We start from the raw sequence: 567,594 nt of genomic DNA on the forward strand, positions 1-567,594 counted from the left end.
TAAAAGATGGCTAGAAAGATAAATGATAAAGCAAGTATAGTAAAATGCCAGTAACAGAATGGAGGGAGTGAGAATAGAAGTGTCTCCTGTAAAATTCATTCCACTCTGCTGTATGTTTGAAAAAATTTCCAAGAAATGCTGGAGGGAAAAAGAAATCAACTCAAATACTCTGACCCAGCTGGAAATTAAAATATATTGCTGTGTCTGTCTCCAAGGACTTCCTCCAACCCTAATAATTTTAATTTTTTTGCAGTTATACAGCCTCATGCTCCTCTCAAAAAGTGGAATCACCCTTCCCTGACCTTTAGACAGTATTCAGTGAGAAAAAAACTCATTTCCAAATGAAAATAGTGGTGCTAGCACTGAAAAAACCAGAATGGATTCTGAACAATCTTTAAAAAAAACAGTAAAGAAAGCAAAATAAAGACTAGGGTACTTATATCTTCTGACGCCCTTAACAAAACACAAAATATTGTATTATTTACTTGCTGAACACCACCCTGTTTTTTGCTTCTATCTTCCTCTTCCGATTTGTCACTCCAACTCTGAATGTGACCATCTTAAAATCTCCACCATGATTTCCTAGGTTGGATTTGCTCACGTTCTCAGCCCCAGAATCAAACTCACATATCACATACCACCAATGCTGGCTAAGCACTCAAGATTGCCCTTGTTCACCTCCTGGATCACATACTGGGAATATCCAAACCTAGATCACTGAGTATTTTGTATCTACTGCTCGATTGGGAAGTTCTCTGGATATTAGTGAACCTAGGGACCTAGGTCCAACCGATTGTTGAAATATATAAAAACTTGACACCCAAGGGACTAATCTGATCCACCCCAGTGTGATTCTCTCCAGAATAGAACTTCCTAACAAGTACTCTAGGATGACTACCTCTTTAGGAAAGCTGCTACCTATACACAGGAGAGTGATGGAAATCTGGAAAGCAGGGTAAGCCATTTTAAGCAATTGGATTTGAAAGCACTAGGATTTCAAGAGGAATTCTTGAGCAAGAGATGGAAACTTGGCTCTGTAGCTGCTCGTGTGGGTTGTGTTTACGTGACTCAGAAGAAAGTCTGGCTCTGAAGCTGACACACTAGCCCAGTTGTTGTTGCTGCCTCGCCGGCTAATTCTGAGCAGGCCCAGCAAGGACCAGACCTTCTGTGTGGGAGGCCAAAGGCCAGGCAGGATTGTTCTTTCCATGGGTACCACTCCCTGGATTTTCAGGGTGTCCTCACACCACTGGTTCCCTTGGGAAAGCGCACACCCATCAGCAGATATAAAATCGGGGGGTTCCCGTCACCACTTGATTTTCCAAGTTCTGACTTCATTTTCTCTAGTGCATTTTCTCTTCATTCTTCTGGTTACAGGCGAGTGCAGCTGCTTTATTTGGCCATGCCTGTCCTTTAATATGGAATATTAATTGATTCAGGAGTCTACAGCTGCCTATTAATGTTCAGAAAGTTTTCATTCTGATTCTTGCAAATTATTAATTGTTTGCATTTGGAAAAAGCACTCAAGTTTCTCTAAATTGCAGTTTTCTAATCTATAAAAGAATATCTGGGGTGGGCCACAGTGACTCAGCAGGCAGACTTCTCACCTGCATGCCAGAAAACACGGGTTCGATTCCCAGTGCCTGCCCATGCAAAAAAAAAAAAAGAGAATATCTGTTCTACGTACTTAAGTTGTTATGAGGATGAAATGTCATCATTTTTTACCATTTAACTACTCGCATTTTATGTTTCTTACAAAATTCATAGGTTCTTTATACATTAAATATATTAAATACTTTTAAAAATTTAGGCCTGATGTTTGCCTTTAATTATTTTAGATTAAAAAATATATAAACAAGCTTAATTGTAATGATTATAGGAAGAACGATAAAGACTTCACTTTTTAAATAAAGGCAAACACCAAAAAATTAAAAGTAATTCCAACATAGTGTGCATTTTGGAATATATGCCTATGCATATATTCATATTTATTTTGAAGATATACATAATTCATAACAGAATTAGGATTAGAGATACAAGATGTTTCATAAACTCCACTTCTATTTCAAATGTTGCAAATATAGATATGTGAAAAAGTTTTTAAAATGTGAAATATCTTGCAAATGTTTTCTATTACTATCATTATAATAATTTTACTATTGTCCCAGCAAAAATGATTAGTTTTCCTTGAATAGTGATTAATCATAAGATTATATTTCCATTCTTAAAAAGCAGTATTGTATTTAAAAGAAAACCATCTAAAATCTGCAGAATGTTGACAGCTGAACAAACATCTTAATGCCTTTGAAAAAGCCTTGCTGATGTGACAATCAAAGTTATGAGCCCTAGTGAATGGAAGACTAAGTTTTGGAGTCATATATACTTTTTTTTGAATTCAGGCTCTGTTTTCCTATTGTTATTAACAAAGCAAAATGAAAGTTTTCACACAATAGCTCTTATCCTAAAAAAATCTTTATTTCATTTAATACTTAAAACACTTAAAAAAAAACAATAAATGGTACCTGCCATTAATAACCTTACTACAAAATTAATATTCAATCACGAATGTTTAAATAATAAAAACAGGCCTTCAAAAAAGCCAATTCACTAAGGACTTCATGGTTTAATTTAGGGATATGACCTTTCATTCAGCTGTGACAAAACTGTCTTCCCCTGTACCTGGACAGAAAATCTGACCATTAAAATCTCCTAATATCGGTTCACTGGTAGAATAAATGGGAAAACATGATCAGGAAATACACAAGAAGAAAATATATAGATATGATTTCAAATAATGTGTAACTTTGAAACCTTCCTATTTATTAAGGAAATGAGTACAGCAATAATACATAATTTTCACCCATTATGTTATTAAAGGAAAACAAACATCAGAAGCCCATTGCTGGCAACTGTCCAGTATTCTCAAATATTGGTGGTTGTGGCAAAGAATGCTACAGTATCTTTGCAACATAGTTACTTTCCATTTAAAAACTAATAATCATTCACCAATAATTCTAGATCTAGGATTCTCCCCTAACAAAAATCATTCAAATTACAGTAGAATATTTTAAACACAGACTTGGTTAATGTATCTTCATTTACGTTAGTGCAAAATAATAAAAAATATCTAATAATTACATTATAACTAAGAAAAGGTTAGTGCATCCATTCAGTGTAACACATAGTCATCAAGATATGTTTAAATTAAGTTTTTAATATCATGGAAAATGATAGTTAAAGTGGTTGTAAAAATGCAAATTTATATATTGAATGAGTTTGTGTAAAATATATGCATGCAAGAAATAATGTAAGTAAAATGTATAAAATATACAAGCATATTTTGAGCATTTTATCAAATATTCCTTTATAACATCATTTTAATGCTATTATAATCCAGTATATGGATATTTAATAATTTATTTAAGGCTTTCCTTTTTGTGATTGAAATATAAATTGTTAAAATTTTATCATAAAAGTAACACATGCATATTATTTAATAAAAAATCAAACAATACAGAGATGTACAAATTATAATGCCAAAGTCTGTTATAAGCCTAAAGATAACCAGAGAAAACATTTTTATTCCTCTAGACCATACATCATCTAAATATACCATTTCTATGATACCTAAGCTTTGCTATGAATGGAAATTGATCAAGCGCAGCCTCTTAGGTAAAGTGCTACCTTCCTGAAACAATGGCTCAGGGAGGGAAGGAGCATGGAACTTCAAATTGGAGCACTGGATATTGGCTTTGAAGTTTTAAATGAGAAGAAAACAGGAATTTAGAAACTTTGACTAATTCTATGTGCTGCGAGAGGGGAAGTCTTGGATATATCATTAGGCCAAACTTCTTTTGAGAAGAACAATTCATACGAAAATAAAGCTTAGATTCAGTTCCAAAATAGAGGCATATCAAATAATGTATCCACAAAATCAGAGTGCTCTGCATAATAATGTAAAAGATGCTATCTTTGGAAAAGTTGCATCACTGTGTTTTTTAATGCCCTAAGGAATTTCCTTTCAAAATATAAAATAGACAGCAAAGCATAGGAAAATCATGTTTCTGTTCTTGAAAACATATGTAAGAGTTCTCAAATAGCCAGATGTCCACAGGAGATAAACAGAGAAGGCATGGAAGCATTGTCATTTGCCACCCTAATGGAAAAATGCTTAAACTACAAAATGTGATAACTGAAGTTCAACATATTCAAGTCCTAGAATAGATAAGTAATTCAGACTTTGTATGAATGTGGGAAATGTGCTAATGTTTCATATTTTGTTCTGATGTCCTTTAAGAAGTATGAATGAGGCTTCTCCCATTGTACCCACTGTCAATTTTCCTTGTAAAAAATGAATCCTTGGTTTGGAAAGAAGGAACTATAAGGTGGAACCTGGCTGAGATAATGGAGAAAAAATTTCTATTTCAGGATTGGAAGAGATCCACAATGGCAGGAAACTCCTATTTGAGAGAGTAAGCCAGTCCTTGCAACATGAAGGTTTATATGGGATGATGGCACCCATACCTAAGGTCTAACTTTGTTTCCTTCTATTATAAGCTTTTATCCCCCAAGTTTTCAGTACAGTATCTTAATGTTGCAATTTAGTCATTGCTATGACAGCGAATTGAGGATAGGTTCTGTCCTGGTGCACGGTGGTATAGAGAAGGCAGCATCAGCCTGAAGAAGCAGCATCTTGTATAACAAAGGTAGGCTGGGAGGAGGAATTCCTTGGGAAAAACCTAGGCAAATATTATAGTAGTGTTCTGGAGATATGGACTGAGGTTAATTGAAGGTCACAATGGATTTTTCACATATATTCATAATCTAAATGTTCTTAGATTTTAATGGGGAGGACAACTTGATAAAGACTGGGACTTTTTACAGTAGATAGGAGAGCAACATTTTGTGATTTTGAGATTCAAAGGAAATGTGACATTATTTTAAAAATTTTTTTTATTAATTACAAGAAAGAAACACAAGCATTATTAATATTTGATCATTCCATTCTACATACATAATGAGCAATTCACAATATCATCACATAGTTGCATATTCATCATCGTGATCACCTCCTAGAACATTTGCATAAATTCAGAAAAAGAAATAAAAGGACAATGAAAAATAAAACGAAAACAGAAAAAATATATACATACCCCTCCCCTTCATTGATCACCAACATTTCAATCTAAATTTATTTTAACATTTGTTCCCCCTATTATTTATTTCTATTCCATACGTTCTACTCATCTGTTGGCAAGGTAGATAAAAGAAGCGTCAGACACAAGGTTTTCACAATCAACAGTCACATTGTGAAAGCTGTATCATTATACAATCATCATCAAGAAACATGGCTACTGGAACACAGCTCTACATTTTCAGGCAGTTCCCTCCACCCTTTCCATTACATCTTGAATAACAAGGTGATATCTATTTAATGCATAATAACCTCCAGGATAACATCTTGACTCCGTTGGTCAAGAAGACTTTCTCAATCCCCTGATGCTGGGTCTCAGCTCATTCTAGGATTTCTGTCCCATGTTGCCAGGAAGGTCCACACCCCTAGGAGTCATGTCCCACATAGATGGCGGGAGGGTGGTGAGCCTGCCTGTTGTGTTGGCTGGAGAGAGGGGCCACATCCGAGCAACAAAAGAGGTTCTCTTGGGGGTGACTCTTAGGCCTAATTTAAGTAGGCTTGACCCATCCTTTATGGGGTTAAGTTTCATGAAATTCCAAGACTGGGGGCTCAGCCTATAGCTTTGGTTGTCCACACTGCTTGTGAGAATATCAAGAATTCAACTTGGGGAGGTTGAATTTTCCCCTATTCTCACCATTCCCCGAAGGGGACTTTGCAAATACTTTTCCACTCACTGATCAAATCACTTTGGGATTCATCAGGGCATCACTCTGGACAAACCAACAAAATCTCATGTCCTACCCAAGGTTCCATGTAATTATGTTGATCAACCAAGCTATCTACATAAGTTACATTAGGAAATGCACTAGTCAAAATATAAATTTTTTACCAAATAAACATTTTTTGCTTTAGTCTCACACATAAGGTGAAATTTTAAAATATTAATTACCATCTATTTTCAGCACCCTGAAACAATGACATTCCTTTGTTCGTCCTCATGCAAAAACATTTTTTAAATTTGTGCATTTAGTCACTATCGTTATACACGCTAGGCATTCCTAGATTATACCAGCTCAATCTTTATCATCTATCTTTCTTTCTGATTTCATTTATGCCCCCAACCTTCCTCCCTCTGTCATTCTCACATTCAGCTTCATTCAGTGTTTTAACATAACTGTATTACAGTTAGGTAATATTGTGCTGTCCATTTCTGAGTTTTTATATTCAGTCCTGTTGCACAATCTGTATCCCTTCAGCTCCAATTACCCAATGTCTTACCGTATTTCTATCTCCTTATGGTCTCTGTTACCAACGAAATATTCCAAGTTTATTCACTAATGTCAGTTCAAATCAGTGAGACCATACAGTATTTGTCCTTTTGTTTTTGGCTAATCTCACTGTTAGCCACCCATCTGTTGATGGACATTTTGGCTGTTTCCATTTCTTGGTAATTGTAAATAATGCTGCTATAAACATTGGTGTGCAAATGTCTGTTTGTGTCCTTGCCCTCATGTCCTTTGCATAGAGACAGCATATAGATGGGTTTTGTTTTTTTAATCCATTCTGCCAGTCTATGTCTTTTGATTGGGGAGTTTAATCCATTACCATTTAGTGTTATTACTGTACAGGTAGTACTTTCTTCTACTATTTTGCCTTTTAGATTTTATATGTCATTTCTAATTTTCCTTCTTTTTACCTTTACTCATAGTCTTCCTTTCTACTCTCTTCTCCACACCTCTCTCTTCTGTCTTTTCATATCCATCTCTAGTGCTCCCTTTAGTATTTCTTGCAGGGCTGATCTTTTGGTCACAAATTCTCTCAGTGATTTTTTTGTCTGAAAATGTTTTAATTTCACCCTCATTTTTGAGGAACAATTTTTCTGGATATAGAATTCTTGGTTGACAGTTTTTCTCTTTTAATAATTTAAATATATCATCCCACCATCTTCTCGCCTCCATGGTTTCTGCTGAGAGATCTACACATAGTCTTATTGGGCTTCTCTTGTATGTGATGGATTGCTTTTCTCTTGCTGCTTTCAAGATTCTCTCTCTCTCTTTGACCTCTGACATTCTGATTAGTAAACGTCTTGGAGTACATCTATTTGGATCTATTCTCTTTTGGGTATGCTGCACTTCTTGGATCTGTAATTTTAAGTCTTTCATAAGAGTTGGTAAATTTTCAGTGATAATTTCCTCCATTAGTTTTTCTCCTCCTTTTCCCTTCTCTTCTCCTTCTGGGACACCCACAACATGTATATTTGTACGCTTCATATTGTTGTTCAATTCCCAGAGTCCTTGCTCATATATTTCCATTTTTTCCCTATATTTTCTTGTTCTTGTCAGATTTCAGATGTTCCATCCTCCAGTTCACTAATCCTATCTTCTGCCTCTCAAAATCTACCATTGTAGGTTTCCATTGTTTCTTCTCTTCTACTGTGCCTTTCATTCCCATAAGTTCTGTGATTTGTTTTTTCAGACTTTCCATTTCTTTTTATTGTTCATTCCTTGCCTTCTTTATATCCTCCCTCAATTCACTGATTTGGTTTTTGATGAGGTTTTCCATGTCTGTTTGTATATTCTGAATTGTTTCAGCTCCTGTATCTCATTTGAATTGTTGGTTTGTTCCTTTGACTGGGCCATATCTTCAATCTTCCTAGTGTGATTTGTTATTTTTTGCTAGTGTCTAGACATTTAATTACCTTAATTAGTTTATTCTGAAGAGTGCTTTCACTTCTTTTACCTAGGGTTTTCTTGCTGGATGAGTTTGTTTTCTATCTGTTCTTTGACATTCAGTTCAGCTTTTTTTGGACCTCTAGCTTAGGTTTTGATTAACAAAGGAGAATTTTTCAGTTCTTGTTTTCTTGTTTCTTGCCCTGCTTGTATGGTGCCTTCCCCCCGCCCCCCACCCTTAGGAGGGTCTACTTAGGTATTATAGACCTCAACCAGATTTTCCCAGACCAAGCTGGCCTCCTATCAGGAGAAAAGAATCACTTGTGTCGGTTTTCCCTGAGGGTGAGACCCAGCAGGTTGAAAGACTTTCCTGTGAAGTCTCTGGGCTTTGTTTTTCTTATCCTGCCCAGTATGTGGTGCTTGTCTGCCTGCAGGTCCCACCAGAAGAAGGTGATGCGGTACCTTTAGCTTTGGTAGACTCTCCCTGCTAGGGACATGGTGGAGACAGAGGAGAGGTTGCAGACTGGTTTTAATGGCTTCAAATTACCAAGCCCTGCTATCTGAATTCCTTGAGAGAGGGATTCCACCTGGGTTGGGCTTCACCCCTCCCCTAGGGAAGGCACAGGCTCCAGACTAGCCCTCAAATGAGCTTGTTTCTGCCTTTTCCTGGGGCAGTTGCAGCCTGAGAAGCCCTGCCACTGAATCCAAAGGCAGTCAAGCCTTTGTAGAAACACAGCCACAAAAACCTCTGTTTCCTTTTTTCTTTTTTCCATCAGCCCTGCCCCCTTGGTGCCGGAGCAAAAAGGAGGGGCCTCCGCTTTGACCAGGTTCACCTGAGCTGGGGGCCTATTTTTAGTAGTCAGAATTTTTTAATTAATTCCATGATTGGTGTTTGGTTGGGCTCAGCCCCTGCTGCTGGTAAAGTTCCTTTCCTTTCCCCTCTGGGAAGCAGCCTGTGAGGGAGGGGCACCAGCTGCCGCAGCTTGGGAACTCACAGTTCTGGGTGGGCTCACAGTCAGTCCAGCTGGTCCAGACTGGGGTACGCTGTGTGTCCAGTCACTGATGTGGCTCTGGGAGCTGTTCTGTACTGTTTCTGGTTATTTAGTAGTTGTTCTGGAGGATGAACTAAAATGCACACATTGCTAAGCCACCATCTTGATTCTCCGCCTTTGTTTAATTTGACATTATTTTGTAGTCATAGCTAGTAAGGACAAGACAAAATGTATGTATGCATATATGTACATATGTATTTATGTATGTATGTATGTATGTGTATGTATACACACACATATATGTTTGAATATATAACATTTCCCCAAAATGTCATCTTTCTAAAATAAATTTTACTTGACATTTCTATGTCATGTTTATATATTTATTTATTTATCCTTGAATTTCTTTCACCCACAACATGTCTAGCAATTCCTCTCTTTTGCTGTAAATTTTCCTGGAATATGGTAATCCCTTTCAACTGTCAGACTGAAATTTAAAAAAATACTTTGGTAGATTCCATTAATAAACCCAATTCACTTCTATTTGAACCATGCCCTTTGCCATGTGACTCTGCAGTTTCTCCCAATAAAGAGGAAATATACAAGTTCCCACCTCTTTAGTCATTGATTGTTAGGGTACATGACATGGCCAAGGACTTGAGAAGTACTTGTGCAATTGAGCTTACTGTATTAATTAGGGTTCTCTAGATAAACAGAATCAACAGGAAATATTCATAGATATAAAATTTATAAAAGTGTCTCACGTAACCATGGGAATGTAGAGTCCAAAATTTGTAGGGTAGGCTGTGAAGCCAGTGATCCCAATGGAGGGTCTGGACGAACTCCACAGGAGAGGCTCAACAACCAAAGCAGGAAAAGAGCCTGTCTCTTCTGAATCCTCCTTAAAAGGCTTCCAGTGATTAGATTACACATCATTCATTGCAGAAGACACTCCCCTTTGGCTGATTACAAATGGAATCAGCTGTGGATGTAGCTGACATGATCATGATTTAATTCTATGAAATGTCCTCATAGCAAAAGACGGGCCAGCACTTGCCCAACCAGACAAAAAGGTACCACCACTTGACCAAGTTGACACATGAACCTAACCATGACACTTACCTTCTTGTGCCTCTCTGTTATAGCATTCCACATGCCAGAACATGAATGCAAGAACATACTCAGGCTAGCCTAGTAGTCCCATAACAGAATGAGAAACAGTGGGGCATAGACAAGTTGCCCAAGTCAAGCTCAGCTGAGATCAGCCAACCCCCAGGCAGCACACTGACACATAAGCAATACCAGCCAAATTCTGCAGACCCCCAGATAAACTATACAAATTCTTATTGTATGCCCCTGGAATTTTATGGTGATTTGTTATGTAGCAGTAATTCATTGACACACCCTGGAAGTTCTTTCTTAGTTATATATCTAGTTTCTCTATTCCATTTATTCTGACTTCTTTTAAAATCCCTATTATTTACAAGCCAAACTCTTTTGCTATTCCCTATATCTACTCGCCTCAACTTTCTTACCCACTATTCTTGCCTCTACCCTGTTTTATTTTGCTAATCAGCTTTTTTGCAGCATCTGTTCTGTTCTTTATTGCATCTAAAGCACTTAAACTTTTATAGAACATTTTCCTTTTATTATCATCTGTATTAGTTTGTCCTTGCTACTGTGTCAAATTACCACAAACCTAGTGACTGAAACACACACACACAATAAATTATCTCATAGATTCTGGAGGTCAGAAATCTCAAATGAGTTAGTAGGGTGGAGTTCTTTCTCAACATTCTGTTGAGAATATTCCTTGGTTTGCAGCCCTGCATCACTCTGACCTCTGCATCTATCATGACATCTTCTTTGGTTCTAACACTCCTGCCTCCCTCTTATAAAGACCACTCTGGCTACACTGGGTCCACCAAATAATCTAATAATCATACTATCTCAACATCCTTAACTTAAGGTAACATATTCCCAGGTTTCAGGGACAAGGACATGGCCATCTTTGAGGAGAGTTATTATTCTACCCACTGTATCATCTCCTCTTAAATTTTCTCCTTTTTCATCTCACACATTATCTTAATACAATGCTCCTTAACTCAACCTTTTCTTTCCTTATGATTCATTTCTTTAAAAATATTGGTGCAACTTAATAAGCTTAACAAATGTTTCCCAAAACTGTATTTTGTTCTCTAAGTCTTTATAGGTTTGTTTTCCTGTTTTATGCTGCAGAATATCTTATAGGCCTCAGGTTTTTGTTTTGTTTCTCATGTTTAACAAGGAGCCATCTATTCAGAACTTTCTTTTGCTTACAGTCAGAATATGAAGATTATCTTCATGCTTCTTCCATTCATTTGCATCCTGACTAAATCTTCATCTCAGACCCACTGATGTTTACAATCTTCTAGTATGGCTCCAGTCTCTGATTATAATGGGAAATTGGATGCAGCTTGAAGTTTTATTTTATTCAGGAATACTATTATGAAAGACTTTCCTACCCTTCCTACATTATTTTCTTCTCTTATCTGACATATAACCTCTTGAAGCAAATACACATCCTGGAACTTAACATTTCACTATACCCCTTTCCCTTAGTCCATATGCTGGCAGTTGCTGGCAGTGAGTGAAAACGAGAATTCCTGATGGGAACTAGGTGATTGAGAAAGATGGAAGGATATTTGGCACCCTTACTAAAGGATTCATATACATGAGGTGAGGAATGAGACTGACTGTTTTCTGGCCAGTGACTCTCTGTCTCTCAGACCTAAGGACAGATACTGGAGGTGAATCAAAATCTCACTCTACTTTTTTCTCCAATCTTCCAGGCTCTACAGTCTTAGAAGGGGAGTGTGTATAGGCCATGGTCTTCTAATGTCCACCCAGACTCTGTCTCATTGTAGTTGGTGACGTTCCTCCCTATTATCTGGCACATTGTCTCCTATTATCCATAGTTTTTATACTGTTTATTTAGTTTTATTTGTGTTTAGAAGATTATTTATTTCATTTTATATACCATTAATAGTCTCATGGTATACGGGAAATGACATATTAAAAAAAAAAAGAAGCAGCAACAAATTTGGTAGAACTAACTCTAAGTTGCCATTGTTACAATAAATAGTTGTCATTACCTAGGAGTGTTTAAAATATGTTGATTGCAGATTACAATCTTTAAATTAGTTGCTGAGAGTATCTGTTACAAATATATTTTTATATTTATTTGGCAATTCAATGGATATCACTTGAAATGCATTTCTTTAAATAAATACCTATTTATGGTTTTCTACTCTCCCATCCATTTCTAAATTTATTTTTCTTCCACTAGACAAAGGGCCCTAAGAATTTAATTAAGATTATTAGAGAAATAGGTAATGTAAAAAGACAGGAAAATGTTTCATTTTGCTTTTGGACTTCAATGATCACACCAGCTGAATTTCATTAATTTGCTTTAAGGACAAAAGTGTTCATTGAAAATAGCAAAGACATCATCTTCTGGCTGTGGGGGAATGGACATGACAGTGACTCTGCATTAATGAAATTTTAGGTCTGTTTACTTGCAGATAGCATGGGGTTTGGAACTGCATACAAATCTGCAAGCCACAAAAACATTGTCCAACGATGAAACAATAGCAGTGGTGTAGCAAGAGGTTTCAATTAAATCTAAATGCATGATTGCAATTTAATTGCCGATCTCCTTCCAGGGCCAGAAATGAGCACTCTTATGCTGTCAGAGCTGTGCCTTGCTGTGTCTGATGTGTGAACAGCTACATGCTGAGGGTCCTGCAGTCACTCTTTACATCAAAGCTGTTAAGTCAAGCTTCTCCAGTGACTTTAAAGCAAGTTAAATAAACACCCATCAGGGAAAAGAGGAAAAGCTGTGGTTGAGAAAAACAGAATGTTCAGAACCGTGAGAAGCAGCAGATGGTATAGAGTACCACCTCATCCACCCCCAAATGGCATGACCAGGGGCATCACTTGCCCAAATTTCTCAGAAACAGGCTGTGATAAGCAGAGGTGCCTTTGAAAAAAGGAGCTTCTACCCAGCTATGAGGAATGTGTTGAGCAGTGAGCCTCTAGTTGACAGCTCCTTTGAGGACAGACTTCAATGCCTAAAGCTGCTTTCCCCAAGGTCTCACCCTTCTCAGGCAGCCTGCAGACCCAGACCCAAGGAGAGAGGGTAAAAAGACCTGGCTATTCATATACAGTGTGATTCCAGTTGGCCCTGGTACATCAGAATCACAATAAAATAAAAATAAATGTCAAAAAGTGTGTGAAACAGAGAAATAAAGGGAGAAAAGAAAATAATTCCAGGTGATAAGATTAATACACAAAGCATACTCTGTAAAGTACTATACATTTGCTAGCAATGGGCTTCAAATTTGAGCTTTATAAGAAATATGCCCTCTGAATAAATGAATGAATGAATGAATGATTATGAAAACTACAAAAATTACTAAGAAATGTAAAAAGATTTGAAGACAGGAAGAGACCAGCCATGATCTAGGTTGTAAAGATAAGCTTGTACAATAGGCCGAGCCTCCAATCTTGGGGTTTGTTCATATGAATCTTAATCCCACAAAGGATAGGCTAAACCTACTTAAAATTGGGCCTAAGAGTCACACCCAAAAGAACCTCTTCTGTTGCTCAGATGTGGCCTCTCTCTCTCTCAGCCGATACAACAAGCAAACTCTATGCCCTCCCCCTCTCTACATGGGACATGACTCCCAGGGGTGTGGACCTTCCTGGCAACGTGGGACAGAAATCCTAGAATGAGCTGGAACTCAGCATCAAGGAATTGAGAAAATCTTCTCAACCAAAAAGGGGAAGAGCAAAATGAGACAAAATAAAGTGTCAGTGGCTGAGAGATTCCAGGCAGGGTTGAGGGGTTATCCTGGAAATTGTTCTTACGCATTGAATAGATATCACCTGTTTAGTTAAGGTGTGCCTGAAAATGTGGAGCTGTGCACCAGTGACCATGTTTCTTGAAGATGATTTTATGATGATATGGCTGTCACAGTGTGACTGTGTGGTTGTGAGAACCTTGTGTCTGATGCTCCTTTTGTCTATCTTATTGATGGACAGGTAAAACATATGGATTAGGAACAGATAAATAATAGGGGGAACAAATCTTAAAATGGATTTAGTAAATTGAAGTGCTGGTGATTGGTGAGGGGGAGGGGTAAGGGATATGGTATGTATGAATTTTTTTCTGTTTTCTTTTTATTGCTTTTTCTGAATTGATGTGGATGTTCTAAGAAATGGTCATGGTGATGAATATACAACTATGTGATGATAGTGTGAGTTATTGATTATATAACAAGAACAGAATGATTGTATGATAAGGATGTTTGTGTTTGTATGTGGTTATGTATCATAAATAAAAAATAAAAATAAAAAAAGATAAGCTTGTAAATATTCTTCCCAAAGTAACACATAAATTTAATGCAATTCTAATAAAAATTCCAAAGGGTTGAGGATATTGACAAATATTCAGAAGTCTTTCTGAAAGAATAAACAGATACAAATAACTACAATATTTTGAAAAACAAGCTTAAGAAGGGGAAATTCCATTAAACATGAAAATATGTAATGAAACAAAACAGTGTGAGAAACAGGCAGAAAAAAATCAGAAGATATCAATCACGCTAAGTAAAATGGACATAAGCAGACCCAAGTATACATTAGAATTTAGTACAGAAACCACTTATAACTTACCATGATTCTGAAATTCTGATAGGGCTCAGAAGAGACAGCTTTTTCTACAACATATTGTGTTAGCTACAGCAGCTTGGCTGGGGCTGAAGCTTCCAAGATGGGTTGATCACATAAGTCTGGTGCCTCAGATGGTCTATTAGTCAGGGTTCTCCAGAGAAAGAGGACTTAGAAGATATAGATAGACAGATAGATAGATAGATAGATAGATAGACAGACAGACAGACAGATAGATAGATAAAGTAAATATTAAATGATTTATTGTAGGAATTTGCTCATATGACCACAGGAATTGGCAAGTCTGAACTTCATACGGCAGGCAGCAGGTTGGAAACTCCAATGAAGATGAAGTTGAATTTCCCAGGTGAAGTTGGCTGGCTAAAGTAGAGGCAGAAATTTTTCTTTCTGACTTCTGAAACCCTCCGTTCTTGCTTTAAGACCTCCAACTGATTAGATGAGGAGACTCCTTTCATTGGAGAGGGCAATCTCATTTGTTGACTGAAGATGCAATCAATTGACTATAGCTGTAAATCCATCCACAAAATACCCCCACAGTAACAATCAGGCCAGTGCTTGCTTGACGGAACAACTGAACACTGTAACCTCGCCAAGCTGGCACATGAAATTAATCAGATAGGGACTGGCTAGGCTTCTCTTTCAATGTGTGGACTCTCATCACGCAGTAGTCTAGCCTGAGTTTCTTTACATGGTGGCTGTATTCCAAAAGAACCAAAACAGGAGAAGCCCAGCCCATTAAGGCATAAGCCCAGCACTAACACAGCATCCTCACAGCTGCATTCTATCGGCCAAAGTAAGTCTCCCCACCAGCCCAGATTCAAGGCAATGAGACTCAAACTTTGGATGGGAAGAATTTCATGTTATACAGAAATGGGAGAAACTACACTCACATATCTTTACGAACAATCCACCAGAATAAAGTTTGTTATTATTGTTAATATTGTGATAGACACACACATACTTGCACACACACATGCATACACATTTCCAGGCCCAGTTGGTTTTGCAGACTAATTCTAACAAAAATTCTCTTCCAGAAAACAGAAAAATAAGGAATCCTCCCTAACTCATTTAGGATACATATATAACCTTGGTTCCAAAAGCAGACTCAAGTACTGCAAGAAAGGAGAATAAGTCAGACTTATTTAAAACTATAAATGAGATGATACTTAAATAAAATGTGATCAAACTGAATCCAGCAGTATACAAATAAACAATATATCGTGAGCAATTTGGACTAATTCAAGATACGCTCATATCTGAAAACTTAATCAGTGTCATTTAACCACTTCAACAGAATAAAAGAGGAAAGAAATGAGCATTTAAATCAATGAAAGAAATGGATTTTTTGATATCAACAATAATTCATGGTTTTAAAGAACTAGCAAAATAAGAATAAAAGTGAACTTCCTTAATGTGATAAACAAAATCTTCTGAAAACCTATGACAATCACCCCAAGAGGTTGAAGCATTCCCTTTGAGGACAGAAGCATGATAAAAATACTCACAAACAATACTTTCATTCACCATAGCACCAGAAGCCCTGCTCAGAAGGCTAAGAGGAAAAGATAAGTGCCATTCAGTTTGGATAGGAAGAAACAAAAGAATAATTATTTCCCGATGATGTATTTTTTCCATTTAGAAACTCAAAGAACCTTGGAGATAAATTACCAGAGCTAAGAATACAGTTTAGGAAGGTTGTTGGATTTTTTTGTAAAATTGATTGCATTTCCTATAGATTAATAGTCTTAATCCAATTAATAGATTACATGACAAACTGGAAAAATAGCCTCAAATAAGACTCTATTTAAGGTTAATACCCTTAATCTACAAAGCACACTTGCAAATCTTAAAATCCAATGGAAAAACACTAATGCTTCAATAGAAACATTAGGAAAAAAAGAAATACTAGCAAATGAAAAATCCATGCAAGAAAAATATCACTAATAACTATGTGGGAGAAAAGTTTAGTCTCACTATAAAAAAAAAGAGCTGCTTATTAAGATAACAGTGATGTGCGGCTTTTCAACTGAGAAAAAGTCATTCTCAAGCTGACCTGTGTGTTCTGAGATAGATCCTTTCACACACTGCTGTTACACGTAAATATAAATATATTTATAAATATAAATATAATGCATACTCTTTTGTACTTTATATTTTATATTTATAGCTAAATAAAATAAAAATGTATTTATATAAAATGCCCACGACATTACTTAAAATATAGAAAAATTGGATGTGTGACAAATGGGAAATAACTAAATAAATTATGGCTCACCTATAATTGATTTCAAAGTGTGATATGCTTGGAAACCCTTCTTGAAGGAAACTTCTGTGCAGCAGTCCAATATCTAGATCAGTTAATGTGGGACTGCTCTGTTCCAGGAGCACCAAGGGAGCCTGGCATGGGGGCTGCCTCCCAGGGCTTTCTGTAAGCCCTCAGGTGGGGCCTAAAACCTGCCTCTATGAATACCCAAGAATACATCAGAAACTGTAAAAAAAAAAAAAAAAAAAAAAAAAGCCCTGCTATAGAACATTATAAGACTATTAAATTCATATTTTTGAAAACATTTGCAATGGTGACAGCAAAACTCTGGATAATGCCACATAAAAATTAATATGCAAAGGCAGGCCCAGTGGGTCAGCAGGCAGAGTTCTCACCTGTCATGCCAGAGACCTGGGTTCGATTCCTGGTGCCTGCCTATGCAAAAAAAAAAAAAAAAATTAATATGCAAACATGTATCATGTATGAGACCAACTAAATAAATGCACGCAAATATCCAGTGGTTATTTTCATTTTGTTCTTTATAGTTATCTGTATTTTTCAGTTTCTCTGCCAAGACCATTGTATTTCTTTTACAGTTAGGGAGAAATGGAAAATTATTAACAAACATGCATTTCTTATTCAGTCCCATTAGTTGATGCTCAAAAAATTATATGCATCTGTAGAAAAAAAAATAGACCGGAATTTTTAAGAAAATTTTATTAGAAACAGCTAAAGAGCTCTCCAGAAGTCTACCTCTGGGGCATTCATCTTCGGTTTTATTCAGAACACATCTGAAATCAATTACAGCCCCCCAACTGGCCTTAAGTACCTCTCTGTGCCTCCACTCATCTCCACAGCAAAACTACCTCAGCCATGGTCAAAATAAAAATTTCTCAGTTGCCTTGGTTGACCTAGAAATGCTTTATGCAATTTGCCGCTATTGGAAGGGAAATGGTTGTTAGAAAATAAATATTTTTTCACTTTGTCTTGTTAAAGTGATGCCAAAAATATTCATCATTCAGAAATAGTAGAAGAAAAATAACAAATATTCAGTAAATAAATGGAATTTCCAAAATAAATCCAAAGAGACTCATTGTTTCTCCATCTCTAGAGATACAAAGCAAAGGATGGTTTGCTTTTTTTTTTCTTTGAATACCCGAAACAAGAAACATCTATAAGGGCTGTAAATACGGGAAGAAGAGCATCTTTCCTTCCTTCTTCCATTCAGTAAACATTTACTGAATATTTAAGTATATCAGGGGGCTGGGAATACAAACTCATGCATAATGGGAGTGAGGAGGGAGGCAGGAATTTGTAGAAATTTATAGAAATGTAAAGAAAGTTTATGGAAAAGGGCTATAATAAAAGTATGCAAAAGATATTCTGGAAATTCAGAAGGGAAAGCCACTAACTTGGTTTTCTAAGGGTGCAAGGGCATGGGGAAGAATTATGAATGGGGAGGTGTGGAGGAGAGGTTGGAGGCAGAAATAACCAGTGCTTCCCAACGGGAAAGATACTATCACAGTCCAAAATAAGAGGCAGAAAAATAGGGGAAGTGTGATCCATAAAGAGGAACTGACTGGTCTAGCTTTACACTGATGAACACTAATCTCAAATGGCCCTGAAAGCATCAAGGCAACTCTATTGTGTTGCCCTAGTCATTCACTGGTCTACTCTCTGAGATGACTAGCTCATAACTTTTTCCTCTCTTTAAACCTCCAAACTTCCTATCCATCTATTCTCTCAGAAAATGACCCTGCTTCCTTTTTTGAGAAAACAGAGGCAATTAAAAAAAGGGGTGGACATGCTCCAAACACCACGACTAATGACATATTGGTATGTGTGCTTTTGTTCTCTGTCATGCCTCCTTTTGCTATGGATGAACTGTTGGCCTCAGAGCTGAAGCCCAGCCCTCTACTTGTTGAGCAGATCTCATCCCTCTTGCCAACTCAAAAATAACTATTTCAGCAATCGTCTCCTCTGTCTTCTGCATCATCAATTTCCCAGTCTCTATTGAGTCATTCCCATCAGATACAAAAATGGCATGAGATTTTAAAACCTTACTTGACCCACATTCCCTCCTAGCTACCCTCACATATCTCTGCCTTCCTTCACAGTAAAACTTCTATCAAAGTCTGCCTATCCAATATAACAGGTATGAGTAAATATGTGTTAAATGAAAGGATGAGAGAAGTGATTTACTATGCCTACGATCCTGCAATTATCATTGGGAAGCAGAAATTCCAAACTAGCTGTACCTGTGTTTAATCTGGTGCTATAATCATGAAGCTATATGCACCCCAGGAAAAACATGCTCTTAAATCTAATCCATTCCTGTGGTTGTAAACCCATTGTAAGAAGGACATTTTGATGATGCTACTTCAGTTAAGACATGACTCATTCCCAATGGGACTTAATCCTATTACTGGAGTCCTTTAAAATGAGAATGAATACAGACATAGAAAGAAAAAGACATGAAAGCAAGAAGCTGAAAGCAATGAAACCCAGAAGAAACAGGAGACACCAGCAGACACTGCTGTGTGCATTGCCATGTGGCAGAGAAGCCAAGGAATGTCAGCAGCAAGTCTTCAGGAAGAAAGCATTGCCTTGATGCCTGAATTTGGACATTTTTTCAGCCTCAAACTATAAACTAATAAATTTCCATTGTTTGAGCCAACCCATTTCATGTTATCTGCTTTGAGCAGCCTAGGAAACTAAAATATGCCCCAAAGCTCCATGTTACAACATCAGCCTCTGGCATAGCTGATTGGAATAGATGGTGGTGCATTAATAAAATAGGGTATGTGAAAGAAGGAAGATTTGGGATGGAGGGTTGTGAAATCTTTTAATATTTTTCAAAATAAGCTTAATATTACAGAAATCGTTTGCTTACTCAGAGGTGAGTAATCTGGCAGTCTTGAATATCTGCTACACAATCCAGAACCAGAAATGGAACAACCAAGGCTTCTAAATGACCTAAACAGATGTCACAAAGCCCAGCTTTCACACAAGAAGCTTAGCAGTTTCTCTGAGCTACAGATTTAGGGTGGATATTCCAACAAAGAAGCTTAAAAGTACCCACTATAAGCACGATACAGAAGGAGCACAGCCATACACGTGCACGCACACATCAATTCCAAACACTTTTGCAATAGATCAAATAGCCTAAGAGTCTGGTTTCAGTCAGTCTTAAGACAGCCCTTCTCACCTTAGTAGCAGCCCTGTTGCTTCAGTGATTCTCCCACCACACAGCAGAATACAGTGTAGCAAAAAATAATAACTGAGAATATTTAGAACAGTGATCTGAGGTCATCAAGATAAGACTAAGTTCTATTCAGCATCCTCTTTTGAAAGAAGGCAGACAGATAACTCCTACTTTTTAGGAGGAGATCCACAGAATTCAGAATGGAAGTTTTTTAATCTGGTATATGAAGGGGCAACATTTCTGGAGGAAAAATCAATGTAATGGAAGACCTTCATCCCCAATCATGCTAATAAACAAGACATTACTGTCCTTGTCCAGGGGATAAAAAAGAGAATCAGTTTATATGGATTCAATTTTCAGTTTTAATTTGGGTTTGACTCACAAGGTGTTTGAGAGGTAATAAGTACCACAACACATGCATCATGGGATCAAAAACTGATGTTAACTCTACAACACAAACTGGTATTCACTGGTCCAGGGAATGACTGCACTATTATTTTAGAAGTTCTGTGGTTTTCTAAAAGAGAGAAATGGTTTTATTTGAAAGTAACTAAGTATACTTTTTTCCAAAGTAAGATACCGTTTTTTTTTTTTTTTAAGATTAGAAGTATAATATTCTCAAATCTGGAAATAAACTAGCACTACCCAAGGAAATTCCAATAATAAGGCTGCTAATTCTGTAGGCCAGAAAGAGAAGTAAGGGCTTAATATTAAACTTTTCAAAATTTTTCCTCCCTCATTAGCACTTTTGGCCTTGGATTTCACTGCTGGAATTACGGATAACATATTGGAGCTTGTTTTTGTCACACATATGAAGATTTATTTAAATTGAAAGTCCTTCTCAGTTCATGTGGATTGAAACCATAACTAAATACCTTGTCACATGTTTCTTATTGTGGACAGGCATATATAACTCTCCAAAGAATAATTATTATTGCAGTGTGCAGATTTTGCCCTGACTCTTTTTTCATATTGAGAAACCTAAAAAGTGAACTTGTGTAAAAGCTTTAATCAACAAAAGAATGTGTTCAAAACTAAGGTATGGAAAACGTTTCATTCTCTGGAGAAGGAAACATTTGAAAACCAATTTCCCCTTTTCTCTAAGCCAGATTCCAAGGTCGATGGAAAAAACAAAATATTAGGACTTTTTCTGTACTCAGTAGTCCAAATACCATAACGGAACATTAAAGATAGAAATTTTCCCTTCTTTTGAAAATGGAAGGGTTTCCCAGATGTTGTTAGAACCATTACTCTGCCTCCTGGCCAAGTCCTTGTAATGTCCTTATAATCTGATACCCAAACATGAAATTCAATCCAATATAGGATTTAAGACTGCGGGCTCTGTAATCAGACAGAGCTGAGCATGGAGTCTCCATTCTACCTGTTAGCCAGCTATGAGCCTCAGTCTTCTCATCTGCAAAATGGGGTAAAGTAGAACCTGTTTTGTAGGACTAATGAAAGAATTAAATGAGATAATAGATGTAAAAGATCTAGCACAGAGTAAATAGCACAAAGAAATGTTCAAGCAGTGTTATCAATGATTATGATTGTGAATGTGATCGTGATTATGATTTTCCTCTTTAATACCACTTGCCTACTTGGCACACAGACACATATTTCCTTCTAAAAAATTTGTACTAACCTGGAGAGGGGATCAGTTTGAACTGCAGTCATGCTCTTGAGTGATAAGACATGCAAAGGGGTCCTCTATTCTATTGGGTCTACCCTCATTGTCTCCTTCAACTTTCCTCCTAATTTCCAAATAGGAAACAAAAAGAAGGTGAGAATGAGGAAACTGGGTTGTAAACATGAGAATGTCTCTGAGGATTTAGAAATAGGGGAACATGAAGTTTTCCCTTGGAAGGGCTAAAATGAGGGCAACAGAAAATGAAATGTGAAAGACATTTGAAAATGAAATCCTGATCTGTGTATCAGTCCACAACTGGCATGACATAATGAAAGGTCCCCACACGCAGCCCATAATTGTCTTCAGTTTTTTCCAATTCTCTATGACAACTTCTCCCAAAGTGCTAGCTATATTTTAAAAGCACCAATGAACAGAAAGTAAAATTAACCCAGTGTCATATGAACCAAGAAATGATGGCAATAAAGACAATAAAGTACCAGCAGCGTTGCTACAAGACCAATAAAGGGTGCTTAGGTCTTGCACTGAACTTAGGTAAGTTCAGTGGATTCTGAAACACTTTGTAGTTTCCCCCTAAACCCGACATAGAGAGGAAACTTCCAATACCTATTTTTCATATTGGATTGACAAGTGCGTTTTGTCAGTATTATCAGTGGCTGGCCCCGGCATTAGAAAATGTTATTTCTTCAAACTGAAAAGACTCTGCAGAACATCTCACAAAGAAAGTGGTCACTCTTTGTTGTGCTTCCCCATCCCGCCATAATTTGCCTTCATTTTTTTTTCTTCTTCTTTTACTGCAGGATTTATAAAACCCTTTGAAACATGTTGTTTCCAGATGTAGATCCCCAGTGCCGTGTCATTTACTTCCTGTCCAAGCACTGAGCAGATGGAATTACACAAGTTCAGCTGTATGAATCCATCCTCCAATGCCTTCATTAAACTCCAGGATTTTAAAGAGTCTGCCCAGTTCCTGGCAGGGATCTTTCCATACTTCCACCCCCAAAGCTGTAAATTACTACCTCATTAAACTCAATTGTAAATGATTAGGTGTCTGGAATGTACTTTCCTTTCCCTGCAGTCTCCTTGGAGTAATTACTGCCTCACAGGCCTCTCTACTTAACTCAGCACATTATTCAAGCAAGGCAGCATTTGAGTAGCTCACTGGTAGAGTTTTATTTTTGTTAGGGTTTTAAAAACTCTATCTTTTGCTTCCAAAAGCGGAAGATCTGTGATCTTCCGCATCCCATTGAGCAATCTCTCTTTTAATGAGAGAAAGCCATAATCAACGGGCCTTTTTCAAGAATTCGTTTTCCTTCCACCACACAGGCAGTTGGAACTTTGTTTTTTCTGAACATCAATGAGATAAATTTACCATTTTAAAAGGCTTCCACTGCTACCATGAATTTCCATTGGTAGCGATTATTAGGGAAAATTTTTCTTTCCTTTGAGACAAAGAGAAATGAAATTAACTCAGGTATTCAATGTTTGTTCATCTAATTCTGATTCTTTGTGAGGTTTGTTTTAAAAAACTTGAAGGGTTTTTTCTCTCTCACCAACCCTTTTTACCCATGACCTTTCCAAAGAGGAGGAGGGGCTGTCACACTGAATAAATAATCTATCCAAAGTTCCTAGCCTGGTTGCCATCATTTCAGCAGGAAAGGTAAAACTAATATTCCCTAAGGGACAAAAGCTCGGAAGGTCAGTCTGCTTTCTTATGGAGGATTTTTTTTTTACTCGAGTTGATTCATTGGTTTAGAGTCTTTAGATTTTCTTTATGCCTCTTTTGGGCTTCTTTGCCACTTGTCCACAATACTTAATTGGCTATGCTTCCTCATGTCCCTGGAATATTGGTAAAAATACTGGCTTATCTTATGGCAAAAGAAAATGAGGCTCATGAAGTATAATGGTTTGGTTGAAGTTAAGTATTAATAGTACAGTAAATACTGAAGCAGAGTCACCAACATCTGTGAAGGAAAAATTAAAAAACAGACAAAATAGAATGGAGCATTATTTATTCCTTCCTGACATCAATGAAGGAAAACTTCAGAAACAGTTAAGGGCATGGAGCATTAATAATTTGTATCTCAACCTATGAATGTGTTGGAGGGTATCATAGATGATTCTAAAGGAGATCCATTCGTTTCTAGGCATGACAAGTAAGGGATATGCCAGGCAGTTTAGGTTTCCATTTGTCTGCATTCATTTGTGTGTGGAGAAAAAAAAATGTTCAGATGAACTTTTCTTGGGAAATTTCTCCCAATTGGAATAGAATAAAAAGGTATAAATGCATCTTGATTCCTAGCCTGCAACTTTGGAGTAGTCAGAAGGGTGCAGAAACAGATAAAGGAGCCATTTCCATAAGGAAGCAGAGGAGCTTAAGTAGCACTACCCAGGTTACAAAGCGTGATATAGAATCAGGGGATGTTTTTGTTTCCTAAAGCTTCTGGAATGCAATATACCAGAAATGGGGTGGCTTTTACAATGGAGATTTATTAGTTTCCACATTTACAGTTCTAAGGCCATGACAATATCCCAGTTAAGGCATCAAGAGGATGATACCTTCTCTGAAGAAAGGTCGCTGACGTCCAGGGTTCCTCTATCAGATAGCAAGGTACATGGCCAGCATCTGCAGGTCCTTTGCTCCCAGGTTTCACTGCTTTCAGCTTCTGTGTGTCCTTGCTTGCTTCCATGGCTCCTCTCTTAACATGTCCAGGGCTTTCTTCTCTAAATTCTCTCTGCACTTTTTCTATCCTTAATTCTCTCATAAAGGACTCTAGTAAAAGGATTAAGATCCACCTTCAATTGGGTGGGTCACATCTCGATTGAAAAATCTAACCAAAAGTTCCCACCCACAATAACTCTACACCCACAAGAATGGATCCTCACTTTTGCCCACAGCACAGCACAGATTTGGCTCAGTGAGGACTGAAGGAGCAGTGGTATTACTCAGGCACCCTCTAAGGGAGTGATAATTTGGGAGACTATCTTTTGGCAATGTCATCAATGTTGATATGGTGGACATGGGAGATAATGATGAAGTTGAGTCACAATCCTCAGGAGGTTTGATGAACTTCAGATATTCAAAAGGGTGCCCAGGGCAGAAGAATATGAGCTAAAGTAAAATATGAAAGAAATAAGCAGGTAAGACTTTTCTGAAAGGGCTGGATGTCCTTTATAAGCTTTGGGCAAGCGCCAGTAGAATTTATTACTATAGTCACCCTATCCAGACCTACGGTCTGATGATTCCTGGGAAAATCAACTACACAAAAAAACATATTCAAAGCAGTACCACAAAATGGGTAGAGAAAATTAGCTAGTAAAATAGATTGAATAGAACCAAAAGTTGGTTTCTGAAATATATGCTTTAGGCAATTCACTGCTTGACTATTCTTTCAGTGATTTTTAAATTGTCATTTAAAAGCCTATTAGAAAATTAAGTTTTTTCCCTTGGAGGAGAAGAAAAAACAAACAACAAAAAGCTATATGAAGGATCTTTGGTTAGTAATTATGTAAATATTTTTATGTATTTGTAAGCCATTTCTGTGTTTGTTTATGAATTACCTATTAAGGTTTTTTCCTATTTGCCTTTTTCTTATTGATTTATAAGAGTTCTTTATGTTATTGTGGGTGATAAATAAGGCTTGTATATCATTTATTTTGCAAATGTTATTTTGGACTTTTAAATGTGTTCATAATTGCTGAGGTAGAAAAATTTCTGTTTTTTACTGTTATTTTTCTATAATTTTATGTTTGGAAATATTCTACTAACCCTGTAAACAGAATCTCTCCTCCTATTTTTTTATCTTGTAATTTCATTGTTTGAATTAATTTCTAATTCAATGTGCAATCACCTTTTGGAGAATTAAATAAGGAAAGGATCTAGCTTTATTTTTTACAAATAAGTATTTTATTTCCTTTATATAGAATAATGCATTGCCCTTTTGGAAAAAAAAACCTTTAAGCTAAAACCTTGTCTGTTTCTTAAATTTCTATTCCGCTTTACTGAAATGCATTGGACTACTCTTGTGCCAATACCACAATGTAAAATTACAGTATGTTCTAAAAAACTGTGATGCAAATGTCACTTCATAATTCTTTCACAATTTTATTGTAGAGTTTACTTCAGCTTAGGATATAAAATTTGGTGACAGATCATTGTTCTCACCAGAACACTAGGGGAAAAAATTGAGTATACTAAAAATTCATGTTTTAACATATTAGAAAGCTGTGAATGCAAAGAAAAAAGGACAAGCCCTTCCTGGGTGAGTTGAGACCATGAGTTGCTGTCCTCCAAAGACAACTGCTGAGTTTAAGCAGGAAGAATCTGCTGGGGTAAGAAGAAACCAGTTACGCTTTTAATAGCCATATGAGCTGGATTAATGGAATGAATCTTAGGAACCCCAAATGCAGAGCTCGTTCTTCCTGCTAGCAAATTCTTCCCAGCGGACTTGCTCAGGGTCTGGTGGTACATCTGGGAAGCTGGGAAAAGGCTGGAAAGAAGTCTTTTCAGGGCTTCTCGGTGCTTAGATTACAAAGTCCGCTAGAAGGAAGGGCCTACCATCTACACAGATAAGATTTCACCCTCAAGAAATGTGAAAACAAAAGCAACCTGAAACTAAATCTACAAACCAGCCCCAATCCAATTCAAATTCTGATTGGATCCAAGCAAAAGCTTTCTGATAAAAGGAAAAAACATGCCCTGTCTAGGGAAAAGTAATAATATGCTCCAGTTTCCAAGGCTCTTTAAACATAATAAAAAGCTTCAGTTCATCAGAATTACATACATTTCAATTATCTGAAAACAAGTGTAAAATCACTACTAGAAATATTAAAAATTTAGAGGGAAAAATGGACCTAACGGATGAAAAAAATGGAGAATTTAAGAGAAGTGGAAACACTAACAACAATAAAATGGGCATTCTAGAACAAAAAGTATAAAATATTTAAAATTAGGAATTCACTTCACGGGCTTAATGGCAGACTAGATACAACAGAAGAAAGAATCAGTGAACTTAAAGACAGGTCAATAAAAGGAGAATTAAAACACAGCAGAGTGTGAGAAAGATGTAAGATATCATCTGTTATTAACAATTTTCAAATACATACAAAACAACACAAACAGTTAAAAAGCTATGGCCAGATAGCCTCACTGGTGAACTCTGCCAAACATTTAAGGAAGAAATAATATCAGCTCTACACAAACTCTTTGAGAATTCAGGGGAGGAAGGAACATACTTCTATTTACTTTATGATATCAGAATAGCCCTAATATCAAAACATGACAAGGACATTAAAAGGAAAATTAAAAACCAATATCCCTCATTAGCACAGATGTAGAAATCCTGAGCAAAAGAATAAAGTGAATACAGTGATAATATTTAAAGAACAATATATCACAATCAAGTCAGATTATCCCAGATATACAAAGTTGTTTTAACATTTAAAAATAAGTCAATGTAATTCCCACATCTAAAGAATCAGAAGAATAAACCATAAAGTTTTATTATCCTCAAAAAGTTAAATACAGAATTACCATATGACCTACCAATTCCGTTCCTAGGTATATACACAAAGAAACTGAAAACAGGTCTCAAAGAGATACTTGTACACCAATGTTTATAGCAGCATTACTCACAATAGCCAAAATATGGAAATTACCCAAGTATCCATCAACAAATGAATGGAGAAACAAAATGTGGTATATACAATGGAATATTATTCAGGCATAAGAAGGAATAGTTATGAGACACACCACAACTTAGGTAAATGTTGAAAATAATATGCTGAGTGAAGTAAGCAAGGCACGTGAGGACAAATATTGTATGATTTCATCTATATAAAATATCTAGAAATAGCAAGTTCATAGGCATAGAAAGTAGATTAGAGGTTACCAAAGAATGGGAGGAGGGAGTTCTGGGAAGTTGTTGCCTTATGGATAGAGAGTGTTTGTAAATTTTGGAAAACTGTAAATAAAATTAATTTTTAAATATTATTATTAGATACAAACAAAAATAATTTGATTAAATTCAACATTTATTCAAGACTTTTAAAAAACTCAAAAAACAGTAGTAGAAAGGAGCTTCCTCAATTTGATAAAGAATATATACTACAACAGTACTACAGCTAGTAGCATATTAGCTTCACCTATGTACCACTGTACTGGTGGTTCTAGCCAGTGCAATAAGGCAAGAAAAAGAAACAAAAGTCCTAAAGATTGGAAATCAAAACATGGCATTGCCTTTATTTGCAGATGACATGATTACATGCATAGAAATTCCAAATAAATCTATAAAACAAATGAAAAGAAATAATACATAAAATTTTAGCAGAGTTGCTGGATATGAAGTCAACAGAAAACACTCAAGAATATGTCTGGATACTAGCTGCAAACAATTGGAAATTTTAAAATATGAAAAACTATTTACAAAGGCATCAAAAAACATCAATGCATAGGAATAAATATAATGAAAATTATGCAAGATCTCAACTTAAAATCACAAAATATTACTGAATGAAAGTAAAAAAGAGATCTAAATAAAGGGAGAGATTACCATGTTTATGAATTGAAAGACTCAATATTTTTCATTTTTAAATCCTCCACAAATTGTTTTATAAATTTGACACAATCATAGTAAAAATCCCAGCAATCTTTTATTTAAAAGAAATATATAAGCTGATTACAAAAGTTATATGGAAATGCAAATGACTTAGTATATAACCAAGAAAATCTCGAACTTACAATATCAGTTTCCAATATTTACTACAAAACTACAGCAATGAAGACAACGTGGTATTGGTGTAAGGACAGATAAACAATGGAACAGAATATAGAAATAAGCCACACAAAAACGAGCCCTTGATTTCTGACACAGGTACCAGTGGAATTTAATTTTCAATACATAGTGCTTAAACAACTGTATATACTCATCAAAAAAAAATCTTTACCCATCCCCCATGTCATAAAATTAATTCAAGAAGGTATAATAGACTCAATGGGAAAACTAAAAGTTTAAAGCTTCTGTAGGAGAAGATTTGGGAATATCTTTGTGACCTTGAGGTGAATGGTGACCTCTTGGGCAATATACAAAAAGCACTTACCATAAAAGAAAAAAATACTGAGAAAAAGAACTCAAACATAGTTGATAGTTCTACTCATCAAAAATCCACCATTAATAAAATGAATAGGCAAGCCACAGACTGGAAGAAATTAATTTATAATATATGTATATCTAACAAAGATATATATAATACATATATCTAACAATATATTTTTAAACACTAATACAAATCACTATGAAAAAGACAACCGAATTAAAAGGGCAAAAGACTTGATCAGTCATTTCACAAAACACAATGCTTGTATAGAAAATAGTAAATGAAATGGTACTTGATGTCACTATCCTAAAGGAAAATGTAAATTAAAAATAATAATGAGGTAACATTTCACACCACCAGAATTCTTAAAGTTAGACTGACCATATGAAGTGCTTGTGAAGATGTGAAGCAACTATGTCTCTCATACGCTATTGGTGGGGAGTGAAAGATGATAAAACAAGTTTGGAAAGATGTTTGCCAATTTCTAATTAAACATTCATCTACCTTATGACCAAACAATTACACATCTATGTATATACCTAAGAGAAATGAAAGTATATAACCTCAAAAAGACTTGGTCAAGAATTAGTATTAGCAGCTTTAGTCATACTAGCCAAATAATAGAAATACCCAAATATCCACCAACAGGAGAATGGGTGAACAAGTTATGCAATATTCATAAAATGGACTGCTACACAGGAACAAAAAAGACAAACAACTAATATATGTAATGATATGGATCAATGTCAAAAAAATACATACTATAGGGTTCCATTTTTTTATGAAATTCAACACCAGGTAAAACCAAATCTATGGTGATAGAAAACGATAATATGTTTATCTCTGAGTAGGGGCAGTTGACTGTGTGGGAGTATGAGGGAACTTTCATGACGTATGAAAATGTTCTATGTCTTACGTGTTGTTGACAAGTCCAGTGTATATTTCTAAAATTCATAAAGTTGTACAATCAAGATTTGTGCATTTTACTTTATTAATTATCTTTCAGTAAAACAATATTACAATGCTTTTGCTTTTTTTTAAACAGAATATTTTATTTACTTTAGGTCAGCTGGGAATAATTATCTTCATTATTGCCTTATATCTCACTCATTGAGAAAAAAAGATAAATGTTTATTACAGACTTTTGACTTTCAAGCATTTGCAGCTCTGGATTGAGAAAATGTTTGATCTCCTATAATATGTACTTCTTTATTACAACTTGTCAACAAAAGGTGTCTGCCCAAAATTTCCACTTGCTGCCACTAACTTCTTGCCAGATGCAAACTTCTTTGCTGCATTTATGATATCAGCGGCAGCCACTGAGTCAATCTGCTGAAGGACTGTGGTTGGTGGGACATACAAACTGGCAACTAGAACCTGGGACCCAACTTCATCCGGGAAACCCTCAGAAGACTCTACCAACATTAGGTTTCCAACTTTCAGCTTGTTTTTGGCAACTTGGACATCTGTACTGGAAAGATTTCCTTGGGCAATTGTTTTTACTTGGTTATAGGCAGCCTTGATAACATCACCAGCAGCTACAGCCTGTGAGACAGTATAAATCCTAAAGAGTTCAGAATCTGAGTAACTGGCATTAAAAGCAGAAACATCAAATGGTTGTTGAACTGCTTTGGCAATAGCCTGGTATAGAGAGTGGTGGAGTTTCTGCCCCTCTTGACATGTGGTCCAGCACTGAGGACATGCTGGAGAACACTAAATGCATTGGCTTTTGTACTTCCTGTGGCAGAACTTTCTACTACAAGAGCAGCATGGACAAGACTATTTCCATTCTGTTCTTAAATTTTACCTCTGGTCTTTGTGCCAGCTAAAACAAGTCCACCCCTCATGTTTAGAAACTGTTCAGCAACTTGCTTTAGAACAGGATGACTCACACCAAGTCCAATTAAAGCCATTCTTGGAGGGAGGGGCCAAGATGGCAGCTTAGCAAGGTGCGCATTTTAGTTCATCCTCCAGAACAACTACTAAATAACCAGAAACAGTAAAGAACAGCTCCCAGAGCCATGACAGTGACCAGACAAACAGCATGCCCCAGTCTGGACCAGCTAGACCAGCTGCAAGTCTCTCCAGAACTGTGAGTTCCCCAAGTCACAGCAGCCAATGCCTGGCACCCCTCCCCCACAGGCGGCTTCCCAGAGGGACAGGAAAGACACTCTAACAGTAGCAGGGACAGGTCCAACCAAACACCAATTGTGGCATTAATTAACAAATTCTGACTACTAAAAATAGGCTCCCAATCAGGCGAACCTGGTCAAGGCGGAGGTCGCTTATTGGGCTAACCAAAAAAGAGGAAAAGGGATGAAATGGATGTTTTTGTGGGTGTTTCTATGGAGGCTTGGCTGCCTCTGGATTCAGTGGTGGGACTACTGGGGCTGCAACTGCCCCAGGCATAGGCAGAAACAGACTGCTTTCAGGGCTGTCTCCCACCTGTACCTTCCCCAGGGAAAGGGTGACACCCAACTCAGGTGGAATCCCTCTCTCAAGGAATTCAGAACCCAGGGCTCAACAGTTTGAAGCCATTAAAACCAGCCTACAACCTCTCCTCTGTCTCCACCATGCCCCCAGTAGGGAAAGCCTTCCACACTTAAAGGTGTCACAACATCTTTTGCTGGTGGGACCCGCAGGCAGACAAGAGCCACATACTGGGCAGGATAAGAAAAACAGAGCCCAATGAGGAAGAACAAAGGAATGTCATTATTGCAAGGTGCTGAAAATGGATGATAATTAATACTTCAAAATGTCACATTATGTGTGAGACTAAAGCAAAAAATGTTCATTTGTTACAAAATTTAGATTTTGACTAGAGCATTTCCTAATAGAACTCATGTAGATAGTTTGATTGAATGTCATAAGTACTTGGAATCTCAGGTAGGACATGAGATTTTGTTGGTTTGTCCAGAGTGATCCCCCGATGAATCCAAGAATGATTTGATCAGTGACTGGAAAAGTATTTGCAAGCCCCCTTTGGGGAATGGTGAGAGCGGGGAGAAATTCAACTTCCCCAAGTCAAATTCTTGATATTCTCACAAGCAGTGTGGACAACGAAAGCTATAGGCTGAGCCCCCAGTCTTGGGGTTTGTTCACATGAAACTTAACCTCACAAAGGATAGGTCAAGTCTACTTAAAATTTAGGCCTAAGAGTCACCCCCAAGAGAGCCTCTTTTGTTGCTCAGATGTGACCACTCTCTCCAGCCAACACAATGAGCAGTCTCACCACCCTCCCCCTCTCTGCATGGGACATGACTCCCAGGGGTGTGGACCTTCCTGACAACATGGGCCAGAGATCCTGGAATGAGCTGAGACTCAGCATCAAGGGACTGAGAAAAACCCTAGAATGAGCTGAGAATTAACATCAAGAGATTGAGAGAAACTTCTCGACCAAAAGGGGGAAGAGTAAAATGAGACAAAGTGTCGATGACTGAGAGATTCCAAACAGAGTCGAGAGGTTATCCTGGAGGTTATTCTTATGCATTAAGTAGATATCACCTTGTTGTTCAAGATGTAGTGGAGAGGCTGGAGGGAATTGCCTGAAAATGTAGTGCTGTGTTCCAGTAGCCATGTTTCTTGATGATGATTGAACAATGATATAGCTTTCACAATAAGACTCTGTGAATGCGAAAACCTTATGTCTGATGCTCCTTTTAGCTACTATATCAACAGAAGAGTAGAACATATGGAATAAAAATAAATAATGGGGGGAACAAATGTTAAAATAAATTCAGTTTGAAATAGTGGTAAATGAAAGTGAGGGGTAAGGGGCATGGTATGTATAGTCTTTTTTTTCTCTATTATCATTTTATTTCTTTTTCTGTTGTCTTTTTATTTCTTTTTCTAAATCGAAGCAAATGTACTAAGAAATGATGAATATGCAACTATGTGATGATATTAAGAATTACTGATTGTATATGTAGAATGGAATGATATCTAAATGTTTTGTTTGTTAATTTTTTTAATTAATAAAAAAAGTTTTAAAAAAAGTAAAAAAAGAAAAACAGCGCCCAGAGACTTCAAAGGAAATTCTTTTAACCTGCTGGGTCTCACCCTCAGGGAAAACTGACACAGGTGACTCCTTCCCCCTGATAGGAGTCCAGTTTAGTCCCGGAAAACCTGGTTGGAGTCTATATTACCTATGTAGACCCTCCTAAGTGTGGGGAGGGAAAAGGCAACTTACAAGCAGGGCAAGAAACAAGAAAACAATAACTGAAAAATTATCCTCTGTTAAACAAAACCTAAGCTAGAGGTCCAAAAAAGGCTGAACTGAAGGTCAAAGAACAGATAGACAACAAACTCATCTAGCAAGAAAACCCTAGGTAAGATAAGTGAAAGCAATCTCCAGAATAAACTAATTAAGGTAATTAAATGTCTAGACACCAGCAAAAAATAACAAATCACAACAGGAAAATTGAAGATATGGCCCAGTCAAAGGAACAAACCAATAGTTCAAATGAGATACAGGAGTTGAAACAATTAATTCAGAATATACTAACAGACATGGAAAATCTCATGAAAAACCGAATAAATGAATTGAGGGAGGATACGAAGAAGGCAAGGAATGAACAAAAAGAAGAAATGGAAAGTCTGAAAAAACAAATCACAGAACTTATGGGAATGAAAGGTACAGTAGAAGAGATGAAAAAAACAATGGTAACCTACAATGGTAGATTTCAAGAGACAGAGGTTAGGATTAGTGAACTGTGGGATGGAACATCTGAAATCCAACAAGAAACAGAAAATATAGGGAAAAAATGGAAAAATATGAGCAGGGACTCAGGGAATTGAATGATAATATGAAGCACACAAATATACATGTTGTGGGTGTCCCAGAAGGAGAAGAGAAGGGCAAAGGAGGAGAAAAACTAATGGAGGAAATTTTCACTGAAAATTTCCCAACTCTTATAAAAGACCTAAAATTACAGATCCAAGAAGGGCAGCGCACCCCAAAGAGAATAGATCCAAATAGACATTCTCCAAGACACTTACTAGTCAGAATGTCAGAGGTCAAAGACAAAGAGAGGCTCTTGAAAGCAGCAAGAGAAAAGCAATCCATCACATACAAGGGAAACCCAATAAGACTATGTGTAGATTTCTCAGCAGAAACCATGGAGACAAGAAGACAGTGGGATGATATATATAAATTACTAAAAGAGAAAAACTGACAACCAAGAATTCTATACCCAGAAAAATTGTCCTTCAAAAATGAGGGAGAAATTAAAACATTTTCAGACAAAAAATCACTGAGAGAATTTGTGATCAAGAGACAAACTCTGCAAGAAATACTAAAGGGAGCACTAGAGATGGATATGAAAAGACAGAAGAGAGACGTGTGGAGAAGAGTGTAGAAAGAAGGAAAATTAGATATGACATATAATATACAAAAGGCAAAATGGTAGAAGAAAGTATTACCCATACAGTAATAACACTAAATGTTAATAGATTGAACTCCCCAATCAAAAGACATAGACTGGCAGAATGGATTAAAAAACAGGATCCTTCTATATGCTGTCTACAGGAAACACATCTTAGACTCAAAGATAAACATAGGTTGAAAGTAAAAGGTTGGGAAAAGATATTCCACGCAAATAACAACCAGAAAAGAGCAGAGTAGCTATACTAATATCCAACAACTTAGACTTCAAATGTAAAACAGTTAAAAGAGACAAAGAAGGATACTATGTACTAATAAAAGGAAAAATTCAACATGAAGACATAACAATCATAAATATTTATACACCAAACCAGAATGCCCCAAAATATGTGAGGCAAACACTGAACATACTGAAAAGAGAAATAGACACATCTACCATAATAGATGGAGACTTCAATTCCCCACTCTCATCAATGGACAGAACATCTAGACAGAGGATCAATAAAGAAACAGAGAATTTGAATAATACAATAAATGAGCTAGACTTAACAGACATTTATAGGACATTACACCCCACAACAGCAGGATGCACCTTTTTCTCAAGTGCTCATGGATCATTCTAAAAGATAGATCATATGCTGGGTCACAAAGCAAGTCTTAACAAATTTAAAAAGATTGAAATCATACACAACACTTTCTCAGATCATAAAGGAATGAAGTTGGAAATCAATAATGGGCAGAGTGCCAGAAAATTCACAAATATGTGGAGGCTCAACCACACACTATTAAACAACCAGTGGGTCAAGGGAGAAATTACAAGAGAAATCAGTAAATATCTGGAGGCAAATGAAAATGAAAACACAACATATCAAAACTTATGGGATGCAGCAAAGGCAGTGCTAAGAGGGAAATTTATTGCCCTAAATGCCTATATCAAAAAAGAAGAAAGGGCAAAAATTGAGGAATTAACTGTCCACTTGGAAGAATTAAGAAAGAACAGCAAACTAACCCCAAAGCAACAAAAAGAGAGAAATAACAAAGATTAGAGCAGAAATAAATGAAATTGAGAACATGAAAACAATTGAGAAAATCAATAAGACCAGAAGTTGATTCTATGAGAAAATCAATAAGATTGATGGGCCCTTAGCAAGATTGACAAAAAGAAGAAGAGAGAGGATGCAAATAAATAAGATCAGAAATGGAAGAGGAGACATAACCACTGACCCCACAGATATAAAGGAGGTAATAACAGGATACTATGAACAACTTTATGCTAATAAATACAACAATGTAGATGAAATGGACAACTTCCTAGAAAGGCATGAATAACCAACTTTGACTCAAGAAGAAATAGATGACCTCAACAAACCAATCACAAGTAAAGAAATTGAATCAGTCATTAAAAAGCTTCCCAAAAAGAAAAGTCCAGGACCAGACGGCTTCACATGTGAATTCTACAAAACATTCCGGAGAGAATTAGTACCAACCCTGCTCAAACTCTTCAAAAAAATTGAGTGGAGGGAAAGCTACTTAATTCATTCTATGAAGCCAACATCACCCTCATACCAAAACCAGGCAAAGATATTACAAAAAAAAAACTACAGACAAATCTCTCTAATTCATTAGAATAGAGATAAATTCATTAGAATAGAATGAATATAGATGCAAAAATCCTCAACAAAATTCTAGCAAATAGAATCCAGCAACACATTAAAAGAATTATACATCATGACCAAGTAGGATTCATCCCAGGTATGCAAGGATGGTTCAACATAAGAAAATCAATTCATGTAATACACCATATCAACAAATCAAAGCAGAAAAATCACATGATCATCTCAATTGATGCAGAGAAGGCATTTGACAAAATTCAACATCCTTTCCTGTTGAAAACACTTCAAAAGATAGGAATTGAAGGGAACTTCCTTAAAATGATAAAGGGAATATATGAAAAACCCACAGCTAATATCATCCTCACCAGGGAAAAATTGAAAATTTTCCCCCTAAGAACAGGAACAAGACAAGGATTTCCACAATCACCACTGTTATTCAACATTGTGTTGGAAATTCTAGCCAGAGCAATTAGACAAGATAAAGAAATACAAGGCATCAAATTGGAAAGGAAGAAGTAAAACTCTCGCTGTTTGCAGATGATATGATACTATATGTCGAAAACCCTGAAAAATCCACAGCAAAACTACTAGAGCTAATAAACTAATATGGCAAAGTGGCAGGTTACAAGATCAACATTAAAAAATCTGTGGTGTTTCTATACACTGGTAATGAACAATCTGAGGGGGAAATCGAGAAAGGAATTCCATTTACAATTGCAACTAAAACAATAAAATACTTAGGAATAAATTTAACTAAAGAGACAGAAGACCTATCCAAAGAAAACTACAAGAAACTGTTAAAAAGAAATCACAGAAGACCTAAATAGATGGAAGGGCATACCTTGTTCATGGATTGGAAGACTAAATATAGTTAAGATGTCAGTTCTACCTAAACTGATTTATAGATTCAATGCAATACCAATCAAAATCCCAACAACTTATTTTTCAGAATTAGAAAAACCAATAAGCAAATTTATCTGGAAGGGCAGGGTGCCCCAAATTGCTAAAAGTATCTTGAGGAAAAAAAATGAAGCTGGAGGTCTCACACCGCCTGACTTTAAGGCATATTATGAAGCCACAGTGGTCAAAACAGCATGGTACTGGCATAAAGATAGATATATTGACCAATTGAATCGAAGAGAGTGTTCAGATATAGACCCTCTCATCTATGGACATTTGATCTTTGATAAGGCAGTCAAGCCAACTTACCTGGGACAGAGCAGTCTCTTCAATAAATGGTGCCTAGAGAACTGGATATCCATATGCAAAAGAATGAAAGAGGACCCGTATCTCACACCCTATATAAAAGTTAACTCAAAATGGATCAAAGATATAAACATTAGGTCTAAGAACATAAAACAGTTAGAGGAAAATGTAGGGAGATATCTTATAAATCTTATACTTGGAGGCAGTTTTATAGACCTTACACCTAAAGCAAGAGCACTATAGAAATAAACAAATAAATGGGAGCTTCTCAAAATTAAACACTTTTGTGCATCAAAGAACTTCATCAAGAAAGTAAAAAGACAGCCTACACAATGGGAGACAATATTTGGAAATGACATGTCCGATAAAGGTCTAGTATCCAGAATTTATAAAGAGATTGTTCAACTCAACAACAAAAAGACAGCAAATCCAATTACAAAATGGGAAAAAGACTTGAACAGACACTTCTCAGAATAGGAAATACAAATGGCCAAAAGGCACATGAAGAGATGTTCAACGTCCCTGGCCATTAGAGAAATGCAAATCAAAACCACAATGAGATGTCATCTCACACCCACCAGAATGGCCATTATCAACAAAACAGAAAATGACAAGTGCTGGAGAGGATGGGGAGAAAGAGGCACACTTATTTACTGTTGGTGGGAATGTCAAATGGTGCAACTGCTGTGTAGGCAGTTTGGTGGTTCCTCAAAAGGTGAATACAGAATTGCCATATGACCCAGCAATACCACTGCTAGGTATCTACTCAAAGGACTTAAGGGCAAAGACACAAACAGACACTTGCACACAAATGTTTATAGCAGCATTATTTACAATTGCAAAGAGATGGAAACAGCCAAAATGTCCATCAACAGACGAATGGCTAAACCAACTGTGGTATATACATATGATGGAATATTATGCAGCTGAAGACAGAATAAACTTATGAAGTATGTCACAACATGGATGGACCTTGAGAACATTATGCTGAGTGAGACTAGCCAAAAACTAAAGGACAAATACTGTATGGTCTCACTGATATGAACTGACATTAGTGAAGAACCTTGGAATATGTCGTTGGTAACAGAGATCATCAGGAGATAGAAATAGGGTAAGATATTGGGTAATTGGAGCTGAAGGGATACAGACTGTGCAACAGGACTGGATACAAAAACTCAGAAATGGACAGCACAATACTACCTAACTGTAATATAATTATGTTAAAACACTGAATGAAGCTGCATGTGAGAATGATAGAGGGAAGAGGGCAGGGGACATAATTGAAATCAGAAAGAAAGATAGATGTTAAAGATTGAGATGGTATAATCTAGGAATGCCTAGAATGTATAATAATAGTGAAATGTACAATGTAAAAATTTTTAAAATATTTTTGCATGAGGAAGAATAAATGAATGCCATTATTGCAGGGTGCTGAAAATAGATGGTAATTAATATTTTAAAATGTCAGCTTATGTGTGAGACTAAAGCAAAAAATGTTTGTTACAAAATTTATATTTTGACTAGAGCATTTCCTAATATAACTTATGTAGATAGTTTGATTGAACATCATAAGTACTTGGAATCTCAGGTAGGACATGAGATTTTGTTGGTTTGTCCAGAGTGATGCCCCAATGAATCCCAGAGTGGTTTGATCAGTGAGTGGAAAAGTATTTGAAAGCCCCCTTCAGGGAATGGTGAGAGTGGGGAGAAATCCAACCTCCCCAAGTCGAATTCTTGATATTCTCACAAGCAGTGTGGACAACCAAAGCTATAGGCTGAGCCCCCAGTCTTGGGGTTTGTTCATATGAAACTTAACCCCACAAAGGATAGGTCAAGTCTACTCAATATTTAGGCCTAAGGGTCACCCCCAAGAGAGCCTCTTTTGTTGCTCAGATGTGGCCTCTCCCTCCAGCCAACATGACGAGCAGTCTCACCACCCTCCCCCTCTCTGCGTGGGACATGACTCCCAGGGGTGTGGACCTTCCTGACAACATGGGCCAGAGATCCTGGAATGAGCTGAGACTCAGCATCAAGGGACTGAGGAAAACCCTAGAATGAGCTGAGAATTAACTTCAAGGGATTGAGAGAACGTTCTTGAACAAAAGGGGGAAGAGTGAAATGAGACTAAGTGTCAATGGCTGAGATATTCCAAACAGAGTCGAGAGGTTATCCTGGAGGTTATTCTTATGCATTAAGTAGATATCACCTTGTTGTTCAAGATGTAGTGGAGAGGCTGGAGGGAACTGCCTGAAAATGTAGAGCTGTGTTCCAGTAGCCATGTTTCTTGATGATGATTGAACAATGATATAGCTTTCACAGTGTGACTCTGTGAATGTGAAAACCTTGTGTCTGATGCTCCTTTTATCTACCACATCAACAAAAGAGTAGAACATATGGAATAAAAATAAATAATAGGGGGAACAAACGTTAAAATAAATTTAGTTTGAAATGCTAATGGTAAATGAAAGCGAGGGGTAAGGGGTATGGTTTGTATAACATTTTTTTCTCTATTATCATTTTATTTCTTTTTCTGTTGTCTTTTTATTTCTTTTTCTAAATCAATGCAAATGTTCTAAGAAATGATGAGTATGCAACTATGTGATGATATTAAGAATTACTGATTATATACATAGAATGAAATGATATCTTATTGTTGTGTTTGTTAATTTTTATAATTAATTTTATAAAAAGCCATTGTTGCACTTGTAAAATAGTTCTGAACATAGTAATGGTGTCACTTTTCCAATCCTATAATCAGGACAATATACGGAATTAGCTAAGGCATTCTGGTAAACTGCAGCATGTAAATTTTCAATGATACAAGCTTGTGGATTCTGAAAAGCCACAGTTTTGTCAATCTTCAGTAAGGCTGAAGGGCAGAGACTTCCCAATGACAAAATTCTGGCACTGTGGTGATGTTGAGCAGGATCTCCATAAGAATCTCAGTATCATCCCGCCAGCATTCAACAGTGTAAACCAGGTTTTCCCTTGTTGCAGTCACACTTGATTTACCACCAACTGCTTCAATTCCTCGGGTTATCCTGAAAGATGAAGCTCATTTTGTAGTCAAACTGGACACAAGATGCAGCCAAAGAGGTGTTCCCAAATTGTGGAGTTCTCATATCTACTGCCTACTTTAATGAACAAACCAATTCTTGATGTAGGAGTATCATTTTCCAGAGAAGCGCTGCTGGAGGGGGAGCTGTGACTTTAACTTTGGGAGCAACTTTGAGGGAATAAAACCTCGAAAAGGAGCCAGCTCTCATTAGCAGCTTCATGGTTCAAGATTGCTCTAACCCACGGTCACTGCCGGCTTAAAGGAAAGCAAGATGGTGGCACAGGACCAGAGCTTCCCAGTTCTGTTACAATGTTTTACATATTCTTGATTTTATATACTTTCAGAAAAAAAATTAGTAAGTAATTTGATAGGCTCCAAATACACCTATTGGAGTTCTGGCTTAGAGCTACATTAACTGTATAAATTAACCTAGAAGAAATGATTACATATTGGGTCATGCTATCAAAAATACATTATGTCTCCATTTATTCATTTTTATTTAAAGGCAAAATTCTGCAGTTTTCAAAAATATACAACTTGCACATCAGTGCCTAATTTTTGTACTCTCTGTCTCTATCGTTGTTTAAAGTTCTTCTCTAATTTTAGAGTTATTTTTGTAGAAATTTAAATTCTGTATTTTTTTTCATCACATGTACCAATAGGTTGTTTCTGGTATGTAAGAAATTAAAATACAGCTATTTTAAGTGGATTTCTTTATTACCATCAGTATTTACTGTCTAGGGTTTGTTGCTGTTGTTCGTTTGTTCTTTGGTTTTGGTCCAGAATATCATTGAGAAATGAAAAATCATCATAATTTGGCTTGTTCTTTCTAATAATTAGGCTTCTCATTTTTACTATTATTTTTATATTGTATAGACATGCTTTTTAAAAAACCATTTTTATAAAGGTGATGAAAACTAGTGTTCCTGTCTCTGTAGTTTCCCAAGAATGCCTTTAGCATTTTACCATTAAGTATGATGTTAGAGTTAATTTGAGAAAGATATTTGCCATCATATTAAGATGCCATCATTCTATTCTTAGCTTCCCTTGAATTCTGTAATGGTTGAGTATAGAATTTCAACAAGCATATCTCTGAATATATTAAAAAGGTTCAAATGATTTCCTTTCTTTCATCTAAAAGTACCATGATAGATTGTGCTAATAGAGTTTCCAATATTAAATTATTCCACATTCCTAGGAGTCATTTTTATTTTAATATAGCTCTATATTTACATTTATAAAGAATTTGGGTAGTTGTAGTTTTATGTTTGTTTTTCATAAGCATTTTAGGTAGGGGTTTTTTTGCCTCTATAATCATAAATTGACAATTTTCCCCCTATGGCAGGCATTTTAGGTATCATAAATGAAGAATTTTATTTTTATCTGTATGTTTTTTCAGGTTTTGGTATCAGTGTTAAGCTAGGTTTGTACAGTGAATAGGGAAACTTTTCTTCATTTTGTGTATTCTGGAATATTCCAGAAATTGTGGCAATTACCAGTTATTGGGAGATTTAAAAAAACTCATCTCTAAAAACTTATGGGTTTGTATCCCTTTTGCCAGTAATTTTTTTGCAACATTTTAAACCTCTTCTAAGGTTATTGGTCTATTCAAGTTTTCTTCATTCTGACTCATCTTGAGCAATACATATTTCTGCAAAATTGCCAATTTTCATACTAGTTAGTATCGAATGTCATATTCTCTTATGGATTTTTTGTGTGTGACTCCATCATTTAGAGTCCTATCCCATTTTAATTTAGGACACAGTGTACTTTGTTTTCACCCCACGTTATTAACTTTACTGGTCTCTATTTTATTTATTTTGATTAATTTCCGTACTTTTCTTCACAATTACTCAATAATAGTGAATAATAACTTGGGTTATATTTCAGGTTGTGGTTTCACCATAAATTCTTTTCCCTAAAAAATAAAATAAAACTAAATTTCAATAATATAATTTGGTTGGTTTTAGATTGTATTTTAGAGTATGTTTTTAGAAAATCTATATAAGAATTTTGTCATGTCCAAAATTCTTATATGGATTTTCTGTATTTTTCAGTGGAAAGAACAAGCTTATTCCATTATTATGGCATGTGTCCAGTTTTTAAAAATTATATCATAATTTACTTTATAAATTTTTATAAATTATGTCACAATTTCATATATGTGCCTAAAAAATTATGTAATATTTTTTAACAAATCAAAAGATTTTCATTTAAAGAAATATCATCTCTTGCCTGCACATCAAAACTGAAAAGTTTAAAATGAGATGTGGACCTGCAGTCAGTGGAGAAATCAATTAAAAGTTGTGCAGTGTTAAAATTATAGGAAGCTGAATTTGTAGTCATAAGACATGTTTTCTCAATGTGAGGTTAATAATTTTGCATATCTGGCACTGTGGTTCAACTGTAAAAACGATGGAACTCCATCAAGTTGGGATCGTTGTCAGGGAGGGGAAGAACAGAGAGGGTGAGGAGGATATGATTTTAACATCTGAAACTCAACTATATAATGAGAAACAGAGGAGACATGATGTCATACTGCAGAAAGTAGCTCCAATGTGTTTTTTTTTTTTTTCAGGCTGGCTTTGACCTGAATTTTTCAACAAAGTCCAGATGGAAAGACATGGGAATATATTTATTTATTTACACTAAGTTTAAAACAAAGACTTAAAGCAGGGGGTTTCTTGCTCATGAATTTAACACACTTGGATTTAATGCAGACCAAGTAAAACCACCTCATTATTCCCCTCCTCCTCACCTCGGTTTTCAAACTCTGCTTTCACCCTGCTCTGAATCTGCATGATGCCGGCTGGCCTGGTTAGTCATCTGACCAGCAAATGAGGGAGGAGGTTCTTCAATTTCCACTGATGGGGAAGTTGTCTATACTTTTTCACTAACTCTAAGACTCGGGAGTTTTGTCTTTTTTTTCTTTTTCTTTTATATTTTAACATCTCTGATTTGGGGTGGGTCTTAAAATTGGCGATCATCTTCATGGTTCAGTTGACAGATGTTTTTTGTTTGCTTGCTTGCTTTTGTTTTTTCCTTAATAGAGCATAAAATAATGCTGCATCCACCGTCAATGTCTTGAAGTTTGCAAAACATTGTAGCTATAATGTTTGTGACTGATGAGGCAGAGTGGTCTTATGTGCTTTGTTTTGTTTTGTTTTGTAGTCTGGAGAAAGTACCAGTGACTTCTCTGTTTAAGAAGAGACCTAGAAAACATTTCCTCTTGGAGCTGATCTGTGTTCTGAGAAAGTTCACTGTGTGGCTCCTCTTGATTATGCAAACATAAAGCCAGTAACCACCTTTCCTGTGAGAGAAAGGTGCCCTCTTTTCTGAGAGCACATGATTAACATGTATCATCTTTCATAAGAAGTCCAGAATCTTCAAAGAAGAAAGGGGTGAACACTGCAGCCGCTATTCCCCCAAAATCCGAAGTTAAGGAAATCTTTCAAGAAGAACAGCGTTATTTGGCAAAACAACAATGAAGATACCAAAGTTGAGATTGGCTTTTCTATAGTATTTAGTGCAACTCAAGAAAAAGGCCTCAGGTTTAGAGAAAAGGGCAACAGGTGACTGAGACAGGTACCCTCCAGACTCAGGTACTTTGGCATAGTGTTCAGCTCTTTGAAGAACCAAGCACCTAACCTGGTAGCCCAGCCAATAGCAGTGCAGTGCTCACAGGAATCCAGACCATCAAAAGCCATGTGCTAACAGGGGAAAGGTTTCCACCCCACTGAGCAGGACGAGACTTACAACAGCCACAAGACATGGCCAAAGCCAAAGCAAGAACACAGATAGACTGACTCAACTTGCCAGCTCTCTTTTCACCTATATTTGGAAGTGAGACTGATACCCTCTGGACTGAGCATGCCCCTGCATTCATGGAAAATTGAAAAGTGAGAGCTTTGCCAATCTCTGTATCCCAAGCTACCAGAGCAGATTATTTGGCTAACAATTGCTAAGTAACTGTACAAATCTGGTACCTCAGAAGAAATTTTAAAATGTGAATTCCTTTTATCTCTCCAACTGTCAATGAGAAGTTGTGATTATCATAAGAAAAGAGAATTAGATAGGTTTAGAAAGAGTTGTCCAAAGACACAAAGCTAGTAGGTGCATTAAAGATTCAAATCCAGGTCAACCTGACACAAAAAAAAATCATGTTCTTTTCAAAACATCACACTGGCTGCCTTTGGAGAGAAAAAAATTCTCACTTGGATACACAGGCAGGTCAAATTATTTGGAACTCTTTTAAGGTACTTAACTGATTGTTTTATGCCTGGATTAGATAACAGAACCCATGCTTGGACAATGAAGAGGAAATATCAGATGGGCCCAGAACCAGCCATCATTTTCAGTGATGTACAGCTCCCCTTCACCACAACCCCCAGTCATATCTTCTTGGGTTCACTGTGAACTGGCTAATGCAAAGCTAGGCAAAAGAAGTTCCTGAAAGCCCCTAATGGGGACTTTTCTGAATAAATAAAGACATTGACTCTAGTTCTTTTGAAGGAGTCATAAGTCCATCCACTAAAAGGATTTATGGAGCACCTCTAGAACTTTCTGGACACTGCACTCCTATGGCAGAAGGGACAACTAATGCCATTGCAATATTTTTACAAAATTCTTTTTCTGATTATATAAATGATGGTTTTGTATAATTATGGAAAAACGAATTTTTCTGAATAAAAGCCAAAGTAATATTTAATTCATAATCCCCCTGAAGTGATAAGAACTGTTAACAATTTAAATTACTATGTTTCCAGTCATACCTATTGAAAATTCATAATTAGAACCACACATGGAAGTAATTTCATATGCTGCTTCTTTTTACTTAACATTACATCATGAGATTCCTTGTAGCCATTATGAATCTCCACAACGTGCCAAGGCTGTAATTTTGGATATGGGCCATAGAGGATTCTAATCATGAAAAAAAAGAGAGAAGGAAAATAGAGAGTCTGTCTGGTAATATGATCATGGAATCAAAGGTGCCCAGTGAGGGCATGCTCGAGAGACAACGGGAAACCCAAAGTATCAAATCAAAGGGGATGAGTGCAGAACACACAAAAAATAAGAAAACATCTGCCCCGAGGATTAGACATTATTGGATAAACTAGCTGGAGATTAAAAAAAAAAATCTATATAGGATAATGATACTCAGAGGGAGGGAGACCTTTATGAGAAGTATGATTATATTATTTATCATTCAAACTAGGACAGTATTAAAAATTACATTGGGACAATAACTGTAAATCAGGACACCAGGGAAACTGAGACAAGTAGTTATCTATAAATAAGACAGGATCTATAAATAAGATACAATCAAGATGATACAAAGGGAAAGAGCTCTCAAGGGCTCCTAAGCAGCTTGGATATTATTGTATTGTCAACAATTCCTATACAGTATTGTATCTAATGGTGGTATCAAGAATCGTGTTCCAATCCTGTTTCACTGTTAAATATTACATTGCTCAAGGTTTGAAAATGCGTTTCAATATCATATATTTTAGAAAGCAAAAATGGTCTAGTGGGGCTCATGAGGAAGGGACTAGAATGTTCCACAGGCAATGGTACACAGTGTGCACTAATTAATTAATGTATTCAGTGGAGGCTGTACACTACATAAGAAATACAAATTATATTTTTATAATATAATTCATCCCAGTGGATCATCAAGATTCCAGGATGTCCTTTATGTTCTCTTCCCATTCACCATCACAGGTTGACAAGTATTGGAATTCTCAATGAAGAGTGTGATTCATGAAGAGTAGTGAAAGATGAGGTGGATATGCATGGAGAAAGTCAACTTAGGTTCAAAGTTTGAAGGACTGATGACCCTCATAGTGATTCTGTGCAGACATAGCACATCTCCATCTGCCATCAGGCATTGTGATTGACACAGGGGAACAGATTGTTTCTCTAACATAGATGGACCCACGTAAGGTCTGAGCTAGTCAACATACATTTCTGAACAATCATTGGCTCAGCAGAGGATAGCCAAGATATCTTCCTCTTTCTTCAAAATTCTGACCAACTGATAGTGCCATAAAAGGGGTATGCCCTTCATTCTCCCAGTTCTTCTAGTAGTTTAATGCTTATGTAATACCTATATTAAATCCCTAATACTTATATTAAATCCTTATACCCTGCATACATAGAATGGTTTTCTATTTTCCATAGATTCTATTGTTTCTTATTTGTAGAAAAAGTTGCCTGGAAAGTTACTCTAAACTTTCATACTTAGAAACTCTAAACTGTCATACTTAGAAAGGTCATACTTAGAAACTTTCATACTTTAGAAACTCTAAACTGTCATACTTAGAAAGGTGTAGAGAGGACAGGAATGGTAGTGGTCCAAAGTTGACTTTTATCAACTTATTAAGGTTCTGATTTTGAATGAAAAGAAAATGACAATAATGTGGGCAAAAACTTTTAATCTTAAAAAAAAAAGAAAAATAATGGAACTATAACACCTAACACAGACCTAGACTGGTACTAATTCAATAAATATTTTCCTGGGACAATGGGTGAAAGAAATATTCAAATAATTTCAGACCACTGTTATATGACCAAACCAAATAACACTGCAGATACTTACCACCTGCCCAGTATGTAGCACCACTGTGTGACAGTTTGGAATATTAGGTGTGAGCCTACATATATTCTCCAAACTTGGCCAAATATATATGAAGGCAAGTTGGGGGATAGAAGGAAATTAAAATGTGTGAAGACATGGTGTAATAGTCAGGTTCTCCAGAGAAACAAAACTGACAGGAATATACATATGTAAATATTAAGAGATATATTATAGGAATTGACAAATTCCATAGTGCAGGGAGCAAATTGATTTTGATGAATTCCACAGGAGAAGGTGGCTGGCTGAAGTAGAGACAGAAATTCTTCTTTCTGCATGCTGGAATAATCAGTTCTCCCTTTAATGCCTTCAACTCATTGGATGAGACTTCTTTCATTGCTGAAGGCAGCTTCATTTTTTGGTTATAGATGTAATCAGCCATAGATGAAGTAAACTGACTCATAATTTAAATCCATGAATATCCTCACAAAAATAATCAGACAGTGCTTGCTTGACCAAACAACTGGATACCATAACCTAACCAAGTTGACACTTGAACTTAACCATCACACATGGTCATACTATTTTTAAACTCTGTGTATTAAATCAACAAGTTGTGGGAGGATATAAATAAGACACTGGGTGAACAAAAAGAAGAACCTGAAAGTTAGAAAAACCAAATCACAGAACTTATGGGAATGAAAGGCACAATGGAAGAAATGATAAAACAATGGAAACTTACAATAATAAAGAAAGGATTAGTGAGCTAGAGGCCTGGACATCTGAAATCTGACACACAAAAGAAAACATAGTGAAAAGAATGGAAAAACATGAGCATGGTCTCAGGGAATTGAATGACAACATGAAGTGCATGAATATTTGTGTTGTGGGTATCCAAGAAGGAGATGAGAAAGGAAAAGGAGAGAAAGACTAAGGGAATAAATAATTACTGAAAATGTCCTATCTCTTATGAAAGACATAAAATTGCAGATCCAAGAAGTGCAGCCTACCCTAAACAGAATAGATTCAAAAAGACAAACTCCAAGACACATACTAATCAAATTGTCAGATGTCAAAGAGAAAGAGAGAATTTTGTAAGCTGCAAGTAAAAGCAATCCATCATATATAAGGGAAGCCCAATTAGACTATGTGTGGATTTCTCAGCAGAAACCATGGAGGCAAGAAAGCAGTGGTATGATATATTTAAGATTCTAAAAGACAAAAACTGCCAACCAAGAATTCTACATCCAGCAAAACTGTCCTTCAAAAATGAGGGGTAGATTAAAATATTCTCAAATAAACAATCACTGAAAGGATTTGTGGCTAAGAGACCAGCCCTGCAAGAAATACTAAAGGGAGTATTTCTAATACTAGTATTAGAAATACTAAATACTTGTCAGGCAGACAAGAAAAGGCAGGAGAAAGGTTTGGAAAAGAGTGGAGAAATGAAGACTATCAGTAAAGGTAAAAAAGAGGAAAATAATTGAATATGACATATGAAATCCAAAAGACAAAATGGTAAAAGAAGTACTGCCTTTACAGTCATACCATTAAATGCTAATGAATTGAACTCCCCAATCAAAAGACACAGAATGGCAGAATGGATTACAAAACAGAACTTATCTATATGCTGTCTACAGTAGACTTATTTTAGATCCAAGTACAAAAATAGGTTGAAAGGGAAAGGGAAAAGATATTTCATGCAAACAACACTCAGAAAAGAGCAGAAGTAGCTACATTAATATCTGACAGATTAGACTTCAAATGTGCAAATGTGAATCAATTAAAAGAGACAAAGAAGGATACTATGCATGTATTAATAAAAGAAAAAATTCAACAAGAAGACATAACAATCATAAATATTTATGCAGTGAGCCAGAGTGCTCCAAAGTACATGAGGCAAACACTGACAACACTGAAGGCAGAAACAGACACCTCTACCATAAAATTTGAAGGCTTCAATTCCCTACTTTCATCAATGGATAGAACACCTAGACAGAGGATCAAAAAGAAATAGATAATTTGAATAATACAGTAAATGAATGAGACTTAACAGACATTTACAGAACATTACACCCCACAACAGCAAGATATACATTTTTCTCACGTGCTCAAGGATCATACTCAAGGATAAGACCATATGCTGGGTCACAAAGCAAGTCTCAATAAAATTTTAAAAGATTGAAATCATACAAGAGACTTTCTCAGATCATAATGGAATGAAGTTGGAAATCAATAACAGGTAGAGGGCCAGAAAATTTAAATATATGGAGGCTAAAATCATACTCGTAAACAACCAGTGGTTCAAGGAAGAAATTACAAGAGAAATAAGTAAATATCTTGAGGCAAATGAAATGAAGATGTTGTGAAAACACAACATACTAAAACTTATGGGATGCAGCAAAGGCAGTGCTAAGAGTGAAATTTATTGCTTTAAATGCCTATGTTAAAAAAGAAGAAAGAGCAAAAATCAAGGAATTAATTATTCACTTGGAAGAACTGGAGAAAAAACAGCAAACTAACTCCAAAGCAAACAAAAGGAAAGAAATAACAAAGATTAGAGGAGAAATAAATGAAGTTGAGAACATGAAAACAATCAAGAAAATCAACAAAACCAGAGTTGGTTCTTTGAGAAAATCAATAAAATCGATGTACCCTTAGCTAGGTTGGGAGGAGAGAGGAGGGGGGGGGGAAGAGAGAGAGAGAGAGAGAGAGAGAGAGAATATAAATAAATAAAATCAGAAATGGAAGAGGAGACATAACCACTGACCCCGCAGAAATAAAGGAGGTAATGAGAGGATACTGTGAGCAATTATATGGTAATAAACTAGACAATGTAGATGAAATGGACAACTTCTTAGAAAGACATGAACAACCAACATTGATTCAAGAAGAATTAGACGACCCCAATAAACCAATCACAAGTAAAAACTCAGTCATCAAGAAGTTCCAAAAAAAGAAAAGTCCAGGACAAGATGGTTTCACATGTAACTTCTACCAAGTATTCAAGAAAGAATTAGTACCAATCCTGTTCAAACTCTTCAAAAAATTTAAGAGAAGGGAAAACTACATAACTCATTCTATGAAGCAAACATCACCCTTATACTAAAGCCAAACAAGGATACTATGACAAAAGAAAATTATAGACCAATCTCTCCAATGAATATAGATGCAAAAATCCTCAACAAAATACTTGCAAATAGAATCCAGCATATGATTATTATTATAATTGAAGTTAAGACCATAAGTTATCAGGAGACAGAAATTGGGTAGAGATTGGGCAATTGGTGCTAAAGGAATATAGACTGTGTAACAGGACTGATTGTAAAAATTCAGAAGTGGATAGTACAATACTACCTGACTATAGCACAATAATATAAGTACAGGGAATGAAGATGAATGTGAGTATGATAGAGGGAGAAGGGATGGGTATACATATGAAACCAGAAGGAAATATTGAGGATAAAGACTGAGATGGTATAATTTAAGAATGCCTAGAGTGGACAATGATGGTGATTAAATGTTCAAATTAAAAAATGCTTTTGCATGAGGGAGAACAAATGAATGTCAATATTGCAGAGTGTTGAAAATAGATGGTATATGGGAAAAAGTACAATCAATGGAAGTTAGGGTCTATAGTTAACAATAACATTGTAATATACATTACACTGAATGTAACAAAGGCATTATATCAAAACTAAATGTCAACGGGGGGGCATGGGGAAGGGTTATGGATTCTTTGTGGAAGTAAAGGAAATGTCTTCAGCTAGATTATGGTTGGTAAGGCATGTCTGTATGTTTACACTGGATTGTATGATGTGTGACTAAAACTGTTTAAAAATGAACAGAGAGAAGCAGTGCTAGAGAAAATGCAGAGAGACATACTTATTCACTGTCAGCAGAGAAACTGAGAGGTGGAGCCCCTTGGAGGATAATGTGATGGTTCCAAAGGAGCCTAGAGGTGGGGTTGCCACATGATCCTGAAATCCCATTACTTAGCATATTCCTGGAGGAACTAAATATGGTGACACAAATGTATATTTGCACACTGGTATTTATGGCAGCACCTGATCCACAATGGATGGAAGTGGTCTAAGGGTACAATGACTGAGGAATGGGGGAATAGTGTGCATACATACAACAGACTACTGAGTGGCCACAGGAAGGAATAAAGCTGTGAGGCATGCAACTAGGTGGATCATATATATAAAGAAATATATAAGAACCACATATTGAATGAAATGTCAGGAACAAAAAGAAAAATATTATCATGCCTCAATCATATGAACCTGATAACATCAGGTTCAGGTTGATGTATTAGGTTGTGGCCTATTGTAAAGGGTCCTAGATTGCAAGTTCTTACAGCCATAACATATGTTCAGAAGATGTAACTGTTCATTCTAAATTCTGAGATACTGAGCTGTTTGTATATAGCATGGTCTTTCCCAGAAACTACAGGTATTAAAGTGGCACCTGAAACTCAGATTTAGAGCTCTGAAGCTATGAAAGTCAGCAGTATCTCATACAGGAACTGTTTTAACAGTTGAAAAAGTATTCAGACTTTGAGTAGAGATATGAATGAAGCTGATCTGGGTAAGAAGAAGGTATATCAGAATACAGGGTAAAGGATGATATGGTCCATATTCTAAAACTTCAACTTCTCTCTGTGAGACTAAAAGGAGAGATGTTTATTGAGTGCAAAATTTATATTTTGGGTAGTACATTTCCTAATTTAACTTGTATGATCAGTTTAGTTGAACACCATTAGTACATAGAATCTTTTTTTTTTTTTTTTTTTTTTTTTGGCATGGGTAGGCTCTGGGAATCGAACTCAGGTCTCTGACATGGCAGGCAAGAATTCTGCCATTGAGCCACCATTGCACTGCCCAAGTACATAGGATCTTGAATATGGCATGAGATTTTGTTGGTTTGTCCAGGTTAGTGTGATGCCCCAGTATATCCCAGAGTAATTTGGGTAGTATTTGCAGGGTCTTCTTGGGTGACAGGGGAGAAAGCAAAAATATTCGACTTTCCTATTTGGAGAATTTCTGATATTCTTGCAAGCAGTGGTAACAGCCAGGTCAGTGGGCCAAGCCCTTGATCTTGGGGTTCACACCTATGAAACTTATTCCTGCACAGGATAGGCTAAGCCTACTTAAAATGAGGCCTTGTAGTCACCCCCAGAGGGCCTCTTTTGTTGCCCAGATGTGGCCTCTCTCTCTAGGACAACTCCACAGGTGAACTCACTGCCTACCTTCCAATGTGGGCTATGACCCCCCAGAGGTGTGAGTCTCCCTAGCAATGTGAGACAGAAATTCTGGGATGGGCCAACATCTGGCATCATGGGATTGAGGGAGCCATCTTGACCAAAAGGGGGAAAAGAGAAATGAGACAAAGTTTCAGCAGCTGGGAGATTTCAGGCAGAGTCAAGAGGTTATCCTGGAGTTTATTCTTATGCATTATACAGATATCCCCTTTTTAGTTGATGGTGTATTGGAGGGGCTGGAGGGAAGTACCTAAAACTGTTGAGCTTTAGTAGCAAAAATCAGTAGCATTGATTTTTGGAGATGGTTGTTGTTCTAGTTTGCTAGCTGCCGGAATGCAACACACCAGAGATGGATTGGCTTTTAATAAAAGGGGATTTATTTTGTTGGTTCTTCAGAGGAAAGGCAGCTAACTTTCCACTGAGTTTCTTTCTTATGTGGAAGGCACAGGATGGTCTCTGCTGGTCTTCTCTCCAGGCCCCTGGGTTCCAACAACTTTCCCCAGGGTGACTTCTTTCTGCATCTCCAAAGGCCTGGGCTGAGCTGCAAGTGCTGAGATGAGGAATGCCGAGCTGCTTGGGCTGTGCTACATTGTGCTCTCTCATTTAAGCACCAGCCAATTAAGTCAAACATCACTCATTGCAGCAGACATGCCTCCTAGCTGACTGCAGATATAATTGGCAACAGATGAGGTTCACATACCGTTGGCTTATGTCCGCAGCAACAAAACTAGGTATGCTCACCTGGCCAAGTTGACAACTGAATCTAACCAACACAGTTGTATAAAGATATAACTTTTACAATGTAACTGTGGGATTGTGGAAACTTTGTGTCTGATGCTCCTTTTATCCAGAGTATGGACAGATGAGTAAAAAGAAAAAAAAAAGGATAAAAAACAAATAATGGAGAGGACAAAGGGTAAAATAAATTGGGTAGATGGAAACAACTAGTGATCAATGAGAGGGAGGGGCAAGGTATATGGTATATTTGAGTTTTTTTCATTTTTCTTTTGATTTCGTTTTCTGGAGTGATGCAAATATCCTAAAGAAAAAGATCATGGTGATGAATACACAACTATGTGATGACACTGGAAGCCACTGGTTGTATATCATGTATAGAAGTATGTGTGTGAAGACTCCTCAATAAAAATATTTTTTAAGAAAACTCTGTGTATTGTTTAGAGTTATTAATATAACTGTGTAAAGAGTTATTCTGTAAGCAACAGGATAAATTATAGCTGATTTAAATAAGAACTTTATTAAAATTGCTGAGGAGTTTGGAGAACTAGCCTGAGGAAATGGACAGAAACCCGGGAAGACTGAGCAGACGGACCCCAGACAAGGTCACACCACAGGACAAGTCTCAAGGTTTTGCTGCCACCACCAATAAACACTAGATGCTGTGGCCAGCAATGCCAAACATCATTCCTCGTGGATACTGGATGCTGCCATCAACAACTACCATTGCTGCTGAAGATAATTTGTATGGGCCCTGTTTCTTCATATTAGATGACATTAGGAATTACTATTAACCTTTGGGTGTTATAAAGGTATTGTGGTTAATACATTTTTAAAATATATTATCTCTTAGAAATACATACTGATGTATTTGCAGGTGTTCCAGCAAAAGCATGGGTGTACTAAGCTAGGAAAATTAGAAAATGTTTATAACTGCTGAAGCTAGGGGATGGGAGCATGGGGGTTCACTATACTATTAATATACTGTCCTCTTTATTTTTTGTTCAAAAATGTACATAATGGAGGGTTATTTAAAACAAAAAACACTTCTGGCTGCTCCAAAGTTTCCTCCTATATGATAATAATAGTATCTCAAGTAATGGGGAAAGGATGGATTACTCAATGAATGTTTGGGAATAAAGGGACAAAAATATATTTATATTCTTATATTGCATTATATATCAAAATTAATGTATAGATTGAAGATGGATTAAAGATTTATGTGTACAATTGAAATCAAAATAGAAATAGAGAAAAATACACATTAATACTTATTAAATGTTGGAGTATGGAAGAACTCTCTTAGGATATGTCTTAGTTTGCCAGGGATACCAAAACAAATACTACAAACTGACTGGCTTAAACAACAGGAATTTGTTGCCTTGCATCTTGTATGCTGTGCTGCTTTGAAAGGATTATGTACCCTAGAAAAGCCATGTTTGAATCCTGAGCCATCTTGTTGGAGACTGTCATTTCTTTTAAGCCCTATTCAGCACCTTAGGTTGGAAACTTGATTAGATTATTTCCAGGGGGATAGGAAGATATGACTCACCCCATGGAGGGTCCTAACATTTGAATAGAGGGAGCTGTGACTACACCCATTCCATGTGGGTCTTGATTAGTTTACTGGAATCCTTTAAAAGAAGAAACATTTTTTGGAAAGACCAAGCAGAGCCATGAGAAGGAGAGAGCCCGCCCAGCCAGAGACTTTGGAGATGAAGAAGGAATACACCCACAAGGGAGCTTCATGGAACAAGAAACGTGGGGAATAAGCTAGCAGACGTCACCATGTTCACCAGGTGCCTTTCCAGTTGAAAGAGAAACCCTGATCTACATCAGTCTTTCTTGAGTGAATGTAACCTCTTGTTGGTGCCTTGATTTGGACATTTTTATAGACTTGCTTTAATTGGGACATTTTAGGGTCCACCCTGATTTTAAAGATTTTAAAAATCTTTAAAGATGTATTTAGATGAGGTCAAATTGAATTAAGGGTGGACCTTAATCCATATGACTAGAGTCCTTATAAGCAAAGGAAATTGAATGCAGAAGTAGAAGTCAGAGAGGGAGACTGCCATGTAACTAGAACAACCAGCACCAGAATATCTCAGACTCCAGGAGAAAGAATGGCCTGTGGAAACCTGGATTGTGACCTACAGCTTCTGTTCTAGTTTGCTAGGTGCTGAAATGCAATATACCAGGAATGGAATGGCTTTTAAAAGGGTGAATTTATTAAGTTGCAAGATTACAGTTCTAGAAAATTAAAAAATGCTTTGCATCTCAAAGAACAACCTAAAGCTTAAAGTCAATGACCACCAAAAATAAATTTTAGGAAAAACAAATGGGGAACAATTTTGACAAATACTTAACGTCTTTACTTGTAAGGAGCTATTCCAAATAAAAATTACTACAATGTAGAAAACTGAATTTACGGAAATAACTCTTCAAAATGGCCAATACACCAGAATTTTTTAAATTCAAAGAAATGCAATTAAAATAACAGAAATTCAATTTTTCACCTAAAAAATTAGGAAAGATTAAAAAGAATGACAGTAGAATTGTAAACTGAAAGAAACTTTCCAAAAGTCAATTTAGCAATGTGTAATAAGAGCCTTTAAAATGAGTGGGAGAAGCATTAGAGTTACATTTATAAAATGAAATTTTAAAATATTATTTACAAGCAAAATTGAGCACCACCACATCTGTCTTCTGAGAAAAAGGGGAGAAAGAAATAATTCACATTTGAAGGAAAATACTTTTTCCTATCAATTTCAGAGCCTAATATAAATGGATAGAGGAAAATGTAAACTTAACACCGCTTCCATTTCTGCTGGGCTAATAAAATTAGAGATCCAGGATGGATGACCATTTCTAAACACATTTTCTAATTTTATTGTAATTATATATATATATATATATATATATATATATATATTTATTTATTTATTTATATTTATATATATATATACATAATATATTCTCATACCATGTAATCATCCAAAGTATACAAACAATGGTTCATAGTATCATCATATAGCTGTGCATTCATCACAATAGACGTTTTTTTCTTTTTTTGTGTGAAAAATAGCATATATACAAAAAAAAGCAATAAATTTCAAAGCACACCACAACAGTTAGTTGTAGAACAGATTTCAGAGTTTGGTATGAATTACAGTTCCACAATTTTAGGTTTCTACTACTAGCTGATCCAAGACACTGGAGACTAAAAGAAACATTAAGCTAATGATTCAGCAAATCATACTCATTTGTTAAACCCTGCCTTCTCAGTATAACTATATCATCTCCTTTGAACTTTGTCCATTCTTTAGGGGTATTTGGGCTATGCCCATTCTAACTTTTTCAGGTTGGAAGGAGCTGTCAATAACATGGGATAGGGATAGAACTAGTTGATGTTCTGGATAGGCTGGCCTCTCTGTTTCAGGACTTATCTAGCTTAAAAACACATATAGAGATTGTAGGTTTCTGGAAAGTAATCACGGTGCATGGAACCTTTGAAGAATCTCATATAAAGCTCTAGGTGTTCTTTTCTCAATTCCTGAGGGTTGGATGGAATGGTTTTGGTTGAATTTGACAAATTATGATAGGTAGCAATGTCTAGCTGAATACATAAGAGTAGCCTCCAGAGTAGCCTTTCAACTCTATTTGAACTCTTTCAGCCACTGATACCTCATCTGTTACACTTCTTTTCCCCCTTTTGGTCAGGAGAGTATTGTCAGTCCCACAGTGCCAGGAGCAGTTCATCCCCAGGATCATATTACACATAGTCGGGGAGACTCTCACACCTGGATATCATGTTCCATACAGGGGAGAGGGTAATGATTTCGCTTACAGAGTTGGGCTTAGAGAGAGAAAGGCCACATCTGAGCAACATAGGAGGTACACCAGAAGTAACTCTTATACGTAAGTATAGGTAAGTTATACTTCTCCACTACATAAACTTCACAAGAGCAAGCCTCAAGATCAACTCACTATTGACTTGTGAGGTCCTAATGTATGACACAGTATTAGGGGTTTCCCTGGTGGTAAAGTTTAACAGTTACATATTTTTTCTCCCATCCCTCAAGGGGCTTTTCCAAAACTTTTTGATTATCAGCTTAACACACTCTGGGATGTATCTGGGCATTACACCAAACCACACAGGATTACAGACCCTCATTGCCCTTCTGGGCTCCCTATGCCTGGGCTGTTTAAATGATCTGTCCAGACAGGTTGAGCTAGACTATGCGCCACAGAGGATTAAGGTTCTGGACAAAATAAACCTTTCTCCCTTTGGTCTTGTAGAGTAGGTGATGTTCTAAATACAGAAAATGTCTTTCTTCCCCTGTATTCTGAACTACCTTAATTCCAATTTGATAGGCTTTTTCTTATCTCTAAATAGCAGATTATACATATATAGCACAGTCTCTCAAAATCTAGAAATAACAATTATCACTCTGAACTAAATATGACTGCTATAAAAGCTTACAATCTAGGCCACAATCTTCTTATAAGAATTTTCTAAATGAGACTATACAATATTTGTTCTTTTTTTTTTTTTTTCTGGCTTATTTTGCCTTACAAAAAAGCCCCACAGGTTCATTCACAATGTTGCATGCCTCACAATGTCATTCCTTTCTGTAGCAGCACGATATTTGATCATATGTATACACCACCCTTTATCATTCTACTCCTTGATCAGTGGATCCGTCACCCACCTCCATCCATTGGACAGCATGTCTCAATTTTACACAATTTCATTGTTGCCAAAAGAAAAATAAACACACGCTCACTAAATAGAAAATCCAAACATCCTCTTAACTTTTGTCACTCCCCCCCCCCATTATTTACCCCAATGTTGCTGTGGTTCCATTGATAAATAAGCCATAGCGTGCAATAGCAGTTTCCCCCATCCCCTATGCCCCGATATTATACACTACTTGTACAAGATTCATACCTTTGAAGTAGTTCATGTGAGAACTTATTTATATTTGTAATGTTAATCAGTGGGACACATGGACTTATGCAACGCTTTTCAATTATGTTCACCTTCACTATGGCAATATTACTTACAAACCCACTAGTGAAGTGCCTTCACTTCTGTCTATTCCCTTACATTTAAGTTCAACCTCATTTGCTACCTTTCACCCAATCTCTAACTTCTGTATATCTCTAAGTCCCCTATATTCAGTATTATAAGCCTCTGACTTTATCATTACCATGGTCATAAAAGCAAAATTATACATCCTTTCATGTCTGCTGATTTCACTCAGCATTATGTCCTCAAGGTTCATTTATCTTGTCATGTGGTTTAGGACGTTTCATCTTACTGCAGCATAATATTCCATTGTATGTATATACCACATCTTTTTAATCCACTCATCTGTTGATGGGCACTTGGATTGTTTCCATCTCTTGGCAATTGTGAATAGTGCTGCTATGAAAATCAGTATGAAAATGTTTGTGTCACTACTTTCAGCTTGTCTGGGTATCTCAAGTAGTGGTATTGCTGGATCATAGGGTAACTCAATATTTAGTTTTCTGAGGAACCACCAGATTGTCTTCCATAGCAGCTATAGCATTGTACATTCCCATCAGCAATGCATAAGTGTCCCAATTTATCCACATCCTCTCCAACATTTGTAGTTTCCTGTCTGTTTAATAGCAGCCATTCTTGTAAGTGTGAGGTAGTTTCTCATTGTAGTCTTGACCTGCATTTCCCTTATAGCTAATGAAAATAAGCATCTCTTTGTGTGCTTTTGAGCCATATGTATTTGCTCTTCAGAAAAATGCCTATTCATATCTTTAGCCCTTTTTATAATTGAGTTGTTTGTTCTTTTGATGTTGAGTTGTATGATTGCCTTATGTACACAGCATATCAAACCTTTATCTGATATGTGATTTCCAAATATTTTCTCACATTGAATTGGCTCGTCACCTTTTTGACAGTCTTTTGAGAAGCAAAAGCATTTGATTTTGAGGACTTCCCATTTAGCTATTTTTTGTTGTTGTTGCCTGTGCTTTGGGTGTAAAGTTTAGGAAGCTATCTCCTATTACTAGGTCTTGAAGATGTTTCTCTACATTTTCTTCTAGGAGTCATATGGTACTGGTTCTTATATTTAGGTATTTGATCCACTTTGAGTTAACTTTTGTATAGCGTGTAAAGTAAGGGTCCTCTTTCATTCTTTTGGCTATTGATTTCCCGTTCTCCCATGCCCATTTGTTGAAAAGACTATTTTGTCCCAGTTCACTGGGGCCTTGTCAAAGAACAGTTGACCATAGATTTGGTGGTCTATTTCTGCACTCTTGATTCAATTCCATTGGTCAATACTTCTGTCTTTATGCCAGCACCATGCTCTTTTGACCACTGTGGTTTTATAAAATGCTTTGAAATAAGGAAGTGTTAATCCTCCCACTTCATTCTTTTTAAGGATATTTTGAGCTACTCAGGGTCTCGTTCCCACTAGCTTTTCCACGTCTTCAAAGTAGGATGTTGGAATTCTTATTGGTATGGCATTGAATCTTTAGATTAATTTAGGTAGACTTGACATCTTAACTACATTTTGCCTTCCTATCCATGAGCAGGGAATGTCCTTCCACCTATTTAGATCCTCTTTGATTTCTTTTAAAAGCAATGTTATGTTGTTTTCTGTGTACAGGTCCTTTACATCTCTAGTTAATTTCATTCCTAGGCACATGATTCTATTATTTGCTATTTTAAATATTATTTTATTATTTGCTTAATTTACTCCTCATTTATGTCATTGCTTGTATACAGAAACATTACTGATTTTTGCACATTAATTTCATATCCTGCCACCTTGCTGAATTTATTAGCTCAGGTAACCTTGTTGTGGATTTTTCAGGATTTTCCAAGAATAGAATCCTGTTATCTGCAAATAACACTAGTGTTTACTTCTTCCTTTCCAATTTGGATGCCTTTTATTTCTTTATTCTGCTCTAGCTAGAGCTTCTAATGCAATGTTGAATAACAGTGGTGACAGAGAACATCCTTGTCTCATTCCCAAACTCAGGGGGAAGGCTTTCAGTCTCTCATCATTGAGTTTGATGCTGGCTATGGGTTTTTCATTTATGCCCTTTATCATATTGAGGAAGTTACCTTTGATTCCTATCTTTTGAAGTGTTTTTATTTAAAAAAGGATGTTGAATTTTATCGAATGCTTTTCAGCATCAATTGAGATGATGTGATTTTTTTCCTTTTGATTTGCTCACGTGTTGTACTACATTAATTGATTTTCTTGTGTTGAACAACACTTGCATTCCTGGCATAAATCCCATTTAGTCGTGGTGTATAGCTTTTTTAATATATTGTTGGATTCGATTTGCTAGTATTTTGTTGAGAATTTTTGTATCTATATTTATTAGGGAGCTATGTAGCTTTCCTTCCTTACAACATCTTTTGTTTTTTTATATTAAAGTGATGTTAGCTTCATAAAATGAGTTAGGTAGTGTTCCTTTCTCAATTTTTTTGAAAAGTTTGAGCAGGATTGATGTTAGTTCTTTTAGGAATATTTGATAAAATTCCCCTGTGAAGCCATCTGGCTCTGGGCATTTCTTTGTGGAAGATTTTTTGATGACAGATTGAATATCTTTATTTGTGATTGGTTTATTGAGATCCTTTATTTCTTCTCAAATAGATGTGGCCTGTCTGTGTTTATAGGGATTTGTCCATTTCATCTAAGTTGTGTGGTTTGTTGGCATATAGTTGTTCATAGTATCCTCTTATGATTTTTTTTTCTCTCTTCAAGGTCCATGGTAACAACCCCCCTTCTCATTTCTCATTTTATCTGCATCCTCTTTTTTTTCTTTGTCAGTCTTGAAATAGAAAAGGCCCACCAATTTTATTGATTTTCTCAAAGAACCAACTTTGGTTTTATTGATTCTTTCTATTGTTCTTTTGTTCTCCCATTCATTTAACTCTGCCTCAATCTTTGTTATTTCTCTTATTCTATTTACTTCGGAGTTAGCTTGCTGTTCTTTCTCTAGTTCCTTGAGGTGAATAGTTAAGTCCATAATTTGTGCTCTTTCTTCTTTTTCAATGTAGGCATTTAGGGCAATAAATTTCCCTCTTAGCACTGCTTTTGCCACATTCATAAGTTCTGATATTGTCATTTTCATTAGTCTCCAGATATTTACCAATTTCTCTAGCAATTTCTTCATTGACCCACTGGTTATTTAAGAGTGTTATTTAATATTGCTATATATATTTGTGGAATTTCTGGTTCCTTGGTGGTTATTGATTTTTCCAGCTTCATTCCACTGTGATCAGAGTAGTTTGAATAATTTCAGTGTTTTTAAATTTATAAAGACCTGTTTTATGCCCCAGCATAAGATCTACCCTGGAGAATGTTCCATGAGCACTAGAGAAGACTGTATATCCTGATGTTTTGGGGTATAACCACCTATAAATGGTTTATAACCACCTAGGTCTAACTCAGTTATCAAATTGTTTAAGTTCTCTATTTCCTTTAGATCCTCTTCTTGGTTGTTCTATCTAGAGAGAAGAAAGGTGTATTGAAATCTCCTACTATTATTGTTGAAATATCTGTCACTCTCTTCAGTTTTGTCAATGTTGATGTACTTTGGAGCTCCTTGATTGAGAGCATAAACATTTATGATTGTTATTTCTTCTTTGTGAATTATCCCTTTTACTAATATGTAGTGTCCTTCTTTGTCTCTTATGGTGTCTTTACAGTCAAAGTCTATTGTGTCTGATATTAGTATAGTTACTCCTGCTATTTTTGGTTACAGCTTGCATGAGACATCTTTTCCACCCTTTCACTTTCAATCTATTTGTTATCATTGTATCTAAGATGAGTCTCTTGTAAATAACATATAGCTGGGTCACATTTCTTAATTCATTCTGCCAATCAATATCTTTTAACTGGTAAGTTTAGTCCATTAATACTCAACATTATTACTGTAATGACATCTCTTGAATCCACCATCTTATCCTTTGGATTTTATTTGTCAAAGCTATATATTATTTTCCCTATTTTTCTTTTTATCCTTTAAGTTATCCTTACTTGCACCCTTCAATTCTGTGCTCTCCTCTAGACCTCGGGGTCCTGTCTTTTTTTTCAGCTGACAGAACTCTCTGTAGTATTTTTTGTAGAGCTGGTCTCTTTTTGACAAATTCTTTCAGCATTTGTTTGTCTGTGAACATTTTAATCTCTCCCTCACTTTTGAAGGACAATTTGGCTGGGAACAGAATTACTAGCTGGAAGTCTTTCTCTATCAGGATCTTAAATATAGCATACCACTGCCTTCTTGCCTCCATAATGTCTGTTGAATAGTCTGAACTCAGTCTTATATGGTTTCCCTTGTACATAGTAGATCGATTTTCTCTTGCCGCTTTCAGAATTTTCTGCTTCTCTTCAACATTTGACAGACTGATTAGTGTATCTTGGAGTAGGCCTGTTTGGATTTATTCTATTTGGGGTTCATTGGAATTCTTTGATTTGCATAATTATGTCTTTTATAAGGGTTTAGGAGTTTCACAGCTGTATTAGGTAGGGTTCTTTAAAGAAACAGAATGAACAAGAGATATCTATAAATATGAGATATATAAAAGTGTCTCACACAACCATGGGGATGTAAAAGTTCAAGATCTGTAGAGCAGGCCATAAGCTGGCAGCTCTAATGAAGGTCCTCAACAAACTCTCAGGAGAGGCTGGCTGGCTGAAGCAGAAAGAGAGATTGTCTCCTCTGAATCCTCTTTAAAAGCCTTCCAATGATTAGATTACACATCACTCATTGCAGAAGATACTCCCCTTAGCTGATTGCAGATGTAATCAGCCATGGATGCAGCCAACATTCTCATGATTTAAGTCCATGAAATGTTCTCATAGAAACAGATAGGCCAGGGCTTACTTGACCATACAAATGGGCACTATCACCTGGCCAAGTTGACACATGAACCTGACCATCACACCCCCATTATATCTTCAACTAATTTTACTAGCCCTTTACTCTTCTCTTCCCCTTCTGGGACACCGATGATTCTTATATTTGAGTACTTCATTTTGTTCAGCATTTCTCTGAGATGCAATTCAGGTTTTTCCATCTTTTTTGCCATTTGCTCTTTTATGTGTTTAAAATCAATTGTCCTGTTCTCTAGATCATTTATTCTTTCTTCAGCTGTTTGTGAGTCTCTAGTATTTTTCATTTGGTCTACAGCATCTTTAATTGCCGTGATATCTGCTATTTTTCTATTTATTCTTCCAAATTCCTCTTTATGCTCTTTTAATGTCTTCTTGATCTCCTTTATGTCATTAGCCATCTCATTTATTTTATTTAGTAGAGTTATATGAACATTTTTGATTAGTTGTTCCAAAGTCTGTGTCTCTTCTGATGTTTTAATTTTCTCACTAGGTTGGACTATATCTGTCTGCAGCTTCTTATGCTTTGTGATTTTCTGTTGCTTCCAAGGCATGTAATTATCTTAATAGGGTTACTTTGGAGGTTGATTTCCTTCAGTAGGCTAAAGTTTTGTATTTGCAGGATGGCTGTGGAAAAAGACACAGGGCATGGGGCAGGGCACAGAGGTGTGGTGCCAGATTGTGGTGCAGGGATAGGCATGGGCTAGAGGCACTATGCTGATGCCTGGGAGCATGGGGTGCCAGGTTGTGGGAGGAAGGTAAGGGGACCATGTGGGCAGGGTGGAGCTCAGACAGGTCTTGGCACAAATGAGGAGGGCATGGCATGGAGGACACAGAAGTAGGGTGTGGTGGGAGGTGGATATCGGGTCTATACAGATGAACGGAGGCTGGGGTGTGGACAGGTAGCAAGTGGGCATGAGGGTCATGAGTATCAGTGTGTGGGGATTGGGACACAGTAGTCAGGGCACAGCATGCATGGGGTGTGCATGTCAGCTTGCATGACAGGAGGGGGCCCAGGTAGACCGGAATGCAGATGTATGCATGCACATGGGTGGGGTGTAGAACCTGGGGGTTGCAGGGTATGGAGCAGAGCACAAGTGCGCATGCATGGGGTACATGGGAGGCCGGGGCAGGGGCTATGTGTCATGGATATGCACATGATACCTACCAAGTTGAGGAACAGAGTGCTTGCGCTGGGGGGTGGGGCAAGGATGTGTTTGTTCATGGGGGTGGGGTGGCCAAGGCAGGGTTGCGTGCGGTGCACAGGACAGTGTTCAGGGGCTGGGGGGTCAGGGTCAGGACACAGACACGTGGGTGCCTGGGCGGGCAGTACATGGGTATGCACCTGCATGTGTTTTGGAGGCGTGGGGCGCTGGTGTGTGCATCAGCTAAGCTGGGGGCTGGGGCAAGATTACATGCATGTGTACGGTGGGGGGTGCGGGCCCTGGTGTGAGCATGTACAGAGCTCTGTGGGGTCAGGGTGGGTCTGAGCACCTTCCTGGGCTGGGGGCAGATGTGGTCCGAATGTGCGGGTGAACACTTGCACAGAGCTGGGGTGGCAGTGTGGGGGTACACTCATGTATAGGGTGAGGGGGATGGGGTCCAGGGGTCGAGGGGGAGGGGAATGGATGAATGATTGCCAGGGCAGGCAGGCTGCAGGTGTGCACGTGCATCAGTCTGGGGGTGGCGGGGCCCTTCTGCACATGCACAGAGCTCAGGGGGTTGAGGTGGGATTGTGTGACTGCGTCGTAGTGGAGCGCATGTGGCAAGGATGCTCAGCTGAATGCCTGCAGGGAGCATGCGAGGAGATGTGGGGGGCGAGTGGCTGCGCGCGGGTGTGCAGGTCAGGGGGGTGGAGTGGTAGCCAGGCAAGAGTATGCGCTTACATGGGAGAGGTGGGTGTGGCCATGGCAAGCATGTGTGTGTGCTTAGGTCGGGGGTGTGGGGTGGGGATGCTCAAGAGTACCGGGGGCGGGGCTTGGGTATGTGGGGCACTGTTGGGTGGCGGAGGGCAGGGTTCGGGTGTGTGGGATGTGGGAGGTTGTGGGTCATGGGGATCGGAACGGCACACGTGGGTGGGGCACATTCAAGGACCGTGGCTTTTCTTACTTCCTAGTCCCCATCTCCCCGCCTGTGCACTCCTGAGAACTTCGGGCTTCTGTTTGGAAAGGGGCTGTTTCCACTAGCTTGATGGTCTTCAGTTCTGTGTGTCTCAGTTCTTAAGCTTTTGCAACCAGTGCCTCCCCATATGGTGTAGAAGACCTTCCCAGGTCACTTACACCCTGGAATTGCTGTCCTGGTTGTTTTTCTGTCACTTCTCTAGCTGTTCCTTCTAAATACATTTTATTTACATCTCAGTTAAGAGTGTCTCTGACTAAATCTAAATCATAGCTGGTTCAAGCTGAAGCAACTATATTTCTATTCTACTAATTAAGACCCTTACAGAAAATAACTTCACTGAATAATATTTTAATATTAAGCCCTGGGCTGTTAAAAAAAATCAAAGATTATTAAAAGAACTGTGGAATGAACACCGCATTTACATTTGCTATAAACAAGGTGTTGGAGCCTATACTTTTTATCGTCCGATATCCATAGCGTAACATGCCACAAGTGAATATTCTTTTAGAGTCAGTTTCAGGAAACCCATAAAATTAATTTACTTCCTAAGTTCTGAATAATGACTGTCAGAACAATGAGATCCACATGTAATTCTCATTACAGCAATTGTATGAGACAAGAAGTTCACATATTTGCTTCCTGATTGTAAGTTAGGAATCAGTCTGAAGTCATGATGAACACAGAACTCTTCAGTGGTATTTTGCTTGAGCTGGAGTTACTAATGGGCAATAAAACTTAAAAGTGTAGAGGAATGTACTGCCTTGGAACTAGAGGACACAGAATTCAGGCTCTGTCAGTTATGAGGCATTTTGCCTTAGGAAAGTTTTATCTGTAAAATGGAGATAATGCCATCAGCATCATAAGGGTTGTTGTGAAGATAAAATGAGCAGATAAACATAAAGCTTTCAGCACACTGCCTAAACATGATAGGCATCAGTAAGTCACTATTAAAAGAATAATAATGATAGGAAATATTTATTGACAATTTATGTGTCCATTACTGTTCTAAGTGTTTACATATATTAATTCATTTAAACCTTGCAACAACCCTATGTATTAGGTTTCATTATTAGCCCCACTTAAAGCCAAAGAAAGGGAGACATATAGAGGTTAAGCAACTAGCCCAAGATCACACCAGAAATGGCAGAGCTAGCATTTGAACCTGGATAAAGTCTTTAATAAAATATGTGAAATCCATAAAATCTGTTGTATCAAGATTTATGAAAAGAACTTCTATGTTAGTACAAATGACTGCTTTATATCCTCTTGCTGATGTTTTATATGATCTTCTGTATTTATTCCAGATATTCCCTCTCTCTGATTTCTCAAATATCTCTTGTCACTATAGGATGTTTCCAGTTCCTTAGGAACTCAGCTATTTGGAAAAAGCTAAAACATAGTACAAATTCTATATTGTCTTACTATACTGAGATTCCAGTGGTTCTACCACTTTTTTCTGGGACACAGGGCTGAGTATTGATGATCTTTATAAAAGACAGAGACCAGAAATGTAGAGAGATTCCAAACTAAACAGTACACACCCATGTATTAAGCATGACAGAACACAAAATACATCTGAAAGTAAAAGTTAACTTCATTTGTTATTTATACCTTAGCAACTTATGAACCTAAAAAATCAATTCTCGATTTTTGAACACTTTTCACTGAGTATTGTATCAACATTCACCAGACTAATCTGTTATTTAGGTATTCCAGATCAAATATTTACAAAAGTGAAGAAATTATTCACTACTTCTGTTGTTTTTTAGGATAGATTGCCTTATGGTCTGGAGAGTTAAGTCTTAAGAAAGAATCTATACTCTTCCACACTCTTGGACTATCTGGGAAAAGGTGATTATTTTAAACAATTATAGAAGTGTTGGGAAATTTCCCTTACTCTTGAAATTGTCTCTGAATGTTTATTATATTTTTTAAAATTTAGGCAAAAATGCTTACAATTGGGTACAATCATCACTGTATACTATGTCTCAGCAAATGTGGTAGAGGTCATTCTTATCATTGGAAGAAGACTATTTGGTGACAATGAGGCACCATGACACAGAAGAAGTATAGGATCACTACAGGTAGACAGGTTTCAGATGGAAAACATATTGTCAAGAATACTTATGTGCCCATCAGTAGTCACCAACAATCCATTGTCTACAGAGACAGAAAAACTTCCTTCCATCCTCAGGATGCTATTTCAAAATTACTAAGAAGTCTGTAAATAGCCTCAAGCTGCTTCAAAACAGGAGTACAATGTAAACATCAAATTATTAATTCTTCTATTTTGGCACAGAGATAAAGATTATACTGTTTACTCAAGATACTGAGTGGATAACTAATAATATACAAGAAGTAGTCAATGTTTGCAAGCTGACTTGGAAACTCCGAATAAACATTAGGATGCTTGCATCAAAAGTGAAAATTATATACAGGACATAATGCCAAAATTTTTGAATTACAAGGATAGAGAAAATATCCTTGTAATTCTGAATTATAAGGATAGAGGAAATCAAGTATGGAGGATGTAACCTACAAAGGATAAAAACAACATTGTATTGCCTCAAAATACTCTCCAATAAAAAAAATGTCAAAAGGAAATGGGAGGGCAAGCCATGGTGGCTCAGCAGGCAGAGTTCTGGCCTGTCATGCTGAAGACCCAGGTTCAATTCCCAGTTTCTGCCCATGTGAAAAAAAAAAGAAAAAAAGAAAATGGGAAAAAGCCTATAAGATTTTCTGTGGAAAAGAAAATATCCACAAAGATATTATACCCAAGTGAGTAGTTATTCATATTTGAAATAGAAAATAATAATTCCAGATATACAAGGAACCAGAAAATACAGAATTTAACTGTTCTCTTCTTCTTAGAGTACATTTTCCCTTTTCTAACTACAAAATATATAACGAGAGGATCTGAGGAAGATGGCAGAATAGGGAGAGCCAGGACTCAATCCTTCCAACAAAACAACTACTAAAAAGGCAAGAACTATCTGAAACAACTATTTTGAAACTCTAGAAACTAAAAGAACACTATAGTAGCCAGGTAGAGTGGGAGGAAGAGGTTATTAAATTATGGTAAAGAACAAGAAGCTCATTTATTCTTTGAGACACAAGAAAGGTATATTTTGTCCAGAACCTAAATTTTCTGTAGTACATAATCTGACTCAACCTCTCTGGATAGATCATTTAAACAATCCAGACACAGGGAGCCCAGAGTAAGAATGAGGGCCATTAATCCTGTGTAGCTTAATGCCTGGATACATCCCAGAGTATATTAAGCAGATAATCAAAAAATATTGGCAAAGTCCCCTGAGGCACTGGAGAAAAAATATAGAACTATGAAACTTTACCACCGGAGAAACCCCTGATACTGTGTCAAACATAGGGACACCCAAATCAATAAGTCAAGCCTTGATGTGGAGGCTTGCTGTTGTGAAGCTTATGTATGCAACAGAGAAACTTAGCCTATTTATAGATATGCCCAAAATTCACTTCTAGAGGACTTCTTTTATTGCTCAGATGTGGCCTCTCTCTCTCTAAGCCCAACCCTGCAAGTGAAATCATTGCCTTCCCTCCTAAGTGGGACATGACATCCAGGGGTGAAAGTCTCCCCGGGGGGTGGGGTGGGAGATGACTCCCAGGGATGAGTCTGGCCCTGGCACTGTGGTGTCAACAATGCCATCCTAACCAAAAGGTGGAAAGAAGTGGAACAAATAAGGTATCAGTGGCTGAGAGAGTTAAAATAGAGTCAAGAGGCTACTCTGGAGGTCAGTCTTATGCAAGCTTCAGTTAGACATTGCTACCTAACATAACTTGCCATACCCCAACCAAAACCATTCCTGCCAACTCTAAAGAACACCTAGGGTATTATATAAGAATCTACAAAAGTTTCATGCACTAGAGTAACTTTCCAGAAACCTACAATCTCCAGATAGGTCCCTGGATCAGAAAAGTCCTGAAATGCAGAGAGGTCAGCCTCTCCAGAACATCAACTAGTTCCATCCTGCTATCCCATACTATTGACAGCCCCTTCCAACCTGAAAAAGTTAGAGTGGGCATAGCCCAAATACCCCTAAAGAGTGGAAGAAAGATGAAAGGTGATGGTGGTGTTATACAGAGAATGTAGGTTTAACAAATGAGTATGATTGCTAAATCATTATATTGATATTTCTTTTAGTCTCCAGTATCTTGGAGTGGCTAGAAGTAAAAACCTAAAATCATAACCCATACCAAACTCTGAAATCTGTTCTACAGCTAACTGTTATGATGTACCTTGAAATTTGTTGCATATTTGTATATATGTTATTTTCACATGCAGAAAAACAAAAACAAAAAACAAACAAAACAAGAATTGTGTATTGTAGGATATTGGCTTGAAGACTGATTTCAAGATCTTTTTTGGTAATTTAAATATGTAAAGTATGCAGGGAGTATTTTTTGTTAAGGAAAAAGAGAATGCTTTTTACCCTAAAGCACTAGGGTAAAAGCAAAATAACTGATTTTTTTGCAGAATGAGAAACAGGAATGTGTAGGACAAAACGGATGGATTTAGAAAGTTGCAGAAGTCTTGTTGGAAGTGAATTTTACTGGTTGTGGTTAAGGTTGGCTAACATTTTATAGTTTTATAAGATCTTTAATAGTTTTCTTATCATATGTATTTTCATGCAAAACAAGAATTTGGTTTTTGCTCTGTGAAAATGACAATTTTTTCTTGGATTATGTGAAGCTATAAAAGGTTTTTAACCATCTGAGTAACCTGCCGAGATGACAAAGATTCTATGTCCTATCAGACCAATATTTATTGATATGTATGAGGACCACCCCTTCCTTATTGTTTTAGACAATGCTGCCTCACTTTTTAAAAAATTATGTATTTTTAAAATCATGTTAACTCCTCTATTCACTTTCAAACTTTTATGTCACCTTGATTAAATAAAAAACAACAACAATAAAAATTACAATAAAGAACAGTTAACTGTTCTGTGTGGCAGCTACTGGCACCCATCCCCCACTCTCACATCAGGCCACCAAGGGGTAAAGTCCCTAGTTGGCTTGCTGGTGAGAGAAAGGGACATAAAAAACCTCTTCCCAAGAACAAGGATGGGCCAAGATGATCACAGATCACAGCTTTTGATTAGCAAATAAGGATCATTGGAGGCCAACTCTGAGGGCAGTTATTGTTTCAACCCTCCCCTGACAGGCATGGGGACAGTGGAGACTCAAAGGTGCTGCACTTCCTCAGGTATGTAGGGGACAGTTGGCTGAAGGGCTGATTTTCTGGGCATGCCAGGAAAGTTCAGCTCTGGGGAGCCATCAGAGGGCCTCTTAAGAGCTCTTCATGATCCCTTTCCTAGGGCACTTTACAGCCTATCTGTGCCCCCTTTGTGGGTCCAAGGTCCTATTTTGGCTGGGAAAGACCAAATTGGGAAGTTCTTCCCACTGTGACGCTCCTCCCAGAATCTGCCTTTCAGACAAAAGCAGCATGAGACAAGGAAAGAAGTGCAAAAAATTATAGAGGCAGACATTGTGGGGCAAAGGCTTTCCCACATCAAATACCCAGGAGAGGGAGGTTTGTCCCATGGGAAACAAAGGAGACAACCAAACTCCTATAAACAAGGAACTCCAAAACAACTAACAGGCAAAATCCCAGAACAAGACAGAGGGCTCAATAAGTCAGGGAAATTTCTGCACACTGCATTTCTCCTGGGCAGACCTTCCTGACAGGAGGGCTGAAGCTCAAGAAAATTTTAGTCTTATCATCAGCTGGTTACAAAAACAGGAAAAAGACATCTCAGGGAATAAAACCTAGAGTTAACATTTTTAAATATTAAAATGTGCAGTGTGCAACAACAGTATAAGCCAAAGAAGCAGGAAATAATGGCCCATCCAAAGGAAGAGAATAAAAATACAGAAAACACCAATGAAGAAGACAAAAATGTACACATATTAAACAAAGCTGTTTTAAAAAATCTTAAAAATGCTACTGAGATGAAAAATACAAAAAAAGAATTCAAAGTGATCAGGGAAACAAAGAATAAACAGTATGAGAGTCTTAGTAAAGAGACAGAAAATTTTAGAAGGAACCAAACAGAACAACTGGAGTTGAGGATCACAATAACTGAAATGAAAAATTCCCAGGAGCATTTCAAGAGTAAATTGGAGCTAGCAGAGGAAAGAATCAGTAAACTCAAAGACAAAACACTTGAAATGAGTCAGACTGAGGAACAGAAAGGAAAAAGAATTATTAAAAGTCAAAACAGCCTAAAACACCTCTGAGACATCAACAAAAGCACCCAGATATGCATTATGGGAGTCCTAGAAAGAGAGAAAGGGGTAGGAATAATCAAAGAAATAATGACAGAGAACTTCCCAAACTTAGCAAAAGATGTAAATATGCACATCCAAGAAACCCAGAGAACACTAAGCAGGATACACATGAAGAAAAATAGATCCTGTCATGTACTGATCACAAACTACTAAACACAAAAGACACAAACAGGGTGAAAGTAAAAGGATGGAAAAAATTTACCATACAAGCAGTAACCAAAAGAGAGCTGGGGTAGCAATTCTAGTATCAGATAAAATAGACTTGAACCCAAAAACAGCTATGAGGGACAGAGATGGTCATTATATGCTGATTAAGGAGAAAATCAACAAAGAAGATGTAACAATTATAAATATATATGAACCTAATAGCAGAGCTCCAAAATATATGGAGGAAATACTGACAGACATGAAGAGAGAAGTTGACAGTTCTATATTAATAGTAGGAGATTTTAATATACCACTTTCAGTCATGGATAGAATATCTAGTTAGAAGATTATTAGGGAAATACAAAACTTAAATTGCATATAAACCAAATAGACCTAACAGACATACAAATACAATATTTCACCCAAAAAACCAGTTTATATATTCCTCTCAAGTGTGCATGGATCACTGTCCTGGACAGACCATATGTTAGGTCACAAAAGATGCTTCAATAAAGTAAGAAAAAAATGCAACAATCATGCAACACAAATTCTCTCATCCCAAAAGAATGAAGCTAGAAACAGAGGGAGAAGTGGAAAATTCACAAATATGTGGAAGTTAACATACTGTTTACAAATCAATAGATTAAACAGGAAACAAGAAGATAAATTAGGAAATACCTTGAGGTGAAGGAAAATGAAAATAAAGCACATCAAAACTTATGGGATGCAGCAAAGGCAGTGCTGAGAGAGAAATTCATAGTTCTAAATGCTTACAGTAAAAAGAAGACTTCAAATTAGAGAAATAATCTCAAAAATGAAAGAATTAGAAAAAGAACTGCAGGCTAATCCCAAAGCAAGCAGAAGGAAGGAAATAACAAAGATTAAAGTGGAAATAAATGAAATGGAGAACAGAAAAAAAAATAGAGAGACTCCACCAAACCAAAAGTTGTTTCTTTGAAAAGATAACAAAACTGACAAAACCTTATCTAGACTGACAATAAAAATAAATAAACAAATAAAATCAGAAATAAAAAGAGGGACATTACTACCGACTGTGCTGAAATAAAAGGTAGTATAAGAGGATATTATAAGCAACTGTAAGGCAATAAATTAGATAACCTAGATGAAATGCACAAACTATTAGAAATACATGAGATATATTGACTCAGAAACAGAAGAGCTCAACCAACCAATTACTAGTAAAGTGATTGAATCAGTACTCAAAGTCTCCCAACAAAAAAAGATCAGCACCAACTGGCTTCACAGGGTATTTCTACCAAACATTCCTAGAAGATATAACTTCAATTCCCTGAAAACTCTTCCAAAAAATTGAAGAGGAAGGAACACTCCTAACTCATTCTATGAGACCAATATCACCCTCATACCAAAGCCAGATAAAGATACCATAAGAAGAGAAAACTTAAAAATTTTTTTTTAATTTTAAAAAAAAGAAAAGAAAACTTACAGACCAATATCTATTATGAATAAAGATGCAAAAAACCTCAACAAAACACTAGCAAACTAAATACAACTGCACATTAAAAGAATTACACACCATGGCCAAGTGGGATTCATCCCACATATGCAAGGTTGTTTCAATTAATAAGAAATTCAATTAATATAACATGTCATATTAATAGAATGAATAGGGAAAAAACGACAGGGTCATCTCATTTGATGCAGAAAAGCCATTTGACAAAATCCATTACCCATTCATGATAAAAACCCTTAGAACACTAGGAAAAAAGGAAACTTCCTTGACATGATAAAGGGCATATGCAAAAAGTCTACAGCTAACAACATACTTAACAGTGAAAGACTGAAAGCTTTCTAAGATCAGCAACAAAACAAGGATACCCCACATGTCACCACTGTTATTCAACATTTTACTGGAAATTCTGGCCCAAGCAATTAGGCAAGAAAAAGAAATAAAAGACACCTAAACTGGAAAGGAAGAAGTAAAGTTTTCCGTATTTGTAGATGATATGATCCTATATACAGAAAATCATGAAAAATCCACAACAAAGCTCCTAGAGCTAATAAATGAATGCAGCAAAGTGGGGGGTACAAGACAAACACCCCAAATCAGTAGTGTTTCTATACACAAGCAATGATCAGAAAAAGAAATCAAGAAAAAAAATCTATCCACTATAGCAACTAAAAGAATCAAATATGGGCCACGGTGGCTCAGCAGGCAAGAATGCTTGCCTGCCATGCCAGAGGACCCGGGTTTGATTCCTGGTGCCAGCCCATGTGAAAAAAAAATGTTAAAAAAAAATAAAAGACTCAAATATCTTGGAATAGATCTACCCAAGGATGTAAAGGACTTGTACGTGGAAAATGACAACACATTGCTAAAAGAAATCAAAGAAGACTTAAATAAATGGAAGGACATTTCATGCTCATGGACTGGAAGACTAAATATTGTTAAGATGCCAATATTACACAAAGCAATTTATAGAATTAATGCAATCCCAATAAAAAGTCCAACAAACTTTGAAATGGATTTGAAATGGAAAATCAAATCATCAAACTTTTATGGAAGGGTAAGTGACCCAGAATAGTTTAAGTGATCTTAAAAAATAAGAATGAAATTGAAAGACACACTTCCTAATCTTAAAGCTTATTACAAAGGCACAGTAATCAAAACAGCATGGCTTGGCACAAGCACAGGCATATATTCCAATGGAATCAAATTGAGATGTCTGAAATAAACTCTCACATTTATAGCCAAATGATTTTATTTTTTTACCAACTGATTTTGACAAGGGGACAAAGACCATCCAACTGGAAAGAGTAGTCTCTTCAATAAATGGGGTGGGGAAAACTGTATTTCCATTTACAAAAAAAAAAAAGGAGGACTCCTACCTTAAACCATATATAAAAATCAACTCAAAATGGATCAAAGACCTAAATATAAGAGCTGGAACTATCTAACTCCTAGAAGAAAACTTAGGAAAGGGCATTTTCAGGACCTTGTGTTAGGAAAGGTTTTCTTAGAATTTACACCCAAAGCACAAGCAACAAAAGAAAAAAATATATAAACAGTACCTCACCAAAATAAAAAACTTTGTTATATCAAAGGATTTTATCATGAAAGCAAAACATAGTCTACATAATGGGGGAAAATATGCAGAAACCACACATCTGATAAAGTTTTAATATCCAGAATATATAAAGAACCCCTCCAACTTCACAAAAAGGCAAACTGATCTTTAAAACATGCAAAAGATTTGAACAGACCTCTCTCCAGAAAAGAAATACAAAGGCCCATAAGTACATAAAAAAGATGCTCAGCATCATTAGCCATCAGGGAAATGTAAATGAAAACCAAAATGAGATACTGCGGTTTGGCCCAACCGCTAAGCTATCGGGGACCCTCTACTCCTCAGCTTCTCACTGCTTGCTATACGACACTGCCACACGCAGAAAAGGGGCTCGAGCCGGGGGTCTGGGTCCAAGGGGCGCGCACAGGAGACCTCGCTGCGGGTCTAAAGGACTGGAGGCCGAGTCAATTAAGGCATGAAGCGAGGTAGCTTTATTGTTGGTAGACGCTTATGCCAGGGCCGCCAGAAGCTAAAGACCACGAGGCTTGACGAGCCCTGGATTATATACAGTTTGAGGAGAGGCGGAGTTAGGGCGTGGCCTCCAGGGGAGGGTAGCCAATCACACAGGGAGGACGGATGAGTGACTGTGACCATAGAGATGCTGTTCCTGAGTGTACCCATAGCAGAGGATGTTGGGTAGGTGGAGGACTAAGGAGAAGGCCAATAGGGTTAGAGAGACAAGGCTGCATCATCACTAGTCGCTGGTGAGGCTTGTAATTCAGAGACTTAGAAGAATTTGGGACGTGCCAAAATGGCGAGGGAGGGAGAGAAAGAGACTAAGCCACCAGGCCAAGAATAAAATTATGCCACAAGATACCATTTCACACCTATCAGAATGGGTGCTATTAAAAAAAAAGGAAAGTAACAAGTGTTGGAGAGGATGCAGAAAAAACAGGAACACCCATTCATTACTGGTAGGAATGTAAATTCTGCAACCACTGTGGGAGACAGTTTGGCAGTTCCTCAGAAAGCTAAGTTTAGAACTTCCATATGACCCGGCAATCCCACTACCAAGTATATACCCAGAAGAATTGAAAGCAGGGACTCAAACAGATATTTGCATACTTATGTTCATAATGGCATTATTCACATTTGCCAAAAGATGGAAGCAATCCAAGCATCCATCAACCGATGAATGGATACATAAAATGTAGTTTATACACACAATGGAATATTATTCATCTGTAAAAATGGAATTAAGTCCTGATACTTGCCAAAACACGGAAATACCATGTTGATGAAATAAACCATGCAGAAAAGGACACATATTGGATTATTTCAGTGGTATGAAATAATTTGAATAGGCAAGCTCATGGAGTCAGTATCCAGAATATAGGTTACCAGGGGATGGGGGGGATAAGGAATTGGAAATTAAGGCTTAAAATGTACAGAGTTCCTATTTGGAATGATGGAAATGTTTTCAAAATGGATGATGGTTATGGTAGCTTAACACTGAACACAGTTATCAGCACTGATATATACATATCTGAATGTGATAATTGGGGAAATGCTAGACTATTTATATGGTAAAAGAATAAAATATTTTTAAAAATCCATGGAACTACACTATATACACAGTGAATTCTATGTTAAACTATGAACTCTAGTTAATAGTACAATTATAAAAATGTGCTATCATCAATTTTAACAAATATTCTACACCAAAGCAAAGTGTTGGCGGTGGAGTGCTGTATGGGAATTCTCTATTTTATGTATGATTGTTCTGTAAAATCCACATCTTCTCTAATAAAGAAAAAGAAAAGTTATTAATGTAGATTATATAGATTAGATAACTGAAATCCTTTAAAAATGTATAGGAAGTTTATTATAAAAATAACATTCAAACAAACAATAGGAGATGTCACAATCACTCATTAATCTATTATCCAGAGATACCTCCCAGTTTCATTTAACAATGTGCCACAAGTAGTTTTCCATATCATTACAAATTCTATAGCATCATTTGTTTTTTGTAACAAACGTTAGAGTTTAGTGTGTATAATAAATTATTATACATATGTAATAAATTATTTAACTAATTCTATATGTCCCAAATGTCAGCTGGGCTCAATCTTGGGAAGGCATAGGGAAAGTCCAGTACCCTCCCCCAAGATCTAAGGGATTTAAATTCTTATGGTCAACTCTGGCTTTGAGCACTAGATTTCCAATGAGTTCATTTTGAATAACATTGCCTTGGCATACTGTATGTGGTCTTGTCACTTCTCTACTTAAAATCTTTAATAAATAGTTTTCCATTGCCCTTGCAATAAAGTATAAACTACTGTGCTTAACTTAACAAGCCTTACCTATGCCTCCAGCCTCAACTCCAGACACTACCCCCTCCAATTTCCTTCTCTCCATCTTTTCCCCAACATTTCAACAGCATGAAAAATTGGTTATAATTTCCCAAATGAGCCAAACTCCTTCTTAGCTCTGGATATTTGGCAAGTTGTCCAAAACGTATTTACTTATAGATTACATATTTATAGACATTTTGCTAGAGTCTTGAAGGGTCTGATCTAGAACAGACAAACAGATGAGTGGATCAGAGTATGTATCCAGGAGTTAGATTTTAGCATATGTAAGAATTTGATATTTTATAAAGGTGTCATACACCAGTAGGAAGGTCATGAACTAGTTAATATTGCTGGAGATATTGCTGTTATGAACCAGATATTATATTGGGAAAAGTGGTTTTTACTGGGGCAAAAAAAAGCTAAGAATAATAAAATAGAGTCTTACCTAATAATATGTACAAAAAAATAAATTCCAGGTAGGCAAAATAGTGAAATGTAGATATGAAACCATTGAACGGTAGAAGTAATCACATCTGATAATTGAATTCCTCTTGAAGTGTGAAAGGTAATTCTAAACATATAAGCAATGGAAATATTTTTAAATTATTTTTTGATCCTCTTGTATTTTATTCACTCTTCAATCACTAGGATTGGTAAACATTTGTTCTAGTTTGCTAGCTGTCAGAATGCAGTACACCAGGAATGGAATGGCTTTTTAATATAGGCATTTAGGGCAATAAATTTCCCTCTTAGCACTGCTTTTGTTGCATCCCAAAACTTTTGATATGTTGTGTTTTCATTTTCATTTGCCTCCAGATATTTACTGATTTCTCTTGTAATTTCTTCCTTGACCCACTGGTTGTTTAAGAGTGTGTTTTTGAGCCTCCACATATTTGTGAATTTTCTGGTGCTCTGCTTATTATTGATTTCCAACTTCATTCCTTTATGATCTGAGAAAGTGTTTTGTATGATTCCAATCTTTCAAAATTTATTGAGACTTGCTTTGTCATCCAGCATATAGTCTATCAAATATAGTCTATCTTTGAGAATGATCCATGAGCACTTGAGAAAAAGGTGCATCCTGCTGTTGTCGGGTGTAACGTCCTATAAATGTCTGTTAAGTCTAGCTCATTTATTGTATTATTCAAATTCTCTGTTTCTTTATTATTGAACCTCTGTCTAGATGTTCTGTCCATTGATGAGAGTGGGGAATTGAAGTCTCCAACTATTATGGTAGATGTGTCTATTTCTCTTTTCAGTGTTTTCATGTTTGCCTCATGTATTTTGGAGCATTCTGGTTTGGTGCATAAATATTTATGATCGCTATGTCTTCATGCTGAATTGTTCCTTTTATTAGTACATAATGTCCTTCTTTGTCTCTTTTAACTGTTTTACATTTGAAGTCTAACTGGCTGGATATTAGTATAGCTACTCCTGCTCTTTTCCGGTTGTTATTTGCATGAAATATCTTTTCCCAACCTTTCACTTTCAACCTATGTTTATCTTTGGGTCTAAGATGTGTTTCCTGTAGACAGCATATGGATGGGTCCTGTTTTTTAATCCATTCTGCCAGTCTGTCTTTTGATTGGGGAGTTCAATCCATTAACGTTTAGTGTTATTACTGTATGGGTAGTACTTTCTTTTACCATTTTGCCTTTTGTATTTTATATGTCATATCTAATTTTCCTCTATTTACCTTTACTCTTAGTCTTCCTTTCTACACTCTTCTCCACACCTCTCTCTTTTGTCTTTTTGTATCTGTCTCTAGTGCTCCCTTTAGTATTTCTTGCAGAGCTGGTCTCTTGGTCACAAATTCTCTCAGTGATTTTTTGTCTGAAAATGTTTTAATTTCTCCCTCATTTTTCAAGGACAATTTTGCTGGGTATAGAATTTTTTGTTGGCAGTTTTTCCCTTTTAGTAATTTAAATATATCATCCCACTGTCCTCTCACCTCCGTGGTTTCTGCTGAGAAATCTACACATAGACCTATTGGGTTTCCCTTGTATGTGATGGATTGCTTTTCTCTTGCTGCTTTCAAGAGCCTCTCTTTCTCTTTGACCTCTGACATTCTGATTAGTAAGTGTCTTGGAGTACATCTATTTGGATCTATTCTCTTTGGGGTGCGCTGCACTTTTTGGATCTGTAATTTTAGGTCTTTCATAAGAGTTGGGAAATTTTCAGTGATAATTTCTTCCATTAGTTTTTCTCCTCCTTTTCCCTTCTCTTCTCCTTCTGAGACACCCACAACACGTATATTCATGCACTGCATATTGTCATTCAATTCCCTGAGTCCCTGCTCATAGTTTTCCATTTTTTTCCCTATAGTTTCTGTTTCTTGTAGGATTTCAGATGTTCCATCCTCTATTTCACTAATCTTATCCTCTTCCTCTTGAAATCTACCATTGTAGGTTTCCATTGTTTTTTTTTTTCATTTCTTCTACCATGCCTTTCATTCCCATAAGTTTTGTGATTTGTTTTTTCAGATTTTCCATTTCTTCTTTTTGTTCATTCCTTGCCTTCTTTATATCCTCCCTCAATTCATTGATTGGTTTTTGATGAGGTTTTCCATGTCTGTTCATATATTCTGAATTAATTTTTTTAACTCCTGTAGCTCATTCGAATTGCTGATTTGTTCCTTTGACTGGGCCATATCTTCAATTTTCCTTATGTGATTTGTTATTTTTTGCTGGCATCTAGACATTTAATTACCTTAACTAGTTTATTCTGGAGATTGCTTTCACTTTTTTACCTAGGTTTTCTTGCTGGATGAATTTGTTGTCTATTTTTTCTTCAACATTCAGTTCAGCTTTTTCTGGACCTCTAGCTTAGTTTATGTTTAACAGAGGAGAATTTTTTGGTTCTTGTTTTCTTGTTTCTTGTCCTGTTTGTATGGTGCCTTCCCCCCCCCACACACACACACCCTTAGTAGGGTCTATGTAGGTATTATAGACCCCAGCCTTGTTTTCCCAGACAAAACTGGCCTCCTATCAGGAGGAAAGAGTCACCTACATCGATTTTCCCTGAGGGTGAGACCCAGCAGGTTGAAAGACTTTCCTGTGAAGTCTCTGGACTCTGTTTTTCTTATCCTACCCAGTATGTGGTGCTTGTCTGCATGCAGGTCCCATCAGCATAAGATGATGTGGTACCTTTAACTTTGGCAGACATATGGAATAAAAATAAGGTATAGGGGAACAAATGTTAAAATAAATTTAGTTTGAAATGCTAGTGATAAATGAAAGTAAGGGGTAAGGGGTATTGTGTGTATAATCTTTTTTTCTGTTATTGTTTTATTTCTTTTTTTGTTGTCTTTTTATTTCTTTTTCTGAACTGATGCAAATGTTCTAAGAAATGATGAAAATGCAACTATGTGATGATATTGAGAATTACTGATTATATATGTAGAACGGAATGATACATTAATGTTTTTGTTTGTTTGATCTCAATTTTTTAAATAAATTTTTTAAAAATTTACTTAACCATAAGAACCCTCTGAAAACAGTGAGTCTCTCAAACTAATCTGAAAAGCAGGAGCAATGGATAATATGACCAAGTATCTGAGAGAAGCACCAGAGTGTGTCTTATGGACAAGAACGGTGGTGCAAGAAAACCATATTACAATACTTGCTTCCTGTGTCTGTTAGGCTCCAATACAGTATACACAATTAAGGTAGACTATTCCCAATTTAGACATGTTAATCTTAATTGACATCCCTCTGGGTGTGAACCCATCATAATGAAGATCTCTTGAAGATGTAGTTTTTAGTGAAGATGTGGCCCAACTGAATGAGGATGGGTCTTGATCCATATTACTCGAGGTCTGATAGAGAAAAGAATCCAAAAGTTGAAGAAAGGCCACAGGAAAAAAGCAAGGACATCACTATGTGACAGAGAACTGCTATCACCAACATTATCAATGCTGGGAGAAAGCTGGCCTTGACTACTAAAGACTTGACACTTCTGAGCTAATAAATTCCTGTGGTTAACATCAACCCTCTGTGTGGTATTTGTATTAGCAGCTCTGGAAAACCAAGACAAAATAAAGCCCCAAAGTTTCAAGGAAATGAGATAAACAATTTTTCCTTGGAAAAATGTTTGATATAACTTCAAGAGACTGCAATTGGAGTCCTAGAATCTACTCACCTGATCAGGGACAACCTTCTTGGGTGCTGTGTTGATGAGGACAGAACTAAGGGTTCATATTCATTTGTGGGGAAATTTAAATTCATCCCAGTACTTCTGAAGAATTATAATACACTTAAGATCTCATTTCTCTCCAGGCATCTGTTCTGGGTGTTGAAAAAGGAAGGGCTGGTAAAGATGGAACAAGATCTAAGGAAGCAACATCTAAAGGCGCCTGTCACTTAATAGGTACTCAATAAGTATTGTCTGGATGAATGGATGATTGAATGAGTGAATGGATGAATAAGATCCAGACCAGGTAGTCAAGACAAAAAGAAAAAGTATTCCTTTTCCTACTTATTATGCAAGTCAAACTTATAGAATTGTAGAAGTTATTCTTTCATTACAGGAAGCATGTTAACGTTAGCATTAGCACCTTATGATCTGGGATCTCTCCAAAGTAAGGTTCCTGGGTACCAAGAGGAAGGAGCTATGAAAGGACCCCAGAACTTTCCTACTTCTAGTCTTTTACTAACCCTATATTGCTATAAACCTGGGAATTCTGTAGGATACCCACAGCTGTTTCAATTTCAAATAAATCTGAAGAATAATTAGCCCACCTCAATGCATTGAAAGTTATCAAAAAATTCCAAAGCCCTAGAATGTGAAAATCCCTCTCTGCTTCAGAGCTGAGTGAACCCAGCACAACCTGGATCATTTCCTAAAATCCCATAACCCACAAGGGGTTCGAAGGCATACCTATAATGAAAATGAAATGGCTAATGTGATAAATATCAAGCATTTTCTAACATATGCTAACAAATATTAGCTTTAATTATATCTCAACTTTATTCTCATGAAATCACCATAAATTTAGGCAATATTTTTCTTCTCCTCCTCCCATTATCATTATTTTCAGAAAAAGAAAGTGAGGCTTTGAGAGTTTAAATAATTTGCCCAAGAACAGACAGCTAGCAAAAGGCAAAGTCAGAATTCTAACCACTCTCCTTGGTCCCAAGCTGTGGTTTTTCCCAATCTTCTTTTAAATTTTTCATAATTTACAGAGAAGTTACAAAAACGTTACAATGCACATTCACAAACCCTTTATATAGATTTAATAATTTTTGGTATTTTTGTCATATGGCCCTTACCTCTTCCTTTCTCTCCCTACCCACCTCTCAGCATCTGTTCTTTGTTTTGAAGTAGGAAGGGGTAGGGAAGAGGGGTAGGCGATATGTACACACACCAAAAGACACACAAATATTTTTGCTGACCCATGTGAAAGCAAGTTGCAGACTTCATGTTACCTTTAAACATTCACCATATAGTTTTTTAGAATAAGGAAGGTATTCTAATTACTGAACCACCTGTGCACCCCACTTCTTGTGTCCTTTTATCTCTTCTCTTTCTTTCTCTTCCTTCCCAGACAATTCAGTCCTAAAGCTTTTAGGTGCAACAGAGAAAATAGGCATCAACATACATAATGACAGTAATTGATTAGAACCCACTGAAGAAAATAGAAAACAATGGATCTATACTAATAGAAATAAATAAGTTGAAAGCTTGATGAGTAACAGGTTACTTGCATAGTTTCAAGTTTCTAAACACACAAAACAGCTAACACTACAAAGGGAAAAACAGCTAGACTATTTTTACCAATGTACTTTTACATTGGTAAAGCCTAGCAGATACCACCCTTAATCTATGCATTAAAATGAGTATCATCCATATTGGAACATACTGAAATTGTATGCTGAAAGGATACAATGAAAAGAAGGAAACATCATTTCTATGAAATTTCCACCCAAGATGCATAACCTAAACCCACCTATGAGGAAATATCAGACCCACCGAAAGTCTTTTTTGTGGACATGTCTTTTGTTATTTTTCTTGGATAAATATCTAGAAGTACTGCTGGCTAATAGAGTACATACATTTTTTTGCATAATAAATAAATATATTTATTCCAAGATCCATTTACTGGGACTTTAAGTGCTCTTTCTTCCATAGAGCCTGTGCCAGTTTGAAAGGACGTATGTACCCTAGAAAAGCCATGTTTTAATCCTAATTCCATTTTTGTAAAGGCAGCTGCTTCTTCTAGTCCCTATTCAGTACTGTATGTTTGAAACTGTAATTAGATCATCTCCCTGGAGATGTGACTCAATCAAGAGTGGTTGTTAAGATGGATTAGATAGAGATGTGTCTCTACCCATTCAGGTGGGTCTTGATTAGTTTACTGGAATCCTATAAAAGAGGAAACATTTTGGAGAATATGGGAGATTCTGAGAGAGCAGAATGACATAGCCACAAGAAGCAGAGAGTCCACAAGCCAGTGACCTTTCAAGATGAAGAAGGAAAATGCCTCCCAGACAGCTTCATGAAACAGGAAGCCAGGAGAGAAAGCTAGCAGATGACGCCGTGTTCGCCATGTGCCTTTCCAGATGAGAGGAAACCCTGATCATGTTCACCATGTGTGTTCTAGTTTGCTAGCTGCCGGAATGCAACACACCAGAGACGGATTGGCTTTTAATAAAAGGGGATTTATTTTGTTGGTTCTTCAGAGGAAAGGCAGCTAACTTTCCACTGAGGTTCTTTCTTATGTGGAAGGCACAGGATGGTCTCTGCTGGTCTTCTCTCCAGGCCCCTGGGTTCCAACAACTTTCCCCGGGGTGATTTCTTTCTCCATCTCCAAGGGCCCGGGCTGAGCTGCAAGTGCCGAGATGAGGAATGCCAAGCTGCTAGACTGTGCTACATTGCGTTCTCTCATTTAAGCACAAGCCAATTAAGTTAAACGTCACTCATTGCAGCAGACATGCCTCCTAGCCGACTGCGGATGTAATTAGCAACAGATGAGATTCACCTACCATTGGCTCATGTCCACAGCAACAGAACTAGGTGCTTTCACCTGGCCAAGTTGACAACTGAATCTAACTACCACATGTCCACCCCTTGTCAACTTGGCAGCTACTCACATCACCTTAAACAGGTGCAAAATATTCTCTTCTGGCTGTGGACCTGTGAATCTCAAAATAAGTCCGGTGCCAATATGCAAAGGAGCCTCCTTTGCAGGAGGCTAACTTATATAATTTACCATTGTAGGTGGCTGGAATATTCAGGAGGAAATGGTGGGGGAGGGGCAGGGAAGAGAAGGACACACAACTATAAACATAAAACTGCAAATAATTGAACAGACTGGGATTTGTTGATCCAATATTATGGAAAGTTAACAAAATCACCTTATTTTAAGATGGCTGGTCAAGTTGGTGTGTTCTTAATTTTATTTCCTACAGATTAAAAGTAATATACTTGTAAAATTTGGAGGAAATACAGAAAAATAACAACTATACTCATAAAATCCCCAATTAAGTGGTAACTACTTAACAGTTTGACATATTTCAGTTTTTTTCTTAATAAAACATATTTTCTTCTGCATAATTGACAGTTCTGCAGTTCTTCTTACTGAGCTTAGACAAATTATGTAACCTTGCTAATGGTTTGTTTATATAGCTGAAAACTACAAGAAATAGTAGGACCAAGCATAAGGAATTGCTGGGAGGATTCATGAGAAAACGTCTATAAATTGCTTAACCCAAGACCAACACAGGGTAAACACTCAAAAATGTTAGCTCTTATTTCACTATTATATATATGTATAATTTTATCTTAATTTATCACTTAACAAGTTCTTCATTTTATTTCTTAATAGCACACCCTATCCCCAAAAGAATTTCAACTGAAATGAATAATAGAAAGGACGGTATTCCTTATGTGAGAAAATCAAGATGCGAGTGGAAGAGAAATTAAGATGAGAAAAAGTAAAATGAAGTTAAGAAAAGATGAGTACATAAAATATAAGCCATAAAATGTGATTCACATTGACAGAGAAGAACCACAGCTTTGATTCCAATTTTTTTTTTTTGCAATCAAAGCAAAGAGAATGACATAATCTTAAATACCTGAGGAAAAAAAAATTAGTTGTTCAGCAGATTACCCAGCTATTCCTGGCAATGGAACCTGAGAGATGTGTTTTTAATTAAGAACATGACAAGATAAAATGATAATCAATATACACAATAACATCCCTATAATGAATAATGGGTTTGTAGGAAAGAATTTCTACCTTTTAAAAATTGCATGAATAATTGACCTTCCCTGTAGAAAAACAAGAAGATATAATTAAGCTGAAAAGGAAAAAAAGATCTCTGGGTTATCACCCATATAAAGCAATGACACCTAGAGATAACACTGTTAATAATATGGTATATATCCTTCCACACTATTTCCTATGCAAATATGCTCATGTAAATAATTACATATTTGCTTACAAAAATTGGATCATATACATAGACAGCTCTGTCTGTGACCTTTATTCTTAAAGTATTTAGAACAGTTTTTATGTCAACATTTACATATCAATATCATTTTGACAGCTGCATATCTCATAAAATGGCAATACATTAATTGAACTAAAACCAAAAAATATCAGATTTAAATTTTTTCCAAATTTCTCTATTATAAATAAAAAATGTATTTCCTTAAAAATTTTTAGTCAAAAACAAAATTAAGGAAATTATATAAAAAACTGACCTTCACCCTTAAAAAAATCAGGGTCAAAAACTTGAGGAAAATAATGAAAAACTATCCCAGACTAAAGAAGACTTTAAAAGGGTGGGCCACAGTGGCTCAGCAGGCAGAGTTCTTGCCTGCCATGCTGGAGATCCGGGTTCAATTCCTGGTGCCTGGCCATGTTAAAAACAACAACAACAACAACTGGGTGGTAAAATGCCTATAAAAGAGAAAGCTGACTAAATTTGAATATGGACTGTGATTAGTAATAGTGTTGTATCAATATTATATACTTTTGGTAGTTGTACTCTTGTTCAATAAAATATCCCTACTTTTAATAAATGTATACTGATATATTTAGAAGTAAAGAAACATGATGTCTCAAATTTATTCTCAAATGGCTCAGAAATATTTAAACACACACACACCACAGAGAGAATGAAAGAGAATACTAAAGCAAATGGCACAAAATCTAAAATATTGGTGAATCTGAGTAAAGAGTATAGGGGAGTTTTTTGTAGCATCTTGTAATTTATCTTCAAGTTTAAAATTATATCAAAATTAAAAGTGACCCCCAACCAAACTAAGAAAGCTATACAAAGTGATGTACTTAAATTAATCAAGGTAGAATCCTAAAAGAATGTTCAAGTAACCCAGAGAAAGGTAAGAAAAGAGAAACAGAAGATTGAAACAGAGAAGAAACAGAAAATAAATAATAAATGCAACTTAAGTCATAAAATATCAAGTCACCTTATATTTAAATGATCTAAATATACCAATTAAGAGCCAGAGATTTAAAAAGTAGATTAAAAAAAGACATGATCCAACATTTTTTCTGCTGGAAACTCACTTCAAATATAACAGCCGAGGTAAGCTGAAAATAAAAGGAGAGGAAAGATGTATCAAGCAAACATTAATCAAAAAGTTACTCCCAAAAAGGCAATATGGGTTTAAATAAAAAATAATAACACAGAATTATCAGGTTTGCATCTTACGTAGAGGTAAAATGTATGACAATAGCACAAAGGAAGGGAGAGCATCACTTCTCTGCTAAAGAACCTCTAACGGTTCCCCATTTCCCTAAGAAACTGTCTCTGTTTCCTCTCTCATGGTCTTACCTACTATTCTCTCCTTTGTTCACTGTGCACCAATCACACTAGCCTACTGGACTGTTCCTTGAACATTCAGGACAAACTTCCACCTTAGGATCTCAGAAATGGTAGTTCCTTCTACCCAGAAGGTCCCAGATAACCAAAGACTAACTTGCTGCTTAATGAGGACCACCCTGACAAATCTATTTATGATTGTACCCCAAGCACACACCCCCAATACCCTGACCTTACTCTATTTTTTCCATAGTATTTATCATACTTAACATACTGTATAATTTCCTTATTTATTATATTTATTATTTCGTTTCCTCCTGCTAGAATAAATACTCCAATAGAGCATGTTTTTTCTATCTTCTTCACAATTGTATCTCAAATCCATAAAATAGTGGGGCTGCTATATAACAGTTACTTAATAAATGTTTATTTATTCAATGGATGGATGGATGAAAGGAAGGAGGAAATTAGATAGATATATATAAATGATGGGTGGGTAGGTGGGTGCATGGATGGGTGGGTGGGTGGTTGGGTGGATGGATGGATAGGTGGGTAGGTGGGTGCTTGGATGGGTGGATGGATGGATATAAATAACAGACAGATGATAGATTAGATAGATATACTTATTACAGGGAGGGGGGAGAGAGAGAAAGATGTTTGCGATACAGTATAGATATATTTTCTGAGAAACCAGAGCCAAAAAAAGAGACATGGCTGCAGTAGGCATGTAGAGGAATATACTGATGAAAAATAGTATATAAAGAATATCAATAAAGCATAGGTTAGAAAATTGAGAGGTGAGAAGCTTGAGAGATTTCTCCACCACAAACACAAGTCCATTTTTCACAAAGGAGAAACTGAGTGAGAAGACACACACAGTTCTGTTGTCAACCACATCCAAACTGAAAAGCCTATGAGCAAAGTCATCTTGATAGAAAAATAATGTGATGTTTGCATAAAGCACCAGGGTGTGTGCATCCATCACTTTGTATTCCCTTTATTCATTTTTTAAAAATTCATTGCACACAAAGTGCTAAAGCTAAGGGGTTTGCAGAACATTCATTAGAGATAAGAAATACCTAGCTGCTGTTTGTTCATTTACAACTGGCAGGCATCTCTAAGCATAGGTGTCGTCCAGAGTAGTAACGTAAATAGGTCATTTAAACAAGGAACTCAAGTAGAAAATGGAAATCACTGAAGTACCATTAATGTCCATATCAGCTTGCTTCAGCTGGAAACAGGGAGGAAATAGTCACCCATCATCTGAACTGATGGTAAAAGGACATGTAAAGCAGTTTATCCTTCTTCAAACCTACCAGACCCTCCCTACTGAAAATGTGATCAATCTTCAAAAACCAACTCAGTGCTCTCTCCTCTATAAAGGCTCAGTGATTCTCAGAACTGAATGAGATTTTGACTCCTATTAACCCCACTGCACTTCATTTATAGACACTTACCTTATTTCCCTGGGGATAGAGTTGAGAATATTTAACATTATTGCCACAACGTTTTTTACCTTTTGTATCTCCTTTGTGCCTCACACATATGTCCAACTAATTCTTATTAAACTGAATGAAATCAAGTGCTTCCAAAAGAGTCCCCCATTCCAAGATGCTAGCAAAGATACACAGTACATAGTAGGTATTTGCTAAATCCATTTGGATGGAATCTCAAGGAAATATACATTTCTGGCAGCCCTTTTGTTCTAGTTTGCTAGCTGCCAGAACGCAATATACCAGAAATGGAATGGCTTTTTAAAAAGGGAATTTAATAAATTGCTATCACATTTCTAAGACCATGAAAATGTCCCAATTAAAGCAAGTCTACAGAAATGTCCAGTCTAAGGCATCCAGGGAAATACACCTTGGTTCAAGAAGGCCAGTGACTTTAAGGGTTTCTCTCTCAGATGGAAGGGCATGTGGCAAAGTCTGCTAGCTTTCTCTTCTGGCTTCTTGTTTCATGAAGCTCAATGGGAGGCATTTTCCTTCTTCATCTCCAAAAGTCACTGGCTGGTGGACTCTGCGGCTCTCTCCTCACTCTCAAAAGGGCACTGACTGGTGGACTCTCTGCTTCTTGGTTCTGCAGCATTCTCTGCTCTCTCGGAATCTTGTAGCTTTCTCTCTTGCTGTTCTCTTTTAAAGGATTCCAGTAAAGTAATCAAGACCCACTAATCAAGTTTAATATCCACACTTGAGTCACATCTCCATGAAACTACTCTAATTAAAATTTCCAATATACACTACAGAGTAGGGAATAGAAGAACTGCATCTTTACAAAACGGGATTAGAATTAAAACATGGCTTTTCTAGGGTACATAAATCTTTTCAAACCAGCACATTCCACCCTCTGGACCCTAAAAAAGACATGATTTTCCCATATCCAGAGTCCACCAATGTTTGGAGATTCTGAGAGAGCAGAGAAAATGACAGAATGACCAGAGCCACGAAGCAGAGTCCACCAGCCAGCGACCTTTGGAGATGAAGGAGAATGCCCCTGGGGGAGCTTCATGAAGCAAGAAGCCAGCAGACAAGTCGTGTTCGCCATGTGCCTTTCCAGATGAGAAAGAAACCCTGACCGTATTCACCACGCACTTTTCCACTTGAGAAATGCTGAATTTCATCGGCCTTCTTGACAAGGTATTTTTCCCCGGATGCCTTAGATTGGACATTTCTATAGACTTGCTTTAATTGGGACATTTTCATGACCTTAGAACTGTAAACTAGCAACTTATTAAATTCCCCTTTTTAAAAATCCATTCCATTTCTGGTGTATTGCATTCCAGCAGCTAGCAAACTAGAACACTGTTCTGTTAGTTCAATCTGAGTTCAGGTGTACTACTAAGATCAGTAATTATCTTTTGTCATATTCCCTTATTTAAACTAACCAAGCTTCTTCTCTTTAGCCAAATTTTATTGATTTCTGATACAAAATGACATATTACCATTACTATCTGAATCATTGAAATGTATGCTCTATGAGAAAAGGCAGTTTTGTCTGTTGGCTGATTGCCCTTTACAATGGCTAGACTAAAACAGTCGCTAGCACATAGATATTCGATAATAACTATTGAATGAAATTGTTCAAAGAACCAGGAAAAACTATCTTTCTGCCAATATCTATGAAAAGCAGCATATATATTATGATTACAGTGGTAAGATCACACGCCCACCACTCTGCCCAGAAAGAGGTAGTGTTTGATTCCTTTCTTATGTCTGAGCTGGCCTTGTCACTTGCTTTGACCAATCAAATGCACAGAAAAGATGTTCTGGGGGACCACTGTGCCCAGATAGTACAAGACTTGTGCTTCTGCTTTCACCTTCTTGGGATCCACTGAAAGATAAAAGATTATGAAAAATACATATATAACCCAGCCAGTGGGCCCTGAGCGATCCCAGCCATCCCAACAAAGGCTGCAAACATGGAAGTGAAGGTGTTTTCCATGTTCCAAAGCCCAGCCAAGCTTCCAGCTGAATGCAACTACATAAGCAACTCAAGCATCCTACCAAACTCTGCTCAGTTACAGAATCATGAGTAAATGAGTAAATAAATCATGTTGCCTTAACCCACTACATCTTGAAGAAGTTTATTATGAACAGTAGATATCTGAGACAATACCAGTAGTATTTTTTCTATCTATCCTTCTCCTGTATATCTGCATTAAATAATGCTATGGACTGATGATCACTTGATGTGTGTTTCTGGTTGGTGATATTTTTGATTTTTGTTTTCTGCTTCATATTGCTAGAATTGCATTAATAATATATTTAATAAAACAGCCATGGTTCTTTTCTAAAATCTTTTAAAATATTGTATAAACATAAGATAATATTTATAAAATATATATATAGAATATAAAGATCAACAATAAAACAAACACCTGTGTACCCACCACCCAGTTTAAGAAAAAGAATGTTGTATTATATTTGAAGCTTTCTGTGTGCTCCTCCCATAATCCAACAAGCTCCCTTAATTTCTATCTTGTCTTTCCCTTGCTTTTCTTTCAAAAGATCTCCAGAAACGATTGGATATCCAAATATAAAATCATATGGTATCATGTTTGTGACTTATATAAATGGAATTATAAAATAAGTTTTCATCTGGAACTTACTTTTCTCGTTCAAAATTATGTGCCCAAAATGCATTCATGCTGTGCACAGCTGTAGTGCACTTTGTTTTCACTGCTGTATCATATTTCACTTTCTTATTACACCACATTTTATCCATTCTACTGTTGTTGCTTCAGTTTGTTTCTAGATTTTTCTCTTTACAAACGAGGACTACTAGGAACGTTCTTGTGTATATATATATATCCCCTAATGGGCATTTACAACAATATCTGGTATACACACAAGAATGAATAGACATATTCAACTTGACTAAATAATAATTAATGCCTAATTTTGTGGTATGAATTCATAATGTCATCAGCAGTGCATGAAAGCCCCCACTGAACTGTATCTTACTCTCCCACACTTGCTATTGTCAGACATTTTCATTTTTCCTCACTGTGAAGGGTGTGAAAGGATACCTTACAGTGTTTTAATTTTCATTTTCCTAATTATTGTGAAAATTGAATCTTCTCATATGTTTATTGGCCATTTATCTATTCTTTTTTGTAAGGTGCCACTCAAGTCTTTTACTTATTTTTCTGTTGGTTTTTAAAATTATTTCTTTCTAATTGATACGTAGAAATTTTTTCTACATTCTGGTTTCTAGTTTTTTGATAGCTCTATGTGTTAAAATTAGGTTCTTTCAGGCTGTCTTTTCACTTTCTTTATAGGGCCACTTTGAAAATATAAGTTCTTAATATTAAAGTAATCAAGTTTATCAATCATTTATCTTCTGGTTCATATGTATATGTACGTATTTTTAAGGAATCATTATTTATTCCAAATTCATGAAGACATCTTCCTATATTGTTTTCTATAAGTGTATAATTCTGCTTTTCACACTTAAATTTTTCACACATATGACTGGTTGGAAGGGAGCCAATACTGTGGGAATGGGGATCCAATTTCGACTTTTTGTATATGAACAACCAGATTTCCTAGCTCCATTTATTGTTAAGTCAATCTTTAATGCAAATTCTGCCATAAATCAAGTTTCTATATATGTTTGGTTCTGGTTATTAGTTTGCTAATCTGTTGCACTTGTCTGTGTGCCTCTGCCTTTACAGATATCAGACTATTATATAATAAGTCTTCACACCTGGTAGGGCAAATCTTCCTCCTTTGTTCCTCTTCAGGAAGGAGTGAGATACTAATTTTTTGCTTTTCCATATAAATTTTAGACCAAGATTGGCAATTTCCTCAAAAGGAAACATTCTCATACTTTGAAACTATATCAAACCTATAGATCAATTGATGTAGCATTGGAATTTTTATGATTTTGAGACTTCCAAAACATGGACATGGTATGAACTTTAATAAAACATTCTAATTTTGTCCTCAAAATTTTTGCAAATATTGGTTACATTTATTCCTAAGCCGTTTATATGATTATGCTATTTCAGAGCATGTTTCTACACTTACATTAGCTGTTGGTTGCTAGCACATAGTAATAAAATTGATATGTATATATTGGCTTTTATATCCAGCAAACTTGCTAAATTCCTTTATTAATTGTAATCTACCTATAAATTATTTTGAATTTTCTATGAAGGATCATCATTTGTGAATGATAGTTTTGATCCTTCCCTTCAAATCCTTATGCCTTTTATTTCTTCTTGTTGAACTGGGCTGGAAATGGTTCCTATTTCAATGTTAAACACAAGCAATATCAAGGATCCTTGAAATCTTCCTTATCTTAAAGTAGATGCTTTCTGTGTTCTTAAAGTTTAAGAATAACGTTTGCCATAAACTTTTTGAAGGTTATGTTTAATTTTTATTAGATTTTCAGGTGGTTTTCTTCAATTATTAGTTTGTAAATCATGGATGAATGTTCTTTTATCAAACAATTTTGTCTGTGCTATTGAGATAATCATATCTTTTCCTTCCTTTACTCATCAATATGGTGAATGAAGTTTCTAAAATTAAAATCATTAAACCAACATGGCATTCCTGGGATATATCCAAATTGGACATGATAAATTAATTATTTTATACAGTGCTGAATGTGATGGATTTTTGCATCCATGGTCATGATCATGTCATGGGATGGTCTGTAATTTTCCATTCTTTTAGTATCCCTGTCACATGTTGGTACTATGACTATGTTAGCCTCATACCAGTCACTGATCATTAGAAAATGAAATTTAAACAGATAGCACTTTAAACAAATAATTCTTCCTGTATATGAAGGACACAGGATTATCTCAAATAAAAGGTGTTCAAAACCTCTACAGAGAAAATTACACAATTTTCTAAGAGACATTCATAAAAATCTTTTTTAAATGGAGAGATCTATGCCATGTTATAGATTTGAAAATCATAATTTTAAAGATATAAGCTACTTCCAAATTGACTGAAAGACTCATTGCAATCCTAAGCAAAATCCAGCAGATTTCTTTTTAGGGGGATTTAATCAGCTAATTTTCTAGAAATACAAAAACTGAAGAATTCAAAACATTCTTGAAGAAGTTGGGAGGACTTGCTATACCACATGTCAAGATTCAATAAAAATGAATAATAATTAAGATTATGTGGTATAGGCTTAGGAATAGACAAATAGACCAACGCAACAGAATAGAGAGGCCAGAAGAGACCTATGCATAAATAGATACTGGACATATGACAGAACAGCACTGTTGATCATAGGGGAAAGGAGAGACTACAAAAAATGGTGCTGGGACCATTGGGTATCTAGAATGGAGAAAAATAGAATTGTGCCTTTCTTCACAAGTACACAAAAATTAGTCCCATGAAAATTAAAAACTTAAATATGAGAAGCAAAAACATAAAATTTTTAAAACATAGTAAACTATCTTTATGAATTCAGAATCGGGAAGGATCTGTGAAACATAAAAGCACTTAACCCTAAGGAAAAACTGGTAAATTCAGTTACACTGAAGTTAAGAACGTCTCCCATATTGCAATGCTATTTACCACAATGTAACTGAGAAAGCACCAGTATGCGGAATATAAAGAATTTCTACAGATCATTAAGAAAAAAACACAGAGAACCTATGGAAAAACAGGCAAAAGTTTCAATTAGGTATATCACAAAAGAGGAATTCCAAATAGATAATAAACACATGAAAATATTTTAGGTCTCATTGGTAATAATTAAAATTAAAATATCAAGAATCATAATTTCAGAACTGCACTATCATGTGTTGTTTAGGAAGTGGATTAGAGGAAAACTCATACACTGCTGACAGAAGTGAAAATTAATACAACTGCCTTAGATATTTAATTGGCATTAGCTATTAAGGTTGAAGACAAACATAACCTATGAATTGATAAGTCTACTTCTCGAGAATCTCACACACATAAGCAATAGGAAACATGTTACCAATTGTTCAAAATTAGAATCAACTCAAATATCTGTCATCAGTAAAACAGATAAATAAATTTAGGTATATTCACACAATGGAACACCATATTACCTTGAACATGAAGCAAGAACAGACAGCCATAAAATAACATCTTGGATGAATCTCATAAGCATAATGTTGCATGAAAAACAGACACAAAATAATACATGCAGAATGAATCCTTGCATATAAAGTTCAAAAACAAGCAAATCCTTACAGTATTGTTTAGAAAAATATACACAAATGGCAAAACATTTTAAAAGCAAAATACGATTATCAGGAAGTCAGGAGACAGCCTGCCTCTAGGGAGAAGAGAGAAGGCTATGATTAGAGAGGAGCACATAGGGGGATTTATACAATCCTAGTAATGCTTTGTTTCATGATACTGCTGAATGTTTTATTATTCTTCATTAGACAATACATATGTTTGATGCAGTTTTCCACAGTGATACCAAAACTTGACAACAGAATATTAATAATTATTTCGTTTGTTGTTTTAAAACAAACCTTAAATTCTGTGAGAAGAATACAGTAGAGAGACCAAGTGAGGCTCTGAAATCTAACAAACCTGGATTCCAGCCCCAGCTCCGTCACTCGGTCAGCACTGTGACTTTGTACGGGCTAATCAATTTCTCTAAAAGCCTGAGGTTCTAACCCTGCGTGCACTTTATAATCGGGAAACTTTAAAAAAATCCTCAAGCCCAGGTCCCAATTCCAGGCATTATGGAGGTGAACTGAGCATTGATGTTTTTATAAGTTTCCAAGTGATTCTAATGGGTAGCCACAGTTGAGAACCACTGCTCCAAGCCCTAGTTTCTTCATTCTGTAATGATGTTAATAATTCAAGGATTTTAATAAGTATGAAAAGTGATAGTATGGTACACTTCTTAGGACAGTGCCAAGTTGTCAATAAATTTTAACTCTTATTAGTAAATTGCTCACCTTTATCCTTGCCTGACACATTTTGATGTTTGATTGCAACTGATATTGAAGCATCATAAGCAGTAGATAGCAGTTTTAAGAAATAGGATTTGATGACAACCTGGATGCAAAAGAATGATAGAAAAGAACTCTAGTAGGTATGCCTTAGGAGAAAAAAAAAACAGAGAAAAGGAAGAAGACCCATTATTTGATATCAGTTATCTAGACACAATCTCTCAGTTATTCTATGTTGTAATTCTCCAAGTTTACATGAGTGATTCAAAAGCCAGTGAAAGGCTTGGTTTTATGTTTGCTGGCCTTACTGTGAGTGGAATTTTAGAAATACTATTGCCTTATAGATATAATGCTCTCTTTGTAGGTTTGTTTTCTAACTAAGATAATTCATTAAGCTTGAATTCTCCCATCCCCCTCTAAACAGCTGGTGCTTATTTAGGACAAGATGTTGATCTCTGCTTGGACTCCACGGTGATATAGTATTTGTTTATTGCCATGAACATGCTATAAAATTGATTTATGATTTCCTAAACCAATTCACAATCATTATATTAGGAATCTTCTTTCATGCAGACAAAATTAAAAATGGGCTTTTTGATCTCTGACATCAAAATATATTTCTCTAATTCAATTGAGACAGGCAGCTCCAAGTCCTAAGAAACAGTGTTAAATATTTGGAATTCATAATAACATAAATGTTCTTTGATTAAATAAACTGATTTGTCATTTTCAAAAAACACCTCAGTTGAGTGGATAATTATGTTTATTCCCTTAAACCATCATTTAGCAAATAAACACTGAATTAGAATATCAACCAAAGGAAAACAAAATTATAAAGAAGCGAGGCCTGCAATGAGGAAAGACATCATGAGTGGTGAGGATGCAACTGAGGGAATCTTTTGATTGGCTTGGCCCTCAAATAGACTTCATCTAATCCACCTGTCAAATGCCAAGGAAAATAAGTGCATTTTGCAGAGGCCTTCTTTCCAGCTCTGACCTCCTTCATCTCCCACCCTTTGACCTACCCAGCAGGAGGTGCTCTGAGCAACTGTGCCCAGCACCTGGGAGGCAAAAGAACTGCAGGTCAACAGGTCAACATTCCACCAGGAACTCTGTAGCTAGAAAATTCAAAAATTCAGCTGTTAGCCTTGCCACACTCTGCATCTAGGCTTCCATCCAAGCATCTGTCCTCTTCTTTATTGAAAATTATAACCCAAGTCCCCCACTCCCCACAAAAATCTCCTACTGTCTCTTCTCTCTTTTCATCCCAGTCCAGCCAAAGCCCTGCTCTTCTTCCTACCTCCCTCTCTGCCCACTCTCTATTGTGCCTCATGACATTCCCATTCTGTATAACGAACAAACTTCAGTCTACAAACGTTTCCTTGAGTGTCCCCCCAACATTAATAATAAATGAACATATTAGCTTCCTTCCCAAACCTGTATTTCCATTAGGCACAATCATTTATTTAGTTACCAAGAGGCTGACTCTGGAAGTCAAAATGACCCTTTCCTCCCATTTGCTGCCCACATTCACTTTGCGTGTAGAAGGGAGAACTAAATGGACCCTTGCTCGGTTATCAACCATCTTATTTTTAAGACTTTTTAATTAGGAAAAGTTTCAGAGAACAATACAGTAGAAATCCCACATACCTGCCACCTAACTTCATCAGATTTTAATATTTTACAATACTTAAATGATTCCATTTCCTTTCAACACCCTTACTATTTTTATGGTCTGTTTTTATATGTGAAATTTAAGATAATTGGATGACTCTGCACAGGTCCAGATCACATACCCAGCACAGTGTCTAGGACACAGTACATTCAAATAAGTATTTGCTCAATAGTCCCTGGCATAAATTCGCAAGCCTCTCTGAATCCAAATCCCTTATTTCTTTGCCCATTTCCATTTCCAATCTGCTTCCTTTGAACATATATATATATATCCAAACCCACTTCCTTTGAATATATATATCTGTACCTGCATTAGTTTTCTTTCAATATTTTTCTTTCTTTAATACCTCTGTGCATATGTCTACCTCTTTCCTTTTATTTCTTTCTCCCCATATAATTAGCTCTTTCATTTAATAATAACTATTGCTTAAGTACCTGCTGTGTATGTATTAGGCACTATTTTAGGCCCTTAGGTTATGTTAAACTTTTTCTCTATGTAGCTGTTAAACTGTTTCTCTAAGTAGCTTTCTCCTTGCTGATATCTCTTTTTTTTCTATCAATATGCTTTCTTCCCCTTTCTATGGTCTCCAGCCTTATCTCTCTGATAATTTCCTCACATAACTGCAATAGAAAAAGAAAGCATTATTTGATTATGTTTTTGCACTAAAATGATGTCCTTCACCCTTTATTTTTTAAAAAATGGATTAAGAAATAATTTCCTATTTAATAATGTTTAGATTTTTAACAGAATTAACCAAGTCTTCAAAGAAGCTTTCATATCTCACCAAACACCCTGTATCCAACCATACCTGAGTACTCTCCATTCTACAAATATACTTCCAAGCATGTACTTACACTGATCTTTGTTTTATGGAGTACTCTCATCCTAGATTTGTCAAGGTTTTGGGGCACTTGACTGCTACTGTCTGTTTTGCCACCTGTTTCTCCAGCATTTAGCACAATGCCTACTGCACAGGCAGAACTCATGAAATGTTCATTGTATTAAAAAATATTTAATAAAAATTAAGTTACTCATGACTTGGTGGAATGTGTTTCTGTCAACTGAGAGGCCACAACAGAAACAAATTCCCCAGCTCTAACTGACAGGATGAGACTGAAAAAGAGAAGGGAAGAAGAATAGATAAGGAGAACTCAACATTTGTCACTATAAAAAAGGAATGAGAAATTCTGAGATGGTTCTTTCTCAGGGGTTAAAGAACTGTCAGAGGTGGAGCAGAAGCAACTGCAAATAGTTTCCCCCCTATTAATCCTTTAGGGCAAGAAACCTGTTCTAAGTAGAAGAAGTAACAGCTGCAATTCTACCATCACATTCCACAAAAGTCACAAGAAAATTGATGAGAATTCAAATATTCCATGATAATGACAGGAAGAAAGTTCCAAAGAAAAACCTGAAAATTGGGACTTGGAGACTTGTGTCCCTTAGAAAAGTGAAGAATTAAACCACATGTATTTGGAAGACCCCAGTGAACTATAATGAGGTCAGAGAAGAAGCCCTCAAAAACCCAGATGAAAGTTTACACAGATGGGACTAGCCCTGGTGTCAAATAACTAGGCAGTGAGAAAGTTAGCATAATCTCCTTTTTCTAGGCTCCACCCAGTTCCCACACCTTGCCTATAAGCAAAGATAAAGCCCTTTTGGGTCAACTACTCGCTTAGTAGTTTAGTAATTAAGCTCACTTAAGATAAGTACTGGGGCAGAAAGGAATTACTGGCAAAGCAACACAGCACTCCCAAGCAGCAGGAAAGTCAGCTGAACCTTACTGGGGACTAAACAGACCAAATCCTTAGAAAAGGATAATATTTTACAAACCCTACCAGCGATTAAATCACCCAGGAGATTCAGATCTCTGGACCCCAATTCTTTTCTACTGAATTAAGGTTCACAACAAGAGAAGAAGCTCAGTATTAATCAGATAACCAGCATCTTAAAAAAAAAAGTACTTCCTCTGTAGGTGTTCTAGTTTGCTAGCTGCCAGAATGCAATATTCCAGAAACAGAATGGCTTTTAAAAAGGGGGATTTAATCAGATGCTAGTTTACAGTTCTGAGGCCGAGAAAATGCCCCAATTAAAACAAGTTTATGGAAATGTCCAATCAAAGGCATCCGGGGAAAGATACCTTGGTTCTAGAAGGCTGATGAAGTTCAGGATTTCTCTCTCAAGTGGAAGGGCACATGGTAAACACAGTCAGAGTTTCTCTCTCATCTGGAAAGGCACATGGTGAATATGGTCAGAGTTCCACTCTCATCTGGAAGGGCACATGGCGAACACAGTGTCATCAGCTAGCTGCTTCTCCTGGCTTCCTGGTTCATGAAGCTCCCCGGGAGGCATTTTCCTTCATCTCCAAAGGTTGCTGGCTGGTGGACTCTGCTTCTCATGGCTATGTCGTTCTGCTCTGCTCTCTCTGAATCTCTTATTCTCCAAAATGTTTCCTCTTTTATAGGATTTCAGAAACTAATCAAGACCCATCCAAATGGGTGGAGCCATATCGTCACCTAATCCAGCTTAACAACCACTCTTGATTAAATCACATCTCCAGGGAGATGATTTAATTACAGATTCAAACATACAGCATTGAATAGGGATTATTCTGCCTTTACAAAATGGGATTTAGATTAAAATATTGCTTTTCTAGAGGACATACATCCTTTCAAACCAGCACAGTAGGCTTCACTCAAATCCAAATGAGTTCACAACAATTTTCTGATATCTTTCCTCCTCACAAAGGGAAATACAGCTCCTGAGGGTCAACTGTGCTTCAGTGAGTTTCCCTAGTGATTATATGCATTATACTTTTAACTTTGAGGAGTAGAGACTTAGAGCTCTGAAGATGACAGTGCCCATGGCAGGTACAAGCCTCCCTGTGCTGAGGTTTCTCTGCTCTGGGAACATGCTCTCTTCTATCTTTTTAGAGAAAGTGTGAGTTTACCAAAAAAAAAGCTACATAAATTATAGGATTCACATATACCACCTATTATTAACACCCTGATTAGTGTGGTACATTTGTTAAATTGATGAAAGCACATGTTTTACTTTGGTAATGCTGCCAGAATGCAGTACACCAGTCACGGATTGGCTTTTATAAAGGGGATTTATTTAGTTAGAGATTTACAGTTCTTTGGAGGAAAGGCAGCTGGCTTTCCTCTGGCTTTCTCCATCACATAGGAAGGCACACCACATCTGCTGGTCTTCCCTCCTGGCTTCTGGTTTGAGTTCAAACAGCTTGCTCTGGGGCAACTGTTTCTGCATCTCCAAACACATGGATCTAAGTTGCTGAGCTCACTTCTGACCTCTCTCTCTCTTTTTAAGCCTCCAGCTAATTAAATTAAACTACTCATTGCGGAAGTCACTACTCTTAGCGGACTGCAGATGTAATCAGCCATAGATGAATTTCACATGCTGATATTTAAGTCCACAGCAACAGAAGTAGGCACTATCATTTGGCCAAACTGACACCTGGACCTAATTACTACAGCACATAGTTATAATTGTCCTATTAACTATACTCCATGGCTTCTTAGAATTCACTCTGTTCTATTCTTTTTTGTTATCCTAGCAAAATATATACAATCTAAAATTTCCCCTAATAATCACTTTCAAGTATATAGTTCAGTGCTGTTAATTACATTCACAGTGTTGTACTACAATCACTACCATCCATGACCAAAATTTTTCCATCATCCTAAAAATAAACTCTGTACATTTTAAGCCTTAACTTCCCATTCCCTAACCCCGCCTTGGTCCCAGGTAACCTAAATTCTAAATTCAGAGTCTATGAGTTTGCTTATTCTGATTACGTCACATCAGTGAGATCATAAAATATTTATCCTTTCGTTCCTGGCTTATTTCATTCAACATGAGGTCTTCAAGGTTCATCCATGTTTTTCCATATATCAGAACTTCAACCCCTTTTACAGATGAATAATATTCCATTGTGTATATACACTATATATTTTTTATCCATTCAAAGGTTGATAGACACTTGGGGTGCTTCCATCTTTTGGCAATTGTAACTAATACCACTAAGAACACTGGTGTTCTGGTTGCTAGCTGCCAGAATGCCATATATCAGAAACAGAATGGCTTTTAAAAAGGGGAATTTAATAAGTTGCTAGTTTACAGTTCTAAGGCCGAGAAAATGTCCCAATTAAAACAAGTCTATAGAAATGTCCAATCAAAGGCATCCATCCAGGGAAAGATACCTTGGTTCAAGAAGGCCGATGATGTTCAGGGTTTCTCTCTCAAGTGAGAAGGCACATGGCTAACACAGTCAGGGCTTCTCTCTCAGCTGGAAGGGCACATGGCAGACATGGCATCATCTGCTAGCTCTCTCCTGGCTTCTGGTTTCATGAAGCTCCCCGGGAGGCGTTTTTCTTCTTCATCTCTAAAGATCGCTGGCTCATGGACTCTCTGCTTCTCGTTACTGCATTGTTCTGCTCTGCTCTCTCTCCAAATCTCTTACTTTCTCCAAAATGTTTCCTCTTTTATAGGACTTCAGAAACATATCAAGACCCACCCAAATGGGTGGACACATGTCGTCACCTAATTCAGCTTAACAACCACTCTTGATTAAATCACATCTCCAGGGAGATAATCTGATTACAGTTTCAAACATAACAGTACTGAAGAGGGATTATTCTGCCTTTACAAAATGGAATTTTGATTAAAACATGGCTCTTCTAGGGTCCATACATCCTTTCAAACCAGCACAACTGGTATGAAAATGTCTGTTCTATTCCCTGCTTTCAATTATTTGGAGTATATGCCTAGAAGTGGGATTGTCTGGTCATATGGCAATTCTATACATAACTTTCAGAGGAACTGCCAAACAATATTCCTGAGAAGCTGTATCATTTTACATTCCCACGAACAATTAATGATTATTCCTATTTCTACATACTCTCTCCAGCACTTGCAATTTTCAGTATTTTTAATGGCAAGCATGTTAGTGTGTGTGAAATGGTGTCTCACTGCATTTAATTTGCATTAATTAATTGATTTGCATTTCCCTAATGGCTAATGACCTGGAGCATCTTTTCATGTGCTGTTTGTTCATTTGTATAACTATATGAAGAAATATCTATTCTTTTGCCCCTTTTTTATTTGAGTTGTCTTTTCATTGTCGAGTTGGAGAATTTCTTTATATATTTTGGATATTAAGCCCTTATCAGATATGTGGTCTCTACATATTTTCTCCCAATATAGGTTGCCAATTTACTTTCATGATGAAGCCCTATGAGGAACTAAAGTTTTTAATTTCATGCAATCCCACATCTATTTTTCTTTTTTGCTTATGCTTTGGGTGAAAAGTCTAAGAAAAACTGCCTAATATAAGGTTCTGAAGATGCTTCCTTACATTTTCGGTTAGGAATTTTATAGTTTGGGCTCATATGTAGGTCTTTGATCTATTTGTAATTGCCCTTTGTATACGGTTTGATGTAGGAATCACCTCCATTATCTCATATGGAGATGCAGTTTTCCAAGCACCATTTGTTGAAAAGATTATTCTTTCATAATTGAGTGACCTTTGCCTGCCTGTCAAAAATCAGTTGGCCATAAAAGTGAGGAATGGTTTCTGAATTCTCACTTTTATTCCATTGGTCCTTACATGTGTCCTTGTGTGAGTACCAAGCCTTTTTTATTACCATGGCTTTGTCATAAGTTTTAAGATCAGGGAGTGTGAATCTTCCAACTTGTTCTTCTTTTTCAAGATACCTTTGGCTAGGATTTCCAGGGAAGGTGGCAGAGCAGAGAGCTCCAAGACTCAGTCCTCCCACCAAAACAACTACTAAACAGGCAGGAAATGTCTGAAACAGCTATTTTGAAACTCAGAAGCCAGAAGAACACAGTAGCGTCCAGGGAAGAGCAAGAAGAGGCTAAGTTACGGTAAATAAGTATATATTGTTTTCTCTCTGTGGCAGTTACCAGCACCCATCCCCCACACTCATGGCAGGGTGCCACAGGATCCAGTCCCTGGGTAGCTGCAGCTGACAGGAAGAGACATAAAATCCTAGCTCTCAAGAACATAGGTGTGCACGGTTGGTCACTAATCATAGCTTTTGACTGGTGAATTTTTATCACTGGGTCACAGCCATGAAGGCATTTATTGTTTCAACTCTCTCTGGACAGGGGTGGAGGAGGTAGAGGTTTAAAGATGCAGGGCTTCCTCAGGGCTGTGAGGGAACATTAGCTAAAGGGGTACAATTGCTGGGCAGGCCAGGAAAGCTCAGCGCTGGGAAGCCATCAGCAACCCCTTTGTGGGTCCCTGGCTGTATTTTGTCTGGAGAAGACCAAACTGGGAAAGTTTTCCCCAGGGTGACCCTCCTCCCAGAATTTGTCCTTCAGGCAAAAGGAATGAGACAAGGAAAGAAGTGTTAAAATCTACAGAACAGGGTGGGCCAGGGCCTGCCATGCCGGAGACCCAGGTTCAATTCCCGGTGCCTGCCCATACAAAAAGAAAAATCTAGAGAACAGACAGTCTGGGACAAAGGCCTGCCAGCATCAAATACCTAGGAAAGGGAGGTTTGTGCCTTGGAAACCAGAGGGGACAACCAAACTCCTCTAAACTAAAGCACTCCAAAACAGCTAACAAGCAAAAGCCTTGGACAACACAGAGGCCTAGTAAGACAGGGAAAACCCTGTACCTTGAGCAGACCTTCCTGACAGGAAAGCTGAAGCTCAAGAAAATCTCGGTCCTATCACCAGTGGGTTATAAAATCAGGAAAAAGACATCCCTGGGAGTAATGTTTTAAAATATTAAAATTTACAATATGCAGCAAAAGAGTATAAGACAAACAGAAAATGATGGCCCATGCAAGAAGGAATTTGCTGTCCTTTCTCTAAATTCTCCAGGTAAGCAGTAAAATCCTCAAGTTTTGCTTGTTCTTGTTTTTTAATGTAGGCATTTAGGGCAATAAATTTCCCTCTCAGCACCACCTTTGCTGCATCCCTAAGTTTTGTTATGTTGTATTCTCATTATCATTCATCTCCAGATATTTACCAATTTCTCTAGCAGATTCTTCCTTGACCCACTGATTATTTAAGAGTGTGTTGCTTAATCTCCATATATTTGTGAAAGCTCTGGTTCTTTGGTGACCATGAATTTCCAACTTTATTCCATTGCGATCACAGAAAGCGTTTGGATAATTTCAATCTTATTAAATTTATAAAGACTCGGTTTGCGTCTTAGCAAATTATCTATCCTGGAGAATGTTCCATGTGAGCTAGAGAAGAATGTATATCCTGGTATTTTGGGAGTGTAATGATCTATATATGTCTATTAGATCTAATTAATTTATCCCATTGTTTAGGTTCTCTATTTGTTGATCCTCTGTGTGGTTGTTCTATCTATAGCGGAGAGTGATGTACTGAAGTTTCCCACTACTTCTCTTGTATATGTATATGGCTCCCTTCAGTTTTTCCAGTATGTGCCTCAAAGTACTTTGGAGCTCCTTGACTGGGAGCATACACATTTATGAATGTTATTTCTTCCTGGTGAATTGCCCCTTTTATTATATGTAATATTCCTCTTTGTCTCTTATGACGTCTTTATATTTAAAGTCTATTTTGTCTGATATTAGGATCTACTCCTGCTCTCTTTTCATTACACCTTTCATAGAAGATTTTTTTCCATCCTTTCACTTTCGATCTGTTTCCTTGAGTCTAAGATGCACCTCTTGTAAACAGCACATAGATGGTTAGGTTTTTTTATCCATGCTGCCAGTCTGTATCTTTTAATTGGTGAGTTCAGTCCATTAACATTCAAAGTAATTACTGTAAAAGCAATTCTTGGCTCTACCATCTTGTCCTTTACTTTTTGTCAGATATATATATTTTCCTTCTCTCTCTCTTTTTTCCTTAAAATTACCTTTATTCATATTCTTCAATTCTGGCCCTCCTCTAGGCCTCCCTCTCCTGTTTTTTTTTTATCAGCTGACAGGGCTCCCTTTAGTATTTCTTATAGGACTGGCCTCTCATTGACTAATTCTCTCAATCCTTCCTTGTCTTTGAAGATTTTGATTTCTTTCTCAGTTTTGAAGGATAATTTGGCTGGATAAAGAATTCTTGGTTGAAAGCCTTTCTCGTTCAGGATCTTAAATATATCTAACCGCTGCCTTCTTGTTTCCATGGTGCCTGTAGAGTGGTCTGAAGTCAGCCTTATGAGTTTTCCCTTGTCTGTAGAAGATTGTTTATCCCGTGCTGCTTTCAGGATTTTGTTTCTCTTTAACACCTGACAGTCTGATTAGTATCTGTCTTGGAGTAGGCCTGTTCAGGTTTATTCTATTTGGAGTTCTCTGGGCCTCTTTGCCTTGCATATTCATGTCTTTTATAAGGGTTGAGAAGTTTTCTCTGATTATATCTTCATCTAACTTCTCCAAACCTTTACTCTTCTCTTCTCCTTCTGGGATACCAATCATATTTATATTTGTGTATCTCTTGTTGTCCATCATTTCCCTAAGATCCAGTGGCATTTTCCCATCTTTCTCGCCATTTGTTCTTTTGTGTACTCTGGTTCTATTGTTCTATCTTCTAGCTCCCTATTCTTCCTTCCATATCTTCAAATCTGCTTTCATGTGTCTTCAGTATATTTTTAATTTGGTCTACTGTATCTTTCATTTCTGTGAGATCTGCCATTTTTCTATTTAACCTCCCCAATTTTTCTTTATGTTCTGCTAATGTCTTCCTGATATCCTTTATTTCTTTGTAAATATCCTTGAGTAGATCCATATTCTGTGTGCCCTCTGGAATTTTTATTTAGTTGTTTGGCTGGACCATTTCTGCTTGGATCTTCATGTGCTTTGTGATTTTCTGTTGTGTTCAGTGCATTTGATTATCTTTTTTTCATCACATAGTTGTATATTCATCATCACGATCACCTCTCAGAACATTTGCATCAGTGCAGAAAAAGAAATAAAAAGAAAAAAATTCATACATACATACCCCTTACCCCTCCCCCTCACCAATCACCAGCATTTCAATCTATTTAATTGATTTTAACATTTGTTCCCCCTCTTATTTATTTTTAATTCATACATTTTACTCATCCATCATAAGGTAGATAAAAGGAGCATCAGACACAGGTTTTCACAATCACACAGTCACATTGTGAAAGGAATATTATTATACAATCATCTTCAAGTAACATGGCTACTGGAACATAGCTCTACATTTTCAGGCAGTTCCCTCCAGCCACTCCATTACACCTTAACTAAAAGGGTGATATCTACATAATACATAAGAATAACCTCCAGCATAACCTCTCGACTCGGTTTGGAATCTCTTAGCCACTGACACTTTACTTTGCCTCATTTTGCTCTTTCCCCTCTTGGTTGACAAGATTTTCTCAATCCCCTGATGCTGAGTCCCAGCTTATTCTAGGATTTCTGTCCCACATTGCCAGGAAGGTCAACACCCCTGGGAGTCATGTCCCATGTAGAGAGGGGGAGGGCAGTGAATTTGCTTGTCATGTTGGCTAAGAAAGAGAGGCCATATCTGAGCAACAAAGGAGGTTCTCTGTGGGTGAATCTTAAGACTAATTTTAAGTAGGCTTAGCCTATCCTTTGCCTGGTTAAGTTTCATATGAACAAACTCCAAGATTGAGGGCTCAGCCTATTGCTTTGGTTGTGCCCACTGCTTGTGAGAATATCAGGAATTCTCCACTTGGGGGAGTTGAATTTTCCCCCTTTCTCGCCATTCCCCCAAGGGGACTTTGCAAATACTTTTTATTCACTGTTCAAATCACTCTGGGTATATCGGGGCATCACTCTAAACAAACCTACGAAATCTCAGGCCCTACTCAAGGTTCCACGTACTTATAGTGTTCAATTAAGCTGATAAGTTATGTTAGGAACTGCACTAGTCAAAATATAAATTTTGTACCAAATAAACATTTTTTGCTCTAGTCTCACACAGAAGTTAAAGTTTTAAAATATATATGAATTACTATCTATTTTCAACACGCTGCAATATTGACATTCTTTTGTTCTTCCTCATGCAAAAACATTTTTTAATTTATACATTTAGTCACCATCATTATACACTCTAGGCATTCCTAGATTATACCATCTCAGTCTTTATCACCTACCTTTCCTTCTGATTTCATTTATGCCCCCCAGACCTCCTCCCTCTATCATTCTCACATTCAGCTTCATTCAGTGTTCTAGCATTATTATATTACAGTTAGGTAGTGGATAAATGTGCCTCTCTCTCCACATCCTCTCCAGCAATTGTCATTTTCTATTTTGTTTTTTTATAATGACCATTCTAGTGGGTGTGAGATGATATCTCATTGTGGTTTTGATTTGCATTTCCCTAATAGCCAGTGAAGTTGGGCATTGTTTCATGTGCCTTTTGGCCATTTGTATTTCCTCTTCTGAGAAGTGTCTGTTCATGTCTTTTGCCCATTTTGCAATTGAGTTCTCTGTCTTTTTGTTGTTGAGTTGAGCGATCTCTTTATATATTCTGGATAATAGACATTTATCTGATATATCATTTCCAAATATTGTCTCCCATTGTATAGGCTGTCTTTTTATTTTCTTCAAGAAGTTCTTTGATGCACAAAAGTGTTTAATTTTGAGGAGTCCCCATTTCTTTCTTTCTTTCTTTCTTCAATGCTCATGTTTTGGGTGTAAGGTCTAGGAAACTGCCTTCTATTATAAGATTTATAAGATATTTCTGTACTTTTTCTTCTAAAAGTTTTTTGGTCTTAGAGCTAATGTTTAAGTCTTTGATCCATTTTGAGTTAATTTTTGTATAGGGTGTGAGATACAGATTCTCTTTCATTCTTTTGCATGTGGATATCCAGTTATTTAGGCACTTTAAGAGACTGTTCTGTCCCAGGTGAGCTGGCTTGATTACCTTATCAAAGATCAATTGTTCGTAGATGAGAGGGTCTATATCTGAACACTCTGCTCTATTCCATTGGTCAGTATATCTATCTTTAGGCCAGTACCATGCTGTTTTGACCACTGTAACTTCATAATACACCTTAAAGTCAGGTAGCATGAGACCTCCGACTTCATTTTTTTTTCTCAGGACATTTTTAGCTATTTGGGGCACCCTGCCCTTCCAGATAAATTTGGTTATTGGTTTTTCTACTTCTGAAAAGTAAGTTTTGGGAATTTTAATTGGTGTTGCATTGAATCTGTAAATCAATTTAGGTAGAATTGACATCTTAACTATATTAAGTCTTCCAATCCATGAACACACAGCCCTTCCATTTATTTAGGACTTCTGTGATTTCTTTTAGCAATTTCTAGTAGGTTTCTTTGTATAGGTCTTTTGTATCTTTAGTTAAATTTATTCCTAGATATTTTATTCTTTTGGTTGCAACTGTAACTGGAAGTGTTCATAGTATCCTCTCATTACCTCCTTTAATTCTGCAGGGTCAGTGGTTATGTCTCCTCTTTCATTTCTGATCTTATTTCTTTGCATCCTCTCTCTTCTTCTTTTTGTCAACCTTGCTAAGGGCCCATCAATCTTATTGATTTTCTCATAGAACCAATTTCAGGTTTTATTGATTTTCTCAATTGTTTTCATGTTCTCAATTTCATTTATTTCTGCTCTAATCTTTGTTATTTCTTTCCTTTAGCTTGCTTTGGGGTTACTTTGCTGTTCTTTCTCAAGTTCTTCCAAGTGGACAGTTACTTCTTTCATTTTTGCTCTTTCTTCTTTTTTGATACAGGCATTTAGGGCAATAAATTTGCCTCTTAGCACTGCCTTTGCTGCACCCCATAGATTTTGATATGTTGTGTCTTCATTTTCATTTGCCAACAGATATTTATTGATTTCTCTTGGAATTTATTCCTTGACCCACTGGTTGTTTAAGAGTGTGTTGTTGAGCCACCATATATTTGGGAATTTTCTGGCAATTTGCCTATTATTGATTTCCAACTTCATTCCTTTATGATCTGAGAAAGTGTTTTGTATGATTTCAATCTTTTTTAATTTATTGAGACTTGCTTTGTGACCCAGCATATAGACTATACTTGAGAAAGATTCATAAGCACTTGAGAAAAAGGTGTATCCTGCTGTTGTGGGGTGTAGTGTCCTATAAATGTCTGTTAAGTCTAGCTCATTTATTGTATTATTCAAATTCTCTGTTTCTTTATTGATCCTCTGTCTAGATGTTCTGTCCATTGATGAGAGTGGGGAATTGAAGTCTCCAACTATTATGGTAGATGTGTCTATTTCTCTTTTCAGTGTGTTCAGTGTTTGCCTCATGTATTTTGGAGCATTCTGGCTCGGTGCATAAATACTTATGATTGTTATGTATTCTTGTTGAATTCTTCCTTTTATTAATACATAGTGTCCTTCTCCATCTCTTTTAACTGTTTCACATTTGAAGTCTAACTGGTTGGATATTAGTATAGCTACTCCTGCTCTTTTCTGATTGTTATTTACATGAATTATCTTTTCCCAGCCTTTCACTTTCAACCTATGTTTATTCTTGGGTCTAAGATGTGTTTCCTGTAGACAGCAAATAGATGGCTCCTGTTTTTTTAATCCACTCTTCCAGTCTATGTCTTTTGATTGGAGAGTTAATCCATTAACATTCAGTGGTATTACTGTGCAGCCAGTATTTTCTTCTACCATTTTGCCTTTTGGATTTTATATGTCATATCTAATTTTCCTTCTTCTTACCTTTACTCGTAGTCTTCATTTCTACACTCTTCTCCACACCTCTCTTTCCTGTCTTTTCTATCTGTCTCTAGTGCACCCTTTAGTATTTCTTGCAGAGCCAGTCTCTTGGTCACAAATTCTCTCAGTGATTTTTTGTGTGAAAATGTTTTAATTGCCACCTCATTTTTGAAGGACAGTTTTGCTGGATATAGAATTCTTGTTTGGCAGTTTTTCTCTTTTAGTAATCTAAATATACCATCCCACTGTCTTCTTGCCTCCATGGTTTCTACTGAGAAATCCATGCATAATCTTATTGGGCTTCCCTTGTATGTGATGGGTTGCTTTTCTCTTGCTGCTTTCAAGATTCTTTCTCTTTGACACCTGACAGTCTGATTATAAGCATCTTGAAGTATGTCTATTTGGATCTATTCTGTTTGGGGTATGCTGCACTTCTTAGATCTGTAATTTTAAGTCTTTCATAAGAGTTGGGAAATTTTCAGTGATAATTTCCTCCATTAGTTTTTCTCCTCCTTTTCCCTTCTCTTCTCCTTCTGGGACACCCACAACACATATATTCATGTGTTTCATGTTGTCATTCAATTCCCAGAGTCCCTGCTCATATTTTTCCATTCTTTTCCCTATATTTTCTTTTGCTTGTCAGATTTCAGATGTTCTGTCCTCCAGCTCACTAATTCTATCTTCCACCTCTTGAAATCTAACATTGTAGGTTTCTATTGTTTTTCATCTCTTCTATTGTGCCTTTCATTCCCACAAGTTTTGTGATTTGTTTTTTCAGATGTTTGATTTCTTCTTTATTTTCATTCCTTGCCTTCTTTATATCATCCCTCATTCATTAATCTGATTTTTGATGAGGTTTTCCATGTCTGTTCAAACATTCTGAATTAATTGTTCCAACTCCTGTATCTCACCAGTTTGTTCCTTTAACTGAGCCACATCTTCAATTTTCCTAGTATGATTTGCAATTTTTTTCTGGTGTCTAGGAACTTAATTATCTTAATTAGTTTATTCTGGAGATTGTTTTCACTGTTTTTTACTTAGGATTGTCTTGCTGGATGACTTCGTTGTCTATCTGTTCTTTGACATTTAGTTCAGCTTATTCTAGACCTCTAGTTTAGGTACTGTTTAACATATCGGAACTTCTCAGTTCTTGTTTTCTTGTTTCTTGCCCTGCCTGTATGGTGCCTTTTTTCCCCCTTAGGAGGGTCTACTTAGGTATTATATACCCCAGCCAGATTTTCCCAGACCAAACTGGCCTCCTCTCAGAAGGAAAGAGTCACCTGTGTCAGTTTTCCCTGAGGGTGAGACCCAGCAGGTTGAAAGGCTTTCCTATGAAGCCTCTGGACTCTGTGTTTTTCCTATCCTGCCCAGTATATGGCACTTTTCTGCCTGCAGATCCCACCAGCGTAAGGTGATATGGTACCTCTAACTTCAGCAGACTCTCCCTGCTGGGGGCATGGTTGAGACAGAGGAGAGGTTACAGGCTGGCTTTAGTTGCTTCACTTTTCCAGACCCTGGGGTCTGAATTCCTTGAGGGAGGGATTCCAGGACCCCACCCCTCTCCTGGGGAAGGCACAGTCTCCAGACAAACCCTCAAACAAGCTCAGTTCTGCCTATGCCTGGGGCAGCTGCAGCCAGAGAAGCTCTGCAGCTGTATCCAAAGAGTAATCAAGCCATAGAAACACAGCCACAAAAAAAAAAAAAAAACAGAAAAGAAAAATCCTTTTCAGAGCAGGACCCCCGTTCCTCAGTTTGCCAATCAGGAGCTTAAGTTGGTATGCTGCTTTGTGTATCTCCAGGTCCTATGTGCCACCTCCTTTCATTCAGGGCCCAGACTCTTTCAAGAATTATGTGCTATCCAACCCCAAAAACCTGTTTTTTTTCTTTTCTTTTCTTTTTTTCTTTCCATCAGCCCTGCCCTCTCTGTGCTGGGGCAAAATCCAGCAATGTCAGCTTTTACCCGAGGTTCAGCTGTGCTGGGGGCCTATTTTCAGCAGTCAGAATTTGTTAATTAATTTCACAATTGGAGCTTGGCTGCGCTCAGCCCCTGCTGCTGGTAAAGTCTCTTTCCTATTCCCTCTGAGAAGCAGCCTGTGGGATAGGGGTGCCGGCTGCCATGGCTTGGGGGACTCACAATTCTGGGTGGGCTCACAGCCAGTCCAGCTAGTCCAGACTGGGTATGCCGTGTGTCTGGTCACTGACGTGGCCCCAGCAGTTGTTCTGCACTGTTCCTGCCTATTTACTAGCTGCTTTGGAGGACGAACTAAATTCCACACCTCACTAATCTGCCATCTTGGGCCCCCTTTGCATTTGATTATCTTGATGTGGTTATTTTGCAAGTTGGTTTCCTTTACTCTTCTAAAGTTTTGTATTTACTTTTTTTTTGCTGAATGGTTCCTTTTGTACTTTCTTTGCCAGTTATTTGCCATCAAATGAAGATTTGGATGGATACATTCAACTTAAGGGTCTATCAGAAGGCAGGCGGGGGTGACCAGGTACTCCAGTGCCAAATGGTTGCCTACCACGTGGGAGACCCAGGCTCAACTCCCAACCTATGCACACACACACAAAAAAAAAAAAGAAGAAAGAGATAATAATAATTATAAAATAATAATGTAATAAAAATATGAAACACAAAAACAAGAACAACTATGAAATACACCTCAACTACTGTTGAGTGAAGTAACTCTACTACTCTACTACTATGGAGTGAAGAAAAGCTGGTGCCCACAAAAGGAAGAGAAAATTTAAGAGAGAAGTAATAATTGTAATAATATAAACAAATGAAATGGTATAATAAAAAATAATATGTGAAATAGAAACTAAAGAATAAAAAGATAATATAAAATAGTTATAAAAAAACAATGGAAAGAACAACTATACTATTAATAAAAATGCATTGAAAGACTATATTTTAAAAAGGGAGAAAAGAAAACAGGAATATTAAGAAAAAAAAATTAAGGTCTAGGCAGAGTTAGCTTGCCTGCACTTACCCCTTCTTCCCAGAAGGTGGCAATCGCAAGACTCCTTCTCCCTCAGTCTCCCTTCTCCCTATCTGGCACAGTCAACCTGCACTTACTGTGTCTGGTCAGCAGGTGGAGCACCAAGTCTCCTTCTCCCTCGGCCCTGCCCTTTCCGGTGGAAGCAACTCAAGGTTAGCATTTTCAGTAGGGTGGCTGCTCCGGGCCTGGCATGGCCTGTTGGCCAGTCTCTGTCACGGGTACTGGGGAGCCTACCAGTTCTTGGGGGATCAACTGATCCATAGCACTGGTGGGTCTGCCAGACAACATGCCTGCAGGCTGGCTGTTTCTGCACCCAGCCAGATGATCACTCACACCCACCCCGAGGACTGACCCAGCAGTGGAGAGTCGGCCAACTGCTGATCTCCCCATAGGTGCTGTCCACTACGACCATGTGGGGAGGTTTCCCCAGCCGGCAGCTGGGCAGGCTAGAGCTGAGGACTGTCAGTTCCTTCCTGTCACACCTCCCCCATGCACTGCAGCCTACCCAGTGGGTATCCAAATCACCCAATCCCACTTGCTCTCCCCATCTGATCCTCCAGTGCTCTCCTCCCCAAAACTGCCTAAAGACCCTCCTTGTTTACTCAAATCATGAGACCTGCAGTCCCAGTGATTTTCTCCCCATCCCATACCTTGTTTCACAGAGCAGGAGTGAACTCACTCTACTCTGCTCTGCCATCTTCCAGGAAGTCCACAAGTCCTAATTTTAAAATTTACTACAAAGCTACAGTGGTCAAAACAGCATGGAACTGGTACTAGGGCAGATATATCAACCAATGGAATCAAATTGAGAGTTCAGAAATAGACTCTCACATCTAAGGCCAACTGATATTTTACAAGGATATCAGTTTTTCTCTTTCAGTATCTTATAGGACAGAACATCTGAAATCCTTTACATAAAAAACAGATAGGGAAAACAATGGAAATATATGAGCAGAGTCTCAGGCAACTGAATAACAACATGAAGTTAATGAATATATATGTTAAGGGTGTCCCAGAAGGAGAAGAGAGGGGGAAAGGGGCAAAAAGAATAATGGAGAAAATTTCCCATATCTTAAGAAAGAGATAAAATTACAGATCTGAAAAGCACAGTGTACCCCAAACAGAACAGATCTGCATAGACCTACTCCAAGACACATGTTAATCGGATAGCCAGATGACAAAGTCAAAGCCAGAATTCTGAAAGCAGCAAGAGAAAAGTGATCCCACACATACAAGGAAAGCTCGATAAGACTAAGTGTGGATTTCTCAACAGAAACCCTGGAGGTAAGAAGGCACTGGCATGATATATTTAAGATGCTGAAAGAGAAAAACTGCCAATCAAGAATTATATATCCAGCAAAACTGCCCTTCAAAAATGAGAGAGAGTTTAAAATATTTACAGATAAACAGATAACAGACTTTGTGAACAAGAGATGTACTCTATAAGAAATACTAAAGTGAGTGCTACTGGCATTTAGGAAAAGACAGGAGCAAGAGGTTTGGAGAAGACAGTAGAAGAGGTTTGGAGAAGACTGTAGAAATGAAGATTATCAGTAGGGGTAACTAAAAGGGTTAAAAAGAGAGAAAAAATAAGATATGAAATATAAAATCCAAAACACAAAATGGATGAAGAAAGTATTTACATTGACAGTAATAACATTATATGTTAGTTGATTAAACTCCCCAGTCAAAAGACATAGCCTGGCAGAAAAAGAAACAGGATTTATCTATATGCTATTTTCAGGAGACTCACATTAGACCTAAGGACAAAAACAGGTGGAAAATGGAAGGCTGGAAAAAGATATTCCACACAAACAACAGTCAGAAAAGAGAGGCGGTAGCTATACTAATATCAGACAAATGAGACTTCAAATGTAAAACAATTAAAAGGGACAAAGAAGGACACTAAGTATTAGTAAAAGGACAATTCATCAAGAAGACATAACAACCAAGCCAGAGTGTCCCACAATACATGAGGTAAACACAACATTGAAGGAAGAAGTAGACACCTCTTCAATAATAGTTGGAGAATTCTATACAACACTCTCATCAATGGATAGAACATCTAGACAGAGGCTCACTAAGGAAAAAGAAACCTTCTAAATGTTGTGTTAGTTAATTTTTTTAATTAATAAAAAATAGAATATGATAAATGAACTAGATATAAACAGACATTTAGAGAACATTTCACCCCATAATAGCAGAATATATATTTTTCTCAAGTGCTCAAGGATCATTCTCCAGGATAGACCACATGTTGGGTCACAAAGAAGTTCTCAATAAATTTCAAAAGATTAAAACAATACAAAACACTTTCTCAGGTAGTAACGGAATGAAGGTGGAAACAATAACAGGGGAAAGGTTGGAAAATAAGCAAATATATGGAGGCTAAACAATACACTCTTAAACAACTAGTGAATCAAGGAAGAAAATACAAAAGAAATCAGTAAATATCTTAGGGCAAAGGAAAACAAGAACACGACAAAACTTACAGAATGTATCAAAGGCAGTGCTGAGAGGGAAATTTATTGCCCTAAATTATTACATTAAAAAAGAAGAGCAGGCGGGCAATAATGGCACAGTGGCAGAGTTCTCACCAGACATGTCAGAGACCTGGGTTCGATTCCCAGTACCTGCCCATGCTAAAAAAAAAAAAAAAAGAGCAAAAATCAAGGAGTTAACTGCTCACCTGGAAGAACTAGAGAAAGAACAACAAATTAACCTTAAAGCAAACAGAAGGAAAGAAGTAACAAAGATCAGAGCAGAAATAAATGAAATTGAGAACATGAAAACAATACAGAGAATCAAGAAAACCATAAGTTGGTTCTTTGAGGAAATCAATAAAATCAGTAGACCTTTAGTTAGGCTGACAAAGAAAAACAGAGAGAAGATGCAAATAAATAAAATCAGAAATGGAATAGGGGCATAACTACTGACCCCACAGAAATAAAGGAGATAATGAGAGGAGATAATGCTATGAACAACTATATGCTAACAAACCAGACAACTTAGATGAAAGGGACAACTTTCTAGAAAAGCATGAACAACCAACACTGACTCAAGAGGAAACAGAAGACCTCAACAAACCAATCACAAGTAAAAAGACCGAATCAGTAATCAAAAACCTCCCAAAAAAGAAAAATCCAGGACCAGATGGCTTCACATGTGAATTCTACTAAGCATTCACAAAAGAATTAGTACCAATTCTGCTCAAAATCTTCAAAAAAAATTGAAGAGGGAAAGCTATGTAACACATTCCGTGAAGTTGTTTTGAAGCTGGAGGAATGCAATATACTATAAATGGAACAACTTTTAAAAAAGAAATTCATTAAGTTGCAAATTTACAGTTCTAAGGCCATGAAAATGTCCAAATTAAGCACCAACAAGAGATTACCTTCACTCAAGAAAGGCTGTTACCATCCAGAACACCTCTGTCAGCTGGGAAGGCACATGGCTGGCATCTGCAGTATCACTGACTTCTGAACACCTCTGTCAGATAGGAAGACACATAGCAATATCTGCTAGCTTTGCCTCTTGGCTTCTCATTTCATAAGGATTCCTGGGGGTTGTTTTTTTTTAGCATCTCCAAAGGTCTCTGACTGTGTGGGCTCTATCGGCTCTGAAGCTTTTTCCAAAATGGTTCCCTTTCAAAGGGCTCCAGTAAGCGATCCCACCTTGTAAGGGTGAGGACACATCTCCAGAGAAACCACCTAATCAAAAGGTACCACCCACCATTGGGTGTCACATCTCCACAGAAATAATAAAAATGTTCCCACACATCAATATTGAATGAAGATTAAAGAACATGGCTCCTCTGGGGTACACAACAGCTTCAAACTGGCACAGAATCCAACATCATGCTAATAACAAAGCCAGACAAATATAACTACAGTAAAGAAAATTATAGGCCAATCTAGTTAATGAATATAAATGCAAATCATCATCAACAAAATACAGATCAAATTCAGGAGCACATTAAAAGAATTATACACTTTGACCAAGTGGTTTTATTCCAGGTATACAAACATGGTTCAATACAAGAAAATCAATTAATGTAAAACACCAAATCAACAAATCGAAGTAGAAAAATCACATGATAATCTCGATTGATGCAGAAAAGGCTTTTGGCAAAATTCAGCAGTGTTGAAGTGTTGATGAAAACACTTCAACATTATGCTAGAACTTCTAGCTAGAACAACTATACAAAATAAAGAAATAAAATTTCCAAATTTGAAAGGAAAAAGTAAAACTTTCACTGTTTTTAGATATGATATCATTGCAGAAAATCCTAAAATTACCACAAAACTATTACAGCTAATAAATGTTGTAGCAAAGTGGCAGGATTCAAAAACAACATGTAAAAATCAGTAGTGTTTCTATACACTACTAAAGAGCAATCTGAGGAGGAAATAAAGAAAAAAATTCCATTTACAACAGTAACCAGAAGAATCAAACATTCAGGAATAAATGTAACCAAAGACATAAAATACCTGTACATAGAAAACTGCAAAACACTGCTAAAAGAAATCAAGGAAGGCCTAAACAAATAGAAGGGCATACCATGTTCATGGATTAGAAGACTAAATGGTTAAGATGTCAATTATACACAAATTGATTTACAGATTCAATGCAATACCAATTAAAATTCTAACAACTTATTTTGCAGAAATAGAAAAAAGAATAATCTAATTTGTTTGGAAGGGTAGGGTGCCCTGAAAAGCTAAAAATATCTTGAGAATGTAAAATGAAGTGAGAAGCCTCACACTACCTGACATTAAAGCATGTTACAAAGCAACAGTGGTCAAAACAACATGGTTCTGGCATAAAGGTAAATATACTGACCAATGGAATTGAATTGAGTGTTCAGAAATAGATATTCTCATCTACAGACAACTGATTTTTGATAAAGCAGTTGGGATAGAACAGCCTCTTTAACAAATGGGACCTGAAGAACTGGATATCCATATTCAAAAGAATGAAAGAAGCTCCCTATCTCACACTTGTTCTAGTTTGCTAGCTGCTGGAATGCAATATACCAGAAACGGAATGCCTTTTAAAAATGGGAATTTGATAAGTTGCAAGTTTAGAGTTCTAAGGCCAAGATAATGTCCCAATTACAACAAGTCTATAGAAATGTCCAATCAAAGGTATCCAGGGAAAGATACCTTGGTTCAAGAAGGCCGATGAAGTTCAGGGTCTCTCTCTCATCCGAGAAGGGACATGGTGAACACAGTCACAGTTTCTCTCTCAGCTGGAAGGGCACATGGTGAGCCTGGCATCATCTGCTAGGTTTCTCTCCTATCTTTCTGTTTCATGAAGCTCCCTGGGAGGCGTTTTCCTTCATCTCCAAAGACCACTGTCTTGTGAGCTCTCATGGCTATGTCATTCTTCTCTGGCTCTCTCTGAATCACTCTCATTCTCCAAAATGTTTCTTCTTCTATAGGGCTCCAGAAACTTCTCAAGACCCACCTAAATGGGTGGAAACATGTCTTCATCTAATCCATCTTAACAACCACTCTTGATTAAATCACATCTCCAGGGAGATGATCTGATTACAGTTTCAAACATACAGTATTGAATAGGGATTATTCTACCTTTATGAAAAGGGATTTTGATTAAAACATGGCTTTTCTAGGGGACATACATCCTTTCAAACCAGCACACACCTTATACAAAAATTAACTCAAAATGAATCAAAGACATAAATATTAGAGCTAAGATCATAGAACTTTTCAAAGAAAATGTAGGGACATATCTTAAAGATCTTGTGGTAGGAGATGATATCCTAGACTTTACACTGAAAGTACAAGCAATGAAAGAAAAAATAGATAAATGGGATCTCTTCAAAATAGAATAATTTTACACATTAAAGGACTTTGTCAGGAAAGTAAAAAGGCAGCCTATGCAATGAGAGACAATACTTAGAAACCACATATCAGATAAGGGTTTAACATCCAGAATATATAAAGATATCTTACAACTCAACAACAAAAAGACAAACATCTCAATTTTTTAAATGAGCAAAAGACAGGGATAGACACATTTCCAAAGAGGAAATACAAATGGCTCAAAAGCATATGAAAAGATGCTCAACATCACCAGCTATTAGGGAAATGCAAGTCAAAACCACAATGATATATCATCTCACACCTAGTAGAATGGCCATTATCAAAAACAGAAAACTAAAAGTCCTGGAGAGGATGTAAAGAAATAGGTACACTTAATCACTGATAGTGGGGATGTAAAATGATGCAGCCACTCTGGAAGACAGTTTGGCAGTTTCTCAGAAGCTAAGTATGGAATTGCTGTGCAATCCAGCAATCCCATTACTAGGTATGTACTCACAAAAACTGAAAGTAGGGACACAAACAGACATTTGTAACCAATGTTTACAGTGGCATTATTCACAATTGCCAAAACATGAAAATAGCCCAAATGGGTGTTTATTCACTTATCAATGGGTGAGTGAATAAACAAACTATGGTATATAATACAATGGAGTATTACACAGTTGTAAGATGGAATGCAGCCATGACACATGTAACAACGTGGATGAACCTTGAGGACATTATGTTGAGTGAAATAAGCCAGAAACAAAATGACAAATGCTGTACCATCTCACTAATATGTACTAACGATAAGGAACAAACTCTGCGAATTAAAGTTGAGAACATAAGTTATCAGGAGATAGAAAAAGGGTAGATACCAGGCACTTGATACTGAAGGCATGCAGAATGTTCAACAAGACTGAATGAAAAGATTCAGAAATGGATAGCAGAATACTGTGTGATGGTAGCAAAATATTGTAAGTATAACGAACAAAGCTGAGTGTGAGTATTGTTGGAAGTGGAAAGCTAGGGACATATATAACACCAGAAGGAAAGAAAGAGGATAAAAACCGGGACTGTATAACTTAGTAAACCTAAAGTGGACAATGATGGTGATAAAATGTACAAATCCAAAAAAATTTTTACATGAGGGGGGACAAATGAACGTCACCATTGCAAGGTCTTAAAAATGGGATCATATAGGGAAAATAATACAATTAATGCAAAGTAGGGTCTATAGTTAACAATAACATTGCAATATTCTCTCAATTGTAGCAAGGGCAATATACCAAAGCTAGGTATCAGTAAGAAGGGAATATATGGGAGGGATATGGGACTCTTCTTGCTGTTGCTGTCATTGTTGTTTCTCTTTTTATATATATATTTTTTCCTCTTCTTTCTTTGTGGAAGAAATGGAAATGTTCTCATACAGGTTGTAATGGTGAATGCATAACTATGTGATTATACCAGGAGCCACTGACTGTACTTAGGATGCATTGGATGGTGTCTGAGTAAACTGTTTAAAAAATAAACAGAAAGAAACAAGTGCCAAAGAAGATGTGTAGAGAGAGTATACACTCAGCAAGGAAGTAGAATGGTGCAGCCCTTTGGAGGGCAGTGTGGTGGTTTCACAGGAGGCTAAGTATAGGGTTGCCATATGAGCCTGCAACCCTGTCATTATGTATATACTTGGAAGAACTGAAAGTGGAGACCTAAATAAACATCTGCACACTGGTGTTTACGGCAACATTAGTCAAAATTTGAAATGGGTGGAGGTGGCCGAAGGTACATCGACTGATGAATGGAAGGGTGAACTGTTGTGTACACATATGATGGAATACTGAATGGCTACAGGAAGGAATGAAGTAGTGAGGCATGCAACTAGGTCAATGAACCTTGAGGACATTATGTTGAGTGAAATAAGCCAAAATTGAAAGGACTAATATTGTATGGCCTCACTAATATAAACTAACTATAATGAGAAAACTCTGAGGATTGAATTCAAGAATGTAAGTTATCAAGAGATAGAAAGTGGGCAGAGACTGGGCAGTCGATGATTAAGGAGTACAGAATGTTCTATAAGGCTCACTGTAAAGGTCCCTAAAGTGTAAGCAGAAGCCACATCTATTCCTGAGTTTTAACAGTTATTTCTAAATTCTGAGAGCTATGCTCTTTGTATATAACCTGGTAGTTCCCTGGATCTTTGGGTATCCTTTTCACACCTAAGACTCAGAGTTAGAATCTGTAACTCTGAAAGTCAGCAATACTCTATACAGCAACTATTAAAGAAGCTGAAACAGAGGTCAGACTTCAGTTAGAGATATGAATTAAATGGATCTGGTTGGGACTAAGGTAAATCAGAATACAGGGTAAAAGATGATATTGTCTGTACTTTAAAACTTCAACTTCTGTGTGAAACCAAAGGAAGAGATGTTTATTTCGTTCAAAATGTACATTTTCTATAGCACACAATCTAATTTAACCTGTTGTGCTGGTTTGAAAGGATATATGTACCCTAGAAAAGCCATGTTTTAATCAAAATCCCATTTCATAAAGGTAGAATAATCCCTATTCAATACTGTATATTTGAAGCTGTAATCAGATCATCTCCTGGAGATGTGATTTAATCAAGAGTGGTTGTTAGACTGGATTAGGTGACGATATGTGTCCACCCAGTTGGGTGGGTCTTGATTAGTTTCTGGAGTCCTATAAAAGAGGGAACATTTAGGAGAATGAGAGAGATTCAGAGAGAGCAGAGAAGAATGACATAGTCACAAGAAGCAGAGTCCACCAGCCAGCAACCTTTGGAGATGAAAGAAGGAAAACACCTCCCGGGGAGCTTCATGAAACCAGAAGCCATGAGAGAAAGCTAGCAGATGACTCACATGTTTGCCATGTGCCCTTCCAGCTGAGAGAGAAGCCCTGACTCTGTTCGCCATGTGCCTTCTCACTTGAGAGAGAAACCCTGAACTTCAGCGACCTTCTTGAACCAAGGTATCTTTCCCTGAATGGATGCCTTTGGTTGGACATTTCTATAGACTTGTTTTAATTGGGACATTTTCTCAGCCTTAGAACTGTAAACTAGCAACTTATTAAATTCCCCTTTTTAAAAGCCATTCTGTTTCTGGTATATTGCATTCTGGCAGCTAGCAAACTAGAACACTTGTCTAGTCAGTTTATTTAAACAACCTGATTTAATCCCTAGAATAGAGAATGAGATCTTGTTATTCTGTACAAGTTAATGTGAATCCCAAAACATTCCAGAGAATCTTGGGTGGAAAATAAAAAAACATTTGTAAAACCCCCTTGAGGGACTGGGGGAAAATGTGGAACTAATAAACTTCCCCACTGGGGAATTCCTGATATTCTACCCAGCATTAGGGACTCCCTATTTAATAAGCTAAGCCCTCAATCTTGAGGCTTGCCCTTATGAAATTTATTTCTGTAATGGTAAAGCTAAGCCTACTTATGATTATGCCTAGGAGTCACCTCCAGAAAACCTCTTTTGTTGCTCATACATAGCCCCTGTCACTAAGTCAACTCTGCAAATAAACTCACTACCTTCCCTCCTAAGTGGAACATGATCCTCAAGACGTAAGTCTCCCTGGCAACGTGGGACATGACTCTCAGGGATGAGCCTGGACCTAGCATTATGAGATTGAGAATGCCTTCTTTACAAAAAAAACGGGGAAGAGAAGTGAAACAAAATAACATTTCAGGCACTAGGAGATTTCAAATAGAGTCAAGAGGTTATTCTGAGGGTTACTCTTATACAAGCTTCAGCCAAATACTGCAATTTGCCACAGTGTGCTAGGCCACAACCAACAGTACTCCTGAAAACCCTAAATACCCAGGGCTCTATCTAAAAGTTTATAAAAGTTTTCCTTTTTTTTTTTCTTCAAAAACTTTAAGGCCTTCAGATTGTTCCTTTGCCAGGTAAGCCCTGAAACCCAGAGGTACCTGTCTCTCCAAGAACATCAACCAGTTTCATTCCTTTACCCCATACCTTGATAAGGTCAGCACCACTCTACAGCTTAAAGAAGTTAAAATGGTCTTTGCCCAGATATCCTTGAATACTGAGAGAATGATTAAATGAGAGGGGGGGAGTTGTAACTGAGAAATTAGGATTTAACAAATGCTTGACTGCTGACATTATATAGATATTTCTTTTTTAGTTTCTGGTGTATTAGAATAGCTAGGAAGAAATATTTGAAATTGTTGAAATGTAATCCATTAGCCATGATCTTTAATAATGATTGTCTAACTATTTAGCTTTTATCGTGTGACTGTGATGTAAAAACCATGTGACTGACACTCCCTTTATCCAGTATATGGGTAGATGAGTAATAAAATAAAGATAAAAATAATAATAATGAGGTATGTGATGTTTTGGGTTTTCTTTTTTATTTTTATTTCTTCTTAGGGAGTAATGAAAATGCTCTAAAAGGACTATGGTGATGAATGCACAACTATATAATAATACTGATTGTATACTTGAGATGGATTACATGGTGTGTGAATATATCTCAATAAAATTGCATTTAAAAAAGCTTAATGCGGGGGGGGAGCAAGGGTACTCAAGTGGTAGAATTCTTGCCTGCCATGTAGGAGACCTGGTTCAATTCCCAGCCTGTGCACTGCCCCCTCCCCCCCCAAAAATCAACAAATGGTGCTGCAATAATGAGATAGTCACATGGAAAAAGAATGAAATGTGACCCCTATCATACAGCATACCAAAAAGACAAAAAAAAAAAAAATAATAGAACATGTAACTTTAACAAAAGGACACTATTTGTTGAAGGATAGCCTGAAAAGATGCTTGTTTTTACTGACTGAAAAGAAACATTGATTTCAATAAAGAAGAAATGTGACTTTCATAAATCTTGGTAGGCATGATGTAAACCAATATACATATTAATTAATAAGTAGCATGATTCTACTAAATCCTGGCTCTAATAGAAAAAGAAAAAAAAGAGAGTAGGCTATCTATTATAAGTACACTATACAAAAATGCATTCACATGTGGACCAATTCGGTAAGAATAGATGTTTTTATGGGAGTTGGAATTTTTTTACTCATTTTTTCCACAGAAAAGGAAATAAAAATGGCTGCTAAACAGAATAAAATTCCTATAACTCAATAATAAAAAGACAATCCAATTAAAAAATGGGCAAAAACTTGAACAGATATTTCCCCCAAGAGGATATATACAAATGGCTAAAAAGCATATGAGAACATGCTCAACATCATTAGCTATTAGAGAAATGTAAATTAAAAATCACAGTGAGATATCATTTCACACATACTAGAATGGCTGATATTAAAAAAAAACAGAATTACAAGTGTTGAAGAAAATGCAAAGCAATAAGAACACTCATTCATATCGATGATGGGAATGCAAATGGTGCTGCTGTGGAAGACAGTTTGTATGTTCCTCAGAAAGCTACATATAGAATTACCATATGAGCCAGCAATGCCACTACTAGATATATACCCAAAATAATTGAAAGCAGGGTCACAGATATTTGCACATTGATGTTCAAAGCAGCATTAGGGCACAATTGCCAAAAGATAGAAGCAAACAAATGTCCATCAACCAATGAATGGATAAACAAAAAGTGATATATATATATATACAATGGAATATTATTCAGCACTAAAAAGGAATGGAGTTCTGATACATGCAATAACAATGGGTGAATCTTGAAGACATTAATTAGAGTGAAATAAACCAGACAGAAAAGGACAAATATTGTATGATCTCACTCACTTTAATCAATATGAAGAAACAAACTCATTGAGACAGAATCTGGAATACAGATTACTAGGGGGCAGGGGAGGGACAGAGAATGGGAAATTAAGGCTTAAAGTGTACAGGGTTATCTGGAATGATGGAAATGTTTTGGAAATGGATGGCAGTAACGGTAGCACAACACTGTGAACATTATTAACAGCTCTGTGATATATACCTGAATATGATCAAAAGGGGAAATTTTAGATTGTATATATGGTAACAGAATAAATTTTTTTAGAAACAGGTGGGGGAAATCATATTTTCTGCATTCAGAGAAATGATAGAAGCTGGCACATAAATGGAAGCAGAAATGAGTGCCAGAGTCCTAGCAACAATGGAGTCCTAGAATTTTCTGTGCCCCGGTAGTATATATGTGTTTTCTATGTCTTGATAGTTCACCCATTCCTTGTATCAAATGAACAAATAAAGTTATGTTTTTAACCAACCTAGTTTGAGCTGGGTTTGAGTTAGGACTAGAAAATTCATGCTCAGGAGCCAAATTCAATCTTCTTGATGATTAATCACTTGAACATTTAAAGATGAAATTCCAATATGAAAGCAATTTCTGGATGAGAGAAGTTTTCAAGCTATAATTCTCCCTTACTTGCACTATTTTATAAGTGTTCAATTAGAAGCTTTGGAGAAGAAGTTGCAATAAACAGTCAAGGGATTTTTATAATAATATAGACTTTCTTTGAACTTATGCTTCATTCTAAGTAATAACAATTTACACATACATATAATGTTTTGAAATTTACAAAGTATATTATACCATGTTATACTTCCAACAGCTCTTTGACATATACTACTATTACCATTTTGTAGAAAGTAAAACCAAGAGTCAGATATCAAGTATTTGTTTGAGTTAACATAGCTAGTAAATAAATCTTCTGACTCCAAATCACCTGATCTTTTCACTTTATTTCATTACTTCAAGAGGAGAGCCACAGTGTATAATACTTATATACAGGGAGTGATATTTCCATAGGCATGGATGAAAATTCTTTTGAATTATAATTGTAGCAGTATACATCTTAAAAATATACATTTAAATCAATTTTTCAACATATTTCTAATGTAAAAAATTTTACTGCATATTTGTAAGGCACATTCAAAATCTAACTTATATGTTACAAAGAAGCACTTGGGAGATGTGTCTAATGATTCACACCATTATGATTCATCACTCAATCATAAGGCATTCTTTAGACTGAGAATGACGGTAATGAAATTATTCCATCTGAAATAATATCTTTAATTACATCTGTCAATGACCAATATAAAAACTCTAACTTGGAACAGCTTCTACATCAAATTAGAATTGCATTTTCTATTTCTGTCAATTCAATTTTGTTTTCAACAAAAAGTCAAACAGGAACACTTGCTGCTAAATGTCCCATTAGCATTCTCTGACCTTCTGCACAGTTGTGTTGCATCTGTGAACCTGCTGGGGCCATTGAGACACACAAAAGAAATGGAAAATGTCACTTAATGTTGTGGAGTGGTCCAAAATGCCAAGAAGCATTCAGATTACACAGGGAAAGGACAGAAAAGAAATAAAACACTGCTTGACTACCAGAAATAAGAAAAGCAAAATCCTAAAGTTTGAGGTAGTGGTGGGGGAGAGACACAAAATCTTCTTCATCAAATATAGATACCTCTGGGAAAGCTGGTGACACAAATACAAATTTACAAATCTCTCCACCCTGAAACAGACTATAATAAACATTAAAAAATAAAAAGGAAACACAATTATTAGACAAAAATAATCCAGAAAAAAATCCAGGGAAATGTTCCAACCTCATAGTGCAAATCTCAACAACTACTGAATCAAGATATTAGAAATCTATATACCATTGTTCTTCTTGAAAGAATTGTGCAGTGTGATGGTGTACTGGTTTGAAAGGATGTATGTCCCCTAGAAAAGCCATGTTTTAATCTAAATCCCATTTCATAAAGGCAGAATAGTCCCTATTCAATACTGCATGTTTGAAACTGTATAATCAGATCCTCTCCTGGAGATGTGATTTAATCAAGGGTGGCTGTTAAGCTGGATTAGGTGATGACATGTCTCCACCCATTTGGAGGGGGGGTCTTGATAAGTTTCTGGAGTCCTATAAAAGAAGAAACATTCTGGAGAATAAGACATTCAGAGAGAGCAGAGAAGAATGACATAGTCACAAGAAGCAAAGAGACCACAAGCCAGCGACCTTTGGAGATGAAGAAGGAAAACGCCTCCCGGGCAGCTTCATGAAATAGAAACCCAGGAGAGAAAGCTAGCAGATGATGCCTTGCTCACCATGTGCCCTTCCAGCTGAGAGAGAAACCATGACTGTGTTCACCATGTGCCTTCTCAGATGCGAAAGAGACCCTGAACTTCATCAGCTTTCTTGAACCAAGGTATCTTTCCCTGGATGGATACCTCTGATTGGACATTTCTATAGATTTGTTCTAATTGGGACATTTTCTTGGCCTTAGAACTGTAAACTAGCAACTTATTAAATTTCCCTTTTTAAAAGCCATTCTGGTAACTAGCAAACTAGAACCAATGGTATAAAGTGGAGGAAATTTGGAAGAAACCACTAACAGCCCCTAATTTAGAGAGAGAGATTTTAAAAGGGGTGGAACTGGCAAAAAAAAAAATGAGAAACAGTCACTTGGAGCCACCATCACCCCCTCTTTTTTTCCTTCTGCATAAAAGCAAAATTCTGAATATGGAACTAAGATAGTAGCCGCATTCTACTATTATTTTTTACTTCTGACTGACAGATGCTGGAGTCAAAGAAAGAGGCAGGCACCAAAGTTCAGCACTCACACTTCTTTTCTCTAACCCATTTCTTCCTTGCCTGACTCTGTAAAAACTAAAGATTCAATTTCCACGCCTCCCATCAGGTAGGAGTGACCACGAGACATTCCTCATCAAAGAAACGGAAAAAGAAATCTCTTGCTACTGCCTCCCCCCGCCCCCCACCTTCCGGAATGCATGAAAAGCCTAGGGGTGTAGCGAACATCACTGAAGGTGATGGGGCAGGAATGTAGGAGGAGCCTGGACTTAATGGTATCGGGGAGCCTTCCTAACAGCCTTCTAGTGGCCACCCCTGGCCTTACTATCTACTCAAGCTATAGTACAGGGATTTTGGGTTACCTGAATTTGAAGGCAATTCTAATACAATTAAATATCTCCTAGGATCCAAGCCACTGTCTGAGTGCCAATGCTAGGAGAGCAGAGCCAAAAAAAGAGCAAGAAGATCAAGGCAGGGGACTCTTGCTACAGAGTTAGCCATCACTAGATTTGAGATAAGGTAATAACACTGCAGGTGGAGGAAAGGGGATAGATTTAAGAGAGACTTGGAAAAACTGGGCCTAACTTTCCTTTAACCCCCAAATCCCATGGAAAGCAGAAAAAGAATATTAAAATAGAAGGAAACCTGCACCAATGCTAAAAACTGAAAAACGATTCATTTGTATGGCTTCTGAATGATTATGGTGAAACCAAGTGGAAAGATAACAACCAGAGACAATGCCCAAAATACTCAAATGAAAAAGAAGTGAGTAGGACTTCCGGGAAGATGGCCAACTAGAGTAGCTCGAGATTAGTCCTGCTCCAAGGAAAAGTTAGAGAAGGGACAGGAGGGCGAATGAGGTGGTGATTCGGGAGTGCGGCTGACCTGGGAAAGTCTTCTGCACCACATGCAGCCTTGGTTGCAGAGGTTGAGGAACTGAGAGGCCTAGCGTGGAGGTGCGGAGCCCACAGAGTCTGTGGGAGTGCACGCAAGGGAGTGCGGGACTAGGAAGTAAGCCAGGCCACATTCCTTGGGCATGCTACCCTCACCAGTGCAGCCCTGTGACCGGTGACTCACCCCACACCCTTTCCTCTGAAGAACCAACAAAATAAATCCCCTTTTATTAAAAGTCAATCCATCTCTAGTGTGTTGCATTCCCGCAGCTAGCAAACCAGAACAGTAATTTAAAGAATACAAAGAGAAAGAGGGAAAAGAATATATAGATCTGATAAATAAAATTAAGAAGATAAGAGGATGGAATCAAGAAATGCCTTTTCAGTAATAACTTTGAATGTTAATGGACTAAATTTACCAATTAAAAGATACAGATTGGCAGAACGGATTAAGAAACATAATCCAGCTATATGCTACCTACAAGAGACTCATCTTACACACAAGAATACAAATAGATGGAAAGTGAAAGGATGGGAAAAGATTTTCCACACAAGGTGTAACCAAAAGAAAGCAGGAGTAGCTATATTATATTGGATAAAATAGACTTTAAATGTAAAGACATCATAAGAGACAAAGAAGGACACTATATACTAATTAAAGGGTCAATTCACCATGAAGATATAACAATTATAAATGTTTATGCTCCCAATCAAGGGGCACCAAAGAACATGAGACAGACATTGGCAAAACTGAAGGGAATGATAGATGTTTCAACAATAATAGTAGGAGACTTCAACATACCATTCTTCTCTATAGATAGAACCACCAGACAGAAGATCAACAAGGAAATAGAGAAGTTAAATAACCTGATAAATGAATTAGACCTAAGACATATATATAGGTCACTGCACCCCTAAACACAAGGGTATACATTCTTCTCTAGTGCTCACGCAACATTCTCCAGGATAGATCACATGCTGGGGCTTAAAACAGGTCCTTATAAATTTAAAAACACAAAAATTATTCAAAGCACTTTTTCTGATCACAATGGGAGGAAGCTGGACCTCAATAACCACCAAAGAACAAGAACATTCACAAATATATGGCGATTAAATAACACATTCTTAAACAACCAGTGGGTCACAGAAGAAATTGCTACAGAAATCAGTAGCTATCTAGAGATGAATGAAAATGAGCATTCAACTTATCAGAATTTATGGGATGAAGCAAAGGCTGTGCTGAGATGGAAAATTATTGCATTAAATGCCTACATTAAGATGCAAGAAAAAGCAAAAATCAAGAATTTAACAGCATACCTGGAGGAACTTGAGAAAAAACAGCAAACTAACCCCAAAACGAATAGTAGAAGAGAAATAACAAAGATTAAAGCAGAGATAAATGACTGGGAGAACAAAAGAACAATAGAAAGAATCAATAAAACCAAAAGTTGGTTCTTTGAGAAAATCAATAAAATTGATGGGCCATTAGCAAGACTGACAAAGGAAAAAAAGGGAGAGGATGCAAATAAACAAAATCAGAAATGAGAAGGAGTGCATTACCACAGACCCTGAAGAAATAAAAGAAATTATAAGAGGATACTATGAACAACTACATGCCAACAAACTAGACAACTTAGATGAGATGGACAAATTCCTGGAGACATACAAACAAGTTACACTGACTCAGGAAGAAATAGAAGGTCTCAACAAACCAATCACAAATAAAAAGATTCAATCAGTCATCAAAAATCTTCCTACAAAGAAAAGCCCAGGGCCACATGGCTTCACAGGGGAATTTTATCAAACATTTCATAAAGAACTACCACCAATCCTGCTCAAACTTTTGAAAAAATTGAGAGAAAAGGAACTCTATCTAACTCATTTTATGAACCTAATATCATTTTAATACCAAAACCGGGTAAAGATGCTACAAGAAAGGAAAACTACAGACCAATCACCCTAATGAACACAGATGCAAAAATTATCAATAAAATATTAGCAAATCAAATCCAACAGCACATTAAAAGAATTATACACCATGACCAAGTGGGGTTTATACAAGGAATGCAAGAATGGTTCAACACAAGAAAATCAATTAATGTAATACATCACATTAACAAATCGAAAGGGAAAAATCACAAGATCATCTCAATCAATGCTGAAAAAGCATTCAACAAAATTCAGCATTCTCTCCTGATAAAAATATTCCAAAAGATAGGAATCAAAGGTAACTACCTCAATATGATAAAGGGAATATATGAAAAATCAATGTGCGTACTCAATGGAGAGAGACTGAAAGCTTTCCCCCTAAGATCAGGTACAAGACAAGGATGCCCAATGTCACCACTATTCTTCAACATTGTGCTAAAAGTTCCAGCTAGAACAATCAGGAAGGACAAAGAAATAAAAGGCATCCAAATTGGAAAGGAAGAAGCAAAACTCTCATTATTTACAGATGATATGGTACTATACTTGGAAGGTCTTGAGAAATCTACAGCAAAGTTACTTCAGCTAATCAACAAATTCAGCAAGGTGGTGGGATATAAAATTAATGTGTAAAAATCAGTAACATTTCTATGCACAAGCAATGAACTAGCTGAGTATTCAGTTAAGGAAAAAAATCCATTCAAAATAGCAATGAAAAGAATCAAGCACTTAGGAATAAACCTAACTAGGAATGTAAAGGACTTGTACAAAGAAAACTACATAACATCGTTAAAAGATATCAAAGAAACTCTAAATAGGTGGAAATACATTCCCTGCTCATGGAAAGGAAGGCTAAATATAGTTGTCAATTCTCCTCAAATTGATCTACAGATTCAACACAGTTCCAATCAAAATTCCAACAACCTACTTTGAGGATTTGGGAAAACTAACTAGCAAATTCACCTGAAAGGGAAAGAGACCCCGAATAGCTAAAAGCATCCTAAAAAAACAAGAATGAAGTAGGAGGATTAACACTCCCTGACTTTAGAACCTATTATAAAGCCACAGTGAACAAAACAGCATGGTACTGGCACAAAGATAGAAGCACTGACCAATGGAATAAAATCAAGAGTGCAGAAATAGACCACCAAATCTATGGTCAAATGATTTTTGACAAGGCCCCCAAATCCTCTGAACTGGGACAAAATAGTCTTTTCAATAATTGGGCATGAAAGACTTGGATATCAATAGCCAAAAGAATGAAAGAGGACCCTTATCATACACCCTACAGAAAAATTAACTCAAAGTGGATCAAATGCCTAAATATAAGAACTAGCACCATAAAGCTTCTAGAAGAAAATGTAGGGAAACATCTTCAAGACGTAGTAATAGGAGGTTGCTTCCTAAACTTTACACACAAAGCGCAAGCAACAAAAGAAAAAATAGAAAAATGGGAACTCCTCAAAATCAACTGCTTCTGCACTTCAAGACTTTGTCTACAAGGTGAAGAGGCAGCCAACTCAATGGGAGAAAATATTTGGAACTCACATATCGGACAAAGATATATTCCTATATATACAAAAAAATCATCAACTCAAGAACAAATAATCTAATTATAAAATGGGCTAAAGATTTGAATAGCCATTTTTCTGAAGCCAAATTCAGATGGCTCAAAAGCACATGAAGAGATGTTCATTTTCATTGGCTATAAGGGAAATGCAGATCAAGACTACAATGAGATACAACCTCACAATTATAAGAATGGCTGCTATTAAACAAACAGAAAACTATAAATGTTGGAGAGGATGTGGAGAAACTGGGACACTTATGCACTGCTGGTGGGAATTGATAATGGTGCAGCCACTATGGAAGACTGTTTGGCAGGTCCTTAGGAAACTAAATATCGAGTTACCCTATGGCCCAGCAATAGCACTACTTGCTATATACCCAGAAGAGCTGAGAGCAATGACACAAACAGACATTTGCACAACAATGTTCATAGCAGCATTATTCATAATCACCAAAAGATGGAAGCAAACCAAATGGCTATCAACAGACAAGTGGATCAACAGAATGTGGTATATGCATATGATGGAATATTATACAACAGTAAGACAGAATGGCATCCTGAAGCACATGAAAAGATGGATGAGCCTTGAGGATATAATGCTGAATGAAGTTAGCCAGACACAAAAGGATAGATATCGTATGATTCTACTTTTATGACCAGCACAAAGGTATAAACAGAGGCTTATAATACAGAATATAGGGGACTTAGAGATACATAGAAACTAAAGATTGGGTGAACCATTAGCTAATGAGGTTGTATTCCAATGTAAGGGAATAGACAGGAGTGAAGGTGGTTCTCTAGTGGGTCTGTAAGTGATATTACCATACTGAAGATGAGTAAGATTGAAAGGGGTTGTATAGACCTACATGTCCCACTGATTAACACTAGAAATATGAATTCTCACAAGAATTACTTCAAAGATATGATTTGTGTACAAAGAGTGTTTAAGTCCAGGGTACAGGAGGAAAACTGCTATTGCATGACATAAGCTATTTTGAAAAGGAAACCATCAGCGCTGCCACAGTAACAGCAGAGGTAAATAAAAGGGGGAGGGACAAGAGTTAAGAGATGGTTTAGATTTTCTATTTGGCAAGGGTGTGTTTATTGGTTTTCTCTCTCTGGGGAACGATGAAATTATCTAAAATTGAGATGTTAAAGGACTGTGGACTTTGGGCCCTCTACATGACGTCCGTTGAATGCAGGTGGCTGAAGGATGTACTGATGGAGAAGTAGACTGGCAAACGATGGGGTATACTAATGAACGAAGGCTGTGCTGCTACAAAAAGGAACGAAGTTGTGAGGTATGCAAGATGTGAGTGAACATGTGGGACACTTGGTGAGACAAATTAAGCCAGAAACAAAAAGAACAAAAAATGGTACGGTCACCTTTAGAAAATGCTTATAAGAAAACAGGGGCCTAAATCATAAGCTTTTAGAGCAGACACATTAAGTCAGGAGTGGTGATTATTATTTCTGGATTTTGAGAGACTCTTTTATTCATATAACCTGATATTTAGAGATAAGAACGAAGCCAAACAGATTGGGGTTAAAGTAATTCAGAAGATGGGGTAGGGAAGACAAATTCTATATTTTAGAACCACACATACTCTTTGAGACAAACAGAAGAAAGGTTTATTTGGTAAGGAACTGAAATTATCTGTAGTGCATAATCAAATTCAACCTATCTGTACAGCTCATTTGAACCAACTAAAACACAGGGAGCACAGAATAAGAAAGAGGTCCTTTAATCCTGTATAGATTATTGTAATGCCTGGATACAGCCTAGAGTATATAAAGCAGATAATCAAAAAAGTATTGGCAAAGTCCCCTGAGGAGTAGAAGAAAAATGTGGAACTATTAAACCTTACCATCGGGGAATCCCCTGATACTGCATCAAACTTTAGGGACACCCAAATCAATAGGCCATGCCCTCAACCATGAGACTTACTCTTGTGAAGCTTATGTAGGTAGCAGAAAAGCTTAGACTACCTATAAGCATGCCTAAGAGTTACTTCTGGAGGACCTCTTTTGTTGCTCAGATATGGCCTCAGTCTCTCTAAGCCCAACACTGCAAGTGAAATCATTGCCCTCCCCACTACGTGGGACATGACATCCAGGGGTGTAAGTCTCCCTGGTGACGTGGGAGATGACATCCCAGGATTCATCCCGGGATGAATCCAAACCTGACACGGTGTGATCAACAATTCTATCCTGACCAAAAGGGGAAAGAAGTGTAATTAATAAAGTAACAGTGACAGAGAGAGTTCAAATGGAGTCGGGAGGCTACTCTGGAGGTTGCTCTCATGCAAGCTTCAGTTAGACCTTGCTACCTATCATAACCCACCAACCCCCAACCAGGACCATTTCAGCCAATCCTAAAGAACACCTAGGGCAATTTATAAGATTTCACAAGGGTTCCAGGAACTAGAGTAACTTGTCAGAAACCTACAACCTCCAGATGGGTCCCTGGTCCAGATAAGTCCTGAAACCTAGACCAGCCTCTCCAGAATATCAGATAGTTTCATCTCCCTACCCCATATTAGTGACAGATCCTTCCAATGTGAGAAATTTAGAACTGCCATAGCCCAAACACCCCTAAAGAGAGGGATGGAAAGATCAAAGATGATGGTGGAGTTATACAGAGAAGATAGGATTTAACAAATGAATATGAATGCTGAATCATTAAATTGATATCTCTTTTAGTCTCCAGTATTTTAGAGCAGCTAGAAGTTAAAACCTAAAATTGTGAAATTGTAACCCATGTCAAACTCTGAAATATGTTCTACAGCTAATTGTGGTGCTGTGCTTGGAAATTTATACCTTTTTTGTATATATGTTATTTTTCACAAAAAAAGAAGGAAAAAGTCAATTGTGATGACAAAAAAATATTTAAGCCCTCTTGTACTCTATATTCTGTAGCAGCTAGAAGGAAAAATATGAGAGGATTGTATAGCAGACCATGACAAACTCTGGGATCTGTCCTGTAATTACTTGTTGAAGAGTGCTTTGAGAGCTATTGCTTTTTTTATTTCTTTGCTTTATATATATGTTATACTATACAGTAAAAAAAAAGTTAAGAAAAAGAGAAGTGAGTAGACTACCCTGGCAGAACCCCACTAACACTCACAAATGTGGAAAAGCGGGGGCTGGGGTGAGGGTAACAATGGATAAAAGGGAAGCACTCTTTGGAATGGTACTGGTAGCTGTTGGTCGGCAACATTCAAAAGCAGCTGTTTTAGGAGATCCCAGGTAGGGTACTGTTAAACCAAGCAGGCAGGTTGGCAAGCCTTCTCTGAAAGAGTAGCACTTCTTCATAGTAAGGCAACACTTATTTTGGAGTTACTGGGCAGCAGAACAAGAATGAGGGTTAGAGATAGCCATGCCAAATGAAAAGCTGTACACAAACAGTTATCACCCAGCACAACAGCCTCAAAGAAAGAGCATGATAAATAAACTCTAAGTTCTTGCCCATGTGATAGTTCAGGATCCTGCTTCTTCTTCATTGCCTTAACCTGTGGGCAATGTAAATATGCAACAGTCAATCCGCTAGTTTAAAATCTTTAAAAAAAAAACTAAAAACTAATAGCAATAAGATTTATAGGGAGAAGATCCAAGGATAATGCAGCCACCTCATTCATATTAAACATTTAATTAAGGAGAGACCTATAGGAGCAGATAGATGGGCCTTTCCTTATTCAAGAAATTAAAAACAGAAGGAAAAAGGCACCTGCAAAATATTCCATAGAGGAAACATGTGCATTTGAAAAAGGCCTATAACTTCAGGTGAACTTCTTCATGAATCCCACAAATTTAAGGAAAAATAGAATCATTAAAGATATGAACTCAAAATCACAGAGGCTGAAAAATTGGCAGAGATTTCAAAATTAATCTGAATTCAATACAGAAATAACCCTAGGGAAGTAAACAATATAATAGCAGGCAAAATTTCATTAGAAGTAGTCAAGACCAGAATATACAATGTAGAAAATCAAATCGATATAGAGGACAAAACTGGAAGCCTTCTCAGACTACATATAAAAAGATCAACTAGATGAGATATCAAGAAAGAGCTTGAATTTTTAGGGTCTAGATAGTCAACACACAGAAAAAATAACAAGCGGAACAGACGCAGTATTCAAAAACATATAGGAAAAAAAGCTTTTCTGATTCTGATTCTACAGATTCAGGCAAACCTACTGAGGAGATATCTTGACAGACACTGCAGACATTTTTTAATTTCATGGTTAGGAGAAGAATCTTACAAATACTCAAAGGAGAAAAAGAATTGGATTCATCACTACTGGTCAAACTCTCACAGCTGCAAGCAAAAAAAACCCAATCCAAACTAGCTTAAGTAAAAACAAGAATTGTATTAATTCATGTAATCTAGGAAGTTCAGGATGAGTTTGTGTTCAAAGTCACTGGAATCAAGGTTCCAAGTTATATCACCAGTGCTATTGCTCTCTGCATTTCTCACTTTTGTGTGTCTCTGTTTACTTTTATTCTGTTTCTCTCTCCCTTTCTCTCTGTTACAGGATAGCCACCATTAACCCCAAACTCACATTCCCTCACTTATTCAATCTAGCAGGAAGTTATTTCTCCCAATTTCTTATATCAATCCCAGGAAAGACTCTGACTGGCACTGGTTGCATCAGGTTCCCATCAGAGAAGTGATCAGTAGAGGTAGCACTCTGACCAACCTGGGTAACATATCCACTCTTTGGAGGTGGGGAGTGAGGGGGACCTGCATGGCATTACAACTGACAGGCTCAACAGAACTGTGAGAAGTTTCTCAAAGGAAACAGAAGAACTGGATGGGAAAAACACTATTAAGCATCCACTAGAGTCCCAAGAAAAAAAAATCAGTCTGGTCCCAGATACTTCACTTTAAGTTTTGTGAAGCAATGTTTTTCTTAATTTTGTTTGGGAAAAAGACAGAAAAAGAAACTTACTACAGACAACTTTACATGTGTGAAAATAACAGAAATGCATTCTCAGATATGCAAAAGCCCAAATTTTATCTTTCCTGAAAACATATTACTCAAAGAAGAACTCTAAACCACTAAGAGATGATAAAAATAAAGACAACTAATGAACAGTAAATGTGGACTTAAACCCAGCAAAATGTAACCAAAGCCTCACTTTTTCCCACTTTTCTATGCTTTCAGTTGAGAGAAAGAAGGTAGAGAATCAGGCCTAAGAAGAGGAGTAAAATTAATAACAGAGCAGGATGAATAGGAGATTAAGGTCAAACAGTGAGTTATTAGAATATAAGATGTAAGAGATGGATATATTTTGTATGATGACGCGACTCTAAAGTATAGCAACTGAAAGTGGGTGCCTGAGAAACATATGAGTTTAAAATGTCAAAACTGTGAGGATTGGGTCCCGGGATACTGTCCACATGGACGTAGTATTTACCCCACAATGCCAAGGATCTGGGTGGATAGAAGACTGAGCCAAGTGCCAAATCATGGGACCAGAAGTCATAGATGATAACAATAATCTGGAGTTACAGGATGGCTTATCTAGATAGAAAGAACTTCACAAGAGGGAACATCCCCCATGTTAGCAGAGGAGGAATTGGTTATACATGCAATGGGACTGAGGAGAATGTTGATCTGTATAGTCCTGAGACTCGGATGCTTGAGTAGTCTCTACTTGAGATGGCTCTAGGGGAAGCAATGAATCCACATGTGAGGGCCTATTTCATTTAAGGTAAGAAGTGGGAGAGTTATTCAGTAAAGAGACTAAATATAGCAGTTTGTTGGTATGGAGTGAATGTTCCAGAGGGCACATGGGTAAGATTTGGGAAGGGGAGAGCAATGTGTATTTGGGTCAAGAAAGAAGACACTGTCACAATATCAGAATTAAAGCAAGTATGGGAAAGATTAGGTAACAAAAGAGCTTGCATTTGAAGGGTGGCCAAGGTTGATAGGAAAGTGAGGCCTGGTAGAAATGGAACTCTACTATCAGTGTGTTTCTGGGCAGGCAGACAGCAAACAGCTTGTAGAGGTCAGCAGGATTGTCTCCCAATCTTTCCTCCAGGTGTTACCTGCCTTAGAAGACTGTTAGCCTAGAACAAAACATGCCTGGTATATTCAGCACTAGCAACATAGAGCTCTCTTGTTTTCATGTCCTAATCCTGAGGTTATTATTCCATCTTAGAAAAGAGGCCCAGTTCTGCCCTCACTCTTGGCATTTTTCCTCACTCCTGCCAATCACAGTTTTCATTTTTCAAGGGGAAGCCGTTTGAGAAGTTGTGTTGGCCCCTTGTATTCTCACATGTAACCAGGCAAACAACTCCGAAGGTCTGGCTCAAGCTTTGCCAAACAGCCTTAGTTCTCAGAACACTGAGAGCTTGCTGTGTTAGAGGTTTCTTGTTCATGTACAAATTAATTTTCATTCCATAGAGTTCATTCAGAGTTGATATAGCTCACACAGTATACTTTGTTATGATGCAGAAGTCCTTATAATGCATTTTATTTTATAAAGAGTAAAACTTTATACGGTAAAACATTCCGCTGAAACAAAGTACAATACCAAAGTAGGCAACTTTCTGTACTGTTGTGGGTAAAGCCCTATTATGAAAATCCAAAAGGTTGTAAACACCATATACTTGTCATAAAAGGAGCAAGATCTAAGAGATCTGCAATCAGAAACAGACAATAACAAGTGTCATCAAGTACATGGAGAAATTAGAGCACTTATAGATTGCTGATGGTAACATGAAATGGTGCAGCCACTGTGGAAAACAGTCTGGCAGTTCCTTGACCTGTTAAAAATCGAGTTATTACATGACCTAGCAATTCCACTCTAGTTCTACACCCAAGAGAAATGAAACCATATATTCACAGGAAAACTTGCACACAAATGTTTATAGCAGCATTATTCATAGTAGACAAAAAGTAGAAACACCCCTAATGTCCATCAATTGATGAATGGATAAATAAAATGTGTACATCCATACAATAGAGCATTATTTGGCCATGAAAAGGAACGAAGTTCTGATATATGCTATAATATGCATGAACTTTGTCAACTTTATGCTAAGTGAAAGAAACCAGATACAAAAGACTGCATATTGTATGATTTCATTTATATCATATGTCCAAAATAGGCAAAGACAAAAGAACAGAAAGTAGATTAGCATTTTCTAAGGCTAGGGAAGTGAGGATGATGTGGAATAATTGCTAATAGCTACAGAATTTATTTTTGGGGGGGTGATAAAAATGTTCTAAACTTAGACTGTGGTTAGTCACAAAACTCCATGAATGTACTAAAAACCATCAAATTGTGTACAATATATGAATGAATTTTATGATACCTGGATTATATATATCTTTGGGGGGCGTGGGGCATGGGCAGGCTCCAGAAATTGAAACCGGGTCTCCAGCATAGCAGGCAAGAATGAATTATATATATTTTAATAAAGATGTTTTAAAACATAGCAAAATGAATTCTATAATTTTTATATCATAGTTCTAGCATATAGAAGGCATCCAATTAATGTCTGCTGGGTAAAGAAACGAAGGAATTAATGGACTTAACTACACAAGGTCATACATTTAAAATCAGTAAATTTCAATAAAACCATTATTTTCAACATCAACTTGAAACTGTTTGCAATTGAGGCAGAGACAAAAGCATTTGCATAAGCAATATAAATAATTCTAGAGAGTACCAAACCAGTCAAACAAAATAGCCCTGGGTATGTTTTATTGTCCACCCTATCTCAGCCACAAGCATGATAGTATAAAAAAACTCCTCAGGGAAAGCATCTGGAAGGCCCCTTTGAGTCTTGCTCTGGCTATATATGCTTCAGACTTTGAGCAATGAAATCATCAAGTATTTGGTTTCTTTGTGTTTTTAAATGTTTTAGTAGTTCTTCTTTAGCACGATTTCAGTGACCAAGATAAAATACTGGTTTCATCTAAAATAGTTGGAAAAGCTCATCCTACGCTAGGGGACAGTGCAACCTGTTTGTCAATAACTGTTCAAAGGTGGCTTAAGGCTGTTCAGTGAAATGAGTTTTTTGTTTGAATATTTTCCAGTCAAGGGGATTTGGAAAGTTGAGAAGATGCTAAAAAGAGGCATTTGGCTTTTAAATGTTAGAGGTTCAGAGAAGGAGAGAGACTGAGCCGGCATTCTGCAAGGCAAAAAAACCCTTGGTTCTAAAGGAGTGTGAGTCCAGCAGGAAAAGACAATCGTTCTTTTGTACTGAGACCTGTGCACAGGAAGTACACTCAGGGGTCACTTCTCACACTCTTTTGCCTCTATCAACTTTCAAAGGAGAGAAACTGCATACTATAACGTGCTGGGAGTGCTTACCCATCTGATATCAGCTTGCATGTTCCTGACATTGCATAATAAAGATCCCAGACTTTCTGTTTCATTTGCTGTTTTCCCTAAAATAATATTTGCCTTGTCTATGTTTAGTTATGATGGTTTTTAATTAACTTTTAAATTTTTATATTTTTACCTAGTAAAAAATATTTTTCTTTGAGATATTTTTAGTTTTTATTAGTTTTATTTTTAGTCCACCAAAATTAGGACTCCTACAAAGTGCTCTTAAGAGGCATAGTTATATCTTGGTGGTAATTAGTAGAGAAAGCCAGGAGAAGTAGGATCAGAAGTTAGGGAGACAAGAGTTAAAGAGCAGTAAGCATACACAGGACATAGCCAAAAATTAGCTCTTGGGTAAAAGAGATAAGAAAATTAAATCCAGAGGGTAGAGCTAAGTTCTAAGTCTGAAACTCCTAAAGATGGCATGAGGAACCAGCCATGAAGAAAGCCGTAAGAAAGAAATCTGGTCCAACATCTAGGAGTTCCCACCAAGCAAGAAGAAAAAGGCAAGAAGCCAATTCCATACCAGTAGCCAGCAACGCCATGTTGTTTTCTCTGGGAGAGTCATTTCGATGCTTACTATGTGAATGGTACCCTAGTGTTTGTACAGTATTGCAGCTGTAAAGGGAGGACAGGGGTAGAACTTCCATGTTTCCAAATATAAAACAATCCCTGTAAGTGACACAGCAATGATAGCCACTCCTGTGCACACAAGATCTGCTGAACATTGACCGACAGGGCCAAAAATGTAAGGCTTTAGCAATGTGAGGCCCCAGAAGTGGCCAGAGCTGTTGACTAGACCATGAGGCTGGAATAATGTCACACAAGCAGATTTACTGGTCCTGATACCACTTTAAAATCCTCAAAGTACGTCACAATCATAGGAGGACCAACCAAGTAAAAATCAATTTGATATCCCACTAATCTGATCCATATCCCAAGAGAAATGAAACAGGGTTCATCCTTTTAAGTTATGCTCAAAATAAAGAAACCCAAAAGAGTTGGTGTCCAGCTCTGACTAGATCCAGCAAACTTTTAAATCGGAATAAATATGTTAATGGAAATCCTTCAAAAAATATCTCAGGAATTCCCATGTATTGTTGAATGTATGGTTAGTGTAGTGAAGGGACTGATTCTGAAATCAAGCAAATCTGTATTCCTTGATGACAAACAACAGAAACTAAGGCTAACTTAAGCAAAAATGATCATGAAGAACGATACTGTTGCTGCTGAAATGCTATGAAGGAGTTCTCATACTTGAAGGGAAGGTTAGTAAATCAGACTTAGAAAGGATATACACTATAGACACTCTAGGGGGTCTCAATTCAAGAAAATATTCAGGAAACCAGAATAGTTGCATTTCAATGATTCCCAATACTTTTTTCCTCTATACACAAGATTTATATTTCTGAGGAAAAATCACACAATTGGCCTATACTGGATCATACACACAGTCTTGCCTGGAGGAAAAGAGAATGCTTTGATTAACAGTCCTACCAAACTGTATCAGATGGGAAAAGTAACAAATTCCCCTCAAAAGATTACCAATAGAAAGTAAATGAACACAAGGCAGCCAAAGCAGCCAAAAATTTGTAAAGGTCATTGTAGCTTTCTCCTAGCATGTGACTTCACAGGTCAAAGTTCTTTGTGTGGATAATTCATTGATGTGTCCAGATTGCCTCAAATGAAACCTGGCCCATGGAGGAAGCTTAGTAAATATTCACTGAAAGAATGAATATCTCTAACACTCAGCTCCAACACTTGATACTGAAATACCTCACAGAAATACCTAAAATGTCTAGTTCAACATTATAACACAATATATACTCAAGGAATTCTAAGTCTAGTTATTATTTTTATTAGGATAAATATTTCTAGAATTATTTACTCTAGACAAAATTTTAAAAATCTGCTAATATTACCAGGTTACTCTGTAAAATCACAACACAAAATGAAAGTTATTCATTAGTTCAATAAATCCTGTTATTGAACTCTAGGACAAAGTATTTGACCAATGATGCCGTAATAAGAAAGGAATAGAAAATAAAATTTAAAAGGTTAGCATGTCCTTGGGGAGTCTGGCAGACTAAAACTGGCACCAATGTGTCATTAGCTCCAAACCCAAAATATAATATTTTATTATCTCTGAGCACTCAATGCTTCTCTGTAATTCTTTTCTTTCATTCTAGGTTGATTTCATTTTCTTTACACCATAGCAGATATTCCAACAATTTTTATCTGTCTCTGGGAGCCCCTATTATAGTTCAATCCTGCTTTTCCCATTCTCAGAGGATGATCTTTCTGTTTCACTAAAAACCATAAGCCATGAGTAGGGCATGAGATTTTGTAGAATCCAGAGTGATTTCAACAGTGAATAAAAAAGTATTTGCAAAGTCCCCTTGGGGGAATGGCAAGAAAGGGACAAAATTCAACATCCCCAAGTAGAGAATTCTTGCTATTCTCACAAGCAGTAGGGACAACCAAAGCAATAGGCTGAGCCCTCAATCTTGGGGTAGGTTAATATGAAACTTAACCCTGCAAAGGATAGACTAAGCCTACTTAAAATTAGGCCAAAGAGTCACCCCCAAGAGAATCTCTTTTGTTGCTCAGATGTGGCCTCTCTCCACCAATATGACAAGCAAACTCACTGCCCTCCCCCTCTCTATGTGGGACATGACTCCCAGGAGTTTGGACCTTCCTGGCAGCATGGGACAGAAATACTAGAATGAGCTAGGACTCAGCATTAAGGGATTGAGAAAACCTTCTTGGCCACAGGGGGAAGAGCAAAATGAGACAAAATAAAGTGTCAATGGCTGAGAGATTCCAAACAGATCGAGAGGTTATCCTGGAGGTTATTCTTATGCATTAAATAGATATCGCCTTGTTAGTCAAGATGTAATGGAGAGGCTGGAGGGAACTGCCTGAAAATGTGGAGATGTGTTCCAGTAGCCATGTTTCTTGAAGATGATTGTATAATGATATAGCTTTCATAATGTGACTGTGTGATTGTGAAAACCTTGTATCTGATGCTCCCTTTATCTACCTTATCAACAGATGAATAAAACATATGGATTAAAAATAAATAATAGGGGGAACAACAACAACAAAAAAAACCATAAGCCTCCTAGACAAGGAGAAAAGAAGGCATTCACCCAAATATCCCTCCTTTCTTCCTATTTCAATGGAAAGAAGCTTATTGCCTCCTTTCCAAAGAGTAAACTTCTTCACTTAGACTCCAAATCACAGGTTTCTCAATTTCTCCTGGGCAGCAATTACCTCTTCTTTATTAGGTCTTCCTTCTTCCCCAGATTTTCACAGACCCCCTCTTCTCAGACTACTAACCAGCTTACTGTCCCCTTTCCTAAAAGTACATTCATGACGTACACTCTCCAGTTTCTGCACTTATTCTGCCTCTTCCTTCACTGGCAAACTTTTTAAAATTTTGCCTGCATGCATCGTCTCACTTCCTATTCACTCCTCAACCCACTGAAGCTGTCTTCTGCCCTCAACACTCAACTAAAGCTATTGAGCAAAAGTCTGCAATGATCTGTCAATTGCCAGATCCAGTGTTCATGGTTTAATCACTGTCCAACCTGAACTTTGTGCAGAGATACATCCAGGTTCCCTCCCTGGATCTCCTTCTAATTATCTGACTTAAATTTGAGTTGATTTCTCCAGTTTGCTCTCTCAGCAAATATACTCAGCACCTATCAGACAATGGTCCTGTGTACCATACAAATAAGTGAATAAGTTTTAAATGCAATGTGTTATCCTGGATTGAGTTCTGGAACACAAAAAGGACATTAATGGATAAACTAGTGAAACGTGAATAAAGTTTGTAATTTATCAATACTATTATACGTATGTTAACTTCTTAGTTTTGACAGATGTATCATAGTTATATAAAATTATAACAGAAGAAGGTAAGTGAAGGATAAATGGGAATTCTCTGTAATATCTTTTCAACTCTCTATAAATCTAAAATTATTCCAAGATAAAAAAATTTTAAGGGAATAAAGTATGTTCCCTTCAATGATCTACAGTCTTCAGATAAATGAGGTAGATGATGGAAAAATCAACAAACCACAGAGTCTTTCATCGGGATAAAATGCAGAAGCTAACCTGCTTTTTCTCAGCATTTTTCCCATAAAGAGTAGTACATTTTTAGATACATCCATATACTACATTGTAAACATTTCATGTGAATGGGATGGAGGGGTAGCTATGGGTGAATTTTTACACATCCCTAGATAATAAATTTTGAGATACTGGGAGGCTTCAGAGAGATGTAAGCCAATTCTAGCTAAATGACTCTATTTTCTAAGAAGTTAAATTCAAATATATTACCTACATACTTTCTTTGTGTTTCTCAAGGCAAATAGTTCAAAGTTTGAGGGAGTAGCATGCCAAATGGAGGGGATTTTTCAGGCTTTTCATTGTCTGGCTGCCAGGATTTCTGGAAATGGCATTTTTAATGAGCTTTTTTTTTTTTCTGGGATAGACTTTGATGTGATTGAAAATTTATTTCTCTCTCCATTGTAGGCAGGGTACCAATTAACCCACACAGAGCACCTTGCTGTCTTCCCAACTTGGAGTTTATTACACTTACCATGCAGTGCATAAACCCATTATCTCACCTCCTGTTATGTTTCCCTCCTGAAGAAGAAAAGCAACTACTTAAGGAGTTTCTACTTTCTCTTGATCTTTTAAATATCTCCATTTTTGTTTTTTTCCATAAATCATCTCATGATAGCAGTGGCGGTAGAAATGAGGAAAAAGGTGAGATGGTGGGGCTACTACTTTGGCCAGCTGACTAAGTCAGGGACAGCACTGGTTTTATTCACTTCAAGATACATTTATACAGAATCTACATCATTACACACATAAAGATACAAAGATGAATCAAATAAGATTTGAGTTTAAGGACTTGCAATTTAATGATTGAAATTGTCACATATATAACTACAGAAAGAAATGAAGGATAAAATCATTTCCCTAGTTGTTTGTGTGCATATGTGCATGTGACAGTTACATTAAATAATTGTTTTTAAACAAAAAGACAGTGCTCTTGGTTAAATGGAAATTATGTAAATCTGTAAATCTAAGATCTTTTCAATCTGATGGTTGAAAAGAGAACTAAGAAAGCTAAAGAAAAGTAATTTAAATGTGAACGTTTGAGGCATCGGGCCAAACTGAGTAAGACCTCGGGTTGCCAATACTTTGTCCTCCCCTACTGTGCAGGTTTGAAAGGATGTATGTACCCTAGAAAAGCCATGTTTTAATCCTAAACCCATTCTATAAAGGAAGACATTTCTTCTAATCCCTATTCAGTACTGTATGTTGGAAACTTTAATTAGATTATTTACATGGAGATGTGACTCAATATGGGTATTAAATTTAATTAGGTGGAGACATATCTCCACCCATTCCAGGTAGGTCTTGATTGGCTTTACCGGAATCCTTTAAAAGAAAAAGCACTTTGGAAAAAGCTAGAGAATGACAATCCCTTGAGATTCTGAGAGACCACAGAACGCTGCAAAACCACAAAACAGAAATTCCACCAGCCAATGACTTTTGGAGATGACGAAGGAAAACACCTCCCGGGAAGCTGGAGAGAAAGCTAGTAGATGATGCCATGTTTGCCATGTGCCATTCCAGCCAAGAAAGAAATCCTGACCATCTTTGCCATGTGCCTTTCCAATTGAGAGAGCAACCCTGAATCTCAACGACCTTCTTGAATCAAGGTATCTTTCCCGGGATGATACCTTGGACATTTATAGACCTTCTTTAATTGGGACATTTTCTCAGCCTTAGAACTGTAAAGTAGCAACTTATTAAATTTCCCTTTTTAAAAGCCATTCCATTTCCAGTATATTGCATTTCAGCAGCTAGCAAACTAGAGCACCTGCTATCCTGTATGTGAACTCAAGCTTTCTCTTCCTGCCCCGTTTAGGATCTCAGGAAACTCTAAAATAGAAAAATCCAATGATATTCATTGAAAAGCCCATTCCTTTATCATATGGTCACATTATCTGCAGGGAAGACTGGTAAATAGATTCTCTAGCTGAGCAGCCATTTGTCACTCTAAAACTCGGATTACTATTAGGAAGCTGAGGAGGGGGGAATACTAGGGCAGATCTGCCACAGGAAAGATTGAAGAGAGTTAATGCCTCCTAAATGAAAATAACTTACCTCCAGTTAAGACTATTCTTCTGATCTCCAGGCCTATATATTTTTAATACATACTGGACATTTCCACTTTGATATCCCACTGGCACTTGAAACTCAACATGCATGTGGCAAACACTGTTGGCTGTCCTCCAGTATCCATTTTCCCCTTCTTCCTTTAATCACAGAACACCAGAATTTTAACTGGAAATATATCCATCCAAAATAAAGATATTTCCCAGCCCCCCATATTTCTAAATGTCGCTGTGATTAAGATTGGCCAATGGATGTGAGCAGAATGGATTTCAGCAGAAATGATGAGTTCAGCTTCTGAACCATACCCTTAAATGGAAGGTATGGATGCAGTGGCTATGATGGCTAAAGCTGGAACAGTCAAGTAGATCTTTACATGGAAACCACATTTTTTTGTGAATGACCCACCAACAAGATAGAAGAAGTCTATGTCTCCATAAGTTTTGAGTTGCTTGGATCACCTATCCTGACATCTATAGGAGATAAAAATATATTTTATCTTTATTAAGCAAGTGCATTTTGAGGTCTCTATTACAGTGGCTTAATTTGGAATGATCCTTAATGCTTCAGTACCTCTCACTATGTCCACAAAAGTCATTGAGTTCCACTAGCTAGGCCAGAAAATGGTCTCTAACTCCTTTCTCTTCTTTTCCATCCCCATACCATAAATACCAATTTTTGTCAATTCAAAGTCCTTAATATTTTTAAATCTGCCTTCTCTTTCCATCCAAACACAGATATAATGCCTATATCTATCCTCTCTTGCTTGGACATCTTCATAACTGTTTTCCATGCCTCTAGTCTTGCCAAGTACCAATCCATCTTGCTAAAGCACAAATAGGATCACATCTTCCTCTGCTTGAATCCCTTTACTGATTCCTCATTCCCTAAAGAATCAAATTCAAGCTCTTTAGCAAGACACTCAAAGTTGTTTATGATGTGACCCCTGTTCCTTCAGCTCATCTCTTTATTATTGTCCTAACATACCACACTGTGTTATATATCTGTGATTTTGCATATACTATTTTCTCTGCCTGGAATTTTCCCGCATTCCCTGGTCTTCTTGGGGGAAAAAATGTTTTCCATCTTTCAAACATAGCTAAGGTATCATCTACTATCTGAAGCCTTCCTTGGAGTTAATCACTCTCTCCAATGTGCTGCGTCCTCATTTTGATTTTTTTTTTTTTTGCATGAGCAGACGCCAAAAATCAAACCCAGGTCTCCAGTATGGCAGGCAAGAATTCTGCCACTGAACCACCGCTGCACTGCCCCGCCTCTTCATTTTGTACATGATTTTATTGTCGTATTATTACATCAAAATATAAATTGCTCCTTTGCTTCTTCCTCTGTTAGACCTGTGAGTTCATCAACAGTAGGAACTTTTATTCATTTCTAACTAATATGTTGTGAGATTCAATGTGAAATATTGTGAAATTCAATATGGATGGGAGGATGAAAACAATGAATGAAAAACCAGAAAACATATTGAAAATCCTCCCAGACCTGACAGTAAAAAATAGCTCAGGCGCCTTTCTATATGCCTTACTCTAGAACTGAGTCATCTAAAAGCCAATTTTAGCACCAGCTAAAAGATGTTTCCAGCTACCATGTCAAAAGAGAACTTAAGAAATGTAGATTAAGGACATAACTATGATAATTGTTTAACATTCTGGCACTGTTATTTTGGTTATAACCTATCTGTCTCTTCACAACAGTAAAACCCAAAGCCATAAGGACATATTTACTTCCTTTCAGTACAAAAAGAGAAAAGAAAATCTGAGAATATTACAGTGCATGATGAAGAAAATGTTAAAACTACACAACTCCAAAGGATAAAGTAGGGAGTGGCAGGTAAGAATAGAGATTGAGTCTCTGGGGATTTGAGAGTAAGATAAAAGAAGAACATGGGAAGCTCACTTGGATTTAACCATGAGACCCCGTAATTATGACAAAACTTGATGAGGGCCTTGGAAGTATCTAAGTGTATCTGCTTTTTAAAAAAATTCAGTATTCAAAGTTAGAGAATTATCCAAATTTATGCCAGTATTCAGGAACAAAACTAAAACTATATTGTACAAAAAACATAAAAATGAATGTACCCAATGAATACTATCCTAGAAAGTACAAAATTAATACATAAAAAAAGAAAGATTAAGATTTTGCATAATTATATAGTATATTCAAACTCACCATATGCAATGCAGATACCTCCCAAAAGTTATGTAATGATAGAGCATCTAGACACATCAGTATGAAATTGAGAACTTGAACAATATTATAAAATGGAACATTTGGTAAAAATTCTTAGGCCAACCACACTAGATCAGGACCGGAAGGAAGGAGTCATTCTCAGTACAGCATCACGTATGCTACTCAGATTTTCCTCCAGTAACCTCTCTTTCTTCTAAGGATCTGTACTGGAGCTCTTTGGAAAATAAATGGTAAACATAAACTGGCTGGGTCTAAAAATCTCTTAGAACACAGACAAAAGGCAGCATTGTTCTCTAAAAGATTTAGTCTATGTAACTGAGTGTGGTCCAAAGAAATGAGAGCAAGGGAAAAGGTATTTTCTGTAAGCAGCAAGTTGGTTTTAAAAATTGGGCATGAGTGGTTCAGTGATAGAATGTTCATCTGCCATGCAGGAGACATGGGTTCAATTCCCAGCCCACGCACCCAAAAAAAAAAAGAATCAGACATAAGGGCTCAAGAGAATACATCACTCACTAGATTTGAGGATGTCAGTGATTTAAGAAATAAGTACACAGTCACCTCCTAAACAGAGAAGAAGGGTGTTGTATATGCCCCAGAAAAACATGTTCTTAAACCAAATCCATTGCTGTGAACCCACTGTAAGTAAGGTCTTTGATTGAGGTTACTTCAGTTAAGGTGTGGCCCACCTTAATCATGATGGGGTTTAATTCTATTACTGGAGTAATAGAATTATGTGGAATGAAATTCAGACATAGGGGGAGAAAGCCACAAGAAGCAAAAAGCTAAACATCAATGGAATCCCAAGGAAAAGAGAGATACAAAGAGATGCTGCCATGTGCCCTGCTCTGTGACAAGCTAAGGACCAAGAACTGCCAGCACACAGCCCCAGAATTTAGTCTTCAAGAAGAAAGCAGTACCCTGTTGAGTCCTTGATTTAGACTTTTTCCCAGCCTCAAACCATTAGCAAATAAATCCTCATTGTTTAACCCAACTTATTTCATGGTGTCTGCTTGAGCAACCTAGGATACTAAAACAAAGGGACCTTTAAAATTTTTGTACTTATGGCCATAGTATGCATTTAATTTTTACATTTTCTTTTCTTTTTAAAAGGATATCCTTAGCAATTTTTCATGTGCTTCATGGTAGTCATGATTTCTACTGGCTTCCTCATATTACATTAAATGGGTATGCTGAGATTTATTGAACTATTCCTAATATTTAAACATTTAAGCTGCTTCTAAAATTGTTAGGAAAAAGTTTAGTCAATAGTTTTTTACTGACTCAAATAATTCTGAATTCCAGAAGGGGTTGGATAGTGAATCAAACTGAATAAGCAATTTCAAATTATTTTTCCAATTTTATATTTTTCCTAAACATGAACTATCTCCATAAACAAAAATAAGTGTATCATTTTTCAATACACCTTTTTCAAATTTGGTATATTGTCATTTTAAGGGTTTCCAGTTTAAGTTTACTGTTTTCCTTCTTTTCTTTGCTATTTCATTGAGTAAGAAATGGTATCTTATTTTTTCTTTCCCTTGATTTCCAACAGAGATTTTTCACACATTTTTTTAATGTCATTCTTTTTCCAAATTATCTTTTCATTTCCTTTGCCCATTAAAATTCTAACTCTTTCCTCTCTATTAATTCTGTATAGGTTTCAGATAATTCTGAATCCAATTCTTAGAGCATCTGTGCAAGTAGAGAAGAACCACAGCTGCAGGTTATAAATGAACTCCCATATCCTTTCTATAAATAAATACAAATGGATGTGAAATGATATCTATATAACCAATGTGTAAAATAAGTTAGTTTTCTAATCCTATACTCTTTAACTAAATAAGAATTTTATTGCTGATATAATCAATTTCCAAGGCTTAGTAACATGATCCATGCTATTTCTGAACAAGATGGAAAAATACATAAGAACCTGAATGTATACGCCTAAGAGTACAATTCATTAACAAAAACATGCATATTCATAATAATAGTTACCATTAAATTATTTTCTCTTAGGCATCAGAGACCTTATTCAGAAGATTTCTTATCCTTATAACAAAGTAGATATTATAGATAAGAAAACCGAAGTTCAATGTCATTCTGCTAGCGAATGCTGGAGCGAAAATTGAAACCCTGGTTGGTATGGTTTCAAAGTCATGGTCTGTTCATGATGCTCTTCACCACTGATTTGCAAAGTAAGTCATGTGAAAAAGTTCGGAGATCATAAGACTCATTTTTCCTCCTAATATATAATACTGAGAATTTATGTTCTCAGATGTATAATTTCACGGTTGTTATAGTTTACTTTAAAAAATAATTTTTACCTTGCATAGGGCATGAGATTTTGTAGGTCTGTCCTGAGTGATGCCCAGATAAATCCCAGAGCGATTTGAACAGTGAATAGGGAAGTATTTGCAGAGTCCCCTAGGCGTAATGGCAAGAAAGGGGGAAAATTCAACTTCCCCAAGTAGAGAATTCTTGATATTCTCACAGGCAGTGGGGACAGCCAAAGCAAGAAGCCAAGCCTCCAATCTTGGGGTTTGTTCATATGAAACTTAATCTCGCAAAGGATAGGCTAAGCCTACTTAAAATTAGGCCTAAGAATCACCCCCAAGAGAACCTCTTTTGTTGCTCAGATGTGGCTTCTCTCTCTTGGCCAACACAGTAAGCAAACTCACTGCCCTCCCCCTCTCTACGTGGGACATGACTCCCAGGGGTGTGGACCTACCTGGCAAGGTGGGACACAAATCCTAGAATGAGCTGGAGCTCAGCATCAAGGGATTGAGAAAATATTCTCAACCAAAAGGGGGACGAATGAAATGAGACAAAATAAAGTGTCAGTGGCTGAGAGATTCCAAACAGAGTCAAGAGGTTATCCTGGAGGTTATTCTTTCACATTAAATGGATATCACCTTGTTAGTCAAGATGTAATGGAGAGGCTGGAGGGAACTGCCTGAAAATGTGGAGCTGTGCTCTGGTGGCAATGTTTCTTGAAGATAATTTGTATGATGATATGGCTGTCACAGTGTGACTGTGTGGTTGTGAGAGCCTTGTGTCTGATGCTCCTTTTGTCTAACTTATTGATGGACAAGTAAAACACATAGATTAAAAATAAATAAATAATAAGGGGAACAAATGTTAAAATAAATTTAGTAGATTGAAATACTGGTGATCAGTGAAGGGGATGGGTAAGGGGTATGGTATGCATGAATTTTTTTGTCTTCTTTTTATTGCTTTTTCTGAATTGAGGCAGATGTTCTAAGAAATGATCATGATGAGCATGCAACTATGTGATGATAGTGTTACTGATTATATAACAAGAACAGAATGATCATATGATAAGAATGTTTGTGTTTGTATGTGATTATGTATCATAAGTAAAAAATAAATTAATTTTAAAAAAGAAAGGGAGGGGTAAGGGGTATGGTTTGCATGATTTTTTTCTGTTGTCTTTTTATTTCTTTTTCTGAATTGATGCAAATGTTCTAAGAAATGATCATGATGATGAATATGAAACTATGTGATGATATTGTGAATTACTGATTATATATGTAGAACGGAATGGTCATATGTTAACAATGTTTGTGTTTCTTTGTTGTCATATTTTTAAAACAAAAAATTATTTAAAAAATTTTTAATAATTTTTTTAAAAATTGTTATAGTTGCTTTTTTAAAAAGAACTCTATTTTAGTTTGGGAATACGTGCAGTTAAATGAGATTCTAATTAAACAAATGTCATGGAATACTAAGTAAGGTCCTGGAATTGTAAATTTTGCTTCTAGCCACCAAAATGTGCCCTAGCTGTATTTGTTTCATTCAAAACAAGTAGGAATCAAGCTTTCAAGTAAAGAACATTGATCACAGCTTATTAGAAAGGGTTCTTTTCTCCCAAGTGGGAAAGAAAAAATCTGCCGGTGGATTTCTAGGACTCACCAGTTTTCATATACTAGCATGACCTCTGTTAACTTAACTTTGATATTTTTTTGTTTGATGGAATTTTCATATACTCTAGGTCAACCATAATAATACTTGAGGTATAATCATTCTCTAGAATTGGAAGGTGATGTCTCTAGTTTCCTGCTTTAAGAAAAATCACATAAAATTAATATTGCACAGTGGATATTTCCTGCTATAGCAGCTTTGCACATAAAGCAAAGTCACATTATGTTAATCTTTCACCTCTCTGTGAAGCATGTCTTTTTCTCTTTCTGCCTCCACGCACCTTTCTCCTTCTACCACATCTAAGATAAGTCCACCAGTCTCTGAAGTTAACTACTCGGCTGAAAGCCTCATTTCCCTTGTACAGAGAAAATCCAAGGTAATCTTTTCTAGAAGATGGCTCCCCTCTCTATCACTACTGAGGCTGATCACACCGCATAGTGTCATTGGTGATGCTCAAGTTTTTCAGTCACCTGGGCACTATCCAGCTGGTTCCTCGACAGATTTATGGCAAAATGACAAACATTTCCATGAAAATCTTCCAACCCGCTGTTTTGTAATGACTGTTTCCACTATCAGGTGTAGGTTCCTCATTCAGGCTTTTCTACAAATGAGAACAGGAGATAAGCACAGGGGGACACAGCCACATGCTGTACTGCCTTGGTCAATGCCACTTGGGCTCACAGGCTCCTACAGCCTTCAACCAATGGCCCAGACTCAACTCCTTAGTCATTTCCCAAAGAGCCATTTTCCCTAAGATATACTCATACCAGAATGACTCAATCCAAAGGGGGTTCAAATCTCATTATCTGCTATCTAAGACTCATATTCTCTCTGTCTCTTGTTCTAGCGCTATCTTTCTATATTCTCTACTTCTGTTCCTCTCTATATATCTTCCTCTATCTCACACAACACCTCTATTGCCTGAGGCAGATTACATAGTTTCTTCTCATTCTCAAGATCTGCCCCCTTTTTCTATCTTCTGTGTGAGTGGCAATCTTTTCCAGGAAAACTACAACTATGTTATAGTTGAAAGGGTCCCTTTCAGAATCAGTTTTGTGCCAAATAAAATTATGTTAATTTGTGAGTCTAGAAGAGCAGCTAAATTCATATTGTATGTGTCTATTCAGAATAAGCTCAAAAGTTTGGGATGTGATAAGACAAAACATGTTTTGAGACATGTGGATTCAGAATACAGTCTAAACCATGAATGTGTATTAAAGTTATACACTTTAACCACAGCAGGCTACATACATTCTGGCCCAATGAACATGGTAAGAATCTGAATAAGTGAATTACTACACTTATTAAACTCAGAGCTCTCCAAGAACCGTCCCTCACATAAAAATGGCTGTCTGGGTGGGCCATGGTGGCTTAGCAGGCAAGAATGCTCGCCTGCCATGCCAGAGGACCTGGGTTCGATTCCCAGTGCCTGCCCATGTTAAAAAAAAAAAAAAAGAAAAAGAAAAAGAAAAATGGCTGTCTTCAAAACAGTAAAGATGCACTGGTGCTTTCAAAAAGGGACTCAGAACACAAGCTCTAGAAAGTTCCAGAAAGTGATATCAAGGGACACTGACTTTTTAATCTCCAAGTAAATAAAGCACAATAATTAGAAATGTTTAATAACATTAACGAAGGCCAGCCTGCACAACTTTAATTTGATACTGGAAATTGTTCCTTGTGTTGCCAACAAAAACAGATGGTATAATTTCAAAGAAAGTGGTAATGAAACTTCCCTTGAAGAAATTGCTGAAGAAAAATGGTTAACACTAACACTTGATAACAGAGTAAGCTTTAAGGATACATACAATGTTACATTTAAATAGGAAAAGATGCAAAAGAAAAGATGTTAGAGTAAATTAGCTAACTTCTTTCCTAGCCCCCTAGTCTGTTTGGAGAGTGCCACCTCTCTATCTGGTCATCAGGTCTCTCAAGACATTACCAGTTAGAGAGAGAGAATGCTCTGGCCAGTCTCTCACACAAGCAGCCCTTCTTCCTCAGCTGAGGTTTATTCATCCAAGTGGTAGAGAACACAAGACTAAAAAATAAGCAACCCATGGAGGCAGATTATGAGAATCTGAATACCATGAACCAAATAACTTAACAGTTGCTTAATCACTGGCTTCATTAAAATAAAATCCTGTGGCAAGAAGATTCTCAGGATCCCTGCGTAGGGGGAATTTTCCCATTCCAGTAAAAAGATTTCTGACACATATCCACAGCTGTTGTATAGCCATAATTAAGAATGGAAATTAATCAGTTCAATTTGAGTGAATAAATTATCATTAATCATTCAAAATAAATACTAAAAACAAAACGCATATTGGTGAGGCATTTTAGAATAGGTAGACAATGAAAACCTACCTATTTTCTCATCCAGTCACTCATCACTCTTTCCCACAAGAACAAACACCTGTTCTATACTGGCTTACCTTGTTGTCCTCTATCAGCAATGTCTCTGACTGTTCCTCTATTTCATCCTTGATCTGCTAGCATCAGTCCCAGCACTGAAAGCCAATTGATCAACTTGTGTTTGGTTTACTAATGAACAGTTGGAAACTGATTCTAACTCTAGTCTATACTACTTGGAAAACTAGCTTCAGTCAGATTATGCCTCTACCTGGCTATATGGCCTAGAATGAGTTTCTGGGTTTTGCTTTCCCCATTGTCAATATGAGGAGTAGAACTAGATAACTCTAAAGCCCTGTCCAGCTTTCAAATTCTTCTTCTAGAACTCACAGAAACATCAAAGTGGCTTCCCACTCTTAAGGCACTTTCTTAACAAGCATCATTGAATTTGATCTTCATATAGCTCCATGAGGTAGATAAGGCAGGTATTACTGGCCCCATTTCAGAATGAAAAAGATGAGGCACAGTATTGAATAAGCTGATTGAAGCCACACCGATTGTTGGTGGCAGATTCTGAAAACTCAAGTTTTCTAAATCTTTATTCAGTGCTTTTTCCATTCTACTGTGCTGCTCCACAATCAACTAGCAAGATGAACAAAGGCTCCAAGTGGGCATGCTTGAGGGACAAGGATGTTAAGGGCTGTGGGGAAAAGACCAGGCTTTCATTTGGCTGACTGCCTTCAGCTGACCTCTGTCTAAATGAATGAATGTGCTTGTACAATTATGAGGAGGAGTGAGAAAGGAGATGAGGAGCTTCAGGCAAGTGGTGGGGAAAAGAAAGAGAAAAGGGAAAAATCAGGTAGCTGTCATACGGAGTGAAACTTTAGGGAAGAAAAATATTTAAAGAGGACTTTAGAAAGTTTTGCCCTAAGGTATATGCCGACGAAACCCTTTCCTCCATTACCACAAGAAAACAACGATAAAAATCAATATTGTTTCCTAATGTCTTTGAATTTAGACTTGTATTTTGTTTTGATTTTAGACGTATAGACTTCTCAGATGGGTACCAACACTGGATGAGAATAAAAAGAAAACTTTTACTCGGTCAGCAAACCATTGAGCCAAAATCAAGCAAAGCAAGACATATCATCTTCCCCAAAACTCTCTCTCTCTGTATAATGATAGTGACTAAATGTACAAATTTTAAAAATGTTTTTGCATGAGGAAGAACAAAGGAATGCCATTACTGCAGGGTGCTGAAAACAGATGGTAATTAATATTTTAAAATTTCAACTTACGTGTGAGACTAAAGCAAAAAATGTTCATTTGGTACAAAATTTATATTTTGACTAGTGCATCTCCTAATATAACTTATGTAGATAGTTGGTTGAACACCATAAGTACATGGAACCTTGGGTAGGACATGAGATTTTGTTGGTTTGTCCAGGTGATGCCCCAGTGAATCCCAGAGTGATTTGATCAGTGAGTGGAAAAGTATTTGCAAAGTCCCTTTCCGGGAATGCTGAGAACAGGGGAAAATTCAACTTCCCCAAGTTGAATTCTTGATATTTTCACAAGCAGTGTGGACAACCAAAGCTATAGACTGAGCCCCCAGTCTTGGGGTTTGTTCATATTAAACTTAACCCCACAAAGGACAGGTCAAGCCTACTTAAAATTAGGCCTAAGAGTCACCCCCAAGAGAACCTCTTTCATTGCTCAGATGTGGCCTCTCTCTCCAGCCAACACGACAAGCAAACTCACCACCCTCCCCGTCTATGTGGGACATGACTCCCACAGGTGTGGATCTTCCTGGCAACGTGGGACAGAAATCCCAGAATGAGAGGAGATTCAGCATCAAGGGATTGAGAAAAACTTTAGAATGAGCTGAGACCCAGCATCAAGGGATTGAGAAAACCTTCTCGACCAAAAGGGGGAAGAGTGAAATGAGACAAAGTGTCAATGGCTGAGAGATTCCAAACAGACTCAAGAGGTTATCCTAGAGGTTATTCTTACGCATTAAGTAGATATCACCTTGTTATCCAAGATGTAATGGAGAGGCTGGAGGGAACTGCCTGAAAATGTAGAGCTGTGTTCCAGTAGCCATGTTTCTTGATCATGACTGTATAATGATATAGCTTTCACAATATGACTGTGTGATTGTGAAAACCTTGTGTCTGATGCTCCTTTTATCTACCTTGTCAACAGATGAGTAGAACATATGGAATAAAAATAAGTAATAAGGGGAACAAATGTTAAAATAAATTTAGTTTGAAATGCTAGTGATCAATGAAAGGGAGGGGTAAGGGGTATGGTATGTAAAATTTTTTTTTTCTGTTTTCGTTTTATTTTTCTATTGTCTTTTTATTTCTTTTTCTGAATTGATGCAAATGCTGTAAGAAATGATCATGATGATGAATATGCAATTATGTGATGATATTGTGAATTACTGATTATATATGTAGAATGGAATGAGCATATATTAAGAATGTTTGTGTTTCTTTCTTGTAATTTTTTTTAATTAATAAAAAATTAAAAAAAAAACTCTCTCTCTCTCTCTCTCTCTCTCTCTCTTAAATAAAAGAGCCATTTATGTGACTGCCTTGTGTCTCAGAGAAAAGTCCATCGGAATCTTCTCACTCCCTCTTGGGGTTTCAGGATATTTCCAGGCACTTCTGCAGGCTGGTGCAGGGAGGGGCCAGGGAGAGAGAGAAAGAGAGAGACTGAGAGAGACAGAGAGGGAAAGCCATTCTATTGGCCTGGCAATTTGTAATGCTTTGCTCACCTTTTCACAGAAGGAATCAGCAAATTGTTAGCCGACTGACTTGCCCTGGGAGACGTTGTTTGTCACAGGTGGTGACAAATAGGAGGATGTGAAAAATCCTTTCATCTGACCCCAACTGAATGCTGCGCCTGCAGGGTGCTGAAACTGGTGCCCCTTATCCAATGCTGAGGATTCATCTGGAGCATGGTGAAACAAAGTGCCCTGAAAAACAAAGTTTATGCAAGGGCTCTGCAAATCCATGTGGCATAGGCACTTTTTCAACACATAGTTACCTTAAGTACAACCACTTTAATTCTGAGTTTGGAGAAAATGACATTACAAACTTAAAGCATTTGTAAGCTACTGGCATAAAAAAGAAACACAGCTAAATCCAACTTAATTCCAGATCAATTTAAAGGGATTTTTTTTGTGCTCCAAAGTTTTAATCTGTTTTCCTAGTCCACACATGCAATTTTCATGCACAAAGGGCAATAAATGAATTCAGCTAATTTGTTTGACAGATAAATATCCTATATTCCATCACCTTCGTAAACCATTAAACACACACATACACACATTACCCGAGATAATGGAAGTGAAGCAGAGTATAACAATCTTCTTACTCAATATGGCAGAATATTATTTAGAGAACATCCAAATTCAGTATAAACAGTGCAGTTACAGTGAAACTCAGTAGGTCTATTTCTTTGGCTCCATGGAAAAAGAGATGGAAGCCTACTTCTGAGTTCCTACTACATGGCAATTCCTCCAAGTATACCATTTTATCAGTACAAAATTAAGAGTCAGGTATTATTATTTTCATTGTCAGAAAAAACAAACAAACTAAAGCTCTGAATGCCAAGTAAAATACCTAAGGTCACTCAACTATTAAGTGTTAGAATATTATTTATACTAAGGTTTCTCTGATTAGTAGCCTTCTGTACTATTTCACTATACCATAATGGCAGAATACATCATAATGTCAACTTTTCACTATACCATAACAAACCATTAGCAAAACAAGTTGTGTACAAGGTACAAATAAGTACACAAATTATGGTGTATATTTGCCTCATATTTTTTTGCATTAAAAAATATCAGCAGGTAAATGGAGGGAGATGTGTATTTACATAATGCATTTAGACTTGCATAATTACATTCAGATTTCATATTATTTTTAATTTCTTCATATATCATGGATTTGGGGAAGGTTGGAGATACCCAATAAAATGGAACTCACCTAAATTCTAAACCCACTGAAAGAAATAAAGAAATAAGCAAATGAGGGCCCCAAACCTTCTTTATTTTTAATAAAGTCTATGTGGAAAAACATGGCTTTAGGTCTATTAGATAGGTGGATTACTAATATAATAGGTACCCCCAAATTAGGCCAAATTGCCCACCTATCACAGGCAATAGGACAGGCTCAGATCTTTCCACAATGGGACCTGACCTAGTAAAACACACAGTAGAGGGCCTCCTTCAGCAAACTCACTGCCCTCCCCCCTCTATGAGTGGGACATCACTCCCAGGGGTGTGGACCTTCCTGGCAACATGGGAAAAAAAATTCTAGAGTGAGCTGGGACTCAGCATCAAGTGATTGAGAAAACCTCCTTGACCAAAAGGGGGAAGAGTGAAATGTGACAAAATAAAGTGTCAATGGTTGAGAGATTCCAAACAGAGTTGACAGGTTATCCTGGAGGTTATTCTTACGCATTAAATAGATACCACCTTTTTACTTAAGGTATTACAGAGAGGCTGGAGGGAACTGCCTGAAAATGTAGAGCTGTGTTCCAGTAGCCACGTTTCTTAAAGATGACTGTATAATGATAAAGCTTTCGTAATGTGACTGTGTGATTTGTAAGAGGATAAAAGACAGAAAGAGACACAGAAACTAAGAGATGAAACCCAGAGAGCTCAGAGAAGCTAAAAGACAAGGACATACAAAAGCTGAGAGAGGAAGCCCCTGAAGCCAGGAACCCAGAAGAGAAGAACCAGCAGACAATGGCCATGTGCCATCCCATGTGCTTCCACCAGGAGAAACAACAATGATTCCATTGAACTGGAATCTAAGACTGAACCTGGTCACTTTGGGCTACTCATGCCCCTGGATCAACAAGCCAAGAAGGGGATTACATTATTGTCTGGGGTGATGACCCTGATTATCAGGGGGAAATAGGAGTGCAGCTACACAATGGAGATAAAGAAGAGTTTTCTTGGAATATTGGAGATCCCCTAGGGCATTTTTTAGTACTACCAATGTTTTTAAAATCAATTGAAAACTGCAACAATCCAATCTAGGCAGGACTACCAATGGCTCTGAGACTTCAATAATGAAGGTTTGGGGTCACCCCACCAGGCAAAGAACCACGGCCAGCTGAAGTGCTTGCTGAGCGTAAAGGGAACATGGAATGGGTAGTGGAAGAAGGTATCAATAAATATGAACTATGACCACATGGTCAGTTATAGAAATGAGGGCTGTAATGCTGTTTTGTTCCTGTTATACTATTTAAGTTGTTAGATATCAAGCTTAAGAACAAATATTACCCAAGGACTTGCACCCTATTCCGGAGAGATTTAATGTGTTTCCAGTTATATGCAGGACAATTGAGTATTGTTAGGTGAAAGAAAAAATGTGTGTTTTATTGTTTTTTATTTAGAAATTAGACATGGTTTAAGGTGATATGTATAGCTGCCAAGTTGACAAGGGGTGCCATGGTCAGGTTCATGTGTCAACTTGGCCAAGTGGTGATTCTGTTTCTTAAGAACCACTCCTTCTGGTACCCAGTTGTATTAGTTAGAGTTCTCTAGAGAAACAGAATCAACAGGGAACACTTGCAAATATAAAATTTATAAAAGTGTCTCACATGGGGACTTCTGGGTCAAGATGGCAGCTTAACAACATGCGCGTTTTAGTTCATCCTCCAGAACAACTACTAAATAACCAGAAACAGTACAGAACAGCTCCTAGGGCCAAGTCAGTGACCAGACACACAGTGTACCCCAGTCTGGACCAGCTGGACTGGCTGCGAGCACCCCCCAGAACCGTGAGTTCCAAAGCTGCAGCAGTCAGCGCCCCTCCCCCACAGACCGCTTCCCAGAGGGGAAAGGAAAGGACTTTACCAGCAGCAGGGACTGGGCACAATCAAACGCCAAATGTGGAACTAATTAACAAATTCTGAGTATGAAAAATAGGCCCCCAGCTTAGGTGAACCTGATCAAAGTGGAGGTTGCTCATTTTTGCCCCAGTTCCAAGGGGGCAGGACTGACAGAAAAAGGGGGGAAAAAAAATAAGGAAACAGAGGTTTTTGTGGCTGTGTATCTACAAAGGCTTGACTGCCTCTGGATACAGCGGCAGGACTTTTCAGGCTGCAACTGCCCCAAGCATAGGCAGAAGTGAGCACTTTTGGGGGCTTGTCTGGAGCCTGTGTGCCTTCCCCAGGGGAGGGGTGAAGCCCAACTCAGGTGGAATCCCTCCATCAAGGAATTCAGACCCCAGGGCTTGGTAATTTGAAGCCATTAAAACAAGCCTACAACCTCTCCTCTGTCTCCACCACGCCCCCAGCAGGGAGAGTCTGCCAAAGTTAAAGGTACCACATCATCTTATGCTGGTGGGACGTGCAGTCAGACAAGCGTCACACACAGGGCAGGATAAGAAAAACAGAGTCCAGAGACTTCACAGGAAAGTCTTTCAACCTGCTGGGTCTCACCCTCAGGGAAAACCGATGCAGGTGACTCTTTCCTCCTGATAGGAGGCCAGTTTGGTCTGGGAAAATCTGGCTGGGGTATATAATATCTAAGTAGACCCTACTAAGTGCATGTGTGGGGGGGAAGGCACCACACAAGCAGGGCAGGAAATAAGAAAACAAGAACTGAAAAATTCTCCTCTGTTAAACAGAACTTAAGCTAAAGGTCCAGATAAAGCTGAATTGAATGTCAAAGAACAGATAGACAACAAATTCATCCAGCAAGAAAACCCTAGGTAAAAGAAGTGAAAGCAATCTCCAGAATAAACTAGTTAAGGTAATTAAATGCCTAAACACCAGCAAAAAATAACAAATCACACTAGAAAAATTGAAGATATGGCCCAGTCAAAGGAACAAACCAACAATTCAAATGACATACAGGAGCTGAAACAATTAATTCAGAATGTATGAACAGACATGGAACACTTCCTCAAAAACCAAATCAATGAATTGAGGGAGGATATAAATAAGGCAAGGAAAGAACAAAAAGAAGAAACTGAAAGTCTGAAAAAACAAATCACAGAACTTATGGGAATGAAAGACACAGTAGAAGAGATAAAAAAACAATGGAAACCTACAATGGTAGATTTCGAGAGACAGAACATAGGATTTCAAAACTGGAGGATGGAACATCTGAAATCCGACAAGAGACAGAAACTATGGGATAAAAAATGGAAAAATATGAGCAGGGACTCAGGGAATTGAAAGACAATATGAAGCACATGAATATACGTGTTGTGGGTGTCCCAGAAGGAGAAGAGAAGGGAAAAGGAGGAGAAAAACTAATGGATGAAATGATCACTGAAAATTTCCCAAATCTTATGAAAGACTTAAAATTACAGATCCAAGAAGTGCAGCATACCCCAAAGAGAATAGATCCAAATAGACATACTCAAAGACATTTAATAATCAGAATGTCAGAGGTCAAAGAGAAAGAGAGGATCTTGAAAGCAGCAAGAGAAAAGCAATCCATCACATACAAGGGAAGCCCAATAAGACTATGCACAGATCTCTCAGCAGAAACCATGGAGGCGAGAAGACAGTGGGGTAATATATTTAAATTATTAAAAGAGAAAAACTGCCAACCAAGAATTCTATATCCAGCAAAACTGTCCTTCAAAAATGAGGGAGAAATTAAAACATTTTCAGACAAAAAATCACTGAGAGAATTTGTGACCAAGAGACCAGCTCTGCAAGAAATACTAAAGGGAACACTAGAGACAGATACGAAGACATAAGAGAGAGGTGTGGAGAAGAGTGTAGAAAGGAAGACTATGAGTAAAGGTAAAAAGAAGGAACATTAGATATGACATATAAAATCTAGAAGGCAAAATAGTAGAAGAAAGTCCTACCCATGCAGTAATAACACTAAATGTTAATGGATTAAACTCTCCAATCAAAAGATATAGTCTGGCAGAATGGATTAAAAAACAGGACCCATCTATATGCTGTCTCTACTCAAAGGACACAAGGCCAAGGACACAAATGGACATTTACACACCAATGTTTATAGCAGCATTATTAACAATTACAAAGAGATGGAAACAGCCAAAATGTCCATCAACAGACAGTTGACTAAACAATCTGTGACATTTACATAAGATAGAATATTATGCAGCTGTAAGACATAATAAAGTTATGAAGTATGTAACAATATGAATGGACCTTAAGGACATTATGCTGAGTGTGATTAGCCAGAAACAAAAGGACAAATACTGTATGGTCTCACTGATATGAACTGACATTAGTGAATAAACTTGGAATATTTCCTTGGTAACAGAGACCATCAGGAGATAGAAATAGGGTGAGATATTGGGTAATTGGAGCTGAAAGGATACAGACTGTGCAACAGGACTGAATATAAAAACTCAGAAATGGACAGCACAATACTACCTAACTGTAATGTAATTATGTTAAAATACTGAATGAAGTTGCATGTGAGAATGATAGAGGAAGGAGGACTGGGGACATAAATGAAATCAAAAAGAAAGATAGATGTTAAAGATTGAGATGGTATAATCTAGGAATGCCTAGAGTGTATAATAATAGTGAAATGTACAATGTACAAATTTTAAAAATGTTTTTGCATGAGGAAGAACAAAGGAATGTCATTATTGCAGGGTGCTGAAAACAGATGATAATACTTTAAAATGTCACCTCATGTGTGAGACTAAAGCAAAAAAATGTTTATGTGTTACAAAATTTTTATTTTGACTAGAGCATTTCCTAATATAACTCATGTAGATAGTTTGATTGAATGTCATAAGTGCGTGGAATCTCAGGTAGGACATGAGATTTTGTTGGTTTGTCCAGAGTGATGCCCCGATGAATCCCCGAGTGATTTGATCAGTGACTGGAAAAGTATTTGCAAGCCCCCTTCGGGGAATGGTGAGAGTGGGGAGAAATTCAACTTCCCCAAGTTGAATTCTTGATATTCTCACAAGCAGTGTGGACAACCAAAGCTATAGGCTGAGCCTCCAGTCTTGGGGTTTGTTCATATGAAACTTAACCCCACAAAGGATAGGTCAAGTCTACTTAAAATTTAGGTCTAAGAGTCACCCCCAACAGAGCCTCTTTTGTTGCTCAGATGTGGCCTCTCTCTCTAGCCAACATGACGAGCAGTCTTACCACCCTCCCCCTCTCTGCGTGGGACATGACTCCCAGGGGTGTGGACCTTCCTGGCAACGTGGGACAGAGATCCTGGAATGAGCTGAGACTCAGCATCAAGGGACTGAGAAAAACCCTAGAATGAGCTGAGAATTAACATCAAGGGATTGAGAGAACCTTCTCGACTAAAGGGGGAAGAGTGAAATGAGACTAAGTGTCAATGGCTGAGAGATTCCAAACAGAGTTGAGAGGTTATCCTGGAGGTTATTCTTATGCATTAAGTAGATATCACCTTGTTGTTCAAGATGTAGTGGAGAGGCTGGAGGGAACTGCCTGAAAATGTAGAGCTGTGTTCCAGTAGCCATGTTTCTTGATGATGACTGAACAATGATATAGCTTTCACAATGAGATGCTGTGAATGTGAAAACCTTGTGTCTGATGCTCCTTTTAGCTACTATATCAACAGAAGAGTAGAACATATGGAATAAAAATAAATAATAGGGGAAACAAATGTTAAAATAAATTTAGTTTGAAATGCTAGTGGTAAATGAAAGCGAGGGGTAAGGGGTATGAATGTAAAATCTTTTTTTTTCTCTGTTATCATTTTATTTCTTTTTCTGTTGTCTTTTTATTTCTTTTTCTAAATCGATGCAAATGTTCTAAGGAATGATGAATATGCAACTATGTGATGATATTAAGAATTACTGATTGTATATGTAGAATGGAATGATACCTTAATGTTTTGTATGTTAATTTTTTTAATTAATAAAAAAAGTTAAAAAAAAAAAAAGTGTCTCACATGACTGTGGGAACGCAGGTTCCAAAATCCACAGGGCAGTCCGTGAAGCCGACGATTCCGAGGGAGGGTCTGGATGAGCTCCACAGGAGAGGCTTATCAGCTGAAGAAGAAAGAGAGCCTATCTCCTATGAATCCTCCTTAAAAGGCTTCCAGTGATTAGATTAAGCAACACTCATTGCAGAAGACATGCCCCTTGGCTGATATCAAATGGAATCAGCTGTGGATACAGCTGACGTAATCATGATTCAATTCTATGAAATGTCCTCATTGCAACAGACAGGCCAACACTTGCCCAACCAGTCAGACAGGTACCACCACTTGACCAAGTTGACACATGAACCTGACTATGACATCATGTGACAGAGGTGTCCCAGAAACCATAGCCTTTCTTCAGAGAAGGTATCATCCTGTTGATACCTAAATTTTTACATTTCCATGGCCTTAGAACTGTATTTTTTAAGCGAATATATCCCCATTGTAAAAGACAAACCTATTTCTTATATATTGCATTCCAGAAGCTTAAGCAAACTGGAACACTTACACTTTCAATCTACCCAATCCTCATCACATAATAAGCACTCCATTGTGAAAACCTCTTTTCTTAGTGGAATTGGATGTCCGTTAGATTTAGTGTTCCAGTTTGAGACTTCAGGCTCACTGATGTCCACTGATCTCCCCAGTGTGGACATTCTCAAGTTGTCCACTCTGACCTAGCCAATCAGTGTCTTTGTGTCCCCTTAACAGAAAAATACTCAACATCCTTGTGCATTAAGTGGAAGAACAGCTCTATTTTAGACCCTATCACAAAGTAGTTAGTAGACAGAAAACAGGCTAAAATTTATCAATTCCTAAACTGACCCACTCATTATCTGAGTTCACATGCAAATCATGTTTCATTTTAGTTGAACACTTCCTCATGGTAGCTGGCTAATTTTTATTAAAGTAACTTACATCCATTTCACCTTTTTAGGTCATTTGCCCCTTTTTTCATCCTTTTAGGTAGCTATTAAATAACTGTTTTCTCTTGAGACCCATTTCCTTCAGCTTTCACACTTTCTGGTATCCTAATATCCTGAAACAGATAGTGAAGCTTCCAAATGACCAACTTAAACTAAGACATTACTCATACCATCAAAACAGTAATTTCCAGAAATATCTTAAACAGATAGTACCTTCCTTAAAATGACTTCTAATGCAGAGACTTGATGTATAAGACAGTAAAAGTAGAGCTGCTCTGTTTCCAGTGGTGGGAGAACTCAGATAGGAGGGTCTGCGCTCATTCTTGACCTCTGAGGCTGCCCAGAAATACCCTTATAGAAGTCTAGGAAACTGTAGACCACATTTGAAAACACTTGTCCTAATGGAAACTTTAAATACTTTACATTTATTTATAACTCCTTCTCTGATTTTTAGACCATGTCATGCCTGGATAGAACTACATATTCAATTATAAATGAGCAACAAATAAATCAATGCGAGTCCATGAAGAAATACTGCAACAAAAAACAAAGGTCAATCATATGGCATGAAAATGCGCAAGAAAAATAGACCTCTAAAAAATAATAAAATCAGTCCTAGAAGAATTAGAAAAAAATTTTGTGGTAACCAAGGATATAAAAAATATGGCCTCTGTAAAACAGAAACAGTCAGCTTTAATGAGGAATAGGATTAAATGAAGAAAAATATACAGAACAAACTAGTTTAAGTAAGAAAAAATTGCAAGAGAATCCAACAGTTCAAAAAAAACCTAAATCCCCATTGGAGGGTAGAACAGAAGTGACACTGAATGAAACCGGAACAATGATACTGAAAGCAAACTTCAAAGCTATCACTCCACAGAGAGGACAGGAGGACAAAATTAAATTATGAAAGGAAAAAGAACAATTTTAAGAACAGAGAATAAATATCCAAGCTAAGAATTATAGTGTTTCAAAAAAACAAATAAGAAATATTAGAAAAGGGAGGGAGGAAGTATGAAAGGAAGGAAGGAAAGACAGAAGGGAGGGAGGGAGGGAAGGAGGGAGGGAAGAACTAAATAAGGAGAAGAAAAATTTTCAGAACTAAAAGAAGTAGGAGAACTAAGTCTATAAAAAACTAGGTTAACCATGTTCCAGGGTAAATTACTGAAATATAAACCTTGCCTAGACATGAAAGGGCAGACTATTTTAATGTGGATAAAGAAAAAATACAAGAAGTTATAAACAGAAGAAAAGTTTACCTAGAAAGGAATAAATTTAAGTGTGCCTCAGTCTTCATCACATGTGTAAATTCCTGAAGAAAATGTAGAAATGTCTGCAGGATTTTGAAGGTTAAAAACACAGAACCCCAAAATTCTAAACTTATTCAACTTTTCTTTCACAAATAAAACCAACAGAAAGACCTTCCTGGTCATGCAAGGATACAGCAAAAATACCAAAATGTACCCTTGATAAAAATGTTCTGAACTACATTCTATAATTGAAGGAGAAATTGAAAGAGAATTCTAGAAGTAAAAGGTCAAAACATAAAGGCACTGGTGTCAGTATAGAAAACAACTTAACCAAATAATTAACTGCAAGTATAACCATGGAAATAACCAAATAATTAATTGCAAGTATAATCTTAAAATTTATTCAGGGCAAAGAAATCACAAGGATGATTTCATTGCTTAAAAATATAATGATAACTACTTAGGAATAACTGTATGGGAATAAACTATAGAAAGACAGGGGATACAAAAGCTAGCTAAATTGCTTTCTATGAATAAGAGTTGAAAATTATTCTTTGAACTTGATTTTTTAATTTAAACAAACGACTACCATTTATGGTGTTTTGATGGACTAAACACCATAACTGACCCTTCTGGCAAAAACAATTACAAATGCTGGATAAAATGGATATTTTTAAATGCAACTTTAAATACTCAATAAACTGATAAAACAGTAAGCAATCCCCAGAAAACAAAAACTAAATGAAAACCTAGAGAGATAAGCAGAGAATTAAATCTGGCTTAGTTTTGAGGCACTTGACTGAATCCAGGTGACCTTAAGCTTCTATTTTCACAGGCTCACACATTGCTTTGAACAGAAGACAGAGCTCAAATAAAATGGGAAATTTTACGGGAGACTGACCATATAAAAAGTGGGCTCCCAAAGTCCTAAACATACATCAGTATGAGAGGAACAGAAATAAACTCCCTCACCCACTAAGGGACTTCAGGAAAAATCACCTCTCTGAAACCATGTAGAACAATGAAGAAAGAATGAGAATTTATTCCTCAAACTGAACCTTTCAGAGGTCTAAAATCTTCACAAACTTATGGTCCAAAAAAGTAAAGCTAAAGAGAATTTAGTTTACATTTGTCCCACTGGTTTGTCCGTGCCTCTGGGGTCCTTATAGCAGCAAATGTCCTTCTTGAACAAGACCAGTGCTCAAGAGAGGCTTCAAAGGATTCAAAAAAAAATTTTTTTTTCAAGGAATATGAACAGTTCATAGTCAAACATCACAAAATATACAAGGAAAGACAGTACCTTAAGGCAGAGTCTATGATAATAGCAAACAACAAAATCAGACCTGCAAAGAGTTCAGATATGGAATCATTTTATACAGAATATGAAAAAGCATGTTGGTTTAAAATATTTAAATAAATAAAAGAAGTGTTTAAAATATTATTAAAGAACAAGAAACTAGAAAAAATAAGCCGATTTGCAGACGAATCAAATTGGACATCTAAAACTAAAATCATCAGAATTAAATTCCACTGAGGAACTGAACCAGAAAATTAAACAGCGCTGAAGAAGGTAACAGCAAAATATTTAAAAGTTAAGAAGAATTAATTTAGTATGTACATAAGAGACAAAACAATGGAAAATATGACGAGTGGTTAAAACATAGAAGATAAAATAAAAATAACATAGCCATAATTGGAATTTCAGAGAGAATGGAGAAATAGAATGGGAAAGAGGTAATATGTGGAATGATATTGACTGATAATTTCCCAGAACGAACAGAAGAAACCAATTCACAGATTTCAAGAAAACCAATAAATCCTAAGCAGGATAAATTTTAAAAATTCATATCTAAATCCATCATAAGCAAATGTAAAGAATGTAAGAAAAAAGTAAAGACCAGGAGAAAATTTTTCAAATAGCAGCAAAAGCTAAAAGACAAATTACTGCAAAAGGAATGACAATATTAATTGACATCTCTACTGTAAAAATGGGAGCCAGAAACAGTGAAATAATATCCTCAATATGATGAGAGAAAATTACTCAACATAGCTTTTATATCCAGTGAAAAAAGATCTCAAGAACAAGTGCAAAATACAAAACAAAGATTGAGGATTTTTGACCATTAGACCATCACCAAAGAAAATTCTGAAGCAGAGCTTACCAATAGAAATATATTGTGAGCCACATACATAACTTTAAATGGTCTAGTAGCCATATTTTAAAAGAAAAAAAGTAAAAGCAATTTTAATAATGTAGTCTTTTAAACCCAATATTTACAAAACATTTTCATTTCAACATGTAATAATAGAAAAAAATTATTGAGATATTTTACATTGTTGTACTAAGTTCCTTGAAAGTTAATGTGTACTTTATACTTACAGACAATCTCAATCCAGACTGGTCATATTTCAGGTGCTCAATAGCCAAATAGGGAATTGGCTACTATATCATAAAGTATAATTCTAAAGGATATATATCAGGTAGAAGGAAAATGATTCCAGGTGGAAGGGCTGAGATGCAAAAGGGGATTCCAAAAAAAAAACAAATGATAAATATATGGGTAAACCAAATGTTTCAAAGGACAACTGACTATATAAAACAATAATATTGTTATAAACTGGAAATTAGGGAAAGAGGATGTTGTATACAAGAGACACACAATATCTGGTCAATGACGGCAAGATTAGATCAAGGTGAAATGGCCAAATCCCTCTTTTACAAAGCCACAATTCTCTTTTACCAAAAAGCAATCTGGGGTGAGACTCGGGCATCATGTAGACATCCATTTCTCCATCCACTGTTCACCAAATGGTTTCAGCACCATATTTTTTTTCTTTCTTGCTGTTTCCTTCCCCCAATATCACCCACTACACACCAGGATAGACATATACACATTATAACATGGGGATACACATACACAGCCTATATTTTGTTGTCCTCTACCTACGGGTTTATGAAGACAGGTAAATTTCCATTGCTAACGGGTGTTTTTTAGACCCTTTTCCTTGGTAGGGGTCCAGATGAATGTGGATCTTGAGTCACAACATTTCATCCAATATTCCATATTATAACAGGTATCACGTCAAAGGGCCACTTCCAAATAGACCGTCTGAGCTCATTTGTAAAGGCTGTGTACTGCACAACTCTCCACGACACTATACAACAGACTATAATGTTGTGCAGAGCTCAACCTGCACAACCAGACTCAGCAGCCCAGCTTTAAAAACTAAATACTGGAGCTAACAGCCTGACAAAGCTATATGATAATAATTTGACAGGTAATTAAAGGGCAATAATAAACATCAATTAAATTCCAGGAAAAGTCAAGTAGAGACAGAATAAGCAGGGATCTATATTCCCACCTCAGATTTTTCTTTAAATATTCTTTATTTTTTTGCTATACACCACCACAATCTGGTTTAAATTCTTTCATTTATTCATACATGTATTCATTATAAAAATGATGATTGAGAGACTGCTATGTAATAAACACTATTTTAGATCCTTGGGAAGCATCAGTGAGCAAAGAGATCAATTTCTGACCTCATGAAATTTACATTCTTTGGAGCTATCTATGTATCCTCAAAGAAGGCAGAATATGAACAAGACAAATAAGTAAAATACATCTTATGTTAGTGATAAGTGTTGAAGAGAAAATAAAACAGAGAAGGTACAGAGTTAAGGTGACTGTATAAGTTTTCATCTAACTAACTGAAAGTGAGTACTATTAATAATTATTCCAGCACAACAGAATATATGTTCACCATAGAAGTGGGTATGTCGCTATACCATACATGGAGAAGTTCATTTAAAGAAGATCTGAAAGGGGAGTGAGCAAGCCAAGCCATTATCTGGGAGAAGAGATTACAGGCAGAAGATACACATTCAAAATGCTAGAGACAAAAATGTGCCTGGTGTATTCAAGAGATAGGAAGGAGTACTACTTCCTAAAATGTAGCCTTTGAGCTAATATCTGATCAGAATAATTAACCTATTAATTTTTTAAAACAGAAAATATATCTGAATTGTTATATGATTTTTTTAATTATTGGGATGCATTTAATCAAAATGAATAAATAATCCCTATAGCCAAGAACTGTTGGCATTGAACCCAGATACCCTTAGATCCCTTTATCACCTCTTCATAACCACTCCTATCCCAACTTCACTGCGCTTTTGCTTGCCCATGCCTATGACTCTCAGCAGAAGCCTGCCCTCAGCCCAAGGACCCACTCTGCCTGCCCACATAGGTAGGTGCAAGTGTCTGAGAATTTGGGTCCCCATAGGTGGCCCAGTCATACTGCCTCAAATTGGGACACCTTCTAAATATAATTTACTTTCCAAAGCTCCTGAATGCAATCAGGCTGAGGCTAGAACTTCACCTGAAATCAAACCTTTGCTTTGCTTCCTCCTTTTCACTAATCTGATCCCCCACCTGCTTCTCCCGGGCGCACATCCCTAATAAATCATTTGTATACATCCTCGACTTGGGACCTGCTCCTGGAGAATCTGGCCCAAGACAATCCCTAATTTTGAATGCCATACTATATCTAGAAGGAGTGTGTCAGAATCTAGTTCCATATATTCATATGCAAAACCAAACATGCATACAAATTCTTCCTACTTTCCCTGGATTCTGTTAGTATTACCATTGATTGGGTTCTGTTAACATAAATAATAAATAATTCCTCTTGAGCAGTCCCAATCAATCGAATGAACAACACATACCAGTCAGGGCATGATGCTATACACCACACAGTCTTAAATCATACTCTTATTTGCAGTATTGGTATTACTGAAAACTCAGCTGTGCATCATTTTTCTAGATGTGTAATTCTTCTGTGGTTCTTGAATACAAGCAAATTGGTCACTGTTTCTAAAGACTGAATGTGACACTTACCATTGTCTCAGAGACAATGGGTCCACTGTTTAGCATTCAGACCACATGTTTCAAAAGGAATCTTTGTCTGCTTAACTTAAAAAAAAAAAAATAGACTCTATATTTATTAGAAAAAGACCAGTCGAGCAGCCTTCACTCAAACAAACCAGCCCTGACGGTCTTAAGTTACAACTGTTGAAGAAAGCTGTAGGTAGCCAGTTAGTTATACAAGTACAAATGAAGTCAGAGGTTTCTAAGAGGGACCGTGAAGAAACCAGTAAAGAGAATCAGCCCTTGCCTTTCTTCAGTGATTTTTAATCACTGAGAAAATTTTTTACAATTACGTAAATGGTCTGCAAGCATATTTCTACAATTCTACAATTTCATAAACCAAAATTTCTCCCAGTGGTACAATTTAAACATTTACAAATATAGTAAATGATGGTATGAAGATTTGCAAGTAATAAGAAGAAACCTCATCAGTTTGGACTTTACTGGTTTGTGAGAAGTACTTTGGAAATGGTCTGCAAAGTTCATCATTGTCCTTTTGAGGAAAAAGTATGTGCATGTACTGGTGGTGTGTAATTTTCTTCCTCTATGTGCAAACACTCACCCACATCAATATAAACAAGGCCATTAATGAAACATTTCACTAGCTTTATATTAAGAGGGCAATTTTGTGCTAATCGACATGACAAGATATGCCCATCATATATAACAGATATACCCAGGAATGCTAAAAAGTAATTGGACATGCAAAAGGGATATTCCTGAAGCCAGTGCCAGGGCCTCCACAGAGACTACCCCTAAACTGAAGTTGTCTTAAAAGACCCAGTTAAGAGAAGGACTGGGCTTGAGCTCATTACAAGCATTTATTTAACAGCATACAATTATGCTAATTAAAAAACATTTGTCTCTATTCATTAGTCTAGGCATTGTACCTTTCTCTACTCTTAGACTTAACATATGTTCTTTAATACAATCCATTTTTATAATAACATATTAATCTCTCAAACTGTTTTGGAAATATTCTCTATTATAGTTCATTACGGAAAATAATTCCAGAAGAAAAAAAGGAAAAAATTCCTTTAAAACACAATGTTCTAAACACTAAACATTAAAACACTAAATAGATCAAAACGTACATGGGAATTCAGCATACAGCAAAGTCTATGTTTTTAGAATCTTGGAGTGATTTGGTTACAAAAAAAAATGTTTGCATATTGAAAAGCATCATAAGGTGATTGTGAAAACCTTGTGTCTGATGCTCCTTTTATCTACCCTATCAACAGATGAGTAAAACAAATGGAATAAAAATAAATAATAGGGGAACAAATGTTAAAATAAATTTAGATTGAAATGCTAGTGATCAGTGGAAGGGAGGGTTAAGGAGTATGGTATGTATGAATTTTTTTCTGTTGTCTTTTTATTTCTTTTTATGTATTGATGCAAATGTTCTAAGAAATGATCATGATGATGAATATGCAACTATGCGATGATATTATGAATTACTGATTATATATGTAGAACGGAATGACCATAACAAAAAAAAAGATCATCATAAGCAAAGTGAAAAGATAAATAGAAAACTGGGAAAAAATGGATATTATAAACAAAGGCCTTGTTTTCCTAATATATTTTAAATATCAGTAAGAAAAAGACTAACAGCCCAATTTAAGACGTGTATAGGATATGAAAAAAACAGTTTGCAGAAAAAAGAAAACGGCTCTTAAAAGATTAATAACCACTCATAACAGAAGCAATCCTTGAAACTACAGAAAAATACCATTTTTACCTATCAAATCATCAATGATCAAAAAATAAATGGTTCTGCTGAGGAATGCAGGCATTGCTCATAGGAATATACATGTGTATGTATATTCATACCACACACTCTCACATTTTCTAGAGAGCAGTCAGATGATCATATAAAAATTATAAATGCACAAAGCCTTTGACCCAGAAACTCCTTTTCAAGCAATTTATTCTAAAGATAAATTCCCATTTTAAAAAGATTATGTCTATAATTACATTATATCTGTAAAAAGACTACATGTCTTTCTAGCCAGTTGGCTAGCTACTCACTGGATAGATGCCCGAGAATACAGCTGAGGCAATTTTCCAGAAGAGCAATGGATAGTGGAGCATCTTTTGTACCTCTTAGACTTTGAGCCCTATTACCTTTACAACATTCGATTTTAATATAAATTTTTTAAATCACTATATTCTAAGCAGGAATCTGAGGCATTACAGAAATGCACTACAACAAATCACTTCTGTTGATTTGTTGATCCATTTCTTTGATCCAAAGTCATTCACATCAAGCTTTAAACTGTAATTAAAGTTTTTCTGCAGTGCAGGAAGCCCACAGCATGTATCATAAATAGCTCAAGTTTATTCTAGAAATCCTTTCCTTTGATGCCATAATGCAAGGAAAGTACATCCCCATTTTTAGTATTTTATTTGACTTTCTGAGACTTTTTTCAGGGTGGGGAGAGAGCACTCAACAATGTGGCAATCTGGGCTCTTACTATTTTTGTCCATTGCATCATGGCTGGTCTTAATTGGATATGAAAGGGAGCACACTAAATACAACTGAATATGTTGCCAGCTTAGCCACTTTATATTAGCGCATCATTTAAACCTTACAAATTATGAGGGCATTTTTATGCTCATCAACCAGAAACTCAGAGAATCAAATAAATTGCTCAAGAGGAACCCAGGATTAGTAAACCACTAGGCTGAAATGTAAACCCAGCTGTATCTGGTGCCTCAGTGGAGACTGGATTTTAGGAGAACAAGAAATACAAATAATTAGTTGTGCACAAAATGCGTTTTTAATAAACACTTTAATGGAAATTCATGATGGCACAGCATTAACAAAATATTTTAAACTGATACTTTATTAAATGTAGATGCACAAAAAACAAACAGGTTTGACTGTATTAACACAAAAGATCAAGAACATATTTAAACAATTCTGAGGCTGAATTTGAATAAGATTGAAAATAGTTTAAACACTCAACCAATTGCCCTAACTTTCCAAGAAGAAAACTCAAATCATCCTAATCAATTTTTTAAATTATGCAATAGCATATCATGATACAGGTCAAATATCTGCGCTTAGTTTACCCAAATCTGCAAATTGCCTTCTATTTGGAATGGATTTGGGCTTTTATGTTTACTTTTCAGTATCTGTTTTAAAAGGAAAAAGAAATCCCCCATCACAGCAGGCACTAAACTTGAGAGAAATAGCAGAAGAACTCAGAACATGAATTATTTCTCAGACCCCAAAGAGATACTGTTCCAGCAAGACTCAGGTCAGAGGGCTGGACATTGCAGGGGCAAGAGGGGGCGGAGGGGAGGGGCACATACTGATCTGGGGCAAACTTGTTTTGTGAAGAAACAGATGATTTCTGGCTATGAGGCTGATGTTCCTGTACTTTTTAGCAACAGTTAAATCCATTCCAAATGACAAGCAAAAGAAAAGAACATTCTGAATAAACTGCAGATGAATGAAGTTTTCTCCTGCCTCCCTGGGAATATTATGAGCATCTTACAAAGAGGGTCATATCCTGTTTCTTTCTCTGGTTGCTACAACTGTGCTTTGTATATTGGCTGTATCACTATTGTGAATTTATAACCAAAAATGCCAAAAGCAAAAAAAGAGCAGTACTCAGTGTTCTAGTTTGCTAGCTGCTGGAATGCAATATACCAGAAACGGAATGGCTTTTAACAAGGGGAATTTAATGGGTTGCTAGTTTACAGTTCTAAGGCCGAGAATTAAAACAAGTCTATAGAAAAGTCCAATCAAAGGCATCCAGGGAAAGATACCTTGGTTCAAGAAGGCCGATGAAGTTCAGGGTTTCTCTCTCAAATGAGAAGGCACATGGCAAACACAGTCAGGGCTTCTCTCTCGGCTGGAAGGGCACATGGCGAATTCAGCGTCATCCACTAGCTTACTCTCCTGGCTTGTGGTTTCATGAAGCTCCCTGGGAGGTGTTTTCCTTCTTCATGTCCAATGGACTCTCCACTTCGTGGTGCTGCAGCATTCTCTGCTCTCTCTGAATCTCTCATTCTCCAAAATATTTCCTCTTTTATAGGACTCCAATAAACCAATCAAGACCTACCCAAATGGGTGGAGACATGTCATCCCCTAATCCAGTTTAACAACCATTCTTGACTAAATCACATCACCCAGGGAGATGATCTCATTACAGTTTCAAATATACAGTATTGAATAGGGATTATTCTACCTTTATGAAATGGGATTTATAGTAAAACATGGCTTTTCTTAGGGGACATGCTTCCTTTCAAACCAGCACACTCCGTGACAAATAGGCATTTTTCTATCCCCACCTTTCAACGAGGACTGTTTAAGTTCTCATTATTTTTTTCTGCACTGGAAGCAAATTCACACGTCTTTTTCATACCCTACTGGTGGTGCAAAAGGTGAAATACTGACATAAGTGAAAGAAATTTCAAGTTCAGCATTAATAAAAACCCAGGCAAACACTATGGATGGCGTTTATAACTCACTAGTGCCCCCTACTGCAGCTATACAAATTAGCATGAGCCCTAGACCCAAAATAAATAAGGCTCAAGAAAAGTAAATGTACAAGGCATTAGTAAGTTTATACTTTAAACTATCAAGGAATTTGTCTTTTAGTACACACTTATATTTATACGTGTACAGAAGATACATAATAGGACGTTAAAAAAAAGTCAGATACAGGTGGAAGGCAATGTCAAGGCATGTAGAAAGAGAATGCAAACTACAAATATTCACTTAGAAAGAAATTCAGAAAGAGGGAGAAAGGGACAGAGAAAGGAAGGGAAGGAGAGAGGGAAGAAGGAAGGCAGGCAGACACAAACAGCCATTGCCCACAGTATTCCAGCAGGAAGGAAAATGAACTTGGGATAGTAATATGGCGTTTAACTCTAGGTCTATTAATTGCCTTGCAAGAGAGCTCATATTGCTGTTGTTCTTTCCTGGTCTAGCACTGATGAGCTCTGGCCATCAGTGAACGTCACACCTCTATGAAACCAGACAAGAAGGTACCTAGCTGAGCCAAAAGCACTTGGCTAAATCCTAGAGTGTATCATCCTCAAAAAAATTCCCTTTTGCTGGACCCAATTGACATCCCAAGATTGAGCATTCCTCATGCATTTTTATTCTCATATCTTCATTCTCTTCATTTCGACAAGAATTCATGTAGACTTCTTATCCTCTCTTTGTTTGAATCCTATTGTCCTTGATATTCTCGTCACTATTTTAAAGAAAACCTTTTTCCACTGTATTCTATCCCAATGCTCTAAAAAATTTTATGCAAATTAAGCTTCATCATGACCCCTTCACGGGAGATAAGAAGAACCTAAATTATGTAGGAAGAGAAATCTAAGCCTGGTAGAATAAGGAAGGCACTCATAATTGGACACCAATCATAAATCCATATCAGAACTCCACTTTATATGATTTATAGTTCATTATATATAACACTCCCTAAGTTGACTATTTAACAGATTACATATACTTTTTTTTCTATTTCGTTGCCTTTGAAAAGTTTAGAGGAAAGATTCCCTCTAAGTACTGCTTTGGGAATATATTTCAATGAGGCCAAGCACGCTTGACTATTAAATTCAATATTCTATTTTTCAATATGAAAAAAAAAAACAAGTAACCAGACCCATTCTGTCTTAATAAAATTAATTCTTTCCTGTTTGTAAATTCTATATCATACAACAAGGCACAATACTGAAAGACTTTCAGCAGACCATCACAAAATTCTTATAAAGAGTCTGCATGTTTTGAGTAAATAAGATTTATTCAAAGCTGCTTTGTTTTCAGGACTGTCTCTGGTAAAACTGACAGCACGGAGAATTAACACTTTCTTTTTGTTCCACTAAAGTAAACAAATGTGTGGCAATTCTAAAATAGAAAGAACAAAGCTGACAAAGCTGCAAATGACATCTAAACTGAAGCTAAACAATATGGAAAGACTAAATAACAGGACGGTAGAACAAATTTTTTTCCTTGACCACCAAAATTAAATTACTCAAGAAACAAGAAAAAATGTGCGTTCAGAGACACGCAAAGTAATATTAAAATTATGACATATTACCATAATGGAATGACACAACAACAACTAAAAATGATGTAAGTTTATATCTATTTAGTCAATTTATGGAATCAAGAGGAAAATTAAATATGAATAATGGGCAACTATATTAATAAAGCACAACAACCATGATTTTTATGCTTCAAATTGTATGAATCAAAATGCAAAAGAACTGAAGGAAGAGACTGTCAAATCTACAATCTTTGAGGGAGACTTTCACACTCCTCTTTCAGAAATAAACAGATTAAGTAGATAAAGCATAAGGATGCAAATAATTTGCATAAGACAGTTAACTCTCTGTCTATATCTAATCTATATATCTATCTATAGCTGTAGCAAGTTAATCTCACTCTCAGTTTATCCAGACCAGAGAGAGAGAGAGGAGAGGAAGAGAGATAACAAGCTATATTTATCTAGACAGAAAGAAAGAGATAAATTTGTAACCAAAAAAAATACTTTCTTTTAAACATATGCAAATATTCAAAAAACAACAGCCTTGCATTAAGACACAAAATATCTACAATTTTCAAGAAACAAATCATTCAGAATATGGACACTAACCACAACACAATAAAATTTCAAAAAATAATAAAAAAGATAGTGTGATGGTTAGCTTCTGGTGTCAACTTGGCCAAGTGATGATGCCCAGTTGTCTGGTCAGGCAAGCACTGGCCTGATCATTGCTGCAAGGATAGTTCATGGCTGGTTGATAAACCAGAAGGCTGGTGCATTAAATCATCAGTCAGTTGGTTGCATCTATGGCTGATTACATCTGCAATCAACTAAGCCATGTCTCTCACCAACAAGATAATCCAATCAGTTGAAGACTTTTAAGGAAGAAGCGAGACTTTTTTCCCTGCTTCTTCAGGCAGCGAGCCTCTCCTGTGGAGTTCACCAAGACTCTTCATCAGAGCCGCCAGCTGCACAGCCTGCCCTGTGAATTTTGGACTCTTCCATTCCCACAGTTGCGTGAGACACCTTCATAAATTTACAGATATCTCCTGTTGGCTCTGTTTCTCTAGAGAACCCTGACTAATACAGATAGCCTTAAAGAAGTCTTCTAAGAATAAATATTAAAATATTTTTCTGTATGTCTGTATAACTATTGAGTCAAAAATGAATTCAAATCCAGAAATTACAAACTATTGCAAAGAGAATGGTAAGATATCACTATATATAACAACCTATGGTGTGGGTAAAGCAATATCCACAGAGAATAATAAATACTCCTAATTGTTTTATCAGGAAAAAAATTAAAATAATGAAATAAAGCTTTCAATTTCATTATTTTAAGCTAAACAGAAAAAAAAACAAAATTAGCATAAAAGAGGAATTATTAAAAATCATAAATTGATAAACCAAACACCCAATCCCCAAATATAGATAATCCATAAATCCAAAAGCTATTTAACAAGAGCAATAAATTAGATATTCTTTGGCAAGTCTAAAAAGAGAAAGAGATAGAGGGAAAAAAAAAAGAAAAAAGACACAAACAGTTCTAGTTAAGACTATAGACACCACACTAAGTTCAGCAGACTATATAAAAGTTTATATAATTGAGAAAACACTCATCCATATTTTCCCTCATAGTTCATTGAAGGCTGGCTACCAAACCTATCAAGATTATCTGGGGAATGTAGACCAGCCTTAGAGAAAAGACCCAAAGATTTGGGATACTGATGTTAGAGGTTCACCATGGAAACAACCCAGCTAGATTACCCTTCGCTGGCAACTATCAACAATCCTGACTTCAAAAAAGACCATCTAAACAGTTTTTGTTGTTGTTGTTATTGTTTTTAATGTGTCTCCCTACATATATGTATTTCTATGTCTATATATTTACACATGCACAGGCAGATATGTGATATGTATATTATAGGGAATTTTTCTAAATTGATTTTAATTATTGTATCTTAAATTTGCAGACAGTCAAAATCAGCAGACTTTTTTTTCTTAAAACAATGCAATTTTATTATTGAGTACTAAAAGTCACAGGTCTGACTTGGCTCTCACTGGGACAAAATCAGGGTGTCTGCAGGGCTGCATTCCTTCTATGAGTGCTAGGGGAAATTCTGTTTTTTGCTTTAGATTGTTGGCAGAATTCAGTTTTTTGCAATTGTAGGACTTAAGTCTCTATTTCCTTGTTGACTCTCAGCTGATAGCCATCCCCAACTTCTAGACACTGCCTGTATTTTACTGGTTCCTGGCTACTTTCCTTCATCTTCAAAGCCAACAATGGTGGGTCGATTCCCTCTCATGATTTGAGTCTCCTGCTTCTTCCATCACAGTTCTGTGTTTCACTCTTCTGTCTTCCTCTTCTACTTTTTTTTTTAACATTTGTTCCCCCTATTATTTATTTTTATTCCATATGTTCTACTCATCTGTTGACAAGGTAGATAAAAGGAGCATCAGACACAAGGTTTTCAGAGTCACACAGTCACATTGTAAAAGTTATATCATTATACAATCATCATCAAGAAACATGGCTACTGGAACACAGCTCTACATTTTCAGGCAGTTAAAGATCAGCAGACATTTTACAAAAACCATTTAGCATGAATAATAGACCAAAGCAAACAAACCAGAAAAAAGAAAAAGTAAATTGGATAAAACCAGAAATTACACAGGGGAATAAGATATTTTCAGAGAAGTAAGAGAATATTACATCCTTGAAAGATGAACAGCATGCTTCAACAAAGAAACATTCAAAGAATAATTTTTAAAAAAAAGCCTTTGGAAATTAAAAATAGGTCCAAAAATAGAATCTAAACAGAAAAGTTGGAAGACAAAATCAAGGAAATCTTCCAGAGGGAAAGCAAAAACAAAAAGAGAGAAAAAAGGCAAGTAAATTAGAATACTAGCCCAGTAGGTCAAACATAAGAAAAAGAGAGAAAATAAAGGGAAGGAAATCTTCAAAGCCAATATTTTTTTAAATGACCCAGCACATAAGTTTTCAGATTGAAAGGATGCAAACAGTATTCAGCACAAGGGGTGAAAATAAATCCATACCAAGGCATATTGTCATGAAATAGCAAAACATCTGGAGAAAAGAGGACATTCCACAAATTTCCAGAAGAGGAATAAAACAGGTTTCATACACAGACTTAAGAATCAGAGTGGTTTTGAGATTCTCAACACGAACACTGAAGGCTAGAAGATGACGGAGCAATCAATGACTTTAAATTTTTAGATGGAAATATTTTCCTTTCCAGAATTCCACTGCCTGTTAAATCATCAATAGAACAAAAGTATCATTAAAAAAATCTCAAAAACAAAAACCCAGCACTTATGCACCTTTTCTCAAGAACCTACTGGATGATGTTCAACAAGACAAGGGAATAAACCAGAAAGAGGAAGACATGAAATCTAGGAACTAGGGAACACGATGTAAGTTAGAGGCAAAAGGAGAACCCGAAATTTTTGTACAAATCTAGGGATGGAACAGTAAAGACTGCAGCAAATCAGAAGTCTCTGGGGAAATATTTCATAAAAAGATTAAATTAATTGAATCATTAATGTGTTTGAATATATTGAAGGGAGATTTAGACCACTTGGACTGCATTTGGGTTTGACTTAATAAGAAAAACATTAAAAAAAAAAAACTAAACATAAAGACAAGCACTAATGTGAAGGAACACATATTGTTGTATAAGAAAGGAAAACTATTTCTAATAAACCACAGTAAGTAACCAAATAATTAGATGAAAATATGGCAAATTCTGTAGGAGCTTAAAAACAAGGAAGATCTATATGTATTCACATGATGATATCTCCAAGACACATTATTAATTATTAAAAGCAAATTACAGAACAATGCAAACAGTATAGCATATGGATAAAACCAAACATACAAAGTTAATACTAAATATTTCCATACCATTTCTATACTATATATGCCAATAGTAGTGCTGTCCAAAATGTGATTTGGGTAAAAAAGCATCAGCAAGCATCTGAGAGCTTGTTAGAAGTACATATTCTCACCTCCCACCCCAAAACTACTGACTCCAAATTTCTAGGGTGGGGCTGAGGAATGATATTTTCACAAACTCTCCAGATGATTCTCATGTACAGTGAAATTTCAGAACTACTATAATACCACTTAAGAAAGATCTAGAGCAATACTTACACCAAACTGATTAGAGGCATTAACTCTGGGTTGGGACTGGGATGGGGTAGAAATATACCCAAAGGAAAATTATGCTAAATCATATTGCTTTAATGCTTTTTACAAGACATATTTCTTCATTGATTATACAACTGAAAATAAAGCAAACAGTGAAGTTTTAGATTTGTTTCAAGGACAATGTACTTGAGAAATATTTACATAAAATATGACATAGCCCCAGTTTATTAATGTCTACCTTAAATCGGAAAGTTGTTCTCCAGATATAAATTCCATTCAGTGCTAACTCTTGCCTGTGGTTAAAAGACAAGTACTAGAAGGAAAATTGAAAAGAATTTTGATGGGATACTTAAATTCTTCTCCTTGAAGCATATCTGGCAGGGCCTCCTATGGACCAGGACTGCTCAGAATAATTATTAAAGTAGGTGGTGCATTCCATCTAAAATTAAACAGACACTGGTCATTATTAAATTATTAATAATTTAACAGATTATAATTCTGATCCATGAGACATAGAATGGCTTAGCCCCTTATTTGTTCTGGGCACTATGCTACCATGAATGCAGTGATGAGGAACCCTTCTTCCTTTACGGTAAGATAAGAAGCAGAGGATAAAGATACAGAGAAATGTACTGGTTAATCTTCAGGCCCATTTGAGGTAGGTAAATGGAAGATGAGGTAAGAGAGCTGGAATCACACAGGGAAGGTACTTCGTTGCTCAGGGAACACTAAAGTGTATGCAGCCCACACTGCCTAGACCTTCTCTCATCCAGAAGCTCCACCACTCTTCTGAGAAGGCCTTCCCTTGGCCTTTTGGGACGTGCAGCCACTTGCTTTTCCTCACCAAGTAGGCAAGAGCCTTTGTTGATGAAATATACCTAACCAAGATAGTCATAATGCTTTTCTTTTTCTACAGTTCCTCAGCCTTTCATTATGACACTATTCCCACAGCACAAGTACAAGTGGCAAACTAATTCTCACTGCTCTAGAGGCACCTGAGTTTCTTGGGGATTCATTACAGGTTAGAACTAAAGCAGCCCTGGGCCTGGAAGTGCACACAGGTTAAACAAGTCACCATGGGACTCAGTCCCTGAAGTAGGCAATGGGTAGGCACAAGCTTGTAAAAATACAGTGCAAGTTGAGTAGTAAAAGAACTCCTCTTCTCGGAAAGTTTCCCAAGAGGAAGTTGAAGTGCCTTCAAGTAAAATTGATTTCTCCCTGGCAACATGGGAGATGACTCCCAGGGATGAATCCAGACCTGGCACCATGAGATCAACAATTACACCCTGACCAAATGGAGGAAAAGAAGTGTAATTAATAAAGTAACAGTGGCAGAGAGAGTTCAAATAGAGTCGAGAGGCTGCTCTGGTGGTTGCTCTTACACAAGCTTCAGTTAGACCTTGCTACATATCATAACCTGCCAACCCCCAATCAGGACCATTCCAACCAATCCTAAAGAACACTTAGGGCAATATATAAGATTCCAGAAGGGTTCCAGGCGCTAGAGTAAGTTGCCAGAAACCTACAACCTCCAGATGGGTCCCTGGTTCATATAAGTCCTGAAACCTAGACCAGCCTCTCCAGAACATCAGACAGTTCCATCTCCCTATCCCATATTAGTGACAGACCCTTCCAATATCAAAACTTTAGAATTGCTAAAGCCCAAACAACCCCTCCCAATGAGAGGTATGGAAAGATCAAAAGTGATGGTGGAATTATACATAGAAGACAGGATTTAACAAATGAGTATGAATGCTGAATCATTAAATTGACATCTCTTTTAGTCTCCAGTATTTTAGAGCAGCTAGAAGTAAGAACCTAAAATTGTGAAATTGTAACCCATGTCAAAGTCTGAAATATGTTCTACAACTAATTGTGGTACTGTGCTTAGAAATTTATACCTTTTTTGTATATACGTTATTGTATAGAAAAAAAGAAGGAAAAAAAAGTCGATCATGATGATAAAGTATTTAAGCCCTCTAGCCTCCTACATTCTGGAGCAGCTAGAAGGAAAAATGTGAGAGAATTGTATGGCAGCCCATGAAAAACTCTGGGATCTGTCCTTAACCACTTTTTGAAGAGTGCTTTGAAAACTACTGCCTTTTTATTTTTTTGCTTTGTATATATATTATATTATACAAAAAAAAAGTTTAAAAAATTGATTTCTACTCCTTTTGTTAACTTTTATATTTTTCAAAGTCAACAACACATGATCAAAGAGTCCCCTGGTCACACTATTTATTTCTAATGTGTTTATAATTTTCTCATGTACATAACTTGTTAGTCCTTCAAATTTATTTTAAAATGTGACTTCTAGGTCTATTTTAAAGGGCCTTCCCTATCACAAAAAAAAAGTCTACCTGAAAATTAATTCACTAATTCCTTCTCCACTGTTTTGTTCATCTTGATAAGATATTTGTGTTTATATTAGCTTATGTTTTAGGCCCATCTTTTCTATAACTGTGATCTGCAGAGCTGTGTTTCTAATACTACACTGTAAATTGTGTTATATCTTTTAATCTCTGGGAGAACTGTAAATTTGTTTTTAAGATAGCTTTATTATGTTTTCCTTTTATAAAACTAATGTTTTCTGTTTGTAAAAGAAAAGCTTCTTTCTTAAAAGAAAGAAAGGAAAGATTACGGGTAATACTAAAAAAAAATTGATTTCTACTTATGAGTAACAGTGAAATACTGAAGTGGGGGTGGTTCAAATTACTCACAAAAGGGTCCAAGGGATAGAGAGTATTTCTCTCAAATTTAAGAAATTTACTCTATTTTATATATTGCAAATACCACTGTTTCATAGGGAGATACAGAGTGACTAAAAATAATGTTTCTATTTGAAACATTGGACTTTGCTTTAGAATCATGTTCCTCAAAACGTGGCCCTCGCAGGCAACTGGGCAAATGAAACTTAAGGACAGTGTGTTGAATAAAATGTCAAAAACAAAAAGGCAAATATTATCATGCCTCACTTATATGGATTAACTATAATATATAAACTCAGAGAACTGAAGTCGAGAGTATGGGTTATTAGGTTGGGGCCTATTGTAAAGGGCCCTCGATTGTAAGTTCTTACAGCAGTTACATATATTCAGTTATATGTAACTGTTACATATGTATCAGTTACATATATATTCAGGACTTGTAACTGATATTTCTAAATTCTGAGACACTGAGCTATTTGTATATAGCCTGGTCATTCTCTGAAACTTTGGATATCATATGTGACACCTGAGACTCAGAGTTAGCTACTGATGCTACAAAAGTCAGCATTTACCCATTCCACAATGGTTTAAAAAGCTGAAAAGGGGATCAAACTTTTTCTAGAGATATGAGTGAAGCTGATCTGGATAGGACTAAGGTAAATCAGAATACTGGGTAAAGGATAATATGGCCCATATCTTCAAACTTCAACCTCTGTGCGAGACCAAAAGGAGATATGTTTATTTGGTGCAGAATTTATATTCTGGGTAGCGCATTATCTAATTTAACTGGTATGGTCAGTCTACTTGAATGCCATAATTACATGAACTCTTGAATAGGGCACGAGATCTTGTTGGTTTGAACAGGTCAGTGTGATACCCCAATATAACCCAGAGTAATCTGGGTAGAGAATAAAAAGTATTTACAAAGTCCCTTTACAAGGCTGGGGAGAGAGGAGGAACTATTAAACTTCCCCATCTGGGGATTTCCTGATATTCTTGCAAGCAGTGAGGACAACCAATTCAATAGACTGAGCCCTCAATCTTGGGGCTTGCCACTATTAAGCTTATTCCTGCAAAGGAGAAGCTTAAACTACTGATAATTATGTCTAAGAGTCACCCCCAGGGAACTTCTTTTGTTGCTGTGATGTGGCATCTCTCTCTCTAAGCCAACTTGGCAGGTGAACTCACTGCCCTCCCCCCTTGTGGGACATGACTCCCAGGGGCATAAATCTCCCTGGCAGCCAGGGACCTGACTCTCAGAAATGAGCCAGGACTGGCTTCATCAGAATGAGAATGCCTTCTTGACCAAAAAGGGGAAGAAAGAAATGCAACAAAATAAAGTTTCAGTGGCTGAGAGATTTCAGAGTCGAGAGGTTATCCTGGAAGTTATTCTTTATGCATTACATAGACATCACTTTTCAGTTTATGATGTAGTGGAGTGGCTAGAGGGAAGTCCCTAAAACAGTTGACCTGTGTTCCAGTAGCCTTGATTCTTAAGACTGTATAACTATACAGCTTTTACAGTGTGACTGTGTGATTGTGAAAACTTTGTGTGTGATGCTCCTTTAATCCAGGATATGGACAGATAAGTTTAAAAAAAAAAAAAAAACTAAAGATAGAAAATAGATAAATAATAGGGGGAGATAAAGGGTAAAAATTGGATGGATTGAAATATTGTGGGTCAATGAGAGGGAGGGAATGTATGAGTTCTTAAAAAAAAAAACATGGCCCTCAAACTACCTGCAGGAGTTTCACTGGAGTGTTTGTACAAATACAGATTCCTAAGATCCACCGCAGATCTATTAATCAGAATCACTGAGAGTGAGGCCTAGGAATTGCCATGTGTTCTCCAGGAGGTTCTTATCTATGCTAAAAGAGGGATATGCAGAAAACAAATAAATGGTCTCCCACAGTCCACAGGAAAAAAAATAGCCTATAAAATTTCTTCTATTTAGTGATTATTTCTGCCAGTCATTGAGCAAAACTGTCATGCCTTTAGAGGAAACCCAAGCTTTTCCACAGGCAAAGCTCTACATTTTCTTCCATTTAGAGACCAGCCCACTATACTCTGCTCTGCAGTTCCCCAACCCTCTTCTTGGGGAACAGTGACTAATATAGAATAATATAATTCAAACTATTATGGGTACATCCTTCAGGGTAACCCCTGGCTGTTCATCTTTAGAGAAAGTGACCATTTTATTTTCTCCTTGCCCAAAGTTGAGGCCTCTAGGAAAAAGCAATTCTGCCATTATTTTGCAAATGGTATATAATGGAATACTAAACATATAGTAAACTAATGCAACCACAAAGCACTATATGGTTGCGTACGATTTAGCACAGGTCAGAACAGAGAGAGGACTGTCACTGGATCAAGCCACTTGAAAGACTATTCCATATACATGTTCCTGTGGGTAGCCAAGTTCAGAGCTAAAAATATCAGCTTATGGATGAGATATCTGCTCACTGTTAGATATACTTCAACTTTTTCTTCAGCCCCAGAATTCTCCTTGTATCCTTCCTAAACCTTCTCAGCTAATGTCCAGAATAAAGAGATTATTGAAGTCTCTAGAAGTTAATATATGGATGTCGATTAGTATGTCCTCAAGCATTATGAATGCTGGCTCACAGGCTTGCCCAATTTTCCCCAAAACTGATCCATACCTTGCATTCTGGGTTTTACAGCTACCATTTGGCAGGATATCCTCAAGCATGGCCTGAGGACCTTGAGTGATTTGGAAATGCATGCTAATTTTTAATAAAATGCTGAAGAAACCATAAAACGTTTTCATTTCTTTAGGACTTGCAAGATTAAGCTGGGCTTTAGGCAAATCTGAACTCATCAATATTTCTAACAAAGGTGTCAAACAAATTTCAATAGAATTGATATTTGTCCAGCGACAATTTCAACTCATTCTGCTCAAGATCAAGTAACCCATTAAGGAGTAGTTTCCCATGGACTTCCAAAACGCTTCTAGGCACCATCATATTGCCTGCCCCAGTACATCAGCAATCCCATGTAATTCATGTACCCCAGCACCATCTCCACTGACCACCAGAAGAATATAATTGTTCCAGAGATGCCCAAACCAAACTGGTAAAAAGGTATTGGGCAGATGAAAGCTTTTTTCTCCTAGTCTTTCTCTTCCATGAGTATCTAACAATATACCCAGCACTTCTTAAATCAAGCAGTAAATACCACCAGCTCTCAGTGAGCCAAAACAAAACATCCTAAATTTGTTTTGTTGATAAATATTAGACTATTTGTTGTACCTTAACATTAACAAGTTCCCTCCAACCTTCAATCTCTGACAAAGCAATATTCCTAGGAGATCATGGGCTTTTTAACTCTATCTAGGACTGTTCCTCTCTCATACAGCCCTCATTATACTAACAGATAAGAAAGAACCTTTATCCTCTTTCCAATCCTCAAGTATTAGGGACTCACAAAAGTCAAAATGTCTCCATTTAACCCTCTACCTTATTCCTTCTAGAATCTGCTAGTCGAGTTGTGTTGGAAGTCCATAGTCTCAGGATATCCATTAGCAAGGTAGGCACACATCAGAAATTTGGTGAGATGCCATACTCCTGCAAATCCTGATAAGGCAGGCTAACACCACAAATGGAGAAATGCAAATCAAGACCACAATGAGATAATAATTTTTATCTATTTAAATTGGCAAACATTAAGAAGTCTTACATACCAAGGGTAGAGAGGGTGTGTATTAACAGGACCCCTTATACACTGCTGTAGGAATGTAAACTGTTAAAAACAGTTTGGAAATCAAATTTGGGACTATCTTTTAATAACAAACATTCACAATCCTTACAAGCCAATAATTCCATTCCCAGGTAGAAAAAAAAAACAAAACCCAACAGGCATCCTTTTCATGTCTATACCAAGAGAAATGTCCAAGGACATTTATAATAGCAGTATTCATGATAAGATATTGGAAATAACCCAAATGCTCACAAACACGAGAGAGGACAAATCATGGTATATTTACACACTAGAATAGTATACAGCAGTCAGAATGAATGAACCACATGTACACAATATAATAGGAATACATGTTAGCAATATAATATTGAGTGAAAAATCATGTCCCAAAAGATTATTCATCACAATAGCCTTTCTAAGAGAAAGTTTTAAATAATAATAATGAAAATAAACTAAGTAACATATATCACTACATGTGATAAAACTATTTTAAAATAAAGCAAAGGAATGATATGCACAAAATTCAGGGTGGTGGTTATCTTAGGAAAAAAGAGGCCAAGAAACATGCTAGGAAAATAGCACATAGGTAGATATATAAATTACTGACAATTTCCTAATTCGTGCAGCAAAGTAGTATGCTCATGACTGTTCATTATATTATTTAAAATCAGTAAGCAAATAAGGAGACATGAATAAGCCAATGATGAAACTATGTCAACAAGGATTACAATTAATCTAACTCTATTCAACCATCATCCAGAAAGAAAAACAAAAAGTAAACACCAGTGAGTTCAACCAAATATTTAAGGAAATATAATTCCAATTTCACATAAACTCAGAGAACAGAAAAAGAAGATACATTTGCAAATTCATTTCATAGTACTAACATTCTTTAATATCAAAACTCAACACAACAAGTATGAGAAAGGAAAATTACAGGCCAATTACACTGATGAACAATATAACTAGCAAATTCAATTCAGCAATATGCGAAAAAAGATAACATACCATACTAACATGAACAAATTAGGCTTACCTCAAGAAGAAAAAAATCCCTTTAAATATGAGAAAATTAATTAATATAATTCCAATATTAACATATTAAGGTAGAAAATCACATGATCATCTGAATAACTGCAGGAATAGCATTTTTTTTTCCATTTTAACAACTAGAAATACAAAGGAATGTAATTTGTCTAATAAGGATTCCTAGGGAAGGGGAAAAAACTTATGGTAAATACTGAAAGTTTTCCCTTTGAGATTAGGGACAAAACAATATACTTGAGGTCTTGGCCTATACAATAAATCAAGAAAAAGAAGCAAGAGGGCCAGAAAGAAAAAAATAAAATTGTCTCTATTCATAGATTATATGAATACATACATAGACAATCAAAAAGATTCCACAAATTAAAATTATAGGCGCTTACAAATCAACTGAATATAAAATCAATATGCAAAAATAAATTTTATTCTTATATACTACGAGTTGAATTTTTTTTTAAAAGACACCTTTCATGGTGGTATCCAAAGATCAAGTATCTCAGGAATGAAATCTAACAAAAGCAATGTTCATGACTGCTACAGGAAAGAAAACATTATATAATTTTAATAAGAGATATTTTTAATACATATATAAAGTATATATACATCTACAGTTCTATCTCATGCTCATGTATTGGAAGAGTTGATATTTGTAAGGAGGTCAATCATCCCAAATGGAGTCATTAAAATCCTACTCAAAATCTCAGGGGAAAGAGTGGGAGAAAGATCAAAAGTGATGGTGGAGTTATAGAAAAAAACTCTGGGGAAGTTTTTGTATAAAATTACAAAGTAATCCTAAAATGTGTATGGAAATGTAAAGAATGAGTTAACAGCCTACATATTCTTGGAGCAGGGAGCAGGGGGGATTTCAAAGTAAGTAGACTTTCTCTATCATGTATCAAACCTTATTATAAAGCTTTGGTAATTGAAAATCTGGTATTGGTGTGCCAATAAATAAAATAAATAAGTAGAACAGATGTAACTAAAATAGATCCATATATACAGAATCACAAAATTCAAATCAACGTGTGAAAGCAAATCTATAAAACTTTTGAAGATAATACAGGAGAATATTTTCATGACTTTAGGGTAAAAAGGGGATTTCTTAAACAAATACAAAAAGAATTAACCATATATATATGGCAGATTTTATTGCATATGCTCATGTTTGTTGCTGGTATAGAGAAACACAACTGATTTTTGTTTTATTAATATTTCCAAATTCTATAATTAATGTTAATAAATAATTTAATAATAGATTGTTTGGGAGGCAGTTATACCATTTTCAAATAATAACAGTTTTGTCTCTTCTTTTACATTACTTCTGCCCCTTACATCTTTTTCTTACTTTACAGCATGAACTACAATTTCCAGCACAACATTTTGGAAAATTGGTGATAGTGGGTACACTTAACTTTTCCTTAATTTTAAAAAAAGAATGCTTTCAAAATTTTTAAATATCATAGTTATTATATTGTATATTTATATAAAAGAAGTTCTCAACTATTTCAAGTTTGCTAACAATTTTTTTTTAATCATGAGGGGATGTCAATTTTTTCACATGGGTTTTTTGTATCTATTGAAGTTAAGAGGGATATTTTCCTTTAAATAGTACAGTAATTTATTATTTTATGTTAAAGCAATTTTGCATAACTTGGATAAGTTTTTAAATGATGTATTATTTTTTTTCATGCATGACTGAATTTGGCTAATACTTTGTTTCAGGTTCTTGCATTTATTTTCATGAGTAAACTGGCCAGTAATTTTTATTTTTTATATAGTATTTCTTGGATTTTGGTATCAAGATCTTGATGGTGTCATAAAATCAGTTTGGAAGTATTTCCTCTTCTATACATTGGAATCATTTTTCTAAGATTAGAATTTTGTATTCCCTGAATACAAATCTGGTAAAATTCACAAGTAAATATATCTGGACCAAAAGGTGTTTTAGTGAGAAAATGTTTAATTACCAGTCAATAGATTCTCAAGCATTCTATTTTCTATTGAATCGATTATGGTAAGTTATATATTTCTAGCAATTCCAATTCCAAACAATTCCAAAATGCTTACTGACAATTCTAAAGAATCCCAAACTATTTTCCACAGTGGCTACACCATGTTACATCCTCACCAACACTTACTTTCTTTTGTTTTGTTTTACTACAGCTGTCCTAGATGGTGTGAAGTGTATCTTGTAGTTTTAATTTGTACTACATTAATGACTACTGATGTTGAGCTGCTTTTCAAGTACTTTTGTTGGCCATTTTAATATATTCTTTAGAGAAATGATACTCTAGTATCCTTCGCCCACTTTTAAATTGAGTTAGCTTTTTGTTGGTGATGTATAAGAGTTTTTTACATATATTCTGAATACTAGACCTTTATCAGATTTGAAAATATTTTCTCCCTTTCTGTGGATGGTCTTTTCACTTTCTTGACAGTATTCTTTGATGCACAGAAGTTTTAATTTAGATGAAGCCCAATTTATTTATTTTTATCTTTTGTTGCTTGTGCTTTTGGTGTCGTATCTAAGAATCCAACTGACAAATTCAAAGTCATAAAGATGCATTCCTAGGCTTTGTTCTAAGACTTTTATAGCTTTAACTCTTAAAGACAGGTTGTGCCCGTCAGAATCTGTGGTGGACCCCAGAAAAGCCAAACCCTTTGATCCTCATTCAATATTGCTGGGTGGGAACATTTTGATTGTTTCTATGAAGATGTGGCCCACCCAATTGGGGGTGGTAACTTTTGATTAGATGATTCCCATGGAGGTGTGTCTCCATCCACTGAAGGTGGCGTTGCTTGCTGGAATCCTTTAAAAGAGGAAATATTTTGGAGAGAGTCCCTTTTGGTACAGCCATGTGAAAGCCAGCAGATGCCACCATGTTCACCATGTGCCCTTCCAGCTGAGAGAGAAACGTTGAACATCGTCGACCTTCTTGAACCAAGGTTATCTTTCCCCGGATGCCTTAAATTCGACATTTCTATAGACTTGTTTTAATTGGGACATTTTCTCGCCCTTAGAACAGTAAACTAGCAACTCATTAAATTCCCCTTGTTAAAAGCCATTCTGTTCCTGGTATATTGCATTCTGGCAGCTAGCAAACTAAAACACAGGTCTTTGATCCATTTTGAGTTGATTTTTGTATATAGTAAGAGGCAAAGGCCCAGCTCCATTCTTTTGCAGGTACATATCTAGTATTCCCACCACTGTTTGTTGAAAAGACTATTCTTTCATCATTGAATGGGCTTGACACCCTTGTAAAAAACACAATTCACTATAAAAGTTTGGGCTTACTTTGGAACTCTCAATTCTATTCCATTGAGCTATATGTCTACTTATGCCTAATACCAAATATTTTGATTACCGTAACTTTTTAGGAATTTATGAATCAAGACGTGTGAGTCCTTCAACTTTGCTCTTCTTTTTCAAGATATTTGGGTATTTAGGTTCTCTTGCAACTCCATATGAACTTTAAGTCCAGTTTTTCATTTCTGAAAAAAAAAGGGAGGCCATTGGTGTTTTCATTTGAATTGTACTGAAGCTATAGATCACTTTGGGGAATAAGTCAAGTCCCCAATACATGAATATGGTCTATCTTTCCAACTATATATGTTATCTTTAATTACTCTCAGCAATGCTTTATGGTTTTCAGTGTACACATTTCAGTGCATCCTTGGTTAAATTTATCCCGAAGTATTTAACTGTTTTTGATACTATTATTAGTGGAATTGTTTTCTTAATTTCAATTTTGACTTGTTCATTGCAAATGTATAGAACTACAACTGATCTTTGTATGTGGATTTTATATCTGGCCACTCTGCTGAATTCATTTATTCATTCTAGTTTTACACATTGTGGATTCTTTAAGATTTCCTACATATAAGGTCATTTCATCTGTAAACAGAAGTAGCTTTATTTCCTCTGTTCCTCTCTGAATGCCTTTTCTTTCTTTTACTCCCTAATTGCTTTGGCTAGACCTTCCAATACAATATTGAATAAAAGTTGCAAAGGCATTCATCCTTGTCTTGCTCCTGATTTTAGGGGGAATACTTTCAGTCCTTTGGCATTGAGTACAAGATTAGCTGTTGATTTTGGTTAATGCCCTTAATCATACTGAGGACATTCCCTTCTGTGGTGGGTTGAAACTGTATGTACCCCAGTGTGCTGGTTTGAAAGGATTTATGTACCTTAGACAAGCCATGTCTTAATCCTAATCAATCTTGTGAGAGCAACGGTTTCTTCTAATCCCTATTTAATATTTAGCAGCTGGAAACTGCTAGGTTATCTCTACAGAGACTAGGGTGATTAGGTTATCTCTATGGAGATGTGACCCAATCAATTGTGGGTATTATATTTGACTAGAGATGTGTCTCCACCTGTACTACATGGGTCCTGATTAGTTTACTGGAATCCTATAAAAGAGGTAGTATTTTGGAGAAAGTTCAGAATGCCACAGAACCACAAAGCAGAGAGTCCACCAGCCAGTGACTTTTGGAGATGAAGAAGGAAAACACCTCCCTGGGAGCTTCATGAAACAAGAAGCTGGAAGAGAAAGCTAGCAGACTTCATGTACCCTTCCAGCCAAGAGAGAAACCCTGAACGTCATTGGCCTTCTTGAACCAAGGTATCTTTCCCTGAATGTCTTAGATTGGGCATTTCTATAAGCTCACTTTAATTTGGACATTTTCACATTAGAACAGTAAACTAGCTATTTATTAAACTCCCCTTTTAAAAAGCCATTCCCTTTCTGGTATATTGCATCTGGCACCTAGCAAACTAGAACACCCAGAAAACACATTCCTATATTTAATTAATCCTGTGGGTGTGAGCCCATTGTTAGAAGGACCTTTTGATGAGGTTAGGTAGAGCTCGCTTCAGTCAGGATGGGTCTTAATCCTATCACTGGAGCCTTTTATAAGAGAATGAAATTCAGACAAAGAGAAAGAAAGTCACAAGAAGCAAGAAGCTGAAATGGAACAGAGAAGAGAAAGAAGGAATCAGGAGATGTCACTAAGTACCTTGTCATACGACAGAGAAACCAAAGATTGCCAGCAGCCTACCCCAGAATGCCAGAAAGCATTGCCCTGATGATGCCTTGATTTGAACATTTTCCCCAGCCTCAAAACCATGAGTCAATAAACTGCCATTGTTTAAGCTGAACCATTTCATAGTATTTGTTTGAAAAGCCCAAGGAACTAAAACACCTTCTATTCCTTCTTTGCTGAGTGTTTTTATCACAATAGGGTGTTGATTTTGTCAAGTGCTTTTCTGCAACAACTGAGATGACTGGAGTTTTCCCCTCATTCTATTAATGTCATGTATTAGAATTAACGGTTTTAGTATGTTGAAACACCCTTGCATTCCTGGGATATTCCCACTTGGTCATGATATATAATCTTTTTAAGATAATGTTGGATTTGTATCTTTATTTTGTCAAAGATTTTGCATCTATATTCCTAGGTGATATTGGACTGTAGTTTTCTCATGATGTCTTCTTCTGGGTTTGGCATCAGGGTAATACTGGCTTCACAGAATGATTTAAGAACTGCTCTCTCCTCATATTTTTTGAAAGAGTTTGAGAAGGGCAGGGGTTAATTCTTCTTTAAATGTTTGGTAAAAATTCACCAGTGAAGCTAACTGGTCCTGGATTTTTTTTGTTGGTGGGTTCTGAGTACCGATATAATCTCTTTATTTATTATAGGTCTGCTCGGATTTTCTATTTCTTCTTCAAACAAATTTGGTGGTTTGGATGTTTCTAGGAATTCATCCATTTCACTTAGGTTATCTAGTTAGTTGGTACATAATGGATCATAGTATTCTCCGATAATATTTTTATTTCTGTAAGGTCAGAAATCATTTCTGATTTTAGGCATTTGAGACTTCTTTCTTTTCTCTTGGTCAGTCCAGCTAAAGATTTGTCCATTTTGTTGATCTTCTCAAAGAAACAATATTTAGTTCCATTGAATTGTTCTACTGTTTTTCTATTCTCTATTTTACTGATAGCCACTCTAATCTTTTTATTTCCTTTCCTCTGGTAGCTCTGAGTTTATATGGCCCTTCCTTTCTAGTTCCTAAAGGTATAAATTTAGGCTATTAATTGGAAATATTTCTTCTTTTATAATGTAAGAGTTTATAAGTTTCCCTTTGACCCTGCTTTTGATGCATCCCATAAATTTTATTATGTTTTCATTTTCAGTGATCACAAAGTATTTTCTAATTTCCTTTGTGGTTTCCTATTGGCCCATTCGTTGTTTATGATTGTGTTATGTAATTTCCACATGTAGTGAATTTTCCAGTTTTCCAATTGTTATTGATATCAACTTCATTGCATTGTAGTCAGAAAAGATTCTTTGTATGATTTCAATCTTATGAAATTTGTAGAGACTCGTTTTGTGGCTTAGCATATTATCTATCCTGGAGAATATTCCATGTGCATATAAGAAGAAGATGCATTCTGTTATTATTTGGTGGCATGTTCTGTGTATGTTCTTTAGGCCACTTGAGTTTATATGTTGCTCGAGTCCTCTTAGTCCTTGCTGATCTCCTGTCTAGTTGTTGTACTCATTATTGAAGTGCAGTATTGAGATCTCCAGAAAATATTATCTATTTCTCCCTACATTCTGTCAGTTTTAACTTTATATTTTGGGGGGTTCTCTTGTTTGGTGCATAGATATTTATAATTGCTATGTCTTCTTGATGGATTGACACTTTAATTAATATACTATGCCCTACTTTCTCTCTAGTGACAATATGTGAGTTAAAGTTTATTTTCTCTGACATTAGTATAGACACTTGACTCTTTTGATTACTATTTTTGGGAATACCTTTTTCCATTCTCTCACTTTTAACATATTTGTATTTTTGGCTGTAAAGTGAGCCTGTTATGGGTAGTATATATTTGGTTCATGTGAGGTTTTTTTTTATCAATTCTGCCAATCTTTGCCTTTTAATTGGAGAGGTTAGCCCATTTACAATTAAAGTAATTACTGATAAGGAAGGATTTACTTCTGCCATCTTGTTGTTGTTTTACTATGTCCTCTAGTAAAGGATTTTGATTCCTCAATTCCTCCATTGCTACCTTCTTGTGTTTGATTTTTATACTACATTATTTTAATCCCCTTCTCATTTGTTTCTGAATTTTAAAAATTATTAATTATGGGCAGGCCACGGTGGCTCAGCAGGTAAGAGTGCTTGCCTGCCATGCCCGAGGACCCAGGTTTGATTCCCGGTGCCTGCCCATGTATAAAAAAAAAAATTATTAAAGAATTATCCTAAGTTTATAAAAACCTATTTTGATTTAACACCATGTGAGCATCAATAATATACCAAAACTTTATTCCTACACATTTCTGTCCCTCACCCTTCATGTTGTTATTTTCAAAAATTTCATCTTTAAACACTGTGTCCATTAAAATACATTTATAATTTTTTGAATTTGCATTTTAAAGCATTTAGTAAAAAAGAGAGGAGTAACAAACCAAAATTACAATAATATTGGCTCTTATATTTACCTATGGATTTGTCTTTACCAGAGTTCTTTATTTTTCACATGACTTCAAGTTACTGTCTAGTATTCTTTCATTTCACCCTGAAGTACTCCCTTCAGCATTTCTTATATCTACTAGCAATCTAACTCCTTCAGCTTTTGTTTATCTGGGAATGTTTTAATTTTACTTTCATTTTTTAAGAATAGTTTTGCCAGATATGTAATTCTTGTTTGACCATTATTTTTTCTTTCAACACTTAAAATATGTTATCCCACTGCCTTGTGTTTTCCATATCTGGAGAAAATTCAGCCGTTGAGCTTACTGAGATATTGAAGAGTCACTTCTTTCTTGTTGCTTTTAAAATTCTCTCTTTGTTATTCAGCAGTTTGATTATAATGTATCTTGATGTGGAACTCTTTGAGTTTAGCTTACCTAAAGTTCATTGGTTTTCTTGGATGAGTAGATTCACATCTTTCATCAAATTTGGGAACTTTTCAGCCATTATTTCTTCAAATATCATTTCTACCCCTTTCCCTCCTCTTCTTCTGGGATACCATTATGGGTGTGTTAGTATGCTTGATGGCATTCCACAAGTCTCTTGTGGGATCTGATCATTTTAAGCCATTCTTTTTTTCCTTTCTGCTTCTCACACTGGATAAATTCAATTCACCTATCTTTAAGTTTGCTGATTCTTTCCTCTGCCTGCTAAAATCTGATATTGTACTCCAGTAGTGAATTTTTCATTTCAACTACTGTGGTTTTCAGTCCCAGAATTTGAGTTTAGTTCATTTTTATGATTTCTATCTTTTGATTGATACCTTCCTCATTTCACTCAGATACCATTTTCCTTAGTTCATTTTCCATAATTTCCTTTAATTCTCTGAGCATATTTAAGACAGTTGATTTGAAGACTTCTCAAATAAGTCCAAGTCTAGTTTTCCCAAGGGACAGTTTCTGTCAATAGCTTCTTGTGCTGTGAATGGGCCATACTTTCTTGTTTGTTTGTTTGTCTCATGCCTTGTAATTTTTTTTTCTGAAAAGTGGACATTTTTAATATTATGAAGTGATAGTCTGGAAATCAGATTCTCCTCCTCACCATGATTTGGTGCTGTTTTGTTGTTATTTTTGCTTGATGTGGATCGAAGCTATTTGTTACTGACTTTTCTAAACTATTTTTATAAAGACCTTAACCTTTGTCATGTATAGTCATTAAAGTCTCTGCTCTGTTGGCTTAGTGGTCAACTAGTGATTTAATAAAACTTTATATTTTTGTTTGGGGGAAAAAAACAAAACAAAGCAAAAAAAAAAAAAAAAAAACTCCTAGTCTTTGTGGCTGGGCTCTGTGTATGGTTGGCGCATACCTTCAACACTCAGTTGGTAGGTTTACAAACTCTGTCTTGCCTTCACTTACTGCTTTCCCATAACTTCAAGGCTAGTCAGAGGTGAGAGCATGGTCTTCTCAGGTCCTTTCTTTGTGTGCACCCCTCCCTAGGGGTTCATGTGTGTGGCCTTTGAGAGCCCAGGAATCTGTGTGATCTTTCAAAGTTCTTATTCCCCAATGTGTCTCAGTCCTAGCCTTTCCTTCCAGGGTTTTCAGCATATCTATTGTTTTCCTTAACTGATATCCTTCGCCCCAGGCAGCAGCAGGTAATTCATTTGTCTTTAAATGTTTTGGGAAAAAACCTCCACACAGTAACTTTTCTGATTGAGAGAATTCTAATTCAGGTGAAATAAAGGCAAGTCTTTTACATTAGTCCTTCAGGGAGCTTCAGACAGGTGAAAACAAGAAGCCATATTAGTCAATGACACCATCAACCTTCTGTTTTACAAACCAAAATCCTAGGAGTCATCTGACACCTTCATCTCTCTCACCATATATATATATATATATAATCCTATCAACTTTACTTCTTAAACTGTTGATGTTACTCTTTTAATAGTTTCAAATCTGCCTACTCTCTTTTTTCCCCCTGCCCTCACTCTAGTACAAGCTTCCAACAACATTCACCTGGACTGCTAAATTTTCTCCTAACTGGCTCACTTCTACTTTCTACAATCAATTCTCTAAGTTGTAACTAGAAAGACTTCTTAATCAAAATGTTTGCTATCTCCCTGCTCAAACCAGTTCAATAACTGCCCAATGTCCCTAAAGATCTGCATGAACTGGCTCCTGTCTAACTCTATAGACTTACTCTTCACCTTGCTCTCCATGCCTCTAGCTCATTGGCTTTTTTTGAGTTTTGAGTTCCATGCTTCTTTCTGCCAGGGATCTTTTGTACATGCTGCCATTCTGCCAGGGGCACTCTCAACCTCTACCACATCACTTTCCTTTCCTTCACATAGCAGCTCAATAATTACTTCCTATTTCAGTGGAGCTTTCACCCCAGTGGGGGTGAAAATATTGCATAATCCCAAGACACACCGTGAGCTTCTCTTCACGTCCACAGCACTTGTACACAAATGACATGTATCTTCTTTCTCATGTATGCACTGAGATAAGTTCAAAAGTTCAATAACTTAGATAGGTTTAAAGGTTATGGTTATTTATATTCCTGAAAATGAAGAAGTGTTGAAAGCCTATTATGTTATTGCTATTATTTTTAAATGAGTTATCAAAGCTGCAAGGGACATATGGCCCAACCATTCATATGATCCTTGAATCCCCTCTATGAACAGGTCAAGTATTTATTCTATTCTGAACACCCTTCCAGTATTCATCAAACCCAACCAGTTATAAGTCACTGTAACTTTGCTTTCATCCCAGGTACATGTCTCCATCTTGATCATTAGAAGTTGTGTCTAATTTAGTGCCAAAGGCCTGGAACAATAATTTTTAATGCATGTCCCTTATGTAAAAATACACCATCTAATGGAAAAGTAAAGGTGTCAACCTAATGCTTTTGTCTTAAAGATTCCATGCTAAGAACTAATGATGACAATTTTATTCTTTAAGTCTAGACAGACTTCTTTATTACCATCATCACCACCACCTCACAGCAATAAAGAGGGTTATTCAATACAGGAACAATCAAGTACCTAACTGAATAGCCATCAAAAATCCACTACATGAATATTTTTATTCAACAGATATTTATTGAGCACTTAGTCATCTACAATAAATGTGCACTGAACGCCTTCATGACAAGTGTGCACCAACATTGTACTAAGCCTGGGACATACAATGGTAAATGAAATTGAAATGGTCCTTGACTCAATTAACTTACAGACTAGTGAGGAGACAGCTATTAAGCAAGTAAACCCATATGTGATCAAGTTACAAATTGTAATAAAAGCTCTTAATAAAAGAAAGAGCAAAATAGAGCACTGCACACTCATGGAACTAAGAGGAATTTGGTGCACCTAGTACAAAGGACGCAAATAGTGAATTATCAGATTATGAAAGCTGTTGTATGTCATTTTAAGGACTTCAAGCTTTAAAGCAATGATAAAGCACTAAGGGATTTAGACAGGGAAGTGACATAAGATTTTTCTAAAGGATAAATTTGATCATGTAATCATTTCATGCAGGAATTGGTGACTTTAAAGCCAGAAGTGATTTTACCTTCTCTGCCCAAAATGTTCCTCTCTTTAACAATACCAGAACAGGATCCTTACCTGAGGCTTTACAAAAATAATCATTGTAAATAATGTTGGTTGAGATGGTTCCTAGATCAAATGAAGGAATGTACCACCTACCAATAACTAACTTTAATACTGCATATAATATATAAACTGCATTTATATTTATATACTCTTATTATTTGTTATTCACAACAACTTTCTGTAACATATGACCATAACTCCTGCAGTTACTAATGTCTCAACCAAGAGCTGCTTACGCAGCATCTGCCCAGGTTCTGTCTTGGGCCCTCTTCTAACACTAACTAATCATTTAGTGTTCCATTATGGTCCATGTCCCTTGGTTCTATGTCACTCTGTGCAGTTCCTTGTGTCAAAGTGATATACTAATTACTGAGTGGGTGCTCAGACTCTCTGTCTTCAAATGCTGGTAGTTCACTCTTTGAAGGAGAGATTTCAGCACTCTCCATAGCCTGTTATATATATATAGCAGAATCCAATATGCAGACAATTCAGTTCTGCTCTTACATAAAATTCAGTTCTACTCTAATAAAAGCATATTCTAAAATGCCACTTCAAAATGACTCTGATATTAACAGCAAATGATTGTGGCAGTTGGGCTGGAAAGGTCAAAGTATCTAAGCAGAAAAGCATTCCAGGAATGCTTCCTAATTAAGCTCTCCCCCACTACTCAAAACCATTTTCTCAGGGCTCATTTCCATCTCACGCCATCAAACATTTCCCCGCAACAACATCGGGCATCAAATTTGTCTCCTTACTCATCACCAGAATTTTGCTGTATGATTATTTTAGGCCTCCTTACACTTGGGTTACAAATCCTGAAGCATATAAGATTGAAGGGAATGGTCTAAGACTTAAGTTACCCAAAAACTCAAATTCAATACTAAAACTTTTTAAGTCTCTCCTATTTTGAAATTTATCAAGTGGGTTTACCATTCTTTTCTTACTCAAAACCCTTTCCTCTCTTCTAACTCTAGGACTGAAGGCAAGCAGATAAGCAAGTGCATATGAAGGCAAAAAGAATGGAGAGAAAAATAAAATAAGAAAGGAAGAAGGTAGGAAAAAAGAATTAATCCTACTTTTCTTTTGGGAGGGTAGCTTTTTACTGGAAATAATGTTTCCCAAAGTATGGTTATCCCGCCACCTATATCAGAATTCCTTAGGGTTCCATAATAAATGAGATTACTGGGCCTCATCCCTGAGCTACTGAATCAGATTATCTGTATCTACATTTTCAACAAGCATTTTCAATACAAATAAAAGATTAAAACAACCTAATGTAAATATTATCTCTATGATTGTTGGATATTTATAAAGCAATATACCTCACTGCCTTTGTTTCATCTGCATCATTTTCACAAGAAGTAACTGCTTTTCAAACAGACAGGTTTAAAGTTGATAAATGTATTAACTTGAACGACTGCTGTAAACATAAGAGGTACAAAATAAACAAGAATCCTTGCTCTTGTGATGTCAGTTTCATCCAATGAAGAAAAAAGACAAACAGGCATGAAGAAGACTTCATTAAGTGTCCGGGTGTTCTAGTTTGCTAGCTGCCAGAATGCAACACACCAGAGACGGATTGGCTTTTAATAAAAGGGGATTTATTTTGTTAATTCTTCAGAGGAAAGGCAGCTAACTTTCCACTGAGGTTCTTTCTTATGTGGAAGGCACAGGATGGTCTCTGCTGGTCTTCTCTCCAGGCCTCTGGGTTCCAACAACTTTCCCCAGGGTGACTTCTTTCTGCATCTCCAAAGGCCTGGGTTGAGCTGCAAGTGCTGTGATGAGGAATGCCAAGCTGCTAGGGTGTGCTACATTGTAGTCTCTCATTTAAGCACCAGCCAATTAAGTCAAACGTCACTCATTGCAGCAGACACGCCTCCTAGCTGACTGCAGATGTAATTAGCAACAGATGAGGTTCATGTACTGTTGGCTTATGTCCGCAGCAACAAGACTAGGTATGCTCACCTGGCCAAGTTGACAACCGAATCTAACAACACACCGGGTGATATATAGAAACATAAAACACAATCTGCACACGCGTCTTTGATGCTCAGAGAAACAAGGCTGGCAGGGGGCAGATCAAGCAGCCATCATCCGGAAAGGTCTCGGGAACACAGGGAGCTTTGCATCAGGAGTTGTAAGCAACCAAGGGTGAGGAGGCAGCCACCCCGCGGGTGGTGGGGCGTGCGGGGGGGGGGGTGTCCTGGAAATGGGAAGGAGTCTCTAAGCCCAAAGGTTAGGGAGAATGAGCGGACACCAAGGCCCGCCTCCGACTTCAGTGTCTCGCCCCATGGGAACCAGGGAGTAATGGAGGAGGTCAAGGGCGCCTCGTGGTTAGGACAGAGGGGCGGCCGCGCCCCACTTCCCCCGCAACCGCCACCCTGGGTTGGCGCCTTGGCCGGAAACCGAAGCCCTCCCTTCTCACCTGAGGAGAAAACGACGCTGACAGCTCTTTCTGAAACGCAGCCCACGGCCCCAACCCCGCAGGCCAAAGCTTTCCTAGGCGCCCAACGGCGAAGGGGGGGACCTAGCCGTTGCGCCCGACGCGTCCGGGTGGCTTTTATCTCCCGGGCTCGCGGGACAGGGGGGTTCCATGCTCCCGGCGCTGGCGCCACACACGCACCGAAGTCTTCGCGGCCGCGGCAGCTGTGCGGGGCCCGCCCCTCGGTCGTCCTGCCGCCTCTTCCCGGTGTCCGCCCGCCACCTCCTCCTCGGCGCCGGCTCAGGGGCCACGGAAACTCCCCTTCTTGGGGGTATTTCGACGTCATTTGATTCCTGCCACCTTTTCGCAGGTGATTCCTTCTTCGTTTCAAATGTAGATGCCTTTTATTTCTCTTTCTTGCCTAATTGCTCTGGTAAGAACTTGCAGTACAATATTGAATAGCAGTAGTGACAGTGGTTATCTTTCTCCCGTTCCTGATCTTAGAGGGAAAGCTTTCATTCTTCTGCCATTAAGGAGGTATGGTAGTTAGATTCAGTTGTCAACTTGGTCAGGTGAAGGTGCCTAGTTATGTTGCTGTGGACATGAGCCAATGGTATGTAAACCTCATCTGTTGCTGATTACATCTGCAGTTGGGTAGGAGGTGTGCCTGCTGCAATGAATGATGTTTGATTTAATTGGCTGGTGCTTAAATGAGAGAGCTCAATGTAGCACTTCTAGTTCAGTCCCAGTTGACCTGAAAGTGCTGGTGGCGGATTTTTGCGTTTATTCCGAAAATGCCCCTTTGGTCCATCCTCTTTTCTTTAACATATCGACAAAACACTAACAGCAGGTTACATTTATTGCGTGTTTACCGGAAACCCAGCACTATTCAAGTCCTTGATCTGGATTATTTCTTTCAATCCTTACACGGTTTGACGCGGACACTCTTTATCATGGACATTCTTCAGATGAAAGTAGGATGCAAAGTCCCACAGCGGTACCGCGGAAATTCAGACATGAGTCTGAGTCCAGACTCAGCAGTCTTAACCCCTAATCTGTATGGCCACACCCTATATAAATATTTTTTCCTATATTCTAGGTACTCATCAAGTCCTTTTCTTTCCTAGATATTTAATATCTAATATTCATAACCTCAGCATCTTTACGAATAGACACACGCACACAGATATATGACAAGACCAATTTAGTATCTTCATGTAATTCTTCAATATTAGATAAAATCTAAACTCCCTCTTGGAATGCATAGGCACCCAACCATTTTGATGTCTAGCTCGCAAACAACCATTCTAGGACTGTTTCCTCCTCATTACAGAGGAGGTTGGCTAGATGAACTCTAAAAGACTCTCCAGCTTTCGTGTTCTAGAATTTGATTCTAATTGGAAACAGTCTCTGCAAGTCACAAATCAGTTCTCTAAAATCAAATTTTATTTCCAAATTTATTCTTCCATGCATGCTATAGTTGATTCTGTTTGTTTTGCTTAAAATTTTCACGAACTCCTGTTGTGGTTAGGTGACAGGGTTGCTGCTTTCTACTGGAAAAGCAGGGGATGAGCCTTTTTAAAATGGATCACTTTGATAATCTGATAGAGACAGGCACCTTTAATCAGCTGAAAGCTGCAAACGTTTCAACTCATCTTCCAAATGTTGGGTTCCATTGCAGACTGTAGAAATAACCTTCCCTATCTGCTATACAGATTTTCTTCTTGTCTTCCATACATTCAAAAAATCACTATTTAAATGCACAATTTACAGGAAAACAAAATCAGAAAGATGAAGTTATTATCCCAGTTCTGCAATTGTGCAATGTTGAACAAATCTTTCAACTTTTCTTTAATTCTACTTTCTCATTTGAATAATCAAAGGCAAGTCACTGTTTGTTTCTCTATGCTCTTACCTCATTCAAGAAAGGATTTAAAGCAGAGGAGATATCCAATTTTCCTATGGCAATAAAATTCACTGACTAAAGTTATTCAGATTTCCTTCTAGAAGAAATATTTGATGATTCTACAGCCCAATATTCTCATAGCCATGAAACAATACAGAAAAAAGAAGAAATGAAATATTGATAAATGCACATTGGTACTTACTTCATAAGCAAAGACCACTGTGTGCAAACATCGCATAATTGTGAAATTGTACAGTTAAGGTTCAAACCAGAGTTCTAAGCATGAGTATGTTATCTAGAATTTCTCTAGTGAGTTCTATCAGGGTAAAACCACAGGTACTCAATCAGAGATTTTCATGCATTTTGATACATAGATATTTTGCTCAGCAGCTTTTTCATAGCATCTGTGACTTCCTTGTTTCGTAAACTGTAAATTATGGGGTTCAACATAGGTGTGAGCACTCCATAAAGCAATGATATGATTTTGTCTACTGCTTGTGAGTTTGATGAAGAAGGCTTTAGGTACATAGAGAGGGCTGCCCCATAATACAAGATCACCACAGTCAAGTGGGCACCACAAGTAGAAAAAGCTTTGCTTCTTCCCTCTGCTGAACTGATTCTCAAAATAGTAGAAAGGATGTAAACATAAGAGATGCAAATTAAGAGCATTGGGATGGGCAGGAGAAGCACACTGACCCCCAGCATGATGAAGTCCATCAGCAACGAACTGGTGCAAGCTAACTTTAGCACTGCCAGAATTTCACAGGTGAAGTGATCAATGAGATTCCCACAGAGGGGTACCTGCAGGGCCAAACTAGTTTCTAGCAGGGCAGTCATGCAGCCTGTCACCCAAGACACAGTGGCCATCTGCACACAGACCATCCTGTTCATGATGATGGAGTATCTCAGTGGATTGCAAATGGCCACATAGCGGTCATAGGCCATCACAGCCAGGAGCAAACACTCTGTGGAACCCATGGCAAGGGACAGATACATCTGCACAGAACACGCAGAGAAGACAATGGTTTTCTGGGATGACAGCAAGTTCACCAGCAAAGTAGGAATAGAAGCAGAAGTGTAGCAAATATCCATGAAAGAAAGATTTCCAAGGAACAAGTACATGGGGGTATGAAGGTGTGAATCTAGGATAGTAATTAAAATTAGAATGCTGTTGCCCAAAAGGGTTATCAGATACATTACAAGACTGAATGCAAAGAGAACAGTCTCTAACTTTGGGTATCTGGAAAACCCCTCCAGGAAAAAAAAACTCCAAACAGTGAGATTTGCTCCTTGCATTTCCTTTCTTCCAATTGCAGTTATTCTAGTATTCTCTTCATTTCATCTGAGGGCATTAAGAGACAGATAAAATGGTAATGTTCATTTAGTTAGAAAAACACTAGCGCCATCGATCTCAAACTTACTTTCATGTACCATAAGCGCAATTTTACACAAGAAATTAAAGGTAGTATATTTATTAATTTAATGGGGGAAAGCAGGTTTGCTCTACATTAAAAAGTTGATTTTTTTCACAATAAAATTTAGGAAAAAGTCAATTTCAAAACAAGAATAAACACATGTAGTCTTTGAATCTCAGCCCATAATCCTGAACACAGGTTTTCAATAAAGGAAAGAGTTTCAATAAAGATTTTCAATGAATGAGGAAAGATATGAATGAACAGTAAACAAATTATTAAGCACAAATGAGAAAAGCAGATAAGTGAAGAAAAGCAAATTCATATGTACTTATTGTTGTTAAAAAAACAACAGTAATAATCTTCATTGGTAGGGGAAGAATGTTAAAAGAAACAAATAAATGAATTTTAAACTAACACCTATGAATTTCTGAGTCTCAACAAACTGTCCTTTCCAGCTAACAACTTGGAAGTTAGTACTCTTATTTCAAAAATGATTATATTGCTTGAAGGATTGTAGATGCTCATTCTGTTTATAATTAAAAGCGAGTTTATAAGTTATAAAATATAGCCCACTTCATTTAAACACTTTTATATTCATTATACAATGAATGCAGGCCCATACTTTTGTGAATATATGTATAGTTCTAAAAATTATACCCAAGCAAAACTCTTATTATACATTAAACCCATGAACACCCCAAGAAATGCAGTAACTTCCCTTAGAAAATTACCTTAAGATCTCTTTCAAAATTGTAGATTATTTGGTTATAAGTAAGGAACTTAAAGTTTTTACATTTCACATTTACACAAAGTTATTACAACAAACTTACCTTGCCTCTGAACTCACATTGTTCTTTATAATATTCTTTTTCCTTTTCCCACAAATTCTTTCCTTTTACTTTCAAATGTGCGTGTTATTTAAAATTCCCATCATTGTTATACCACATGCAAATTACCATCCTATTTTTGCTCTCTTTCATAGCCAAATTCCTCAATTATATGGTTTATGTTACAACATTTTAGTATTCACCTCCTCATCACTGGCATCCTTTCCCAGTTTCTCAATTTCATTCAATGCTATCATTCATCTTCCAGTCCTCTGTATGTAAATGCATAGATGGTGATGATGGAAATAATTTCATGGACAGTATCTTACAGTATGTCTCCAAAAAGACATAATATTTTTCAAGTTGTTTTCATTATGTAAATCCATTAGCTTGGACTTCTCCCTCTGCTGTATCTCATATCTAGTCTGTTAACAAGTTCTTTCTTTGTTTTTCTGGTTTAGTCATAAGCCCCCAAGCAGCTTATATTGCAGGTCCAAACATTTTCAGTAATGCTGAATATTCTTTAAGTATTCTAGGAAATACTTTTTAATATTACTTCCCCTATAGTAATTGAACACCCAGAGTTTCTGCTTTTCTTCCCAAAATACCAAGATGTCTCATGGATATTAAGGCTTTGATATTATTGTTTAAAAAGAGTAGCAAAAAAAAAAAAAAAATTGGTCCTGGGTTGAATTCCTTTTCATCAACTCCAAGTAAAATATTGTTTTGGCGAGGTTTTCATAAAGTAAGCTATGTGAAGAAACAGAAATAATACCTCCATGCTAAAAATCTTAAATAGCGTGATATAAAAGTCAACAGCACAATTCATTTCTTTCAAAATTATTGGCTATTACCTTATAACTAAAAATGCCAAAGAATGACAACTAAAGTACCATGTAAAGTTGAATCATTTGTTGTTTGATGGGAATATCTATTGTCCCTGAACAATTTAAAGTTCAGCAACTATAACATGCAGAGGTTTGAAACTTCAGATGCTTCAGGGATAATGTCCCAAAGATCCAATTACCACAAACATTTAATTGAGAGAGAGAGAGAGGAAACACAGTTCACCAAAATCTTTTAAATAACTCACAAAAACAAAGTGTTCTATTCCCTCTATTCTTCCCTAGCTAAATCAAGATTTTTTTGAGAATGATTACAGTGTAGAATATTTAACAGTATATAGAGAAAAGATGTCCCTAGAATTGTAAGATACTGTGATTTCATTTGCAAAATCACTCCCTGGCTTTCAGAAATCAAAAAATTTATTGACTCTTTCAACCTCAAATAAATCACTGAGTTCCTCCAAAAGTGATCAAATTGTATTCAATGTACACATATTGAGAGGGTCTAGAAACAATTAGGCCTCAGTAGCAATGGGCACACCTTGGTTTCTAAATACCTTTCTCCACTGAAAGAAAACATGGTTTTTAGAGAAATGGCTGATTCCAGAGCTGGAGCAGGGAAAGGACAAAATGAGCCTAGAGTATTTTATCGCAACAAAATGTAAGGAAGTACACAAAGAATGATAGTGAAATATCTAAAAGACATAGGAACCCATTTAATAAGTCTCCAACCAACTACTCTGGAGGCTATTCTTATGCAAGTTTCAGCTAAATATAGCTACTTATATGGTTTGCCAAACACCAACCAAAACCATTCCTTCCAACCCTAAAGAACACCAAGGGCTTTAGCTGAACTCTACAAATGTTTCATGCACTATGATTACTTTCCAGAAACCTACAACCTCCATTTGGGTTCCTAGGTCCCTCTGCGTTTCTCCAGAACATCAACTAGTTCCATCCCCCATCCCATATTATGGACAGCCCTTTTCAACATGAAAAAGGTAGAATGGGTGTAGCTCAGATACCCCTAAAGAATGGGAAAAAGATCAAGGGAGAAGGTGGAGTTATGACAGAGAAGACAGGATTTAACAAATGAGTATGACTGCTGAGTCACTATATTGATATTTCTTTTAGTCTCCAGGATCTTGGAGCAGCTAGAAGGAAAAACCTAAAATTATGGAACTATAACCCATAACAAACTCTGAAGTCTGTTCTATAACTAATTGTTTGTGGTGTGCTTTGAAATTTACTACTTTTAAAAATTTGTTATTTTTCACAATAAAAAATTTAGAAAGAGGGAGAAATAAAGACATTCCCAGATAAACAAAAGCTGAAGGACTTTATCAACAGTAGTCAGGCCCAACCAGAAGTGCTAAAGGGAGTTCTTCAGGTTGAAGTAAAGTACACTAGACAATAGATTAATAGATTTAATAGATTAAAGCTACATGAAGAAATAAAGATCCCCAATAAAGAGAAAGACATGGTTAAATACAAATGCCAGTGTTTTTGTATTTTTGGTTTGTAAGTCCACTTTTCACTTTTAATGATTTCAAAGGTAAATGAGTAAAGAATAATGATAAATAAGTGGTTTTGACTCATAATACATAAATATGTAATTGGTGACAAAAGCTACATAAATGTAGGAGGATGAAAGAGTATAGAAACATAGTTTATGTATGCTATTGAAGTTAAATTGGTATCAAACTAAAGATTTTTATACATTAATATGTTAAATTTAAGCCCCATGGTAATTACAAAGAAAATACTGGGAAAAATATGAACAGAAGGAAATGGGAAGGGATTCTAATGGATACAAAAGGTCAACTAAATACAAAAATAGACTGTGTGATTGTGTGAAGCTGTTATGTACCCAGAAAAGATCATTCCAGTGGGTGGGACCCTTTGATTAGGTTACTTCAATTGAGATATGACCCACCTCATTCGACATGCCTGGGATTAGAAAAATAATTGCAAAAGGGGACAAGGAAACTTTTTCAGAGTGATCTCTTGATTGTGGTCATAATTAAATGACTATATATAATTGCCTAAATTCATTAAACCGCACACTTAAAATGGATGAATTTTATTATATGCATACTAAACCTCAATAAACCTGGCTAGTGGTAAACTGTGCTCCCAAAAGCTTACTTTCTCTGCCCACCTAGTAATATACTATAATTTATCAATTTGAACAGCAATCAGCTGCATGTACTACAAATCCAACTGCATATCTTATCCCAATCATGGTTTGTTTATCTCACAAATTAAGAAATATAAATTAGGTTGTCTAAGGCTTGTTGGAAGGATTATGGTGCTTTTAGCAATATGGGCTCCTTCTAACTTTCCAATCTCAATCAAGCTGCTTCTTTCATTGTCATGTTCCCATCATAGAATTGAATCTAAATTCTCAGAAAGAAGAATGGGGAAAATCAAATAGCAACAGATAAATTTTTTAAATTTTTTTCTTTTATTATAATTTTTACAAATAAATGTCTTTTAAAGATCATAAAATCAATTGCTTTTCCAGAAGCCCTACCAATTTGACCTTACATCCTTTTGGCCAGAACCACTTCCCACCATGACCCCTAGCTGACAATCCAACCCAAGGAGGCAGGTATTTTTCACTGGGAAGGGTGCTATAGTAACCAAATTCATAATTATTTTAGTAAGGAAGAAGGGAAGGATGGACATTGAGAAGTTCACAGAGTCTGCTAAATCCAAGAATCTCATTAAATTCCCTTTCTACTCTCATAGAGGAAGAAATGATACTTATATCTGGAACAGAGATAATGATAACAAAACTAGCATCAACACAACACTTTGGAATTTAGATAGATTGATAGATGTCATTCCCAGCAACCCCATGAACTATACAGAGCTTTATGGTAACCCCATTACAGAGCTGAAGAAAGTGATGCTCTCATGGTTAATTAGCTTGTCCAAAGCTAAATGGTTAGCAAGGAGCAGAGCTCAGACTTTTGATACTCACCCCATATTACTCTTCTCCATACCATGTTGTGAAATCCCATCTTCCTTTTACATTTTTCTTAATGGAAATAGACTGTGGAAGAAGGCGGCTTAACAATGTGCACATTTTATTTCGTCCTCCAGAACAACTACTAAATAACCAGAAACAGTACAGAACAGCTCCCGGAGCCATGTCAGTGACCGGACACACAGCGTACCCCAGTCTGGACCAGCTGGACCAGCTGCAAGCCTCCCCAAAACCGTGAGTTCCCCAAGCTGCAGCGGCCGGCGCCCAGTGCCCCTCCCCCACAGGCGGCTTCCCAGAGGGAAAGGAAACAGACTCTAAACCTGGTCAAGGCAGAGTTTGTTCATTGGGTTCACGGATAAAGAGGAAAGGGGAGGAAACAAAGGTTTTAGTGCCTGTGTTTCTACGGAGACTTGGCAGCCTCTGGATTCAGCAGCGGGACTTCTCAGGCTGCAACTGCCCCAGGCATAGGCAGAAACAGGCTGCTTTCAGGGCTGTCTCCCACCTGAGCCTTCCCCAGGGGAGGCTTCCCCTGAAGCCCAACTCAGGTGGAATCCCTCTCTCAAGGAATTCAGACCCCAGGGCTTGGCAATTTGAGCCATTAAAGCAAGCCTACAACCTCTCCTCCCTCTCCGCCATATTCCCAGCAGGAAGAGTCTACCACCCTATACAAAAGTTAACTCAAAATGGATCAAAGATCTAAATATCAGGTCTAAGACCATAAAACAGTTAGAGGAAAATGTAGGGAAATATCTTATAAATCTTATAATTGGAGGCAGTTTTATAGACCTTACACCTAGAGCAAGAGCACTGAAGAAAGAAAGAAAGAAAGAAATGGGAACTCCTCAAAATTAAACACTTTTGTGCATCAAAGAACTTCATCAAGAAAGTAAAAAAACAGCCTACACAATGGGAGACAATATTTGGAAACGACATATCAGATAAAATCTTGTGTCCAGAATTTATAAAGAGATTGTTCAACTCAACAACAAAAAGACAGCCAATCCAATTACAAAATGGGAAAAAGACTTGAACAGACAACTCTCAGAAGAGGAACTACAAATGGCCAAAAGGCACAAGAAGAGATGTTCAACGTCCCTGGCCATTAGAGAAATGCAAATCAAAACCACAATGAGATATCATCTCACACCCACCAGAATGGCCATTAACAACAAAACAGAAAATGACAAGTGCTGGAGAGGATGTGGAGAAAGAGGCACACTTATTCATTGTTGGTGGGAATGTCAAATGGTGCAACCACTGTGGAAGGCAGTTTGGTGGTTCCTCAAAAAGCTGAATATAGAATTGCCATATGACCCAGCAATACCATTGCTAGGTATCTACTCAGAGGACATAAGGGCAAAGACCAAACGGACATTTGCACACCAATGTTTATAGCAGCATTATTTACAATTGCAAGGAGATGGAAACAGCCAAAATGTCCATCAACAGACGAGTGGCTAAACAAACTGTGGTATATACATACGATAGAATATTATGCAGTTTTAAGACAGAATAAACTTACGAAGTATGTAACAACATGGATGAACCTTGAGAACATTATGCTGAGTGAGACTAGCCAAAAACTAAAGGACAAATACTGTATGGTCTCATTGATATGAACTGACATTGGTGAATAAACTTGGAATATTTTGTTCATAACAGAGACCATCAGGAGATAGAAATAGGGTAAGATATTGGGTAATTGGAGCTGAAGGGATACAGACTGTGCAACAGGACTGGATACAAAAACTCAGAAATAGACAGCACAATACTACCTAACTGTAATATAATTATGTTAAAACACTGAATGAAGCTGCATGTGAGAATGATAGAGGGAGGAGGGCTGGGGACATAAATGAAATCAGAAAGAAAGATAGATGTTAAAGATTGAGATGGTCTAATCTAGGAATGCCTAGAGTGTATAATAATAGTGAAATGTACAAGGTACAATTTTAAAAATGTTTTTGCATGAGGAAGAACAAAGGAATGTCATTATTGCAGGGTACTGCAAATAGATGGTAATTAATATTTTAAAATGTCACCTGTGTGAGACTAAAGCAAAAAATGTTTATTAGTTACAAAATTTATATTTTGACTAGTGCATTTTCTAATATAACTTATGTAGATAGTTTGATTGAATGTCATAAGTACTTGGAATCTCAGGTAGGACATGAGATTTTGCTGGTTTGTCCAAAGTGATGCCCCGATGAATCCCAGAGTGATTTGATCAGTGAGTGGAAAAGTATCTGCAAAGCCCCTTTTGGGGAGAGGTGAGAACAGGGAGAAATTCAACTTCCCCAAGTTGAATTCCTGATATTCTCACAAGCAGTGTGGACAACCAAAGCTATAGGCAGAGCCCCCAGTCTTGGGGTTTGTTCATATGAAACTTAACCCCACAAAGGATAGGTCAAGCCTACTTAAAATTTAGGCCTAAGAGTCACCCCCAAGAGAATGCCTCTTTTGTTGCTCAGATGTGGCACCTCTCTCCAGCCAACACAACGAGCAGTCTCACCACCCTACCCCTCTCTACGTGGGACATGACTCCCAGGGGTGTGGACCTTCCTGGCAACGTGGGACAGAGATCTTGGAATGAACAGAGACTCAGCATCAAGGGATTGAGAAAACCCCTAGAATGAGCTGAGACTTAGCATCAAGGGATTGAGAAAACCTTCTCGACCAAAAGAGGGAAGAGGGAAATGAGACAAAGTGTCAATGGCTGAGAGATTCCAAACCGAGTCGAGAGGTTATCCTGGAGGTTATTCTTATGCATTAAGTAGATATCATCTTGTTATTCAAGATGTAATGAAGAGGCTGGAGGGAACTACCTGATAATGTAGAGCGGTGTTCCAGTAGCCATGTTTCTTGAGGATGATTGAGTAATGATACAGCTGTCACAATGTGACTGTGTGATTGTGAAAACCTTGTGTCTGATGCTCCTTTTATCTACCTTGTCAACAAAGGAGTAGAACATATGGAATAAAAATAAATAATAGGGGGAACAAATGCTAAAATAAATTTAGTTTAAATGCTAGTGATCAATGAAAGCAAGGGGTAAGGGGTAAGGGGTATGGTAGGTATAATCTTTTTTTTTCTCTCCTGTGTTCATTTTATTTCTTTTTCTATTGTCTTTTTATTTCTTTTTCTGAATTAATGTAAATGTTCTAAGAAATGATGAATATGCAACTAAGTGATGATATTGTGAATTACTGATTATGTATGTTGTTTTGTTTATTTTTTTACTTAATAAATAAATTTAAAAAAAAAGAAATAGACTGTGGCAAATCTGAAAACAAGACAAGTAATCTTGGGAGTAGGCAAGAGATATTCGTTTCAATCTCTGTTACCACATTTTTGCTGTCTTCCCAGCTGTGTCAGTTTGAATCTGTGGTGGACCCCAGAAAAGCCATGTCCTTTTAATTTTCATTCAATATTGTTGTCTGGGAGCTTTTTGATTGTTCCCATGGAGATGTGACCCACCCAGTTGTGGGTGGTAACTTTTGGTTAGATGGTTTCCACGGTGTTGTGACTCCACCCATTCCAGGTGGGTCTTTGATAAGTTTACTGGAATCCTCAAAAGAGAAAGCATTTTGGAGAGTTTCAGAATGACAGAGCATCAGAGCCACGACAGAGCCCACCTAGCCAGAGACCTTTGGAGGTGAAGAAGAAAAATGCTCCTGGGGGAGTTTCATGAAACAAGAAGCCTGGAGAGCAAGCTAGCAGATGCCACCATGTTCAAGTGCCTTTTCAGTTGAGAGAGAAACCCTGAACTTCATCGGCCTTTCTTGACTGAAGGTAACCTATGGTATGTTCCTTTGGACATTTTTGTAGACTTGTTTTAATTGGGACATTCTCATGGCCTTAGAATTGTAAACTAACAACTTATTAAATTCTCCTTTTTAGAAATCATTCCATTTCTGGTATATTGCATTCTGGCAGCTAGCAAACTAGAACACCAGTCCTCATGCTAATCTCATTTCATGGGACTTTAGTCACATCCTTTCATTGATGGTTTGATTTTGTTGTTTCTGCTGTTTATGAAAATGATCTTTTCAAAAACGATTAAAAGGGAATTAGTTGCATGAATGAATTATTATTCATAATGAATGAAGAATAGGCACTCATTCTTCAATAGCTTTTTTGGTTACAATTTACTTTTTAGGGTTGGTAAAAGAATGCTTCATTGAGGAAAATAGGCATATTTTTGGCCATATTTGTGCAAGAATGATAGTGACGGTTCTATGTTTTGTTTCATTTTGTTTTGTTTTCATAGAGATTTTGAATTTAGGACTTAAGTAAAAAAGGGGAAAATTCATTCATATTTCCATCTGGAGAGGCATATAGCATGGTTCTAAACCTTGTTCTGCCACGAAAAGACTGGGTAACCTTGGGCAAGTTACATATCACTCTTTTCCTCTGTTTCCTTGACCTCAAAATTGGCACATATAAAAGTCTAACCTCATAATCACGTTGCAAAGATTAAATGAGTCAAAGCATGTAAATTTGTGTTTAGAATATAGTAAGTGCTAACATATTACCTACTTTTATTTACTTATCTAATAGTCATTGAATACCTACAATATGTCTCTTCCATATACTATGCCAAAAAGTGATAATGGTCATATTCCAATTACATAATACTAGATGGTTTGCTTAGATCTGTTGTCATTATTATTACTAAAGAAATTACGGGTTTACAGAACAATCATGTATAAAATACAGGATTACTGTATACCACCCTATTATTAACACCCTGCATTAGTGTAGTACATTTGTTACAATTGATGAAAGCACATTTTTATAATTGTTTTAAACTATAATCCATGGTTTAACTTAAGGTTCACTGTTTGCTTTGTGCAGTTCCATGGATTTTCTTTGAAACATTTTATACTACAACCATATTTACAATCTAACATTTCCCCTTAAGCACTTTCAAATGTATATATATTAGTGCTGTTAATTACATTCACAATGTTGCGCCACTATCATCACCATCGATTACTAAACATTTCTATCTTTCCAAAAAGAAACTGTACATTTTAAGACTTAACTCCCTCTTCCCTATTCCCCACCCCATCCCTTGGTAACCTGTATTCTAGATTCTGACTCTAGTGTTTGCTTATCCTAATTATCTCATCTCATGAGCTCATAAAATAATTATTTTAGTTTGAGCCTATTTCGCTCAACACAATGTCTTAAAGGTTCATCCACGCTGACTCATGTATCAGGACTTCATTTCTTTTTACAGCTGAATAATATTCCATTGTGTGTATACACCACATTATGTGTATCCATTTACCCAGATGGGCTGCTTCCACCTTTTGGCAATTGTGAATAATGCTGCTAAGAACATTGATGTGCAAATATCTGTTTGAGTCCCTGCTTTCATTCTTCTTGGAATATACATAGAAGTGGGAAGGCTGGGTCACATAGTACTGCTATACTTAACTTTCAGAGGAACTGCCAAACTGTCTTCCCCAGTGGCTGCACCATTTTACTTTCCCTCCAGCAATGAATGAGTGTCCCTATTTCTATACATCCTTTCCAACTTGTAATTTTCCAGTCTTTTAGTAGTAGTCAGTTTAGTGGGTGTGAAGTAATTAATTGTAGTTTTGATTTGCATTTGCCTAATGGCTAATAATGTTGAGCATCTTTTCACGTGCTATTTGGCCAGAGATGTCTATTCAAGTCTTTTGATCATTTTTAAATTGAGTTATTTGTCTTTTTGTTGTTGAGTTGGAGTTCTTTATATATTCTGGGTCATAAAACCTTATTGGATTATGTGGTTTCCAAATATTTTCTCCCATTGCATGGGTCATGGTTTTATTTTCATGATAAAATCCTTTGAAGAAAAAGTTTTTGTTTTTCATGAGGTCTCATTTATCTATTTTTTCTTTTGTTTCTTGTGCTTTGGGTGTAAAATCTGAGAAACCATTGCCTAAAATAAGGTCCTGAAGATTCTTTCCTACATTTACCTAGAAATTTGATAGTTCTGGCTCTTATATTAAATCTTTGATCCATTTTAAGTTGATTTTTGTATACAGTATAAGGTAGGGGTCTTCTTTATTCTCTTCCAAACAGTATCCAATTTTCATAGCAACATTTATTGAATAGACTATTCTTTCCCAATTGAGTGGTCTTCGCCCCCTTGCCAAAAATCAGTTGGTCATGAACATGAGATTGATTTCTGAGCTCCCAATGTGATTCCATCAGTTAATATGTCTGTTTTTGTGCCAGTACCACGCTGTTTTAATTACTGTGGCTTTGTAATAAGTACTAGGACGAGAAAGTGAGTCCTTCAACTTCATTCTTCTTTTTAAGATGGCTTTGGCTATTTGGGGACTCTTATTCCATATAAATACGATGACTGGCTTTTTGATTGCTGTAAAGAAAATTGTTCGAGTTTCTATTGAGATTGTGCTGAATCTGTAAATCACTTTGGGCAAAATTCACATCTTAATATTTAATGTTCCAATCCATGAACGTGGAATGGACTTCCATTAATTTAGGTCTTCTCTGATGAGAAATCACACAATTTTATTGGGTCCGCCCTGTACATACACATTGCTTTTTCTCTTGCAGCTTTCAGAACTCTCTCCTTGTCCCTGACATTCAAAAGTTGACTACTATATGTCTTAGCATGGTTCTCTTTGACCTTATCCTGTCTGGGATACACTGGGCTTCTTGAATGTGTATATTCATGTCTTTCATTAAACTTGGGAACTCATTATTTCTTTGAGTATTCCTTCTGTCCCTTTCTATCTTCTCCTTCTGGAACTCCCATAATGCATATACTGATATGTTTGAGGGGTTTCCACAGGGCACTTAGGCTCTGTTTTCACTTTTCAATTATTTTCTCTTTCTCTTCTTCAGCCAAATCATTTCAGCTGTCCTGTTCTCAAGATCACTGATTCTTTCTTCTGTGAACTCCAATCTGCAATTGAAACCCTCTAGGGATTTTTTCATTTCAGTACTGTGGTCTTCAACTTCAGTATTTCTGTTTGGTTCCTTTTTTACATTTCTATTTCTTTATCAAGATTCTCATATTGTTCATTGTCCAGTACATCCAAAGTCTAGTCTTTTTTGTTAATGGCTTATGTGTTTTTATCTTATTCTTTTGGATGGGCCATCATTTCCATATTTTTGTTCTTCTGTTTTGTTTTTCTTGTAATCTTTTGTTGCACACTGTACATTTTTTTTTTGCATGGGCAGGTACCAGAACACACTACACATTTTAATATTTTACTGTGTTAACTGTGGGATTTGGCACCAAGCTGTCTGTTCCTTAAGTTTGTATCCAGAAATGTAAAATGACAGAGATTTCTTTGAGAGTCAGCTGCTAATAAAAACAACCAAACAAATGTTAAAAATCTTTCATAGTCTTTGCAAACTGGCTGGTGCTTTCCTTTAGTGTTTAATCTGCCTATCAAAAAGATCAGCCTGTGACAATAGCCAAGTGCAGAGTCCTCACCATCTTTTCTGAGCCTCTGTCTTGTCCTGGGCCTGTGATCACTTGTGGCCTTAGGAATTCCCGTTTACAAGAATTCAAATGTCCTCTCTACTCCCCATTAATACTCACCCTCCTGGGTGACTGTATTGTATGACCTAAAGCAGGTAATCCTTTGCCCCAGGTCACTTTGACTTATTTCTTACACTGCTTTAGTTATCCACAAGTGGCTTCTTCCTGTAAGGCAAGTTCTGGGAGCACAAGTCAGAGATAACTTTCCTGGCTCAGTCTTTCAGGCTACCAGCTGATAGATTGTCACTTCAGTATGCAAAAGGATTATTCTGCTCTTTCCAAAACAAGGCCAGGGACCCACAATGGAAGTACAGGTTGGTTCCACCTGGCTCCTGTAAAGGTATGTGGATGTGGCCAGCATGGGCCCCATAAGCTTCTCCTTCCATTTTTAAACCTGAATTTCCTTAATATAGCACTCATCTGGCTACCGCAATCCTTTGTTTTCCAGAGCTTTGAGGAAGCTAGGTCTGCTACTTTTGCTAGTTGTTCAAAGACTCTCTTGGGGAATGACACTTCCTTGGTCAACCAGGAGTATCATTATGGTTTTGATTGCATTTCCGTAATAACTAATGATGTTAAGCATCTTTTCAAGTGCTTACAGGTCCTTTGCATATGTTCTTTGAGGTACCATCTATTCAGATCCTTTTCCCATTTTTTTAGGTTGGGTTCTTTGTCCTTTATTATTGAGGTATTCCTTATCAGGTATTATCTGCAAATATTTTCTCCCAATGTGTGAGATGTCTTTCCCCTTTTTGATAGTGCCATCTGAAGCAAAGAAGTTTTTAATTTTGAGGAAATGCAATTTGTTTTCCCTTTCATAACTTGGGAATTCATATTCGTATTTTGTGAGATTAGTGTCAAGGTGCATTGGTTCTTTCATATATCTCCAGCTGTTCCAGCATAATTTATTGAAAATTTTTGCATTTTTTCAACATGGCACATTTCTAGAAAATAAATTGACCACATAGCATGCTTTTGAGTACTCCCTTTTATTGAATTCATCTATATATTCTTACACCAATACCACAACTTTTTGGTGTCATATCTAAGGTTTGCCTAGCCCAAGACCAAAAAGATTTACTCGTATATTTTCTAAGAGTTTCATGTTTTAGCTCTTACAACTAGGTCTTTTGTTCATTTCTATGCTTATATGTAATATAAGAAAGTGGTTCAACTTCATTATTTTACATGTGTATATCCAGTTGTGCCTACACCAGTTGTTGAAAAAGCTATTCTTTCCCCAATTGAATTATCCTGGCATTCTTGTTGAAAATCATCTGACCTTATTTCTAGGCTCTCAATTTTATTCTGTCTGTTCATTTGTGTATTATGTCAGTACCACACCAAATTAATTGCTTTAGCTTTGTAGTAAGTTCTCAAGTCAGGTAGTACACATCATCCAACTTTTTTCAAGATTGTTTTGACTATTCTAGGTCCCTTGAATATCTCATTGTGTTTTCAATTGGCATTTCCTTGATGACTTGAGAAAATGAGCATGTTTTTGGTTGCTCATCAGTCATTTGTGTCTGTTTTCAGTATCTCTCTAAATCCTCCACCCATTTATAATTTGGTTTATTTTTTTTTTTCAGGAAAAATTGATTTTTTTTAATGGACTAAAAAGATTACTGAGCCTATGAAATCTGCACCTTTCCTTGTCTTTATAACTGTTATAGAAAACTTACAGTAATGCAAAAGATCTTGCCCATAAAAATTCAAATGAGTTTTGCTTTTCCTAAATTCTGGATACAATTTGTCAGGTATAGGTTTCGCTAACATTTTCTCATAGTTTGTAGTATTATATTTTGTGTTTTTCAAAGAGCAAATCTTTGCTTAAGTCTATTATATCAATTTCTTGTTTCATGATTTGTGCTTTCTCTATACTATTTCCTATATCCAGTATCACAAAGAACTTTTTTTCCCAAAAAAATGTTAGTTTTAGCATTCAGGTTTGGTGTGACTTGTTTTGAAATAACTTCTGCCTTCGTATTTTGTGAGATTAGGGTCAAGGTGCATTGGTTCTTTCATATATCTCCAGTTGTTCCAGCGTAATTTATCGAAAATTTTTACATTTATTCAACATGGCACACTTGTAGAAAATAAATTGACCACACAGCATGCTTTTGAGCACTCCCTTCTATTGGATTCATCTATATATTCTTACACCAATACCACATAATCTAAATATGTAGTAGTGCTATAAAAGTTGAAATCTGACTTTGTTCTTCTTTTTAGAATTATTTTGGCTATGTAGGATGAGTTACCTTTTCAAATAAATTTCAAATGCAGCAGGTCAGCTTATTCAAAAGGTCTACTAGAATTTTTACTGGGATGGCAATTTGAGGAAAACTGTATCTCAACAATATATTTAAATCGTTTGAATAGTTTCCAGAATTTCACTTTATCTTACTAGGTTTTTACCTATATTTCTTTGAATTTGTTATGGCTGCTCCAGACATTATAGGATACACCCTTAACATTTCACAACTGTGCACTGATGTACCACTTCACATTAAATGTACACCCTTTACATTGGTTTATCCCCAACATGTTATAGTTGTTATATACATACACCATCAACACTATTTATAATTTTTAAGTCAAATATATTTTACAGAAATTAGGAGGAAAACAGAAACAGCTGTAAGAATTGTATTTCATATTTACCTAGGTATTTCCCTTTTATGATGCTCTTCTTATTTTTTCTGAGGACCTTTGTTTTTATCTGGTATAATTTTCCTTCAGCCTGAAGAAAAGAACTTTCTTCACGTTTCTTGCAAGATTTTCTAGTTTGAATGTGATATGCCAAGGGAACATCATGTATCACAGCACATCTAGGGGAAAGAACTATTTGAATGGCCAGGTTATTTCAATGGAGGCCAGACTTGAAATGGTTATTTCAATGGAGGCCTTATAGTGATGAGTTAAAACAAAAGAATTCATTGTTTCAATGATATTCAAAAAGGATTTTGTATTTGAAAAATTCTGAGTTCAAAAGTAGCACAATAGAATTACATACTTAACTGCTAATACCCAAAAATAGTTTTAAAGTAATCTTTTTAGGAATAACCAAACAAAAGTTAGGTGTTTCTCCATTTATTGTTTTCTTACTGTTCTATATATTTTTTAATGAAGGTTTTACCAATGCTGCTTAAATATAGAAGAAGTATCATTTTAAAGGTAAAAAAAAAAAAGAAAAAGAAACTTAAAACTGTCAATAAGCATCATTGATCAAAGAGCTGATTATTTCCAAATTTTGTAGCATCATGATTTTCCACTTTTCTTTTCTTAACCAATTTGTCATTCTAACCAATTAACCTGGAACCTGCTTCAAAGGAAAAAGAACGAAAAACATACCAAGAGGTAATAGTTTAGGCTTGTTGGCTACTACCAGAAAATAAGCATGGTAAGAACTCTCATTCTTCAAGCCTATCTTCCACAGCCAAAAATATGTTTGGCAGGTTACACAACATAGGATGTGCCTATACCTCTGACATTCTCTGCCCATGGCCATGTAATCTTGGTCACAAGGAGAGCTGTTTGCTGTTCTACATGGTCATGATGGGATTGCTTTTATCAGAAAATCAAATCTTTCAATGATAACTTCTCTTCGAGTTTCTCACAGCAGTCATTCAGGTGCCTTGCTTTTATTTCTGCTTTGCCTTGGACTCCCAGGGACTTAAGCCAGCAATTTCTACTTGTTAGAGGCAGCCAGAATATAGCAGTAAGCTCCCTTTTTTTGTTTCTTGTGTTTATAACCAGTCAATGTCTTGGACACTGTGCCATTTTCCTAGTGGTAAAAATTATTCCACTACTTCAAAAGAACAGATCATGCAGCTTTTATTTACCATTTAATATCGTCTTGGTCAGGGGTAGGATTTTCCTTTCAAATAAGACCATCACATGCTTAGCTAGCTGAGTACATACTGCAGGGGATTCTATGAAGACTGCATATAAAATACAAAAATCTATTACATATACATCCATTTAATAAGTCTGTACAGTACAATGAGTGCCAATGTCAAAATAAGCCCCCAGTAGTTCTTAAAAAGCAGCATGAATACATTGTGGCAGCAGTAGGTTGAAATTCCCCACAAAGGGCAGAGACAGTGTTCACACAGTGCAGTTGTAATTGGAACACAGCCTAATAAAGTCACACCTTTTTTTCTTTCCTTTTCCTTTTTAGTAAGCACACAAATAAAAGATGGAAAGGGAGAACAGTGAAGATGAGGTGATGAGCCAATTTCATTGTGTAGGTAGACTATTAGAGGCAGACACACTGGGAAATGTAAACTGATCACAAAGAACTTGCTGCTCTTTGACAAAATGACAATCTTATATTACTTTCATTGTTCTGATGCCCAACTGCCAAACTACAAACACCTCTTTTTCACATATCTATAAATCCATGGAGATATAGTGCACTAATGCCAGGAAAAAGGAATTCAGCATTTAGATCCTTTAAAACAACAAACTGTATGACAAGTAGCTCTGAATAGTCCCAGGAAGAAAATAATCAAAATCTATGCCAGATAGCTTTGGAAAATAAAGGCCAAAGATATAAACATGCAAGGTCCTTTTGTCACCTGTTCACCAGTATCAATGCCCCACAATTACAGGCGTTGCATTTTTAACCCTTCTAAAATGTGTGCACACGTGCACACTAAACATAGCTGCACTGGGAAGCAATGGTTTTACATTACTTGTGCAAATGATTTCACCAGTTAAGATGAAGGCATTAAATGTGTGATAGAAATGTGCTTAGAAAGCTAAAATAAAAGGAATTATGGCATTAAGCACTAAGGTACAGGTGTCTTAGCACCACTCTCAGCACCAAGGGAAATTCCCGTTATTAAATAAAATGTTTCAAAAGCAGACAAACTGATGAGGTTTCACCATTTCATGTGAACTAAGAGCACAAGTCTTGTTTTTATACTCTTTCTTTTTGAAAACACCTAACCTTCATTGCATTCTTGCCTAGGAAGAGGACACCAGGCACCATAAATGAAAGTTAGAGGGCACTTAGTGAAAGCAGAAATACCGACCTGGAAAATACCAAGTACTGTGAGGTTATAAGCTTTCTGAAAAACATCAAAAGTTGGCTTTTCCCCAAGCAAAAGCCATTTTCAAGTGGAAGTCCATGACAGGCTCTTTAAAATACACAATGTTAGGAAAACTTACAATTTTAACAGAAGAGGATGATTTTGGTAATACACACCAACTACACTTAAATTTCATTAAACCCTTTTCCAATCAGCAAGGAACTTCAAAACAGCAACATACAGCCAAGTGTAGGTACTACCTATAGCAATGCTTTTCAATCCATGAGTAGCAACCTAGCTACAAGTTAGGAAAGAATTCAGAATAGCATTTAAAATAGAGAGAGGGGGAGGGCAGAGGAGGAGGGAGAGAACGGAGAAAAATGGAGAGACATATCAAAGTGCATCACGTAAGGGTAAGTGTTATTTCATGAAACATTTATTTTAGTTAAGGATTCTATATTCACACACATGTTATGTTCTAGGACATAATGTAAAAAATTATTGGTTACTGTGAGTCATGATCAAAAAAGTTTGAAATATATTGGTCAGTGGAGACCACCGAAAATAATGAACATGGAGTTTCCAGCATGATGTTAATGTCAGTAAGGGCTCAGTGTTGAGTCTAATCCAATCTTGTGCTCTAGAATCCAAGATGAGCTACAGTGCTCAGTTTACTATAAACATGTACATGTTTTTCCCCTTCCCCTATAACCGTAGGTAGAGGCATGAGCAGTAGAAGGAAGGGAAGAAACCCTACCTGCAATTATTTACTTGGAGTGGTACCATGTTATTTTAAGAACTGGCATTAAAAACAAAAGTAATTCCCAGATGGCTAATTAAAATAATTTCCTCTCAACCCTACAGAGTGATGCTGTTAGCATAAAAGTGGAACAAAAGTTTTAAATTGGCTTTACAGTTTTGAGATGGTAAATGTTCTAAACTAAGACAACTGTTTGAATTTTGAGGGTTGTTTTTGGTTTTACAAAATAAGCAAACAGATACAGACAGAATGAGCAATCTTGTCATCATCTACTTTATCTGCCTATATGAAAAAGACTGAATTCCCCTCTTAATCTGCCAAGATGCTAAACAATCATTTTCTAAAAATCAGTTCTCTAACCCAGTGACAATGTTCAGCTTTTTGCTTTCAAGACTCCAGTGATGCTCAGACAGTGGTTTGTTAAGCTTTGGTACAAAGACTGCTGGATGGTACCCTAATGCATCTCACCTGAAGATAGGCTAAGGTCAGCACTGAAGATGACAGCAGGTTATAAAAGAAAGTGTACTGAACAGGACATCACACACTTGGATTGCCAAGGGCCTCAAAAAAGGAAGTAATGTCATCTTATAGTCTATTTCTTTGGGTGTAAAACAAAGGGATTAAAATTAAGTGATTTATAGGGGACCTGTCCTGAAAAAAAATGTTTAATTCAAATACAGTTGTAAAGGTTTTATCCAGCCTGCTCTGTAACTCTGTTCAATAATTCCTTTTAATGACAGCTCTAATTTCTTTGATAATAACTATTTCTGCCAATTTTATCTACAACCACTTCTCAAACATCCAAGTTCCATTAAGCTCATTCAACCCAAATACTTTAAAAGCATCAAGTAAAATAAAGCTAATAGGGATCAAATTTTAAGGCATTTTTTTTTATTTCAGCCAAGGAATGATGCATGCTAACAGATTAATCTTACTTTACCCCACTTGGTTTTTCAAAGAATACCAATATTTCAACCCCCAATAAACATGGCACTTGTTTGTTTCTTCCCCTTCTAATTTATTACAGATTTTCAAGTGTTCTCTTCAGTGATGATGCTTTCTCCTGAAGTTCAGGTCTGCTATCCGTCTCCATAGTGGCTAAAGACTCAATCAGGAGCACTCGGCACTCAGATGTCAAACTTTCCCACTGTTTAGATTCTGAAAGGAAAGAAAAAAAGAAAAGCAAATAATTCTTATAGAATGAGTAAGAAAAAAATGAAAACTATTCTATTTTTCCTCCATAAACCCTCTATATCTCCAAAATCAATACAAAGCACCCCAGTGGGAACAGATTAATATATAATGATGACAGATATTAACCTAATAACCTAAAATAACCTAAAAGCATATAAGTGCAATAAAATAAGGCATCAGTGGCCAAGAGAGATGAAATCGAGTCAAGAGGATATTCTGGAAGCTAATCTTATGCAAGTTTCAGTTAGATAGTGCTAATTGCCATGGTTTGCTAAACCCCAACCAGCCTCTTGACCCTTAAGAATACCGGGCTCAAACTAAGACTCTATATAGGCTTCACGCATTAGGTTTCCATTCCTGGATCCTATAATTTCCAGAGGGTTCCTCGATCAGATAAATCCAGCCTCTCCAAGACTATCAATTAATTACATTCTCCTATCCTTTAGTGTCAATACCCCTTCTCAACATGATAAAGTTAGAATGGGTCTTGCCCAAAGATCACTATAGATCGGGAGAAGGATCAGAGGAGAAGGAGGTATAACAGAGAAAATGGGATTTAACGAATGAATATGACTGCTGAATCACTATATTAATACTCCTTCTAGCTTCCAGTGTTTTGGAGTAGTTAGAAGGAAAACTTCGACATGACGGAATGGTAGCCCATGACAAATTCTGGGATCTGTTCAGTAACTACTTGTTGAAGTATGCTTTGAAAAATTATTGTTTTCTTTCTTTTCTTTGTATATATGTTATATTTTACAATTAAAAAAACATTTAAAAATAAAAAAAATTTAAAAGCTTATCAATGAGTTTCATACTCCTTCTTCAGTGCAAGCTGGGAAAAGAAAAATGAGCTACTATGAAGCAAAATGAGAAGTAGCAAGGCAAGATACATAGTAGCAAAACAGCCTTCCAATTACAACAAAAGGCTGCTTTATAAAATACTCTCAGTAAATAAAATCTTGAATAAATTTTGTAATTGCAAAGTCAGTTTAAAGAGGTGACACCTTATTACTTACTTCTTTAAAGAAAGCATCAGAGAACTATATACAAGCATACCTCAGAGATATTGCAGGTTTAATTCCAGAGCACAGCAATCAAGCAAACAGCACAATAAAGCAAGTCACACAAAGTTTTGGTTTCCGGCGCATATAAAAGTTATGCTTGCACTATATTGTAGTCTATTAAGTGTATAATAGCATTATTTCCCCCCAAAATATTATACATACCTTAATTAAAAACACTTTATTGCTAAAAATGTTAACCATCATCTGAGTTTTCAGCAATTCACAATCTTTTTGCTGGCACAGAGTCCTGCCTTGATGTTGATGGCTGCTTACTGATCAGGGTGATTGATGAAGGCTGGGGTGGCTGTGGTAATTTCATAAAATAAGACAAGAATGAAGGTAGTCGCATCAATTGACTCTTCTTTTCATGGAAAGATTTCTCTGTAGCATGAGATGCTGTTTGATAGCATTTTACCCACTACTCAATAGACCTTCTTTCAAAATTGCAGTCTATCCTCTCAAACCCTGTCGGTGCTTTATCAATTAAATTGATGCAATAACTGAAATCTTTTGTTGCCATTTCAACAATGTTCATAGCTTTTCCATCACTGTCTTTGCTCATCCAGAAGAAGCAACTCTTCATCTTCTAAAGTTTTATCATGAGATTGCAGCAATTCAGTCACATACTCAGACTCCACTTCCAAGTCTAGTTCTCTCACTATTTCCACCACATCTGCAGTTGCTTCAGTGTAGTTACTCCACCAAAGTCTTGAATCTCTCAAAGTCATCCATGAGGTGTTCTAGTTTGCTAGATGCCGAAATGCAATATAACAGGAATGGAATGGCTTTTTAAAAGGGGGATTTAATAAGTTGCTAGTTTACAATTCTAAGGCCAAGAAAATGCTCCAATTAAAAGAAGTCTATAGATATGTCCAATCTAAGGCATCGAGAGAGAGACCTTGGTTCAAGAAGGCTGATGAAGTTCAGAGTTTCTCTCTCAAATGGAAAGGCACATGGTGAACATCGTCAGGATTTCTCTCCCATCTAGAAAGACACGTGGCAGACCGTCAGCGCTTCTTTCTCATCTGGAAAGACACGTGGCTAACATGTCATCATCTGCTAGCTTTCTCTCCTGTCTTCCTGTCTCATGAAGGACCCTGGGAGACATTTTCCTTCTTCACCTCCAAAAGTCGCTGGCTGGTAGATTCTCTGCTTCTTGTGACTATGTCATTCTTCTCTGCTCTCTCTGAATCTCCCATTTTCTCCAAAATGTTATAGGATTCCAGTGAACTAATCAAAACCCACCCAAATGCGTAGAGACACATCTCCACCTAATCCAGCTTAACAACCACTCTTGATTAGTCACATCTCCAGGGAGAGGATCTAAATTACAGTTTGAAACATGCAGTACTAAACAGGGATTAGAAGAAACAGCTGCCTTTACAAAGTAAGATTAGGATTAAAACATGGCTTTTCTACGATACACACATCCTTTCAAACTGGCACAATCGGAATCAACTCCTTCCAAACTCCTATTAATGTTGATATTTTTATTTCCTCTCATGAATCACAGATGTTCTTAATGGCGAATCCTTTCCAGAAGATTTTCAATTTACTTTGCCCAGATCCACCAGAGAAATCACTGCCTATGGCAGCTGTAGCCTTACAAACTATATTTCTCATAATGAGACTTCAAAGTCAGAATGACTTCTTGATCCATCAGGTGCAAAATGGCTGCTGTGTTATCACATATGAAAATTACATTCATCTCACTGAACACCTCCACTGGAGCTGTTGGGTGCCAGGCACATTGTCAACGAGCACTACTATTTTGAAAGGAATCTTTTTTTTCTGAGAAGTAGGTCTCAACCGTGAATTTATAATAATATTCACTAAACCATATTAATAATAGATATGTTCTTATCCAGGCTTTGTTATTCTATTTAGAAAGCAAAGGCAGAATAAGTTCAGCATAATTCTTAAGGGCCAATAGCTTCAACTTCAAATTACCAGTGTTAGCCCCTAGCAATAGAATCAGCCTATCCTCTGAAACTCTGAAATTAGGCATTGACTTCTTCTCTCTGGCTATGAAGGTTCTCGATGGCATCTTCTCCCAATATAAGGCTGTTTTGTCTACACTGCAAATCTGCTGTTTCTTGTAGCCAGCCACCTTCATCAATTATCTAGCTAGATCTTCTTTATAACTTGCTACAGCTTCTATATGGTATTTCACCGTGTACGTTTATGTTACGGAGATAGCTTCTTTCCTTAAACATCATGACCCAACCTCTGCTGCTAATATAAACTTTTCTTCTGTAGTTTCCTCACTTCTGTCAGCCATCAGAGAATTAAAGAGAGTTAGGGCCTTGCTCTAAATTAGGCATTGGTTTAGGGAATGTTATGGTTGGGTTACTATTCTGTCAGACCACTAAAATTTTCTCCATTATCAACAATAAGGCTGTTTCATTTTGTTTACTTATCGTTTGTGTGTTCACTGGAGTAGCACTTTTAATTTCTTCAAGAGCTTTTCTTTTTCATTCACAACTTGGCTGTTTGGTGCAAAAGGCTTAACTTTTGGCCTATTTCAGCTTTCAACATATCTTCCTCACCATTAAACTTAAAATCATTTCTGGTCTTTGCTTTAAAGTGAGAAGCGTGTGGCTCTTCCTTTCACTTGAACCCATTGGAGGGTTATTAATTGGCTTAATTTCAATACTGTTGTATCTCAGGTAATAGGAAGACCTGAGGAGAAGGACAGAGAAAATGGACTGGCCAGTCGATGGTACAGTCAGAACACACATATTTATGAATTAAGTTCACCATCTTAAATGGATGTAGTTCATAGCACCCAAAACAATTACAACAGTAACATCAAAGATAACTGATAACAGATCACCATCACAGATATAGTACTAAGAAAGTGAAATATGAGAATTACCAAAAATGTGACACAGACACACAAAGTGAGTACATGCTTTTGGAAAAATGGTGCTGACAGACTTGCTCAACAGAGGGTTACCACAAACCTTCAATCTGTAAAAAACATACTACCTGTGAAGCACCATAAAATGAGGTATGTCCATACATACTGAAAATGTTACAAAATGATAAAGTAGATCAGATCCTAAATCCTGTTTATGAGGCTCTCCACTTTCTAGCAATGTGGCTTCAAGCTTTCAATCTTCTAGCCTTATTTTCCTCATCTGTAATATATCAGAATGTACCTGGCAAACTGTGAGAATAAGACGATATAACTAAGTGCCTTAGCTCTTCTAATAAAGAATAAAGGGATTATGAGATATCTAATGTTACTGAGTCTAAAAAGCCTATTTTATGGACCCTAAGAGAGGCATTTTAATTACTAAGCAAAGAAATAACACAAACAGCAAATATACAAGGTCCCAGAGAAAACTGTCCCATCTTCTCCATTCTTAATCCAGGCAAAACAAGGGAAAAAAAGAGGAAGAAGAGAAGAACTCACCTTCAAGTTTTTTAAGCAGTAATTCTAATACAGATAAAGCTTCAGTTCTCACAGATGAGTAGGTCTTATTTTCTAAGAAGGAAGTCATTCAGTTCATATTATTTGTTTATAGTCCTTAAAAACAGAACCTTTCATATTAAATTAGTGTTACTAAAAGAAAGAGGCTCAGAATTTTCAATTTCAGGGCAAGATAAAACACATAATTTTTAAGTAATCTTCCCTTTGCTAATTCTCAAACACAACCTTGAAATGTGCTATATGTCCATACTTCTTATTTTAGGGGAACAAAAAATTGTCAACCAAAATATACCAATCACCCCAACAAATGACAGTGTTTTAGAGGACCCATTTTAGAATTGGGGGACCAAAAGACACTATTTCAAACACACATTCATCTTCATATCATACCTATGAAAGGCCTTTATGTTTGCATGACCTTCCTTAATTTACCAAAGAACATTAGACAACAGTGTTTAGAGAACAGCTCGGGGGCACTTGGGACCCTGAAAAGGTAGGTTTTCCAGCTGCCAATTCTATATCCATTAAAGCACACTGCCTCTAAGAACTGCTCCAAAAATAGGCTCCCATATATCTATTTTACATATTATATCTAGTTCACTGTGAAATCATCTCCCTAAAAGTTAACACATAATCAGGCCTGGGCAGAGAAGGCACAAAATGAATCTGTGACACCTTGTTATGCTACAAAGTACAGAAAAGCCGAAAAGAACAATAGTAGTTTGTCAAAAGGACACTGGAGCCAGCCTGAAGAGGTTTCCACTGGCCAAATCTGGGGAAAACTGAGCAATAAATATAATTAAGGAAAATAATAAACTGTAATTGGGGAAAGAAAGGAATGTTCGAGTCCTACCAATGAACAGATAAATAAAGAGACAGAGGAGAAGTCAGGGATCTTGCTTACAATAGAAAGTCAAATGGTAAATGTTGAGGAAATGTGAGAATTGGAAAATCATCATTTGATAGACTCTTAGTTTTGGGGGAAAAAAAATCAATGATTCATGCCCAATCTAGAGAAATTTTTGAAGAGGAACATGGTATTTGCAAGGTTTTAAAATATGTTCCTACAGACTGTTTATTTGACACAGGGAAAAAAACAGTAAGCATGAAGTAGAGGAAGCTGGTGGGCACCATCACCAATGAGGGCAGGCAGACACCGCACACCTCTCCATGAGAAGGACACGACATCACTCAGGAGTGTCCCTACCGGAACTCATAACCTGGGTCTAACCATGAGAAACATCAGACAGACACAAATTCTATTTGGATAATAAAGAGGGAGAGGGGGCTTTATTCTTCAAAACTGTCAACATCATACAAGACAAAGGAAGGTGGGTAAAGTGTTGCCAAAACTGGAATATGTATGATAAACATTTGATTAAAAATACTGTATCAGTGGAACCCATGTATCCACCCAAATGCACTATCTACTATCAGGCACCACCCTGGGGAGAGGGGAGGGTAGGCGGAAGAGCCCCGGATGAGGAAGGGGGAAGGAGGATAAATAAAGCTAATTTATAAAGCAAATGGCCTGGCATTGCTTATTGCCTCTTGCCCTCTATCTTTCTTTATTTGCAAGAGGGCCCGCTTAACAAATTTCTTACCTACTTGCTCTAAAAAAAAAAACGAACAAAAACTGCAACAGTATTATACATCTAAGACTGATAACTGTACCATGGTGATGGAAGAGAATATACACTGAAGAACTTGAGAGAAAGTGAGTATGTTGTAGGCAATATACTTTCAAACAATTCAGAAAAAATATGTATATAGAGAAGGTACAAATAAAGCAAATGGGGCAAAATGTTAATAGGTGACTCTGGGTAAAGTTTATACAGGTATGAGATGTACTGCCCTGCAACTTTTAAGTATGAAATTATTTCCAATTAAGCTCTAAAAAGAAATACTTGCCACAAAGGTTTTTCTAACCTAGGTGCTAAAATCCAACATTACAGTTACAGCTGAAGGTCTATCAGTATGGGGGTACATACAGAGTATATATTAAGTTGGACAGTTAAGTAGTTGTTTCACAATCCTAGGATAAGGTAAGGAATATTTGAAGCTTAGTTCCTGAGCTTTAAAATTAGGACTCCTCATCAATTTCAGTTTACCACACTCACCTAAAGAATATGTGATTGATTTACAAGTCTCAAGGAGAATTTCAGCCAAAGCCTCAGGATCAGCATGTTCTTCTTCCAAAAGCATTAATCTATACAAATCAGAAAGCAAGACACAAAAGACAGATGTTAAGAAATATTCCAAAGCCCTTCTGACACAATTTCTCTCTGCATGCATCATTTTACAACGTCACTTTAGTTACTAATTTAAACATTTAAAAGAATTCCACTGATAATATATAAAATGTTGAGGGAGGAAAAAGACAAAATAAATAACTGAATTGTGAAGCAAATTACCCCTGAAAAAAGGCATTCATTGACTGTAGGACTCCTAGCTGCACTTTCCAAGTACTGAGTTTTAGCCGCTCACACATCAATTTGCACAGCTCCTGACGATAGCAACCTGGGAACAAAGATAGAGTGGGACAGAGCACAACAGAGAGGGCAAAGGACCAAAAGAAAGAGCAAGTAAGAGACAGACAGGCAGAGGGACAGAGAGAATAACGGCAAGACGGAGGGACAGAGACAGCAAGAGAGAGGCAGAGGGATAGAGAAAGACAGTTGGCATCGTGGGAGGGAGCAGCCAGGGCAGAGGAAGGACAAATAAAACAATAAATTAAATTTTAATTTTAATTAAATTAAAATTTAATTAAATTTCAGCCTTTAAGTAAAACTTCAGTGTAACTTTGTGCCCCTTTCCTAAACAGATTTCTTTGATCAGAACCTCCCACCCCCTCAAGGTCCTATGTAACTGTTCATAAATGTTCACTTTCAAGGCAATATCATTCTCCATGGAACTGACACAGCCTCTCAACCACCCTGAATGATAGGCAAAGCAAGAGAAATCTGGAGACTAGGAGCTCCTTTCTGCATACTCAGAAGCTTCTGTATTATGTAAGCTTACCAAGAATCTGCAATGCTCATCCCAAACCCCTTATGCCAACTTTACTTATTATTACAATTATATAATGTAATGCTATGCTACCTGATAAAACAAGAAAATAAACACAGCGAAAGAGTTATTTCTCAGATGCTGCCAAATTTAGTAGGACTCTAACAAATGTAAAGATAGGGGAGTTGTAAGAATCTTTAAGAATTCTGCACTTGGATTCTTTCATTTTTTGTAATCTGTAACTTTGTAATTTCTTTAAAATGCAATTTCTCCATTTTAAAGAAACTAAAACCAAAACCACAAATTATGTATTACTGAGCTCGATTTACATGAGAAGTCACTGGGGAATGCCAGTCAGCAGTTAAATTCTCAAAGGAAAGACCTTGGCCCTCCCTTCAAAAACTGGCAAGTGAATGTACAAATATGCGTTATGTTAAACTGTTTTGTGTATCATCTTTTTTACTTAATTCCCTATCAAGCAAAAGTTAGTAGTCCTAATGATGTAAAATAAGCAGGCTTCCACTGTAACCCATGACACAATATCAAGAATTAAGATCACTTACAAATTCATACCTTTCAGAAAATCCTTCCAATACACAGCAAACATTTTTAAAAGTTAAAGTTCACATAACGAATGACAGACTCAATGATTATGTTAAGTCTGGCTTGAAACAAATCCAATCATAAATAATCATCAATTTTTTTTATGATATTCAAAAAAACTGAGGTGACCAGCAAGATGCACTGCAGGGCCCACCTAAGGCTCACTACAACAGAACTGCCATCCCAAGCGTAAGACCTCCAAACTAATTGTAACTTACTCTTAGAATAAAAGTTTATCATTTATTTACTTAATCCTTTGGAAATATGCATCCAATTCTGAAAATCTCTCAGAAAGTCGTGTGTTTTCTCACTGAACTAGAGCTGTCACTTGCTTACTGAAGACTTAATAAAGTCATTAATTTCTAGATGAAGAGAACATACTAATACATTTTACATATTCCTCAGAATAAAGTACAGAAAGAAGAGCAACAGAATTATTTTATGCTCAAACTATCTACATGAAATGTATCATGATCAGTGAGATTATTTGCCGATGTAGAAATAAAATTTATATTGAATAATTTTCACAAATAATAAATAAGGGTCTACAAGAAACAATAATTATACTTTGTTACACAGAAAATCTCTGGTGTCATTATGTGACCTCTGGTCTTCAGACATAGGTTCTAGTGCTTACGTTGGGTCTCTAAGTTCCGTGGCCAGGCCTTGCCCAGGCTCTCAAAGGCCCCCAGCAGGGATTCCATCTGTAGCTCCTTTTCCTTGCCATTCTCGTCTTCACTTTTTGTTGAATGGACTCCAATGCTTTCAGGTGAATTCTAGGATATGTCAAAAAAGAGGGGAGTAATATTTAGTATTTTCTATATCCAAGGTTACCTTTGAAACCATCAGGGTACCAGAGCAGGAAATGTTAATCAAGGGTTAAACACTAAATTCTCCAACATCTCATCCCTGACAAGTCATTTATTTAATCCTTTTTGAGCCGATAATCATTTTCCTATTTGTAACAAGAATTTTGAACAGGAATATGACCTTTCTAAAAAAGCTGGGAAACCTTCTAAAAGAATTTGTAAACAAGGTGGAAAATACAGTGTATGCACTATTTTCAGTGCAACATAAGAAAACTTGCATTAAAATCAGGTAATTAAAGATGTAAAACTCTGGTAATGATCTAATTCAAACTCATTTGGGGAAGGTAACAAAAAGGGGCTGAGAGAAGTGACTCATCTAGTTATTTAGTGATATAATTCAATGTAACAGAAACGATTTAAGCAGAAATTACTTAATCATGTCCTCCACAAATGGCATGTTCAGGTCTCAATCCCTGGTTCTGTTGATGTGAACCCATGTATAAATAGGACCTTAGAAGAGAATATGAGTTAAGGTGCCCAAAGTGAATGACAGTGGGCCTTATTCTAATACACCTGAATTCCTTATAAGCAAAGGAAATAGGACTTGGAAAAAGAAGTCACAGGAAGAGCAAGAAACCAGTCAACAGAACCCAGACAAGTGAGGAAAAGATACTGGCATGCACACTACTACCATGTGACAGAAAAGCCAACGAAAAAAGATCAACAGCAGTCAGCCCCAGAATGCCAGTTTTCAGGGAAAAAGCATGACCTTGCCAATGCCTCGATTTTGAACTTGCCCTATGTCTCAAAACTGTAAGCCAATTAATTCCTCTAGCTTCAAAACTATTAAGCCAACCCACTGCCTGGTATTTGTTTTAGCAGCCAGGAAACTAAAACAGCACTTATTGCTCAAGAAAGAAAACAAGTGCAAATCAGTAGCAACACAAGAAAACAATAATGCTATTAAAATATTTAAGTTCCCTGCAAAATAAAGTAAAATAATAACCTCTTTCTTTAAACCAGTACCCAATCTTAAAAATTAATACTACAAAGCCCTTTTTGACCAAAGTCCCCCGGTGTATGGCAGGAGCACTCAACAGAAACCGATCCAGCTCTCCTTCACTCTAGTATGACAGCAGTTGCTTTTCCCCTAATAACACGCTGCTCCCTACACCTGTGAGACAAAGTGTATTATAACTGTCACAGAGACTATTCAGTGACTCCAATTTCTCCTATGGAGGCCAAATGGATGCCCAGAATGAAAACCCACCTTTCCTAGGCCCATCTGTAGTCACGTGTGACTATGTGACTAAGTACTGGCCAAGGGGAGATATGTGAAAGTACCAGGTAGAAGTTTCCAGGAACTCTCCTTAAGAGAGAATAGATATGCCCTTTTTGACCTGTCTTCATTCTTTCTTCATCTCCCCTGATATCCCTTGCCTGGTAGGTATGAAAGGATGAAGATGATGGCAACACTCTAGGGATGGCAGAGGTGGGAGACTAGAAACACTCAGAATCCCTGAATCCCAAAATTCCAACTTTTTTGTGAAACCCAAACTTTCATCTTATTTAAAGCCATTATATTTTGGGATATTCTGCTACTTGCAGATAAATTAATCATAATAAAACATGCAATCAAGACATGGGAAAACATCTATTTTCCTAAACTTTAAGTACAAACCAGATCTGGGGCTGTAGAAGGTCATTACCTTTTATTTTATTTTTATTTTTCTAGATATATAAGAGAAGTCGTTTTAGAGAAGCTTTACAGAAAAATCACACAGAAAAGACAGAATCCCCACACATCATCCCTCTTATTAAAATGATCATTACTGATACACCTGGCGGATTTTAGGAAGAAGGAGGGGTCAATGGCAGCTTAGCAATGTGCGCGTTTTAGTTCGTCCTCCTGAACAACAACTAAATAACCAGGAACGGTACAGAACAGCTCCTGGAGCCACATTAGTGACCGTACACACAGAGTACCACAGTCTGGAACAGCTGGACCGGCTGCGAGCCTCACCAGAACTATGACCTCCCCAAGGCGCACCGGGTGGCGGTCAGCGCCCCTCACCTACAGTCTGCTTCCCAGAGGGGAAAGGAAAGAGACTTTAACAGCAGCAGGGGCTGAGCACAACCAAACACCAATTGTGGCATTAATAAACAAATTCTGACTACTAAAAATAGGACACCAGGTCTGGTGAACCTGGTTGAAGCAGAGGTCGTTCATTGGGCTAACGGGAAAAAAAAAGAAAAGAAACAGAGGTTTTCGTGATTGTGTTTCTACAAAGGGTTGACTGCCTCCGGATTCAGCGGCAGGACTTCTCAGGCTGCAAATGCCCCAGGCATAGGTAGAAGTGTTGGGGCTTGTCTGGAGCCTGTGCCTTCCCCAGGGGAGGGGTGAAGCCCAACTCAGGTGGAATCCCTCCTTCAAGGAATTCAGACACCAGGGCTTGATAATTTGAAGCCATTAAAACCAACCTACAACCTCTCCTCTGTCTCCACGACGCCCCCAGCAGGGAGAGTCTACCAAAGTTAAAGGTACCACATCATCTTATGCTGGTGGGATCCACAAGCAGAAAAGCACCTCACACTGGGCAGGATAAGAAAAACAGAGCACAGTGACTTCACAGAAAAGTCTTTCAACCTGCTGGGTCTCACCCTTGGGGAAAACTGACGCAGGTGACTCTTTCCCCCTGATAGTAGGCCAGTTTGGTATGGGAAAACCTGCCTGGGGTCTATAATACCTATGTAGACGCTCCTTAGGGTGGGGGGGGGGGGGGAGAGGCACCATACAAGTAGGGCAAGAAATAAGAACCGAAAAATTCTCCTCTGTTAAACAAAACCTAAGCTAGAGGTCCAGAAAAAGCTGAACTGAATGTCAAAGAACAGATAGACAACAAATTCATCCAGCAAGAAAACCCTAGGTAAAAGAAGGGAAAGTAATCTCCAGAATAACCTAATTAAGGTAATTAAATGTCTAGACACCAGCAAAAAATTAAAAATCACACCAGGGAAATTGAAGATATGGCCCAGTCAAAGGAACAAACCAATAATTCAAATGAGATACAGGAGCCAAAACAATTAATTCAGGTTATATGAACAGGCATGGAAAACCTCATCAAAACCCAAATCAATCAATTGAGGGAAGATATGAAGAAGGCAAGGAATGAACAAAAAGAAGAAATGGAAAGTCTAAAAAAACAAATCACAGAACTTATGGGGATGAAAGGCACAGTAGAACAGATGAAAAAAAAAAAAAAACAATGGAAACCTACAATGGTAGATTTCGAGAGGCAAAGGATAGGATTAGTGAACCGGAGGACGGAATATCTGAAATCTGACAAGAAACAGAAACTATAGGGGAAAAAATAGAAAAATATGAGCAGGGACTCAGGGAACTGAATGACAATATGAAGCACACGAATATACATGCTGTGGCGTTCACCAGAAGGAGAAGAGAAGGGAAAAGGAGAAGAAAAACTAACAGAGGAAATTATCACTGAAAATTTCCCAACTCTTATGAAAGACTTAATATTACAGATCCAAGAAGTACAGCGTACCCCAAAGAGAATAGATCCAAACAGAGGTACTCCAAGACACTTACTAATCAGAATTTCAGAGTCAAAGTGAAAGAGAGGATCATGAAAGCAGCAAAAGAAAACCAATCCATCACATACAAGGGAAACCCAATAAGACTATGTGTAGATTTCTCAGCAGAAACCATGGAGGCGAGAAGACAGTGGGATGATATATTTAAATTACTAAAAGGGAGAAACCGCCAACCAAGAATTCTATACACAGCAAAATTGTCCTTCAAAAATGAGGTAGAAATTAAAACATTCTCAGACAAAAAATCACTGAGAGAATTTGTGACCAACAGAACAGCTCTACAAGAAATACTAAAGGGAGCACTAGAGACGGACACAAAAAGACAAAAGAGAGAGGTGTGGAGAAGAGTGTAGAAAGGAAGACTAAGAGTAAAGGTAACAAGAAGGGAAATTAGATATGACATATAAAACTACAAAAGGGAAAATGGTAGAAGACAGTACTACCCGTACAGTAATAACACTAAATGTTAATGGACTGAACTCCCAAATCAAAAGTAATAGACTGGCAGAATGGGTTAAAAAACAGGACCCATCTATATGCTGTCTACAGGAAATACATCTTAGACCCAAAGATAAACATAGGTTGAAAGTGAAAGGTTGGGAAAACATATTTCATGCAAATAACAACCAGAAAAAGTAGCTATACAAATATCCAAGAAATTAGACTTCAAATGTAAAACACTTAAAAGAGACAAAGAAGGATATTATATACTAATAAAAGGAACAATTCAGCATGAAGACATAACAATCATAAATATTTATGCACCAAACCAGAATGCTACAAAATATATGTAGCAAACATGAAAACACTGAAAAGGAAATAGACACATCTACCATAATAATTGGAGACTTCAATTCCCCACTCTCATCAAACACTGAAAAGAGAAATAGACACATCTACCATAATAATTGGAGATTTCAATTCCCCACTCTCATCAATGGACAGAACATCTAGACAGAGGATCAATAAAGAAACAAAGAATTTGAACAATACAATAAATGAGCTAGACTTAACACACATTTATAGAACGTTACACCCCACAACAGCAGGATACACCTTTTTCTCAAGTGCTCATGGATCATTCTCAAAGATAGACCATATTTGATAGACCATATGCTGGGTCACAAAGCAAGTCCCAATAAATTTTAAAAGATTGAAATAATAAAAAACACTTTCTCAGATCATAAAGGAATGAAGTTGGAAATCAATAATAGGCAGAGCACCAGAAAAATCTCAAATATGTGGAGGCTCAACAACACACTCTTAAACAACCAGCGGGTCAAGGAAGAAATTACAAGAGAAATCAGTAAATATCTCGAGGCAAATGAAAATGAAAACACAACACAGCAAAACTTATGGGACACAGTAAAGGCGTGCTAAGAGGGAAATTTATTGCCATAACTGCCTATATCAAAAAAGAAGAAAGGGCAAAAATTGAGGAATTAACTGTCCACTTGGAAGAACAAGAGAAAGAAGAGCAAACTAACCCCAAAGCAAGCAAAAGGAAAGAAATAACAAAGATTAGAGCAGAAATAAATGAAATTGAGAACATGAAAACAATTGAGAAAATCAATAAAACCAGAAGCTGGTTCTTTGAGAAAATAAATAAGATTGACGGACCCTTAGCAAGATTGACAAAAAGAAGAAGACAGAGGCTGCAAATAAATAAGATCAGAAATGGAAGAGGAGACATAACCACTGACCCCACAGATATAAAATAAGTAATAACAGGATACTATGAACAACTTGCTGTTAATAAACACAACAATGTAGATGAAATGGACAACTTCCTAGAAAGGCATGAACAACCAACTTTGACTCAAGAAGAAATAGACGACCTCACAAACCAATCACAAGTAAAGAAATTGAATCAGTCATTAAAAAGCTTCCCAAAAAGAAAAGTCCAGGACCAGACGGCTTCACATGTGAATTCTACCAAACATTCCAGAAAGAAGTAGTACCAATCCTGCTCAAACTCTTCCAAAAAGTAGAAGAGGAGAGAAAGCTATCTAATTCACTCTACAAAGCCAACATCACCCTCATACCAAAGCCAGACAAAGACATTACAAAAACAGAAAACTACAGACCAATCTCTCTAATGAATATAGATGTAAAAATCTTCAACAAAATTCTAGCAAATCGAATCCAGCAACAAATTAAAAGAATTATACATCATGACCAAGTAGGATTCATCCCAGGTATGCAAGGATGGTTCAACATAAGAAAATCAACTCATGTAATACACCATATCAACAAATCAAAGCAGAAAAATCACATGATCATCTCAATTGATGCAGAGAAGGCATCTGACAAAATCAACATCCATTCCTGTTGAAAACACTTCAAAGGATAGGAATAGAAGGGAACTTCCTTAAAATGATAAAGGGAACATATGAAAAACCCACAGCTAATATCATCCTCAATGGGGAAAAACTGAAAACTTTCCCCCTAAGGTCAGGAACAAGACAAGGATGTCCACTATCATTGCTGTTATTCAACATTGTGTTGGAAGTTCTAGAGCAATTAGGCAAGAAAAAGAAATACAAGGCATCAAATCTGGAAAAGAAGAAGTAAAACTCTCACTGTTTGCAGATGATATGATACTACATGTCGAAAACCCTGAAAAATCCACAGCAAAACTACTAGAGCTATAAACAAATACAGCAAAGTGGCAGGGTACAAGATCAACACTCAAAAATCTGTAGTGTTTCTATATACTAGTAATGAACAATCTGAGGGGGAAATCAAGAATCCAATTCCATTTACAATTGCAACCAAAAGAATAAAATATTTAGGAATAAATTTAACTAAAGCAACAAAAGACCTATACATAGAAAACTATAAGAAATTATTACAAAGATATCACAGAAGACCTAAATAGATGGAAGGGCATACCATGTTCATGGACTAGAAGACTAAATATAGTTAAGATGTCAATCCTACCTAAACTGATTTACAGATTCAATGCAATACCAATCAAAATCCCAACAACTTACTTTTTAGAAATAGAAAAAACAATAAGCAAATTTATCTGGAAGGGCAGGGTGCCCCAAATTGCTAAAAACATCTTGAGGAAAAAAAACGAAGCTGGAGGTCTCGTGCTGCCTGACTTTAAGGCATATTATAAAGCCAGAGTGGTCAAAACAGCATGGTATTATTGGCATAAAGATAGACATATCGACCAATGGAATCGAATAGAGTGCTCAGATATAGACCCTCTCATCTATGGACATTTGATCTTTGATAAGGCAGTCAAGCCAACTCACCTGGGACAGAACAGTCTCTTCAATAAATGGTGCCCAGAGAACTGGATATCCATATGCAAAAGAATGAAAGAGGACCCGTATCTCACACCCTATACAAAAGTTAACTCAAAATGGATCAAAGATCTAAACATTAGGTCTAAGATCATAAAACAGTTAGAGGAAAATGTAGGGAAAATCTTATAAATCTTATACTTGGAGGCAGTTTTATAGACCTTACACCCAAAGCAAGAGCACTGAAGAAAGAAAGAAAGAAATGGGAACTCCTCAAAATTAAACACTTTTGTGCATCAAAGAACTTCATCAAGAAAGTAAAAAGACAGCCTACACAATGGGAGACAATATTTGGAAACGACATATCAGATAAAGGTCTAGTATCCAGAATTTATAAAGAGATTGTTCAACTCAACAACAAAAAGACAGCCAACCCAATTACAAAATGGGAAAAAGACTTGAACAGACACCTCTCAGAAGAGGAAATACAAATGGCCAAAAGGCACATGAAGAGATATTCAACGTCCCTGGCCATTAGAGAAACGCAAATCAAAACCACAATGAGATATCATCTCACACCCACTAGAATGGCCATTATCAATAAAACAGAAAATGACAAGTGCCAGAGAGGATGGGGAGAAAGAGGCACACTTATTCACTGTTGGTGGGAATGTCAAATGGTGCAACTGTTGTGGAAGGCAGTTTGGCGGTTCCTCAAAAGGTGAATATAGAACTGCCATATGACCCAGCAATGCCATTGCTAGGTATCTACTCAAAGGACATAAGCGCAAAGACACAAATGGACATTTGCACACCAATGTTTATAGCAGAATTATTTACAATTGCAAGGAGATGGAAACAGCCAAAATGTCCATCAACAGACAAGTGGCTAAACAAACTGTGGTATATGCATACAATGGGATATTATGCAGCTTTAAGACAGAATAAAGTTATGAAGTATGTAACAACATGGATGGACCCTGAGAATATTACGCTGAATGAGATTAGCCAAAAACAAAAGGACAAATGCTGTATGGTCTCACTGATATGAACTGACATTAGTGAATAAACTTTGAATATTTCATTGGTAACAGAGACCATCAGGAGATAGACATAGGGTAAGATATTGGGTAATTGGAGCTGAAGGGATACAGACTGTGCAACAGGACTGAACATAAAAACTCAGAAATAGACTATACAATACTACCTAACTGTAATACAATTATGCTAAAACACTGAATGAAGCTGAATGTGAAAATGATAGAGGGAGGAGGCTGGGGGCATAAATGAAATCAGAAAGAAAGATAGACGATAAAGACTGAGATGAATGGTATAAACTAGGAATGCCTGGGGTGTATAATGATAGTGACTAAACGCACAAATTTTTAAAATGTTTGCACATCAGGAAGAACAAAAAAATGTCATTACTGCAGGTGCTGAAAACAGATGGTAATTAATATTTTAAAATTTCACTTTATGTGTGAGATTAAAGCAAAAAATGTTTATTTGGTACAAAATTTACATTTTGACTAGTGCATTTCCTAATATAACTTATGTAGATAGCTTGGTTGAACACCGTAAGTCCTTTGAATCTTGGGTAGGACATGAGATTTTGTTGGTTTGTCCAGAGTGATGCCCTGATGAGTTCCAGAGTGATTTGATCAGTGAGTGGAAAAGTATTTGCAAAGTCCCCTTCGGGGAATGGTGAGAACAGGAAGAAATTCAACTTCCCCAAGTTGAATTCTTGATATTCTCAAGAATTCTCAGTGTGGACAACCAAAGCTATAGGCTGAGCCCCCAAGGTTTGTTCATATGAAACTTAACCCCACAAAGGATAAGTCAAGTCTACTTAAAATTTAGGCCTAAGAGTCACCCCCAAGAGAGCCTCTTTTGTTGCTCAGATGTGGCCTCTCTCTCCAGCCAACTCAACAAGCAAACTCACCACCCTCCCCCTGTCTACATGGGGCATGACTCCCAGGGTGTGAACCTTCCTGGAAATGTGGGACAGAAATCCTGGAATGAGCTGAGACTCAGCATCAAGGGACTGAGAAAAACCCTAGAATGAGCTGAGACTCAGCATCAAGGGATTGAGAAAAACCCTAGAATGAGCTGAGACTCAGCATCAAGGGATTGAGAAAACCTTCTTGATCAAAAGGGGGAAGAGTGAAACGAGACAAAGTGTTAATGGCCGAGAGATTCCAAACAGAGTCGAGAGGTTATCCTGGAGGTTACTCTTATGCATTAAGTAGATATCACCTTGTTATTCAAGATGTAGTGGAGAGACTGGAGGGAACTGCCTGAAAATGCAGAGCTGTGTTCCAGTAGCCACGTTTCTTGATGATGACTGAATAATGATATAGCTTTCACAGTGTGACTGTGCGATTGCGAAAACCTTGTGTCTGGTGCTCCCTTTATCTACCTTGTCAACAGACGAGTAGAACATACAGAATAAAAATAAATAATAGAGGGTACAAACGTTAAAATAAATTTAGTTTGAAATGCTAGTGATAAACAAAAGTGAGAGGTAAGGACTAAGGTACGTGTAATTTTTTTTTCTCTGTTATCATTTTATTTCTTTTTCTGTTGTCTTTTAATTTTTTTTTCTGAATTGATGCAAATGTTCTAAGAAATGAAGAATATGCAACTATGTGATGATATTGAGAATTACTGATTATATACGTAGAATGGAATGATATGTTAATGTTTTTGTTCTTAATTTTTTTAATTAATAAATAAATAAATATTTTAAAAAATGATCATTACTTTCTTGATGAAAGGTACAACAATGTCAGAAAACTCCTGGAATCTGTCTTCTTTGGTGGCCTTCAGGACATCAGCTGCACAGCTGATCGCTACAATCTTGTATTTGATATTCTCTTTGCCACACTCCTTGAGAACAGCTTGGAGAATTTCATTTGTGCTGGGCTGACTGGGCACAGACTTTGCCAGCTCTGTACTATAGGAACCACACAAAAGCATCAAACAGTTAGTAAAGGCCTCAGCTTTCAGGTTCAGCTTAAGAAATGGCATCTTTGGTGACAATATTTACCTGCAAGCTGTCACAACACAGGCAATGGCTTTCAACAGTTCTTCCTATGGGGTTGAAAGATGAGGGAATGCTATTAGGGCCAAACGTGTCATCTACCTTCTCTATTTTAAGACTAATAATACCTCAGGAACACACAATAACTACAGCATATTAGTAAGAATCATCATATCTTCAAAGTACTTTACTGTTTAATAAGCACTTCTACAGAGTTAAATTCTAAACCACAGAATCAGGATATGTATCTTCATCTCCATTTCATAAAGGACTACAGAGCTACCTCGAACAAGGGCACACAGGCAGAAATGTCAGGTGTGGAATTATAGCTAGGTCTGACTCAGTCCACTACTTCTTCCATAAAGGTAATATGACCTTTGCAACATGAAATACATCATGATATGCTACCTCAATCTCATCTTTCCCTCTGGCTATGCACTGTATGTTTCCTATTATCATTCTTTTATAAAAAACCACCTTCACTAACTCATAGGCTCCAGAGTCAGGCATCCTCACTTCAGGTTTAGAGGTAGAAACTAATCAGCTTCCCACATGATGCCAATCCTGACCTGTTCATGAGGTCACTGGTCACCAGGCACAAAATGGTGGCCACTTGGTTTGACTTAACTTGGAAAGCTGAACATGATAAATAAAATTCAATCTCGAACATTTCCATATATTATTCAAGGACACATGGGTTCTACTTCAAGGACATATCATACTTAGCCAGTCAAAGTTTACTCAAAGTTTCCCACTAGCTAGGAAATATGGTTCACAAAAACAATCCATCTGAAGGCCCACAAAATTTTTACAGAAAATGAAAGATAAAGTCATAATCCTTTAGGGATACCTTTAAATTTAACTGGGCACAAATGATTCCTTTACCTTTCCTGCCCATGTTCTTCCAGCCAGGCCCTGCAGTAATGCAGTCAGTATCATTCCCAGATATGGAGGAACCAGGGAGCTGGTTTGTTTTGCAATTGATGCCATGGCAATCGCACCCTGGGCTTTCATTTTCCAGGACTGAGACTGCAAAGCCTTCTGGGTAATGGTAATCAACTCCTGCAGGTATAATCGAATGCCACCAAAGGAACCTGGGTTAGGAAAAGCAATAGTAAAACTTTTAAGGACAGAAAAATACACTGATTCTCCTTTTATACATCTGAAAAAAAGTCAATTACTGTCAATCTAAAGCAGTGATTCTTAACTGTTACATCACAGCAGTCTCTCAAAGGAAGAGAAAGTGGGTGGCGGTGTGGTTTATCTTTACAACAATAGGACCTTATGAAATTGTGTATGTCCACAGGAGGGGACTACGGAAATGCTATCATCCATCAGCGTGAGTCAGAGTGAAACACACAGTTTAGACCCTATACTCTAAAATAATATTCTAAAGCCACATAAAATAAAATCTCTGTTACCCTCTCAAAATAAGTACAGTTCTACTATGTTGGAGCAGAGTTTCTATTCTCTCACATGGGCAGCAATGAGAAAGTAAAGAGCAGGGCTCTGAGTACCAGCCTTGAGTACTTAATTTGGGAGGCTTAAATGGGATGTATGTTATTAAGGTCCTGGGAAATTAAGTATAAAAACTACAGGAGTTCATGAATAAAGAACTTAATTTTCCACTTGTGGTTCTTAAGAAACAGGTTTAATTCATGATCCCACTTTACTGACCAGGTACATTTTCTTGCCACACTTCAGTCCATAAATTACATTCTTCTTTTTCTGATTTTTCCTCATCAGCAATTTCATGCATGCCTAAAAATGCCAACGGCAGAACTTCTTTGGCATGGTTCTTCAATACATCAGGGCTATATCGTCCAATAGCATGAATAGTCAAAGCACAAGAGGTCTTATAGATGTGTTCTGAAGAGCAACAGAAGAAACCAAAATCTTTATGAAACCGATTATTTTAAGGGTAAGTGATCTAAATAGAGTATTGCTCAACTTTAAAACAACAAAACAAATAAAAAGGTAAAAACCAATCAGAAATGTTTCTAGCAAAGTACACTGTTTTATTAGGTTGTTAACATCAAAATAAAAAACAGCATAACAGGATAAGAAAGGTACCTTCTTTCTCCATATACCAGCCATTGAGTTTCTGCAGGAGTTTTTCAGTGCTGCTATCCCGTGAGGTCTACAAGAGAAACAATTCTAGCCATTTCTTTATCATTATGAAAGAGTTTTACTAAACTAAGTAAGAAATTGAACTCACCCGAACTAAATGGCCCATGGCAAATGCACAAGATTTCTGAATGACACTGTTCCGATCTGTCAGACCACTAAGCAAAGCACTCATAAGTTTACCTATCAAAAATAAAGGAAAAAAAAAAGTCTGATACATGGCTGACCAAACTCTGCTCTGTTCCCAGGCCCAAAACAAATGTAGTATCTAACTACTCCATAGTAAAAATCTGATTTACTGCATAGTAGTTTAGGTCCCTTGAGTATTATACTTGTATGGTCCCTCTGCTTTCTTTCACCTGATATAAAATTGAAAATTAATCTGTGTCTAGAATATTATGGAGAAAATGAGAGCTAGGTACATAAAGCTCATTAGCACCATCCCAAAGCTGATCTAAGAAGAGAAAAGGCTCATGTAAAATTAACTATATATGGTCAATGGATCCTACAGGATAGAAGATAACTTTTACACCTTCTTATTTTCTATAAAACAGTGAAAACTGGCTAAGCTTGATGAGCCCTGCACCTCTTGCAAACTGAGAGATAAAAGAGGGTGGGGGGAACAGAAGCATCACCAGCATCACCTGAATGATTATTTTTCCTTTTGAAATCTTGTCACACTAGACATGACCATGCAAAAACATAACCACAATGTTCAGACAAACTTACCTGAGTAAGGTGTTAGGTCCTGGGGACACTGAGTAGTTAAAGACACAATGACACTGGCACAGCCTCCCTATAGGGTTACAAAGGCAAAGGTCTAAATTTGATGGTTAAAATGCTCTATAAACCCCTTGTTTTAGGTATGAAAGATTTAAAGATAAGAATTACATGATGCCTAATAGCCCCTATGGGATTCAACCTAGAAAGAGGAAAACTCTTATTTTAAATGAGCAAAGCAAAGATTTCCCCCCTCCCCCACCCAAGACCTCCAGCAGGAAGATGGGTACTTCATACCCTGCAAATAAGAAAAAAATTGGTACAAGGTTTCAGGAAGGCAACACGTGTCATCTTGTCCATCCTTATTCTACGATGTCCACTTCTAGACATTTAACCAAAGGAAAAAGCTTCCGATTGCTTCAAAGATATTCATCACAGTACTTTGTCTAGTACCAAAAAACCTGGAAACAAACCAGGTGTTCACTGATGGGTTAAAATAAATTTACTACATTCATACAATAGGGGATCTTAAGGTTATATTAAAGAGGTCACTGTAGAAGGCACATGCACAGAAAAGAAAGTGGAAGGATCCACTCCAGAATATTAACAGTTATCTCTGGCGGTAAAATTAGGGTCAATTACTATTTTTAAATTTTCCCCTTATCTATAAAAGCTAATTTCTTAGATACAAGCACACACTAATTTTAGGTTAAAAAGGAATATAAACTATCTGTTTATTTTTTAAAGATAACGGGAAATTTTCTGATTATTGAAAAAACTCTGAAAGGAAAACCTTATTCTACCCAAACACCTGCTGACCTGCTGGACAAAAGGCTAATGGCTCCCTAGAAAAGCCCTGCACTGATAACGGCTGAGAATTTCCATAAACTGAGAGGAACCAGGACCCAGAAGGCACATACAAGGCAGGTAGGAAACAGAAATTATTCCACTGAAGAAGCAAAACAATAGTCACTGATAAGCTACATGTTTTAGTTTCTGAATGAGTTACATTTCTTATGTTATTACTCAACCACAGAAACAAAACAGTTAATGTAAAATAATACTTGGTTATAAAGAAAAATATGAATTTCAAACATGATGGCTTTTAAATGTTTCGTGTGTAAAATACACTTACCTTAGTTCCAAGACCAACACCACTTCTGATCAGTTCACATAATCTAGGAACTAGCTCTCCCAGCACTGACACATCAAGATATTGCAGGCACTGTTGGGAAAGAATAAATACAGAGGTAAATCTTCCCAAATAATCCAGTCAAAACCACGGCTTGAATTAAATACCGCCTATGTCAAGCCTGTACCCACTGGATTTGGCATGAAGTTGAAAAATCCCTGGTTTGATTTTGCTCTGATTTCAATATTAAGATCACCACTGTACTACACACATATTTAAAAAGAAAAGCAAAACAAAACAAAATTAATGAGGAACATCAGCTTACTAAAGTAGAAAATAAGTGATGATTACTCACGAACAATCTTTCTCTTTATCATTCCATGTTTATGTATGTTTTAAAATATAGTTTAAAACTGACCTACTTCATCATGTTCCTTGAAGAAGGTTGTATGATATAGCGTTTGCAATGTGACTGTGTGATTGTGAAACCCTTGCGTCCGATGTTCCTTTTATCTACTTTATCGACAGACAAGTAAAACATATGGAATAAAAATAAATAATAAGGGGAACAAATGTTAAAATAAATTTAGTAGATTGAAATGCTAGTGATCAATGAAAAGGGGGGATGAATTTTTTTCTGTTGTCTTTTTATTTCTTTTTCTGAATTGATGCAAATGTTCTAAGAAATGATCATGATGATGAATATGCAACTATGTGATGATATTGTGAATTACTGATTATATAGGTAGAACGGAATGATTGTATGTTAAGAATGTTTGTGTTTGTTTGTTGTTATATATTTTTTTAATTTAAAAATTAATAAAAAATTTTTAAAAACTGACCTATTTCAGCAGGTCTTCTCTGCCAAAGTGCCCATAATAAATCTACTTAGTTCACTAATAATTTGCTGTAACATATTTTTGAAAATGTAATGATTACTCTATTATTAATGAACATATCCATCAGGAATTCTCTAACTTCATATTTATCTAAATCAAGACTCCAAGGACTTTATAAATTGGAACCTGAGTACCTAGTAGCTATTTCCTGGAAATTTTCTGTGACTGAAACAACTATCAACATTACTTAATTCTTTTCAACTACCTGTTTTGCTGCCTACCTCTTTGAATATCTCCAGTCCCAGTTTATACCTTCCTAATTTTATCTGCAGACAACTAACTGTCAGGTAGAGGCAAAAACATGAACTTATTTTCACTGGTGAACTAAAATATATACAGATATAGAGATTTATAGAGAGATCTTTATATATATATGCTGTTCTCTCATAACACAAATCTGGACTAGTGGGTTTTACTATTTGAAAAATTATTTATTCCATTTCATAATAAGGAACAAGAGAACTACACTAAGGAAAAAAATCGGAGTTCCAATAACTGCTTAATTCACCCCTTAAATTTCTATTTAGTTTAATGTGGCCTGAGACTTTAGAGGATTACATTTTAAGGTATGCAAACAAATGTAAACCTCCCCCTTACATTTAGATACTCACCATGTTGATTGTTTCCATCATGGGAGAGGATTTGGCAGCACTGAGTCGGGCACTATCCATTGCAGCCTGAAGAACACAAATTCAAGGCACTCAGGATATTCACTCAATTAGGAATAACCCCGTCCCCCAACCACCCATGCACAGCCCCACAGTAGTGCCTTATTTCCAAACAATATAACTAATTTTATTTTATTTTTTTCTTTTCTTTCTTTTTTTTTTTTTTTGCTCGAGCAGGCATCGGGAATCAAACCTGGGTCTCGGGCATAGCAGGCAAGAACTCTGCCACTGAGCCACCGTGGCCCCAAAATAACTAATTTTAAATAGTATGTAAATATAACAAAGTCAATCCTAAGTATAAATCTAACTTCTTTTGACCTACCCTCAACAATTTACCTGGAGAAGCAACATCTCACTGCAGGTAAGAAACTTAGATAAGAGTTAGTAATTAACTGCAGTTACAATTTAACACAGTATGGCTTTGAGCAAGTGATCCAGCCTCCCTGGGCTTCAGGTTCTCTAGCTACTAAAGAAAGGAACAGACTTCATAAATTTGTATCAAAAGTTTTGTTTTTTTTAAATTGTGTCTAAGCAAACAATTTTATACATTAAATGCCTTAATTTCTTAAAGGGCCTTCACATCCACAACAGAATTTTAGTATTACAATTACCCTATGAAAGAGGTTAATACTATACAGACACAATAAATGAAAAAAGTAAGGCATAAAGAGGTAACTTGCCTGGGGTTGCAGAGCCTACGCTAGAATTTATGTTTCCTAATACTCAACCTAGTCAATATGTTACAGGAACTTAGGAAGGACAAGTTGACTGCTGAAAGAGGAAAGAATGACGAACAGGAAGAAACGGCAATGTGAGAGGCAAAGGAAAGCACAGTAGCTATTAGAACAGTTTAAACAAGTCAAAACCCAGATGGTGAAATGAGAGAAAACATTTACAACACATATGACAGTCTAATAGTTCCGATGAATAAAGACAAACATAAAAAGATAAACCAGCAAAGTAGAAAAATAAGCATGGAATAGGAAAAAATGTAAATGGCTAAAACACATGAGAAGAGGATGGATGCTAGAGACAGGGAAGTGCAAATCAGAACAATGAAATTCTTGCTTATCAGACTGCTATTCAATGTTGGCAAAGGAGTGGGAAAAAACAACCTTCCTAACCTTCAATATCGCAAAATCTCTCCAACAAAAATTCAAATAAATGCAGATATAAATATATAAAAGATGCACAAGACTGTTATTCTTCAGGAAATAATGTGGTGGTAGGGAAGAGGGGTGCACTGCAGGAGATTATTTTAACCCTTCCATATTGTTTTAATTTTGCCCAGTAACAATATTTCAGCTGCAATTTAAAAATAAATTCTTTTAATACTCTAATAAGAGACTAGGGAACTAGAATATAGTATCTGAGAAGCAGAAGAATTTTGGATGTTACCGAAGTCTAGGTGCAAAACTCTTTACTTATGGGGCAAGAGATGACCCTAGAAGAAGTCTGATATATAAACCCACCCACTAAGAAAATATACATTTAAATAAACATATACAAAACCTGCATTGAATGTCATGGCATTTTATGCAGTAAGTGTCAGTTTTCATCTGTTTTACAAAATAATACATAACAGCCACCCCCAGCACCCCATAACCCCTCTCCCCCTCAAAAAAGACGATTGCTGTTCTAAGTATGTAGCCACTGGAATAGAGTTGTTGGAAACAACTCTTTTGAGTGAAGGGGTTTGCCTGAATACACTGGGACACTGGAAGGATCGCTCAACTGGATCTCAGAGCCTTACAGGGCTCTCGCTTCATGACACTCAGAAATAGGCCTGTGCCATCAACTCACCTTTTCTTGGTCTGTAGCCCGGAGACTCAAATAATTGAGAACCTGGGGCTCCAATACACTTAAGGATTCCAGTAGAGCTGGGATAAGTTTTGGTGCATGTGGTTTCAACATGGCTCCTGCACTTTTGCTGATCTTCACAAGGGTGTTAATGCTGTAGATACACAGAATAAAACTCCTGAGTCCTTCTAATAAAAGGGTTTGTAAGAAGCTCTACAAATCCAGTCATGAGGACATTCTGCAGTTTATTGTATTCACGCATATACCCACATGGTTATAAAACCTAATCTTAGCACCATTTCCTTCTTATTATAGAAAATTTCAAACATATATGAAAGTATATAAAATCATAGATGAATTTCCATGTACCCTCTACCCAGTTCAACAAGTAGCAACATTTGGCCAATTTGTTACATCTGTACCTCTTCTACACACATACAGGCATACACTATTTTCCCCAATCATGTTATTTTGAAGCCTATCTAATGACAAAACTTCAGTATGTAGATTAGATTCTTACCATAATCATAATGCCATTGCCATACCTTAAAAATATTAAATTTTTTCTCATCATCTAATAACCAAACTTCCCTGATTGTTTCAAAAATTCCTTTAAGAACTGGTTTCTTTGAATCAGATCCAGAGTCCATTCACACAATAGTTGAGTGCGTTTCTTAAATCTTCTTCATGTTAAATGTCATTTAACATGGTCCTCTGTCTTTTGTACAGATTTGCTGGCTTGATCAGGTTCAGGTTCAATTTTTACAAAACAAAATTTTTCATAGGTGGTGCTGTGTATTCTGTTCTCTGTGTGTTCTGGTCCATCACTTCAGGATGCACATAATGTCTAGCTGTCTTCATGTGATATTAAAAGTGATCAGTGGTTTCAGGTTTTGTTGGCCTGGACCATTCATTATAAAGTTCCTCATGAGTTCCCCATGACCCAGTGGATGAAGAAGTCACTGGTGATCATTACCTAGACTATTTTAGTGAGGGTAACAAATCAATAATACACCAATTTCATCATTTCTTTGCATTCATTAGATGAATCCTTCTAAAAAGAATTTTCCTTCATCAACTAGTTACCGTGAAATTCTGTTGGTACTATTAATTTGATCTAGTTTTAAGAGTTCAGTTTAACAAACTGAACAAAGTTCCTAGTTAATTATTTTAGTTAAAAAACAGTAACAACATACAAACTAGTATCCTTCATGGTTGACTTCAATTCAAAAAGGTCGTATATCTACATGTGAATGCACATATACCTATACACACGAGTGGAACTATTGAATATTTCATTGCTCAGCTGGTAAACAGTTTATTTTAAAGCAAACAATCTGTGAAAAATTACTAAGTCTAAAGACCACTGGCATAATGGGAGGTTTGTGCTTGCCAAGAGCAGACTGGCAGAATGCTCGCAGAAGAATGCAAGGTTCCTTGAGAGGTTCTCTCCATACTTTCAACAATCTAACACTCAAAGAAATCCAATTTCTCTTGAATGGGTAGAAACTAAGCAAGTCCAATGTACTCCTTCCTCAACACTGACACCTACCTGAGGGCTCGGACCTCTGTCACAGGGCTCATCATCCCTTTATCCAAAAGGCAGGGCAGAAGGACAGCAATGGTTCTCTGGCCAGCTGCGCCTTTGGTCGGGTCACACATTTTCACACAAACCTCACAGACAAAGAGCACAGAAATAAGTGTCACTTACCCAATAAAGCATTCATCCGCCAAAACATTACTACCTACACCATAGAAAAGGAATCAGTCAACCTACTTTCTACGATGCTATACAGGGGGAGAGAGGGGGAATGAGATCTGATAATGAGTCATAGGTCTGCCAATAACTAAATGGAAAACTTGGCAGTGCATTTTTATTATCTAAGCTTTTGGTCTTCTAATTTGTGATCAGGGGAACAAAATAGTTGAAGGTGAAATGACAAAATGTATAAGAGAGAACTTCAAAGAAGGTTTAAGATACCGCCATCAACATCATCATTAATTATAGGAGGCAGCAAAACAGAGTGGTTAACTATCCAAATCTGGAATCAGAAACACCTAGACATAAAACCTGGCTTTACTACTTAGTAATTATACACTCTATGACTAGTTTTACACAGCTAGAACGTAGAAGTCTTTAATACATCACAATAAAATCATGTTCAACTGGGAGACTATTTAGTTTTAAAAAGTTTACTAACCCCATAAAATATGAAAGGTAGCTTAACACATAAACAAAGGAATACTAAGGGAAAATATATATGTTTTCTTGATCTAATATTCTTCATGGTCAAGCGCAAGTCACACCTTCTGTAAAGGCCCAAAGAAGCTCACCATTTGAGAGAGAGTACACTTTGTTAAAAATACTAGTATTCTGGAATACTAGTATTCCACTTCTTCATTCATTGTAAAAAAAAAAACAGTGAATTCTAAAATGAAAATGTCATTTTACATGATAAAAAAATAAATCATTATTGTCGTGGTCACAAAGAACCCTGCCCCAAACCACCCTCTGTATAAGAAAAGAATTTTCACCTTGCTCAAAGTTTTCAGAGCTAGTTCTGCTGCTTTTCGCACCGATTCCTAAAAATGATAAAAGTTTGACATCACACAAGTTAGAGAGTTTCATTTTCATCTACCCAATAATGTGCATTTAACTGCCTCAGACTCTGTACAGGTGGCGAAAATCCTACCTTCAATACCAGGTGTAGAAAAAAAAACTGTGCTTCATCAGGCTTTTTGTCATCAAGGTACACATTGCAGTGCTATATTATTATTTTAATTACATTGGGCCTGTCTGACTTTATAAAAATTTGGTAATTAAATGTAATAGCACAGAAAATATGTTACAAAACCAAATGTATTAAAAGCTAAATGCAAATTCTGAGAGACTGAAAATCTCTAAGGAATAAAGCAAAGAGAAAGACAAAACTGAAGTGCCTAATTTTAATGGTCAAAAATCTAAAGTTTAGCTTGCCTAAAAAACATTTAGAGGGAATGATCACATTATTTAGGAATGGATGATCCAATTCTTGAAACTGATCGAAGTATAATTATTCCAAATTATTTCAAAATAATCCCATAATCCAGGAGCATCATGAGATCACTGCTAAAAGCAAATCAGCCTGTAGTCACTTTTATTTTCTTGTTTTAGAGTCAACTCAATTTAGACTTAGAGAAACCCAATCTTGCAACTTCACAGGCATATTAAGACAAACTTTTGGGGAAAATTATACTCTCCAGTATAATTTGTCCAGACAAAATGTCCAGATAATGGATTCTGAAATATATAACATACATATTTTAACAACTGAAGTTTAAACTATTCTATAAATAAATGCAGACTGCTTCTATTATACCTTGATATCATCTTGTACTCTAAAAAGCGTTTCCCAAATTTCTGGAAGTTTATCAATGATGTCATCTAGGGGTCTTCCTCTCAATAAATCATTCAAAGCTAAACAGCTGAACAGAAATAATTTAGTTTCAAATATAAGATCAAGAAAGCTCAATATTTGACTATTAAACATTCATAACAAGAGAAGATAGATTTTGCCTATATTTCTAGTTCAAATCCCACCCTACCCCCAACAAACCAATGGCTATTCTCTCCTAGAACCACAAATTTAGTACATGCAGATGGCACTTACACTCATCAAATAACTGTTTCCCACAACTATAATACAATCCCTTTGAAATGATAGATTTTTTACTTACCACTGTGCCCCTAGGGCCTAGCATACCAACAACCACACAGCAAGCACTGAATAAATATAAACTGTACATACAAATAACTGCTAGCCCACAGAAGTTATGGGAGTATATAAATATATCTTGGTGTCTACCAATTTAACAAGTGATTTGTTTTTTTTTTTTAATTTCATACTAAGATAAACTAAGTTTTAAAACCACTAACCAAAGTTTAAATAGTGAAAGAAAGATAACTGTTGAACTCAATTAGAATATGCCTTTAAGTAGTTTTATTCTTTTCGCACTTGGAAATCTGAAGGGGAAAAAAGATAAATCAAACATATGACTAATCTTGTATTTCCAAAAATGATACCTGGATTCTCGAACCCGCCACATATTGCTAGTAAGGTTTTTAATCAAATCTTGAAGAATTTCCTTCAAATATTTATCAACCTAATGAAAGCAAAGAGATTATATTTAAAAATTCAAAATCTATCACTAATCAAATTATTCACCTCTCAATCACACTGACCAAATATCCATTATTTAACAACTTAAATGTCTCTTTAGGCCACTCAGCCACAATCTCTTCCCACTTCAAACACTAAAACCTGCCAGAATAATCATTCTAAAATTCAAACCTGTCCTCTTACCCTCCTCAATGCATGAGAATCAAGTCCAGTCACTTGGACATGGACACAGCCCTCTGTGACTCCATCAGCCCCCAAAGTGGCACCTTGTCTCACCTCTATTCCTCGGCACTGACGACTCCGTCTACCCACTAACCCCTTTCATCCTATTTGCCTGGCAAACTCTTCTTGTGTTTCCAGATTCATATCAGCATCATCCAGAGTCTCTGTTTGAGGTGATGATGAAGTTTGGTAACAGACAGTGATGATGGTAACACGATGTCATGAATGCAAATGTCATTGTACCGTATACAAAAGTGGTTAAAATGGGGAATTTTGTGTTGTACATAGCACCACAGCAATTTATTTTTATAGCAGTCATTATATGACTGGTGTAGATACTCTCCTCTGTGTTCCTAGGGCATCTTCTTAAGATGCATCATATTATACTACATGACAGCTGCCTTGTTACCTTGTACTCATCTGCCCCGATAAATAGCGAACTCAGGGTGAGGACATCATCTCACTCATCTTTGTATCCCTAGCACCCTGCACGGTGTGCAGAACATTGAGAAGTATGTGAGTGTTGAGAATCAAAGACAAGGTCAAGCGTTTTAAATCTCTCTGTTTTGTTCTGATACGTACTTTTCAACTTGGTAATAATAACTGATAATAAACTCAGTTTTTATACTGATCCCTTTTACACTTGTAGGTAGGAGAGATTTTGACGCTAAGACAGAGAGGTAAATAATTCATCCAAGCTTTAACAAACTGATTTCTTCCTATGTCCACCTCTCTTGACATTCTCCATAAGTGAGCTCACCGACTGTCATGCTTGACCTTCCACTCACAGAGATAACTCTCACATCTCCAGCCTAGGCCTTTGCCATGAACTTAGACCTCTAAAGCCAACTGGCCTATTACATACTGGCTGACCAAGGGGTACTGCATATACTCTGAAAGCAAAAGACTGCAAGCGCCTTCAAAGCTGAAAAGCCCACCACCATGAATAGGAGCATATCAACCGGGTCTCGGCCTGGAGGGACAGGAAAGGGCCAGATCATGCGCAGGGCCTCCAAAGGCAAGGTAAGGGTTGTGGAATTCATTCTTAGTGAACTGCAAAGACACTGAAGGATTTTAACACAAAATGGCACAATCCAATCTGCGTATTTAAAAATCACCTTTGTGGCTATATGAGTAACTAATTGAAAGAAGTCAAAGAGAGGAGGAAGATCACCCTGTTCAAAAAGAAGGAACCAGGGAAAGAAGAAGGTGAAGTGAAGGAATACTTTGGAAGTAGAATCAATAGAATTTGCTACTGGATTCAACTGGGGTGGAGGGGTGGGGGTGAGGTACAGATAAAAATCAAGATGACACCAATTTCCTGGCCTGGGGGCATGGTGAGGGAATGAGAAGTGGAGGGGTGGGATAGTGTTAAGTCCAGTTTTGGACACGTTAAGTTTAAGATATCTTGAAACAACACCCAAGTAAAGATGTTAAACAGACAGGAAGATAAGCAAATGTGAAGCTTAAGATATGCCTGGGTCAGAAATATAACACTGAGCATCATCACAATAAAGATGACATTCATATACTCTGAAACTGTCAAATCCACCCTAGAAAGAGAAAATTGAGAGAGCAAAAAATGTACTCAGAGGCACACCCTGAGAAATTCCAGTATCTAAAAATGGGACAGAATATGAGAAGCAGTTTTAGGAAACCAAGAGAGAAAAATCATAAACTGCAATCGCGTGTTACTTTGCCTCCCCAACTAAGAGAACAACTTGATGGTAAGAACTGTGACCTGTTCACTGTAGCAATGACAGTGCTTCTCAGCAGATAATATTTCATTTGTGTGACTATACTGGCATTTCCTTAATCGTCTACCCAAGAGGCATTTAGATTGCTTCGATATTTGAGATTTCAATAAATTTTACTGTGCTGGTTTGAAAGTTAGTACGCCCCCTAGAAAAGCCATGTTTTAATCAAAATCCCATTTCATAAAGGTAGAATAATCCCTATTTAATACTGTATGTTTGAAACTGTAATTAGATCATCTCCCTGGATGATGTGATTTAGTCAAGAGTGGTTGTTAAGCTGGATTAAGTGACAACATGTCTCCACACATTTGGGTGGGTCTTGACTGGTTTATTGGAGTCCTATAAAAGAGGAAACATTTTGGAGAATGGGAGATTTGGACAGAGCAGAGACTGCGGCAGCACCACAAACCAGAGGGTCCACAAGCCAGCAGCTTTGAAGATGAAGAAGGAAAATGCCTCCTGGGGAGCCTCATGAAACCAGAAGCCAGGAGAGAAAGCTAGCAGATGATGCTGTGTTTACCATGTGCCCTTCCAGCTGAGAGAGAAGCCCTGACTGTGTTTGCCATGTGCCTTCTCACTTGAAAGAGAGACCCTGAACTTCATCGGCCTTCTTGAATCAAGGTATAATTCCCTGGATGCCTTTGACAGGATATTTCTATAGACTTGTTTCAATTTGGACATCTTCTTGGCCTTAGAACTGTAAACTAGCCTCTGATTAAATTCCTCTTTTAAAAAGCCATACCATTTCTGGTATATTGCATTCCAGCAGCTAGCAGACTAGAACATTTACCAAACTGAACAGAAATCTTGCTGCAAAATTTATATTTTGGGTAGTACATTTCCTAATTTAATTTGTATGGTCGGTTTAGTTAACACCATAAGTACATAGAAACTTGAATAGAGCATGAGATTTTGTTGATTTCTTCTGGTTGATGCCCCAATAAATCCCAAAGAGATTTGGACAGTGTATGAAGAAGTATTTGCAAAGCCCCCTTGGGGGAATGGGGAGAAAAGGGGCAATATTCAACTTCCCCATTTGGAGAATTTCTGATATTCTAGCAAGCAGTGAGGACAACCAAATCAATAGGCCAAGCCCTTGGTGTTGGGGGTCGCTCCCATGAAACTTATCCTTGCAAAGGATAGGCTAAGCCTATTTAAAATTAGGCCTAAGAGAAACGAGACAAAATAAAGTGTCAATGGCTAAGAGATTCCAAACAGAATAGAGAGGTTATCCTGGGTGTTATTCTTACGCATTAAATAGATAGCACCTTTTTAGTTAAGGTGTAATGGAGAGGCTGGAAGAGACCGCCTGAAAATGTAGGGCTGTGTTCCAGTAGCCATGTTTCTTAAAAATGACTGTATAATGATACAGCTTTCACAATGTGACTGTGTGATTGAGAAAACCTTGTTTCTGATGCTCCTTTTATCTAGCTTTTCAACAGACAAGTAAAACATATGGATTAAAAATAAATAATAAGAGGAACAAATGTTAAAATAAATTGAGTAGACTGAAATGCTAGTGATCAGTGAAAGGGAGGGGTAAGGGGTATGGCATGTATTGTTTTCTTTTTATTTCTTTTTCTGAATTGATGCAAATGTTCTAAGAAATGATCATGATGATGAATATACAATTATGTGATGATATTGTGAATTACTGATTATATATATAGAACGGAATGATCATATATTAAGAATGTTTTTGCTTGTTGTTAAATTTTTTTTTTTTTACATGGGCAGGTACAGGGAACCGAACCCGGGTCCTTGGGCATGGCAGGGAAGCACTCTTATCTGCTGAGCCACTGTGGCCCTTGTTGTTATATTTTAAGAAAAAATTAATTTAAAAAAGTTTTTAAACAACTAAAAAATAATAATATGCCAAAAAAAATTAGGCCTAAGAGTCACCCTCAGAGAACCTCTTTTGTTGCTTAGATGTGGCCTCTCTCTCTAAGCCAACGCAGCAAGTAAACTCACTATCCTCCCACTCTATGCAGGACATGACTCTCATGGGTCTCCCTGGCAACGTGGAACAGAAATCCTAAGACAAGATGGGACCCGGGTAAAAGGACTGAGAAAACCTACTTGACCAAAAAAGAGGAAGAGAGAAACGGACAAAATAAAGTCTCAGTGGCTGAGAGATTTCAAACAAAGTTGAGAGGTTATACTGGAGGTTATTATTAGGCATTATACAGATATACCCTTTTTAGTTTATGGTGTATTGGAGTGGCTGGAGGGAAATACCTGAAACTGTAAGAGCTGTGTTCCAGTACGCTTGATTCTTGAAGATGACTATATAATGATATAGCATTTACAATGTGACTGTGTGACTGTGAAAACCTTGTGTCTGATGCTCCTTTTAACTAGGGTATGAACAGATGAGTAAAAAATATGGATAAAAAGTAAACAAATAATAGGTGGAACAAAGGTTAAGATAAATTGGGTAGATGGAAATACTGGTGGTCAATGAGAGGGAGGTGTGAGGGGTATGGTGTACATGAGTTTTTTCCTTTTTATTTCTTTTTCTGGAGTGGTGCAAATGTTCAAAAAAATGATCATGGTGATGAATATACAACTATGTGATGATATTGTGAGGCACTGATTGTAGACCATGTATGGAATGTTTGTATGTTAAGAATGTTTGTACGTTCTTTTATCAATAAAAATATTAAAAAAAATAGAAACCTTGAAAAAAAGAAGAGGAAGGAATAAAAGAAAATTTGTTTAAACAAAAAAGTATACACAATGGAAAGGAAGATGAGCACTGGGTTTAAATCTTACATGTGACTTTGGACAAGCTACAGCATTTTCTGAACCCAATACTTGCCGTTGATTTGTCAGTAACCAACGCGTTCCAAATACTTGTCATGGCCTGTCGAATACCAAGGTTGGGATCAAACTGATAACGATAAAGACGAGGAACTAGCTGAGGCAGAAAAGGAGCCAGCTGTTCTCCAGCTTTGGTAGCAATTACATTAAAGCCAAAAGCAGCACCCTAAAAATATAAGATGAAGTGACTCAGATATATTTGACATTGAAAATATTACACACTAAATATATGAGGATAACAAAATTCTCTCTCCCAAACGTGTCCCTGAATACAGCCTGAGTTTTAGGGTATCCCAACTTAACCAATCAATAATAGCAGTGAGCTGTGTGGTGGGGTCAGGCCTCTTCTAATCAAGTACTCTGTATTTCACGCTGTCTATCAGTTGCCACTGTCTGCACCAAGGTGGCAGGTTAGGTTTTGGATGAAAAGCAAAAAAATAAAACCATCAGGCGATAGCAACTTACCTTCCTAGAGTTCCACATTGCATGGTGGTTGGCTAAATTCATAAATTTATATACCAGATCAGGCTGACTAAGATCACTTGCCAAAGAACAAAGCTCCTTGTAAGTAGAAAGCCCCTGGCTTGGAAACAAAAACAAGTATTCAATAATGTATTTCTCTATCTTCAACCTAATAAAAATTATATCACCTTATATTACTAGGACAGTTTCTCTAAAATTACATTTTCATTAAATTTCTAGTATTGAATTCTCTCACCATCATAGGGCATGGAACCAGTATAAGAAGAATACAAAAAATCACCTAACTCAATTATCAACAATGCTTGAAAGTCCCACTGTACTGCTGCTGCTGATTGACACAAATGCACCTGTACCTCCCAGAGGTGGAACCTTACTTACACAGTGCATGAACTTCTCATAAAATAACAGTTATCTAAAAACAATTTATTTCTTTCTCTAAGTCTTCCCTAAGCTAGCCCACCCCACTTCTGATAAAAACTTATGTTAACTTTCCCCTGAACAAATATTTACTCAAATACCTGATGATCTTATGATGGTTATTTTTTGAGAAGCAAGCACTAAAAAAAAAACCTCAGCTATGGAAAAAAATGTATACTTCAAATGGTATAAGTGGTACAAATTCATTATTCTCAAAATGACAATAAAAATGTTTCAGTTAGAAAAATCCACTTTAAGGATACATAATTTAATTACTTTCAGGAAAAAAAAAACATCTTAAAGGGAAAAGGAAAAGATTGATGACTGCCCAAAGAGTCTACGGGGAGAATGAATGGAATAGAAACAACTTTCGAGATGAAAACAGTGAGCTGTGGGAGAAGGACCAGGAGAGCATCCACAGGCTGGGTCCCTTCTGAGGCTGCAGACCACGCAGGCAGGGCGCAGGCAGAGGGTCTGGCAGGTGAGAGCCGGGAGAAGAGCACTAAGTCAGTGCAAACTGCAGGTTTACCTGAGGATTCTTGGATGGATAGCAACAGTCTAACCACGGAGGAATAATGATAAAATAAAGGGGTAAAGCTCAAGGAAACAATTTGAAATGCTAAATTGGTGGATCCCGAAATACCAAGTAGAGTCACCCCTCCAAACAATTGGGTGCACTGGATGACATCCCATCCCAGCTCCAGAGCAGCTCAAGGGGTCAGTCACACACAAGTCTTGGCCAAGAAGCAATTCAGCTCCTCCCCTGGCCACCAGCTCTATCCTGTTTCCTTCACTCCCCTACAGATTCCCAATATACAAATCTCCATGTCAGAGTCTGTTTCCAGGAAACCCAACATAAGGCACTAAGTTTTTCCAAAGAACTATTTTGTTCCACAAATACAACTTTTCTTATGAGGATAGACTTCAACTTCATGAGTGCTCTATTTACCAGACTAAAGAAAAATATTTAAAGATGTCTACCATAATTCATCAATGGAATTGGCATATTTACCCATCCGGTGTTTTGCCAAGGCTTCCCCCTTGAAATACCACTGTCTCTCCTGAAACTTCATGTTTCGTTCTAAACCAACAACAAAAAAACTTAAATTAGCATCAAATATCAGCATTCAACTACTTAAGATATTTCATTTGTATATGGATAAAATCAAATTTTCTAATGAATGTCTACTGTGTGTAAGATGTAAAAGTCAACTTATCCTTTTCATCATGCTGGGAATTCATAAAATAAAGTCTAGAATAAACTAATAGATTTAAAAGACACTCCATATAAATTACATTGAATTAAATATGGTCATATTAAAACCATCCTCCCTACAAAGAAGGCAATGTAAAGCAGTAACCAATTACAAGAATGACCCCTGCTGGTGTTGAAAATAGATGGTAATTAATATTTTTAAATTTTTAACTTACATGTGAAACTAAAGCAAAAAATGTTTATTTGGTACAAAACTTCTATTTTGACTAGTGCATTTCCTAATATAATTTATGTAGACAACTTAACTGAACACCATAAGTATATGGAATCTTGAGTAGGGCATAAGATTTTGTTGGTTTGTCCAGAGTGATGCCCCGATAAATCCCAGAGTGATTTGAACATTGAAATAAACAGTATTTACAAAGTCCCCTTGGCAGAATGGTCAGAAAGGGGGGAAATTCAACTTCCCCAAGTTGAATTCTTGATATTCTCAAAAGCAGTGCAGACAACCAAAGCTATTGGCTGAGCCGCCAATCTTGGGGTTTGTTCATATGAAACTTAACCCCACAAAGGATAGGTCAAGCCTACTTAAAATTAGGCCTAAGAGTCACCCCTAAGAGAACCTCTTTCATTTATCAGATGTAGCTGCTCTCTCTCCAGCCAACAAAGCAAGCAAACTCACTGACCTCCCCCTGTCTACGTGGGACATGACTCCCAGGGGTGTGGACCTTCCTGGCAATGTGGGACAGAAATCCTAGAATGAGCTGAAACTCAGCATCAAGGGATTGAGAAAACCCCTAAAATGAACTGAGACTCAGCATAAAGGGATTGAGAAAACCTTCTAGACTAAAGGGGGGGAAGAGCGAAATGAGACAAAATAAAGTGTCAATGGCTGAGAGATTCCAAACAGAGTTGAGATGTTATCCTGGAGGTTACCCTTACGCATTAAACAGATATCACCTTGTTAGTCAAGATGTGATGGAGTGGCTGGAGGGAACTGCCTGAAAATGTAGAGCTGTGTTCCAGCAGCCATGTTTCTTGAAGATGATTGTATAATGACACAGCTTTCACAATGTGACTGTGTGATTGTGAAAACCTTGTGTCTGATGCTCCTTTTATCTACCTTATGAAGAGACGAGTAAAACATATGGAATAAAAATAAATAATAGGGGGAACAAATGTTAAAATAAATTTAGTTTGAAATGCTAGTAATCAATGAAAGGGAGGGGGTAAGGGATATGGTATGTATGAATTTTTTTCTGTTGTCTTTTTATTTCTTTTTCTGAATAGATGCAAATGTTTTAAGAAATGATCATGATGATGAATATGCAACTATGTGATGGTATTGTGAATTACTGATTATATATGTAGAACAGAAGGATCAAAAGTTAACAATGTTTGTGTTTGTTTGTTATATTTTTTTAAAAAAGAAAAAAGAAAAGAACGACCCCTGCCACCACCATCACACTCTTCACATACCTGACCATGAATGATACACAAGCTTCCTCTCCAAGTTTTAACTGTCATTTAGCTAACAGAAATTATGATATTTTTCTGAATCATTGTTTTATTATAAGGGCCACTCAATTTTCAAAGCTTGACCTACTTGCATGTTTCTGAAGTAAACAATACACAGTGGATAATTAAACTGCTATCCACAGCATAATAATGGACAAGCAATTTAGAAAAGTAGGGAAATACAAAGTTGACTTTTCCTCCTTACAGAACATATTCTCAGTATGTGCATACACTTGCCCTGTGTGTTCAAATCTGATATATTCAAGTTCACCATACCTTTTGCCAGTCATAAGGGTTTCTACAAGTGCAGAGACCAATTCCTGTTGATCTTCTTCACTGCCCAGTTCATAAACCAACCCAAGGCCCTTTGAGGCAACATCTTGGCTAAGTTCTACCAAAAAGTCAGACAAAATAATATTATTTTAAGAAAAATTTGACTACTAGTCATCAGGTCAGTTTTGTTTGTTTGTTATTCTAATATTAACCTAAAATGATATCAAAATAAAGACACAAAAACAGAATCAATCTATTTTCTTAAGTAATACCTAGTTTCTTAAAAATACCTAGCTTCTTAAAAACTAGCACCTTATCAGTCATTATAAATGAAAACTGCATTCACAGAAGATCCAACCCACAAAACAAGATAATATTGATGGACTTCAGTATATATAGTGCATGGTAACAGAATATCAAAGACTGTAAGCTGTAAACATCAGAAAGATCAAATAGCCTCACTGGATTTCAATATACCCACATCTGATTTTTTAAAAAAATGAAAAGACTGTTTAAAACAATTTATAAAACAAAGCTACTAGCTGAATATCTAACACATTTACATTCACTCTCTTCTGACTTCAATCACAAAGAAGAAAACTAATTACAACTAGAGGTAAGTTATTACTAAGCAGAGGTACTAATAAAGAAGGCCTGTTTTTCCTCAAATGTAGAAGTGAAGAACATGTTCCAAATTTTAATAAAAGGAATCAGAAAATTTCCTATCCTCTAACCAGACGTTTTGTTTTTTTAATCACAAACATAATGCTAACCCTTAATACTAATAAGCAATGCTTAATTTTGTTTTAATTGTATAATTCAAAAATAGTTTTCTATGTTCATTACTCCAGATTTTTTATTTAAAATACAAATTTAATGATGTTTATAGATCAAATATTTGCCAACAACCTACCATCATTTTCAGACAGAACTGAAACAAACGCACTCTGAATCTCTTTAAGATGAGACTGAAAGAAAAAAAAATGCATTAAAACACTGAAATTCTAAGTCTTTGGGGGAAAATAAGGAACTTGCTGCCAGAGTATACAAGACCAAAGCAGTCACAAATTCTGGGGTGCTCTCATGTGGGATACCTTTAAAGCTGACCCAAATTACCCGAAAGTTGTACCCCTTGTAGTAGTCGTCTAAAGCACACAATCTGGCCTCTCCCCCAATCTGCATCTCCCCATCCTTACTTCTTCTGACCTTATATCTTCAAGTTTCTAATCATTTTACAGCCAAAAAAAATAACCCACCATCCTTCATTCCTTTATACACAATTTATTTCCAAGTATTTGCTATATTGTGAATGAACCTGTGAGGCATTTCGTAAGACAAAATAAGCCAGAAACAAAAGAGCAAATATTGTATGGTTACATAAATAGAAAATACTTATAAGAAAAGAAGGGCTTAGATTGTAAGCTCTTATAGCAGTCCCAGTTAGTCCAGAGGAGTAATTCCTATTTCTGGGTTTTGAGAGGCTGTTTTATATCTGTATAATCTGGTATTCAGAGATAAGAACAAAACCAATCCGGTTGGGATTAAGGTTAATTCAGAACACCGGGGTAAGGAAGACATTGTCTATATTTTAGAACTTCACTACTCGTTGAAACTAGAGGAAGAAAGGTTTATTTTGTACTGAACCTAAATTTTCTGTAGCACATAAACTCAACCTGTCTGGACAGATCATTGAAACAATCCAAACACAGGAAGCCCAGAATAAGGAGGGTCTTTAAACCTATAGCTTAATGTAATGCCTGGATATATCCCACAGTGTTAAACACATAATCCAAAAGTGTGGGCTTGGGTGTACGGATGGTTCAGTGGTAGAATGCTCGTCTTCCATGCAAGAGACTCCGGTGAAAGTCTCCCTGGCGGTGCGGACCATGGGATGAACAATGCCATCCTAACCAAAAGGGGGAAAAGAAGTATAACTAATAAAGTATCAGCGGCTGAGAGAATTCAAATAATCGAGTGACTATTCTGGAGGTCACTTCTATGCAAACTTCAGTCAGACCTTGCTACCTATCACAACTTGCCAAATCAAAACCAAAACCATTCCTGTCAATCCTAAAGAACACCTAGGACATTATATAAGCTTCTAAAGGTTCCAAACCTTTAGAATTTTCCAAAACCTACAACCTCCAGATGGGTCCCTGGACAAGTCCTGAAATGTAGAGGGGCCAGCCTCTTCAGAACATCAACTAGTTCCATTCCCCTATCCCATATTAGCGACAGCCCCTTCCAACATGAAAAAGCAAGAATGGATATAGCCCAAATACCCCTAAAAAGTGGGAAAAAGATTAAAGGTGATGGTGGAGTTATACAGAGAAAGTTGGGTTTAACAAAAAGAGTGTGACTGCTGAATCATTACATCGATATTTTTTTCAGACTCCAGTATCTTAGAGCAACTAGAAGTAAAAACTTAAAGTTGTGGAATTGTAACCCATACCAAACTCTGAAATCTGTTCTACAATTAACTGTTGCAGTGTCTGAAATATACTGCTTTTTGTATGTTATTTTTCACACACACACAAAAAAGTCGATTGTAATGATAAATGCACAACTATATGATGATATTGTGAACCACTGATCGTACACTTTGGATGAGTATATTGTATATGAATATATATCAATAAAAAATAAATAATTAAAAATATACATCGATCTGCTCTTAGTTAGCAGCCCTCACTTCAGTATCGGCTCTCACCTTCCTATGCTTTCCTTCTTGCATTTCAATTATAAAAACTTCCTATGTGGTTTCCAACAGAGGTGACCCCCCTCCTAACATGGCTTACCTTCACTTCTTTATGGGTACTTAGCTTCCTCACAAGGGAAAGGAGCCAGATGCAGGCTGCTTGCCTCACATGTGGATTGGAATTAACAATATGTTTATTTAAAATCATGTCCAACACCCACGGGACTACATCATTCACTTCTACTCCTAGCAAAAAAGCAAAGAAAGATAAAAAAACAACTAAAATAGAATATTCAATGCAGTTTTTTTAAAAAACTAAATAAATTTAAATCAACATTCACACAATACATACAATGTATTAAAACCTAAGTGCCTAAGGTTTTAAAATAGGTGTTAAATGAATCTTCAATCATTCATTTTAGAACCCGGTATAAGCTAAATACCTTTTCAAAGGTACTCAGGTCATTTTAGTTTTCTAGAATGAAAAATTATCCCTACTCTCTCAAGTCTCAGCAATTTTTCTTTCTCTACTCGGACTTTCTCATCTCCCATCTAAAACTTCTTTTGACTTCACTTTCCTTCCTCCAGCTACCATGCACTTCTCTTCTTTTCTTTATTACTTCAAAGTTTCTCAACTTCAATACTATAGACATTTTTGGCTAGTAATATTCTTTATTCTCTGGCCTTGACCCACTACATAGCAGTAGCCCCAGCCTCCCCAGTGTCCAGGTATTGCCAAAAGTCCCGAGGGGTAAAATCTTTCCCAGTTGAGAACAGATGCTCTACAACAGACCTCTTCAAACAGATGTATATACTCAAAGTGTGCATTTTTTCTCCTCTTATTTATTCTTAAAGTGACTACTCAGGCTTTTACCTTCTCTACTCTAGAAGGTAATAGGCAAAAGTCACCAACCTTTCTGATGTTAAATCGAATGATCACTTCTCAGTTCTCATCTTAATTGATTATCAGCTGCATCTGACCGTTCATCCCCACCCCACCCCACTCCTCAACCCTTCAGGGACTTTCTTCACTTCACTTCCAGGAAAAGTGCTCTGCTCCATTTCTATACTTTTGACTGCTCCTTTCAGGTATCCTTCCCCAGTTTTTCCTCATCTTCCAAACCTCTGAATACTGAAGAACCCCAAGGCTTGGTTGTTGTACCTCTTCTCTTTTCTATTCATACTTTCACATCTAGTTTCATGGCTTTAAATACATTCCTTATATTCAAATATCCATTTCCACCCTGGAACTCTTCAAAACTCCATCCTCATATACTGGATGAGCTGGAAGATTCCAATACTGATGGGAGGAAGAGGAGCAGGTGAAGACCAGCTAAATTCTCAACTAAAACAACTAAATGTACAACCAAATTAAAGTATTCATGATGGAATATAATTCATAACAAATGAATTTTCTCAAATGAGAAGATAATACATAGAAACTTAGTTATTTTATCTTTTGTTTCAAAGATTTAGTTTTTTAAACTCTGGTTCAAATATTAAGACACATTTTTCATTCCAAATTCAAATCAAACCAGAAAATATTTGAAATCATAATATCCTATAGCCTGTGAAGTCACAAACCACACACTCCTTTAGCTATGCAATCACAGAAAGCCAGTGTGCCTTCAATGCAGAAGCACTAACAGAAGATACTGAAGCTTCATGACCTAATACAGGATTTAGAGAACACCTAATTTGGAAACTGCAACTCCTACTCCTCAACTTCTGAAATTAGCTAACTATACCAATCTTCATCTAAAGAGCACAAGATTGCAAGGTAACCCATAGCTAACTTCCTTGCCTGCTTTCCAAAGGAATATAAGAAGCTCTTGTTAATTTCATACTCACTCTCCTTTATTCAACCATTGTTGAATAAGGTGAGAAGGGAGATAAAAAAATATTTGCAGAAGTTGAAAATGGATTTTTTTTTCAAATATACTAAAGAAAAGAGAAAACAGTTACTTTAAGGTTATAAACTGATTAGCTGAATATTTGGTACCAGCAGGAGGAGTATATTCTTCTTCAGTCACTAGCCAGGCATCCCGGGCAGCCACGGAACTAGTTCCTATTGCAGCACTGGTAATAGCTTCGCCTATAGTGAACTGGAGTTCTATCTGCTTGGCCTGCAGCAAAGAAAGAAAAGACATGAATAGGAGAGAATGTTTCCCCAAAACATCCATTTCTACAGAGACCCTGCTAAATGTCCTGCCTCTCCGCATGCTTTTTTCACTCCTTTAACCAGCTCACTTTCAGCTAATTTGTTGGTTATCAAAGTGGAATAAGGGTGAAGGAATGAAGAAAGTATAAATGACTTGAAGACAGTTTTCCTCACCCTCAGCAGAGAACCACTAAGCAGAGCTTTCTAATCTCTAGAGGGAAAAGGCATGGACTTTGAAGCCTCAAGGATCTTGGTTCAAATTCATGTCCTGACTCTCACCAGCTATATAAAACCTTATTTAAACTTCTCTGAGCCTCAACTTCTTCAACTGTAAAATAAGTATAGCACCATCACCCACCATATCAGACTTCAGTAACGACTAGAAAAGTTGACTGTTCATAAAGCTTCCAGTGTAATGCCTGATTCACAGTAATTGCACAATAAGTAATAGCCACTGTAATTTAGCAACACAACCTCTTCACACTCTTAAATTACATAATGTGTCTAAGTTACTCTCAAATGGCTCAGAAAAAAAATCAAGAAAGATAAAGCAAATTGGTAAAATGTTAACAAGTAATCTGGGTAAAGGGTATACTATTCGTTATACTATTCTTACAACTTAGTAAATGTAAAATTATTTTTCAAAAATCACAACTTAAAAACTCCTATACAGTACATACTCAAACTTTTTAAAATTTTATTTAAAAATTTCCACAACCTTCACAAATATGAGTTACTGACTCAAATGGGGAACTGGACTGTTTAAGTTCCCTTTGGTATTTTTCAGTATACTGTGGACTGGAAGAAATCTAAAAATAAGGAGAATAAGAGCATAAGGAACAGAGAGCTGACATATCAAGGACATAAAAACACTGAACTTTTTGAAGAACTCTGCAAAGCTCACAGACAAAATTTCAACCATTCCTATGCCCAATGAACTATGTGCTCAACTCTTTTTTTTTTTTTTTTTTTTACCTACAGAGATCTGGCCACCACCCAGGAGGTGTGCTCAACTCTTAATGAAGATGAGATGTCAAATGCTAACATCACAGGCCTACAGGTCTGAGGAAGAAGAGTTTAAGAGTTTGGTACCACTCTTTAATCCCATAGCTCTGCCTGCTCAAAGCTTCTCTTGGCAACTTCAGGTCAAATCCAAAGAAAAGTTACTTGAACACTAATGATATGAGATTAAGAATTCATTTTACCTGCCTGTTTTCATATATGTATTCTATTATTAATGATATAGCTGGCATTAAAAACATAAAACTATGTAAATTAACATTATGGATGATATGGCATGTACACTTTGCATTACAATATTCTAGGAAAAAAACTGAGGTCAATAGATAAAAACAGACACATAGAAGTCATTACATTATTACTCAGTCTGCTGTTGCATATGTTTTGACATTTTCCATAATAAAGTGAAAAACAAGAAAAGAAAACTTTACAACTTTGTCTGAGGGAGCTAGGAAAGGTAGGTTGTTTTTCTAATTCATGCCATTTATTTTCTTTGTCATTCTTACCCTTTAATTGTGTCACCTTGTAGCTTTTCACGTTTCTGTGTACTTCTATATTCTTTTTATAACAATGCTTTCAACAATGGTTAAAAATCCAGACCTACTTTAAAATATTTAAATGAAACTAGATGAAAAAGCAGACATTATAAACTTTTCCCCAAGTGGTTAGAACATCAGGGGAAAAAACCTAGCATGAATATAATTCTCTGTCAAAAAACTCATCTTAAAATACTGAATTAAGAACCCAGACAGCTGAATTCTAGAGCCAGTCCCACTACTTGACTGCCTCAGTCCTCAGGCCCAGCCCTCCCCTTGCCTCCCTCTCATCCTTCAAGGCTCAAAAGAAAGCCCTCCTCAAAAAGACCTCCACCAGCTCTCACAGACAGAATTAATCATCCCTATTTTGTGATTCTTCTTCTTACATTCACACAGTGACTTATCTAGGTATTCACTGAAGTCTTACAATTAAGCAGACAAAGCTCAGCACCTGTTACAATACTGAACAAACCTGACTCTGCCTTAAGTCTACTGGGCAATTAGAAATGGATAAAAGATGTGAAGAGAAACTACAGGGAACCACAAAAGCACAAAAAACTAATTATCTGAAGGGTCAGGGAAGGTTTCTGAGGAAGCACAGCAACAGCCTGAGAAGGAAGGAAGTAGGAGGCTTTCAAGAGCTCAAAGCAAAGAAGACCAACTAGGCTGGTATACAAAAACATGAGTGATCACCGCCCTCCTCTCTATGTGGGACATGACACCCAGGGGTGTAAACCTCCCTGGCAACATGGGGCAGAAATCCTAGAATGAGCTGGGAGCAGCATCAAGGGATTAAGAAAGCCTTCTCGACCGAAAAGGGGAAGAGAGAAATGAGGAAAAAAAAGTGTCAGTGGCTAGAAATTTCAAACAGAGTCAAGACGTTAACCTTTATTATATATTATATATGTTTCTTCTTTTTTCTTTTTATTTCTTTTTCTGGAGTAATGCAAATGTTCTAAAAAATCATTATGGTGATGAATATATATGCTGGTTTGAAAGGGAGTATGCCCCCTAGAAAAGCCATGTTTTAATCAAAATCCCATTTCATAATGTATGTTTGAAACTGTATGTTTGAAACTGAAATCAGATCATCTCCCTGAATGATGTGATTTAGCCAAGAGTGGTTGTTAAAGTGGATTAGGTGACGACATGTCTCCACCCATTTGGATGGGTCTTGATTGGTTTATTGGAGTCCTACAAAAGAGGAAACATTTTGGAGAATGGGAGATTCAGAGAGCAGAGCAGAACGACACAGCCACAAGAAGCAGAGTCCACCAGCCAACGACCGTTGGAGAAGAAGAAGGAAAATGTCTCCCAAGGAGCTTCATGAAACAGGCAGTCAGGAGAAGCTAGCAGATGATGCCGTGTTCGCCATATGCCCTTTCAGATGAGAGAGGAACCCAAACAGTTCACCATGTGCCTTTCCAGATGAGAGAAACTCTGACTGTGTTCGTTATGTGCCTTCTCACTTGAGAGAGAAACCCTGAACTTCATCGGCCTTCTTGAACCAAGGTATCGTTCCCTGGATGCCTATGATTGGACATTTCTATAGACTTGTTGTAATTGGGACATTTTCTTGAACTTAGAACTGAACTGTAAACTAGCAACTTATTAAATTCCCCTCTTTAAAAGCCATTCCATTTCTGGTATATTGCATTCCAGCAGCTAGTGAACTTGAACAATATATTACTATGTAATGATATTGTAAGCCATTGATTGTACACCACATATGCAATGTTTGTATGCTAAGAATGTAGGTGCCTAAACGTCGCTGTATTGATAAAAATTTAAAAAAAAAAAAAAAAATGAGCGACAAGAATCCAGACTGGAGTAGGCAGGGTCAAGTCGGGCCAGGCTGAGGCATTGATCACACTGAGCTGGCAGCTGTCTACTCGCAGGTCCTCTTCACTCCGCTAGGCATAAGCTACCACAGAAGCTAGGTCATTAGATACGAGACCAATTCAAGTACTTACATCCACTCCCTACAGCTGGCTGATGGGGTAGGTTCTCCCTGCTAGCCACATCACATTGAGCTTGACTCAAAAAAGGACATTAAATCTAAACGGTTTAATGAATGCTATACCTAGCACAGTGACAAGCCCAAAGCTGGCACTCAACAGTTACGTGTTGAATAAACAAGTAAAGTTTTCATTTAAAACTTAACAGCGTTCAAAAATTCCAACAATAAAAAATGCCTTTTGTTTTAATGACTACATTAGGTAGCAATGTAAATACCTCCACAGAATCCATCAGACCTTGCAAGAGGAGTTTCTGGTGAGGAAAATCTCCATCCCCAACTGGAAAGTATCCCAGTGTTTGGATTGCGCGTTCTTTCATCTGGAAGAAGACAGAGAATTTTTTCTTCCAAAGAAAGTATGTAACACTTTACACGTGAATAATGTTTCCAAAAATGAGCTGGTAGAGAGGGGCAGTCTAACTAAAGTACCTATGCATAAATTCTTATAAAAGTATCCAATTTTACAGTATTATGTCTATAAAGCATTGGAGGGACAAAAACTTCAAACTGAGTCCACTAAGTGCCCATAGTTGCAAAAGTAGAAAAAAGGAAGGTTATTACTAGACTTATTTATAATCCTTCAAAATAGAGTCAGGAATGTGACTTTAGGCCTGGAGGGCATGGGATCAAACGACTGCCTTTACAGGTATGTGGCCTTCTGCAAGTTACTTCACCTTGCTGTGACTGCTTCCTCATCTGCAAAGCAGAGATAACTGTCTCCACTTCACTAGACATTTTGGAATATTCAATTAATTCATGCATGTAAAGGGCTAAGAATAGTGCTCAGCAATGGGTACTATGACTAGTAGCTACTGGAAACTGCGCTGTGTGATCTTTTCCATTCTAAATAATAGCTAAGCCACAATTAAAATGATCATGTTTATTAACTCAAAGAAAACTGATTTTTCTGCTAATTAAATCATCAACAATGAGGTATTTTGACTACAAGAAAGAGTATGTTTTTAAGTTTATGAAAATATTTAAAGTTTAAAAAAACTGTAGAAATCCTTTCCCTCATAGACTACTCATATTTCTTCTGATACCCAGACTTCTTAACACCAATCTGACATTAAGGAAGTAACATTTAGATTAGGTCTAAAATTACAGAATCAATCATAAACCCACTAAGTGCATTATTACCTCTGTTTATTGCATGACTAAGAACTACCTAATACTTTTCACGTTACTGTGAGAAGAATTAACGATAGTGAATTGTGTGAATATAGTGGAAAAAGAAAGTTTAGAGTCATGGATGTCACCAGAACAAAAACCCAAGGTTAAAACATAATGTATAACACAATGAATCTTGTAGTGGATGGTAACTGTGATTAGCAGTACAAACATAAAAAAGTTCTTTCATGGACTAAAACAAATAAATGACATTATTACAAGGAGTTAATAACAGTACCTATTGCAAACTATGCAATAGTTTAAACTGTAGATAACATTTTAATACATTTTCATCCATAGTAACAAATGTACCACACCAATACCATGGGTCAATTAAGAGGGGGTGAAAAGGGGCAGGGGAAGATTTAAGCTTTTCCTTTTTATTTTCATTTGTTTCTTTTCTTTTTTTTTTTTGGCATGGGCAGGCTCCGGAAATCAAACCCAAATCTCCGGCATGGTAGGCAAGAACTCTGCCACTGAGCCACTGCTGCACTGCCCACTTAGTGCTTTTAATACCTTATATTCAAGTCTTAAGAAAATAGTTAAGGGCGCAAATCGGAACTGTTGGGGCAAAAGGTACACACACTTAGGAAGGGCACAAATCAGCCCCATACCAAAATTACAAGCACCTAGACTTTCTCCTTTGTCATTCTTTTTCATGTTAAATACTTGCTCCAGCAGTAATGCCACCTATCCTCATTACAATTTGTTTTTGTTTATTATCTATCTATGAATAGAGGATTCCAGGACAGACGGAAAAAAGAATGAGACTTACCTTATTTGTTTCTTTGCTGGAGGGTATTCTATTTAGTAAGCTTTCTACAAGATGCAATTTGGTAAAGCCAGAGCCTTCACTGGGGATGGGGAGTGGACCATTTCTGCCAATTTCTCCCAGGGCTGTACAGGCAGCAATTGCCAGGAGAGGCGAGGTACTATCCAAAAATGAGCCTATAAACACATTCAGACAAAACAGATTATGCTTTTACTCTTATAACCAGCAAAGTACTCAAGAATTTTTTTTAAAGATGATAAGATAATATCAAAGTCTACATTATGTTAAAGCACCATGGCAATAGAGCACAGAATAGTGCCCTTTTTCAATTTTTAATTTTTCTTCCATAATAGAGTCATTCTTGTTATATAAAAATACAGGAGGGAAACAGAAGAGTGCTATGTTATTAAAAACATAAAATTTATTATTTCAGAAAAATATTGTGCCTTTAAAGTGCAATGCTATAGAAAGAAATTAAAATGGTATAATAAATTTTACCATAATTAAAGAATTGTGGCAAACAAGTCTGCATGAAGTCTGCATAAATGAATTACCTATCGTTTCAGTGGCACTTTGAATGAGTTCCTCTTGCTCAGGTAGGACATCAGCATTTGTCTCCAGGTCTTGTTGCTCTGCCATTCTCATTTTCTTTTTAGCCAAGTATCTTCCCACTGTGAATCCCAATGCAAGCAAGGATCCATGCTGTATCTCTGGGCTCTGAAGGTAACAACACCATAGCATGTATCTCTGTCTCTCTCACATATACACTAAACAATTCTGTGTTTTTATTATGGTCATCTTTCCAATAAAACAAAAGGTCAAAGAATAAAGTGACCACTTGAGCTGCCACTGGATGCTTAAGAATCAGGCTTTGGGACTAAGGGAAACCTGGAGTTTCTAATATAGAAAATTCCAAGAAATTAAACCGATTCTTGATCTACTCCAAGATTTAGAGCCCTAATCCCACACCCACGCCTAATCTAGGTGAGGAACTTCTTCTATATTCTCTTATGCTCCTCCAGCATCCATGCCTCCTAGTCTGCAGCACTTACGTAACAACACTACATTATTTTCAAGCATAATTTCTCCCTATTGCCAACAAAAGACAATGAAGAGATCCTACTTCTAATTTTCAAAACCTCCAAATACAAGGTAGGCAATAAAATATTTGTAAGGACATGGATAGGCATAATGATAGATGTGCATTTTACAAATGAGAACATAAAAGGTGAAAATAGGTTAGAAACTTTTGTAAAACCTTATTATCTCCCACATAAAAGAAGGAAAACAAAACTGGGAACATACATGATTGTCTTTTGTAGTCTTTATAAGCTGCTCTATCATTGACTTCAACTCATTTCCTGACACTGTAGATACCACCACAGAATAAAACAATGCTGCCAGTTCACGCATCTCTTCTTTACTGCTGTTCATCAAACTCTGGGAGGTGAAGAAAAAGTAATATACACATGATACATAATCATCTTCCTGCTAGCAACATCTAGCATTTAAAATTAAAAGAACAAAAATTAATGATGCATTTATAATTTTCAATCTGTTGGTATATTCATGGAACAAGAACACAACAAACTACTATTTCAAAGCAAAAGAAAACATTATTATATACCAAAATCTTATGTGCAGTTACACCAAAGAGAAATAAACAAAAAAATGAAATTAATACCCAGGTGATTTAATACAGCGGTCAGCAAACTTCTATAAATGGTCAGATACCAAAAATTTTAAACTTGGCAGGCAATATTATCCCTGCAACAACTACTTATTTCTACAGTTGTAGTGAGAAAGTAGCCATAGGCAAAATGTAAACAAATGGGTATATTTACCATGTATTACTATTTCTAGTGTCTACTATTATTTTTTACATATGAAAAATCATATTTTTCTTTTGATTTTTTTCAACCATTTAAAAATGTAAACACCATTCTTAGCTCAAAGGCCATACAAAAACAGGAGCCAGGCCAGATTTGTTAATCCCTGACCTAAAAGCTCAAAAACCATAAGGTAATTTTAAAACCAGCAAATATTCAGAAAGAATAAAAAAACCTTTAAAATCAGAAGCAGTTTCATGAGACCAGATTTTCCAGAAAAGTACAAAGTTACACATGTGTTTTCACACTTAAAGAGACAATGTGCACATTTACGATAATTCAAGATGGCCTTCTGGAAAGAACTGCAATCTAAAGCACAAACAGTATATAAAACTGTACAGACCATACTTGCACTAAAACAATTATCCACTTTATGGATAAGTTTATCTGAACTTCAAATTCAGCTGGCCCTCTTGTATTTTTATTCACTAAATCTGGTAACCCTATTGGTAAGACAAGGGGACAAAAACATGGTCACATATGGCTGATAAGGATGTAAATGGTACAATCCATATGGAGGGTGTGGGACTATCAACGTTATAAAAGTACACCCTGTGGCCCAGCAATTCCACATCTGATAAATTCATCTACAATGACGGATTACTCATTGCAATACACTGGAAGTAACTGAAATTTGACCATCAATAGGATTGAGAATAAATTATGGCACATTCATACAATGGAAAATGATGAAGAGTGGGGATAGTCTCTCGATAGTTATACAGGAAGAGCAAGCTCCAAATTTCACAGTAAAGTGAAAGAAGTAGGGTACAAAATAATACAAATAGCATGCTACCCAACAAGCAAACTCAATGCCCGCCCCCTGTCTACGTGGGACATGACTCCCAGGGGTATGGACCTTCCTGGCAACGTGGGACAGAAATCCTAGAATGAGCAGAGACTCAGCATCAAGGGACTGAGAAAACTTTCTTGATCAAAAGGGGGAAGATCAAACTGAGACAAAATAAAGTGTCAATGGCTGAGAGATTCCAGAGTCGAGAGGTTATCCTGGAGGTTATTCTTATGCATTAAACAGATATCACCTTGTTAGTCAAGATGTAATGGAGAGGCTGGAGGGAACTGCCTGAATATGTAGAGCTGTGTTCCAGTAGCCATGTTTCTTGAAGATGATTGTATAATGATACAGCTTTCACAATGTGACCGTGTGACTGTGAAAACCTTGTGTCTAATGCTCCTTTTATCTACCTTGTCAACAGATGAGTAGAACATATGGAATAAAAATAAATAATAGGGGGAACAAATGTTAAAATAAATTTAGATTGAAATGCTAGTGATCAATGAAAGGGAGGGGTAAGGGGTATGGTATGTATGAGTTTTTTTCTGTTACCTTTTTCATGCTTTTTCTGAATTGATGCAAATGTTCTAAGAAATTATCATGATGATGAATATGCAACTACATGATAATACTGTGAATTATTGATTCTATATGTAGAACAGAATGATAATAAGTTAAGAATGTTTGTCTTTCTTGTTATAGTTTCAAAAAAATTTAAATATTAATTTAAAAAAGTAAAAAAAATAGTGCTATCTTTTGTGTAAAAGAAAGCAGAAAAATAAGAACACATTTTTATTTTTGAGTATATGCAAAGTAAACTCTATAAATAAGTGATAATTTATGTTTACTGATGGAGGTAGGAACAGGTAGTTGGGGCATCTTGGGTAGATAGGAAACAAGGAAAAGAGACTTTCTATGTATTTTTAAAACTATACAATTCTATTGGCTGTATTACTTTTTATTCATATGACTGACTCTCAATTCATCCCCCACCCCACCCCCACTCGATGGGTCAGTGAGATATAATGATCTATATGCTTCGCAGTGTTTGAGGACAAGGGAATTTTCAAAATGATTTGAAAAGCAGAAAGAAAAGGTCATGGTAACAATGAAGGAAGGAGAAATCATGAGATACACAGAATCAAAGAGAAACATACATACACTATACATACCTTTATCCATTCTGTTTTATCTACAAATTTTGTTGCCAACTTTTCTGGATATACCGAAACAGCTTCCAATAGACAGTACATGACTGGCAAACCTAAATATGAATTCAGAACCATGTTGAATTTCAGGAAAAAGAATGAACAGCATGACTCACTAAATCCCTTTAAAGTATAAGGGTTGTGCTTTATGCAGCAATATCTCAGTTCTACAAAACAAAATTACTCAACCCAATTATACTAGGTTGCTCACTGCAGCAAAATTACAGGCTATTTATCTTAAAAGACAAAGGGATGTCCTGTTGTTCACACCCACTTCCAAAGTAAAAATTTCCAATTTATTATTAGTATTTCTTTTTGAAAAGAGAAATAATATATCAAGAAGGAATCGGGTAAGTTTAGAAAAAGGAAAAAAACTAATGTTCATTTACAGTAGTAGAGAGAAAACAATTTTGCAATAAATTCTCAGCTGAGTTTAAAATTAAATTTTTTGTTAACTGCTTTAAAATCTTTCCCTAGCATCAGGACTTCCTACCTCCAACACCTGCTAAGAGCTGCTGAAGGAGGCCAACGTAGATCTGAACTGGACTGGTTTCTCCACTCTTGGAAGATGATGATGAAGCTGTCGCCTGGCTCCCTGACATTAAAGTCCGTATATAGCGTCCGATGGCTGGAGCATGATCTTGCATATCAGCCAAACTCTGAGAGGTGGGCACCACCCCTGCACTGTGAGCCAGGCACATCCGCAGGTAGAGAACTATCTAAAATCACAAGAAGAGGAATAACAGATCAGCTTCTCAAAAGTCAATGTGAAGGTACAAAGGTAGTTCAGTGAATGGTTGAACGCTTGTCTGCCATGAGGGAGACCTGGGTTCAATTTCCAGCACCCCCACTTCCTCCCTCAAAATGTCAATGTAGGAAGACATTCTTCAAAGTGACAGTTTCTAGTTTTGAGAATTCACTCCTTCATGAAGCTATTCAACAACTCACATGGAAGGTGGAAACCATAATGTAATACGTAAACTGATATTACCATAATAGAACAAAATTTATATTACAAGCTTCTACAAATTGAGTGCTTTTTAAATGGACTGTGAGTTAAAATGCAAACTCAACTTCTTCTAGAGACTGAAAATTACAATGAAAATTGTTATTTTTAAAAAGCCATATATAGATCAGAGACCATCAGGAGATAGAAATAGGGTAGATATTGGGTAGTTGGAGCTGAAGGGATACAGATTGCGCAACAGAACTGATAGTAAAATTCAGAAATGGATACACAATACTACCTAACTTTAGCACAATAATGTTAGTACACTGAATAAAGGTGAATGTGAGAATAATAGAGGGAGAAGGGCTGGGGGCACAAATGACACCAGAAGAAAAGATAGACAATAAAGACCAAGATGGTATAATCTAGGAATGCCTAGAGTATATAATGATAGTGACTAAATGTACAAATTAAAAAATGTTTTTTGCATGAGGAAGAACAAAGGAATGTCAGTATCGTAAGGTGTTGAAAATAGATGGTAATTCACATTTTAAAACTTTAACTTATTTGTGAGACTAAAGCAAAAAATGTTTATTTCGTACAAAATTTATATTTTGACTAGTGCATCTCCTAATATAACTGATATGGACAGCTTAATCGAACACCATAAGTTCATGGAACCTTCAGTAGGGCATGAGATTTTGTAGATTTGTCCAGAGTGATGCCCCAATAAATCCCAGAATGATTTGAACAGTGAATAAAAGGTATTTGCCAAGTCCCCTTGGGGGAATGGTGAGAATAGAGGAAAATTCAACTTCCCAATTTGGAGAAGGCCTGATAGTCTCACAAGCAGTGAGGACAACAAAATCAGTTGGCTGAGCCCTCAATCTTGGGGTTTGTTCTTATGAAGCTTATTCCCACAAAGGACAGGCTAAGCCTACTTAAAATTAGGCCTAAGAGTCACCCCAGAGAACCTCCTTTCTTGCTCAGATGTGGCCTCTCAGCCAACACGAAAAGCAAACTCACTACTCTCCCCACTCCCTATGTGGGACGTGACTTCCAGGGTGTAAACCTCTCTGGCAATGTGGGACAGAAATCCTAGAATGAGCTGGGACTCAGCACCGAGGGACTGTGAAAACCTTCTCCACTGAAAGGGGGAAGAGAGAAATGAGATAAAATAAAGTGCCAGTGGTTGAAAGATTACAAATGGAGTCAAGAGGTTATCCTGGAGGTTATTTTTACGCATTATACAGATATTCCCTTTTTAGTTTAAGGTGTATTAGAGAGGCTAGAGGAAAGTGCCTGAAACAGTACAGCTGTATTCCAGTAGCCATGTTTCTTTAAGATGATTGTATAATGATACAGCTTTCACAAAGTGACTGTGTGATTGTGAAAACCTTTTATCTACAGTACGGACAGATGAGTAAAAAATATGGATTAAAAATAAATAAATAATAGGGGGGAACAAATGTTAAAATTGGGTAGAGGGAAATACTAGCGGTCAATGAGAGGGAGGGATAAGGGGTATGGTATGTATGAGTTTTTTCTTTTTATTTCTTTTTCTGGAGTGATGCAAGTGTTCTGAGAAATGATCGTGGTGATGAATACACAACTATGTGATGATATTGTGAGCCACTGAGTGCACACCAAGTATGGAATGTTCATACATTAAGAATGTTCATGTTGTATGTTGATTGGTTTTATTAATAAAAATTTTAAAAGAATAATAAATAAATAAATAGGGGGAACAATTCAAATCTAAATTGCTGTAAAATTCCAACAGTAACCAATGAATAGCCTCCAATTCTCTCCCAAAGAGATATATACGCTTCCACTATAATCTTTGGTCTTGCTGAAATAAACTTATTTTTGTAGACTTCACTATGAGCTAAAATAATATCAATTACCAAAAACAGTTGCTTCATAAACAGCTTAGTGACGAATAATGACACCACAATGTGGGTTTATCTAGAACACACAAAAAAATTCACAGACATCTCTTTGAGTATGGCATTTTCTTTTAGAGCAAAATAGACATAAATGAAAGTCCAACCTCTCCAAAGGCTGCTGGGTTAAATGGAAGGACCGTGGTCCCAGTCATGTACTTGGCTGGAGTTTTCATTCGATGGGAAGCCTAATAAACATAAGCCCAAAACAAACAGTTACTGAAAAATAGGGCACATATACCCTTCATCAACTCAAAAATAATTATATTTCTAGGGAACATTATGGTCAAAGGTTTGCTTTTCTTCTATTAAAAACATTACCCCACTAATCTTGCTGATTGTATGTGTCCCTCAAACCCTACATGAGAGGTGTGCTGTCTTTTTTCCCCTACATCTTTGACAGGTTTATTTAAAAAGAATATAAACTCATTCCCAGCAACTATTGACACACTCACTATGGGCACCTGTATGCCAATTATTTTCATTAATAATGAGGAAAGGAGGAAAATATGAGCTCACAAATTTCTTCTGACCCCAAATATGCCTGTGCTATAGAAAAGAGAGCCATGGCTGCCACATACTGACTTCCAATACTCTGAAGGTGCATAACAAGCAAACAGCTAGGACCACCAGCAGAGGCAGAAGGCAGTGACGTATCCCCTCCAGCACAGTCGAGGAAATGATGATGTAAAAAGTGGGATACCAATCTAGGAATGCCTAGAGTGTATAATAATAGTGAAATGTACAATGTACAAATTGTAACAATGTTTTTGCATGAGGAAGAACAAAGGAATGTCATTATTGCAGGGTGCTGAAAATAGATGATAATACTTTAAAATGTCACCTTCTGTGTGAGACTAAAGCAAAAAATGTTTATTTGTTACAAAATTTATATTTTGACTAGAGCATTTCCTAATATAACTCATGTAGACAGTTTGATTGAACGTCATAAGTACTTGGAATCTCAGGTAGGACATGAGATTTTGTTGGTTTGTCCAGAGCGATGCCCCAATGAATCCCAGAGTGATTTGATCAGTGACTGGAAAAGTATTTGCAAGCCCCCTTCGGGGAATGATGAGAGCGGGGAGAAATTCAACTTCCCCAAGTTGAATTCTTGATATTCTCACAAGCAGTGTGGACAACCAAAGCTACAGGCTGAGCCCACAGTCTTGGGGTTTGTTCATATGAAACTTAACCCCACAAAGGATAGGTCAAGTCTACTTAAAATTTAGGTCTAAGAGTCACCCCCAAGAGAGCCTCTTTTGTTGCTCAGATGTGGCCTCTCTCTCCAGCCAACATAACAAGCAGTCTCACCACCCTTTCCCTCTCTGCGTGGGACATGACTCCCAGGGGTTTGGACCTTTCTGGCAATGTGGGACAGAGATCCTGGAATGACCTGAGACTCAGCATCAAGGGACTGAGAAAAACCCTAGAATGAGCTGAGAATTAACATCAAGGGATTGAGAGAACCTCCTCGACCAAAGGGGGAAGAGTAAAATGAGACTAAGTGTCAATGGCTGAGAGATTCCAAACAGAGTCGAGAGGTTATCCTGGAGGTTATTCTTATGCATTAAGTAGATATCACCTTGTTCAAGATGTAGTGGAGAGGCTGGAGGGAACTGCCTGAAAATGTAGAGCTGTGTTCCAGAAGCCATGTTTCTTGATGATGATATGATTGAACAATGATATAGCTTTCACAATGAGACTCTGTGAATGTGAAAACCTTGTGTCTGATGCTCCTTTTAGCTACTATATCAACAGAAGAGTAGAACATGCGGAATAAAAATAAATAATAGGGGGAACAAATGTTAAATTTAGTTTGAAATGCTAGTGGTAAATGAAAGCGAGGGGTAAGGGGTATGGTATGTATAATCTTTTTTTCTCTATTATCGTTTTCTTTTTCTGTTGTCTTTTTATTTCTTTTTCTAAATCGATGCAAATGTTCTAAGAAATGATGAATATGCAACCATGTGATGATATTAAGAATTACTGATTATATATGTAGAATGGAATGATATCTTAATGTTTTGTTAATATTTTTTAATTAATAAAAAAAGTTTAAAAAAAAAAAGTGGGATACCCTCAGCCTGGGGTCATTCTGACATCACTCCAATCTATTGGCAGAGGACACTGTACAAAAGCAGACCTGCAAAAGCAGGTGATGGGCTCTTATTGTCACAGGAGTAGAAATATGAACTGCTTGTTACTGAGCATCCTTAAACTTATGCTTCCCTAAAGAGTGCCCTCCAAAATAAAAAGATGCATTTTTAAGCACATCATACAAAAGGAAAAAAAATGTAGACACAGCCAAATAATTGAAAAGCATAAAAGAAACTGTAAGTAATTCAAATTTGAAGAAAACCAATCACTTACATTTGAGAATCATATTTTTCTCCTTATTTTGTACACCCTCTTATTATAAACACTGACAATGTTAAAAATATTACTAGTCAATATTCAGTGGTTACATTTTTAATATAAGACACTTAAAAACATTATCTTTATTTTCATTATCCATTATATGTCTCAAAGTACCTAAGTGAAGTTAAATGCCATACCTTCTCTTGGATATAATATACCATTTCTGGAAAAGAAGGCATTTGCTTAGAAGCACTTTCTTTTCTGTTTCTACCAGGAAGGCACCTTAATACTCGTTGAGCTTCTCCATGAACTTCTTCTCGTCTTTCAGAAAGACAAATCACAATAAAAATTAATTTCACCAATTAGAAAATAACCATTTGAAAATAAGAACATCAATTTAATTGGCAGCTTGAGTTCTGATATTATGTCTTAAATATATTCTAAGCTATTTAAGCAAACAGTCAATAAGAAATTACTTTATGAAAATTTTATAAGATTTTGAGAGTCATATGTCTCCATCTTAGATTTTACCCACAGGAAAGAGAAACAGGCTACTACGATTCATTGCGCGAATATCTGTACGTGTATTTTACCCTTTTTAAAGGCGAAACATACATAATTGTATATAAATAATTCTTAAATTTCAGTGACTTTACAGTGGTCAGCAAATGCCAACTAAACTCCTACACTTTTAGATATTTAACTACATCTCTATACTATGGTAACTGGTACTGTAACAATACGTAAAAACGTAAAACCCAATCAAGTTCAGACCACCTAGAGACTGACCTTGGCCTCAGCCTTGTTCAAACATCATAACAGTCCTTTTAAGTATGTACTTGCCTCTAAATTGTGTTAACAGTTTTCTAACAGCAGATAAAGAGCTCAAAGAAAGATGTAAGAAAGAAAGGCTCACATTGTTCAAAGGATTTTCCATTTCACCTGAACAGTTTAAACTGAAAAAGGGACACTACTGAATCAGTTTCGCTTTTTTTTTAAATAAAAATAGTTTCAGCACTTAGAAGGCACAATGGCTAACAGCTCTGCTTGGAAATACAAATGGCTGGGTTTAAATACTGGCTTTGGTATGAACTGCATCTTGAATGCAGAGCCCATGGTCAGACCTCTGGCCTGTAGTTGGGAGCCTAACAGAAGGGAGAGGAAACAGAGTGCCAGAATCAAGATTAGCAAGCCAAAGCCACTTTCCCCAAACCTAAATTCAGCTGAATGAGAAGAGGAAGTCAAGCTCAGAAGTGAAATACGTCAGGGTCTGGCAATAACCTCTGATATACTATCGATAATAACAATTTAAAAAATCATAGCAAAATATTTGAAATTTATAGGGAAAAAAATAAAGGGCTTCAAGGACATACAGGCCAATTAGAAAACTGAATATGTTCTTAAAGAATTACCCATGGAAAAAACTGGCCATGTCTATGGGTGGGCGGGCCATGGTGGCTCAGCAGGCAGAGTTCTCGCCTGCCATGCCAGAGACCCGGGTTCAATTCCTGATGCCTGCCCATGTAAAAAAAAAAAAAAAAAAAAAAAAGGCTATGGGGGGGCCCTGATCAGGATGGCGGAGAGACAAGTTTCAGGACTCTGTCTCTACACAAAAGCTTTCAGCAACCAGCATGCTGGCAGAAACATCGTTCTGAAAGCTCCAGAAAATAGTTAAAAGACTGCACAACACAGAGAGTCAAACCATGCACAAAAAAAAATAGTACTTAACAATCTAAAGAATGCTCCAGGTAAAAGAGACTACAGTTAATCATTTAAGTGTAATAATATTGTTTCAACAATTGTCATGAAGTCACCACACTAATGTAAAGTGTGGGGGGTGGAAGGGGCATGTGGGAAATCAGTTTTCTTTGCGTAACTTTTCTATAAATTAACTTCTTCAATAAAAAATTAATAAATAAAATGCCTCATATACTCTACAAAATGTAGTAATGTAAGTCATAAACAAAATTCAACATATACCTCATTAAAGTATATATCTTAGAATATCAGGAATAAAATGAGACTCCATGAGCATAACAAAATATTAAAATACGTATGTGGAACAAAACACCAACCATAACAGTAATCATTTTTGTCCTTATGTAGGGTTGCTTTTTTACAGATAATTAATGATAAATTTGTTTTATTTGCACTTAAACATTTCATAAGCATTTTTATGTATATCTGTTACAAGTTTTATAGATGTACATGTAATATATATTAGATAACAAATACATATAATATCTACCTTATTATTTAAAAACATAGCCACATGACTACATCTCTGTATGAGTCCAAGGGGCATATTTTTTAAAACTATTTAATAAATTGCTTCTAACTTCCATAGATCAACATTGCAAACAACACAAAACTTTGTAATTTTCATATACATTTAAAATGGATCCAGATTCAAATTAACACCTTTTGAAACTTACGGATCTCCTGCAGCTAGTAAGAGTAAATATCTTGAAGGTATATGATCTGAGGGAAACACCGTACTTGCAAACTTCACAGCCACCTGTCGAACTTGAACTTCAGGCTATTTGACAAATTCAGACATGCACACACATACACAAGAAAACATACAGACAAAAAAGAAAGAGAAATGAATTACCAACAACTCATTCCAGTCAAGACACTCATAACTATAAACAGTTTAAAACTTAAATTGACTTTTCAATAAATATGCATTACAATCAATAAAATCAACACAAATTATTTGTTCACGATTTTTTAATCAGCAACACCAGTCACATTGTGATTTTGGACAGTGTCGTTACTTAAACAGTACTTAACAGGGCAGACTACAGTGGCTCAATAGGCAAAGTTCTCTCTTGCCTGCCATGCAGGAGACCTGGGTTCAATTCCCAGTACCTGCCCAGGCACACACACAAAAAAACAGTACTTAACAATCTAAAGAATGCTCCAGGTAAAAGAGAAAGAACCCAACGAGGCTACAGTTAAAGAAATTCCCTGTTAAAAGTACAAGTAGAGCGTTATTCTTCTCCCCTTGGCCAAGTCGGTGGCGTAGCGAAGTGTGGGATTTAGTTCGTCCTCCAAAGCAGCTAATAAATAGCCAGGAACAGTGCAGAACAACTGCTGGGGCCACGTCAGTGACCGGAGATACAGCGTACAATCTGGACCATCTGGACCGACTGCAAGCCCACGCAGAACCATGAGTTCCCCAAGCCACAGAAGCCAGTGCTCCTCCCCTACAGGCTGCTTCCCACAGGGGAAAGGAAACAGAGTTTACTAGCAGCAAGGGCTGAGTGCAACAAAACTCCAATTGTGGAATTAATTAACAAATTCTGACTACTAAAAATAGGCCCTGAGCTCAGCTGAACCTTGAGTAAAAGCTGAGGTTGCTGGTTTTTGCCCTGGTGCAGAGGGGGCAGGGATGACAGAAAAAAAAGAAAAAATAAAAATAAAACGAGGTTTTTTTTAGATTTGAAAAGGTCTGAGCCCTGCAGGAAAAGGAGGGGGCACATAGGGCCTGGAGATATACAGAACAACATAACAACTTAAGCTCTTGATTGGCAAACCCAAGGACTGGGGTTCTGCTCTGAAAAAGATTTTTCTCATTAGTTTTCCTCTATGCTTGACTGCTCTTTGGATACAGCTGCAAGGCTTCTCTGGCTCCACTGCCCCAGGCATAGGCAGAATTAAGCTATTTTGAGTGTTTCTTTGGAGCCTGTGCTTTCCCCAGGAGAGTGCTGGGGCCCAGCCCACATGGATTCCCTCCCTCAAGGAGTTGAGTGAGACCCCAGGGTCTGGAAAAGTGAAGCGATTAAAACCAGCCTACAACCTCAACTCTGTTTCCACCATGCCCCCAACAGGGAGAGTTTGCTAAAGTTAAAAGTACTGCATCAAATTTTAAAAAATGTTTTTGCATAAGGAAGAATAAAGGAATGTCATTATTACAGGGTGCTGAAAATAGATGGTAATTAATATTTTAAAATGTCACTTTATGTGTGAGACTAAAGCAAAAAATGTTTGTTTCAAAATTTATATTTTGACTACAGCATTTCCTCATATAATTTATGTAGATAGTTTGACTGAACGTCGTAAGTACTTGGAATCTCAGGTAGGACATGAGATTTTGTTGGTTTCTCCAGAGTGATGCCCCGATAAATCCCAGAGTGATCTAATCAGTGACTGGAAAAATATTTACAAGCCCCCTTCGGGGAATGATGAGAGCAGGGTGAAATTCGACTTCCCCAAGTTGAATTCTTGATATTCTCACAAGCAGTGTGGACAACCAAAGCTACAGGCTGAGCCCACAGTCTTGGGGTTTATTCATATGAAACTTAACCCCACAAAGGATAGGTCAAGTCTACTTAAAATTCAGGCCTAAGAGTCACCCCCAAGAGAGCCTCTTTTGTTGCTCAGATGTGGCCTCTCCCTCCAGCCAACATGACGAGCAGTCTCACCACCCTCCCCCTCTCTGCATGGGACATGACTTCCAGGGGTGTGGACCTTCCTGGCAATGTGGGACAGAGATCCTGGACTGACCTGAGACTCAGCATCAAGGAACTGAGAAAATCCCTAGAATGAGCTGAGAATTAACATCAAGGGATTGAGAGAAACTTCTCAACCAAAGGGGGAAGAGTGAAATGAGACTAAGTGTCAATGGCTGAGAGATTCCAAATAAAGTTGGGAGGTTATCCTGGAGGTTAGTCTTACACATTAAGTAGATACCACCTTGTTATTCAAGATGTAGTGGAGAGGCTGGAGGGAACTGCCTGAAAATGTAGAGCTGTGTTCCAGTAGCCATGTTTCTTGATGATGATTGAACAATGATATAGCTTTCACAATGAGACTCTGCGAATGTGAAAACCTTGTGTCTGATGCTTTTATCTACCATATCAACAAAAGAGTAGAACATATGGAATAAAAATAAATAATAAGAGGAACAAATGTTAAAATAAATTTAGTTTGAAATGCTAGTGGTAAATGAAAGTGAGGGGTAAGGAGTATGGTATGTATAACTTTTTTTTCTCTATTATCGTTTTATTTTTTTCTGTTCTCTTTTTATTTCTTTTTCTAAATCGATGCAAATGTTCTAAGAAATGAGGAATATGCAACTGTGATGATATTAAGAATTACTGATTATATATGTAGAATGGAATATCTTATTGTTTTGTTTGTTGTTAATTTTTTTTTAATTAATAATAATAAAAAAAGTACTGCATCACCTTATGCTGGTGGGACCCACAGGCAGACAATCACCACATATTAGGCAGGATAGGAAAAACTGAGCTGAGAGGCTTCATAGGAAAGTCTTTCAATATGCTGGGTCTCACTCTCAGGAAAAACTGACATAGGTGACTCTTTCCTCCTGACAGGAGACCACTTTGGTATGGGAAAATCTGGCTGGGGTCTATAATACCTAACTAGACCCTCCTAAGGTGGGGAAAAAAAGGCACCATACAAGCAGGGCAAGAAAGAAGAAAACAAGAACTGAAAAATTCTCCTCTGTTAAACAAAACCTAAGCTACAGGTCCAGAATAAGCTGAACTGAAAGTCAAAAAAGAGACAGACAACAAAGTCATCCAGTAAGAAAATCCTAGGTTAAAAAAAGTAAAAACAATCTCCACATTAAACTAATTAAGGTAACTAAACTCTAAACGCCAGCAAAAATAACAAATCCCACTAGGAAGATTGAAGATATGGCCCAGTCAAAGGAACAAACAAACAATTCAAATGAGATACAGGAGTTGAAACAATTAATTCCTAATGTTTGAACAGACATGGAAAACCTCATCAAAAAGAAAATCAGTGAACTGAGGGAGGATATAAACATGGCAAGGAATGAACAAAAAGAAGAAATCTAAAGTCTGAAAAAACAAATCACAGAACTTATGGGAATGAAAAGCACAGCAGAAGAGATGAAAAAAACAATGGAAACCTACAATGTCAGATTTCAAGAGGCAGAAGGTAAGATTAGTGAAATGGAGAATGGGATGTGAAATCTGACAAGCAAAAGAAAATATAGGAAAAGAATGGAAAAATATGAGCAGGGACTCAGGGAATTGAATGACAACATGAAACACAAATATACATGTTGTGGGTGTCCCAGAAGGAGAAGAGAAGGGAAAAGGAGGAGAAAAACTAATGGAGGAAATATCACTAAAAATTTCCCAGCTCTTGTGAAAGACTTAAAATTACAGATCCAAGAAGTGCAGCATACCCCAAACAGAATTGATCTAAAGAGACATACTCCAAGACACTATTCAGAATGTCAGATGTCAAAGGAAAAGAGAGAATCTTGAAAACAGCAAGAGAAAAGCAATCTATTACATACAAGGGAAGCCCAATACGACCCTGCGTCGATTTCTCAGCAGAAAGCACAGAGGCAAGAAGACAGTGGGATGATATATTTAAATTACTAAAATAGAAAAACCGCCAACCAAGAATTCTATACGCAGCAAAACTGCCCTTCAGAAATGAAGGACAAATTAAAACATTTTCAGATAAAAATCACAGAGAGAATCTGTGACCAAGAGACCAGCTCTGCAAGAAATACTAAAGGGAGTACTAGAGACAGAAATGAAAAGACAGGAGAGAGAGGTATGGAGAACAAGGTACAAATGAAGACTATTTCATTTGTAAAGGTAAAAGAAGGAAAATTAGATATGACATATAAAATCCAAAAGGCAAAATGGTAGAAGAAAGTACTGCCCTTACAGTAATAACACTAAATGTTAATGGATTAAACTGCCCAGTCAAAAGACATAGACTGGCAAAATGGGTTAAAAAACAGGACACATCTATATGCTGTCTACAGCAAACGCATCATAGACCCAAAGATAAACATAGGTTCAAAGTGAAATGTTGGGAAAAGATATTTCATGCAATTAACAATCAGAAAAGAGCAGGAGTAGCTATACTAATATCCAACAAATTAGACTTCAAATGTAAAATAGTTAAAAGAGATAAAGAAGGACACTATGTATTAATAAAAGGAACAATTCAACAAGACATAACAATCATAGATATTTATGCACCAAGCCAGAATGCTCCAAAATACATGAGGCAAACACTGAAAACACTGAAAAGAGAAACAGACACATCTAACATAATAGCTAGAAACTGCAATTTCCCACTCTCATCAATGGAGAGAACATCTACACAGAGGATCAATAACAAACAGAGAATTTAAATAATACAATAAATGAGCAAGACAGACATTTATAGACCATTACACCCCACAACAGCAGGATATACCTTTTTATCAAGTGCTCATGGATCATTCTCAAGGATAAACCCACATGCTGGGTTATAAAGCAAGTCCAATTAATTTAACTATCTCAGATCATAAAGGAATGAAATTGGAAATCAATAATAAGCAGAGTTGGGTGTACGGGTAGTTCAGTGGTTAGAATGTCCGCCACTCATGCAGGAGACCCAGGTTTGATTCCCAAACCATGTACCCCAAAAAAAAAACTGCCAGAAAATTCACAAATGTATGGAGGCTCAACAGCACACTCTTAAACAACCAGTGGGTCAAGGAAGAAATTACAAGAGAAATCAGTAAATATCTTGAGGCAAATGAAAATGAAAACACAACATATCAAAACTTTTGGGATGCAGCAAAGGCAGTGCTAAAAGGGAAATTTATTGCCATAAATGCCTATATCAAAAAAGAAGAAAGGGCAAAAAATCGAGGAATTAACTGTCCACTTGGAAGAACTAGAGAAAGAACAGCAAACTAACCCCAAAGCAAGCAAAAGGAAAGAAGTAATGAAGATTAGAGCAGAAATAAATGAAATTGAGAACATGAAAACAATTGAGAAAATCAATAAAAGCAGAAGCTGAGAAAATCAGTAAGACTGATGGACCCCTAGCAAGACTGACAAAAAGAAGAAGAGAGAGGATGCAAATAAATAAGATCAGAAATGGAAGAGGATATATAACCACTGACCCCACAGAGATAAAGGAAGCAATGACAGGATACTATGAACAATTTTATGCTAATAAACAAAACAATGTAGATGAAATGGACAACTTTCTAGAAAGGCATGGACAACCAATTTTGACTCGAGAAGAAATAGACATTCTCAACAAACCAATCACAAGTAAAGAAATTGAATCAGTCATTAAGAAACTCCCCAAAAAGAAAAGTCCAGGACCAGATGCCTTCATATGTGAATTCTACCAAATATTCAAGAAAGAATTAGTTCCAATCCTCTTTCAAAAAACTGAAGAGGAGGGAAAGCTACCTAACTCATTCTACGAAGCCAACATCACCCTCATACCAAAGCCAGACAAAGATATTACAAGACAAGAAAACTACAGACCAATCTCTCTTATGAATATAGACACAAAATTCTCAACAAAAGTCTTACAAATCAAATCCAGTAGCATATTAAAAGAATTATATACCATAACCAAGTAGGATTCATCCCAGGTATGCAAGGATGGTTCAACATAATCAATTAATGTACTACACCATATCAACAAATCAAAGCAGAAAAATCACATGATCATCTCGATTGATGCAGAAAAGGCATTTGACAAAATTCAACATCCTTTCTTGTTGAAAGCACTTAAAAGGATAGGAATAGAAGGGAACTTTCTCAACATGATAAAGGGAATATATGAAAAACCCACAGGTAACATCATCCTCAATGAGGAAAAATGGAAAACGTTCCCCCTAAGATCAGAAACAAAACAAGGATGTCCATTATCACCACTGTTTTTCCACATTGTGTTGGAAGTTCTAGCCAGAGCAATTAGACAAGAAAAAGAAATACAAGGCATCAAAATTGGAAAGGAAGAAGTAAAACTCTCACTGTTTGCAGATGATATGATACTATATGTTAAAAACCCTGAAATATCCACAGCAAAACTACTAGAGCTAATAAATGAGTACAGCAAAGTGGCAGGTTACAAGATCAACACTCAAAAATCTGTAGTGTTTCTATACATTAGTAATGAGCAATCTGAGGGGGAAATCATGAAAAAATTTCATTTACAATTGCAACCAAAAGAATAAAATATTTAGAAATAAAGTTAACTAAAGAGATAAAAGAGCTATACATAGAAAACTATAAGAAATTATTTTAAAAAATCACAGAAGACCTAAATAAATGGAAGGGTATACCGTGTTCATGGATTGGAAGACTAAATATACTTAAGATGTCAGTTATACCTAAATTGATTTACAGATTCAATGCAATACCATTCAAAATCCCAAAAACTTGCTTTCAGAAATAGAAAAACCAATAACCAAATCTATCTGGAAAGACAGGGTGCCCCTAATAGATGAAAGTATCCTGAGAAAGAAAAATGAAGTCAGAGGCCTCATGCTACCTGACCTTAAGGCATATTACAAGGCTACAGTAGTCAAAACAGCATGGTACTGGCATAAAGATAGACATACTGACCACTGGAATAGAATAGAGTGTTCAGATACAGACCCTCTCATCTATGGACAATTGATCTTTGATAAGGCAGTCAAGTCAACTCATCTGGGACAGAACAGTCTCTTCAATAAATGGTGCCTAGAGAACTGGATATCTACATGCAAAAGAATGAAAGAGGATCCATATCTCACACCCTATGCAAAAATTAACTCAAAATGGATCTAAATATTAGATGTAAGACCATAAAACTATTAGAAGAAAATATAGGGAAATATCTTATGAATCTTATACTAGGAGGTGGTTTCCTAGACCTTACACCCAAAGCAAGAGCACTGAAGAAAGAAATGGAACTTCTCAAAATTCAACACTTCTGCGTATCAAGGACTTCATCAAGAAAGTAAAAAGACAGCCTACACAATGGGAAACAATATTTGGAAACTATATATCCAATAAAGGTCCAGTATCCAGAATTTATAGACAGATAGTTCAACTCAACAACAAAAACACAATCAATTACAAAATGGGAAAAAGACTTGAACAGACACTTCTCAGAAGAGGAAATACAAATGGCCAAAAGGCACATGAAGAGATGTTCAACTTCTCCAGCTATTAGAGAAATGCAAATCAAAATCACAATGAGAAATCATCTCACACCCACCAGAATGACCATTATCAATAAAACAGAAAATGACAAGTGCTGGAGAGGATGTGGAGAAAGAGGCACACTTATTCACTGTTGGTGGGAATGTCAAATGGTACACCTGCTGTGGAAGGCAGTGTTACGGTTCCTCAAAAAGCTAAATATAGAATTGCCACATGACCCAGCAATACCATTGCTAGGTATCCACTCAAAGGACATAAGCGGAAAAAGACACAGACAGACATTTGCACACCAATGTTTATAGCAGCATTATTTACAATTGACAAGAAATAGACACAGTCAAAATGTCCATCAATAGACGAGTTATTAAACAAACTGTGGTATATACATACAATGGAATATTATGCAGCCATAAGACAGTATAAAGTTATGAAGTATGTAACAACATGGATGGACCTGAAGGACATTATGCTGAGTGAGATTAGCCAGAAACAAAAGGACAAATACTGTATGGTCTCACTGATATGAACTGACATTAGTGAATAAAAAACTTGGAGAATTTCATTGCTAACAGAGACCATCAGGAGATAGAAATACAGTAAGATATTGGGTAATTGGAGCTTAAGGGAAACAGACTGTGCAACAGGAGAATGTAAAAACTCAGAAATGGACAGCACAATACTACCTAACTATAATCCAATTATGTTAAAACACTGAATGAAGCTGAATGTGATTATGATAGAGAGAGGAGGGCTAGAGGCACCAATGAATCAGAAAGATAGACGATAAAGACTGAGATTGTATAATCTAGGAATGCTTGGAGTGTAGTAAGTGATAGTAACTAAAAGTACAAATTTAAAAATTGTTTTTGCATAAGGAAGAACAAAGGAATGTCAATAATGCAGGGTGTTGAAAACATGGTAATTATTATTTTAAAACTTTAACTTATGTGTGAGACTAAAGCAAAAAATGTTTATTTGGTACAAAATCTATATTTTGACTAGTGCATTTCCTATTGTAACTCATGTAGACAGCTTAATTGAACACCATAAGTACATGGATCCTTGAGTAGGGCATGAGATTTTGTACATTTATCCAGAGTGATGCCTCGATAAATCCCAGAAGGATTTGAACAGTGAATAAAAAAGTATTTGTAAAGTTCCCTTGGGGGAATGGTGAGAAAGGGAGAAAATTCTACTTCCCCAAGTGGAGAATTCTTGATATTCTCACAAGCAGTGGGTACAACCAAAGCAATAGGCTCAACCCTCAATTTTTGGGTTTATTCATATGACATTTAACCCCTCAAAGGATAGGCTAAGCCTACTTGAAATTAGGCCTAAGAATCACCTGCAGAGAACCTCTTTTGCTGCTCAGATGTGGCCTCTCTCTCTCAGCCAATACAACAAGCAAACTCACTGCCCTCCCCCTCTCTACATGGGACATGAATCCCAGGGGTGCGGACCTTCCTGGCAATGTGGGACAGAAATCCTAGAATCAGCTGACACTCAGCACCAAGGGAATGAGAAAACTTTCTCCACCAACAGGGGGAAGAGCGAAATGAGACACAATAAAGTGTCAATGGCTGAGAGATTTCAAACAGAGTCAAGAAGTTACCCTGGAGGTTATTCTTACACATTAAACAGATATCACCTTTATAGTTAAGGCATAACAGAGAAGCTGGAGGAAACTGCCTGAAAACGTAGAGCTGTGTTCCTGTAACCATGTTTCTTGAAGATGATTGTATAATGATAACAGCTTTTGCAACGTGACTGTGTGATGGTGAAAACCTTGTGTCTGATACTTCTTTTATCTATCTTACAGACAGATGAGTAAAACATATGGATTAAAAATAAATAAATAATAAGGGGAACAAATGTCAAAATAAATTTAGTAGATTGAAATGCTAGATCAATGAATAGGAGGGGTATGGGGTATGGCACATATGAATTTTTTTTCTGTTTTATTTTTATTTCTTTTTCTGAATTGATGCAAATGTTCTAAGAAATGATCATGATGATGAATATATAACTATGTGATAAAAAGAATGTTCATATTGTATGTTGGTTTTACTAATAAAAATTAAAAATAAATAAAAATAAATAAACAAATAAAAGTACATGTACGTGTCAGCTCAACCCATGTGATCAGCCTTATTCAGAAAGTTTCAGGGTTTTTCCACTCCCACTCCCACTCCCTCTGGCCACCACCTGCTTCCTCAACTCCCAATCTCACAGTCACACTAATCAAAAGAATTTCACCTGTATGTATTTTGAATCGCACACAAACAGGTTAAGCGAAATCCCTTCAAAGATGAAACAAAATATCTACAACTTTTTTATATTATTTCTACAGTTAAAATAGACTACAAAACAAAGCTTCAACTACATAATTATATTAACTTTAATCAATTAATAACCTATGGATACAAAGTGTAACCAGAAAAGCAGTTTTATTATCTATTGATTCTGAAGCTTTATTCTCATGTACCTTCCCCCAAGCCACAAGCATAAGTGAAATGAAAGAGATATTAAAAAAGACTGTTCCATTCATTTTGATATTCTTCATATTTAGCATTCCTTGAGCTAAATTAAAAAGCAATGATATTCTGTCGGAAGGGAAACTGAGAGGTGCAGCCCCTTGGAGAGTAGTGTGGGGGTTCCACAGGAGACCAGGTATAACCAAGAAATCAGGATTTAAGCGATGACTGATTACTGAATTATTATGTAGATATTACTTTTAATTACCTGGTATATTGGAGTAAACAGAGAGAAATGCCTGAAATCTCTAAATTGTAACACCGCTGCCTTGATCTCTGATAATGACTGTGTGGTGCTTATCTTCTGTCCCTATGATTGCAAAAACCTTGTGACTAACCTTGATTTGTACCCAGTTATCCAGCGTTTCAACTTCAGAGTCTTCTAATTACTGAAAATAGCCCTCGTATTTATTAATGAGGGCCTCGGGTCAGCCCAGAACTAACATACCCCAAATCTAAAGTTTTCTTGATAACTGAGACTGGATCTAACCAGCGTAGACCTACCTGATATGCACAGTAGCTTAGACTTTAACCTACAATCTCCTATACCTCATTCCACCATTTTCTTAAACATGTTCTGTGACTAAGCATGTAATCAATCTGTGCATGCTCAATAATTAGATTATCTTTAATTACATCATTTGGGGCCACTGTGCTCATTACCTTAGACCCTGCCCATCTTTTCCTCTAATAAAACTATCAGAATTACTGGAGACAGACTTTGGACTGATAGTCCATTTGATCTCCTACTACACACCCAGTAATAAACTCTCCCTCTTTGAAACCCCAGTGTTTTAGAAATTGGTTACTGAGTGCATTGGGCAAAAGAATCCATGGCCTTTGTCTGGTAACATAGAGGTGGGGTTGCCATATGATCTTGCAACTCTTTGCTCAATATATACCTGGAGGAACTGAGTGTGGGGACACGAATGGACATTTGAACACTGGTGTTTCTCATGGCAGTGTTCCAGATTCACAATGGATGGAGGTGGCCTAAGGGTACAAGATTAAGGAATGGAAGGGTGAACTGTGGTGTATACATACACTGGACTACTGAGCAGCTGCAGGAAGGGATGAAGTTGTGAGGCATGCAACTAGGTGTATGAACCTTAAGGACTGCATGTTGAATGAAATGTCAGGAACAAAAAGACAAATATTATCATGCTTCTATCATATGAACTAATTATAATATAAAAACTTGGTGAACTAAAGTCGAGAGCATGGGTTATCAGGTTGGGGCCCACTGCAAAGGGTCCCAAATTCTAAGTTCTTATAGCAGTCATGTATATTTAGGACTTGAAACTGTTACTTCTAAATTCTGAGATGCTGAGCTGTTTCTTTATAACATGGTGGTTCCCAAAAACTTTGGGTATTTATGTGACATCTGAGTTAGAGCTATGAAGGTATGAAAGTCAGCAGTACCCCATACAGGAAATGTTTAAAAAGTTGAAAAAGGGATGAGACTTCAACTAGAGATATGAATGATGTCAATCTGGATAGAACAGAATACAGGGAAAGACTGATACAGTCCATATTTTAAAACTTCAATCTCTGTTTGAGACCAAAGGGAGAGATACTTAGTTGATGCAAAATTTATATTTTGGGTAGCACATTACCTAATTTAACTTGTATGGTCAGTTTAGTTGAATACCATAAGTACATGTATTCTTGAATACAGCATGAGATCTTGTTGGTTTGTCTAGATTAGTGTGATGCCCCGATAAATCCCAGAGTAATTTTGGCAGTGAATAAAGAAATATTTACAGGGTCCCCTTGGGGAACTGGGGAGAAAGGAGGAAATATTCAACATCCCCATTTGGAGAATTTCTGATATCCTCACAAGCAGTGGGGGCAACCAAATCAATAGGCTAAGCCCTTGACCTTGGGGTTTGCCCCTATGAAAATTATTTCTGCTAAGGACAGACTACGCCTACTTAAAATTAGGCCTAAGAGTCACCCCCAGAGAACTTCTTTTGTTGCTCAGATGTGGCCTCTCTCTCAAAGGCAACTCAGCAGGTGAACTCATTGGCCTCCCTCCTATGCAGGACATGACTCCCAGGGATGCGAACTTCCCTGGCAAAGTAGGCAGAACTCCCAGGATCAGCCATGACCTGGCATCATGGTACTGAGAAAGTCTTCTTGAACAAAAGGGGGAAGAGAGAAATGAGACAAAATAAAGTTTCAGTTGCTCAGAGATTTCAAACAGAGTTGAGAGGTTATCCTGGAGGTTATTCTTATGCATTATACAGATAACCCTTTTTAGTTAAGGGTCTATTGGAGTGGCTGAAGGGAAGTACCTGAAACTGTTGAGCTGTGTTCCAGTAGCCTTGATTCCTAAAGACGACGGTATAAAGATATAACTTTTACAAAGTGACTGTATGATTATGAAAACCTTCTGTCTGGTGCTCCTTTTACCCAGGGTATGGACAGACAAGTCAAAAAATATGGATTAAAAAATAAATAAATAGTAGGGGGGATAAAGGGTAAAATAAATTGGGTAGATTGAGATATTAGTGATCAATGAGAGGGAGGGTTAAGGGATATGGGATGTATGAGTTTTTTCTTTTCTCATTTTTCTTTTCTGAAGTGATGCAAATGTTCTAAAAATCATCATGGTGATGAATACACAACTATGTGATGATATTGTGTGAGGATTTACCAATTAAAAAAAAAAAAAGCAATGATATTAAGGACCAGTCCAAATTATATGATTTAGTGGTTACATTCTGTTGATAGAGAAAGGAAATTAGCTTTGGCTTGCTAATATTGTTACAAGGTTTGCTCTTAATGAATATAAACCAGCACCCCCAAGCATTATAGCCATACCCTAGAGGTTGACAATACGTTTTTGTGCTTTCAGATCAGTGGGGCACCAAATTTCCTAATGAGATGGAGCAAGTTCAAAGATTTCGGAACTGAGCAATGAAAAGACATGACCAGGAGATGGCAGCAGCACACATGAGCTGTATTTAGGCAGTACCTGGGCAGGTTTGCATAAGAGTTCTCTCCTAGCAAGAGACCTTCCAGGGGAGGCCAAGAAGCCTCTGCCCTGAAAGGGGGAGGCATGGCAAGGAAATCCAGGGGAAGAGAAGAACCAGAGAAGAGACTTGTGTCTGGATGAAAGTGATGCTGCTCAGCAGAACCATGAAGAGTCTCTGTATCAGACCACTCCAAAGGACAGCACAAGTGTTTTCTTATCTATGTCTAGGAAATGGTAGGTATACTTTCACAGGGTTTGCAAAGCAGGCTCTAAATAGCTAAATGTATGCTCATTTGGGCCATTTTTAAAGGAACTGAATATGTAAGAATTTTAGTTTGATGCCAGCGAACTTTGGACTAATGGTCCTAGCCTGTTGCGAAAAGATAAATAACACAGAGGCCAATAAGCAGGGGCCATCTTTGATTTATAACAGGTTATCAAGGAGAGGTTTTAAGTACTCTACTCCAATGAGCTTCCAAATAAACCTAAGATTCTTTGGCCAGAGTTAGAATTATATGACCCTGAACCACGTGTACTAGACACCAATAGTATAAGACAATGAGACTCTATATAGTAACCATGCTGAATGTTACATAATTGTTTAATTCCGCCATGTTTCAATAGAAACCATATATTCTTGTGAACCATTAATAATTCCTTCAATATAAATGTATTAAATCCTGTCAGTCAAATTTTAATCTCATTAATACTTTTTGGCACTGTTTCTCTTCAAATCCCTCTCCTTTCCTATTACCAAAAATGGAACACAAAGAACTAAAACAAATACATAATATACTACTTTATATTATATCTTAAATGTTAATTACACATGTGTGTATGTGTGTGTTTATCTATATTCAAAATAACTTCCACTTTCAAAAACCTTCCATGAAAAACAAATAAAAGGGGTCTGAAAGTTTTGATTTTACTATTATTACTTTTATTTTTTTCTCTATATTAACATTCTATATCTTTTTCGGTTATGTTGCTAGTTCTTCTAAACCAATGCAAATGTACTAAGAAATGATGATCATGCATCTATGTGATGATGTTAAGAATTAATGATTGCATGTGTAGAATGGTATGATCTCTAAATGTTGGGTTAATTTCTTTTTTTCCGTTAATTAAAAAAAAAAAAAAAGAGAGAAGGGATAATTGGAGATGAAGGGATACAGACTGTACAACGGGACTGGATATAAAAACTCAGAAATGGACAGCACAATACTACCCAATTGTAATGCAATTATGTTAAAACACTGAATGAAGCTGCATGTGAGGTATAGGTTTTTTGTTTTTGTTTTTTTTGTTTTTTTTTCTTTCTATTATTGTTTTAATTCTTATTCTGTTGTCTTTTTATTTCTTTTTCTAAATCGATGCAAATGTACTAAGAAATGATGAATAGAACGGTACATATGATAGCACTAGCATACTTCTTATAGACTCATTTTGACATAAGAGAATTTGTGTATCTTTTCTTCTGCTTTTGTACCTAATGTTACATATGGAATCCAATGGACTCTAGTGATCAATTACCATTTAAGAAGACAAAGTACTGCAAATATGGAGGCCATGAGATTAAGAATAGTTTCCAACATGGAAGGCTTTTAAAAACACAAGTACACATCACTGTGAATACTACCATTCCTCCTCCCCTAAAATCGTATTTTCATCACAAAGCATTAAAACGAGACCATAAATCACAGTCCAAGTGAGCTCTGTTTGGTTTTTTGTTTTTGGTTTTTTTTGTATGCTGTGTGGAAGGGGTCATCCCTTATTGCAGCACCATTTGCTGAATTTTTTTTTAATTTGGTTTTTCATTTGTTGGTTTGCTTGCTTGTTTGTTTGGGAAGTGCATGGGCTGGGAATCAGACCCAGGTCTCCTGCATGGCAGGCAAGAATTCTACCACTGAACTACCCTTCCACCCTCCACAGTCCAAGTAAGAATAAAAATTCCTTCTAATTATCACTATTAGGTAAGGAGAAAAGCAATTCAAATTTTGTCCTTAAAAATGTAAAATGTGGATACTATACTAGCCAACATAGTCCACATAGTTGGTCCTACCTTTATTAAGTATGAAGCCACAAGTGCCTCCATTAGAGTCCGCTGCGCTCCTTCCAAAGTACTATAAGCTCCAACCATCATAGACAACGCTTCTTGAATGGCAAGTCGAGTCTCAGGCTCTTCCTATAAAGATAAATATGTTTCCCTTCCCATTGGGTTTCCAGGTAAGCATCCAAACAGAAAGCATAAACTTGCCAGCTGTTTTCCTACCTTACACAGAGCTTCAAAAAGCTGCTGCACAAGAGCTATATCCTTAGTGAATAAATGGGGCATCCGACTGTAAAAGAATATACGACCACCATCATTACTACCAGAAATTTCCATGAGATGAAAACAACAGAGAAAATGTTAAACACAATTTTCCCGAACTTGCAATTCCATCTCTGAACACAAGTTAATCATGAGAACACCTTCCAAGAGCCAAAATTGTTAAAAAGTAAATATTTACTACCAACTGTCTCATTCAAGTAACCTTTAATTAACATACATATTAGCCAGATATTCCCTCTTGAATATTCCACGCATTCAGTTAATATTTCTGATTTTAACATAAAGAAAATAGATGATTGAGACCAAATTACTATTTAAAACTAAAGTCTACTATGATAAGGGGCTTTGTTACTGTCTGCCAAAAAACAAAAAAGACAAGGTTTACTGGCAATGCTGTACTTTATCAGCCGGTCTGGGGTGATGCTTTCCTCAGACCGAAAGCTTTGCTCCTTGCACAATACAGAAAGATAAGACCTGGTCTGCACAAGTCAATGCAGATCCTATATCTCTATTTCCCTAGTTTGAAATAAAGTAAAAGATGACGACACCAGGAGTAAATGGGATGAGGAAAACATATTGAGCAGAAGGGGGAAAAACCTATCTTTGGAAGCAGGGCCACAGAAAACTGTAATATAAACACCATCAGAAAGGAGAATCACTGGAAAACCCTTGATTTTTGGATTATAAAAACCAGTCATTAGTGGCAACATGAACATTTAAGATCAAATATCTCTAGGGTATTAAAACATATAACCCATTATGACACAACCCAGTTCAAATTCTTTATTTCAACAATAATATGGTAACATTTTCAAATATAAATTAAAATCTCACATCTTTATCCTTCTACAAGGAAAACATTTCTCAACAATCCACAGCCATTAAATATATTTCCTTTCACAAAGCCACAACAAATTTATTTTCCATCCATTATTAAATGCCACATAAATTTTCTAATATTACCAACAAGAATATAGATGTCTCTCACTGAAAAAGTGTTTGCTCACCTGGAGAGTTTTCCAACAGCTGAATATGCCATTGACAGTAGTTTAGGATCCTTGAAATTAAAAAAAAAGAACAAAAAAAGAAAAATAAAAACACAATAAATAACAAAACCTTTTTGCTGTAATTACATGTATAATTTTACTCCTTTCTAAGCCTATATCTCTTTCTGCCTAAATACACAATGCTTAGAACAAGAAAACACAAAATGTTCAAGCCTGGAATCCATCACATTTCTAAAAGGAAAAATAAAACAAACCTCATGCCCCTTCTCACACTAAAAGGAAAATACAGTGGTCATAAATGAAAAGTTTCCCTTAGATGGCATTAACTGCAGGATATTTCAACACTATAACCTGCAATGCCAAAATTCACCTTTAACACACTAGGAAAAGAGCTTAACTTAAAACCACTGGTCCAAAAGACTAGGATCCTCCCCCTCTTACCCCTATTTGCAGAACTATGGTGCAATTATATGAGAATCTGCATCATAATAAACAGCTTTCCCTTGTATCTTCAACCATAAATAAATTAAAAGGGTCAAAGTCATCATATGAATTAGTGGGATTCCCTCCTGAGATTCCCTCTTCAAGATACAAAATTACTCAATTTTATGAAGACCAATAGTCAGTTGAAGTTTTTACACTTTACACTGGACTCACCTTTCTATACTTAAATGGACAGCTTATGGATTCATCCATTGGGAAGACATACGTGTCATTTGGATGTGAGAGAATTCGGCCTTATGGTTTATCTGATCTGACTAATTTTTAAGTATATTTTCTCCCAGAAAAGAAAAAAGCATTTTTATTTCTGCCAACTGCTCCAAAACATACAACTATCAGGGTACACGAGTGGTTCAGTGTTAGAATGCCTGCTTTCCATGCAAGAGACCGGGTTTGATTCCCGGACCATGCACCGCCCCCCTTCCCCCAAAAAAGAGAACAAAACATACAACTATCAGTGCCATAAACATAATCTGAAAGGTTCCCTAGGCATTAAAAACCATGCAAGGACTACTCAATAAGAGAAAGAAGGGAGAAAAGCCAGACCTAAGACCACCCCAAAGCTGCATAATGAGTGAACAGCTTTTCATTGACAATATCTACTAACATGCCTTCACTGTGCTGAACGATTATTGTGCATCATCTTACTTAATCCTCACAGTAATCCTATGAGACAAGTACTACTATATTCATTTTTCAGGGGAAGAACAGAGTTCCAAAGAATGTAAATAACTCATCAAAGAGGAAAACTTGGATTCAAACTCAACTCCAAAGGGTAGACTCTTGATCACTATACTACTGCAAATATAATTCACATCCAGCTAATACTTAGGGAAAAAATGCTAACTAATTTTAAAACTTTACAAATTCCCCTTGGAATATCTGAGATGGTAAAACATATACCGCTAGGAAAAACAAGATCCAAAAATCCACCAACTGAAATCAAACAAAGTTTGTCCTTTTGTGTCTGGCTTATTTCAGTCAGCATTATGTCCTCAAGGTTCACCCATATTGTCACATGCTTCAGGACCCATAAGTTCTCTAATAAAAAAATATTTTAATAAAAAGAAGTCTACAAACTGAGGGCTCCTCCTATCACTTAGCTTAAGGAATCAAAAATTTACTGAATACATGTTTTGACAGCATTTTGAAATCAGTAAAACTTAGCTCTTAAAAATGAAAAGTGTTTCCCAAAGCAAAACAAATTCAAATGGTCCCATATGGAAATGAATCATAAAATAAATTTTAACTAATTCCTTTAAATCATCTTTGTATAATTTTTTGCCTAGAAACAGCATAAAATGAACTGATATTTTAAAAACGTAATTTAAAGAAGTGATAAAACACATCAAGAACTTCAGAAAAAATTTTAAAACATTTCTAAAAATAAGCAAAAGATGGAATTAATTTCTGAATTTGCACCACTTCAAGTCAAACTACTAAGAAATGATGAACAACGGCAAATTTTTAATGACAACATGTAAACCAGAAAGATTTATTTTAAAAAATTCTTTAGCATATAAAATGCTAACAAAATTTCAAAGACAAGTCACTTACTTCTTTATATTCATTAATTAGCTTGGTAAGGCCATTCAAAAGCATTGGACCTAATGGTTTAATCTTGATTTCTGGACAGCTTAAAAACAAAAAACAAAAAAACAAAAAAACATACATACATAAACAAATTACTCCTAATGTAATATAAAAAAATCTCATAAGTACACATCATTTCAGATGATTACTTAAAATAATTAGAAGACAAAACTGAAATAAATTAAAATAATCTGTCACTTGATCATTCCAACAGCTTGAACATGTCATAAATAGTTCAAAAAACTTACGTTATGCAAATGTGATGCACAAACTGCAGAGATAATGTTCTCAATTTTGAATTTGTATTTGCACCAAAAAGTCCATCATACACAACCTATGAGAAAGGAATAATGTCAAGAACACCAATCAACAAGAATAGCAATTTACTAATTTCAAATATTGGTCAGGATTCACAGCAAACTCTTTGTACTACACCATGTTCTTCAGAACAAATGTAATTCTTTTTAATATAGAGAAATATTATGAGCTAACGAACATAGAAAACCAACTGATAGTCTGTGGAATGACAAAGGTTAATCTCACCAGACTACCACAAGGCAGCAGCAGAGAGCAGACAAATTCACCCTGTTGTACAACACGGTTCTGCTACTCCGTAACAAACACCGACACTAGGAGTTAAGATCATTTTAGGGAAACTAGGAAATCATCTTTACACGCAGTCATTCAGAACAAACTATAATAAAGGTCCTCAGACCTTGCACAAAAAAAAAAAAAAAAAGGCAGCTCAGTCTTGTTGAAGAGTTAGAAGGTACCGACATTAAAAAATGATATAGGTTAAGATACTTCAGAAAATCTGATAGATGACATTACAGAAGCAAAAAGATTCTATTAGAAAGCTAATACTCTGTGGGAGGTAATGTATGCCTAGTATTGATACCACAAAAGAGGCTCATCTGCAAGATACCTTAGAGGACTTTGTGACTGACAGACTTGTGAAGAAAGGGCACTGCAAACTATGTAGGAGGATAGTCTTGCCATCTGTGGTAGACTGAATAACATCCCCCACAAAGGCAAGTTCAAGTCCTGATCGCTGGTCCTGTGGGTGTGAACTCATCTGTAAAAACGCTCTTTGAAAATCCTATTAAGATGAGGTCAGGGTGGGCCACAGTGGCTCAGCAGGCAAGAATGCTTGCCTGCCATGCCAGAGGACCCGGGTTCGATTCCCAGTGCCTGCCCATGTTAAAAAAAAAAAAAAAATAGATGAGGTCAAAATGAATCAGGGTGGGCCTTAATCTGAAATGACTGGCGTCCTTGTGAGTAAAGGAAATTTGGACACAAAAGTACAAGCCACAGGAGACAGAAAGAGACAACTTGCAATGTAACAGAGGTAGAAACTGATTGCCAGGAAGCTACCAACAAAACACTACAGACTTAGGAGAAGGCATAGCCTGCCAATTTTGGTCTTAGCTTCCAAACTACAAGCCAATAAAACTCATTTTGTTTAAGCCAACCAGTTATGGTATTTTGTTATAGAAGACCTGGCAAACTAAGACACCATCATTAGAAATGGATAAGAAAAGGAAGAATGTTTATTGATAAAGGACGAGCTGTGTATTTTTTTTTTTAATATTTACAGCAGGAGATTTACAGAAAACTCATGCAGAAAGTACAAAGTTCCCAATTACCCCCCTCTCACACAGTTTTCCCTACTATTAACACTTTGTATTAGTACAGTACATTCGTGATAACTGATGAGCCAATATCATCATATTTATTAACAAAAGTCCATAGTTTGTATTATGGATCACTTCCTGTATTGTACAGTTCTACGGTGTTTTTTATTTTTATTCTGGTAACATACATACCACACAAAATTTCCCATTTTAATCACTTTGAGTTTTCCCATTTTAATCACTTTGAGTTTGGTTTAAATATAATCAGTTTGAGCTGGACTTATTTTCAAAATACATAAATAAGTACAAATAAAGTCTACAACTTTAGGAATTCAATGAATATTTTGTCAAAATTCTCACAGCTTATTAACCAATGCAGTATTACAACAACTATATTTTCTGAGCCAAAATTATCAAGACACTGAGAAACTGCTTGGATGCTAAAATCTAAAGCTATGGGACAATTACAATGTTGATGAAGAAAGAACTGAATATTTGAAATTTCAATTACTGGAGTACCTCTATAAGCCAAACACCAAGAATAAACGTTTTATTAAATCAGAAGGGAAAAATAGCCACATAAACAAATCAGCCTCAAGAGAGAGATGCTAAGATAAAAGTCTGGGTCCACCACAGAGTAAAAGCAAAATGCAGAGTGTGCAAAGAGAGGCAGGAAATAGGAACATTTCAGATGGTGGTGCACTGAGTAGGTATTTACCAGGCTCAGAGAGGGAGGGAAGCCATTCCAGGCAGGGAAAGCATCATGAGTGGAAACACACAGACATGAAAACAGCAAATTTAAGAAGCTACAATCTTTTTTGGAACATAAGATGCAGGGCAGGGTGGGAGGTGGGAGTTGAGTGTAGGCAAGAGATGAGATCAGAAGGAAGATAACTGCTAATGTTTCATTATTTACAGAGAATTTAATAACTAATGAGTACCAGCCACTGTGCTCTAAACTTTCTATCCATTATTCCACTGAATTCTATCCCATCAATTCCTGTGCCAGTTTGAAACTGTTGTGTAACCCAGAAAAGCCATGTTCTTTAATCCTCATTCAATACTGTTGGGTGGATCTTTTTTTAAGTAGTTTCCATGAAAATGTATCTCTACCCATTTTTTTAAGGGTTTTATTAAGTAGTTTCCATGAAAATGTATCTCTACCCATTCAAGGTGGGTCTTAATCCACCTATCTACCAGAGTCCTTTAAGAGGGGGCTATTTTGGAAAAAACGTACAGAAGGGACAGATTCAACATGAGATGCAGATGTTTAGGGAAGCTGAAACAAGACACCAAAGGACCAGCAGATGCCAGTCACATGTCTTTCCCACAGAGAGAGGTGTTCTGGACCCATCGGTTTTTCCTGAGTCAAGGTATCTTTCTCTGGATGCTTTAGTTATTTTTATAACCTTAGGACTACAAACTTGCAACTTAATAAATTCCCTTTATAAAAGTCATTCCATTTCTAATATATTGCATTCTGGCAGCTTAACACACTAATACAATTTCCAAGCTATATCTTTCATTACTTCGTTCATTTTTATCCATTATCCCATTATTCCCCCCACAATATCACTATGAGGTAGGTGCTATTACTACTCCCATTTTACAGACTTTTCTTTCTTTTAAAAAAAAAAAAAGGAGGGTCAAGATGGCGGCTTAACAACATGTGCATTTTAGTTCGTCCTCCAGAACAACTACTAAATAACCAGAGACAGTACAGAACAGCTCCCGGAGCCACGATAGTGACCAGACACACAGCGTACCCCAGTCTGAACCAGCTGGACCAGCTGCGAGTCCCCCAGAACTGTGAGTTCCCAAAGCTGCAGCGGCCAGTGCCCCTCCCCCACAGGCCACTTCCCAGAGGGGAAAGGAAAAGACTTTACCAGCAGCAGGGACTGGGCACAATCAAACGCCAATTGTGGAACTAATTAACAAATTCTGACTACTAAAATTAGGCCCCCAGCTTAGGTGAACCTGATCAAAGTGGAGGTTGGTCATTTTTGCCGTGGCGCCAAGGAGGCAGGACTGACAGAAAAAGGGGGAGAAAAATAAAAAAGAAGGAAGCAGAGGTTTTTGAGGCTGTGTTTCTACAAAGGCTTTACTGCCTCTGGATACAGAGGCAGGACTTTTCAGGCTGCAACTGCCCCAGGCATAGGCAGAAGTGAGCTCTTTTGGGGGCTTATCTGAAGCTTGTGCCTTCGTCAGGGGAGGGGTGAAACCCCACCTAGGTGGAATCCCTCAATCAAGGAATTCAGACACCAACACTTGTAATTTGAAGCCATTAAAACCAGCCTACAACCTCTCCTCTGTCTCCACCATGCCCCCAGCAGGAAGAGTCTGCCAAAGTTAAAGGTACCACATCATCTTAAGCTGGTGGGACCTGCAGTCAGACAAGCACCACATACTGAGCAGGATAAGAAAAACAGAGTCCAGAGACTTCACAGGAAAGTCTTTCAACCTGCTGGGTCTCACCCTCAGGGAAAACCGATGCAGATGACTCTTTCCTCCTGATAGGAGGCCAGTTTGGTCTGGGAAAATCTGGCTGGGGTATATAATATCTAAGCAGACCCTCCTAAGTTGGGGGGTGGGGGGGGTGGGAAAGGCACCATACAAGCAGAGCAAGAAACAAGAAAACAAGAACTGAAAAACTCTCCTCTGTTAAACAAAACTTAAGCCAGAGGTCCAGATAAAGATGAACTGAATGTCAAAGAACAGATAGACAACAAATTCATCCAGCAAGAAAACCCTAGGTAAAAGAAGTGAAAGCAATCTCCAGAATAAACTAATTAAGGTAATTAAATGCCTAAACACCAGCAAAAAATAACAAATCACACTAGGAAAATTGAAGATATGGCCCAGTCAAAGGAACAAACCAACAATTCAAATGACATACAGGAGCTGAAACAATTAATTCAGAATGTACAAACAGACATGGAAAACCTCATCAAAAACCAAATCAATGAATTGAGGGAGGATATAAAGAAGGCAAGGAAAGAACAAAAAGAAGAAACTGAAAGTGTGAAAAAACAAATCACAGAACTTATGGGAATGAAAGACACATTAGAAAAGAGATGAAAAAAAACAATGGAAACCTACAATAGTAGATTTCGAGAGACAGAACACAGGATTTCAAAACTGGAGGACAGAACACCAGAAATACGACAAGAAACAGAAACTATAGGAAATAAATGGAAAAATATGAGCAGGGACTCAGGGAATTGAAAGACAATATGAAGCGCATGAATATACGTGTTGTGGGTGTCCCAGAAGGAGAAGAGAAGGGAAAAGGAGGAGAAAAACTAATGGAGGAAATTACACTGAAAATTTCCCAACTCTTATGAAAGACTTAAAATTACAGATTCAAGAAGTGCAGCATACCCCAAAGAGAATAGATCCAAACAGACATACTCCAAGACATTTAATAATCAGAATGTCAGAGGTCAAAGAGAAAGAGAGGATCTTGAAAGCAGAAAGAGAAAAGCAATCCATCACATATAAGGGAAGCCCAATAAGACTATGCGCAGATCTCTCAGCAGAAACCATGGAGGCAAGAAGACAGTGGGATAATATATTTAAATTATTAAAAGAGAAAAACTGCCAACCAAGAATTCTATATCCAGCAAAATTGTCCTTCAAAAATGAGGGAGAAATTAAAACATTTTCAGACAAAAAACCACTGAGAGAATTTGTGACCAAGAGACCAGCTCTGCTAGAAATACTAAAGGGAACACTAGATAGAGACAGATACGAACACAGAAGAGAGAGGTGTGGAGAAGAGTGTAGAAAGGAAGACTATGAGTAAAGGTAAAAAGAAGGAAAAGTAGATATGACATATAAAATCCAGAAGGCAAAATAGTAGAAGAAAGTACTACCCATGCAGTAATAACACTGAATGTTAATGGTTTAAACTCTCCAATCAAAAGACAGTCTGGCAGAATGGATTAAAAAACAGGACCCATCTATATGCTGTCTCTACTCAAAGGACACGAGGCCAAGGACACAAATGGACATTTACACACCAATGTTTATAGCAGCATTATTGACAATTACCAAGAGATGGAAACAGCCAAAATGCCCATCAACAGTTGGCAGAACAAACTGTGACATTTACATAAGATGGAATATTATGCAGCTGTAAGACAGAATAAAGTTATGAAGTATGTAACAACATGAATTGACCTTAAGGACATTATGCTGAGTGTGATTAGCCAGAAACAAAAGGACAAATACTGAATGGTCTCACTGATATGAACTGACATTAGTGAATAAACCTGGAATATTTCCTTGGTAACAGAGACCATCAGGAGATAGAAATAGGGTAAGATATTGAGTAATTGGAGCTGAAGGGATATAGATTGTGTAACAGGACTGAATATAAAAACTCAGAAATGGACAACACAATACTACCTAACTGTAATACAATTATGTTAAAACACTGAATGAAGCTGCATATGAGAATAATAGAGGAGGGCTGGGCATAAATGAAATCACAAAGAAAGATAGACGATAAAGATTGAGATGGTGTAATCTAGGAATGCCTAGAGTGTATAAGGATAGTGACTAAATGTACAAATTTAAAAAATGTTTTTGCATGAGGAAGAACAAAAGAATGTCATTACTGCAGTGTACTGAAAATAGATGGTAATTAATATTTTAAAATTTAAAAAAAAAAAAAGGAAAAAGAAAAGTCTGAAGTTTATTTAAGATCAAAAGAGTGTAACTAATGATGGCAAAATTAAACCCAGGTCTATTGGCCTCCAGAGCTGGTCACAACCTAGATAAAAAGCCAAGGATTTTTGTAGAGGGGCTTGTATCCTTTACCAGTAAACAGCGTACAAGGATTTCCAACTACAAAGATAATTCTAGTGGTACCATAGACAACAGTCTGGATGCAAGCAAGAGTACTAAAGTAGGAAGACAAGGCCGAAGAGTACTGCAATAATCCAAACAAGATGTGGCAATATGAATTAATATCATCATTATACCAGTGAAGACATGAAGACAGACTCGAGGGCTTGCACACTGCCTTGATGTGGGGTTCAAGGATGGCTCATTATTTCTTCATTCAAGTGACTAAGTTTCTGTTGCACCATTTTTGGAGAAAAGACACATGGAAAAAAACTAGTTTGAAAGGTAATATCCCCATGTATTTACAGTGAATGGTAACCACATGCAATGTATATTCTATAAAAAATGTGTTTAATCATTTCTGCAGCTAATGTGAAGGTAGAAAAAAAAAAGATGGAATATATTAACTCCTGTCATATAAATCAACCTACCTCTTGAGTATCCATTAACAAAGTTCGTTCCCTAATTGAATAGACACAGAAGCTGTCGGTAGGCCATTTCTCTCTACATAGAACAAATTACCTGAATGTTAGCTGGGAATGTTTCAGCAGCTTGTCTAGAACGAAGGAGATGGGGAACGATCTTTAACTTGACTCTCGTACTGATTGGGTCCCTTTTCAGCTCTGGCTTCAGAACTGCTCCCTGTCAAAAATATGTTTTATTGCAACTCAGCATTTCAAAATTATTTTCACTGAAAAAGTCATGAAAGATCATCTAAATCAGCAGTTCTCAAACTTTTGTTTCAAGACCCCTTTATAGTCTTAAAAATTACTCAAGACTCCAAAGAATTTTTACTTGTATTAGTATACCTACAGATATTTACTATATTAAAAATTAACTGAGAAATTTTAAATATTTATATTTTTAAAAATAAGCCCATTTTACATGTTCATAAATATTTTTATGAAAATTAACAGTATGTTTTTTAAATTATAGTGAAAAGAATGCCATTGCTTTACATTTTCTGCATAACTCTTTAATGTCCACCTTAATAGAAGACCACTGTGATACACTATTTTGGTTGAAGTATGTGAAAAAATCCTGGCCTCAAAGATATGTGGTTGGAAAATAGGGATGATTTTGGCCTTTTCAAGTAACTGTGGATGTTCTTCTTTAATATTTCACCAAAACTTGAAAAATGATAGTTTCTTAAAAGGTAGCTATACTTTGAAACCATATCAATGAACTTTTCATACTCTGTTATACTAAACTCCACTAGGCTGTCTTGTGCTTTGAATGGGTCACTTACCTTTGTAGGTTTTTGTAATACCATTGGCCATTTGGAAAATATTGGTTCACTGAATTATGCAAATGTTTCATTATGCAACATCAAAAAGAATCACATGTTAATATCACCAATCTCATAAGAAAAGTCAACAAGCACTGACAAGCTGTCAAGCTAACTACGTTGAAGATAAGTATTCAAAAATTCCAATATTTGCTTGAAAGCTCAGCTTTTATCTTTGCCAATCAACAGTTAATTGCTTTTTCTTAAAGCAACAGTCTTATTCTAGAGACAGTATCTGCCAAATACCCAAGTCTCAATAACAACAGTTTGCCTGTCTACTCTTCAAGTAAAAACGGTGCTCCATGAAAAAAGCAGCTAGTTCACTTTGCATCTTCTCCATGAAAAAAGCAGCTAGTTCACTATGCATCTAAACATACAACTGTTTTTCCATAAGCCCACTTCAGTATGCAGAAGTGTTTTACATGTTTCCTATACTGTCACATAGAATATGAAAAAGATGTGTACTCAGAGTAAAGACATAATAAAATCAGTAATTCTGATTGCTTCATCAAGGATAATCTTAGGTTAAGCTAGATTTTTCTTTACTTTCTTTTTTATTTAAACCGTGATGGAGTGACGGTGAGAATACAATGACTGCTGGTATCATCTGGAGACAAAGCTTTGATTCGTGATGATTCTAGCTGTTATTTATACCCACCATTGATTTTGAAACATCAATTCAAATATCAGTACAGTAAAGAAGGCAAATCATATCTTACTATTAAGCTCTGCCTTTGCAGACCCTCTAAAAAGGTCTCTGTGACCATCTAAGAGTCCATGTTTCTGAATATCACTTTAATCCAACTCCTTCATTTTTTAATAAAGAACATGATGCCCAGAGAAGTCCTGAGATTAGACAAAGCTCTCCTCTCCGATACATTCATGCCTCCAATCAATGGAGAATTCAAAGCTCCTGTCCAGGGCCTGTTTGTTTCTAATCCACTGCTCTTTCTGCGATACCACAATCAATTCAGTCTGACTGGAGCCAATAAGACTTTAAAACAACTGTTTATAGTTTAAATAGCAAGCAAGTAATCAAACAAGCCTTGTATGTCTGGGTTAGGATTGGGAATACTTTTAAACACAGCACACTAATCAGAATTTATGGTGTTAAGCGAACATTTTATTTCAAGGTTCAAGAATAACCCATCTATTGTTTAGATTTCAGACCAGGGAGCGAGCAAACTAATCTGTGGGCTGTATCTGGCCCACCACCTGTTTTTTGTAAAACCTGTGAGTGAAAGAGTAGTTTTCACACTTTTTTTAAAAAAAAGCAAAGGAACAGTATGTCATTATACATGAAAATTATATGAAATTCAAATTTCAGTGTCCATCAAGTTTTACTGAAACACAGTCACAATTAATTAGGTACGGTCCATGGCTGCTTTCATGTCACAACTGAGTTGAGACTATACGGCCTACAACACCTAAAATATTTACCAAAAAAAGGCTAATGACCTCTAATATAAAATAACATATCATCATTTCTTAAGCACCTGAGTTAAAAACAGTGGATCAGGTAAAGCAAGCTACCAGGAGATTTATAAATCAAAATAACTAAGTAGAAAATGTATCAATATATATAATTCATATCAACAAAATAGTTTTGATGATGACATGAGAAAATGAACTAAAACGACCTACCTCTTTTGTCTTCAGTGGTATATCTCCAAGGTATACCTTGTACATCTTATTAATGATGGCAGGATTATTCCAGTCAATTAAGCTACAGAAGGTTTCAACACAGTCTGTTAATATTGGATTTTTCCTCCCATTTCAATGATCTCAAAAATTCATAGCCCCAATATATGTTACCAAAGAAAAATGTCAGAATCTCACAGATGAAACTGACGGCTGACAGTGTAGAATAAGACTAAAAGGATCAACTATCAAAGGCCATTTTTAAGCAGAAAATAATACCAATCATTTATCCCACCTTGATTCAACAGATCAAAGCAGCAAAGGCCCAATTTGGAGTCATACAAGAAAATGAGGCTGCATAGATGGGCTCTCTAGGCCAAAGCCATGAGGCAGTTCCAACACGTAGAACAGGCAGGTACTATACCAGTTCAAAGAACACTAAGGCAGGATGTAATTATGAGGATCAACCTCTTCTGCTTTAACAACTTGGAAATTCAAAAGTGATAAGGAGAGTAATAAAAACAAACTTTACCATTAAAGCTACAACCCTAGGAAGCTTACAATCCATCCCGATTTTTCTGACACTGTGTTAGTATAATTCCAGTACCCCCTTACCTGCCCCTTCCTTACGTACCAACACTCACTTGCACTTTTGGCACCTAATTTTATAGAAAAGTCATACTGCCATTAGTCACAAAGGCTGACTCCCACTTGGGCTCCATGATAATTTCGGCTATAGCACGACTGGTGATTTCATCCTCTGCAGCAATCCCAGCTCAGTCATTTTGTTACCATAGCAATAATGCAATCCTGCATTTCACTCCAGTGGTAAGGTTTTACAAACTTGTCTTCTCTACCTTTTGACAAGGGTTGTGCTTCTGAGCTATGCTGTATTTATTCATATGTCATTTATTATGCTGCTTTGACTGCTTTTCTGATTCACATCTTGTTTCACAGTTTACCAACCTGCCTCTGCTTTGGATATCCATGATTCTGCTATCCCCAAACATATTCTATTCACCTACATCTTTTCTCAGTTGACTGTTACTGATTCTCAAGTTGTACCATTGTTTTCCCTCTATAAATACTTCAAATTAAGAGATTTTTTTTTAAATACATGCATGCACACACATACACATATACTTCAGTAAAAGAAATAACTAAAAACCTAATAGGAGTAAGCTAAGAAATGAAATGTTCACTCTTCTACCTATCATCTTCTCATCTCTCTTTTAGTTTTTTTATTACAAATTTGTGGGGAAAATTCAGAAATGAATAATATAGAATAAAATCCCTTTTAAGCTGTACTATACCTCTTTCTATTCCTCTCCAACAGGAAGAGTTTATCTTTTTCTATACATTTTTCCTATGTGTGCAAAACAGGAGGATTAGTAGCGGAAGGTAGGAAGATGAAGAAATAAATCAATCAACTTGAAAAGATACATTGGGACTATTTTCTTTGAAAAAACGGGATAATATCTACATATTGTTTTCAACTCACTTTTATCATTTAGTGTTACATTAATTTTATGAAAAAATATATACACTATTTTTCTTACACTATTTTTAATGGATGAAACACAAACTAATTAAAACACAAGTGCCACATTTGCACTTCCAACAACCAAATCCGCCATATGGTACAGAGAATGGGGCCATTTCAGACACAATGAGAAATTTTAAAGGAAGAATTTTTTGACACTTCAAACTCATTTCCTTCAAAGAGATACCAGAAAGAATCTGTTCTGAACAGCATGAAGGAAGTTGGAAGCAACGTTAAGTTCAATCTATTCCAACCCTTTCATTGTACAGTCTAAGGCCTTGAGAGTGAAGTGAGCCTCCCACACTCACACAGTCAGCAAGGGACAGGACCAGAATGAACTCTGTGGCTAGCACCGTTCCCCTCTGAGGCGCCTCACATGCCCTCTAGTAGGGGAGCCCTTACCTACCACCCAAATATTTTTCATTCTATTTCAACAAGCAAACTAAGACGCAATGAAGTTCAATTCTTTATTCTGTTGCACCTACCTGTATTGGTTTTTCTGGAGAGGGAAATTAAAATACATGCAACCTGTACAAAGTCTTATTACTTTATCTACACTCCTTTGTCTTTGAGCACTTTATTACATGACTAGAAACATTAAAATAAATTCAAGCACAGAAATACCCTATAATTCTATTTTTCAACCAAATAACTTCATTTTTCCACATTTTTCTTCAGTCTCTGTACATGTCATTTTTTAAACTACAATTAGTACACATAGTATTGCCTTAATCATTTGCCATTATTTGGGAGCAATTTACTTGTTGATATATTATTTTTATAATTATTTTAGAAGACATATTTATATTCCAAAAACTACATACAGTAGCTTAATTATTCCCCTATTATAGAAACTTGAATTTGTTTCTGTTTTATGATTATAGATAATCATATAATGAACATATACTTATAATATTTTTCTAAATATAACCTTTCCTATTCCTTTGAATTATTTCTTAAGAAATAAATCCTTGGAAAATTTAGATAAAAAGCTATAAATATTTTTATGATTCATTACTAACTGCAAATTCTTTCCAAAAATTATTTCAACTTATAATGCCAATCAACAGGATGGAAGAATAGCAGTTTCAGCAGAAACGTAAATGGATTCACAGTTTTATATTTTCCTTACCAAAGAATACAAACTGGTATATCTTTGTTTTGTTTGCATTGGTTTGATTTCTTATGCAGAATATTTTGTCATTCTATTTGTATTTCCTCCTGTATAAATTAGGCTTTATTTGGTACCTCTTTTCATGGAGCTGACTCTTTTTCAATTGTATTAACCATAACATATTCATATTCTTTTTCAGGTGCATGGCCCAAGAATCGAACCCACATCTCCCGAATGGAAGGCGAGCATTCTACCACTGAACCACTCATATTCTTTTTTCTTTGTGTTTTTTTTTTACATGGGCAGGCTCTGGGAATCAAATCTGGGTCTCTGGCACAGCAGGTGAGAACTCTGCCACTGAGCCACTATTGTTTGCCTTCATATTCTTTTTAGTAAAGAATATGAAACAATCTCAAATTATCTAAGTCCCAATTCTTGCAATAATATTCCTAACCTAATATTAAACTACTCTTTATCAAACTGTATATACGAATTCCTGAAATTGAATATCTGACTATACAAAGTCCTAAAAGAACAAATACGCACCAAGTAATCTTTCAGAAATCTAGCCTCTTCCAATTTTTAAAGTTGAAGGAGAAAATAGTACCTTTGCTTGCTTTTCAGCTCCAGGTCCGCTGCTGTTGCCACACTATGGCGTGTGTCACTAGAAGCAATCACCAGGTGGAGAACAGCTTCAAGTTCAGGCACCTGTTCAGCTTCTATGAACTTCACTATACCCAACTTGCACTGCAGATAAATTAAGGGAAGGAGAAATTGTAGTTAGAGAAATAAAACAAATAAAACATACGTATTAACAAATTAGTGTTAATTTAAGAAAGAACAATTAACAGTCATAAAAGGAGATCAGATTTACGCTTATGATGTACCAGGGACTGTACTAAATTGTATATAGTCATAGTTTCACTTAACCCTCATAATCTATGAGACAGATATCAAGCAAGAAAAAAGAAGTAGGGCTTAAGAGGTTAAAACATACCATTATTAAATAATGATGCAAGGATTCAAACCCAGTACTCTCTAACTCCAAGACCATTATGATACTCAGGTTGCACTGCCTCCACAGAGTGATCAAAGTCTTGAAACAAAATCTAAGTTTGGAGCCTCCAGAGAAGAGGGTGGTGTTTTAGAAAGAAAGTACTCCATGGACTTTTATGACAATTCAAAAAGGAACTAATCAATTCACATCACATGGGGTTTCACTCTATTGCTAACATGACATCCTCTATATTCTTACACACAGCAAACAAAGAATATGATTCAAAATATACTCCACTTATGCAAGTAGTTGTTATGCACATTGTAGCCTATCAAGCTGACTGGATGAAATGAAATACAGACCGAAGAGAGATTCTACTTAGAACTTCAGGCAATGTGAAAGAGCTACGACTTTCACTACTGATAACTTCATTAGCATATAAATATGCCCTAACAATTAAAACTATACCTTCAGCTTGAAAAAAAAATCGAGCACAAAGAAATAAATCAGTTATACAAAAATACTTACATATATGAATTAAGAGTTTACAATTGTTAAATGAGAAAGGATGTGATTACAAAACATATACAAAAAATATATATACAAAAAAAAAGATATACAAACAGATCATAAAAACGCTTGCCTCCCTTCCCCCAGCTAACACAACTTACTTGAGTACTACAAGAGAAAACTCAAACATTTATTAAGCCATAAAAAGGACAGTTATGAAAGTCACATACACAAAGATACATATTAAAATATGTGTAAAGATGAAGAGAGTTAAGAGCTGACACAGAGAGCAAAGAGATAAAACCAAGTAACAGATGTTTGGAAATTCTTGGAGGCAGATAGAAGCTCAGAGAGGAGATCACTGGAATCAGGAGCTGAAAGCAATGAAACCACGGAGCAAATGGCAAGCAGATGTTACCATGTGCCTTCCCACATGACAAAAGAAACCCTGAACGTGATTAGCCTTTCTTCAGTGAAGGCATCCTCTAGTTAATGCCTTAACTTGGACATTTTCATGGTCTTAGAACAGTAAATTTGTGAACCAATAAATCCCCTTTCTATGGGCCAACATGGCGGCTTAGCACTGTGCGCATTTTAATTCGTCCTCCAGAACAACTACTAAATAACCAGACACAGTACAGAACAGCTCCTGGGACCACATCAGTGACCAGACGCACAGCATACCCCAGTGTGAAACAGCTGGACCAGCTGCAAACACCCCCAGAACAGTGAGTTCCCCAAGCTGCAGGGGCTGGCACCCCTCCCCCACAGGCTGCTGCCCAGAGGGGAAAGGAAAGAGGCTTTACCAGCAGCAGGGGCTGAGCCCAACCAAACAGAAATTGTGGAATTAATTTACAAATTCTGACTACTAAAAATAGGCCCCAGCTCAGGTGAACCTGGTCAAAGCAGAGGTCACTCATTTTTGCCCTGGCGCCAAGGGGGCAGGGCTGATGGAAAAAGAAAAAAAAAGGAAACAGAGGTTTTGTGGCTGTGTTTCTACAAGGCTTGACTGCCTTTGGATACAGTGGCAGGGCTTCTCAGGCTACAACTGCCCCAGACATAGGCAGAAACAAGCTCGTTTCAGGGCTTATGTGGAGCCTGTGCCTTCCCCAGGGGAAGGGTGAAACCCAACTCATGTGGAATCCCTCCCTCAAGGAATTCAGACACTAGGGCTTAGTAATTTGAAACCATTAAAAACCAGCCTACAACCTCTCCTCTGTCTCCACCATGCCCCCAGCAGGGAGATGATGACAAAGTTAAAGGTACCGCATCACCTTATGCTGGTGGGGCCTGCAGGCAGACAAGCGCCTCACACTGGGCAGGATAAGAAAAACAGAGCCCAGAGACTTCACAGGAAAGTCTCTCAAGCTGCTGGATCTCACACTCAGGGACAACCAACACAGGTGACTCTTTCCTCCTGATAGGAGGCCAGTTTGATCTGGGAAAATCCAGCTGAGGTCTATAATACCTAAGTAGACCCTCCTAAGGAGGGGGTGGTGGTGGAAAGGCACCATACAAGCAGGGCAAGAAAGAAGAAAATAAGAACTGAAAAACTTTCTTCTGTTAAACCTAAACCTAAAACCTAAACTAGAGGTCCAAAAGAAGCTAACTGAATGTCAAAGAACAGACAGACAACAAATTTATTCAGCAAGAAAACCCTAGGTAAAAGAAGTGAAAGCAATCTCCAGAATAAACTAATTAACGTAATTAAATGCCTAGACGCCAGCAAAAAATAACAAATCACATTAGGAAATCGAAGATATGGCCCAGTCAAAGGAACAAACCAACAATTCAAATGAGATACAGGAGCTAAAACAATGAATTCAGAATATACAAACAGACATGGAAAAACCTCATCAAAAACCAAATCAATGAATTGAGGGAGGATATAAAAAAGGCAAGGAATGAACAAAAAGAAGAAATAGAAAGCCTGAAAAAACAAATCACAGAACTTATGGGAATGAAAGGCACAGCAGAAGAGATGAAAAAAATCAATGGAAACTATAATGGTAGATTTCAAGAGACAGAACGTAGGATTAGTGAACTGGAGGACAGAACATATGAAATCCAACAAAAAACAGAAACTATAGGGGAAAAAAATGGAAAAATATGAGCAGGGACTCAGGGAATTGAAGGACAACATGAAGTGCATGAATATATGTGTTGTGGGTGTCCCAGAAGGAGAAGAGAAGGGAAAAGGAAGAGAAAAACTAATGGAGGAAATTACATTGAAAATTTCCCAACTCTTATAAAAGACTTAAAATTACAGATCCAAGAAGTGCAGCATACTCCAAAAAGAAAGATCCAAACAGATGTACTTCAACACACTTACTAATCAGAATGTCAGAGGTGAAAGAGAAAGAGAGGATCTTGAAAGCAGCAAGAGAAAAGCAATCGATCACATACAAGGGAAGCCCACAAAACCATGTGTAGATTTCTCAGCAAAAAACACGGAGGTGAGAAGACAGTGGGATGATATATTTAAATTATTAAAAGACAAAAATTGTCAACCAAGAATTCTCTAACCCAGCAAAATTGTCCATCAAAAATGAAGGAGAAATTAAAACATTTTCAGACAAAAAAATCACTGAGAGAATTTGTGACCAAGACACCAGCTCTGCAAGAAATACTAAAGGGAGCACTAGAGACAGATATGAAAAGATAGAAGAGGGAGGTGTGGAGAAGAGTGTAGAAAGGAAGACTATGAATAAAGGTAAAAAGAAGGAAAATTAGATATGACATAAAATCCAAAAGGCAAAATAGTAGAAGAAAGTACTACCCGTGCAGTAATAACACTAAATGTTAATGTATTAAACTCCCCAATGAAAAGACATAGACTGGCAAAATGGATTAAAAAACAGGACCCATCTATATGCTGTCATTACTCAAAAGACATGAGGTCAAGGACACAAACGGACACTTGCACACCAATGTTTATAGCAGCATTATTGACAATTACCAAGAGATGGAAAGAGCCAAAATGTCCATCAATGGACGGGTGGCTAAACAAACTGTGGCATATACATACGATGGAATATTATGCAGCTGTAAGACAGAATAAAGTTTGAAGTATATAACAACATGGATGGACCTGAAGGACATTATCCTGAATGAGATTAACCAAAAACAAAAGGACAAATATTATACGGTCTCACTGATATGAACTGACATTAGTGAATAAACTTGGAATATTTTGTTGGTAACAGAGACCATCAGGAGATAGAAATAGGGTAAGATATTGGGTAATTGGAGCTGAAGGGATACAGATTCTGCAATAAAAACTCAGAAATGGACAGCACAAAACTACCTAACTGTAATACAATTATGTTAAAACACTAAATGAAGCTGAATGTGAGAATGATAGAGGAAGTAGGGCTGGTGGCATAAATGAAATCAGAAAGAAAGATAGACGATAAAGATTGAGATGGTATAATCTAGGAATACCTAGAGTGTATAATGATAGTGACTTAAAACAAATTTTAAAAAAGTTTTTGCATGAGGAAGAACAAAGGAATATCATTACTGCAGGGTGCTGAAAATAGACGGTAATTAATATTTTAAAATTTCAACTTATGTGTGAGACTAAAGCAAAAAATGTTCATTTGGTACAAAATTTATATTTTGACTAGGGCATTTCCTAATATTACTTATGTAGATAGTTGGTTGAACAACATAAGTACATGGAAACTTGGGTAGGACATGAGATTGTGCTGGTTTTCCAGAGTGATGCCCCAATGAATCCCAGAGTGATTTGATCAGTGAATAAAAAAGCATTTGCAAAGTCCCCTTAGGGGAATGGTGAGAACGGGGGAAAATTCAACCTCCACAAGTTGAATTCTTGATACTCTCACAAGCAGTGTGGACAACCAAAGCTATAGGCTGAGCCCCCAGTCTTGGGGTTTGTTCATATGAAACTTAACCCCACAAAGGATAGGTCAAGCCTACTTAAAATTAGGCCTAAGAGTCACCCCCAGGAGAACCTCTTTTTTTTGCTCAGATGTGGCCTCTCTCTCCAGCCAACACAACAAGCAAACTCCCACCCTCCCCCTTCTATGTGGGACATTAACCCCAGGGGTATGGACCTTCCTGGCAATGTGGGACAGAAATCCTTGAATTGAGCTGAGATTCAGCATCAAGGGATTGAGAAAAACTCTAGAATGAGCTGAGACCTAGCATCAAGGGATTGAGAAAAACTTCTCGACCAAAAGAGGGAACAGTAAAATGAGACAAAGTGTCATTGGCTGAGAGATTCCAAACAGAGTCGAGAGGTTATCCTAGAGGTTATTCTTACGCATTAAGTAGATATCACCTTGTTATCCAAGATGTAATGGAGAGGCTGGAGGGAACTGCCTGAAAATGTAGAGCTGTGTTCCAGTAGCCATGTTTTTTGATGATGATTGAATAATGATACAGCTTTCACAATGTGACTGTGTGATTGTGAAAACCTTGTGTCTGATGCTCCTTTTATCTACCTTATCAACAGACGAATAGAACATATGGAATAAAAATAAATAATAGGGGGAACAAATGTTAAAATAAATTTAGCTTGAAATGCTAGTGATCATTGAAAGGGAGGGTAAGGGGTATGGTATGTATAATTTTTTTTTCTGTTTTCGTTTTATTTTTCTGTTGTCTTTTTATTTCTTTTTCTGAATTGATGCAAATGATCATGATGATGAATACACAACTATATGATGATATTGTGAATTACTGATTATATATGTAGAATGGAATAAGCAAGAATGTGTTTCTTTCTCATAATTTTTTTAATTAATAAAAAAAATCCCCTTTGTAAAATCCAAAAAAAAATTTAAATGTGTAAAGAAAACTGAAAATTATACAAATGCCCATCAATAGGAAACCAATGTAAAAAATAAGATGTGGTTTATATATAATTAATTTTATATACAGACATTAAAAAGAAGGCCCAAACCAGATAAACTGTTAAGTGAAAAAAAATTAAGCTAAATTAATTGAAATTAGCAAATTATGATCAACAGAATATTATAGCGTAACATTAATGATTATTCTCCAGCATCCTTCATAGCTTTAGCCATCAGACAACCTAGTTTCAAAGCCTAGTACTGGGGGTGAGACCTTGGTGAATTTAGTTTACCTCTCTAAACCCGTTCCTTCAACAAAATGAGACTAACAACGTCTGTGGCTCACTGTGTTGCTGTGAGCACTGTCTGAAGATAAAATGAAAGAATACAAAGTACTCAGAAGAATGCCTGATGTATCCATCCCATACTCAACAAAGAATAGCTGCTGTTACTACTATTCACCTTTCTGACTTATATCATGATTTATGGAGGGAGGAAAAAAAAATCTACAGAACATGAAGAAGTTAATCTAACTAATTATAATCCTTGCTGTATAAATTGGTAAGGGGTGAGAACTCTCCACTTGCCTTTTTTCTCTGGGAAATGTTCTTATTCTGGGAACACTGTTTTTATCAGTGGTCACTTACGTTCCCAAAAAAGAAAGGTTCAAATTATTTAGACAGCCATCAAAAAAGGAAGGAGGGACTATGGTTCCAATTCCCAAATAATTACATACTAATCTCATCTGCTCTCCCCTGCAGTGTGTGACCACACACAGGGAGGCATCTTCTCTGTAGAGCACCAGTCATTTTTGAAAGCTGTTCAGAGAACATCTGTATCCTGTTTAAATCCAGAATAAAATTCTTAATGCAAATTTTTTAATTCCCAAGAAAAAAACATAACAGGAGTACATACTTTTATCCCATACTGTCACTTCTGAAATATAGGAGCTCCAAACTTTACAGAAAATACACAGCCCCAAAGAGCTGGATCATGTAAGACAAAACAGTATTTTAACTGTACAAAAAGGAGCTAGATGATTATTAAACCTATAATTAAAAACAAAAGAAATTAAATATACTCAATTTATAAGTGGGTTGTGTTTTATATTTGAAATAAGTAACCAATATTAGAAAAACTAAAGAGCATTCCCATTTCTCCCTTTCCCTAGAATTTTAACAAATAATGGAAATGATAAAGAAAACACATCACATCAATCACTCCTTTCAAACATACTTCACTAGAGAGCCTGAATATACTGGAATTATATTACACTGGAATTATGTTACACATGCTTTCATGGACTGCATAGAAGCTAATTTCCATTATGAGCAAGCAGCTTGTAATACCTGTTCCAACTGTTCAGGTGTCCATGGGTTGTCACCAATAACTCGTTTAGCTGCATAAAAGCTCATTCCTGGAGGTGGCTGTGGGATTCCAGAACCTCCCCCACTATTTGAAGATGAACCCTGTGCTGAAGATGAGTTCTGGCGACTCTGGGATTCATTTAACACATATCTGGAAAGCAAATAAAATTTTAAGTCCTCTACAAAAACATATGCATATACATGCATATGTATAGCCTTCAGTTATGTAATACTTTCCTCACACAGTATTTTTTTAAGAAATTAAATACCCGAAATTGCCATGAAGAAAAACTTAAAAGGTATCTAAAGAAGACATCTATATCTTAAGTAAATTAGCCATGACTACATTGCTCAACTTGGTTAAAAGCAACCATAACAACTACCACCAACGGGGGTGAACAAAGCATTCATATTCAACCCATAAAATATTGTTCTACTAGCCACTATGGACCCACAACATTTTTGAGTTTTCAATGAACAAATATAGAGAAACTTGTGTTGATGAAAGGGTAAGAAAAACAAAGCTATTGTTCAATACCCAAAGCAATTATTTCCATCTCTGTTAAGTGGCAATTAATCTTCAAATCTCTGTGAATCCCTTATTTCCCTGCAAGTATCACAGGAAATCCACTGAAACCTTCAAACTACCTACCACATAAGCACACAATGCCCCAAAATGAAAAAAAAATCAAAAGGGCCCAAAGAGAAAGTCTTACAAGCTAAGCATTAGTTTTTTCATTTTACATTCCAAGTGCTTGTACCTGCTTATTTATTAATTTATCCTCTAATTTTTTCTAATTTTGCTTCTGCAGATTAGAAGTAATAGCTCCAGTTGATTCATTTTAATCCAATTAAGCTGGTATTCCTCATACACAGAACAAAAATTTTAATATAAATTTTTATATATGTCTCTTGAAACGCTAAAATCGTAGACTGATGAATTCCATTATCAGATTGGATATTAAAACAAAATACTCATTATAATAAAAGTTATTTTTACATAAATGAAGCAAGCTCTCACTGGTAAGAAAAATGTGAGGCATCACTGGCTTGGGTACATTATGTGATTTAAGGTAAATTTGGATTCAAGGTTTATTTCCCAAGACCGCCATCATCTGACAATTTTGTCTGTCTCTTGATTTAATAACTATAAAAGGAAGCTTTCATTAATTTCTAAATTATAGCAAGACTAAAGGCATTAAGTAAACCAAAAATTAATGAACATCTACCATGGTACAAAATATTCTAAGCACAAGAAAGAGGAATACAAGGATGCTTAAGATTGAATCTCTGCCCTTAGAAGCAAGTAGAGGCATTAACATAACACACTAAGTATTTACACCATGTTATCAAAACACAAAGAAATCACACAGAAATAAGAAATGATATGATAGAAGTGGTGGGAATGAACATGGGATATTTGGGCTGTCAACGAAGCAATCCTACTAGAGGGTAAAGAAGAAGAGAGCAAGCTGGAGAGGAAAAACTCATACAGCATGAACTCTTGGTTGTCTGCATTGATGGACATATATAGTACATGCCAAGCTTATAGTGCATATTATGTTTTCTGAACAAGGAAAAGAGCACAACGAAAGTAGCATTTTAGGAAAAATAGTTTAGCAACAAGACAGCCTACAAAATAGGTTGAAAACAGATCATAACCTCAGCAGTATGCCAAGCAACCAAAGACAGATAAAACAGCTCTTGACTACAAACAGCTCACAGTCTAACAGTAAAGCAAGACAAATCAGCAATGTATTAAAAGCACAACACTTAGTGTTAGAGGACATAGAAAATAGTGCAATCAAATCTGCCTACAGCAAAAAATTCATAGCAGAGACCTAGGTGACATCTAAGCTAGTTTGACAGGCTCTTTTCCAAGTGGTTTTTGTTTTATTTTCTTTCTTTCCTTTTATTTTTTTTGATGGGAAAGTTATGTGTTTTTTTTTGATGGGAGAGAACTGCACTCCCCTAAAAAGCAAAAATTCACGGACACCTAAGAAGCCAACAGACAATGGGGCTAGAGTTTAGTAGAGGTGAGGACTGCGGCAAAATATCTGAGATGCATCCACTTCCAAGAGAGAACAGAATCATTTGAAATAATACTATCACCCCAAAGTAAATGCCATCAAAAACAAGGCGGCTTTGTTTGTATTTTTAACTTACCCATAAGGCATCAGAAGGACATCTAGCATGAAGTCCAAAAGCAGCTGCACAGTCTTTGGTTTTTCAGCAAGATTAAATGGAGAAGCTGATTTTGATGATTCAACAGGGTATTTCATGTGAAAAAGGGTTGGTATTAAAAGATGCATTAAGCTGAAAAAACAATTACATTTATTGCAACTACTAAAAATAAGTTTGTGTACACGCAAATAACAGACAAAACAAGAATCACACAACAAAAACTGGCAGTTATAGCAAGGGCCATCTATTTTTTAAATCTCTAACAAATTCTTCATCTAGGGACTAGCCCAGATTTCTTATTGTAAGTGCAGTACACTCACTAATTGGCATTTAGCCAATCTGGCTCACTTCTACAATCACCAGGAAAAGAACATAATATGGGTTCAACTTAAATATCTTAAGTTGCCATAAGAAATTTGAGATTAAATCTCAGGGTAAAGTTCAATCTTCAGCATGTTCTTTCAATTAATTTTCTTTTCTTTTCTTTAACAGTTAAATTAAAAGTTATTCAAAATCTAAAGAAATAAAAAATTTGTCATCAATCGCAGTAGTGAAACTTCTATTTAACTTTAAAATAGCCTCACTAATTCCTTCTTTCAATACACCTTTTGATATTCTTAAGACACATGAAAATTATTTCGAACAGTGCTTGTGATGTTTATTAATTTCATTTGTGAACATCTGCATTACAGTTTTGTTTTGTTTTGTTTTAAATAACAAGCTCTAAAAAGTGAACTGAAAACATTTCATTCCAGCTTTCCCCCACTAAGAAAGTTTAGCTAAGTCTAGACGCAAATGATGTGTTATCATCTAAACACTTTGTCCTCTGCAAGTCCCATATTAACACAAGCACTGTTTCTTGAGAAAAATTTCTCTGAAACTACATCCTCCAAGACAGAAATTTTTTGATGAAAAGCATTCTGTAATTCCAATTTATGCAATCACATAAAATGAGGTGCTTCAACATAACTGACAGGAAAAATGAGATTGGGAAAATTATTGTTAGTTCTGCCAACTTTTCATTATGTTAACATCAAGAAATTTTATAGTAGCATTAACAAAACAATAACCTTGAAGCACCACAGGAAATTCAATTATTTGTCAGTTTAAAGAGCTCAAGCCTTCACATTTGCCCAAGTGAAAGCAAAAAGGAGGAGCTATTTTTAACAGACAGTCATTGGCTCTTGCAGTTAGAAAAATAAGATAATTGAGGATACCATACCTATCCTGCTGTGGCTGAGGTTTCCCTTCCATGGCAGTGAGAAGCGTAGGGGCCAGTTCACACTGTTTTTCCACTGGTAGGCGAGGATAGCCCATCTTAACATAAATTATAGTAAAATTCTAATGCAATGAGAGAAAAGCAAGTGAGTGTGAAGGAAATATACTGATTTCAATGAAAACATATGGTTTATCATTTAGAGAGCTTATGCTTATAATAAAGACAAAGATTCTTGCAAACAAGAATCATCCTCTGTCCACATGCTTATTATATATAGCTTGACAAGCTACTATATCTCGAGGAAGAATTCCAGTCCCACGTATTCAAAACATTTGCTGTGACATGGGCCTCATGTGAGAAAGAATGACCTAGTCTGAAGCAAATATATGCAATTACTTATCACTGAGAAGAAAAATTAAGTGACTTTTCGAAATCTACACACTATACATTAGCATCAAATCTCCCAATTTGTTGCATTAATCCTTACAAATTAGGAGGAGACTTCCTTGTTAGCAAATCATATGCCGCCATTTTCCATCTGGTCAATTATTAAAATAATCTCAGTAAATCGCAACATTCTGACACTTCAAGCACTGTCAATGGATAATGAAGCTGAGTGCAGTAGTGTGTGTTTATATCACCACTAGCCACGCAAATATTGCATTTTAAACAAAACCATAAATGCACATCTGGATTTACAAATAAAAATAAAAATATGACGTGCTTTTCTAAAGTATTCTTCACTTTAGAATAGGTTCCCTAAAATTACTTCTTTAAATACATTTTATTTACAAAGTTTTATTGACATACAATGTTTCTATGTGCTTAAAGCAAACATCTGTAATGGAGCCTCCTTTGCTCTTATCCGCAGCCCAGACAGGATGTCTGGACTAGAAGATGGCCCCAAAGGTTTGTGACTTCAGATATTAGATAAGACCTAATAGATCTGCCTCAACACTGGGAACTACAAGGACCAGGAAAAAAACATTACAGTGTATAAACATACTGTACATTTAATTTTCATGAAGACAACAATTTGATCTAAAATCCTTAAAGGGAGTATTTCTTACCAGCCTCCATTTACTCCACTTTTAAAAAAGAATATCTTTCTGAATACACACATCAGAAACACAGAAGAATTTTTTTTAAAGGTTCGAACCTTCATTTTTTTTCTTGTCATTTTCTTCTATTATCTTTTATTTATGCCCACATTGCATAACCATCCTTCCTAACCAAACTGCCCCACATAATCTTTTATCAAGAATCAAACCACATTTGGAGAATTCCTGACATTCTCAAAAGCAGTGGGGACAACCAAATCAACAGGCCAAGCCCTCAATCTTGGGGTTTGTTCCTATGAAACTTATCTCCACAAAGGACAGACTAAGCCTACTTGAAATTAGGCCTAAGAGTCACCTGCAGAGAACCTCTTTTGTTGCTAAGATGTGGCCTCTCTCTCAGCCAACACAGCAAGCAAACTCACAGCCCTCGCCCTCTCTATGTGGGACATGCCTCCCAGGAGTATAAACCTCCCTGGCAATGTGGGACAGAAATCCTACAATGAGCTGGGACTCAGCATCAAGGGATTGAGAAAACCTTCTCAACCGAAAGGTAGAAGAGAGAAATGAGACAAAATAAAGTGTCAGTGGCCGAGAGATTTCAAACAGAGTCAAGAGGTTATCCTGGAGGTTATTCTTACCAGTATTATACGGCTATTCCCTTTTTAGTTGAAGGTGTATTAGAGAGGCTACAGGGAAGTGCCTGAAAGTACGTAGAGCTGTGTGCCAGTAGCCATGTTTTTTGAAGAAGATGGTATAATGATATGGCTTTCGTAATGTGACTGACTGTAAAAACCTTGTGTCTGGTGCTCCTTTTATCTACAGTATGGACAGATGAGTAAAATATGGATTAAAAATAAATAAATAATGGGGGAACAAATATTAAAATAAATTGAGTAGACTAAAATACTAGTGATCAATGAAAGGAGTGGTAAGGAGTATAGAAAAAAAAATAAGGGGAACAAAGGTTAAAATATGTTGGGTAGGTGGAAATACTAGTAGACAAGGAGAGGAAGGCATAGGGGTATGGTATGCATAAATTTTTTTTTTTCTTTTTAAGTCCTTTTCTGGAGTGATGCAAATGTTCTAAGAAAGGATCATGGTGATGAATATACTACTATATGATGATATTGCGAGCCATTGACTGTACACCATATATGGAATGTTTATATGTTAAGAATGTTCGTGTTTGTATGTTGTTTTGGTTTGCCAATTAAAAAAAAAAGAATCAAATCATTCTTCTATACATCAAACATATCAACAAGTCATTTCACCAACATTCCTTTTCCCAATGTAAGCAGTTATTTATTACTCTGTTCCTACCATTTCCTTTAAAGCAGTATTTCCTCTGGGTCAGTACTCAGTGGGAAAACAGTGTTGTTTAAAGAAAAGTATCTCGTGTGTTTTCATTCATTAGCAGGCTAAGGTAAAATTCTAAGCTTACTAACACACTGATGAGATCAATAATAAATGTTATTAAATACAACTTTTTGTAAGTCAAAAAATAACCCAGGATAACACTCACTGTGACAAAGGAAACTGCAGCAGGATCCTGGTACTGAACCAACAGTGTCTCTACTGGAAGTTGTATTTTGGGGCGGCTTTTTATACGCTTATTCAGATGGACCAATAGTTCCATTACCTATAATACAGAGAAAGATGAACAAAAGTTATGGATCATATCATTTTAAAATAATTTCATTTCTCAGATATTACTTATTTTAGTGAGTAATAGCTACTTTCTTTTAAATGATGTAAAACTGAGATACTAGAAAGGGAGTATATAATCTAAGAGTCTTGATTCAAAAGGCTATCCCAAGAATCCATGAACCAAGATTTTACTAATGAATTTATTTTTGCAATGTCCTTCAGTTAAAGCTAAGATTCAAACTCAGACTGAGGCATAGGCCTTGAGAGGAAGACCTATGAACAAATTATTTCAACATACCATGAATGAAGGAGAAATGGAAGTATCTAGAACCTGGCAGAAGAGAAACTGCCAGATCAAGAAGGACTTCACAGAGGAAGTGATAGGAATGCTAAATCTCAAAGATCAAATGAATTTCCAAGCAAAGAGCCAGATATAAGAAGGTACAGAGGTCTAAAAGGACATGGAACGAAGCAACTGAATCAAGCACAGAATGGTAAGAAATGACAGATTATGAAAAGATTTACCTACAATAGTAAAGAATCTTTACTTCCTTCTGAAGATCATCTGCTATTACTAAAGAATTTTAAGTAAGAAATAAGTTTCCTCTCCTTCAAGGGGAAAAGAGGGCAGATATAAGAGGATGAGATGTCAATAATTCCTACGGATGAAAAAGAAAGTACAGATGTTTATGTCGAATGGCTTCAATTTTACCATAAAGGTGAGATTATCTACAAAGAAAGAAATAATAAACTGAGCACTGGAAAAATAAGACTTTAAGAAAGCCTAGCCTACGAAAGATTAAAGTATTTAATATATTTATTTTAGAGGGCAGGGCTACACGATCTTCCAACATTTCCAAAATTTGTACTCTAACCTCAAAGCAAACATTAAGGAGAGCTACAAGGATGTCGAGGAAAAGTGAGAGCAAAAGTTCAAGGAACACTAAAGCAATAAATAAATAGGTGAATTAAGTTTGAGAAAGAAAACAACTCCATAATCAGTGTCTGTTGAATGAATAACAATAATAAAATAGGTGACATTTAGCAAGCAGTTTCTATCCCTAGGCACATAAAATCAAGGGAAAAACCTTAATTATCTATTCTCCCTTATTCATTTACAGCCTCTTAAAGACACTGATCTTAATAGCTTAACATTCATATAAACAATACAGGCCAAACTTTGTAATAGCAGCGTAATATTCCAGAGGCTTCAAAAAGATAAAAAGAAAATTACCTGTAATTCATGACCTAAAGATAAACACATTTTAATACATTACATTCAAGGTCACCAATAGATCCAAGTCTTAGCATTCTCAAGGATATGAGAAGGGGATCAAAGAAAAATAATAGGGAACAGCCTCCAAACATCCTTTTTAAAATGTGTGGAATATAGAAGGAGCCGTGAAATATTTTCCCCAGAATCCTACAGCCTGAGAAAGAGAAAAAGAGCTGGGCTCTGGATAAGTGCTTTAAAACAAATGTTTTTTGTATGACAAATAACTGGCATGACAGTAAGGAATGGGGAGAAAGTTGACAGAACAATGGAAGTAAGAGAATTAAGAAAGAAGGTGAGATACTGCTTAGAATTCTAACAACTATAGTTGATTTTCGTGGGCCCAGGGGGTCAGGTCAGGTCTCCAGGTGGCGCTTGCTGTTCTGGATCCAGGAATGCCGCTGGTTCCCTCGCTCTTACCCTTCCAACCTTGTTGCCGAGCCCCGCACCTGCGGCAGCAGGCCAGTCCCAGGCCTCCAACATGCCCACCGCCAGCAACGCCACCTTGAAGGTTATTTTTCTTCATAGATTGTGAAGCACAGGGCTGGTTATGCCTGTTACATTAAATTATGAATGGTTTGATATTATTGGACTTCTGCCAGATTCACAGGAGGATGAATGTGGAATCCAGCAGAGAGCAGAAAACGTCAAAACTCTGACACATCAAGAGATGAAATATGTCAACAAAATTCTAGCAAATTGAATCCAGCAACACATTAAAAGAAATATACATCATGACCAAGTAGGATTCATCCCAGGTATGCAAGGATGGTTCAACATAAGAAAATCAATTCATGTAATACACCATAGCAACAAATCAAAGCAAAAAAACCACATGATCATCTCGATTGATGCAGAAAAGGCATTTGACAAAATTCAACATCCTTTCCTGTTGAAAATACTTCAAAGAATAGGAATAGAAGGGAACTTCCTCAACATGATAAAGGGAATACATGAAAAACCCACGCTATCATCATCCTCAATGGTGAAAAACTAAAAACGTTCCCCCTAAGATCACAAACAAGACAAAGATGTCCACTATCACCACTGCTACTCAACATTGTGCTGGAAGTTCTACCCACAGCAATTAGACAAGAAAAAGAAATACAAGGCATCAAAACTGGAAAGGGAGAAGTAAAACACTCACTGTTTGCAGATATTATGATACTATATGTCGAAAACCCCAAAAAATCCACAGGAAAATTACTAGAGGTAATAAATGAGTATGGCAAAGTGGCAGGTTACAATATCAATACTCAATAATCTGTAGTGTTTCTATATACTAGTAATGAACAATCTGAGGGAGAAATCAAGAAAATAATTCCATTTACAATTGCAACCAAAACAATAAAATATTTAGGAATAAATTTAACTAAAGAGGCAAAAAACCTATACAAAGAAAACTACAAGAAATTGTTAAAAATAATCACAGAAAACCTAAATAGATGGAAGGGCATACCATGTTCATGCATTGGAAGACTAAATATACTTAAGATGTCAGTTTTACCTAAATTGATTTACAGATTCAATGCAATACCAATCAAAATCCCAACAACTTACTTTTCAGAAATAGAAAAAACAATAACCAAATTTATCTGGAAGGGCAGGGTGCTCCAAATAGCTAAAAGCATCCTGAGAAAGAAAAATGAAGTCGGAGGTCTCACACTCCCTGACTTTAAGGAATATTATGAAGCCACAGTGATCAAAACAGCATGGTACTGGCATAAAGATAGATATATCAACCAATGGAATAGAATAGAGTGCTCAGATATAGACCCTCTCATCTATGGACAATTAATCTTTGATAAGGCAGTCAAGCCAACTCACCTGGGACAGAACACTCTCTTCAATAAATGGTGCCTAGAGAACTGGATATCCATATGCAAAAGAATGAAAGAGGACCCATATATCACATTCTATACAAAGGTTAACTCAAAATGGATCAAAGACCTAAACATTAGATCTAAAACCATAAAACTGTTAGAAGAAAATGTAGGGAAATATCTTATAAATCTTATACTTGGAGGCGGTTTTATAGACTTTACACCCAAAGCAAAAGCATTGAAGAAAGAAAGAAAGAAATGGGAACTCCTCAAAATTCAACACCTTTGCGCATCAAAGAACTTCGTCAAGACAGTAAAAACAGCCTACATAATGGGAGACAATATTTAGAAACGACATATCAGATAAAGGTCTAGTATTCAGAATTTACAAAGAGATTGTTCAACTCAACAACAAAAAGACAGACAACCCAGTTACAAAATGGGCAAAAGACTTGAACAGACACTTCTCAGAAGAGGAAATACAAATGGCCAAAAGGCACATGAAGAGATGTTCAACTTCCCTATTAAAGAAATGCAAATCAGGGCGGGCCGCGGTGGCTCAGCGGGCAAAGTGCTTGCCTGCTATGCCGGAGGACCTCGGTTCGATTCCCGGCCCCAGCCCATGTAACAAAAACGGAGAAACAGAATACAATAAAAACAAGAAAATGTTTAAAAATGTTTCCCTTTCTTCCTTCCTTCCTTCCTTCTATCCTTCCTTCCTTCTCTCTGTCTTTCCTTTAAAAAAAAAAAAAAAAAAAAAAAAAAAGAAATGCAAATCAAAACCACAATGAGATATCATCTCACACCCACCAGAATGGCCATTATCAACAAAACAGAAAATGACAAGTGCTGGAGAGGATGTGGACAAAGAGGCACATTTATTCACTGTTGGTGGGAATGTCAAATGGTACAATCACTGTGGAAGGCAGTTTGGCGGATCCTCAAAAAGCTAAATACAGAATTGCCACATGACCCCGCAATACCATTGCTAGGTATCTACTCAGAGAACATGAGGGCAAGGACACAAACGGACACTTGCACACCAATGTTTATAGCAGCATTATTTACAATTGACAAGAGATGGAAACAGCCAAAGTGTCCATCAACAGACAAGTGAGTAAACAAACTGTGGTATATACATACGATGGAATATCATGCATCCGTAAGACAGAATAAAGTTATGAAGTATATGTAACAACATGGATGGACCTGAAGGACATTATGCTGAGTAAGATTAGCCAGAAACAAAAGGACAAATACTGTATGGTCTCACTGATATGAACTGCCATTAGTGAATAAACTTGAAGACTTTCATTGGTAACAGAGACCATCAGGAGATAGAAATAGGGTAAGATATTGGGTAATTGGCGCTGAAGGGATACAGATTGTGCAACAGGACTGAATGTAAAAACTCAGAAATGCACAGCACAATACTACTTAACTATAATACAATTACGTTAGAACACTGAAAAAAAAAAAAAAGAGATGAAGAATGGAATTCCTTCTCATAGGATTATTTGGGGAGGATTTTCCCAGGGAGGAGGTGTATCATTATATACTGCTCTTACTACACAGCAGAATCTGGCAGGTGTTGTTGCACTCGGTTGCTGGCTTCCACTTCAGGCTTCATTTCCACCGGGTCCTATCAGTGGTGCTAAAAAGATATGTCTATCTTACAGTGCCATGGAGATTGTGGCCGTTAGCTCCCCTAATGTTTGGTTCTCTTACTGCTGAAAGGCTAAGAACATGGTAAATCAGCCAACGTAACCTTCAGAACCTATGAGGGCTTGATGCATAGTTCATGTCACCAGGAAATGATGGATATCAAACAATTCATTAATAAAGTCCTACCATCAGCTGATTGTCATCACTAAAGAGGTTTTGGGTAGAATGACACAGCATCCTCGTAGTAGAGTAGAAACTTAAATTGTGTCCAAACCTGAAACTTGTTTGCAGTGTTAGAATGTTTTGCAAATACATACTAACGACACAGACTAAATAATGTCTCCTCGAGGAAATGCATGTTTTTGGTTTTGGCTTTTTCGGTATGCTGTATGGCAGGGTCACATTCTATTCTTCCATGTGAGCATTCCATTATCGCAGCACCACTTGTTGAGTTTTTGCTTGTTTGTTTTGCTTGTTCGTTTGTTTTTTGGGAAGTACATAGGCCAGGAATTGAACCCAGGTCTCCCACATGGCACACGAGAATTCTACCACTGAACTACTCTTGCACCCCCTGAAATGTGTGTTCTTTTATGTTTCTATATGTGTATTTGTATAATATGATTCCAGAGTAATTCTAATATTAAAATAGGTGAAGTAACTGGCTTTATCCAAAATGTTATTCAGAAAAATAATAAAATATTGCAACCAGAATATTAAGTACATCATTTGGAAATTATTAGTATGCTCAATGAAAACCTGTTCAGGTATAAATGAGCAGTTAAGATATTTAAATGAAGTAAACATGTTGTGACTTAAACAATGGATTTATTTCAAAACTGCCTCGTCAACATACAGTGCCACATTTTTATATATGTATTCATATATACATAATAATTGTAATATAAAATAATGAGATGGTATTATATTATTGCTAATAACAGGGATAATGCTATTAAGTGTTAATGAAGTAATATTATTGCTCTCCTCAATTAATGGCCCTTTTATTTGTGGGACCAGACTTTTTTTTTTCACCTATCATTACCATTTAATATTCTTTTCTCCTCTCTAGAAAAGACAATCTTATTTTATTATCCTTCAGAGGAGGCCAAATATTGCTTAAAACTTCTGCACTACTTATTTCTTCAACTGTATCTTAGTTCAAATTTAAATTTATTTTATTAGACTCTTTAGTTCAGGGACAGGAATAATTCTGTGATTTAAACTTTCTGTAATTAACTGGAAGAATAATTGGAGCATACTTTAGTATGCTCTGAAATATTTAAGACTTGATCTTAAAAATTGTAATTTCTAAGATGATTTGGTATAAGATGATTCTTCTTGTAGCACAGAGCTTAAGCTTACTTATTTTGTACATGTCTGAAACCAACTACTACGGAAAGTTAGAACCTATCAGAAAATTTTGCTTTATTTTTATCTGGAAACAAACTATGAAATTCTAACTTTAGTCAAATGAGTTTTTTAATTAGTTTTTGTCTAAGCACAAAACTAGCAATCTTTTGATTTTATGTAGTTAATATTTTCAGATTACTGGTAAAAATATTTGAAAACAAATTTCTGGGTAATAAAAGTTGGTTAGAAGAGTAAAACATAGGGAAAAAAATAAATAATAGGAGGAACAAATGTTAAATTTAGATTGAAACGCTAGTGATCTAGAAAGGGAGGGGTAAGGGGTATGGTATGTATGAATTCTTTTCTGTTGTCTTTTTATTTTTTTCTGAATTGATGCAAACGTTCTAAGACATGATCATAATGATGAATATGCAACTATGTGATGATATTGTGAATTACTGATTATATATGTAGAACGGAATGATCATATGTTAAGAATGTTTGTTGTTATATATATTTTTTAATTTAAAAATTTTTAAAGAATGTAAAAAGAAAATTGGTCAGAACTCAATACACATGGTATAATTACCACATGGTTTAATATTTAATTGAAGTGTACGCTTGGTATTTTTGAATTGTTAATTTTAGGGCTGTATTCAAAACAATGATGGGATTACATCTGTATAAATGGGTTCTAATTGATAATGGAAACCATCTAACATTGTACAATACAGGGTGTCAATAATTAAAAAAAATAATAGTTGATTCAAAAACCTCACAGAAGACAACCAAAACAGCTGTCACAAACCTCAGTGCTTCCAAAGAAGCAAGAAATAGAAAGACAGAGAGAGAAGGAAAATATTTAAACAAGATAAAATAATCTATCTGCTAGAAACTGAGTAAAAATTTCACTTAAACACAAATTACTGATTGAAATTTTAAGAATACTGATAAATTTGCTGGAATAATCACACTAAAATAGACATCCTAAATAGAAAATATTTTTAAAAAGAGAGATATAGACCAAGTGAAAAAATGGATTACTAATCATAATAAGTGATGTAAATACCCTCAATTTAAACCTCAAAATATGCTCTTTCTCAATGTATTGAATAAAATCCAAAAGTATTGTTGCTTTAAGAGATGGAGCCATCTCTTGAGGCTTGCCCTTATAAAACTTATTTCTGCAATGGTGAATCTAAGCCTACTTATAACTATGCCTAAGAGAGATCCCCAGAGAAGCTTTTTTATTGTTTAGATGTGACCACTGTCTCGAAGCCAATTCTGAAAATAAAAACATTACCTTTCCCCTAGGACATGACTCACAGGAGCGAAAGTCTCCCTGGCAATGTGAGACATGACTCCCAGGGATAAGCCTGGCCCTGGCATCATGGGATTAAGAATGCCTTCTTGACCAAAAAGGGGGAAAAATGGAACAACATGAAGTTTCAGTGGCTAAGAGATCTCAAATAGAGCTGAGAGGCCATTCTGGAGGTTACTCTTATGCAAGCTTCAGCCAGATATTACAAGTTGCCACAGTGTGCCATGCCCCAACCAACATTATTCCTCAAAACCCTAAAGAATACCCTGGGCTCTATGTAAGACTCTATAAATGTTTTATTTAGTAAGTTTATTTTTTCAGAAATTTAAGGCCTCCAGATTGTTCCTATGCCAGATAAGCCTTGACACCCAGAGATACTCTCCAAGAACATCTCTCCAAGAACATCAACGAGTTTCATACCTCTACCCCAGTAAGGTCAACACCCCTTTCCAGCACAAAGACATTAAACAGGTCATTGCCCAGATATCCCTTAAGATTTAGAGAATGATTAAATAAGAGGGAGGAGGTGTAACTAAGAAATTAAGATTTAGCAAATGATTATGACTATTGAATCTATATATTTCTTTTTAGTTTCTAGTATATTACAATAGCTAGAAGGGAATACCAATAATTGTTGAGCTTTAATCCAGTAGCCCTGATATTTGATAATGACTGTATACCTATATAGCAAAAAAATTAAAAGTCAGGTTCCTGTGTTTGCATGGATCCAAATCTGAATGTTGTATTCTGTTCCACTGATCTAAATATCTATCTCTGACAATACTACACTGTCTTATTTAACTTACCTATACTTTATGTCTTTAAATTGGGTAGAAAGCAATACTACAGGTCAATAAGGGGGATAAGGTGTATAGGATGTTTGGGGTTTTCTTTTTTTTTTAATTTATTTCTTTTTCTGGAGTAATACAAATGTTCTAATTTGGATCATGGTGATGATGTGATAACACTGTGAACCACTGATTGTATACTTTGGATAAATTGCATGGTGTATGGATAAATCTCAATTAATTTATATTTGAAGGGACAAAAAAGGGAGATGCACCCAAAGCAAATGTGGTTAAAATTTTAGGCTGGGGTAAAATTAATCAGAAGGAAAATACTGGTTACAATACTAATTTCAAATAAAGTAGGCTTTGAGGGGAAAATATTAAATAGCACTTAAAAGATAAAAATAATATAACATACCAAAATTACTAATGAAGACAAGATGTTAAACTTTTGTATCAAAACACATAAAGCCAAAGCTATAAAGACAATAAGGAGAAATATCTAACAGTAGTAGGAAATTGTGATTCATTACTATCAATTTGTAACAGACTTAGGTAACAGGTTCTCCAGAAATATATAATGCTACTAGTGAGTGATCTTGGTATGTACTAAGCTCTATACTCCACAAATATGAATTAACCTTTTTATTTTATGACGAATCTTTCTTAGGATGAATACCAAAAAAAAAATACACCTTATAAGGCTAGGATATTTATGATTTACAGTTACAAATGAGAATGCAGTAAAACCAAGCCACTTTTATATTGAATATTTTGAAACTAAAAATAACTCTTGCAAACTAATAAGTAAAAAATAAAATAACCAAACACTGCTTATCAATATACCTATAGGGTATAAGCAATATAGCAGTCAAAGAGAAAACTATAAACTAAGGTCATTTTTGGAGATGTGCTTTATATATATTTATTTGTAAAATGGGGCTAATACCTACTACGCTGGTTTGAAAATATGTACCCCAGAAAAGCCATGTTTTAATCCTGATCCAATCTTGTGGGGCAGCAGTTTCTTTCAATCCTGATTCAATATCGCAGGATGGAAACTTTTGATTATACTATCTCCACAGAGATGTGATGTGTCCAATTTTGGACGTGGCCTTTCAATTAGATAGAGATGGGACTTCACCCATTTAGGGTGAGTCTTGATTAGTTTACTGGAGTTCTTTAAAAGAGGAAGCATCTCAGAGGTAGCTCAGAACCAACAGAGCAGAGCTAACACAGATGAGGTTGAAAGCACGGAGCCCAGGAGCCAGGGATCAGCAGATGTGACTACCCGGCTGACAAAGGTGTTCCTGACCCATTGACCATCCTTGAATTAAGGTATCTTTTCCTGGATGCCTTAGTTTGGACATTTTTATAGAATTGTAAACTTGTAGCTTATTAAACTCTCCTTTTTAAAAGCCATTCCAGTTCTGGTATATTATATTCCAGCAGCTTGCAAATTAACACACCTACCTCATATAATTTTGTCTGGATTTAAGTGCTTAGTACTTTCCTGACACATAGTAACTATTACTAGGTTATTATATAAACTAAAATCTTAAACTAGAAAATCGATCAAAGGAAAATAGAATTCCAAAACAAATAGAAAAAATATACCTTAAAGAAAAGGAAAATTAATCTAAAAGTTGCTTTTCCTTTAAAATGACCCATAAACAAGAATGAACCTTTGGTGATGAAAGCAAAGTCAGAAACAAAAACAGATCTTCTCCATTTAGCAGAATTATAATGTATTATTAAGAAATAATATTACAGACCCAGAGAAGTTTAGAGAAAAAGCCACAGATGGAGAAGCCAGGAGTTGAAGCAACGCAACCTGGAAGAGAAGGACCAGTAGATACCACCCTGTGCCTTGCTATCTGACAGAGAAACCCAAGCTCTCCAGAAGCCCAAGCTCTCCAGTAATCAGTCTTCAGAGAAGCTTGGTGAGTGCAGTGAGTTATACAACTCAGAGTGGAGAAAATATATATTTTAGAAAATTCTTCAAATTTCAGGTTCCCAAACCACTGGATGTGAAAAACAAATTTTACAATGCAGAAACTGATGAAGTATTTCTCGAAGCCCAGATTCAGAACATTACAATCTCACCCATGTTTATGGAGAAGGTTTCATTGGAGCCAACTATAATGTACAACGTAGTAGAACTAAATCTGTCAACCAAGCTGAAGAATATGTATCTACATTTGGGTTAAGAGCCTACTTGCAGCCAATGGATACACGCCACTATTTACACTGTCTAAAGCCCAAGAAGGAGTTTGTAGAAAAGGCAGGGATCATTAAGGGAGTAACTGTAATTGGAAAATTGGATATAGCATGGAAAACAAATCTTGGTGAAAGGGGAAGGTTACAAACCAGCCAACTTCAAAGAATGGCTCCAGGTTATGGAGATGTCAGGTCGTCTTTGGAGACAATCCCAGATACCACAAACCTAGAATAACCTCTTCATATTACCTGTAAAATAACAAACTGCGGTGAAAGAACTATGGATCTTCTTCTGGAAATATACAATACCAATTCTATCCACTGGTATGGCATTTCAGGAAGACAACTTGGAAACTACATCCGTTCCTCTCTCTGCCTTGCCCTTACTCTACAGTCTTCAGCACAGGGACTGCAAAGTAGCTCAGGCTTAAGACTGACTAACACATTCTTAAAGAGAACATATGAATATGATGACATTGAACAAGTCCATGTGGTACCTTCGGCCATTAAAGTAGAAACCTGAAGAAACTTCCACTTATGTTTTCAATTTAGATTCTTAGAACTGCTATCTGTATTTTTGTCAGTTTGTAAAATGATCAGTTTAACGGCAAAAAATAAGTATGTATTATTTAAATGTCTTCCCTATAAAACTGAGTTCTTTAAAATATTAAATATTTATTTCAAAAATAAATAATAGTACAAAAGAAATAAGATGGCTAGAAATTGGTGATTTTCTACTTTCTACAGAAAGATAAAACACAAAGAAACATAAAAGTCCTAAAATATGTGATAATGAATGGTGGTGATGGAAGAACATACATAATTACTACTATTAAACTATACATTTTAAAATGGGAAATTGTGTTGCATCTATGTTACCACATTAAAAAAATTTTTTAATGCTAAAATAAGTAAAGTAAAAGAGTAAAAACTATTGAAAATACTGAGCCTGTACTTAAAAAAGCTTATTTCTATTTACTCTGTTGGTCTCCACTCTTGGTTTTCATTCCACTCTACCTATCACTGCCTTTTAATAGCTAACCGCCGAAATGTGTTTCCTCTCCCAGCCACCTGCCTGGCCTCCCTCTCTTCTCCCCTCCTGCCTGCATCATCCCCATGAGCTTTTTCAATACCCTGAAGAACTGTTTAGCTCAGAACCTCTGCACATGGCCTCCTCTACTACTAATGCCTGTCATCCATCTCTCTGCTTGGCTATTTCTCATACTCCAAAGACCCCTCCCTTCTGCCTCCCACCCAATCTACAGCAAGTTCCCAAAACACATTCTTCCACAGAACCCTTTCCTAGTCCCTCTTAACATACGACACAATTTGTAACTGTATCCTGTTTGTCTGATTGTTTAATATCAGTCTCCTCAACCATTTCTTCCATTCCTCAATGTATCCCCGACACTTAGTGTACAGAAGGCACTCCATAAACATTTGCTAAACAAGTAATGAAATTGGTTAAACTAAATAATTAAACAGAACTAAACTCATTAAGGGCCTTTTATTCCATACTATGCTAAGAGTGACAGAAGCCAAAGAAGGGCTTTTTGTTTTGTCTTGTTTTTTTAGGTACATGATCCGGGAATTGAATCCAGGTCTCCCACATGGAAGGCAAGCTTTCTACTACTGAAACATCCATACACCCCATAGAAGGGTTTTAAATAGGCCATTTACATAATCAAATAACTCATCTATCTCAGCAAATCATGTACTAACAGCAGGCATGTCAACTATATGACAAGAATGTCTCATTCTTTCCCGCAAACACAACAGACATTGTTAAAGGTACTCTTTTCCCATTGAACCCAAATCAGGACTCATATTCCTTCTCAGGACAGACTTCCAGGAAGATGAAAAAAAATGAAGAAAAGAAGAAATATGAGGACTGTAGCTCAGACACCCAAAGATCTAGTATAAATAAACTAAATAATATGATTGAACTATTTTACAAATGAAATGGGAAAATATACATGTAGAACATTTAGCTTTAAAAAGAAAATGTGTCTTCTATCCAACAGTACTGTGTAGAACTCTAAAACAGAAGCCATACATCAATATCTTTCTTTTGAATAAATTTTGCTTACTTTTTCATGAGGTTATAGGAACTGTCAGCCAAGTACTAAGATCATTTTTGTCCTTTTACCACCTTGTATACTGAACGAAGGGCACAGATTTTAGTTCAAGCCTCTATATATTCTGGAATAATTACTTCTATTATGTTATATCTGGCACTATGGTAGTTTGGAGTTATGTACCCCAGAAAAAAACATGTTCTCACACTTAATCCATTCCTTTGGGTGTGAACCCATTTTAAGTAGGACCTTTTGATGAGGTCACTTCAGTTGGCCCAAATCAGGATGGGTCTTAATCCTATCACTGGAGTCCTTTATAAGAAAAATGAAATGGAGAGAAAAACACAAAAGACCCAACCAGAAGCTGAAAATCAAGAGAACCCAGAAGAAAACAGAGGCTGCCACATGCATTGCCATGTGACAAAGGAACCAAGGACCAACGATCAGCAGCAGCGAGCCCTAGTAGGCCAGTCTTCAGGAAGAAACCATTGCCTTGATTTATACTTCTTCTAGTCTCAAAACCTTGAGCTATTAAATCCTCATTGTTTAAGTCAACCCACTGCACGGTATTTGCTTGAGCAACCCAGAAACTACAAAAGGCACTAATGCCAAGTGTATAGTTAGTGCTAACCACAGCTGTGTAAAGCACATAAAAGCCACTAGTAGTATAACAAAGGACTTGGCCAGTCTTTGTTCCTGGCTCCTGGGAGGTGATAATGTTGAATTTTATCTGAACTCTGTGATCCCGCAGAAACCCCCACCCATTTTATTATTGTCTAAGAAAGCCTTACCCATCTCCTTAGCTTGACTGAACTTTAGACAGACGTCTCCTTGACTCTAGGCCCCTGAACTCCCTTAAAGAATCCAGGCAGAACATATTCTATCCAACTTAGACAATAAACACAGGAGATAAAGTCATGTAAAGGACACAGCCCACTGCTTGCCCTCCCTCTCTAGTCCTCTTCCTTTAGCTCATAGCAGTCCTTAAAAACTCTCCCACCCACTGCTTCAGGGAGCTGAGAGCCCAACTCTCCCCTATATTGTGATAGTTTCTGGTCTCCCTCTCTCTATCACAAGAGCTTCTATATTTTCATTTTCTTGCCGGATTTCAGATGTTCCGTCCTTCAGTTCACTAATTCTATGTTCTGTCTCTCGAAATCTACCACTGTAGGTTTCCATTGTTTTTTTTCATCTCTTCTACCTTGGTTTCATTCCCATAAGTTCTGTGATTTGCTTTTTCAGACTTTCAATTTCTTCTTTTTGTTCATTCCTTGCCTTCTTTATATCCTCCCTCAATTCACTGATTTGGTTTTTGATGAGGTTTTCCATGTCTGTTCATATATTCTAAATTATTGTTTCAGCTCCTGTATCTCATATGAATTGTTGGTTTGTTCCTTTGACTGGGCCATATCTTCAATTTTCCTAGTGTGATTTGTTATTTTTTGCTGGCATCTAGGCATTTAATTACCTTAATTAGTTTATTCTGGAGATTGCTTACACTTCTTCTTTTACCTAGGATTTTCTTGCTGGATGAATTTGTTGTCTATCTGTTTTTTGACATTCAATTCAGCTTTATCTGGACCTTTAGCTTAGGTTTTGTTTAACAGAGGAAAATTTTTCAGTTCTTGTTTTCTTGTTTCTTGCCCTGCTTGTGTGGTACGTTCCCCCCATTCCCACCCTTAGGAGAGTCTACGTAGGTATTATAGACCCCAGTCGAATTTTCCGAGACCAAACTGGCCTTCTCTCAGGAGGAAAGAGTCACCTGTGTCGGTTTTCCCTGAAGGTGAGACCAAGCAGGTTGACAGACTTTCCTGTGAAGTCTCTGGATTCTGTTTTTCTTATCCTGCCCAGTATGTGGTGCTTGTCTGACTGCAGGTCCCACCAGAGTAAGATGATGTGGTACCTTTAACTTTGGTGGACTCTCCCTGGGTTCTGTGGGGGCTTGCAGCCAGTCCAGCTGGTCCAGACTGGGGTACGCTGTGTGTCTGGTCACTGACGTGGCCCCAGGAGCTGTTCTGTACTGTTTTTGGTTATTTAGTAGTTGTTCTGGAGGACGAACTAAAATGCACACATTGTTAAGCTGCCATCTTGACCCAGAAGTCCTCACAAGAGCTTCTGATCTCTCTCTTTAATGCATACAGCTTTGACTAAAGTTATCCTTGCCTAGTGTAATTTTTCTTTGTCAGAGATAACCTCCTCACCCTTGGAATTTCCTGTAATAAGAGTGTTTTTTGTTATTCATGTTGGGAAGGGGACCATACCTGATAGTACATTTACTAAGAAGATACGGGATGGGGTGGGTGGGCCTTACCTGCAGTCTTAGGGTGGGGGCTGGCCACACCAGGAAGAATAACCATGTGATTTAGGGGCTTGGGGCTTTGAGTCACCTCATATGAGCCAGATATCTTAGACCTCTGGGAGGGAAGGAGGACTAAGTTCAACCATGGGGGTACTGATTTCATTAATCATGTCTGCGTAATGAAACACCATAAGAAATAGACACTCAAAGCCTAGGTGAGCTTCCATGATTCAGAAAATACACTGATATGCTGGGAGGGTGATGCACTTTGATTCCACTTGGAGAAGACATGGAAGCTTGCATTTGGGACCTCCAAACCTCACCCTAAGCCTCTCTTCTTTTGGCCTCTTTTATTCATACCCTTTCATTATAATCAAAAGTATGCTTTCATCGAGTTCTGTGAGGCATTCCAGGAAGTTACTGAACCCAAGGGGATGGCAGGAATGCCCAAATTTGTAACCAGTTGGTAGGAACTGTGAGTGCCTGGGACCCTGAATTTAAGAAAAGTGTCTAAAGGGCAATCCTGAATAGAACTGCCCTTAATTCTGGGGTCTGGCCTAACAACTCCTTGCTGTTGAATTGAACTGATTTGTTGTCAGAAGTTTTCTGAAGTTTTCACAGGCTATATACTTCTTATTAAAAGATGAAAGCTGCTCCTAAGACTTACTCTCCATTTTGAAAGGTTATAATTCGGATCGTAAACCTGGATTTCAAACAATGGGCACAGAAAAGTCACTTCACCATTTATTCACCACAATTCTCCCAACTGGCCCAACATGCTTACCTTTTTGCGTACTCCTTCTTGGGTGCTAGACAGTTTGAGTAAAACAGGAGGAAGGAATTTAGATATAATATTCTGCAACTGTTCATCTGTTTCGGCATGGCCGAGTCGCAAAAAGACTCGTTCAAGCTGATCTATAATATAAAAAGAAAAGAGGGAACTTAGCAAATCAACCACAATTGAGACTAATTATTTTCATAGCTCAATCCTTTTTTCTGTCCAACAGATCCTTCAATCAGAACTATAACAGCCCTGTATGTGGATTATTTTGACACAGAGCCAACAAAGAAAAGGTTTAGTAGCAAACTGTACCGTCCTGGTTATGGCAAGGAATCATTTAACCTCCTCAACAAAGGAAAACAAAGCCAAGATAACAAATTATCTTGTACAGACCTACTTGTTTTTTCTAAATGACTTGAATACAGGAAGGTATGTGCGTTTTAAAAGAACCTTCTAGACTTAGCTAGCAGAGCAAGGCAGGAAAACTTGAATCAGATGCCAGGAACAATGTATCTTTGGTGAAATCATCTTACTGATGATGCTTCTCCAAAGACAGAATCACTGTTATCTAACAACAAAGTGAGAAACAAGTTTCCAACAAGAAAGCCATAATGAAAGAAACATGTTATACAAAACCCTGGTGATACTCTCAGCAAAATGCAGTCGGTGATGAACTACAGTGCAGCAGCCCTGTTTCTACAACAAATATACTGCAAGAAGGGGAGAGGAGGAAGCTGGGAATAAGAATGCAACTTGTACCCTGAGCAATCAACTGCAACTGCTTGGGTTTTTGATATTAAAAAATGATTAATTTTTAAGGTGCTATAATAGGGGGATATAGTAGGTAGAGGGCATATAAATGAAACCAAATTTGACCATTAACAGATAATTGTTCATAATGTATAATAGATACTGAGAATTTATAGTTGTGTATGTCCTTGAAATTTTCTGCAACAATATTTTTAAGAGAAGTAATACATACATACATTTATATATGTGTGTATATGCATGTTACCTAGCTCTGCTCACTGTAAACCTAGAGGCAATGATACCCTCATACAATTAGCAAACTCAGTATCCAGATTTTCATTTTTAAATCCCATTCTCCAACAAATGGAGCTCCTTGGGAAAATGGCTGATTCTAGAATTGGGACAGGAAAAATACTAGAAACCTGTAGCACTTTGTAGTGTCAGAAAGGAAGTGGGGTACAGGGCATGTCAAAATGACACAAGAAGCAAGGCCAAAGAGTTCTTAAGGGCCAAAGCTGGAAAAATTTGAACAAGGTAAATAACACAGTATGAGATTATAACCCAAAGTATAAATATAAATCCATACTGACATAAAGGATTGAATAATTAAATAAATTGAGTACCCTTTGGGGAGTGGTGAGAACGGGGAGAAATTCAACTTTCCCAAGTTGAATTCTTGGTATTCTCACAGGCAAGTGGACAACCAAAGCTATAGGCTGAGCCCACAGTCTTGGGGTTTGTTCATATGAAACTTAACCCCACAAAGGATAGGTCAAGTCTACTTAAAATTTAGGCCTAAGAGTCACCCCCAAGAGAGCCTCTTTTGTTGCTCAGATGTGGTCTCTCTCTACAGCCAACATGACGAGCAGTCTCACCACCCTCCCCCTGTCTACGTGGGACATGACTCCCAGGGATGTGGACCTTCCTGGCAACGTGGGACAGAAATCCTAGAATTGAGCTGAGACTCAGCATCAAGAGATTGAGAAATATCCTAGAATGAGTTGAAACTCAGCATCAAGGGATTGAGAAAGCCTTCTCGACCAAAAGGGGGAAGAATGAAATGAGACAAAGTGTCATTGGCTGAGAGATTCCAAACTGAGTCAAGAGGTTATCCTGGAGGTTATACTTATGCATTGAGCAGATATCACCTTGTTATCCAATATGTAATGGAGAGGCTGGAGGGAACTGCCTGAAAATGTAGAGCTGTGGGGCGGGCCACGGTGGCTCAGCAGGTAAGAATGCTTGCCTGCCATGTCCGAGGACCCGGGTTCGATTCCCGGTGCCTGCCCATGTAAAACAAATTAAAAAATTTTTTTAAATGTAGAGCTGTGTTCCAGTAGCCATGTGTATTAGTTAGGGTTCTCTAGAGAAACAGAATCAACAGGGAACACTTGCAAATATAAAATTTATGAAAGTGTCTCACGTGACCGTAGGAATGCAGAGTCCAAAATCCACAGGGCAGGCTGCGAATCCGATGACTCCAATGGATGGCCTGGATGAACTCCACAGGAGAGGCTCACCAGCCAAAGCAGGAATGGAACCTGTCTCCTCTGAGTCCTCCTTAAAAGGCTTCCCATGATTGGATTTAGCATCACTAATTGCAGAAGACACTCCCCTTTGGCTGATTACAAATGGAATCAGCTGTGGATGTAGCTGACGTGATCATGACCTAATCCTATGAAATGTCCTCATTGCAACAGACAGGCCAGCGCTTGCCCAATCAGATGAACAGGTACCACAACTTGGCCAAGTTGACACCTGTCCCTAACCATGACACCATGTTTATTGAGGATGACTGAAAAATGATATAGCTTTCACAGTGTGACTATGTGATTGTGAGAGCCTTATGTCTGATGCTCCTTTTATCTACCTTGTCAACAAACGAGTAGCACATATGGAATAAAAATGGATAGTAGGGGGAACAAATGTTAAAATGAATTTAGTTTGAAATGTTAGTGATCAATGAAAGCGAGGGGTAAGGGGTATGGTAGGTATAATCTTTTTTTTTCTGTTTTCGTTTTATTTCTTTTTCTATTGTCTTTTTATTTCTTTTTCTGAATTAATGCAAATGTTCTAAGAAATGAAGAATGCAACTAAATGATGATATTGTGAATTACTGATTATATATGCTAATGTTTTATTTCGTTCGTTAAATTTTTTTAATTAATTTTTAAAATAAATAAATAAATAGAGTAGACTAGACAAACTGTTCTTACAGAAGAACTCCAACACCCCTTCAGGATATAAGTCCTATGTTCTCCACCTCTCCACCCTCAGCTCTCTGAGGGTAGACTAAATTAATGGCTTGCTTCCAAAGAATAGAGTAGGAAAAGGAATTAACACTACATAGAGAAACTGACAAATACTATCTTAATGAAGTGACGAAAGTTAATATCATCAATGACATCACGTGGAATCATGGACCTTGATATGATGGGACAAGAGGAACACTTGCTTCCATTGTGTTCATTCCAAAAACCCCAGGCTAGCCACTGGTAAACAACCTCAGTATGGCCAGGAGTAAAACACAGGAAAACCCCAATCAGTAGGCATTCTACAGGATACCTGGCCCGTACCCCTCAAAACTTTCACGGCCATGAATACAAGGAAAACCTGAGAAACTGTTACAGACCAGAGGAGACTGAAGAGACTTAAGTAAATGCAATGTGGTCCCGGAGACCTGCAGTTCACCCTACCCTTTCCTCTCTGCTTAGGTAAACTCTCCTCTTCCTCCAAGGCCCAGCGCCCTACTACCTTCACCATGATGCACTCACTCTTCATCTAGGTCACTCATTCAAGTATGTACTGAAACCCTATATGCAAGGGCTTAGTCACAAAATAAAGAGTAAACCCAAAAGAGGTCAGATGTTGCCCAGGTTTACCTCACATATATGGTAACTGGACAGGAACAAAAACTTGGGCCAGACTGTTGGAGATAGTGAAAGGAGAGCCTGATAAGCAAGACAGAGAAGTGGAAAAAAAGCTAGGTGAGAAAACTAGGTCAGAAGATTTAAGGAAAGAATTTCTAAGGAGATATTACTCATTTGAAATGATACAAAAAGTTCATACAAGATAAAAACTGAAAAGATTCAAATACACATGGTCAAGTTTTTTCAAATGTTCATTTAAACATTTGAATTAGGAAAATATCGTTTAATATCTACCAAAGGGAACATCTAGATTTTGTGTGTGCATATTCACAGGCATATATGAAAACATACACTAAAAAATTATAAAATGTCACCTTGGTATATATCCTACAGAAACAATTTTTAATGGCTAACCATTCATAAACTATACAATTATTATTATTAATGCAAGCTTTCTGTTTGAATAAAGCATACTACTATTACAAAAAATAATAATAAATAGGGAGTCTATCAATATTTGAGAGCACACATTCCAGAATATCAATCACTCAGAGTAGGTATTCGATGCGCTAAGTTTGTTTAAACACACACCCTCCCCCCACTTACCACCACCAAAGTAAAACTGAAACTTTGATGAACAGGCCAGAAAGCTAAAATACCATGCATTCTTTCACAGACACAAGAGATCATCAGATGGAGCTACACCTTAGTAAAAAGTCATAATTACATTATTTTAAAAGTTTTTTTTAATTAGATAGCAATGGTATATCTTGCAATTATAAATTCTATTTTAAAGAACAGATATGAATAACTTTAAATTACCACAGATATTACCTTAAAACCTCAAAGAAAAACACCAGGCCCAGATGGATTTACTATAAAATCCTTCTTCATAACCACTTCCAGAACAGGAAAAGACCACTATTTCACATGAATACAGAAGCAAATATAAAAGTAACATGATATAAAAAGAAAAGAACAACAAATAAAATCCAGTGATATATGAAAAGGATAGTACATCATGCCAAGATGAGTTTGTTGCATACAGGCAAAAATGGTTAAACATTTTAAAAGTCAGCATAACTAACTAACCACATTAACAGTATAAAAGATAATAATCACAGGATCAACTCAACAGATTCAGAAAGGTATTAATAAAATTCAGCTGTCCATTATCAATTCAAAATTATACTACAATTCTATACAAAATTATACTGTAACTTTTAGCCAGTACAGTAAGACTTCTTGAGAAAAATAAGCAAAATGCACAAAGACTGGAAAGGAAAAAAATAACACTTGTCATTATTCACAGATGACAGGATTGGTACACAGAAAATTCAAAATACGTAATACTAGCAAGAAAAATTAGAAATGCTATTTGAAAACAATACCAATTACAATGACATCAAAGAAGTCAATATCTAGGAATTAATCTAATAAAAGATATGCAAAATCTCTACAAAGAAAATTACAAAACACTGCTGTGAGGAGTTAAGGAAAACTTAAAGGATATAACATGTTCGTGGATGGGAAGACCATATTGACAAGATGCCAGTTCTTCCCAAATTGATCTTCAGACAATGCAATCCAATCACAACTCAGCAGGTGTCTGGTGGAAAACTGAAAAGCTGACTCTACAATTTATAAAGAAACACTGTGGGCCAAGATTAACAAGACCACCTTGTAGAAAAAGCCAGAAGACTTGGCTAACCAGGACTCAAGACCCTGAAAATGACAATAATTAATATCATAGTATGGTACAGGAATACAGAGACCAATTGAACAGAATAGAACATTCAGAACAGACAAACAACAAAGGACAAACACTACACTACTGCAGCATAGTGGGGAAAATGACAGTCTTTTCAACAAATGGTGCTATATCATACATGTTCATATGGGAAAACTTTCATCTCACCTCATACCATATATAGAGGAGAATCGATTTCAAATGGCTCTAAATGGTCCAGATATAAATCTAAATATGAAAAATAAAATATAAAATTTCTGGGGGGGAGAGAATATCCTCATTACTTTGGATAGTACTTACATTTCTTAAACTAGGACATAAAAATCACTAACTATGAAAGAAAACAATTTTGTAAGTAGATTTCAAAAGAGCTTCTGTTCAAATGACATTAGGAATGAAAAGAAAGCCACAGACCAAAAGAAGATATTAGCAATGCAGATAGATATCTGACAAGATACTCACATCTGAAATATAGAATTAATGTATAATTCAGCAAGACAACTCAATTAAAGAAAAAAAAAGAGGGGCCTTAGGCATTTCAAAGAATAGGATAACTAAATGGCCAATAAGCAAAGAGAAAAGGGCTCAGAATCATTAGTTACCAAGAAAATGCAAATTAAAATGAATGAAATACCATACATATCCACTACAATGGCTAATATCAAAAGGGCTGATTATTATCAATGCTGTGAGGCTGTGGAGCAATTAAAACACTCATACACTGTTGGAATGAACATAAATTGGTCTAACAACTTTGGGAAATCATTTTGTAAAAATCCATAAAAGCAAAATATATGCCTACCATATGATCCTGCAATTCTACTCCTAAGTATATAACCAAAAGAAATGACTACAGATGCCCACCAAAGTACATGTTCAAGAGTAATGATGCAAGAGAGAAGAAAGAATTGCTGGAGCAAAGTTCCTGAACAGGTGAGAGGGAAAAGAACCTGCTGCAAATGTAAAAGACTGGTTTAGACAGCAGCAGAAAGGAGAGAAAAGAGAGCATATGAACAGAGATGTAGACAGGCAGGCAAATGTGGCAGTGATAAAAAGGAAGATACATACTCTTTTCAATCATACATTAAATTTGTATTAATACTGACCTCGTACTAAGCTATGAAACAGATCTCAACACTATCTAGACACAATTTAATTGAGAGGAATTAATAATAAAATAAACATCTTTAAAGAGAATATATAGAGAGAAATCTAAAATATTTTCTAATAACTGGTTAATTGGGAAATCATGACAGGAATGGAACGATAACTAAGTAAATGATTGATAACACTACTTATCAAAACTTATGTGACACATTCCTCAACATGATATGAAGACACCACACCTAACATCATACTCAATGGTGAAAGACTGAAAGTATTCCCCCTAAGACCAGGAACAAGACAAGGATGCCCCTAACACCAATGCTATTTATTCAACACTGTACTGGAAGAGCCAGCCAGATCAGACAAGAAAAAGAAGTAAAAGACATCCAAATCAGAAAGGAAGAAGTAAAACTATCCCTATTGGCATAGGGATACTTAGAGAAAACCTAGAAGAAAGAAAGCTACTAGAGCTAATAAATTCAAACCTAATGGGAGACAGCTAAGACAGGAGTAGAAGGAATGACAGAAAAATTGGCATTTTTAAATAATAATAATTGATTCAGGCAATGAATGATAAAACTTGGTGAGGAACAAGATATTCATTCACACAGCTTAAAAAACATCTCCTCACAAACTACTTTTAATTACAATTACATGTCTGCACATGAAAAGAAAAAAAAAAGGATTTAATTACAATTACGAAGGGTAATACAGAAACCGGAGAAACCTGGCAGACATCACCTTAACCAAGTGATCAAACACACCCAAAAAAGAACATAGCATCATTAACACAGAATTCCTACCAAAAATGCATTACTTGACTCTAATCATGAGGAAACATCAAACAAACCCAAACTGAGGGACATTCTAAAAAACCACTGACCAGAACTCTTTAAAAATGACAATTTCATAAAAGACCAAAAAAGGCTAAGAAACGGTTCCTGATTTTTTTAAAAACCAGAGGCAAGGCAAACTAAATGTATGAGCTGGAAATGGATACCGGACACACACACACACACACACCTGGAAATGGATACCGGACACACACACACACACACCTGGAAATGGATACCGGACACACACACACACACACACACCTGGAAATGGATACCGGACACACACACACACACACCTGGAAATGGATACCAGACACACACACACACACACACACACACACACACCTGGAAATGGATACCGGACACACACACACACACCTGGAAATGGATACCAGACACACACACACACACACACACACACACACACCTGGAAATGGATACCGGACACACACACACACACACACACACACACACACACACCTGGAAATGGATACCGGACGGACACACACACACACACACACACACACCAAAAAGCTAAGTTAGGTTCAATGGTAGAAAGCTCACCTTCCATGCGGGAGACCCAGAGTCAACCATGCACTGCCTCCCCCCCACCCCCAGAAAAAAGTAAAGTTGGGAGAACTGGTGAAATTTGAATATGGCCTATTAATTAGTAGTTCTGCATGTTAAATTTTCTGATCTTGATCATTATACTACAGTTATATAAAAGAATGTTCTTTTTCTCAAGAAATACACTGAAGTACTTTGGGGTACAGAGGACTAATGTCTTCAACTTATTTTCTTATGGTTCAGGAAAAAATATTTATACATATCCAGGGAAAATGACAAAGCAAATGTGGCAGATATTAATGACTGGCAAAATGGGAAGAAGGGCATATGGGAGTTATCTGTATTATGTTTGCACACTTTCTGTAAGTTAGAAATTAAATCAAAATAATAGGAAAGAGAAAAACCTAACAGCAATAGAAAAAATCAATAAGTAAATACACACAAATACCATTCAGACCATATAATTTTTGGAGATTTTACCAAACATTTGAGAAAGCGATAATTTCAAATTAATACTGAACAATGGGAGAAGAGAAGAAAAGGGAACATTATCCTTTCATGAGGCTGCTATAAGCTTTATAACAAAAATGGGAAAGAACAGTACGAGCAAATAAAGGGGCCAATCTTACTTGTAAAAATGCATGCAAAAATAGACATCTAGAGATACACAAAAGCTAGAGAAGGGGGAAAGGCCACCCTTCAGATTGAACCTAATGCAAGGGAACGGACAGAAGTGATGGTAACTAATAGGTGGACTGATAAGTAGCACTATCACATTGAAAATGAAAATGTTCGAAAGGGGATGTATCATGTCATGCATCCCACTGATTAAATCTATAATTATAAATAATTTCTTACATGAACTATTTCAAAGGTTCAATAGTAGACAAAGAGTCCACAGTAGAGGGATATGGGGGGGGCGCTAAAGATGCATGCTATGATCTGAAGTTAACAGAAAGACATGAACAGTATCACCATGCTACCAGGGCAACTAATTGGGGGGCAGGGGGGAACAAGTGATAAGGGGTAGTCTTGATTTGATAGTTGGTGATGCTGTGTTTGTCGGTTCTCTGTCACTATGGACCAATGAAAACGGTCTAAAATTGAGAGTGCTGCTGACTGTACAACCAAAGGTACTGTAAGACATGAATTTGTTTGATTTGGACATTATCCATAATGCCCAACAGAAAGAGGGAGCTGAAGGATACAATAACTGAGAAGCCAAATGTCGACATTTATATGTATTTATATACGATACATTTATATATATTTATATGTGATGCGGCTACAAAAAGGAAGGACATGGAGAGGCATGCAACAAACTGAATAAACCTTAGGGATAGTGTGTTATGCAAAATAAGCCAGAAACAAAAGAAAAGATATGCTAAACTCTCTTTCAGAAAATACTTGTAAGAAAACTGGAGCCTAGATTCTAAGACCTATAGTAGCCACACTTAGTATGAAGTTGTAAGTGTATTTCCAGATTCTAAGACACTGAGCTATATATGTATTAGTTGGCATTTCCCTGGAACTTTGAATAACTTTGTGACACTTAAGACCCAGAAATGAAGAGCTACAGCCCTTAAAGTTATCATAGCTATACACAATAACAATTAAAGTAACTGAAAAAGAGATCAGGCCTCAATTAGTCTTAAAAACAAAGCCAATCTGGCTGGGTCTAAGGTAAGTCAGAATATAGGTTAAAAGATGATAGCGTATGTACTCTAGAGTGTCACCTACTGCATGAGACCAATGGCAGAGGGGTTTATGTTTAGAACCTAAATTTTCAGTAACACATCTAACCTGTCTGGATAGCTCATTTAAACAACCCAAACTTCCGGAGTCCAGAAAGGAAACGAGGACTTGTAATTCCATATAGTTTAATGTAAGAATAGGAAATATCTTAGACTATGGTGGGTTGATAATTAAAAAGTACTGGTATAGTACCCTGAGGGTCCAAAGCAGGGAGGGGTAAATATATGTATATATACATGGAACTATCAAACTTTTCCATCTGGGAAACCCCAGGTACCCACTTGCGGTAGTTAGATTCAGCTGTCAACTTGGCCAGGGGAAGGCACCTAGTTCTGTTGCTGTGGATATGAGCCAACGGTACATGAATCTCATCTGTTGCTGATTACATTTGCAGTCGGCTAGGAGGCATGCCTGCTGCAGTGAATAATGTTTGACTTAACTGGCTGGAGTGCAATGTAGCACAGCCCAAGCAGCTCAACATACCTCACCTCAGCACTCACAGCTCAGCCCAGGCCTTTAAAGATGCAGAAAGAAATCACCCCAGGGAAAGTTGTTGGAATCCAGAGGCCAGGAGAGAAGGCCAGCAGAGATCACCCTGTGCCTTCTCATGCAAGAAAGAATCTCAGTTGAAAGTTAGCTGCCTTTCCTCTGAAGAACTAACAAAATAAATCCCCTTTATTAAAAGCCAATCCATTTCTGGTGTGTTGCATTCCAGCAGCTAGCAAACTAGAACACCTATCAACTAGTGGGGACTCAGAAGAAAATAGGCCAAGCCCATGATTTTGAGGCTTTCCCTTATGAAACTTATTTCTGTAGGATGCTAAGACTACCCATAATGAAGCCTTAGAGCTGCTTCCAGGAAACCTCTTTTGTTACTCAAATGTGGCCCCTCTCTCTAAGCTCAACTCTGCAAGGAAAATCATTACCCTACCCCCTACATGGGACATGACATCCAGGAGTGAAAATCTCCCTCACAATGAAGGGCGTGACTTCCGAGGATGAGTCTAGACCTGGCACCATAGGATCAACAACACCTTCCAGACCAAAAGGGGAAAGAAGTACAATAAAATATCACTGGCCAAGAGACTATTCTGACTATTCTCAGACCCAGACTCCAGGGAGACCTGCCTTCCATGGGCCCCTGAGCACAGGCCCCACTTCTCTCCTGCTGTCTTACTGTCCTGTCCCTCAGCATTAGGGGTGCAGGATTCCCGTGGGGTGGGACTCTCTCAAAGCGGTGCATGGAGAATGGCACTCCTGGGCTCCTCTGCTGCAAACACACTCAGCCCTCCAGAGATTCACAGCCACAATAAGTGACCTCTTCTTTCCATGTCAAGGAGGCTCATTAGGGTCCTGTCTATGGATCATGCAATGTAGCATGGATGGGCCTGTAGTGAGCACCAGAGTGTGCGCTCTGGTGGCAGGAGTGGTGCTTGCCTAGTAAATACTCACTTTAAGGAGGAAGACCAAGATCATCAAGATGATAAAAATTAACAAACTCGGGCAGGCCATGGTGGCTCAGCAGGCAGAGTTCTTGCCTGCCATGCCAGAGACCCAGGTTTGATTCCCGGTGCCTGCCCATGCAAAAATTAACAAACTCTATCTTAGGGAAACATGAGACAAACCTATACTGAGGGTCATTCTGCAAAACAACCAGCCATTACCCTTCTGAACTTTCAAGGTCATGAAAATCAAAAAAAGACTGAAAAACTGTTCCAGAACAGAGGAGCGTATTGGAATGGTTCTTCTGTCTATAAAGGAACTTACGGGAATATTTGACAAAACTTAAATGGGCAAAAGAATTGAAAGCAAGGACTCAAACAGATATTTGCCGACTGATGTACATAGCTGCATTATATACAGTTGCCCAAAGATGGAAACTACACAAGTGTCTATCAACTGATGAACAGATAAATGAAATGTGGTATATACATAAAACGGAATATTATTCAGCCCTAAAATGAATGAAGTCCTGATACATGCAACAACATGGAAGAGAACATGTTGTGTAAAATAAGCCAGATAACAAAAGGACAAATGTTTTATCATCTTGCTCGTTTGAAACAATTAGAATAAGCAAACTCAAAGAGTCAGAATCTAGAACATAGGTTACCAAAGGAAAGGGAGGGGATGGGAAATGTGAAATTAAGGCTTAAAATGTACAGGGATCCTATTTGGAATAATGAAAATGTTTTAGTAATGGATAGTGATGATGGTAGCATAATATTGTGAGCACAATTAACAACACTGAAATACATATCTGAATGTAAACCATGGACTTTAAAAGTACAATTATAAAAACATGCTAACATCAGTTTTAACGAAGCTCCACATCAATGTAAGTTGTTGGTGGGATGGTGCATGAAATTCTGTAGTTTATGTAAGAAAAGGAAGAAAAGAAAAAATAAATAAAAAGAGACTATTCTGGAGGCTTCTTTTATGCAAGCTTCAGTTAGCGTTCACTGCCATGGTTTGCTAAACTCCAAACAACATCACTCCTGTTGACTTCTACGAACACCCAGGGCTCAAAATGTGACTCTATAAAAGTTTCATGCACTGTTTGCTTTTCTGGAATCTATAATTCCCTTAGGGTTTCTAGGTCAGATAAATTCAGAAACCCAGAGAGACCAGCCTCTCCAAGATTATCAATTGATTAGATCTCCCTAGAGAGTGGACACCCCTTCTCAACACGAATCAGTTGCAACAGGCATTGCTCAAAGATCCCCGAATATTGGGAGAGGGATCAGAGGAGAAGAAGGAGGTATAACAGAAAATAGGATTTAACAAACAAATATGGCTGCTAAAACCATTATATTAATATTCCTTCTAGGTTCCAGTATTTTGGAACAGCTAGAAGGAAAAATCTGAGATGGTAGAATGGCAGCACATGAAAAACTCTAGGATCTGCTCAACACTTGCTGAAGTGTGCTTTGAAAATTATTTCTTTTTCTTTCTTCACTTTGTATATATGCTATATTTTATAATTTTAAAATGTTAAAAAAAATACATGCAAAAATCCTAAATAAATTTTAACAGTTCTAATCTGATGTTCTTCAGGAGCTTGTTGGGTTTATTACAGCAATGCATGAATTATTTAACATTAGAAAAACCTGTTAATTTCACTAATTTCAACATATGGATAAAGAGATAATAAGATTATCTCAACAAATGTAGAAAAAACATTTGTTCAAATTCAACACCACATTCATGGTTTAAAAAAAAAACAGATTATTGCTTGATGGGTACAGAGTTTCTGTTTTGGGTGATATAAACGTTTTCGTAATGGATAGTGCCAATAGCATTACAACACTGTAAACGTGGTTAATGCCACTGAATCGTACACTTAAAAATGGTTAGGATGGGGCGGGCCATGGTGGCTCAGCAGGCAAGGACGCTTGTCTGCCATGCCAGAGGACCTGGGTTCGATTCCCGGTGCCTGCCCATGTTAAAAAAAAAAAAATGGTTAGGATGGCAAATTTTATGACTGACATATACATATACATATATGTATATATATATATATATATATATATATACATGTAGTTACAATAGAAACTATTTTAAATATTTCTAATTTTAAAAATAATCTTAATAAGTCAGGAGAAGAAGGCTTATCAGTCAACAGAGAGAGTTTAATATAGGAAATTTGTCATATAGATATGAAAAGGACTAAAAGAACAACCAAAAAAATAATAATAAAACGCAATATATCTTAGACATAAAAACTGCAAGAGGCAGCCAAAACCCCCAACGTAGAGTGACAAGGTAAAGAGGATGAGGTTATCAACCCAGAAACTGGCTCAACCCTCAGGAATGGGCACAATCTGGAAGCTGCTGCTGGTTCCACTGAAAGTGCGAAATGAGGCTGACTCTTGGATTTCCAGAATAAACTGGAAACTTAAACCCAACTGCTGCTCTTGGGAAGACACTAACAGGAATGGCAAGAAGAAAGATAGGACGCCTGGGAAGAAAGGTGTCCCTCCTCTGCTCCTCAGAACCGGATAGGAAGGAGGAAGGAAGGTGATAAAGGAGTCTGGGAAGTGTGGTTTGCAAGAATCCCAGCCTCACAGAACAGAGTTTAGAAATGAGGATTTGGAAATACCAGCATGGAAGGAACATTCTATAATCTGACAAGAGATATTTACACCAAACATTATACATCATGCAAAATCAGGGAAAAGGACATCCACCAACACCACATCAAATCAAATTATACTGGACGTTCTAGAAAGATAAACAGGAAGTATTAAAATTCTTATTAGTCAGAGATGATATGCTATTTATATAACAGAGTACAAAAACTCAAGAAAATAAGAAAAGTGACCATGGTGTATATAAGGTCACAGTTCAGCAGTCAGCTGAGATACACGATAAACAATTAGAAAATGTAATTTTTTAAACATATAATTTACATGCAAATATATATATAATTTACAATTTTCATACTATATATATTTTACCAAACAAAATTTTTTGTAAATGTATAATTTACAATAGCAGTAAAAATAATAGTCTCCAGACATCTAACAAAATGTGAAAGTTCTTCACAGAGAAAATTATTATATTAATTGTAATTCATAAAAGACCTAAATAAATGGTCTTCTAAATAAATAGAGAAGAAATATAACTTCCACAGATTTCCATAGCAGTCAAGATAGGTTAGATTATGCTGTGATAAACAACCCCAAATCCCCAAGGTTTAAAAATAACCAGTCCACATTTATTGCTTACACTACATATCAGTCAGATCAGCAGAAGAATTCACAATAGTCAGGCCAATAGAGAGACACCATTTTGAATCCGGAATGTTGGTGCCATATCCCCAACCCCTCTGCTCAGACTAAGCATATGATCTCTCAACCAAAAGGAGTCCATGCACTACTATTACTTTTTGTGCCTAGGACAGGGAAAACCAGAAATACCTGGAAAACAGAACTACTGCAAAGATAACCATCTTCCCACTCCACCAAATAATCTCTACAGGAAACCGGGTCCTTCAGGAAAGTTGAAGCACTGAATGTAAAATTCAAATGAAATATAAAATGGAACGGAATATGGAACAGCAAAGAGCAAAGTGCAACAAAAGTGAAGTAGAACATGCCCTACCAGACTTCACATATTGTATTTCGTTTACAGCTAGGTAATTAAGACAGGGTAGTAAACACACTTGAATAGACATGTAAGTCAATAAATTAGAGAGAGCAAAGAAAGATGACTGTACAGACATGAAAACTTCAGAGTAACAAAAACAGCATTGCACATTAGAGTAAAAAAAATAATGGAGGGGTACATGGTAGTTCAGTGGTTAATTTGCCCACCTTTCATGTGAGAGACCTAGGTATGATTTCTGTACTATGCACCCTCCCAAAAAAAAGAAATAGCTAATGAGGACTGGAAAAACTTGCTTCTGCATAAGGGAAAAAATAATAAAATTTGATCCTTACCTTAGATCAGACCCAAAAACAATTCCTTACAAGTAGATTAATGATATTTGTTTAAAAGAGCAAAAATTGAAAGCTTCTAAAATACAACTGAAAAGAGAAAGATTAAAACTTAAATACTGACAATGGAAGATTAATATACTTGCCTATATCAAAATTAAAAGCTGGAAAAACCTACAACTAATATCATCCTCAATGGGGAAAAACTGAAAACTTTGCCCCTAAGATCAGGAACAACACAAGGATGTCCACTATCACCACTGTTATTCAACATTGTGTTGGAAGTTAAGGCATAGTATGAAGCTACAGTGGTCAAAACAGCATTGAGTTGGAAGTTCTACCCACAGCAATTAGACAAGAAAAAGAAATACAAGGCATCAAAATTGGAAAGGAAGAAGTAAAACTCTCACTGTTTGCAGATGATATGATACTATATGTCAAAAACCCCGAAAAGGGCGGGCCGCGGTGGCTCAGCGGGCAAGAGTGCTTGCCTGCTATGCCGGAGGACCCCGGTTCGATTCCCGGCCCCAGCCCATGTAAAACAAACAAACAAACAAACAAAATATAATAAAACAAGAAAATGTTTAAAGATGTTTCCCTTTCTTCCTCCCTTCCTTCCTTCTATCCTTCCTTCCTTCTCTGTCTTTAAAAAAAAAAAAACCCCGAAAAATCCACAACAAAAGTAGCAGAGCACTTCCGGAGAAGCTGGCGGCTTAGTAAGACGCGCGGATCTTAGTTTCTTCTCCAGGACAGCTACAAGGGGAGTAGAAATGATACAGAACAGCTCCCAAAGCCACAACAGAGAAAAAAAAAAGACAGCGTATCCCATCCTGGAACGGCTGGCTGGCTGAGAGAAGCCGCTCGGGTGAGATCGCCGAGGCGCGCGGGCTTCACCGGGCGGGGTGGCAAGCGGCCGGAGTCACTCCCTTCCCCCTTCCCGGGCTGGCTGGGAGAATTGGAGAGGCGGTCCCCTGAAACCGCGGCAGCTGGCGCCCACACCACGCACAGCCCCCCGGACCAACTGAGAGAATTGCATCGGAAATCCCCAGGCCGCGGAGAACGGAAACGGGTGGGGGAGGCCCCTTCCAAACCCGTGACTCCCCGGGAACGTGCACTTCCCGGGCGGGCCGCTGCCGCTGGCACCCTCCCGCCACGCTTGTCGCCCCGGGCCGACTAGGAAATTCGGACGGGCGCTTTCCCGGGCTGCGGCAGCCAGCAACCCTCCCCGTGTTCGGACCCCGGGCCGGCTGGCACTCTTCCAAGCCGCTTTGGCTAGCGAACCTCCCGGACGGCGAGAGTTTTCCAAAGTTAAAGGTCCCACAGCACCTTTTACTGGTGGGACCCGCAGACAAACGTGTGCCACGAGCGCCACCTACTGGGCAGGATAAGAAAAACAGAACCCAGAGATTTCACAGAAAAATCTTCCAAACTTTTGGATCCAATACCCAGGGAAATTTGTCTAAATGCGCAGATGCCAACAGAAGATAACGGATCACGCTCAAATAATTGAAAACATGGCCCAGTCAAAGGAACAAACTAACAGTTCAAATGAGATACAGGAGCTGAGACAACTAATGCTGAATATACGAACAGAAATGGAAAACCTCTTCAAAAACGAAATCGATAAATTGAGGGAGGACATGAAGAAGACATGGGCTGAACATAAAGAAGAAATAGAAAAACTGAAAAAACAAATCACAAAACTTATGGAAGTGAAGGACAAAGTAGAAAAGATAGAAAAAGCAATGGATACCTACACTGATAGATTCAAAGAGACAGAAGATAGAATTAGTGATTTGGAGGATGGAACATCTGAATTCCAAAAACAAACAGAAACTATCGGGAAAAGAATGGAAAAATTTGAACAGGGGATCAGGGAACTCAAGGACAATATGAAGCGCACAAATATACGTGTTGTGGGTGTCCCAGAAGGAGAAGAGAAGGGAAAAGGAGGAGAAAAACTAATGGAAGAAATTTTCACTGAAAATTTCCCAATTCTTATGAAAGACCTAAAATTACAGATCCAAGAAGTGCAGCGCACCCCAAAGAGATTAGACCCAAATAGGCGTTCTCCAAGACACGTACTAGTTAGAATGTCAGAGGTCAAAGAGAAAGAGAGGATCTTGAAAGCAGCAAGAGAAAAACAATCCATCACATACAAGGGAAACTCAATAAGACTATGTGTAGATTTCTCAGCAGAAACCATGGAGGCTAGAAGACAGTGGGATGATATATTTAAATTACTAAAAGAGAAAAACTGCCAACCAAGACTCCTATATCCAGCAAAATTGTCCTTCAAAAATGAGGGAGAAATTAAAACATTCTCAGACAAAAAGTCACTGAGAGAATTTGTGACCAAGAGACCAGCTCTGCAAGAAATACTAAAGGGAGCACTAGAGTCAGATATGAAAAGACAGAAGAGGGAGGTATGGAGAAGAGTGTAGAAAGAAGGAAAGTCAGATATGATATATATAATACAAAAGGCAAAATGGTAGAGGAAAATATTATCCAAACAGTAATAACACTAAATGTTAATGGACTGAATTCCCCAGTCAAAAGACATAGACTGGCAGAATGGATTAAAAAACAGGATCCTTCTATATGCTGTCTACAGGAAACACATCTTAGACCCAAAGAAAAACATAGGTTGAAAGTGAAAGGTTGGGAAAAGATATTCCATGCAAATAACAACCAGAAAATAGCAGGAGTGGCTATACTAATATCCAACAAGTTAGACTTCAAATGTAAAACAGTTAAAAGAGACAAAGAAGGACACTATACACTAATAAAAGGAACAATTAAACAAGAAGACATAACAATCATAAATATTTACGCACCAAACCAGAATGCCCCAAAATACGTGAGGAATACACTGCAAACACTGAAAAGGGAAATAGACACAAATACCATAATAGTTGGAGACTTCAATTCACCACTCTCATCAATGGACAGAACATCTAGACAGAGGATCAATAAAGAAATAGAGAATCTGAATATTACTATAAAGGAGCTAGACTTAACAGACATTTATAGGACATTAAATCCCACAACAGCAGGATACACCTTTTTCTCAAGTGCTCATGGATCATTCTCAAAGATAGACCATATGCTGTGTCACAAAGCAAGTCTTAACAAATTTAAAAAGATTGAAATCATACACAACACTTTCTCGGATCATAAAGGAATGAAGTTGGAAATCAATAATAGGCGGAATGCCAGAAAATTCACAAATACGTGGAGGCTCAACAACACACTCTTAAACAACGAGTGGGTCAAAGAAGAAATTGCAAGAGAAATTAGTAAATACCTCGAGGCAAATGAAAATGAAAACACAACATATCAAAACTTATGGGATGCAGCAAAGGCAGTGCTAAGAGGGAAATTTATTGCCCTAAATGCCTATATCAGCAAAGAAGAAAAGGCAAAAATGCAGGAATTAACTGTTCACTTGGAACAACTGGAGAAAGAACAGCAAACTAATCCCAAAGCAAGCGAAAGGAAAGAAATAACAAAGATCAGAGCAGAAATAAATGAAATTGAAAACATGAAAACAATAGAGAAAATCAATAAGGACAGAAGTTGGTTCTATGAGAAAATCAATTAAGATTGATGGGCCCTTATCAAGATTGACAAAAAGAAGAAGAGAGAGGATGCAAATAAATAAGATAAGAAATGGAAGAGGAGACATAACTACTGACCTCACAGAAATAAAGGAGGTAATAACAGGATACTATGAACAACTTTACGCTAATAAATACAACAATTTAGAAGAAATGGACGGGTCCCTGGAAAGACATGAACAACCAACTTTGACTCAAGAAGACATAGATGACCTCAACAAACCAATCACAAGTAAAGAGATTGAATTAGTCATTCAAAATCTTCCTAAAAAGAAAAGTCCAGGACCAGATGGCTTCACATGTGAATTCTACCAAACGTTCCAGAAAGAATTAGTACCAATTCTCCTCAAACTCTTCAAAAAAATCGAGTTGGAGGGAAAACTACCTAATTCATTCTATGAAGCCAACATCACCCTCATACCAAAACCAGGCAAAGATATTACAAAAAAAGAAAACTACGGACCAATCTTTCTAATGAATATAGATGCAAAAATCCTCAATAAAATTCTAGCAAATCGTATCCAACAACACATTAAAAGAATTATACATCATGACCAAGTAGGATTCATCCCAGGTATGCAAGGATGGTTCAACATAAGAAAATCAATTAATGTAATACACCATATCAACAAATCAAAGCAGAAAAATCACATGATCATCTCAATTGATGCAGAGAAGGCATTTGACAAGATTCAACATCCTTTCCTGTTGAAAACACTTCAAAAGATAGGAATACAAGGGAACTTCCTTAAAATGATAGAGGGAATATATGAAAAACCCACAGCTAATATCATCCTCAATGGGGAAAAATTGAAAACTTTCCCCCTAAGATCAGGAACAAGACAAGGATGTCCACTATCACCACTATTATTCAACATTGTGCTGGAGGTTCTAGCCAGAGCAATTAGACAAGAAAAAGAAATACAAGGCATCAAAATTGGAAAGGAAGAAGTAAAACTATCACTGTTTGCAGACGATATGATACTATATGTCGAAAACCCGGAAAAATCCACAACAAAACTACTAGAGCTAATAAATGAATACAGCAAAGTAGCAGGTTACAAGATCAACATTCAAAAATCTGTAGCATTTCTATACACTAGTAAGGAACAAGCTGAGGGGGAAATCAAGAAACGAATCCCATTTACAATTGCAACTAAAAGAATAAAATAGCTAGAAATAAATTTAACTAAAGAGACAAAAAACCTATATAAAGAAAACTACAAAAAACTGTTAAAAGAAATCAGAGAAGACCTAAATAGATGGAAGGGCATACCGTGTTCATGGATTGGAAGACTAAATATAGTTAAGATGTCAATCCTACCTAAATTGATTTACAGATTCAATGCAATACCAATCAAAATCCCAACAACTTATTTTTCAGAAATAGAAAAAACAATAAGCAAATTTATCTGGAAGGGCAGGGTGCCCCGAATTGCTAAAAACATCTTGAGGAAAAAAAACGAAGCTGGAGGTCTCACGCTGCCTGACTTTAAGGCATATTATGATGCCACAGTGGTCAAAACAGCATGGTATTGGCATAAAGATAGATATATCGACCAATGGAATCGAATAGAGTGCTCAGATATAGACCCTCTCATCTATGGACATTTGATCTTTGATAAGGCAGTCAAGCCAACTCACCTGGGACAGAACAGTCTCTTCAATAAATGGTGCCTAGAGAACTGGATATCCATATGCAAAAGAATGAAAGAAGACCCATCTCTCACACCCTATACAAAAGTTAACTCAAAATGGATCAAAGATCTAAACATTAGGTCGAAGACCATAAAACAGTTAGAGGAAAATGTTGGGAGATATCTTATGGATCTTACAACTGGAGGCGGTTTTATGGACCTTAAACCTAAAGCAAGAACACTGAAGAAGGAAATAAATAAATGGGAGCTCCTCAAAATTAAACACTTTTGTGCATCAAAGAACTTCATCAAGAAAGTAGAAAGACAGCCTACACAATGGGAAATAATATTTGGAAATGATATATTAGATAAAGGTCTAGTATCCAGAATTTATAAAGAGATTGTTCATCTCAACAACAAAAAGACAGCCAACCCAATTACAAAATGGGAAAAAGACTTGAACAGACACCTCTCAGAAGAGGAAATACAAATGGCCAAAAGGCACATGAAGAGATGCTCAATGTCCCTGGCCATTAGAGAAATGCAAATCAAAACCACAATGAGATATCATCTCACACCCACCAGAATGGCCATTATCAACAAAACAGAAAATGACAAGTGCTGGAGAGGATGCGGTGAAAGAGGCACACTTATCCACTGTTGGTGGGAATGTCAAATGGTGCAACCACTGTGGAAGGCAGTTTGGCGGTTCCTCAAAAAGCTGAATATAGAATTGCCATACGACCCAGCAATACCATTGCTGGGTATCTACTCAAAGGACTTAAGGGCAAAGACACAAACGGACATTTGCACACCAATGTTTATAGCAGCGTTATTTACAATTGCAAAGAGATGGAAACAGCCAAAATCTCCATCAACAGAAGAGTGGCTAAACAAACTGTGGTATATACATACGATGGAATACTATGCAGCTTTAAGACAGGATAAACTTATGAAGCATGTAATAACATGGATGGACCTAGAGAACATTATGCTGAGTGAGTCTAGCCAAAAACTAAAGGACAAATACTGTATGGTCCCACTGATGTGAACAGACATTCGAGAATAAATTTGGAATATGTCATTGGTAACAGAGTCCAGCAGGAGGTAGAAACAGGGTAAGATAATGGGCAATTGGAGTTGAAGGGATACAGACGGTGTAACAGGATTAGATACAAAAACTCAAAAATGGACAGCACATTAATACCTAATTGTAAAGTAATCATGTTAAAACACTGAATGAAGCTGCATCTGAGCTATAGGTTTTTGTTTTGTTTTGTTTTGTTTTGATTTTACTATTATCACTTTTATTTTTTTCTCTATATTAACATTCTATATCTTTTTCGGTTATGTTGCTAGTTCTTCTAAACCGATGCAAATGTACTAAGAAATGATGATCATGCATCTATGTGAGGATGTTAAGAATTACTGATTGCATATGTAGAATGGTATGATTTCTAAATGTTGGGTTAATTTCTTTTTTTCCGTTAATTAAAAAAAAAAAAAAAAGAGAAGGGGTAATTGGAGCTGAAGGGATACAGACTGTACAACAGGACTGGATATAAAAACTCAGAAATGGACAGCACAATACTACCCAATTGTAATGCAATTATGTTAAAACACTGAATGAAGACGCATGTGAGGTATAGGTTTTTTGTTTTTTTTTTTCTTTCTATTATTGTTTTAATTCTTATTCTGTTGTCTTTTTATTTCTTTTTCTAAATCGATGCAAATGTACTAAGAAATGATGAATATGCAACTATGTAATGTTATTAAGAATTACTGATTGTACATGTAGAATGGAATGATTTCTAATTGTTTTGTTAATTTTTTTAATTAATTAAAAAAAAACTAGCAGAGCTAATAAATGAGTACAGCAAAGTGGCAGGTTACAAGATCAACACTCAAAAATCTGTAGTGTTCCTATACACTAGTAATGAACAATCTGAGGGGGAAATCAAGAAATAAATTCCATTTACAATTGCAACCCAAAGAATAAAATATTTAGGAATAAATTTAACTAAAGAGACAAAAGACTTATACAAAGAAAACTACAAGAAATTGTTAAAAGTAATTACAGAAGACCTAATAGATGGAAGGGCATACCGTGTCATGGATTGCAAGATTAAATATACTTAAGATGTCAGTCCTACCTAAATTGATTTACAGATTCAATGCAATACCAAAAAAATTCCAAAAACTTACTTTTCAGAAATAGAAAAAACAATAACCAAATTTATCTGGAAGGGCAGGGTGCCCCAAATAGCTAAAAGTATGCTGAGAAAGAAAAATGAAGTCGGAGGTCTCACACTACCTGACTTTAAGGCATATTATAAAGCTACAGTGGTCAAAATAGCATGGTACTGGCGTAAGGATAGATATATCAACCAATGGAATAGAACAGAGTGTTCAGATATGGACCCTCTCATCTATGAACAATTGATCTTTGATAAGGCAGTCAAGCCAACTCACCTGGGACAGAACACTCTCTTCAATAAATGGTGCCTAGAGAACTGGATATCCATATGCAAAAGAATGAAAGAGGACCCATATATCACATTCTATACAAAGGTTAACTCAAAATGGATCAAAGACCTAAACATTAGATCTAAAACCATAAAACTGTTAGAAGAAAATGTAGGGAAATATCTTATAAATCTTATACTTGGAGGCGGTTTTATAGACTTTACACCCAAAGCAAAAGCATTGAAGAAAGAAAGAAAGAAATGGGAATTCCTCAAAATTCAACACTTTTGCGCATCAAAGAACTTCGTCAAGACAGTAAAAACAGCCTACATAATGGGAGACAATATTTAGAAACGACATATCAGATAAAGGTCTAGTATTCAGAATTTACAAAGAGATTGTTCAACTCAACAACAAAAAGACAGACAACCCAGTTAAAAAATGGGCAAAAGACTTGAACAGACACTTATCAGAAGAGGAAACACAAATGGCCAAAAGGCACATGAAGAAATGCTCAATGTCCCTGGCCATTAGAGAAATGCAAATCAAAATCATAATGAGATATCATCTCACACCCACCAGAATGGCCATTATCAACAAAACAGAAAATAAGTAATAGGGCGAACAAATGTTAAAACAAATTTAGTTTGAAATACTAGTGATCAATGAGGGGGAGGGGTAAGGGGTATGGTATGTATAATCTTTTTTTTCCTGTTTTCGTTTTACTTCTTTCTCTGTTGTCTTTTTATTTCTTTTTCTGAATTGATGCAAATGTTCTAAGAAATGATGACTATACAACTATGTGATGATATTGTGAATTACTGATTATATATGTAGAATGGAATGATCATATGTTAAGAATGTTTGTGTTTCTTGTCATATTTTTTTAATTTAAAAATTAATAAAAATAATTTTTTTAATGTAGGGTGAAGGAAGAGTATAGGAATTGTGTACCCAACTATTAAGTTGTCTTAATAGTTATGTTAATAGTGTGCTGTTAATAGTGTAAGTTAAGATGGCATCAAATCAAACATGATTGTTATATATTTAGGATGTTAAATTTTAACCCCACAGTGACCAAAAGGAAAATACATGAAAAGTATATACAGACAGAAATGAGAAGGAATACAGTATAGTGAATACATAAAATCACATAAATATGCATTAACAAAAGAATTAAGAACAAAAAGGTACAAGACTGAGAAAGACTAAATTCCAAAATGGCAAAAGGAAGTCCTGCACTATGAGTAGTAACTTTAAATGTAAAGATTTAAATTCTTCAGCCAAAAGTCAGAAATTGCCAGAATGGATGAAGTATTGCCCAAATACATGCTGTTAACATGTATTTACCTTAAATTCAAAGACCAAGTAGGCTGAAAGTAAAAGGATGCAAAAAGATATACTATGCAAGCAGTAACCAAAAGAGAGCTGGAATAACTACATTAATACCAGGTAAAATAGATTTTACACCAAAAATGTGTTATCAGGGACAAAGACGATCATTAAACATTCATAAAGGGGTCATATCAACAAGAAGATGTACCAATTATAAATACATATTTGCCTAACAGCAGAGCCGCAAAATATATATATGAGGCAAATACTGACAGATTTGAAGGGAGAGATAGATCATTACATATTAATAGTAGGAAACTTTAATACACCACTTTCAATAATGGATAGAACATCTAAAAAGATCAATAAGGAAAGAGAAGACTTGAATTATATTCTAAATCAACTAGACCTAAGCAACATATACTAAGCACGTTACCCAAAAGCAAGAGAATATACATTCTGTGCACGTGGATTATTTTCCAAGATAGACCATGTATCTTGATCACAAAATAAAGTCTCAATAAATGCAAAAATAGTGAAATTATACAGTGTTTCTTCTCCAACCACAATGGAATGAACCTAGCAACCAGTAACAAAAAGAGAAATTGAAAATTCACAAATATGTAGAAATTAAACAGCATATACTTTTTTTTCCAAGATAAATTCATTCTTTTTTTTTTTAACACAAACATTCCTATTTTGATCATTCCATTCTACATATATAATCAGTAATTCACAATATCATCACATAGTTGCATATTCATCACCATGATCATTTCTTGGAACATTTGCATCCATTCAGAAAAAGAAAATGAAAACAGAAAAAAAATTATACATACCATACCCCTTACCCCACCCTTTCATTGATCACTAGCATTTCAAACTAAATTTATTTTAACATTTTAAACAGCATATTCTTAACCACAGGGTTAAAGAGGAAATCATAAGAGGATTTTGGAAATAATCTTGAGGCCAATAAAAATACAATATACCAAAACCTAAGAGATGCAACAAAGGCAATGCTGAGAGGGAAATTAATAGCTCTAAAAGCTTACACTAAAAAAGAAGACATACTTCAAACCAGAGAACTAACTTCAGAACTGGAAGAACGAGATAAAGAAAAGCAAACTAAACTCAAAACAACAAAGATTAGAGTGGAGATAAAGGAAAAAGAGAATTTAAAAACAACCGAGAGACCTACAGGGCTGAGGCAGTGCAGGGAGGATTGGGAGGAGGGAGAAACTACGTAGGTGTGAACAACTAATGACTTAACAGATCTCCATTAGAATGAAATCTCGAACTGGAAGCAAGAGTTGGCCAGCATGGAAGAGAAAAGTCACATCCTATCAACAGGTGGAGACATCCAGGAGGCCCTGGAGGCATGCCAGACCTGCAGTTTCCAGATGAAGCAGCGGAAGCAGGTGGTGCAGCTGGAAGGGCTGGAGAATGCTACTGCCCAGAACCTTCTGGGCAAACTCATCAACATCCTTTTGGCCATGACAGCTGTTCTTTTGGTCTTTGTCTCCACAGTGGCCAACTGCATGGTACCCCTCACAAAGACTCCCAGCAAGATGTTCAGCATTTTATTCCTCATGGTTTTCACTGCCAGTCTCTGAAAGCACTGGGATGGCCTGTAAAGCTGTGTGAAATGTTTCTTTTCATCCCCCAGATGATGCTGGCACAAGACAGCAGCTGCAGCCCTACCCTCTGGCGAGTGCATGCAGCAAAGAATTAGACAGCAACTTGGCTACTCTGAAGTTTTCTACCACAAGAACTGAGTGAATCTATTTACATTTAGAACGATGTAGGGTTTTTTCTTCAAGAGATGCAATTGCAATAGTATTTATTAGATTTTATCCAAGAAGTTTTTTGGACAAAAATCTTGGATCACTTTTATGTAGCATAATTCTCCATGGGATGCAAATCTTAAAACAATCCTTTAATATGAAATAATGATCTGGAGCACTCTGAAGGGCATTCTAAATTGAGGTTTGAATGACTACACTAAATTTACTAAAATGATGATAAAACCTGATTAGGCAAACCAGTTCATCCTATTTCTCGGCTTTGCCTGGGTTCAACACCTTTCCTGCTCCCAGACTAACTTTACTGTGAAATCAATCTGGGGAATTCCCGATATTATTGAAAGTACTGGAAACAACCAATTCATTAGGCTGAGACCTCAATCTTGGGGCTCACCCTATGAAACTTATTCCTGCAAAGGAGAAGCTAAATCTATTTATGATTATGCCTAAGAGTCACCCCCAGAGAGCCTCTTTTGTCGCTCAGATATGGCCTCTCTCTCTAAGCCATCTTGGCAGGTGAACTCACTGCCCTCTCTCCTACATGGGACATGACTCCCAGGGGCGTAAATCTTCCTGACAACATGGGACAGGGCTCCTAGGGATGAGCCATGACCTGACATCATGGGACTGAGAAAGCTCTCTTGACCAAAAGGCAGAAGAGAGAAATGAGACAAAATAAAGTTTCAGTGGCTGAGAGATTTCAAACAGAGTCAAGAGGTTATCCTGGAGGTTATTCTTACGCATTATTATATTGATACCCACTTTTAGTTTATGGTGTATTGGAGTGGCTAGAGGGAAGTACCTGAAACTGCTGAACTGTGCTTCAGCAGTCTTGATTCTTGAAGACAATTGTAAAACCATACAGCTTTTACAATGTGACTGTGTGATTATGAAAACCTTGTGTCTGATGCTTCCTGTTTTCGTTTGTAAAACTAGCCAGAATGTGATATATCAGAACTAGAATGGTATGCCAGTTGGAATCTGTTGTGGACCCCAAAAAAGTCATGTCCTTTAATCCTTATTCACTATTGCTGGGTAAGAAGCTTTTTGGTTGTTTCCATGGAAATGTGACCCACCCAAGTGTGGATGGTAACTTTTGATTAAATGCTTTTCCATGGAGTTGAGTATTCACCAATTCAAGGTGGGGTTGCTTACTGGAGCCATTTAAGAAGAAATCATCTTGGAAAAAGCTTCGGTGCCCACGCAGCCAGAGAGCTTTGGAGATGAGGAAGGAAAACACCTTCGGGGGAGCTTAATGAAATAAGAAGACTGGAGAGAAAGATAGCAGATGTCATCATGTTCGCCATGTGCTCTTCCAGTTGAGAGAGAAACCCTGAATCTACAACTCTACCTGCTGAGCCACCATGGCCCACCCACAAATGGCTTTCAAAAGGAGAATTTAATAAGTTACACATTTACAGTTCTAAGCCTATAAAAATGTCCAAACTAGTTATACAGAGAAGGTAGGGTTTAACAAACAAGTATGACTGCTGAATCATTATATTGATATTTCTTTTAGTCTCCAGTATCTTAGGGCAACTAGAAGTAAATACCTAAAATTGTGGGATCATAACCCATACCAAACTCCGAAATCTGTTCTACAACCAATTGCTGCAATTTGCTTTAAAATTTACAGCTTTTTTAAAATATGTTATTTTTTCACACACAAAAAAATAGTTCTTCTAGCCTCCAGTGTTTTAGAGCAGCTAAAAGGAATAATCTGAAATAGTGGAATGGTAACTCATAACAAATTCTGAAAGTAGTTCTGTAACTACTTGAAGTGTACTTTGAAAATCACTGCTTTTTCTTTCTTTTCTTTGTACATTGTGTTATATTGAACAGTAAAAAACTTTTTAAAAAATGTCCAAACTAAGGGATCCAAGGAAAGTTATCTTAATTCAAAGAAGATCAATGGATACAGAACACCCGTCAGCCGGGAAGTCACATGCTGGTATCTGCTGGTCCCTGGCTCCTGGACTCCATTGCTTTCAGCTTCTGTTCCTGTGGGGGTTCCTCATGTTGCTTCTCTGAGGCTGGCTTTCATCCCGTGGCTTCGCGTGGCTCTCTCCAAGTTCTGGCTTGCTTAACATCTCATGGCAACATCGGCTGGGCTCCAAGCATCTCCAAACATCTGTCTCTGTTCTCCAAATGTCAGCATCTGTGTCAGCTCTGCTCTGAAGCTGCTGTTGGCTCTGTCATTTTTGAGGTTTCTCAAAAATATTTCCCCTTTTAAAGATTCTAGTAAACTAATCAAGACCCAACTGGAATGAGTGGGATCACATCTTCATCCAATTAAAAAGTCATAGCCAAGAAAAACTACTAAATAACCAGAAACACTATGGAACAGCTCCTGGGCCCATGTCAGTGACCAGACACACAGCGTACCCCAGTCTGGACCAGCAGGACCGGCTGTTAGCACCCCCAGAACCATGAGTTCCCCAAGCCATGGCAGCCGGCACCCCTCCCACACAGGCTGCTTTCCAGAGGGGACAAGATAGGGACTTTACCAGCAGCAGGGGCTGAGCCCGACTAAACGCCAATTGTGGAATTAATTAACAAGTTCTGAATACTAAAAACAGGCCCCCAGCTCAGGTGAACCTGGTCAAAGCGGGGTCGCTAATTTTTGCCCCAGAGCCGAGGGGGCAGAGCTGACAGAAAAAGAAAAAAAAAAGGAAAGAGAGGTTTTTGTGGCTGTGTTTCTACAAAGGCTTTACTGCCTCTGGATTCAGCAGCAGGACTTCTCAGGCTGCAACTGCCTCAGACATAGGGAGAAACAAGGTTGTTTGAGAGCTTGTCTGGAGCCTGTGCCTTCCCCAGGGGAGGGGTGAAGCCCAACTCAGGTGGGATCCCTCCCTCAAGGAATTCAGACCCCAGGGCTTGGTAATTTGAAGCCATTAAAACCAGCCTACAATCTCTCCTCTGTCTCCACCACGTTCCCAGCAGGAAGAGTCTGCCAAAGTTAAAGGTACCGCATCATCTTAAGCTGGTGGGACTCGCAGGCAGACAAGCGCCACATACTGGGCAGGATACAAAAACAGAGTCCAGAGACTTCACAGGAAAGTCTTTCAACCTGCTGGGTCTCAACCTCAGGGAAAACCAACGCAGGTGACTCTTTCCTCCTGATAGGAGGACAGTTTGGCCTGGGAAAATCTGGCTGGGGTCTATAATACCTAAGTAGACCCTCCTAAGTGAGGGGGGCGGGGAAAGGCACCATACAAGCAGGGCAAGAAACATGAAAACAAGAACTGAAAATTTCTCCTCTGTTAAACAAAACCTAAGCTAGAGGTCCAGATAAAGCTGAACTGAATGTCAAAGAACAGATAGACAACAAATTCATCCAGCAAGAAAACCCTAGGTAAAAGAAGTGAAAGCAATCTCCAGAATAAACTAATTAAGGTAATTAAATGCCTAGATGCCAGCAAAAAATAACAGATCACACTAGGAAAACTGAACATATGGCCCAGTCAAAGGAACAAACCAACAATTCAAATGAGCTACAGGAGCTGAAACAATCAATTCAGAATATACGAACAGACAAGGAAAATCTCATCAAAAACCAAAGCAATGAATTGAAGGAGGATATAAAGAAGGCAAGGAATGAACAAAAAGAAGAAATGGAAAGTCTGAAAAAACAAATCATAGCACTTATGGGAATGAAAGGCACAGTAGAAGACATGAAAAAAACAATGGAAACCTACAATGGTAGATTTTGAGAGACAGAACATAGGATTAGTGAACTGGAGGACAGAACATCTGAAACCTGACAAGAAACAGAAACTATAGGGAAAAATATGAGCAGGGACTCAGGGAACTGAACGACAATATGAAGCACACAAATATACGTGTTGTGGGTGTCCCAAAAGGAGAAAAGAAGGGAAAAGGAGTAGAAAAACTAATGGAGGAAATTATCACTGAAAATTTCCCAACTCTTATGAAAGACTTAAAATTACAGATCCAAGAAGTACAGCATACCCCAAAGAGACTAGATCCAAATAGAAGTACTCCAAGACATTTACTAACCAATATGTCAGAGGTCAAAGAGAAAGAATCTTGAAAGCAGCAAGAGAAAAGCAATCCATCACATACAAGGGAAGCCCAATAAGACTATGTGTAGATTTCTCAGCAGAAATATGGAGGCAAGAAGACAGTGGGATGATATATTTAAGTTATTAAATGAGAAAAACTGCCAAACAAGAATTCTCTATTCAGCAAAATTGTCCTTCAAAAACGAGGGAAGAATTAAAACATTTTCAGACAAAAAATCACTGAGAGAATCTATAACCAAGAGACCAGTTCTGCAAGAAATACCAAAGGGAGCACTAGAGACAGATACAAAAAGACAGAAGAGAGAGGTGTGGAGAAGAGTGTAGAAAGGAAGACTATGAGTAAAGGTAAAAAGAAGGAAAATTATATATGATATATAAAATCCAGAAGGCAAAATAGTAGAAGGAAATACTTCCCGTAATAACACTAAATATTAATGGATTAAATTCCCCAATCAAAAGACACAGACTGGCAGAATGGATTAAAAAACAGGACCCATCTATATGCTGTCTCTACTCAAAGGACATGAGGGCAAGGACACAAACAGACATTTGCATGCCAATGTTTATAGCAGCATTATTTGCAATTACCAAGAGATGGAAACAGCCAAAATGTCCATCAACAGACAGGTGGCTAAACAAACTGTGGCATATACATAAGATGTAATATGCAGCTGTAAGGCGGAATAAAGTTATGAAGTATGTAACAACATGGATGGACCTTAAGGACATTTTGCTGAGTGAGATTTGCCAAAAACAAAAGGACAAATACTGTATGGTCTCACTGATATGAACTGCATTAGTGAACAAACTTGGAATATTTCGTTGGTGACAGAGACCATCAGAGATAGAAATAGGGTAAGATATTGGGTAACTGGAGCTGAAGGGATACAGATTGTGCAACAGGACTGAATATAAGAACTCAGAAATGGACAGCACAATATTACCTGTTATACAATTATGTTAAAACAATGAATGAAGCTGAATGTGAGAATGACAGAGGGAGGAGGGCTGGAGCATAAATGAAATCACAAGGAAAAATAGATGATAAAGATTGAGATGGTATAATCTAGGAATGCCTAGAGTGTATAATGATAGTGACTTAATGTACAAATTTAAAAAATGTTTTTGCATGAGGAAGAACAAAGGAATATTATTACTGCAGGGTGCTGAAAATTGATAGTAATTAATATTTTAAAATTTCAACTTACATGTGAGACTAAAGCAAAAAATGTTTATTTGGTACAAAATTTATATTTTGACTAGTGCATGTCCTAATATAACTTATGTAGATAGGTGGCTGAACAACATAAGTACATGGAACCTTAAGTAGGACATGAGATTTTGTTGGTTTGTCCAGAGTGATGCCCCCAACGAATCCCAGAGTGACTTGATCAGTGAGTGGAAAAGTATTTGCAAAGTCCCCTTCAGGGAATGGTGAGAACGGGGGAAAATTCAACCCCCTCAGTTAATTCTTGATATTCTCACAAGCAGTGTGGACAACCAAAGCTATAGGCTGAGCCCCCAGTCTTGGGGTTTGTTCATATGAAACTTAACCCCACAAAGGATAGGTCAAGCCTACTTAAAATTAGGCCTAAGAGTCACCCCCAAAAGAACCTCATTTGTTGCTCAGATGTGGCCTTTCTCTCCAGCCAAGACAACAAGCAAACTCACCACCCTCCCCGTGTCTACGTGGGACATGACTCCCAGGAGTGTGGACATTCCTGGCAACGTGGGACAGAAATCCGAGAATGAGCTGAGACTCAGCATCAAGGGATTGAGAAAACCTTCTCAACCAAAAGGGGGAAGAGCGAAAGGAGACAAAATGTCAATGGCTGAGAGATTCCAAACAGAGTCAAGAGGCTATCCTGGAGGTTATTCTTATGCATTAAGTAGATATCACCTTGTTATTCAAGAAGTAATGGAGCGGTTGAAGGGAACTGCCTGAAAATGTAGAGCTGTGTTCCAGTAGCCATGTTTCGTGATGATGACTGCATATAGCTTTCACAATGTGACTGTGTGATTGTGAAAACCTTGTGTCTGATGCTCCTTTTATCTACCTTGTCAAAAGACAAGTAGAAAATATGGAATAAAACTAAACAATAAGGGGAACAAATGTTAAAATAAATTTAGTTTGAAATGCTAGTGATCAATGAAAGGGAGGGGTAAGGCGTACGATATGTATAATTTTTTTTTCTGTTTTCATTTTATTTCTTTTTATGTTATCTTTTATTTCTTTTTCTGAATTGATACAAATGTTCTAAGAAATGATCATGATGATGAATATGTAACTATGTGATGATATTGTGAATTACTGATTATATATGTAGAACGGAATGATTATATATTAAGAATGTTTGCGTTTCTTTGTTGTCTTTTTTTTAATTTTTAAAAAATAAATAAATAAAAAGTCATAGCCACAATTGGGCATGTCACATCTCATGGAGATAATCTTTAAGTTTCCAACCTGTGGTACTTAATTAGGATTAAAACCAACAGCTGCCCCACAAAATGGATTTTTCTGGAGCACATAATATTTTCAAACCAGCACATTCTCTTTATGCAGAGCATGGAGAGATGAGCAAGAAAATAAGGACAAAAATCAATTAATAATGAGGGATAAGGGTAAAAAAAATATTGGGTAGATTGCAATACTAGTGGTCAATGAGAAGGAGGGGTAAGGGGTATGGGGAGGTATGGGTTTATCCTTTGTCTTCTTATTTTATTAGAATATTATTCAGCCTGAAAAAGGAATGACATTCTGACACATGCGTCAGCATGGATGAACCTTGAAGACATCAAACTGAGTGGAGACACAAAAGGATAAATATTGCATGATCTCACTGATATGAAATAATAAGAATAAGCATCTCACAGAATTGTAATCTAGAATACAGGTTACCAGGGGATGGGATGAGGTAGGGAATAGGGAGTCAAGGCTTAAAATGTTCAAGTGTAAAGTCTGGAACAATGGAAAAGTTTTGGTAATCGATGGTGGTGATAGTGGCACAAAATTGTGAACATTATTAACAACACTGAATTATATATATATATATATATATATATATATATACACACATATATGAAGTGTCTAAAAGGGGAAACTTTAGATTGTATAAATGTTAGAGCAAAAAAAATTTTTTTTAAGTTCCTAGACCTATACAAACAGTGAATCCTAAGTTAAACTATGGACTACAGTTAATAGTATATTAACTATATATAGTTATATATATACATATATATATATATATATATATATATGTGCTTTCATCAATTGTAACAGATGCAGCACACCAACGCAAGGTGTTAATAATAGGAATCCTGTATTTTACGGACGATTGCTCTCTAAAACCACAACTTCTCTAATAATAATGAAAGATTAAAAGCATATAATAAAACACACCATAACGTAAAAATGAAATGAGAGTCACACAGTATTTTTAACTGAAAAGGAATCAAATATGGAAAATTTAAAGAATTCCTGCAATCAAGACACAAATCCAATTTCTTTAAATAGACAAAGAATATAAATAGGCAAAGGAGTGGGGATCCAAATTACACATAAAAAGATAACACTAATTAGGAATATGTAAAATAAGTACAACAATAAGAAACTATTTCACACCCTTCATATTGGAAAAAGTTTTCAAATCTCAGAGTACCAAATGTTGGCAAAGACTGGGAAACAAACCAAGAGGAACTCAGGTACATTGCTGTTGGAAGCACACATTGATACAATCTCTAGTGAGCAATTCTATTATCTCAAAGTTGAAGAGGCACGTATCCTTCAACCTCGCAATTCTACTCCAGGGCAACAAATACTAGATCTATTCAAAGTAGTCCATCTATAAACTGTTTGTCACCAGTCAGCAAGGAAATAGAGAACACGCCTTCCTTTACTGAGAACATCTTGCTAGGATAAAAAATAAATGTTAAATAAACTAAGTGATAGTTGATTTACATTCTGAGGCAAGTTCCTTATCTGCAGAAAACAATCCCCTAGTTCTCAGACCACTGTGCAGCACTATCCTGGAGCAAAACCCTCCCAGGCAAAGACAAGGATAAAATGTTCATAGTCACAGGGCTAGTAAAAGAGAACAAAAAATGGAAGCAATCTAAATGTTAGCCAACAGGAGTCTGCATAAAGAAATCGTGACAGGTTCATATAGTTAAAATAAATAAACCAGAGTTATATGTCACATGAACCAAAGTGACTATACCCGAAAAACTAAACTCAAACAAAGGAGGCAAGGTGCAAAGGATACATACAGTATGGCTTCACTAGTGCAAAGTTTTTAAACGCAATATATATTTATATATGATAATACACATCATAGGAATGATATCCCTGGCAAGGAGGAGGGAAAGGGCTACAAGAGGGATAGAGAGAAGGGGAGGAAAGGGGAAGGACGAAGGAGATGGCAAGGGGCAAAAGAAGAGGTTTGAATTCTATCTGTAATGTTTACTTCTAGAAAAAAAAAATGTTTTTAAAGACCTGAAGCTAATTCAGAAAAACAAAGATTTGACATAAATGTTCATAAAATTACTCTCTGTACTTTCCTTACACTTGAAACATTTCATTATTTTAAAAAGGATAACGATACAATAATAATTTGATATAATAATATCAAAATGAAAAACAGTGAAAGAAAAATTTTCTTCCTTACACTTTCATGTACTTTTCAAATATTCTTCAAAGAAAATATATTTTTATTAGAGAAAAATGATATACAGATCAACTTTCTAAATGAATTCATGTTTTAAGGATAAAACAAGAACATTAAAATCATTGACTTATGAAAAGAAACCTTAAAGAATATAGAAGAACAAAAATAAGGACATTTGCTCTCAAAGGAAAAGAATGAGAACACTGAAAATTTTAAATGTCAAAGTAGAAAACAATTTCCAATTTAGCTTATGTCAACTAATGCATTCATGTGGGGGGGAAAAGTCTATCAAACGTATAAAGATATTAATTTACTTTTCATTAAATAATTATTTAATTCATATTATTCACTATATTTAGTTTATTTATCTAAAGAGAAAGAAGGAAACTTCCATCCTTCTAATCTCCACCCACCATCCCAGATCTCAAATGAAAATGGACTAGTAAAAGTTTAAGGATTTCACATCAGTGAAATCTTTGAAAATACATAATTTTTCCTAAGAAAGAAAACTACCTACAATCACTCATTTTTTTAGACCTCCCCAAAAAATACAATTCTGACTTCTGAGATAAGGGAGAAAGGCTATTTTCTTCAGAATTGGAAAAGGCAATGTACCTGCAATTACTATTTTTTTACTCACATTATCACTTGTGGAAAAAAGAAACAACAATAAACCTGTTTCCTTAGATGTTATCGTTTTTCCATGACAACCTGAACCTCAAAATATTTCTTAGATGGGCGGGTGACGGTGGCTTACTGGCAGAGTTCTAACCTGCCAAGCCAGAGATCCGGGTTCGATTCCCGGTGCCTGCCCATGTTTAAAAAAAAAAAAAAAAAAAAATCTTAGAAAGTGTGCAAGAAAAGCACATACCATCGAAAGGACTATATTGAAGATAGTGATTATTCCAATTTGGTGGAGTATCAAAACTCTTGGTTTGTTTGTTTGATTCTATGTTATTACATATTTACTTCATGAACATGAATTACCTGTGTGAATATATGAAAATAAATGCTTCTTCTGAACATGAAAGTATATTTTAAAGTATAAATCAGGGCAGACATCTTCACGGAGAGTCGCCGTGGTTTCCCACTTCAACAGCGCTTGAACGCAACCCTGCGCTCGCCCCCATCGGCCGGCCACCCGGAGCAGCTTTCAGCCACCTCTCCAGCGCCGCGCAGCCGCCGCCGCCTCTCCTCAACCGCCCGCCACGACCACCATGTCCCAGTCGCAGGTGCAACAGAACTACAGCCAGGATTCCGAGGCCGCCATTAACCGCCAGAGCAGCCGGGAGCTCTACGCCTCTTACGCCTACCTGCCGACGCCTTACTACTTTGACCGTGATGATGCGGCTTTGAAGAACTTTTCCAAATATTTTCTTCACCAATCTCATTGAGGAGAAGGAACATGCTGAGAAACTTATGAAGTGGCAGAACCAACGAGATGGTCTAATCTTCCTTCAGGATACCAAGAAACCAGAAGGAGACGACTGGGAGAGTAGGCTGAATGCAATGGAGTCGCATTACATTTGGAAAAAAAGGGTGAATCAGTCACTACTGGAACCACAAACTGGCCACTGACAAAAATGGCCCCGATTTGTGGGACTTCACTGAGACACATTACCTGAATGAGCAGGTGAAATCCATCAGAGTTGGGTGACTACGTACCCAACTTGCACAAGATGGGGGACCCGGATTCTGGCTTGGCAGAGCATCTCTTTGACAAGCACACTCTGGGAAATAGTGATGCCGAGAATTAAGCCTTATGCTGTCTTCCCTAAAGTGACGGGGTGACTTCTGTGGTCACCACGGCAGTGCATGCATGTTGGGTTTACTTTTGCCTTTTCTGTAAGTTGTATCAACACCCACCAAGTTGTTTCATTTGTACCATTCCTTCAAATAAAGTAATTTGGTACCCACCCAAATATATATATATATATATATATATATATAAATCAGGTTATAGTCTTTAAGTGGAAGCAAGCACGAAAGGGAAAGCTGAAAATACCTAGACTACTACTACATAAGCCAATTAATAATCTAAAGTTCTAGGGTATTTTGAGAAAGATCTGTCAAGTTGCCATGGAGAACAGAATTTTCCATTAGGAAATCTTCTCCCAAATGGCATTTACTTTCTTCTGAGTCATATGTACATAAATATATCATAACCATAAAGCAGTTTCACATGGCTTTTTTGGGGGGGGGGCAACTCTGCACACAGCATTTTGAGACTCACAAAAATGCTGTGAGGTGAACAGATACTATTTGTATTTACAGATGAAAAACTGGGGCTCAGGACCTGATCAACTTGCTAAAGGTCACCAAGCTGATGAATCACAGAGCCCAAAGTTGAACCTAGAGGTCTTTACCCTTCACTAGATCACAGTACCTCCCCTCCAAAATACTATTTATTGAGGTATGTAATAGTAGCTCCAATTTACAGATGAGGGAACTGAGCCTAGAAAACATTAAGTATGTGGACCAAGATTACAAAACTAGGGAGTGGTAGGACTAGGATTCAAACCCTGGACAGTTCAACTCAAAATCAATGTTGCTTCTAATAAGGAAGATAAATTACAACATGATTTAAAGAAAGTGGGTGAGAAGATATTAAATCTTACTAGACAACTATGCACAACATTACTTTGTACCCTGGCCACAACTGACAGTGTCATGGATTCAGAATTGGGACCAAAGAATCGATCCTCCACTAAGCAACTGAACCTACAAGAGTAACCAAGGAGCTACGAGGTGGGCATCTTTGAGTTACCACGCAGACTGTGAAAACACAGGAAGTCTGTCTGAAGAGCAGAAAAGAGAAAGGAGAAGGTAGAAGAAAATCTGGATGACCTCCCATCCCTAATTCAAGACCTTTTTGAAGGCTAGAATCACTCTCCTATCCTTTGGTTCCATGAGACTCCCTAATTCCTTATAATAGAAACTATTTTTCCTTAAGCCAGCTCACAATCAGGATCCAAATACAAATGGGAAGGTTATGTCAAGAGGAAAGACAAAAACGTGCTTCCATAAAGTCCATAAAAAAACCAGTAGCTATCAACATGCCTATGGTAAACATGAGATCAAGCAGTGAGCTCAGTGATATCAAATCACTCCTAGGGACTCTGACCGAAGAGGGACCTTCTCAGTCATAGATCCCCATCACTTTCCTTCAGCCATCTAAAATCACAACAGTTTCTTAGATGGACCATAAGTTCTCATGGCCTGAATCTTTTGATCAAGCAAGTCCCTCAACCCAAATACTCTCCCAACCTCTCCCAATCACTGCCCATCTCCACATATCTAAATCCTCCCTATCCAAGGTCTACCTCAAAGACCATATTCTCCACAGAGTACTCCACTGATCCTGGCCCTGCAGACTCCAACCACTCTTCCTGGCAATATTTTGTATATTATGTAACTGCCCAATCTTCTCTTTCCTGGACTATAAAATCTCTTTGAGGTGTTATTTCAATCTGATTCTATCTGGCTTCCTACTCATTCTTCTCCAACCACCTCTAGAATTCCTCAAGTTCAGATACTGTGAATTATTATGTATTTCATAATACATGTATTTCAAATGTATTTCAACACTTAACTCAGTGCTGTGCAGAGAATAGTAGCTCAAAACTTACTGAATGTATGAAAATTACTTCTTTGTGCATTAGACAAGCTATTTAGAAATTTATACATTCAATATCTGTAACAAGGTAAAGAAAGGGATTGCTGGTATTATAAAGCTGGTACCAAAATCTCTTGGAAAAAGGACCATATTTTTTGTAACACCATGAGAAGTACTTGGGAAGTTAAAAAAAGGAGGGAAAAAAAAGAGGTTCCAAAGGGTCAGACTGTAACAAACTGTTCTGCTCCAAATCAGGGACAGTTATGCAGAAAAGAGATGAGGAAGAAAAAAAAAAAAAACTGAGGAAGAATGAACCAATGAAACCACAGAAAAAGTTAAACTCCAGAAATGCCTGGGAAGAGGGATTTTTAATTCATGTGGAAACCAGTGAAGTTGTCAGGTTTTAAGTCCAGGCTGAGAGAGGGGGATCAAAAGCAGCACTTTCAGAAATGGGAGCCCAAGAGCTAAGACAACACATAAGGAACATATAGGAAGTTCACAAAAATTAGAAGTGACAGTCTAGGGGGAAGAATGAACACCTCTGGACTTTGACAATCCCTATAATCAGGGATTTTAAAGCATAAGGAAGATCTAGCTAGCATACAGATTTTATATTTTCTGGCAGATGAATCCTGTGACAATCTTTATGTTTCTTTCAAAACTGTAACTCTAAGCAGGTACTAATTGGTAATTACGGACCATTTCAGCTATCAATTGCTAAATACCATTTCAATTCATTAAATGCCACTCTAATACCTGGAAAAATCCAAATAAAGCCAGAAAGATACTTCTCTTTAGGAAGTAAAGTCTAGAAATTTGATATACAGTCTTGGATCATTTTTAAATACAAATGTGTTTAAACGAGGAATGTCAGGAAGTAAAGTGGTAAACACTGATATAAGTTGGGAGTGGGAACAGGATCCATTCCCAAGGGATCGCCGAAGGTACCAGCAGAGGTGAACCTTCACAGGCACTGTGGTCCTGAGAAGGTCCCTGCTAGTACCTCCTACCCCCAGAACTAATGCAATCAGACAGGCCACACCCCTGATCTCCAGTCCACCAGTCTTCCTCTCAGGACCCCAAAAGATGCCCCAATCTGGAAGCTCCAGTGAAGTACCAGTTACCAGACTCTCCAGGCAGGAAAGTAAATAAGTCTTTCTGCCCCCACCACTTCAAGAGCATAAGCACACCAGGCTACTTTGAGTTACCCACCAACCCAGCACGGCTCCACAGTAAGATCCAAAGTATCACCTCCCATTCCTGTACCCCTCTGACTGTCTCACACATACACACATACACATACAGACAGGGAGTCAGAGAAGTCATAGTAGTAGTGTGGCAGATTTGGGCCAGGTGAGGAGACAGCAGCCCTGGTTTACAAATACATACTTTTAAAGAATAAATGCCAGACTCCTGACACAGAGATCCACAAACACTCCCATCTCCCATGGAGACCCTTTACCCCAGAGAGAGTAGCTGGCAGAAACCCAGTTAAAAATCAGTGTTAGTAAGGTGAGGAGCAGAAAAATTAGTTCTGCTTATGAAAGACAATGTAGAAGAGATAATTTATACTATGAAAGAGTTCAAACTGCAAAAAAGTCAAAGGTATAATAGTTGAGGTCCACCCAAAGCTATTTACTTACAAAGACAATGCCTATTTGGATGTGTAAACTCTAGAAAGTTTTTCTTTCAAGTCACTCTTTAAATCCCAAAATGTGTGGTTCGAACTAATTGCCTTTAAAATGGCAGCCTGTGAGGAATGAAAATAGGACAGTTAAGGACAGTATGCTAAATGAAATAAGCCAGAAACAAAAAGACAAATAACGTAACGCCTCATTAATATGGACTAACTATAATGTGCAATTCTGAGACTTCAACTCGAGAGCATAGGTATCAGGGGAAGGCTTATTGTAAAGGTTCCTCGACTGTAAGCTCTTACCACAGTCACAGCTATTACTGAGTTGTTAGATTTATTTCTAAATTCCAAGATGCTGAGCTCTTCATATAAAACCTGGTCATCCCCTGGAACTTTGGGTATCTGTGAGACAACTGAGACTCAGAGCTACAGTTCTGAAGCTATGAAATTCAGAATTACCCCATACAGGAACTGTTTAAAAAGCTGAAAATGAAATCAGACTTCAATTAGAGATATGAATGAAACTGATCTAGTTAAGAATAAGGTAAATCAGACTAAAGAGTAAAAGATGACACTGCGTCTTAAAACTTCAACTTCTGTCTGAGACCAAAGGAAGAGATGTTTATTTAGTGCAAATTTCATATTTTCTGTAGCACACAAATTTAACCCTTATGGTCAGTTTATTCAACACCATAATTACATGCACTTTGGACAGTGAGTGAGATCTTGCTGGTTTAGTGTGATGCCCCGATACATCCCAGAGTAATGTGGGCATAAAATAAAATAGTATTTGCAAAGTCCCCTGAAGGGATTGGGGGGAAAAGTGGAAATATTAAACTTCCTCACCTGGAGAAGACCTGATAGTCTCCAAGCATTGGAGACGACCAATTTAACAGGCCAAGCCCTCGAAACTTGGGGCTTACCCTTGTGAAACATAGTCCTGCAAAGGAAAAGCTAAGCCTACTTATAATTATGCGTACGAGTCACTCCCAGAGAATTTCTTTTGTTGCTCAGATGTGGCCCCTTTCTCTTAGCCAACTCTGCAGGTGAACTCACTGCCCTCCCCTGCCCTACATAGGACATGACTCCCAGAGGGTAAATCTCACTAGCAATGTGGGACCTGACTCCCAGGGATGAGGCTGACATTGTGGGATTGAAAGAGCCTTCTTGCCCAAAAGGGAGAAAAGAAATGAAACAAAGTTTCAGGGACTGAGGGATTTCAAATAGAGTCAGGTCATTCTGAAGTTTATTCTTATATATGAAACAGATATTCCTTTTCAGTTTTTAGTGCATTAGAATAGCTAGAAGGAAATACCTGAAACTGTCGAACTGTATTCCACCAGCCTTGATTCTTAAAGATGACTGTATAACTATACAGCTTTTACGATGTGACCATGCAACTGTGAAAACTTGTGTCCCTCTATCTAGGGCACGGACAGATGAATAAGAAAATAAAGACAAAAATAAATAATGGGGGATAAGGGTTATGGGATGTTTTGGGTATTCTTTTTTATTTTTATTTTATATATATCTTTTGGAATAATGAAAATGTTCAACATTGATTATGGTGGTGATACTGTGAACCACTGATTTTACATTTTGGATGATTATATGGTATGTGAATATACCTCAATAAAATTACATTTTTAAAAAGATTGTATAGCCTAAAGTTCTAGAGGGAATATTTAGCATCTTTTTCCTAGCACTAGGTAGTCTCTAAGTGTTACTTTCAAAGTGGTACACAGCCAGTTGTAGATATTTAAGAAAAAAATAAAGATAACATATGGATTCTACAAGTATTCTAAGTTAAAAGTAAATATGTTTCCCAAGTTTCATAAAGAGAGGGTGGGAATAAGAGAGAAATACAGAAGAAAAGTCTCTTTAAAAAAAAAAAGGCAGCCTCATAATGACATTAATGCATCTATCACAGGCCCAAAAAGCTCTAAGACTGAAAGAATGTAAGGGAGAATAAATAATGTTCTCATTTCACATCTAAGCCATTCTTCCCACCTCCCAACTTTTCATGCCTAAAGAATAAATATATGTAAATTAGCAAAAATAATTCAAATATAATTTATTCTAAAGTTGAACTGTGATTTATAAAAAATTCCATTCAACCCACCCCTCAAAATTCTACCTAAATGAATTAAGGTATCATATCCCATCATCAGCAATATATGCATCTAACAATAGTAGAATGCAATGGAGAGGGGTGAAAAATCTAAGTTAAATTAAAAGGCAGCTACAAAATGTTACAAAATCCCAGGTACTCACTGATAATTGAGCCCATGATATCAGAGAATTACAATCTGAACTTAACAGAGTTTCAATCAAAGGACCATCCAATATCGTCCAAGAATGAAACCGAAACCATCCATACTGCCATACTGCCTCAGAATGAAGTATAATTAAGTGGCTTTTTCCATTACAGGGCATGTCTAAACTGCAGAATTAGGAATATTAAAATATAGTGGCTATGCCTGTCTATACATATCTTTTTACACATACACAAAGAATTAGCTCCATTATGAACTTCCACTAACATGTACAATTATTTTTTGTGCCACGGCAGACAATGTTACTTGTAAATGAACACCTATTTCTTGTGCACACTAGCACCATCAAGTTTTATTTATTCTCTCGCTTGATGATTCTAGGTGTGTTATATCCTTAACTTCACAGAGAATAGAGGCTTCGGGCATATACAAATTAACGTGATCTTCAATGATTCTCTCAGAAGAGCTAGAAAGGAGTAAAAACAAGATCTTGAGGGTAAATTACTACCTAACAACCTGGCCATTTTTAAAAGGTACTACCAAAAATAATCACATCTCCTAAGAAACTAAAGCTACTAACCTCTACAATCAATGTGATACATGGTTTATCCAATCTTGACAAAAATCCTCTGGACCACCAGTGACATATGTTCATCCACCCGTACATATGCAACTGTATAAAGAATTTATTATTTGGAACACCAAAAGAAATAAACACAATTAAAAGACTTAGCCATACAGCTACCATTTTTTTAAAAGCTCTCTTCATTTCTATGCTATGATCTCCTTTTTTGATGCTCTGCTATGCAAATTCAGCATGAGGGGGAACATTATAGTGATTATCAAAGTGGGGAAAGAATAAGGATTATTTCCATAAATAGTACTCATTGGGAAGCAGTAATGTGCTAAAGCTTCAAAAAAGTACACCGGTAATTCTCACTGAAAGACTATTAAAATAGCTCCAATACCAACACAACATATATTTTATCATATATACTTGTATATATCATAAATATATAAAACTTTACATTGAAATTGGAAGAAAGTATTTAAATTACATAGTAGTTTTACAAGAGTATGTGTTAGTAGCTACACTCACAGAGAATGTAAATAGATTAACAGCAATAACCTTAATAAGCTTTTCTCTCCCACTGCTCATCTCCTTCTTGTCTTCTTATCCCTGATATGTACAGCTGCCGGGCATCTGTCCTCTTGACAATCTGTCCATTCCCAGGACTCCCACCATCACCCCTACACTCTCCCAAGTTTCAGAACCAAAGTTCCCACAGACCTGCACTCCATATGCCATGCACTATATGCCAAGCCCTTAACATGCATCATCTCTTTCCATTCTCCTAACAACCCTATCTGGTAGGTTGTTCTTTTCCCATTTCACAGATGAGTAAATCAAGGCCAAAAAAATGCATCCCTTGTTCAAGGAACACATTAAATAAAAAGTGGCAAAGCCAGGATTCAAAACCAGCTCAGATTCAAGTGCCAGATGTGTCCCTACAAAACTCAACAAGGTGCCTTGGTAATTCAACTCATTATTTATTGAACATAAATATGTTCTCTCTTTTCCTCACTTCTACCTCCCTAAAAATTCTCTAGAGGCTATGACTCTCCCCTACTCTTCTAACCGGAGTTAGATTCTTGGAATCATCTCTAATTCCCCCCTCTCTTTAATAACCCTCATCTAAGTGATCAATAATTTCTGCCCATTTTAGGTTTTCTAGATCATATTACCTTCATGCCAAACACACTTCCACTGCCCCAATTCAGGCCCTAAAATTCTTTTACTTGGCCCCTGTGAAACTCTCCTTATTTAGCCTTGTTTTTCTTACTCTGGATCCCTGCAATCATTTTAACACTGCTGCCACCTGTAATCCTTATAAAACAGATCTGCTCATGTTCCACCCCTGCTCAAAAGGCTTTGATGGTCCCCTACTATCTAGAGAACCGAGTCCAAACCAGTTGACATTCTTGCACAAGCTAATTCCAACCTACCTAGCCAGCGTCATCTTCGACTGCCCCCCTCAAAAACTATAATAATGGTCATTTATATAGAGCTTAATTGTTTAAGTGCATCTTCACGTATATTAACCCTAACACCACTATGAAGGTTTCTTATTATCCCAATTTTATGAGAAAGAAACTGAGACTCAGGAAGGTAAGACAATTTGATCAAGATCTCATATTATAAAAGGCAGAAAAGGGCAAGTCTCAAACTCCAAAGTTTATCTCTTTTCCCAGTATCCACACACCTCCCCCATCCCTATCATATCAGACTTATTCATTTTTTTTCTGAAAATGCACAATATTTTCCTACCTCCATGTCTTAGCTAAAGTTATTATTCCTAGCCTGAAATGCTATTCTCATTCCTTCAATTTCCAAAGAACTGTTTGTATTAAGCACTTTTTATGTCATGCTTCATATTATTTATATTTATAAATTGATTTGGCAGGGTCATAAAGTATTCACTCAATTTCAAAAGTCAGCTTATTTAATTGGTAATAAATGTATGGATAAAACAATCCATATCAGGCAGCAAGCATCAAGGCAGAGACTGGCAAGCCTGAAGACAGACCAGCAACTGGGCTCAAACCATCTGAGCACACTGACAGCCCCAACAGTTTTAACATCTATATTCTGAACAAGGTCGAATACCCCCCATGCCAACTATTCTCATCAACACTGGCTTTTATCAAACATTATAGTTTACTGAAAGCATAATTTAAAACAGAAAGAGGAGAGTGAAAAATTAGAATAGAAATCAATAAAAAAAAAGACTACTGTCGTTTTCTGTTTTAACCTTATTTGGTTAAATGATCACCATTTAAATGAAACAAAGTTAACTTATATCTTTCTATAAAGATTAGCTCAGCAGCATGTATGCCTGTCATTAAAGCTACCATCTCTTTGGCACTACCTTCATCATACCCACAGAAACAGGTTCAGCCTTGCAGCCCCAAGCCCCCACCCCCAACAGCTTCCACATCTCATCAGTTAAAAAACCACTAGTATTCCTGGCACTGGCAGAGGCTCTCTGGAAAGGTATGTGACATGTTAATTATCTGACCAACTTTTGCATTTGAAGTTTCTCATGGCTATGTCAAATGCGGAAACTGAATAGTATTTGCTTGACAATTACAGGCTGTTACTACTTCCATGAGTTGTCTTTATACCGATAAAGACCACATTCTAAAGAGGCCTTATAATTATAAAGCCCAAAATATGAAACCACCGAACAACTGACCAGGTGAAACATTTCAAAAACGGCCTTCCCTCCATGAGAAATCCCTCTATCCTGGGCTAAAAATAACTACAATGTCAATGTTTCTGTGAACTGGCAAAGGAAAATAGAAGAAAATGTAATTTACATGCCCTGCACTGAATTACATCCTGTTTCAAACGGTTATATTAACTTAAACATAAAAGAAAGAAAACTACAGACTCTGACTTGAGGTAATTTACAAAGTAGATTTCAAAAACTAACTGTTCTCTACTTTGGCATTTTACCCAAAAATCTAACATGTTCTGTTCAACCCACATCAGAATGTTGCCACATTTTAAACACTACAGGAGATTTCTTCTAGACACTAGCAAGGCATGAAAAGGGAGGGGAGAACCCACCTTGATCTTGTAAAGTGAGTATTTTTTCTTTCAGAGAAAAGAGCAGAATGAACATAAACTTTGGAATTAGGGAACCTGAATTCAAACCCTGACTCAAGCTCCACCCCTGGGACAATAACGGTACCCAACTCACAGGGATGTTGTGAAGATTCAATTAGTGAATAGACAAAAAGCAATTAGAGCACGTGATAAGCCCTCACTAAACATCAGTGCTACTATTATTACATTACAATCACCTGCCTCTGAGTGATGATTCCATGAGGTCTGGGGAAGGACAACCAATTCTAACAAATCTCAATTCGAGATTATCCTGCTTACGTTTTTGTAACTTTCATGCTCAGTGATAACTCAGTAAACAAATAAAACTTAAAAGAGGTGGGGTGGGGGGGTTGAATAAAAGAGAAACCTGACAGTCAATTTGCATCTCAGGAGCTTCTGCAAAGTGTGGTGGCAGATACAACTGAAAGCAGCTGTGGATTTATTTAAAATCGTTATGTCACGCGCATTATTTCAATTGCAAAGGTAAAAACTGTTGATGTGAAATCTACAGAAATGTTGTGCTACCAGTACACATCTCTAAATAATAAACAGAGGAATCATAGACAATATTACTATTGCATTATCCAAATTATATAATTATTTATTTTGATCCTTACGTATTTATTGACATATATTCTTCCTGTTCCCCAGTATTTTAATTCCTCATAGATAAGGGCTTTGGTGTTTCTTTTGTACCCAATAGCACTGATAAACAGCAATCTAATTGTTGGATTGAAGTAACACCTAGCAGAGCATCTAGAAAGGCATCTGATTTTAATTTTCATAAGCATGAATACACATATTACAGTTCACACAGCTATTACAGCCCAAAAGTTGGTTATGGGTGCTCAATGGAATCTGAAACACCTGAGGTCAAATTCCAACTATGCCCTACGGGACACCATGGGAACCTAAGAGGCCAGTTTCCACTCCTTCAAACAGGGAGAATAATTTTACATACCACCTAAGATTATCATGAGAAATAAAAGAACATATATAAAGCACTAAATGCCAGTGCTGAACGTTTCAGGGAGGGAAATGTACTGATAGCTAATTGACTTAGAAATGCATTTTAAAATAAAAGATGGATTGAGGAATTTGCGGCAGTTCCTCAAAAAGTTAAACTGAGAATTACCATATGACCCGGCAATTATACTCCTAAGTATATACCCCAAAGAATAAAAAACAAGGACTCAAACAGAAATTTATTCACCAGTGTTCATAGTAGCATTATTCACAATAGCCAAAAAGTCCATAGTCAGATGAACAGATAAACAAAACGTGGTACATATACATGCAATAGAATATTATTCAGCCATGAAAATGAATGAAGTGCTGATACCATGCTACAATATCAATGAACTTTGAAAACTCTCTGCTAAGTGAAGTAAGCCAGGTATAAAAGGACAAATGTTGTATGATTACATTATATGAAATATCTAGAATCAGCAAATTCACAGAGACAAAAAGTAGATTAAAGATTGTCAGGGGCTGGGGAAAGGAGGATATAGGGAGTTTTTGTTTCACGGGTAGAGTTTCTGTTAAGGGTGATGGACACGTTTTGGAAATGGATGGTAGTGATAGTTGTACAACATTGTGAATGCAATTAATGCCACTGAATTGTAAAATAGTCAAAATGTTAAACTTTATGTTATATAATTTCCCATAATAAGACTTTTCTTAAAGATGGAGTCAGATATGTGATAAGGAAATATCAACGGTAGAATATGGGTGGTAAAATGAGTGTTTACGCAGATCTTTTAAAAAGTTTCACAATAAAATGTTCAGGGGAGAAAAAACAATGCTTCACCTATTAGTTTCCTTTTACTATCATTTACTAGATGATAGAAATAACAGCCAGGAAATATTCAGAGAACTAGCCTCTTTTTTGTGTGTGGTGGAATTTTTAAAAGCACCTTTTACTAGCCATCTCCCCTCTTATTACAGCCATTCTGAAACTAAAAGTAATTTATTTCAAACTTCTGAGCCAATAATGTATGTATGTGATTTCAACATAAATTATTCCAAGTTACAAACTGCCAAATATTTAATCTCTCCTAACTTTCCCAGGAGCTCCCTAAACCAGTAAATCCCTTAACCAAAAGTACTACCAGCCCCTTAACTGGTACCTTGATGTACAGGGGCACACTGGATCTACACAATTACTCCAGCCTTTACAATAACATCCAATTCTTCCACTGGTTTTGTTCCTCATTTCTATGAGTTATTCACAGAGTTTAATGTGTTTAATGCTACAACAGGAACACAGACATCATGCAGTATGCCAACTGAAATAAACCAGGGAATGAACGCCCCAAAAGGTGCTCTGGCCACCATGAAGCTACTACTTAGAACTGAGAGGAGCAATAAACTCTGTAGCTATTAGCCCATGTCTATCTCTTACCACATCATGACACCAAGTCTACTCAAACTGTCCAGGGTTCCTTCCCGCTCAGGATCACACCAGATGCTTATGTCAGTTCAAAAAGAGCAAACACTATTCCTGCTCTACCAGTCGTGTCAAAGCAGGAAGGCACTTAGTCTCTCTTAAACCTGCCTAAGATAATTTCTAATGCCTCACATGGTTATGAGGGCAAAACATGAGATCATTGACAATAAAGCAGCTTTTAACTGCCAAGCACTAAAGACACATAAATTATGCTTATAACTACTTTAATATGGAAATTCAAGAGGCTATAACAATGCAACGTCACGAAACTTGTGACCTCTCATCTATGCTTCATTCCATTTACAATTCACGTCATTCTCATGAACACCTTTCCTGTTTTTGGCATAAACTGGAGGGCAGCAATGGGGAAGAGGGGGACTCGAATAACCTAAAGTATTTCAACTAACCACCCCAAAAAGGCAATCAGAAATTACCTTACATGTACTATGAAAATGCAATTTTTGTGACCTCCAGCGTGGGCCTGCGGCGCCTAAGGACTACACTTCCCACAAAGCATCGAGGCGAACCCGGACGGCGGGCGCGGCGGCCTGGGAGACAGGGTGACCACGGCTCTCCCCGAACGCGGATCGCCGTCCCCTGGAAAACTGCAATATTTATGGTCGGGTCTACACTGACTCTCCCTTCTGAAAGCGTTGGCACCCCGAGGTTTCTCCTCCGCGTAGCACCGTGACCCTCTCCACCCTCCTGCTCGCCCTTCCTGCCCCACCTGGGGGTCACCGCCTACTCTTGACCTTTCGTCTGGTTTCTAGGGTGTCGCAAGAAGGCACCTTCACCCCTTTCCCGAGAGCTCCATTTCTAGAACTCGACTAAGAGCCGGAGTCCGGAGCCATGGTGGGGTCAGACGGGACGGGCAGGCACAGCCAGCCACCCGAGGGATTTCGCCCCAGGGCCAGCCCAGGAGCCGCGGGCAGGGGGCTGGGCTCCAACAGCCCCCTCCCCCACAGACCGGGGCGGATCACGGGCAGAGGTGACTCCGCCCGGGGCTCCGGTTTCAATTTCGCAACGTGACGGTGCAAACCTGAGGCCTACAAACGCCGGCGGCGGTGTCCCGCGCCCCGCCCGCCAGGCCCGAGCTCCCCGGCCCCCCGCACGCCGCAGTCGCGGCCCGCATGCCCGGCGCCCCGCGGGCTACAGCGCGCCCCAACCCTCCGGCCCAACCCGGGCCCTGTACGACTCGGGCCTCGGCTCGCGACCGCAGGCACGGCCGTGGCACTTACTCAGCTCGTCCTGAGAGGCGGAGGCGGCGGCCGCAGCCATGTTGCGCCGAGGAGGGAGGGAGGGGCTGCGAGGGGGAGGGCGCGGGCTGGCAGCGCGGGGGGCTCGCCGCTTTCGGTGCCGCAGGAGCCGAGAGCCGTCTCTGGTCACTTGGCGCCGGCCGCGCTACGCTCACGAGGCCCACCCGCTGCCGCCGCTGCCTGCGTCCTCCGTGCTGCACGCGTCGCTCTCGCCGCCCCCCGCGAGCTCGCGACTCGGGCGCTCCCGCAGCCTCACACCTCTGCGGAGCCGGCGCCGTCTGTGCGGCCGAGTCCCGGTGCGCCCCGGCGCCCGGCCCGCGCGGCGGCTCTGCGGCTCCGCACGGCGCTCGCCTAGCTCACGCTGGTTTTATATTTAGAAAGAGCTGAGCCATCCTCCCAGCGGCCCCCCCGCCCGGCCCTCGCGCGCCCGCCCGCCCTCGCTCGCTCGCGGCTCGTCCTGCCCACCTGCCGCCGCCCGCCCCGCGCGCGGGACCCGGCCCGCGAGCGCTCCCCGCGCGGACCCGGCACGCGGCGGCCTGCGCGGACAGCCCGGCCTACCCACGCCGGCGCGCCTGGCGCAGCCTGCGCGGCCCCGGCTCAGGGCAAACGCGTGGGCCTCTGACCTGCGTCCGAGCCGGTCTCCATGCCTGGGATGCTGCGCTGGGCGCGGAGAGATGGGGGCCGAGAAGCGAAGCGTTCGGCGGGCCCGGCTGGGAGGATCCGCGCGCCGCAGTCCTTGCGGGGCTTGAGTGAGCTGACCTGAGGTGCCCGGGTCGGGGGGTTCCTCGCAGCGGAGCCGAAGCTCCCCCTTTTACAGGTTTGTGGCTGTCACGTTGGTTGTTCCTGATCTAAAGAAACACGCCTGTCCAAAGGAAGAGACGTGGACTCGGAAAAGTAGAGCTGGGTTCGGAGTCGGCGGGAGGAAGCCCCGCCCTGCGCCTCCCGCCGAACTTCTCGGCCCCGCCGCTGACTCAGTCCAGAGCGAGTCCCGGCGGCGCGAACGGCCCCGGCCCCGGCCCCGGCTCGGCCGGCCCCGAAGTGGACTCCTTTTACTTCTTAGAGAGCAGTAATGAGGTGTAGGATTCTGATGCTCTTGGAAACTGGAGAAACTACCAAGTGAAGGAAAAACACTCAGAGACCCGACCAAAAGTAAAACGAACTAAAATATTTAAAGTGCAAATTGAAGTGTATATGTTTAAATGAACTACGAAAATACTGTTTATTCAAACGCCTACGTTCTTTTTGGTAATCTGAAAGATTTTCAGTATACCGATTTTCTGCCTTCAGTTTGTCGGAAAAGTGAAAACGTGTAATGGTAAATGGAATTCATGTTAAATTTCTGTAATTGTTGCGCTCAAGAGATTGTCGAGTCGTGACATATTAGGTAACACGGTCAAGTGCCTTTGGTTTGTATAAGATGAAGTCAAGATTTTAAACGGATTGAAATTGCATTTATTACTTAAAGCAGAAATCTGTAAAGCCCTACATAATGTCTTGAAATAGGAATGTATGTCCTTCAAGATGTAACAGACAAGTACATCTTGTACGTCTTAACATTAAAGACGTTCTTACTTCCTTTAGTTTTATTACAGAAATTAGGCTTTCTGGAAAAAAATTCAAGTGATACAGAATATGATAAAATTATAAGTGAAAGTTCTCCCCACCCCCACCATCCCATTTCCCAGATAATATGACTGTTGCTTTACTGCATTTCCTCCAAAACTTTGTCTCTCTACACATGTATAAACAGCCCATATATGGAGAGAGGATACAGTTCTGTAAGTTTTTCCCCCGTGAACATTCGTGTGGATGCAGAAAACAATATACCACCACCTCCACCCTTTCTTGTTAATGGCTGCATAGTACATTAAATTAACCAATCCTCTGTTTTATGAACTTTTAATTTTTGGCTCATTTAGTTGATTTTAACTAGTAAAGAAATGCTCTGTGAACAATTGACTAAAAATACGGAAGTGTTGAATGAAAAGCCTCCTTCCACACGGCATCCAAAGCCACCTCATCCCACCCTACGGAAATAGTTCCTGTTTATAGTTGGTGCAGATAATCTTTCCTGACCACTTAATATATTCATAAGCTGCACCAAGGACTGGTTGGAGGAGATTTTGACTTCCCGTAGCCTCACATGGATCTTTCCAAAGCTACCTCAAGTAAATATAGAATCTGTCTAATAAAAAAAAAAAGTGTATTAGGCCATTTTAATCTCCAGATGAAACTAGTTAGCAACTTATAAATTCCTCCTATACAGATATGCCAAGATTTCCACATGTGCAAATCACATGTGTAGGCACGATTTTTGCTGTTTTGACAAATTGTATCCTAAGCTTAATATGGGACTTTATCTTTTCACAAATAGTATATCACAGGTGTCTTTCCATCTCTATAATGATAGTAGTTAATACTAATTGTACACTTATTATGTGCCAGGCACTGTTCTAATTGTATTACATTGATGAACTCACATAAATTCTCACAATCCTATGAAGTAGGGATGTTTATGACAATGTTATAAACTAGAATTCAAAACAGGATAATTGAAGAACATAACCAAAAAGCCACAAACTACTAAGTGGCAAAGCTGGAATTTGAACCCAGACCATCTGGATCCAGAGCTTGCATTCTTAACTACTAGATCAACATGTACAGAACTCATTCTTTTAAATGGCTGTAGGATAAGGACATAGCATTTATTTAACCATTTCCCTTAAAAAACACATAATTTTTTACTATTGCAAACATACTACTGTAAAACATGCTTATAAATTTATCTATATATAATCACATATCTCTATACACGGACATGTATTGTTAGGCAGAAAAAGATGCTTTTAGCATTCCATTTTATGCAGTGGTTTATGGAAGTTTACAATACTTCTAATCACTAGTGCTTAAAACTCCTAAGTTTTCTCATAGGTCCTCCCTCTTTCCAACCACTTATAGCTTGTTTTTTCCACCAAACAGCTTCATATTGATGTAAGCATTTTTGTTCTGAATAGCAGCCTTGAGATACTTCCTATCAAGAATATCAAATCAACTTTCAAAAATATAGAGAAGAAGGTTCTAATATGAGGGGGGCAGTAAAGAGACCAAAATAAGAAAAGCCAAAATAAGATATATCACAAAATGCATGAACTAAAAATGTGTCTTTTAACTCTTTAGAAATCCCCCTCTCTCTTCAAGCCTCATCACTCTTTTTTCATACATAATTCTAACAAAGTATGTAATCTTGTTTTCAGAGTTAAAACTGATTAGAGAAATGATCATGGTGATGAATATACTACTATGTGATGATATTGTGAGCCACTGATTGTACACCATGAATGGAATGTTTTTATGTTAAGAATGTTCATGTTTGTATGTTGTTTTAGTTTGTCAATTAATAAAATAATACATGAAAAATAAATAAATAAATAAATAGTGGGGAAACAAATGTTAAAATAAATTTAGTAGATTGAAATGCTAGTGATCAATGAAAAGGAGGGGTAAGGGGCATGGTATGTATGAATTTTTTTGTTTTATTTTTATTTCTTTTTCTGAAATAAAAATAAATTTTATTTCTTTTCTGATGCAAATATTCTAAGAAATGATCATGATGATGAATATACAACTATGTGATAAAAAAAGAATGTTCATATTGAATGTTGATCGGTTTTATTAATAAAAATTTAAAAAAAGGAAAAAAAACTGATTAGAGGCAGAATATTAGGAAGCACTCTTCCAGGCAGGTAGACAGATGACAAAAGTTCTCACATACACCCTGAAAACATGGGAAGCAGCAGAAAATCTATGAAAAGAAGCTACAAGTACTCAAAAAGCAAAGCACCTTACAGGCAATTTATAAAATACAAAAGGCATCACTTACCGCGATAGGCCTTGAAATAATTTCACTTGAATAATAGATGTTCATGATGCTAATCCTGACACCAAAAAATAATAAAATGATGTCTAGTATATCAGCATCAAAAAACCAGAAAGCTTGAAGTGTATCTAAAATGATTAGAATCAATTTTAGCTACCTAAAAAAAGATTAATGCTAAACTATCTAGAAAATTTAGTTACCCTTGCCTGAAAATGTAGAGCTGTGTTCCAGTAGCCACGTTTCTTGAAGATGATTGTATAATGATATAGCTTTTGCAATGTGACCGTGTGATTGTGAAAACCTTGTGTCTGATACTTCTTTCATTTACCTTATGGACAAATGAGTAAAACATATGGATTAAAAATGAATATAGGGGAACAAATGTTAAAATAAATTTAGTAGATTGAAATGCTAGTGATCAATCAAAGGGAGGGGTAAGGGGCATGGTATGTATGAATTTTTTTCCTGTTTTCTTTTTCCGAATTGATACAAATGTTCTAAGAAATGATCGTGATGATGAATATACAACTATGGGATAAAAAAAGGATGTTCATATTGTATGTTGATTGGTTTATTAATAAAAAAAATTTTTTTAATTCAGTTACCCTAAAAGAGTCAATGATCCAGAAGGATCCAGACAAGCCAAACTTCTATATAAATGATTCTCATAAAGTGTTTGTTTTGGTTGCTGAAAAAGTCTGAGACTCAGTCTAATCTGTCAGCATAGTGCACAGGGCTAATAATTTTTATCTCTGCTCTTTTCACTTATTTATTAAAAACACTTGCACTGCACATAAGACACTATTAACTCAAAACATTCCACTTTCTAAAAGTTAAACTCAAACTTTGGTCTCTAATCACCTGTGGTAGGTTGACTTATGGACCCCAGAAAAAGACGTTCTTAATCTATTCCTGTGGATGTGAACCCGTTATAAATAGGACCTTTTAAATATGTTATTTTCATTTAAGGCGTAACCCAACTGAATGAGATGGGGCCTTGATCCTAATACTGGAGATTTTATGAAGAGAACACCACATAGAGGAGAAGAAACTGGAGTTCAAGACAGCCTGGAAGAGAAGAGAAAAACCATGTGCATTGCCAAGTGATAGAAAAGCCAAGGACCCACGGATGGCAGGCAGCCAGCCCCAGAACACCACATCTACTTGGAGAAAGCATATAGCCTTGCTGACACCTCAACTTTGCACTTCTCCTAGCCTCCAAGCCATAAGCCAATAAATGTCTTGTTAAGCTGACTCACTGTTTAGTATTTATCTTAGCAGACAGGAAACTAAGATACCATTATATAAAATCTTTCCACTTCTTTACAATCCTATGCTTATGGATTTAGAGTGCATTTTAGACCCCCATCCTTATTTCAATGTTTCATCAGCTCTCTGCTCCATCTGTCCTCTCCTAGTCTCATTGGCTTCCGGTCTTAGACTGAACCCCAGAGATAGCAATGAGTTCTCACCAACACCCTCAAGTCTTTCTTTGCCCCTGAGTTTCTATCTTATAGCCATTGCCAATCAATCTCTAGCCTGGGCACCCCCACCATCCACTCCCCATTCCCCCAAATATTGTAGGGAAAAGGCAAAAAATTGTCCTGGTCCAATATGAAACTGTCCATTCTTATGACCTCAGAGGATGAACCTCAGAGATTCCTACACCCTTTGGAACCTCATGCATGTACTAGTGACCTGGGTCGTATCTCTGGTGTCCTTTAGAACCATGACTTCAAAGCTTTTGTTCATGCCCCCCTAAAATAATTTTGAAAAACAATGGAATCCCCTCATGCTTTTTAGGTTGGCATCTAAAAATTTCCCTTAGTAAACTTAAAATAATTGAAAGGGAGAAATTTTGACACAAATACTATTGTATTAGCATTTAAAATAAGAACATTTTATTCTATCTATCTTTTGAATATATCTATAGGAATTTAAGTTTTTTCTAAAAAAAAAGATACTGATTTTTTTACCCAGCAACGTCCATTACAAACATACATGAGCAAATTCTTAACAGTCGAAAATTTTACATAGTTCCACTTTCTCCTTGATTTGCATTTCAGTTTGACATCCATTACAATAATTTATTCTGACGCATTATAATTTTAACCTGAAAAGTCTTATTCTTCACTTTATCATCCTTTTCCTTAACAAAAATAAATTAAAATTTTTAAAAATGTCTATGATCGTTGAAAAAATTATCATGGATTGAGTCATCCTAATTAGTTTTGGTACACAATTTACCAAACCAACATAAATATATGACAACTTGTTAAAGAAGTTGCCAACGACTTGTTGGGTCCTCGGCTTTTCTTGTCATTGCGTCTTCCAGGCTCTCTCTTTTGTCTTGTCCATTCCTCTATCCCCCGTCTCTCCTTAAAAAATAACCCACCCTTGGAGCAACTAGAAGGAAAAACCTGAAATTGTGGAACTGAAACCTACCAAACTCTGAAATCTGTTCTATAACTACTTATTACAATGTACTTTAAAATCTATTGGTTTTGGGTGGGCCACGGTGGCTCAGCAGGTAAGAGTGCTTGCCTGCCATGCCCGAGAACCTGGGTTCGATTCCCGGTGCCTGCCCATGTATAAAAAAATAAAATAAAATTTATTGGTTTTTGTGTATGTTATATTTCACAGCAAAAAAATGTTAAAAAAAAAAACCTTATTCTCTCTTTTCATTATTAATAATCAAGCTGCACCTTTATTCTTCGCTCATACCATTGGGCTTCCCTGAAATTAATTATGTGAACGTCAAACAGCTGCAAGATTTGGTGGACACTTTTTATTATTAAACTTACTTGCACTACTGACTCCATCCCATCTTTCAAAATCCCCTTCTATTCGATTTCTTTACATCACTTTCTCCTAATCCTTTTATACTTTATCAGATACCTTCACTGTCTCCTCTTTCTCTGCCCTTCGCTTTAAAGTTAGCATTTCCCTGGGTTATAGCTGCAAGCAACTTCTCTTCTCAATATACCTGCACTTTCTTTGAAACCTCCATTCCTTCATTTTTAACCACTAAATGACAAATATCTCTCTCCTCTCTCTCCAGTAAGTCTCCTGGACATCTCCACATAGATGTTCCGCTTGTGCTTCAAACTCAATGTATCCCCACCTGAACTTTATCTTTCTTCTCAAACCTACTTCCTGTACCCCTCCAGGTATGTGGAAAGAACATACGCCACATATTCCGAGTATGTAGAAGGAAATACAGTTGATCAGAGACTTAGGAGTAGCTTATAATTCTACCCTCTCTTCACCTTTACTCACTACCTCCAGATGAACTCTGAGTGGTATCATTTAGGGTTTCTCAGTTTCCTAGTGTTTCCAGACAAAGGCCATGGATTCTTTTACCCAATGCGCTCAATAACCAATTACTGAGACACCAGAGCTTCAGAGAGAGAGTTCGTTACTAGGTGCATAGTAGGAGAACAGATGACTATCAGCCCAAAATCTGTCTCTCCAAACTGCAGTAATTGTGATAGTTTTATTAGAGAAAAAATGAGCAAGAGCTAGGATAATGAACACAGTGGCCCCCGATGGTAATTTGAGGCGATGTAATGACTGCACATGCACTGATTGATTACTTGCTTAGACACAGACCGAATGCAAGAAAATGGCAGATTGAGGTATAGGTGACTTGCAGGTTAAAGTCAAAGCTACTATGCATGTCAGAAGGGCCCTCTTTGGTTGGATCCAGTCTCGATTATGAAGATAGCTTTGGTCTTGGGATGGGTTAGTTCTAGGCTGGCCTAAGACCGTTCATTAATAAACATTAGGGTCTATCTTTAGTGATTACAAGACTCTATAAATTGAGAAACTGGATAAACTAGGTACCAGTTAGTCACAAGATTTTTACAATCACAGGGGCAGAAGATAAAGGCTATACAATCATTATCAGAGATCAAGGCAGAGATTCCAGGAATTTCCCTCTCTCTACTCCAGTATACCAGAAAGCAAAAAGGGACTTTTTTTTTATTCGGTAATCAAAATCATCCCTTAAATCCTGATTTCTCAGTTACACCTAGCACAGAAACTAACTAATGTAAGCACAAAGATTTGCAGAAGCATCATGGAGTAGTTTAAAGAAACAAAGGAAAATTTGACAATCAGGCCTCACGAAGGTTAGAAAACAGGCAGCTCCCAGAGTCTCTGCAAGAGAATTTGGATTAATTGGGAATCCAAAGTCCTCCGCTGGTCTCAACCACAAAAGAAATGCTGAAATCTCTGAAATGCCTCAACAACAACAAAAAGAGATGATTAGAAAAAAATTTACGAGTTGATGAGTTCAGGAGAACAATGAATGGATGATCAGCCAGAAGAGCAAAGGTCAAGTTTAAGTTTCAAAAATATAGTGTTTTACTTCTCGTTATCATAATTATAGCTTCTCTAATGTCTAATAAAAAGAGCAAGAGGCTCCTGTTTAAGTATTGAATTTTCTCATTTGTACCCTAAATACAGCAGCCTTATGTTTACTATATACTCCATGGGTTTTTTTTGTTAGACCAAGAATGTTTTGACTTATGCTCTCCCATAATTGTAGAAATAGAAATCACTTCTGATATAATGAATCCAAACACAATAAAAGATTCAATTTCATCAACAGTGGCAGGTTTAAAATCCTGGGAAAGGACAGTCGATTGATCTAGCTTGTATCACATGCTCGCCCTGGGGTTGGGAGCTGGGGCTGTTAATAGAAGAAGAGAGATGGCAAAGTTGAATGACAAAACAAAAAATAGCTACCACGCCCCACTAGTCTAAATAACAAATATTAAGTCTCCCTAAGATGGGTCTAATATATCCCTTGTCTCTGTACCTTGCCTTACTCGAGGGCCTGATTATCATTCATCTGGACAGGAGCAGTAGCCTCCTAACAGGTCTTCCTGCTTCCAGATTTAATTTAATCGATTCTATCATCCTAACACCAATTTTTTCTTCACTATGACAACTGCAATCTTTCTAACATACATATCCAATTCTATCAATCCCCTTTTTAAATCCCTCAATATCTTTCTAAGTCTACTTGGAAGAGAGCAGAAAATTGTGAACCAGGTGCAAAGTCTCTCCTGAATGAAAGGACAAGATCAGGAAGTTGGCGGACAAGAACAAAACTGGCATGAATCTCAAAGGAGCGTAAGCGCTAAAGGGATAAGTGACAGCCCAGAAGTAGCACAAGTTCCAGCTTAATCTTTGCTAGCCTTACTGTTGTTCCAATATCCCATTGTCTGTTTATCTCTTGTTGCCTTCCTTATCCCAAAACCCACAGTGGCTATACCAAACTTTTCCAGTGTCCCCAATTCTGCAGTCCAAAGCATTGTTGTCAGCAAACGATCAGAGATGGTTACAGACATGAGCTTTCCCCATAAAATTCCTCTAAGTACTTCCCTCCTTTTACACTTGGTACATCTATTTATACTGTGGTTGAAAGGGTCTTCTTTTCTGAGACAAATTTCCTCCATGTCTTTGATCCCATCTCCTCAGAGGTTACACTTTCTAATAATCCCTTGTATGTATTTTTTTCCCAGGCGTATGGCCGGGAATCCAATCTGGGGCTTCCGAGCTAATAATCTATTGTTACTAATTTCTGCTTCTGCCCCAACTCCTTTCATTTTTTCTGTATACACACTGAGCCCTCATCATTTTTAAAAAATTCCTTTTTTCAATTCTAATACTTCTCACTGTCTCTACTCAAGCACGTTTCTCTCAATTTTTTTTAAACCAAAAATTGAGTAGTTAAGAATATTTACAAACTAAGTATAAATTAACATCATGAACACCTAAGTATTTACTTCCCACTGGAAGAAATAGCATATTACTGCTACTTTTGACATCCCTGTACCTTTTCCATATCAATGCCCTTTCTGTCCCACCCAGACATAACTGCTGTCCAGAGTTCTGTGATTATCTTGCTTATCTTTATGTTGTTTAGTTCTATGTTTTTAATCTTAATAAAATTGAAATTGCAAAGTATATAGTTTTCTAGGACCTGCTTTTTGTACTCATAATATTCTTGAGATTACTCCAGGTAGCTGCACGTGGCTATAGTTCATACATTTTCACTGTCAGGTAGAATTCCATTGTATGAATACAGCACAGTTTAGCTATTCTACTGTTCCTGGACATTTGGGTTGCTTCCTATTTCTAACAGCACTAATAAAAACTATCCCTGTATCTGCCTTTTGGGCACATAGGCTAAGTTTCTTTATGGAATAGTCTCAGAGGTAGAATTGCCGCATCATAAGTTATGTCTTTAGCACTTCCTGAATAATATCAAATTGTTTTCCAAATTGGTAGTAGGAATTTATACGTCTACCAGGAGTATATGAGAGTTTAAATGTTTCACATCCTTGGCCCATTTGGTGAATATGAAAAGGTATCTCACTGTGGTTTTATTTTTTCCCAGCACAAATGAGATTAAGAATTTTTTCCTATGTTTATCAGCCATGAGCCTTTCCCTCTTCTGTGAGGTACATGCCCATTTTTATTTTGGATTTTTTTTTTTTTTTTTTTTTTTTAACATGGGCAGGCACCGGGAATCAAACTTGAGTCCTCTGGCATGGCAGGCAAGCGTTCTTGCCGCTGAGCCACCATGGCCCACCTAATTGTTTGTCTTTTTATTCTTACTTTGTAAGAGTTCTTCTTATATTCTAGACACTTATCTTTAGTCAGAAAATACTGTATCTTCTCCCAGTTTGTGTCTTGTGTTTTTACTTTAAGATTTCTTTTGGTAGACAGAAACCCTCAGTGTTTAATCCTTTATTTTAAGGCTCCCAGCTTCTCTACTTGACCCTGCTGAAAATTACCGTGCTACCCTCAAAGTTTATCGGTGACTTGTGTATTTTAATGGCTTTCACTACAGCTTAGCCTCCCTGACCTCTCTCAAACATCAAATATTTCTTGCAATTCCCTCCTCTCTTGTCATCCTTGATTGTTTTTCTTCTATTTTCATCGGTTTCCCCTTCTTGCTCCTTTGTGCCCCTCATTTAATTTTTTCTTAACCTAAAAGCAATGGGAAGCTAGAATGATCTGAAGTGCATGTCAAAAAATCACATTGGCCCCAGAGATCAGATTACTAAAGCAGGGCAAAAGTGGAGGAGTATAAGTAGACCAGCAGAGAGTCTATTTCAGTAGTCTAAGAGATAGAGATGGGAATTAGAATTAGGGTGGAGAAGGGGAGAGATAGAGATGAATACCAGACAGATTGAGAAATCAAGGTCTTTAGCACTTGATGATGCACTAGTTAAGGGAGGTAAAGTCAATAAGAATGACTCCCAGGTTACTGGCTTATCAGACTGGAAGGAACAAAGGAGAACCAGGTTTGTAGGGAAGGGTGGTTTGTTCATTTTGGGGCTTGTTGAGCTCGAGGTGACTTTGAAACACTCAAGAAGAGATGTCAAGTAAACTGGATATCTGAATCTGTTGCTTGGAGTACACTGTGCTGGAGATGAATATAAATCTGGGAATTATTTGGGTACATGTGGTAATTGAAGCAAAGATCATGATCATAAACAAGGTCAACCAAAAGAGGTGGCATGGAATGAAGAGAAGGTAGCCTAGGACCAATTTGGCTTGGCAAAAAATGCACCAGCAAAGAAGAAAGTTGAGACAGCAAGAGACTTGAAAGGGGAGCCAAGGGGAGCCATTCCAAGAATGGAATGTCAAGAGCCAAAACGTAAAGGACAAAAAAAGATATCACTCTAAAATGTCTTTTAGTTTTAGCAACCTATACATTTAGTAATTTTTAGATCTCAAATTCTGATTTGTTATTGTCTTTTGCCCTCTGCTTCATGCTTAAATTCTGTGTCTATTCTTGGGGGATGGAGGGAGACTATAAAAATTGGATGACTTAATCAATGCTTCATTTGTTTTTCTGTTTCTGTTTTTGTCTTTTTTTCTGTCCTTTCAGCTTCCAAACTGAAGTTAGTGGAGGAATGTTCTAAGAGTGGCTCCTGGAAACAAAAATATTTTTTTTTTAAATGGTAATTAGGTTGGTTCTTAACCACCACTACTACTTCAGATTGATTATTTATTCATTTGAAATAAAGTTCATTGGCTTCTATTTATATTCTACGTTGTTGTTTGCTGCCTCCCCATCCTTGCTGATTTTATTGACAGATGCTGGTTTAGTTTCTTAATGGAGCTGGAAATGCAATATACCAGAAATGGGTTGGCTTTTTGGAAGGGAATTTATTGTTACAAGTTTACAGTTCTGAGGCCATAAAAACATCCAAGCTAAAGCATCCAGGGAACGATACCTTGACTCAAGAAAGGTCAATGGGTCTGGAACACCTCTGTCAGCTGGGAAGGCAGGTGGCTGGTGCCTGCTGGTCCTTTGGCTTCTGATTTCAGACACCTTCTCTGGAGGTATTTTCTTTCTGCAGCACCAAATGTCTCTGTCTGTGTTGTCTCTGAAGCTTTTTCCAAGATGGTTCTTTAGAGGACTCCAGTAAGTAACCCACCTTGAATGGATGGAGACACATCTCCATGGAAACCACCTGATCAAAAGTCCCACCCACAATTGGGTGGGTCACATATTTATAGAAACAACTTAATCAAAAGGATCCCACCAAGCAATATTCAATCAAGATTAAGGAATGTGGCTTTTCTGGGGTACACAACAGTTTCAAACTGGCACAGATGCATTATGTGAAATATATAGTTCTAAAGGTCTAGGTGATGCAAAAAGGTATTTTCAGAGAAGTATCACTTACTACTATCTCTTCTACCTCATTTCCATCCTTCCATCCTTTCCACCTCATTCCTACCCACCTACTATTGGTAACCAATCTCATGAGTTTGTAGTTATTCCTCTATGTGTTACTTTCTGTACCAATGAGCTGTTATATAAATATATACATATATATGTATATAATTTAATTTCCTCTTATTTCTTGCACAAAATATACTCTTGCATACTGCATTTTTTGGGGGGGTTGCATGGGCCCGGAATCAAATGCATATTTTTTTTATTGTTTTTATTTATATATTTTTGCATATTCACTCCATATCAGAACGTATCGGAAATCACTCCATATCAATTCATAAAGTATTCTACTTTTTTTTTTTTTTTTTTGGCATGGGCCGGTGCTGGGAAACAAACTCTACATTCATTTTTACAGCTTCATAATATTCCATTGTTTGGCTGTACCGTCATTTATGCGTTCACATTCTTAGACATTTAAATTGTTTGAAATATTTTGCAATTATGAAAAGTGCTGCAATAAATAACCTTGTGCATTTTCATATTGTTGCAGTTGTATATTCTGGGTAAATTCCTTGAAGTGGTATTGTTGGGCCAAAAGATAGAAGTATATGAAGCTTTACTAAATATTGCCAAATTTCTTTCAAAAAGGGATATCCACAGCAATGCATGGCTTCCCCATGACTTTGCTAATAGAATGTGCTACATTTTTTCTAAGATTGCTCTGTGGTTCAAAAAAATTAGCAAAATTACATGTGTGTGCGTGTATGGGAGGGCGGAGAATGATAAAGCAAATGTGATAAAATGTTAACATGGGAAATCTCAGTGAAATTAATCAGGAAATTTTGGGGACTTTTTTGATACTTTTCTGTAGGTTTGAATCAATTTGAAATAATAAGTTTAAAAATTTTTTAAAGAATTGGAGTTGAGTGGGAATGGACTTATTCTTCAGTTTTCTAAACATTTTTCAAGCAATAATAATTAAGAGAATGCATTCTAACTCCAGGAATTGAAAAATAAGTCAATGGAAAAGAAAAAGGGAGCCCATAAATAGATTTGTATACATGGGATTTATTATAAGAAATAAGTGGCAGTACAAATGAATAAATTCATTGGGATTATTTTATATCATTGGAAGAAAATTCAAGAGTGATCCCTCCACTATACTTCTTGCAAAAATAAATTCCAGGAGGCAAAAGAGCTAAAATTGTGTGTGTGTGTGTAGAGATACATTTAGAAAGAGAAAAAATATTTCTTTTTAAAATAATGCACATGCATAACTACTGAGGGAGACACTTCTTATTAACAGAGTAAATCTTGAAACCCTCTATACATTGCGTTATACACACCTTCTGCATGTGCGCAGTTTTAAATTTTAATGCAATTTTATTGATACATATTATATATTCATATACTGTGTAATCATCCATAGTGAATCTTCAGTGGTTCACAGTATCATCATATAGTTGTGCAGTCACCATCACAATTGACTTTTTTCTTTCTGTTTTGTGAATAATAGCCTGTATACAAAAAAGCAATAAATTTCAAAGCACACCACAACAATTAGTTGTAGAACAGATCAGTTTGGTACGGGCTGCAATTCTACAATTTTAGGTTTTTACTACTAGCTGCTCCAAGACACTGGAGGCTGAAAGAAATATCAATATGATTTAGCAATCATACTTATTTGTTAAACACTATCTTCTTTGTATAATGCCACCATTTCCTTTGATCTTTCTCCCACTCTTTAGGATCATTTGGGCTATGCCCATTCTAACTTTTTCATGTTGGAAGGGGAAAAGAGCTAAATTTTAAACAAAATAAAAAATAGACAATTAAGTTTAAAAACTAAATTTAGAAACAAAATATTTAAAATACTAGATTGAACTAATGTCTATAAACAAAAGGTATAAATAGGTAGTTTACAACATCACCTAAAAGGATTCTTGCCAAAATATTTCACTTGAATCAAATCAGGCAAACCCTGAAATAATCAGACAAACCAGTTTGAGATACATTCCACATAGCTGGGATTAGCTTGGACTCTTAAAAATGCCAAGGTTATGAAAGAACACAAACAAACAAAAAACCCCTGTATATATGTGCCAAGGGTGACTAAAGAGGAATGGCAAAAAAATTCTTAACTAGATTTAGAACATAGGGGAAAAGAAGATATAAATACCTTTGGGGGGAGACTTGAGAAATCTGAATGGGAATATATATTTAGATAAGATAATATCAATTTTTAAAAGTCTTAGGTTTAATAATATTTCGTTTATGTAAGAGAACGTCCTTGTTCTTGGACAATACAAATTAAAATGTTCAGGGGGGTTAATGTAATGACGTCACTAAATTACTTTCAAATACTTCAATAAAAACAAGCAAAAAGTATGTGTGTGTGAAAGAGAGAAAAATGGAGAACACAAACATTACAAAATGCTGTCAGTTGGCAAATCCAAATGAAGGGTTTTTGTTTTTTTGGGGGGGTGCATGGGCCAGGAATGAGATGAAGGTTTTTCGAGTGTTTCATTGCACTATCCTTGCGACTTTTCTGCAGGATTAGAATTTTCAAAATGAATGTTTTATTTTAAAAATAAAATAAAAGGCTTGGGCAGGCCACAGTGGCTCAGCAGGCAGAATTCTCGCCTGCCATGCCAGAGACCCCGGTTTGAATCCCAGTACCTGCCCATGCAAAAATAAATAAATAAATAAAAGGCTTGCTTACAACCACATCCAACACTTGCAATTGTGAGATTACAACACTCCGTACGAATTATCACAAAACAAAAACTTAATTACTAAATTAAATTTGTTTCTCCCTTATTTATTGATTCAGTCATCAAGTGACCTCTATAAAATTGATAGGTAGCACATGAAAATATGCCAAGTGGCAGAGTCCTGGACAAAATTAGTCATGGTCATGCAAATGCATCAGGAAGTTTACAAGTAGGGGAGGCTTTCCCTATTACTCCCCTTTCTTCTTCTCAGCTAAGTGAAGTACAGGTCTTTGGTCAGAAAAAGTAACAGATAAATAGCATAACAATTATCAAAGTTAGCAAGACAAAAGTCAATTTGTTACCTTGATGTCCCATTCTGAAAAGCCTTCTCCTGAAGGCTGTTCTTTCAAGTGAGAGCTAGAAACAAAGTTCATTGATCTAGAGAATCAGAGTGGAGGAGCCCTGGGGGAGTTTCCACTCTCTCTTAGCCCTTTCTCTCCTCCTCAGGGTGGGAAGAGATAATTATTAGCAATTTAATGCACCTGGTTTGCTATTAGCAAGACAAAAGTGGTAGCTTGATAGACTGCCCCACATTGAAGGATGAAGCCTTCTTGAGGGGGTAGAAACTCTAGCCTGCTCTTCAGAATAAAGGTCATCTTGATCCCAAGAACCACCTGACTACCCTTAGGGTGGAGACCATACACCATGGAGAGCAATAGGATTCACAGATGCTACTGAAGAAAGAAGTCTTTTTTATTTTAATCATTCTATAGTTATGTGGTGTATGGTGGAAGTAGGACATTGGCTCAGGAGCTGCACTGCTTGGTTTCGAAATTCCAATTCTGTCACTTATCAGCTCTCCATGCTTACTAGTTAAGTGACCGGGGATAAGTTATTTAATCTCTTTGTGCCTCAGTTTCTTCATCATTATAGTGGAGGTAATCACAGCACCTACTTCATAGGTTTGTACTGAGCATTAAATGTATACAAAACGTTTAGTAAGCTCTATACTCAGCTATTTCTCCAATAGACAACAATGTATGCTCATTGATCCGCAGCAATATTATTTTCTTTCTGAGAATAGTACTTGCACATCTCTCTGGCATAACTAAGGGGTTATATATGAATAAATGGAGTCTGAATCACAGAATCAAAGAGAAAGGAAAGAATATGCTATTTGGTGACTATGGGAGGACCAAGCAAACCTGGAGATAGTAACTGAGTTGTGTTAATGTCTCAGAAGAGTGTGAGGATGGATCCTATGGTCCTTTCTTTGGGTATAGGCAGATCTATTCATAATAGAAAGTCAACTTGACCAAGTTGATCATTTAGCATCCTAAAACTCTGAATTTCTTCAATCAAAAACACAGAATGACCTCCTTTTAGGCATTTGTCTAAGAACAAGGTCTTGAAGAAATTGCTATGTAGCCTCTACGAAAAGTTTATTTGAGACAACTGATATTAAGATAGGCAGAATGGAAATTCCACTAAGTTTATCTGTTGATATATTGCTTTCTGGAAATTTAACTCATTGCAGACTAGATTACAATGCCTTTCTCCTTTTAACTCAGCTGGCTCCACTGGCTCTGGAATTTTTAGTGCTTTGCCTTAGGCTTTTACTCAGGCTCAGGGACCTGTTTTGCCAGATTAATAACATTTCTTAAATTTCTAAAAAAGAAAATCCATTTGGAGAAATTGACCGTTATGTGTTTCAATTTCCTTTACTCAAGGAACATCTTTTCCTAGAATTCAGTACCAGAAAAAAGTTTGAATCTCTGTGAAACATCCACGATTCTTTTTACGTGCAACAATAGCAATTAGGTAATCCATTGTTTTCTTTGTTAGTATTCAGTTGTATTAAACTCTCATATCATATTCAATTCATTTGTACACACAAGTGTTTATTAATGTGAATAGAAGAAAAGGACAAAGGGAAGGCAACTATTTTGGCAGCTATTGCAGTATTCCAGGTGAAAAGTAATAGAGGCAGAGTTGGGCTACAAATTCAAGAAACAATTCAAAAACAGGTAGGATGTAGGGATTCAGGAACAGAGAGACCATTCCTAGGGGTTCTAGTTTAGAAAATTGACAAGGTAGTGACACCACTAACCAAGATAGAGGAATAGATTTGGGGACTAGGGAAAAACTCAGATGGATTTGGGATATGCTGAGCTATCTTAGGGAACATCAATTATTTGGGAGGCTAGAAGTCCTAGATCAAGCTGTCTCCAGACCATTCTTCCTCCAAAGTCTGCAGCATTCTGGTGATGGCTCAGACAATGCCTCTGTCACATGGCAGTCTGTCTCCTGTCTCCTCCTCTGGCTTCTACTTGTAGGTCCAAACTTTCTCTGCATACAAGGATTAAGGCCCACTCTGTTTCAGTTTGGCCTCACCTTCATAGGTTTAAGAGAATGCCATTTAAAATCAGTTCACATCCACAGGTCCAGAGCTAGGACTTGTTCATATCTTTGTGGGACGCAGGATTCAAACTACAATATTTTGTGCTCAGTTATTCCAATACATGTATTCTTTTTTTTCAAAGTCAGGTTTATTGGAGTACAAATTTTGCAAGCTTTATCCAGGCATGATTGGTGAACAATATACTGCACGTATTTAAAGATTATAACTTAATGAGCTTTAACATATGTATACACCCATGAAACCATTATCACAATCAATATATCGCCAATCAAAAGTTTTCTCATGCCCCTTTGTAATACTCTTTTCCCTCCCCCTGCAACCTGTCACTAATAAATTAGTTTACATTTTCTAGACTTTTATGTATATGGAATCATGCACTATTTATTCTCTGTTTGACTTCTTTTACTTTGGGATCCAACCATGTTGTTGCATTTATCAATAGTGCATTGGTTTTTATTGTTGAGTAGTTTACCATTATGTGGATGTACCACTATTCATTTATCCATTCATCAGTCACTGGACATTGAGATATTTCCAGCTTGGGACCATTATAAATAAAGCTGCTCTAAACATTCATATACAAGTGTTTGTGTGGAAATATTCTTTCCTTTCCATTGAGGTATAACTTATCTATAGTAAAATTCCTACTTTTAAGGTATACAATTCTGTTTGACAAATGTACATAGTATAAATTTGAAAGATGTATACAATCATGTAACCACTACCACAATCAAGATCTAGAGTGCTTATATCCTCCCCAGTGTTCCCTTGAGCCCTTTTGTTGTCAATTCCTTCTCTTCACAACAAGTCCCTGGCAACTACCAATCTGACTTCTGAGCTATAGCTCTGTCTTTTTAGAATGTCATATACATGTAAACATATAGTATGTACTGTGTTTTTGTTTGGACTCTCTCACTTAGCCTATGCGTTTGAGATTTAGCCATGTTGTTACATATATCAGTAGTTCATTCCTTTCTACTGCTGAGCAATATTCCATTGTGTTGCTATAAGACAGTTTGCTTACCTATTCCTCATTTGCTGCACATTTGGGTTATTTCCGGTTTGGGGCAATTATAAATAAAGCTTCCATAAACATTTCCATACAGGTCTTTTTGTGGTGATATGCTTTCATTTCTTGTGAGAAAGTACCAAGGAGTGGGATTACTGGGTCATATGGTAAATGTGTGTTTAACCTTAAAAGTATATTCATTATCAAACTTCAGTTTCTCTTATCCTTTGATCTCTCTATTTTCATCTTTTATATTAGCTAACTCCTATCTTCATTCCTTGTTTAAATTGAATTCCATCATTGATCAGTTCAAACATATTTTGCTCATATCTTCAAATCCTTATCCCACAGCCTTCCTGTCAAACGCACCCTACAAAACTCCATCCCCTGGATCATCTCTCTTCTCGGTATCTATTTTGGGGCTACTCTGTGGATCTTGAGAAAAACCATTAGTTTCTCTTTCCCGACTGCTAAAGTAAATACTATGTTATGTGGTGGTTTAAGGAATGGGAATTTATTGGCTCATGGTTTTGAGGCTAGAAGAAGTTCAAAATCAAGGCATCATCAAGGCAATGCTTTCTCCCAGAACACTGTGGAGTTCTGGGGCTGGATGCCAGCTATCCTTAGTCTCTAGCTTTTCTTTCACATGACAAGGCACATGGTAATCTTCCTGGCCTCTCTCTTCTGGGTTCTATTGGCTTTCAGCTTCTGGCTGCTTCCTCTGGCTCTTTTCTTTCTCTGTGGCCTTCCCTACATGACATTCAGTAATTGGATTAAGACTTATCCTAAGTCAGTTTGGCCACCCCTTAACTGAAATAACCTCATCAAAAGGCCCTGTTTACAAGAGTTCACACCCACAGGAATGGATGAAGTTTAAGAACATGTTTTCTGGAGTACATAGCTCCAAATCCCCACATCATTCAATGTACCTACTGATGTGACATACAGTGGAAGTCTACAATTTCATATTTTCTTAACACCGCAAGGAAATCTTTTAAAGCTTTCCTGGTCAAATCATATTCTCCCCAGGAGCTATCTCAAACCTAATCTACTCTTATCAAGCTTCAGGCCCCACCCCTACTTCTCTTCTGCTGGGGTCCTAGTAGATGATCTCAGCGGAATCCATTAGACACCACCAGTGGCATATCTACTTCATCTATACCCTTTCTTGCACCCTTCCTTGCCTCTGACATCTTACAATGAACACTAGAGCCTGGCTCTGCCTCTCACTTTGGATCCCACCCCACCTTAGTTTCTCAGAGTCCTCACTCTATCAAATGTTCTTTTTGCTCTGTATCTTCATCCTCTTTCTCCCTCATGAATCCTTGCTATCCTATAGCTTTCTTGCTATTTCTTTCCTTCTATTTTCTGAAAGATATCATCCCTGTGCTCCAGAGAGCCAGGCAGGAGGAGTTTTTGCTTTATCCCCTTTTTGGGAGATGGTCAGCTCTCCCAGAGAAGAAATTACTGCCTCTAACTGGCTCCTGGATTCCTAAAGTTGTGCCTGACCCTAGGCCTGAGGCATCAAGAGGCAAGGACTTGGTGTCCATGAGGCAGCTCAGACCACTAGAGCTCAGGGGCCTCTAAGCGAGATATCTAGGGGCCCTGTGGTAGTTAGATTCAGGTGTCAGCTTGGCCAGGTGAAGGTACCTAGTTATGTTGCTGTGGACATGAGCCAATGGTGTGTGAACCTCATCTGTTGCTGATTACATCTGCAGTCGGCTAGGAGGCATGCCTGCTGCAATGAATGATGTTTGATTTAATTGACTGGTGCTTAAATGAGAGAGCTCAATGTAGCACAGCCAAGCAGCTCAGCATACCTCATCTCAGCACTCGCAGCTCAGCCCTGCCCAGGCCTTTGAAGATGCAGAAAGGAATCACCCAAGGGAAAGTTGTTGGAACCCAGAGGCCTGGAGAAAAGGCCAGCAGAGATCCCCTGTGCCTTCCCAGGTAAGAAAGAATCTCAGTTGAAAGTTAGCTGCCTTTCCTCTGAAGAATTATACATTAACTAAATAAATCCCCTTTTATTGAAAGCCAATCCCTCGCTGGTGTGTTGCATTCCAGCAGCTAGCAGACTAGAACAGGCCCTAGGCCTCATAAAGAGATACATCAAATGCTGCTTAGGGTAGTGGGGTGGGGAAGCCACATCTGGTCTTCAATCAGGGAATGCCCCTCTTTCATCTGTGATATTTCTTTTGGATGGTGTCTGGCACTTAAACAACAATACTTATTAATTTTGGCATGGGCAGGCTCTGGGAATCGAACCTGGGTCTTTGGTACCACAGTGAGAATTCTGCCACTGTGCTACCATTGCACTGACCAAATAACAACTTTTAAAACACCAGTCATGGACTTTAGATCAGAGTCCTAAGCTGCTCTCTTCCCCCTAAAAATGGGGGTATTCTCCCTCCTCCCAAAAGGGAGATCTGCTCAGACCTGGTCAGCTGCCAATTTACCAGCTGAGTGGCCTTCCTTTACTGCCCTGGGTCTCATTTTCTGCAAGATGGACTGAAAGGAGCTGAGAAGGGGGTAGAGGGGACCTTGAATCTTCAGGTTTTTTTTTTTTTTTTTTTCCAGCAGAGTGACTCTAGAAGGAAGGTAGGAAAACCAGACAGACTCCCTCCACCCACACAAATAGACATACTTCGTCCCCACTTCCCCACTCTAGCAGAACAGAAGCTAAGAAAAACTGTGAACACAGCAAATATAAATAAGAGGTCATAGGGGAAAACTATGCAACAATGAAAAATAATGATTTATAAGCAAATGCAACAGTACTGAATCTCACAAACATAATGTTGCGCAAAGAAAGCCATATACAAAGAGTACATGACATGTTTCTATTTATCTAGAATCTAGATGCTAGATTTTAGAATATCTAGATTCTATATTCTAGGATATGAAAACAAGTAAAGCTATTCCACTCTATCAGAAGTAAAGACAGTGGTACCCTGGAAGTTGACTGAAGGGGATACAAGTGGCGGTGGAACTTTTGGAAAGCTGGTAATTTTGTTTCTTGAGCTGGGTCCTGGTTACATGTATATATCTAGCCTTAGAGATCAAAGTGCATCACTTCCACTGAATTCTCTTGGCTCAGGTAGGTAAAGAGGCCTGCCCAGGTTCAAGGGGGAAGGAACGTAGATGGCTCTTCTTACAGACAGCAACATTATTTTGTAAGAAGACTATGTGGGACGGGATAGATATTGGTGTGACCATTTTAGAAAATATGATTTGTCACATAGTGCATCAATGTTGAGCTTTTCTTTGCCCCTGCCCATCAATACTTGTAATAAATCACCAAATCCTACTACTACTCTCTCTGATACCATTATGCCTGAATCTGTCTATTTTAGCCCATTTAGACCACGTTTACCTTATCCCACCATCATCCCACTTGGATCACTGCAACAACCTCCTAAGAAAACTAGTCATTTTGCCTCCAGCCTCACCTCTTTCCAACCTATTCTCTATATTGAAGCCAGAAAAATTCAACACCAAATGTATCAAACAAGCAAACAAAACTCTGTTTGCCTAAGTATTCCTAGGTAAACTTATTGTGTTTAGAGATCCCACCAGATTGCCCAGAAGTGAAACATTGTGTTGTAGTTTTCTGTATGCACAATCCACCAAGCTTTATTTATTGTAATGGCTGTTTTTGAACAAAAGTTACAGTTTGGATACCAGGTTCAAAAAGGTCATTCTTTCGTGATAAATTACTCCTATGTAACATGTCGTTTAGGTTCAAAATATTTCAATTCATTCAGCTTTCCTTAAAGTCCAAGGACCACCTGCAATAGAATTATATAAGAAGAATCTGTCTCCAAATTTGCATCTAAATAAAGAATGCCATGAGATTCTAAGGTATACTAAAGTTTGATAACTATTAATTAAAGCACATGACCTGCTGTTATGGATCGAACTGTGTATCCCCTCATCCCCTCACCCCTGCCCCAAATATACTGAAGTCTTAACCCTCAGTACCAGGATGTGACCTGATTTGGAAATAGGATCATTGCACGTGAAATTAATTTAGTTAAGATGAGATCATTCTAGAGTGGGACAGGTCTTTAGTCCAATATGACTGGTGTCTTTATAAGAAGGGGAGAGGAGACAGAAACACAGGGGATTACACTATGTGACAACAGAAGCAGATATTGAAATGCTGCTGCTGCAAGCCAAGGAACGCCAAGAATTGCCCACAAATAACAAAAGACAGGAAGAGGAATGGAAGGACTCTGCCCTACAGATTTCAAAGGGCCTGAGGCCCCACCAACACCTTGATTTCACACTTTCAGCTTCCAGAACTGTGACACAATAGAGTCCCAATGCTTTAAGCCACCTATTTTGTGGTACTTTGTTACAGCAGCACTAGGAAACAGACACTTGCCCAGATAAGATAATAAGCCAACAGGCACATCATGTCCTTTATCTTCTCCAGCTTCTCCCTGATGTCCCTTCCATCTTCAGTCAGAGAAGGTGGGTAGTGAAGAAGCATTTATATGCAGACCTGGACAACTCTTCTTCCTCAGTTGCCCTCCTGCCTGTGAGATGAATCCTGCAGGTTCATTCCTTTGAGTTTACTCTGTCCTATAAAGGCTCAGGGCCTTGACTCATTCAGATCTCTCAGTTTGGAAAGTCTCTCAGTCTTTCTCTTCCTATCCCATCCCTCTAAGCTTCGTATAGTTATCAGGACCCTACATACAATCCCTCCTCAGCATCTCAGCACTTTTTCCCATGCCCACAGTCATTTCATGCACGTGCTCATTCAGACATTTAACCCTATCTGTTGAGCCAGATACTGTTCTAGGGGCTAGAGATACAAAACTGAAAAAGAAACAAAAACACAACACATAAAAAGCCTTACTGTTGAGGAATCAATATTCTAGTGGAGAAGACAGACAATATGGAATAAGGAAATAAGAAAGGTATATGACATCTCCAAGAAATAGGAGTGGGAAAGGATGGTCAATTCAAATGGAACGGGGGAGAAGCTCCTTGACAAGATCTGAAGGAATGTTGGAGTGAGCTCTCTGGCTAGCTGGAATAGAAGCGTCTGGACCAGAAGGGCCAGGAAGGTTGTAGAAAGGCTGAAAAGGCCAGTACGGCTGGAGCAGAGAGTGGTGAAGAGGGCATCGACATTATAGGTGGCTAGATCATACTGGAGCTTGTAGAGCACCGTAAAGACTACGGATTTCACTGAGTCAAAGGAGACGCCTTTGCGGGATTTTAAGCAGAGGAGGGACAGCCTCTGTTCAATATTTTTATACACCTCTCTGGCTGTGGTGTTGAGAAGAGACAGAAGGAAGATGAAAGGGGAGCGCAGAAACCTACTGCAATAGTCAGAGTGAGGGAAGACGAAGATCTGTGCCACAGGTGGCAGGTGTGGAGGTCGTAACATTAACATTTGTTTAACTCAAGTAGCTGCATTAATTACGACTTGCTTTGCATTGCTAATAGCCTTCTAAGGTGGACTTTTCCTCCTTGGATTTCTGGGAGGGGTATGCAGGAGTTGAGAGGAAGGGGAAGAGGTCACCAAGGACACAGAACCTCACGTGCCTGAAAACCTGAGAAGCTTCTAGGCCTCTAGGCCTCTGGCGCAGCAATAATTCTGCAGCCGAGCCCACCAGGGGCTTCCCAGGGACCATGCGCAACAGGCTGGGGTCGGAGCCTATGGAAAGCACAGGACTTTCGGAATGCCGGACAGATGCATCCCGGGAATCGTAGTCCTGCCGCCCTGCGCAGGCGCAGTGGCCACAGCAGGCTTGCGCGCGCAGCAGCCGCTGGGTCCTGTTTCTGGAAGCTCACTGCGGTGGTTGTGGCGGTGGTGGTGACCGTGCGCGGTGGTGCTGGCTGCGGATCCTGGTGCAGGTATTGGATGTCCCAGGCTGCTAGTTTTAGGGGCCGCGGTCCGGCCCCGGGCTCCGAGTGTGCACCTGGGGCGGAGTGGGGATTGAGAGTAGTCGACCCGCCTCTCTGCATTGCGGGTGCGGATGCTTCTGCGGGATGTGGACCCTGCTGAATAAAGGAGCTATCGGCTTTCCTCTATCCCTTCCCTGAGCCCAGGGTTTCTCAACTTCGGCACAGTTGACGTTTGGGACGGACAGTTCCTCATTGTGTGTGTGTGTGTGTGTGTGTGTGTGTGTGTGTGTGTGTGTGTGTGTGTCCGTCCGTCCGTGTCCTGTGCAGTGTAGCATGATTAGCAGCATCCCTGGGCTCTGTCCGTTAGATGTTAGCAGCATCCTCTCTTTCCCCAGTCGTGACAGCCCACGACGCCTTCAGACATTGCCATATGCCCCCAGGTTGGGACAGAATCTCTCTCCCATTGAGAACATCTGCCTGCGTCATATTTTCATCCACCTCTGTTGTAAGCTACCTGGGACCGCGACGAATGTCTTAGTCACTGTGGAGTCCTAGGTACCCAGCACAGCACCAGGTACATGGTAGGCGCCTAATTTTTTGACAGAGGAAGATTATATGATGTCATGCATGCTGTGTTCGGGGGTCTGTGCTCAGAGATGGGTAATTATTGATATGATAATTGCAATAAGAGGAGAGTGTGAGTCTCATTTGCTGCATCCTGGCACAGCTCGGGTTGTGTTGTCATTTCCTAGGAGCTCTGTGCAGGTAGGGGCCATGTCTGATCTGTCCCTGCCTCTGCTTCCAGTGGCCATTTCCCACCATATTGTAGATGCTCAGTTGTTTGTAAAATAGATAAATTCATGTAACATTGGGCAGGCTTCCTGCAAGGGAGCACAAGGAAGGGGCATCAGGAGAGTTAGCATTTGAAAGGAGTCAAGTTTTAAAGAATATGTAAAAGTTTGGTAGGAAGGCAAATGGCCCAGGTATAAAGAATGGGAGGAGATAGAGAGTGTCTGGGGAGATATTTCTTTATGATTGCAGTGTTGGTTAGGGGTGGTTGGAGCTCAGAGTAGTGAGGTCATCAAGGCGGGACCCCGAGGTCATCAAGGCGGGACCCCTAGGTCTCCAGGCAGGTCTCTCTCTCTCTGCTTTTGTGCTGTCAGAGAGATAGGGAGCCTGTGAAGAACAGGAGGGTGATAGAATCATATTTTGCATATTATAAGGAATTTCTTTATATTATGAGGAATCTTTAGGCTACAGCGTGAAGACTGGATTGAAGGAGGTAAGTAGCCTGTACTTAGGTAGTTTCAATAGGGATAAAATGGAGAGGTACTTAGGAAATGAAATCTCCAGGACTTAGTTACTGCTTATATGAGATGTTAGGAGGAAGCGAGATTTGAGTGTCAAATATATCAGGCTTCTGAATTAAGCAACTGGTGGGAAATATATTGCATTCCCTGAAAGAAGGCAGGAATTGTTAAATTGGTTCGTGACCGGATCTCTTTGTAACAATGAGCCTTTTTTGCTCTCTTTTTTTTTCTGCTGTCTTTTGCTTATGAGGCATAGTATTTAGTCTGAAGCAGCCGGTTTCCTTGAAGGGGTCTTAATTAATTACCTGTCAGTAACTCCTTGGCTTTTGATGTACAAAGAAAATTGTCCTTTCAACGTAGTAGTTTGGAAGGGTTGTTCTAGGCCACTGGAGGTATGTGTGTGAGTGTATATATCTGAACCAAACCAAGAACAATGTTTTTAGGATTAACAACAATCTTTTTTCTCTCTTACTTAATATTCTTCTATTTCCTCACAGTTCCTGCAAGATCATAACCTGAATCCCTGGAGCCCTTGAATTGACCTTGATGTTTTGCTGTGTATAGTGACTGTTGGTGGCCTGTACTGATACTCAGCTAGAGTCTAAAGAGAACTAGATTCCTCCTGGTGATACGCACAGCAAGGTGTAATTTCCTTGAACAAGATGACAGCCATCTTCCCAGACCCTCAAACTCTGGCTTCAAGTGAACAAGATAAGGGCCTAAGAATGGATATTCCTGGGGAGCAAGAAACGATCATAAGAGGAGATGCTACTGACCCAGAGTCTTTAAGACAGAGGTTCAGGTGGTTTCGTTATTCAGAAGTGGATGGACCCAGAAAAGCCCTGACTCAACTCTGGGAGCTCTGCACTCAGTGGCTGAGACCAGACATTCTCACCAAAGAACAGATTTTAGAGCTTTTGATATTTGAGCAATTCCTGGCTATTTTGCCTGGGGAGATCAGGATTTGGGTAAAGTCCCAGCGTCCTGAGAGTAGTGAGGAGGTGGTGACCCTAATAGAGGATTTGACCCAAGCACTTGAAGAAAAGGAAGGTGAGATTTACAGTTGGAGGGAGGAAGTGGGAGAGAACTTCTCAAGATAACAAGAGTAAATCGGCCTAGAGAAAGTCATTTACTGCTGCAGAGAAGTCCTAAGCTTTGGAGTCAGGACTGGGTCTGAATTGGCTCTGCCGCTTACTTGTGTGATCTTGGGCAAGCTCAGTAAGCTCTTACAATCACTTAAAAAGGGATGCCATCTTTTCCATAGTTTTGTTATGAGAATTAAACAAGATAAACTATTTTTTTTCTTTTCTTTTACCCTTGAGCAAAAGGGGCCCTTAGGAGATACAGAAGTTATCCGTGGAAGCATTTGGAGTCTTGAGCATATCACCCAACTCAGGCCTCAACTTCTAATAACCCATGCTTGTAGTAACACACTTCTAGAGCAATCCAAAGAATGTTCTGCAATGAGAGAAATGTATTCTGCACTGTTTTAAACACCAATTTAAGTGCTTGAAATATGACCAGTGCAAATAAAGAACTGATTTTTAATGAAATTTAAACAAATTTAATTAACTTATGACTACCCTATTGCATAGTCAATTCTAGAGCCTTCAAAGGGGAGAAGAGCTGAATTGTCTTTATGTTTTCATAATTTTATTATTATAAATTCTGCAAAAATGTATAAAAATAATCTGAATTAGAACATATTTATAAAATCATTATAAAATACTGACGTAAAGATTTCTAGGGTGGCTAGCCCTTTGAAAGAATGTCATTTTATTTTTATAAAAACTCTTTAATGTGCTAAAAATATTTATTGCAAATTTTTTTTTTTTAGCTTATTTACCACAGGGCTCTCACAATACATTACTGTGACAGTTTGTATTCTACGAAGGGGTCTGAGAGAGATAGGGGAGTGGTGTTTATCTCCAGATGTATTTTGTGGTCAGACACCAACTTGATGTATTCAGAATTTTGGTCTCCTGACCCCTCATCTCTGACTTAGACATCATATCACTGGAGCATGCTGTGTTTCTAAAAGCAGGGCCTCTGTTTCCAGGCCCATGCAATCAAGAAGTTTGTAAATTGGGTCCTCTAGTTTTCTGTAGGGTAGGAGGATTTCCTTAAAATAATCCCTCTTTTCTCTTTGATTACATCATTCTAATTGGTTTTTTTTTTTAGCATGGGCAGGCACTGGGAATCGAACCTGGATCTCTGGCATGGCAGGCGAGAGTTCCGCCACTGAGCCACCATTGCATGGCCCTAATTCTTAATTTTTTTTTATTCTTAATTTTTTATTGACTGTCTAATCAGTAAAGCTGCTTAAATTTCTTTTCAGAAGAAGGTAGAGTAATTTTTTAAAATAATTTTCCTTTATTACAGAAAGAGCTGGTGACATCTCAGGTCATTTAGTGCTTTTAGTTCCTGTGTTCAGATTCCCAATTTTTGTGTCTTTTAATCTGCTGGTGACCCCAGAGATGGAGCTGATTCTTGAGACTAGCTTAGTGCTTTCATTCAGTAAATAATTTTGAGTGTCTCTTGTGCAAGGCACTGTGCCTTGAAGAAACTACATTTTCTTTAAAGAAAATACATTAATCTTGTGAATGTATAGTATATTGTAAAATCCTCATTGTACAAATTATATACATTAAAACAGTGTATAGAATGAAGGAGAGATGAGTTTTTGTGAGCTTTAACATTGAGAAGATTTTTGTGGAGAATGGGAGAAAGCCTGGGGTTTTATAGGAAACAGTATCTGTGGTTATTCTCTCTTTTAAAGAGTTAGAAAAACTTTCTTTGTTTCTTCTGACCTTTTTCTCTAGAGGTACTTTAGTTCGAAGACTCCATTTGAAAGACTAGACTTTTTTTTTTCCTTTCTAGATCCGTTCTCTCAAGACTCTGCCACTTCTCAAGAGGGGAACCAAGAAGAAGATAAAATAGTTGCCGTTCTTCCAAATGCTGAGCCCCGGGTAAGTTTCCTTCCACTGGTTTTCATCCTTTGGTGAACATTTTTTGAGCTCCTACTGAGTGCTATAAAGATACAAAAATAATAAACTAGTCTCCCTTTCAAGGAACTTAACAATTCATTCTCTACTTTTTTTGTTTGTTGTTTCAGTTCCAAGAATGTGCCACAGTAACTGACTCTAGTAACAAAAAAATTACTAAAATTTATAATTATTCATGATGAACACAGGTAGAAATAAAATTATACTTCCTTAACAAGACAAAGAATATTTCCAGCTAGTTAATGTTAGAAAATAAAAAACAAACCTCCGAGTGTCAGTGTCAATAAAAAGATGAGGACATTTAATTTCACTGTTCTTAATCGAAATTATATGAATGTTCTAGCCAGTTACCATTCTTATAAAATAAGAAAGAAATGAGATATAAGTACTGGTATGAAAGAGGCATGTTATTGTAGATATTACTGTTTATTTGGAAAACCTCAGAATCAGCTGAGCAAGTACTAAACCTCATATAATAGGTTAGAGAAGCAGCTGTTTACAAATAATACATTTCCTATATACCAGTAATTGCTAGTTAGGAAGAATGTCCCTAATCATCATAGTGAAAACAGTACTGTGGCAGGCTGATAAAGACTCCCCAAAATGTGTCCGTATCCTAATCCCTGCAATCTGTGAATGTTACCTTCTTTGGAAAAAAGAGTCTTTGTGGATAGATTAAGTATTTTGAGAAGAAGAGATGATCCTAAATTATCTCAGTAGGCCATAAATGCCATCACAAGTATCCTTACAAAAGAGTGTGAAAGAAGATTGGGCACATACGCTCAGAGGAGAAAGCCTTGGGAAATGGAGGCAGAGATGGAAGTGATGTAGTGATAAACCAAGCAAACGCAAGGAACGCTGGCAGTCACCAGAAGCTAGAAGAGGCAAAGAACAGAATCTCTCTAGAGCCCTGTAAGGGAGTGTAGCCTACCTACACCTTGATTTTGAACTTCCAACCTCGAGAACTGTGAGAGAATACATTTCTTTTGTTTTAAGCCCCTAAGGTTGTACTTTGTTACGGCACCTGGGAAAAACACAAGTGCTAACAGCCACTCTTTTTTTTTTTTTAATTTTCTTATTAATCTTTAAATTTTTAAAAAAATATGACAAGAAACACAAACATTCTTAACATATCATTCTGTTCTACATATATAATCAGTAATTCACAATATCATCACATAGTTGCATATTCATCATCATGATCATTTCTTAGAACATTTGCATCAGTTCAGAAAAAGAAATAAAAAGACAACAGAAAAAGAAATAAAACGAAAACAGAAAAAAAAATTATACATACCATACCCCTTCCCCCTCCCTTTCATTGATCACTAGCATTTCAAACTAAATTTATTTTAACATTTGTTCCCCCTATTATTTAATTTTATTCCATATTTTCTACTCATCTGTTGACAAGGTCGGTAAAAGGAGCATCAGACACAAGGTTTCACAATCACACGGTCACATTGTGAAAGCTATATTATACAATCATCTTCAAGAAACATGGCTACTGGAACACAGCTCTACATTTTCAGGCAGTTCCCTCCAGCCTCTCTATTAGATCTTGAATAACAAGGTGATATCTACTTAATGCATAAGAATAACCTCCAGAATAACCTCTTGACTCTGTTTGGAATCTCTCAGCCATTGACACTTTTGTCTCATTTCACTCTTCCCCCTTTTGATCGAGAAGGTTTTCTCAATCCTTGATGCTGAGTCTCAGCTCATTCTAGGGTTTTTCTCAATCCCTTGATGCTAACAGCCATTCTTCTGTACTGCCTCTCAAAATGCCATGCAGACGATCTTTTATAGAAAAGTGTATTTTAATTAGTCAGTATGCTTGTTTGTGATTATGGAGAAATTGCAGCTGTGAGTATATGTTATTGAACACAGATTCTGTTGGACTGAGATAATAATTGCTGTGTTTAGCCTACTGGAAATTGAAATTTGAAATGTTGAGTAAAAATGATATTACTCTTTTTGTTTGTTTTGTTTTTTATATTATCCTTATGTATTTAATGATTACCTGTGGTTAACTTATATTATGTTGATGAATTTGGGCTTTGGGAATGTCAGTTGTACCCTTCATTTAATATATTTCTCTTAATCACAGAAATCACTGTATCTGGATAAACTTGTTCAGTTAGACCTTCCAGAGGATCCTTGGACAGCATATCATTCCAGGGACTGAAGGGGAGAGGCAGGGATTGTGTCAAATCCTTGTTTTGTATCATTTGTAATAGTCTTATTCTGTTGCTTGCTTTGGAATTCTTAAAAACTTGAATACTATCAAAACCATTACTCCATATCCTGACCTTTTCTCTGAATCCATAAGGTCTGCTTGGGGAGTAATCTAATGCACGGGGTCTGTGTTTGGTGTTTTAGGAATCCATGACATTCAAGGATGTTGCTGTTAACTTTACTCGAGGAGAGTGGAAGAGGCTGGAGCCTTTTCAAAAGGAGTTATATAAGGAAGTGCAACTGGAGAACTTTAAGAACCTAGAATTTCTGGGTAAAGAGATCTCTTCATGATCTAGCATCTAAGCTGGGTATTTTTTCCTCCCCTCTTTTGAAAGATAAGCGCTGTGTGAAGTACTTTTATTTGGTTTTGGCATGCAGGGATTGAAATTACTATCCCTAAAATTGGGTCCTTAAAATGTACTTCCCTGCCACATTTCCTCCAGAAAAGGGTCTTTGCTTTATGGGCCTGGAAATGTGAAATACCATTTTGCTGTTATTGAGGTCATACCTTCCCCCATTTTAACTTCAAATTCCAGTGTTTGTTGCCTCTGTACTTGACAATATCTTCTGTCCTCCCTAAAGAACCTGAGGCTGTGTGTGAGTAAATGTTGGGGAGTCTTCTGTACATTAACAGCCATTTTCCATTTCTTTTTTTCCTCTATGAGCAGGTTTTCCAGTTTCCCGACTAGATTTGATTTCCCAGCTAATGTGGGTTGAAATCCCATGGTTGCTAGAAAAAGAAATCTCTAAAGGCTCCAGACCAGGTGAGTTGGTGAAAAGTAGACAAGAAATTAAAACAGTTGCTTTACCAGGTGAGATGGTAAGAGCCTTTGAAATAAATGTTAAGTGAATATAAAGATACAAGATATAAAGGTGATTCGACTATGGTCCCTTTGTTCCCAGAATATTCATTTTAATGGGGAAGATTCTGTTAGTTTGGGTCCTCTGAGAAGTAGATGCCAAGACATAATGAGACATGCACAGATTTATTGGAGAAAATTCTGGTGAAGACAAATGGGGAGGGAATGAGATGGGACTGGGCGAGCTGTGTGAGCCTCATGCAGGTCTGAGGTGCTGTGAATGAGCGAGGGAAAGAAAGCAAGGTGTGTAGAAAGAGTATAGTGCAATTCTTGGAGTTCTCAAGCCGTGTCCCCTGTCATAGGAGTTCTGTTCCTCAAAGGAGTGGGCCTGCCTCAGTATCCATGCCACATTCAGTCAGTGGCTGGAAACAGCACGTGGGATAGTGGGCTCAGTGTGAGTGCTGCAGTTCATAACAGCAGCAGAGACTGTCATATAAGCTCCCCACAGGAGGAGAGCCGAGAGGCACATTTTCATGGATGCCATATATATTTTTATATTTCTTTTATATATATATATATATATGTATTTTTTATTTTATTTTTTTTCAGGGCAGGCACTGGGAATTGAACCTGGGTCTCCCACATGGCAGGCGAGAACTCTGCCTGCTGAGCCACTGTGGTCCGCCCTATATTTTTTAACATTTAAGAAATTTTTATTGCTGGGGTCACACCTGTGTAACTTAACATTTCCCATTTTAACTACTTTGAAGTATACAACTTCATGGTGTTAATTACATTCATGGTGCTGTGCTACCATCACCACCATCCATTACCAGATCATTTCCATTGTGCCAAACAGAAACTCTGTACCAATTAAGCATTAATTCCTCATTTCCCACCCCAGCCCCTGCTCCTGGTACCTGTAATCTACTTTTTGTCTCTAAATTTATATATTCTAGTTATCTCACTTGAGTGAGATCATATAGTATTTGTCTTTTTGTGTCTGACTTATTTTACTCTCATAATATGTTCAAAGTTTATGCATGTTGTCACATGTATCAGAGCATCATTTCTTTTTATAGCTGAATAATATTCCATTGTATGTTTGTATCTCATTTTGTTTATGCATTCATCCATTGATAGATGTTTAGGTTGTTTCTGCCTTTGAATAATACTGCTATGAACATTGGTGTTCAGTTATCTGAATCCCTGCTTTCAGTTCTTTTGGGTGTATACCTAGAAGTTGGATTGCTGGGTCATATGGTAATTCTTACTTAATTTACTGAGAAACTGCCAAATTGTTTTCTATAGTGGCTGCACCATTTTACATTCCCACCAAGAATGCACAAGGATTTCTCATCAAAGTTGTTATTTTCCATTTTTAATAATAATAGTCATTGTAGTGGTCGTGAAGTGGTTGCTCATTGTGGTTTTGATTTGCTTTTCTCTGATGGCTAATGATATTGAGCATCTTTTCCTACCCTTATTGACCATTTGTATATGCTGTTTGGAAAAATGTCTATTCAAGTCTTTGGCCCATTTTTAAATTGCATTTGTTGTCTTGTGTGATGGATATTTTAGTCCAATCTTGAATGAATAGGTATTCACCTAATGGACAGCATGTATAGTATAATCCCATTTTTGTTAAAGGAAAAAAAATGTGCATGCACTATGCTAAATACATATATAGCTATGTATGATTTTTTTTTTTAAGCCAGCACCCCAGACCAGTGAGGGTCACTAGGGCTGGATTTTTTTTTTAATAGTTACTTTTTAAACGTTTACCTTAATAGCAATTTCCAAAATGTGCCAAGAGACTTAACCAGTTAGCATCAGGTAAATTAAGTTCAAAGGTGAATCCCATGTCCGGCCTGAGCATTGGCCATAGAAGATTAACCTTGGTAGTAATTTTATATCCTAATGTATTTTTGAAAATATTTTTATTGAGAAATCTTCACACACACATAGTCCTTCCGTAGTACTACAGTCAGTGGCTCACAATATCATTACATAGTTGTATATTTATCACCGTGATCATTTTTAAAATGTTTGTATCACTCCAGAAAAAAGACATAAAAAGAGAAAACTCATTCCCATACCCCTAAACCCTCCCTTTCATTGACCACTAGTATTTTCAGTCTACTCAACTTTTTATTACCCTTTATCCCCCATTATTTATTTATTTTTGTCCTTATTTTTTTCCTAATGCATTTTAAAATGTTTTTTATTGTTAAATATAACATATATGAAGAAAATATAATGATTTTCAAAGTACACTTCAACAAGTAGTTACAGAACAGATTTTAATTTGTTATGGGTTACAATTCAACTATTTCAGATTTTTCCTTCTAGCACTCCAGAACACTGGAGAAGAATTTTTTTTCTTTTTTGTGAAAAATGACATATATACGAAAAAGCAATAAATTTCAAAGCACATCACAACAAAAAATTGTTATAGCAGAGATTTCAGAGTTTGGAATGGGTTACAATTCCACCATTTTAGGTTTTTGCTTCTAGCTACTCTAAAATACTGGAGATCAAAAGAAATACCAATATAATGATTCAGCAATCATATTACTTTGTTAAACCCTGCCTTCTCTGTATAACTCCACCATCACCTTTGATCTTTCTTCCACTCTTTAGGGATATTTGGGCTATGCCCATTTTAACTTTTTCATATTTGAAAGGGCTCTTGATAATATGGGATAGGGGATGGAACTAGCTAATGTTCTGAAGAGTCTGGGCCCTATAGGTTTCCTTATCAGGTGCAGGGACCCATCTAGAGGTTGTAGGTATCTGGAAAGTTACTCTAGTGTATGGAACCTTTGTAGAATCTTACATAACGCCCTAGGTGTTCTTTAGGATTGCCAGGAATGATTTTGGTTGGGATTTGGCAAGTTAGGGTAGATAACAATGTGTAATGAAACTTGTATAAGAGTGACCTCCAGAATAGCCTCTCAATGCTATTTGAACTTTCAGCCACTGATACCTTATTTGTTCCACTTCTTTTCCCCTTTTGGTCAGGATGGCCTTGTTGATCCCATGGTGCCAGGGCCAGACTCATCCCTGGGATTTTCTAATGTAATGTTCTTTTTTTTAAATTTTTAAATCGTATGCTATAACATATATACAAAGCCAAGAAAGCAAAAAGCAGTGGTTTTCAAAGTACTTCAACAAATAGTTACAGGACAGATCCCAGAGTTTGTCATGGGCTACCATAGAATCATCTCAGATTTTTCCTTCTAACTATTCCAGAACATTGGAGGCTAGAAGGAAGAAATATTTTTTTTATCATCACAATCAACTTTTTTTCTTTTTTTGTGAAAAACAACATGTACAAAAAGAAATAAATTTCAAAGCATAGTACAACAATTAGTTGTAGAACAGATTTCAGAGTTTGGTATGGATTACAGTTCCACCATTTTAGGTTTTTACCTCTAGCCACTCTGAAATCCTGGAGACTAAAGCAGGTATCAATGTAATGATTCAGCAGTCATACTCATTTGTTAAACCCTACCTTCTTTGTATAACTCCACCATCACCTTTGATCTTTCTCTCCTACTCTTTAGGGGTATTTGGGCTGTGGCCATTCTAACATTTTCATGTCAGAAGGGGCTGTCAGTAATATGGGGTAGGGAAATGGGACTAGCTGATGTTCTGAAGAGGCTGGACCCTTTAGGTTTCAGGACTTATCTCATCCAAGGACCCATCTGGAGCTTGTAGGTTTCTAGAAAGTTAACCCTAGTGCATGGAACCTTTGTAGAATCTTACATATTGCCCTAGGTGTTCTTTACAATTGGCAGGAATGGTTTTGGTTGGGGGTTGGCAAGTTATAACAGGTAGCAATGTCTAACCGAACCATGCATAAGAGTGACCTCCAGAGTAGTCCCTTGACTCTATTTGAACTCTCTCTGCCACTGATACCTCATTTGTTCCACTTCTTTTCCTACTTTGGGTCAGGATGGCATTGTTAATCCCACGGTGCCAGTGTGGGACTCATCCCTAGGAGTCATCTCCCATGCTTCCAGGGAGACTTTCACCCCTGGATGTCACACCGTGTTCATTTTTAGAACATATGCATCACTCCAGAAAAAGAAATAGAAAGACGAAAGAAGAAAATCTATACATCCCGTGCCACTTACCCCTCTCTCTCATTGACCATTAGTATTGCAATCTACCCAATTTCTTTATCCCTTATCCCCCTTTATTATTTATTTATTTTTCCTTATTTTTTTTTACTTATCTGTCCATACCTTGGTTAAAAGGGACATCAGCCACAAGGTTTTCACAGTCACACAGTCACATTGTAAAAGCTATATAGTTATACAGTCGTTTTCAAGAATTAAGGGTACTGCAATACAGTTCAACAGTTTTAGGTACTATCCTAGCCACCTATTTTTTGCAAACATTTTTATTATTGTTAAATATAACATATATATAAAGAAATGAACAAAAAAAGCAGTGATTCTCAAAGTAGATACAGAACAGATTTCACAGTTTGTTATGGGTTACCATTTCATTATTTCAGATTTTTCCTTCTAGCTGCTCCAAAACAGGAGGCTAGAAGAATTTTTTTTTCTTTTTTGTAAAAAATAACATATATTAAAAAGCTGTATATTTCAAAGCACATCGCAACAATTAGTTGTAGAACAGATTTCAGAGTTTGGTATGGGTTACAATTCTACCATTTTAGGTTTTCACTTGTAGCTGCTCTAAGGAACCCCTTTATTTTTGAGTCTTTTGATAACTAGTGCTTTGTTTTATTAAGTTTTTACTGTATTTAATACAGTATTTGTGTATTAGTCACTCTTTGTATTTTGATATCTTTCTTTAGAGTTTTTATTGCCCTTTGACACTAGTTGTAAGCTACTTTTGAGTTACAGACGATGTCCTTTACCCTTTCTTAATATTTTACAGCAGTGTATTTTTTAAGGCCGGCTTTTTAGTATCTGTAAAATATTCATGTTAACATTGGTTATCTTTGAGGAATTAGATTTTTTCTTTTTCCTTTCCTGTATCTTAAAGTTGAATGATCAATATATTAAATTTTTATTTTTTTATATTTTTAAAAATAAAAATATATCAGCATATATATATATATATCAAAACATTAGTTTATTTTAAAGGAAAAACAATAAACCATCTTCCTGTACTCCATATTCTAAACCATGCATTTTAATCAATTTATTGGCTGTTTCTAATATAATACACAAATAAAGGACAATTGTCTTATGATGTTTAAGTAATATTTTGGAGAGTAATTCCAAAAATGTTTTGAGTAATTCTAGCAGCATTGTTATAAATACATGCTTCTCCACCTCCCAAGATGCTTACTTTTAAAAGAAGCAGCATTTAAACATACAGTGCTTTAAATGTAACTGTGAGTGTAAATATAAATGTTTTAAATGTCATTTACAACATACTGAACATAAAATTTTTGACAGAGCAGCGTTCATAGCCATGGTTTATAAAAAGCTTATGCAAATCAATAAGGAACACTAAGCATGTTAGAAAAATAAATAAAGGATTTGAGCAGATAATTGCCAAAGTTAGAATTTTAAGAAACTGCTCTACAGTGAAGTGTTACTTTAAAGCTATAATGCAATTTTTTATGAAACAAAGTTGTAGAGATTTGAAGAAAGATACCAGACTGGAAATGAGTACTCATGTACTTCTGATCACCATGTATCATGAATTGGCTATAACCTTTCTACTCTTTGATTCAGTAATTCTACTTTTATGACTTTCTTTTAAGGATATATTAATCATTTGGTAAGCATTCAATAAGACACTGACTATATATAGTATGTCTCTATGATGAATTATTAAGTAGCGGATTGAGATTATCTTTATGAAAAATTATCAGTAAATTGGGGAATAATTATAAATATAAAATGTTGCAGAATACATTTTATAGTTACAATCTTTTTAATTCTAAAATATGTAGAAGTCTAGAAGGAAATACACAACTTTTAATAGTGGTTAAATTCTGAGTAATAGGATTTTAAATGATTGTGTATTTTATTATCTGTTTAAAAAATGGTTTGTAAAAATGATAATGTGACCTCATGATTAAAATCCAGGATGGATGATGTTAATACATAAGTTGAAAGTTCTGAGAAGAGCACAATTAGTTAGAGTTAGTATTGGAGAAAGTCATGTGATTATGGGACTTGAATTCTGGGCCCTGTCAGATGTATATGTTAATAAGCGATGAGAGTGTTGTAGGATTGCATTCTAGGTATTAGGAAGTAGTAAGACCAAAAGAATAGGACTAAAGCTTGCTGCAATGTGGGAGGAACCATACATTGATGTTTGATTAGTGTATCTTTGTGTTGTAAGATAATGTAGGGACAGATCATGAGTGCCTTTGAAAGTCTGACATAGATGTTGTTGAATGTTTGTGATGGGATCACCATTTTCTCTAAATTTAGTGCCATTTAGGTGCATTGAGGAGAGGCAGTATAGTGTAGGAATCAAGGACATGCACAAGTTAAAAATCCGGTTCAGTCCACATAGTTTGGGCAACCTACTTAACTCTATGTGCCTAGCTTTTGCATCCATAAATCAGGGATAAAAGGATCTACTTCCTAGGGCTCTACAAAGATTGAATGAAATAAAGCAAGTAAGGTGCTTGGCATTGGGCTGGCATTTGTAAGCATTCAATAAATGTTTGTGCTAGCACTGTTTGGGAAGAGAAAAGTTTGGATACAGAACAGGTTGGAGCTTATTATAGTAACTTGAAATTTGTCGTAGAATTTGCATCTGTATCTGTAAAGCACAAACGTTTCATCTTTCTCAATATTTTTCCTAACCCCTGTGTTTGCCTTGTTTTCCTGTATCTCCTTTCTGTTTCCTGTGCTACAAGGCTGAATTTGGGAACTCTTCAAGCCACATTCTTTATAGTTATTATTGTCAATATCCCCATTTCAGTCCCAACACAGCAACTTCCTTTACTACATTCAGGAAATATTCTATTTGTTATTTCTTTTAGAGCGTGAACCCAGAAGTGAATTGAAGGAATCCATTCCAAATCATGATATTTTAATGGAAGAATCATCTCTAGATAAAGTGATAGAAAGATACCTCAGAAGTGATCCTTACAACTTGATGGAAGAATCCTGGGAATATTATGGTAGATTAGAGAAAGATCATAACAATCAGGAAGATTCACAAGTAGCAGTTACACAAAAGAAAACTTATGGCAGAGGCAATAAAGGTGAGGAATTTGGTGGAAGCCGCAGTGTGAAGTCAGTCCTTGACCTGGGAAAGAATGCCTTTGGAAAGAATTTCAGACAAACTTCAGACATGATAAAACATCTGAGAGTCTACTTAAGGAAAAAATTTTGGAGGTATAATGAATGCAAAAAATCCTTCAGTTTCCATTCAGATCTTATTCTGAACCGCAAAGAACACACTGGAGAAAAATCACGGAAATCCAGTGAGGGTGGGAAAGTGTTAAGTCGCTCTTCATCTCATATTGAGCATCAGAAACGCCAGAAAATCCGTTTGGGAAATAAATCCAAGACATGTACTAACTGTGGAATAACCTTTACCCAAATCTCATCCAAGAGATTACATGATGGAAAAAATCTCTCTATATGTGATAAATGCTGGAAAGGGTTATGTCAAGATACAACGTTGAATAATGATGAGAGAACTGAGATTGGAGAAAAAACCCATAAATGTAGTAAATGTGGAAAAGCCTTTGGCTATAGTGCTTCACTCACTAAACATCGGAGGATTCATACTGGGGAAAAACCCTATATGTGTAATGAATGTGGAAAAGCTTTCAGTGACAGTTCATCACTCACGCCACACCATAGAACTCATAGTGGAGAGAAGCCTTTCAAATGTGATGATTGTGGAAAAGCGTTCACCCTTAGTGCCCACCTCATTAAACATCAGAGAGTTCATACTGGAGAAAAACCCTATAAATGTAAGGAATGTGGGAGACCCTTCAGTGACAGTTCATCTCTTATTCAACATCAACGAATTCATACTGGAGAGAAACCCTACACATGTAACAATTGTGGAAAATCCTTCAGTCATAGCTCTTCTCTTTCCAAGCATCAGAGAATTCATACTGGTGAGAAACCCTATAAATGTGGTGAATGTGGAAAAGCCTTTAGACAGAATTCTTGCCTTACACGACATCAGAGAATTCATACTGGAGAAAAACCATACTTATGTAATGACTGTGGGATGACTTTTAGCCATTTTACTTCAGTTATTTATCATCAAAGACTTCATTCAGGAGAAAAACCTTACAAATGTAACCAATGTGAGAAAGCTTTCCCTACACATTCACTCCTTAGTCGCCATCAGAGAATTCATACTGGTGTAAAACCTTATAAATGTAAAGAATGTGGGAAATCCTTCAGTCAAAGTTCATCTCTTAATGAACATTACCGAATTCATACTGGAGAGAAACCCTATGAATGTGACTATTGTGGAGCAACGTTTAGTCGAAGCTCAATCCTTGTAGAACACTTAAAAATTCATACTGGAAGGAGAGAGTATGAATGCAATGAATGTGACAAGACATTTAAGAGTAATTCAGGCCTCATCAGACATCGAGGATTTCATTCTGGAGAGTAATTCTGGGAATATAATGAAGTGGGAGGTAATTTAATCAAAAGTGCCCCTTATTAAAAATCCAGGATATAAACTATCACAACATTGATCATTAGCTACAGTTTTGATGGGTTGGCAGCTAGGAAAAATATTCTTTTTCTCATTCATCTTTTCAAGGATGTCGATTACTAGTAGATAGTAATCAGGGTTCTTAAAGTCATTGGAAAGTAGGGAAAATATGAGATGTGAAATGATTCTGAAGGACCAAGTTTGAACTTAAAAAATGAGGGAGGGGCACAAAGGACCCACTGACTATCCTCTTTTCTTTGGAGGATTTCCCTCTCTTTTAGGTCCCCTTCCACTACCATGTATTAGAATGAAATGAACACTTGGCTGGAGTCAGATAACCTCTGTTTTGCCCCAGCTTGCCAACCAATTCTGTTTTATATAACCTTTGGCAAATCATTTGACCTTTCTGAATTTCAGTTTCTTTTCCAGCAAAATGAATGGGTTGGAGTAATGATTTTTAGGTTTCCTTTTCTCTCTTATGTATTCTGAAGCTTTAAAATCAGTTAACCATTTTTGATTAATTGGAACTTTCAAGTTTCTCTGGTAGAAAATCACTACCATTTAGGATGCTGGACTTCTGGCATAATGAGATTGAAGTATACTTTTAGAATACTTATGCAGGGATCCCTAGAATGCTTTAAATAGGTACAGGTCAGTCCAGCTCGAACAAGTTGCCTTCAGGGAATGTTTCAATTGGACAAAGCACCTCTTTTCCGCTGGGCACTGGCTCGATTAGGAATCCAGGGAGCTTCCGCTTGAACCATCCCAGCCATGAGAGAAATAGTCTTAGGTAAATAAGTTTGGGGGTGGGAGGGGGCAGTGTTGAAAGTAGAGAGCTGTTCTAGAGGGCTTCTCTTTTGCAGAATAGAGTTCTATTTTTCTTTTTTTAAATCACACCTTTGTATTAAGTACAGCTTCCTATAACTGGAGAGTAAGCATTCTGTATTGCAGCGGTCATGTGCTGTCAGCCTTTTGTCAGATTGACCCTTGGATGTGTTTTAGTTGGTCTGCATGGTGGGGTTGTGGGTGTGAGTGGGTGGAATTAGCTGCCACCATTTAAAAATTAGGAAATTTCTTCCTTTTTTTTTATATAGAGCTTGTATTGAACAATTATGAGAACTGACAGTACTGGACTCATATTTCTGTGGGGCAGTCAGTGGTCTTAGATAGCAGCTGCCACCTTTAGATGGGGAATATACTCTCCTGCTTGCCAGATTCCTCATTTATAAAACCTATCTGGCCCACTGTAGGAATTTGATATTGTCATCCCTTACCATATAGAGTATATATCCTAAAATCTAAAGGGACCCCACTAATAGCAAATGAAATCCAGGATGTATTTTAGAATGTAGAAATGTTACTGAATTTATTTTCAGTTATGAAGTTAGATTTCAAAAGACTGGAGTATGCTGGTATTAGTGGATTGTTCTTCATAAATTTTAATTGATGGAGTCTGAATAATAGTTTCTAAATAAAAAAGGAACTGTAGACCCTGAGTGAATTAGGCTTGGGGCTCAGGTCATAGTGTTCTGTAGGAACCCCACTGCCTCAACAGTGGTACAGAAGTAAATTCCTAAAGTTGACATTTGAGATGGCTCCTATAAAAGAACTAAACCAGAAAACTCCAGACTTTGGAAGTGAAGAGATCCTTATTGCTGGTCTCAGATTCAGCAATATTTGCTGTGATTTAACGGGTTTGGGTTTACAATACTACCTCTGGAGGTTTTGGTTTGTTCTGAGTGCCTCCTTTCACCAGTTCCCCTTTCCTGAAACAAAGCCTGCAGTTCAAGTAGATGCTGTGTGATAAATTAATCTGCATAGTTATTGCTAAATGGGCCAATCAGACACGTTCTAGCCAGGAAAGAAATGTGGCTTGTGACAATCATTCACCTGGTTTAAGTTTTGTTATGGAAAGATCTAATTTATATCAAACGTTCAAGAAAGATGTCACATTATGTGTTCCAGAATGTGTAAGTAGACTCCTCAGCTTTCATAAGAGTTGGTAATCCCAATATGGGTTGGTAATCTGGAACTTTTTTTTTTTTTTTACAACTTCATTGAGGAATAAATTACATGTAAAATTCATCTCAGAGTGTTCAATTCATTAAATTTTAGTAAATTTATGGAGGTGTGCATCCATCACCATAATCATGTTTTGGAATATATCATCACCCCAATAAGATCCTGTCCATTTACAATTAATGCCCTTTCCCACCTCCAACCTCAGGCAGCCATTAATCAGTGTACTTTCTGTCTCTGTAGAGTTGCATTTTCTGGACATCTTAACATAGTTGGAATCATGCAATATGTGGTCTTTTGTGTTTGCCTTTTTTCACTTAACATGCCTTTGAGGTTCATCCATGTTGTGTAGTGTGTATCAGTACTTTATTCCTTATCACTGAATATTTTTCTATTGTGTGAATATATCATATTTTACCTGCCATCTACCAGTTGAGAGACATTTGAATTGTTTCCAGTTTTCTCACGGTTAAGAATAATACTACTCTTAAGGATTAGTGTGTAAGTCTTTGCATGAACAAATGTTTTCATTTTTCTTGGGTAGATATCTATGAGTGCAATTGCTAGGTGATGAGGTAAATTTTTGTTTAACTTTTTAAAGAAACTGCCAAGCTCTTTTCCAAAGTTATGTACCATTTTACATTCCCACGAATGATGTTTGAGGATTTCTGTTTCTTCATATAGATGGTATTAAGATTGAAGAATGGGATATAACCATCTGCATGTATACCAATATATGCAACTTTAAATCACACAATTAAAAAATTTTTAAGTGGCAGTTTTCTAGGAAAATGTAAATGATCAAAATTGACTTTAAAATGGATAGAAATATAAACAGAACACAATCAAAAGAAATTGAAAGGGTGGTCAGAAATGGACTATGGCATCTTTACCCCACCCCAGCCCTCCCAAAAGGCACCAGGCCCAGATGGTTTTCTGGCAAGCGGCCAAAGCATCACACAATGGGTAGTTTGTATATTATGAAAACTGTTTGAGAGCATTAAAGAAGAATGAAATGAGTCCCCTTTCATCTTATGAAGTTAGCAAAAACCTGATAAAGATATAACAATATAGATTGACCTAATTTACAAATATATATGCCAGAAGACTTTTCTGAAACAGAAAATTTAAGTTCTACAGTGTATTAAAAGAGTAACAGTTCTCTCATTAAGTAGGGCTTATTTCGGGAATTTATGGGTATTTCAACATCAGAAACTGTTTCAATATAACTCATTACCACCCTAACTGGTTACTGTTATATCACGCCTTTATTTTTTTATGGGATTGTTAAAGATATTAGGGTTTGTTTTGTTGATGATTTACACCTGCTAGGGTTTATTTGGTTAATATTCAAACAGTTGTAAGTAGAGAATGTATTAAAATAGTTGTGGATTAGGGTGTATGCAGTGGAAAATGCTCTCACAGCCAACAAGGTAGACAGGTTTTATAGGGAAACAAGTCTAGTGAAAAGTAAGCTTTGGCAAATATTTTCATTAGAATTAAAAAAATTTGATGTCTAATACAAGAAACCCTTGTGCTGTGGCTGCACAGTGATATTTCTTTGAAAACCCGTAAGATTGTTTTTGTCCCTCTTACCTTTTAACAAGCCTAAGAGGTTTAGCTAGAACAAATTTTTTTAAATGGTACTTTACCCAAGTAAGGCTTGGGAGTACAGAGTTCCATCATGCCTAGCATTTATTGAAATTTTCTTTGCAGTTTTTTTCATATCATTCTAGGATATAGCTTCATGGGAGCAGGGATCTTGTCTAATTTTTTCCCCCACTGTGATCTCAGCTCCTAGTATGGTACACAGCACAAAGTAGGTATTCAATAAATACTTGTTGAATGACTGAATCACATATTAAAAGAAAAAAGATAATCAGGGAAATAAATTTGATAATAGTAAAATCATTTCTGGTTTTGAAAATGAGTTTTAATAAGCTAAGGATGGATGAAAACTTTTTTTAACTTGATAAAGATGATAAGAAATGTGAAAAAATAAAATGTGAATGAATGAAAGTAAAGAATTCTAGGTTGAAAATCATTTTCCCTCAGATTTTTTTAATGTTTTTCTCCATCGTTTTCTAGCTTCCAGTTTTGCTTTTGAGAAATCCATTGCCAATGTTACATTTGGCATTTGTATGTAACCTGTTTTTTTTCTCACTTATTTAGGATGCCTTTGTCTCTTTATCTATGATATTCTGAAATTTCTCTCTGCTATTTCTTGATTTACTTTATTCATTATATTGGGAATTCGTTGGGCCCTTTTGATGGGGGAACTCATGCCCTTCAATTCTGGGAAATTTTTTGGTACAATTTGCTTAATAGTTTCATCTTAATTTTCTCTGTTCTTTGTCAAATCATTCCTCTTTGTCAAATGTTGGGTCTTCTTAGGTTGATCATCTAAGTTTTTAGTCTTTTCCTTCTTATTTTTCATATCTTTGATTTGTATCCTACTTTCTGGAAGATATCTTTGATTTTTATCTTCCAACTCTCCTATTGTTTTGAATGTTTTATTTCTGTTCTCCAGTTTTTATCCCTAATTGCATTTTTCTGGTTCTCAGTTTATTCCCTTTCTCCATTATAATATCCTGGTTTTGCTTCATGGATGAAATACTTTCTTTCTCTGAGGTTGTCAGTTATAGGGTCTTTGAGTTTTATTTCCTCCCTGCATAACTTCTGTTTTTCTGAGTGTTTTTTAAAACCAGTTTTCTATCTCTTTCACTTTGGAAGCCTTCCTCAAATCTCTGGCGGTTCTTGACTATCTTCATATTTAAAAGGGGGCCTCTAAAATGCTGTCTGGAAGGTATTTTAGTTAATGCAGCACTGTCTAATAGGAATATAGTGTGAGTCACATACATCATTTTAAAAGTAACCGCATTAAAAAAAAAACAGGTGAGTGTGATAATATTTCATTTAATCCAGTATGGTCAAAATATTATCATTTCAACAAGTAATCAATATAAAAATTATTAATTTTTTTTGTGCTAAGCTTTCAAAATCTAGTGTGTATTTCGTACTTTGGCAATCCTAATTAACACACTAAAATTTCACCTGAGATACTTGATCCATATTTAAATTTATAAACTTTAGAGTTAGAAAAGTAGATTCACATAGTTGTTCCAAACATACTTTATTGTTTTTTCTAGCATATTTAAAAGTTTTCAAATATGTGAGTCAAGTATCAAAAAACTTTTCCTCTGTTATTTGTATTCACACTGACAAAACTGTTCGTTTTTAATTTTTGCATGGCAGACACCGGAAATCAAACCTGGGTCTCCAGCATGGTGGGTGAGAATTCTGCCACTGAGCCACCATGTTACCACCCTTCATTTTTTTAATTAGAAGAATTAACTTGTCTTTGACACAAAAGCATGTCAGTTTCAAAACTTGATTTAAGTCAATTCATTAACTCTTGTAGAATTATCAAATTCAAAGAGGTATAAGAAAAAACTAAATTTATCAACATTAATAGCACAATCTTCAAATTTTTTGTAGTTTTTTTGCAGCTGGTTTACATAGTGCTGTTGATCATAAGTAAAAGCTGCATATTGATTTATGTTAGAAAAATGTGTAAAGTTATTATTTTGTGTTTGTATTTTGAAAGGTTTCAGTTTCAATATAAATTCCTGCACCTGTCTAACTCAGTGCAAGACAAAGGGAAAAACAAATTAGTTTTTCCATTTTTGAGGCTTCAAATTAGCTCATTTATATGCAGTGTGATATTGGGGAGAAAATTCACACTACCTTATTTTTTTGTCTTTGATTATTGAATATTTGACAAAGCATTCTTTTTGTTTCAAGAAAGTCTTGAATTGGAATTACTAGTACAGCAATCTTTGTAAAACTCTTCCATAGATCAACCATGGAGCCTTGGAAAAGAAGATCATTAAATTCATTGTCTTCTATTTCAATAGTTTGCTATCTGGCAATGATTAGTTCATGGCATTTGCATACATACATATATATATACTGAACAATTTTAATATCTGTCACCAGGACTTTCATTGGAGTCTGCTTCAGAAAACTGAGCAGATATTTTTTATATGTATCATGCAATGAAACAAAGCAATAAGGGAATAAACATCATTCTCTTGCTTTAAAATTTCAGTACTCCTGGGCTTTTGACCTAATATAGCTGGAGTCCCATCCTCAAGACAGAAACTAATGTTTCTGTCTCTAGGTAAAATTTGTCTTTGACAAATGTAAAACTGTCAAAAATATCTACACCACAACTTTGGTTTTTAAGGTCACAAATTGATATTTCTTTGTAAATTTGGATATCACTGGAGTCAGCATAGCCAGTGTTTTCACTGGACATTGTCTCCTCTATCACATGACTTAGTCTGAAGCTAAAGAAAAATACTTGCAGTTTTTCAAATTTTGTTAGAAAAGTCTTGTATTCTGTGAGAAAAATTATTTGGTGGCTTGATTGTAAATTTCAATTTTTCTTTTTTTTTTTGGCATGAGCAGGCACTGGGAATTGACCTGGGTCTCCGGCTTGGCAGGTGAGAACTCTGCCTGCTGAGCCACTGTGGCCTGCCCTGAAAATTTCCATTTTTATGAAATATCTTGTCTTTTTTTCACAATTTCTAGCTAAATTACCATAATTAAAATGATAAAAAAATTTTAACCGTCTTTCCATGTAAGTTTCTCTTTTTTGTGCAAGAATTCAATCCAATTTAGAGCTGGCCGAATTTACAGGCTCAGACCCTGTTAAAAATTGTCCATATCTTTTGTTGTTGGAAATTTCTCAATTTAGGTGACTAATTTTCATTGATTCTTTTTTGTCTGTGTAGGAGAAACTTACCAATACACTAGGTTGTTGCTGAAAAAAGCATAAATACTAAATAGTGTCTTAAATATTGTCTTCTCTATTATCTTTAATACTTTTTTACACAATAAATGGCTATTTGAGTTTGCTGTGCTGTGGTCAACTGGAATTGTCATTCCTTGTGCAGTTTGTGCTGTACCCTCCTCCTGTTGCTTTTTTCTTTACTGTTCCAGTATTAGTACTAGTGTCTTTATCTGCAAACATTTCTGTATTCAGCAGTAAGCTTCCAATTAAAATTTAAATGTTTTCTGTATTTTCTAACCTAGAAAAATAATTATTTTATAATTAAAATAGTAATTCTATTATGACTATGGTTTACCTAGGTATCACTGTAACATGCTGTCTGCATATGGACATACTTACTTGTGCTATGTGCACAAACTATCCAAGTACACACATTGCGATTTTCCTTCAAGGCATAGAAAAAAATCATCTAAAAAAATCACCTAATCTGAATCAATCTGTTGATACTGAGTAGATTGGTGATGTGTTTATGTGTAATACTAGAAACATTGCACGTGCCTGTATAAGCATTGTGACACAACAACAATATCCTGTATGATGCAGTGGTTAAAGTGAATTGTACTTCTACCAAAACAATAAAGTTGCGTTTAATGGAAAAAATCTTACTCTGGCTGAGTTTTTAAAATTTAAAAATGTGTCAGTATTCATTTCTCAAGTTGTCAGTAGTCCCATGGCTACTGGCTACCATGTTGGATGGTGCAGTTAGAGTACACAATGCTCGAGTTCTAGTTTGCAAGGTGCCAAATGTGATATACCAGAAATGGAATGGCTTTTAAAAGGGGGAATTTATTAAGTTGCACGTTTATAGTTCTAAGGCTATGAAAATGTCCGCATTAAGGCACCAAGAGGAGGTTACCTTCACTCAAGTAAGGTTGATGAAGTTTGGGGGTTTCTCTCTCAGCTGGAAGGGCACATGGCAAGTCTACTAACTTTCTCTCCTGGCTTCTTGCTTTATGAAGCTCTGCTGAGGGTGTTTTCCTTCTTCATCTCCAAAGGTCTCTGATTGTGTGGGCTCTAAAACTTTTTCCAAAATGGTTCCCTCTTAAAGGGCTCCTGTAGGCAGTCCCACCTTGAATGGGTGGAGACACATCTCTGTGGAAACCATCTAGTCAAAAGTTACCACCTACAGTTGGGTGGGTCACATCTCTATGGAAACAATCAAAAAGCTCTCACCTAGCAATACTGAATGAGGGTTAAAGAACTTGGCTTTTCTAGGGTACACAACAGATTCAAACCAGTACAGCCAACTTGACAAACCAAAGTGGCTTAATGCAAAGTTTTTTCCAGGGAGTTATATAATATTTTGTAGTTATATCTTCTGGAGCATGTGGCCTCCAAGGTCCCACGGGTAGGGAAGTGATGACTTGAGTAATTTTATTATACAGTGTTTTTAAGCACTGGCTTGGAAACAGCTCGAACCACAGGTCCCAAACTAGGTGCCAGGGCACTGCAGAGAACTTACAGGGCCTTCTCAGGATTTTTAACTTTTGAGGGAAACATAGCTATAACTATCAGTCACAGCACCACCAACTACTACTATATATGTTATTTGGACCTAACTATTTAACAAGCATATTACATGCTTCTTTTGTCCTAGAGGCACTGTGGAAAAAAACAGAGGTACTAAGGATGCTGTAACAAAGTTTGGGAAACTGGCTTAGAAAGCATGCCCACTTTCTCCATTGGCCAGAAACCTGTCACATGCCCCCATCCTAACTACAAGGAAGCCTGGGAAATGTAGTCTGCCCCCCTGATGCTGAACACGAGGATTGTTTTTACCAGTCTGTCCACCTGATTACCATACCTTTTCCTTCTCCCCACATAAAGAATGTGTATTATCTGTGGAGAGGATATGGTTAAAGCATTTGTAAGCTTGTTCTGTGTTTGCATGTCCTCAAGCAGAGGAAAACCACTATGCTTGTCTGCCTGTTTGTCTGAGAGCTGAAAACAGCTCAAGATGTCTGCTTTGTTGTGTCACTTGCATATCTGCCTGCTTTGCTTATCTATGGTATTTGCTTATTTAGAGCATACCCTCCTACTCATGGGAAAATTCCCTTTTTTGTTCTTAAAATTAAAGATACCTCCTCAAGGCAAACGGACACCTCCCCTGGTGTTCAATGGATAGCTTAACTCCAAGGGGCCCTTTTACCTGATAAATAGTTAGCAGAAAATAAACTCCAGGCTCTGGCCCTCTCTTGCGACAGAGACTTCCTTGCTTTCTGACTTTGTGTCAAAGTTTTTTTCTTCTTGCTCCGATTCTTTGTGGGACAAAGAATAACTGCCATAGCTGATGTCACCCACAATTTTCTGCCCATGGGAGACTATCAAAAGTATGACCTGGTCAGTGTTTCCAATTCAAAGTCCAGGGTCTCTGGGTTTATAGCCTTGAGTACATGGGGACATCAAGTCAATTTGTGGGCTTCATAGAAGAGTGACTGGGTGGTCTCCTGGCTTTTGCTTTTGGGACCTTAAATGTCAGTGTAAGTATTTCTTGGAGCAGTGTGATTTCTCCAGAAGGATCTACAGTTTCTCCAGAGAAGGATCTCCTAATCTGCCTCGTGGATGTAAGCCCAGCTACCATTATTCCAGAGTAGGACAAAGAAAATTGCACTGTGGAATGGGAGGTAGACTTCATCCCTGTTATACAGACTTAAATCTGTTCTCAGTTGAATATCTCACTTCCACTTCCTCCAGGCCCAGTATACCAAAGATGGAAGTCACTCAAGTTCCATTTTGTGAAAGATTATACCTATTTCCTGTGGGGGTTGCGGAGGGGTGGATAGTCACCTGACCAAGGTAGGAGTGACATCTTGGACTCAATTGCTTATTATGCACATTCCCAAGCACTGTCTCTTTCACACTTAATTTCTTCTCCCCTTCAGAGTACCTGATGCCTATACCTCCTAAATCTTCCCAGGTTTCTGTGGGGAGACGCTGCTTGCCTCTCATCAGTACTCCTCAGGAGTAAGCTGTGCTTTTATCTGCTGTGCTAAGTCAATTAACTGCCTCTAAACAATATGTGTCTTCATATCTTATTTTGGGGTTACACACATAGGTCTTTTAATTTCTTTCTTTCTTTTTTTTGCATGGGCAGGCACCAGGAAGTGAAGCCTTTTAACTTTATTTAACAGTTTATGAAGGTATAAATCATGTACCATAAAGTTCACCTCTGTAATGTATACAATTCATGGTCTTTAGCATATTAACAAAGTTGTGTAACTGCTACCACTATCTGACTGAAGAACATTTTCATCACTCCCCAAAGAAGCCCTGCACCCTTTGGCCGTCACTCCCTATTCCTCCCTCCCCTCAGATGGTAACAGCTACTAATCAACCCATCTAATTTCTGTCTTTATGGATTTGTCTATTCTGCACATTTCATATAAATAAAGTCATACAATATGTGGGTTTTTTGGTGCCTGGCTTCTTTAACTCAGCATTGTTTTCAAGGTTCATGTTGTAGCATGTGTCAGTATTTCATTCATTTTTATGACCCAGTAATATTCCATTGTATGGATATACTACATTTTGTTTATCCATTCATCACTAGATAGACACATGGGTTATTTTCAGCTTTTCACTTATGAATAATGCTGCTATGCATATTCACAAACACGTTCTTGTGTGGACATATGTTCTCAGCTGTCTTGGATATAAACCTGGGAGCAGAATTGCTGGGCCATATGGAAACTCCATATTTAACTTTTTGAGGAACTGCCAAACTGTTTTCCAAAGTAGCTGCACAGTTTTACATTCTCACCAGCAGTGTGTGAGGGTTCCTGTTTCTCTACATCATTGCCAATGCTTGTTATTGTCTGTCATTTTAATTATAGCCATCCTAGTGGTAACTAGTGGTACCTTTGAACTAGGATGGTGTGCTGGTTTGAAATGATGTACGTACCCTAGAAAAGCCATGTTTTAATCCTAATCCCATTTTGTAAAGGCAGCCATTTCTTCTAATCCCTATTCAGTATTGAATGTTTGAAATTGTAATTAGATCATCTCCCTGGAGATATGATTTAATCAAGACTGGCTGTTAAATGGGATTAGCTGGAGGTATGTCTCCACTCACTTGGGTGGGTCTTGAGTGGTTTACTGGAGTACTATAAAAGAGGAAACATTTTGGAGAAAGGAAGAGATTCAGAGAGAACAGAGCAGAACGACATAGCCACGAGAAGCAGAGTCCACCAGCCAGCGATCTTTGGAGATGAAGAAGGAAAATGCCTCCCAGGGAGCTTCATGAAACAGGAAGCCAGGGGAAGAAGCTCACAGATGATGTCATGCTCGCCATGTGCCCTTCCAGATGACAGAGGAACCCTGACCGTGTTCACCATGTGTTTTTCAAGATGAAAGAGAAACTCTGACTGTGTTCGCCCTGTGCCCTTCCACTTGAGAAAGAAACCCTGAACTTCATCAGCCTTCTTGAGCCAAGATATCTTTCCTTGGACGCCTTAGATTGGGACATTTCTATAGACTTGCTTTAATTGGGACATTTTCTCAGCCTTACAACTGTAAACTAGCAACTTATTAAATTCCCCTTTTTAAAAGCCATTCTGTTTCTGGTATATTGCATTCCAGCAGCTAGCAAACTAGAAGAGATGGTGTCTGCTGGTCCTTGTTCCTGGATAGTTGCTTGCAGCTTCTGATGCCAGTGGTTTCCTCTCTAAGCATCTGTGGGCCTTCACGTAGCTCCTTTAGTACACAACTCTGGGTTCTGGCTTGCTTAGCGCCTATGGGGAGGAACATGACAACATCTGCCAGGTTGTGACCATGTCTAGGCCTCTGCTCTCTCTGTCGGCACTCTATGCATCTCCACACATCCATGTCTCTGTCAGCTCTGAAGCAACTGTTCTCAAGGGTCTGCATCTGAGGTTTCTCCAAAATGTTTCCCCTTTTAAAGGACTCTGGTAAACTAATCAAGATCCACCTTGAATGGGTTGAGCCACAGCTCCTTCTAATCAAAAGGCCACACCCACAATTGGGTGTTTCACATCTCCACAGAAGTAATCTTATCAAAAGGCCCGCCCTAAACGGCACGCCATATCTCGGCGGAGATAATCTAATCAAAAGAGTTTCCGCCCCGTTAATATATATATTTTTTATTTTAACATTTATTCCCCCTATTACTTATTTTTATTCCATATGTTCTACTTGTCTGTTGACAAGGTAGATAAAACCACCCCGTAATATTGAATGAGGCTTAAAGAACATGGCTTTTTTTTTTGAAACACAACAGTTTCAAACCAGCAGTTATTTTCCTTTTCATAACTTTTTTCTCATTTTTAAATACTATCAAACTTAGAGAAATGGTAGAATACACAGGTATTCATGCACACATTTTTCCCCCATTTAATATGTATTGACTCTTTCCCTATTGATGGTGAATTGATCAACAGAATTGACATCTTTCTATACTGAATCTTCCTGAGAACATGGTACCTTTTCATATGTTCATGTTTTCTTTTGTGTTCTTCAGGAATGTTTTAAAACTTTCCTCATAGAAATTTTGCATATTTGGGTATGTTTGTTAGTATTTTTATATGTTACCTTTTTTGTAGCTATTGTGAATGGTAGATTCCTTCTTTGGTCTGTCATGTTATTAGAATCACCTGCAGAGGGCCAGTGAGGGCTGGACTTGGGGTCCCTTGTACACTAGCAATGATTACTTCTTCTGGTATAATCATAAGTAATAAGGGTGGTAATCCTGAGACTTAAAATGTAGCAATTTCTCCAGGAGGTTACCTAACATTTATGGAGTACCCTAATTTATGCCAGGCATTAGGCTGGTGTTATAAATAAGTGTATAATATGTATATGAAGCACATGTTATTACCTTTGCAGATGAATAAAATCAAAGGTCACTGAAACAGTGTATCTTTTAGACTTCAAAGCCATTCCTTCTGCCATACCCTGGAAGGAGCTGTTGTAGGCAGCTGGGTGACTTGTTATTGTTCACCAAAATGTTCATTCCTTGTTGCTAATAATATACCACTTATGCCATTTATACTTAAATGCCTTTTATTGGGTAGATCAAACTCACTGCAGTTACTCTTTCCTAGATGCTTAAGGTATACATTTTTACTAAATGGTCGAAACAGAAGTTAAGTATTGAAATGATCACCAGATCCCATGTGTTATTTTTCTCATACTTTCACTATTGCTTTCCCCAAATTATCTCCTTTCATCAATCCAATAAATGCAGCTGGCATGTTTTCAAATCCTTCTGTGACACATTCATGGTACTGGATTTTACCCTGTATTAAAACAACAAAATAGAAGAGGTTGATTTCATATTCCAAATGATATACTCTTCCCATCCTTGCAACAAACATTTATCAGGTACATACTGAGAGACTAGAAAATATAATAAATACAAGATGAAGCTCCTGTTCTCCATGAACTTAGAGTTGATTGGGGGCCCAGATACTCACACACAATGTTTCTAAGAAGACTACAAAGTATATATAAGACACATTTAATAATAAGTATCAGATCATAGCGTAATGACAGAAAAAAATGTCGTAAGGCAGTGAGGAAGAGATTTCTAAGAAAGTTGTATAGAAAAGTCTGGAAGTAGGATTCCTGGTTTCACTGTTCATTAGCCCAGTGATGCAGCATCACTGCTTCTGTTTGCCACCTGGACAGGAAGAGCTTGTCCAGGAAATGCAGACACCATGGGTAGCCTAATAGGTTATCACCCCTTCAAACCAAGATTCTTTCATTATGTGTTTAACATTCATTTAGGAGTGTGGGAGGGAAGGGTTTGTGTTAATGAGGGAAGTTTTTATCTTTCTGCTATAACGCACAGTCTACTAAGTTGGGCCAATTTACACTATAAAGTTTTTTAAGGGGTCTTATTTAGAAAGTTGAATTACCTGATACCGTGTTTTCTTAATTTACTCCAGCGATGTTTTACCTTTTTTTTTTAAATTAAAAAATTTTAGTAATAAATTATGCCATTTTTAATAATGAATTGTGCCATGTTTTATCTTTAAAATGTCTTTCTTGACTTATGGAGGAGATTATTTGCTTGAGGTCACTCAATTTGTAAGTCAGTCTTCACTACAAAGCCCCAGCTCATTTCTGCTCTTGAAAAGGTAAAGAGCCAAGAAAAGATGGGAACTTAAAATCCAGTTTAGATGTTGAAATAGAGGATGAGTACTAATGTAAGATGTTCATAATAGAGGAAATTAGGGCAAAGAGAACAGGGCATATGAGAAATTTCTACACTATATTTCAATGCTTCTGTAAAGTTCTAAAACTAGGGGATAAGACAAAAAATAAGGGGGTGAGAGAAATTAGGGTAATTCAATAATTAACTTAAACAAAAGCAATCAATTGTTTCACTTTGTTAGAGGGAAGCATCAGCGACACCAGTACAGAGGTTTCTTGTCAACTGTTATGGCTGGGCTAGATTTGATGGCACTAACAGGGACACAGTAAAAGGTTACACTCTGGGAACTGAAAATAATCCAATTCTTTCCTAGAGAGACCCCCGGTGTTAGGTTGGGGAAAGCACGAAGCTCCAGTGGCTGCCAGAGATGCCATCTATTTCGTTGAATTGGGAAATGATCCCCAAACTAGGAATTGGGCTTTTCTCTTTCCTTCTGACACAAAAATAGTCCACCTTGGTTATTCAGATTTCTCGTAACTACACACTACTTAATGGACAGCAGCAAAATGATTACAGCACAAGGCATGGGGGTTTGCTTCCTTTTCTGGCTTTAAAGGCATGGCTGTGAAAAGACTCCTACTGATCTAGGACCTGACAGAGATGCCCACATAAATGCACGCCTCCGACATTTATTTACAACAGTGATTATTCCGTGCCTGTATTGAGTCAGAAACTATATTGCTACTGGGGGTAAATCAATAAACAAAATGGACCCAAAATGCTGCTCTCACAGAGATTACATGCTCATGAGAGGAAGATGGGCTATGCATTCAGTAGGTAAGTAAATTATATAGTATGTTAAAAGGTGACAAGTGCACAGACTTCAACTAGAGATATGAATGAAGCTAACTGAATAGGACTAAGGAATACAGGGTAAAGAATGATATGGTCCATATTTTAAAACTTTAACTTCTGTGTGAGGTCAAAGGAAGGGAAGTTTGGTGCAAAAATTATATTTTGGGTAGCGAATTATCTAATTCAGCTTGAATGATCAGTTTACTTGAATGCCATCATTACATGGAATCTTGAACAGGGCTTGATATCCCACTGGTTTGTACAAGATAGTGTGATTCTGCAATATATCCCAGATAAATTTGGGTAGAGAATAAAAAAGTATTTGTAAAGTCCCTTTGGGAGACTGGGGAGAAAGGAGGAAACATTCAACTTCCCCATTTGGGGAATCCCTGATATTTTCACAAGCCGTGGGGACAAACAATTCAATAGGCTGAGCCCTTGATCTTGGGGTTTGCCCCGGTGACACTTATTCCTGCAAAGGAGAAGCTAAGCCTACTTATCATTATGCCTAAAAGTCACCCGCAGAGAACCTTTTGTTGCTCACATTTGGCCACTCTCTCTAAGCCAACTGGGCAGGTGAACTCACTGCCCTCCCTGCTATGTGGGACATGATTCCCGGGGGTATAAATCTCCATGGCAACGTAGGATAGGACTCCCAGGAAAAGCTGGCACCTGGCATCATGGGATTGAGAAAGCCATCTTGACCAGCAGGGGGAAGAGAAAAATGAGATAAAATTAAGTTTCAGTGGCTGAGAGATTTCAAACAGAATTCAGAGGTATTCCTGAAAGTTATTCTTATGCATTATAGAGATATCCCCTTTTAGTTTATGGTGAATTGGAGTGGCTGGAGGGAAGAACCTCAAACTGTTGAGCCGTGTTCAGTAGGCTTGTTTCTTGTAACTGATTGTATAACTATATAACTATTACAATGTGAATATGTGATTGTTGAAACCTTGTGTCTGATGCTCCTTTTATCCAGGGTATGGACAGATGAGTGAAAAAACAAGGATAAAAAATAAATACATAATAGGGTGGATAAAGGGTAAAAAAGTGGGTAGGTTGAAATACTGGTAGTCAATAAAAGGGAGGGATAAGGGGTATGGGGATGTATGGATTTTTTTTCTTTTTCTTTTTATTTGATTTCTGGAGAGATGCAAATGTTCTAAAAATGATCGTGGTGATGAATACACAACTATGCGATGATGTATGAGCCACTGATTATACACCATGTATGGATTGTATGTGTGTGGAGATTTCTCAGTAAAAATATATTTTAAAAAATCAATTGACCATAAAAAAAAACCCAGTGGAGTGGATAAAAGATAAGGACGATCAGGAATACGGGGTGGTGTTGCAATTTAAAATAAGGGCATTTAGTGAAAATTTGAAGGAGGTAAGCGAGTCACCCAGTTATTGGGGGGAAGGAGAAAGGGCTGGGCAGGGTAAGCAAGGGGTAAAGACTAAGAAATGACATGAAAGATAATGGTTTCAGACTTTGTACAGTCTTATATATCATTATAAGCCCTGTGGCTTTACTCTGCAGGGTTTTGAGCACAAGGCCCACAGGGTCTGATTTACGTTTCAATTCTCACTCTGGCTGCTGTGTTGGGTCATGTCTATAGGGGTGTAAAGGTGGAACAGGGGGACCAGATAGAGGCTCAGACAAGATGGTAGCCAGAACCAGGGTGGATGCAGTGGAGGTGAGGGAAGTGGTCAGATTCTGCACATAGTTGGAAGGTAGAGCCATCAGAATCCCCTGACCGATTGGATGTGGGGTACAAGAGAAAGGAAGTGACCAATGACAATTCCAAGGTGTTTTGACTGAGCAACCGGAAGGGTACAATTGTCCTTAACTGAGGTGATGATGTCTGTACATGGAACAGTTTGGCAGAAAAGAGCAAAACATGTTTAGTTTTGGACATGTTATGTCTGAAATATGTATTATACATCTAAGTGCAGCTATTGAATAAGCAGCTGGATATACTAATAATCTAGAGCTCAGGAAAAAGGCCTAGCTAGATCCAGGGAGTCGTCAGCTTTTGAATGGTATTTAAAGTCATGAGATGGATAAGCGGGGTAAAGGGCTAGAGTGTGGATAAAGAAGAAAAGAAACCCAATGCCCATACCCTGGGGCACTCCAGCATTAACTTAGAGAGAAGTAAAGGAGCCAGTAAAGGAATCTGAGAAGGACCAATCAGCAAGGTAGGAGCATTGTGTCCTGGAAGGAGAGGGAAGAAAGTGTAACAAGAAGGGAGTCAAATAGTCAAATACTGCCTCTAGCTAAGTGATGCTGAGAATTGACCACCAGATCTCACTTCATGAGGGACTTTGACAAAAGCACTTGTGGTGGATTGGCAGCAGGACAAAGACGCCTGATTAGTGGGCTCAAGAAAGAATGGAATTTAGTAGACTAAATTTCATTGATCACTGCTAGTGATCAATGAAAGGGAGAGGTAAGGGGTATGGTATGTTTGAATTTTTTTCTGTTTTCTTTTTATTTCTGGGGAAACTGATGATGATGGTAGACAAGCCAGAGAGAAGGGGGACTTGGTGGGATGGTAGCCCTCAGGGCAAAAAGGAATGGGATCTGGTGCACAATTGGAAGGGTTGGCCCTGGAGCCTCTTACCTCCAAGACCCATTTCATTAAGTCTTTCAGCGCCTTCTCGCGGACCTCTCCTTGCCAGCGGGTGACAATAAACCCTTCTATGCGGAGTTCCTGATAGATGACAGACATTGGGGATGGGCCTTTGAAGAGAAGGACACATTTGGGCATCAGGATCCAGGGAGGTGGATATGGTGAGAATGCAGACAGCACAAGTCACTGCCCCTGCTCTCCCAGTGCTTCCCACTTCCATTCCCTCCACTCTTTTCAGATCCATGGAGTAGCTGATGAGTCAACATACACTTTGTGGTAAGAAGAATGGCCCCACAAAGATGTCCATGTCCTAATCCCTAGAACCTGTGAATATGCCACCTTCCAGGGCAAAAGGGACTTTGTAGATCTGGTTAAGTTAAGGATCTTGAGAAGGGGAGATTGTCCTGAATTTTCCAAGTGGACCCAATGTAATCCCAGGGGAAAAGAGGGAGGGAGGAGGATCAGAGTGAGAGAAGGAGATGTGATGATGGAAGCAGAGTTCTGTGAGACAGAGAGAGAGGGTGTGTAAAAGGAATAGAGAGAGGGATATTTGAAGATGCTGTTGTTGACTTTAAAGACGGAGGAAGGCCATATGCCAAGGAATTCAGGCAGTCTCTAGAAACCAGAGAAGGCAAGGAGATTCTCTAGAGCCTCCAGAAGGACTGCAGACCTTCTGACCCATTAGACTTTTTTTTTTTCTTGAGTTTTTAGTTGCTATTTATTGAGAAAGAGAGTACTGGAAAAGGCACAGATTGTGTTGTTGAATCTAGAGTTCAGCTTTAGGAAAGTAGCGATGAAAGTAAATTAATAAAAATTAATGTATCATAACACCCAAATGCAAAGCACGAAACTTGAGGGGCATCCGATGTAAAAAGAAAGCTATAAAATATATTTTATGAAAAGTAAGGGAATTTGTATATGACTTGATTGTTAGATTATATCAGAGATTTTATTACTTTTCATAGATGTTACGGTATTAATGTGGTTATATATGTTATTTTACTTGTTCTTAGGAGATACTTGCTGAGGTGTAAAGAATAAAGTGTGATATCTGCAACTTCCTGCTGAATTCTTCAAATTTAAGACAAAAGAAAGATATATAGATGATTATTGTATTATTTTCTAACTCTTCTTTATGACTGGATATCTTCATAATAAATTGTTGGAGAAAAATTTAAAAGGCAAAAAGGAGTCATATTGAGCATCATAAAAGATATCCAAGTGGCTGGTGTAATTAAGGTCATAGATTAAGGGTCATAAAGATTAAGAGAAATCAGGGTCATAGATACAATTCAGAAGTCCTGAAGCCTAGCCCAGTCTCTCCAGAGCATCAGATAGTTCCATTTCCTTACCCCATATTAGCGTCAGACCCTTCCAATATGAAAAATTTAGAATGGCTCTCATTCTTATTCTGGGCTCCCTGTGTTTGGACTGTTTAAATGATCTATCGAGACAGGATGAGTTACATTATGTGCTACAAAAAATTTAGGTTCTGGACAAAATAAACCTTTCCTCCTTTGGTCTCAAAAAAGTAGATAAAGTTCTAAAATACAGGCAATGTCTTCCTTACCCCTGTATTCTGAATTACTTTAATCCCGACCTCATTGGCTTCGTTATCTCTAAATACCAGGTTATATCCATATAAAACAGCCTCTCAAAGTTCAGAAACAATAATTATCATGCTGGACTAAACGTGACTGCTACAAGAGCTTACAATCTAAGCTCCTGTTTTCTTATAAGTTTTTCTAAATGAAGCCATACAATATTTGCTTGGAGACCAAACAGTATTTGCTGTGAGACCATACAATATTTGCTCTGGATATGGGAACTTAATCTAGTCTTTTTAGCAATTAGTCTTTGGAGGTCCCACTGCTCAGATAGATCTGTGAGAGTTCAGCTGGCCTGCCCATTCCATTTTAATTGATGGGACTCTGCCCTGCCGCTCATAAGCAGAAATTCTACCTCTCCAGAACATCAACTAGTTCCATCCGTCTATCCCATAAAATTGACAGCCCCTTCCAACATGAAAGTTAGAATGGGGTATAGCCCAAATACCCCTAATGAAAAGAGAAAGATCAACGGTGATGGTGGAGTTATACAGATAAGATAAGGTTTAACAAATGAGTATGGTTGCTGAATTGGTTACACTGATATTTCTTTTAGTCCCCAGTATCTTAGAGCAGCTAGAATAAAAACCTAAGTTTGTGGAAGTGTAACCAAACTTATTGCAATGTGTTTTGAAATTTATTGCTTTTTTGTATATATTTTATTTTTCACACAAAAAAGAAAAAAGTCTATTGTGATGATTAAAAAAAAAAGTTCCTATATCCAAAATAATTACTTGATTGGACTGTGGTTAAGAAAATGCATCCTGGAGCTTTGCTCAATTGGCAGGCAGATGATATATCCTATGAGTCTAGTTTAGCATCAGTTAGAAAAATGTAGGAAAAGTAGGTCCTAATAGCAGGATTGCCAAGTGAAACTGGAGTTTCCCACCTAGAGAAGCTGGTGCCTTTGGTTTCTTATAACCTAAAAGGGACCTATCAGTTACTCTTCCTCAGCCCCTTCCATCCTTGCCCTCTTTGCCCCTATCTAGTACTCTTGATGCATTGCTCACTAGCAGGGCTGGAAGGTTTCATTCCCACGAGTCAAAGACCATTGTAGAATGAATAACTGTTTTATTTATGGTTGCCTAGATCCTGACTATAGTCTGGAAGATTCCTTTTTTGTTCTTATTTTTTTGGACCACAGGCAAATCTGTGATCTCACCAACAGCACAGAATTGTTGAAACAGAGAAGGGTCCTGTGAGGAGTTCAGAAGACCTATGTTTGAATTGGGTCTGTCACTAATAGGAGTCGCTGGCCTTATCTGGCCATTAATCTTTCCATCCCCAAAATGAGAGGCCTCTACAACATCTCTCAGAGAATTGGAATTAATGATTGTGGCTTTCTAATCCAATGTGCCTTTGAGCCCCAGCATGTGGAATGAAGGAGAGGACAGTCTCAGCATAAGAGAGCAGGGACGTGAGATGTGGAGGGCAGGGGGTAGCAGGGTTGGGCACTGAAGAACAAGTGTCCACTGAAACAAAGAAAGGACAATCAAGGAGTGGAAGGGAAATGCATGTTCCTTTCTTTCTTGGAAATTGTTGGTTTGCTGAGCCAGGATGTCCTGCTTCTCTAGAAAGCAATGTCCAAGTTTATTTGAAGGACCTGGCAACATGCCTTTTATTTCCCCCACATCAAGTCACCTCTACCCATCCCCACACCACCAGTAATACCCAAATATCCTAAAGAATGCTAATATTCTACCAACCAAACCAAGGTGTTCTGTTTCCAAATCAAATCATGGCTCTCTTTTTGCAACTTCCCAGGAAACAAGAGGTAAAAAATGGAAACTTTTTATAACTATTAATTTTTCTTCCATTTTTTTGGATCCTGTTATTTCCTTATATGGAATCTAACCCGAGCTGACATAGCACATTATTTATCTACTAATTTTGATTTTAATACTATTTAGAAATCTTTCTAATATTTTGATAGTCACTGGCTTATCTCACAACTGTGACTGTTCTCCTTGTCCAGTCTTCCTCCATCTGTGATCCTGTGTATGAGCTCATTACCTGGGGGAGGTGGGAGAGTACTGTTATATTGAGAGATGGCCCCACATGAAGCAATCCTTCCAAATTTCTTCATCTGGAGGATAACGGTGTTTGAAAACTCTCCACCTACCTAAATGGGAAGGAATTAAAAGAAACAAACAACAACAATAATTTTTCTTTTAAAACCCACAACCTAAGCATTAGAAGATTCAAGAGAATAATTCTTTCAAAATAATTTAGCAGCAACAAAACTGAATTAGTATGTTAGTAGAGAAAACTGCAAGGCTTTAGAAATTGGGATTTCCATTTAACTCTAAGAACACATCTTATTTAACTTATACATTTTATTATATTCTGATAAGTCCAATAATTTCATTGCTGTAGAATCTAAAAGTATGGAAAAATCCTCAAAAGGCATTTGAAGAACAAAGTTAGAGGACTCCCACTTTTGGATTTCAAAACTTACAACTAATTAATCAAGACTGTGTGAGGAATAGGAATATAGATCTATGAAACAGAATCAGGTTTAGAGGTAAACCCTTACATTTATGGTCAATTATTATTTTTTATTTTTTAATGAAGAAGGCAGCCATAATTTATTGAGTACCTACTATTTGCCAGGCATTGTGTACACTGTACTATGTATATTAAATATGGGGTTCTGATTTTGTGGGAGGATGACTTTTTAAAAATTTGCATTTGGTAAGATGTATATAACATAAAATTTTCCATTTTAACAATTTTTAAATGTACAATTCAGTGGTATTATATCCACAGCATTGTGATAGCCATCACCACTATTATTTCATTACCCCAAACAGAAACTCTATATCAATTAGGCATTGTCTCCCCGTTTCCCGTTCCTCTAGTTCTTGGTAACCTCTATTCTACTTTCTGTCTCTATGAATTTACCTATTCTAGATATTTCATATAATTGAAATCATACAGTAGTTGTCCCTTTGTGTGTGGCTTATTTCACTCAGCACAGTATTTTCAAGGTTCATCCATGTTGTAGCATGTATCACAATTTGATTCCTTAATATTATATTTATATACCACATTTTGTTTATACATTCACCTGTTGATGGACTCTTGGGTTGTTTCTACCTTTTGACTTTTGTGATTAATGCTGCCAGAGATACTGGTGCACAAGTATCTAAGTATCTGTTTTCAGTTCTGTTGGGTCTATACTTAGAAGTGAAATTGCCAAGTCATATGGTAATTCTTTGTTTAACTTGTTTTGAGGAACTGTCAAACTGTTTCCCACAGATTGGTGGCTGCACCATTTTACATTGCCACCAACAATGTACAAGGGTTCAAGTTTCACCATATCCTCATCAACATTTGTTATTTTCTGTTTGTTTTTTAAATAACAGCTATCCTGGTGAGTACGAATCAATTGATTTTTGACAAAGGCACCAAGACAATCCAGCTGGGGTAAAATAGTCTTTTCAACAAATGATGCTGAATAACTGGATATCCATATGCAAAAATGCAGTTGAACCCCGTCCTTATAACATACACAGAAATTAACTCAAAATGGACCAAAGCAGGCAGGCAACGGCGGCTCAGTGGCAGAGTTCTCACCTGCCATGCCGGAGACCCAGGTTCAGTCCCAGAGCCTGCCCATGTCAAAATAAAAAGGATCAAAGATCTACGTGTAAGAGTTAGAACTATGAAACTTTTAGCATAAATCATAGGAGTAAATCTTCATGACCTTGGGTAAGGCAAAACCTTCTTAAACATGACACCAAAAGCACAAATGACAAAAGAAAAAACAGATAAACTGTACTTCATCAAAATTAAAAAATTTTGCCTCAGACAGACAAAACCAGATCTTGGTAAGGATATGGGGAAACTGAAATCTTCATACAATTCATAGTAGCATTATTCATTGTAGCCCCAGAGTGGGAAAAACCCAAATGTCCATCAACTGATAAATGAATAAATAAAATGTGGTATATCCACTCAATGGAATGATATTTGGTCATACAAAGAAATGAAATACTGATGCATACTAAACATGGATGAACCTTGAAAACACATTAACTGAAAGAAGCTGGTCATAAAAGACCACATATATTGTATAATTTCATTTATATGAAATAGTCTAGAATAGGCAACTCTATTGTGATGGTTAGATTCTGGTGTCAACTTGGCCACGTGATGATGCCCAGTTGTCTGTCAGGGAAGCACTGGCCTATAGGTTGCTGCAAGGATATTTCATGGCTGGTTGATGAGCCAGAAGGCTGGTTTATTAACTCATCAGTTAGCTGACTACAGCTGTGGCTGATTACATCTATGATCAACTAAGGGCATGTCTCCCACTAATGAGATAATCCAATCTGCTGTGTTTGATCCAACCAGTTGAAGACTTTTAAGGAAGAAGTGGGAATTTTCACTGCTTCTTCAGCTAACAAACCTCTCCTGAAAACTTCATTGAGACCCTTCATTGGAGTTGCTAGCTTCACAGCCTACCCTATGGATTTTGGACTTTTCCATACCCATGGTTACTTGAGATATCTTTATAAATCTCACATTTTATTCTGTTTCTCTAGAGAACCCTAATACAGCTGTAGAGAAAGAAAGTTGATTAGTGGTTGCCAAGGGCTTAGAAGAGAAGAAATAGGGAGAGACTGCTAATGGGCACAGCATTTCTTTTCAGCACCCCAAAACACGAAAATATTCTGAAATTGATTGTGGTGGTGGTTGTATAACTGTTTGAATGTACTAAAACCCACGGAATTACATACTTTGAATGAGTAAATTTTATGGTATGTAATTATATCTCAATGAAGCTGTTTTAAAAAAAGGCATATGTCATTCTTCATATTTTTTTTAGATGGAAACTGCAGAAGTATATTCCTTTGTGTAGCACTTTGTTAATAGATCAAATATTTAGTCCAATTTGTACTTACGTTATCAAAATAACAGTCATAACCCTCAGGAGCGGCGTTTTTCAGAGTTTCTTCCAAAGACTTTACTGTTTTGTAGTTAAAAACAACATCGAATCCAAGCTTTTTAAGGTAGGCAACCTTTTTATCAGACCCTACAGCTCCGACCACTTTGCAGCCCTAAAAGGAAGAAAATAGAAAGTCACAGGCATGGACCAACTCCACCTCCTAGTTTAGTATGGTCAACTCCCCAATAATGCTCTCCTAGGTGTTAATATAGATACATGAAGAATATCATAGTAAGCCAATGTAGGTAAAATTAGTCTCTGAACCAGCCTACAACCCAACCATAACTTCAGCATGCCATAGATTCCTTTTATGCTTATTAGGTTTATGACTCAGCCAGCTAGTTTGATAACCTATTCATTTGACTTGTTTCTTTATTTTTGGGATTCTCTTCCCATGCAATTACTTGTGTGCTATCTCTTTCAAGGTGCAGAGGTTTCTCAGAGTATTACTTTGGTTTAGCTCCAGGATTCCCATATCTGTGAACTCCTATCATTGGTAACCCTCCTGGTAACTATGCCTCATTCTTTGATATGGCCCAAAGCATTGGACTAGATGCTGGCTAATCGCAAAGGAACTGGAGGGCACTCTGAAAATTACTTTAGAATGAGACTTTAGAGGGCAGATTGGTATATAGGATGTAGCTGTTCAGAAAGCTTTCTTGCATTCCAAATATATTCCTGAAGACTAGAAGTTGAGCCATGATGCATTTTGAATTAGGGAAGGACCTCTACATTCATACGTGTATTTCTGTACCAATAGGGACCACCATATACTTTTTCCATTCCTTCATAATCCAAGAAAAAAAATAATTTTGCAAGAGCTCCATTCGTGGTCCTTTTCCCTTCTAACTCTATGCACTTTCTTAAGAAGATCTTTTACTCATATCCCCTCCTTGCCTCCTTCATGCAGATGACTCCCTCATCTATGAATTCCAGGTCATGCACTTTACTGAGTTCGAAATTAGTAATGCCAAACACTTAGATGGTTATAGGTCCCTCAAAATCAGTGTGTCCCAAGCTATATTTTTAACTTGCTCCTTACTTGTTGTTCCTCTTCTAATCCCTATTGTAGTGAATGATACTACCAGTCATCTATTTATCTGGACCTGAAATATGGTGATGCTTTCCTTTCCTTGCTATCCACATTCAATCAATCACCAGGTTTCATTTATTCTGACCAAATATCCTGAAAAGTTAGATAGTTCTAACTTCCTATCTCCATTGTCATTGCATCACAATTTTCATCTGAATTACTATAAGTTCCTCTAATTGGTTTTATTATCTCTGGTATTGTGTGCCTACGAATTATTCTCCTGAAAAGACCAACATAGGGTAGTGCAATCGTGGCTCAGTGGCAGAATTCTCATCTGCCATGCCAGAGCCCCATAGCTTTGAAATGACTGCTCATTTATTTCTACTGCAATAGTCTTTGCCATGGGGTCGTGTGGGCTATGGCTCTTGTGTTTGGCTGATCTCCAGCCCCTCCTGCTATCATTGTGGGTATTCTGAGCAAGAGAATATTCAAGAAAATTATGAAAATAGTTACTCCTACAAACTCATTATTCTAGGCAGAGGCCATTCCTGGCTTGATACCTGCAATGCTACCAAATAACAATGGGCAGATAATCTTTGCTATATCATTTCCCCTTTTCCTTCCATTTATCAATCATTCCCAATCTTGAACTTCTAAACATGATCAAGACCAGACTGTAAACATCTTGAGTCCAGAGAAAGTTTGCTCTGTTCATTATTGCATTCTTAGGACACGTGGCGGGTTTTGAATTAATGTGTGTTACTTGAGGAAGACACTTACCTTGAGCTTAGCTATCTGCCCCACAACACAGCCTACTGCTCCTGCTGCTGCATTAAGCATCACCGTTTCTCCACCTTTCACACCACAGATGTCAAGTAGGCCAAAGTAGGCTGTTAGGCTGAGGGGAGAAAGTTAAGGATATGTAGATAGATCTGTTTCCATCCCCTATAATTCATTCATTATTATCCTGAGGGTCTTCTCAGCAGTACAGTTCCATGGGTCCAGGTAAAAGACAGAACATGCTGGATATGAGTATACCAGCCACTATTGGCCCACCTCTTCCTTCCCTACTCCTAGATGAGAATAAAGATGATGTGAACCAGAGAGGAAATGGACAGTTGGCTGGAGGGAAGCTGCATCCTGTCCATCCCTAGGCTAAGCCCGAGGGAAAAACAAAGATAGATCCCCCTTAAACTTTGGGGGAATCTAACAATAAGGGGCTTACCTTTCCTAGGTTAAGTTAGGGAGATGCTAAGTTTCATGAAGAAAGTCTCCATGTCATCATGGTGCCACAGCCACCAAGTAGATACAATGGTACAATGTACCCAGGCATAGGAGGATCAGATAGAGCTCCTGTGTTATAGAAGAACTTCTGAAAGTTCCTCATATCTCCCCAAGTGAAATATCAGAGTCAACTGCATGGAAAGAAGTATTGGGCCTGAAAGAATGCAGTATGGACAGTACTATATCTTAGTGAATTGCCAGCTTGGAATGGAATGTGATTGATATATTATAATCAAACTGTAAAATGCCAAAGATAAAGAGAGAATTCTGAAAGCCACAAAAGAGAAGCAACAGGACATATACAAGTGATCCTTTTTGATTAATTGCCAATTTCCCATTGGAAACCATGGAGGCAAGATGGCAGTGGGATGACATATTTAGAGTGTTGAAAGCAAAAATTTGATAACCAAGAATTCTTTATCCAGCAAAACTGTCTTTCAAAAAATGAGGGTAATAAGATGCTTATTAAAGTGTAACAGGAGGAAAGAGCAGTTGAGCTTACAAATGATTCATCCAAATAGGGATGACCAGAAATGTTTCTATTGTTGCGACTATCTAGATACTGGGAACGTCTCTGCTTTTTTTCTTTGGGAAGCCAGGTTCTTCAACATTTATTTTGACTTTTCAAATTACCTCATCTACTGTCAACAAATTCTCTCTCTTTTTTTTTTTTTACATGGGCAGGCACCGGGAATCAAAACCGGGTCCTCTGGCATGGCAGGCGAGCATTCTTGCCTGCTGAGCCACCGTGGCCCGCCCAACAAATTCTCTTTTACTTTAGTTAGCTACAGCCATCTTGGGGAGCTTAGCACAGTAACCCCATCTGATAAAATAAGTGTTTGTGAAGATATCAGTGTTCATGAAAATTTGGGAAACATTAATAAATTTCCTTGATGCCAAAATATATTCTCAGGCTTCATGGTACAGTGCAAGAGATTCCAGCATCAAAGGTTATCTGTTTTGGTCTTAAAGGATGCATATTTTCCCATGTGATTTCAGAGGACTCATCGTTGGTGTTCATTGTAAAAGAGATAATCATTGTTGGAGAATTGGACAGGTATGAAGAAATAGTTCCGTCCCCTTATCCCACGTTATAAATAGCTCTTTCCAACATGAAAAAGTTAGAATGGGCATAGCCCAGATGCCCCTAAAGACTGGGAGAAAGATCAAAGGAGAAGGTGGGGTTATAACAGAGCAGATAGGATTTAGCAAATGACTATGACTACTGAATCATTATATTGATATTTCTTTGAGTCTCCAGTATCTTGGAGCAGCTAGAAGGAAAAACCTAAAATTGTAGAATTGTAACTCATACCAAACTCTGAAATCTGTTCTATAACTATTTGTCACAATGTAGTTTGAAATTTATTACTCTTTTGCATATACGTTAGTTTTCACAATTTTAAAACGGGCAGAGAGGTGGAGCAAGATGGCAGCATAGTGAACTGTGGAGTTTAGTTTGTCCTCCAGAGCAGGTAGTAAATAGCCAGGAATTGTATGAAATAATTGTTGTGGGGACATCAGTAGCCAACACATCCAGACTACAGTCTGGACCAGGTGGAATGGCTGAAATCCCACACAGGATTTAAAAAAAAAAAAGAAATTGGAGCTTCCATCAACTTTAGGGAGAAGGAAGGGGGAATTCTGTGTTTTAAACCTAAATGTTGTGAAAAATCACTGAACTTTCAGTTTTTCTTATATTACCAGCCAAAATGAGGACTTGAGATAGAAATGAAGCACAGCAGTAGAAAAGTTTTAAAGTTATATTTTTGCACCCCCTGAGCCTGAGCCAATGGAATCCATATCCATTATGGTGATCGTTAAGCCACTTTTAAAATTTCAGACAAAATCTTGTAGAGTTATTTCTTACAAACTGGAAACTACACACTGGCATAGTTTCAGTTTACTAATCCTCTGGCTGTATTTGGGATCCACTAGAGTTGGGCATTGAAAGGAAGGCAGTGAGATATACAGAAAGCACTTTTCCTGAGGAAGCAAATATCTAATATTCCCTTAACATAGTGTTTTTCAAAAGATGATGGCATATCATCTGTCTCAGAGCCACCTGGAGAATTTATTTAAAATTTAAATTTCTGGGCCCCTGGCCAGACCCACTGATTCAGAAAACTTGAGATCTGGAAAGCTGAATTTTAATAAGACTCCAGGTAACTGTCATGAATGCTGGCAACTGAAAACCACTGCATTAATGAATGCTGATGTCAGTTTTCTGGGCAAGTCAGCTTAACTCCAAAAGAGAAGCAGAAGGTACATTTTCTGTTTATGTCATTCCACTTACCATCAACATCGTCACCCCTCAAGAGAACCCAGGTATTTTCAGAGTCTGTTTTCGTTTAGATCTATCAACAAGATACACAAGCCTTTCCCAAAGATCAAGCCCTTTTAAAGATAAAGTGGAGCTAAGATGGAGAAACCATTGGTAAAGACGTCCTAGAGGGAAAATAAAAGGTGCATTTTGAACTAAGGCGAACTTGATATAATCAACAGGTTGGAGGGCAAAACATCTGAACTCTTCCAACTTAACTGAGAAAAGAGAGAGGCCCTATTGAAGGAAATGATACTTTGGGTGAATGTTAAATATGTGGAATCTGGAAAGCTGAGAGACACCCTATGTTTCAAAATCCAGCTTATTTCATTGTCTATGATAGAGGTCCCAGAATTCTTGGAGGGTCAATCCACCCCATTGGCAAGTGGCTCATAATGGCAGGAGTTCTCAGAATGGGTGGTGTGTGGCTGGAAGAGGTCATTAGCCTGTGTGGCATAGCTCCTCCCCTTTCAGTCATTGACAACTACTGGTATAAAGTTGATGCGAGTAAAACTGCACTTCTTAGGAGCTTGGAACAGGTGAGCATAAAAGTATACATGAATACATTATTTTCTATTTTAAGGGTCAAGGTCTCCTAATATTTTACAAATTACTTTCTCCCCAACCAAGTCAGGGAAGACTTACTCCAAGGTTTTCTTACATCTACCTTCACCTCTGCTCTCCTACACCTGGCACACAATCCAGAGAGAAGGATGGGCAGGAAAACAAAGTGGGAGGAAAAGCTCTCTCTAGTGGAGGGTATAGGGCAGGCAGGGAAGAGAGGGAAGTACTGTGGCTTTGTTTAGTGTCCACTAACTGAACGTAAGAAGGTATCTAGCATCCTCTGTTTCATGATATCTCTTTGCAGTGGCAATTCTGAGGAGACTAAATGGAATATGAACTCGGGGTGAATGAGAATATTTTTTTATTAGAGGCCAATCTTCTTGGAGTACATATTTCTACTTCATTCTTTAGAAATTCCTCAAAGTGTTAAAAAGAGGAAGAGGAAAAGAAGATTGGAAGAAAGAGAAAGATCACACAATTTAGAAAAAGAAAAGAACTAAATGAATTCTGGGCTAGGAAAGTTTGGGGGACTCCAAAAGGCAATGACCTTGCCTCTCCAAAGCACTAAAGAAACTTAATGTCCAAAGTTCAGTTGGGGACTGGAAAAGGGGCACAGGATGAACTGACCAAGAGCCTTCCTAAGGTCAAGATCAGAGAAGCTTGAGTATTTTACCATGTGCTCTCTGAGAGTTTTTTTTTTTTTTTTTTTTTTTAACATGGCAGGCACCAAGAATCAAATCTGGGTCTCCAGCAAGGCAGGCGAGAGTTCTGCCTGCTGAGTCACCGTGGCCCACCAAGCTTGAGTTTTTAAAATGTATGCCTGTACAGCTCAGATGTGTATAGGGAAAAGGTGAGGAAGTAAAGATAGTTAAGAAGAGCCAATGTAGACAGAACCTTCTTTCCTTTCTTTAACTCTCAAGCGGAGGCAAACATGAGTGAAGCCAAGAACATCCCAGGGGCAAGAAGAACTGGTTCCTTTGTTTTCCCATTTGCCAGCTGCTCAGGAGGGATCATGTCCTATGTTGCATCTTACCATCAATGCTTCCTCTTTTGTACCTGGAGCTCTCTGACTTAGTTTTCCCTCTCTCCTTCAGTCCTAAGGCAAACTCTAGCCCATTCCTTCTTCCTTTGGTAGTCCTACCATCAGCTCTAACCAACCTCTGAGCCTATGTCTCAAAATCTCTTTATGTCAACCAAGTTATGGATAAACCATTTTAGAAAATTATAATGTCAAGTATTCAAACAAATGAATTGTACCCATGAAACTTACCCTGGCATGCCAATTGTTCCCAGAGCTAAAGATAATGGTAATGTGTCTGGCCACTCTGTAGGCAGCTTTTCCAGTTTTTCCCCATCAGAAATGGAGTGTGTTGTCCAGCCTGAATAAGCCAGTACTACAGTTCCTTTTGGATAGGCTGAATTTTTACTTTCCACAACTCTGAAAAATAAAGGACATTAAAATGTGAAACTTCTTCCCATTCACAGGATGCTGTGTGCTCACAAAAGGGCACTGAGGTTGACAGTCCATGACTGTTGAATAGTCCACCACATCTCTCTATCTTAATTCTTAGCCATTGGCATTTCCTCCTTGGAAGAAAATTGGGGCCATCAGAAACTCTCACAGCAGGTCTAGCAACCCTATTTTCATCCATTTCTCTTGTTTGAATAAAACACATCTGTCAAGGGGTCCTGGGTACCAGCCTCTTGCCTGTACTTTAGGAGCCACCCTCTATCCCTTAGTCCTTTTCTCTCCTTAATCTTTAATATTTTCCTCTATATTATCCCTTTCTCTAAGCACTTAAATATGCTCAAGCCTACCATTTTATAACTCCATCCTCTCCCTACTTCCTCCCTCTCTCTTCTTTCTTTACAGCTAAACTTTTTCACTTCTCACTCACTTGATTACCCACTACAATCTGCCCTCAATTTCCACTATTCCACGAAAGTTATAACGACCTCCTGATTGAAAATTCAGTTAACATTCTTCAATCATTATCTGATTTTACCTTTCTACCTGCGGTGGTTTGAAGCCAAATATACCCCAGAAAACATATTCCTAAAGTTAATCCATACCTGTGGTTGTAAACTCCTTGTAAACAGGACCTTTTGATGAGGTTACTTCAGTTAGGGTGTGTCCCACCTTATTGAAGATGGGTCTTAATTCTATTACTGGAGTCCTTTATAAATGAATGAATTCAGGGAGAGAGAGAGAGAAGCCACAGAAGCAAGAAGCTGAAAGCAACAAAACTGGGAAGGAAGAGACCAGCAGATGCCACCAAGTGCCTTGCCAAGTGGCAGTAGACCAAGGGATTGATGGCAACCAGTCTTCAGGAAGAAAAGTATTGCCTTGATGATACCTTAATTTGGACATTTTTGTGTCCTCAAAACTGTAGGCTAATAATTCCCATCATTTAAGTCAACCCATTTCATAGTATTTACTGAGCAGCCTAGGAAATTAAAACACTCTATTCAACACTGTTGATCATGTAAAACTCTTCCTCCTTTGGTTTCCAGGATACTGATCTCTCCCAGCTTTTCACCCCATCCTCTAAACTGTTCCTGTTCTCTCTCATTTACTGATTCCCTTTCTTTCATCTCCTCTCACTCTTACCATACTTTCTGTCTTTCCCCAGATCACAAAATTATATAGCACATGTTCTTTTCAGGAAATTTAGAACATAGAAAGTAAAAACGTTAGGTCTGAATCCCACCATACAAAGATAACTGCTGTTAACATTTTGGTGTATTTTATGGCAATTCTAATGATATATTTAAAAAAATATTTTATATGTATTTATATAACTGAAATAATTTTGTACAGTTTTCTCTCTCAATATAAAAATAGTAGTCTATATAGCTTAGACTTTTTTCCCATATTAGTAGGAATTCTTCAAAAACTGCAATGAATTTATTACTCCCCAATTGTTATAGCTATGGTATCTCTGGTATTTTTCCTAATTTGTATTACAAGTCAATTAATATTCATGAATATGAATTGATTGATTTATTTAGGCAATATTTTTATACATAGAATTGCTAGATAAAATAGTACTAAAACATTTGTAACTCTTGCTGCATATTGTCAAATTGCTTTCTAGAAGGTTTTATCAATTTCTACTTCTACCATCAGTGTCTGAGTGCATTATCCTATCTTCTCTAAAACTGAGTATTGTCTTTTACAAAATTGTTGCCAACTCAGCAAACACAAATAAATATTCATTTCTTTGATTACTAGCAAGAAATGTGTAATACCTATATGAAGAAACTGTTAATGGGACATAAGAGAAAATGAATACATGGAGAGGCATACCTTGTGCTTGGAGAGCATGGTAGCTTGAATTATGTACCTCAGAAAAAAACATGCTCTTAATCTCAATCCATTTTGTGGGTGTGAACCCATCATAAATAGGACCTTCTGAAGATGTTATTTTTAATTAAGTTGTGGCCCAACCAAATGAATTTGGGCGTTTTTACTGGAGGTTTTATGAAGAGAAAGCCATGTGAAGAGAAAGCCTGGTGTCCAGAGGAGAAAGGAAAGGACAGACATCACCACGTGACAGGAAGGCCAAGGACCCTGAGGATTGCTGGCCGGCCAAAACACTACCACTCTTTGGAGAAAGCAAGTCTTCCAGCCTCTGAAAGCGAGGGCCAATAAATTCCTGTTGTTTAAGACAACCCATTGTGTGGCATTTATGACAGGAGTTGGGAAACTGAGACTTTTCAGTTCTGCTATGACAAATACCTAAATATGTGGAAATGGCTTTGGAATTGGGTAATGGATATAAGCTTGAAGAATTGTGAGGCACTAGATAGAAAAAACCTAGATTGCTTTGAAGAGTGTCAGTAGAAATATGGATGTTAGAGCTACCTCCAATAAGGTCTGAGAAGGAAATGATGAATTTGAAGCTATTATTGGACACAGGAGAAAGAAAAGATCCAAATAGTCACAATACTAATATCCCTAACCTATAAGAAGCTTTTACAAAGCAATATAAAAGATGAAAAACCTAATGATAAAGGCCAAAAGACATACACAGATGATCTTCAAAAGAAAGTACTATACAAATTGATAAGTAACTTACAGAAAGAATCTTGGCATCACTAATAACTAAAGAAAAGGAAATTTAACTAAATGCAAATTAAACTGAAGTACCAACATATTCATCTCAGATTGCTAAGACTGATGTTAAGAAGTGGAAATAGGAATGAGTAAAACGGGCCCTTTTATGTGCTTTTGGTAGGAGTGGATGCGGTACAATGATTTCGAAGAGCAATTTGTCATTATCTATTCAAATTTAAAATGTGTATCTCCTTTGACCTAGAATTTACTTTTTTTTTTTTCATGGGCAGGCACCAGGAATCAAACCCGGGTCTCCAGCACAACAGGTGAGAACTCTACCTACTGAGCCACTGTGGCCCACCCTCACCTAGAATTTATACTTCTGGAAATTTAAAATTTATATCACTCAAACGTGAAAAGAATACACAGGCACGACCTGCACATATAGCTACATACATGTTCCTTGTAGAATTAATTATAGTAGAAAAAAATTGTTAACAATTGTTATTGTTTGTAAAATAATCTACTGCTGATAACAGGAGCAATTTGCAGCCATTAACAAGGAGGTCAAACATTTATATACTGTCAACAAAAGATAACCAGGACATATCATTAAGTGAGAAAAGAAATGTGCTTTTCAAAAATTATAAATGTTAGTAGGCGTGCTCAACTATATTTGAGATAATTACATATTAACACCTGTCATCTATATAGATTCAGAAGCTTTCTGTTTCCAAGAAATAAAATTGTTCCATTCAAATTTTTACAATAATCATTAATTGGATGGATACCAATTTTTAATAATTAACAGTAAGGGGGGGGGGGCGGTACACAGGTGGTTCAGTGATAGAATTTCACCTTCCATGTGGGAGACCCGGGTTCAATTCCCAGACCATGCACTCTGCCACCCCGCAAAAATAATGTTGTGAACAAAATTCCCTATGATAAGCCACAGTGGTCAAAACAGCATGGTATTGGCATAAAGATAGATATATCGACCAATGGAATCGAATAGAGTGCTCAGATATAGACCCTCTCATCTATGAACATTTGATCTTTGATAAGGCAGTCAAGCCAACTCACCTGGGACAGAGCAGTCTCTTCAATAAATGGTGCCTAGAGAACTGGATATCCATATGCAAAAGAATGAAAGAAGACCCATCTCTCACACCCTATGCAAAAGTTAACTCAAAATGGATCAAAGATCTAAACATAGGTCTAAGACCATAAAACAGTTAGAGGAAAATGTTGGGAGATATCTTATGGATCTTACAACTGGAGGCGGTTTTATGGACCTTAAACCTAAAGCAAGAGCACTGAAGAAGGAAATAAATAAATGGGAACTCCTCAAAATTAAACACTTTTGTGCATCAAAGAACTTCATCAAGAAAGTAGAAAGACAGCCTTCACAATGAGAGACAATATTTGGAAATGATATATCAGATAAAGGTCTAGTATCCAGAATTTATAAAGAGATTGTTCATCTCAACAACAAAAAGACAGCCAACCCAATTACAAAATGGGAAAAAGACTTGAACAGACACCTCTCAGAAGAGGAAATACGGATGGCCAAGAGGCACATGAAGAGATGCTCAATGTCCCTGGCCATTAGAGAAATGCAAATCAAAACCACAATGAGATATCATCTCACACCCACCAGAATGGCCATTATCAACAAAACAGAAAATGACAAGTGCTGGAGAGGATGCGGAGAAAGAGGCACACTTATCCACTGTTGGTGGGAATGTCAAAGGGTGCAACCACTGTGGAAGGCAGTTTGGCGGTTCCTCAAAAAGCTGAATATAGAATTGCCATACGACCCAGCAATACCATTGCTAGGTATCTACTCAAAGGACTTAAGGGCAAAGACACAAACGGACATTTGCACACCAATGTTTATAGCAGCATTATTTACAATTGCAAAGAGATGGAAACAGCCAAAATCTCCATCAACAGAAGAGTGGCTAAACAAACTGTGGTATATACATACGATGGAATATTATGCAGCTTTAAGACAAGATAAACTTATGAACCATGTAATAACATGGATGGACCTAGAGAATATTATGCTGAGTGAATCCAGCCAAAAACTAAAGGACAAATACTGTATGGTCCCACTGATGTGAACGGACATTCGAGAATAAACTTGAAATATGTCATTGGTAACAGAGTTCAGCAGGAGTTAGAAACAGGGTAAGACAATGGGTAATTGAAGCTGAAGGGATACAGACTGTGCAACAGGACTAGATACAAAAACTCAAAAATGGACAGCACAATAATACCTAATTGTAAAGTAATCATGTTAAAACACTGAATGAAGCTGCATCTGAGCTATAGGTTTTTGTTTTGTTTTGTTTTGTTTTGTTTTGATTTTACTATTATTACTTTTATTTTTTTCTCTATATTAACATTCTATATCTTTTTCGGTTATGTTGCTAGTTCTTCTAAACCAATGCAAATGTACTAAGAAATGATGATCATGCATCTATGTGATGATGTTAAGAATTAATGATTGCATGTGTAGAATGGTATGATCTCTAAATGTTGGGTTAATTTCTTTTTTTCCGTTAATTAAAAAAAAAAAAAAAAAAAGAGAAGGGATAATTGGAGATGAAGGGATACAGACTGTACAACGGGACTGGATATAAAAACTCAGAAATGGACAGCACAATACTACCCAATTGTAATGCAATTATGTTAAAACACTGAATGAAGCTGCATGTGAGGTATAGGTTTTTTGTTTTTGTTTTTTTTTGTTTTTTTTTCTTTCTATTATTGTTTTAATTCTTATTCTGTTGTCTTTTTATTTCTTTTTCTAAATCGATGCAAATGTACTAAGAAATGATGAATATGCAACTATGTGATGTTATTAAGAATTACTGATTGTACATGTAGATTGGAATGATTTCTAATTGTTTTGTTAATTCTTTTTTTAATTAATAAAAAAAAAAATAAAATAACTACAGTAAATATATTGAAAAGTGTAAAGGAAAAGATGGATATAGTAGGAGAAGAACTGGGAAATTTCAGGATACATTTGGAAACTGTATAAAAGAATGAAATGGAAATTCCAGAACTGAAAAATAAAATATCTAAAACAAAAAACAAACAAACAAACAAAAAAAATTCCCTATGATATACATATTACTTATCTGCCCTTATGCATATGATGTATACAGAAATACATGCATGTAGGTAGACACATAAAAAAAAAAAGTCAGGGTAGAAAAGTGAGGCTGAAATGATGACAACTTCACATCCTTTTCTCTCTCCTTATTATTCAGGAAGAGGACAGGATTTCCCAGTTTGCTTCCAAGATCCAAAAGGTAGCGAACCCAGCAAGCTAAGGAAATTGCACAAACAATGGAAAGAAACAGATCTCAACCGGAGGGTAAAGAGCAGACATGTTTTCCAAGCACATGAAAAAATGGAAATAACTACCTGGCCACTTGCTGCCCCATCATCGGATCACCCTCCTTCATATTTTTGGATAGCACTCTGAAAAAGGAAAAGAAAAATCCATGCATAATACATAAGCACACATGGGAAAATCTGTCTTGAATTTAGAGCCAAGTAGAAAACCACTGGGGGAGTGTGTGTGGAAACAGAAGCCAGAAAGACAAGAGCATGACAACTGGGCGAAATGTAAGGGAAAACTGTAAGAGGCAGTTCTGTTCCATGACCCCACAGAAGTGTCTTCTGTAAAATGAACTTGATGATCGTATTACCAGTCCCATCGTGGATGAGTTTCTACTGATAGTTTTTAAAATACAACCCAGGAACCACCGGTACCTATTACCTAAGATGTCTGTCACACAAAAAGGGATGCTTGTTAACATTTTTAAATGGTTTATTTTCACTTTAGATTTGAGACTTTATTAATCAACTATGAAAAAATTATTGAAAAGAATAATAGCTCTATTATTTTCCTGGGAAACAATTATTGAGGAGTTATATGGCCCATGAAGGCCTTTATTTCTACCTCTTTCTGAATTGTCTGCTATTTGAGGACACAAGTTTGAATTAACTGCATACTACCTAAATTAAAATACAGTTAGATGGGAAGCGAGAGAATATACTTTTTAGACTTAGCATACCCTTCTCCCCAAATTATTTGCCACTAGTGAAATGGACAAATTGGAACCTGGCTTCTTTTTTCTTTTAAATTTTCTGGGAGCAAATAAATAAATAAATAAATAAAATTTTGGTGAACAATAAAAGGTAAATTGTGCACAAGAGGCAGAGATAGACATAAAATAAAGGTGCAAGGTAATCTCTCTCTGAATTTCTAGCCTTTTGCCTGCAAAAGGTAAACATCCTAAATCCCACCACTAATATACTGGGAAAAGCAGAAGGCAAAGTTTGAATCAGTTGGATATTTTAAAACTTAAACTATTTCAAAATAGGGTCCAACACACAACAGAAGAATTTTTAGGAGAAAAATAATACCTCATATAAGGATCCACAGTGAGGAACAAAGCTTCAAGTAGGACTTCTGCAAAATAAAGCATTTCATAGTCAATTAGAAACTCAAGCCCTTTCCCCTACGTGGGACAAGACATCCAGGGGTGAAAGTCTCCCTGGTGGCATGGGAGATGACTCCCAGGGATGAATCTGGCCCTGGAACCGTGGGACCAGCAATGCCATTCTGACCAAAATGGGGAAAAGAAGTGGAACAAATAGGTATCAGTGGCCAAGAGAGTTCAAATAGAGTCAAGAGCCTACTCTGGAGGTCACTCTTATGTAAGCTTTAGTTAGACATTGCTACCTATCACAGCTTGCCAAACCCCAACCAAAACCATTCCTGCCAATCCTAAAGAATACCTAGGGAATTATATAAGATTCTAAAAAGGTTCCATAAACTAGGGTAACTTTCCAGAAACCTACAACCACCAGAAGAGTCCCCAGACCAGATAAGTCCTGAAATGCAGAGGACCAGCCTCTCCAGAACATCAACTAGTTCCACCCCCTATCCCATATGATCAACAGCCCCTTCCAACATGAAAAACTTAGAATGGACATAGCCCAAATACCCCTAAAGAGTAGGAGAAAGATCAAAGGTGATGATGGAGCTATACAGAGAAGGTAGGGTTTAACAAACTTGTATGATTGTTGAATCAATATATTGAAATTTCTTTTAGTCTCTAGTATCTTAGAACAGCTAGAAGTAAAAACCTAAAACTGTAGAACTGTAACTCATAACAAACTTTGAAATCTGTTCATGCTGGTTTGAAAGGATTATGTACCCTAGAAAAACCATGTTTTAACCCTGATCCATTTTGTGGAGGCAGCCCTTCCTCTTTTTTTGCACGGGCAGACACAGGTCTCCAGCATGACAGGTAAGAACTCTGCCACTGAGCCATGGTGGCCCACCCTGCCCTTTCTTTTAATCTCTATTCAGCACTGTAGATTGGAATATTGATTAGATTATCTCCATGAGATGTGACACACCCAATTGTGGGTGTTAACCTTTTTTTTTTGTATGCTGTATGGCGGAGTCATATTTAATTATTTTCCCGTTTGAATATCCCAGTATTGCAGCACTACTTGTTGAATTTTTGTTTCTTTGCTTTTGATTGTTTGCTTCTGCTTGTTTGTTTGTTTTTTGGGAAGTGCATGGACCAGAAATTGAACCCTGGTCTCCTACATGGCAGGTGAGAATTCTACCACTGAATTACCCTTGCACCCCTGGTATTAACCTTTGATTAGAGGGAGATGTGACTCCACCAGTGGACCTTGACCAGTTTACTGGAATCTTTTAAACAGGAAACATTTTGGAGAGAGCAACACAGCCCCAGAGGTCAGAGACCTTTGTAGAAGAAGGAAAATGCCCCGGGGGGAGTTTCATGAAGCAAGAAGCCTGGAGAGAAAGCTATGAGAGATCACCATTTTTGCCATGTGTCTTTCTAGTTGAGAGAGAAACCCTGAATGTCATAGGCCTTCTTGAACCAAGGTATCTTTCCCTGGATGCCTTAGCTTGGACATTTCTATAGCTTTGCTTTAATTTGGGCATTTTCACAGGTTTAGGACTACAAACTTGCAATTTAATAAATTCCCCTTTTTAAAAGCCATTCCATTTTTGGCACATTGCGTTCCAGCAGCTTGCAAACTAGAACACTATTCTACCACTAATTGTTGCTGTGTGCTTTGAAATTTATTGCTTTTTTGTATATATATTTACATATATATTATTTTTCACAGAAGAAGAAAAAAGGAACAAAACAAAACAAAACTCTGGAAGTTGCCTCTTTAAATTTGTTGAAATATTTTAATGTTATTAAAAAAATTAAATTAAAAAATCCACAGATTAAAAAAAAAAAAAGATGTGGTCCCTACCAGAAAGGAGTGTCCTTCTCCCTGTAAATATCACATGGGAAAAAAAAAAAAGAAACAGAAACTCAAGCCTTGATGCCTTTGTTGTTTGGATATTCTAGATAAACACAGACAATCTTGTTGCCTCAGGGCTGGCCTCACATCTGTGCTTTCTGTTGAAGAGACAATAAGAGCTCTCATATTTGGTTCAGCCCAGTTCACTGGAACAATGATGATTTATTGGGCACTCATCCTATGCTTTACATGGATTACGACATTTGATGTTCTGAACAACCCTATGGGATATTCAATTATCATTCCCATTTTATCAATGAAGAATTTGAGCTTAGGTTAAGTAATATGTCCAAGGCCATATCTGTAACCATTATGTTACAAGATCACATAGGATTTAATTACTAGATCCAGATAGCAATAAAAAATATTCATTTTGCTGTTGTGAGTCTCGAGTACACATTCTCTGGAATCTGGAATCTAAGTTCTGGCCATCACAATTTAGACAGATAACTTTGCCATGCTACTTGATTGCTTCCTCTTTTCTCAAGAGCTTACCTACATACAAACACCCCTTAGAGCCTGCTCCACAAAGCTAATCTCCAAACCTGTCACGGGGTGTGTTGCACTCCCTTAGAATTTCTCTCTCTTAGAACTCTTTAGGTTTGTCTTGTTGCTCCCCTTTCCCCAAGTTGATGGGAGCTTCCTCAATGAAGGATGAGGATTTTTCTCTTTGTCTGTTCACAGATATAGTCTGAGATCTTTGGACAGGGCTGTTGGGAAGGCCTAACTAAGCCCATTGTCATCATCAGGCTCACCAGGACAGAGAGGACATCCTCTCTGTCGACTGGTCACAGTCATGCTGAGAACTGCACCCAAGCACGAACTTTGATTATCAAGGAAAGCAGATGTCCATTGTGACATCCAGACTTTATACCAACAACTTCGAAAAGATCTGTGTGGTGGATTGCAAAATGGCCACAGACATCTCCCATCCTGTGGGCTGGCCTCTTTGCCACTCCTCCCTTTAAGAAGTGTATTTCACCACCTCTTGAATTTGGGCTAGACTATCCTCTTGTTTTGACCAGTGGGATATTAGCAAACATGACACAAATAGGGGCTTGAAAAGTGCTGGCTCAGTTGGAGCTTGCTAACTCCTGCTGCATTCGATTCATGAGATCACTGTGAAAACAAAGTCAAATTAACCTGCTAAAGTTATGTAACTGGACATGTACCTTGGCAGAAAGCCTGCTAACCACCAGACATGCGAGTGAGGCCCATGGTAAATCAGCATCTAGCCTAAATGAGATCTACAGAAAAACTGCCCAGCTTAGCCCAGCCCAAATTGCCAACCCATAGAATTGTGAACTAATAAACGATTGTTGCTTGCAGCCATATGGTTTAGGGTAGTTTGTTATGCAGCAAAGTCAAACTGATACAGTCAGTCTCTTCCAACTCTGAAATCGAAATCGTGGGTTCGACTTACCTCCATTTTTTAAGGGTGGGAGCTCAGTTGTCTTCAGCTCAAAGTCACTATTACGAGGTATGCCTTCAAAGTGATGTTTCAGGGTCCAGCTCTTAGCACGAACCATCCTGAAGCTCCTAGAATACAGTGAATATGTAGTCAACTGCCAGGAAGTACTGGATTCTTATGGTTCCCTAACCACTGCAGTGAAGTCAACAGCAGAATCCACCCATAATATGCCTCATCATTATCATTTAACACCAATCACAGTCATTTAGTGTTTACTATGTTTCTGGTGCTATGCTAAGCACTTCATATGCATCATTTAATTTTATTCTCATAATTGTCCTATGAGGCATTATTATCATTGCCAGCGTATAGATTAGGAAACTGAGGCATAAGGAAATTTGCAGACAAGGAGAATTGTAAAAGGTCCCGCAAATTCTCCCCAGCCACCTCTAGGGTTTCTCTGGGGACACTGAACGGGGTACTGCCGGGCAGGAAAATATTCCCAGTTTCTCATCTCCCAGTTTTCTTAGGCAAAGCCGAAGAAAAAAAAAAAACTTTAAATATAAAGAATTTTCACATGGATAAAGTAACGAGTCTTTAGGACCACCTGAAAACCACAGGGTGGCGCCACTTTCCATCGCTCCAAAGAGAAAACCAAGAATTTGTTTGGACTCAAACTTTTCTGTAAATAAATAACACCAGGAAATGATTAGTGCTGCCCTGAGCTTTCGAGCCGGGAAGTTTTGCTTTCACCCAACTCCCAGGCATCACGTCCTTTCCCCGCTAAGGACTCAGCTGCAAAGCAAGCCCGCAGCAGCTGGCGATCCCACTCGGCTTCCCGACCCGGCACCCCGGAGAGGGTCACGTGCGGCCTGGACCGGACGCTCCGGCACTGCAAGAGGAGCGGTCAGAGCTGCAGCCTCTGTCTCCGCTCTCTCCAAGAAGCTCGCAGGGACGGAGACATCCGTTTATCCAGCTTCCAAGTCTCCTCCGAAGGCAGGGCGGAGCCCCAGAGGTTGTAGAAAATAACGAGTAGGAGAGCAACGCGCAAACGCTCCATAAATCTAGAAACTCAATAGGAAAAGGGGAGGTGGGGCGGGGGGGCGGTCAACTTACAAGAGTTCGCTGGTTTCACGACTTGAGAAGGCGACGGCACTGGCCCTATAGCAGGCCCAGGGTTTGGATTTATGCTGGATCCCGGGAGAGGGTGGGGTTCCCCCCGGGGCGGAGCTGCTTCTAGAAGAAAGGAAATCGGATTGGGAGGAGGTGAAGGGTTGGAAAATGTGGTTCCTGCAAATGCCTGCTCGAGGTTGGGGTGGGGCGGCTGAGAAAGGTTAGGCTTCTAATAGCAAAAACCCTTGTCGGAGCTCTGCCAGGTGCCGCGGTACCCGCACCCGGAGTCTTAATCGGGAACCGGGCTGGTGAATACCCCCTCTTCATCCACCGGCCAATTCGAGGGTCACCGACCTCGTGACTCCTTCACCGACTCCCCTCAGAAACACGTCAGCGTTCCTGTCTCCGGGGCGCCGCCATCTGATGACAGCCCCGCAACGTCGAGCCTCAGAATCGGCCTTTCCAGATCTCTGCCAAAAGAGAGGGTATAAAGAGGCGATCCGCTAAGAAGCCTCTGGTTTGGGGCGGCCTTGGTTGACGCTTGCCCTTGCTGCTTTCGAGTGGTGTGGTGTGGAGCAAGTTAGGAAATCTCTCTGCCTCGGTTCACCCATTTGTAATACAGGAATGGGAGTAGTACTTAACTCGAGAGTGATTATAAAAATCAAGTATCTTTTTAAAGAATAAAATTAGTTATCTATCCCCAACCTGTAGCCCCATCCTTGACAGTCAGGGTAAATAGCGAATCAATGCAAAGGTGTATGAAGATTTTATAAACTTCACCTTAACCTTCACCATCACCCACTCCTTGAAGGAACTAAGGTTACTTGTGCAGTATTTAGCATTTCACTCCCTTCTCCGTAATCATTCAGACATATAAAGGGATTTTTCCCCTCATTTTTACTAAAATGGAATCATTCTAGGATGATAGATGATAGTCTGCACTTTTTTTCCTTTGGCTTAACATGATGGACATATCTCCAAGTAAACAAATACAGATATAACTCTTGATTTATCTGGCTGCTGGAAATATTACGTAATTTGGATGTACAATAATTTATTCCCCAAATTTGAGGTTGTTTCTAGTTTTGTTTTGCACTGTCACCATCAACAATGCTACAATAAGTATCCTTGTCTGAGTAGCTTTACACTCTAATGCTTCTATTTCTATAAGCTAGATTTCCATAAGTGAGATTGTTGAGTCAAAGAGTATGTATGTTTTTAAAGCATTAGGTTGAATCATGTGAAACTGTTGGTATTCAGCCATTTTAACCTAAAGAAATGATCATTTCACAAGGGTCAGCCTAAAATATTGTCAGATTACTTTCCAAAAATATTGTAGCGACTTACATTCCCACCCGCCATGTGTGAGAGTTCCTAAGCTCACATCAGGACTGGTGTTACTGTTTTTACTTCCTGCCAATCTGATGAGGGCAAATGATCTTATCCCTGGCCCCCTCCCTGTGGGGTCTTTAAGAGCTGAGACCCAACTTTTTCACATTTGTACCCCTTGCACACTTAATTAGTGTTCATGAAATGTTATTAAGTGAAAGTAAGAAGGAATGGTTTACAAAGAAGTCTCTGAGAACAAGAATTTCTATTAGTGTACTGGCAGAACACAATAAGTGGCAATCACCTGTACTGGGTTGAAGAGTGTCCCCCCAAAATTCAGGTCAATCAGAACCTGTGAATTTGACCTTATTTGGAAATATGGTCTTTGCAGATGTAATTCGGTTAAAATGAAGTCATACCATGTTATGTTGAACCTTAAATGCAGTATGACTGGTGTCCTTATAAGAAGAGGGAAATTTGAATACAGAAGTACAGGGACACATAAAAAAAAAAAGCATGTGAAGATGGAGGCAGAAATTGGAGCGATGTGTCTACAAGCCAAAGAACAGGAAGGATTGCCAGCAACCACCCAAAGCCAGGAGCATGACATGGACTGGGTTTGCTCTTAGAGCCTCCAGAAGGAACCAGCCCTGCCAACAGCTGATTTCAGACTTGTAACCTCCAAAATTTGTGAAAGAATCCATATCTATTATTTTAAGCCATCCAGCTGAGGGTACTTGGTTAGGGCAGTATTAGGAAACTAAAACATCACTAAATCACCAGAGTCAGATTATCATAATTTCCTGTTGGGCCGCATCACACAACTTACTGCTATAAAGGTTACCTGAAACTGGAGTGGCAGAACAAAACCAGGTGATGCTTATCAAGAAGCCCAGGGACAGAGCTCTGGGAGAGGGACCTCTTGGCACCTTGCTTTCAGACCTGCAGAGCTGTCGTGCCCCTGACACCATAGCTGGTCTCTAGGAGTGGCTTGTGGTGACAAGAAATGGACAATCTAGGCACGAGGGCTGTGCATGTGTGGGTGTGTGTCTGTGTGTTGGAGAGACAGAAAACACAGATTGGGGTGGACATTTATGAAAAAATATTGTAATGTAAAAATCCGTTGAAAATTAAGATTCGGTGACCATTGGTGATTTGTTCTAAGTATTCCTCCCTGTTATTTATAGAGATAATAATAAGTTTTGTGTTTCGTTTTTGTTTTTTTAACAGTAGGGTCTATCAGGGTTGACTATTGGTGTCTTGGGCAATTAGATTCAATTCCTTTTGCTTGCCTTTTGCCACCCCAATGCATAGTCATATCTCTCCTGAGTAAGATGCTCTGTATCCGTTGCTACATGAATTAGCACTGACAAGGCCATTGAAGCCTTCCCAGAATTACAAACAATTACCACTGAACACGTGACTTGGAAACCAGTCCAGAAGAGAAAGATCTAAGACTCGGACTCAGGCCATAAATCCCAGTTTTAGCTCTTTCACTTTAAAAACCACATTCACAAATAAATTATCTGAGAATAAATATTATCAATGGTAGTTCACATTAATCCTTGTGAACTTTATGAAAGGGAAAGTCATGTGACCCTGAACAAATTTCCTAACCCCTCGGAGCCTCAGGTTTCTCTCATTTGTGAAATGGGGATAATAACACTTACCTATATCATTTTAGGATTTTTTTTCCTTGCAAATAACTGAAGACTCATAGTAGCTTAAATGATACCAGGGATTTATTGGCTCATCTAACTGAAAATTCCAGAGGTAGGACAAGCTTCAGTGTTGGTCTGAACCAAGACCTGATATATTTCATTTTCTACACGCTGCTTTCCATGGTATCTGCATCATCCTAAGTCTTGCTTCCCTTATGGTGGCAAAATGGCTACTGCAGCTCTACTACCCTAAAGGACAGAAAAATATCCATGTCCCACATTTTTAAGCGGTCCTCTACCTCTCTGATTGGACTGTCTCTAAACTATTTTCTGGGTCCAGTAAAAATCTGAAGCTCTTAGGCCTTTATTACCTGAACCAATCACTATGACACCGGGGATACAATTGCTCTTTTCTCCTGGCCAGCTTTCAATTAATAAGGCAATCCATTTCTGATAGATTAAGAACTTCAAGAGACTGACTTCTCAGTTTTTCGCTTAAAATAATGTTAAGTCATAATCAGATGTTAGCTGTAGTGTTCTCAGTTTTACACTAAAGGTAGGTTGTTTCCTTGCTTGCTTCAAAAGTTTTTAAACAAAAGAGTTGGAAGAAATGGTGGTGTATCTAAAAGCATGGATGGGTAAAATGTGGTAGAGGCACACAGTGATGTACAATACAGCATTCAGAAACATTGGATGAGATGTACATAAAGCAACTTGGATAAAGTCACTAGGATCCATCACTGGTCATCAAATGGAATATATGGGTAAGGTTTAGCCACAATAGATTAAACAGGATCTCTTTCCCCATCGTTATGATTAATTAATGACCGCAAATATCTGAGTCATGCTGATGAGGCTGTCATGGCTGTTATATAACCACACAGAAGGAGTTAGAATATAGAGCAATGGATTAAAAGACTTTCATTCATTTTGCTGTGGAACAAAATCTCTTTCGATTTGGTCATCTGACCTTAGTGTTCAGTGAGTCCTGATCTGGCTACCTAAAGGAAGAACTCACTTAAAACAATCAAGTCACGCAAGTAATAAAAGAATGCATCTTGTCAAACAATTCAGGCAATACAGATGTGTGTAGTGTAAAAAGTAAAAGTCATTGTTATGTCTTTGGTGGAATTCCTTCTGGATGTTCTTCTATGGCAATGCACTTAAAAAATAGTTAGACTTGGAGAGTATGCAACTTGGATAAAGCCATTACTATGCTTCAGTGAACATTTATTCACCTGTCATCAAATGGGATGAATGGGTAAATTTGACCACAAACAAGTTAAACAGGATCTCTTTCCCTGTTATCATGGTAATCATTAATGACTACAAATATCCAAGTCATGCTGACTAGGCTAAGTCAGTCAAAATCACACAGAAGAAATTAGAATATAGAGTAAAAGATCAAGAGAAAAAACTTTCCTTACCTTGCTTTGGGCCAAAATCTCAATTAGGGCCTCTGACCTTAGTTTTCAATGAGCCCTGATCTGGTTACCTAAAGGAATAATTCACTTAAAACAATCAAGTCACACGAGTAAGAGAAGAGTGCATCTTGTCAAATAATTCAGACAATACAGATGTGTGTAGTTTTAAAAAGTAAAAGTCACTGTTACCTCTCTAGTGGAATTCCTTCTGGGTGTTTTTCTACGGCAATGCACTTAAAAAACAGACAGACAGAGAGTCTTGGTTTCCCTTTTCTCTGCTACAGCTTTTATTTCTTTGGTCTGGTGAAATGCTTGAGAAAGCATTATCAAACTGAATTTCTATCTTATTGTATTCTCATAATTTCAAGAAATCCCATAATACACGTGGGACACTCATATTTGGAAAGAGAGCAATCATTATTCTTTCCATGACACACAGGAGATACAGCCAGTGTTTGAATCCCACTTTGCTTGCTCCAAAGCCCTGATGGGTTGCTCTCTGCAAACTACTATCAGTACAGTTATTTCTGACATACAAGAACACTGAACTTCTTAGAATATCACTCTCATCTTGCCTTCCTCTTTGAGCCCCTCCTCCCACCTTCCTATCCACTTAGTTAATGTGTGTGGCAGGGCTTCTTTCTACCTCACGATTGCTGAGGCCAGGGCAGGGCAGGTCCAAGATGAGCCTGAAACATCTTTTTGTACCAGTAAGAAAATGCCCAAAATATCATGGGGACAAAAAAAAAAAAAGAGAGACATTAAAAACATCTTAAAAGAGTTTTCATTGGCCAAATCTAAGACAATTTGAACATGAAAACAAATAATGAAATTAACCCATTATCACCCATACATTATTAACAAATAGTTCAGTGGAATGAACATGTTTTATCACCCATACAATGTTTTCATAAATTCATAATGCTATAAACAAAGGCATATGTTAGTACAGAGAGGATAAAGATCTTCCTTACAGTAGAAGGCCAAGGAATAAATGGAGGCAGAATGATGGAATTAGAATGACAGCCTTTTGCAACCATTGTATCAGTAGTTGATTCAGACAGGAATCCTCAATGGAAGTGAAACTAAGTAGGTAAAAAGTCCATGAGGAGCAGGTTATTTATTAAAGGAGAAACAGATAACTTTACAGTGGAGAAACCTGAGAGATAAGTGAGTCAGCAATCAGTAATGGGAAAAACAAATATCTCCATATGTTCTCTAATATTTTGCATTGAGAACATCACAACAATTCTGTGGTATTCCTGTCAGAAATGAATAACCTGAATTAAGCATGAAGAAACATCAGACAAATTTAAATTGAGGAACTTTCTACAAAATAACTAGCTTGTAATCTTCAAAAGAGTCAAGGTCATGAAAGTTATGGAAAGACTGAGAGGAACTGGTCAGGATGAAAGGAGGCTAAAGATAACAAGTAATTGCAATGCCTGAACCTGGACTGGATTATTGGCAGGAGGCTAGCCATAAAGGACATGATCAGAACAACTGGGAAATTTGAGTTTGGACTACAGGTTAGATTATGAGTTGGCAAACTATGTATGACCCTTGGCTCAAATCTAGCCTACTGCCTGTTCTTGGCATGGCCTGCAAGCTAAGACTAGTTTTTACAGTTCCAAATGGTTGAAAAAAAATCCAAAGGATAAGAATAGTTCATGGTACCTGAAAATTATATTCATTTCAAATGTCAGTGTCCACAAATAAAGTTTTATTAAAGCATAGCCACACTCAATCATTTACAGCTGCTTTAGCTCTACATTTGCAGAATTGAACAGTTGTGACAGAAACTATCTGGCAAAACCTAAAGTATTTACCATCTGTTTTGTTTTGTTTTGTTTTTAACATGGGCAGGCACTGGGAATCGAACCTGAGTCCTCTGGCATGGCAGGCAAGCATTCTTGCCTGCTGAGCCACCGTGTCCCACCCAGTATTTACCATCTGGCTCTCTATAGAAAATGTTTGTCAACCCTTGGATTAGATATCTAATCCATAGATCACATAGGAGCTACGTCAAATATCCTGATTTTGTTAATTATACTGTGGTTAACAGAATGTTCTTGTCCTTAGGAAAACAGACCAGTGTGTTCAGGGGTATAAGGGCATGATGAATGCAACTTACTCTGAAATGATTCATGACAAAAAAGTCTGCACACGCATGTATGCATACACATATATGGAGAGAAAATGCAAATGATAGGCAAATGGGGAAAATATTAATAAGGGCTACATCTAAGTCAGTGTATGTAGGAGTTCTTTTTTTTGTAATTATTTCTGATTTATAGTTCTTGAAAAATATAAATGGACTGCCTAGTAAAAAGTAGATAATAACATACAAACAATTCTATTAAAATATTAATTCATTATGTTCTAGAGACATTTATCCTTAAGATTCATATTCAACATACAGACACACACGGCTGTATGTTGGCATGGAAAGGCTCTGGGAATTGAACCCAGGTCTCCAGCGTGGCAGGTGAGAACTCTGCCACTGAGTTACCATTGCCTGCCATAGAAGTTCTTAATACTATTCTTGTAATTTTTCTGAATGTTTGAAGTCACGTTTGAATAAAAAGTCATAAAAAATAATGATTAAAACTCAACCTTGGGGTTCATGGGTGGTTCAGTGGTAGAATGCTAGCCTGCCATGCAGGAGACCCAGGTATGTTTCCCAGTCCATGCATCCCAAAACAAAGCAAAATAAAAAAATCAACCTTTACAAAGAACTAACAATAGAATCCTCCAACTGAGCAACTTTTGGGAGCCTTTTGTAAAACTTTAATTGAAGATGTTGCCTTCCAAAGCAATAATTTTTTATTTGGTTTCAGAAAAATTTGTCTACAAAGATGTTATATGTTGGTCTTTTTTCTTTCTTTCTCTTTTTCTGTGGACATCGGGTATATCGAAAAGAAAATGAAAAGAAAATAAACATAATCTGGCATGATTTCCTTCTTTACATTAAAGCCAAGAAACTTAGATTCAAATAATCAACGCAATAAATGTCTGGTGACATTTCTTCTGCTTCCTGTTAGTCTCTTATTCTCTTTTGTAAATCATTCATTGTTCATATTCTAGTCAATATGCTTCAATTACTTTTCAGAATAGATAGTATTTCTATGAATTTGAAATAAAAAAAAAACCTCTCCATATAAAAGTGTTTTAAAAAAGTGGCTACCCAAGGAAAGATTGACTGACAGCTTTATCAGACAGTAAAGGTTTTCATTCCCATCTCTGGTCTGTACCAAAATGTCTTTGAGACAGGACTGTCTTAAAGACAGTTCTAAGTTCTAATACCAAGGATTAGAACATATCCTAAATGAAAACACAAACAAATGGATAAAGGAATTCAAGAGAAAAGTGTGGAAGCAGCAATCCCAAGTTTCAAATTTTCATTCAAAGGACTAAAATTATGGATTTTTTTTCTTTTCTAAAAAAAGTTTTTATTAGAGAAGTTGTGTGTTTACAGAAAAGTCAGGCATAAAATACAAGATACAGATATACCACCCCACCACCAATGCTTTGCACTCGTAGGGGACATTTGTTACAATTGATGATAACACGTTTTTTATAATTGTACTATTTTTTAACAGTACTAGCCAGTATCTATTGAGAGATTCTATGTTCTAGGCACTGTGTGAAGCAATTTACATGGATTCCTGAGTGGTGAAATTTTCAAGAGGCTTATTTAACATTTTTTGTTTGTTTTTTGATGCTGAAACCCAGGAGCTAACCATATTTAATGCTTTAAATACATAAAATATTTACATACATTTCAAAAAGAAAAAGAGATGGCTTAGTATTTTGGTTTCCAAAAGTAAATACTCAAAGATGGTAGGGAGAAGGAAATCTCTTCCCTTATATTCAAGAGGGAAAATTAAGCTATATATATATTTTTGCCTTACACTACATTATTACTAACTGGGCTAGTCTACAAGCAATGATTCTATTTCTATAGTAAGAATTGTGGTGTCCATGTCCTACCAGAGGGAAAGATCATTGATGTCTACATGCACCTGTAATGTCATATGTTACAGGCAGCTACTTGTTCTACCAAATGTTAAGAGTATTATAATAATTAACTAGCAAAAATGTGCATATATAAAAATCAATAGTTTCCATAATATGAAATCCCTTATCACTTTACTTAATTCTCTATATACAATTTAATCTCAATCAAAACTTTGAAACATACCATAAACAAACTCATAGACTTTTTTTTTTTTTTTAACATGGTTAGGCACCGGGAAACAAACCTGGGTCCTCTGGCATGGCAGGCAAGCATTCTTGCCTGCTGAGCCACCATGGCCCGCCCACAGACTCAAAGACTTTTTTTTTTTTTTAATTAATTAAAAAAATTAACTAACACAACATTTAGAAATCATTCCATTCTACATATACAACCAGTAATTCTTAATATCATCACATAGATGCATATTCATCGTTTCTTAGTACATTTGGATCGATTTAGAAAAAGAATAGAAAGACAACAGAAAAAGAAATAAAACAATAATAGAGAGAAAAAATAAAAAAAAGAAAACAAGAAAAAAGAAAAAAAAATTATACCTCAGACGCAGCTTCATTCAGCGTTTTAACATAATTACATTACCATTAGGTAGTATTGTGCTGTCCATATCTGAGTTTTTGTATCCAGTCTTGTTGCACAGTCTGTATCCCTTCAGCTCCAATTACCCAATATCTTACCCTATTTCTATCTCCTGATGGTCTCTGTTACCAATGACATATTCCAAGTTTATTGTCTAATGTCGGTTCACATCAGTGGGACCATACAGTATTTGTCCTTTAGTTTTTGGCTAGTCTCACTCAGCATAATGTTCTCAAGGTCCATCCATGTTATTACATGCTTCATAAGTTTATTCTGTCTTAAAGCTGCATAATATTCCATCATATGTATATACCACAGTTTGTTTAGCCACTCATCTGTTGATGGACATTTTGGCTGTTTCCATCTCCTTGCAATTGTAAATAATTATGCTGTAAACATTGGTGTGCAAATGTCCATTTGTGTCTTTGCCCTTAAGTCCTCTGAGTAGATACCTAGCAAGGGTATTGCTGGGTCATATGGCAATTCTATATTCAGCTTTTTGAGGAACCGCCAGACTGCCTTCCACAGCAGTTGCAACATTTGACATTCCCACCAACAGTGGATAAGTGTGCCTCTTTCTCCACATCCTCTCCAGCACTTGTCATTTTCTGTTTTGTTGACAATGGCCATTCTGGTGGGTGTGAGATGATATCTCATTGTGGTTTTGATTTGCATTTCTCTAATGGCCAGGGACATTGAGAATCTCTTCATGTGCCTTTTGGCCATTTGTATTTCCTCTTCTGAGAGGTGTCTGTTCAAGTCTTTCTCCCATTTTGTAATTGGATTGGCTGTCTTTTTGTTGTTGAGTTGAACAATCTCTTTATAAATTCTGGATACTAGACCTTTATCTGATATGTTGTTTCCAAATATTGTCTCCCATTGTGTAGGCTTTCTACTTTCTTGAGGAAGTTCTTTGATGCACAAAAGTGTTTAATTTTGAGGAGCTCCCATTTATTTATTTATTTCTTCAGTGCTCTTGCTTTAGGTTTAAGGTCCATAAAACCACCTCCAGTTGTAAGATTCATAAGATATCTCCCTACATTTTCCTCTAACTGTTTTATGGTCTTAGACCTAATGTTTAGATCTTTGATCCATTTTGAGTTAACTTTTGTATAGGGTGTGAGATACGGGTCTTCTTTCATTCTTTTACATATGGATATCCAGTTCTCTAGGCACCATTTATTGAAGAGACTGTTCTGTCCCAGGTGAGTTGGCTTGACTGCTTTATCAAAGATCAAATATCCATAGAAGAGAGGGTCTATATCTGAGCACTCTATTCGATTCCATTGGTCGATGTATCTATCTTTACGCCAGTAACATGCTGTTTTGACCACTGTGGCTTCATAATATGCCTTAAAGTCCGGCAGCGTGAGACCTCCAGCTTCGTTTTTTTCCTTCAAGATACTTTTAGCAATTCAGGGCACCCTGCCCTTCCAGATAAATTTGCTTACTGGCTTTTCTATTTCTGAAAAATAAGTTGTTGGGATTTTGATTGGTATTGCATTGAATCTGTAAATCAATTTAGGTAGAATTGACATCTTAACTATATTTAGTCTTCCAATCCATGAACATGGTATGCCCTTCCATCTATTTAGGTCTTCTGTGAGTTCTTTTAACAGTTTTTTGTAGTTTTCTTTGGATTGGTCTTTTGTCTCTTTAGTTAAATTTATTCCTAAGTATTTTATTCTTTTAGTTGCAATTGTAAATGGAATTCGTTTCTTGATTTCCCCCTCAGCTTGTTCATTGCTAGTGTATAGAAACACTACAGATTTTTGAATGTTGATCTTGTAACCTGCTACTTTGCTGTTCTCATTTATTAGCTCTAGTAGTTTTGCTGTGGATTTTTCAGGTTTTTGATGTATAATATCATATCATCTGCAAAGAGTGATAGTTTTACTTCTTCCTTTCCAATTTTGATGCCTTGTATTTCTTTTTCTTGTCTAATTGCTCTGGCTAGAACCTCCAATATGATGTTGAATAACAGTGGTGATAATGGACATCCTTGTCTTGTTCCTTATCTTAGGGTGAAAGTTTTCAATTTTTCCCCATTGAGGATGATATTAGCTGTGGGTTTTTCATATATTCCCTCTATCATTTTAAGGAAGTTCCCCTGTATTCCTATCCTTTCAAGTGTTTTCAACAGGAAAGGATGTTGAATCTTGTCAAATGCCTTCTCCGCATCAATTGAGATGATCAGGTGGTTTTTCTGCTTTGATTTGTTGATATGGTGTATTACATTAATTGATTTTCTTATGTTGAACCATCCTTGCATTGCTGGGATGAATCCTACTTGGTCATGATGTATAATTCTTTTAATGTGTTGCTGGATTCTATTTGCTAGAATTTTGTTGAGGATTTTTGCATCTATATTCATTAGAGAGATTGGTCTGTAGTTTTCTTTTTTTGTAATATCTTTGCCTGGTTTTGGTATGAGGGTGATGTTGGCTTCATAGAATGAATTAGGTAGCTTTCCCTCCACTTCAATTTTTTTGAAGAGTTTGAGCAGGGTTGGTACTAATTCTTTCTGAAATGTTTGGTAGAATTCACATGTGAAGCCATCTGGTCCTGGACTTTTCTTTTTGGGAAGCTTTTGAATGACTGAAACAATTTCTTTACTTGTGATTGGTTTGTTGAGGTCATCTATTTCTTCTTGAGTCAAAGTTGGTTGTTCATGCCTTTCTAGGAGCCTGTCCATTTCATCTACATTGTTGTATTTATTAGCATAAAGTTGTTCATAGTATCCTGTTATTACCTCCTTTATTTCTGTGGGGTCAGTGGTTATGTCTCCTCTTCCATTTCTGATCCTATTTATTTGCATCCTTTCTCTTCTTTTTTTTGTCAATCTTGCTAAGGGCCCATCAATCTTGTTGATTTTCTCATAGAACCAACTTCTGGTCTTATTGATTTTCTTAATTGTTTTCATGTTCTCAATTTCATTTATTTCTGCTCTAATCTTTGTTATTTATTTCCTTTTGCTTGCTTTGGGGTTAGTTTGCTGTTCTTTCTCCAGTTCTTCCAAGTGAACAGTTAATTCCCGAATTTTTGCCCTTTCTTCTTTTTTGATATAGGCATTTAGGGCAATGAATTTCCCTCTTAGCACTGCCTTTGCTGTGTCCCATAGGTTTTGATATGTTGTGTTTTCATTTTCATTCACCTTGAGATATGTACTATTTTCTCTTGTAATTTCTTCCTTGACCCACTGGTTGTTTAAGAGTGTGTTGTTGAGCCTCCACGTATTTGTGAATTTTCTGGCACTCCGCCTATTATTGATTTCCAACTTTATTCCTTTATGATCTGAGAAAGTGTTGTGTATGATTTCAATCTTTTTAAATTTGTTGAGACTTGCTTTGTGACCCAGCATATGGTCTATCTTTGAGAATGATCCATGAGCACTTTAGAAAAAGGTGTATCCTGCTGTTGTGAGGTGTAATGTCCTATAAATGTCTGTTAAGTCTAGTTCATTTATTGTAATATTAAAATTCTCTGTTTCTTTATTGATCCTCTGTCTAGATGTTCTGTCCATTGATGAGAGTGGTGAATTGAAGTCTCCAACTATTATGGTATATGTGTCTATTTCCCTTTTCAGTGTTTGCAGTGTATTCCTCACATATTTTGGGGCATTCTGGTTCGGTGCATAAATATTTATGATTGTTATGTTTTCTTGTTTAATTGTTCCTTTTATTAGTAGATAGTATCCTTCTTTGTCTCTTTTAACTGTTTTACATTTGAAGTCTAATTTGTTGGATATTAGCATAGCTACTCCTGCTCTTTTCTGGTTGTTATTTGCATGAAATATCTTTTCCCAACCTTTCACTTTCAACCTATGTTTATCTTTGGGTCTAAGATGTGTTTCCTGTAGACAGCATATAGAAGGATCCTGTTTTTTAATCCATTCTGCCAGTCTATGTCTTTTGATTGTGGAGTTCAGTCCATTAACATTTAGTGGTATTACTGTTTGGGTAATACTTTCCTCTACCATTCTGCATTTTGTAATATATATATCATATCTAATTTTCCTTCTTTCTACACTCTTCTCCACACCTCTCTCTTCTGTCTTTTCATATAAGTCTCTAGTGCTCCCTTTAGTATTTCTTGCAGAGCTGGTCTCTTGGTCACAAATTCTCTCAGTGACTTTTTGTCTGAAAATGTTTTAATTTCTTCCTCATTTTTGAAGGACAATTTTGCTGGGTATAGAATTCTTGGTTGGCAGTTTTTCTCTTTTAGTAATTTAAATATATCATCCCACTGTCTTCTAGCTTCCATGGTTTCTGCTGAGAAATCTACACATAGTCTTATTGGGTTTCCCATGTATGTGATGGATTGTTTTTCTCTTGCTGCTTTCAAGATCCTCTCTTTCTCTTTGACCCCTGACATTCTAACTAGTAAGTGTCTTGGAGAATGCCTATTTGGATCTATTCTCTTTGGGGTGCGCTGCACTTCTTGGATCTGTAATTTTAGGTCTTTCATAAGAGTTGGGAAATTTTCAGTGATAATTTCTTCCATTAGTTTTTCTCCTCCTTATCCCTTCTCTTCTCCTTCTGGGACACCCACAACACGTATATTTGTGCGCTTCATATTATCATTCAATTCCCTGAGCCCCTGCTCAAATTTTTCCATTCTTTTCCCTATAGTTTCTGTTTCTTTTTGGATTTCAGATGTTCCATCCTCCAGTTCACTATTTCTAACCTCTGTATCTTGAAATCTACTGTATTAGTTAGGGTTCTCTAGAGAAACAGAATCAACAGGGAACACTTGCAAATATAAAATTTATGAAAGTGTCTCACGTGACCATAGAAACGCAGAGTCCAAAATCCACAGGGCAGGCTCTGAAGCCGATGACTCCAATGGATGGCCTGGATGAACTCCACAGGAGAGGCTCACCAGCCAAAGCAGGAATGCAACCTGTCTCCTCTGAGTCCTCCTTAAAAGGCTTCCCATGATTGGATTTAGCATCACTAATTGCAGAAGACACTCCCCTTTGGCTGATTGCAAATGGAATCAGCTGTGGATGTAGCTGACGTGATCATGACCTAATCCTATGAAATGTCCTCATTGCAACAGACAGGCCAGCGCTTGCCCAATCAGATGAACAGGTACCATAACTTGGCCAAGTTGACACCTGTCCCTAACCATGACAGTCCACCCCTTGTCAACTTGGCACATATATATATATATATATATCACCTTAGACCATACTTAATTTCCAAATGAAAACAAATAAGCACACATTTTTTTCTTTTACCTGACAATACTCAACTGTCCTGCATATAACTGGAAACACATTAAATCTCTCCAGAATAGCGTGCAAATCCTTGGGCAGCATTCATTCTTAAACTTGATATCTTACAACTTAAATAGTATAACACAAACAAAACAGCATTACAGTCCTCGTTTCTGTAACTGATCACGTGGTCGAAGTTCATATTTATCACTACCTTCTTCCACTACCCATTCCATGTTCCCTTTCCCCTCAGCAAGCACTTCAGCTGGCCATGGTTCTTTGCCTGGTGGGGTGACCCAAACCTTCATTCCTGAAGTCTCAAAGCCATTAGTGGTCCTGCCTGGATTGTGTTGTTGCAGTTTTCCATTGATTTTGATCACAGGGCATGGTAGTACTAATAGATGCCCCAGGGGATCTCCTATATTCCAAGAAAACTCTTCTTTACCTCCATTATGTAGTTGCAGTCCTACTTCCTTCTGATAGTCAGGGTCAATTACCCCAGACAATAATGTAATCCCCTTCTTGGTGTGTTGATCCAGAGGCATAAGTAGCCCAAAGTGACCAGGTGGCACTCTTAACTTCCAGTTCAGTGGTATCACTGTTGTTTCTCCTGGAGAAAGCACACCCCGTTTTGGAACTAAAACCTGTAAACCAGCAGAACTCAGGGTAGCAAGGACAGGAAGCAAAAATTTTCCTAGTGGATCACTAGGAGTAATAATGAGTGGCACCACACCCATTTCCACCCCTTGGTTCCTGGACCCATGGATCCTGGCTATGGGAGAAACAGCACCATACAGCGGACGCTGATTCAGAGCATACACAGCTTCCTGGAGAACATTACCCCAGCCTTTTAAGGTACTGTCACCTAGTTGGCACCGTAATTAAGTTTTCAAAAGGCCATTCCACCGTTCTATCAATCCAGCTGCTTCTGGATGATGGGGAACATGGTAAGACCAGAGAATTCCATGAGCATGTGCCCATTCCTGCACTTCATTTGCTGTGAAGTGTGTTCCTTGATCTGAAGCAATGCTATGTGGAATACCATGACGATGGATAAGGCATTCTGTAAGCCCACGGATAGTAGTTTTGGCAGAAGCATTGCGTGCAGGGAAAGCAAACCCATATCCAGAGTATGTGTCTATTCCAGTTAGAACAAATCGCTGCCCCTTCCATGAAGGGAGTGGTCCAATGTAATCAACCTGCCACCATGTAGCTGGCTGGTCACCTCGGGGAATGGTGCCATATCGGGGGCTGAGTGTGGGTCTCTGCTGCTGGCAGATTGGGCACTCAGCAGTGGCTGTAGCCAGGTCAGCCTTGGTGAGTGGAAGTCCATGTTGCTGAGCCCATGCATAACCTCCATCCCTACCACCATGACCACTTTGTTCATGAGCCCATTGGGCAATAACAGGAGTTGCTGGGGAAAGAGGCTGACTGGTATCCATAGAACGGGTCATCTTATCCACTTGATTATTAAAATCTTCCTCTGCTGAAGTCACCCTCTGGTGTGCATTCACATGGGACACAAATATCTTCATGTTTTTAGCCCACTCAGAAAGGTCTATCCACATACTTCTTCCCCAGACCTCTTTGTCACCAATTTTCCAATTGTGATCTTTCCAAGTCCCTGACCATCCAGCCAAACCATTAGCAACAGCCCATGAGTCAGTATACAAACGCACCTCTGGCCAGTTTTCCTTCCAAGCAAAATGAACAACCAGGTGCACTGCTCGAAGTTCTGCCCACTGGGAGGATTTCCCCTCACCACTGACCTTCAAGGACACCCCAGAAAGGGGTTGTAATGTTGCAGCTGTCCACTTTCGGGTGGTACCTGATATTGTGCTGAACCATCTGTAAACCAGGCCCGAGTTTTCTCTTCCTCAGTCAATTCACTGTAATGAACTCCCCAAGAGGCCATAGCTCTGGTCTGGGAAAAAGAAGGTAATGGGGCAGCAGGAGTGGAAACCATGGGCATCTGTGCCACTTCTTCATGTAACTTACTTGTGCCTTCAGGACCTGCTTTGGCTCTATCTCGTATATACCATTTCCACTTTACAATAGAGTGCTGCTGTGCATGCCCAACTTTATGGCTTGGTGGGCCAGACAACACCCAACTCATGATAGGCAACTCAGGTCTCATGGTAACTTGGTGGCCCATGGTTAAGCGTTCAGTCTCTACTAAGGCCCAGTAGCAGGCCAAAAGCTGTTTCTCAAAAGGAGAGTAGTTATCTGCAGCAGATGGTAAGGCTTTGCTCCAAAATCCTAAGGGTCTGCGTTGTGATTCTCCTATTGGGGCCTGCCAAAGGCTCCAGACAGCATCTCTATTTGCCACTGACACTTCCAGCACCATTGGATCTGCTGGATCATATGGCCCAAGTGGCAGAGCAGCTTGCACAGCAGCCTGGACCTGTCGCAGAGCCTCCTCTTGTTCAGGTCCCCACTCAAAATTAGCAGCTTTTCTGGTCACTCGATAAATGGGCCGGAGTAGCACACCCAAATGAGGAATATGTTGTCACCAAAATCCAAAAAGACCAACTAAGCGTTGTGCCTCTTTTTTGGTTGTGGGAGGGGCCAGATGCAGCAATTTATCCTTCACCTTAGAAGGGATATCTCGACATGCCCCACACCACTGGACACCTAGAAATTTTACTGAGGTGGAAGGCCCCTGTATTTTTGTTGGATTTATCTCCCATCCTCTGACACGCAAATGCCTTACCAGTAAATCTAGAGTAGTTGCTACTTCTTGCTCACTAGGTCCAATCAACATGATATCATCAATATAATGGACCAGTGTGATGTCTTGTGGGAGGCAGAAACGATCAAGGTCTCTGTGAACAAGATTATGACATAGGGCTGGAGAGTTGATATACCCCTGAGGTAGGACAGTGAAAGTATATTGCTGACCTTGCCAGCTGAAAGCAAACTGTTTCTGGTGGTCCTTACTAATAGCTATTGAGAAAAAAGCATTTGCCAGATCAATAGCTGCATACCAGGTACCAGGGGGTGTATTGATTTGCTCAAGCAATGATACTACATCTGGAACAGCAGCTGCAATTGGAGTTTGGTTGAGTTTACGATAATCCACTGTCATTCTCCAAGACCCATCTGTTTTCTGCACAGGCCAAATAGGAGAGTTGAATGGGGATGTGGTGGGAATCACCACCCCTGCATCTTTCAAGTCCTTAAGAGTGGCAGTAATCTCTGCAATCCCTCCAGGAATATGATATTGCTTTTCATTTACTATTCTGCTTGGTAGGGGCAGTTCTAGTGGCTTCCACTTGGCCTTTCCCATCATAATAGCCCTCACTGCACGAGTTAGAGAACCAACGTGGGGATTCTGCCAGTTGCTCAGTATGTCTATGCCAATTATACATTCTGGAACTGGGGAAATAACTACAGGATGGGTCCGGGGGCCCACTGGACCCACTGTGAGACGGACCTGAGCTAAAACTCCATTGATCACCTGGCCTCCATAAGCCTCCACTCTGACTGGTGGTCCAGAGTGACGTTTTGGGTCCCCTGGAATTAATGTCACTTCTGAACCAGTGCCTAATAATCCCTGAAATACCTGATCATTTCCTTTTCCCCAATGCACAGTTACCCTGGTAAAAGGCCATCGGTCTCCTTGGGGAAGACTTAGAGGAAGGTCAACGGTATAAATTTGTGGCAGTGTCACAGGTTTCTTCCCCATAGGGACCTGGCCTCCCCTTCATTCAAGGGGCTCAGGGTCTGTAAACTGTTTCAAGTCTGGAAATTGATTAAGGGGCCGTGACTCTGTGTTTTTGTAATTCAGGTTAGACTTCTGTTCCCTTGACCTAGAACTCTTTTGTTTATACAGCTCCAACAAGAATTTAGTAGACTGCCCTTCTATTGTATTTCTAGGCACCCCATGATTTACTAGCCAATGCCGCAAATCTCTGCGTGTCATATAATTTTGATGCCTCCTTTGAGTTTGTTGTCTATTATAATAGCCGCGTCTACCCTGTCTTTGGTGATTAAGTGCTGCCACCTGGTTTCTGCCAACTCGGGATCCTGTCATCCCCATTGTGTTTAAGGATTCCAGCTCAGTGACAGCAGTTCCTACAGTAATATCTGACCTACAGAGAAGTGCAACCACAGAGCTCTTGAGGGATGATGGTGCTAGTCTCACAAACTTATTTCTCACTGTTCTGGTAAAAGGTGCATCTTCTGGACATTCCTGGGGTGTAAGAGCAGGCTTTGCATGATAAATCCACTCTAACATCCCAATCTCTCTAAGCCTCTGGATCCCCTCATCTACATTATACCAGGGCAGTTCTGGCATTTCAACCTCAGGTAATGTTGGCCACCTTTTGATCCAAGTTTCAACCAACCACCCAAACAAGCTGTTAACACCTTTTCTAACTGCTCTAGCTATAACATTGAATGCAGAATCTCTGCTTAGTGGGCCCATATCAATAAATTCAGCCTGATCCAGCCTTATATTCCTCCCACCATTATCCCACACTCTTAAAATCCATTGCCACACATATTCCCCTGATTTCTGTCTATATAAATTGGAAAACTCACACAGTTCTTTTGGAGTATAACGTACCTCCTCATGTGTGATACTTTGTACCTCACCTTTAGGGGCCTGTTGGGACTTTAGTCTAGTTATAGGTCTAGAAGAAACGAGGGGTGGTGGGGGTGGGTCATGAAAAGAATTAGAAATATCTTCCAAGCCATTTGCTTCAGGGCTTTCATTTGCAGTTTCATCTGGTGAAACAGGATTAATAACTCTAGGGCTAATCCCTTCAGGAGGAGGTTGGGTGGCCAATTCCTCAAGGCAGGCTGGAGGTAGGGCGGCTATGTCCTCAGGGCAGACTATTACAGGGTTATCTAAAGAAGGCTCAGCATGGTCTAGGGTTTCAAGCTCACCCCCAACATCATTATCAATCCATATGTCACCATCCCATTTTTCAGGGTCCCACTCCTTTCCAATCAATGCCCTCACTTTAATGGCAGACACCATGCAAGACTGAGATTTCAGTTTACGTTGTAAAGTTGCTACTCTAACAATAAGATTCTGAGTCTGATTTTCAGAGATCTCAAGTCTACGGCTACAGGAAATAAAATTTTCCTTCAGGATACTCATAGAAACCTCTACATCTTTCAGACGGCACTTAAGCTTCTTGTTTGAAGCCTTAAGCCCATCCCTTTCACCCTTTAATGTAGACAGTGTATCTAACAACAACAAACCAACATCTCTATAACTCTTATTTCTACAAAACTCTGTAAAGGTGTCAAAAACATTATTCCCCAGAGTCTGGCTTCGTACAAGCGAAGCATTATGAGAATCGAATGATGATATTTTGACTATCTCCTTTGCCAACTCAGTCCATGGATTGGGAGTGTCATTCTGATTACGGGAATCAGAGTCCTTAGTGTCTCTGAGCCCAGTCAGAGTAGAAAACCATTCATAAAAACCCATTTTTAAGATTCTGTTCCTTAAGAACCACTCCTGGTACCAAGATGTATTAGTTAGGGGTCTCTAGAGAAACAGAATCAACAGGGAACACTTGCAAATATAAAATTTATGAAAGTGTCTCACGTGACCGTAGAAACACAGAGTCCAAAATCCACAGGGCAGGCTCTGAAGCCAATGACTCCAATGGATGGCCTGGATGAACTCCACAGGAGAGGCTCACCAGCCAAAGCAGGAATGCAACCTGTCTCCTCTGAGTCCTCCTTAAAAGGCTTCCCATGATTGGATTTAGCATCACTAATTGCAGAAGACACTCCCCTTTGGCCGATTACAAATGGAATCAGCTATGGATGTAGCTGACGTGATCATGACCTAATCCTATGAAATGTCCTCATTGCAACAGACAGGCCAGTGCTTGCCCAATCAGATGAACAGGTACCATAACTTGGCCAAGTTGACACCTGTCCCTAACCATGACATCTACCATTGTAGGTTTCCATTTTTTTTCATCTCTTCTACTGTATCTTTCATTCCCACAAGTTCTGTGATTTGTTTTTTCAGACTTTCCATTTCTTCTTTTTGTTCATCCCTTGCCTTCCTCATGTCCTCCCTCAATTTATTGATTTGGTTTTTGAAGAGGTTTTCCATTTCTGTTCGTATATTCAGAATTAGTTGTCTCAGCTCCTGTATCTCATTTGAACTATTGGTTTGTTCCTTTGACTGGGCCATATTTTCAATTTTCCTGGTGTGATTTGTTATTTTCTGCTGGCGTCTGGACATTTAATCAGATTTCCCTGAGTGTGAGACCCAGCAGGTTGAAAGATTTTCCTGTGAAGTCTCTGGGCTCTGTTTTTTTTTTATCCTGCCCAGTAGGTGGCGCTTGTCTCTCTGCAGGTTCAACCAGCAAAAGATGTTGTAGCTCCTTTATTAATGCCACTATTGGTGTTTGGTTGGACCCAGCCACTGTCGGAAACTCCCTCCTCTCCCTCTGGGCAGCCGCCTGTGGTGGAGGGGTGCCGGTCGTCGGCCGCCGCGGCCTGGGGAACTCTCTGATCTGAGACTCACCCCCGGACTGGGAAGCCGCCTGTGGGGGAGGGGCACTGGTCGCCGGCCGCTGCGGCTTGGGGAGCTCGCTGATCCGAGACTCTTAGCCGGTCCAGGAAGCCTCCCGTGAAAGAGGGGCGCCAGCCGCGGCGGCTTGGGAAACTTGCCTCTCCAAGACTCTCAGCCGGTCTGGGAAGGAGGGAGGGAGGGGCGCCGGCTGCCAGACGCTGCGACCTGGGGAAGCGCACGCTGTTCGGGGAGCTCACTGCAGCAGAGTCTCGCAGACGGTCCAGCCAGTCCAGACTGGGGTACGCTGTGTGTCCGGTCCCTGCCATGGCCCCGGGAGCTGTTCTGCACTGTTTCTGGTCACCTAGTAGTTGCTCTGGAGGAGGAACTAAGACGCACGTACCTTACTAAGCCGTCATCTTGGCCCCCTCCTCTAAAAGTATGGATTTTGTATTACTCTTTTTATATAGATTATTATGGGCCACCTTTCAGTGGAAAACATTGATGTATCTACCTCATTCATAAGAAAACTGGCCCAAGAGTAAGAAAGGGAGAGAAGTGGGGAGTCATAAAAAATGAAAAAAAAAAGAAAAGAAATTACCCCGAATTTTGGAATGCGAGGAGGCACGACCCAGAGAGATTTCAAATCTGCCGCCAGTCTTGCATTACCATGGAATGAAATCTGTCCCAAAGCTTATTTAGTTTGTTTTAAACCAAAAGAATTCTGGGTGAAAGCAAATTAGTTTTAGAATGCTCTTGTTGTTCCAGTTGAATTTACCAGGGATCTAGAACACTAACATCAATTTATAGAGTAATAATTTGATTTTTTTCTTTGTAACATCAAAAATAGTATAAATAGCTGCAGTGATAGGCATTTGATGGATGGAAGGAAGGTGAATTTAAATTGGCAGCTGCACTGCAGATCTAATCAAGTTCAGGCAAAATCTTTCTGAAGCAGCCCCTGACTTGGCAACTTTCTATGAAAGAAATCCATTTAGGAAGTGAATCAGGAATCAGTTTAAGCAAGGATTGTTTTGAAACTACCCCTGCCTTCTTTCATTAGGTTATTTTTAATTGCAAGCATATGAAAATGATGTTTGATTTTATCATCACAGACTGTGCACAGAAACTTACAGGTATGTGTATATGTGTATGTGGTGGAAAGAGCAGAAGAGCTGGATTTGAGTACTGGCCTCACCTCTTACCTATTTTATGCCTTTGTGTAAGTGGTGACCTTTCTCAGCGTCAGTGCTTCATTTGTTCAAAAGAATGTGACTCATGCATTCATGGAACTGACAGAGTTGTGAAATAATGTATATGAAAACAATCTCCAGCCTGAAAGGGCTATACAAATAAGGATTCATCACTACTGATATGGGAACCAAAGGGCCCATTGACAGGAGTAAGCAATGGAGAACACCAAGTTCTGTGGAGAGACAGGAGAAGCTGACTCCTGGATTCTCTCCATTTGTCCCCCAGATCCACTCTCTACCCTGTTCACATCTGTCCTCCTCGTCCTCAGTCTGCTGCTTGGTTTTGACACAGATCTGGTGTTGATTCTCCCTTTCGGTTCCTGAAGTTTCGCAGTTTCCATCTGGCAGAAGCTGTACCTCCCTCAGCAGCCTCACTGCCACAGCTCCCCAAGGAGGGTTCCCTGCCCCTGTTGGGTTTCCTTTCCCTGCTTAAGTCTGTGTCTTTCTGAGAGATTCTTCACTCTAAGGAACGTATGTTGTAATTATGAAAAGAAAAGAAAACATGGGAGTATATCCAACTTGAAAGTGAAAACAAATAAAATGCCTATTCAAGAAACAAATGGTTTAAATCAATGGAAATCTGAAGAAGGGAATCCCCAAAGGTATATAGAAACCAGATGACCTCCTGCCCTCCTACCACCATGGGTAAGTATGCGCGTGACATCTCCCAAATGTGTAAAACCAAACAAAACAGAACTTTTTGCACTCTGAAATGCAAACAACAAAAAAAACAGGTCGACACCCTGTATACATCTAGTCCCAAAATGAACAAAACCTTGAATTTTTTCCTATGTTAATTACTCCCTAACAAAAACAACTCCAGCCTTGACATTTTCAACTTGAGCTTTCAAGGGTTGGCAGCATTCATGGATATAATAACCATGTGAGAAAATATTCGTTTTTCCACCAACAACATACTAGGTGTAAACTTGGAAACTTTGGCAATTCTTTTTTTTTTTTTCTTTTTGGTGGGTGCATGGTCCGGGAAATGAATCCATATCTCCCACATGAAAGGTGACCATTCTACTGCTGAACCACCCCTGCACCCTGTGTCTTTTTGTTCTAATTTAAATGTATAGATGTATTTGTATTTGACGAGCCAATCTTTTTAAAGGCTGTACTCTCCTTAAAAATCTTCATTGCAAATTAACTATTTTTCCCCTTCCTCTTGACTGAGTTTCCCTTTCTCAGTAAGTATGCAAAAGCCTGCCTTTTTAATAAGAGGAAATAAAATTCTTGGCTTTATTAGATAGACAAACATATATAGTGGGGAGGCGGGCACACCCCAGCCCCTCCCTCCTGCTTGTCTCCCTTGTGTTTGCTGCGGCCACCCTGGCTAGCACCGTGCTCAGGAAGGTGCTGCTTTCCTTTGCCTTGTTTGCCCTGGCTGCGGCTTTCCCCACCCAGCCCCAGATTTATTTCCTGATATGTCAGCCACCTCCAGCTTGGAGGACAAAGCCACGGAGGCCACAGAGTCAACTACTGAAGATTTATCTATGGTATGGACAGATGAGTAAAAATATGGATTAAAAATAAATAAATAATAGGGAGGAACAAATGTCAAAATAAATTGGGTCGAGGGAAATACTAGTGGTCAATGAGAGGGAGGGGTAAGGGGTGTGGTATGTATGAGTTTTTTCTTTTTATTTCTTTTTCTGGAGTGATATAAATGTTCTGAGAAATGATCCTGGTGATGAATATACAACTATGTGATGATATTGTGAGCCGTTGATTGCACACCAAGTATGGAATGTTCATACATTAAGAATGTTCATGTTACTATGTTCATTGGTTTTATTACTGAAAATTAAAAAAAAATTTTAATTAAAAAATAAAGCTGGTTTCTGAAAGCCACCTGCAAGACCAAAGAAATTCTTTTCGCCACTGCTTCACCAAGGTATTCCTCCCAGATAACAGGAGGAGGGAATTGAACACATAAATTTGGGGAGAAACATTTCTTAAACATTTTGTATTTAATTGAATATCAATATATATGGAAGTAAAGTTTTTTGCTAAACATTTAAGAGAATTAAAAGGGTGATACCTTCTTAGTCAGTGATTCTTAAACTTTGGTATTTATAAGAATTGCACATGGAGCTTGTTAAACTAAAAATCATGGCCTTTCCAGACATAAGAGGTCAGAGTCTCCACTGTTCTAAATCATTATAGACTCTCTAACTTATATACCATTATAAAATTCATTTTGTCATCTGTAAAATGGGGATAACCTTATAAAGTTGTTGTATGGATTAAGTATGATAATATATGTTAAGCACTAAAGGATTTAGAACTGTTTTTAACAAGTCATCTCCAAGAGGGAAATACTTGTCTTCTCAGCCTCTTAACTCTGCCCCCCTTTTTTTGATCTAGCAATTCCTATTCCAGGAACCTGAAACTATTTATTGAAATAGAAGTGTACAGATAAATGGATGAGGGATTTTATAAAACTACTGTTTGCTGTAGCAAAAAAAAAGGACAAAGAAAACGATTAGGGTGTCCACCATCAAGGTTATGGCTGAATAAACTGTGCTGTGAACATATTATGAGATTTTATGTTGCTGTTATAGAATGAATTAGGAAGCCGAAGGGAATTAGGAAGGATTAGTGAGTGTAGCTATTATTATTGCTGGAAAACAATTCTCCACATTTATACAGATTTGTGAGCAGAAGCACCGACCTCATTTCAGGACTCTCTTTTCCAAAACTATACAAGATACACGGTCTCCCTCCAAGCAGAGGGCAGATTTGTTTATTATCTAGTAAAAATAATGCTTCATTCAGGGCAAAGGACAGGCAGGTTTGCTTGCAGCCTTGTATAGAAGATTTGAGTTCTCCAAGCTCAGGATTCCTCAGATGTGGTGCAGATCCAGTGCATGTGCAGCATTTACCTAGGCCCCTCTGCATGGTCCCCATGGGAGTTGGGGGTGTGTGTGTTAAAGGGGTCCCAATGTGAACATCAAGCTCATACTGTTTGCTGTGCTGCAATGACCCAGGAGTCTTGTGTCTTCTGCCAACATCCATGAAATTGTGGCAGGCTAATTTGTTGGCTTGCAACACGATAAAATCTCAGACCCTTCGTAGTTCTTAACAATCATAAAGTATAAAAACACACATTTATATTTACAGAAGCACAATTTGGTAGCCAAAAATAATTTTTAAATAATTTATTTTTTACTCCGGTCTCTAAATGAATATGTGATAACCTTCACTTCGGAATTGTCCTATTGTACAACCATGGCACCATCCTGCCTCTCCCACATACAGCCCTAGCTTATCTCCTGGTTTGGTGGGTACTACTCGTGACCGTTGGACCCTAAGTCTCCTAACCATTACCCAAAACTACTAATTGTTGAACAAGTGGTAGAGCCATGAGGATTTAAAGAAAATTTGCATACTTATACCTCCTCTGAATCTCAGTTGGTCCCCTCCTCACCATCCTAGCATGCTGTCTATAATTGCTGGCATTTTTTTCCAGAACACCCCTGTAGGAGCAAGGGTTAATACAAGACCTGCGGAATTTATTGGGAGCAACTGGCCTCAGAGTGGTGGCGCAGATTGTTATCTGCTTAATGGAGAACAGTGTAGGAGGGAGAGAATGTTTGTTTTTTCTTAACCCCAAGTTCTTTATGGCTGTCTTTAGTATGTAGGGAGTAAACACTGAAAAGTAAGCACTCTAACTCATGAAATGTGTGCATGCTTTTTGTCACATAAACCCTGCAGTATATAAGCAGGAACCAATTAAGAATAAAGTTGTCTGTTGTCTGTCGTCACTAATCTTCAGACCCCCTGATCCCATCTGTCTCTCTCATCATTCCTTAATATCCTTTGCGCTCTGGTCCCGTGGAAGCAACACACCCTATTTCATAATAACTAGAGTTTCTATCCCTATTATTTCCCCACACCATCCAGGACCACAGATAACCTCATGTATGATTTGTTCCTAGGAGAAATATAGGCCACCAAGAAGGACATGTAGGTAACTCTCTGGCCGTCCAAGCACTATTAGAAGAAATATGCTGACTGGCATTAGCTCCAGAGAAAAATCTAAGTAACGTGCACTGCCTGATTCTCCCACTATAATCTACAAATCTACGTATGAAGTAGGAGGAATGCTATTTGGGCTATTTCAAATTGATAGAAATTGTCAGTCCAGAGCCATTGGACCCCTGGATATCTATTGTCTTTTACTGCTCTTTACATGTTCAGTGTGATCCATTCTATACTCACAGCCTCAGAATAGAGAACAAGAGAATGTAATTCAGGAGAAGCTGGACTCATTACGATTGGTTGTGGCAGTGGATCACACTTTCAGAAGATCCTCAGATTGTGCTTTCTGGACCAATAACAGCAGCAGCAGCAGCTGAGAGCTTGTTAGAAAGGCAGTGTGGTTGTTTGGAGCTATGTGCCCCAGAAAAACATGTTCTTTTTTTTTTTGGTATATATATATATTTTATTTATTAATTAAAAAATTAAGAAACAAAATAAAACATCAACATACATAATCAGCAATTCACAATATCATCACTTAGTTGCATATCATCATTTCTTAGAACATTTGCATTAATTCAGAAAAAGAAATAAAAAGACAGAAGAGAAAGAAGTAAAACAAAAACAGGAAAATAAAGATTATACATACCATACCCCTTTCCCTCGCTTTCATTGATCACTAGTATTTAAACTAAATTTATTTTAACATTTGTTCCCCCGATTATTTATTTTTATTCCATATGTTCTACTCATCTGTTGACAAGGTAGATAAAAGGAGCACCACACACAAGGCTTTCACATTCACACAGTCACATTGTGACAGCTATATCATTATTCAATCATCATCAAGAAACATGGCTACTGGAACACAGCTCTACATTTTCAGGCAATTCCCTCCAGCCTCTCCATTACATCTTGAATAACAAGATGATATCTACTTGATGCATAAGAATAACCTCCAGGATAACCTCTCGACTCAGTTTGGAATCTCTCAGCCATTGACACTTTGTCTCATTTCCCTCTTCCCCGTTTTGGTCGAGAAGGTTTTCTCAATCCCTTGATGCTGAGTCTCTGCTCATTCCATGATCTCTGTCCCACGTTGCCAGGAAGCTCCACAACCCTGGGAGTCACGTTCCACGTACAGAGGGGTAGGGTGGTGAGATTGCTCGTTGTGTTGGCTGGAGAGAGAGGCCACATTTGAGCAACAAAAGAGGCTCTCTTGGGGGTGACTCTTAGGCCTAAATTTTAAGTAGACTTTACCTATCTGTTGTGGGGTGAAGTTTCATATGAACAAACTCCAAGACTGGGGGTTCAGCCTATAGCTTTGGTTGTCCACACTGCTTGTGAGAATATCAAAAATTCAACTTGGGGAAGTTGAATTTCTCCCCATTCTCACCATTCCCCGAAGGGCGCTTTGCAGATACTTTTCCACTCACTGATCGAATCACTCTGGGATTCATCGGTGCATCACTCTGGACAAACCAGCAAAATCTCAGGTCCTACCTGAGATTCCAAGTACTTATGGCGTTCAGTCAAACTATCTACATAAGTTATATTAGGAAATGCACTAGTCAAAATATAAATTTTGTAACAAATAAAAATTCTTTGCTTTAGTCTCACACATAAGGTGACATTTTAAAATATTAACTACCATCTATTTTCAGCACCTCGCAATAATGACATTCCTTTGTACTTCCTCATGCAAAAAAATGTTTTAAATTGTACGTTGCACATTTCACTATTATTATACACTCTAGGCATTCCTAGATTAAACTATCTCAATCTTTAACATCTATCTTTCTTTTGGTTTCATTTATGTCCCCAGCTCTCCTCCCTCTATCATTCTCACATGCAGCTTCATTCAGTGTTTTAACATAATTGTATTACAGTTAGGTAGTATTGTGCTGTCCATTTCTGAGTTTTTGTATCTACTCCTGTTGCACAGTCTGTATCCCTTCAGCTCCAATTACCCAATATCTTACTCTATTTCTATCTCCTGATGGTCTCTGTTATCAAGGAAATATTCCAAGTTTATTCTCGAATGTCCGTTCACATCAGTGAGATCACACAGTATTTGTCCCTTAGTTTTTTGGCAGTCTCACTCAGCATAATGTTCTCAAGGTCCATCCATGTTATTACATGCTTCATAAGTTTATTCTGTCTTAAAGCTGCATAACATTCCATCGTATGTATATACCACAGTTTGTTTAGCCATTCGTCTGTTGATGGACATTTTGGCTGTTTCCATCTCCTTGCAATTGTAAATAATTATGCTATAAACATTGGTGTGCAAATGTCCATTTGGTCTTTGCCCTTAAGTCCTCTGAGTAGATACCTAGCAATGGTATTGCTGGGTCATATGGGAATTCTATATTCAGCTTTTTGAGGAACCGCCAGACTGCCTTCCACAGCAGTTGCAACATTTGACATTCCCACCAACAGTGGATAAGTGTGCCTCTTTCTCTGCATCCTCTCCAGCACTTGTCATTTTCTGTTTTGTTGATAATGGCCACTCTGGTGGGTGTGAGATGATATCTCATTGTGGTTTTGATTTGCATTTCTCTAATGGCCAGGGACATTGAGCATCTCTTCATGTGCCTTTTGGCCATTTGTATTTCCTCTTCTGAGAATTGTCTGTTCAAGTCTTTTTCCTATTTTGTAATTGGATTGGCTGTCTTTTTGTTGTTGAGCTGAACAATCTCTTTATAAATTCTGGATACTAGACCTTTATCTGATATGTCGTTTCCAAATATTGTCTCCCATTGTGTAGGCTGTCTTTTTACTTTCTTGATGAAGTTCTTTGATGCACAAAAGTGTTTAATTTTGAGGAGTTCCCATTTCTTTCTTTCTTTCTTTCTTCAGTGCTCTTGCTTTAGGTGTAAGGTCTATAAAATCGCCTCCAATTATAAGATTTATAAGATATTTCCCTACATTTTCCTCTAACTGTTTTATGGTCTTAGACCTGATGTTTAGATCTTTGATCCATTTTGAGTTAACTTTTGTATAGGGTGTGAGATACGGGTCCTCTTTCATTTTTTTACATATGGATATCCAGTTCTCTCGGCACCATTTATTGAAGAGACTGTTCTGTCCCAGGTGAATAGGCTTGACTGCCTTATCAAAGATCAAATGTCCATAGATGAGAGGGTATATATCTGAACACTCTCTTCGATTCCATTGGTTAATATATCTATCTTTATGCCAGTACCATGCTGTTTTGACCACTGTGGCTTCATAATATGCCTTAAAGTCCGGCAGCGTGAGACCTCCAGCTTCATTTTTTTCCCTCAAGATACTTTTAGCAATTCAGGGCACCCTGCCCTTCCAGATAAATTTGCTTATTGGCTTTTCTATTTCTGAAAAATAAGTTGTTGGGATTTTTATTGGTATTGCATTGAATCTGTAAATCAATTTAGGTAGAATTGACATCTTAACTATATTTAGTCTTCCAATCCATGAACACGGCATGCCCTTCCATCTATTTAGGTCTTCTGTGATTTCTTTTAACAGTTTTTTGTAGTTTTCTTTGGATAGGTCTTCTGTCTCTTTAGTTAAATTTATTCCTAAATATTTTATTCTTTGGGTTGCAATTGTAAATGGAATTCGTTTCTTGATTTCCCCCTCAGATTGCTCATTACTAGTGTATAGAAACACCACAGATTTTTGAGTGTTGCTCTTGTAACCTGCCACTTTGCTGTACTTGTTTATTAGCTCTAGTAGTTTTGCTGTGGATTTTGCAGGGTTTTTGACATACAGTATCATATCATCTGCAAAAAGTGATAGTTTTACTTCTTCCTTTCCAATTTTGATGCCTTGTATTTCTTTTTCTTGTCTAATTGCTCTGGCTAGAACTTTTAACACAATGTAGAATAACAGTGGTGATAGTGGACATCCTTGTCCTGTTCCTGATCTTAGGGGGAAAGTTTTCAGTTTTTCCTCATTGAGGATGATATTAGCTGTGGGTTTTTCATATATTCCCTCTATCATTTTAAGGAAGTTCCCTTGTATTCCTATCCTTTCCAGTGTTTTCAACAGGAAAGGATGTTGAATTTTGTCAAATGCCTTCTCTGCATCAATTGAGATGATCATGTGATTTTTTTGCTTTGATTTGTTGATATGGTGTATTACATTAATTGATTTTCTTATGTTGAATCATCCTTGCATTGCTGGGATGAATCCTACTTGGTCATGATGTATAATTCTTTTAATGTGTTGCTGGATTCAATTTGCTAGAATTTTGTTGAGGATTTTTGCATCTATATTCATTAGAGAGATTGGTCTGTAGTTTTCTTTTTTTGTAATATCTTTGCCTGGTTTTGGTATGAGGGTGATGTTGGCTTCATAGAATGAATTAGGTAGCTTTCCCTCCACTTCAATTTTTTTGAAGCGTTTGAGCAGGATTGGTACTAATTCTTTCTGGAATGTTTGGTAGAATTCACATGTGAAGCCATCTGGTCCTGGATTTTCTTTTTGGGAAACTTCTTAACGACTGATTCAATTTCTTTACTTGTGATTGATTTGTTGAGGTCATCTATTTCTTCTTGAGACAAAGTTGGTTGTCCATGCCTTTCTAGGAAGTTGTCCATTTCATCTACATTGTTGTATTTATTAGTGTAAAGTTGTTCATAGTATCCTGTTATTACCTCCTTTATTTCTGTGGGGTCAGTGGTTATATCTCCTCTTCCATTTATGATCCTATTTATTTGCATCCTCTCTCTTCTTCTTTTTGTCTTTCTTGCTAAGGGCCCATCAATCTTACTGATTTTCTCATAGAACCAACTTCTGGTTTTATTGATTTTCTTAATTGTTTTCATGTTCTCAATTTCCTTTATTTCTGCTCTAATCTTTGCTATTTCTTTCCTTTTGCTTGCTTTGGGGTTTGTTTGCTGTTCTTTCTTCAGTTCTTCCAAGTGGACAGTTAATTCCTGAATTTTTGCCCTTTCTTCTTTTTTGATATAGGCATTTAGGGCAATGAATTTCCCTCTTAGCACTGCCTTTGGTGTGTCCCATAAGTTTTGATATGTTCTGTTTTCATTTTCATTTGCCTCGAGGTATTTACTGATTTCTCTTGTGATTTCTTCCTTGACCCACTTGTTGTTTAAGAGTGTGTTGTTGAGCCTCCACATATTTGTGAGTTTTCTGGCGCTCTGCCTATTATTGATTTCCAACTTCATTCCTTTATGATCTGAGAAAGTGTTGTGTATGATTTCAACCTTTTAAATTTGTTGAGACTTGCTTTGTGACCCAGCATATGGTCTATCTTTGAGAATGATCCATGAGCACTTCAGAAAAAGGTGAATCCTGCTGTTGTGGGGTGTTATGTCCTATAAATGTCTGTTAAGTCTAGCTCATTTATTGTAATATTAACATTCTCTGTTTCTCTATTGATCCTCTGTCTAGATGTTCTGTCCATTGATGAGAGTGGGGAATTGAAGTCTCCAACTATTATGGTAGATGTGTCTATTTCCCTTTTGAGTGTTTGCCTCATGTATTTTGGGACATTCTCGTTCGGTGCATAAATATTTATGATTGTTATGTCTTCATGTTGAATTGTTACTTTTATTACTACATAGTATCCTTCTTTGTCTCTTTTAACTGTTTTACATTTGAAGTCTAATTTGTTGGATATTAGTATAGCTACTCTTGCTCTTTTCTGGTTGTTATTTGCATGAAATTTCTTTTCCCAACCTTTCACTTTCAACCTATGTTTATCTTTGGGTCTACGATGTGTTTCCTGTAGACAGCATATAGAAGGATCCTGTTTTTCAATCCATTTTGCCAGTCTATGTCTTTTGATTGGGGAGTTCAATCCATTAACACTTAGTGTTATTACTGTACATGTAGTACTTTCTTCTACTATTTTGCCTTCTGGATTTTATATGTCATATCTAATTTTCCTTCTTTCCACACTCTTCTCCACACCTCTCTCTTCTGTCTTTTCATATCTGTGTCTAGTGCTCCCTTTAGTATTTCTTGCAGAGCTGGTCTCTTGGTCACAAATTCTCTCAGTGATTTTTTGTCTGAAAATGTTTTAATTTCTTCCTCATTTTTGAAGGACAATTTTGCTGGGTACAGGATTCTTGGTTGGCAGTTTTTCTCTTTTAGTAATTTAAATATATCATCCCACTGTCATCTCTCCTCATGGTTTCTGCTGAGAAATCTACACATAGTCTTATTGGGTTTCCCTTGTATGTGATGGATTACTTTTCTCTTGCTGCTTTCAAGATCCTCTCTTTCTCTTTGACCTCTGACATTCTGACTAGTAAGTGTCTTGGAGAATGTCTATTTGGATCTATTCTCTTTGGGGTACACTGTACTTTTTGGATCTGTAATTTTAGATCTTTCATAAGAGTTGGAAAATTTTCAGTGATAATTTCTTCCATTAGTTTTTCTCCTCCTTTTCCCTTCTTTTCTCCTTCTGGGACACCCACAACACGTATATTTGTGCACTTCATATTATCATTCAATTCCCTGAGTCCCTGCTCATATTTCCCCCTATAGTTTCTGTTTCTTGTCAGATTTCAAATGTTCTGTCCTCCAGTTCACTAATCCTAACCTCTGTCTCTTGCAGTCTACCATTGTAGGTTTCTAGTGTTTTTTTTTTTTATCTCTTCTACTGCACCTTTCATTCCCATATGTTCTGTGATTTGTTTTTTCAGAATTTCCATTTCTTCTTTTTGTTCATTCCTTGCCTTCTTCATATCCTCCCTCAATTCATTGATTTGATTTTTGATGAGGTTTTCCATGTCTGTTTATATATTCTGAATTAATTGTTTCAGCTCTTGTATCTCATTTGAGTTGTTGGTTTGTTCCTTTGACTGGGTCATATCTTCAATTTTCCTGGTGTGATTTGTTATTTTTTGCTGGTATCTAGACATTTAATTATCTTAATTAGTTTATTCTGGAGATTACTTTCACTTCTCTTACCTAGGGTTTTCTTGCTAGATGAATTTGTTGTCTATCTGTTCTTTGACCTTCAGTTCAGCTTTTTATGGACCTGTAGCTTAGGTTTTAGTTAACAGAGCATAATTTTTCTGTTCTTATTTTCTTGTTTCTTGCCCTGCTTGTATGGTGCCTTTTCCCTCCCCACTCTTAGTAGGGTCTACGTAGGTATTATTGACTCCATCCCGGTATTCCCAGACTAAATTGGCCTCCTATCAGGGGGAAGGAGTCACCTGCGTCAGTTTTCCCTGAGGGCGAGACCCAGCAGGTTAAAAGACTTTCCTGTGAAGTCTCTTGGCTCTCTTTTTCTTAATCTGCCCAGTATGTGGCGCTTGTCTGCCTGCAGGTCCCACTAGCAAAAGATGTTGTGGCACCTTTAACTTTGGAAGACTCTCCCTACTGGAGGCATGGTGCAGAACCAGGAGAGGTTGTAGGCTGGTTTTAATGGCTTCAAATTGCCAAACCCTGGAATCTGAATTCCTTGAGCGAGGGATTCCACCTGAGTTGGGCTTCACCCCTCCCCTGGGGAAGGCACAGGTGGGAGACAGTGCTGAGAGCAGTCTGTTTCTGCCTATGCCTGAGGAAGTTGCAGCCTGAGAAGTCCCACCTCTGAATCCAGAGGCAGCCAAGTCTCAATAGAAACACAGCCACATAAACCTCGGTTTCCTCCCCTTTCCTCTTTTTCCGTTAGCCCAATGAGCGACCTCCGCCTTGACCCGGTTTAGAGTCTCTTTCCTTTCCCTCTGGGAAGCCGCCTGTGGGGGAGAGGTACTGGGTGCCGCGGCTTGGGGAACTCAAGGTCCTGGGGAGGCTTGCAGCTGGTCCAGCTGGTCCAGACTTGGGGTACACTCTGTGTCTGGTCATTGACATGGCTCCAGGAGCTGTTCTGTACTGTTTCTGGTTATTTAGTAGTTGTTCTGGAGGACAAACTAAAACACGCACATTGCTAAGCCGCCATCTTGGCCCCTCCAAGAGAAAAACATGTTCTTAATCCATTCCTGTGAGTGTGAAACTTTCTGAATAGGACCTTTTTATGAGGCTACTTTAGATAAAGTGTGACCCAGGATGGGTCTTAATCCTTTTTCTGAAAACCTTATGGGAAGGTCATAGAGGGAGAAAAAAAAAAGACACAGATGAAGCAGCCAAAAGCTGAAACTCAGTGGAACCTGGATGAGAAGAAAGAGCGATGCCATGTGACAGGAGATAAAAGGACAAAGGATCACTGCCAGCCAACCCCAGAATGCCACAGTCTTCTGGGCAAAAGCACCATGTGAATGTTTTTATTAAGGACTTCTCCTAACCTTATAACTGTGCACCAATAAATTGCCATAGTCTAAGCCAGCCCATTGCATAATATTTGTTTTAGCCATGAAGAAACAAAAATAGTTTTTGGTACTAGGAGAGCAGGATGCTGCTATTGCCAACACCAAAATAATGGTTTTGGAACTGGGTAATAGGTAGAAGCCAGAAGAATTGTGAGATGCTTGATAGAAAAAGCCTAGATTGCTTTGAAGAGACTGTTGGTAGAAATATGGGTGCTAAAGATACTTTGGATGAGATCTTAGGAGGAAATAAGGAATGTGTTATTGGAAACTGGAGGGGAGGTGATCCATGTTTGAAAGTGGTAGAGAACTTGGCGAAATTGAGTTCTGATATTGAATGGAAGGCAGACCTTGAAAGTGGTGAACTTGGATATTTAGTTGAGGAGATTTCCAAGCTAAGTGTAGAAGGTGCAATCTGTTTTCTCCTTGCAGCTTATAGTGATATGTGAGTTCTAAAGGATAAGCTGAGAAATGAATTATCTACAAAGAAATCAGAAATTGATAGTTTGGAAAATTCTGAGCCCATCCATGTAGTGTGCTCTGAGATTAAGGCTAGAATCAACTCTATCAGGAATCTCCCTGAGCTTCGGGAATGCTAGTCCCCAAAGAATAGGCTCCATATGAGGGTTTAACTGTACATGGAACCAGTCAGCCATTTTAGTGGAAGTCAGGTTTGGAAATATAGTTATGTAAGAAGGATATATGGGGAGAGTTCTATTGTCTGATGACTTGAACCCCTGTGACTTGCATGCAAAGCTGGTAAGTTTTTTAAATATTTGCATGAGCAATACCACTGCCAGCTTGGACTAAATGGAACAGAGAAAGGATAAATTGAAGAAAAAATGACTTCAAGGTAGAGCCATGGAAGATGCGGTCTGGACTGATGAGATCTCCTCAGGCCAAGAGGGCAGGCTACTCATGTGTATGGAAAGGGCAGGTCCATCCACTGTATTTGGAGGGGGCAGGCCTTGTGCCCCGTTGTTTAGGAAGAGTGTTGCCACCCCACTACTCAGAGATGGTGGGGTCTGTGCCTCTGGGTTTACAGAGAACCTGGCTACCACCTTAGGCTTTGCCTGGGAGTTTGAAAAGGATTATCAGCCAAAGAGTTTTCTATATCCTTTCACTTTTCTGTGAGTATTGAAAGAGAGAACCTCTCTTGGTTGGGTGCCCATGGCAGAGGTTAAGGATTTTGCCTGGACATTTCTGGGCATGCTTACCCTGGTTGGGGTTGAAATACAATTCTGGTATTTGATAGTTCACTGTATTCACATACTATAAGATGGACAGATTTGATATATTTGATCAAAAGGAAGTTCAAGAGCAATGTTGGTTTTCAATAAGCTTTTTAAACTGCCATCTTTGTTTTTAAATGTATGTGCATTAAAGCATTTTTCTCCACTTTGAAGGATTTAAATTTTGATCCTTCCTGTGATGTGTGTGAATCAACTGTGAGTGTATTTTCAAATTTGCAAATGTGACTATTATTGGGGACTTCTATTTTAGAATAAATATGTATGCTTGGTCTGTGACAAGTTACCATCAAATGAAATAATTAAAGCTAAAGTTTAGGTTCAAGTCTATGTTGATATTGACAGGTGATATTAGCATTAAGAATATAAAAGTTCCAACACTATATTTTGAACGAAGTTTGCCTTTCCCACTATTTTTTTCTTTAATTCGATTTTATTGAGATATATTCATACACCATACAAACCATCCGAAGTATATGATCAGTAGCTCAGAGTGTCACCACATGTGTATGCATCACCATGATCAATTTTAGAACATTTTCATTACTCCAGAAAATAAAATAAAAAAGAAAACCCAAATCCTCCCATAACTTGTGTTCACCTCTATCATTGACCTATCATATTGGTGTGATACATTTGTTACTGTTGATGAAAGAAGATTCAGATATTATGTTAACTGTAATTGATAGTTTACCATAGGTACATTTTTGCCTATACCCCTCTATTATTAACTCCTTATAACAGTGTCATACACTTGCTTTAGCTCATGAAAGAACTTTTTAATATTTGTACAGTTAATCACAGTCATTGCCCACCATAAAATTTACTGTTATACATTCCCATGTTTTAACCTCCATGTTTCCTTCTGATGACATAAGTGACTCTGTCATGGTTAGACACAGGTGTCAACTTGGTCAAGTTGTGGTACCTGTTTATCTGATTGGGCAAACGCTGGCCTGTCTGTTGCAATGAGGACATTTCATAGGATTAGGTCATGATCACACCAGCTACATCCACAGCTGATTCCATTTGTAATCAGCCAAAGGGGAGTGTCTTCTGCAATTAGTGATGCTAAATGTAATCATGGGAAGCCTTTTAAGGAGGACTTAGAGGAGACAGATTCCATTCCTGCTTTGGCTGGTGAGCCTCTCCTGTGGAGTTCATCCAGGCCATCCATCGGAGTCATCGGCTTCACAGCCTGCCCTGTGGATTTTGGACTCTGCGTTCCTACAGTCACGTGAGACACTTTCATAACTTTTATTTTGCAAGTGTTCCCTGTTGATTCTGTTTCTCTAGAGAACCTTAACTAATACAGACTCCAAATTTACCATTTCCACCATATTCACACACAATTCAGTACTGTTAATTATTCTCGCAATAATGTACTACAGTCACCTCTATCCATTTCCAAATGTTTAATTCTACCTAAACATTCTGCACATATTAAGCAATCTGCTCCCCATTCTTTAGCCTCATTTACATCCTGCTAACCTATATTCTATTTTATGTCTATGAGATTACATATTATAATTCGTTCATATTAGTGAGACTGTACAATATTTGCCCTTTTGTGTATGACTTATTTCACACCTATTTTATGCTGGACACTGTATATACAGTCATGAAAAATGGATATGTTTTCTAGTTGGCTATTGCTAATAAATACTAGTGAGTTTTTGAAATTGAATTTGTGTCTGTTTATCTTGCTTAATGCTCATTCTAATAGTTTGGTTATTGATTGTTGCTTTTTCTAGATGAACATATCAGTTGCAAATATTGGCAGTTAATTCTTTTCCTTTACAATACTTATAGCTCTTACTTTTCCTAATAATGCAGACCAGAAGCTCCAGTATCATATTAAACAGTAGCAATGATACTACAATTGCATATTTGTCTTTTTCCTGATCTTAAAGGAAGTTTCTCTATTAAGGTTAATTTTGATGCAAGTGTTATATATATACATATATATATATATAAACTTTACCAAGGTAAGAAATATTTCCTCTATTCTTACTTTATAATGTTTAAAATCATAGATTTTAATTTTATAAGATTTTTATCTGTATCACGAGATAAGCATGTGATTTTCTCCTTTAGTCTATCAAGTCTATTAATGCACTAATAAATGTTCTCATTTTAAACCATCTTTGCATTCCTAGAATAAACCCTGAAGTATCATGATGCAGGATTTATAAAATCACTGTTTGATTTGATTAGCTGTTATTATTTTCTTGTATTGCCCTTAACTGGTTTTAGAATCAATATTACACTAACCTCATACAATGATTAGGTGGCTTTTGAAAACCCTCTATCTTTCTGGAACAACTTGATTTTATCAGGAAAGGCAGTCTTTGACTACTTTTCAATTTAATACTTATTGATCTATATAAGCACCAATTTTAGCATTTTACGTTGTTCTAGGAACTCTGCCAACTTGTCCAAGTTTTCCCAATTTACTACCCATATGATTTTTTCTAATATTTTATTCCAGATTCTGGCTTGTAGAATTTCCTAAAGAAAGGGACATGAAGTGAGACCTGGGCCAGTCAACACTTTTCAAATACAATCTGCCACCTCCACCTCCCTGAACAGGGAAATTCAAGCTAAAATGTGCACTCTATGACTACTCGAACATCAGACCTGGCCTGAACTGGACCTTTTTAGTCCTCCATGGCTCTCCCATAGTTTGACTTATCTTCCCTTAGAAATCTAAACCAGTGTTAGTCATGCTCCTCCATGTGCCAGCGGTGGTGAACTCCTGCAACAGGTGAAAGACAACTCTAAGGGGTACAGTGAAAAAGAAGCTGTAAAAATACAGAGAGCAACTACCACTCCTAGGGCTGAAGGAAAAGTGAACAAAGAAGAAATTCAGAAAAGAGGCTCTCGTCCTATCTGAGATTCACATTTCTGAATAGAGAATTTAGTTGCCACAGGAGCCTGCTGCCTGGAGCTGTGGTGAAGAAACTAGCCTCCACTAAGACGCAATGGTCACCACCAACGTGGTGATAAAGATACTGACTGCAACCATGACCAAAATGGCGGCAAAGAGACTGTTGCTGAACAAGGAAACTGGCATGCTTATGTGCTTGCGTCAAGGAAAAAAAAAAAAGTCCCTTTTTTCCTCTTCCAGCCTTGCAATAGCCCTCAAGCGCCCTCTACTGGCAGATCTCAACATCCAGTTAGCTGGCAAAAGAAAAATGTAATGTGCAGAGTGCAGTTCCCAGGGGAAGGAATGGGAGGTTTGCAGCTCAGAGGCTGTAAATTAATAAGTGGTACACTCGGGAAACAAAGTTCTGTTTCCTTTTAAAGTGATCCTTACTCAGGCTAGCATGATCTTCACTACAAAACTCTAAATGAGCAGTGGGACTAGGTATGACCTGGGAAGGGAATAGCCAGGTCTTGCTTCTAAGTAGAGATGACTCCTGGGATAAATGCTGCAGGATATAGAAGGTTGGAGGGCTTGGGAGAGGGGTTGATATTTCAAGCAGAGATATCAGTATGAACAAATGCAGAGCACAGGATACCCTAAGTTGTTACAGAGTCCTGAAAGCCATGCTAAGTTATTTAAACTTCAATCCAAGGGTAATGTTGGATAAGAGTAACATGACCAAATTTGTAATGTAGAAAGTTTACTTTATCTCTCTGCTGCATGATGACGTCTTCCGTTTAGGATAAAGAAAAAATTTCTTTAACATGGAATAAAATGGCCCTCCCCACCTCATCCCATCTGGATTTCTCCAGTATCATTCCCTCCATTACCACCCTCATCCAGTCATACTGTCTTTCATTTCTTGAAAAGCTTCATGCTTTTTTCTTGCCTATGGCTGTTTTCTCTTGGTCCTTATTTCACAACTCCTTTATCCCCAAACTATTAATTCACCCACATCCCTCAAATCATCCTCTGTTTGTCCTTCTGAGTCAGTTAAGACGTCAATTCCTTTTTGGAATTAACCCTAATAATTGACCCAAACTCTAATAATTTCAGGTTAGTTGCTCATCTTCTGCTTTTCCATTTATTTTCTTCCTTCTCTCTTTCTTCCTTTCACATGTTTATATGACACACTTGGATTATGTTATAAATATATATACATCATTAACTTCTTTCATTTTCTTCAAGCATTTATCACAGTTGAAAGTGTATTTATTGATTTGCTTGATTATTCTCTGTCATTGTCATCCTCCACCAGAATACAAGCTCCCTGAGATCAAGGACCTTGTCCACCTTGGCCATCACTGTGTCCCTAGTACCCACAACAGTATCTGGCTCATAATAGAAACTTAGTAAATATTTACTGAGCCAATGATAGATACTATTTTTTAAGGAAAAATTTTCCACATTGCTATATAGTCCCATGCAATATGTGCGGCATATTTATACTGAAACATTATTCACTGTTCATCTGAAATTCAAATTTAACTGGATGTCCTGTATTTTATCTGGCAACACTATCCTAGGAAACATTTTTGATATTCTACGACTGGGGTAATGGTCCTACAGATAGAGGTCAGGGATGCCGCTAAATATCTTAGAATGCACAAAAAAGTCCCTCCACTGAAAATAATTATCCGGTCCAAAATGTCAATAGTGATGAGGCTGAGAAACTCTAAACTCAATGGTCATGAACTTGATGGGTCCCTCGCAGACAGAGAGCGCCTAGAATATCTAAGCTCATTTTCCGTTTGAAAAGGCAGCGTGGGGTTAGGGACAGCATGGTGTTCATGGCTGGAGGCCTGGCTTTAAAACCCTGTGAACAAAACTTCTTGCCCATAATAATGGGATGAAAACAGCCAGCAGGTGAAGGCAGCACGTCGAAAGGATTGCATACCAAGAGCATTGTGAGTGGCAAAACGCTCTACACACACTGGCTAAGTAGGGCAACAACGTCCAGCAGCTCAGGCGTCTCAGACACAGAGACGTCCCTTAGGTCCGACTAACAACGAATTCTCGGACTGCTGTAACTAGGAAGATGCTGGGAAACATACCGGAAGCAGCCGGGAGCCTGAGGTGTCCTCCCCTAGCAACCGTCGTGAAGGAAGTGGTTACGGCAACCGTGTCCGTTGCGCCTGCGCGGAGGCGCCGTCTGCTGACGTGGAGATGGGCCCGGGTGGCCTAGCTCGGTGCGCGGCGGGGAACTAGAGAGTAGCTGGGGTGGTAGAGCAGCCGCGGAGGTCCGGATGGCGGCGCCGCTCTCTCGGCGTCGGGAAGCCGTGGCTGCCGATCGGCGCTGCCTGGCACTGTTGCTGGTGCTGCTGCTGGCGCGGCCCGCCGGGGCCCTGGTGGAGGGACTCTATTGCGGCACGCGCGACTGCTACGAGGTGCTCGGCGTGAGCCGCTCGGCGGGCAAGGCGGAGATCGCACGGGCCTACCGCCAGCTGGCCCGGCGCTACCACCCCGACCGCTACCGGTCCGAGCCAGGCGACGGGGGTTCTGGGGGAACGCCTCAGAGCGCCGAAGAGACCTTCTTGCTGGTGGTGACCGCCTACGAGACTCTCAAGGTGAGAGGCCTGGGCTTTGCGGAAGGGCTGCGAGGACCCGCGGCGGGAAGCGCGTGGCGCGGCGCCAAGTACCCGAGGATTCTAGGCTTTCCCACCCAGCCGGAGCAAGGAGCCGACTCGGCTCATTGACGAGGGTGGGAATCCCCGTCAGGCTTTGGGGGGGACTGTATACCCCTCTACCAGGGTTTGGAGATGGGCAAGTGATTTTGCCGCACTGTCCCCCCTGAAAAGGTGTTTCCTTTTCTTTTTGTGACAGTCGCTGTTATGCAGAGCATTTCAGTAACGTGCAGTTTATACTTGGAAAAGGGTGATTATTATTACCAGAATCTGTGATAGAACGAGCACAGGAAAGGTCTCAGCATATTGAATGACACTGAACGCGCTAATTTCACGTGGCAGAAATTTGGTTTCTGCGTATAATATTATGACATTTAGTTTGAGTTTAAAAACCAGAAAAAAAAAAACCACTGAAAAGAATCAACAATGAGGCAGAAGACCGGATGCTTGATCTTTGCCCCTGACACTCATTTGTGACCTTGGTTAAATGACTTAGTATGTCCTAAGAGGTGTTTCTTCATATGTAATATTAAGGTCTTAATACTTCCTCACAGAGTTATTACGAGGATTAAATGTTAAGTGTGAGAAACCCCTTGTATAGAACTTGTGATTTAGTAGGTGCTTAATGAATGCTGTGCTTAACATTTGGGGATGAGCTCTAACTTGTAGTGAAGGCTCTGAGAATTTCCGGTAGGAAATATGTGAATATGTGTTTTGGCATTTGACAGTTTTGTTGAGTTCTGTGGTAATGGGGATGGGGAAATTTAACCGCTGCCATTGTCTGCTATTGTTGCAAAAAAAAAGATAATATGTCACACTTAGTGGAGATGTTGCTACTTCAAGTTGTAAGGTAATTCTTTCTAGTCTTTCTTTTTTTTTAAGATTACGTTTTCCATATTGCTATATGGTCTGCTTTTAATGACTGTACTTTGATTGGGATGACTATAATCTAGCCATGGATTGTTTCTCCAGATTAGCTTTCCAGAGGTGAAAATACTAAGTCAAGGAATTAAAGGCTTTTCATTCATGCTTTACAGAATTGTTGGAGTCATAAATGAATATGCCTAGTTCACTGACTTCTCACTAGCATTATGAGATTGTAATTTTTGTTGACAGTTAAATGAGTGGTCGGGGACTGAGAAAGTGCTGTGGGCCAAAGTCTTACGTTCCCACTATTTAGGGTCTTTGAGGAAAACCTGAGAAAAATGGGAAAGAAAGCTCTCCCTTTAGCCCAGCATGTGAAGCCCCAACCTGTTTTTTATGCAGTGAAGAAAGATAATGGTGGAGAGAAACTGCAGAAGACCTTTTGGTGCTGCCTCAAGGCCTAGTGGCACATGAAGAAGCCCTGGGCAGATGAAAAACTTTGGAAAGCGAGGGTAGAAGAAATGCTGCAATGATTGTGTTTTGCTGGGTTTTGTGGGTTTAGATTTGGCATGAGAATGATGAACATGTTGGTAAGAACATTGAAAACAAGTACCAAGGTTGGGGGTAGGAAAAGAGATAATTGAGAAATTCTTTCCCAAAAGGGCCCCAGGATTCTGAATATTCTTGCCATTTTCTTGAAGAGAGTTTAGGGCAAATTTGGAGGACTGGTCTTTTGGGTCTGTACAGTTGCCTCAAGGTTTTTACCCCTAAAGTTTAACATTGATTTGTCAGCCAATAAAAATAATTTGTTCACTCAAGAAAAGAACTCTTGGACAACTAAAAACTAGTGTCTGGAGAAAGTGGCACTTTTCCTCTTGGCCCCAAGGGAGGTTTGTTGTGGTGGCTACATATGCCTCTGGATAGGAAACTAGAATTGCAGGGGGTGGGGGATTTTGTAGCTGTTCCATCTCCACCCTAGCAGTATTACTGCAAGAGAAGGAAAATTAATTTGTGAGAGAGAACAGTTGCCAGGATAGTTTGGACCCTTGAATATCAGATCTGACTGAGCTCTATGAAAACCTCTAGTTGGAAATTAAAGAGATGGACATGAATTAGCTCCGCCAGGAACTCTTTACATCATTTCAGATGCTCACTCCTGGAATCATGAAAAGAACTTTTTTTTTTCTTTCAATTTTATTGCGATGTATTCACACATCACACAAACCATCCAAAGTATATAATCACCAGTTCACAGTGTCATCAGGTAGTTCTACATTTATCACCATGATCAATTTTAGAATATTTATGAAAAGAACTTTGACTTGCTGTGTGTGGAAGTAGTTATTAAAAACTAACAGGGTTTCTCGCCTGCTGTGCTGGAGACCTGGGTTCGATTCCCGGTTCCTGCCCATGCAAAAAAAAAAACAAACTAACAGGGTGGTGTGAGTTTATTTCTGTCATATTGGAGAATTGTGAGGAAATTGTCAGAGAATACTATGCAAAGATCTAATGAATTAATTGAAGTCATCCAATTTGGAGAGCCTCAACCTTTCAGATTATTCCCTTGAGGCAAGGAGGATGTAATCATTGTTTTGCTTGGATTATATTCTCAGGCTGGAAACAGAGTATGTGCCTGTGATAGAAGTCCAGGTGGCCTTTGCTAAGGGAATATTGGATAGAATAGTGGCAAAAGTTGGTGAGTTTCAGTGGATCTGAAATAAAACTGAATGTAGAATTCTATCCAGAGTTCCAGATAATCATTTATGGAGGCAACAAGTGCAGCCCTAGACCACAACTATAAATTTAAAGTTTTTTCACTTTTTTTTGTTTGCTATTTTTGTTGTACTCTCTTTCATCATAAAGATTAACAGAAAATTTTTGAAGGGGTTATTTATCTATAGAGCCAGCGAAATAGGAAGGGAGCTGGAATGGATATGTCCTCTTTTGAAGCCATGTTCAGTTATTTCTGGTATTTGAGGGAAAAAGTTGATTTCATATTTGTTTGAGAATGAATGAGTAACTTGCATCTCTGCAGCAATTTAACAGAAATTATCTATTCCTTGAAAATTGAAATATCTTAGTTGTAAATTCATTGGAGCCAAGAACCTTTTTTTCTCTCCCCATGATTTTTTTTTTTTTTCTTAGTTTCTTTTATTACTGGTCTGTTCAAGTTTCGGTACTTTTAATGTATATCATTTGAGAAGCTATGTTATATCCTCATTATAACTTGATAGTGGTGTTCTACCCAAACTTCTAATCAAAGATGAATATTAATAATAAATATGTCACCAAAATGGGGACTATATTTGCATAAGACATTGGTGGATTTATGACTGAGATTGTCTTGGTCAAATAAATGCTCCTTTGAGAGAGATCTTTTTAGATGGTGGCTGTTAAAAGATAAGTACACTAACTGATTTAAATGCAGTTGGTTGGTCATTGCTATTTTAGCAATGAAGATTCTACCTGTGCATAGAGAGGTTGAGGGAAACCAGAAAAAGAAGGATAGATAGATAATGGAAGACAAAAAAGCATTGGCATAGATGCTTTCACCAAGTTATGCTTCTTCACATTCCCAAATAACTTAGAATTCCAGATCTCAGGAGGACTTCAAACTATTACGATTTCACACACAGTTTTATATTTGTTTTGTAATATAAGTTAAGACAATTCAATAATATTTAGTGTATTCAGCTACTGGTGGTTTAGGGAATTCATGAACTTTGGAAGTTAAGTAATTGATCTCTCACTTGCTGTGTCAACCTTGGATCCCAGGGTGTAGGGGAATCTAGTCCCATTAACGTGTTTTTTTATGTGGGTATAGCACTTATCACACTGTACTTATCCCTACAAAACCATACTCCCTCATTTTAAAAAAGCTTTTTTTTTTTTTTGGTAAATATAACCTTAGTACCTAGTACCAGTGTCTGGCATGTCAGATAATGAATGTTTGTTAAATGAAAACTCTTATCTGGAGACAAATTCAGATAGAATGGAAATCGAAAATGAACTTCTGGCAATTTGGCATCCTTAAGTGAAGCCTACATTGTGACTATTTCATCCCAAAGTAATTGTCTTAATGAGTGGTACAGATGAAGTAGACTGGATGGGTATGAATGAAAGTTCTTACTGCTCTTCTCCCTTTGAGGAGAAAGTGTGTTCTGAGAGTTTTTAAATGAAAATTTTTTTTTATCATTTTTGAATGTAGATAAGAATTGGGTGAAATATGAAATATGAGAAATGGCATAGAAATAAACAACTGAGGGAACAGGTGGAAAGGGTGCATTTAGAAAAACTGATAGGCAAAAAATGGGTAAATAGTGGAATTTGACTGCATTTTGCAAGATCACAAGAGTAGGGCATAGAAAAGGTCTTGTAGGTTTTATTGCAAAGAGTGTTGTCCAGTAAATAGAAAGAATTAATTAGAGAGAGCCACCTTCTCTTCTCCAGCCTGGTCTTCGAAGAGAAGTGTCACTAGAACACTTCAGTTTCTTTTTATCAGTCTGATGGATGTGGCAGACTTTAACACTTAGGGAGACTGTAACTAAGTAGGGATTTGAGAGCCTGTTGCCTTGTTAGGTTACTGTTTATTGTTCATTTCTTACTTATTATGTAAAATATACTATTTTCTCACTCAATCCTTTCTTTATCCAGTACTGACATAGATGCTGGAGGAGGAGAACATAACAATGAAAAAGGTACAGTTCCTGCCTTTAAGCTCTTAATATAACAAAGGAGACAGATGCTTATTGTTTGGTTATTATTTATTTAAGTTATATAATAAAAGTATGTGCAAATTGCAGCACTGGGAGGAAGCAATTATTTCTAATTGGGAGGTTGGAGAAGAATGTACTCTTTGAGCTGGATCTAGAACAGTCCCAGGTTGATGTTGAAAGGACATTTCTGGGTAAAGGGAAAACTTGATCAACAGAAACATGGAGGCATGAATGAGCAAGACTTGTTCCAGAAATAAGGTAGTTTGGTGAGGTATGATAGTGACTGTATTTTCCCCAGCAGTGGTTACTTTTATCATATTGCTCTTTGCTTTGGCAAGGAAAATACCTAACTATACTTATTAATATTACTATTTTTCTTTTCTAGTATCAATTCAAATTTTAATCAGTTGTTTATAATAATTGGGTATTCATAAAAATATCATGAAATCTTTCTGTGACAGTTATAATGCTTATAAACAGCCAAATTAAGTAAAGTTATAGACCAAGGTTGGCAAATAGTTATCATTTCACATACCAGCTCTGATTAGTCATGACGACCTGGGACCCTCCTAAGGATTTTGAGGCCTTGTCTGGTTTTAGTGGAAGAATGGCATGTTTGATAATGATTTTTCCCATAGGCCTAGAAGAAGCCTGTGGTAGTATACGTGTCATATTTGCTATTTTCTGTTGCAAAACCATAAGTGTTGTTTATTCTTTACTCATTCCTTAATTTCCGCTATTACTCTACTAATGACCATGGTTGATTATACACCAAATGTGTTAATTCTGGTATTGTAACTGTCTGACACAGGATGTCATCAACAACCAATCAGAGCTCTTAATCAACACAGAAACTCTTGAGTTGATATAATTTTAGCCAGAAACTGAACACTTGACATTTTAGTTTAGATTGGGCAGATTTGTCATGAGTAAATGGAACATTTTGAGCTGTTGACTACAGCACAAAAACCATTATTGCATTTTCACGGACTTTATGAGCTTTGCTACTTCTAGGTTGGAAGTCTGTAGTCTGTGAGATACAGGGTAGGAAGACTGTTTCAAGAGACTGGACCTCAGTTTGGGATCAGATGATGAAGGTCCTCTTAGACTCGGTTCAGGAATTTGAATAGTTACCAGAGTTTTAAAGTGGAGAAATAGCATGTTCTAATGTTTGTTTCAAAAAGAATACTCTGAGAACAATATCGAAGATGGATTGGAGAGGGCAGAAAGATATTCTGTACTGAACTCATGATTTTATTTCCACAGTTGTCTCTTTAGTAACTTGCGAATCTCTTAGTTGGTTCATTTCTGTTCCACTAACGTTGCTTCTTTTAAAGCTACTGCCAGTTTTTTTCTTTCTTCACTGTTCACTGTCTACTTCCTCATCTCCCTTTCATTCAAGCTACTGTAAGCAGTGACGTGCATTAGCTAATGTACTGGAACAGTTCCTTTTTATTATTGTTTTATTGTGAAAAATGACATGTATACAAAAAAGCAATAAATTTCAAAGCACACCACATCAATTAGTTATAGAACAGATTTCAGAGTTTGGTATGGGTTACAGTTCCACAATTTTAGTGTTTCCCTTCTAGCTGCTCCAAAACATTGAGGAGTAAAAGAAATATCAATATAATGATTCAGCAGTCATACTCATTTGTTAAATCCTGTCTTCTCTGTTGTAACTCTACCTTTTCGTTTGATCTTTCTCCTAATTTTAGGAATATTTGGGTTATGCTCATTCTAACGTTTTCATGTTGGAAAGGACTGTTGATAGTTTGGGATAGGAGGATAGAACTAGTAGTTGATGTTCTGGAGAGTCTGGCCCCTTTGGGTTTCATGATATATCTGGCCTAGGAACCTATCTGGAGGTAATCATAGTGCATGGAACCTTTGTAGAATCTCAGAAACCACCCTAGGTGTTCTTCAGGGTTGGCAGGAATGGTTTTGGTTGGGGGTTGACAAATCATGATGAATCTAGTATCTAGCTGAAGCCTGCCTAAGAGTAGCCTCTCAACTCTATTTGAACTCTCTCAGCCGCGGATACCTTATTTGTTACACTTCTTTTCCTCCTTTTGGTCAGGAAAGCATTGTTGATCCCACAGTGGCAGGGCCAGACTTATCCCTGGGAGTACCATCCCACATAGAGAGGAGGGTAGTGATTACAAAGTTGGGCTTAGAGAGAGAGGGGCCGTATCTGAGCAACAAAAGAGGTCCTTTGGAAGTAACTCTTAGACATAAATATAGGTAAGCTTAGCTTCTCTCCTACATAAGAGAGAGCCTGAAGATCAAGGGCTTGACTTGGGAGTCCCTGATGTTTGAGACAGTATCAGGGGTTTCCCCAGTGGTAAAGTTTAATAGTTCCATATTTTTTTCCTCATCCCACAAGGGACTTTGCCAGTACTTTTTAATGATCTGTTCAACATACTCTGAGATTTATCTGGGCATTACATTAAGCTATACAGAATTACAAGCCCTCATTTCCATTCTGGGTTCCCTGTGTTTGGGTTGTTTAAATGATCTATTTGGACAGATTGAGTTAGAGTATGTGCTACAGAAAATTTAATTTTTGGACTCCAGCATTCCATTGAAAGGATGGAATTGTTTTTTTCCTTCATTTCAAAATTTCCACAGTTTTTCTTTGCATCTTCTCCAAACTTGTGGTCTCTTCCTCTCTTCATCTTAGTGAGCTCGGTCTACACAGTAACTGTAATTAGAAATTTTGGTATCATTAACATCTCCTTGATTCTTGTACCCTTTTAATCATTAAGTCCTATTTATTCTACTTCCTCTTCTCTGAAATCTCTCTCCCTCATTTCATTCTTTACCAGACTACCAGAGTTGTCTTTCAAAAAGATATTTCTACTCAATGCTGTTGTTCTCATACTTTAAAACATTTCTATTTTGAATAGCACAGATGAGACATCTGTGCTCCTTAGCATGGCATATAACATCCTCTAGCATTCTTTTCCAAAGTATTTTCCTAGCCACATTTATGATGCTTCTCTTCCTAAATTTCCTCAGTGTGCAAGCTTCACTGAATCCATTATATTCTTTGATGCTTCTATACCTTAACACTTGCTCCCTTTGCCAGGAGCAAGTTTCACCGTTTCTTATTTGCTTTTCAAGATCCAGCTCTCATTTAATCTCTTTTCTGAATTCCATTGCCAGTGGTCCCAAAGAGAGTTAGTCAGTCTTTTGTGCCTTATCACATTGGGTTGTATTTTCTTTACTTGCTAGATGTTCTTCTGTATGGGCAGATTCTATGATGCCAGGACCTCATCTCATTTGTCTTTTTATCCTCCTTTGTATTCAGCACAGATTTGAGGGTTTGTTTTTGTTTTGTTTTTAAAATGTACAATATTGAGTCAGTCATTGTTAACATTTTATCCCATTTGCTTTCTCTCTCTATCTCTCTCTCTCTCACACACACACACACACTTTCTTTGTAGCGATAGTAGTCTTAGACATGACATTAGACCCTAAGCACGTCTGTAAGCATTTCCTAAGAATAGGCACATTCTTCTACATGACTGTAACACTAGTATCACACAAGAAAATTAATAATTCTGTATCATCATATAATATTTCATCCAATGTCTTTTATAATCTTTACCCTGCTGCCCCCTCCATCAGATTCAAATTAGGCGGGAATCAGGATCCAATGCAGTGCTTTTTCTTTTCCATAACATGGACTTTTTTAAAGAACCCAGGCCTTTTTTTTTTGTCATTAAAAACCATTTAATGTATTTATTTATGCAGTACCTCCCTAAATTATTTTTTATTTATTTTTAAAATTGTTTTAAACGTAACAACAAACACAAACATTCTTACTATATGATCATTCCATTCTACATATATAATCAGTAATTCACAATATCATTACATAGTTGTATAGTCATCCTCATGAGCATTTCTTAGAACATTTGTATCAATTCAGAAAAAAATTAAAAGAAAACAGAAAAAAATTCATACATATCATACCCCTTCCCCCTCCCTTTCATTGATTACGAGCATTTCAATCTACTAAATTTATATTAACATTTGTTCCCCCTATTATTTATTTATTTTTAATCCATATGTTTTACTCATCTGTTGAAATGGTAGATAAAAGGAGCATCAGACACAAGGTTTTCACAATCACACAGTCACATTGCAAAAGCTATACCATTATACAATCATCTTCAAGAAACATGGCTACTGGAACATGGCTCTACATTTTCTGGCACTTCCCTTCAGTCCCTCCGTTACACCTTGACTAAAAGGGTGATATCTATTTAATGCATAAGAATAACCTCCAGGATAACCTTTCAATTCTGTTTGGAATCTCTCAGCCATTGACACTTTACTTTGTCTCATTCTCTCTTCCCCCTTTTGGTCAAGAAGGTTTTCTCAGTCCCGTGGTGCTGAGTCCCAGCTCATTCTAGGATTTCTGTCCCACATTGCCAGGAAGGTCCACACCCCTGGGAGTCATGTCCCATGTAGAGAGGGGGAAGGTGGTGAGTTTGCTTGTTGTGTTGGTTGAGAGAGAGAGGCCACATCTGAGCAACAAAAGGTTCTCTTGGGGGTGTCTCTTAGACCTAATTTTAAGTAGGCTTACCCTATCCTTTGCGGTGCTAAGTTTCATATGAACAAACCCCAAGATTGGGGGCTCAGCCTATTGCTTTGGTTGTCCTTACTGCTTGTGAGAATATCAAGATTCTTCACTTGGGAAAGTTGAATTTTCCCCCCTTTCTCACCATTCCCCCAAGGAAACTTTGCAAATACTTTTTTATTCACTGTTCAAAGATTTGATTTTTGAGTTTATTGAATCTGAGATATTATGTTACATGTAGGAAATGTTTGCAGGAGTTAGTTGGAAACAGGAGGAGGCAGGAAAAGCAGATATGAACATCACTAGTGTTGTGTACTTGAGACGATATGTAGCATGAGGAGAGATGACATAGAAGAATATAACGGCAGTAGTGACTAGAAAAGAAATGAAACTAATAGCAGTTCATTTTCTTCCTCTTTAGTAGGATATAATGGCCTAGAAGAAATTTTAGGGGAACAGAAGTTATTTATTTATTTTTAATAATAATTAATTATTATTTAAAAATAATATTTAAATATACTTAATATAATACTTAATATTTTTAAGTATTACATGTGTGTGTTTCTTTTTCAAAATATTACTAATATATATTTTTAAGAATGAACAAAATGTTATTAAGGTTTCATATATTATTGGTTCCTGGTTTTTACCACCCCAGTTGGTTTTTCCATTCAGTGTAACAGGAAATTTTTAATGTAAACCTGGCTGCAATTTAAAATTACTGCAATTTCTGTTTATTGAGATCAAATAATTCATTATCTTTTTCAAGAGCAAGAATATAATCTACTTTTGTCTCTGGGGAGGGGGGAAATGATCATTTTCATAAGAGAAGGAAGGATTCAGTGCTTTCTTTGCTCTTGGGTTTCCTCTTGTTCACTTTTGATCTAGATATTGGTGGCTATGTTCCAGTCCTCCTGCATATGCCCAAAAGGATTGGGAGTGGAGTGGACACCAGCAGAAGCACCACTTATTCCTGTAGAGATTAGAAGCAAGGAGCTTATTGCCCTGCTTATCAAGGCTCAGGACAGAGAGGAGGAAGAAACAAGTATAAAGGTTTTGTTTTGGAAAGAAGTTGGAATCTCCTGACCCTGGGACCTTAAGATCCACAAAATTGCTGAAAGAAAAAGTACTACCTTATTGAAAGGTAAGCTATAAAATTGTTTTAAGGTTTGGGCTATTTTAGCCACATTAGCATATTTTTATAAGGAATGAACTCAACCAATCATTTCTATAAAGCCAAAGTTTATATGACATAATCACCTATCTAGCCTGTTGGTGAGAGAGATGAAGGTGTGTGTGGCTAGAGGGATGTAGTAAGGAAGAACTTAAAAAATTTTATTCATTTTTGAAAAAACATTTACTGAATGCCAGGTACTGTGCTAGGCTTTGGATATACAGAGATTAATGAGTCACCCTACCTATTTTCTAAAAGTTTTCATTCAAGGGAAAGAAAAAGCTGACGATTACATTGTGATAAGTGCTATAATAAATAGGTACTAAGTGTAATAGGAGCCCAGAATAAAAGTGGTCTAACTCTGCCTGAGGTAGTAACATTGTGTTCTATAGGATGAATAGGAGCTCAATGAGGTAGGAAAGAAAGAGAAGGACAATTGAGTTAGAGAGAATTATCTGTTCAAAGACATGGTTGTGAAAGAGCATGTGGTACTTGAAGAACACACCAGATTCCCCATACCGTGATCTGAATGTTTGATATGGGCAAAAGAGGGAAGAGTGGTAAGAGATGTTGCTAGTTAGGTAGGTTTGGGCCAGTTATGGAGTTCCTGACACATGCCAAGGACATTTTAACTCACCTTATGGGCAATGGGGAAGTATTGGAGATAAAAATGAAAAAATTGTTGGGTTACCTTGGTTCCAAGATGGGTAGGACAAAAAATAAATAAATGGTTTTCAAATAAGAATATGCCTGTAGCTCTCTAATTGAGTCTCAGAAAGATGATCCTTCTAATTCTGTCTTTTTTGCTAGTATTTCTGATATCCTTGTGTTCTTTCTAGGCTGATTCTAAGTTTTGTAGATTGACTTAGGCTTTTGAGACTCCCATCTCTTAGCAGTTTGTGCCAACCATGAACACTTTGTAAAGAGTTTTATTGATGTCTCAGCTAAAGATTGTTTTCTTTATATTGGAGAGAAAGCTGTAAATCCTACAGTGCAGATTCTGGCTTGACTAAATACTGCTATAACAAGGAGGTGTCCAACCTTCCTGTCTCTAGTCATGACCAAATGAAGTCACAGATTTATGGTTGACCCCAAAGAAAAGGAAGACAGTCTAAGAAAAGTCAAACTTAAACCTGAAACCTTTGTTGAAATTAGTAGTTTGAGAACTCTTAAGAAGGGCCTGGATAACCCCAGAAGCTCTATTTGGAGTAGAGAGACCAGATACAAAGTATAAATTTTGAAGTATAAATTTTGAAGTAAGTCTGTTAGACTTGATGAAGTCACAAATCTGGGGACCAGTGAGAAGCTGGTGACCCTGGGGGAGAATTGGGGGAAGTGCTTGGCTAGGGATATCTGCATTCTATGGTATGTGACTTTCACTCAGATAAGAACTAGGAAGAAAGGATAGTTATGGAAAAGATGGCATCTGCATACTGTATTTCAGTGCTGCACATGGATCTGGCTATGTATTTCAAACAAGAGTAGTAGAAACAGCCGGGCTGGGTTAGGGCTGTATAGATAATGATGCTAGAGGATTGTAGGAATCTGATACGGTGTGGCATTTAATTTCAAAACTACATATAATCTAGTTGGAGCAAGGAGAAGACTTGCGTTTAAAGAAAAGCATTTCAAAAGACATCTGCCAAGATTGGGAGGCTGAGTTAAAAGTCAGGGACTTAAGGCCCAAATCAGAGCATTTCTATAAAATTCTACCAAAAAAGCAAAAATTGAGGGTGGATAGAAAGATTCTCAAAGAATATTTTAAAGTACTCAAAATAAGATTCATCAAGAGGTGTGGATTTTACTTGTCAGGACTTTCTGTATGACCACTATAAAATTTGCTCCATCTTGGCTAGAAGCTCTGGAATATGCTGATGGTTTAAGGAAGGAATAACAAATCGACACTTAAAGCATGTGGTAGCTGCCAAAAGAAAATCCTGACAGAATGTACAAGGAGTAAATTTAAAAAGAATATCAGCCTGAGCTCAGCCCTCTTTATACAACTGGCAATTCTCATATGAAATGGACCCAAGGCATGCCATCGAATAGACTTTATCTTCATAACTAATTAAATGAGAACTAATTTATCTAGTATCAGATACTAGTCAGAGAGAACAAATGGGTGTAATGAACATAGGAGGACTTACTGAGTACGAATGCTTTTACTCAAATTCAAAATTCCTAATAGAAAATACGGAATGTTTTTAATGAATGGAGGGGAGATTTTGTCATTATGAAACTCCTTGTTTTAAATCTAAGAAATTACATATTGTAGGACTCAGAAGGAGGCCCTGAAGAGACCTCAGAGCCTCTCTCTGCGGCAGATCTGTACCTACCAGACACTAGATAAAGACCTGGAAATTCCTTTAGCTAGAATCTGAAATTTTATGAATCTTGAATAATTCATCTTAAAAGGGAACACTATAAGTTAAAAAAGATTTTTGTTTTCCTAATGGTTTTTATTGCACTATCTTAAAGAGGATGACATTTATTCCTATTAGAGGTTGATTAGAATTAGAGAAGGTTTTAAAAAATGTTTTATTTGTGAACATGTCAGAATGTTGTAATTCTTCCAACCTGTTTGTATGTGTAAGGAAAAATCTGTTACCACACTTCTGTACTGAGCTAAAACAATGTGTTATAAACAGTAAAATACTGCCTATTTGTGATGTATTTGTATAATTTATGTCATTAGATTTCCAAAACAACCCTGTAAAATTAGAAAGATACAGAGTATTATATCTCTTTTACAAATGAAGAAGAATGAGGCTTAGAAAGGCTAAAAATTTTGCCCACAGACACAAAGCTAGTAAATCAGTGTTTAGATTTGAGCACTAATCATTTCATTATACCACATTGATTTCCTTGATGTTTCTTTGAGATGAGCATAATTCAGTTTTATAGACACAGAGTGGCTTCATCTGCTTTTTTACTGTTTTTATTATTGCTTCACAAGGTTGGGACGTGATTGTGAGCATATACAACAGAGAGAAACATTTTTTTTATCAGTAGTTACCAGTGTTAAAGTTCTGGGTACAAGTCTATATATGGTTTCAAGAGAGATGAGAAATTTTTGTTTGATTTTATTTTCATTCAGTTTACTCTTGTCTAATTATAAACTTGTAGATTTAACTTAACAGATTCTAAGCCAGGGCCATTTTCTAAGATGAAATTGGGTATCTTCGATTTTACAGGATGAAGAAACACGGAGAGATTATGATTACATGCTGGATCACCCAGAGGAGTACTACAGCCATTTCTACCACTACTATAGCAGGCGCTTAGCCCCAAAGGTGGATGTGAGAGTTGTGATTTTGGTCAGTGTGTGTGCAATTTCAGCATTTCAGGTATGCATCTGTATGTGCATTAGTGCTAGTTGTTAAAGTTGAACTAGATGTACTTTTCTGTATAATTTTGTTATCTATTGAGATTCAGTGGTGGTGGTGGGAGGGCGCGGTGCGTGGGCCGGGAATCAAACCTGGGTCTCCCGCATGACAGGTGAGCATTCTACCACTGAACCACCCATGCACCCTGAGATTAGTTTTTTACATTAGAAAAATACTTATTAATCTATCAAGTAATGATATTGGAATCTTTGTCAGCGGAAAATCTAAGAAATTATAGTGAATGTCATTATATAATGAAAACAAAATTTAAAAGCCTAGCTATTTTCTCATTCCTTACTCTAGAGTATTTTCCACATGATAGCCAGCATGAATGTCAGCTGGATCTATTTACCTTTCTAGAACCTTTTCAGTAATTTTCTGTTAAACTTGTGAAAAATCTGAACTCCTAATATGGGCTACCAAGTCCTATACGATCTGGCCCCTACCTCTCTCTCTCCACTTTCTTCTTGAACTGTAAATGAGAATGGGGCGTACTCACTGAGCAGATCCAGCACAATGGCCCTGTTTCCGTTCCTGGGACACCAGGCTTCTGCCTACTCAAAGCCACTATATCAGTTTCCTCTGCTGGGAATATTCTTCCCATTCACTTTTTACCTTGCTGGCTACTTGTTCATACTTAATTTCAGATTAAAAGAAGATTCCTTAGTGTAGCTTCCCTTTACTGTTCACTTCAGAAGTCTTCCTTTTCATTCCTTTTCTTTTGAAAAACTTACCACAATTTGTAATTAACTACTTTTTTTTTTTTCTACTTTTCATCTCTGCCATTGCTGTATCACAAACTTTGGGCACAGGGGTTACACATAGGATGTGTTCAATAAGTATTTATTGAATGAATGAATCCACATAAACTATTAGGTTTATTTTTCTTGTTTATGAGATTCTGCTAGCAGGAGAACTCACTGGGATGGTGAATAACTAATTTAAAAAGCATGTATTGAATACTTTCTATGAACAAGGCCCTGAGGGATTAAAAGGGAGAGAAAGAGAGACAGAGACAGATTGAGCATAGTTTAAATGCCCTCGAAATCAGTGATAAATCTAATCCAGAGCAGTTGTGAGATGAATAAATCACGTTTTGTAGAGAAAGTAGGGAGAGGATGAAACTGTCAGTCCAGGGGACAATAATGAATTTCTCTTAGCACATGCTGGCTTTGAGGTTCCTATAAGACATCAAGAATTGCTGTCTTTCAGACATTTGTATATTTTGAGTCTGGAGCTCAGATGCCATGCTATATGAGCTTGCCGTAGGAGGGAACAGCATAAGAGAAGCATTCTGTGGAAAAGATTCAAACTTGCTGACTCAGCAAGACAGCCAGAAGTTTCCTCCCAGGACTCTGCCAGTGCTATCCAATAGAACTTTCTGTGATGTTAGAAGTGTACTGTCTAGTATGGTAGCCACTAGCCACATGTAGCTTTTCTTTTGAATTGTGGCTAATGTGATAGAAGCTAAAGTTTTAAAGCATATTTACATTTAATTAAGTTTAAATATCACTTGTGGCTAATGGTTACCATATTGGATAGCACAGGACATTTTAAAGTTCAAGTACATGGGAATGTAACATGGTACAGTCACTGAGGAAAGCAATCTATTGGTTCCTCAAAAAGTTATGTATAGAATTACTGTATAACCCGGCAATTCCTCTTCTAGTTATAAACCCAAAAAAAGTCAAAACAGAATCTTAAACAGAAACGTGCACACCAGTGTACATAGCAACATTATCCACAGTAGCCAAAGGGTGGAAACAATTTTAAATGTCCACCTACCAGTGAATGGATAAGCAAAATATGGTACATACACATGATAGAATATTATTTGACCATAAAAAAAAATGAAGTTCTGAGACATGCTGTAACATGGAAGAACCATGAAACTTGCTCATGAAATAAGCAAGATACATAAGGATGATTATTGCATGATGTCACTTATAAGAGATATCTAGGAGGGTGGGCAGTGGTGGCGCAGTGGCAGAGTTCTCACCTGCCATGCCAGAGACCTGGGATCAGTTCCTGGTGCCTGCCCATGCAAAAAAAAAAAAAAAAAAAAAAGATATCTAAGACTACCAAATTTGCATGGATAGAAAGTAGATTAGAGGTTACCAGGGGATGGGGAGGGGGAAGGGAGAGTATGTTTGGATATGGAGTACGTGTAAATAAAATTTTTTAAATTTAAACCAAACCTCTCCTTCTGAGAAACATTTAAATTAAAAAAAGTGTAAGGGTAATTTAAATGTTTCTCAGCAGGAGAAGTTTGGGTTTTCGGGACAGGAAAATTCTTACATGTGTAGGACTGCTGTGCGCATTGCACAGTACTTAGCATCCTGGCTCCCATCTATCAAATGCCAGTAGCACTCCCCATCATCATGACCACCAATAAAGCCGCACACATTTTCCACATGGCCTTGAGGGCATTTAGAACTATTGAAATAGGTTAAAAGAACCACAATAACTTACTAGGTTGTTTAGAAATTTCACAAAAATTTAACTTCAGCCTGATATCAGTGTTCCCTACTGTTATGCTTCAACTAGCCATGCCTACCATGTACTTCTTCAGAGGAAAAGAACAGGTCAGGTGACCAGAGTGAAGCAATTTGCTAAGCAATTTGCTAGTTTGAAAATTAATTTTCTGGTATAATTCCCAGGAATGATTCCATATATGTGAGAAAAATCCCTATTGAAGATTATTATGTATTTTAAATGTTTCAGATTTTATAGAAGTATTGCCCTTTCAGAGGGTACAAAGATAAACAATTTTAGTTTTCTGTTTTAGACAATGTAATACCCTACTAACTTTGTTTTTTTTGCGATTCCTAATGGATTTCAGCTAGAATATTTGAGGATATAACATCTCCACCATAGGGCTTTTCTGACAATTAATGAAATTCTTTGTGGTTGAATGTGTATGAAGTAAGTTAATATTTTCCTGTCCAAATAAGTAGATAGTTCAAATGTTTTGAATCTTTCATTTTAGAATATCATGAGCATTACTGTGGTGTATATAGATGCTTTAGGAAAGAGACGGAAACGAATATAGCTGTGGGAAGCTGTACCTTATGATTTTTTTTTAACAAATTCCTCACCAGTTAGCTATTTTTTTTGGACCTTAACTCTTCCTCCAGTAAGAATTTGAAATCTTAAAAGGTCAAGATTTCTTAGTAATAGTGATCCAGGGAAGAACCAGAGGGTAAAGATGTAATATTATAGGGATAATTCCACTGCACCATCCTTTAAACTTGGGTATCTTCTGTCTGAATTAGTGACTTTTGACTGGGCTTGGGCTTTACCTTATCCAGCCTTGAGGTCCTATTCTAGAGCACACCTGGACATTATTTAGCTGTATCTTTTACATATTCAATCTTTGAGATCCTTATTTTTAGTTAATCAGATTAGGTTTCTTGGGTGAAGGCATTTACCAAGACTCTACTATTGCTTTACTTTAGGTAAATTTTGGTAATAACACTGACTCATTTTTCTATATTAAATTTCTAGTTTTTCAGCTGGTGGAATAGCTACAATAAGGCAATCAGCTACCTGGCTACAGTGCCTAAATACCGTATCCAAGCTATGGAAATCGCCAAGCAACAGGGACTGCTCAAAAAAGCCAAAGAAAAAGGCAGAAACAAAAAGTCCAAAGAGGAAATTCGTGACGAGGAGGAGAACATCATAAAGAACATTATAAAAAGTAAAATTGATATAAAAGGAGGCTATCAGAAGCCCCAAATTCGTGATCTTCTCCTATTTCAAATTATCTTAGCTCCTTTTCATCTGTGCTCATATATAGTCTGGTATTGCCGATGGGTCTATAAGTTTAACATCAAAGGCAAAGAATATGGGGAGGAAGAGAGACTGTATATCATACGTAAATCTATGAAAATGTCAAAGTCTCAGTTTGATAGTCTAGAAGATCATCAGAAAGAAACTTTTCTTAAGCGGGAACTCTGGATAAAGGAGAACTATGAGGTGAGTGGTCACTGCTGTGATTTGGATATCATCTTCCTTACTAAGTTAAAACTAGATCTATGATAGGGATCAAAGAAGGGTGCTCACATTTTTAAATCCAAGAATTAAATAATGAATAAAGACTTGACTTTATGGAAAATATGACTATATTTGGTACTGAGACAATAGTTTTTTTTGTCTTATAGTCTTTATTATCTATTAATGAGAAATAAGGTGTTAGAATTTTTTTCCTTTTTTAAATTTGTGTTAATAAAACCAATCAACATACAATATGAACATTTTTTATCACATAGTTGTATATTCATCATGATCATTTCTTAGAACATTTGCATCAATTCAGAAAAAGAAATAAAAAGAAAACAGAAAAAAATTCATACATACCATACCCCTTACCCCTCCTGTTCATTGATCACTAGCATTTCTATCTAAATTTGTTTTAACATTTAACATCCTTCTATTATTTGTTTTTATTCCATATGTTTTACTCTTCTGTTGATGAGGTAGATAAAAGGAGCATCAGACACAAGGTTTTCACAGTCACACATCACATTGTGAAAGCTGTATCATTATACAAGCATCTTCAAATGACATGGCTACTGGAACACAACTCTACATTTTCAGGCAGTTCCCTCCAGCCTCTCCATTACATCTTGACTAACAAGGTGATATCTTTTTAGTGCATATGAATAACCTCCAGGATAACCTCTCGATTCTGTTTAGAATCTCTCAGCCATTGACACTTTATTTTGTCTCATTTTGCTCTTCCCCCTTTTGGTCGAGAAGGTTTTCTCAATCCCTTGATGCTGGGTCTCAGCTCATTCTAGGATTTCTGTCCCACATTACCAGGAAGGTCCACACCCCTGGGAGTCACGTCCCACGTAGACAAGGGGAGGGCAGTGAGTTTGCTTGTTGTGTTGGTTGGAGAGAGATGTCTTAGGCCTAATTTTAAGTAGGCTTAGCCTGTCCTTTGCAGGGTTAAGTTTCATATGAACAAACCCCAAGATTGGGAGCTCAGCCTTTTGCTTTGGTTGTCCCCACTGCTTGTGAGAATATCAAGATTCTCCACTTGGGGAAGTTGAATTTTCCCTCTTTCTCACCATTCCCCCAAGGGGATTTGAGACAATAGATTTTTAACTTGTACCTTGTATCTTTTTAAAAGATGAACTTCATATACAATAATTGATTCTAAAAAAAGTTAAGAATTTAATGTTAAACTGCAATGGGTTGAGGATAGATATTTCTGCAAGGTATTACAACTTTCCATTAGTTGCACAAATTAAAATTTTGTCCTCACCAGTTTTCCTTCAGTCGTGAATTTTTTTAAAAGAGATTTAAAAAATTTTTTAAACAAATTTTTTAAAAAGAATAAGAGATGGAAATTTTGTTGAGATAATTGTTCATTTAAAAATAATTTCTCCTTAATAATTAACATACATGGAAAGTTGCATTTATTTTACTTTTAAGTTTATTTACAGGAATGCCTTTAAAATTTGGACATTTTAATAAATGTATTCTACAAATTACTTTTGAGTTGATCACTTGCCCACCAACAGTACTAAAGAAAGACTAGCATATGATTTTGTTTTAGGTTCTGAGTAAAATTAATTGGTTAGTGTGTTAAACATAAGAATATAAGAATAAATATAAGAATAGAGTACAGTGAAACTACCTTCTTTATAAATTGAGATTATTAGTTTTTTCCTTCTTTAAAATGTGATCTCGTAATTTAAGATTTTAATGAAAGTAAAAACAATTTTAGTCTGAATTATAATTTAAGTAACTTAACATATTATGTACTGCCAGAATGTTTTGGCAAGGAGATAAGTGAAGATATGTTCATACTTGTCAATCACATAAAAATGGGAGTTAACAAACTGTATAGCTCCAAAACTATTTGAAATTTTTCTTTGTAGATAGGGCTACTTAACCTATTTCAATAAGAAAAATTTCAAATGGTTATTGTAGTCATTACTTCCTAATATTTGGAGATGAAATAACTTTTTCAAAAAATGTATGTGGCTATGAAACTAACTTTAAGACTTTTCCATTTTGCTTTGGCTAACACACCCCTTAAAGTTATTGAACTGTGGTTGTTCTTTGTTCTTAACCTATGTGGTTTATTTAACCTTCTTTAGAAACGTAAAAAATATATATTTTCAACAACCAATAATTAATCTTTGAAGATAAAATTAGATGTCACATTCACTTTGGAGACATACATATATTTAAAGTCAATTTGTTCCTTGAATGGGATCAACAAATACTGAAAGTCATCAGTTCAGTTTACCTGGTACCATGTTAAAAAAATAAAGTGTTGATTCTTTGATATTAGACATTAGTTGTAAAGAGAAAATGTTTAAACCCTTTAAACTCAGTTTTTATATGATTCAGTGAGGAAAGGAGTGTTTTCCTAGGATTTGGAAATCAGTAACAAAAAATTGCTAGTTATTGTACAAGTTGTTCTTTTTAAATTAACACTGAATGTTGAAGTACTTAATTGTTTAATATTTTTCAATGAATGGTCTTCAGAAGACAAACTAATACATTCATTGGGAAACTTGTACCTAAAATTATATTCAAGGAATATAAATATATAAGTATGACAAATTGACAAATGTTTCTCTGTGGATATAAAATCAGTAAGTATTGTTGGTACTTGTAGGCCTACAAGCAAGAGCAAGAGGAAGAACTAAAGAAAAAATTGGCAAATGACCCTAGATGGAAGAGATACAGGAGATGGATGAAGAATGAAGGGCCTGGACGATTAACGTTTGTGGATGACTGAAGATTGTGAGACAGCTGCTATGCCAAACCTTAATTGTAATATTATTTTCATAATTGAATTATTTTAGAAATGTATCAACTTGCTCCTCAGCAGTAACTAAAATTCCTCGAGTATTTGATTAAGCAGAATAATGTAGACGCTTTCCCTTAAAACTTTATACACAAGACATTTATGGTTGTTCAATTTTTATAATCTTTTTGTGGGTTTTGTTAAAAAATCTGACATGAAGATGTATTAGTTGCCATTTAAAAATTTTATATGTTTAGTTAAAAGATTTGACTTGAAAATTATTAGATACCACTTAAAATTTTTACATGTTAAGTGTTTATTCTTAAAGAGTGTTTCCTTGTTCTTTGTTACAGTCCTACATTTTTCTGCTCTCATGGGCTTTTATTTTCACAGAACATAAAAAGTATAATAGCATTTAATTACATTATATTGTGTCTTTCTAGACACAGACTTCTTCAGCAGAATGATTCAACCACCATGCCATCTTCATTATGGTCATTATAGGATTGAAATAAGTTTCAAAAACCTCTCTAGGAGAGTCTTCTGCTAGAATTCTTTATAATATTTCCCCATCTCCCCAAGATCAGAAACTCTCCAGGAGAGTAAGTCTACCTTCGTGTCCTTGTAGGATGATCTTGATTACAGTCATTATAGAACTATAACTTTATTCTCAAACATTTCTCCAGAAGAGATCCTATAAAAAGGTCTTTTGTACCACAGTATTGTTTTTGTTTTGTTTTGTTTTAATTGGAAAAAAAAAAAAGGGCAGGGCAGAAACAGTGTACTGAAAAGTTGTTTGTGTATTATAAAGTCCTTGAGTGGTATGAACTATCCAGTGTACATGAGAGCATTTACATGCATTTAAACCAGACAGAAAAAGTGCATGGCTATGTGCTGTTCTATTGATCAATGAAATATAAAATGTTTCCATATATGTGGAAGTGAAAGTAATCCACACATAATTTGAATCAGGCATGATACTGTACCGAAGTATTGATACTCATCTATGACAGTGAAACTATTCCTGTTAAAGGATTTATTCCATTGCTTTATATTAATAAAATGATTTCAATATATCATAATTTTGTTGGTATGACATTTTAAATAAAAGATTAACATAGTGTTTTTGTAATATATAATTTTAAAAGATTAGTGTCACATAGTAGATGTGCAGAGTCTGTTTCTAGCTAAAATAAGTAAGCTTATCCTTTCAAGAGCTTAGCCCAAATATGTGAAATATGCAGAAAGGCAGAAGACTGGAGTGCCTTGCTAACATAGCCAAAGACCTGAGGCAAATTGTTTAATCTGTCAAGGCTTCAGTTGCCTCAGTTATTCAGTTGGAATTTGACACACACAAAAAATTAAAGTTGATAAAAATATAATCATATCATTTCAAAATTTAGGAAGTGCAGAGGGCCCTGCTGCAGCTCCTAAATTTTGAAATGATATGATTATATTTTTATCAACTTTAACATTTTTTTTGTGTGTGTGTATGTCTGTCTAAAAAAACTTCATTCACAAAAATAGCCAGCCAGGATGGTGCAATGGTGGCTCAGTGGCAGAATTCTCGCTTGCCATGCCGAGGACCCAGGTTCGATTCCCGGAGCCTGCCCATGCCAAAAAAAAAAGAAAAAAAGACCAGCCAACAATGGGCCATAATCTCCTGACCCCTGGGACAAATAGTTGAGGTCATTCTTAGATTCAGGGGTTTTATGTATCCATTCTTTTATTTGAGGGAGGTGAAGGTACCAAAAAACAGGCAGCTGTGTTTCAAACCTCAAATACTCAACAATTAATCATAGATAAATACCTTATAGAGGTGATGTGATTGTCTCTAAGTCATCAGCCCCTGTGCATTATCCTATGCTTAACACAAAATGACATTTATCATCCGAAAATAAATATGTGCCCTCTTTTACGAGAACTAAAAAGAAATGTGCGTGCGTGCTTCCCTCTCTTAACATTTCAAGGAAATTTCTGATTTGACAGTATTTTTTACCTACCTATAGGAAAATAATAGGACAGGTTATGTTGACATACATAAAAGATTGGCTGATGAAAACAATGTATCTTTGGATATTCTTCTGCATATCTGTTAGATTGCCCTTTCTTCCTGTCTTTCTACAAATCTTATTTCTGAAACTGTGTCTGTCAGCCTCCTCACTTTGTAAAAGTTCATTTGGTTTTTGGAATTGGGTCATTGCATGGGTCAAAATGAATGGACTCATAACTGAAGGACTGTAATTCTTTTCTCTCATCAACAAAATAACTATTTTTCAAAAATCCTAGAATCAAGAAAGGGCCATGAGTTCTCACTAGTGTCATTCAAGTGCTGTGGGTATTTTCTATCTCCATCCTCTGCCCATTTCCCACCAAAAAAAAATAGAAAGTTTGAGTGGAGAACCTATGTCCCTATAAATTCTTCTTGTGCCTCATTTTAATCTTTCTTGATGTAAACTATCACCATTTCCTCTTGGCTTGGTGTTCAGGGCTTTAGAGAGCATAGCTGTTCATGGCTGATTCATTAACTTGTCATATAATTGAGATCTGTGCTAAAATTACCCTCAGGGTTGGTTGAATTCATGTCAAATATGCTCAGATATTTGAGTTTCTTCTCACAGGCTAACAGGTACCATTACTAACCCTTTCCTCATTAATATTATTTTTAATGAATTCTCCAAGCACTGAAAATCATAGATCACATTCTCATAACAAATGAAGCATGATAACTACTTACTAGGAAGGTACCATGCCTAGAATCTTGGACACTGTGGTTGGTATGTAGGATTTTTAAAATGGTACATGAAAAATAGTTGTATTTGAAAAATTGTCAACTGTGTTAGTACTATTGAGTTTATATTTAGAAAATCATGGTTCATTTCTTTCAATATATTTTTTTCAGATTGGAAGGGCAATGAACTTTTTTTTTTAATATATATTTTAAACATAACAACATACAGACATGAACATTCCTACCATATGATCATTCCATTCTTGATATATAATCAATAACTCACAGTATCATCACATAGTTGTATATTCATCATCATGATCAGTTCTTAGAACATTTGCATCAATTCAAAAAAACAAAAAGTAAAAAGAAAAAAAATCCATACATACCATACCCCTTAGCCCTGCATTTCATTGATTGCTAGCATTTCAGTCTACTAAATTTATTTAAAAATTTGCTCCCCCATTATTTATTTATTTTTAATCCATATGTTTTAATCGTCTGTCCTTACCATCGATAAAAGGAGCGTCAGACACAAGGTTTTCACAATCACACAGTCACACTGTGAAAGCTCTATCATTATACAATCTTCACAAGAAACATGGCTACTGAAACACAGCTCTACATTTTCAGGCACTTCCCTCCAGCCTCTCCATTACATCTTAACTAAAAAGGTGATATCTATATAATGCATAAGAATAACCTCCAGGATGACCTCTCGACTCTGGAATCTCTCAGCCACTGACTCTTTGTTTTGTCTCACTTCTCTCTTCCCCCTTTCAGCTGAGAAGGTTTTTTCAATCCCTTGATGCAGAGTCCCAGCTCATTCTAGGATTTTTGTCCCATGTTGCCAGGAAGGTTTACACCCTTGGGAGTCATGTCCTTTGTAGAGAGTGGGGAGGGCAGTGAGTTTGCTTGCTGTGTTGGCTGAGAGAGAGGCCACATCTGAGCAACAGAAGAGGTTCTCTGGGGTGACTCCTAGGCCTAATTTTAACTAGGCTTAGCCTATCCTTTGTGGGGATAAGTTTCATATGAACATACCCCAAGATTGAGGGCTTGGCCTATTGCTTTGGTTGTCCCCCCTGCTTGTGAGAATATCAGGAATCCTCCACATGGGAAACTTGAATTTTCCCCCTTTCTTACCATTCCTCCAAGGGTAGTTTGCAAATACATTTTTTTTTCACTGTTCAGATCACTCTGGTATTAATTGGGACATCACTTTGGACAAACGTACAAGATCTCATGCCCTACTCAAGATTCCATGTACTTACGGTGTTCATAAGTTATACTGGGAAATGCAGTAGTCAAAATATGAATTTTATATCAGATAAACATTTTTTTGCTTTAGTCTCATAAGTTAAAATTTTAAAATAAGAATTACCATTTATTTTCAGCACCTTACAGTATTGACATTCCTTTGTTCTTCCTCATGCAAAAACATTTCAATTTGTACATTTAGTCACTATCATTATACACACTAGGCATTCGTAGATTATACCATCTCAGTCTTTATCACTTATCTTTCCTTCTGATTTCATTTGGGAAGGGCAGTAAATTTTAACACCCGAATCTTAGAGATATTTTGCTTAGGCAGAAGCCAATTGCTAAGCAAACATTCAGTTAATGTTATGAACCAGGTTGTGGACCCCAAACTGAAAGTTCTGTGGAAGTAAGAGGAAAATGCCTTTCATTATACATTAGTGTAAATAGAATCTAGCTACCTTAAGACTTTCAATCAGACATTGTCTCTGTTGAGCTGTAATTGTGCATTTGAGGCAGATAAATGTATTAATGCAAGCCAGTTGTGTAAGGGCAAATCAGAATCTTATTGACAAAATGTGATAGTCTTTTCACATTTAAATATAGGCTAAGGCCAAATTAAGAACCTATTGACTGAGTAGAATTTGCTAAGAACTTATTTAACATTTCTGGTTTCCTCATCTGAAATGAGGGAATCTCATTTTAACTTTGGGCAAGTTACTTTAACCTCTGTACCTTGTTTTCTCATCTTTAATATAGGAATACTAACTACCTCACAGGACTATTGTGAAAATTAAACAAGATAACAAGGTAAAGTGCGTGACCTATATTAAGTGCTCAATAAATGTGAGTTCCTCTGCCTTCAGAGGAAATAAGGAGTCAGTCTCACATGTTAAATTCATGGTAATAGGAGAATATAGAGTGTTTTATGATGATTACAAACCCATTGTTTATTCATTTTTATTGTTTAGAGCAGTTGTAGGTTTACAGAAAAATCATTTAGAAAGTACCAAGTTCTCATATGCTCCACTCCACCCACACAGTCCCATTGTTTCTTTATTGTTTTAATAAGTATTTGAATTCCTTACTTAGTAAAAGGTACTGCACTAGAGTGAAAAAGTAATACTCCTGAGGGCTGGAGTTGTGTATTTTAAAAGCAGTTGCCCCTTATTGCAATTAGGGTACAAGTAAAGTAGCTGAGATGACAATTCAGGAAAGAGAAACTTTGAGAGACAACAGAATGATCAATAACTTGGTAGTCTAAGACCTACATGAACTAAAAGGGCACTTTGAATGAAAAAAGGATGTCAAATAGCTCTGAGTCTCACCACTCCCAAAGTCTCAAAAATGCCTGTGAAAAGTCTCTCCGGAGAAGGCATTTTGAATCCTCAAACCTGCTGGTGATTATTTAGTTACTGGCTTATTATTCTAAATTCTAAAAATAATGCAATAGATAGAAGGAATTGAAATAATCTTGCATAGTACATTATCCTGTATCACACTAAAATAGTTAATGTGTTTTCCTGTTTTTAATCACTTAGAAAACTACAGAAGGTATATGTTGTCATTTTGATGTAACATTGGAAAGAAAACTTCTGGAGAGGATTGTGGAAAGATGGCAGAGTAGGGAGCTCCAAGACTCAGTCCTTCCACTAAAACACTATTAAATACGTAAGAACTGCCAGAAACAACTGTTTTGAAACTCTAGAGGCCAGAAGAACTTGGTACAGCATCCAAGGAAGAGCAGGAAGAAGAGGCTAATTAATTATGGTAAAGAACAGTAAGTTGTTCTCTGTGTGGCAACTCCCAGCTACTGGTGTTTATCTCCCACTCTCATGGCAGGCCACCATGGGGGCCCCCCTGGCTAGCTCACCAGTGCCAGAAAGGGATTTAAAAATCCTCTTCCCTAAGAATAGGGTGGGGCATAGCTGAACACTGATCACAGATTTTGATTAGTGAATTCAGATCACTGGGGGCTTGGTCCAGGGGGGAGCTACTCTTTCAACCTGTCCTGAACAAAGGCAACAGCAGCCATTGTTTCAAGCCTTCCTGGACAGGATCATGGCAGTGGAGACTTAAAGACACTGTGCTTCTTCTGGGTTGCAGAGAACAATTATATCGAAGAGCTGCTTTTGCTGGGCAGTCCAGGAAAGCTTAGTTTTGCGGAGGCATCAGAGAAGCTCTTGGCACCTGATCTAGTTTGCTAGCTGCTGGAATGCAATATACCAGAAACAGAATGGCTTTTAAAACGGGGAATTTAATAAGTTGCTCATTTACAGCTCTAAGGCCGAGAAAATGTCCCAATTAAAACAAGTCTATAGAAACGTCCAATCAAAGGCATCCATCCAGGGAAAGATACCTTGGTTCAAGAAGGCCGATGAAGTTCAGGGTTTCTCTCTCAAGTGAGACGGCACATGGTGAACACAGTCAGGGCTTCTCTCTCAGCTGGAAGGGCACATGGTAAACACGGCATCATCTGCTAGCTTTCTCTCCTGGCTTCCGGTTTCATGAAGCTCCCCGGGAGGCATTTTCCTTCTTCATCTCTAAAGGTTACTGGCTCGTGGACTCTCTGCTTGGTGGTGCTGCAGCATTCTCTGCTCTTTCTGAATCTCTCAATTTCTCCAAAATGTTACCTCTTTTATAGGACTCCAGAAACTAATCAAGACCCACCCAAATGGGTGGAGACATGTCATCACCTAATCCAGCTTAACAACCACTCTTGATTAAATCACATCTCCAGGGAAATGATCTGATTACAGTTTCAAACATACAGTATTGAATAGGGATTATTCTGCCTTTATGAAATGGGATTTAGATTAAAACATGGCTTTTCTAGGGGACATACATCCTTTCAAACCAGCACAGCACCCTTCCCAATTTCCTCCCCAGGGCACTTTTAGAGTTGACCTGCACTTCTTTCATGGGTCCCTGGCCCTGTTTTGCCTGGGAAAGACTGACTTGGGAGAGTCCTGTCTGATGTGCCTCTCCTCCCAGAATTTGCTCTCCAGGCACATGTAGTTTGAAAAAATGGAAGTGTAAGAAACTATAGAGTGAACAGTCTGGGACGAAGTCTTGCTGGCTTCAAATGCCCTGGGAAATGGGACAACCAAACTCCTGTAAATAGGAGAGCTCCAAAACAACAAGCTCCTGTCTTGCCTAGGACAAGACCGAGGGTCTGGGAAAACACTGCTTGATACATTTGCCTTGGGCAGACCTCAGTAGGAGGGCCAAGTCTCAAGAAAAACTCTGTCTTATCACCAGCTGGTTACAAAATCAAGAAAATGTTAGCTCAGGGAATAAATCCCAGAGCTAACACTTTAAAACACTAAAATGTACAGTGTGCAACAATAGACAACGAGACAGAAACAGGAAGTGATGGCCCATCCAAATGAAATGGATAAAACTACAGGAAGCACCCATGAAGAGACAAGAATGTTGACATATTGAACAAAGCTTTTTTAAAAATCTTAAAAATGCTCAAGGAGATGAAGGAAAATACAGAGAAAGAACTAAAGGATATAAGAAAAACAATGAGCAATATGAGAGTTGGTAAAAAGAAATTTTAAAAAGAAACCAAACAACTATTGGAGTTGAAGACCAGAATAACTGAAATGAAGAATTCCCAGGAGGGTTTCAAGAGCAAATTGCAAGTGGCAGAGAAAAGAATCAGTGAAATTAAAGACAAAACACTAGAAATGAGTCAGGCTAAGGAGCAGAAAGAAAAAAGTAATACTAAAAACAAAAATAGCCAAAGATACTTCAGAGATACTGTTAGCCACACCAATATATGCATTATGGGAGCCCCAGAAGGAGAACAAAGAGAAAAGGGCAGAAGAATATTCAAAGAAATAATAACAGAACGTCTCAAGCTTAGTAAAAGATGTGGATATGCATGTCCAAGAAACTCAGAACAAACAGGATAAACATGAAGAAAAATACACCTCATCATATATTGATCATATTGAATGCAGAGGATAAAGAGAGAATTCTGAAAGCTGTATGAAAAAAGCAACATGTAACATCTAAGGGAGTCCTAAGTAGATTGAGTGTTGGTTTCTCATCAGAAACCATACAGGCAAAGAAAGCAGTGAGTTGAAATACTTAAAGTGTTGAAAGAAAACAACTGCCAGCCAAGAATTTTATATCCGGCAAGACTTTAAAAAATGAGGGAGAAGAGTGATTTGAACAGTGAATAAAAAAGTAGTTGCAAAGTCCCCTTCAGGGAATGATGAGAAAGGGGGAAAATTCAACTTCCCCAAATTGAATTCTTGATATTCTCACAAGCAGTGGGGACAACCAAAGCAATAGACTGAGCCCCCAGTGTTGGGGTTTGTTCATATGAAACTTAACCCCACAAAGGATAGGGTCAAGCCTACTCAAAATTAGGGCAAAGAGCCACCCCCAAGAGAACCTCTTTTGTTGCTCAGATGTGGCCTCTCTCTCCAGCCAGCACAACAAGCAAACTCACTGCCCTCCCTCTGTCTACATGGGACATGACTCCCAGGAGTGTGGGCCTTCCTGGAAACTTATAGAATGAGCTGTGACTCAGCACCAAGGGATTGAGAAAACTTCGACCAAAAGGTGGAAGAGTGAAATGAGACAAAATAAAGTGTCAATGGCTGAGAGATTCCAAACAGAGTTGAGAGGTTATCCTAGAGGTTGTTCTTATGCATTAAATAGATAACACCTTGTTAGCCAAGTTGTAATGGAGAGGCTGGAGGGAACGCCTGAAAATGTAGAGCTGTGTTCCAGTAGCCATGTTTCTTGAAGATGATTGTATAATGATATAGCTTTCAAACTGTGACTGTGTGATTGTGAAAACCTTGTGTCTGATGCTCCTTTCATCTACCTTATCAACGGATGAGTAAAACATAGAATAAAAATAAATAATAGGGGGAACAAATGTTAAAATAAATTTAGTAGACTGAAATGCTAGTGATTAATGAAAGGGAGGGGTAAGGGGTATGGTATGTATGAAATTTTTTCTGTTGTCTTTTAATTTCTTTTTTCTGAATTGATGCAAATGTTCTAAGAAGTCATGATGATCAATGTGCAACTATGTGATGATATTGTGAATTACTGATTATATATGTATTACAGAATGATCATGTTAAGAATGTGTTGTTATATATTTTAAAAATTTAAAAATTAATAAAAAAAAATGAGGGAGAGGTTAAGACATTCTCAGATGAGCAGAAGCTGAGGGAGTTCACCACTTCTAGATCTGCCCTACATGCAATTCTTTAGACTGAAAGGGAATTCTTTAGACGGAAAGAAAAGAACACTAGATAGTGGTTCAAAGCATCATTAAAAATAATAAGACCCGTGTTAAAAAAAAGACCCGTGTTAAAGGTAACCATTTGGGCAGTTATAAATGCCAGTGTTATTGTATTGTGGTGTTTGATGTGTAACACCATATCAACAAAATTTAGTTACTGCCTGCAGGAACTAATGCAAATGCATAATAAGTAATGATAAATCTATGGCCTTGGACATAACAGTGTATAAAGATTTAAATGGTAAGAAGTATAAAAAATGTTGAGGGGACAGAGGGGTATTGGAAAAGTATATGTGCATGCTATTGAAGTTAAATTGTTAGCAAACCAAATATGATTGTTACATATTTAGAATGTTAAAACTTAATCCCATATTTGCCACAAGGAAAATAGATGAAAAATATACCCAGATAGAAATGAGAAGGCACTCAAAGTGGCACAACAACAACAAAAAATCAAGTTTACAGTTCTAGTGCTGAGAAAATGTCCAAACTAAGGCACCAACAAGAAGTTACCTTCACTCAAGAAAGGCTGATGCCATCCAGAAGACCTCTGTCAGCTGGGAAGGCACGTGGCTGGTGTCTGCTGGTCCTTGTTCCCAGTTCCATTGCTTCCAGCTTCTGATGCCAGTGGTTTCCTCTTTAACCATCTGTAAAATTCACTTAGCTCCTCTGGGACACAACTCTAGGTTCTGGCTTGCTTAGCATCTTATGGGAAGGCACATAGTGATGTCTGCTGGGCTCTGCCTGTTTCTAGGCATTTTTCTTTATCAGCATTCCAAGCATCTCCAAACATCTATGTCTCTGTCAGTTCTGAAGCAACTCTTCTCCAGACATCTACATAGGCTTTCCAGGTTGTGGCTTGCTTAACATCTCATGGGAAGGTATATGGTGACATCTGCTGGGCTCCAAACATCCCTTTCTCTTCTGTGCACTCTCCAAAATGTTTCTTCTTTTAAAGGACTCCAGTAAACTAATCAAGACCCACCAGGAATGGGTGGAGTCACACCTCCATCTCATCAAAAGGTCACACCCAGAAATGAGCATGCAATATCATCTAGAGATAATCTAATCAAAAGTTCCCACCCTACAATATTCAATTGGGATTAAAATAGTTGCCTCCACAAGATTGGATCAGGATTAAAACATGGCTTTTCTGGAATACATAATAGTTTCAAACCAGCACAAGACTTAATCTCTAAGCCAGAAGAACTAGATAAAGTTCTGTAAACTCAAAGTGAGCATAAGGAAAACATAATAAAGATTAGAACAGAGATAAATAAAATAGAAACAAACAAAAAAACAATAGGATCAACAAAACCAAAAGTTGGTTCTTTGAAAAGATCAATGAAATTGACAAACTTTTGGCTAGACTGACAGAGAGAACGCAAATAACTAAAATCAGAGATGAAAAAGGGGAACGTTACTACCAACCTTGCTGAGATAAAATGAACTATAAGAGGATACTATAATAACTATATGCCAATAAATTAGATAACCTAGAAAAAATGAACAAATTCTTAGAAACACACAAAGTACCTACATTGATTCAAGAAAAATAGAAGCTCTCTACAACTAATTAGTACTAAAGACATTGAATCAGGGAGCTGGCTGCGACTGAGGCAAGATGGCGAAGGCACTACGCTGTCTGTCTTATGCTGATGACATTAGCAACTGCATAAGAAAAGTCTGCTATCAAAATATACTTTTTTCCTGAGAGAAAGATACTCTGAACTCCATAGTGTGGTGAAAGCAGCCTCATGTAGACTTGGATCCTGCTTTTCCAGTCTGTTTGGGTTCTGTTTTTCGTCCCTGTTGATTAGACTGGGTTTACTCCCAGTGAAGAGTTTGTGATTCATGACAGATGAGTCTAGAAATTGTAGTCAAGACTTGAGTCTGAAGGCTTTCTCCATTCTCAGCTTTCCTCACCTACTGCTTATTTGTTTGTGAGTGAACATCCAGAGGAAGACAGTTGTCAACTGACTTATTGACAATGCAACCACAGGAGTTAATGACCTTCAACGATGTGGCTGTGGACTTCACCCAGGAAGAGTGGGTCCTGCTAGACACATCCCAGAGGAAGCTGTTCAGAGAAGTGATGCAGGAGAATATCAGACTTCTGGTCTCAGTGGGCACTGGGAAACGAACCCAGGTCTTCAGCATGGCAGGTGAGAAATCTGTCTTCTGAGCCACCGTGGCCTGCCTCAATCTGAATCTTTTAATTGGACATCTAGTCTACCAATCAGATGTACTTTCCCAGTTGGCACAAGGAGAGGAAGTGTGGAGAGATGGAATAGGATTTCTCCAAAATCAGAGTCCAGGCAGGAAATGCACTTTTAAAAAACAAGAAGTGGTGTCCTGCAACCTGCCTGCAGGCAAGACACATTTAACATCACGTCATTGCAGACATCTCACACTCTAAATAAAAAGAATTCCTTTAAATGCTCTTATTTGCAAGAAGATTCCACTCAGAGATCCACAGTGACTCAACATGCATTAGTTCACATGAGAAAGAAGCCATATTGCCACAAACCACGTAGAAAAGTCCTCAGTGACCAGTCAACTTGCAATGAAAAGAAACGAATTCACACTAGAAATAAATCATATGAATGTCATCAAAGGGCTGAAGCCTCTATTAAAAGTTCTGGTCCCAGTCAGTACAGTGGAATTCACTTTGGAGATAAGCCATATGGATACCTTCTATGTGGGAAAGCTTTGATTAAAATTTCTCAGCTTAGGCAACATGAGAGAATTCACACTGGAGAAAAGCCCTATGAATGTCAGCTATGTGGAAAATCCTTCAGTCAATCTTGCAATCTCCGACAACATGAGAGAACTCATACTGGAGAGAAATCCTATGAATGTCATCTATGTGGGAAAGCCTTCAGTCAATCTTGTAATCTCCGACAACATGAGAGAACTCACACTGGAGAGAAATCCTATGAGTGTCATCTATGTGGGAAAGCCTTCATTTGATATGCTCACCTTAGACAACACGTTAGATCTTACAGTGGAGAGAAACCGTATGAATGTCCTCTATGAGGGAAAGCCTCCAGTCGATATTCTTGGCTTAAACAACATGAGAGATCTCACATTGGAAAGAAAACCTACAAATGTCGTGTATGTGGAAAATTATTCAGTCGATATTCTCAGCTTAGACAACATGAAAGATCTCACATTCGAAAGAAACCCCATAAATGTCACCTGTGTGGTAAAGTCTTTAGTCGAGTTTTTCATCTTAGACAATATGAGAGAACTCACACTGGAGAGAAGCCGTATGAATGCAGTGTATGTGGGAAAGCCTTCAGTCAATGTTCTTCCCTTAGAAAACATGAGAAAACTCACACTGGAGAGAAATCCTATGAATGCAGTGTATGTGGAAAAGCCTTCATTCGTTGCTCTGCCTTCAGACGACATGAGAGAATTCACACTGAAGAGAAACCCCCTGAATGTCGCCAATGTGGAAAAACCTTCAGTCGATATGCTTATCTTAAACAACATGAGAGAATTCACACTGGAGAGAAAGACTATGAATGCCCCCGATGTGGGAAAGCCTTTGTTCATCCCTCTAACCTTAAACGACATGAGAGAACTCACACAGGAGAGAAACCTCATGAATGTCAACTATGTGGGAAAGCTTTTAGTCGATATTCATATCTTCGACAACATGAGAAAACTCACACTGGCTAGAAAACCTATGGATATCATCTGTGCGGTGAAGCTTTTGCTCATAGATCTGTATTCAAGGGACATGAGAAAAAGCACAATGGACAGAAGCAATGAGACTGTCATGTTTATGGGAAAACCTTAGTTTTTATAAACTGAAACAATATGCTACAATTCAAACTTGTGAGAAATCTTATGAAAGTTATCAATATGGGAAAGTCTTCAGTTAATATTTTGACCTTAGATGGAATGAGAGAACTCACAGTATAAATGCTTGGAACCTTAAAGAGATTTCAGCTATAGATTTAACTTTAACACACACCAGAGAACGCACATACTGAGGATAAACTATGTTTTTAATCAATATGGTAGTGCCTTTAGTCATCTGTACTATTTCAGTTAATCTAAGGAAAATCACATAAGAGATTCTGTATGAAGATAGAGATGTATCAAAGCACAAAGTACTCTGATAACATATGATATGAGAGTACTACATTATAAATCAAATGGAAATGGAGACTCCTTATCTACTATTCTAAATGATAATCAAAATCACAGAAATTATGTGTGATCAATTCTAGGTCTGTACTCAGTGTTGCAGTGCCTTAATTTGTAATTTACCCTTTCAATAAAATTGATGACTTCTACAGCATTAAAACACTAAATATAGACCAGAAAAAAAAAAAAGACGTTGAATCAGTAATCAAAACCTCCCAATAAAGAAAGTCCAGGACCAGATAACTTGACAGAGGAGTTCTAATAAACATTAACTCCAATTCTGCTCAAACACACACACATACACACACACACACACACACACAAATTGAATAGGAAGAGAATGTTTCTTAACTCATTCTATGAAGCAAACATCGCCCTCATACCAGAATCAGATAAATCATAAAAAAAAGAAAACTACTAACCAGTATCTCTTATGAATATAGATGCAAAAATCTTCAACAAAATACTAGCAAACAGAATCCAATAGCATATTTAAAAATTATGCACCATCATTGAGTGGGATTTATCCCTGGCATGCAAAGTTGATTCAACATAAAATTAATTGATGTATTACAGCACACTGACAAAATGATGGGGGAAAAAATCACACAATCATCTCAATTGATGCAGAAAATGCATTTGACAAAATTTAGCACCCCTTCATGATACAAACACTTAGAACACTAGGAATAGAAGGAAATTCTTCAACATGCCAAAGGGAATGTATGAAAATCCCATAGCTAGCATCCTATTTATTGGTGAAACATTGAAAGATTTCCCTCTAAAATCAGTACCAAAACAAGGTTACCCACGGTCACCATGTTATTCAACACTGTGTGAAGTTCTAGCCAGAGCAATGAGGCAAGAAAAAGAAATAAAATGCATCCAAGTTGGAAAGGAAGAAGTAAAACTTTCTCTATTTACAAATAGAAAAATCTAGGAAAATCCACAACAAAGCTCTTAGAACTAATAAATTGATTCAGCAAAGTGGCGTGGTAGTGTTTCTAGACAAGGCAATGAACTCAAACTCAGTAGTGTCCCTCCACACATAAAATGAGCCAACAGAAGAAGAAATCAAGAAAAAAATTCTATTCACACTAGCCACTAAAAGAATCAAATATCTAGGAGTAAATCTAACCAAAGTTGTAAAGGACTTGTACACAAAGAACTACAAAACATTGCTAGAAAACTCAAAGAAGACCTAAATAAATGGAAGAGCATCCCATGTTCATGGGTTGGAAGACTAAGTATTAAGATGCCAATCATGCCCAAAGCGATTTATAGACTCAATGCAATCCCAATGAATTCCAACCTTTGCAGAAATGGAAAAGGCAACCTTAGATGAAAGTGTAAGGGCCCCTGAATAGCTAAAGCCATCTTTAAAAAGAATGAAATTGGAGGACTTCCTGATCTTAAAACTTATTACTAAGTCACAGTAATCAAAACAGCATGGTATTGGCACAAAGACTGAAACAGAGACCAATGGAATTGAATCGAGAAATCAGAGAGAACCCCCACATTTATGGCCTATTGATTGTTTTTAATCATCACATGGTTGTGTATTCTTCACCATGGTAATTTTAGAACATTTGCATCACTCCAGAAAAAGAAATAAAAATAAAAACTCATGTATCCCATACCCCTTACACCTACCCATTTGCCACTCCCTCTCATTGGCCCACAGTATTACCCTTTTTCTTCCTCTATTGTGCAGCACCCAGCTTTCTCCATACGTTGAGTGAGGGCTCCAGTGTCTCCAAGTATTGGAGAGAAAGTCATGCTCTCTGCTCCACTCTTTTTAAGCACTGGGGTGATGGCTGAATTCTAGGCTCCATTCTCCTAAACTATTGTGGTGAGACTCTCTGCCATCTCAGGGCACAGGCTTAACCCCCTCAGAACAGTCAGGTGGTAGCCAGATTCTCCCCGATCTCTGGGGCATGGGCTCTACCCCCGTAGAACAGTGAGGGTGGTGTCTAGATTCTCACCAATCCCCAGGGAATGTACTCCACCTTCTCTGAAGCCTGGGACAGCAGCATTCTTCCTATATGGGGCAGCCAAGCTCTCAATACACCAGGCATCTGAGACCCCTGGAGTGGTAACACCCTTCCTGAACAATGGTGCAGAAAGCCCACCCTCTGCAAATTCCCTTTCCCCCATGCATGGGCAGATCTGCTCTCCTGGCCCAGGGTGTCTTGGTTCTGGACCATGGCTTACATGGTTCTGCCTTTGAAGTAATTTTTCCTTTAATCTGTCCCTTTTAGCCCAGGCTGGCAGTGGTTCCATTCATACAGATCTTGCAAAAAAACTCCTTGGTTTTACATGCAGTACACAGGGGGCCCAAGCATCAGACAATAGGACTTTCCACAAATCCTTTCTAGATAGCTGCATTTATAGTCCTGCCTTGTACTGAAATGGATGGCTGGTTTCATGTTGGTTGAATTCTCATAAGGGGCAGTATTGTCCAGGCACTCACTTTCCAGAAACTCAGAATTTTCCAAACCAACAATTTTTGGTTTCTTTTTCCCCAGAGTTCGGTTCTGCACTTATCCCTTTCTTCCCACATTTTACTATAAGATGCAAGGAGAAGCCAGGCCTCACAGTCCACATTTAATTGAAAATCTTTTTGGCTAAGTATCTAAGCTCATTGCATTCAAATTCTGTCTTCCATCCTACACTAGTACTTAATTTGCCAAATTCACTGCCACTTTAAAACAAGGATCACCTTTTTTCCAGGTCACAGTGACATATTTATCATTCTGTCTAAGGACTTATTGGAAATACCTTTAGTTTCCAAATTTCTACCAATAGTCTCTTCAAAACAATCCAAACCTTTCCTATGAAGTGCCTCACAATTCTTGCAGAACCTTTCTCTTATCTATTGTGTTAGTTTGCTAGCTACCAGAATGTGATATAGCATAACTGGAATGGCTTTTATAAAGGGGAATTTAATAAGTTATAAGTTTTCAGTTCTAAGCCTATGGAAGTGTCCAAACTAAGATGTCCAGAGAAAGACACCTTAATTCAAAAAAGGGTGATGCATCTGGAACACCTCTATCAACGGAGGAGTCATACTGGTCCCTTGCTGGTCCCTTGCTCCTGCGTTCTGTGCTTTCAGTCTCTGTTCCTGTCGGCATTCCTCACTTTGCTTCTCTGGGGCTGGCTTTCATTTCATGGCTTCCCTTGGCTTTTTTGAGGTTCTGGCTTGCTTAATGTCTCATGGTAACATCTTTTGTGTCTCTCTTCTCCATGTGTGTGCATCTGTGTCAGCTCTGCTGTAAAATTTCTGTCAGCTCTGAGGCTTCTATCATTTCTATAGGCTCTGTCATTTCTGACTCTCTCCAAAATGTTTCTTCTTTTAAAGGATTCCAGTAAACTAATAAAAAAACTACCTGATATGGGTGGACTCACAACTCCATCTAATCAAAAGTTAATACCCACAATTTGATAATCCATTCCTGTAGGGGCAGACCTGTTGTGGGTGGGACCTTTTGATTAGATTATTTTAATTGAGATGTGACCCACTCCTTTCAAGGTGGGTCTTAATCCCCTTACTGAGTCTTTTATAAGAAGATAAAGGATACACAGAAGAAGTCCAGAGAGCTCAGAGAAGCCCCAAGAAGGTGAGAGACAAGGACACATCAGAAGACACTGAGAGAGGAAACCACTGAAGCCAGAAGCTGAAAGCAAAGAAACCCAGGAGAGAAGGACTAGCAGACACCAGCTATGTGCCTTCCCATGTGACAGAGGTGTTCTAGATGCCAGCAGCCTGTCTTCAGAGAAGGTATCATCCTGCTGATGCCTTAATAGAGACAGTCTCATGGCCTAAAAATGGTAAATTGTAAGTTAATAAATCCCCATTGTAAAAGGCAATCCATTTGTGGTATTTTGCATTCTGTCAGCTTTAGCACAATGAAACAGATTTTGGTACCAGTAAAGTGGAGTGCTGCAATTTGCAAATACCAAAAACACTGGAATGACTTATAAATGGATGTGCTGGTTTGAAAGGATTATGTACCCTAGGAAAGCCATGTTTTAATTCTGATCCATCTTGTGGAGGCAGTCATTTCTTTTAATCCTGATTCAATAACATAGGTTGTAGTCTTTCCATGGAGATGTGACACACCGATGTGGGTATTTACCTTTGATTAGAGGGAGATGAGACTCCACCCATTCCAGGTTGGTCTTGATTAGTTTACTGGAATCCTTTAAATGAGGAAACATTTAGGAAAAATCTTCAGAGCCATGAGAACCATGAGAGCCCACACAGCCAGAGACCTTTGGAAATGAAGGAAAATGCCCTTGGGGGGCTGTCATGGTCAGGTTCATGTGTCAACTTGGCCAGGTGATGGTACCTGTTTGTCTGGTAGGGCAAGCACTGGCCTGTCTGTTGCTATGAGGACATTTCATAGAATTAAATCGTGATTGTGTCTGCTGCATCCAGATTTCATTTGTAATCAGCCAAGGGGAGTGTCTTCTGCAATGAGTGATGCTTAATCTTGAAGCCTTTTAAGGAGGATTCAGAAGAGACAGGTTCTCTTTCTGCTATGGTCTGCGAGCCTCTCCTGTGGAATTCATCCAGACCTTCCATCGGGTTCGTCAGATTCACAGCCTGCCCTACAGATTTTGGACTCTATGTTCCCATGGTTGTATGAGACACTTTTATAAATTTTATATTTACGAATATTTCCTGTTGATTTTGTTTCTCTAGAGAACCCTAACTAATACAGCTTGGCACCAAGCTGTTCTTAAGAAACAGAATCTTAAAAATGGGTTTTTATGAATGATTTTCTACTCTGACTGGACTCAAAGGCACTAAGGACTGTGATTCCCATAATCAGAATGATACTGTCAATCCATGGGGTGAGTTGGCAAAAGAGATAGTCAAAATATCACCATTCGATTCTCCTAATACTTGGCTTGTACACAGCCAGGCTCTGGGGGATAATGTTTTGTGGAAATAGGAGGTATAGAGATGTTGGCTGGTTGTTGTTAGATACACTGTATACAATGATGAGTGAAAGGGACGGGCTTGAGGCTTCAAATGAGAAGCTTATGTGCCGTCTGACAGATGTAGACACTTCTACAAGTGCCCTGAAGGAAAATCTTATTTCCTATAGCCATAGACTTGAGATCTCCAAAAATCAGACTCAGAATCTTATTGTTAGAGTAGCAACTTTTACAATGTAAACTGAAATCTCAGTCTTGCATGGTGTCTGCTGTTAAAGTGAGGGCATTGATTGATTGGAAAGGAGCAGGACCATGAAAAATGGGGTGGTGACATATGGATTGATAATGATGTTGGTGGCAAGGTTGAAACCCTAGGTCATACTGAGTCTTCTCTAGATAACCCTGTAATATTCTGCCCTGAGGACACAGCCACCCCACTATAGCCTGCCTTGAGGAGTTGGCCACACAACCTCCACCTTAAGGGATTAACTCTAGAGTGATTAATCCTGTTTCACCAGATGAAACTGCAAATGAATGCCCTGAAGCAAATGGCTTGGAAGATACTTCTAATTCTTTTCATGACCCACCTCCACCACCCCTCTTTTCTTCCAGACCTATAACTAGACTAAAGTCCCAACAGGTCCCTAAAGAATCACACATGAGGAGGTGTGTTATACTCCAAAAGAACTGTGTGAGTTTTCCAACTTATATAGACAGAAATCAGGGAAATGTGTGTGGCAATGGATTTTAAGGATGCGGGATAATAGTGGGATGAATATAAGACTGGATCACACTGAATTTATTGATATGGGCTCACTAAGCAGAGATTCTGCATTCAATGTTATAGCTCAAGGGGTTAGAAAAGACATTAGCAGTTTGTCTGGGTGGTTGGCTGAAATATGGATCAAAAGATGACTGACATTACCTAAGGCTGAAATGCCAGAACTGCCCTGGTATAATGTAGATGAGGGGATCCAGAGGCTTAGAGAGATTGGAATGTTAGAGTGGATTTATCATGCAAAGTGTGCTCTTATACCCCAGGAATGTCTGAAGGATGCACCTTTAACCAGAACAGTGAGAAATAAATTTGTGAGACTAGTGCCATCATCCCTGAAGAGCTTTGTAGTTGCACTTCTCTGTAGGTTAGATATTACTGTGGTAACTGCTGTAACTGAGCTGGGAATCTTAAACATATGGGGTGTTTGGACCCCGAGTTGGCAGAAGCCAGATGGCAGCACTTAATCACTAAAGACAGGGTGGATGTGGCTATTATAATAGACAGCAAACTCAAAGCAGGAGTCAAAATAATCTGACTGAGAGATTTGTGGCATTGGCTAGTAAATCATAGGGTACCTAGAAATACAATAGAAGGGCAGTCTACCAAATTCTTGTTTGAGCTGTATAAACAAAAGAGTTCTAGGTCAAGTGTACAGAAGTCTAACCTGAATTACAAAAACACAGAGTCACAGCCCCTTAATCAATTTCCAGACTTGAGACAGTTTACAGACTCAGAGCCCCTTGAATGAAGGGGAGGCCAGGTCCCTTTGGGGGAGAACCTTGTTGCACTGCTACAAATTTATACTGTTAATCTTCCTCCAAGCCTTCCCCAAGGAGACCGATGGACTTTTACCAGGGTAACTGTGCATTGGGAAAAAGGAAATGATCAGATATTTCGGGGATTATTAGACATTGGTTCAGAAGTGACATTAATTCCAGGGGACCCAAAACATCACTCTGGTTTACCAGTCAGAGTGGGGACTTATGGAGGTCAGGTGATCAATGGAGTTTTAGCTCAGGTCCATCTCACAGTGGGTCCAGTGGGCCCCTAGACCCATTCTGTAGTTATTTTCCCAGTTCCAGAATGCATAATTGGAATAGACTTACTGAGCAGCTGGCAGAATCCCCATATTGGCTCTCTAACTCATGCAGTGAGGGCTATTATGGTGGGGAAGACCAAGTGGAATCCACTAGGATGCCCCCTACCTAGAAAAATAGTAAATCAGAAGCAATACTGGATTCCTGGAGGGATTGCAGAAATTACTGCCACTCTTAAGGACTTAAAGGATGCAGGGATGGTGATTCCCACCACATCCCCATTCAACTCTCCTATTTGGCTTGTGCAGAAAACAGATGGGTCTTGGAGGATGACAGTGGATTATCATAAGCTCAACCAGGTGATAATTCCAACTGCAGCTGCTGTTCCAGATGTGGTATCATTGCTTGAGCAAATCAATACCTCCCCTGGTACCTGATATGCAGCTATTGATCTGGCAAATGCTTTTTTCTTGATAGCTATTAGTAAGGACCACCAGAAACAGTTTGCTTTCAGCTGGCAAGGTCAGCAATATACTTTCACTGTCCTACCTCAGGGGTATATAAACTCTCCAGCCCTATGTCATAATCTTGTTTGCAGGAACCTTGATCATTTCTCACTCCCACAACACATCACTCTGTTCCATTATATTGAGGATATTATGTTGATTGGACCTAGTGAGCAAGAAGTAGCAACTATTCTAGACTTCCTGGTAAGGCATGTGCATGTCAGAGGATGAGAGATAAATCTAAAAAAATACAGGGGCTTTCCACCCCAGTGAAATTACTAGGTGTCCAATGGGGTGGAGTATATTGAGATAGCCCTTCTAAGGTGAAAGATAAGTAGCTGCATCTGGCCCCTCCTACATCCCAAAAAAGAGGCACAACACAGTTGGTCTCTTTGGATTTTGGCAACAACATATTCCTCATTTGGGTGTACTATTTATTGAGTCACCAGAAAAGCTGCTAATTTTGAGTGGGGACCTGAACAAGAGGAGGCTCTGTGACAGTTCCCGGCTGCTGTACAAGGTGCTCTGCCACTTGGACCATATGATTCAGCAGTTCCAGTGGTGGAAGTGTCAGTGGCAAATAGAGATGCTGTTTGGAGCCTTTGGCAGGCCCCTGTAGGAGAATCTCAGCACAGACTCTTAGGATTTTGGAGCAAAGCCTTACCATCTGCTGCAGATAACTACTCTCCTTTTGAGAAACAGCTTTTGGATTGCTACTGGGCCTTGGTAGAGACTGAACACTTAACCTTGGGCCACCAAGTTACCAAGACCTGGTAACTGGGTATTGTCTGACCCACCAAGCTATAAAGTTGGGCGTGTACAGCAGCACTCCATCATAAAATGGAAATGGTATATATGAGATAGGGCCAGATCAGGTCCTGAAGGCACAAGTTGGTTACATGAAGAAGTGGCCCAAATGCCCGTCATCTCCATTCCTGCCACATTACCTTCTCTTTCTCAGACCACAGGTATGGCCTCTTGGGGAGTTCCTTACAGTGAACTAACTGAGGAAAAGAAAACTTGGGCCTGGTTTACAGATGGTTCAGCACGATATGCATATACCACCCGAAAATGGATAGCTGCAGCACTATAACCCCACTCTGGGATGTCCTTGAAGGACAGTGGTGAGGGGAAATCCTCCCAGAGGACAGAACTTTGAGCAGTGCACCTAGTTGTTCATTTTTCTTGGAAGGAGAACTGGCCAGAGGTGTGTTTGTATACTGACTCATGGGCTGTTGCTAATGGTTTGGCTGGATGGTCAGGGACTTGGAAAGGCCATAAACTGGTGACAAAGAGGTCTGGGGGAGTGGTATGTGGATATACCTTTCTAGGTGGGCTAAAAACATGTGTCCCATGTGAATGCACACCAGAGGGTGACTTCAGCAGAGGAAGGTTTTAATAGTCAAGTTGCTAAGACAACCTGTTCTGTGAATTCCAATCAGCCTCTTTCCCCAGCAACTCCTGTTATTGCCCAATGGGCTCATGAACAAAGTGGTCATGGTGGTAGGGATGGGCTCAGCAACATGGACTTCCACTCACCAAGGCTGACCTGGCTACAGCCACTGCTGAGTGCCCAATTGCCAGCAGCAGAGACCCACACTCAGCCCCTGATATGGCACCATTCCCCAAGGTGACCAGCCAGCAACATGATGTAATATACCAGCAACATGGTATATTACATTGGACCACTCCCTTCATAGAAGGGACAGCAATTTGTTCTAACTGGAAGAGACACCCACTCTGGATATGGGTTTGCTTTCCCTGCATGCAGTGCTTCTGCCAAAACTACCATCCACGGGCTTACAGAATGCCTTATCCATCGTCATGTTATTCCACACAGCATTGCTTCTGATCAAGGAATACACTTCACAGCAAATGAAGTGCGGGAATGGGCACATGTGTATGGAATACTCTGGTCTTACCATGTTCCCCATCATCCAGAAGCAACTGGATTGATAGAACAGTGGAATAACCTTTTGAAAACTCAATTATGGTGTCAACTAGGTGACAATAACCTTGAAGGGCTAAAGTAATGTTCTCCAGGAAGCTATTTATGTTCTCAGTCAGCATCCACTGTATGGTGCTTTTTCTCACATAGCCAGGATCTATGGGTCCAGGAACCAAGGGGTGGAAATGGGAGTGACACCACTCACTGTTACCCCTAGTGATCCACTAAGAAAGTTTTTGCTTCCTGTCCCTGCGACCTTGAGCTCTGCTTGTCTAAAGGTTTTAGTTCCAAAAATGGGAGTGCTTCCACCAGGAGAAACAACAATGATTCCATTGAACTGGAATCTAAGACTGCCACCTGGTCACTTTAGACTACTCATGCCCCTGGATCAACAAGCCAAGAAGGGGATTACATTACTGGCTGGGATGACTGACCCTGACTATCAGGGGGAAATAGGACTGCAACTACACAATGGAGGTAAAGAAGAGTTTTCCTGGAACATAGGAGATCCCCTAGGGCGTCTTTTAGTACTACTGTGCCCTGTGATTAAAATCAATGGGAAACCGCAACAACTTATGGCTCTGAAACTTCAGAAATGAAGGTTTAGGTCACCCCACCAGGCAAAGAACCACAGCCAGCTGAAATGCTTGCTGAGGGTAAAGGGAACATGGAATGGGTAGTTGGAGAAGGTAGTGATAAATAGGAATTACAACTATGTGATCAGTTACAGAAATGAGGAGTGTAATGCTGTTTTGTTCATGTTATACTATTTAAGTTGTACGATATCAAGTTTAAGAATGAATATTACCCAAGGACTTGCACCCCATTCTGGGGAGATTTAATGTGTTTCCGGCTACATGCAGGACAGTTGAGTACTTTTAGGTGAGGGAAAAGATGTGTCTTTTATTGTTTTCTATTTAGAAATTAGGTATGGTTTAAGGTGATGGGTATAGCTGCCAAGTAGATAAGGGGTGGACTATCATGCTCAGGTTCATGTGTCAACTTGGACAAGTGGTGGTACCTGTTCGTGTGTTTGGGCAAGTGCTGACCTGTCTATTGTTATGAGGACATTTCATAGAATTAAATCATGACTGCATCATCTGCATCAACAGCTGACTTCATTTGTAATCAGTGAAGGGGAGTGTCTTCTGTAATGAGTGATGCTTTATCTAATCACTGAAGCCTTTAAGGAGGATTCAGAAGAGACAGGTTCCATTCCTGCTTCGGCTGGTGAGCCTCTCCTGCGGAGTTCATCCAGACCCTCCATTGGGATCGTCTGCTTCACAGTCCACCCTGTGGATTTTGGACCCTACATTCCCACGGGTATGTGAGACATTTTTATAAATTTTATGTTTACAAATATTTCCTGTTGATTCTGTTTCTCTAGAGAACCCTAACCAATACAGGGGCTTTGTGAAACAAGAAGCCTGGAGAGAAAGCTAGCAGATGTTACCATGTTTGCCATGTGCCTTTCCACTTGAGAGAGAAGCCCTGAACTTCACTGGCCTTTCTTGAGTAAAAGTAGCCTTTTGTTGGTGCCTTCATTTGGACATTTTAATAGACTTGCTTTAATTTGAACATTTTCACAGCTTTCGAACTATAAACTTGTAACTTAATAAATTCCCCCTTTTAAAAGCCATCCTGTTTCTGGCAGATCACATTCTGGGAGCTAACAAACTAGAACAGAATGTAAATAAATGATGATCCAAGCAGCCATTGAAAATAATAGTTGTAAAATGCATCTGGTTCTTTGACCGCTCTCGTTCCCTTCTGGTATCACCATCCTAATATTCCTTTAGAAAACACCACTCTTCCCCTCTAACAATCCTTGTGGCTTGGGTGGATGTTTTAGTTTCCTAGCTTTTAAAACAAATGCCATATGAGTTGGCTTAGCTACAGGAATGTGTTGGCTCATGATTTCAGAGGCTAGAAGGCTTGGTTCCTCCTTAGGTCAGTTCCTTCTGGTCAGAGAGCAATCTTTGGGGTTCCCTTGGCTTTTCTGTCAGGTGGAAATGCACTTGGTGAAGTATTCCTTCTCTTCTGCATTCCATTGACTTCCATCTTCTGTCTGTTCCTGGCAGCTCCCCTCTTGGTCTTACTTTCCATCTGTTTATAAAGGATTCTAGTAATCTAGATTAAAGCCCAAACTGATTCAGTTGGGCCGCTGTAACTGAAGCAACATCTTGAAGAGATCTTATTTACAATGGTCCACACCAATCAGAATGTGAGCCAAGAACGAGAACATGTCCAAACTGGTTTTTTAGGTTGCAAGCTGATATACCAGAAAGAGGGCAGTTTTAAAAAAGGGGAATTTATTAAATTGCAAGTTCACAGTTCTAAAGCCATGAAAATGTCCAAATTAAGGTACCAACAAGAGGTTACCATCTCTCAAGAAAGGCTGATGGAGTACAGGGTTTCTCTCTTAGCTGGAAGGGAAACCAGCTGAGGGAGAAATGAAGTCTCTAGCTTTCTCTCCTGGCTTCTTGTTCAGGAAGCTCTCCTAGGGAAGTTTTTCTTCTTCATCTCCAAAGGGCTCTAAAACTTTTTCCAAAATGGTTCTCTCTTAAAGGGCTCCAGTAAGCAACCCCACCTTGAATGGGTGGAGACACAACTCCATGGAAACCATCTAATCAAAAATTACCACCCTTTTGTCCAGAACCTAAATTTTCAGTAGTACATAGTCTAACTCAACCTGTCTGGATGGATCATTTCAACAATCCAAATGCAGGGAGCCAAGAATAAGAATGAGAGCCTTGAATCCTTTATAGTGTAATGTAATACATCCCAGAGAATATTAAGCAGATGATCAAAAAGTCCCTTGAAAGATGGGAGAAGCGATATGGAACTATTAAACTTTACCACCAGGGAAACCCCTGATACTATGTCAAACATTAGGGACGGCCAAATTAATAGGTGAAGCCCTTGATCTCGAGGCTTACTCTTGTGAAGCTTATGTATGTAGTGGAGAAGCTTAGCTTACCTATAGGTGTGCCTAAGAGTCACTTCCAGAGGACCTCTTTTGTTGCTCAAATGTGGCGTCTCTCTCTCTCTCTCTCTCTCACTCTCTAAGCCCAACTCTGAAAGTGAAACCATTGCCCTCCCCCCTCTACATGGGACATGATATCCAGGGATGAAAGTCTCCCTGGTAGCATGGGAGATGACTCCCAGGGATGAGTCTGACCCTCTACCATAAGATCAACAATGCCATCCTGACCAAAAGGGGGAAAAGAAGTGTAACAAATAAGGTGTCAGTGGCTGAGAGAGTTCAAATAGAGTTGAGAGGCTATTCTGGAGATTTCTCTTACTTAAGATTCAGTTAGACTTGTTACAATTATAACCAAGATAACAGGATTTAAGGAAAAATTTTGATTACTGAGTCATTAAATAAATATTCTTTTTTGCTTTCTGGCATGTTGGAGTAGGCAGGGAAATACCTGAAATCTCTGCATTGTAATACAGCTGCCTTGATCTCTGATAATGGTTGTATCTTCTGCCCTTGTCAATGTAAAAACCTTGTGACTAACCTTCAGTTGTACCTAGTTATCTAGTTTTTCAATTTTAGAGGCTTGTAATCACTAAAGATAGTCCTCAATGTTTGTTAACGAAGGGTCTTGGGTCTACCTGGAACTCACCCACCCCAAGTCCAAAATCATCTTGATGACCAAGACCCACTGGACATGCACAGTAGCTTAGACTTTAACCTACAAGTCACCTATTTTTCATTCCGACATTTTCTTTCACATGTTCTGTGAACCTACAAGTCACCTATTTTTCATTCCGACATTTCCTTTCACATGTTCTGTGACTAAACATGTAGCCAGTCTGTGAATACTCAATAATTAGATCACCTCTAATTACATCATCTGGAGCCCCTGTGCTCATTATCCTAAACCATGCCCATTCTTTTCTCTAATAAATTATCCAAATTACTGCATTTGGGGAGACAGATTTTGGGCTGCTAAAGCCATCTGATCTCCTACTATGTGTGTGAATAATAAACTCTTTCTCTTTTTGAAGTCCCAGTGTCTCAGGAAGTGGTTATTGAGCACGTTGGGTAAAAGAATCCATGGCCTGCATCTGGTAACACCATCATAACTTGCCAACCCCCAAACAAAACCACTCCTGCCAATCCTGAAGAACACCTAGGGCGTTATATAAGATTCTACAAATGTTCCATGCACTAGGGTAACTTTCCAGAAACCTACAACCTCCAGATGGGTCCCTGGACCAGTCCTGAAATGCAGAACCTTTCCAGAACATCAACTAGTTTCATCCTCCTATCTCATATTATCGACAGTACCTTCCAACATGAAAACATTAGAATGGCCACAGCCGAAATACCCCTAAAGAGTGAGAGAAAGATCAAAGCTGATGGTGGAATTATACTGAGATGGTCAGGTTTAACAAATCAGTATGAGTGCTGAATCGATATATTGATATTTCTTTTAGTCTCTGGTACCTTAGAACAGCTAGAAATAAAGACCTAAAATTGTGGAATTGTAACCCATAGCAAACTATGATATCTGTTCTACAACTAATTGTTGCAAGGTACTTTGAAATTTATTGCTTTTTTTGTATATGTTATTTTTCACAAAAAAAGAAAAAAGAGAGAAGGAAGAGTATAATAGAGAAGATAGGATTTAACAAATGAATGTGACTGCTGAATCAATATATCGGTATTCCTTTTGGTCTCCAGTGTCTTGGAGCATCTATAAGAAAAAATGAATTGTGGAACTCTAACCCATACCGAACTTTAAAATCTGTTGTATAACTTCTTGTTAAAAGGTACTTGGAAATTTATTGCTTTTTTGTATATATGTATTTTTTCAAAATTAAAGTTACCACCCACAACTGGGTGGGTAACATCTCCATGGGCACATTCAAAAAGCTCCTACCCAGCAACATGAATGAGGATTAAAGGACATGGCTTTTCTGGGGACCACAACAGATTCAAACCAGCACACTGTGGTATGCAATTCAATCTACCACAGTGGGTGTCTTAATTTGGCTTTCCCAAAGAAAAGGCTAGAAGAACATTTACAAGCAGGAAGTTTATTGAGGTGTCCACAAGATCAACACCTAGTGGAGGGGAAAGGGGGAGTCTAGGAGGCAGGAAGTGGGAATTGGGCAGAGGGAGGCATTGAACTATGTTGCTTTTGGTAATAAAGGCCTCAGATGATCCCAGCGGGATCTGGAGCTAGGGTGATCCCTCAAAGTTGTCCTGATTCTAGGCCAAACGGTTGGGATTCAGCCCTTATATACCCTTATGTTACCACTCCACATCAATCAGTAGGTGAGGGCCATACTGAGTGGGCCCATGACCTTGGTCTGGATGGATTTCAGGTGAGGGCATGTTCTAGTTTGCTAGCTGCCAGAATGCCATATATCAGAAACGGGATGGCTTTTAAAGAGAGAAATTTAAGAAGTTGCCAGTTTACAGTTCTATGGCCAAGAAAATGCCCCAATTAAAACAAGTCTATAGAATGTCC

General features: G+C 37.4%; 5 protein-coding genes, 3 long non-coding RNA genes and 4 pseudogenes across 11 annotated transcripts; 5 read left to right on the forward strand and 7 right to left on the reverse strand.

The window, feature by feature from the left end:
- Positions 1-14,516: 14,516 nt before the first annotated feature.
- Positions 14,517-23,501, reverse strand: LOC143667511 (uncharacterized). The gene is made up of 3 exons (XR_013168077.1): positions 19,685-23,501; positions 17,187-17,226; positions 14,517-14,674 (listed from the first exon to the last, which is right to left on the reverse strand). It is a non-coding gene; the product is annotated as an uncharacterized LOC143667511 (long non-coding RNA).
- Positions 23,502-29,890: 6,389 nt separating this feature from the next.
- LOC143667514 (cytochrome b-c1 complex subunit 2, mitochondrial pseudogene) lies at positions 29,891-32,383 on the reverse strand (annotated as a pseudogene).
- Positions 32,384-39,600: 7,217 nt separating this feature from the next.
- On the reverse strand, positions 39,601-42,078 carry LOC143655878 (cytochrome b-c1 complex subunit 2, mitochondrial pseudogene; annotated as a pseudogene).
- Positions 42,079-93,796: 51,718 nt separating this feature from the next.
- Positions 93,797-202,217, reverse strand: LOC143667517 (uncharacterized). 2 transcript variants are annotated; one of them, XR_013168080.1, is made up of 10 exons: positions 202,078-202,217; positions 156,630-156,830; positions 153,931-154,005; positions 151,972-152,102; positions 149,884-149,983; positions 111,382-111,557; positions 96,783-97,461; positions 95,699-95,791; positions 94,680-94,779; positions 93,797-94,039 (listed from the first exon to the last, which is right to left on the reverse strand). It is a non-coding gene; the product is annotated as an uncharacterized LOC143667517 (long non-coding RNA). The 2 variants fall into 2 exon arrangements; XR_013168078.1 differs by having other exon boundaries at positions 93,797-94,779.
- A 2,117-nt stretch (positions 202,218-204,334) lies between these two features.
- OR2K2 (olfactory receptor family 2 subfamily K member 2) lies at positions 204,335-205,276 on the reverse strand. Its single transcript, XM_077127397.1, has one exon. The coding sequence runs from the start codon at positions 205,274-205,276 to the stop codon at positions 204,335-204,337; it is 942 nt and encodes a 313-aa protein (XP_076983512.1).
- Positions 205,277-224,246: 18,970 nt separating this feature from the next.
- Positions 224,247-396,055, reverse strand: ECPAS (Ecm29 proteasome adaptor and scaffold). 3 transcript variants are annotated; one of them, XM_077141840.1, is made up of 49 exons: positions 395,722-396,055; positions 345,547-345,677; positions 329,821-329,937; positions 327,241-327,359; positions 326,001-326,150; positions 323,817-323,985; positions 316,745-316,884; positions 313,484-313,565; positions 311,074-311,193; positions 304,315-304,400; positions 304,031-304,109; positions 301,973-302,022; positions 300,906-300,972; positions 300,696-300,818; positions 285,584-285,687; positions 283,346-283,469; positions 280,895-280,975; positions 278,386-278,611; positions 277,857-277,948; positions 275,305-275,439; positions 274,554-274,716; positions 274,003-274,175; positions 272,276-272,377; positions 268,326-268,449; positions 266,424-266,569; positions 264,539-264,593; positions 263,629-263,743; positions 261,631-261,699; positions 260,184-260,301; positions 259,717-259,884; positions 254,820-254,899; positions 254,116-254,221; positions 253,292-253,339; positions 252,309-252,430; positions 250,760-250,910; positions 248,900-248,965; positions 247,393-247,482; positions 246,267-246,333; positions 245,629-245,720; positions 245,484-245,550; positions 245,088-245,279; positions 244,296-244,504; positions 243,417-243,460; positions 243,131-243,323; positions 233,327-233,465; positions 231,492-231,597; positions 231,198-231,286; positions 229,060-229,131; positions 224,247-224,535 (listed from the first exon to the last, which is right to left on the reverse strand). In XM_077141840.1, the coding sequence occupies exons 1-49, from the start codon at positions 395,741-395,743 to the stop codon at positions 224,399-224,401; spliced, it is 5,520 nt and encodes a 1,839-aa protein (XP_076997955.1). In that variant the 5' UTR covers positions 395,744-396,055; the 3' UTR covers positions 224,247-224,398. The 3 variants fall into 3 exon arrangements, with proteins under 3 accessions (XP_076997955.1, XP_076997970.1, XP_076997962.1); XM_077141855.1 differs by lacking the exon at positions 395,722-396,055 and adding an exon at positions 395,081-395,230; XM_077141847.1 differs by lacking the exons at positions 345,547-345,677; positions 395,722-396,055 and having other exon boundaries at positions 326,001-326,085; positions 329,821-329,935.
- On the forward strand, positions 330,592-340,908 carry LOC143665029 (trafficking protein particle complex subunit 13 pseudogene; annotated as a pseudogene).
- Positions 396,056-419,587: 23,532 nt separating the features above from the next.
- ZNF483 (zinc finger protein 483) lies at positions 419,588-443,158 on the forward strand. The gene is made up of 6 exons (XM_077141868.1): positions 419,588-419,701; positions 421,500-422,052; positions 423,883-423,971; positions 426,390-426,516; positions 426,914-427,009; positions 434,040-443,158. Exons 2-6 carry the CDS (start codon positions 421,665-421,667, stop codon positions 435,644-435,646), a joined length of 2,307 nt encoding a protein of 768 aa, XP_076997983.1. The 5' UTR covers positions 419,588-419,701; positions 421,500-421,664; the 3' UTR covers positions 435,647-443,158.
- A 5,410-nt stretch (positions 443,159-448,568) lies between these two features.
- Positions 448,569-518,494, reverse strand: PTGR1 (prostaglandin reductase 1). The gene is made up of 11 exons (XM_077141887.1): positions 518,387-518,494; positions 477,913-478,032; positions 476,809-476,924; positions 473,448-473,493; positions 472,440-472,496; positions 466,209-466,376; positions 461,548-461,665; positions 459,691-459,846; positions 456,794-456,902; positions 453,165-453,283; positions 448,569-448,822 (listed from the first exon to the last, which is right to left on the reverse strand). The coding sequence occupies exons 3-11, from the start codon at positions 476,912-476,914 to the stop codon at positions 448,712-448,714; spliced, it is 990 nt and encodes a 329-aa protein (XP_076998002.1). The 5' UTR covers positions 476,915-476,924; positions 477,913-478,032; positions 518,387-518,494; the 3' UTR covers positions 448,569-448,711.
- LOC143667559 (uncharacterized) lies at positions 464,738-473,420 on the forward strand. The gene is made up of 3 exons (XR_013168097.1): positions 464,738-464,913; positions 469,289-469,324; positions 472,283-473,420. It is a non-coding gene; the product is annotated as an uncharacterized LOC143667559 (long non-coding RNA).
- Positions 518,479-540,580, forward strand: DNAJC25 (DnaJ heat shock protein family (Hsp40) member C25). The gene is made up of 4 exons (XM_077141878.1): positions 518,479-518,899; positions 532,496-532,648; positions 536,195-536,665; positions 539,328-540,580. Exons 1-4 carry the CDS (start codon positions 518,579-518,581, stop codon positions 539,448-539,450), a joined length of 1,068 nt encoding a protein of 355 aa, XP_076997993.1. The 5' UTR covers positions 518,479-518,578; the 3' UTR covers positions 539,451-540,580.
- Positions 540,581-550,111: 9,531 nt separating this feature from the next.
- LOC143655889 (uncharacterized) lies at positions 550,112-552,550 on the forward strand (annotated as a pseudogene).
- Positions 552,551-567,594: the final 15,044 nt, after the last annotated feature.

This window comes from Tamandua tetradactyla, chromosome 2 (assembly GCF_023851605.1).
Source record: "Tamandua tetradactyla isolate mTamTet1 chromosome 2, mTamTet1.pri, whole genome shotgun sequence".
Taxonomy (NCBI): Eukaryota; Metazoa; Chordata; class Mammalia; order Pilosa; family Myrmecophagidae; genus Tamandua; species Tamandua tetradactyla.

Coding starts and splice junctions, on each gene's coding strand:
- OR2K2 (XM_077127397.1), bottom strand. CDS start 205,276: ATGCAAGGAGCAAATCTCACTGTTTGGAGTTTTTTTTTCCTGGAGGGG.
- ECPAS (XM_077141855.1), bottom strand. CDS start 395,120: ATGGCTGCGGCCGCCGCCTCCGCCTCTCAGGACGAGCTGA. Junction 300,819..300,905: donor TTTTTGAAGCTCTGTGTAAG/GTAGGAAAACAG, acceptor TTATCTTTATAG/GAAGAGCCTGAGACTCGACT. Junction 254,900..259,716: donor TGGTTACTGACAAATCAACG/GCAAGTATTGGG, acceptor TGCTTTCATTAG/GTTGATAAATATTTGAAGGA.
- ZNF483 (XM_077141868.1), top strand. CDS start 421,665: ATGACAGCCATCTTCCCAGACCCTCAAACTCTGGCTTCAAGTGAACAA. Junction 422,053..423,882: donor AGCACTTGAAGAAAAGGAAG/GTGAGATTTACA, acceptor TTTCCTTTCTAG/ATCCGTTCTCTCAAGACTCT. Junction 423,972..426,389: donor TTCCAAATGCTGAGCCCCGG/GTAAGTTTCCTT, acceptor TTGGTGTTTTAG/GAATCCATGACATTCAAGGA.
- PTGR1 (XM_077141887.1), bottom strand. CDS start 476,914: ATGGTTCGTGCTAAGAGCTGGACCCTGAAACATCACTTTGAAGGCATA. Junction 473,494..476,808: donor CCCACCCTTAAAAAATGGAG/GTAAGTCGAACC, acceptor TTTATTTTGCAG/AAGTCCTACTTGAAGCTTTG. Junction 453,284..456,793: donor TACTCTCCCACCTCCCCCAG/GTAATGAGCTCA, acceptor TTCTCTTCAAAG/GCCCATCCCCAATGTCTGTC.
- DNAJC25 (XM_077141878.1), top strand. CDS start 518,579: ATGGCGGCGCCGCTCTCTCGGCGTCGGGAAGCCGTGGCTGCCGATCGG. Junction 518,900..532,495: donor CCGCCTACGAGACTCTCAAG/GTGAGAGGCCTG, acceptor TCGATTTTACAG/GATGAAGAAACACGGAGAGA. Junction 536,666..539,327: donor GGATAAAGGAGAACTATGAG/GTGAGTGGTCAC, acceptor TGGTACTTGTAG/GCCTACAAGCAAGAGCAAGA.